This window comes from Eublepharis macularius, chromosome 10 (genome assembly GCF_028583425.1).
Source record: "Eublepharis macularius isolate TG4126 chromosome 10, MPM_Emac_v1.0, whole genome shotgun sequence".
Taxonomy (NCBI): Eukaryota; Metazoa; Chordata; class Lepidosauria; order Squamata; family Eublepharidae; genus Eublepharis; species Eublepharis macularius.
In genome coordinates this window covers 94,421,027-94,916,645 of record NC_072799.1, presented here as the reverse complement: position 1 = coordinate 94,916,645, position 495,619 = coordinate 94,421,027, and the positions used below count along the sequence as shown (strand labels likewise).

The window sequence follows — 495,619 nt, the reverse complement described above, 5'->3', positions numbered from 1 at the left end:
GGCAGTGGCTGCGGGCCAGGCGACGTCGGGCGCGCTTGAGAGCCCCTGCCCCGCGGGCAGCCCCGGCTCGGGCCCCGGACAGCGGCTGACTCCGATGGACCGGCCGACGGAGGAAAAGGCGCCCCTGCGGGAGGGGCGGGCGAGCGGGTGCGCCGTCTCTGCCCGTGCCGCCCCGCCGGCCGCCGCGCGCTCAGCCTGCAGCCGGGGCAGCGCCAGGTGGCTGCGCGGAAGAGCGGCTGCCCGGCGGGCGGGAGGCCTCGAGGCGCGCGGCGGAGGGGGGAGAGGCGGGAGAGCGCCGCCGAGGCCTTGCGGGCCCCGTCGCCTGGCCCGCCTTGTGGCCGCCTGAGGGGCCCTCCTGCTATGGGGGGCGGGGGGGGAGGCTCCGGAATGAAATCATTTTCGCGCCCTTCCCGACAGAAGCACAATGTCAAGCTCTCCTGCGCGCCCTCAAGTTGCAACGGAGTTAGGGCGCCCCAGCACGGGGCTTCCGAGACAAGCGAGGAGGGGCGCTGGCTTGCCGGGGCCTTCCTCTGCCGAGCCCTCCCGGTGGCCGCCCGTCCAAGCACTGGCCCTGCTTAGCTTGCAGAATCTGACCCGGCCGGGCTGTGCCAGGCCACCCCTCCTCCTCCTCCGCAGAAGGACACTAATGCACACACACACACAATAGGCTCGTAGGGTGCTTGGTGTACCCTGCAACTCACGGCACAGGCCAACAGGGACTAGGAACATGTTTCACTTCCCTTCTCCAGCCTTGTGGTAGTCCTTTATTTTTTCCCGTTCAGGTACATGACTGCCATTCAGACATCAATGGACTAAGAAAGGTGTAATTCTGTACAGGCCCTCCATTCGTTATCTAACACCAGGTCTGCGGTTACTGGAGAAAAAGCACTCTGCATGTGCCAAACATACTTGCTTTCTAGGCCTTCAGATTAGAGATTATTCATGTCTCACATTGATTTAGAGGCTCATAAAGTCATTATTTTTTATGTAGTGGAAGGAATGTGTGCCTTGACATTATGACTGCTTGCTTAGACTTTTAACTCCGGTCTCAGATTTTGGGGAGGTGAGGACAGGTTGACTGTGTTATTGCGCTCCCTCCTTCCACAGGCTGCTTACCTTACCACTCATCTTAGGGTCTCAATTCTCCATGCCAGAAGTTAAGAGTTTGATGTGATAAAAGTCCTTTCCTTTTTGAAGCCAGGCAGACTTACTCACTGTTGTCACTAGGAGAGCCTTAAATTATGGATTTATCACTATTAGCCCAGTCTCAGTTTGCGACTAACTGTAACTGGACCAGTCACAATACTGATTCAGGCCGTTCCTAGTCAGCCTGAACACCCCCCTTATTAGAATGCAAAATGAAGGGGGTGAAGCATGAAACAACATTGCCTCCTCTATCCCCTTTCAAAACTTTTAAAGGTGGATTCACAACCAGGGTAGCTGGCTAGGGGGTGAGTTCTTCACCAAGAGTTCTGTTCTGGGTCAGCTATCATATTTCATTGACTAAGCTTCGTTTACTAAACTTGACTATTAAAAGCATGGATATTTAGGGGGAAATCTAGAGACAATAATACAGAATATGGGAAAATACAGTTGCTAACTAAATCTACTTACTGTTGGCAGAATGCATATGCTGCAGTCAGGACATTGAACTGGTTAAGATTAACAAAAGCTTTATTAATAGAACAACAGGAAAAAGAAGAAGAAAAATTAGCTGCCTTGCTAATATCCAGACTCCCACAGCAGGAGCCCATGGAATGTGACATCCATGGCCACAGGCATAATCCCCCTTTCAATCTATCCCCCCCCCCAGCAGACCCAAAGACACACACCCCCAAGTTCCCCACCACCCCCAGAGCAGGCTGGCCAGCTACTCCCCCATTGTTCCCTATGATGGGAACTTTTAAACTGTCCCAGGGCACTTATGCACAGGCCAGGGGTGCCATAGTGGAGGGCACATACCTGAGTGCAAGCTCATCCCTGGGAAAGCACACCAGAACCACAAACATGCAACCCCAAGTTCCCCCAGACCACCCCCACAGCGGGCTGGCCAGCCACTCCCCCATTATTCCCTATGATGGGAACCAACCTAACACCAGGGAATAACACAAGCACACATTGAATCAAGTTCAAAACAAATTATTTTTTAGCGTTCAGTTACAGCATTAAGGGCACATGACACTAGTGTCACATCACAACAATCTAGACAGTAGTACCACAACTATCCTCACATCAGAGAATCACAAACACACAATTACTTGCAAAAACACTTTCTTGGAGTTCCAAGGCTGAGGGTGGGAGACAGCTTACAACAACAGCAGCACAACATTTACAACCCCCCCACACACACACTCACACAACATAACCATAGTGACTCCAAGGAAGCCAAACCACAGTGTCACACATCCATTCCACCCAAACCAAATTAAACTGGGGGAAACTCTTGCAACTTAGTCTAGCTGAACCACTGTCGTTTCCTGCAGCTGGGCTCTCAGTTCAGCCAGTGGGGAAACACCACAGAGCAGAACAGTACCCAGCCACAAGCACAACACAATGGCACGGTTGCAGAGGTTCCCCCACACACCCCGCCAGCCTCAAGCTGAACTGGAAAACACGTGTCAGTTAGTATTGGGATGTAGCCTTCATCATCAGCTGGCCCCCACCCGCACCATCCCTACCTGCCCCACTCCTCCCCCACCCCTTCAACATGAACATTTTAACTTTAACAAAAACAACATTAAACAACATTCTCCTCAGCACTGCAGCATAGCTAAGTTTGACAGCTCTGAGTTTCTTGCTGGGAGTCCCTAACCTAACCAGTCCCTATCTAACCTGTCTCTCCCTCCAGTGGCAATCAACATTTCTGGGGCCTGTTATCAATTATCAGAATAAATTTGTGCCCGCAGAGCCCAATTTTAGATTTTTTTTCCTGTTGTGGCAGGGGAGGCCAGATTTCAGGGTGCATTCCCTTTGCCACTGAGTTCCACCCTCCTCCCACTGGATTTCTTTCTACTTCTAAAAGTTTAATGCAGGGGAGAGCGCGATTCCAAAGGACTGGACTTGCAGAAGATGCAGGCCACAAAGAGGGCTCACCTCAATCACCCTGGAAGTCCAGTCCTGAGAAATCGAAGAGCCAAGAGTTGACCTTCAGGAAGGTCAACTGCTCGACTCTCCATGGGAGAAGGCGAGAGTGATGTGGGCTGACAATGTTGCCCTCATAAGAAAACATGCGCTCGCTCTCCATGCTCGTTGGAGGGCATGAGAGGAGCCGCTGCGCCTCGAGGGAGAGGTCCGGCCAGACCACCTCCTTCTTGGCCCAGTAGCTCAGCGGGTTGGTGGACAGCAACTCGCAGGGCTCCGCAAGGTAGTCCCTGACCATTGCCTCTGGCAAATCCTCTCTCACACAACTCGCGATCCCAGAGGGGCCAAGGGCCCACTGGAGCATCTCCATCCATCCCGGTGGTGGCCGCAGGGGGAGCCTGCTCAGAAGGGGCACAAGAGGGACCTGCAGGGCTAGGCCCCTCGCCCATCCCCTCTGATGACAGGCAGCCCCTCTTGGCCTGCCTGCGCCTCACCCGCGCACAGAGGGTATCTCTGGCTTGGCTGAGGTTCCTGTCCTGCTCAGCAAAAGTGCCCTTAATGTGCAGGTCGCACATGGTCACCAACATGTATGACTCCTTCTGTGTGAGAGACTTTAGCCTGGCAGCTATGCCCTACTGTAGTCTTCTCACGAGTGCGCACACCACTGGAACTATGTCTGCACGTGGTCCATCTGGGTCCACAAAGGAGGCCAATGAACTCTGGAGCATGTGCACCAGAGGAATGACCAGACCCAGAGTCATGGTGTCAGACGAGACCGCCACAGTGAAGTCCTTGAAGGGCTTCAGGACCTCCACTGTCTAGGAGATGGTGAGCCAATCCTCCTGGCTGAACTCACTCTCCTACCTCCAAGCATCGCTCTCTGAGAGCCACGCCTCGAGTGCGGCCTGCTGCTCCACCAAGCGCTCCAGCATGGCACAGGTAGAGTTCCAGTGAGTGACTATGTCAGAGATCAAGTGAAGCTCCGGCATGCCTGCCCTGACCTGCTTCTGGCGCAGTTTGTGATAGGACTTCACACTGCGCGAGAAGTGACCCGTGAGCATCAGGTATCCAATTTTCCTAATCGGATACCCAAAGCGCACATCCCTAGTTTGGACTATATCTTCCGCAGGTACAGCAATTTACTTGTCCTCAAATGTGTGGAGTAAACCTATACTCACTTAGAAGAGGCATAGAGTAACCGCTGAGGTTCAGAGCTGAGAACAGTTTTTCCAGCTAGTTAAGTGCAAAGTCACAGTTGTAAAGCAATCCCTGATTCATGACTATTTCTGCACAATTGCTCTTTGTGTCTCAATGAGGCTAGGGATAATTTATATATAAGAAGATTAATCCAACCGGTCATCCACTAGGCTGTATTATTTATTTATTTATTTTTATCATTTTTATTATCATCATCATTTTATTTATTTATCATCTGTTCTAGTTTTAACTGAGAGGAAGAACCATAAGGGATAACCACAGTTCAGAAGCTGAGAAATTAAAATATTAGTTTCAGGCTGATATCCCTGTGGGGACGAAATATTGCACTTAATACACAAAAAGAGCTAAGGCAAGTCTCTATGTAGCTGGGCAGGATGATGGCAACTACCATAGTGTAAAAAGGAATTCCTATCTGGATTTTTTATATAATTATCCTGTAGACGTACAAATTAAAAATTCCCTATGAGGAGACCTATTCTAAAACAGAGATGAGAGGCTTGGTACACCCACCCCCAAAAAGAACACAGAAAAGTCTGTGTTGTTATAAAATCGTATGAATGTTATAGTTCTCAACAGTTCAGTGTTGAGAAAATAATACCTGCATGTGGTGAAAAGTATAGCAAGGTGGCTTCTGTTCATGATTAAATAAAACAGACTGGGGCCCTTTTTGCACTTACGGTTTCAGCCGCCATTTATGAGCATTCGCCCCCATCGCAATGGCTTCAGCACGGCACCCCCACGTTCCACACTGGCCCAGGCAGTTTCGATTTGGGCTCTTGTTCTTCATTTTAGGTGGGCTTTGAAGCCTCAGTACAGTTACGGGCTTTGGGGGCTTTGCAATTCATGTCATTTTTTTTAATTTTGAGCATGCGTAGTAACATTGCAATGCTGGAACCCATCCCCCACCTGTATTTTTTTTGTATTATTATTTTTTATTTTAAAAAAACAGTATACACCTCCACCTGTATTTGTTGATTGGGCGGTCCCATGCCCATTGGAGAGGCAATTAGTGGCAGAGTTCTGAGGGAAAACATGTACTTTCCCTGTTTGTTCCATTCTCTTTTTTTTCCCCAACATTTTTATTAGGTGAGAATATTAATACATACAACTTCCAAATAACATCTCAATATCATTTTCCCCCACCCTTTCCCTCCCCCCCTTTTTCAGGACTTCCAACACCTTTCCAACCCTATATCTTAATCTATTCCTAATCTATCCCCTATTTCTATAACTCATTATATCATGTTTACATTCTGCTTTGTTAAACTAAGCCCTATCTGTTAAGTTCAGAACTATTGTTATTAACTTAAAATCTATTATCTATTACTATCTATTAACTTCAAATATATTTAAATTTAAGCTAACAATTAAATAAAATATCTACTTTATTAATTTTACCAATATCTATTAACTTCAAATCCTCTTAAATTTAGGCTAACAATTAGCTAATACTTCATATGGTAAAGATTCTGTCTCTTCTAGTAAAAATAAACAAAAACAAAGACCATTCTAATAATTTTCAAATTGCCATAATTCCCCTTTCACGTCCCACTTCTTTTCTAAATATATTTTCAATCTTCCCCAATCAGTAAAAAATTCTACTGGATTCTGATCTCAACATTCTTGTCATTTTGTCCATTTCCGCCATGTACAGCAATTTATGCATCCAATCTTCAATAGTTGGTATTTCTTGCACCTTCGATTTCTGCGCATATAAAAGTCTTGCTGCCGTTGTCATATAAAATAATAACATTCTGTATTACATAGGAACATCTTCCATAACTAAATTCAGTAGCAGTAGCTCTGGATTCTTCTTTATTTGGGTTTGCAAAATCTCATTTATTACTCCTATAATATCTCCCCAGTACTGTCTGGCTACTTCACACGTCCACCACATATGATACAATGATCCTTCATGCTTTTTACATTTCCAACATTTATCTGACATGTTTGCATTTCCAAGCGCAATTTTCTTAGACATTAAATACCATCTATAAATCATCTTATAAACATTCTCTTTAATACTGTTACAAGTTGAAATCTTCAATGTAGTTTCCATAAGTATTCCCATGACTCCATTGTTATTTCTTTGTGACAATTAATTGCCCACTTCACCATCTGTACTTTAACCGTCTCATCCTCTGTATACCACTTCAAAAGTATTTTATAGATTTTAGATATCTTCTTTTTACTTTCTTGTAGTATAGTCTCTTCCAACTCTTGAGTTTTTCCATTTAATTCCTTCTTTTGAACAATCCGAGTTATAAAGGTCTCTAATCTGTCTATATTGGAACCATCCATAACAAGAAGATAACTCTTCCTCTGTTTTGATTCTTATCATTTTTTGTTCCATAATCAATATCTCTTTATATGGTAGACATTGTTCTTCATTATAAATAGCTCTCGGGTCAATCACTTCAAACGGTACCACCCAAGAGGGGATACCTTCACCCAGATATTTTTTATATTTTTTCCAGATCGTGAAGAGGCTCCTTCTGATATAATGGTGCAAAAACATAGAGTCAGCTTTTGTTTTGTCCTGCCACAAGTAGGCATGCCATCCAAACAACTTCTTATAACCTTCCAAAGTTAAGAGCTTGCAATCTTTCAATGACATCCACTCTTTTAGCCAAACTAAACATATTGCTTCATGATATAGTCTAATATTCGGCAACTGCAGTCCACCTCTTTCTTTGGCATCACACAAAACTTTCATTTTTACTCGAGGTTTCTTGCCTGCCCGCACAAAGTCAGAGATTTTCCTCTGCCATTTTTCAAATTGTTTAGTGTCTCTAATAATTGGAATTGTTTGTAATAAAAACATGATCCATGGTAACACATTCATCTTAAATGCTGCTATTCTTCCCAGCCATGACAGATTTAATTTATTCCATTTAATCAAGTCTCTGTCAATCTGTTGCCATAATTATTCTTGAATAAATCGATATTTTTTGCAGTTAACTCAATTCCAAGATATTTAACTTTATGTGTTACTTCACAATCAGTAATTTCCATTAATTCTTGTTGTTTTTGTTTAGTCATATTCTTACATAGTATCTTTGATTTCTTCTTATTAACATAAAATCCAGCCAGATCTCCAAACTCCTTTATCTTATCAAGCAATTTTGGCATGTTTTGTATTGGATCTTCCACTATTACCATCACATCATCCGCAAAAGCTCTAACCTTGTAGGTAAAATCTTTAATCTTTATGCCTCTTATAGTATCATCTTCTCGTATTTGAATCAATAACAATTCCAAAATCAAAATGAACAACAATGGAGATAATGGGCACCCCTGTCTTGTACCCTTTCTTATTTCCAATTTTTTTGTTAGATCATCATTTACTACAATTGCAGCACATTCGTCTCTATATATTGCTTTTACTGCTTGAATAAAATCTTTTCCCATTTGCAGTCTTTCCATTGTGGCAAACATAAAATTCCAATTCAAATTATCAAAAGCTTTTTCTGCATCCACAAAGAAGAAACCGACTTCCCTTTCGCAATGTTTATCATAATATTCTATGGCATTTACTACCGTTCTCAAATTGTCTCTAATTTGCCTGTTTGGAAGGAACCCTGCCTGCTCGTCTGCAATAAATTCGACTAACCTCTCGACTTTAAATTCGACTTTAATCTCTCCACCAAAATTTTTGCAAAAATTTTGTAATCATTATTTAACAATGAAATAGGTCGATAGTTCTTGACATTACTTAAATCTTGATTTTCTTTTGGTATCAATGATATGTTGGCCTCATTCCAAGACTCTGGTATCTTTTGTCCTTTTAAAATTTCATTCATTACCACTTTCAAAAAAGATGCCAGTTCATTTTCCAATAATTTGTAGAATCTAGCCGTGATTCCATCTGGGCCTGGTGCCTTCCCTAACTTGGTCGTCCGGATAGCCTCTTTTATTTCCATCTCCGTTATTTCTGCATTCAACTTTTCCTTCCATCTTCCTGATAATATCGGTAAATTGATCTTATTTAAATATTGCTCAATAGTGTCCAAATTCACTTCTTTTCTTTGATATAGTTTTGCATAATACTTTAAAAAAAGCTCTACTAATAACCAATTGATCTGTTAACATCTTACCATCTTCTTGAATCTTAGTTATTACTTTTTTCTCCCTTTTCTTTTTCAGTTGCCACGCTAAATATTTCCCAGGCTTATTCGCACCTTCAAATGACTTTTGATTCAATTTTTTCAGTTCCCACTCTAATTCTTTATTATTCATTACTCTCAGCTGTTCTTGCAAAATTTTTATTTCTTGGTACAGCTTCTTCTTCCCTGGTCTTTTCTTTAATTGTAGCTCTTTGGCCTTTATCTTTTCCATAATTTCTTGCCTTTTTCTTCTTTTCTCCTCTTGTCTCTTGCATTTAGATCCATTAAAGTTCCTCTAATCACTGCTTTATAGGTGTCCCAAACTTTGTCAGTTGAAACATCTTTATTTAAATTGTATTGTATAAAAAATTTGGTCTCTCTCTGTAGTAGCACTATATTATCTTCTGATTGCAGCAAATCTTCATTTATCCTCCATCCTCTTCTTTGGTGCCTTTCCCAAATTTCCACATTACTGGATTATGATCTGAGCCTACCTTAGGCATTACTTCCACATCTTTGGTCCATACCGCCAAATCTTTAGAGGCCCAGATCATATCAATTCTTGATAATGTCGAATGCCTCGCCGAATAAAACGTGTATTGTTTTGTTTTAGGATTACTTCTTCTCCATACATCTTCTAAATTTTCCTGATCTTTAATTCCAAAAAAGGATTTTGGCAAAAGTCCTCTTTTTTTATGAGCACCTTTCGTTTTTTATCATCGTCCAAATTTGTTACCCCATTAAAGTCACCTGCCAGAATTATTTGAGCATATGTTAATCCATCCAATTGATTCTGTAGATCTTTTAAAAAGTTCTCTTTAGCACCATTAGGTGCATAAATCCCAATCAAGAGTATTTTCTTTGTATTCCAAATTATTTCCACTGCTATGTATCTAGCTTCCGCATCATTTAAAATCATTTTCGGTTGCAGCTCATCTTTAATATATAAAACAACTCCTCTTTTTTTCTGCTTTGATGCCGCTGCAAATTCTTTCCCCAATTTAGCATATTTTAAATATTTCACATCCTGTTTCCTAATATGTGTCTCCTGCAGACAAATTATATTACAATGTTGTTTGGATAGCCAGTGGAAAGTGGTTTTACATTTAGAAGGTGAGTTTAGACCATTTACATTCCAGGATATGATTTTACACTCCATAATCAAATTTTAGATCTTTTGGGTAAGTCTTTTTCATGATCCTTTATAAACATTTCCATCTCATGTTCAGATCTGGATATGCAAAAAGGCTCTTTTTTTTAACCTTACCAGGAGGGAGAGAAAAGCAGCAATTAAACCCTTTCCTGGCTTTTAAAACCAGGAGGAAAGGGCAGTAACATTACAGCACAGCAGCGTTACAACACTGATATGTGTGAAACCCCTGCAAACATGGAATGCGGAGCAGGCACTGAAACGCTTTAAAGTCTCAGTGTGAAAGGCACCTAAGTGAAACTAGCCTCCATTGACTAAGGTGTTTTCTGCGTGTACAATTGCACTGGATTTTCTGGGTATTCAAGCCACAAGGATCAGATCCGCTTTGGACCTTTATAACTTCACACTTGAGGAAGTTGAACTGAAGTAGTGCCGAGTGGCGCGGAGGGCAATCTCAACTCCCCTCTGTCTGGAGATCAGGGGGTGGGGCCACCAGCCTTGTGACCATTTTCTCTGAGGGCAACCCACGGAGTTCCACCACCTCTTTTCCCAGAGAAAAAGCCCTGGCTAGAACCATAGGAGAACAGTTGCATGATATAACCAAGAAAGTAATAGAAGATGCCATTGCACACCGAAACAGGGCTAGCCCAGCCCCATAACTAGACAAACCACAAAGGGACAGGCATGAAGCCATGGAGTAACACAGTTGTATGGTCATGTGTAGATTAGAAGAACCTCATATCACTATATACAATGTACTAAGGCCCAAATGCAGAGGCTTCTGAGAATGACAGAAATGTCTCTTCACAGAAATTAGAAATAAAATTCAAGGCCAGAAAGATATTCATACATATGAGAAACTTGTAATCAGTCATTTTACATTTTTAGCCTTTGTTAAGATAAAAAACAGCAAGAATGAACAAACTATTTTTACATACTTTAAGACAATGTTTCAAATATGGAAAGCTTAGGCTGGTGTTTGAAGTTATAAGATAGTAAGGTAGTCAAGAAGAATATGCACCCCTTTGAAGCGGGACAGACAGTTATTTTTAGAAGAAGGTTCTATAAATATGACAAGCTGAATAGATTGGGAGCTTCTTCCAAGAAGGGCCTCCTTGCCTGTGACCTTTGGGTGAGATACTTTTTTGGGCTCATGGAATCGCTCTCTTTAATGGTCTTTGTAGTTGTTATAACTTACAATGGATGGTAGGGCTTTCTGTTGATCGAGTTAATATTAAGAATGCCAAATAATCATGTTGTAATAATACAGGCTTAGAATGGAAGCAGAGACTCCATCATTGTATTTCTTGTGTACAGTACCCAGTACAGAACTTAAGATATTATCTGTGCTATACCTCCTGCCAGGAGTTAAATGATTCGACGTAGGGAAGCTCAGGGCTTCTTGAGTGCCTGCCTGTATGTGCTGTACAAAAATATTGCATTCTATATACAGCTGTGCTTCAGTGTGTATATGTATATGGATATTTTGTTCCTTAGAAGTTTTATAGTATTTCCAATTGAATAATAGTGAGCAAAAACAGTCACATTCAATAGCATCCTTCATTAATTAGCTGCTGTTAACCATTTTTATGCCTCACTGATCTCAGCGGGAAAGGTTTATGCACGTGCTTAACTTCTACATCAAAGGGATCTAAAAATGTTCAACTTTGGCTGGATAGTGCCTGTTGTGATTTGTCAGAGCTTAAAACGGAATTATCATTAACAGGACTTAATACCTTGGTTTTAAGTACACTGATGGGAAAGTAAAGTTCCACTCAAATCAATAGAGATTTTCAACTAAAGTGGTTACTAAAATGCAGCCTCAACCTGATAAAATGAGGGGTTGGAATTGCATTGATGGTTGGAAAACAGACCACCACCACCACCACCACCCCCACACACACACAACAACTATGGAGAATAGGCAGACGGCAATGGCAGCTTGTGTATTGCACTTGACTGCGGAGACCGAGGTTCAAATTTCTGCTTTGATGTGAAGCTTTTTGACTGACCTTGAGCTAGACATACTCTAAATTTACTTGGCCCAGTTATTATGAGAATGTACCTGTGTATGCTGCCCCAAACTCCTTATACCAATGGTGCTTGTGGCATCTAGCAATGAGTTTCCTAGCACCCATTTGTTGCTTTAAGAATCATTTCTCCACAGCAAACAACCAGTCCTACCTTTCCTCCACCTCACTGCAGCAGGAGACACTCCGTAAAAGCCCAGGAATTATAACTTTTGTGTCTGCACAGTGTCCCGATTCAGAATCAATTTGGCCCCTGTACTCCATGGCCGCCATTTTGTGATTGCCCCTGCTGCAACCGGTTTGTGGTTCTTCCCACTCCCCTTTCTCAAAATTCCAAGAATACCCATAGGATCAACAAGATTGGGGACCCAATTGGGAAAGGTGGAATATAGGATTGGAAATTCCTGGAGGTTTTGGGGTAGACCCTGGGAAGGACAGAGTATAATCCCTTTCCTTTATTAACATAAGTTCCTTCGACCTGAGGTCAAACAGCACAATATTTACAAATCACAGATCATATATCAATAGCAACCAGAATAACAAATAAAGAAAATTCTACTGCCAATACATAATCGTCCCATTAATGTATAACAAAGAAATATCTCAAAGATACTACTGTGGATAAAAACCTGGCAACAGCTCAGGTAACAGCAGCATTAACGTCAGTAAAAAGGATACTACTTGGAGCTCAATAACAAGTTGGTATTTACTCAAAATAGGTAGGATCCAAAGGTCCCAAAATGAAGACCAGTGTTCACAGAGTAACAAAACGTGATCAATGGTCCCCCTCACGCCAGAAGCACAGGAGCAAAGATGGCCGGAAAACGGAATACGAGCAAAACATCCCTTCAACTGTGGGCAGAACATTTGGTCTGCCAAGCATGAAAGCATGGCGGTGGTAGCGAGGAACAGGGGAAGAAATTCCAAGTGCTAAGGTGGAGCACACCTCACACACTCAAGACTGAGTACTAGTTCTATCAGGTGGTATCACCCTCTTTTTGACCTCTCTTTGTGCATTATAGCTCATATTTTGGATCATAGTGAAGAAGAGACCAAGGCACTCGAGTTTGCTATCTGCCAGTTTTACCCATAGACCTTTATAGCTACCTTCCCTCAAAAGATACAGAAGACCTCAATAGGCGTTTGAAACCAAGAAAAGGGACTTTAATCTCAAATTAAAGGCACAAAGCCAAACCCTAGATTCTAGTGAACGTTGTGCAAATTCCATTCTTAATGTGGCTCCTGCAACATAAGATCGTACTCCAGCAATTCGGTGAAGATAATCAATAGCTTCAGAAACACCACTTATCCAAATACCTGACCATACAGAATTTGTGGGAGTACTTTTGCATTAAAGGCCTCAATGCTGGTACATATTTGCCCTCTTTTAGAATAGAAAAAAGTACAAGAGCATTGATATCTACTTTGGCAATTTTCTGAGAAAAATATAGGTCTTCCATGCCAAACTGTAACTAAACACGACTCCTAAGTATTAAAAGTGGGCCACTTGTTCAGTTACCCTTCCATTTATGCGCAACATCGTGCAAATCTTGTGCGAGAAAATGCGATCTTCCATGTTTTTTGCTCGATGTTCCGGGTCATTCTGAGGGAAGGTAAGCCGTGTGGAAATGGCCCTGGTCTTGTACTTCACTATTTTTTTGAGAACACCATGACTTTAGATTTACAGTCCACCCTTCAAAGCAACTATTTTCTCCAGGGGAATGGATCTCTGTAATCTGGAGATCAGTTGCAATTCCAGGAGCTCTTCTACACCCACCTGGAGGTCGGCAAATAAGAGAATATAAATGCAATTGTTATTGTTAATTTTGAGAGCCAAGTTTGACAAGGAAACTGTTATACTAAAGGGATATCAAACACTATCAAACACTGAAGAAGTCCATGGACAGGCTGTGCAAGCGTGCCACTCTGACCCCCAAGAACAAGGCTGCCATCATTAATTAAACACAGCTCCCTCGAAGGGGCAGAAATAAAGTACAGATCTGCAGGGCTGGATCTAGCGCTCCTGGCACAGCGCGCGCGCGCTCCTAACACGGCATGATGATGTCATTTTGATGACATCATCATGCCGCGCGCCAGAGGCAGCGTGGGGGGCTGGGAAGCCACCTGCACCATTCGCTTCAGAAGCTAATGGCACGGTCGACTTTGCAGCCCCCCACGCTGTCTTTCGGCTGCTCCATGGGACAGGGGATGACCGGCTTGCCGCGTGCCCTCTGTCCTGCGGAGCAAGCAAAAGGCAGTGTGGGGGGGCTGCGAGGCTGCCTGCGCCATGCACCTGCCCCACGGGACAGGGGGCAGCTGGCTGCCCCCTCTCCTGCAGGGCAAGCGAATGGCGTGGGCAGTCATGCTGCCCTTTTCCTGCCCTGCAGGACAGGGGGTGCGTGGCAAGCCGGCCGTCCCATCCCGCAGGGCAAGCAAAAGGCAGCGCGGCTGCCCATGCTGCCACCTGCACGCTCTGGGAGCTGCTTCTAGCACCCCCTCCTTGGCGGCGCTGGGGGCAGACTACCCCCCTGCCCCCCCCCAGATCCGGCCCTGCAGATCTGTGGACTGAGTGGTACAAATGGATGATGTGGTCCACTACCCTGTGGAGTTCCTCAACATGCTCAACCCTCCTGGCTTCCAAGCCCACAAGCTTCTCAAAGTGGGGGCTCCAAACTGGGGGGAAACCACCAATGACGTCTACGAAGAGGTCCTTCAGTAGAAAAAAAATGGTTGGTCATATTTTTCACTTTATTTCTTGCACTACAATCTTTTCCTTTTAAAAATCTCTTAAGTAACTGTTATATTTTGAATTTCACTTCATCAGTTTTAGGCATCAACGCACTTTGCTTTATTCAAATACTTTTGTGAAGCTCAGGTACTATGCTATTATACTACAAAACCAACTCAACCCTCCCCCCCCAAACCAAAAAATGTTACATGCACATAAGTATTATAGCGGGATTTAAAGCAGTTAAATACTGTAGGCCACACGGTCCTCCAGAAAAGCCCACCGTGGCACTGCACCCCTCCCAAAGCCCTGCAGGGCTGGGCCAGTGCACTGGGCCTTCCCACCACCTCCGCAGCTGCTGCAGGGCCTTGGGCATACTGCGCCACTGCACCGGCCATCCCAAAGCCCCACAGAGCCCCGGCATGGCAGCAGGGAGGCCCAGCACAGCAATGGAAAGCACCTCCCAAGGCGCAGCAGTGGGAAAACAGTCAGTCTATGGATGATAGGCTATGGCAGATAGACCCCTGTACCCTCACAGCAAGAAATCCACAATCTTGGTTGAATTTATTCAGGAATCCAATCAAATCCACAGGTATGTCCATAGGATTGCTCAGAAGAAAAGCAGCAGACAAGCAAGTTGACAGGAATACCTCCATGTGTGAAAACCGCTCTTCTTACAGAGCCCAATTACTCATCCCCCCTCCCAACAGTAAAACATACGTTTTGGCACGAAGCAGTCTTGAGAACTCTTTTCATAGTTTACATATCAAGTCTTAGACACTAAGAAGGCATAAGATTAAAGCTGAAACACAGTGATTCATGAGAACAAACAGTTTACAAGGTCAGAAGCCCTGGGAGCTTCAAAGCAGTTGGATAAGGCACCTGCGGCTCCAGTAGGCCCATGAAAGCAAGGCAATTTATGGCATTGGCAATATGACATCAAGGAGCAGCATCAACAACGGTTCACAGTAACAGCAATGGCTCATTGTAACAGCTCAGCTTAAAATAACAGCACGGATGAGGTGCAGACATGGCCCCATATAGACCCAGCTCCCAAGGCCCCGTAGAGACCCAGCTCAGTGGTGCGAAGGCCTAGTGCAGCAGTGGGAAGACCCTCCCAAGGCCCCACAGAGGCCCAGCAGAGCAGCAGGGAGGGCCAACATGGCTCCACAGCCTTCCGGAGATCTGGCACGATGGCAGGGAGGCCCAGGACGGCCCCATGTCCCTCTGGGGGGCCCCTCCATGGCTAGGAGGATGCCACAACAATGAAGTATCCCAGCCCTCCAGAGGCTGTGTTGCCGACAACTCACTTTTTATCCTGGTGCATCTGTGCAGGCGCACTCACAGGCACAGTTGAACCAGGATAAAAAGTGAGTCGTTGCCTTATATATAGTCGGTTTACCTTTTATATAGTAGGATATAATAAATATCCAATACAAATCTTTCCTTGGTTAAGAACAAGCTGTGTCAAAAGTGTTCTCGCCCATTGGCCTACAGCATTTGCTGGTACTTTGCACATGATCAGAGGTTTAGTAGTTTCCAAACAGCTAGGTGAGGTGTCAGTTCTGGGGATGGCAGTCCATGGGAGATAGACCCCCCAAACCCCTCACAGCAAGCACTCCAGTGCATTGGATGAAAAGGCTTTATTTTAGAGATCCAGTAAGTTCATGGATACATCCATAGATGGGTAAGTTGGCAGGAATGGGGATACAAGCATAGGCACTTTGATATAAGGAGCAGGATTCCCCCCTCCCCATGAGCAGTTAGCAACTAGGCGCGAAAATCCCAAAGTCTCATGAGAACACAATAGCTTTGTCCGGGCAGAGAAAGGAAGATGACAAGGAACCAAACTCCCTCTGTCTCCTGTGAAAAGTTACAGTACAGCTGCAAGGTCAAGCATACTTTTAGAGATAACAAGCTGACTACCACCGGTGCTACACCTCTGAAGATGCCAGTCACAGCTGCTGGCGAAACGTCAGGAACCACAATGCCAAGACCACGGCAATACAGCTCGGAAAATCCACAACAACCAAAATACATTTCTGTTTGGGGGACAGATACTTTAATCTGCAATCCAGTTCCTGCGTATGAAGTCCAATTGAACTTGGTGGAACATATTTCTGAGTGAACATGCAAAGGATTATCTTGTTTGTTTCCTTTATTAGTTCCATACTTTTTTCTCTAGATGGCAGAATTGGAACACTGTTGAGCAAATTCTCAAGCAGGAACTGTACCCCAACAACTTTTTCTTTTCCAGAATCCTACACAGAAAAAGTCGAGAATCATATACACACTGTATTTTCACAGAATGCAGCCATTGGCCATAGTTCTCAATGGACATGGATGTCATCATTGTTTTATAGGAGAGTGCATTTTGCATTGGTACAAAAGCAAAAAGTTAAACTCAGTGCTTGCAAGTGTCAGGTGCTTAGCAGCACCTGTCATGACAACGACACTCTGCTGTTGGGGTTGTATTCTAGTGCTTTGTGTTATGGTTGTGCTTAAATGCTGAGGCTGTTCTTTGACTGGACTGCAGATGTTACTCACCATGTCTTCTGGACCTGCAATGTGAAGCTATGCAAGGGAGGCATTTGTTCCTGCTGTTATCTGTATACCCCTCTGAATTGCACCAGGGCCCTGAGGCGCCTGTACAGACATCAATCCCATACATAATTTCTGCTGTTTTCATGCTTAGATGCTTCCCTGTGGAGCTTAGCTGACCGTTAGACTGGGTGGGATGCCCATCTGTTCAAGAAGTTTTTTTAAAAAAACCTATATAATGCATAATGTTCTCCACCCCACCCCCGTCAGGCAGGCTGTCAATTCCCAATGGTAGGGTTTTCATGACCAACCCACAAGAAGTTTTTAGAGAAAACATTTAAAGAGCTCCACCTGGTGTCCAATGGAGTAAACAATTCTCCCTCTCAGAAAAGTTAGAAAGGAAGATTTGAGCCTGCACAAAGAGAAGGTGCATCTTGGGATACTATTCCTCATCTGGGAGGAACGGGGAAGAAACCCGTGCCAGCCTGAACAAGGAATGAACTGCAGTGCGCTTGTAACATGCGAGTTAACAGGGAGGGGACGGGGAAACATGTGTAAGTGTGATCACGTGCTGTACGTGTGTAATTTCTGTCATGTAGTTTAGCTCTGAGTCAACTTTTTGATTGAGCATTTTCCAGATATTTAGGGTCACACAAGGTACAAGAAGGAATTCGTTCTGGAAGTCATTAAAAAAAATTATCTGAAGAAGAATTTAGTAGCCAAGGATATTTCAAAAAAATGACTCAGGAAGACCCCGTATATAAGGGGGTGATCAGATGCTGGTTCGGACATCAGTCTCCTCCCCCACCCATCCCTTTCATGAAAGCTGCCTATCTTTTAATAAACCACAATTACAATAAGTTACAAAACTGTTCTGGAGAGTGAGATGGAGAGACAGATTTCCACTCCTCAGGTATTAGCCAATAGGCACTCATTACACATGGATCTTTCCAATTTAAGCTCCACCACACTGAAAAACTGCAGATTTGGGGGTTTTTCCCCATTTTTTAAAATTCTTCTAGAAGCAGATGTGTATATGATTACAGAGCAATGAAACTGCCTCCTCAGAATGGTACATTTGCACCTTAAGTAAAATAAACTGTTCTTTACAGATTCCATTTATAAAAGCATTCAGGATATTAAAGCCTGAAGGGCTGTTTCTGGTTTTTCCTTTTTCAGGCCGTTCGTGATCCTTTGGTTCTCTTCTAACAGATCAGCAGATTCGCACAGCTCCCTCTGGACTCTCCTTACTTGCAGATCATGGGAGTGGCAGAGATGTACTGTAAACAGCGTACTTGTAATGCGGTACAGGGACAAATTCAGTCCCCGAGCGAGACATATATCCCTACAGCACACACAATTAACTGTCCTGTAGAAACAAATCAAAGACGACAAAGCACACAATTATATGTAAATACTCAATGGATGAGAATGGTAGAATTTGCCATATGTACCAAGAAAGCAGTAAGGAAAAAAAACATCTGTGCAATATATTTACATAATGAAGTTCAACAGCTTTGATAATTACAAAATGTAGTAACAAACATTGAAAACTATTTTTATTTGCAGCTGTGCTGAACCTCCTCTGAATGCTGCTGGTGTCACTAAATGCAAAGGGGGCACGTGAGGGAAGGGAGGAATTCACAGCCCTTCGAAGGTTATGCTTCTGGGTATATTCTGCGCTGTATTGTCAGCGCTCTGTTGTTTTCTGTGAGTGCCTCCGTTTCAAAATGGCCATGGCTGCACAAAAAGGAAACACCGGCATGTGAAGGCAACAACGTCTGTTCACTGGCCTGTTTGTTAGTATCTGTCACTTCTTTGAATCTTGCAGACAAAGCACAGAGAGAGTCTGGCTGCCTTTGCCAAGATTTGCGGGTTAAATTTACCCAGTTATCTCCAAAACCTCTGCCATGCCAAAACTGATACCTGGGGGTCTCATTTCACGTATGTGCATTTGTGTGTGTGTGAGAGACACAGAGAACACGACAAGCTCCTTTTCTCCATCTCCTTCCCTTTCCCTCCCCAGCAGTTTACTGCTGCCCTCACTTGTTTTTTGATTGTTTTAAAAGCAGAAGACAAATGCAATTTATAGTGCATTTCTACAGAACCTTTAACTTGGTAGGATTAGGGCATTTTTTTAAAAGGGGAGAATGAAATAACCCTGTCAAATGAAGCATGGTTAGCAACTTGGGGGAAGAAAGAAGCAAAGTGCCGCACAGAGACTGGTGACTAGGTAGATGAACACATCATCTGGGAAAGGCATGTATTTTTTTCTAGGAGTCCAACAAATGTGAAGGATGAAAGACAAGAGTGTAACCTTTGTTCAAAAGACTAGTAAAAAAATTATCTTCACCTTTAGCTAAATTAAGCCTTAAGCAAAAATCCCTATGGGCAAAATAAGATTAGATAATTCTCAAACAATGCACTCTCCAAGGACTTAATTTTCAAATTCACGTTAATCAAATAGTATTTATCATATTGAATTACAATTAATCTGGACTAAAGCTTTGTCTTTAGTGAAATGATGTTTATACAAACATAAGAATTCTGAAAATGTTAATGATCTAATGGATGCTTCGAACAAAAGCACACAAGACATAAATAAAATATACCAAGTAAAAATCCTTAGTGTATTTGTTCAAATATTATTGCAGACAGTTTAATAAGGATGGCGAAAATACAAAATGGGTGGGACTTCTGTCATCTGAACCATACATTGTCCTCGAGAGGTCACCAATAGAGCGTTCCCTTTTTTGGAGATAGGATGGGATTCATTTGAATATGAAACTTTGTGGAGCCTTTTCTTTAGAATATATTTAAAGACATAAAAATAATCACTGGGCAGACTTTTGTTACGGGGTGGTTTGGTTTGCTGTTGCCTTCCCCAGTCATCTACACTTTACCCCCAGGAAACTGGGTCTTCATTTTACCAACCTTGGAAGGATGGAAGGCTGAGTCAACCTTGAGCCGGCTGTCTGAGCCCAGCTTCCACCGGGATCGAACTCAGGTCATGAGCAGAGCTTGGGCTGCAGTACTGCAGCTTACCACTCTGCACCACAGGGCTCTTGGGCATAGTTTACAGTATCCATATTATACACTGCTTGTTTATCTGCTCAGGGCAACATATACTTTCTATTGCACTCCATGATAATAACTCAAGTGGAGTAGCTGTGTTACTCTGTAGCAGAAAAAATAAACTGGAGACGTGTCACATTTCCCAGAATCAGGATTTAGGATTGAATTCTATCTCATACAGATGTTTAGCAAAACCTGGGGCTCTACACCCATTGATTTATGAATGGTATGTATACTTTTCTTCATTAGATTTTAATATTACATAATTGCATTTCAACCTGTATTTTCTGCATTTCATGGCCCCCTGACCCTACTTGTTTGTTTATGTTTTCCTTTCCGTACCTCCTGCATAAAATGTCTGCATAGTTAGAATCCATTCATTGCATCTGAAGAGAGGAATCCAGTCCACAAAAGCTTGTGCTGGAATAAAATGTAGTTTTCAAGGTGCCACTGGACTCTTTATGTTTGTCCTCTTACACTAGATTAATTCTCACATTTTTATCCTGCCCTTTATCCAAAGAGTTCATATATACACTAAGAGCCAGCATGGGTTTCTCAAGAACAAGTCATGTCAGACTAACCTTATCTCTTTTTTTCAGAAAGTTACTCCCTTGCTGGATCAGGGGAATGCTGTAGACATAGTTTATCTTGATTTCAGTAAGGCTTTTGATAAGGTTCCACATAATATCCCTGTCGACAAGTTGGTAAAATGTGGTTTGGATCCTATTACTATTAGGTGGATCTGTAACTGGTTGACGGATCACACCCAAAGAGCGCTAGTTAATGGTTCCTTAGTTAATGGTTCCTTAATTACCCCACCTACCAATTCCTCCCTGTTGGTTAATATTAAGTCTAGTATGGCTGAGCCCCTTGTAGCTTCCTTCACCATTTGAAAAAGGAAGTTATCGGCCAAGCAGGTCTGGAAGTTGAAGTCACCCATAATTATAAGATTCTGATGTCTGGATACTCTACCAATCTATTCAAGGAAGGCAGCATCCATTTACTCTCTCTGGTCAGGCAGTCTGTAGCAGACTCCAACAACAATACCCTTTGTCCTTCCTCCCCTTATTTCCATCCATATACTTTCCACTGGGCTGTCAACCACATTCTCCAGAACTTGCTGACAATCAAGCCCTCTCCTCACATACAATGCCACTCCGCCTCCTCTTCTACCCTTCCGGTTTTTCTTGAACAACTCGTACCCATCCACCACCACATTCCAGTCATGGGAATCATCCCACCAAGTCTCAGTAATTCCTACTATATCGTTGCCCTCTGTTTGCAAGAGAAGCTCAAGCTTGTCCTTCTTATTACTCATACTTTGGGCATTGGTATATAAGCACTTGTAGCCTTGTACCTTTGTTTGATCTGTCCTACTCAGGTGGGCCCCCACTGTTACCACCTCATTGAAATCCTTTTGTTGATCGTCCCCTTCCCCTTGCGGCATCAGTTTAAAGCTCTCCAGATGAAGTTCTCCAGGTTCTTTCCAAACATTTTCTTCCTTGACCTGGAGAGATGGAGTCCATCATGTGCCAGAAGGCCTTCTCTAAGGAAACTTATCCCGTGGTCCCAGAACCCAAAGCGCTCCTGCCGGCACCGAGGAAAATGGAAGTGTTTTGAGTCACTGCTCAGTTTTCCTGGATTAAAATTGGGCTTTATTTTTTGAACTGACACAACAGAAATTATTCCTACTAATTCTTTAAAATTATTTCCAGGGACACTACAAATGTTTTATTAGTGCCTTCAAATGCAGTGCTTTGGCCAATGATGTAGAAGAGCCAGCATCTCATTTCACAGCTCATTTAAAAGAGCTGCTCATCTTAAATTTTGTCCCTTGAGAATATTTCATCTTTTTTCAGGAAATCTGTCATACACTGGCCTAGATTCTTGAATGCAATTTGTAATGGATTTTCCTATTTTATGACCCAGAATTCTGACATAGTCTAATAGTCCCTGGAAATTAGAATGACAAGATATCATAGATCCATGTGCAGCGGTGAAATCGAATTTCTTACTAGTACTTTCTCTCTTGGTGAGAGGGGAGAGGAACTTAAAGCAGAAAATGGTAGGCACTACTTTGGCCTTTTTTTTAGCAGTGCTGAGTACCAGCTTACTTCCATCATTTCCATATGCATTTACATAATTCACTATTAATTGCTTAATAAGCTTGAGACAGTGTGAATCAATCTTTTATATCTAATGATGTACAGCATTATTCTAAGATGTGGTGTCTCTCAAGACATTTTTACAGAAAGAGGAATTTGTGGGCACCCACAGCCCTGATGGGTCAATGCTTCTGCCACTCACCCAGTCCCAAGCTCAACACTTAACACTTAACGCTGCTGGGTTGTTGCTGTCCACTTTTTGCTAAAACAAGAAAAATTGCAGCAGCGTGACTCACATAAAAGTGTTTGAGCAACTGGGTGCTTTCTAGAACAGTTGTGTTGTTTTAGGTGCTCTAATGTTTTTGCACTGGAGTCCGAAGTGGCTCCATGGGTTGGTTTGAGGATGTGAAAAACAGCAGGGGGCGGGGGGGGGGGTGTTAGGGAGGACGAAGCTGCTACTCCTGTGGACCATGGATACAACCAGAAAAGGGGTGCTGCGTGCACACCTGGGACATACAGAACTCCCATTGCATGGCTGAGATGAAGTTCTTATGTTGTCTACCAGCACAAGGACATCTATACACAAAAAGACAAGTGTCCTGACTGACTCATCAATGCCCAGCCCAAACCCTGGACCTAGAAACATGAAATTTGGGGAGAACATCATGATATAAACACTCACTAAGTGTATTTATATCTGCTAACTGCTGCATTTGTTTCTTATTGCTTCTCTCTGTTCGCCTTGGCAGCCAAGAAAATTCAGGCTAGAGCTGTTTCCAGAGGTAGCAATGGTTTTAACTGACTGGTATTTTCTGCCTAGATAATTTTAATCTTTTAATATCTGTACATATGTTTATATGTTAGAGTCTTTTATGTGTTCTATGTGTATGGATTGTAATGGCCTTTGGCCACAAACAATAAACCTACCTACCACTAAGAAGGGATTTTAAGAAATTCACCCCCTAAGGTGATAAAAAGGGGTCAAATGTGTTTTCCCAAAGGAATACAGTTTTCCTGTGTGGCTGGCAGGCTGCTGCCTGCTTGTGCCCCTGCCCACTGCCAGCTCAGCCACTCTTACCTGATTGGGCCAGCCTTTCAAGGCCATTTGCATATACAGGCTGATTGGGGCTCACAACATTCCACACTTTATCCCCCCCACCCCCGGGAGAGAGTTGGTACTATGGTATTATACTAGAAAACCAACTAAAAAAAACACACACACACACACAAACCAAAAAATGTTACATGCCCACAAGTATTATAACTGAATTTAAAGTAGTTAAATACTGTAGCAAAGCACGGGTATCAAGCTAGTTGTAATATATAGTGGGACTGGCCTGTGGCCATCAGCATGCTTCATTGCTGGGTAGTGCTTCGAGCAAAGGAGGACCCCCTCTCAGTCCTAGTCCTGTAGTCTGTCTACTACTTTACACTGTCTCTGAATATATCCATGAGCAAACCTTTGAATTTTGATGTGAACGCGGCAGATGGGAACACAAAGTCTGTGTTGAATGTAGTGAGCCCTAAGAGGCATGTTCTTAACTGCCATGTAGCCTTATCTTTGCCATTTGTGGCAGGAACAACAGGGTCCACTACCCCACAATCCTTTTAACCAACTTCCCCCAGTACGGCTACTGGGGCTAAGATCCGAAGGGGACAGTCTGCCATAACCCCCTCTCCCAAGGCCAGTGGCTCAGACCTGGAGGACTCTGAGGAAAAGCTTGAGAACCGACAGGGCCAGGATGGGTGCTGGTGCTGCAGAGGCACCAGCTGACCATGCGGCAGCCATGCCAGAGGCCTCTCTGCTGGAGTCTGAAAGCAGGGCACTGGCCAACTGTGCCCAGGAGCCACCCCACCAAAGCTTACCAGTAATCCCTTGCCACCGGCCTCAGAGATCACCACAGGGCCCCTGCGAGGCAGGACATGAACCAGGGCCCACCTCCCACACTGCAGGAACGGTGGCAGGGAAGGGCCCAGGGAGAGGTGCTGCAAAGGAGGCGAAGCGTGTTGCTGGCAGTGTGTTCACTGCAGCCTCAGAACACTGAGTGTGATACTTCTTGGCAGGATCCTGGCCAGAGCACAATCTATTCTCCTGAGCTCCAGCAGCTTCCAGCAAACACCAGTCAGCCAGATCACCCCTCAGCCTATTTAAGCTGAGGCTTGAGATAGCTGTATTGCTGGATTAATTGCTGGATTAATTGGTTTCCTAGGTGCAAGCCCTGGGCTCCAGCTCCTCTTGCCTCAGAGGCCAGCTGGCCAAGTGACTGAGTGATTTCTGAGGAGTCCAGCTGACCAGATACAAGATATACTCAGAGTGTGGGGAGAGGTGGCATTTTTAACCCTGCCACCTCCCTTGGAAAAAGTCAGTCCCAGCCTATTTTTGCCCCTGCTGCAAAACACAGGATGAATAATTGCTCAGCAGCGATTTAGTAGAATTATGAAATACAACCTAATTTTAATTGCAATTTAGCTGAAATATCCTCACAATTAAATTCATAAAACCTCTTGGTTTCAATGTTTATTATCTTCCTGATAACTGACCAAAATTGTGTTTTCTTGGCCAAATGCTCTTGTTGAGGCTCCAAGGAAAAGCTGTTGGAACCTCTAAAGTTAGGAACCACTCCAAACTCTTCTTGCTGACTAAACACAAAAACAACAATTAAACTTATAAAAACATAAAGGAGCCATAAAATAGCATAGCAGGGATTTTCTTCCTCTTATTTTTCCCCCCTTTCATTTAAGATCTTTCTCACTGAGTTTTCCTGGTGGTGTATTATTGCATAGCAAAGATTTCTTGGCACTAACAAGTGTTTTCCAGTTGGCTTTGGGTAGGCAGTTCACATATTTTAAATTATTTATGGGAATTTTATTCAACGATTCAGCAAAAGTGCGCGATATTTTCCTCAGATGCAATTAGCAAGCTCGGCATCTAGAAAGGCAAGATTAAAAATGATGGCGGTTTCCAAACAGGATGTAACAATAGAGCTTTACTCACAAACAGTAAAGTTTAGGGGCCAAAGGATACTATCTCCTTGATCATTGTGCTATTTTTCTTTTCAGTGTATTGGCAACAATGGGTGCCCTACCCCATCCTACCAAGCTCTCTGAGTGTGGAAATATAAGGAGTGTTGGTTGTGATCAGGGTCCTCCTGAGGTAAAAGTTTAAGGTAATGTAGGAGGAGTTGAGTTAAAGGCCAAAGACAAAGATATATATGAAAAGAAAATCATTACAATTAATATACTTAATATTAAAACTGTCAAAACCATTATATGACCAGGAAGATGGCCTTAGTTCTCTCCATGCCACTGCTGGAGACCCCTCATTTATTTATTTGTTTTTTATTTGTTTATTTTTAACCCGCCCTCTCCACAAGCAGGCTCAGGGCAAGGTACAACATAGATTAAAATACAACTTAAAATCAATTAAAAAACAGATAAAATACTGTGCCCCTTTTGGCCTCAGAATCTAAGGTTTCAGAAAGTTCACTGTGGGACAGAATGAAGAGACAGTGGCCCCATTTCCCCGGTGGAGGTAGAGGAATCCCCTACTCCCAGCCTCTGCCCCCCTCCTTTCACCAGGTCAGTGGAGCAAAAGGTGTGGGAATGGGCCTGGAACCCCCACAGCATGCTTCCACAATCTCGTTCCCGATACAATGCAGAAGCACAGAAACAAAAACTTCAGGACCTATAACTCCTGGCTTACGTTGTCTCCACACTAATGCACAGAGTATGGGAAAGCAGGAGGAATTTGAAGTCCTACAGGAAGGAGACTATGTCATAATAGGCATTACTGAAACTTGGTGGAATGACACTCACAATTGGAATAATAAGACTGAGGGATACAACTTGTTCAAAAGTGATAGACAAGTAAGGAAGGGGGAAGAAGTAGCATTATATGTAAAGGATGTTTATATTTGTGAGGAAATACATGTATCTGAGCATGGAAGTTCAGTTGAGAGTCTCTCGGTAAAAATAAAAGGAATAAGAAATAATAGTGATACAATGGTGGGGGTCTGCTATAGACCACCAAGCCAAGCAAAGGACTTGGATGAGAAACTCCTAGAACAAATTACAAAGTTCACAAAGAGACACGCCACAGTGGTCATGGGAGATTTCAGTTACCTGGATATCTGTTGGAAGTCTAACTCTGCTGAAAATGAAAGATCAAATAAATTCAATAGCCTTGTTGCATCTTCTAAGGAGAGATATTATAGGTGGATCTGGAATGTTCAGAATCCTTATTTCAATTAGGTACATTGGTTTTACTATGGCGTGATTGTTAACTACATGCTCAGCGAGGCACATTTAAAGCATATTTGACTTACAAATTTGTAGGTTTACATATTTATTTCATTGTAGCCAGGACGTTTTTTCAGCGGGAAAGCGATGGAATGGAGTTCCGGAACCTCTTGAAAATGGTCACATGGCTGGTGGCCCCACCCCCTGATCTCCAGACAGAGGGGAGTTGAGATTGCCCTCCGCGCCGCCAAGCGGTGCGGAGGGCAATCTCAACTCCCCTCTGTCTGGAGATCAGGGGGCGGGGCCACCAGCCATGTGACCATTTTCTCCGAAGGCAACCCACTGAGTTCCACCACCTCTTTTCCAAGAAAAAAAAGCCCTGATTGTAGCTGTTTGTGCTGTAGGATCACTTGACATCATCCAGAGCACCTTTGGGCTTAACTTGGAGCCACTTGTTTATGAAACGTATCTCGAAGATCCAGGCAAAAACTAAAATGGGTGCAATTAAACATCCAATACACTTATTTTATTTTTGGTGTATCTTCCAAGTAAAAATGTGCCTTTGACTGGGGATTTATACCAGTATGACATCTTCCACCTTATATCACTATAGCTCAAGACCGAGTTCTTGAGAAGATTATGTTGCAGCTGCTAATGTCTCTTGGCAGTGTGTATGTTGCTGAATCACTGCTGGAACCAACAGCACAGGTCTTCGGCTTTCCACTGCTGAAAAATGCAGTAAGAGGTGCCACAACAATTGGTTCAGGAAGGTGCTTTGATCAAGAGAGTAGGTCTATACCACTGTGTATGTTATACATTATCTATTTTTGGTAAAATTATGCTGCTCTTACTGCACAGCATCTCTGATACATTTTTGTAGTTTTTAAATTTTGTCATCCTCATCCTATTGTAATGCCTATTTGATCTCTCATGCTATTTGAATGCATTGTTTTACACCATGTAATCCCAGCTATGCTGTAAGAATTGGCTCAGAGAGATCCTTTGGTAAAGTACAGGGAGTGTAGACTATGCTACTGCATACTGCCTGTTGATGTAGGCATGTTCCTTTGTGGTAGTTTCCGTGTCATTAAATGTGTCATGTTTATTTACTTATGCTTTGTTTTGGTCATGTTTCATATCTGTATTTGGATTTATGCTTGTTTTCCGATTTTTGTAACCTATACCCTATTGTGTTGTGCACTGAATGTCCTTGCTGTTGATCATATTTACTTGCACTGTGCAGTCTGCTCTGAGTCTCGATAAGAAAGGCAGACTATAAACAAAGTAAATAAAATTAAATAAAACAATAACTTCCCCTTACAGATAATCCTGGGAATTGGGGTTTTATGAACTGAGCCCCACCTCCCAGATTTCTCTGGTGGAAGAGTGAGTTAGGGTTGCCAGCTTCCAGGCTGGAGGTCTCTTGGAGATCTCCTGGAACTACAACTGATCTCCAGGTGACAGAGTTCCCCTGGAGAAAATGGCTGCCTTAGAAGGTGGACTCTATAGCATTATAGCCAGCTGAGGTCCATTCCCTCTTCAAACCTCACCCTTCCAAGGCTCCTCCCCCCCCCCCAATCTCCAGGAAACTCCCTACCCAGAGTTGGCAACCCTATGCTGTATAGCGATTAGAGTATTTAATTAGGATCCGGGAGTCCCAGATCTGAATTCCCACCCTGCCCCAGAAGTACCCTGTTGCTGGCTGACCTTGGGCCAGCCACTCTCAGCCTAATGTAACTTATTACAGTGTTGTTGGGAGGAAAAAGTGGAGTGGGAGAAACCATATTGGAAGCCACTTTGGTCTCCATCGGGAAGAAATATAGGGTATAACTAACTAAATAGGGAGGGAAAGCGGGATGGTATAACCCAGTCGCTTCAGACCTCTGAAGCTAAGCAGGGTTGGGACTCGAATGGGAGACCAGCAAGGGAGGCTTTGCGGGGGGAGGCACTGGCAAACCTCCTCTGCTTCTCACTTGCCTCGAAAGCCAGTGATTTGGTAGTGATCTGATGGCAAACACCTATACAACTTTCTAAATAAAAGAGAAAATGAGCAAATTGAAATTGAACCCAGACAAGACGGAAGTGATGCTGGTTGGGAAGGCAGCGAATCTTGAAGGACACGGTACTCCCCACTTTCGATGGAGTTTGTCTGATCCTCGCAGACTCAGTTAAGAGCCTATTGGATCCAACACTACTACTAGAAAAAACAAGTTAAGCTTTCTACAACCTCACTCTAGCCTGGAAGATGGCTTCTTACTTCAACATAGCCGAGGATCTATGCTATAGTAACACCCCCTGGACCCATGCTATGATAACATCAAGACTTGACTATTGTACTTGACTATACATAGGTCTCCTGTCTAAGTTAACTAGGAGATTCCAATTGGTGCAAAGCACTGTGGCTCTACTGTTGTCAGGAGCGAGCAGGAGCATGAACATCGCTTCCATCTTGCAGTCACTCTATTGGCTACCTGTCAGTTAACGTGCTCTATTCGAAGTATTGGTTAGCACATACATGCTTCGCTAATGAGTTAGGGACCGTAGACTTCATCACTATGTTGCCTTACATATTATCTGTTGCTTTAAATATGTACTCCTGTGTACCACCAGTGCTCCTTGTTGTCTAATGTTAGTCTCAGAATTATGTTCCCCTTCAGTATTTTTTCTACTCTGTATTTCATGCTAATGCTATGTCTTTTAAACTTGTATCTATTTACCCTATGGCATTGTTTATGGAAACGTCCTTGATTCTGTATTGAAATGTACTTGATTCTGAGTGTACTAATCTCATACTGTGTAATCCGCCTTGAGTGTCAGTGAGAAAGGTGGACTATAAATGACGTAAATAAATAAATAAAATAAATGAATACAAAGATCTTCACAGCCTTGGTCCAGCATACCTACGGGACCGCCTCCCTCCCTATGTTCCTCGATGGCAGCTTTGCTCATCTGAACAGGGTCTCCTATAGGTGCCACTCTGCACGTGGGCAAAATCAACAGTAGCACACATATGGGCATTCTCTGTGGTGGCCCCATCCCTGTGGAATGGCCGGCCTGAGGAGGTCAGGCGAGCCCCCACCCTCCTAGTCCACAAACAACGCATAACTGAATTGTTCAAAAAGGTTTTTTTACTCAGATAGGAAGGCTGTATTGTAGGGAGGGGTCCCAAAGAGATGCTTCACTAATGACTTAGGGACCATAGACTTCACCACTATGTTGCCTTATGCACTATCCGTTGCTTTAAGTATGTGCTCCTATGTGCTACCTCCGCTTCAAGTATTATCCTACTGGGTAGTTATATGTTGTGTAATGTCAGTCCTAGTATTGCTTCTGTTCTGTTTCAGCGTTTCTTCATCTCTGTACTGGATTCTTGCTAATGCTACAACTTTGTAAAATTGTGTTTATTTACCCTATGGCATTGCTTTATGGAAATGTCCTTGATATTGACTGTATTTCACTCTGTGTAATCCACCTTGAGTCTTAGTGATTAAAGGTGGACTATAAATGACATAAATAATTTTTTAAAAAACAGGTTAAGCCTATTGTATAGAAATTGTAGCAGGGAAACGCAATATATTAAAGGGCGGACAACTGCTCTGCATTTTTAATACCAGCCTGATTTGCTGACTTAGATAGTACAGCTTTTTAAATGAGATAAACATTATTGTCTGGTATTAACAGCGCAATCTGCTGTTAATAGTATAGTACTAAATACTAGTAATATAACATACTCTAAAAAACATCTAGCCCACAGTTGAAAATGAGACGCAGGAGGGGCATGGTCTTGCTCCAAAGCTGGCAGGAGTTGAAAGAGAAGCAGCCACACTCGCGGAGAAGCTGCGGCCGTCGTCTCAAGGCCAACCTGAGACAGGAGTTGCTGGTGACCGGAACAGACTGCTGGGCTCTTCAGAGGAAAGAAATCTTGGGAAAACATTGAAGGAAGTTTCAAGGAACTAGGAACTGCTAGACCTTCCGGACCCATTCCAGTTTAAAAGGGGTAAAGCTGGTTGTTGTCCCTACACCGAGCAATCAGAGTAAGCCGAGATGCTATGTTAGCACGTAGACTGAGCCTCATATAGTGTTAGTAGGGACAAAAATATTTTCAGCCAGGCTAGTGAGACTAAAGAGTTAATATTGGAGAACGTGGTTCAGCTGCTGTTGTTCCTTCTGTCTCATCCTTTTGATTCAGCAGGGTTTTAGAACAGTGGTATTATCAGTGAAGTTTCTAAATTAATACATTTTTAAAAAACATATTATCCTTTTACTATGTGGAGAGTGCCCTCAAGTCATAGCTGACTGATGGCGACCCCTGGTGGGGTTTTCATGGCAAGAGGGATGAATCCCAGACCTTTATTGAGAACCTGAATTTCAACCTACGTCTCTCTGTTTTGTATGTTTCTTCCGTTAAGGACCCTGTTTGTCAGCGCACTGAATTAGCATGTAGGGAGGCTTATTGGATTCACAGATTGAAATCTTTAAAACCTGATGGACTTAACTCTGAATTAACTATGTCTTGTTTTCTGTAATTTTTGTACCATCGTTCTTCTGGATGTATGCTGTTCCTTTAAGAATTGTGTTTCTATTCTGAGTGAGTTGGGCATCTTTTCACAGGCGCTCTGTTTGTGTAGGCGCTGTGTTGCCACAATAGAGAATCAAGGTGCTTTTCGGCTAGTAAGTGCTCTCGTTTGTAATTGTTAATTGTGATTAATTGTATCATCGCTATGTGAATGTTGCATATTAAGAATTCAGAATTTTGAATACCTATGTTTATTATATGCATTGTATTTTTATTTCTAGTTAAGGCTGTCCTTTCTTGCGACTCCTGAGGAAGAGAAATTGAAACAAGTTCTTTGCCGGCTCCGTGTAGAGTTGTGGGGGTCCTGGTGCCCCCTTTTTTGGCTTTGGACACCAGCAGAAACAGAACAAGTATAAGAACAAGAAAATTCAAAAGGCTTCGTCTACAAACAAGATTTTCATAGACTCTTCCTGCACTTATGCTGCACTTGAATGCGTTGTTTTGTTGCACCGACTATTGCCGCCTGGGACTCCTGTGTGGAGACTCTCTTTAATGTCTTGTTTACTTCCTTGATATATTCTACTTCCCTGAGACATAAAACTTTGTTTCATTGACTGTTTCCTTGTGTTGCCCTTGTATTGTATTGTTCAGGTTCGGGTTCTTTTGAGGGCTGCTCCGTGTTTGGTTGTGATCAGTCGGATTCAGCATGGCAATTCTTACGGGCTTTTGTATTGCTGAAGGAAACAAACCTGTCTTCAACAGAAACAGTACTCCAATTAAATACTGGGCGATAAGTGATGACGCACAATAATCCCACGCCTCTTTTTTTGTTGTGGTTTTATCTTCTACTCCTCCCCAACAGCCATCTGCGAGGTGTCTGACTGCAGAGATGCTCTCTGGAAGCTGCCTAATGGAAGTGACTTATGTTGCATTGTGGATCAAACAACAACCCGCGCCCCCCCCCCCAGTTTCCTTTAATGTGATGGTTTCTTTATTAACTAACTAGTGGGTAGATAACTGGGCTTGAAACAAAGAGTACTTCACTAAAGCTGTTTTCTTGTCCCACCAGGGCCAGGGCTGTCCTGGCCTGGTTCTGAAGTTCTTGGTCGGCCCTGCTCTCCTGCAGTCTTCTAGCAGGGAAACTGAAACTGTGTCCCTCCATATCCACTGGGTGTTGCATCTCCAACATTAAGGGTTGCCAGATGGGGTCCAGCATAATACCGGACCCTAGGGAGAAGAGGGGAGTGGCGCTAACTTTTCTTTTATATTTGCACATGTGCTTCTATCCAGCACAATAACATCACTACCAGAAGTGACATCATTGTGCCAACCTGCTTCTGGGTGCTGGCGGGCCACTCCTGAGTGGTGCCACACAACTGCAGGAGGCTGGCTGGGTGGCCAGACTGGCTGGCTACTCCTGCCAGTGCTGCGCTGCCACAGGAAGCCGAGCTGGGTGGGCAGGGAGGCTGGCCGCTGCTGCTGGTGCCACGAAGGAGGCTGGTGGCTTGGGCTAACTGGCCACTTCCTCAGACTGGAGGTGGTGTGGTGCCACCGGTAGAACTGCCAGGTCCGCTTGGGCCCAAATCGGGTGACAGGAGACGGAGAGGGGGTCGTGGGGAGGGGACACTGGGAGAGCACTTCTGTATCATGCTGGGAATGAAGTCATTCACGGTGCAATGTGGAAGTACCCCAGAGCACTTGGAAGCGTTCTGCAGGGTTCCCAGGCGAATTCCCCACACCATTCCCCTCCTGGCCAGGTTAGAGGGGGCGGCTGAGGCTGGGCAGATAGGTTGAGCAATGGAGCAGGGGGAGGAGGAAAGCACTCCTGCGCTCCACAGGGGCCCAAATTGGGCTGATCCGACCCACACTGAGCCACTGTGGAGTGTGGGAGCGCTGCTGCACTCCACAGTGGCTCAATTTGAGCTGATTAGGCCCGGATTTGGACAGATTCAGCATGGATTGGGATGCTGCTGTGCTCCATAGTGGCCCGATCCGGGCTGATTTGGCTCCAATCTGAACCCAGATTGGGCTGCTGTGGTGCGGGGGGGGGGGGGGTGCACTGCGTGGCCTGGGAATGCTACAGCAGCCCGGGAGGCACATCACCCCCCCTGCTGGCCAGGTAAGTTGGAGTGGGGGGGAGCAGGGGTCCCCCACCTCCAGTGGGGGACTGACAACCCTACTCCCAACACTACTTTAACAACCCATTTCCTACCAACAAAAGACATTATTGAGACTGTGCAGGGGAGGGTTCCCAGGTGTGCGCAAGGGGCAGGCAAACTCCTGGGGATTTGTCCCTTTGCCCACTGATCGCTCAGCACACTCCTAGAGGTTGCCCGCCACTGGCAGGCGCCTCAGGAGTGCCCGCTGTGTGTGTGCTCCCAACTGGCATGGCAACGTCTCTTCCGGAAATGACATCGTCGCGCTGCCTGTGTCACTTCTCTTTTCATGGGTTCTATGGGGCTTAGCAAGCAACTTTCACACAATTTTAAGAAAGATTTTTTTTCTTTTAAACTTTTTAACAATTAATAAAACACAACTTAAAAAAAAACTAACTCGTAAGTGCAACCATACAGAAAACTTTAAATCAACAATGTTTTTGAAAAGGTAAAACAGTTCAATATTTCCCGAAGTGATGAGTCCTCTTTCATTAATTCGAAGCAACTGTATCCCAGGCTTCTGTCCTCTTGTTGGGGAATTACAGCCCTGCAAAAATAATACAATCCCAGTAACACCAACCAAACACAATACACAAACACTTTAAATCATATTGTTTACATACAACATTTGACTACCTTATTCAAGGTGATAAGAGCTTATAATTTATTCAGCTCCCCAGCAAACAGCCTCCTCCTCCTCCCCAGCAGCCTGCCTCTCGCTTCCGACTCCACCCCACTGGGCTAAACCAATTAACCTCACAGGGGGGTTATACCTGCAGGAGTGTTTCCACGCTTCACTCCATGCTTCTTCCTCACGCTTTGTCTGTGCTTCGTCATCACATCGGCTCCGGGGCGCGCGTGTGCTTCGCATGTGAAAGATGACCTCGTGCTCAACACAAGGTAAGCGCCAGGTACTGCATCCTCCCGGGAGGGATATCTGGCAACCCACTGCAGGGGCAGAACTCCATGACCCCAATAATGTTTCTTTTTGTGCAGGGCACAGATCTTTGTGGTGTTCTTACTGTTTAAACTGTTTATATCTAATATGTTCATTGGCATCTTATCCCTCTGGTCCAGGCTGCCTCACTGTCCACGCTGCGGCAAAAGGTTTTGTGAAGTAGAAAATGGAAAGCCAGAAAAGGAGCAAGCTCTCCCATCAGTGTATTGTGCTGTCTAGAAGGGAAACAAATCTTTGTTTTAGAGCTTATAGAAAGCTGTGTAAATCCACAGGCAGATGGCAGTAAAAAAGTAGCTTGTGTTACTGCTAGGCCTGTTTCCATAGCAACAGAGGAGCCGAGATATTGTCTGGCCCATTTGGTTGAAAGGGAAACAGGTTCAGCATCAGCAAAGCTACAGAAGGCCTAATCCTGCACGCTCTTAATTCAACTGGTGTTTTGTTTGTGCTTGAATATCAGAGAATTCTCACTGGACATGTTAAGACGAGGTCTCTCTGCACTATTGCCTGGGCAAGGCCTAAAAGAGTTTTGAACAGGGCTTTTTTTCAGGGGGAATGCAGGGGAACAGAGTTCCAGAACCTCTTGAAAATGGTCACATGGGCTGGTGGCCCCGCCCCCTTATCCCCAGACAGAGGGGAGTTTAGATTGCCCTCCGTGCCGCTTGGCGGTGCGGAGGGCAATCTCAACTCCCCTCTGTCAGGGGATCAGGGGGCGGGGCCACCAGCCCATGTGACCATTTTCTCTGAAGGCAACCCACTGAGTTCCACCGCCTTTTTTCCCAGAAAAAAAGCCCTGGTTTTGAACATTCATAAGGCCAACTCAATGTTCAAACTAAATTGACCTTGTTTACATCAAGGAGATACAGGTTATTGGCTTGAGGCCAACATACTGCCTTCTGCCGATCCACTCTGGTCATCCTAACATGCTTTCACCATCTGAGGCTAGACGGGTGGCTACCCAAGAAAGGGCCCTCTTGGTTTTGTTGCCAAAACTTTGGAACTCCCTCTCCAGGGAGATTAATCTGTCTCCCTCTATTGTTGTTTTCCACCAGTGGACAAAGATTTTTTTTTTGTTTTATTCAGGATTTTTTTTTCTGGGACTCTCAAGAGGGAAATGAGGAAGAAACATACAGGATTTTTTGAAATCATATTATTTTCAAGCACTATTGCCGAGTATTTTCGAGAGGTGCCGGAACTCTGTTCCCCCACGTTCCCCCTGAAAAAAAGCCCTGGTTTTATTTATTTGCTTTATATTCCACCCTCTCTGCACCAGCAGGCTCAGGGCGGATTACGACCATATACAATTAAAACACATTAATTAATTAATACCAATTAAAATCATAAAACAATTCAGATGTACACAGTTAAAAATACATATATATACAGATTCATAACGGCACAGCAGCCAGCCAACCGACCTTCACCCATCACCAGAGCATCATTGTGGGGATGGTTTATTTGATGGAGGTATTGCCAGTAGGGAGCGCATATTCTGTAATCTACTGGCCAGGGGGCTTCGCCTAGCACCGCCCAAACGCCTGGCAGAACAGCTCCGTCTTACAGGCTCGGCGGAAGGATAACAAATCCTGCCAGGCCCTGGTCTCATTAGACAGAGCATTCTAACAGGCTGGTGCCAGGACCAAGAAGGCCCTGGCCCTGGTCAATGCCAGGCGGGCCTCCCTGGGGCCAGGGACCCCCAGCAGATGTTTATCACTAGAACGAAGTATCCTCTGGGGCTCACATGGGGAAAGGCGGTCCTGCAGACACGCCAGTCCCAGTCCGCATAGGGCTTCACAGGCCAGTACCAAAACCGACCCGGCACTCCACCGGCAACCACTGCAGCTGACGGAATACCAGCACTACATGCTCATGCATTGGTATTCCTGTGATGACCCGCGCTGCCTCATTCTGCACGCTCCAGGACATCCAGGGCCGATCCAGGCTGGCTGTCCATCAACAGATATAGCTGGGTGTCATCCACATATTGGTGACACCCAAGCCCAAATCTTCGCACCAACTGGGCGAGGGGGCGCATATAGATGTTCAACAATAATGGAGAGAGTATCGACCCTTGTGGCACACCACATATTAGTGGCTGGTGGGACGATATCTTCTCCCCCAGCGCCACCCTGTGTCCCCGACCGTGAAGAAAGGAGACTAGCCACTAATTTGGCATACCCTAGATAATAGTTTTTGGCCCTTCTCCTGGTTTTTGTGTTGTATATTTATGCATTTATATGCTTTTATTTAATTATTTTATATATTATTTTATGTATTATTTTAAATGCTGTTTCAAATGCTGTTCAAATGCTTTAATGTTTTCATGTTTGCTGCCTTGGGGAACCTATTTGGGTAGAAAGGTGGCATGAAAATTCTTTAAATACATACATACATAAAGTGGTTGCTGTGGAGAAGACATTGCAACCACGTTACTTGGGTGATTATCATATCAGTTACAGGTGCTTGTATATAGACCTGTAATTTAAGGCTGTAATTCTATGCACAATTAATTGGAACTCAGTTCCAAGGAATTTCGTTTCTGCAAACAGCAGCTGAGATGGTAGAGTCGTATCTGAACTGGACTGTCGGACTGTCTCATGGGTCCATCTGCTTTTTCTCTGAAGAGCTCAGGGTGGCACACATGGGGCCGTCTGATAGATCCTCACATGAACCCTCTGAGGTAGGTGAAGCTCAGAGTGTGACTTGCCCAAGGCCACACAGTGCACTTCACAGCTGTGTAGGAAACTGAACTCACGACTCCCAAATCAGATTCCAGCGTTTCACTAGTTTCCTGGTTTGACTTGTGAGTAAAAATGTATAGGAGCCTGATTTTAACACCTAGAAACAGACGTATGCTCCGTTCCTCTGGGGAGGGCGGAGAGATCAGTGACAGAGCACACACTTCGCAAATCATCTCCCAAATTCAGTCCCTGGAATCTCCACTTAAAAGGTATGAAAGGCTGCAGTACTGGGACAGGCCGTTCTTTATATGAGGTGTTGGAGAGAGACACTGTCAGTTGGAGCAGAATATAGGACTAATGATCTGTCTTGATATAAAGCAGTTTCCTGTAAATAGCAGCTACCTGATACCTGTATTCTCTTGCAGGAAGAAAAACAGGTGGAGCATGACCGAGTGGAAATTCCTCAGACATCCAGCCCGCCAGCTAAGAGCCTGTTCCTAAGCCCTGCACTTATGCCCCCTCTCCACAGATATATCGCTGGTGGCAACCAGAGGAAGGGCTTCTTCAGAGGTGACACCATTGCTTAGGAACATCCCCCCCCCTTGAGACTCACCTGGCACTTACCTGTCCTTTAGGTGCCAGGCTAAAACATTTCTTTTTACCGAGGCTTTTTACTGAGGGGGGGGGGGCTTGCTTTTATAGCTGATGGTTATGATCTGCTTCTAGCCTGAGGACTGTTTTATAGTGATCATTTTAGGCCACGGTATGTTGTTTTCCCGGCCTGTTCTAACACTAATAATTCTTACATTTAAAATCGTTTTTTATCATATTGTTTTTAACTTGGTGATTTTCCTAGAGCAGATCTCTGGAGACGAGGCATAAAAATTTTCTAAATAGATACAAATGATAGATTTCTAAAAAACGGTAACAATACTCTTAGGAATGTAGTGTATTATTTTAACCTGTGTATTATTTTATTATTTGAACCTTAAGATCTCCGTTTGAGAGGCAGATTATACATGTTTTTTAGTCAATCCATCGCAAAGCTGGGTCTCTTGGCGGCCGGTTGCTGCGGCCCTTTCCAGGGGCTCCACTGCTCTCCGGGCCTTTGGGGGTCTGTTTTGATCCTGCTCATTTTAACAGAACTCTGGAACAGGATTTTCCCCCTCCCGAAAGGGCCGTTCAGCGCCGGGCAGTCAGAGCCGCCCCCCCCCCCCCAAGCCGGCCTGGGCTCCGGCGGGTCTTCGGCGGCCTGGGCCGGGGTCCGCGCCGGGCCCCGGCCCCGCTTGTCCTCTGCGGGGCGGTGGCGAGCAGCCCCGCGCCTCTCGGTCGGCATCTTTATTTTTAGCCCGTTCCGCCGAGCGCCCGTCGCGGGCGAGGCGAGGCGAGGCGGCGGGTGGGCGGGGACGAGGCCGGGTCCAGCCCGCGGAGAGGGCGCCGCCGGCACGAAGCGGCTGCAAGCGCCCCCCCCCCTGGCAGCTGGGAGGCGGCCGCGGCCTGGGGCTTCCCGCGGGCGGGCGGGCGGCAGGAGCGCGCCCGGGGCGCAGTGCAGGGCAGGCAGCCTCCCCGCCGGGGCCGCTGCGGCAGGCGCGCCGCTCGCCTTCGCCCATGGCCAGCGCCGGCCGCGAGCGCCCGCAGGAGCCGAGCCAGCCGCCGAGGGGCGCCGCGCAGCCCGACGCCGCCGTGGCCGAGGCGCAGCAGTGGATCGAGGTAAGCCAGCCCAGCCCCGGGTCGCCCGGGCACCGGCCGGCCGGGGCTGCCGCTCAGCTCGCCGCCTCCCCTCGGCCGGCGCGGAGCTGCTGCGGCTGAAGGCAGCCCGGATCGAGCCCGCGCGCGGTCGGAGAGAACTGCGGCAGCCGGCGAGGCCGGCGGGGCGCCTGGCCGAAGGCGGCGGGGGGGACGAGGCGCCTCTCGCCGCCTCTCTGGGTCGCCGCCCGTTAATCTTGGAATCGCATTGCCGCCCCCTCCCTCCCCCCGGTAGGATGAAACGAAAGGCCGCCGGAGCCGCGACCGAGAGCGGGGGGGGGAGGGGAGGGGGGCGGCTGCGGGGGGCCGGCGAGGAGGCGCGGCGGCGGGACTCGGCTCTGCGGGCTTTCCCACGCTGGCCGCGGGGCGCGCGCGGGCCTGAGGAGAGGCGCAGAGCCGAGAGCGGAAAGGACGCGGCGGGGGCCGTTTGGGCCGGGGGCGCTGTGCTGCCAAGGGCTGTTCCGCGACGAGCAGGGGCGCGGGCGTCCTCGCAACTGTGTCGCGCTGGTCCCGCGGGCGCAAGTTCGAGGGGTCCGCAGAGCGCTGCGCCGGGCGAGCCGCCCGCCCGCCGGGGCTCCGCGCTGGTGACTTGCCCGTGGAAGCGCCGGGAGCCCGAGCGGGCCGAGGGGCGGCGGGGCTCGGGTGCCGCGCTTGGGGCTCGGGCAGACGCGGCGGCGGCGGGGTCGGGGCTGCGTCCCGGTTCGGTCGGCAGGAGCGTTGGGGGCCCCTTGGCTGCGTGCGCCGACTGCCCCGCTCCCCGCGCGCTGCTCGCCTGGCTGTGACTCCCGGCAGCGGGAGCGGGCGAGGGACGTTCGGAGAGGAGGGTCTTCGGGGGTCGGTTCAGGGCTGGGGAGAGCGACTGGTGGGGGGGGGGCGCCGTCCTGGATGGAGGAGGAGGGCAGCCATGTTGGTCGTCCGTGCCCCCACTCGGGGCAGGCACCGACCCGCGAACGGTCGCGCGGTCGTGTCGGGAGGGGTTGCGGGGCTGGAGCCCCTTCCGCTGGCTTGGCTTACCTTCCTGCGCTTTTCCTTCCGCTGGCCTCACTTTGGGTACTTGAGTGAGAAGGTGAGAAGCGGGGCAGGCCTCAGCCTTGTGCCCTTCGCTTCCTGCTGTCTCAGTGAATGGGGCAGGGGCAGACCTTCAACAAACTGGCCCCGCTGCAGCCAGGTTGGCGACCCTTTGCTTTCCATGGGGACCGCCGGGGATCCGGGGTTTCTCTGCTCCCAGGGAAAGAGGGCTGTGCTTGGCTGAGAGGTAGGGGGGGGGCTCATTTATGGTGTGGCTGATCTCCGGGGCTGGGTGGCCAAGGCTTGAAGGCTGCAGGTGTTTCCCGGGCTTTGTTGTGGTTGCATGACAGACTCTTTTATCAACAACTGGCAAGTGGGGATGGAAAGGAATGCGCAGCCTGAACCTCTGCCTGTTTACCCAGAATTGAAGCTCCACTAAGCTCAGTGGGACGGACTCCTATGCAAATGGGAAATGGTAGCTCCAGCTTCACTGATATGGAAATATGGGATCTGGCCAGATGAGTTGTCTAGTGATGTATTGATACTCGTTTTGGACTAAAAATGGACAGTTTGTTTACTAATGAGAGCCAAATGGGAAATAGATCATGAATACAAATCCCTCCTTTTAAAGTGACTTCTCCAGTTACGTATTAAGATACCTACTTTGGAACTAAAAATGGTAAAGGTAGTCAGTCCCCTGTGCAAGCACCATTACTGATCCATGGGGGGACGTCGCAAAAACAGACATTTTATTTTCTCATATAGGCCACAGCCAAATCTCCTTCTTCTCAAAAGGGACCCCTTGGGGAGCTAAATTTTTTGAAGTTTGGCTTAGGAATCATGAAAATACAACCAATTTGGACGTCTTGTTTTTTGGTTCTTTGTTTCATGACCTGATGCCTCTGGATGGGCTAGGGACTCCTCAGTTTTTAAGAAGATAAAACCGAAGTTTGTTTAAGATCCTAAAAAGGCAGATGTGCCTTCAGGGATGCAGGCTACCACCCACCCTCTTTTGGACTGCGCATGATGAAACATAATCGTTTGTTGTCCCGAGTAAGCCTTAAAATAGATACTAACTCACATGCAATGCTCATTACATTATCTTTGTATTTTAACTTATATAGAATCATTCACTTCCTTTCCAGATAGAGCAGTTCAGTAAACACTGTGCGGTCCTCAGCTCAAATTTGTATCTCATGGATAATCTTCTAAAAAAACCAAATGTGTTTTTGCTGTATAAACCTTCCTCAGTGGTTTAGATTCCTGTAAGTGGCTCTATACACCATTTGGCTATTTTTTTCATTTGACTTATGAAGAAATATGGACCATTAATAACTACTATTTGAAAATCGATCTCTAATGGTCCTAATTAAGAAGACCAACAAAATGTGATTTACCCATTACAAAAAAAAATCTTTCTATTGGAGTTGTTCAGTGTTTTGGTCAGGCATGTTGTAATTTCAACAAATATTTATTTATTTATTTATTTATTTTATCATATTTATATTCCGCCCTCCCCGCAAGCAGGCTCAGGGTGGATGTATGGTGTTTAGTATACAGAAAAATGTAACCACTGGAGAAGGTCTTACAGTCAAAACGCATGTAGTTTTGGTATACATGTATTTTATTCATAAATTATTATACGTCGTCATAGGAAAGATTCCTGTTAACATGTGACATCCCAATGTGTTTAGATGTAATTATTTTAAAAAATATAATAGGGAAAAGTACTCATATATGTATCCAAAATTTATGGAATTTTAATACATGGTTTTTAATGTTTAAAACCAATTAAGGATTTTGGGATTTAATATTTTTCTTAAGTTTTTGGAGAATTTCTACCTTGATATTTGCACTCCAAAGGTTTTTTCTTTTTCCAGCCTTCTTGGTTACCTGTTCAGAAAGAATCCATTTCTGGTCAACCAAATGCACTTTTGTTCCATGTTTATTTTGTGCAGGTTGTCTTCTTAAGATTACAGGGATGTTAACTTCCACAGTGCTCAGTCAGGAGTCCAACTGCAGCGCACATGTGGCTCTTCCAGAAGGCTGGCGGTGTCAGTCTGCAGCAATCAATAGGAATCTTGTGATCCCTTAAAGACTAACAAGATTTTGTTCTAGCAGAAGCTTTTGTGGAGTGTTTTCTTCCCACTTCTGTGGCTGCTTCTCCCTGGAAGCTTAATGCTAGCTTGAAAACTCACCCGTCCTTAAGGTGCCCCAAGACCTGCTGTTCATCACTGCTGTTGCGATTGCCAAGTGGAGTGGCTTCATGAGTGTTGCAGGAGGCCTGTATGTGTGGCAAAGCTACTGAGCACTGACACAGCTCCTTCAGCACCCTACTATGAATTTGCCACTTTGTGTGAACTGTTTATTTGTTCTTTGGCAGGAGTCTCTTGTTCTTTTGTACACCTCTAAGCAGCATTTTAATAAGAGGAGAAGATGAACAGGATCATGGTAGAAAAGCTAAACCAACTATTGCATTATGAGGAAGGGTCAGACTTTTGTTGAAGGGAAACTTGGTGGGGGGGGGGGGAAGTCAGCATGGCAACTCCAGTGTGTTTGGAGCATACTTTGATCATGTGGAAACGCTCTTGTGCTCTGGTTTCCTTTCTCTGTAAGAGTTCTGTAGAGGAAAAAATGACTTCCCATTATTTATAAATATTCAGATTCAAGGATGTTGTTAAATTTCCTCGGTCATTATATTTGCTCCACTGTCCTTGTTTCCTTCTTCCTCCAACCCTCAGTAGAACAGAAGCAAGCGAATGGCTCCTTCATAATTTCAAGGAAGTAGAGTAATGTTCAGTGGATGTAACTGAATTGCAGACATAGATATAAAACCAGCAGTTCGAGAATCAAGTTGTTTGAAAGCCTGAATATTGTTCTAAAAAGCTCATTGCTGTTAAACGCTAGTGAAGTTCCAGCCAAACATGGGACTGAGGCCTTCAAGTATCTTCAGGGTCGTGGCTCAGTGGCAGGCTGCCTGCTTTGCATGCAGACGGTCTCAAGTTCCACCCCTGGCATCTGCAGTTAAAAGGGATCAGCTAAGAGGTGATGTGAAAGGCCTCTGCCTGGAACCCTGGAGAGCCACTGCTAGTCAGAGTAGACAGTGCTGACCTTGATAGATTAAGGGTCTCACTCAGAGTAAGAAGCTTCATGTGTTTATAGAGGATTTTCTCTGAGGGTAGATAGGACAGACTGCACTTTTTAAAAGCTTAGAAGTGCCGTACAAACCACTGAAGGACTGTGAAAGGAACTTCAAGACACAAAGAGCCTTGAGTGACAGGCTACTCCAAGGAACCTGATTAGGTGGCATGAGCTGGACAGAGAAAGTCTTCTGAACAGGATGCTGGGGAGAAGAGAGTCTGATTTGAGCCCTAGTTGAGAGGGGTTGAGTACTGACAGTTTGGAGTTTCAGCCCTGACTGAGAGCAGTTTAACACTACCGGGAGAATTGGGGGAAAGTTGGCAAAGACGTCTGGGAAGTAGGCGCAGACTCCCATTCCGGCCAAAGAAAAGGGGATACATTTTCTAAGGAGAGGAGTATTTCCCTACCCAGTCAAACAGGGAGATAGCTCTGGAGAGTGAAGAGATCCCTGGTCTGGCGTGGTTAGAAACTACCTTTGGAGACAGTTAAGGGTCAGTTAAAAAGATGACTCCTGGTGTTTCAAGAGAAGGGGGTTGGGTACTGAAAAGAGGATACCAGGCTTTTGGAAACCAAAAGAGTCATAGAAGACTCAAGGAAAGTGTACTAGAGTGTTTGGGAAAACACTGGAACAAAAATCTCTCAACAAAACCGAATTATTCAAAGAGGCTTTTGTGTTGTAGAGAGGGGTCTCAGATGCTCCGCTAATGAGTTAATAGGGACCATAGACTTCACCCATAGACTTCACCACTGTGTTGCCTTACGTACTATCTGTTGCTTTAAATATGTACTCCTATGTCAGCCCTAGAATTGCTTATATTCTGTTACACCATTTCTTCAACTCTCTATTGCTAGAATTACTTATGTTCTGTCTCAGCATTTCTTAACTCTGTATTGGATTCTTGCTAATATTATGTCTTTATAAACTTCTGTTTATTTACCTTATGGCATTGTTTATGAAATTGTTCTTGATACTGACTGTACTAATCTCACACTGCGTAATCCGCCTTGAGTCTCAGTGAGAAAGGTGGATCATAAAATAAAATAAAACAATAAATAAGATTTAAATAACTTAATAGCTCAAGAAACACTCATTAGCCTGAAACATAGTAACTAAAGTCTTTACATGTAATGATTTTACCTCAGAATTACCTATATTGAGTTACCTCAGAAATTTTCTACCTCTGATTTTACCTGACCTTTCCTCTCTATGTTAAACAAAATATTTTGTTATTTTTGAATTTAAAAACACCTCTCATGGCATTTAAGTTGTTTAAGTAAAAAAAGCGGGGTGTCATAGTAGACCAGACTTCCTTGGGGGCTGAGCTACTCTAAAAGGTCTCATTTGTGAATTGGAATAATCCCTGAAGTGAGTGGTGTTTGAACAGGCAAAGGGCGAGGACTTTGGCTGCATGTCTGTATGTGGCCTCAGAGGGAACACTTGTGTGTGCGACGTGTGGCCTGATTGGAGACCCCTGAAGAGCCGCTCCATACTCGGAATGTTTAGCCTGGAGGGGAGACGAGCGAGAGGTGATACGGGAACCATCTTCAAGTACTTGGAGGGCTGCGATATAGAGGACGGCACAGAGTTGTTTTCTGCTGCCCCAGAAGCTCGGACCAGAACCAACAGCTTGAAATTAAATCAAAAGAGCTTTCGGCTAAACATTAGGAAGAACTTCCAAACAGAGTGGTCCCTCAATGGAACAGGCTTCCTTGGGAGGTGGTGGGCTCTCCTTCTTTGGAGGTTTTTAAGCAGAGGCCAGATGGCCATCTGACAGCAATGCTGAATCTGTGAACCTGGACAGATCGTGAGGGGGAGGGCAGGGAGGGTTACACCAGTGCTTAGTTCTCATGGCCTTCTTACATGCCCAGGGTAAGGCTGATTGCCACTTTGGGGTGAGGAAATTTGGCTATGGATCCTGATGGTCTTTTCACATCTTCTGGGCATGCAGTAAGGATCACTGGGAATGTGTGTGGGGGGAGGAATAACTGTGAATCTCCTGCATTGTGCAGAGAGTTGGACTAGATGACTCTAGAGGTCCCTTCCAACCCTATGATTCTGTGATTCATTAGTACTGCATTTCTGCTGCATCTGATTGCTATGCAGATTGTCTTTTTCCTTTCTGAGCTTTATGGTATGCGTGTGATTTCTCCGGAATCTTCCTTTCTTTATTTAGGTATTCATTTCCTAGCACTTGCATCTGATGAAGAGAACGGCGGTTCTCGAAAGCTTATGCTACAATAAAGTTGGTTAGTCTTAAAGGTACTACTGTACTTTTTACTATTTTGCTACTACAGACTAACACAGCTAAGTCCTCTGGATCTAGCACTTGTTAACTCCATACATTGTTAGTTGGCAGCCAGTCTTTAATATTGGCAGAATCTGTCACTTGAATGCAAATTCTGTCTTTCCAACTATGATTTTTCCAGTATATCTTTCCAGTGCGTACTCCTCTCACTCACTCAACTGGAATTTAGCTAATCCATCTGGTGTCATGTTAGTCAGTTACCTGTTTGTTCCATGAGCCGGTTTGCAGACAGGCCCTTAGGGAGATTTTGGACAGATGCTGTGTTCACCCACTACTAAACAGGGCCATTTTAACTGGTTATTGTGAGGGGTTTGGCATTTCATTGGTTGTGTTTTGGTTTGGGTTAAGCACAACCTGGTAGAGCTTTGTGCTGTGAATAAGGAGATTGCTACAAGAGCCAGTGGGTTAACTACACTGGCAGGGCATTATCTTCAAATGAGGTCTCAAACCAAGTGTATTAAGAAAACTCTTAATTATTCAGTGTTGAATAACCCATTTAATCTTTGTTTAAGTGTTGGGTTGTGACAGCAGAAACTTGATTTTGGTTGAAAAATAACTTTGAGCCGAACTAAACGCGATGAGTTACTAGAGTTCTACACGTGTTTGCTTAGCTCAAGGTTTGATGAGAAGTGTAGGAAATGTAGGTCCTTGCAGCTTTAAGTTTAAGGTTTACAGAGCGGCAGGGAGGGAAGTGCAGGCGTGGGGCTCTTGACGGGTGTCCCCCTTCCCCTCCGCTGGGTGTGTATGGGGGTTTCAGGGCCCCTCTCTTCCCCCCCCTTCCCCGGACAGCAGACAGGGTGCCTGGGCGCTGCTAGCTGCTAGTGGGGCTTTGGGCGGGACTGGGCGAAGAGATCAGCAGACAGGGCACCCGGAGCATTGCTGCATCTCCCCCCCCCTCGCCTGGCCCCCGCCCGAAGCCTTACAGCCTGGAGCTGCATAACCTGGCATTGCTCTGCCAGGGCCATGTGGGTGGGCGGGGGGGGGGAGATGCAGCGATACTCTGGGAGAGCATGGGAAAGGCTCCTGGAGCGTCGCAGCATCTCCCCCCCCCCGCTCGCCCAGCCCCCACACAGCAATGGTGGGCTATGCTGCTCTGGGCCGTGAGGCTTCGGGCGGGGGCCATGCGAGGTGGGGGGAGATGCAGCAATGCTCTGAGCGCCCTGTCTGCTGATCTCTTCACCCACTTTACATTCAAGATGTTTTTGAAAGGACTTAATAATATGTTCCCAACTGTTTGCAGGGTTGTACCACATCGGTACCTGAATATGGTGCTCACAAAGCTGATCAATAAGCCCTTTGAACCTCTGGCTACTTGCCAGCTCCGGTACTTACTTTTGAAGGTGGCCCTCTTGGTGACCCTCACATCAGCTAGACGGGTTAGCGAACTAGCTGTGCTCAGTAGTGAACCACTGTTCCTTAAGATTCACCCAGAGAAGGTGGTGTTGAGGACTAAATTAGAGTTTTTACCCAAAGTTGCTTCCAAATTTCACGTTGCAGGAGATTGTTCTGCCCGTTTTCTTTCGGGAACAACGTAGTGCTGCAGAACCTTTTCTACATACACTGGGATGTTAGAAGGGCACTCCTCTTTTATTTGAACCGAACCACCTCTTTTAGGGTAGATTCCCAACTCTTTGTTTGTTTTGCAGGCCCTAACAAAGGGGGAAAGGCTCGTTCACAGACTATAGCCAGGTGGGTGGTCCAAGCCATTAAGCCCTGCTATGAAAGTGCTATCCTGCCTTGTCCTTTGGAAGTGCAGGCGTATTCTACTAGGTCGCAGGCATCCTCCACAGCCGTACTGAGAGGCGTTCCCGTTCAGGACGTCCGCTGGGCAGCCACGTGGTCGTCAGCTGACATGTTTGTCAAGCACTAAGCTTTGGACATCTTTGACAGAAGGGAGGCCGCCGTGGGTGCAGCTGTGCTCCAGTCAATCCTCCTATGAACGAAGGCAAGCTCCGCCACCCAGGTAAGCAGCTTGCTAGACTCCCATGAGGGACTGCACAGAGGACCGAAGATGTGAAACAGGGTTACGCTTCCCTGTAACTGTTGTTCGTTGAGGTCTTCTGTGTAGGCACACGTGCCCCCCCTCCTTCCCCGCTAAGGCTCTTCTAAGTAGTGGAGAGTACGGTGGCAGAAGAGGACTGAGGGTAGCAGGGGACGCCCGCCTCTACGGGGGCCGTTTTGGTGGGAAAGCGGTCACGCAGGCGCTTTGGGAGGCAAGGGTGCCCCCTGCTGGAAGTTTAGCTATAAAACCTCTGGAATTGGCAGGCCTGTGCACGCGCAGTCCTATGTTTGCCTGCCCAGAAGACCTCAGTGAGCAACAGTTACAGGTAAGTACAACTCTGTTTTTCCTTCGGCATGCATCCAACTCCTGGCTGGACCATTCATGGTGCCAGGGGAGCAGTGAGCCACTGGGTTCCCATAGATGGAGTGCAGGAGGGCCTTGGTGTGTATGGATGTTTGCACATCGCCGTGTCCAAAGCCAAGGACTCCGTGTGAGGAATATCGGTGGGGTAGGGTTGCATTGCCTACTTTCAGCAGCCTCCCTGCTGATTGTGGAGGAGGCTGGGTGGTGCCCGTGTTCATTTTTCCCGAGAACTCTCCACTCCTTCCCTTCCATGGTTATAAATTTGAGTGAGGTAGCTAAGCTGTGTTACACGGCCATCCTGAGCAGAGTTTGACCCCACCTTCGGAGTCTGTCGCCTTCAGTGGACATAGAAGGATATAACACTGCCAGGCCTTGTGGCACCTTAAAGCGACTGAATGCATCAGTAAGTCTCTTAGGTTCCTTTTTTAAGCAGCAGAGGGCTTGTTTGCCCTTGACCTCTTGAATACTGCCCAAATTTGGGCAAATCCTGGCTCACCTTGGCAGTTCCGTGAAAAGGAAGGCACCGTAGAAAGGCAGCTTCCCTGGCTGCCCCGAGGAGGCTTCTGCCGAGAGCTGGCTGCAGAGGCCTCAGGAGCGCGAAGGGAGACCCGGTTCGGGCTGTGTAGTGTAGTGAACTGTAACCTTGAAACATCACTGTTGGCAGAATGAAGGGCTTTGTTTTCGTTTCAGATTAGAATAACAGATGGCTAAAAAGAGCATCTGCAAAAAAAAATAGTTCTTTCAACCACAGGTTTATAGGAAGATAATACTGCAATAAAATTACTTGTGGGGCCCGATTAATTCCTGGGGGTATTATTATCTTGCTCCTGTCCATGCCTAATTGCCATGCTGTATCCTTGTTGCTGGACCTTTTTGTTAGAGTTCTTCAGTGCAGGGCCGGCTTTCCCTTGGGCTCGTGTTCCTTGGAAAGGCGGCCAGTTGATAAGAACGCTTCCTTAACAGCTGCATGGGAGCCACAAACAAGTCCTGTTTTCATCTTGTTTTTACATGCTGTGTGTTATAAGGCTGCTTTCCCTCGGGATTTATGTTGGCCAAAAAAAGGCAGTATCTTTAATAAGGAAGAATCAGTGTGTGGGTTTTGTAGACAGAGTTTGTGCTAAATCAGATGTGTCTCAACACTGAGGGTTGATACGGGGATCAACTTCCTTCATCGAAAGTGATCATTCTTGCATACAGAAAGCATTCCCACGTGGAAAATAGTACACGACGAGTCATATCCCACGAGAAGGTGTCATGTAATAGATTGTACTAGACATGGGATGTGTCATTTGTGTGAATTTTTTTGATACTCTGTGTGCAAAATGCATAGTATGAGCAGGCCAAAGCCTGTTTCACCCATGGAAAACCACGATGGAAGTCTCTCCTTTATGTATAACGGAGGAAGTGGTGGGAGCAGGTTGCATACTGGAGAGTGGAGCAGACCCGACTCCAGCCAGCTACCCCTGCGGGGCCGGGAGATGCCCCTTCCAAAAGCTGTGTGAACTCCAGCCCATCAGCAATGGCTGTGCGGGGAGGCAGGGCCAGACCTTGCAGCCAACCTGGTCGACTCCTTGTCGGTTTCGTGAGAAGGATTTGGCTGTTCATGAGAGATGGGATGTGGCCTTAGTAGAAATGGGGGGGGGGCTAGTGAAGGTTCCCAGGCTTCGTGCTCCAGTCTTCAAAGGAGGTGACGAGGGGAGAGGGAAGGACATTTGGGCAAGCCTCTATCCACCTGAGGCTGCCTTAGCACCAAGACTGGTAGGGCTGCAATGCATCCAGTTACAGGCACAGATGGAAAATGCGCCTTGACACTTACGTGGAAGTTAAGATGATCATCCTCTTGTACTGTGCTAAGCCAGGCCTGTGCCATGACATGCAGTCTATTTCTGACCTTCTGTTGTTCTTGGTAAGTGTGGATCCCGCCCTAAAATAACTCTTACATGTTTGAATAAACATTGCTCTTTAATAGTCGCCTTTTAAACCTGGAGGCCTGTTGTGTCAGTGGCTAAACAGGTGTTGCTAAACGTACGTGCTTAGGCTTGGGTCCACACCAAAGTTTACTGGTGTCTGTGGAAAAAATTCTGGTGGCATTGAGCTCGAAGTCGCAGGCCACACACCAGCCTAGAGTTAAGCACCCTTAAGCCCAGCTGACATCAGTAGCTTTTAAGTGCACACGACTTCATTGGATTGTGGCTGCGTTCCCTGCATTTGGGAGAAAAACTGCCCTAGATGGTGGTGGAGTCACTCACAACTGTCATATAAATTCAGGGGCACAATTCTTGACCCAGTTCTGTGGGGTTCCAAAGGCTTTAGTGTTGATTATTTAGGCTGATCTTCCTGTCAGCCCAGTGGGACGGTGTACAAGGCCTTCTGCGCACTGTGCCCTCCTCCCCTTTTTATAACATGTCTGCTTGTAATTCTGCCTATAATAACCTTCCACTGGAGACCAGCCATACCTCTGGAGAACATTAATCCTTTCCTTCTTTATATGGTCACTTTCTAGGGTGCTTTTGTATTCTGTTTTTTTTTTCCTCCCTGACCTAGGCGGATTGTAGAGCAATTACTAATCTAGCCTGTTGCTGCCCCTGTAAGGGCGCCTGGTGTGGAGAGAAGAGCTCTCATATTCAGTCTGCCAAGTGTTGCTTCTGGAAAGTGGTGGCCATTCTTGCCCCGAGAAGTTCAGTGTGGGCAGGCGGCTTTGGTGCACGACTTATGCTCGTGTCTCATGCACCTGTTGAACGGTGCTTATAATGTCACAGCTCCCCACAGCATTAGGAATGTGCCGCCAGCTTTTCAGCTGCCTCTTTCTTGGGAAGTGTTGGCAAGTTGCTAAGATTGAGCAGAGATATCTGTGCAGTCAAAAAGGCAGCCTGTGTGTATTGACTCATTAGTAATCCTCATAGACCACTTCTGGACAGAGTTGGGTGTACCCTACATACATGGGTTTTCCGTGAGTTTAAGGGCACCTCTGTCTTTATGGGAAAGGACTTCAAGTATGTGGGTTATAAGATGACTCTGGAAATATCCCTTGTTGCTTAGTAACTATCCTCTTAAAATAAAGCTGACCTGATTCTTTCAGGAGGACACACTAGTAAGATATCCTTGCAGAAATACTCATATTGGGTATCTTGGCTATGACCTTCTCCAGCCTTGAAAAAGTCTGGTGACTCTTGGGGTCAGTTGGCACTGCGAGAGCAGGCATATTGCGGATTGCTCTTCTTCCTGGCTGCTTTGCAATATTCAGGAAAAGTTTCAGTCTCTCACAGTGTGCATTATGTGCTGCTTTCTCTTTCCCATTCCTGCGCAAAGCTGTTTGACCCCAAGCAGTTTCTTTTCTAAGGACAGATGCTGAGCTGCACATGCGCAGACTCTTCCTCTGTCTGTGGCTCTCTGCTTGGGATGGGCCTAACGAAAGGAATGATCTGAAAATACCCCTAGAAATTGCTAGTACAGCTTACTAAGGCAGTTTCCAAAACGGTGGAACAAATTCAGGAAACGAGGCTGTAACGACTCCCTCCTGCCAAAAAGTTTGTGTGTTTCATTTTGGTTCTTACCCTCACAGCGGCTGTGCAGGCAGGCCTGGCTATGTGGGCCCTCCAGCAGCATCTTCTTTTCTTCAATGGCAAGTCTGTCTGCACTCATCATATAACCAAGTGGATCTGAAGGTGAGAGAGCCTGAGTCCTTAGCATTAATTCTGTTGGTGAGAAGAGGATGTGCACAGTTCACGTGAGCGCATTTTTTTCTTCCACCCCTCCTGGGCAATGGCATTGGCATTCAGTGGCTCGTAGGGATTGAATCACAAAACATTTGCTTAGTGCTACAGAGGGCAGCAGCAGACTGCTGCCAGCATTGCCAACGCCATCCTTTCCTGTGCATTTTTATGCAGTTGCAAGGAGAAGCCAGCAACACCCACCCAGGTGTGCACACACAGGATTCAAGAGGGAGGGGAGCCCTTCCTCCTCTGAGTCCCAGCTGCTGCAAAGGCTCGTGTCAGGCAGATTCAGGTGAACATTGGAAAGAAAAAGTGATTATTTAAGGAGAACTGCACTGAAGAGATCCCAGGCAGGTGGAGTTGATTGATGCCCATTCAGTGGCCTTTGGCTGCTGTTGCTGCTGCCCTTCATTTAGGTGCCGTGGTGCCAGCTGTCAGGGCTTGTCACTGCCACCGCTGGGCAGGGCGCTGGCTGGGCCGGCCCTGACATCAGAGGGGCGCCAGGGATGCTGTAGGACCCTACTCTGTGGAAGGAGGGGCAGTATACATCACCCAGACTCCCTCTCAGTCCACTTGCTGGCCTGCTCAACCTGGCCTGCTCACCCCCTGCGTCCTCCATTATCTCCTCCTCCCAGAACTCTCCTCCAAGCCTCCACTCTCACACTGCTCTGCTCTCACTCCACACCATCACTCCTCACTCACACCCACCACCTCAGAGCTCTTCCTAGCCACCCTTTATAGGGTTTCCTTTCTTGGCCCCGTCCTCCTCCTAGGCTTGTTCCCTCTCCTGACTTGGCCCAGCTGTGCCTTCCCTCAGGTGTTTCCCTCCTATCACTAATCCCTTCTAGGCTCCCTTGCCTTGCTGGCAGGGTGGGATTGAATGCGAGCCATCCCCAGCTGAGGTCTCCTTGGCCTTGCTCACAAGGAGCTGCCCCAGCCAGCTTCTGTGCTGCTAAGCATGCCTGGCCTTGCTCGCGAGGAGCTGCCCCAGCCGGCTTCTGTGCTGCTGAGCTTGCCTGGCCTTGCTCGCAAGGAATTGCCCTGGCCAGCCTCTGGGCTGCCTGCTCATTGACGCTGGGCGGGGCTGCCCACCTCCTCCCCCAGAATGCCTGTGGCAGCTCCACCTGGAGGGGCTTGGCTCCTAGCAACTCCTGAGCCAGGCTGCTGTCCTCAGGCCGGGGTGTGGCTCTGGGCTGTAGTGGCTGCTTCTCCTCCTTGGCCGGTAAGGGCTCTGTTTGGGCTGCTGCTGGGCCCCTATTCCCCCTGCCTTGGCCCTTTTTCCTCTGGCCTGCTTAGCCCCCTCTCTTCCCCCTGGAGGGTGGGACTGGCTGGTCCCTCCCTGCTCCCTCCAGCCCTCTGAGGCTTTGGCCTTTTGCCCCTTCCCCCTAAAATGGGCAGGTTCTGGACCTGGTTGCTGGCTGGGGTGGTAGGGCCACTGCCTCCCGGTTGCCTCCCACTGCTCCCTCCTGGCAAGTCTGGGGGCTGGGACTCAGACCCCGGACACCAGCACTGTGACTAAAGAAGTCCTCCAAAGATGGTGAGCCAAGGAGCGCTAGGAGAAATTTCAGCTTGCCCAGAAAGCCTTCTGTATTTTGGGGCTTTTCTGATTAAAACTGTTAACCCAGTGTTAATGATGCGGAGGTAGCAGGCGTGTGCATTGCACACTTGCATAAGCATGCACCCCCAAGGCTTTCCAGATCAGTGTTCCACATGGAAGGACCAATCTGGTCTGGTCTTTTATTTTCAGGCCACCGATGGGATTCTCTCGTTCAGCTCTGCCCTTCATTTTCTCTTCTTTGTTTTCATTCAACTCTGAGTTAAGAGTTTTAGATGGAAAGGGAGCCTGGCAGCCGGCAACCTGTCCATTCTCTCACTTTTACTAAGAAAAAGTGGGAAAAAAGAGGGCCTTCTTCCCTCTACTTCCCTTCCTGTGCATTAAAAACCGGCATCTAGTCCTGACTTTCTGAGCGCTTTTATCAACAATGCTAAGCTGGCAGTCTCTTCACAGGTATCTTTGCTGGCAGTTCCTTTGCAGGTTCAAACAGGAAGTCCTGGGCTGCTGCAAAGCCTCATCGTTACGTAGATTAGGGTGAGGATTTGCCCCTCGTTGTGGGAACAAAACTATAAGGTACAGGGAAATACGGTATAACAGCAGGGCTCAAAGGTAATAATTTATTGGCTTTTTCACTATCAAAAAGCAGGAATTTTTAAAATGTATTTTGCTGTGCTCGTTGCGGTGGAGTGTTCCCCTGCTTGCACACCATGCTGGGGCTGCACCACTGCCTCTTTGCCAGTAAGTTTCCTGTGCACCTGCCGACACATTGTGTGCACCTGCCGACACGTGCCTTCCTTGGAGTCTATTGTTGTGTGTGTTCTCATGTGCTTGAGGAGAAACTCATTAGATTGATGGGTTTTTGAACTTTGTGTTTTTTTGTTAAGTGCAAATAGAACCTCATTTCCCTCACCCCCCTCAGAAAAGAACAGTGTTGATATGCATGCACAGCCGCCCAACACTTACCTTGATGTGTGCCTTTCCCAAGCGTTCTTCGCGGTCCATAAACATGGAACCCTGTTGTTGCACGCTCTCAGATTGGTGGGACGATGTTTTAGAGGGAGGACCTGTGTTTTGTGTTATTTTGTGCTGTTGTGAGCTGCCGCAGAGCCTCGTTTCCCCACCCCCTTGAAAAGAACAGTATGCAGCCAACCTTACATGTGAGCAACGGGCTGAAACGCATGAAAATGAAAGAAAATGAACAGATCAGATCCGGGCCAGCACCGACCTACCTAGAACAAACTAGTATGGAAGAGAATTATTCTCTCCGCCCCCCAACAGAACATTTCTTAGCGTACACCCTGCTCTCTACCTCCTCTTCCATTCCCTAGACCCAGGGGTCTGCAATTGCTGCCCGTGGCTCTAAAGCCAAATATGGGCCGTTTCCAGACGGCTTACCTCGCTCCGGAACGTTGCGCCATCTTGTGGGGAAAACGCGAAATATCGCGTTTTCTTGCGCGAGTTTTGCGCGACGTCATGCGACGTCGCGCAAAACTCACACGAGAAAACGTGATATTTCGCGTTTTCCCCACAAGATGGCGCAACGTTCCGGAGCCAGGTAAGCCGTCTGGAAACTGCCATGGTTTAGTAGAACTGCGTATGGCTCTTGTTTAAAAAGTGAAATGTTCAGGTTTGGGTACATTGGAGAGGTGGGTAAGATGGTAGAATAAGCAGCGCGTGAAGAGAATGGCAGGCAAAGATTTTCATGGGACAAAAAGGCCTAGAGACGTTTCCTGGAGCGTTGCCAGCAGTCCAAGTGTGAACCATGCCCTCAGGGTGCTCCTCCTGTGTACTGGTGGTGAGGCCTTGTGTGCGCCACTTCCAAATAAAAGATTTACAACAACCAGAGTTGGGGCTGGAGAACCTATATGAATTGTTAATCAGTATGTCAATCGTTAGTAATGTTGAGTTGTAAATGGTCAGCTATGCAAACAGGCTCTTATACTGGCTCTTTGTTGATCACGGCAAAGTTACTCTTCTCAGTGTGGATCCCTTTTTTGATCACTGCCATTTTTGGATGTAGTTTGTCTCTTTAATTATGAAAGGATGCTGACCCCCCCCCCCGCCCGCCCCGTGCCTAGGCCTGCCTCTCCCCCCAAGGCTTCTCCCCCTTGATTTCTCACTCAGCCCCGGGAAGGCGCCGTGTGTAGGAGCCTTCTGTTTTCGCCTGCAGGCTGCTGGGCGCGTGGGGTGGCCTCTCTGCTGCTGCTTCCCGGCGTGTCGTCTCGCCGCGTGCTCCAAAGTGTGTGTCTGAGCCCCAGGGGCGTCTCCTTCCACCCCCCCCCCCCGTTGCTTTGTCGCCACTCAGTCCTCTCCACCTCTGCGTCTCTCTCTTTTTCTCCTGTTTACTTTTTTGTTTTGGTATTGTTAGTCTGACTAGCTTTTTTCCATTGGCTGGAGAATAAAGCACTGGTTCTCCAGCTGTGAGTCAGGGCACAAAAATGGATTGTGACTCTCGTGTAGGTGGGTCACGAGGCCAGAGAGAGCTGAGCTGGGAGCGGAGGCCTGCCTCTGCGGAACGTGCGAAATGACCATGGAATACAACCTGTTGCTCAGTGACTCCGTGTTTTTATACATAATAAGCACGAGGAATAAAATATAAATTCACTCAGCTGATGTGAGATGCTTGCATTTTATAGCAAGGGTGTTACATACTGGCTGAGCTTCAGTCTGAGCCGAGGCTCCTAAAGCTCTCGTTGCTATTGGCTGCTTTTTTGCTGGCTGCATCCAATCCGTTACGTGCAATAAAGTCCAATCACAGCGCTGTAAATAGGTTACTTTGTATACAGTTAATGCAAAATAAGGATTCTAACTTTAAGTGCCTATTGGTTGTTGGGGATTATCTGGGCAGGGTTTGTGTGTATATATTTGGCTCACGTTGCGCTTGTGTCGTCTGTCTGTTCTGGCTTCCAATAAACATGTTGTTCTGAGCTGAACTCATTACTGGCTGGAATCACTATGGGCAAAAAGCTCAATACATAATCAAGGGAGGAGAAAGTAGCAGATAATTATTTAATAAGGTGTGCATCCTGAAAAGTAGAGTAAATGTAGAAGTGGGTTTTCCTTCAAAAGGATTGAAGACCGCTGGAATAACAGAGACTTTGCTTCAGACTATCAAGTCTCCTTTAAAATCCTAATCCAGAAATGATTATTGGCACTGCTAGTAATATCTGTGTTGTTTTCTGAAGATAGTAAACCTCTTTGATGTTGCTTCTAAGGCTGCTTGGGAGTAATTCCCAGTGAAGCCAGTGACAGTCCTAATTTTTAGTGGGGTGGATCCACCCATCCTCCAGGGAGCCTTCCTCCAACGTACATGGCTCTTCCTGTAACAGAAGAGCTGCCTAAATTGGAGGAAGGCTTCTTAGACTGGGGGAAAGCTTGAAACTTGGGCCCAAAGGAAGACGAGTTATAAATGTTTAAATGAGCTGGCAGGCTCTGGAGTGTGGAATTGGGATGTGGGAGGGGGGCTCACCCTCCAGGTCTGCAGCTAACCCCGGGGGGGAGGGTGCTGGGCCAGGCCTCAGAAATGGGGGAGGAGGGGGTTTACAGCACTCTCGCGCCCCCTCTCCCTCGCCATGCTGCAGTTTGCTGTCTCTCTCGTTCTCCAGCTACACACAGACTACTCCTATGAGTTCCCACTTCCATAGGGACAGCCCCCCAGGGCCTGAGGGGCTGCGTGTCCAGTGGTGCTCCCTTGCTAACTCTGCCTCCTTGTCCCCTTGTCCTCCACTGCCCAATCCGTGGGGCTGCGCAGGGTGGAGCTGGCTGGGTTCCGTCGGACCTGGGATGGGCCACCCGCTATGCAGGTGTCCTGCCCCTCACCTCCACTGGAGCGGCTGGCGTCAGCGTCTCACCTGGGAGTGCTCTGCCAGCGGCGCTGTGCCTGCTGTCACTCGGACGACCCACTGCTGATGCGGAGGCCGTCCGGTGGTGACTCAGGTTTTGCCCACCGAGTGGCCGGTCCCTCTCACTGGCCTGGAAGCCTGCCGCTGCCCGGGTGCCTCTCTCGCACTCGTCGGGCAGTGCTTCCTCCCCACTCCGCTCTCCTGGCTTCCTCGAACCTTGGCATGTCCAGGAGGAGGAAAGTCCAGGGGGCTGGGCTCGTTCCTGAACACAGACTTTGCTCACTGGAGTGGTAAGATGGGGATGGGATCTGCCCCTTTATGCACCGAATGAGATTGTTGCTCCGGTTTGCTTACTGAATTGTCCGTCTATGAATGTACTCCTACAATGGCTGCCACCCTATTCGCTCATTTATTTGCCTTGGGCAAGTTACATGTTTCTATTTTTACGTGTCTCCAGCAGTAAAATGGAGGTCTATGATTAAAAATGTGTTAATCTGCAGTAGCAAAATAGCAAAGAGTCCAGTAGCACCTTTAAGACTAACCAACTTTATTGTAGCATAAGCTTTTGATAACCACAGCTCTCTTTGTCAGATGCATTGTCAGCTTCGTGAACCACAGCTCTCTTCGTCAGATGCATCGCTGAAGAGAGCCGTGGCTCTCGAAAGCTGATGATGCATCGCTGAAGAGAGCCGTGGCTCTCGAAAGCTGATGATGCAGCTGATGAAGAGAGCTGTGGCTCTCGAAAGCTGATGATGCATCTGATAAAGATAAATTCTCACCTAAATTCTCTCAAGAGATTTCTTCCATCAGAGCTCTGTTATTCTATCTGAATTTGCATTTTTATAAGTCATCATACACAAATATCTAAGATCTATTCACGTGATAGCACAAACAAACAATAATTGGTCTGATGCTTCATTGAATATTCATAGTTTCTATTGTATAACCTTCCAATTAGTAAAAAATGACGTTATACTCAAACTTGCAAAACAAAACTATAAAGCTCTGAGAAATATCAGAAAAAGTTAAGAGATCGCTATTGGTTGAATCTCTGATAGAGGAACATTAATCTCGATAGAGTCCACTATTTTAATTAACTTTCAAAAGATTAAAGCACACCTGTTAGAATTACCTAACACTCAGAAAAAAAAAACACAGATGGTTCATGCAGAGTTTGAGAGTTCATCTAGAATACGAGTACATGGCATAGTATTGTTTAGTACTGATTATTACCATGTGCTTTTATCTGTATTGGTGCAAGACAGGTAGGGTTGTGGTGGAATTGAATTTCAAAGTTGACTAGTAGAAAATAATGACAGGCTATTAAGCCCCCCCCCCCCACACATCTTTTTGTTAGTTTTTCAGTTGAGGTACAGGAAGCTAGTGATTGGCTATATGGGTTCTCTCACATTCTTATTTTTCCAGTTTTGATGTAATGTGATAAAAATGTATTAATGTTACCATCTTGGCAGGTAATCTTGAGCTGTAGGAGGGCCAGGCAATTCATCAGTCACAAGTGATCAGTATTTAGGCTGCCACTAACAGAATTAACGTTCAGCTCAGCTCTACGTTACTGCCAGAGATGGGTCATTTGAATCTTACTTAACTCAGTAAAGAAGCCAGTGGTGTCTCTGATAACATTTCTTCTGTCATAGATTTATATTTTTCTTATAACTTCATTTAGCCTGGAGGATGGTAGAGACTTTGACACAGGCCGTTTCCACACAGCTTACCTTGTTCCGCAAAACAGCGAAATCTCACGAGAAGATTGTGTGCGAAATCGTGCAAGAAGACGCGATAACAGCATCTTCTCATGAGATTTCGCACAAGATTTCGTTCTTTTCCGGAACAAGGTAAGCCGTGTGGAAACGGCCCTGGCCGATCTCTCCAAAGGGATTCATGTTACTGTAACTTCGAAGCTAAACTATTGTAATGTGCTCTGCATGGGTTTTCCATTGATGGCAGCTGCGGAGTGGTAGCTGGTACAGAATGCCACAGCTCATTTACTAATGGAGAATGCATATTACTCCTTCCGTTGGTTACTGATTAGTTCTCAGATTCAGTTCAAGGTACTGATCAACAACTACAAAGCCCTTCATGGCCTAGATCTGAAATACCTACACGGCTGCCTCTCTCCATATGTTCTGCTAGGGCAGCTTCCCTTGTCTGAGACCCTTGTCTTTTAGCAGTGCCACCCAGGGGACCCAAAGTGGCTCAAAAACTGAAGCAGACTGGTTAAGTTGACAAGACGTGGGCCCAATGGAGTGGTTGTTGAATGAGCAAGTCTTCCAGGACATTGTCAAGCGCTTCGGGTGGCCAATGAGGGACCTCTTCACGTCCACTAAGAACAAAAAGGTCCAGAGGTTCATGTCCAGGTTCAGCGAACCGGAAGCGGAAGGGATAGATGCCCTACAACACAACTGGCCCAAAGGTCTTCTGTATACCTTTCCCCTGCTGCTGATTCTCAACAGAGTGCTGGCCAGGATACATCAGGAGGAGGCGAACGTTATCCTGCTTGCCCCATACTGGCTTTCTGAACTGATCCAGATGTCAATTGAAACACCTTGAGTACTCCCTCTTGGACACAGTCTTCTGAGCCAAGGCTCCGTTCTCCACTCAGACCCATCCTGGATGAAGCGGACGGTATGGAAGGCGAAAGGAATGACTTAGAATTCACGGGAATGTCCAAAGAGATCACAGACGTTATGATTCAAGCTAGAAGGCCGGCTACCGGAAGGGTATATAGTTACACTCGAGCAGCCTTTGGAAAAGGAAAACTAGCCAGGATATAGACTCTAAAGATCCTTCTAGACAGGATGCCTGTGGGCACTGCAAGCTCTGCCCGCTTGTTGCTGAGGGTGGCCTGTTTGGACCAAAAAGAACCCAGAGCAGGATTCACTGAAAACCACTCTCTGCACACAGCACCCTGGAAGTAGTGCACATTATCAGGTGTTCTTGCCCCTTGCTGTACATAGGGAGGACGATTTGTTCCGTCAGGTCTGGGATACCGGAACACTTACCAAGGATTAGGAACAAGGTTGTAGAGGCGCCTGTGGGGCCCCATTTTTTTTGACCATCATGGAGATTTAGATGTACCTGTAGCCAAATTGGGCCTGCCCAATGATGTTCAGAAGGAACTTCTGCGGAAGGAGGCTTCTTGGAGCTTTTGCCTCAGGACTCCAGCTCCTTGGGGTCTGAATCGACATACTGATTTTTCTCGTTACCTGTAACTGGTTGTTACTTTTGTTTGTTTGTTAGAGAATTTATTTCTATGGGGGCAGCAGTGCAGGGCTTACAAATGGTGTAGTATTTCTTCAAGGCATATTTGGTCTTTAACTGGTTGTGTGTGACTATATAATGTTTGGGGACTGTATCCTAATTACCCAGGTGGTTGTGTGAAGCATGCACTTTCTGTATGACCTGTACCGGTGAATGCATGCGAGTCCTTGCAATAGTTATTAGTTTTATTGGAACTGCGTTAGTTTCTGGCATTGATTTTTGCAGCTGTGGGAGAACTTCAGTTCAGATGTCATGTGCTGGAGAAAGTGGTCTTGAAATGAGGCTGAGTGCTGGCGCCTCGTAGAGCGGAGCTAGGAGGACTGTTTCTCCTTACCCTGTGGAAACATTAAAGGAAGGATTTTACCACCTAAATACTTGTTAAAGCATCTGTGGTCTTTCCTCTACTACGAGAAGGGTGAGAGCTGAGCCAGGTGGACTCTCTCTCTCTCTCTCTCTCTCTCTTCATCCTGTTAAAGGAAAAGAGAACATAAGATCATTCTTCTGACAATTCTGGTTGTCATATGACTCATACATATTTATCTTTGTATGGTATTATTTGAGATATGTTGGATATAGAAGCCAATTGGTATTTTGTGTGTGTGTGTGTGTGTGTGTGTGTATTTCACTTAGTCACTTTAACCGTAAAGAATTTTTCTGTACTCTGACACATACTGATCTTGCATTCTGTTTGTAACGTTTGAAATGGGTATTGATTTGATGGCTTACTTGTAGGTCACAGTGGGCTCCTGTCCCCCCCTCTTCTTTTTTTTTTTTTGCTGTTGTCAGTTTCCGTGCTGCTCCTCTCCCTGTTTTGGCTCCAAATTCTGGGCAGCGCAGTCTGTTTGAGATGCTTTCTCCCGTAGGTATCCAAGTTGTGCACGCAGTCTGATGCAAATGCAATGCTTAATACTGATTTTGGAGCTGAATAAAGTTCTCTTGAGGTAAGATGAGTTTTCAGTTGACCATTGCAGCCCTGCAGCAAGCATTCATTCTAGCTATGGGAGAATGCACACCATATCAATTGTTTATTTTTAAATCTGTGTACTGCAGCAGAGAGAGAATGGAGTGTGCACACAATTTTCAAACTATCTACATGCTGTGATTCGGGCAAACACATGTGCACCCTCCCTTCAGCTGGTACACTCTTGGAAACAGTTGGCCAGATATATTGAGTGGGCACCAGTGCAGCCCAGTTGGCAGAAAATACACCTGTGCCAGTGTGGCCCCGAAGACTAGTTAGCCATATCAAGAAATTCTGGCAACAGAACACCAGACATTCGCTGTTTGCATTCTCAAGCTGTACAAGCGACCATGAATAACCCCCGTTGTTTAGAGAGAATTTCACACAGCAGCACATGTGCCACAAAGGGCACCTGTTCTAGAAGGCTGAAAGGGGCTGGTGGGGCTCAGCCCAACCAGCAAGTGGTTGTTTTTTGAGAGACGGACCATTCTGGTTCAGCTGCGCTTATATCCAGGGCTTTTTTTTCCAGCTGGAACATGGTGGAACGGAGTTCCAGAACCTCTTGAAAATGGTCACATAGCTGGTGGCCCCGCCCCCTGATCTCCGGACAGAGGGGAGTTTAGATCGCCCTCCACGCTGCTGCTCCCCTCTGTCTGGAGATCAGGGGGCGGGGCCACCGGCCATGTGACCATTTTCTCCGAGGGCAACCCACTGAGTTCCACCACCTCTTTTCCCAGAAAAAAGCCCTGTTTATATCTCTGTCTCCTTCCTCACAAGCTTTATGTGTACCTACATTTTTCCAATAATCAGTTGCTGTGCAAAAGTCTATAGGAACATAATCTTTGGGAGCTTTTGCTGTGTTGGATTTTTCCTTTCTGTTTTTTTTAAAACTACAAAGATCACTCTTGAAGAATATTTTTCCCTGCCAAATGAAAACAAAAATGTAATTTAAAGACTTATATTAATGGATAGGATTTCCCTTTGTGCAATCCGACATGGTTTCATATAGATTTTCATGCATCATACTTTTAGTGTAATGCTTAAACTCCAAGGTCCGGGGGATGTTTGGAAGCTAATGGTTTTAACTGTCCCGGCATGCAGAGCGCTGCTAAAAGAGGACGTAGCGGCTGTTCGTTCGTGATCCGTGGCGTTCAGAATGCTCTAGATTGGCATGTCACAGCTGGGCTGCTTGTAGATCTGTGCGGAGCAGAGGAGTGGATGTAGGACGAGGCAGGGGAGGGAGGCTGTGTGGGTTTAAAAATAAAGAAAGCCAGACTGCTGGTCTTAAGTCACACACTCTTGCCAAGTCGGATCCATTTTTAACCAATGTAATCAAGCCATGTAAAATCACTTACCAGTTTATGTGAGTTCCTTCGTGGAAACATAATTGTTCCCTCCAAGGGGATCAGCTTGTACCTCTTTAAAAAAATCTGGAGAATGATGATACGTTATATACTGATGGGAAATGTTAAGTGAAAACAGGTGCCCGTTTGTAGTGGGGGCGGGGCATGGTTATGTGTCTGGAGCCAAATCATTTTTCCTTGGTACTTGATTCATTATCAGTAACTTTTCTGAGTTTCTTCTGTGGGGAAACGGAAGCTCTTGTTTCTGATCGCAACGTTGTGATAACCTCACATCCTCTGACAGGATAACAAGGGGCAGTTTTGTCTGATTAGCCTCATTATGAAATAAAAGATTTAGTGGCAGACCTGTCGGCATCTGTCTGTGTGAAACAATATTCATCACGTATTGTCGAAGGCTTTCACGGCCGGAGAACGATGGTTGTTGGGGGTTTTCCGGGCTGTATTGCCGTGGTCTTGGCATTGTAGTTCCTGACGTTTCGCCAGCAGCTGTGGCTGGCATCTTCAGAGGTGTAGCACCAAAAGACAGAGATCTCTCAGAGATCTCTCAGAGATCTTTCCACACTGTGACACTGAGAGATCTCTGTCTTTTGGTGCTACACCTCTGAAGATGCCAGCCACAGCTGCTGGCGAAACGTCAGGAACTACAATGCCAAGACCACGGCAATACAGCCCGGAAAACCCCCAACAACCAATATTCATCACCTCTCTCTCAGTTTCTGTATTTGGTTTTCTTTATATGGGTTTTTTAAAACTCTTTGTTGTACTGCTGTTTTATAGTAATTTAATTTAACTTTTATTTGAATGATCTGTATTTAGTTCTGGGAGGTCAAAACAGATTCTGTATATTTTTTTCCTGATGCCTGGAAACATTAACTCCCAGCTTCGTACTTTCTCTGATACCGTAGATCCAGAGGAGTTAACTGTGTTAGTCTGTAGTAGCAAAATAGAAGAGTCCAGTAGCACCTTTAAGACTAACCAACTTTACTGTGGCATAAGCTTTCGAGAATCACAGTTCTCTTCATCAGATGCATGGAGGGTAAGAAGAAACTGGTCAGATATATATAGGTGGAGAGGGGAGTAGATGCAATCAGTGGCTTCTGATAATGGGGTCAGTTTGCTTCTGATAATGAAATCAGTTACTTCTGGTAATGAGATAACCATTCATAGTCTCTATTCAATCCAAGCCTACTGAATCAAATTTACATATGGATTGAATAGAGACTATGAATGGTAGGCGTCCTGGTCTTGCAGCTTGGCTCTCCGACTGCTGTCCAATGGACTTTTCAACTGTCACTTGTCCAACATTCTGCCAGGCTGCCTACATTCCCCATCAAAACTTGAGGGAAGCAGACAAGTGTCCGACTAGTGTCAGGCGTCACTTGTAGCTTGGCCCCTAGTCTGATGCTCAACCACTACACCCCACTGTTTCTTCTAAGGAGGACTGGCTTTGTTCCTCCAGTGCCTCTGATCTTTGTAACACTTTTGTTCTCTGCGTCTCTGTTTGTGCTGCTTTGAAGCAGCTATCTGTTCTCAGTCATATTTAGTTAGTTTGCAACATGTGTAGGCACAGGAGGCTGCCTTGATGGACTGACTGATCCAGCTGTTCTCACATTAGAGGGTGCAGGTGGTTGCTGCTGTCTTGGGCCCTCTGCAGCCAGGTAGGCTGGAAAACTCCACCGTTGGCAATTATCTGTGACTAAAGGTTTTTTGGAATGAAATTTAAATCCATTTGAGAAAGAGAGCTGGAAAGCCCATAATCCTCACAACAGTCCTGTAAGGTAGGATACAAGCTCTGTATTGCAGATGTAGGATGAGAGAGAGAGAGAGAGAGAGAGAATGGTTCGCTTAAGGCAACCTGCAATCATTTCATAGCAAACATGGGATTTGATTGGGATTAATTTGTTTTTTTTAAAATTATTCTATTCATAGAATTAAAAGCCAAATAAAAAGTGCAGAAAGCAAAATAAAGAAAAGAATAGTGAAAAGCTTACAAGAAAAAGAAGAAAAAACAAAACTTAGAAATAAAAGAAAACAATAATACGTATTTCATTTCCATTCTTCTCTACAACACTTATCTTCTTTAACAAACATCGTACTTAAAATTTAATCTCTCCACCATTTTCTTTCCCACTACTGTCTCCCTTCTATTTGTTTTTTTCCCCAGATTTCTTAGAAATCCTAAAAATCAAATCCACAAATCATCAAATCTTTCTTCCTTATTTCACACTGAAAGCCAATAAAGGAATTCCAGTTAGCCAAAAAAGTAGACAATGTTTTATCTCTGATCAAAGCTATAAGTTTAGCCATCTCCACTAGCTCCATTATTTTCATACACGAATCTTCAATTGAAGGCAATTCTGTCCTTTTCCATTTTTGCGCATATAAAAGCCTTGCTGCTGTAGTCATATACAAAAATAAAACCCCATGCTGAATTTCCAACTGTTTGTCCATTAATCGCAACAGAAAGGCTTCTGGTTTACACTATACATTCTTTAAAATTTGTATCCTACCAGTTTATTTTTTCATACCTTTCACATCCTAATTTTTTTTTGTACAAATGTCATTTTCAGTCTGTGCTGTTTCTATCTGGAGATTGAATAACTATCCCCACAAATGCTTGCCCTCACCCGTTTCTCCTCCCCAAAAACCCTGGATGGGATTCTCTTTCTTGACATAAATGGTTGCCTGTGTTTATTTCACCAGATAGAACTCATTACAAAATATTCTTCTTCACATAATTTCCTCTGTTTTTAAAAATGTGTAGCTTGGCTTAAAAACAAGAAGGGTCCTTAGTACCTCTGAGGATTTCTGAGAATCCTGTTCCCAAAATTCATCCCCCAGAACAAACAATGAGTTTCACTTCTTTTGATGGGAAAGGCTGAGGGCAGGTAAAGAGAAGTAGAAAGGTGTTGTTTATTTTTTTCAGTTTGCCAAGATGTGCCCTTTCCGAGAGGGAGAGAAAATGCAACAGGCTATCAGTTGAATTATCTGAGTTCTCTGGCTGGAATTTGGAATGTGAAACTTAATACATCAGTTTATAAAGGGCTCGTCCTGAAGATTTGTGCAGTGGCCTAAGGTCTGTTCCTTGTCTCGATGGCATTTCAGATTTACTTCCTGTCACATTTAAAATCTGCTTTATGTCTGTTTTGGTGATTTGCTAAGTGATGAACTTCTTAACAATCGGAAGGGCTGGAAAGGCCCGTGTTGTACATTTAAACACCACAATATAAGCATGGGGGTTTCTTCGCAAAGCAGCATTCATTTGGAGCTTGTTGCAATCTACAATTTCATATGGCAGATACTGGAATAACAATTTATTGTTGGTTTTATAAACAGTCCCGAATCTCACCCCCCCACACACACACCTTCACTGAAGAAGGTTTACTAAAGCTCTTTGCTTCTGTTCTGGTATATCCACAAGAGGCATCATGATGAGGGAAAATGAGTAACAAAAAATAACTAGTAGCCATTGCCTCAATCTAGCCTGGTAACCTTTGATGCATCCTAGTTATTGGTCTGTGTAGTATTGTGCAAATAAGGGGAAACTTTGATTAATCTTTCATTAAAAATGTAGCAACATAAAGCAAGAAAAAGTTATATCGTAATCAAAGGTGAACTGTTTGAGTGATTAATGGTGTCCTCCTACCCCGAGTTGCATTCTTCTAAGTTCATTAAAGTGGATGGGCTTAGAAGGGCATAATTCTGCCTAAGGTAGCGCTGTTAGTGTCCAGATGAGGGCTTTATCGTGAAAGGGAGGAGAGGCTGGCAAGAATCAAATGCAAGAATCAAATGCAAGAATCAAATGCAATACCTCCCTAGGTCAGGCGATGTACCTTGAGAGCAGTTTCACACATTATGCCAGGGAAATGTTTTGCCAGTGAACTCACACTCAAGTGGGACCTGCCACTGATCTGCACTCCTTGACAATTGTATGATTTACATCACAAGTCAAAATGTTTCAGAAGCCTCGGTCTGAAGGATCTGCCAGCCTTGGGGGGGGGGGCGGGGGGGATTCCCATCCCATGGAGATGCAGTCGGGAAACTTGTTAGTGGAAGCAGCATGTATCTTGAATTTGGTATGAGGATACTCGAGCTTCTGAGGTTGGTTGCTTTAACAATAGATAGGATGGTAAAAAAACTGTTCTTGCGCTGTGACCATCAAAGGCCAAGCTGGGGGTCAAGGGACCTGCATGGGCAAAATCCGTGTTGGACGGTGGCTGTACTAAGAAAAGGGATTGAGTGAGTGAAAAAGCTGACCGGAGCCAACCCCTCGCCTCTGAAGTGGAACCGCCCAGGAATTTTTTTTACACCATCATCTCTTTGTGATTGGCTACTGGGTTTGAGTCAATCTGTCCATTCTTTGTACCTGATAGAAAAAGAAGCAATAAGGAAGAACTAGGATGCCTTTGTCAACAGTCGACTAGAAGGCTTCTGTGCTACATCATCCCATATCTTGGCTGCCTGGATTTCTTACTTCCCCTCCCCGCCAAAATGCTACTGATTTAAGATTTCTCTTGGCAAATGACACTGATGGAAAACCAAACAGAAGTGGTGGGAGAAGCAAATGCGTTCTCTAGATCCGTTCTCTTCTGTAATTCTCCTTTTCTCAAGAGCTATACAGTGAGATTGAATTTTACTTTTGATTTCAGTCTTCAGTCTTCTGGCCAGAAAGAGTGGTTTTCCTGAGGAATTAAAACTTGAAGGAGCAGAGGTTTGTGTTTTTTGCACAAAGCTTAAGGTCACTTTTGCCTAAATTCGACTTTGTACTACAAATGTAAAACCTAAATTTACATGACGGGACCTTTGAATTACCCCAGCCTCCCTTCCCCAGCCAGCTGGGTGACCTTGGATCAGTCACAGCTTTCCGGAGCTCTCTCAGCCCCACTGACTTCACAGAGTGATTGTTGTTGTGGGGATAATAATGACATATTATCCCCGGCCGTGAAAGCCTTCGACAATACATCAATAATGACATACTTTGTAAACCGCTCTGAGTGGGGTGTTAAGTTGTCCTGAAGAGTGGTATATAAATTGAATGTTATTATTATTAACAATGATCAGACATGCATGTGCATAGCAAGAGAGGATTAAAGAAGACAAGCCGTATGTGTGATTTCTTTTACATATCAACATAACCATTGTTTTGAGAATTATTTTTGAAACCATAAAGGGGATATCCTTATTGTGATCAGTGTACTTCTTTAAACGTGAATGTCACAACACCACCATTGATTTGGGTAGAGCCACAGGCTTGTCATGTTGTGCAGAAACGGTCTGGGGTGACTTCACACATTACTGGAATACAGTTTGGGTCTGGAGCCCACAACTCGCATGCAGTCAGTTGCGAGTTGTGGGTTCTTCCCAGTCCCCGCATGTGTAGTGTCCACTTAAGATCACGGCCATGGCTTATATAGAGAAACTGCTTCATCTCTGTACTGTGTTTTTATTTTATTTATTTATATCATATTTGCATTCCGCCCTCCCCACGAGCAGGCTCAGGGCGGATAACAACGTTTTCCCAATCAGAATCAGCCCCAGGAGATGCTGTTTGACCCATTGGAGGATTCCAGATTTTCTTTGGGATACATGTGGATTTCCCCAATGACCCGAAGAGCATCTCCCTGCAACCACTGGGGATTGGGAAGGCAGTGCAGGGAGAAGGCTGATGCTCCTTCTTCACATGCACCACGGTCCGGGTCTGAACGGGGCACCAGCGCATGGGAGGAGAACCCTCAACTCATGCCTGTGACACATGGTGGAGACCCTACCCATATTCTGTGGTGTGTGGATCAGGATGAAGATAGCTGTGAAATGTTATGAGTGGGGGGGGGGCAGTTTGGTGGTATCTTCTCTGAAAACAAATATGCCCGTTTCTCTCTTGGGCATCATTTGTGGAAAAAGCAGTTCTTTATTTTCAGAATGATCCAGCTAATGTGGGGAAAACAGGTGTGGGAGAGGTCTGTTGGCGTGTGTCAATGACGTCAGCAGCATTCCTTCTAATCCAGACCTCAGGGCTGGTTTTGGAACTGTCTTTTAAGTATTTTAGGGTTTAAAATTTGGGGAGGGAAATATTATGTTAACACGTATGGATATGAATATGCCTGCTGTTTTAAATAATAATGGTGGGCAGCCTCCTTGATGAATGAGGTTAGACACAAGGCTTCGCCAGAGTGTTGGTATGACTGGTATGTATGTGTGCAGATTGTGCAGCGGGGCTTATGCTGTGGGTGAAGAACTTGCAACATCTGCTCTTAAAATCTTGGGTCTGCCTTCCCCTCAGTAAATCATCGTTAGGCTAGCCAGCTTTCAGACTGATACTGGTTTCAGTGTTTGAATGAAAGACAGATCTAATATTGTATCCCCTTGTCTTTGGAGGTTGTTAAATAAATCATATTGGTGACTCCCCCCCAACCTTCAAATAATGTCTGGAAACAATAGAACTACTATTGTAGAAAGTAGCAGGAGAGCATAGGTTCCCCAAAGGGAAAACAAGGAGGGGAAGGAACAGGTAAAATTAACATTTGGCTGGAGCCTTGGGAAAATGTTAGCAGCAAAAGTCCCTTGTGCACACAAACTGAAATCTGAGATGCTTAAGAAGCCCTGGCACAAGGTAGCTTTGTGCTAGCCACTGCAGATTGCAAAGAGAATGGAGGTAGCTGTGTGACAGATAAACGAGAGATTGGTTACTATTCCGTCCATCACTTTCTTACCACCCCTCCTTAAAAATTTATGGCGGGGTGGGGAGAATGTGAAAGAATGCTAACAGCTTTTCCATATATCTGCCATCAAAGTAACCTGGGAAGATGGCAAAGACAAAGCTGCTTTTTTGAAAAACAAGGGTCCCACTGCCTTACGTTTTGAAAGCTGCAATGGTCATATTGGTTATGTCATTGATACTCCCTAGAATGGGTGTCCAGAAGCTGCTAGATCAGATTAGCAGAAGTACCATTCTTTAAAACATTTTAAAAGGAGAAATACGGTATACTTTCAGAACTATACAGACTACCAAATGACTCTGAGAAATACGATCAAAAGCGATTCCCTGTGAAACTCGTGATTCCGATCCTCAGTCTGCCAACATCAGCATTGTCTCTTCTGACGGACAGAAGCTCTTCTGAGTCTCTCCGGTGTGGATGCCTTTCACATCACTCACTGCCTGGTCCTTTTTCTGGGGGACTGAGTCTGGGACCTTCCACGTGCAAAGCAGATTCTCTACCCTTGAGCCAAGCCTTAATAGCAGATGCTCTGACTTTCGGCCACTACAGTCCCATCCCCAACTTTTAATTTACAGTATATTTCAAGTTATTTTTAACTGTATTTTACAAGAAAGTATGAAAAGAGAGAAATCCTGATTCAAACCTCTCTGTTGCGAAGGCACAATAGTCTAAAGAATACAGATAAGTAGAAGAATAGAGGGAAGACCATAAAAAGGAGGGGGGGGGGGATAGTGGGAATGAAGTTGAATGCTCCAGTCAAACATGGAAGACGGAGTGTAGGGTGCATTGATCTCAAATAATTTGAGGAGTGCAGACTAGATAAGAGTTGAATTTCTCTCCTGCATTTGTCTGTTTTTTCTTTTTTGAGGTTCAAAACACAATTGAAGGTTTATTTTACAGCAGGTAATGTCAGAAGGCAGGTAGGCAGGCGTTTGAACTTAAGTAACAGAAAGGTTTTTAGACAGCAACTTCACTAGTGAGATAAACACTTTGTTTAACACTAGGTTGGTGGCTTCTTTCGGAGGTTGACGCTGCTTCACAAATGTTTCCCTTTTAAAGCACAGACACAGCACAACTTTCCCTCCTCTCCAGATTTAAGGGTGCATCTTGTCTGTTAAAGGTCTCTTCAAAACTGGGATGGAACGTCTGTTTTCCGTTTTTTGGAGAACAAGCTGCTTAGTAATCATGGCTGCTGTTAGGGTTGAAAAGCTAAAGGCCAAAAGACCAGGTCAAAGGAGGGAGCTGGAAAAAATAGAACAGAATCCAAAGTGAAGTTGATGATACTTAGAGATGTGACAGAAAAAGACTTCCAGTATGGTAATACCAAACTAGAGAAAAATGTCGGTAATCCATGATTCCCAGTTTCGACTTTCTAGTTGGGTTCATAGATCCAGAGGAGTTACTCATGTTAGTCTGTAGTTGCAAAATAGTAAAGAGTCCAGAAGCGCCTTTAAAACTAACCAACTTATTTGGTTCTTGAAAGCTTATGCTACAAATAAGTTGGTTAGTCTTAAAGGTGCTACTGGACTCTTTAATAGTGTAACAGGCTCTCTTGCCTGTGTCTGAACGAAGCATCCACTACTCCAAAGGAAAGATTTATCTTTTCTTTTGGATAGTGTTCAGCAATAAGTTCAAGACCTGTCAAGCAAAATCGTTCTTTGAACCGTTTGCTTATCGGTACATTTATTTGTAAAAAGGTTTTTTATTGCTTTGCCGCTTCTAATCAAAGTACTCAGACACCTGTTAGAGTTTATTTCTTTTATTGAAAATACTCTATTTTTAATGAAATAGTTAAAAATAGTAAAAAATATGATTATTGTAAGTCTTACAAAAATAGAACACAGAAAGCCAGTCAGAATTAAATTTGTATTGTCGAAGACAATTTGTATTGTCGAATTAAATTTGCTAACATTTCCTAACTATTAAGTTTAAAAATAATCAGAGTTCTTATGCAATGCATTAATATTTTCATAGCCTACATTGCAAAGATAAGAATCTCATCTAATCTTCATGAGATCTCTTCCAGTCAGAACTCTAACTCATTATCTAGATTAGCATGTTTTATGTGTTATCATATGCAAATATCTAAGATCTTTTCACGTAACAGCATAAGCAAACTAGGATTGGTTTAATGCTTTGTTGAATATTCATAATTTCTATTGTATAACTGTCTAATTAGCCAAAAAACGATGCTATAGCTAACTTGCAAAACAAAGCCATAAATCCGAAAGAAATGACAGGAAGAGTTAAGATACTAGATCACTATTGGTCCAGTCTCTGATAAAGAAACATTAATCTAGATGGAGCCCACTATTTTTAATTAGCTGTCAAAAGATTAAAGCGCTAGACCCAACAAGAAAGCGGAGGGGTCCAAAGCAATCAAATACAAGTTGGGAAACCTCCCAGAACCCGACAAAGCACACTACCCGGTGTGTCAATTAATTATATCATTATATATGTACCAATACATGCACTAAATAACTTATATACCAATACATGCAATAAATAACATCATACAATAGTCCTCCTCCTACAAAAGGCAGTCCATAGCTCGGTGGTAGTTGCACTCAATTTGAAAGCCAGTTCTGTGCTTCCTTTTTGTTCCTTAATATATGTAAATTCCTTCGGCTGAACCTCGCCCGCCAAACGGCCAATAATGGCCGGGAAGTTGGCAACGAGCCTGCCAGCTTCAAATGTGCTCGTTTCGACAATTCTTCCTCATGGCCAATTATTTATTCAGCCATAGTAATACCTGCAATAAACAAACATACAAAGAGCCACTACACATTGCAACAAAATATTTCCCAAATTCTGCCATACAGAATGTCTACTCACAATCAGAAATCCATATCCAAAATAGCTCTTGACCATTGCAATTGCTACTGCTGTATCAGCATGGGTAACACCTGTTGGGGTCATATGACTAAATACCATTTTGGCAATATCAATTTGCCCAAGATACTTGGGTTGAGGTAATTGAACCTTAAAGGTACATTACAGAAACACCGCCCAATTGATATCACTGTTGAGACCCTTTGGAGCTAGACTGTCCATCCTGTATATCCACCTGGCCTCAGCCCTCAACAAATCTGCTCGATCACAATGAGATTTCAAGACCTCCAAAACAGAATAACTTAATTCTCGTTCACTAGTATGGGATTCGTGAAAATGTTCAGCCAAGGAAGCTGTCATCGTCTTAGTCCGAATTTTAGAAAGATGTTCCTGTATGCGTTTCCGAATAGGTCGAGAAGTGCACCCTACATAGTATAAGGCACATGTGCATCTAACAATATATACCACGTTGGCAGATGCACATGTGGAATAATTGCGTGGATAGAGTGGTCGTTTTGTTGTTGGGTGTGATTAAAGCGCACCTGTTTTAGTTACCTAACACTCTAAAAAAAAGCATAGACAGTTCATGAAAAGTTTAAAAGTTCACCCAGAATACAAGCCATTACTATGTATTAGCTTAGTATTGATTAGTATAATGTGCTTTAATCAATATTATTGCCACACTAGCTGGGTTCAGTTAATACAGAACAAATTCAGTAAAGTTTGGTCATTGCTTCCGATGGGAAACTCAATCTAGGGGCTATCCAGAGGCCGAGGGGGATCATTTGTCAACCAAACTTCACTAAATTTGTAGGGAACCTACTGCTGTCCTTTAAGGACACCCCAAGTTTCATAAAGATTGGACCTTGGAGGCCAATTTTATGGACCTCAGCCAAATTCCATTATTCCCTATGGGGAAAACTATCTGAGGGCATTCAGGGGGTTGGGGGGGGAGCATTTTCCAAGTATAATCCACCAAATTTGCAGGTATATAACCCCTGTCTGCCCTCTGAAGCCCTTACAAGTTTCAGGAAGATTGGAACCCGGGGTCCAATTCTGTGTGCCCCTGAACAAGGTGCCCTCAGCCACTCCTTTGTTTCCTGTATGGGAAACTTTTCTAAGCAGGCTGTCAGGGAGAAATGCACAGGGGCCAGGGGCCAAAAGGCACACCCCCAAATGCAACCTCAGCCCAGAGAAAATCCAACAGAATCAAACTGAATCCTCCCCCCCTCCCCCAAGAGCACCTGAACAAGCTGCCCACAGCCACTCTCCAGTCTCCTCAGTGATGGGACATATTCCAAGCTTGCTCTCGTGACACGTACACACGGGCCGAGCATACCAGTGGCCATAAGCACACTCCTAGATGCAAGCTCAGCCCCGGGGAAGCCCATCGGAGCCAAACTGGTGCCCCTCCCCTAAAACCCTCACGCCTCCTGAGCAGGCTGCCCAGCCCCATACTCTTGTTTCCAACGATGGGAAGTTTTCCAAGTTCTTTCCCAGGGGCACAAACACATCAGGGCAAGGCTGTCCCAGCCAAGGCACACTCCCAAATACAAGCTTATCCCTGGGGAAGCCCAGTGTAACCGAGCTCATGCCACCCTCACAACAATAACCCTGTGGGGTAGGTTAGGCTGAGCTAGTGTGATGAGACCAAAGTAATCTAGAAGGCTTTCATGGGAAGAGTGGGAATTCAAATCCTGTTATCTCCAGCACTCTTCCCTCTGTGCCACGCAGTCTCTCACTGTTTGGATGTTATTTAAAACATTTGGCAATCAATAAAGCTCCCACAGTTCCTTCCTATGAGCCATTTTACCTGCTCGAAATGTAGTGCATATCAGTCATGTGGCTATACATGACTGATGCTCAGGGCACATGGCCACCCCCATCCTAGCCTTGCAAGTAATGAGAACACTGATTATTTTCAGGCTCTCGGCAAACCACAAGTTGGCATTCTAACTGAATTGGTCTGTTCTTGCTCTGCAGACTTGGATTCCAAATACTGATCTGTTCTCTATGAGAGAACATAGGGGGCGATTGGCATCCTGAGAATCACCCAGGGTTGTTCACTGGCGAACCAAGGCTATATGAGTACATGATGGCAGAAACTTCTTCTACCCTGCCATTTGCCCATTCCCAATTTGGCGTCTGATGACCTCTTTGACCATCTTTCTATAAGTAGTTGGTGTGCCACCATTCTTTTTTTTTTCTTTCCAAAATCAGTAACTCTTTATTGGTGAATATAAAACTGTTTCCCTCATGATACAGAAGTTATTGCAGCTAACATACAGTTTGTTTAGAGAGGTAGATTGTGGTAGGCATGACAAGAGTAACAGTATTTACTAGAACTAAGTTGGCACATTAAGGCAAAGTTCCTGTACAAGTTCCAATCCACTGCTTTGTTTCCATGTTCCCCATACACACAGATATGAAAAGTTGTTAGATCCTGAAAGACACCAAGTTAGAGAAAAGAACAAACTTTTGGAGGCCTAAATGGATTTGTACTTGAAGAAACTCCTGTTAATAGGGGATCGTGATGTGCATTCTGCAGACAAAACTGCTTTAAGTCACTTGCAGCTTGTGAAACCTTCACGCGCTCACGCTGGCCTCCAGGCGCAGCTGCTGCACCACTTTTCTCATAGCCACCACGCTGGAAGAGCCGGACATGGTCTTTTAGCCGAGAAGGAGCCGCTGCTCGGAGCGCTGCCGCGTCTGACGGCGAAGGGAGGTTGCCACTCGTGTGCCACCATTCTGAAGTTTGTAGTGATAATCTGATTAACTAGTTGAAGTAATAGGAACTTGTATAATATTTCTGGCAACAACAAAGCGCTTGTTTCTTTTAACAAATGAGAGCCAGCTTGAAATGTTAAAAACAAGTAGGAGAAAAAGCCGAATGTTTTGACCTTTCTTCCTCTAATGGAATGTGCCTGCTTGAGTGGATCCTTCAGGGTACTGAGCGGGCGGTTTTGTTTGAATTGGCTTGGGCGAAAGAGCTGCTTTCAGATAATGGACCTTTGATCCTAAGACTTTAAGTTCTTCTCAATCATTTCGTTCTTCAGGAGGGATGCTGAGGTGGGTCCATCTGTTGCCAAGTCCAATTTGGCTTTCGTGGGGAGGTAGTTCTAGTAGACTGTTTTCTTGTGAACTGGAAAAGAGTCCAGTAGCACCTTTAAGACTAACCAACTTTACTGTAGCATAAGCTTTCGAGAATCACGGTTCTCTTCGTCAGATGCGTGGAGGGTAGGAAGAAACTGGACAGTTTCTTCTTACCTTCCAGTTTCTTCTTACCCTCCACTCATCTGACGAAGAGAACTGTGATTCTCGAAAGCTTATACTACAGTAAAGTTGGTTAGTCTTGAAGGTGCTACTGGACTCTTTTCGATTTTGCCACTACAGACTAACACGGCTCACTCCTCTGGTTCTTGTGAACTGTTCAAGAAGGGCCAAACTACACCTTATGACCAAAAATAGACCAAAGTTTTTAAAAATTAACCCCACTGGATCTTCTTGAGATTTGTATGTGATTTTGATAGAGGACGACTCTGGCTCAGAAGCGGAGCCTCTGCTCGGCAGGCAGGTGGTCTCCGGTTGAATCCCCCACATTGCCAGTTGAAAGGACTCATAAAGAGGCGATGGGAAAGTGTTCTGTCTATGACCCCGGAGAGCTGCTGCCCGTCTGAGAAGACAATACTGGCCGCGATAGATCAGGTATCTGACTCCATATAAGGCAGCGTCATGTGTTCATGCGATGCGCCAATGTGTTCATGGGGATAAGGATATGGAAGGAAGTAGATGGGTGCCACGCAGATATGCCTTCACCACAACTAGTAGCAGCTTTGGTTTTGTTAATGGAAAGGGCTTAAATCCTTTCTGCTTTCCAATGCCCCAGTCTTATCTGGTGTGGTGTAGTGGTTAGAATGTTGCCCTAGGATCTGGAAAAGCCAGGGAGACCCAGTCTGAAGCCCCCCCCCCCTCGGCCATGGAAACACACACTCTCTCAGCCTAACCTACCTCACAGGGTTGTTGTGAGGATAAATGAAGGAAAATAGAACAATGTAAACTTCTAATGGCCAAGGCAACCCAATCCAGTTCTAATGATACGTCTGGCTCATTTTGTTATGCTGTAAAGGAAGATGTGCACGTGGAGAATTCTCCTGTTGGTGGCTTCCCCATTCACTCTTCTGTTCTAAAATCTCGACTCTGAGTCAGAAATCTGGGGACGTCGGAGTTTTCCAGCAGTACTAAAAATAAAAAATACTAGAGGCACAGCTGCATGTCTTGGCATGTGGAAGACGGCTGGAGACAGAGGTGAGAACCGCTCATTGATGGACTTGGTCTTCAGCCTACCGCCTCACTAATGTGTGTCCTCCAAGTCAGACTCTTTCCTGTCAAACCATTGTCCTGACTGCATAGAATACTTGCTGTTGTTCTCTTAATAGGCATATCAGACTTTTGTTTGAGCTTGTGAATTTTGGCACACATTTTCTTCCTTCCTTAACCGACTTCCCCAGTTACAAATTATCTCTCAATATCAGATTTGTCCTAAGGAACAGGAAGACTACTGTTGTGTCTGCAATTCACATCATTCTTTAGTCTTTGCCTTGGGAATCCAACTTCATTTATATTGTATTTAGCACCTTCTGGCTGCTAAGGTTTTGCTTTTGCAAGCAGAATTGTTACCTTCCCTCCACACCTCAGTCTGCTAACACCACACACACAGCCTCACTGCTGCCAGGACAAAAAACCTATGTTAAAAACTTGTGTTGCTGAATGCAATGTCCTGTTGGAATTTTGATGAAATACCAGCTGCTGTAGTATAGGGGTTAAATGGCTGGGTTGCAGATCAGCACTCTGCTAGTTCGACTCCCGCTCCTGCCATGAACTCTGCAGGTGGCCTGTGCTGCTGTGACCACTCCCTTGAACCTTGTCTTGCTCCTGTAGCTTTTGAACCATGCCCTGTCTCTGCCCACATCTAGACATGACCTTACTGGTAACTGACCTATGGACCCCTGACTTGGCTTTTGGACGTTGGACTCACCCGTGGCTTTGAACTTGTGCTCTGACTTTGACTACTCTGCTTGGGGTGGCCCAGCCCACGAAAAGCAGGCGGCCCCCAGCAGACGTGGCAGCTGTGGCAAATTAAACTGTTCTGCTTGGCACTCGGGGTCTGATCTCTGCTCAGGCGTCTGAGGCAGTGGCAGCACTGCTGGGGCCGGCGGTGCACGAGAAGGCCACAGGCACGGCTTGTGCCCATTTCTACCTCCTGGACCTGCACAGCCACCAGTGGAGTCCGGGGCTTGTCATGCCTCAGTGCATGTGGCAAAAGGGAACTGCTGTCTCTCTTCCCCCACCCCCTACTAGCACACCAACATTTTTGAAGGCAGACATAGCATTTAGGGGGGCACTTGAGCCTGAAAGGCTACCTCCCCCTACAGTAGAATAAGAAAACAAAGATGATGAGTTTTGTATGGGTAGCTACTGTATAAATTCTCCCTGCCTCAAATAATTTATCCAGATGATTATTTTTTTTTAAAATGTAGAGGTGCTGTGTGCTGATGATCAGAATAACATGATGTCTATGCACCAGATTATTTTTTCTTTTGTGCACATTTCCCCCTTGGCAGTTGTTCTCTTGGACCTCTTTTTACATCCATCCTCCAAGTTGGCAGGGAACATGGCCATCATCGAGACTAGACTACTGCATTGCACTCTATGTAGGTCTCCCCTCAAAGCTGACATGAAGACTCTCGATGGTGCAGAACACTGCAGCACATTTACTCCCAGGAGCTAGATGGAGCATGCATCTCTTTCCCATTCTGCAGTCACTCCATTGGCTGCCTGTCAGTTACCCGCCTCCACTCAAGGTCTTGGCGACCACATTTAAAGCCTTTCATGCCCTTGGCTCCTCATGTCTGTGCAACTGCCTCTTTCCCCGTGTTTTGCCGTGGCAGCTCTGTTCGTCTGAGCAGGGCCTTCTGTAGATATCACCCTGCAGTTGGGCAAAATCCACAGCTGCCTGTACATGTGCTTTCTCAGTGGTAGCCTCCACTTTATGGCATGCCCTGTCTGAGGAGGTCAGGAAATCTCCACCCTACTGGCTTTCTACAAACAATGCGGAACTATTTATTCTGTTACCATTCTCCATCGTATCGACTCACCAAATGTCCTGACTGTTGCTCATTGTTGTATTTTGCTCGGTGAATCTCCTAGCTGTTGAATATATTGTATTTCACCTGCTCTGTGTAATCCACCTTGGGTCTCAGTGAGAAAGGCAGACTATAAATAAATAATAATAATAAATACAACCTGATTAATCCTGACAAGGGTGCATACAGTACCATTCTAATTGGAGGGGGGTATATTGTCATAATGGCTCAAAGATTCAAGATACTTTTTTTTAACAAAGGTGAAAATAGCCAGCAGGAGTGCAAATTTGTGTGAACTGGAAATGCAGCCAAAAAACACAAAAAGAGGGATTTATATTTTGCATCTTACAGCAGATAAAAGGAAAGCTTTCATCTATGAAGCAACTCAAAGATTCGGTTTTGCCGCTACCAGCTTTCACATGATTTCTCATGTGTGCCGAACCAGCAGTGCTAGCCACAGATGCAACGTGAAAATACAGCTTCAGTGGGCCTTTGCACAGGGAAATGGTGTCATTGGAGACAGCCTAAAGCATTTGTTTTGTCTAGCCCATGGGTCAGAACACACACTGTCAGGAAGAATCCAAATTAGCTGATGGAAAGAATAAAAACCAGAAGGAAGTGTACAGCAATTATGGGCTGGGCTGCTGCTGTTGTTTTCAGTTTTAAAAGCGCAGTGTTGAACATGGATTTTTTAAAATAAAAAAAAATCTAACAAATTACGTTAGCTCAGCAAAACTGAAGGAGTTCCTTTGTTGAATCTCTTGTACATTGGCATGCTTTGGGACTGCAGGGTGAACTTCCTTGAAATGTGAAAGCTCTAGAGGTTTAGGGGCAGAACTTCTTACTTCTGCATCTCAGGCAGACTCTGATTTGAAATGACTTCTCTTTTAAAAAAGAGAGACCTAGTTTTCTTCCAGTATTACTGTCAGATACGCTTCCAGCATATTTGTCATGTGTTACTATTTTATTTTATTTATTTATTTTTTATTTTATTCAACTTATACCCTGCCCTTCCCATGAGCAGGCTCAGGGCGGCTTCCAACAATATATATTAAAATACAATAAAACATTGTTGAAATAGCATAAAATCCAATATTAATATACATTAATACAAACAGCATAAAAATCCAGGTGCTACCAAACAAATCAGGCTACTATAAAGTCACTACAAGACACGGGCACCGCCATGGATTTCTTGCTGCAGTGTGTAGTGTACATCTGAGAACATGCAGAGGGAACCTGTTTTGCTGACTGGTTGCTAACTGCTTATCTTGCAGGTGTTTTGGTTACAGTTTCCTGGCTGGCCTGAGAACGTGGCCTTGAAGTTTCAGCAGAGACTGCACCAAACTCCTAAGAGACGGAGCAGAGCTCATCCTTTCCCTCTTCCCAGGCTCCCTGGCTCAGCGTGCCCAAACCCTAATGGACTTTCTTTCCCATTGGGGGCAGGGGGGCGTGGACTTTGTCCTATAATTAACCCTGCTTTGCTACCATGAGTCATTTCAGCCAATGCTTCTGTCATAGCATCCTAATACTGGTATTCTTCTTTAATAAAACCAACTTTATCTCATTCACTGCTGTGATACAGTGAAGTGTTTTGGGAAGTACCTGGCAAGACCTGGCAATTGCTCACAATGCATGCTAGATGCTGCAAGAACATATGAACCCCTTCAAGTTTACAGTTAGCTGTCCCAGCTTGGTTTTGCCATCCATGGTTAAATTCACTTGCAAATAAGTATCCCAGTCTACTGCTTTGGTTTTTTAAAAAATATTTTGTGTGTTTTTTCCTCTTTTTGTTGCTCTGAGCTTCATGTGAAATGCAGAAAGCAACAGAGGAGCAGTTGTGGTGCAGAAATGAGGAACAAATCAAAGTGTAGCAGAACAAAATGACTACCACAGAAGAACCCTATGGCAGACAGGCCGAAATCTGTTTAGGATTGTATTGTAAATCCACCTTGTTGTCTTGGAACTCCAAGGAAAAGGAAGAGACATAATTCAGAGAAAGCAATATTGGTAATCAGAATTACCATTCTGGATTTTCAGATGTGGGCAAGTTGATTTCAGTAACTGGGATGGCAAGAGTTATAGCAACGCTCGAAGCACAGACATGCACAAAAGAAAGCTCCGTCAGTGGGCAGTTCTGCACCAAAATAGATTGAATTCTGTGACCATAGTTAATCCTGCTTTATGTAATTTACTCCGGTTTGCCTAGACATGTGGAAGAGCAGGGCGCTTTGCCAGATCCCCACAGCCTTGCCCTTTGGAAATCTTGTTCCACAGCCTTTTTAGTCTTGGAGACCTCAGCAAGTATTGCTGGCAGGATTTGAAGCACAGTCCCTCAGCTGTGAGGGATAGAAACTTTTTTTAAAATTTAAAGCTGAAAATTTTCAGGAAGCTGAATTCTGTGCTCAGTAATACATTATTTCTCCCGTGGCTTGCTTTTGGAAATACTTGAGTTTGAATTGCAAAAATAAAATGTGTGTTTCGTTGTGATTCTTGTTTTATCCCTCATAATATTTCTAACAGTGTTAGCAACACATGCCCCTCAATTATACTTTTCCTCTGGTGGGGTAGGATTAGGGCTTCCGCATGCATACCTCACACACAGTACCATTTAATTATTTTAAAATACCGCCCCCCCTTCCCTCTTTAGCCTCTGAAATTAGACTGATCATTTTGATCAGAACCTTTCCTTGGGCCCCAGTTTTAAAGCAACAGTTTTCATTCTTTATATATTTATTCCCCATCACACAGCTTTAAGTAAAGCTGAAGCATAGAACAGGTGTCACAAAAATAACTTCTGCAAATCTAAAATGTGTCTTTGTAAATTGATACCACAAAGATTATAATGACACAAACAAATTCCCTCTAACTGTTGACTGCATAAGATTGAATATGCTTTTAAATGGATTTAGGGAGTTGTCCCCCCCCCCTTCTTCCATAAGTGCACTATTGACTATTTCCTCCTTGGACACATGAAGCTGCCTAATATCATGGGCACATCCAGGCCAGCCTTGTTTATTCAGACTGGCAGTGGCTGCCATGGGACTTGGGTACCGGCCTTCCTCAGGCCAAGGGCTTCCACGTTGCCTATTACCTGACCATTTTAACTGGCATTGAGCCCGGGAACGCCTGCATTCCGAACAGGCCCTCTACCAGTCTGGTGTGGTCAGAAGGCCTTTTCAGCTCTTATAATTTGATGATCCAACTGTGCATGAGGGGAAATACGTGCCTTTTTGGATAAATAAGGCAAGGGTAGCCCCAAGCAGAGCGTATTAGTCCCCCCATCTAGATGTAACGAAGGCATGGCTCACTGTGGCTGGATCTGTAAGGATCTGCTGGGGCCTGAGCCGGCCAGCGGGCACACCAGCCGAAGCGGGGAAGTCACACTCCAAGCCACTGCGGCCACCTGGTTTCCTGTGGCGGCCACTGTGTCATGCAGCACTCCCGAGCTGCGAACCTGGCTTTTCAAGGGAAGTATAACCCCATCCAAGAAAGTAGAGCTCTCAGGTTCTCTGGCCTGCCTTTCCATTAACTCCGAGAACCTTTGTCTTGTCAGGGTCCAGTTGCATCTTGTGCACCTTCATCCAGCCATTCCTGATTTCAAGCACCGGTTCAGAACATCAACAGCATTCTTGGAGTTAGGTGGAAAAGAACGGTAGAGCTGCGTATCGTCCACATAATGGTGACACCAAAGCCCAAACCTCCTGATGGCCTCTTAAATAGATATCAAATAGAACTTCTAATACAGATATTAAATGGAACTTCATATAGAAAATAAGTAGAACCTTGAGGACGCCCCCAGGCCACTAGCCAAGGGGCAGAGCAGGAGTCCCCTGGCACCACGTCTGAGGCCGACCTCCCAGATAGGACTCAGACCACTGTAACATGGGGTCCCTTAGTCCCCGTGGTGAGAGGCTGTTTGGCAGGATGCGGTGGCTGGTAGTATTGAAGGCTGCTGAGATGCCCAGCCGAACTAGCAAGGCCGCCGCGTTCCCTCTGTTTTGTTCTTGGTGGGGGTCATTAACCAAGGTGACCAGAGCGGTCTCTGTTCCAAACCCTGGCTCGAAGCTGGATTGAAATGGCTCCAGAAAACGGATCTCTTCCAAGAGCCCCTGGAACTGGGAGGTAAACACCTGCTCTAGCACCTTGCCCAAGCATGCTTGTGCTTAGGAGAAAAGGGAGAAAAAATCTGTGATTTTGATGTGTTTCTGGAGGTGAAGGGAAGGAAGCAAGGGCTGGATGAGGGGAAGAGAGAACGTGTACCACTCATTTGCATTCTAGACTACTGCTAAGTGGGTCAGAAGGGTTTTAATCTGTATGGAAGCATCATTCTAAATCCTGTGTGACTTTTATTCAGTGGTGAAGGGGAAAACCTTCTGCATATACTCAAAAGTGCTTTCTTTATTATTCCTTGTTGCTTTTTCTTACAAATTCTGTACTGCAGATTCTCCAGTTGATTTTGGGCTAGTTCTACTCTATTCTTCAGTTGCCTGACGTCCACCATATTTCACAAATGCAGTATATAGCCTATGTATTCGATGTGTCTCCTTGCCTTGTTTATCTGGAGCCACCTGCTTGCCTGCCATTTTAGATAACACTTTCAGATTGGGGCACCATTTTGAATCTGGATGGAGTTAGCCGTACCATTATTCACCTCACTGAGCCACCAGATTCCAGCCACCCCCCCCCCCATGCCTGAGCAGCCGTGGAGCTGTTTTCATCTGTGATCATGTTGATTTCTTCACCCCTGTGTCATTTCCTGGTTTTCTGTTACTGGGATGGCAACCATACTATTCCTGTAACGCAAGGATCTGGTTTTATCGTTCTATGGATTTCCATAAAATGTATGGAAGATTAACTATATGTAAAATTTCTGGCATGCACAGGAATTTCAAGTGGATTTCCTGTGGCTACCATGTGGCCATTTGTCATGTGAATTGGCTCTATCTTTTGCCATTTTTTTTAAAACAAAACTTGCTTTTCATAAAATACATTTCCACAATGGTTATTAAAAACAGATGTTCCTGCACAAAGGCCAAACACATTTTGACTGTGACACATTGGATGTAATAAATCCATGCGACACACTCTGGGGTGTTTCCAGCTGTGGTTATTAAGTTTGTGTTTGGTTTTTTCCCCTTATTTCTTTGACATGGCATCTACTGTAAAAAGAGTAGTTAAATGAGCCTTCAGTTCTACTTCAAACAGCACATTATCTGCAGGAGTAATTCTAACTGTTATCAGTTTGTCCAGGCGGTGTACCAGATTGTAGGCTTTCAGCCATAACTCCAGGGACAGCCTCACCCCATCAGTTTATTAGCCAAGCATGTACACCAAAAGTTTAAACCTCCAGTTCTTCCCATACTGAGCAGGAATATTACTGAATCAGTGTTTCATCACTGGGGTAAAATTGACCATTGTTAAATTTAGATAAGATTCTTAAGTTCATCAGAAGTAGGAAAAATATGTTTACTACAGTAATTTTTCAGTGGAACTCCTGATACTTGTGGTAAAGCCTCAAGGAAACTGGTTAATTATCATCCTTTCTTTTTTGTGCTTTATTTTTATTTTTTAATTTTTTCTAAACAAAGGGGTACAGAAAGGAAAAGGGAGGGAACAAGAAATACAAAAATTACAACTAAAAGAAAATTAAAATATGCATTACAAGGACTACCGAAAATACAACCATCTGGCCTATAAAATATAGTTTTCAAATATCTAACATAACCATATTCAAAAATGTTTCTTCTTTTCATCCTTAAATCTCATTATTTGATAATCTATAAAATATTTTTTGTTATCTATCAAAATACTTTTACAGTAACATATCTATCAAAAATTTATTACCGATTATGTTATATTAATCAACTTAATTAGCATATATATCCATATACCATGTCAAAAACTTAAAACAAATATTCACCTGCAGTCTTCCTGTGCAGTCTCACATGGGACTGCGCATGTGCAGGCCTGCCAGTTTCGGAGATTCTTTACAGCTTGAAAACACTAGGGGCGTCGCCTCTCCGCACGCATGCGCGACTGCTTTTCCTGCTGAAAACGGCTCCAAGAGGCGGGGCACCCCAACTCACCCTCAGTTCCTCTTTTACCACCGACACTGGAGGTTCTGCTTGATTGTTGGCTCGTCTAGTAAGTGATCATCATTGGAAGAATGTCTGAGAAGGCCTTGTTCAAGAGGTGCGTCTCCTGCGATAGGAAGATGACTAAGTTGGATGGTCACTCGATTTGCCTGTATTGCTTGTGGGAAATCCACAACACGCAGGCTTGTAAGCACTGTTGTTCCTTCACCCTGAAGGCCAGAGCACAGCGGGCTGGGAGGTTGCAGGCCTCATTGTGGCAGCAGGCCATGGTTGCTACTGACCCATCGACCGTGGTAAGGGCAGCCTAATCGGGTTCCTTTATCCAACCAGGGCCTGGGTCCTCTGGTGCAAAGACACTGCGCTCGCGGTCATCCCCAGCCCATACGGAGTTTCAGCCTCCATCGGAACCGACTGAGTTACCAGCCCGAGGCTCTTAGGCACTGGCGCTGCCCTCATCAGATCCAACGCCATCGGAACTGAGGGCCCCTCGAAGTGAAACGCCATCAGCGCCAACAGTGACCTCCGAACACTAACCTTGAGCTTGATGCAAGAGCTCCGCCTCAAAGGCCCCAAGTCTCCTCGGAGTAGAGCATTGTCTGTCTCCCTCGTCTCTTGGACCCAACAGAATGAGTCTTCTTCAGTTCGAAGCCCGTCGGATCTGGCCATTACTTCAGAACCGTCTGCTGGCCTGAAGAAGAAAAAGAAGAGAAAACATCACTCTTCAAAATGGGAGAAGGCGATCTTAGAGTGTGTAATCTCCTCCCAATCACTTGCTTGGTGTCAGGAGGATGTTGAATCCAAGTCCCTTACCAAGAAGCATTGAGGGTCGGGTGATCATCATCACGTAGCACCCCTCGTCCTAGGAGCTGGTTGGAGGAGGATGTGATCCTGGTTGAGAAGCCCCCTACTCCATCGGACCGATCCAAGTCACTGCATCATGGCTCTTGGTCTTTTCATTCTTCCCGAGAGGGAAGGGGATGCTCCAGATGTTGGATGAGTCTGTACTCCCATGGTGAGGACAGTCCTTACTCGAGGAGTTACCATGCCAATGAGGAGGCTGCTCTGTATCGTCATTGCCGAGAAGGCTGCTATTACTCTGAACACCTAGTTAGAGACGGATCCAGGTCTCCATGGGTAAGGGTGTATTCCTATGCCTGTTTGAGGCGGATGCCGCGTAGTTCAGAGTTGGGCTTGGAAGGAAGTATCCTGGAACCTAGGCCCTATGATTCACCATCTTCTGACTCTCTGCAGGGTGTGATCAGTCCTGCTGAGGATGCCTAGCCGACTGATGATTTCTGGGCTTACATGGAATTACTTCAATGTTTGGCTAAAGCCTTGGTAGTGAATGTGGCGTCCACTGATCCTAAGTCGAAAGATAAGATCTTAAAGCATATCTACTTGGGTTCCACTCCTGTGGTGGCTTTCCCGATAATTGAGGGCTTTGTAGATCTCCTCAGTGGTCTGATTTTGAAGCTGGACTCCACTCCCGCCACTAATAGGAAGGTCGAGGACCTCTACCGGACCAAGGATGATCCTTGTTCTTTCCTGTCCTTGCATCCGCCTCCTTCATCACTCGTCACCGAGGAGATGCAGTCTAAACCCAAGCAAGGCTCTCTTTCTGTGCCCTCGGACAAGGAGAGCAGGAGGATAGACACCATGGGGCGAAACGTATACTTTGGCTGCCTTTAACAGCAAAGTAGCCAATTATGCGGCCATAATGACGGCCTACCAGTTGCTGCTGTGGAATTAGGTCGCCACCTTCATTCCGAAGCTCCCTGAGGACCAGAAAATCTTCCTCAAGGTCATCCAGGAGGAGGTGCTCCATTTGTCCCGCCCAGCGGTCATTTCGTAGAAAAAGAGCTGCAGGAACTCATTAGCATAACTCATTTGCATATGCCATGCCCCTTTCCATAACCGGAAGTGTGTCGTTAACATAGTTGATTTGATTGGGCCCAAAATAGCCAGGATTCGGCTGCTGCCAGATGGGGGAGTGTCCCCCCACCTGGCAGTGGCCAATCAGGGCCGTTTGGGCCCCAATCCAGGCTGAAAAGGGCTCAAAATGGGTGTTTTGGGCACATTTTGGCTTGAATTGGGCCTAAAATGGCCCAGATCGGGTTGGTGCCGGGCAGGGGAGGGGTCCCTCACCAGGCACTGACCCAATCCTGGCAGTTTTGGCCCTGATCCCGGGCCAAACGGGGCCCCAAATGGAGGAATAACAGTTATATGGAAAGAACATTATGGAAAGAACATGGCTAGGGAGAGAATACAGGTTAGCATTAGACATTCAACACACAACAGTCATGGCAGGCCTGTACACAGTCATGACACCTGGGAGCACATGAGACCCTTCCTCTCATCAGGAAAAGCAGTGGAGCTAAGGAGTGCTGAAAGTCTGGTTTTTGCTTCTAGGTTAGTGAACCTAATATTCCTTTCCCAACTTCTGGGATCCAGCACTGCAGCTATTGCCACAGCCCCATGGCTTAGGTGCTCTCCAGGGACCTTCAGGGGTTCTTGCTCCTCAACAGCAGCCAGTTGCCCTCAAATGCCACTTGAGATCCATCCAGAGATAAACTTACTGATTATTACTGATGCCAGCCTCTTAGGCTGTGGAGCCCACTGCTCCTTGGGCCAGACCCAAGGAACATGGTCATTTTTAGTACAGGCCATGAACATCAGTTTCCTGGAGCTCAGGGTGATCTTCCTGGTATTAAAATTCTTTCTGAAAATACTTCAGCGTTTGTGTTGGAACAGACAATGCCTGGCCAGGGAGGCTTGCAGTGCCCGGCATTTCAACAGGAAGTGGCCTCGATCATGAGATGGTCAGAGAGGCACTTTGCATCCCTCCAAGCATAGTTCATCAAAGGTGCCTCCAATGCGCAGGCTGATGGGCTCAGTTGGTCTTGCCTGGGTCAAGGGGCGTGTGTCCCTGTCCCAGAATCTTTTCAGACAAATTCATTTGTTTGGTCAGCCCTGTGTAGACCTCTTTGCCTTTTCCCTCAACATAAAGACAAAGCATTTCTTCTCCCGTTAACAACTGTCTGCAAGGGGAGAAGACAGACGCACTCCTAGCCTGGCCTACTTTATGCTTTTCCTTTGATCTCACTGATTATTCCTCAAAATAAAGGTGTAACAGTTAGGGCAACTGATATCTTTTCCCTCACTTCAGAGGGGTACATCATTGTCAGACTCTCTCACACACTCTAATCTCAACTGCTAACTAAGGGCCAAACTACAAGTGACTCCTGACACAGGTTGGACACTAGTCAGCTTCCCTCAAGTTTTGATGGGAAATGTAGGCGTCCTGGTCTTGCAGCTTGGCTCTCTGACTGCTGTCCAATGGACTTTTCAACGGTCGCTTATCCAACATTCTGCCAAGCTGCCTACATTTCCCATCAAAACTTGAGGGAAGCTGGCAAGTGTCCAACTAGTGTCAGGCATCACTTGTAGTTTGGTCCTCACTCAAAATCCTGTCAGCACCAACTGTAATCTGATTCTGTCAGCTAATTCTGAGTAGCCAATCAAAGGCGGGGGGAGCGGCTTGTCAATCAAGCTCTCATTCCAGACAGTTATTAACTCCTCCCTTTCCATCTCTGAGTGCTGCACTGTGGCTTTTAATTGCATTCGGACACAAATACCGTATACTTTTAGTGTTCAAAGTGTTTTGTATACATTGTCATATTAGTTTTACAGAACTGGTAATTATGTCATAATGCTACTATATAAAAGGCTAACCGTGTTCCTGACAACTCACTTCCTACACTGGTGTGCCTCCAGAAGGCACACCGTGGAGGGAAAACCAGACAAGGCAGCACGTCTCTCCAGGGAAGCCCAGGCTGGAATCAGGCGCAGAGCAGGTAGCAATACCTGCCCCCCACGTTCACCCAGCTGGGATCAGGAGTGAAGCTGGTGGCAATACCTGCCCCCCACATTCACCCAGCTGGGATCAGGAGTGGAGCTGGTGGCAATGTCTGCCCCCCGCCTTCACCCAGCTGGGATCAGGAGTGGAGCTGGTGGCAATGCCTGCCCCCCGCCTTCACCCAGCTGGGATCAGGAGTGGAGCTGGTGGCAATGCCGGTCCCCCGCCTTCACCCAGCTGGGATCAGGCGCAGAGCAGGTAGCAATACCTGCCCCCCACATTCACCCAGCTGTGATCAGGAGTGGAGCTGGTGGCAATACCTGCCCCCCACATTCACCCAGCTGGGATCAGGAGTGGAGCTGGTGGCAATGTCTGCCCCCCACCTTCACCCAGCTGGGATCAGGAGTGGAGCTGGTGGCAATGCCTGCCCCCCGCCTTCACCCAGCTGGGATCAGGAGTGGAGCTGGTGGCAATGTCTGCCCCCCGCCTTCACCCAGCTGGGATCAGGAGTGGAGCTGGTGGCAATGCCTGCCCCCCGCCTTCACCCAGCTGGGATCAGGAGTGGAGCTGGTGGCAATGCCGGTCCCCCGCCTTCACCCAGCTGGGATCAGGCGCAGAGCAGGTAGCAATACCTGCCCCCCACATTCACCCAGCTGGGATCAGGAGTGGAGCTGGTGGCAATACCTGCCCCCCACATTCACCCAGCTGGGATCAGGAGTGGAGCTGGTGGCAATGTCTGCCCCCCACATTCACCCAGCTGGGATCAGGAGTGGAGCTGGTGGCAATGCCTGCCCCCCGCCTTCACCCAGCTGGGATCAGGAGTGGAGCTGGTGGCAATGCCTGCCCCCCGCCTTCACCCAGCTGGGATCAGGAGTGGAGCTGGTGGCAATGCCTGCCCCCCGCCTTCACCCAGCTGGGATCAGGAGTGGAGCTGGTGGCAATGCCGGTCCCCCGCCTTCACCCAGCTGGGATCAGGAGTGGAGCTGGTGGCAATGCCGGTCCCCCGCCTTCACCCAGCTGGGATCAGGAGTGGAGCTGGTGGCAGTGCCGGTCCCCCGCCTTCACCCAGCTGGGATCAGGAGTGGAGCTGGTGGCAGTGCCGGTCCCCCGCCTTCACCCAGCTGGGATCAGGAGTGGAGCTGGTGGCAGTGCCGGTCCCCCGCCTTCACCCAGCTGGGATCAGGAGTGGAGCTGGTGGCAGTGCCGGTCCCCCGCCTTCACCCAGCTGGGATCAGGAGTGGAGCTGGTGGCAGTGCCGGTCCCCCGCCTTCACCCAGCTGGGATCAGGAGTGGAGCTGGTGGCAGTGCCGGTCCCCCGCCTTCACCCAGCTGGGATCAGGAGTGGAGCTGGTGGCAATGCCGGTCCCCCGCCTTCACCCAGCTGGGATCAGGAGCAGAGTAGGTGGCCATGCCCACCCCCCGCCTTCACCCAGTCAGGATCAGGCATGGAACAGGAGGCAATGCCTTCTCCCCCCTTCACCTAGCCAGGATCGGACGTGCAGCAGGCAGTAATGCCCACCCCCCCCTTCACCCAGTCAGGATCAGTCATGGAGGAGGAGGCAATGCCCGCTTGTCCACCCCCCCCCCTTTCTAGAGCCTGTTGTTTTTTTTCCCATGGCAGACTTTGTTTGTAGTTGAATATATATAGCAGAACTCAGAAAAATTCTGATAAACAGGAGCACGTGGAAACCAGTGAGAAGCATAAGAACCATGTAAAGATCTACCCTGATGTGCTAAATTTTCTACCCTGAAAAATCTTTCTCTAACAAATGTTTTGCTTTTAAAGAAGCCAAATAAAAATGCTGTGAACATCTGCTGTGTCATCAAAGTATGGGAAAACCAGCAGTAACAGCACCAGGAGGTCTTGTCCAATTCCACCTGAAATTAGTAATTGGGGATGGCTCTAGTGGACATCATCTACCCAAAGCGGTGGTGACCTGTGCTCATCAATGGCTAATAGCCCATAAAATGGGATAATGATGATAAAATAGTTTCTGCTTAGTTTCATGGGCTTGAAAAAACGATCGCATAGTCTTGCGCAGCACAATTAGCTGCGTGTTTGAGTTGGTCGACTTCAGCTTTCTTATATGCACGGGAAGAATAGAACATCAAGTCAATAAACAAACTAAGCATATACAAAAAACGGGCCAATAGATTTAAGTATTGCAGTGGCAAGTATTAGGCACAGTGGGTTGGATCCTGTCAGGTATGTCTTAAGCCAGTTCCCCTCCATTCTATTGTCCCCTTCCCTAATGGCTTCTGTCCATCCGGCAAGATTCTTTTGTGGTCGGGGGGACCCCCTTTCTCTTTTTTCGCTAGCAGAAATGCTGGTTTTATCCAACCTACTGGGGTGGATCCTATTGACTACTTTCCAACAAGTTTTTCTCCAAAAGAGGGAGAACTTCCTTCAGCAGAGAGTTTACTTCATCCGAGGAAGGTTTTCTCCATCCGAAAAAGTCATCCTTACTTGGAGAAAGTCTTTCTCGGTTGGTGGAAAGAGGCTCTTAGCTCCAGTTCAGTGGAGGGAAGTCCACAGGATCCAACCCAGTAAGCATAAACCTTCATTTTGTTTATAGAGTAGTTCTAGTGACAGGAGCAAGACTAGTTGGTTTTCAGGGTGGTGGAAAGAGTGAAAAACTGGAGGCCATGTGTTGAGAGTCATAATCACTTATGCCCTAAAAAAGGGGGAACCCCTCTCTTCTTCTATGGAATCACCTTGCCTGATAACAATAACAACAACAACAACAACATTCGATTTATATACCACCCTTCAGGATGACTTAACACCCACTCAGAGCGGTTTACAAAGTATGTCATTATTATCCCCACAACAAAACACCCTGTGAGGTGGGTGGGGCTGAGAGAGCTCTGAGAGAGCCATGACTGACCCAAGGTCACCCAGCTGGCTTCAAGCAGAGGAGGGAGGAATCAAACCCAGTTCTCCAGATTAGAGTCCTGCGCTCTTAACCACTACACCAAACTGCCTGATGCTAAGTTTTGCTAACCATAAGAGACTCTATCAGAGGTGGTTTTCCAGCCTGGCAGTCTTATTGTTGGTTGGAAGCCAGTGTGTTGTAGTACTGGACAGTGTGCTGGTCTTGGGGACTGTAGTTCAGCTCTGGTTTTGGCCCACTTCCTCTCACCCCAGGTCTAATGGCATGTTATGTTATCCTTGCGTGTGCTGTGAGTTCATTGCTTAGAACTCAGTGCAGGGGCTGATTTTGATTGGGACAGTTATGCACATAGAGAGGTGGCTTAAGCCTCTGTCCCATGCCATTTTCTCAACTAAAAAGAGTTCATTGGAGGGAGCAATGGAAACATGTATAACTTTCTGCACTGGGGTAAATAGCACCTCCCTGTGGCTGTTCCAGGTGTGGAAAACAGGGTTTGGAGAAAGCCTGAGCACCTTCTCCCACGCACCAGGGTCCCAATCTTAATTTCCCCCTATGCCTGAGAACTGAATTCTGTTCATGGAACTCTCAGTGCATGTCTGATTGCCAAGACCCAGGGAAGATGTGAGGTCATGTCACGTGTATTTAGATCTTCATGCTAAATTGCTTTGCAGGATTCTTGGGAATAAAAAGTGGGAAATGAAAACTTATATACTTGCACCTTTCCCCTTATAATTTGGCAGTGAGAAGGGCTAGAGACTTAAAAGAAAGCTCGGAACGAGTACGTTGTTGTGATAGATGGTTATAACTTTACCATGCTACAATGATATAGCTATTACTACTTTTTAAAAGCCTTTATAAAGCTCTCTGGTAGTGGTGGGGAATGGTAGCCACTCAGACTGAGATAAGGAATATATAGTTTATATACCGCCCTTCAGGATGACTTTACACCCACTCAGAGCGGTTTACAAAGTATGTTGTTGTTATCGCCACAACAACAATCACCCTGTGAGGTGGGTGGGGCTGAGAGAGCTCCTAGAAGCTGTGACTGACCTAAGGTCACCCAGCTGGCTTCAAGTGGAGGAGTGGGGAACCTGGTTCTCCAGATTAGAGTCCCACACTCTTAACCACCATGCCAAACTGGCTCTGATGTGGGCAGGATTGGCAAAAATGTGTACTGTCCCATCCAAGCAGAATCCAAAGGTATTTTGACTTAAGCCTGTCAAAAAATATCTTACTGAATCAGGTTTGGAGAAGATGGTAGCAATGCAAAGGAAAACATGGACACAGGACAAAGAGAGGAGGAAGTCTTGCAGTGCAAAGAAGCCAAGATGGCGCCCACGTCTTTGTGGAAACATCCATAGAACAGGCAAAATCTGGGGACCCTTTGCAAAGCACTTTATTCTGGGTTATACTGAGCCTGGGTGTTTGAAAGCTCTTGACCAATTCCAAGATGTCCTTGAAATATTTGAAATAGTTTCATTATCTTTAATATAGTACTCAGGGGAACTAAACAAGTTGGAAAGTCACACAGAACTATGCAACCATTGTTGGACCATCCCATGCCTGAATCTAAATAGAAGCCTGTTGAGTGGTGAACCTGCCTGGACTGCTATCAGGCTGGAGCTCAGTTCTCCTCCTTAAAAAAATAAATAAAAAGAGTGTGCGAAAGATAAGGCCAGAGTGATGCTGAGAGTGAAGAATGTGTAGGGAATTCCCCAGAGCAGTCTCTGGAACTGGGAATGAGAATGATGTTCTGTATGCGCTCAGGAATGAAGGGGGTCACTTTTTATGTTTTCCTTGCCATTTCAGAATGCATTCGATTCGCAGGGCTTTTCATAGATGCGTTCCAAGATGCATCTGTCTGTCTTCGTTTTTAAGAGGTTTTGATCTCTCTCTTTTAGGGGTTAATGGAAACATCTGGTATCAGCCTTTAAACAGTAGTTATGTATGGCCTTCAGCAGTGGTTTATTTCCAACTGTCTAAGCAGAGTTCTAATAGAAGGGTCCCCTTCCTGCAAATGTTCCAATATACATTATCTCCAACTCTAGAATATTAACATGTGCTCAGCTTGTTGTTTGCATGGGGGGGGGGTCCTTATGTAATGTATGATGTGAGCAGAAATATTCACAAGTTATTGAATGGTGTTTAATTAAACATTTCCTGGCTTGATTGAAAGCAAAATGAACAGTGTTTTTTTTTCCTAGTGTACCAGTGATAGATCTTTAACAAGAAGTTTTTTCCTTGCTTAATTCTCACACTTATCTTTATAGCAGTTTAACATACAAATTATGAAATGAAACAATAAAACAAATATTTTAATCACATGATATTTTTTCTCTTATTTTGTGTGTGTGATACATATATACATCAATTTCCGTATAAATATGTAGATTCTTCTCTATGCATTTTTGTGGTAATATTTTATTTTTTCTCTCTGCCAGGTGTTTATGAGGGTTTTTTGTTTCATGTTAGTAAATGTTATTTTAAATTTAAGAAAATAAGTTTTTGCTTGTTTTACTTTTCTGTGTGACCTAGGGCTAAGAGTAGTACAAACTATGTAACCCCTATGCTAATATTTGTCCTGTCTAGCCACTCCATGTTTATAGCTGTAAGCAAAATCTAGGAGTCTTCGTTGGCGTGTGTTGGAGTCCATGAGTTTAATGCCGGAAGCTCTCCATACGTCATGCGGCCCAGCATTTTCACATGCACAGTGCAATTAATTGCATGTATGTTGGTTCCCAGTTTTCATGATTTGGTTGAGCATTAGGTGCTTTATTTATAATATCTTCTCTTAGATGTTCTAATAAAAATGTTTAAACGTTTGGCTATAGGATGTTACTGTGAAACACATTGTCTAGGGTCAGAATATAGCCAACCATATGCCGCAGTGTACTCTGCTGCTGACACCTTTAATGGTAACCCTTTTGTTGTTCTAAATACGTTAAATGTGAGTGTGTGTGTGTGTGTGTGTGTGTGTGTGTGTGAGTGAAAGAAAGAGAGACGGATAGACAGACAGACACAGACAGACAAACAAGAGTAAGTTTTTCACACGAGAACGGTGGCCAGAATACAAAATAGCTATCTTTGTATCCAGGTTGGCGCTCTCTAAAACAAAATAATTCTGCAAAAGGGGGGAAAGTAGTGGGCAAATTGAACAGGGCTGATGCAGCTTAATTAACATTTCTGTGCACTTGTATTAATATAAATCACTTTGCTCCATCGTTCTCTTGCTTGAGTTGCCAAGATCATTTGGAACTTGAGCTCGTCTTGCGGGAAGCAAGCCCCTCCCTCCCCTCCCCTCCCCTCCCCGTCTTGTGGAGCCTGAGCGTGTGGGGCCTGCTTGCAGAAAAGCAAAAAATAGAACCAGACCAGCACAGTCCAAGAGACAGCAGAAAGTTCTCAAGTGCATTTCTTTTCCTATTTATGTCCTTGGTGTTTCCCGCTCTGTAAAAGACACTTTTCATGCATCTGACATGTGGAGCCAGCGGCTTTGCTTTCTATATATCCTACGGGCAGCTTGTGGAAGGCAGCCAGGCCCCCCCCACCTCCCTATGGGCTCGTGCCTCCCAAAATTACAAGGTCTAATAATAAAACACAAGCCTGCTTGCTTAAATTGCTGTATGTGAGATGATCATGGCTTAAGAGTGAGACAGAGCACCAGTTTGTTAAAAGTTTTCCTACTGGTAAGCTGGAAAACCCCTCTTAGTTGGCACAAATGAAGAGGCAACCAATAGTGACAAAATCTATGGAATGCAAACTTTGTGTAATTTTCAACCTTCATCTGCATAAAAATTCTGGAGGATATCTAAAAGAGAGGATTTTTCGTGGCAAGGCTAACAGTAATGTGATGGCACCCCACTCCTCAGAGGGGGAGACGGAGGGGCAGGGGCTTAATTTCCCCCTCATTCATTGTTTTTCCCAGGGGACAGCAAAACCCCGTGCCCGTAACATCTTCCAGTAAACAAATATGCTTTTCAGAGCTCTTATCAGTCATGAGACTGATCTTGTTTGTAAGAGATGCAGGCGCATTGCCTCCTGGTGGCTTTTTGCTTTTTCTGAGGGAGGACCAGGGGCTAAAATCTATTTAGTTGATGGAGGCTGTAACTGGGCCAATTCAGGGCCAAAAAAGTACTGGCTTAACGTGTGGGAATAGGATCTTTCACATGGCACACTTCAACCTTTTGCCTACATAACCTGGGCCAGGTATATAAAACTGGGGCTGAGGAGCTTAATGCAAAGTAAATGTTGCGCCACTGCCACGACGTGAAGAAACTGCCGCAGAGCACATGTGCACTGTCTTTAGGGAGGAGACAGCAGTCACTTCATCTGGGGAAGGGAGAAGCAGGATTTTTCAGGGCATGGCAGAACAATTCCTACATGCCTGTGGCCTGTGTTACACAACTCTGAGTGCATACAGAGTGCTGTTGGACTCTGCAACCAATCATTTTAACTCCCATTATATTGACTACAAAATTGGAGCAATGCCTCACAGCATGTATAGAGGCCTTAATGCAGATGACTTAATCAGCCTGAATATTAACTACAAAAGTGGAGTATGGGAGCATCCTATTTGCTGATGGCAGGGGACACATTACTCAGCTGCTACATTAGGAAACTGCCTTAGAGCATGCGTAGAATTGTCTTTTGACGGAGACAGCAAGCCTTTCATCAGGCTGGGTTTTAACTCCCAAAACGGAGTGGAGAGCGACCAGGATCGGTCACAGAATGGCACGCTAAATCTGTCAGCACAGCACCTGGGGAATACAATGCTGACATACAAATGTCTATTTTTGCTCTACCCAGCTGGCATTTCTGTCTGCTTTAACAAATTTAGAGCAGACCTCATTTTCTGATGTCAAGTGGAACAACAGCTGGAAAAAATGGATATTGGAAAATGGCACGAGCTGCCAGACCTGACAGGGCACTGCTTCTGATGGTCAGTGCCGCAAAAACAGCGGCTCATCGGAAATGCAACCACTGTGGAAAACTGGTGGGAGACGGTTTCTGGTGGGCAGCTCAGCGGGAACCACCTTGCCGTCAGAATCACACGGTGTTATAGATCTGTCACTCTGGAGCAGAGCCTCTACCTGTCATCTACATGTATATTTTCCCAATAAATCAAATACCACAAAGATGTCACAAGCCCCCAGTACTCTCTCCTTCAGGGAAACCAGTCAGGTGCATGCTGGCCCCTGGAATTTCTGTGTATTTGGAGAACTGGGATGGGTGTAACAATGTGCATTGTCATCTGCCATCGGGATCTAATGTTGCCAGTAGAGTTTTAAATAGTAGAACAAGTGTGAGTTCACCATGACTAACTCATTATGACATCCTGAGAATCACTGCTGAGGTAGCAAGATTCTGCACCCTGATTAGTTTAATTAGATAGACTACCACAACTCCCTTAAGAAATTTTAACCAATATTTAACAATTTTATGTATTTAAATATATTGCTCCGTTTCCTAGATCTGCTTAGACATGTAATCAATGTATTTGTTATATATTATTGTATATGCTGACTCAGATTCTGATCCTAGAGCCTAATAACAATAATAAACTAGATGACATCCTGAGGCTCCGGGGTAGTAAACTTGTGAAGTCAGCAAAATCCCTGTGTGTGATATTTGTATGCGGCCTAAGAAAAGTGGAGTAGGTTGCTTTTACCCGTTCAGATTGGAGTGAAAGTCCATCAGTGAAAGTCCTTGCAACAGTTGGACTTCCCCAGCAAGAAAGATAAAATGCAACTAGGTTGAAAATTGGTTTTGTAGTGGGCAGGGCTTTTTTTCAGGGGGAACGCGGGGGAACGGAGTTCCGGAACCTCTTGAAAATGGTCACATGGCTGGTGGCCCCGCCCCCTGATCTCCAGACAGAGGGGAGTTGAGATTGCCCAGCGCGGAGGGCAATCTGAACTCCCCTCTGTCTGGAGATCAGGGGGCGGGGCCACCAGCCATGTGACCATTTTCTCCGAGGGCATCCCACTGAGTTCCACCACCTCTTTCCCCAGAAAAAAAGCCCTGGTAGTGGGAAATTCATTTAGAAGTAATATTCAGCCACTTTAGGGATGATCATTAATTTATTGACCTCCAGGTGACTCCACTGAGTGAGATGCGAGTCCCGCAGGGCCTCAAAGACCAACAAGGTTTCCAGGATCTAAGCTCTTGAGAGCCAGAGCTCCGTTTGGCAGAATTCATCAGGTTTCTCCACAGGGTTGTCTGATCCCTGACACGTGTCCAGCTGTGTGGGTTTCCACTTCTTTTACTTCACCATCTCCAAAATGATCATTTGATACATATTTATTGATGTGGTTTCAACTCTCCAGATTCAGTGCCAGAATTTCATGCTCCATTGTTTCATGCTCCACATTTCTTACCACAACCTATTGCAAGCTCTGCCTATACATTTTTATTGCGCTTTTCCTCCACAGAGCTCAGGGTGGATTAATAGTCCTCACAACTGTGTGCGATGAAGGGCGCTTGGGCTGATTTGGTGTTTACATGTTTGTGTCTTCCTCCTTTTTATTTCACTCCTTTTTGTTTTCCTCCTTTTTGTTTCACTGAAATCAAACTATCGTCTTCGTCCTTCTGTGCAGCCCCACATTGGGACTGCGCAGGCGCAGGCCAGCCGCGGAAAAGATTTTTCTAGCTCTAAGAGATGTGAGGGGGACGTTCGGATCCACCGCGCATGCGCGCCGGTGTTCCCGCCAATTTTGAATGCATATATATCCGAACGTCCCCGGCATTCCCTCAGTTCCTTTTTCGCCGCCGTCGAAAAGGTTCTTATTGTCTAGCGTTCGTTTCAAGCGTCTCTTCGGAGTTTTGGATCGTTTCTTCTGCTGGTCGGTATTTTCCCCTTGTCATCTGTCGGGAGATACCGTTCACTATGTCGCAGACATCTTTGTTTAAAAAGTGTCATAAATGCGGCACTAAGATGACCCATTCGGACGGCCATGAGCTCTGCCTCATCTGCCTGGGCGAGGGGCATGTTGTCGAGCGCTGCTCCATTTGTATGTCCTTCACTCCGAAGGCAAGGAGTGATCGGAAGGCCAGGCTCCGTGCCTTCTTGTGGGATGCCAACCTTCTCCCCCCCAAGCCGTCAGGCTCTTCGGGAGATAGGCCGCGCTCCGCCGCTCCGTCACCGGCGCCGTCTCGTAAGTCGCCAGAGCCGCTCCCCTCGGAACCGACGGGGCAACCCGTTCCGGAGGCCCGTCCTGATTCCGGTTCCGGGGATCGTCCTTCGAGCCGGAAGGCCAAGAAGCGTTCCGCGCCCAAGCCGAAGTCCTCCTCCAAGCCTTCGGTTCCGGAGGCTGTTTCGGAGCCCCCGTCCAAGAAGGCCAAGGCGAAGTCGAGGGCCAAGGACCGTGCATTGTCCCCAGCTCCGACTGTGCTGCCTGGTTCTCCGGCCGAACCAGTCCTGATACCCGACGATGTGGTGAGTCTCCACACCCCGTCGCCTCCTTGCACGCCTCCTCCGTCGGTTCCCGAGGAATTTGTGCCGTTTCCGCCTTTCCCGGATCCGTTCCAATCTTTTGAGCGCTCCCTGCCGTCCGCCCCGGCGCCTTCAGAGGCCTCCGTTCCACTGCCGTCTACCTCGTCGGTTCCGATGCCTCTTCGCTGGCCTGCCCCGGTGCCTGCTCCTCTGCCCCCTTGCCAGCCGGTCGCGGGGGTTGGGAACATGACCTCCTGGCAGGATTTTGTGGCGTGGTTCCAGCAGTCGCTGCCCTTCCTGCAACATCCGTCGGTTCCGATGGTCTCCGTTCCGGCTCAGCCAGTCGGGCTCCCAGCACCCGCTCCTCCACCTCCGGGCTTACCTCTGCGACCACCGGTTCCTGCAACTTATCCGTCGGCCCCGACCGCTCACCGGTCTTCGGTTCCGACGCAAACCTCGCCGGAGTTTTCAGATTCCGAGGATGAGGAAGGTCTGGCGTCACCGTCGGAGTGCTCTTCAGACGCGGCCTCGGATCCTTCCCCGGATGACACCGTGGGTGGGCCCCGCTCATCGTCCCCAAATGACGATTACAGGCTATTCTCCGAACAGATGGTGCGGATGGCCGCCGCGCTGGAGATAGACGTCTCCTCCACGACCTCCAAGCCCAAGAGTAAGCTGCTGGAGGCGCTGTATTCCGGGTCCCCCGCGTCGGTGGCGTTTCCCCCTGTGGAGGATTTTGTTGATAACGCTCTCGCGCTCTGGCAGGCGCCGGCGTCCCTGTCCGCGACGGCAAAGAAGGTGGAACGGTACTACCGTTTAAAGCAAGATGATTGCCCGTACCTCTTCAATCACCCGAAACCCTCGTCGATCGTGGCTGAGGAGGGTCAGGCTCGGTTCCGTTCCGGTTCCTCGTCGGCCCCGGCGGACCGGGAAGGCAGGAAGCTGGATGGCGTGGGCAGGAAACTCTACTCATCCGCGTCTCTGGGATTCCGTATTGCCAACTTCCAGGCCATAATGGGATCCTATAATCTATTCCTGTGGAAGAGGCTGTCTTCTTACCTCTCCGACCTCCCGGAGGATCGCCGCCACCTGGTTAAGGCCCTCCAAGCCGAGGCCGTGAAGCTGTCAAAACAGCAAATGACAGCAGGCAAGGACGCCGCCGACTCTGCAGCGCGAGCGATGGCAACTTCGGTGGTCCTGCGTCGGCACGCCTGGCTCCGGTCCACGGCCCTGCCTCCAGAGAAGAAGGCGAAGGTGGAGGACTTCCCGTTCGAGGGGCCCCAGCTCTTCTCGGAGAAGACGGATGAGTCCCTCTCCCTGATGAAGAAGAATCAGCAGACGGCCAAGTCCCTCGGGGTCGCCCCCTCAGCCCAGTCGTCGGGTCCGAGGTATCGCTATGGTCGGTTCCGATCCTACCAGACCCCTTACCAGCCTTACCAGCAGCGTCAAGGGCGCTTCTTCTCGGGCCAGTCCTACGGTCACCGATCCTACTCTGCCCAGCAGCGTCACCCTTCCAGGCGCTCCGGCCGGTCCAAGGGCAGGCAACAGCCCTCTTCGCCCAAGCCTTCGACCTCGGCGCAGAAGCCCTCGGTCTTCTGACTGCGCCTGAACGCTCCCCCGTTGGCCTCCGAGGGTGCTTCCTCTGCTGCCCAGTTTCTGGACAGGCTTCGACCTTTTTTGCCCTGTTGGCAACGTGTTACTTCTGACGCTTGGGTCCTGTCCATTGTGGCCCATGGTTACAAGTTAATGTTTACGGATGCACCCCCTCTCTCTCTCCCTCCCCGTTGTTCTCCATGTTGTGATGTTGTGTTACACAATAATGTTATGGAGTTGGTTACCAAAGGTGCTGTCCGGGTGGTCAATGTCTCTACTTCCCCATGGGGATTTTACTCCAGATACTTCCTTGTGGATAAAAAAGGTGGAGGTTCCCGGCCCATCTTAGACCTTCGAGGCCTCAATGGTTATTTGAAGGCTGAGAAGTTTCGCATGCTGACCCTGGCGCGAGTCATGGAACTCCTGGAAGTGGGCGTCTGGCTGGCCATTCTAGACCTGAAGGATGCCTACTTCCACATTTCTATATTTGAGGGCCACAGGAAATACCTGCGGTTTGTGTATGGGGATTCTGTGTATGAATATACAGTGTTGCCCTTCGGGCTAGCCTCTGCACCCAGAGTCTTCACAAAGTGCATGGCCACCGTAGTGGCATACCTGCGGTCCCAGGGTTGCTTTATCTACCCGTACTTGGATGACTGGCTCCTGGTGGGACCCTCGCCTGACTCTCTCCAGGCCCATATTGCCCTCACTTTGTCCGTGCTGGCTAGGCTGGGCTTGGTGGTTAATGGGGATAAGTCTATCCTGACCCCAGGCATGGCCATTAGGTTTATTGGGGTCCATTTCAATTCCCTGCTGGGTAGAGCCTACCTGCCCCCTGACCGGTTGGCCAGGCTTTCCGCTTTGGCCCGGCATTTTATGCATTGCCGGTATCAGACTGCCCTTTTGGTTCAGACTCTGTTGGGCCTTATGGCCTCCACCACAGGGGTGGTTTTCTTTGCGCGCCTGCGTATGAGGCCTCTGCAAAACTGGTTTGTCCGGAGGTACAACCCCCTCACCATGGGTCAGCACCAGAGGTTTTCCATCCCCAGGGTGGTGCTGCGCTCTCTGGCCTGGTGGACTGTCCCTGGGAACCTGTCTGAAGGTTGTCCTTTCGGCCCCTTCCTAGCCGAGGTCACGGTTTATACCGATGCCTCCAACTTGGGATGGGGGGGGCGCTGTGGACAGCTTTCGGCTCAGGGCATCTGGTCCCCATCTGAGGCATCCATGCATATCAACCTTCTTGAGCTTAGGGCGATCCGTTACTCCCTCGCTTCTTTTGCAGATGCCATTCGGAACAGGAGGGTTCAGGTCCTGTCGGACAATACCACGGCCTGCTACTACCTCAACAAGCAGGGAGGGACGGTCTCGCTCAAGCTCTGCAAGGAGGCAACGACTCTATGGAATTGGGCCATGGTCAACAACGTCCTTCCCAGAGCCGTGCACATTGCCGGGGATCTCAACACCTCGGCGGATGCGCTGAGCAGGGTGTTTCTGCCTCAGCACGAGTGGTCCCTAAACAGGGTTTACCTCGACCAGGTTTTCCGCACATGGGGCGCGCCGTTGGTCGACCTCTTCGCCACTGCCCGCAACAAACAGGCCCCGCTGTTCTGCTCCCGGGCCGGCATTGGCCGCCACTCCCTAGGGGATGCCTTCCAAATACCTTGGTCCCCAGGGCTCTTTTATGCCTTCCCGCCCTTCCCGCTCCTGTACAAGGTTCTTTCCAGGGTCAGGGCCTACCGAACCCGCTGTATCCTCGTTGCCCCTCGGTGGCCTCGCCAGGATTGGTTCCCCCTTTTGCTCTCCCTGTCCCAGGGGCGATGCCTCCCCCTGCCTCACGCCCCGGACCTCTTAACCAGGGACGGGGTGTGGCATCACGATGTGGCTGTACTGAATCTGGCTGCCTGGCTTCTGGGCAACCGGGAATGAACCTCTCTTCTGGGGTGCTTGGGGTGATCTTGAATGCCCGGAAACCGTCCACCAGGTTGTCCTACCAGAGGAAGTGGTCACGTTTTTCCCGGTGGTTGGCCCCAAAGGGGGTTTCTCCCTTTAGTTGCCCGCTCCCTGTCATCCTGGACTACCTCCTGGATCTCTGCTCCCAGGGCCTTGCGTTTTCCAGTATTAAGGTCCACATGGCTGCAATCTCTGCCTTCCATGAGCAGATTGATGGGAAGACAGTTTTTACTCACTGGCTTTCCAAGCAGTTCCTGAAGGGCCTGTTCAAGACCTTCCCTCCTAGGGCCCATCCCATTCCACAATGGAGTCTCTCCCTGGTTCTCTCCCAGCTAATGCTCCAGCCCTTTGAGCCTCTATCTTCTTGTCCCCTGCCTTTGCTCACTCAGAAGGTGGCTTTCCTGGTGGCAATCACGTCCTCTAGGCGTGTTGGGGAGCTGTCTGCCCTGCGGTGTGACCCTCCCTTCCTGCAGTTTTTCCCTGGTACTGTCATGCTCCACACTAGCATGGAGTTTCTGCCCAAGGTAGTCTCAAGGTTTCACCTACAGCAAAAGGTGTTCCTCCCTTCCTTTTTTCCAACACCTTCATCCCCAGGGGAACGAGCACTACACACGTTGGATGTAAAGCGTGCTTTATTGTTTTATTTGCACCGCACCAAATGTTTCAGGAAGTCTCCTGCCCTGTTTGTGTGTTACTCTGGCCCTCGCAAGGGCTCACCTGCTTCTGCCCAGTCCATCTCTCGCTGGATTGTGTCTACGATTAAACTTTGCTATCAGCATGCTGGAGTCCAGTGTCCCTTGTTGGTTACCGCTCATTCCACTCGAGCGCAAGCTGCTTCTGCTGCCTTCCTACGAGGAGTGCCGCTCCGGGACGTCTGCCAAGCTGCGACATGGTCCACTGCTGACACTTTCATCAAGCACTATTCTGTGGATGTGCATGCACGACGTGACTCGGCTGTGGGCACAGCTGTCCTGCAGTCCTTGTTCAAGTAGACACTCACACCCGCCCCCATTGGTGAGATGCTAGTTACTCTCCCAATGTGGGGCTGCACAGAAGGACGAAGACGATAAACAGGGTTTCTCACCTGTAACTGTTGATCGTCGAGTCTCTTCTGTGCAGACACACATTCCCTCCCGCCTGCCCCGCTGTGAGTGCTTGGTTTCTTCCATTGTTTCTCCGGCGGCTCAGGTGAACTGAGGGAATGCCGGGGACGTTCGGATATATATGCATTCAAAATTGGCGGGAACACCGGCGCGCATGCGCGGTGGATCCGAACGTCCCCCTCACATCTCTTAGAGCTAGAAAAATCTTTTCCGCGGCTGGCCTGCGCCTGCGCAGTCCCAATGTGTGTCTGCACAGAAGAGACTCGACGATCAACAGTTACAGGTGAGAAACCCTGTTTTTCCCAGCTCTTTCTCTGCTGTAGAGATCTGAAGGTCATAAAATCCAGCACCCTTCATAGGACTGGTGTTCAGAGCATGTTATCGTGCCCAACTATGCCACCTACTGAATTTCCTGCATGTGGTGCAAAGACTTAACAGCTGTTTTAGGAAGCCTCTGCATGAGAGAAGGCCGTGCAAGGGCTGGATCCTCTTCCTTCCCTCTCCATGCAGGCATCTTTTCATCCGTTGTGGAGATGGTCCGGTGCTTCTGAGGGCTCTTTTTTCTGGCAGTCGGCAAAAGTGCAAGACCAGTGTCCTTTGAGGAGCCCCGAAGTGCCTAGTGTGAGAGTGTGATGTGCTGCTCAGGGGAGGGCTGCCTCTGCAATTCCCGAAGAGAGGCACCCACGGAACTAAGGTTTCATATTTGAAGCATGAGATCATTGGAAGCCACAGTCGTCGGAGGGGAAAAATCTTGTTTGCATGACCAAACATTCCTCCATGCCCTGATCCAGCACGATAACTTCTCTTCCTTTCAAATAATTACTTTGAAATGATCGGTTGAGTTATGAGGCACCACAGACATATCTGCTAGATGGAGGGAGGATGTTTTCCTTCTAGGAAACAGGCTAAATGAACTGTGGCAGATGGATGTTGTTGTTAGGCGTTCCTGTTTTATTGCTAGGCAGACTCTCCAGAGATGCATGTTCGGGGGGGGGGGGGAATATATATATATGCATGCACATTAAAAGCTATGGTTCCTGCACTTCTTTTGAGTGGAACTTTGAACTAATTTCTAAATGTAACAATAACCTGAAAGGTGAAATGGTGATCACCAGGGCTTTTTTTCTGGGAAAAGAGGTGGTGGAACTTAGTGGGTTGCCCTCGGTGAAAATGGTCACATGGCTGGTGGCCCCGCCCCCTGATCTCCAGACAGAGGGGAGGTTAGATCGCCCTCCACACTGTGGCGTGGAGGGCAATCTCAATTCCCCTCTGTCTGGAGATCGGGGCGGGGCCAACGGCCATGTGACCATTTTCAAGAGGTTCTGGAACTCCGTTCCCCCGCGTTCCTGCTGAAAAAAAGCCCTGGTGATTACTGAAACAGAGCCCCACTATTCTGGAAGCAGCTGGGAAAGATGCTGGCTTCCGGGTAGCTCTAACGCGCTGCCTCTTTCAACCCAGATTTAAAGGAATCCTTACTTACAGTTACAACCAGTGAACGACACATGGTTCAATCAGCAAGATACATCTTTATTGGTCCAGATTTATTTGTAGACTAGCGGTGAATTCATGATAGCTGTTGCATCCTTGCTTGAGGGGGTAAGATCTGAACAAAGGGAGGAAGAGGACCATCAGCTTTTAACACCTTCACACGAAGCCTACAATAAACTTCTATATTGGAGGGGGGGACTACAATTCCCATGAGTACCAATTGTTAAAGGGACAGCACATAGTTCTGACTACCCAGATACTGAGGCTTTCTAAGCTGCGGTTACAGTACACCCACTGTAGTGCTCTCTTTCTCTCTTTCTTCCCTCTAAAGCTTCAGTGAGATGCAGAATTTTTTTCACTCAAGGAACGCTCGCATTGATTGTATTTCCTGTGAGCCATAGCACAATCAGTTCTTCTGTTTGAATTGTATTGTTTTGCATGTCCTGTTTCGTGCATCCCATTGTTTCTTTGTCACTTCTTTGACTGCTTTTTAAAGGAAATCAGGTAAGAACGCGTGTGCCTGAGAGTGGTTTGGATTCTCCAGATAAATTTGATTTGGAAAATTGTCCTGTGCCCTAAATAAAGTATAACCTGGTTTAGTATGTTTAGTCTGACTTTTAATTAGTAAATTTTTAAAAGTACCTCTTGTTAATTTTATACTTGAACTTGAGGTAGGAAAAATGCAAATCAAGTGTGGTTTAAATGTTAAATTCAAAGCTTTATGACAAAACTTTTATTGGAATAATAGCTGTAAATGTAAAATGTATTATTATTATTATCAGGGCTTTATTTCCAGCTAGAATGTGGTGGAACCGAGTTCCGGCACCTCTTGAAAATGGTCACATGGCCGGTGGCCCCGCCCCCTGATTTCCAGACATCATCTAAATTAAACAAATTCATAACTCAAATTTTACATTTTGATTCTTTTATGTATTTGTAACTTTATCCTCCTTCCCCACCATTTTGAAATCACTGAAACACTCACGTGCTCTCTCACATAATTCTTAGGGACAGTGACCTGAACAACACTAACTACAACTTTGAAACATGCCAAATATATTGCAATGGCAGTAGCATCCATTGCTTTTAATTTTGTGAGACAAGATATCTGTAGAAATGGTAAAAGAAGGCACTAGAAAAAATTTCTGGCCTACAGCTCTGATTCTGGATAATGTGAATCCTTTCGACCTATTCCTTTTTGGAAAAGACTTTTTCTATTCCCAGCCCCTCCATTATCTGAGCCAGTGAGTGACCACTGCAGTGAAGGACAGTGTTTCTGCACTGACTCCCCCATTTATTCTTTTTAATAATTATTTTTGCCATGTTCTTTGCACAAACTGCCACTACGTTAAAGTCCTGGATCACATTATTTTTTAACCTGGGTCCTTACATGCCTTTCTATAAGTACTGAGGAATCAAGGACAGGTTGGCGCAAAGTGATTGTGTAAGTCCTGCAAAGCAGAGTTACTCCAGTCCAAACTCACCAGTTGATTGGGTTTCAACTGGATTAACTGCATAGTATTGCAGTAAAGGTCCTAGAGTTGTAAGAGGTCTTACAGACCATCTAGTCCAACCCTTTGTCACTGCAGCCATGGCTGTCTCTAACTTTTACAGTGTCAATATGTACTGCGCCTAAGCTTTGCTTACCTCCTCCTTTTGCCCATGCAATGCTGGGAACTATAACTTTCTGAGGGGAATTAGAGATTGCTAATGGAGAACTGTCAGCATAGGGCTAAACTACGAGCAGAACCACAAGTGACAAAAGGCACAGATTGGACACTTGTCAGCTTCCCTCAAGTTTTGATGGGAAATGTAGGCGTCCTGGTCTTGCAGCTTGGCTCTCCGACTGCTGTCCAGTGGACTTTTCAACTGTCGCTTGTCCAACATTCCGCCAAGCTGCCCACATTTCCCATCAAAACTTGAGGGAAGCTGGCAAGTGTCCAACCTGTGCCTTTTGCCACTTGTGGTTCTGCTCTACATTTCCAAGGATTCTTTGGGTAAAGCGCTGACAAACTGATGTAAAACCAAGGTACATGATATGACGTAAAACACATTCTACTTTGATAGTGTAGATTCCAAAATGTGTACAAACTTGAGTCTTGAGCTTTCAAGCATATCTATCATTTTTAAAAAACATTTTTTTTCAGGCCTTGATTATAATGGACAATGTTTAGGATCTGACCAATATGCTTTCATGGAAAATGGAAGAAATGAATCTAGAATTTGAAAAAGAGAAAAGAAGGGAGCAAGTAGAAAAAGAGGCATGTGATTGTTTCACTCATAATCATTTTGTAGGACTGTGAGTGCGTTTGTATACTGTGCACATCCTTCAGGGATTTTTCTAGCTGAATTTGAAAGGTTTTTGTTCAGTGTGATTGCCTGGACTTAAACAGGAAGTGCCCACAACATCTCAGCAGATTTTTCTTCATGAATTCAATATAATTTTCAACTACAGAGTCCTTTCTCATTCCCAGAAAGTGTGCCATTTCTTTCTTTCTTGAGTCTCTGCTCTTCTCAACTATCAGTAAAGTATATTTCTAACCCATTTTCCTCACATCATTACCCCACTGCTCAAGCCAACACCTGTAATGATTTTGTTTTGTTTTGTTTTTATAACCTGTCTTTGCCTTTGTATCTTTTATTGGGCTCTTCCTTATGTTACTTTAAATTTTTACCTCAGGAGGGCTGTGGTCACAACCAGCACTACTTTTCCCCCCACCCAAACAGAACTTCAGGTGTTCTTTGCTTTATCCAGGTGTTTACCTTGAGATCACCTTCCCTTGCGTGTGTCTGTGACCTAGATATTGCTGCCTCCCCAAAGGTTTTCACAGCCAGCAAAGGCTTTCACCTTAGAACTCCCCTGTTTAACAGGTATTATAGGAAGGCTTGTCATAGGTGGCAATATGACAGAAAGTCAGTGCTTGGGGTGGTTGTGAGGTTAAAAAAAAGAGATTATTTTTTGCTTAAACAAGTAGAATTTGTATTGTTGGAGGCTTTCACGGCCGGAGAACGATGGTTGTGGATTTTCCAGGCTGTATTGCCATGGTCTTGGCATTGTAGTTCCTGACGTTTCGCCAGCAACTGTGACTGGCATCTTCAGAGGTGTAGCACCAAAAGACAGAGATCTCTCAGTGTCACAGTGAGAAGTAGAAGTAGAATTTATTTATAAGAACATAGGTATGATGGTTGCAGAGTATAGTTGAGCATATTTGTTTCAGAATAGTTCTTAAGCTTGGTGGTTTCAAAAACAACTATATATTCACATTCTCTGTCACAAAAGGTTCCAGGAAAAAAGCCCACTGGAAAAAACCCACGGTCATAAATGCTCACAAGAAAAAAACCCACATGGAAAATGGCCACATGGAAATAAGCCCACACGGAAAAAAGCCCATACAGAAAAATACCCACACAGAAAAAAGCCCACACGGAAGGACGCCCACATGGAACGATACAATTTTTCTTTCATTACAAATACCATTTTTTTATTAATTACAGCTATGTTTATTGATTTCTCCCTTCCAAATACTTCCAGAGTCAGCCCTGCTTAGCTTCGTAGATCGACGAGGCCTTAACTACGTCTTCTACTATTCAAGAAAGACATATATTGAGGGTGCCGCAGGTAGAGAAGACCCTCAGTTTCCTATTAGAATGTGGAATCATCCTGATGCAGCCCTGGAACTGTCGCCAAAATTTACAAACTCTTGTGAGGGATTTCACAATGCTCGTAATTCCCTGTTCCACTGCAGTCACCCCAGTGTGTGGTCTCTATTTGATGGACTTGCCACAAACTAACACTGGCTAATGCCTAGGCAGGTCACTTAGAGGTGAAAAAGCGGAAATAGGAGGCACTACGTGACACGGTTGCCACTTCTGTGCAGCAATATGAGCAAATGGAAGATAAACTTAATTACTTAAAGAGAGTGACTAATTTGCAATGATAAACTATATTTGAGTTATTATTATTGCTGTTATTGTTGTTGTTAAATAGTTGTTGCTTTTATTATTAGGGTTAGGTAGTCTTTTGTCGTGGTCTCTGGGTGCACCAAAATGTATTTGTTAAAATGCAGAGTAAAGGGAAATCGAGATAGGAAATTGACTTATTTTAATGTTACCTTATGGTTTTGTTATGGTTTTAATTTTTACTAACAAAGTAAGTAAATAATATTAATTATTTGAAGATTTTAAAGCCATATAGTTCTTAAAAAGCTGTGTATACTAGTCAGTCTATACATAATTTAATTTAACATCTTTCTGTCTTTACTTTAGAAATTACGTCATACCAACATTAAAAAGGCTGGCAAATTGTAAATTAATAAATTTAAAGCATTTATTTTTATTTAAAAATATTTCTACGTAGAGTTTAATTTCTGTTATTATTGTTTTTCCTTCTTAAGAAAGTTCATTGATAACAAAAATGGTCACTTATATTTTGTTTCATGTGAATATGACATATTTTAATCCTAAAATAACAATTTAAAATATAGGTAATACCTGTTCATTCTCATAAATGGAAATGAATGGTTATCCACAAATATAAATATCTATGGTGCTTTGCGTGAAAATTACAATATGTGAGCATTTTTCCATGTGTGCAAATTAAACTGTTTGTTGAGGCACCCAACAGCATATATCCCAAAAGCTCCGGAATTCAATTGAAAAAGGTGTCATTAAAGAAAAATGGTATCGTTCCATGTGGGCTTTTTTCTTGTGAGCATTTACGACCATGGGGGTGTTTTTGTGGGCTTTTTTCCTGTGGGCTTTTTTCTGGTCACCGTCACAAAGACTTGTTTTCTACGCAGATCTTCGCCAACAGAACAATCACGCCTCCACACAGACATAAATTCACTTAGGCTTTTCCACACAGCTTGGCCTAGATAGAATAAATGCTTTCTCTAGATACACACAGACAGCTCAGGCTCCACACGGATTGCCTGACTTAACCAGAGTCTCTTGGCTGGTTAACTCCCTCCGAAACACACAGACACAGACTCTCTCTCAGGCTCCACACAGTTTGATTTGACTAGAACGAACATTTTCTCACAGCGCGCTGATTAAAAACTGCAGTTCACTCCACCCCCTAGGATACACTGCCATCCAGTCAGATCACACTCCGCTCGTCCGTCCAGCTCCCTGGCTTCTCAGAGGCCCACATTTAAACTCACAGCAGCAACCCCCCCCCCCACAGTAACCAGCAAAAGATAAAAAAACCCACGTAATTACATGCAAAACGTTACGATGTGCGTGACTCTGCTTGTTTCATCCATAAAATATAAACTGCAGGCTCAGGCAGCCTCCATGGCTGCTTTGGTGCCGTGCGTGGAAGTGAGAGGGAGGGAGAGGAGGTTAATCCTTCAACTTCCATACAAGCTTGCTATGTTAAAAGTGAAAAATGAAAAAATACTCGGTTTAATAATAATGCTTTCGTACACATGGCATTTCAAAGAAAGATTTGAGCCTGGCTGGTGCAAGCTTAGCGTCTGGACTCTAGTTAAGTATTTTCTGTTATGATCTGTTTTAGCAAATGGTTCCTTTGGGCTGCTTTCCATAGTGTTTCAGTACTTAATATAAAACAATTTGAAGTGTTAGTTTCTGATCCACCACCACAGTTTATATGATCATTAAAAGTGAAAATTTAAATGGGCTCTTCTCAATAGGCTGAAGTTTTGGTTTTCAGAATAACAGGGGCTTAGAGTGCAATGAAAGCAGGCATGACTTAAATCTTCCCATTGCTTTGTTTCTTGTGAAATTGGGTTTCTTGTTTGAGTTTACTGAAAACAGTAATAAATTCTGAGTTTTGTTTAATAACTTCACTTATACTTGTATAATTTCTGTGTTTAAGTGTTCAAAGTTCAGCTTTCAAAGTCAACTCTTTAAAGTGTAGAGTTAAATATGGTAAATGATGAAGTATGTTTAGCCTGTCAAATCCAAGTAGTTGAGTTTTTCCAGTGTGGACCTCAAAATGAAATAGTTAATGTTCCTACCTGGGTTAAACTCCCAAATATCCCTTGTAATTTGGTCCAGGGAGGGATTGAAGTACAGTCATTACCCCAGTGCGACTACTTCTGGATAATCATAGCTTTCCTGGCCCTTTGCCAGGAATTCCACTCAAATGCTTCTTTCCAGCATTCATGAGATGTTGCGAGTTTTCTGGCCCAGGATGGATGACCACAAAGCAGTGGCACAAAGATCAACGACTGGATGAAGGTCGATAGTTTTGGCTTCAACCTCAGCCCACAGCTGGCCCATCCTGTTCGAAATGCAAAGCCAGTGGCTATGGATGCCCTCACGGATGCCAGCTCCCCTTTCAAATCAATTAATGGTAGCTTTTAACTCTTGTCTTGAGCTGTCACAGTCTGGCTTGTTTGAGCAGATCCATCCCATGTCACTCATCCAAATCATAGAATCATAGGGTTGGAAGATACCTCTGGGGTCATCTAGTCCAACCCTCTGCACAATGCAGGAACTTCACAACTACCCCCCCCCCCTGACTGCCCCAGTGATCCCTGCTCCATGCCCAGAAGATGGCAAAACACCTCCAGGATCCCTAGCCAAACTGGCCTGTGGAAAATTGCTACCTGGTCTCAAGGGAGTAAGAGAATTAGTGGGGGAATGAGCAAGCAAGGAAGACAGCTATGCGAGAGACTGGTAACTACTGGATCTTGTGTGCCAATGTCTACGAGGATCCCTTCCTCTAGGGAACTCTTTCAATAAGCAGGCAGATATTCACTCAAAAAGGGGTTGTTATTTGAAATATTATGGATCAGTTGCACACATAACACACACACACAGCTAACTAGAAAAACAGAGAGGAAAGTTGGAGAGAGTTGCAGAGTTGGTTTTATAGTTACCAGGTCCAGAAGATTGGGGGTGTCCAACGGAGAGGAGCTTCAGTGGCTCGTACTTCATGGCAAGAGGGAGGAGGGCTCAGACATGCCGTCGGAGGGCGTGCGGAAGGTCCAGAACACACACGCACACTGAACACATGGCAGGACAGTCGTATATACTGTGAAACATGCCCTGAGGCAGGACTGAGAGTCTGTGGTTTTTGTTTCTGTACTTACCTGCAACTTAATATTTCCTAGCATATGTTACACTCCCTGCGGGTCTTTAGTGTACGCTTCTCCAGTTACAGGCTTTGAATTTTTGTCTCCTCCACAAGATTTAGTTTAAAGCCTTCATCAGGTTTGCAAGGCTCTTACCAAACATATTTTTTCCTACGCTTGAGAGGTGCAAACCACCTCTAGAAGAGCTTCATATTGAAAGAATAAGCCATGGTCCAAGAAACCAAACCACTCCTGATGCCACCATCTACGTAGCCAGTCATTTATTTGCAGCATTCTTCTTTCCCTTCTTAAACCGCAGCCTATGACAGGAAGAAGTGACGAAAACACAACCTGTGTTCCCAAGTCCTTATCCTTTTTACACAGAGCCACATAGACTCTTTTAATGTGTTCTGGACTGTGCCGGGCAATGTCATTTGTTCCTACATGCATCAGGAGGAAAGGATAATAATCGGTGGGTTTGATAAGTCTTCCTACCCTTTCTGTCACACCTGGTAGAGAGCATACCTCTCGAGACAATAAGTCTGGTTGGCACACTTTACCTTCTACCCTTCTCAGTAAGGAGTCTCCAATTACTAGCACATGGCTTCTCCTATACTGAGGAATGAAAGCTCGAGTCTTCTCATCTTCAGGGACCTGAGAAATTCCTTTCAAGGTTCGAGGAGTCTCAGGGAGTAGCTCTTGATCCAGTGGTCCAGAATCAGCATCTTTGGGGAGATCCTGGAACCGACTGCTTAGCATCAGAGGCTCAGAATGTCTCCTGACTATCCTGCTCCTGTGGGTCACTTCCTTCTTCCAGGTGCCCACCTCTTGCACTGGGTGCTCCTCCAAATCCTGAGGTACCTTTCCCTCCTCCTCCTCATGTTGCCCTCTGAAAAGTGCTTCACGCATTCTGTCCATGTACTCTTCACCTTCCCTTATTAAATTGAGTGGGGACAAGCGTGTCTTAAGTCCCTGTATCTTCTCCTCCAGTAGGGCTACCAGCTTACACTTACTGCAAGTGTAGTTGCTGTTACACTCAGGTAAGAATACAAACGTGCCACAGACTGTACATGTCGCTGTCTCAGCTCTCTCACCAGCCATGCTGCTGCGATCCATTTCGGAAGTAGTTCAGGTTTCATGGTACTTCCGTGATAATTCCCCTGCCCACTGCTGGCAGCACTTTGCAGCAGGCTCTATGCACTCCCCAAACGCTGTCCTACACAGTAACCTCAGTTAATTCCCCCCAGTAGTGAAGGAAGGCAACAGAAAAAGACTCAGCACTCCAGCAGCTCCCTTCCCTGCCCCCTTTCAGAGCCCAGACGGAGACCATCCCAGGGCTTCCTCGGGAGGTGGTGGGCTCTGCTTCTTTGGAGGTTTTTAAGCAGAGGCCAGATGGCCATCTGACAGCAGTGCCGATTCTGTGAACCTGGGCAGATCACGAGAGGGAGGGCAGGAAGGGTTACATCAGTGCTTAGTTCTTGTGGCCCCTTCTTACATGCTTTGGGTAATGCCCATCACCACCTTGGAGTCAAGTAGCAATTTTCCACGAGCTAGTTGGCTAGGGATCCTGGAGGTGTTTTGCCATCTTCTGGGCATGGAGTGGGGGTCAGTGGGGCAGTCGGGGTGGGGGGAGGTAGTTTGAATTTCCTGCATTGTGCAGGGGGTTGGACTAGATGACCCAAGAGTTCCCTTCCAACCCTGTGATTCTATGATTCTAGCCGACTGTTTCACAGAATTGTCAACATTTATATATATAATATGTTTATTGCTTTTCCGGCCGAAGCTATAAGCCATACAAACACCAACAAAATATGAACTGTACACTTGAACATACCCAATTCACACAGACATAACTCGTCATTATCACTTTAAACTATCTAAACTCATGAAGATTTTGTTTCTTTATCACCGTGGCTAAAAAGGAAGCCACTATAGCAGAGGTTTGATTGTCAGGAAAGTTATCAGACAATAACACTGAGATTGCCCAAGGAAGGAAGGGACGCTTTTCTTTTAACATAATAGGAATAATAAATCTCTCTCTTTCCTTACTCCACTTAGGGCAAAAAACTATTATATGATCCAAGGTCTCTAACTTTCCTTGTCCACAGTCACAAACTCGTTCAGAATAAGGGAGTCCAGAGAAACGACCAGAAAGCACTTTAGAGGGAAAGGAGTTAAGTCTAGCCAATGTGAAGGCTCTGCGTTGAGCTGGAATCTTTAAAGAATAGCAATAAGATGGAATAGCCTCTGGGGGTGAAAGTCCCAGGGATAAGCCCGAACATGTACGTCTGGCTCTCTGGAGAGTACTGCTGTAATCGAGATCCTTTATTTTTAATTTTATAACTCTTAGGGCCTCATTTGTCTGTAAAGATGTTATATCAATATCCAGAATTTTTAGTTTCTGGTTAATTAAATTAGTTCGGCTACTCTTATAGGTATCCTGCAAGATCAAATGTGCAAAACCTACTTTCCCTGAATTGTCCTCAACATTTATTAATTGATGTTGTAATGGCAAGGGTGACATTATTTGCATTGATGTTTTAAGTAATGTGCATGCTGGTCCTGAATGTTAGTCAGGTCTAGATTTACTACATCTGGGGTTTGTGTAGGGTTTTTTCCTGATTCTATAACCACCTTTCTTGTCTTTTCCCAGTGCATATTAAATGTAGTAAATTCTCCCTGTTCAATATAACACACACAAATTCCTGCCGTATTAAGTCAGCGCTAAAAGATTTTTTTGACTTTGGAACAGTCTTTGAAGGGATGATTTCCCTCTCCCTCTCAATTTATGGTTTCTGTTAAGGTTTTTCCCCCCGAAAGCAGAGAAAATACAGTGATATAGCCAAAAATGTGTTTCCTGAGAGCTAACCACAGAATTCTGTAGAGATATTCTGTGCTAACTAACATTCTGCCATGTTTAACTGTGATTTGGAATGTTTGTTTTTTCCGTGGGAAGATCATGAGAGGCAGGGCAGGAAGGGTCACATCAGCGGTTAGTTCTCGTGGCCCCTTATTACTTGTACAGGGTAATGCCGATTGCCACTTGGGTCCGGAAGCAATTTTCCCCAGGCCAGTTTGGCTGGGGATCCTGACGGTGTTTTGCCATCTTGTAGGCATGAAGCAGGGGTCACTGGTGGTGTGTGTGTGTAGAGGGGGGGGGAGGTAGTTGTGAATTTCCTGCATTGTGCAGGGGGTTGGACTAGATGACCTTGGAGGTCCCTTCCACCCCTATGATTCTATGATTTTAAGTCAACAGGAGAGCCTGTTGTTGCTTTGGCTGCAGGTGTTAATGCTGAATTTGGATTTCAAGGGGATGAAAAAGTATGCAGGCTTTTGAGGAACTGAGATCAGGCATTTCCCCGTTTAAATAACAATCCTTGTGATACAGATGGTTTAATTTTTTTCATTTTGTTCCAAGTTTTTCTTCTTTATGGAAATCCAATATTGTGAGCCTCCAAAATTATGAGATGTTTGTGTGTTTTGTATGAAGATGTGCTATGTGCGTAAATATGCTTCATTCACATTTTAATTGGTAAAATCAATCTTTTTTGCGGGGGTGGTGTGGTGTACATATTTGCAATAGGGACATTGCCAAAAGAAATCCACTTGAGTAAATAATTTCTGTAGACAATATGTGTGGATAATTTAAATAACAATGTTACATGTACCCTGCTTCTGCAAATGGGGTAATATTTTCTTTGGTTGGTTCCCTTTGGAGCACAGAGCACTGAAGATGTGAGGCATTTTTTGTAACATTTGTTGCATTTGCAAAGACAAGATGTTTTCACACTGCTTACCGGCCCCGGAACATCGCACTGAGCTCCCAGAACGACTCCCTGATCTCCAGACAGAGGGGAGCTTAGATGGCCCTCCATGCCATGGCGCGGAAGGCAATCTCAACTCCCCTCTTCTGGCGATCAGGGGGTGGGGCCACCGGCCATGTGACCATTTTCAAGAGGTTCTGGAACTCCATTCCACCGCTTTCCCGCTGAAAAAAAGCCCTGCCTTTAAAAAAACGTAAAATAAAAATTTCACTTGTGTACCAGCATCTCACATGCTGTTGGACTTAGTCAAACATGCCTGTTTCGCTCCTCTTTTGGAAAGGAACAAGAAGAAAGAGAGGGGAGATACTAGGGAGTTTTTATCCTGCCATAGAGGCTGATGCTCCTGGTACAAGTTTCCCTAGGGAAGTTTATGGAGCTCTAACTCCTTCCCTCTTTGCAAAGTGCTAATGGGCTGCTGGGTCGAGTTCACAAACTTGATCTAGCAATTGTAAATAATTATAAAATGGCCCAAAGTATAAACTTTGCCATCTGGTGCCTGTAATAACTTTAAAAATGGCTCTGAGTGCTTTGAGGGGAACATCTGGAAGGCAGTGTATAGCAAGGGGCGGCATGTCTCACATCTGTGGATTCACTATGATTGTGTAACATCCGTTTCAACTTTGTCAGATGTGCCAGTTAATTTTCCCTGACATGAGACCGAAGCAAGCAGCATGAACTGAATGAACACTGGGGAGCTGGAACAAAAATATTTAAAATTGCCATTCACTTCATACTGGAGTTTTACTTTTGGCCACAGTTTCTAAAGCCCTCTTGGTCCATTGATGAGTGTCGTTTCAAAGTATGAACTGTCAGCTCCAGGTGGGGGGCTGGAACGTGGACCTCATAGCCTCTCCTAACTGTGATTCCTCATTTGATTGCTCAGCAGCAGCTGACGGGTGGCTGAGAGGCACGGAATCCGGCTGTTCTTCGTCAGAAGAGCCAGAGCTGTTTCCAACTCTGTTTCAGACAGCTACTGCCTGAGCAGAGGGTGTTGGATCTGAGGGCACCGCGGTCAGGTGGGCTGAGGAAGTCGACTCCAAAGGATAGGCCAGATCTAGAGAGGGGTCACCTATCGGTTCTGAGATAAATATATTCGGATCTGATACAGCCGGATTCCATGCCTATATTCGGATCTGTCACAGCTGGATTCCATGCCTATCAGCCACCAGTCAGCTGCTGCTGAGCGATCAAACGAAGAATCACAGTTAGGAGGCTGTGAGGTCCACGTTCCATCCCCTCACCTGGAGCTGACAGTTCCAGGCAGCCAGCTGCCCCATCTCCTCCAGGATCCCCAAGAGCAAGAGCTGTTGGGAAAAAGGGTTAAAAAATACCTTAAAATCAGAGGTGCAATGGATCTTGAATCAATAGAGAGTCAGCACACGAGTTTAGCTTTTAAAATCATTTACTTCTAAAGGGAAAAGGGTCACAGGATTGCTACAAAATAACAAATGCCTGGAGCTACATTCTCACTGCTGTTTACAACAAAGAGCTGGGATAACAGAATGGAGAATCTTCTTCCTCCTCTTCCTCCTTGACCCTAGAAAGAAAGTCACCTGACCTGTTGACCAATAACAGTTTACAAACACTCTCAAGTTTCCCGGGCTTGCAGATTATTGGCTTTGAGCCAGGTTCCCTTTCCAGGTCAATCTAAACAATAGCCTGGTCGGTAAACACATTAACCCCATAATGACTGAATGTCAGACCTTGCAACACACACACATATTCCAACAAGAGCAACGTCGGTGCAGGTGTAGAGTGGCGTTACAGTCCTGGAGCATAGATGTGGAGCATTGTCAGATATGAGACCAAAGATTTTAAGACTGCCTTACTCGGATGCACAGTCCATAGTTGCATCCCCAATTTTGGAGGGGTTGTCAGAAACAATTAAGGCTGCATGGGGAAAGCCTGCCTCTGTACCCCCTAGACCAAAGAAGATTGACTCCATGTACAGAGTGAAGCAGGAGGATTATTCTTCCCTGATGAACATCCATTGCTGCCATCACTCATAACCAAAAAAGTTCAAGTGAGATACAGAGCTGGGTCTCAGACGGCACCTGCCGATAGAGAGGGAAGGAAAATAGATGCATTAGGGGAGAAAGCAGGACTCTGCGTCTGCCTGAGCATTAAGGATTGTGAACTGCCAGACCATAAAGGGAGTATGTCAGCTCTTTTTATGAGAAATGTTGACATCTTATACGGAAACCTTATTGGAAGAGCCTGGTGCAGTTGCTTCAGACTAAAGCAGTTAAGCTATCAAAACAACAAATGAATACCAGGAGGCACGCAATGGATTTGGTAGCAAGAACAATGGCTACTGGGATAGTCACCAGAAGACATTCCTGGTTGAGATCTACTGGTTTACCACCAGAAATTAGAAACAAGGTTGAAGACCTTCCATTTGATGGGATATCGTTATTCCCTTCAAAGGCTGACAAGCTCATTGCACAAAAGAAACACAACAGAATAACGGTGAGATCCTTGGACCTCTCAACTAGTGACCAACTGATGTAGAAACCTAAGTTTTTTCTGAGGCATCAACAATATCAACGTCAGCAGCCTCAGAGATATTATCAGCCCTGTTCTTATAGTGGTGGACAGAAAGCATTTGCATCAGTTTCTCAGCCTCAACAACCGAATAAACGGAGCACTAACCATAGACAGAGATCTGGACATCATCAAATCTCATTAAAGGACTTGCAAGGACTGCAGAAGCAATTTTTTTCTGTGATTTTTTTATTTTATTGATAGAATTAAAAGCCCAATAAAAGGGTAAAGCAATAAAAGAAAGAAATTGTGAAAAGAGCATACAAAAAAGAAATTATAAGTAAGAGAAAACCATAATACATATTTCATTTTCCATTTTTCTCTACAACACTTATCTTAACAAACATCATACTTTAAATTTTAATCTCTCCAAAAATTCCTTTTCCATTACAGCCCCCCTTCTATTTATTTTTCCCCAGATTTATCCTCTTAAAAATCAGAACCACAAATCATTAAATAATTTTTCCTTGTTTCATGCAGAAAGTCAATAAGGGATTTCCAGTTAGCCATACAAATAGACAGTGTTTTATCTCTGATCAGAGATGTAAGTTTATCCATCTCCACTAACTCCGTAGTTTTCATAATCCAGTCCTCGATTGAAGGCAATTCTGTCATTTTCCATTTTTGCGCATACAAAAGCCTCGCTGCTGTAGTCATACACAAAAATAAAATACCATGCTGATTTTCCCACTGTTTGCCCATTAATCCCAACAGAAAGGCTTCTGGTTTACACTGTATAGTAGTCTTCAACATTTGTTGTATTATCATGTGAATTTGAGACCAATTTTTTTATTAAGTCCACCAAAGATGATAAAATATTCCTTCTTGCTAATTTATCCGGAGACATATACCACCAATACATCATTTTATAAAAATTTTCTTTAAGTCTGGAACTCAAAGTAAATTTGAGCCCCTTTATCCACATATTTTCCCACTGATCCATCAGCATGTTATACCCAAAATTTTTAGCCCATTTTACCATACAATCTTTCACAGATTCTTCCATTTCAAATTTCAGTAACAGCTTATACATTTTGGAAATAATATGTTCATCATTTCAACAAAGCTCTTTTTCAAACTCAGTCTTTTCATAAGCAATAGTTTTTTATCCAAGTTTTTTATCTAATTTGAACCTTTCTAGAAGTTGAGCATTGAAAAACCATTGACTTTTATAACCTTTAGCTATTAAATCCTCCCTTGTCTTCAGTTTGCAGTCTCCTTGTGAGAATTCTAATAACTCCGTAAGTCAACCATCCCTGTTTGAAAATCATCTCCCTTCTGTAAAACGCTTCAATTTCTTTGAAGAGATATCCTGTCTTCTCTACAAATTTGAATAATACTTGAAAAGAGTCTTTTGGATGTCCCTGTTATCTGTTAGCACAGTATTCTCATCTTGCAATTTTAAAATCATTTTCTTCTCTCCCTCTTTTCTCAGTTTATAAGCCAACCAACTTCCCAGTTTGTTGGTGAATTCAGTTTCTCTGCTTAGCATAGTTCAGTTTTTTCTCTAAATCTCTTACTCTTAACATTGATAACTGTTGTTGCAAACACTTTATCTCTTGTTGCACCTTAACATTCCCTGGCACAGCTTTTAATTCTTCCTCCTTTTAAAATTTTTTTTGCAAAATACCTTGCATTTTTCCTGCTTTTTTCTCTTTAATTCCAAATTATGGTGTATAAAGTGGCCTCTTATAAATGCTTTGCTTGCATCGCAAACCATTCTCAAATCTGTACCCTTGTTCAGATTCTTTCAGCCTTTTTTTTACAATCATCAACAATTGTCTCTTTGTGTAGTAAAGATTCATTTAGTTGCCACCTGGATGTATTAGATTGGTCTGAAAAAGACTTCTGTAATATCTCCACTTCAGCTATTTTGGTCACCAAATGTTGACAGTGGATCTGAAGTCTCAGAAGAGAGAGCAGTAGTGAAATTCTTGGATAGGCTAGAGGCCTTTATACAGATGTGGAAGCAAATCCATATAAAGTTTTGTCTATAGTCCAGCAGGGCTATAAGTTAGAGCTTATATTACGCCAGTTGGCAGAACAGGCAATAGATAATACCATGCCTGGGTTAGAGAACGAGGACAGGGATGAGTTACAAACCCTAGTTAATGAGGGGGCTGTTCAGGAAGTTTCTAGTTTTGAATCTAGTTAGAATCTAGTTTTGAATCTAGTTACAGACTTTATTCAAGATTCTTTTTAACGGTTAAAATAAATGGTGAAGGGGTGCAAAAGTACCAGAAGTCTGTAATAAATATATATTAAAAAGATTACAAAGGTTCATAAAATACAAAATCACAAATAGGAAAAATATTTATTTGAAATTAAACAGTTGCAAAAGACATCATAAAAATGTCATAGTGCAATTAAACATATGCTGTGGAGAAATGACAAGCTACCACAACAACAAGGACAGGATGCCAGCTACATTCCCGTTTTGCTGTGTAAATCTTCATCAGTTGTGAGCGGCCCTGAGCACATAATTGAGAAGACAAGGATTCAGAAGCTAATGGGTGGTATGCAATACAAGGTAAATTCAAAGAATAAATGTCATGGCTTCAATCCTCATTGGTCACGAACAGCCTTGCACTTGTAAATTTAGAAGCCAGAGACTGAAAAGCAATTCATAATGTGTAGTCTGAGAAAAACAGTGTAGTACATGTCCCAAAGGCAACTTTAGTAAATATTGCATACAAATATATACTTTTCCTATTTGTGATTTTATATTTTTCTTTACACACACACACACACACACAGAGAGAGAGAGAGAGAGAGAGAGAGAGAGAGAGAGAGAGAGAGAGAGAGAGAGAGCGCTCTGGTACTTTTGTACCTGTTAAAAAAAGATGGTGGTCTGAGTTTTAGATCTTAGAGGGTTAAGTAGTTTCTTCAAAAGTTCAAAATAGTTTTGTTGCAGTCAGTTTTGATGTTAACAATAAATGAATGGTTCGCAGTCTTGGCCCTTAATGATGCTTATTTTCATGTGTCCATATATAAAAGCGATAAACAATAAGTTAAAGGGTAAAGTGTATCAGTACAGCATTCTACCTTTCGGGTTGTCCACAGCACCAAGAATATTGACAAAGTGTTTGGACCAGCGATAGCCTTCTTGAGGGAAAAAGGTTGCTGTGCCTTTCCGTATTTGGATGATTGGCAGGTGACAGCTTCTTCCTCTGAAGATCTTTGGGATCAAGTGGGTCTGGTTCTCAGCCTCTGTGGGAAATTAAGCTTGGTTGTTAACTTTAAGAAATCCAAGTTAGAACCAACCAGAATCACACAGTATATTGGGGTAGTGTTGGATGCACCAGAGGGTAGAGTTATACTGCCCCATGGCTGCTTCGTGGCAATTAAGAATTTAGTAGCCAAATTTTATAAATGCCATTTTCAGTCAGTGGGAAACAGTCAGTTTTGTTGGGACTGATGCCTTCTACAACATCAGTGGTTCAGGTGGCAAGGCTACACGTGGGGGCCGTACAAAATTGGTTTGTAAGGAGGGTTAAGGACCCTCCTTCTCAGGACCACAAATTATCTGTGCCTAGAAAGGTCGTTACATGGGAGGAGCACATTTTACAGAGTGTTAAATTTGGAGTACTACACCATGACATTGTGGTTACTGCTGTTGCCACTGTGGAAGGATTGGGGGGGGAGGGGTGCAGTGCATATAGTGGAAAATGTTCTGCATGGAGTTGCTGGAAAGAGGTGGAAAATGATTTCATATTAATATTTTAGAACTCAGAACTGTAAGATATGTGCTTATATCTTTTTTCAGTTCTGCTCCATGAGAAAGTTATTCTGCTTCAGATGGACAATTCTGCTGCTATGTGCTGTATCAACAGATGGGGGGGGGGCTGGCATCACCGGCACCACGTGCGGAGCCAACAGAGATATGGAACGGGGTACTTCAACACGGGCCTGCAATGGCAGCTATCCGTATTACAGGACTGGACAGTGCAAAGGCCGATATACCGAGCAGGGTTTACTAGACCAATCATGAATGGTCAATGAAAGGGACATACATTCAGGAAGCGTTTCAGCATCGGGGCTTCCAGAAGTGGGCGTGTTTGAGACAGCACAGAATGCCACAGCCCCTGTATTCTGTTCCATGGCAGGCAGTGATCCTGTTCCAGTAGGCCGTGCCTTTCAAATGAAGTGGCAAGGAGCACCATTTCACACTTTCCCACCTGTTTCCTTAGTGGGGAGAGAGTTGTGTAAAATGGTAGAGGACTGGTCAGATTGCATTCTCCTTGCAGCCTTTTGGAGGAGACAGATACGGTTTCCTAAGTAGCTGCACCTTTTGAAAGGGGAATATCTCCGTCTGCTGGATACCCCAGACTTGGTGCACTATGGGGAGGTTCTTCACTACAGCATAGAATCTCTGCATCTGACAGCATGAAAAGTCAGGCCAGGGAGAAACGGCTGTTCAAGGAGGTTCAGCGTGTGTTACTGAATTCGCAGAAACCTCCCACTTGGAGTTGATATGAATCCAAGTAGAAGAAGTTTTCCATTTGGGCAAAAGCGAGTGGGGCAGAGCTCGAGGATGGTTTGGTGTAGCGGTTAAGAGCACGGGACTCTAACCTGGAGAGCCGGGTTGGATTCCCCGCTCCTCCACTTGAAGCCAGCTGGGTGACCTTGGGTTGGTCACGGCTCTTTGGAGCTCTCTCAGTCCCACCCACCTCACAGAGTGATTGTTGTTGTGGGGATAATAATAACAAACTTTGTAAACTGCTCTGAGCGGGTGTTAAGTCATCCTGAAGGGCGGTATATAAATCGAATGTTATTATTATGATTGTTATCTGTTAAGAGTTAAAAATGTTAGGGTTGGCCACTTCATCTTTAAAGGTCTATTTGGCAACGATTTCTGCCTCACATACCTACAACACTTTATCTTGAGTGTTGTCCAGATTAATGTTGCCACCTTTTGAACTATTGGCAACTTGTGATTTGGCTTTATTAGCTGTTAAAGGTTAGATTTTGGTTGCTGTTACTTCAGCTAGGAGGGTAAGTGAATTAGCAGGGCTTAGAGCAGATGCACCTTTCATTAAGTTCCATCAGGAAAATGTGGTTCTGCGGCCTAGCCTTGGGTTTCTGTCAAAAGTCGTATCTCGGTTTCATGTAATTGAAGATGTAGCACTTCTGGGTGTCTTCCTTTGAACCAGAAAAAAGAGCAGAAAAGGCATTAGACACGGTGGATGTAAGAAGAGCATTAGCATTTTATTTGGATAGGACCAGGAGTTCTGCATGGGGCTCCATGTTTTTATCAGTTACTGTGGGTCAAACAAAGGAAAGAAAGTGTCATCGTCATCACAGTTGCTTGTTAGATGGATTGTTATGGCAATCAAACTGGAGGATGAGAACAGTGCTGGATCTAGGGGGCGCAGGCGCCCAGTGCAAACCTTGCCTGGGCGCTCCTGGCGCTGTGTGATTTGGCTTTATTAGCTGTTAAAGGTTAGTTAACACCTAATAAATCATGCAGGGCAGGAGGCCTGCCCGCCTGTGCGGCAAGCCGGCTGCCCCAGCGCCCGGTGAGCTGTAGAGCTGGCGGCGGCGCGGGCGTGCGCTGGGTGGCCGGCTGGCTTGCCGCATGCACAGGACCTCCCAGCCCTGCACTCAGCCACCTGCACAGCAAGCCAGCTGCCCCATCAACGCCCTCGTCGCCGCCAGCTCCACGGCTCACTGTGCGCTGGAGCAGCTGGCTGAGTGCAGGGCTAGGAGGCCCTCCGCGCGGTTCGCATGTCCCGCTGCCCTGTGCTGCCCATGCGGCAAGCTGGCTGCCCCAGCGCACAGTGAGCCACGGAGCTGGCGGCGGCAGCAGTGAGGGCGTGCGCTGGGGCAGCTGGCTTGCCGCACTGGTGGCTGAGCGCAGGGCTGGGAGGTCCTGTGGGCATGGCTAGCCAGCCGCCACATTGGCGGGGCTGGCGAGGGTCTCCCAACCCTGCTCTCAGCCTCGTGGTAAGCCGCGGCGTGCTCCCAGGCAGCTGGCAGCCACGCCGGGCACCCCCTCTTTGCCGGTGCCAGGGGCAGGCTACCCCCCCCCCCCGCCCCCTCAATCCAGCCCTGTATGAGAAAGAGAATGTAGCATGTCCTGCTCAGGTAAGGGCTCCTTCTCCTAGGAGTCAGGCTTCTTCTGTAGCTGTAGATACTGGAGTGAATGGATAAGAACACATAGATAAATTATGGTTAAACTGGAATATTACAACGGATCAGAGCAGGTGTCAACAGCCAACTATATTTCTGCTGCCTCCTTTAGCAGCTTCCAAAATCTTGTCTCTCTGTAACTGCTTTCCAATGGACTTCCAATTGTCAGTCCCCAGCATTTGGTCAGCTCTCATTGGCTGTTACCCAGGAGAGGTGGAGCTGAAATTATGTATGTCTGCCACAAATATAAACAAGCTGTAATTGTTTCAGGTGGGTAGCCAGCTTGGTCTGAAATAGAAGAGAAAAATTCGGGTGCAATAGCACCTTTAGGACCTGAAGCTGTAATTGGAAACTGAGGATACTGAGGTAGGGACAGGAAATGTCTCTGTTCCCATTCCAGTAGTGACTCTGAGGGCACCAGTTTCCTTTATGTTTGGCTGCCAAGTTTGAGAGCCAGTTTGATGTAGCGGTTAAGAGCAATGGGACTCTAACCTGGAGAACCGAGTTTGATTCCCCACTCCTTCAGTTGTAGCCATCTGAGTGACCTTGCGTCAGTCACAGCTTCTAGGAGCTCGCTCAGCCCCACCCACCTCACAGGGTGATTGCTGTGGGGAAAATAATAACATACTTTGTAAACCGCTCTGAGTGGGTGTTACATTGTTCTGAAAGGTGGTATATAAATCAATTATTATTATTATTAAGTATCTTATAATAAGGATACACATTTCAGTCCCAGAGGAGTTAGCCGTGGTCCTCTGTAGTTGCAAAATAGTAAAGAGTCCAGTAGCACCTTTAAGACTAACCAAGTTTATTGTAGCATAAGCTTTTGAGAACCACAGCTCTCTTTGTCAGACGCATCTTACAAAGAGAACTGTGGTTCTCGAAAGCTTATGCTACAATAAAGTTAGTTAGTCTTAAAGTTGCTACTGGACTCTTTACTACATTTCAGTACCTGAGCATTTAATACCATGATTGCACATATATGTTTTAAAAGATACCAAGTGGCAAGTAATATATATTTTTTATTGACAAGAAAAACATTGAGGGTGTTTGCTAATTAATTCTATGTGTGAAACATGTATTATCTATGTGTTATCCTAGATCTAAGATGTGTTTTGAAGCTGCCAGTCACTGCACAGTGGTTTTTCGCTCCCTCTAGACAGGACTTTCTATTTTTTTTTAAAGAATTTTTATTGGATGGGTTTACAAACATAAACATAGAAATCATTATCATTATTCAGCCCATTGCATTTTCCCCATCCTCCCCCCCCCCTTTTCTGGTGACTCCCCGCAGTTTTCCATACCCAACTTAATCTAAAAAGTATATCATATAAATTCTTAAAATCTATAATATTAATGTAGTATATATCTATATTATACCTACTATCTACTCTAACTATATTACTTGTCTTAGTTAAAAATATAAAAATTACATAAGTAATAATAAGTACATATGCTAACTGAGGGCAAAGCTACAAGTGACGAATGACACTTGAACAGCAAGTGTATTTCTCCTTGTTCACTTGCGCTCCACTCAATCCACTTGCTGTTCAAGTGCCATTCGTCACTTGTAGCTTGGCCCTAAGTAAAACAAAATTACATGCATACCCCTGTAAATATACTATACTAATGCCATAACATATAGTAAAATATACCCCTTTTTAAGCTTCAGTAAGTTTCTATCTCCCCTACTTCTCCAAAGACCACAATTTCCCCTTCATGTCCCACTTTTTTTCCACATATTTCTTAAATTTTTCCCAACTTGATGTATAGTCCAATTCTTCTTGTTCTTTCAATTTCCTTGTTAATTTGTCCATTTTAGACAGGACTTTTAAATAAAAAAGACAATGAAAGAAAACAATTGTTAAATGGAATCTCTTCTTGTTGCCATCTCAATTTTTTAAAGTTAATTTTGGCGTGAAAGATTGCCAAGGTAAAAATGAAGGCGTCAGTGAAGGAATGAAGCAATTCCAGCATAAGTTTTGATGAGTCTGAACTCACTTCATCACATCAGGTGTCCATCCATTAGGTCGATTTAAATATACATGTCTATCTATATATGCAGCAACTAAAAGGTCGGATGGCTGGGCTGGTAAGATGCAAGTACGAGAGCGAAGGCAGTCCCGGAACGGAATACAAGCAAATTGTCTCTTGTGGGCAAAGTCTTCAATCTGCCAAGCATAAATGCAGGGCGGTTGCTAGGAATAGTAAGGTGAGCTAGGAATAGTAAGGTTGCTAGGAATAGTAACATGAGCATACTCAGGGCACTTGAAACTCAGTACTTATTGTTAAGTTTAATTACTCTCTCTTTGATCTCCGTCAGTGCTTCATATTTTGAATCATAGTGAGCGAAAAACCAAGGCACTTGAGTTTGCTATCCACAAGTTTCACCCCAAAACTTTTATAAATGTCTTCCCTCAAAAGATACTGAAGACCTCAATGCGAGTTTGATACTGGAAAAAGGGACTTTAATCTCAAGTTAAAGGCACAAAGCCAAGCCGTAAATTCCAGTGAATGTTGTGCAAACTCCATTCCATTCCTAATACACTTCCTTTAACAGAAGATAGTACTCCCGCAATTTGGTGAAGATACAGTACGAGTGGATAATCAATAGTTTTAGAAACACCATTTGTCCAAAAACCCGCACTATATAAAATTTGTGGAAGTATCTTTGCATTAAAGGCCTCAATGGCTGCAGGTACATATTGTCCACCTATATGTCATTTGTAAGAGGTATGCAAGTTAATAGCACCTATAGGAATCCAAGGTCTTTATAGGGTAAGATATTGCTTTGCCAATGATGCAACTTCACATTCTAAAAAGTGGTAAAAGTGTATGGAAACTTCAGTCAAAAGGCTTGTTTCATTTTTGCATGAAAAGGAGAGAAAATAAGAGAAGAGGAATAAAGACTGTCACGCTCCACCATCCATAACTGCTCTCTGGTCCATCCTTCCTCTCTCCAACTCTTCTCCCCCCACATCAATTTTTTGGGCATCCTTCCAAGTGGTGGGTGAGATCTCATACTGCTATATCACGAGACCTCATATTTTCCTGTAAATTGCAACATTTGTGCAAGTGCGGACATCGTTTAGCAGTTTGGAGGATTTTCAAATGCCAATCTCTCTTTTGTTCTCTGATTTCTCTGCAAATCTGGGGGTTCCACCAGGTTTGTAGAAAAAAATCCCGTATTCCTGAGTAGTCCTCAATTGCAGATTTTTTACTTCATACAGAGGAGCTGTTGTATTTATTTTATTTTATTTATTTCAAATTTGTATTCCGCCCTCCCTGCGAGCGGGCTCAGGGCAGATAACGACATATTAAAAATACAATTAAAAATTTATCTTCATCAAAAACAACACATTTAAAACAGGATGGTGGACAGCCTTCACAGGGAGAGTTAAGATTTATACAACCTTTTTTCCAGGCCAGCGGAGGCCCAGCCCCAGCCATATGCCTGGCGGAACAACTATGTCTTGCAGGCCCGGTGGAAGAATAGTAGGTCCTGCCGGGCCCTGATCTCAGCAGACAGAGCATTCCACCAGATGGGAGCCAGGACCGAAAAGGCCCTAGCGCTAGTCGAGGCTAGGCGGGCCTCCTTGGGGCCAGGGACCACCAACAGCTGTTTGTCCCCCGATCGGAGTGTCCTCTAGGGAATATATGGGGAGAGACGGTCCTGTAGATACGCTGGTCCCAGTCCGCACAGGGCCTTATAGGTGTTCGAATGAGATATATAAAATCATTATTGAGCAGTAAAAACTGTTGGTAAGATGGTCTCCTCCTTGGGGACTCAGTTGAAGCTGAGCAATATTTGGGGAAAGGGCTAGACAGTTTCTTCTTTGGGGTGCCATTCTGCAGCCATCTTTGTTACAGATTGTTTTGGGATGCGTTTTTAAAATGGTTCAAGCTGTAATCAGCGGCATTTATTTTATCTGTACAAAGCACACATACTTGCATGTTACAGAAATCTTGAGAATTTGACATGCTAGGCTATTGCATAGAATGATTTCCATTGATACAGGGTTGGGTGACCAAAAAGGTTGGGACCAAAGACAAAATTATTGCTCAAAACATAGTACAAATAAATAAAGGACCAGTGCAAAAATTTAATCAAATAGTAGATAATACAAAAATGCAGTTAAAAGCAATCACAATGTCGTTACACAATATTAATACAATACTATTGTATATTGAAATAGATGGTTTCCAAATATGCAGGAATTACAATACATTTTTCACCATATGTGAAGGATCAGATTCATTTCAGCCTCAGTGGTGTAGTCTCATACAATCCACACCATAAATATAACAATTTAATGTAGACTACCTGACCATGCACAAAGTGGACCTAAAAAGTGAGGGGAAATACTGTATGGTGAGTGTGTATATAGTATATCATGGGGAGCAAGAATAATTTTGAGTATAATTTTTTTTCAGTTTAGTTACTCACATAATTCAAATTTAAAAATCAACCAATTTGGAAAATACAACTAATTGAAAAGAATTCTGAAATATTTACCTCCTTAAGTTAGACCAGGAACATAGAAATCAAACATGCAATGCATAGCTACAGCAAAAAATGCACAAGCATCTTGCTTGCCCTCCTCTATATATACTGTGAAGGGAAGGGGGGAGAACGCAATGGAGAGAACTAAGAGAGGTGATCAGCAACACTTCAATTGTTTCAGCCTGTGGAAATGTCCCATCTCTCCGTGATAGCAATACATACCAAAGAATGAAGTACTATTTCAAAATAGGCGAGAGAGTCAACCAACAGTAGAACTCAGAAATCCTTACTATCGCACACACACAACCAATCAGCCGAAGGCCCCTGGGCCAAATCTGGTCCTTGAGGAGCTCTGTCTGGTCATTACCACCCCAGAAGCAAGAGTGGTGCATGACGAGGGCATCATCTGTGGCAACATGAGTTGCCCGCAAACTACCAGAGGTGATAGGAATTGGTTCTTGGTTCTCCTACCCTGATTTCGTTTACAAATCAACTTTGGATTGCTAACTACTGGAGCTACTCTCTACATGGCTAGCATAATATTTATGATCTGCATCATAGATAATTCTTTAATGTATTTTCCATTTCTCCCTTCTCTTTGGTATTGTTGGAGTCAGATCAGATTAAATCAGTAACATTTCCTAAATCCAGCATTTCCTAAATCCACAGAAATTAGTCCACTGAATTTATTTCTAGCCTATCTCTCTACATATATTAATGCCAAACTTTTGCGTAGTTCACTGACCCAAAAGTGAAAGAACCAGTTTTCTTACAATTTATGAGAACTTGGTTACCTTGAAGAAATTTTTGCACCACAACTGACCATACAAGCAGTTATTTGCTCACTTTAATAATACATTATATCCTACAGATAACAAACTAAAAGCAGTTCTGGGTTTCTTTCACCTCTTGCTTCCTGCAGAGATTTCCTCTGGAAAGCTGATCCTCAAAGTCAGCATCAAGGAAGATCCACAGGGCATGAGGAGGGGGGATTGGGCAATCTCACCTTCACCTCTTCTTGTATCAACAGAAGAATAAAGGGAAGATGTTTTTCCATTTTCTTCATTCGCAGCCCCCCCCCACCCCCGCAAGTGCCTCATTTGCATTTTTTCTCAAGGCTCCCACGATTTTGACTTCCCAGAACCAGCTTTTTGGAAGTTGCTGATGGAACGGAAAAATACAGAAGATGCCCTTGCACTCACAATTTATGGGGCCCAACCCAATAGGTTTAGTGTGCTTTTAAAATGAGTATATCCCAAACTTCTAAAAATGAAAGGTTTGATTGTAGGTAGCTGTCAGGTCGTGCCAGATAAGTCCCCAAGCACTTCACTCCAGACACTCGTGTGCAAAAGTTAAAGTTGCTTTATTAGAGAGGTATCAGTATCAAGGTACTCAGACAGGGTCATTGGTAGAAGTGACGCCAGGTGGGTGAGCAGTGTTAATTACAGGGGGACGTTCCCACCCCTGGGAATGGGAGACCGTTAGAGTTTTGCCGCGAAGGGTCCAGGCCTGGGGGAGAAGGGAACGGGAGGAATGAGTTCACCAGAGTTCTCAGGACTGGCTCCGGCTGGTGCTCCAAGGCCACGTTCTCAAGCTGGCTGGGAAATCGAAAGTAAAACACCTGCAAGATAAGCAGCTAACAGCCAAGTAGCAATTAAGTATCCTTCGCACATTCTCAGAGGATCAAAGTATTACACATAGAACCAACCACACGGCAGATATACTGGGGTGTATCCGAGAGTAGCTCTTTCTGCTTTGGCATAGCATTTATTTCCTTAATATTTTGGGATTCTCTCTGGGCTCCGCACTGAACACAGCCAAATTTTTAGTAAACTGATTTTGGCAGACCCTTCCTGGTATCTCTCCCTTTTTAGAAAATGCAATGCTGCTGTGCTTAGTTATTGTCCTCCTTTCTCTCCCAATCTTTGTCATCCTGGTACTGAGTACAAGTTGTTGTAGAAAAACAAACAGGAGTGACATAAACAGGAATTATGGAAGAACAGATCACGTTTCTAAAAGCAACGTGAGAAATTGCCCTTTTTTGTTTCTTTGCTTTGACGTGGTTTCAGAATTGTGGCTTGTGGTGTCATCACCACTGACTTGTTGCATAATGGATGCGTCTGTGCTGACAGAGGCGGCAGGTGTTGGAACAATAAGAAAGAGCTGGTGATTGTGTCCGCCGGCATCTCCCCACCTCCCCCCACCCGCCGCGCCAATAAAACCTTGCTCTGTCTGGAGCAGCCGGGAGAAACAAGCCGTCACAGTCACTGCCACCGCACAGCATCGCAAGCAGTCTTCGCTGGCTGTGCTGGGAAATAAATTGGTTTGTTTTTCCATCTCTGGCTATGCAGGGAATCAGTGAGTGATGCTGTGTAATCTAGGGCTGTGTTGCTAGTCTAGAGATAACTGCCGTAGGCGTCCCTAATGAAAAATTGCGCCCTATTATTACCTTCATTGTGAAATGGTACATACTAGGGGAATGCCTACTAAAAGGGTAATTGCATTAATGTTTATTTTTCTGAATATGATGAAAATCTGGTCTATTTTTCAGTGTGCAGAGAAAGCAAAAAGCATGGAAAGTGTTGCCATCAGGCATGGAACAAGAAACAAGAAACAGTTAATAATAATAGCATTCGATTTATATACTGCCCTTCAGGACAACTTAACGCCCACTCAGAGTGGTTTACAAAGTATGTCATTATTATCCCCACAACAACAAACATCCTGTAAGGTAGGTGGAGCTGAGAGAGCTCTGAGAGAGCTGTGACTGCCCCAAGGTCACCCAGCTGGCTTCAAGTGGAGGGGTGGGGAATCCAACCCGGTTCTCCAGATTAGAGTCCCTCTGCTCTTAACCACTACGCCAAACTGGCTGCAGTGGGTGCTGTGGGAGGATCTCTTGCCTGTGGCTCTTGCTCTATATGCAAATACTTCCATTCTCTCTCTCAAGTACATTTTGATCCTGCCCTTCTTCCAAGAAGCCCAGGGTTAATCCTCACAACAGCTCTGTGAGGTAGGGAGAGTGTGACTGGTACCATGTACGAAACGTAGCATATGGCTCAGTTGGTGGAGCATCTCCTTCGTACGCAAAGACGCCTGGTTCAACCCCTGGCGCCTTCCGTTAAAGGATCTTTAAGACCTCCGCATGAGACCTCGGAAAGCCACTGCCCGTCTGAGCAGAAAACACAGACTGTCTGACTCATATCAGACCACGTTCCTGTGTGGGTTTGAATCTGGCTCTCCTGGATCCTAATTCACTGTTGTATTTATCTGGACACTTACGCATTTATTTCCCGCATTTTGCCCCAGCAGAGCCCCAAAATAGGCTTATGACACCCCCTCTGCTTTAGAGCATTTTACCCGTGCCACAGAACCTTGTTCGATAGGTCAGTCCGAGGGGGGCCCTGCTGGGATCTCCTCGGGGGTCTCCCAGATGGCAGGCATCACGATGGCTGTGAACACACATCTGCAGAGGGACCCATTTAAAATAAATGCCCACAGCCAGATTTTAAATTTATGTAAAAGATTTATATCCCAGTTTTTTATTATGCTGATGTATAACCAGTTTATGCAACATTTAAAAGCTCGTAGAAAACCGAAAATCAGACTAAGATATCAGCAATCCCGTATCAGGCTGTCAGGGCCCGTGTAGGTCATGCCGCTGCTCCCTTGCTTTCCATCCACCCCCTCCTCTATCTGCCGCGGTTTCCTGGGGCCCTCTGAGGCCTCAGTCGAAGGGAGAGGGGCCCCCCACCCTTCTCGCCCTCCTCCTTTACCCGACTCCCATCTGTGCTGCCGAATGTTGCTTCATTGGCCTCTGCCAGGAGCCATTTGTAGGGTGAGGAGGTCACTCATGCCCAGTGGCAGCTCCCAGCTTCCTGTATAGCTGGAGTTTTCCCGGGAGGTCAAGTTCTTTCCTGCAGGATTTCCCTGCTACCCGGCAGAAATGTCTCACGCCAAGGTAGATACGTCCCCATCCCTGATAGCAGATAAAGATAAAACAATCTATAAACTAAAACTTTGCTCATGAAAGAGGTATCACTTGAAACCTTAAAGATGTTAAAGAATGAGCATTTGAGGTGGCATTCTGCAAGTGGCTAGTCTCTGTGGTAGCTGCTCCTAACTTCTTAAAGATGGTGGCTCTTGGAGCATCGCCTCTGTTTGTAATCTTAACATGTGACTAGGTTGATCGAGGACTAGACGGTCCAAGGCAGCGTAGGGCTTTGTAGGCAAAAACTTGAAACTCACATTGTGCCCAGAAGCAAACTGAACGCCAGTGAAACTGTTTCAGTGCCTGCAAGATATGATCAATGCCAGTTCAATGCGTTCTGAAGTCTCTCAGTGCCTTTTGTAGTCTGTCTTATATTATACCATCCATTGTCTTCAATCTTTTTTAACCCCAGGCAGCAGCATGGGAACAACTCAGCTACAAGCACATGGCAGGAAATTGTATGACATCACATTCATGTGACAGGAAGAGGGAGAGCCTGGCCTGTGCTAAAAAGGAATCTGCCCTGATAGCAAGTGACCTTGACACACCCTCTTGCTGTTCCTTTCAGCATATGCATGAACAGGGGCAGGAGCCATGGAGCAGCGCCTTCTTCCCAAAAACAGTGCAAGAATTGGAGCTGCCAGTTGGAGAGCCAGTTTGGTGTAGTGGTTAAGAGCGCCGGACTCTAATCTGGAGAACCGGGTTTGATTCCCCACTCCTCCGCTTGGAGCCAGCTTGGGTGACTTTGGGCTAGTCACAGCTGTCTCAGAACTCTCTCAGACCCACCCACCTCACAGGGTGATTGTCATGAGGATAATAGTAACAACATACTTTGTAAACCGCTCTGAGTGGGTGTTAAGTCATCCTGAAGGGCGGTATATAAATCAAATGTTATTGTTGTTGTTACTATTAATTCTATACATGCTTGCAACTCAGCATGTGCATTCCTCCACCTTCCTGAGGGCTCCAATGCATGGGCTGAAGACCACAGGCATAATTTAATCTAGATGGTCCCAGGCATAGGTAGAACTCTGGCATCCGTAACTGCATGGCAGGAGAGAGATGTGCCGATTTCACTTTGAAAAGTATGGACAGTGGGGGTTGGGGGGGGAGAGATTTAATGCCCTGGGGATTTACAGGACAGATGTTCCCCGCCAACATATTGGTTCATATTGTTTAAAATTAGTGAAAAAACCAAGTTTCACTCATCTGACTGATCAGCTTTGACCTTCAGGGCAGTGATTGGGAAGCTTATTTGCCTATCTAGTGAATCACCATTAATGGGTATTAATGAATTTGTCATTATTGCACACTGTATAATACACATGTTATGCTGATATTCCATGTATTTAAAACAGCTGTCAGGGCTTGGAGGGGGGTGCTGTCGGAAGAAGGTCTTGTTTTGGTTTATTGTATCAGGAAGAAGAAACTTCACAGAGCTTCAGTTCTCTACAGCCCAGACTTGTTCACAAGTTACAGTGAACTCACATACGTCCATGTACAGATTGCAATTGATTGTTCTTTGTATGGGCATTGAGTAATTCTTGTTTCAGTGCATGTACAACTGAATATCTAATTTAAACCCCACATTTATCCAGGTGCCAGCGAGCCAGTTTGGTGTAGTGGTTAAGAGCGTGGGACTCTAATCTGGAGAGCCGGGTTTGATTCCCCACTCCTCCACTTGAAGCCAGCTGGGTGACCTTGGGCTAGTCACGGCTCTCTGGAGCTCTCTCAGCCCCACCCACCTCACAGGGTGTTTTGTTGTTGTGGGGATAATAATGACATACTTTGTAAACTGCTCTGAGTGGGCGTGAAGTTGTCCTGAAGGGCGGTATATAAATTGAATGTTGTTGTTATCCATTTCGTTCGTAAAGCGAACACCCATGTTGGCTCTTTCTCACAAACAGATGTATGCACCTACAGGCAGGATGCTTATATGTTCACTGTTAGGGCTTGAACAGGCCTCCTGCTTATGCATGATTGGAAATAACTAAGGGTGCAAAAAGCCATCCTAACAAAAGAAGCATCTTGCCCGAAGACTGTGTTTTGCCCTGGGGTCATTGTGTGTAGCTCTGATGGGCAACAAGAAGTAGTTTACGTGCCCACTCTGTTGTCTTATCTGGCTACCGGTTCTGTGGTGTTGAGCTGCTGCAAGTTTAAATAAAAGAAATAAAAATAGTGCAAGGAAAGAAGCATCTGCTCTGTTTGAGAAACTGATCCCATGTGGTTTCTAAGATATTTTGCGACAACGATTTATAATCATAATGATAACGTTGAACCCTAATCTTTTTATTTAGATTACCCCGTTCTAGCCAGTAAATGTGTGATACAGTCAGGGCTTTTTTTTTCTGGGGAAAGAGGTGGTGCAACTCAGTGGGTTGCCCTCGGAGAAAATGGTCACATGGCCGGTGGCCCCGCCCCCTGATCTCCAGACAGAGGAGGGTTTAGGTCGCCCTCCGTGCCGCTGTCTGGAGATCAGGGGGCGGGGCCACTGGCCATGTGACCATTTTCAAGAGGTTCCGGAACTCCGTTCCACCGCGTTCCCCCTGAAAAAAAGCCCTGGATACAGTGATAATGGGTCCTGGAAGGATTCCATGGTAATATGAAATAGCAGTGTACCTACACTATTTGCAGGATACTGAATTGTCAAATGGGCTCCTAGAAAAGATGGAGGAGGAGTAGAAACAGAGCATCTGAATTTGTGACAGCTTACTGTTTTGCAAATGCTTATAGTCAGTTTTAGTTTCTTACGTATGGGCTGAGGGAGGGAAGGTGGCGTGGGATAGCCTGATCTTGTCAGTACTTGGACTCAGGACCACCAAGGAAGACGCCACAGAGGAAGGCAGAGGCAGACCACCTCTGCTTCTCAGTTGCCTTGAAAACCCCTTGCTGGGTCACCATAAGTTGGTTGCGACTTGCGGGCACATTATGCACACACATGTATGGGCTGACTTGTGTGGCAGACAGCCTGATGCTCACAGTCAACAGGTTACATTGCTGTTCATTAGCCATGTCTCTAGGGTAGTTACACTGAAGTAAGCAGGACAGTCGTGGGACAGGTAATGTTCCTGGAGAAAGCCCTTGCCTGTTTTCAGTGTCCGAGACTTTAGGTCAATCTCTGTAGCTCTTTTGGGTCACTGTACCATTCTCTACCTGAAGAGAATCTTTGCTCGAGGACAAAATGAACGTTGGACTCTTCCTCTAAACTCAGAGAATTTAGCACAAACGGCCACTTTATCGAGTGTAATTCCCTGTATCCTTTCTGAGACAAACGATCTCTTCACGGCTGTGTTTCGTGCAGCCAAGGGAAATACATTGCTGGAAGTAAATACCTTTCCTTGCTTGTTATCCGTCTTACTTAGAAACCGTATAATTGTGCCAAGTAACAAACCAAGGGTCTCATTAAGGTTTGGCATTGCTGAGTCAGTTGACTTCCAATATCTTGTGGTTTAGGAAATATTTCACCTGGGGACAGCATCTGTTTCGTTATTTGTAACCTTTTGCTTCTCTTCCTCCCCCCTTTACCTTAAGCTGCTGTGACACCTGGGGCTTGTTAGCTTAATGCAGTGGATCACTCAAGCCTCCGTAATATGAACTGATCCGTACTGAAAGCAATTGTGTAATACGGCTCTGTTTTAGCAGTCAGGCAACAGCTGTGTTTGGTGCTCCTCATTTAGCAATCTCTCTCTCCTTCCAGTATAAAATGTTATATTTTATATTGGTTTTATGTGTTCCGTTTGTTGTTTGTTGCAAGCTGCTTCGAGAGCCTCAGCAAGGCTAGTTCTAACTATAAGAACTGTGCCTAGTTGGCAGTTTGGTCTGGGGGGGGGGCGGTCACTTTGTGGAGAAGACGGAGAGGGCAAGGCTCTCTTGCCACCTGCTAGCATGGCTTGAGGCTAGGTTTGCTCTGCTATCGTGGGAAGCCTTCCTGTTGGTAAGCTTTGTTGCCAGGGGGAGAGGGGGAGAGGAGTGGCATCCTCAACATTGTTCTGCTACTTCTGGGTAAAACCCAGAAGAGACAACGGGTAGCGGTTGAGAACTCACCTGAACCAGACTCAAGAGCAGGTTCCTCAGATCATGACTAGGAGGAGCCAGAACTCACTCTGAGGTATGACCAGGAGGCCCGGGCCACACCCCACGCCCCTGGATGCTCTCCAGACCCAAGTCCCCTGGATCCCGAGGCCTCCGTCAAAGGACTTACCCCTGAAGGCTCAGCTCCAAGCAATCCTGCCAACATGCCAGAATCCAGGCGGCCAGATCTGGACTATTAGCGCCCCAGGTTGTCCCCATAATAATGTTCTATTAGGACTATTTCATGAGCCCCGTGGTGCAGAGTGGTAAGCTGCAGTACTGCAGCCCAAGCTCTGCTTATGACCTGAGCTCGATCCTGGCGGAAGCCTGGTTCAGGTAGCCGGCTCAAGGTTGACTCAGCCCTTCCATCCTTCCGAGGTCGGTAAAATAAGTACCCAGTTTTCTGGGGGTAAAGTGTAGATGACTGGGGAAGGCAATGGCAAACCACCTCGTAAAAAGTTTGCCAAGAAAACGTCGTGGTACGACGTCCCCCCATGGGTCAGTAACGATTCGGTGCTTGCACAGGGGACTACCTTTACCTTTACCTAGGACTATTTCAGTTTGTGAAAACAGGATGATTAGAAGGTTAAAGCCCTTTTCACCTGTGCATCACTTCCAATACGAATTAGATCCTTGTGCACTTTCGTTTTGCGTGGCATTCCCTCAACAATTCTTCCTTTGTGTCCAATTTTTAAATTATTGTTTTTATGTATTTATTGTTTTTATGTATTTGTATGTATTTTAGCTCTGGTTTTAACTATTTTAATGATGTGTGGCTTTTATTTGGTATTAATGATTTTAAAATATAATTTTATGTATGTGCAGGGCTTTTTTTCTGGGAAAAGAGGTGGTAGAACTCAATGGGGGAACTCTGGACTGCACAATGATGTCACTTTGGGTCAGCTGGAACATGGGGGGAGTTTTTTAAAGTTTAAATTGCCCTCGGTGGAAATGGTCACATGGCCAGTGAACCCGCCTCCTGATCTCCAGACAGAGGGGAGTTGAGATTGCCTCTGTCTGGAGATTAGGGGGCAGGGCCGTGTGACCATTTTCAAGAGGTGCCGGAACTCCGTTCCACTGCATTCCAGCTGAAAAAAAACCCTGTGTATGTGTGTTTTTATTTGTTAGCCACCTTGTTGGCTGTTGTGAAAATAGAAAGATAGGATATTAATTCTGTAAAACAAAAATCAATAAATAAAAATTTAGGAAAAAAAGCAGGGCATAAATGTCCAAATAAAATAACATGGATTTTAGACCGTAGACTCATTATACCATACTGTCATTAATTACTGTATCAAACATTCTTTTTATAAAATCTGTACCTTGTTATACCAGATACAGGTAGCCTTCCTAAAGTCCCTTGCAGACTCAGCACCAGAGGGTCTGATGAAACTTGCATACTAGTAATTTTTTGGGAGAGATAAGTTCTTACAACCTCAGGGGCAGCTGAATCCTAACCCCCAAGACAGCGTCATCGCTCATGCACCAGCGTAAACGGGGTGCCGCTCCACGCCTCCCTGTGGACTTTTGCAGGAGATTCCCGCCAGCCCCCGAGCGCGAGAAGGCGAGGTGTGGCCGCTGCCAGGAGCGCCCGCCCGCCGTTCCCTTGACAACCCTGCTCACACCAGCCAATGGCCACACTCCTCCCCAGACATGCAGGCGAGGGGCAAGCAGCGGTGCAGCCAGTGGGGAGGCCGCGATCCCCGCTGCTGCCAATAGCCCCCCCCCGTCAGAGAGCAGGCATCCCTGCCAGGGAGGGGGGCAGAGGTGACAGTGAAGGTCCAGATCGAACACCCACCCTCTTGCCCATCCAGCCCCCATTGCCGATGAGGGCCAGGCTGGTGGCTGCAGCTTGGTGCGCCTGCAAATCCCTGCTGCCGCTGCCACCACCACAAGAAACAGGTTCCCCCTCCCTGAAAAGTAGGGCCAGACAGTAGGGAGCTGATCTCTGTTGCCTGGAGATCAGTTGTAGTTCTGGGAGATGTCCAGCTACCACCTGGAGATTGGCAACCCTAATTAGTCCCCAGATTCCGGAGAAGCAGGTGGGGGGAGGCGGGGCCTTCAATGAGTGACAGGAACGCCCATTGGGAACCACATCGGAGGCCGGGAGGCCGTTTGGAAGCGAGGGGAATGAAAAGCACGCACAAATTTGCTGCGGCACCACTTGAACACATCACTGCACCTCTACGATGCGAGAACGCTGGTTGGACCTCAGCAGCCATGCCCCAGTCCCAAGGTGGACTGACAGGCCCTCCCCACGCTGGATTGCCCAAGTCCATCCCTGCTTCCGCAAACACATCCCCCAGCCCCTGGCAGCAACTTCCCACATGCAGCGACCCTCTTCCTGGCTTACCAGATGCCAGCAGCTCAGACTATCAGAGAATGAAAGTCCTCAGTGCCCCCCCCCACAGACATTCATGGGCCACAGTTCAATTCCCACCCCACTGCCTGAAGTTACATTGAGGGGAGGAAGGGGGCAGGGAGGCTGGTCGGGGCGCCACTTGAGACATTTGCGGGGATGAGTGAGAGGACGTTCCGACAGGGCGTTGAGGGGGCGACTACTGGCAGTGTCAGGCAGGCATGCAAACACAGCAGTTTGTTGTTTTTCAACACGTTTGCTTAAACTGGAAAAAGTGCCAATGTCCCTCGGCTGGAAAGGGAGCCAAGGCAGTTTGCGCAGCCCTCGTTCTGCGCTCCCAGGGGCGAGGCTGAGGTGCGGACTGCCTTGGGATGTTGCTCCCTGGCCCGGATCTGAATGGTGCTCATGGAGGATTCCGGGGGGGGGGGGCGCGGTGCTGAAGCAGACATGCTCTGTCGTCTCCCGGACGAGTCACGACATGCCTGCAAGGGAAAGAGACACACGTGCTGCAAGCGACCCAGCACGGTCCATGGCCGAGGCCGAGCCCACACTCCAACTTCTGGGAAGATGCACACAGTAGAGAGCAGCAGCGGCAGCCCCACAGGTGCAGCCAGCGACCAGCTGATGCAAGACCCTCTGGCGAGGAAGCCCTCTGCCTTGGGGTGATTTTACCTTTAAGGGAGAAAGTCAACAGGTAGTTAGTTACCTGGGCAGCTGCCTCTGGGGCAGGCAGGGGCTCCTGCCACCATCCCCTCTCCTGCTGAGCCTCACCTGAAGAGGCGAGTTCAGGAGATGGAGCAGCCAGCACAAATCAGTGAGCCCGGTTTGCCACCGCCCCATCTCCTTCTTACCTGTAAGTGCTCCCTCGCTTCTTACTGAGCTGGAACTTCAGAGTCAGATAACCTGCAAGGTGACTTGAGTAGTTATTGTTAGTTAGCCAAACATTCTGGACTTTGCCCTTCTTCCCTTGAGCGAGTGCAAAGTTCTCCCAGTTTTCCCACTACGTCCCCTCCAGTGCACCCTCCCGCCTTGTGCACAAAGTCCGCACGGCAGACAGCTGATGGGCCGAGCCTTCGGCTGTGTGCTCACCTACCTGAAGTAATGAGCAGCGCAGCCAGACGTTTTGTAGGGTGCGAGAGCAGGTGATTGGGTACGGGGGGGCTCACTCATCCCAGAAGCTCACACAGATTGGCCCCTGTGGTAGTTCCCATCCTATGCTCCTTCAGGCAGCAGGGGCGGGGCTAGGCACTGGGAGAGGGGCTCGAGTTTTCCCATTCAATGGACGCCTATGGGCTACGCTTCCTTTTTTGCTGGTGTAATTTTCCACCACTGCAGGGGTGTTTCCAGGGCTGGAGAGGTTTTGGAAGTGGACTAACTCATGCCCTGCCCCCTGCCCCGCCCCCCTCCCACGCCAGCATGGGGACTTGTGCCAGACTTGTGCCTCCGCCTAGCCACCAAGCGTGCCCACTAGCGGCAATGTGCCTCGGGTGGGCGCTGGTGGAGAGGGGTGTATGTCGACGTAAGTGCACTTTACCCCCGTGCAAGGCTTAGTTCTCTCCCTATGCAGTTTCCACCCTGCTGCTTAGAATTGCACTGTTGGTGTGTCTCATAGAATTGGTTATGGTTCATAGAATTACCATAAATTATATGCCAGAAGTGAATTTAGCAGATGATGAAGCTACAAAAGATGATGACATTTTCAGTCTTCAGCCCTCTGACATCAGTAACCTATTGATTCAAACAGGGTTCATATTCATATTTATAAAATATTAAGTCAGTAGAAGAACTCTTGATGTTTCCTGTTGATCTGGGGCAGAGCTGGAGGGGGGGGCAAGGATATTGTTCCAGAATTATCCACTAAATTGGTATAATTTTTAAAGAAAAGTTGTGTTTTCATACAATCTTGGATCTCCACAATTCCCCCTTTTTTTTCTTTTGCAGCAAGCTACAGGAAGAAACTTTGGAGACAAAGATTTTCGATCTGGACTAGAAAATGGTGTTCTGTTGTGTGAGTAAGTACTATTAGACACTGAACTATTAAACTTGTTATGAAGTCAGCATAATATCACTATTTTAAAAAAACAAGAAGCCTTCTTGTGATTCAGTTAGCTTCTTGACCTCGCCTTGTAAGTGTGTCCCCTGCTGTCAAAGATTGCGCTTCAACATGTTCTGGAAAAACACTGTTAAAAGCAGGTTGCGCTACGACTGTCAAAGCAAGCAAGCTGTTTTCCCAGGCACTCTTGTACAAACCTGAGGGTTCATCCAGCCTCCAGCCAAAGAAGCCTCTTGTGTGAAGGTCTCCAGCTTAATACAAGTTTAGCCAAAGCAAACAACCAAAGCTCATCATCAGATGTGTTGCCTATTTAGGAATTAGATGCTTATGGTGTGCTGGCAAAGCAGCCCGAAAGTACCTATGCACATCTGGAGGGAACTGAGCTATTTTTGAGATGATGTCTGTTTTGGCAGGAGTCAACTGAGAAGACTTGCAAATCTCCTTTAACGTTATTAAATACACAAGCTTCTCCCGTTGCCTGTTTCTCCATGGACGCATTTTTCACCACTTATGGAACCGGCTTAGGACGAGCAGCCTTCCCCCAGAATGGTTTTCCTTCCTGTGTTGACTTGTGATGGTAGAAACAGTTCCTGGGGCTTTTGTCACACCAAGGAACAGAACTTCTGCAGCCAGGAGCTGACTCAGATCCTCAGCGCTCCCTCCTGCTGAGTCTGTGGAGGTGGCCTGGGACACGTTTGAGGGAGCCAAAAGCTGCCCAGCATAAGAACGGCTGGCTGTCTCTCACGGGCACGGGATGGAATGAAGCATTTTGTTCCGGGGGTCCGAGTTGTAATGGAGGGAGAGAGTGGTGAGGCCGCCACCAAGAGCATGCATGTTTGTGCCCAGAGCACCATCTGTTCTAAAATTGTATTTATTTAACTCCATTTATATCTTGCCTTTCTTCCCTCATAAGTACCCCCAAGGTGGCTAACAGATTAAAACATACATACTAAATTCACATGATAAATCAATGCTCATGTATTAAAACAGAAGAAGAATGATGTGCCGTTCAGAAGATTGCGTGCTTTGTTACAAACACGTATTAATTCACTCAACAAAATATATATCTCCACCCATGACTAGGATGGAAATGAGTCTTGTACTTGTGGATAAAGCCAGTAATTGTACATTTACTTGCTACAAAACCAGGGCCGTTTCCAGACAGCTTACCTGCCTCCGGAACGTTGCGCCATCTTGCAGGGAAAACGCGAAATATCGCGTTTTCTCGCGCGTGTTTTGCGCGACGTCATGTGACGTCGCGCAAAACTCGCACGAGAAAACGCGATATTTTGCATTTTCCCCGCAAGATGGCGCAACGTTCCGGAGGCAGGTAAGCCGTCTGGAAACGGCCCAGGGCTTTTTTTCAGCTGGAATGCAGGGGAACGGAGTTCCAGAACCTCTTGAAAATGGTCACATGGCTTGTGGCCCTGCCCCCTGATCCCCAGACAGAGGGGAGTTTAGATTGCCCTCTGCACTGCTTGGCATGCCATGGCACATGCCATGGAAAATGAAAATACAGATTCTCCAGTCAGTTACAAGAGTGATTTGGGAATGCAAGAGGGCCAAGCTACACGTTATGGTTTTCCATGTGCCTTGGTTTTCCAACTTGACTTTTGGTCAGGACATCACACATCAGCTACAGGCTTCCTGCTGGGAACTCTGTTTCCAAGCACATGGGACCCAATTCGAATTAGGACTGCCGTGCACTGGCAGGTTTCTGCCACCACCACCCCCATCATTTTCCAGATTCAGTATGACCTGGGGGTGCTTTTTGCCCTGTACATGCGTCGAGATGTTATCCTGAATCGTACTGTAGCCCATCAGAATAATTTCCATAGGAAGAGCTGCATTTCCAATCAGGACTGGTTAGGCAAATGCTTTTTTAGGCAGGGAGAGATTTTTTTTCTTTGTTCCAAGGTCCACAAAGTAGTCAGAGTGAAATTAATTGAACAGTAGGAGCTGAGCAGTAATTTAATTCCCTGTTAACGAAGCACTTTTTTTTCAAATACACAATTAGCCAAGGGCCAAATGTTCAGCCATTCAAAGATGTGGGTTTCAAACATCAATTTATCACATACCAGAGTTAGGAATCTGAAAGAATAATAAGACAAGGAAAGAATAAGGGAGCATAGAGAAGTGTGCCATTTAAGTGGCACACTCAGAAGTGTTCAAGTTCAGGGGAAACCAGTTGTGCCAGTTTTCAGCACAAGTGTGCAATATTTAAAAATGTCTGTAGCGGTCCTCTGACGTGTTACTTTTTTTTTTTTAGAAAAGAAAAGAAAAACAGCTGCAGTAGAGGGATTGGGTGGAGCATTCAATCCTTTCTCTGCTGTCTCTTCCCTAACTCTAAGAGCCAAACTAAACAAGACGAATTACATGCGTATGACACGTGAATGCACTTATACGTGTTTCCCAGTTGCTTTCCTGATCACTTGCACAATGCGGCTACACTGCACTCGATCCCGTGCTTGGATTTCAATGTGTTTCTTCCCCATTCCTCCCAGACGAGAGACGATATCCCATGATGCACCTTCTCTTCGTGCATGCTCAGACATTCCTCTGCAGCTTTTCTGAGAGGGAGATTTGTTTACTCAATTGGATGTATCAGGAAAAAAACCCTGCAGGGTTTCCTGGCCGGGGGCGGGGGGGGGGGTCTTGAAAACAGGGGTTCCACACCTCTGCTGAGATCTTGCAGCTCAGCCTGACAGGAAGCGGGGGCATCTATGCAAAGGGGGGGTGGGGTGGGCAGTCCCCACGATGGAAGCCACTGCAGCGTTTCTTGCTGTCTTCCAGAATCAGCTCTTTCCTGCCTGTTTGTCCCCAGCTACTGCTGATCTCCATTATTATCTCTGGGGAGAACTATGGGGGCTATCCAGGGGGATGGGGGTGGCATTTTGCAAAATAAATCTATGAAATTTTCAGGGGACCAACTGCTAACTGTCCTCTAAGGACCCCCAATTTCAAGGGAGATTGGACCTTGGGGAGCCATTTTATGCCCCCCCCTCAAGAAAGTGTCATCAGCCACCCCACTTTTTACTATTGTGAAGAGAAAATGACAGGAACTGGGGAAACCCATTGGTCATGCCTTTCCCCAGGTCAATACTCCCTGAAACTTGGGGGGGGGGGCGCACGTGTCTTTAGAGGACAGTGAAGGGTAGGTCTCCTGCAAATTTGGTGGATTGCAGTCCTTGGGGATGTCATTTTGGAGCCCTCAAAATAGGTGCCATCAGCCACCCTGTTTTTTACTATTGTAAAGAGAAAATGACAGGAACAGAGGAAACCCATTGGTCATGCCTTTCTTGGGGTCAATACTTCCTGAAACTTAGGGGGTCTTTAGAGGGCAGATAGGACTAGCTCCCCTGCAAATTTGGTGGATTTTGGACCTTGGGAAGGTCATTTTAGAGCCCCCCCCAAAAGATGCCATTAGCCACCAAATTATTTCCTACTGTGAAGAATCACTGAAAGGAACTGGGGAAACCCGTGGATCATGCCTTTCCCAGGGTTGATTCTCCCTGAAACTTGGGAGGTCTTTAGGGGACAGATAGGACTAGCCCCCCTGCAAATTTGGTGGATTTTGCTTGCAAAATGCCACCCCTGTCCCCCTAGATAGCTTACCTAGTTTTCCCCACAGGGAATAATTGAGATTGAAGGTGGCTGGGGGCACCTTCTTCCAGGGCTCATAAAATGACCCCCTGAAGTCCAATCTTCATGAAACTTGGGGAGTCTTTAGAGAACAGCTAGAAGTAGGTTCCAAGGAAATTTGGTAAAATTCAGGCCTAAAATGCCCGCCAGACCCCCCGGAAAACCCAAAATCTCATTTCCCATTGGAAACAGTGGCCAAATTTTACCAAATTTGCTCTGTATTGCTGAGCCGACCTGGAGAATGAGTACCCCCCACCTCTTCCTTTTTCAGGTTCATGTATCAGGCATTTTTCTGAAGTTTTGCTCAGATGCTTAATTGTGTTTCCGCGATCTTTCTTCCCACCTCCTCCTTATCCTGACCAAAGACGTTACATGAAGAGGAGGAGGAGGGAGTTAAGAGGGAAGGAGGGTGCAGGAAGGAGGAGTAGGGAGGCGGCGGCATCAACTAGAAAATGGGAGAATTTAAAAATTTGCCAGATTAAAAGCAAAACAGTTTGAGTGTAAGCCGGATCTAAGGGCAAAAAGAGGGGAGAAGTAAGCAGAGCCGCTCAAAATTGACGCTTTGTAATGGCGACTCACTGATTATGACTATGGACACTCGCAACTGCGACTACACCAGTTACCCGACATGTGCATGGACTGGGGCTACAGGACACGTGTTCATCAGGAGTAAAATGGACACTGGCAGGAAGGAACAGACATGAATCTGGACACTTGCATGGCCTCGTGTAATTCGTCTCGTCTAGTTTGGCTCTAAATGTATGTATATATTTATTTATGTTATTTATAGTCTGCCTTCCTTACTGAGTCTCAAGGTGGTTTACACAGTGTAATTTGATACAGTCAACAGCTGGGGCATACAATAGCGTATAGACTGCAGACATTTAAAAAGAAGCAGAACTCTGATATAGAGCTGAAACAATGTTGAAAAAACTTAAGCAATTTGACATGACATAATAAATGGCAGTCACAGGCAATCGCCCACTACCAAAAGTTAAAGTTTTTTGGATGCTACTGACTGAGAAGATGGTACTTTATATATGCCAAGCTGAGTGATTAAACTTCACCTGATGTAAGGATCTGCCAAGCAACTCTCAAAAAGATTTCACTGCAGGCAGTGAAAAGCTGCTAGTAGCATAAGCCTACTCCATCCTTGCCAGGAATAATGTTCACATGCAAGCATCAAACATATATAGGCTTCCAAAGTACAGGCAAATTCTAACACACACACACACACACCCCAGTCTGTCAGCTGAACTCAGCAGGAAAGCATCTAAGTGGGAAAACAGCAGGACTGATGGATGGGATTTTCAGGGTTGTGGTGTCTGTGCAGGCCCCTCTTCCCAGACTACAAAGAGAGGGCCCTGGTGCAGTTCAGAGGAGCATTCAGGTAACAGCAAGAACAAACTCCTCCCTTGCATAGTTTCACATCGTGGGTCCAGAAGACAAGACGAGTAACATTTGCAGTCCAGTCAAAGAATAGGTGTGTGTAAAAAGCATGGAAAGATTTTCTTGTAGTTCAACTAGGCAGATTAGTGGGTGGGTGGCACATTCTGATAACGTGTGTGCAGCTGGAAGCACAAAAATGAGTCACAAGGGGGAAGTGGGCTGTAAATATTTAAATAAATCAATAAATATCCTAGTTTGTGGGTGATTGTGGGAACAATTAAATTCTGTTGCTGAAGAAGTTAATCTTAATATTCTTGCAGTATATTCAAACTTCAACTTTCACATATAAAGGAAGATAAATGGATTGTCACATTTTGATGCAGATATTATAGAGCAGGAGTTCCCGAGGTGGTGCTCGTGGGCGCAATTGTGCCCACTGATACCTTTCCTAGTGCCCACTAAATGTCTTTAGAAAGTGGGTGGAGCTTTTGCCCAGCAGGTCTTCTTATTGGCCACTGGAGATTTGATTGGCTGTGCAGATTTTTAAAACTATTACTTTGCCAGAAGCCACTTCCAGAGCACAAGGATTTTCACTGTGTGGCTGAAGGTGAGCTGTAGCAGCTGTTTCGTGACTGGCTCCATCTTCTGCAGCCATTTTGTGCCAGCCATTTTGTTACTGTGCACGCAGGGCTTTTTTTCAGCAGGAACACAGTGGAACGGAGTTCCGGGACCTCTTGAAAATGGTCACATGGCTGGTGGCCCCACCCCCTGATCTCCAGACAGAGGGGAGTTGAGATTGCCCTCCATGCTGCTCAGCATGGAGGGCAATCTCAACTCCCCTCTGTCTGGAGATCAGGGGGTGGGGCCACCAGCCATGTGACCGTTTTCTCCGAGGGCAACCCACTGGGTTCCACCACCTCTTTTCCCAGAAAAAAAGCCCTGTGTGCACACCACACTGGGGCAGAGTTTCAAATGTGCTCGCAGGCAAAAAAAAAAGGTTGGAATCTCCTGTTCCAGAGCACCATGATTCCTCATCAAGTGCAAAGGAAATATTTATTTATTTAGGGTATTTTTATACCAGCTCTCCCAGACAACCAGTCCTATTTAAACATTCCCTTAAAGTATTTGAAAACAGTAGGTTTTGTGGGGTTGCTCTGGGGACTCACATGGGAAAGAGGATCTGTGGGCCTTGCCATGTTGTGCGGATTCTGCTCCGTTTTGCTGTTGTTTGGTTCCAAGCCAGGGAATGGGAAAGGATTGTGCATTCTAGCAATACAATCTATCTGTGAGTGCAGAAATCTTTGGGAGGCTCTTCTTCCTCTTTTTGAGTTTAACGAGAATGTACTTCAGTTTTTCGTAACACGACCAGTTCCAATGGTTAACACAGCTGTGCTTAGCAGCAGTCCTTTTAGCTTTTTACGGAATGATTTCATGGCTTCTGGCACGGTGATTGGGATTGACTATTACTGCTTTTGCGAGAGCGAGAGCGAGAGGCAATTCCCCTAGTTTTGCTTTGAGTTCATGTTACTGTAAACGAGAGCGGAGTCACTCCGACTCTTTCTGGTTTCCTTTCCGAGTTACAATTTCGCCAGCTTTTTTGCCAGTGGTGGGATGTAACTGCTCCAGGATGTGCATCTAACGCAGTAGCAGCAGGTAGTAAATCTGGTTGCCACCTTTTCAGTATTTTCCCTCTTCTGAGGGCCACTGACTTGTACCTTGGCAGTCAGCTCAGCAAAGTCGGAAACCTTCCTCCGCCTCAGCGTTCGACCGCTTCTGTCAGAGGAAGGCTCCTTAGGCTGGGGAAAGGCTTCAAACTTGGTTGAGCCAAGTGGCAGGAGACAAATCACGGTGTGTGAAGCTACAGAGTGTTGGTTGTTGTGGGTTTTCCGGGCTGTATTGCCGTGGTCTTGGGCAATACAGAGTGTTGCTTACCTGCATCGGGGCTTTCCTTGCACTTGGTCGATATCATGATTGAAGCGTGAAAAGCTGCACAGTGTCACATCACAACATGGGGTAAGTGGAGCTGTGCAGCCCAGAGACGAGGTCTTTACTGGTGAGTGCCGGTTTGGCTGGTGGCCTCAGGGTTCCTGTATCATGTAGCTCTGCCCTTTACTGCACTGGATACAGTGCTGCATTTTTCAAAACATGGAAGGGCCACATTCAAATCCTCATTAAGAGAGGAGGCTGACTTCATAAAAGCCTTTAGCAAGAAGCTGTTTCTGTTCCTGGGGAGCATGTTGGGAGCTTAGAAAACAGAGTCCGCAGTCTCTGTCCCTTGCCAAAGCATCTTTCTGAACCATTTCCTTACAGTACCTTGTGGAAAAGCCCCCCCGAGTATTTCAGTTTTGCATAGATTGCAGAAAGCCAGGAAAATAGGAGCCCTCCTAACTAGGGGGTGTGATTCGGCTCCGGGAACTGATGATTTATGCCAATTTGGCACAATCCGGCTTTATTGGTCCCCCAGGTCAGATCCCTAGATCCACTTTGGCGGCTGAACCCTGCCGGGCGAGATTATCCAGCCACAGCAGGGAACTGCAGGCAGGTGCGGCACGCGGGGGGCAGTGACACGGAGCTGAGCTAAGGCAAGGAGAAAGCAGTGGGCAGACTGGATTTCCATCCCATTTTGCCCCTCCCCCACCTGTGCTCCAAGAGAGTCTCTTCAAGCCCGGCTGCTGCTGCCACCTTTTAAACTCCATGGTTTGGCAAGTCTCACCCCACCCCCCTTGCTTCAGAGATTTTCAGTGGGATCATCTGGGTCTATACTGGGATGCTCTGGTTTGACAGTGGGATTCTCTAAGCTTCCAAGGTGGTACTGTTGAACCAGAGAATCCCAAGCAAGGAAGTGGAGGCTAGCCACAGACTTTAAAAGCCACTCTCCATGGGAAATAATGGAGATTGGCTGGGGGCAGCTTGTTCAGGGGTCCAATACTCCTGAAATTTGGAGGGTCTTTAGGGGGCAGTCAGGAGTAGGTTCCCTCCAAATTTGATGGAGTTAGCTTGAAATATGCCCCTCAAGCTCCTGGACATTATTCCTCATAGGGAATACTGGTGAGTTAAATCCAAGAATCTGACCTGGATTTCAGGAATTCTGGATTTTTAAAAAAGAAACCCAGATCCAGATCACCCTCCCTTTTTTTCTGGTGCACATTTAACTTAATCAGACAGGCCGTTCCATAAATTGAGGGCCACCACAGAGAAGCCTTGTATACAAACAGTTGTGGATTTTGCCCCTCTTCAAGGCGGCACTTGCAAAAGGGCCTGCTCAGGTGAGCAAAGCTATCATGATGGAGCATAGCGAGAAGGGCAGTCCTGCAGATATGATAGACCAAGGCCGTAGAGAACTTTGTATGTGACAGTCAATAATAATGGCAAGATAATGGTTGCATGCTCTTTTCCATGGGGCTGCGTCTGGACTAGAAGGGACAAAACTGACCAGTCCCCACCCTATTGGTCAGATGGCTCTGCTGCTATTGAGACTGCTCTCTCTAGAGGTCACTGTCATCCTGGGGGATATTTCTACCTTGGGTGAAGGTGCTGAGCAACTTGGAAAACAAATGTCAGCAGACACAAGGGCAGAGCTTCTCAGCTGGATCATGGTTTAGCCTCGAAATCTCCGCACCACAAAATATACGTAAGCTCTCAGGAACGTCAGCAGACTCGCTCTCTCCTTCTCACCTCTCCCTTTAACTGGCTTTTGGCATTCGATTTCTTTTTTTTTTAATAATAAATTTTTTATTAATAAAAACATAATTTACAAATTACACGATAGCTTAGCTTAACAAATAGGTAATACACAATCAAGAACCAAATAACAGTACTGTATACAAATTTAAGGTAACAGAGATGAGAATTAAACTTCTAAAAATTATGTTATAACCAGTCGAGAACAGATTTATGATATTTTGACATAGCCCAGATATTATTGTTTTCCAGATATTCAAAGAATGGAAACCATTTTTCTTGAAAATTAGTGCTTTTAGGGAAGTGCTCGGCTTGGTATATTTTATCACTTAATTTTTCCGTAATAAAATGATCCCAAATCTTATTATGCCAATCCAGTATCGTTGGAACACTCTCACTTTGCCAAAAAGTTGCAATAACACTCTTTGCAGCTGTTAGCAGACTTGTTATGAAATCCTTTCTTATTTTAGGAATGAGTAGGTTGTCCCCTAGATCGATTTCTTTCAACACTTGATGCCTTCTACTGCATATTCAGTCCTTATCATTTTTTCCCCACCTTTCCCTTTGAGTTCCTGTGGAAAGTCTCGTTTTTCTGGTTTCCTGCTGAGTACCCCAAAGTAGATAAAAACATCCTGACTGCAGCTGGCCCTGTTTATTCTCTCATTTATCTCATCAATGCCCAGCCCAAACCCCTGGACGTAGAAACATGAAATTTGGGGAGAACATTCCTTTAATGATGTAAACACCCATTTAGAAGGTATTTTAAGACATTCTCCCCCTAAGGGGGTAAAAAGAAGTAAAATGTGTTTTCCCAAAGGGATACAGCTTCCCTGTGTGGCTGGCAGGCTGCTGCCTGATTGCATCCCCACCCACTGCCAACTCAGCCACTCTTACCTGATTGGGCCAGCCTTTCAAGATCATTTACATATGCTGGCTGATTGGGGCTTACAACATTCCACACCTCATTCTCCCCCTCCCGATACAGTTGGAACACAGAGGTTATTTGCGTATGCGGCCTGATTGGTCCTCACCCTCCACATTCTAAACAGTATGCAGTTGCTATTGGGAGTCATTGAATGTGTCCTGAGGTAAAATGCACCTCCTAGTCTTCCCCTAAAAGTAATTAAATACCGTAGCAAAGCACGGGCATCAGGCTAGTTTAGAATATTTATATCTCACTTTCCTCCATGAAGGGACCAAAGTTGCTTATGACAATGGAAAAAATTATGCCAAATAGAAAAGTAAGCCAGATAGAGTAAAACAACAATATATCTCTCAGGTGCGTACACAGTTTGCCTATCTTAGACAGAGTAAGTTCTGAATTCCACACAGACACTAACTCTCTCAGAAACACAGTTTCATTCATCTTAATAATATAATAACATTCAATTTATATACCGCCCTTCAGGACAACGTCCACTCAGAGCAGTTTACAAAGTATGTAATTATTATCCCCACAACAAAACACCCTGTGAGGTGGGTGGGGCTGAGAGAGCTCTGAGAGAGCTGTGACTGCCCCAAGGTCACCCAGCTGGCTTCAAGTGGAGGAGTGGGGAATCAAACCCAGTTCTCCAGATTAGAGTCCCATGCTCTTAACCACTACACCAAACTGGCTTTCAGATACATTTGTCAGATACATTTCTCTCAGGAACACACAGATACTCACAGCTTGCCTGTTTTGATCAGAATCATACAAACAGTTCAGACTTCCCACAGATCGCCTGACTGAACAAGAACAAACTTCATTTTAGGCTTCTACAGGTTGCTTGCTTTGCCCAGAATGAATATTTTCTCTCTCACACCCAGACACTCTCAGGCAGCGCACAGCTCGCCTGCCTAGACCAGTCTCAACACTTTCTCTCAGCACACGCTCTCAAAAGTCCTGCTCATTCCACCCCCTCAGGTACGGTTACCGTGCGGTCGGGTTTCACTCCATTCACCCATCCAGCCCTGCTCTTTCCTCAGAGGCCTAGTTTTAAACTAACCGCAGCATCTTTAAAAACGCCACATTAGCAAGTAAAAATCAAATCTAAACTATTCAAATGCAAATCATTACATGTATATTTAAAACGTATAGCTCAGTTAAACACTTCTTTTATAAGGTGAATGTGATGGGAAATATGTGCTGCTAGTATCAGGTTGTGATGAGGGAGGCTTAGATCTCACGTCAGACACAAGCTCTTTCAGCCTCAATAGACTGTTGTCAGCTTGAGATAATAATTGGCTATTTTGCATGGCTTTTGTACGGAGTGCTGTGAGCTCTTTGAACATTGAAAGCTGTTTATGTGAAATTCGAGTTGCCAGGTCCCCTGGAGCCCAACCTGGGGACCGTGTGTGTGTGTGTAGTGGGAGAACGGGGGAAACTTACCTTGCTCCAGAGCTCTTCCTTGTCGCACTGGGAATGACATCTCTCCTGAGCCCATTCCCCATGCTTCCCCCCCTGCTGGCCAGGTGAGTGGTGGGAGGGGGCAGAGGCTGGGAGTGGGGTATCCCTTGCTCCCACCAGGGAACTGGTGATGTGAAATACTTATATTTTGTGCACCTCTGTCACAAGTGCTGGCTGAGGTGGTTCCTAGCAGTGTAATTCTTTTAAAACAGCTCATACAATGGTACAGTCTAAAACAGAGATACAAAAAACAACCTCACCAGCTAGAAAAGGTAAACACAGTTAAATAGCAGCAGCTAAAACAGGTTCTCTTCCACTAATGGTGCAACCTTTTCCCAATGAAAGAGGCCCATTCCACCAGTGAAAGGCTCCTTTGTAAGCAGTCATCCCCGGCCTTCGCCATATTTAGTAGCTATTTAAAAACTGCCTGTGATATCAAAATCACACACCCCCTGGATTAATCAGCCTGAACTGCAGCAGGGGGAATTCCAGCCAGAGTTGCTGACTTCTGCCTGGGAGATTAAGGCATGAAAGGAATGTTCATGTGAAATGCAGAGGACTGAGGTGATTTGATTTATGGTCCTACCAGCTGCGGGCGTGAGCTGTGATAAGAAAGGGTCTCGCTGCGTCACCCCTCTTAGCACATTCCGATACCCTCCTTCTGTGATGAAATTCCCACCCTAAGATCGAGGAACAATCAATCAGCACTGATAAGTTTGTAATTTGTCTCTGGGAACATGCATTTTCATACCTAAATTCATCAACCCAGCTCCAGAGAGATTCATGAGCAAACTGCCTCTTTGTGAGATAGCAGGAGAGATTTTGCATTTCTTTTTACACACCCCAGCAGCAAATAATCAAAGTAATTAAACTTTTATCATTCCCTGGATATGACCTTTACAGTCTTTGTCCCAATGGCTGAGGGGGCTCCCTAGCCTCAGGACACATTTTGCCCTGTAAGAACCAGGGCTCTTGCCCCATTCAAACTGTGCATGCTTCCTGAATCCAAGCACTGCTCCCTTGGGGTCACTTTCCCTAGGACTCTCTCTCTTGGCCGCGAACGCAGAACGGTTGAAGCTCTTCCTCCGTGGACTACTCTACTCTTCGGATAGGTAATTATCGCCCTGAAATCTCTCAAATCTATTCCACTTTCTCCACTGCTTTTCCTAGGCATCTTGTGTGTTTGCAAACAATCTCGTGTGTGTGTGTGTGTGTGTGTGAGAGAGAGAGAGAGAGAGAGAGAGAGTTTTTCCCCTTCAGTAAAGATATTATTCAAGACTAGAGTGTCAGTTTCTGTTCCATGGATCTTCCCAAAAATATCCGCACTGATCAGATTAGGCAGAGACAGATTCAGTAAATGGATTTTTTTAATTCAGAAATTCCAGTACAACCAACTAACATAAGGCAGTTGCCAAGAATGACTGTTTAACTGTCACAATGCTGACTATATACTCCTTGCCCCTCCCTTTCCCTGTGGAACAGAACTCTTGGCTTTGACAGCCTTTCAGTGCTAGAAAACTAAACTGCAGCTATGTAACTTCCCTACTATAACTGACAGGCGAACTCCTGTCAGACATTAAACTGCAACTTCTGCCTTCTATGCCAGACAGGTTAACCCCTGTCTGACATTCTGCTCCCCTTATTTTCAACTTCCCCTCAGTTTATCTGGATATCATTTGTGAAACTCCTTAACTAATTTTGAAGTGTTAACACCTTCCGCTGTGACCCACTCTTGGTGACTTTGATTAAAATGTTTCCACCGAATAAGGTATAATAGTTTCCCTTGTTTGTGTTTTGAATCCAGAATAGATTCTTCTTCATGATGCGGTTGGCCATTCACCATCATGGGGTGTGTGTGTGTGTGAGTCCCCGGTTCTGGGTGCGACTGGTCTAGACCTGGTGCCCTTTTTAGGAAACTACAATGGAAAACAGGGTGGACACTCTTTAAATTCTTTGGCAGTTTTAATTTTACTGTTACTCGATTAATTACTTCTATTATTTCAAATAGGCCTACAAACTTCCAACCTAATTTTATACTAGTCTGTTCTCCCCGTAAGTTCTTTGCAGATAAATACCCGTCCTCCTACTTTTAAATCCCATTGAGGCGAGCGCTTCTTGTCTGCTTGGGCCTTGTAATCCTCTTTTGCTTTTCTCAGGGTCTGTGAAATTAGATCCCACTGTTCTACAGTTCCCCTCCACCAATTGTGGAGTTCAGTTTTCTCCTCTCCTCCTATCTCTGGATGAGTGTCTCTAATAAACGGCATCACCTTGCCCTCAAACCTTGGATGATCTTGAAAGGTGACGCTCCGGTAGAGCTGTGAATGCTGTTGTTATAACAGTATTCAGCAAAAGCTAAATATTCTGTCCAATCATCCTGCTGATAGTTTACATGACACCTTAGAAATTGTTCTAACACCTGATTGACCCTTTCCGTCTGCCCATCCATTTCTGGATGGTATCCCGATGACATCCCTTGGGTGATGCCGGTCACTTCCATTAACTGTTTCCAAAATTTATAAATAAACTGTGGGCCTCTATCCGAAATTACTTTATCAGGGAAAGAGTGAAGCCTCACTACGTGCAACATGAACAGACTGGCTAGCTTCTTGGCTGTGGGTAGCTTGGCATAAGGAACAAAATGAGCCTGTTTAGAGAACAGGTCCACCACCACCCAAATCACTGTCTTTCCTTTACTTGGAGGAAGATCCGTGACAACATCCATTGATACTACAGACCAAGGTTGAGGGGGGTTCTCCATTGGTTGTAACCATCCTGGTGGTATTCCCCCTCATGATTTTGCAATTAAGCATACTTGACAGGTGGCCACATATTGGGACACCTCCTCATTTTGGGCCACCAGAACTGCCTTTGGGTTAGATTCAATGTTTTGAGGTAGCCAAAATGGCCTGCTAGCTTACTATCATGGCAATTTTTTAATACTTCTCCCCTCAGTCCCGGTGGAATATACATCCTCCCATTTTTTTTTTTTTTTTATATATTTTTTTATTTTTCATAACTACAAAACACTACACCAGACTATCACAAGGAAAGGGAAGAGGGAAGGGACAAAGGGGAGTGGAAAAAGAAAAAGGGGGGGGAATGAACTACAAACACTAAACACTACACTTCAATGTTTCCCTTCATACTGTCATAATACAAAAATAGCTCCATAGAATAATGATGGAGTGGTTAATCATACAGAGAATAAACATTTCAAATTCTGATTAAACTTTCCTCCCCCTTCTGGGTCCCGGACGCAATTCTCTCTGTGCAACTGCTGTTGCAATGCTCTCCTCCTCCCCCCCCCCCTCCGGCTCCTCCTTTTCTTCGTTCTTGGTGCAGCAGAGTTCTGGGTTTTTATTCTCAAAATCCTTTAGTTGATCTTCTGATAATATCTTATAGGCCTGATCTTTATATCTGAACCATATTCCTTCCGGGAATAACCATTTGTACTTTATTCCATGGTCCCTCAGAAGAGCTGCAAACTTTTTATATTTAAAACGCCGTTTCCGGACTAGAAATGGAACGTCCTTCAAAATCTTGACTTTCAAACCCATAAAGTCCAAATCCGCATTGTATGAGTTATATAGGATGGTGTCCCGAATCTTTTTAGTTGAAAAGTCAATAATGATCTCACGAGGCAACTGTCGCTTTGTTGCATATTTTGAAGAAGCCCGACGGACCTCCAAAATGGCGCTTTTAACCTCTTCTTTAGTCGTCCTCGCGGGTGTCGCCAGTAGTTCCGAGACCAAATCCCACAGATCCTCATTTTCCTCCTCTTTCACGTTTTGGAGACGCAAAATTGTCTGCGTTCGTTCCACTTGTAGCCCGATCAGTTGGTTCTCCACCAACTTCAGCTCCTTTTTTGTAGCCTTCACAAGTGACGCACTTTCCAGAGCAGACTTTTCTGCCCCCCCCGCTGCTGCCTTAATGGTTTTCACCTCGCTTTCAATTAAGCCCACCCTTTGATCAGTTTCGTTCAGCTTGTCAACAAAGGGTTTTATGGCTTCCACCACCGCCCTGCGCACCAATTCTTCGAGCGACTCCCCTTTCTGCAAGGTGGCCGAGATTGACTTACCGAGAGCGGGACTTTGCTTCTTTGCTGCCATTTGGGGGGGGGGGGGGCGCCAACAAAATTCTGGAACTCCACGAAGGGGAAGAGCGAGTCTTCTTCAGATCAACCTCTCCTTCACAAACGCTTGTAGAACAGAAGGGATTCGCTTGTTTACAGGCTTCCGCCTGTTTCTTTTACTTGCCGTTTCTCGTTGCCCGGCGGCACTCGAGGCGCCGCGCACATCTGCCGGCCTCCATAGGGACAAACGGGCAATTCCCTCCCCGCATTGATTTCGGGGAGTTCTTCCCGCCGCGTCCCGGACCCTGGCTCCCTCCCTGGGAGTCCTGGGGGCTAATCCTTGCAGATCAGCCGCCCGGTCAGGGTGCCCGGTCGTTTCCTCCCGGACCAGCCGAGAGGAGCGTCCGGCATGGCTGAGAAAACGAAACCGAATCTACATCCTCCCATTTTGATACCAACATCCATTTATCCTCTTTTCCAATTGCTCTGGTAATGCCTCCCCTGGTTCTTTTTCTAGTTCTCTCTTCACCCTCTCTTCCCAATCCATGGAAAGGAAGGCAGCAGGGAAGTCCCCTTTCTAGTTTGGTTCCTAGTAATTACTGCTCCCCCCAATTGGGTGGGGGAAAACATTGTGTCTACCACCTCCTCTCTCTGGCTGACATGCTGTGGGAGGTGAGACAGGGCATCTGCCAAAAAATTCGACTTCCCCGGGAAGTGTTTAAGGGTGAAATTAAATCAGGAGAAAAACTCTGCCCATCTTAGCTGCTTTGCTACCAGTCTGTGCGGTTTTCTCAAAGCTTCCAAGTTCCTGTGGTCTGTTCACACCTCGAAAGGTACCCTGACCCCTTCCAACTAATGCCGCCATGTGCTTAAAGCCAGTTTAACAGCGGCTGCTTCCTTATCCCAGCATCTGAAATGTCTTTTGATATGTAAGCACAGGAATGCATCTTCCCATCTTCCCCTTCTTATAATAGAACTCCTCCCATAGCCACATCACTTACATCTACCCGTATTACGAACTTATGAGCTTCATTTGGGTGGTGCAAAACCAGCTCAGAGGTAAACCTAGATTTTAATTCCGTAAATGCTCTCTGGCATTCCCCAGACCATACTAACTTTGCGTTTGGTTTAGTTCCATTCAGACTTCTTCCTTTGGTTTTTAGTAAATCAGTGAGCGGTAATGCAACTTGGGCAAAATTCCAAACAAAGGGTCTATAAAAATTCGCGAATCCCAAAAAAGATTGCAATTGTCTCCTAGTTTGGGAGGCTTCCCACCCTAACACTGCTTCAATTTTTGTTGGGTCCATTCCCAAACCTTTGTGGGACACCCAGTAGCCTAGGAAGTCCAATTTTTTCCTGTGGAACTCGCATTTAGAAAGCTTGGCAAATAATCGATGCTGAAGCAGGGTTCTTAACACTTCTCTTACCAACTTCACATGGGAAGCGAGGTCCTGTGTGTACACCAGTACATAATCTAAATAGACCACCACCCCTTTGTACAAATACTTATGCAGAGCATTGTTAATTGGGTTCATGAACACTCCTGGGACCCCTTGTAGACCAAATGGCATTACTCAGTACTCGAATTGGCTCAGTGGGGTGTTAAATGCCATTTTCCATTCATCACCCTTTTTTATTCATACCCTGAAATACGCATCACGTAAGTCTAGTTTTGTGAATATCTTTTCTTGAGCTACTACCCCCAAGATATCCCTAATAAGCAGGAGGGGGTAAGCATTGGACAAGGAGACCACATTAATTCCCCGATAATCGATACATAACCTCAACCCCCCATCTTTCTTTTTCCTGAATAGCACTGGTGCGGCATGGGGAGATTTTGCTGGGCGGATAAAACTCCTAGCTAGGTTTTTATCTCTGAACCTGCGTAATTCCTCCCTCTCCCCTAAGCTCATTGAATACAGTTTCCCTTTTGGTAGCTTTCCCCCAGGTATTAGTCTGATCACACAATCAGTTGACCGATGAGGGGGCAGTTCGTCCGCCTCTCCTTCTTTGAACACTTTGCTCAGGTCCTGATATTCCGGAGGAATCTTATCCCTCTCTTCCACGGTTAAACATACAGCATTGGTGATAGGAGGGATTTGGTACCCTCACTGGTCGCTCCATGTGTTTATGACAATGTTTCAAGGGAAAATCCAACTTGCCTGCTTTCCACTTAACATATGGATCATGATCATACAGCCAACTCACCCCTAGCACCAGTGGGAACTTGGTGGCTGGGCTGACCATGAAAGTCCTGACCTCCCATTGGTGCCCTATCCCCATCGGAATCGGTTTGGTTTCAGATCCGGGGGGTGGTGGTGGTGGTGGTGGTGGTTCCCTTCATGACCGTACCATCCATTTGTTCAAACACTAATGGTTCCTGCGGTTGGTGTACATTTAGTCCCAGTTCAGTCACTAGAGAGGGAGCAATCAAATCTCTAGTACACCCCAAGTCAATCAATGCCCTAACTTGGAGATTGGTCCCCCGCCTCGGATTCAGCAAGGTGACACAGAAGAATAGAGCTCCCTTCATTGGCACCTGCTCCTCAGTGACCTGCCAACCAATGCCCTTTACAGCAGGTCTCCGTCGTTTCCTGCAAGTGGTTTGGTGTCTCCTTCATCAGTTGAGGATGACCCCCCACTATATACCTCAGTGTTCCTGTGTACTCAGTCCGCTGCCCCTGCCATCTCCTTCTTGTTGTGATGAGGTCTGGGTCTAGGCGGCCTCTCCTGAGTCCTTTTCAGCTTCCGTCTTTGTTCTGGGTACACTCTTTTTCAGGGTTTTTTTTCTGGTAAATAGGTGGTGGAACTCTCAAGAGGGAAATGAGGAAAAAACACACAGGATTCTTTGAAATCATATTATTTTCAAGCACTGTTGCCGAGTATTTTCAAGAGGTGCAGGATTTTCAAGAGGTTTTCGGATCATCCTGTACGAGGGCCTTAGACACCAAATCTGAACTTAAGCCAGCTCAGAAAAATTCAATTTTCACTCCCTCTGTCAAATCCCTCAGTTTAGCCATGTGCTCTCTAAATTCGGCTGCATACTCACATACATGGTGATTGCCCTGCCTCAGGTGCTTCAGGTGGGTTCTCGCTCTCTCTTCCTCCAAAGGGTCTTCATATTGCTCTTTAAGAGCTTGCACAAACGCGTTTACGTTTTGTAGCTCGGGGGCTTGTGCTGCAAAGTTACGTACCATTTGGCTGCTGACCCTCCCTAAACGGGACCCAATATAGCTCACCTGGCTGAGGTTACTGGGGAAGGTATGGGCCCAATCGTGTAAAAGCGCCCCCACTTGTACCAGGTCTTCAGGGGCCCCCTTAAAATGTGCTTCTAACTTCTGCCAACTCAGGGGGGCTTGACCCTGGATCAAGGACCTCACTGGTTGACGTGCTAAGATGGTGTGTGGATTCCCCTTTGAAAGGGTGGTAAGGGAGAAGGGTCCCTGGCTAAATTGGAACATCTCTGTGGCAAATCAGCTGGGGCTCTCAATACTTGGGTGCTTTGCAGGAGTTCCCTCATTCCTCCCAGTATCTCCGTCATTGCCACTTTAAGCTCTTCTACTTCCCCATGAAGAGCTCGTACTTCCCGGGTTCCACGAGTCCTCCCGCTCTGTTTCCTCTTCGCTCTCTTTCCTCTCATCACTCAGGACAGCTTCCTTCTCCCCGCACTTGGCATGAAGAGCTTAGATCTCCACCTGTCTGTAAGCTGTCTCTCCGCAGTGGCGTGGGAGCAAAGAGCTCAGCTTCGAGGAGTCGCTGCTGGCCAGGGCAGGAAGTCCAGGTCTGTCAGCGGTATTATCCCGGGCCCCCTCACCGCCTCCGCCTTTAGCTTGGATTCCTCCCACTGAGTTCCTTGGTCTCCTTCGGATTTCACCAGAATGCTCTTTCTTGGCTCAACTGCCATTTCACAGGGGCCAATGGTGTGTCCTCTGGAGTCCATAGGAGGAAAAGATGATTTTCGGCAAAATGTCAGTTTCTGTTCCATGGATCTTCCCAAAAATATCCGCATCAATCAGATCAGGCCGAGACAGATTCAGCAAACGGATTTTTTAAATTCAGGAATCACAGTACAACCAACTAACATAAGACAATTGCTGAGAATGAGTGTTTAACTGTAACAATGATGACTATATATTCCTTGCCCCTCCCTTTCCCTGTGGAACGGAACTCGTGGCTTTGACAGCCTTTCAATGCTAGAAAACTAAACTGCAACTATGTAACTTCCCTACCTTGTATAACTGACAGGCTAACTCCTTTCAGACATTAAACTGCAACTATGTAACTTCTGCCTCCTGTGCCAGACAGGCTAACCCCTGTCTGACCCAGAGCCTCGTTTGCTGCCTTGGAGAGGGACCATGTAAATATTGGTGGAGTTATCCCGCAGTTACATCTCTCGCATAGCCGTCTTCCTTGCTGCTTATTCCACCTAATTGCAAGGAGACCAATCCAGGTAACACCTTACACCAGAGGAAGACTCTGTACCCATGAGTGGAACAGAACCATTTGGATCCAATCCCATATTTCAAATGAAAAGCACCAGGCTAAAGGTTTGATTTGTTAACTGTAATGAATTGCTTGGATGTATATGCTAAAGGGGGCAACCAAACTATTATTGCAAAAGAAAAAAAAAATAGCTGCTACAAAGGTAGCTCTTATTTGGCAGTGAAAATCTGTACCTATCTATAATTATGGAATGGCTAAAAAGGGTAATGGATGTCTCCAGAGCAGATAAGCCAATAGATGAACTGTGCAAAAGTAACAGACTTTCATTTTAGGTTATTTAAAAGGGAAGCACACACCATTTGTTCCCTACTGGAACTCTGTCAGTGTCGACATACAGAGAAGGCTGAAAAGATTTGTTGATAAACACAAAATGCTTTCGGCAAGCAGGAAGGAAGGAGTCTGGCTGAAATCTGATTACAACATGAAGTTGGTGTTGCCATTTGACAGGAAGGCAGAGGGGTCAACGGGAAAGGCAGAGCGTCCGTCTCCAGCTCAGGCTTGCTTAGCCCGGAAAGTTTGATCCAGTGGATGTTTGACAGGTCAAGATTGGGTACATGGAGGGGGTGGCTGTGTGTCCCAGAAAGATGCATTCTCTATCACATGGGTTTATTTCTGTCTCTCTCCTGGTCATCTAAAAGCAGCCTGTGGTCAGCAGAGTAAAAATGTAGACGATGGTGCAGAGAATTGCACAGACCAGTTCATGAAGAAGATCTCTTCATAGGAATGCAGTCTAATTGCTTTTATAAATTTTGCCGGGCAGCCATTTACATCTAGCTTAACCCTGGCCTACTGGCAAATGTTTGGACAGCTGTTTTTCATTTTACCAGTTTGTTTAAAAGTGGTAATTCATTGTTAATACCAAGTAGTCACTTTAAAAAGCATTTAATAAGTGATCAAAACAGTGCTTTTAATCGGCATTTAAAATTGAACATTGACAGAGATTACAGTTAACAGAAACAAAATCTCTAGTGTGGTCTCTAAAATCAGTAGGGAAAGCTCGCCTCTCCACCGCGGTAACTTGTGAACTGTGTTCTCTTTTCCGTATTTCTAAGGAGAAGCTGTTTAAAGATACCTTGGGCTTGATCATGAAACAAGTCTGAGGTATATTTTCTTTGCAGTATATAAAGATTTCACTTGAATTTTTAAAACCATTCACTGTCCATTTTTTTGAGGAATAATGTGACACTGAAAATAACAAGGGATTTTTCCCCCTGATTGATTAATCAATATTTTTTTATGAATTTGTGAATTATAGAGTAATAATCTGTAGACTATATTATTTATACATTAACTTACATGTGCATTGTGAGTTGTTTTGTCTTTTAATAAGCACAACGTACGTATACAAAGCCAGTTTCGTTTTACTTGTGGGAAACACAGGAAAGAGAAGAAAAATGGGTGTCTGGATCAGAGGCAGAATTCAGTGTGGAACGTCGGCTGCCGAGTTATGCTGATGGTATATATGGGATGCTGTCGAGTTACGCTATATGGGATGCTAATCGCTTGGATGTAAAAAATGTTGTCTCCACAATTTAATACCAACTTTGGAAGATTTTTCGGCCCCGTTCATGAGGCTTTAATTGTCAACCATTATCCTCTTTACAGTCTGTAATTAAGTGTATCTGGTCCTTAATTGGTTAATTTGCCACTGTAAATTAACGGTAGTTCTGCAAAATTGCCACACGGCTCCCGAAAAGGGAGATTCTTGGTTTTGCCGGTACTTAAGCTTTACTGTGCTGCTGCCACATAATGACATTGTGCGAGTGTGCCAAAAGCGGGAGTCTTTGTAGAATAAGTATGAGCGACCTGTGCCGTAAAGAGCAAGTGGCCAGCAATTTCCTGAGATTCCGTAGGCTGTGCATTCAGATAACCAAATCATTATTGGTTTCATAGCTTTGGCTCGTCTGTGACCTGGAGGGAACTGTTGAGTCTCATTAGGGATGGAGACCGAAGTTCAGGTGGGGACACTGGAAGTGATTCTGTGCGCATGTGTGTTGGGCTGCCTTGTAACCGGCTGTGTTTTGTTATCTGAGAAACAGTAAGAAGCTAATATAGTGTTGGATATGGTCTGCAAAAGGAAGGCTGTGCATCAAGGGAAAACTATGTCAAGTCCCAACCAGAATGACCATTCGGTGTAACAAGTTGGGAGACGTATAGCTGAAGGGCAGAAACAGAGGTATAAATCCCCTTTTCCTATGAAAGCCAGTATACAAAGAGCTCATTCGAGCCCAGCCAAAAGCTTGGGGCTTACCTAGAAATTGGAATTGTTGACTTTGTTGCGTTCAGCTCCATGGAACTTCTCCCTCCCCCTTTTATAAGGTTTTTAAAATGACAAGCCAATAAAACCCCAAGAGGTAAGCATGTCTCTCCCAAACCACATGTTACTTATCCATCCTTCTGGAACCTGAATCGGTCACTGTCCAGATCTAATGAATGGAAGAGGAGCAGAAGGAAGAGGGAAGGAAGGGGTGTGTGCGTCGGGCAGCGTTAAGGTGGCATTCTTTCTGTCGTCATGGGATGCCAGCCTTTCCTCCATACAGTTCATTTGGCTCAGACTGCGCAGGGTGTCCATCTGAGCAACCGTGAAAAGCAAGTCCAAAAAAATCATTGGCATTATTAATCTACTTGGCCACATAAATCCATGCCAGTCATTTTGGGCACATTGATCTGAAAAGGGGAACAAATGCCCTAGTCCTCTTCTTGTTAAAAATATTTGCCTGATTGGAAATGATTGTTTCAAGCTATCAGTCAAGTGGCTGTATACAGGCCTGGTGTTGGAAAGAGGGAGGTGGTATAGAAAGCAGAAACCCATATGCAGGGCTTTTTTTCAGGGGGAATGCGGTGGAACGGAGTTCCGGCACCTCTTGAAAATGGTCACATGGCCGGTGGCCCCGCCCCCTGATCTCCAGATAGAGGGGAGTTTAGATTGTCCTCCGCTCCGCTGAGCAGCACGGAGGGCAATCTAAGCTCCCCTCTGTCTGGAGATCAGGAGGCGGGGCCACCAGCCCATGTGACCATTTTCTCCGAGGGCAACCCACTGAGTTCCACCCCCTCTTTTCCCAGAAAAAAAGCCCTGCCCATATGTACGTTCTTTTTTAAAAGCTGGTCTGATTGAATGCTGTTTTTACTTTGCTTTAATCTTCCTCCTTCCTTACAGCCGTTTCCTTAAGAACAGACGGATGCCCTGCAGTGCAGACGTTTACTTCCAAGGAAACTTCTCTTGCTCCTAATGGTTTAAGCCACAAGGCAACTTTTGGGAGAGGTTCCTTGGAGAAGTAGGAAATGGGTGACCCAGCATCAAAAGCAGTCCTTGAGATGTGTAGACTACACAACTTGGGCTTGGCCTCATTTGGGTTCCTCCCATCTAGCAGAAAGGCCAAGGAGGGAGGGGGGCTCAGAATATACACATTGTGGGAACTGAACTAAGCTGAGCATCAGTCTGTGTATGTTTCCTATGGAATGATATGCCCCGCTAGGTTTTCACTAAAGTATTCAAATTGAACTCTCAATATGTATGTCTTTGTGTTTGTAAGAGTTCAAAACAAACACGTATATTTTTCTTGGGGGTAATGCTGCATAGGATTGCATTGTTAATTTCCCAGGTGTGGGGATATCATGACGTCAAATTCTGTCAGAAAGCTCTAGTGTAGCCATTCCCTTCTCCCCATTGTGAGGGAGCTTGGGAACCCTGAGCCTTTGGGAACTTGATTTCTCTTTGCGGAAGCAGCAAATCTTGGGGGGGATCCGAATGATATTTCAAGGCGTTCCAACAAGGATTAATTAATCCTTCCCTTTGTCCAGGATGGTATGTGTGGCTGGACCTTCCTCTGCTCCTTGTAATGTTCTCCTCTGGGCAGTTGTGTGACGTGGCTTAGAATGAGAGGTCGTACCTGGTACCTGCCAGCTGTTGAGCTTCATGGATGAGTGAGGATGTGAACTTGGGTTTCTCCAATCCAGAGCTCTCGTTACTTTGCCGCACTGGCTTTCACACTCTCCTTTGAGCTGGGGGAGCTCCTCTCCTGTACAGCTCCTCTTCCAGAAGAGAGATCCAGGAGTGATCCTGATTTTCGGCACACCGTTCATTCAGATCCTGCCATTGTGCTTCATGCAGTGGTTGCGTTATTATATTTTCTGTTGGACTTAAAAGCAAAGGACAGATTTGTATCTGAATATGAGTCCTGCTCACTTTCATTCCACTTCATTTATGTGTCAGAAGAGACTTTTAAAAACATTTAGTTTATTATTTTCAGTGACTATCAACTCTCTTAAAACAGTCAGTTTCCATTGAAAGTAAAATCCCAAAGAGGAGGAGAAATGCCAAGGCTACTTTTTTGTTTAGAACAACGTTGTTGTCTCTCGGTAGTCGTCTTCCTCCTCCTGCCTCCCCCTAAGCCTGCCTCCGCAGTTGTCCAACTCCATTATTTCATTTCCTCCCGTTGCAAGCCTGCCCCCCCCTTTCTTTTCCTCTTCACCTCTTACTTAACCTGCAGTGAGGCCAACCCAAGCATTTTTAAAAGATTTATTTTGAGCAACTTCTGACATTCAGCATTTTCGTTAAGGCCTCCGTGATCGCACTGTGCTGCTGCTGCTGCTGTTTGTGCATGATAACGGGGGGAAATCCTGCGCTTAAGTTTCATAGTTTATGCATCCTTAAAGATATCTGCAAATTCTGATCTTTATATCCATTTCAGCAATTTTTTTTGCTGTGGCAAATTAAGGCAGTAGGTTAAAGGGCTGGAAATTCTTTGTCAAGTTTTGGTTGATGGTGTAGCCATTTTCCTGGTTAGGAAAAATAAAAAGGGCTGACTTGCATATATGTTCATTGAACAGGCTGTACAGCTGGCAGAACGAAGCTGGAATGAATTATGCAAATACCAGTCAGTACCAGTCAGTACCAGTCAGTCCCACAATTCATAAACAACCAACCCCCCCCCCCAATTGCTTCTGAATGCTGCACACTGGATTTACTCTCATGTTGTTTTTTAAAATCAAGATTTTAGCCCTTTGGGTTGCAAATACATATTTGAAAGTATGCAGCCCGTATTGCAGACATCTCAGAAGCTGAAGAAATGACAGGTTTCCAGGGATTAGGGGCAGGGGTTTAGTCCAGAGCAATTTAATAGCCCATGGCTATTAAACCCGGAATGAATTATGCAAATACGCTCATGCAGGCTGCAGAATTTGACATTAATGGGCTGAGGATTTTAATAGTTATTGCGCAGAAAACACCCAGGAGAGGCTGAGGAACATTAGGGAGCTGATCGCAGGTATCACTTCTGAACCTGGGAAGTTGCTGTCCTGGTCACCACAAGCCTTCGTCCTTGGCTTACCCTCCGCCTGCTTTTCAACAATGGGAGCAAATGTGGAAACCTGGAAAAAATGTTTAAAGCTCTGAAACTAGAATGTCTGTCCAATTTGGCTAAATGTCTGTATGTAGAGTAGGCCCAGCTCCAGGCTGGGAAATTCCTGGAGATTTGGGGGGTGGAGCCTGGGAAAGGCGGGGTTAGGGGAGAGGAGGGGCCTCGGCAGGGTTTAATGCCGTGGTCCACCTCGCAAGGCAATCATTTTCTCCAGGTGAACTGATCTCTGTCAGCTGGAGATCGCTTCTAATACTGGGAGAGCTCCAGCCACCACCTGGAGGTTGGCAACCCCAGCGTAGAAACTGTACATCGTAGAGGAGCGGGATTGTGTTTGGCACTCCACTCCATGCACTGCCCGGGTTGGTCCTGTCTATGGGCCCACTTGATCCATCATGTTTGGGACAGAACGTTTTCACAGAACCTGTGCAGGCAAACCAACACGATCTTTAGTCTATGCAAGTTTGAAAAATGACCATACTTTTCAGGCTTACGAATGAATGCTGGACTTCACTTGCATAGGTTTTATGGAACTGTTCAACAGACGAACATCTGGCAAAGCCATAACAACAACGACAGCAACGTTCGATTTATATACTGCCTTTCAGGACAACTTGACACCCACTCAGTGCGGTTTACAAAGTGTCTTATTATTATCCTCACAACAATGATCACCCTGTGAGGTGGGTGGGGCTGAGAGAGCTCTGAGAGAGCTGTGCCCGACCCAAGGTCATCCAGTTGGCTTCAAGCAGAGGATGGAGAATCAAACCCGCTTCTCCAGATTGGAGTCCTGCCGCACGTAACAACTGGACCAAACTGGTGTAGACCAATGCGCCTCTTATGTGGAGCAGGTGATGGCTTAATTTTGCTTGCTTTCCATATACAAGTGCATACAAGTCATTCTGTTCCTCATGGTAGATTACAGTACCAGGAGCCATTTATGGGAGCAGATAAAGTGGCAGAAAGCTTTCCTTCTGCCTGGAACCACATGTTGAGTTTTTCATATGCCCTTCCTACGTTTGGCCCTAACGTCTTTTGGTCAAACATCAACTGTTAAGTTCCCTGCTGGGAATTCTGTTCCCAAGCCTTCGTGGTCCCCAGAGGACGTCTGATTGCAAGTCAAGAGAGGGGAATCCATGCACAAGCTCTGTAAAAACATAACAAGAAGTCAGGCCCTCAGGCTTTCCCTGGAACTATACAGGGGAGGGCAGTGGTTGAAATGCTGGTGTCTTGCCACAAAAGCCATCCATGTTGCACGGATAGCTAGCAGGCACACATGACTTCCTTTTGAAACCATTCCAGATGCTGTGGTATACCTTTTAGGGTGGTGCAGCAATCGGGAAACCAGCCGCATCATGTTGCCTCGGCTAAATCGTCACTGAACGATTGCTTCCCCTAGTATTTAAATTGTTTCCAAATTGCTTCTGTTTGTTGTCGTTGTAAGCACAGCTGATAGGGGTCACTTGCCAGGGAGGGTGGCAGTAGCCTACTCAGCACCTCTTGGGTGGTGCCTGTGATGTCACATGGATGCACTTCTCAGGTCCTTTCCGTTGCCATTTCAACACACCATCGATTTAAAACTCTGTTATTTTGGAGGCTGTGTAATCATCGCTTGCCAACATTCTGCTATTCTAAATGGAATTTCTACATCTCTCCTCTTGCTGTAGCACTTTAGAGCATACAGACGTTCATAGCATACAGAAAATCCCCTGGTTTGGACGGATTCACTGCAGAATATTATGAAGAAATGGCAGAGTTACTGTTACCAGAAATGCAAAGATTATTTAACTATATATTAAAAGAAGGTAAAATGCCAGATTCATGGAAGAAAGCTGAGATCCTTCCAATTCTAAAACCCCAGAGAGACCCTTTAGATACAAATTCTTATAGGCCAATTAGTTTATTGAATCAAGATTACAAAATATTCGTGAAAGTTCTAGCTAATAGATTGGAAAAACACTTACCAAAATTAGTTAAGGAAGATCAGTATGGTTTTGTCAAGAATAGATTTATAGCCCATCCATTGAGAAATATACTAAATGTTTTGTCTGATAAAGAAAAGAAAACCCTAGCTCTACTAAAATTAGACGTTTATAAGGCGTTTGACACCTTAAATCATAATTATTTAATGCAGGTATTGGAGAAATTTGGTTTTACTGGATCTCTCCTCTTGCTGTAGCACTTTAGAGCATACAGACGTTCACTATGATATAACTTGTATCGCTGTCTGTCTGGGTTGGAATTATGACAAGAGGTTGGGAAGATAAAAAATAAACTGGGTAATCCCACAGTTTCAAAAGTAAGTATAATCATTTTCAAAATCTTCAAAGATAATATAGCTCTGATTTACTTTCCTGGCCACTGCCCCATTCCACCATCTGCGACTATCCTACTATATAAAAGGCTAAGCATGTTCGAGATGACTCACTTCCTACCCTGGTGCGCCTCCAGAGGGCGCTGCTGTGAAGGGAAGCCCAGAATAAGCAGCCCATCCCTTCGCGAGTGCGCCATGGCGGGAAGCCCAGGCTGGGATCAGGCACAGAGCAGGCGGCAATGCCTGGGGGGGTACCTTCACCCAGCTGGGATCAGGAGCAGAGCAGGTGGCAATGTCCACCCCAAGCCCTTGCCCCCTGGGATCAGGAGTGGAGCACGTGGTAATGCCTGCCCCCCTTCACGTGGCCGGAATCAGGTGCAGAGTAGGAGGCAATGTCTGCCCCCCCACCTTCACCCATCCAGGATCAGTTGTGGAGGAGGAGGCAATGCCCGCCTGCCCGCCCTCCCCTTTCTAGAGCCCGTTGTATTTTTCCCACAACGGGCTTTGTTACTAGTTCTTTATATTGTACCTAAAAGTTTTGTTAAGGGAGTTGGACTCCTTGTGTTAAAGATAAAGGAAACAATGCTGGGAGTGGTCGAGCATCTGTCCCCACCCCGTGCTCAATGAGCAGAATGACCTTCTTATTTTTTGTCTACACCTTCCATGGCAATTTATTGTTCTCACAATTTTTAACAACATTTCCATTCCCTAATATTTTTCACATGTTCCTTATAATAGCAGTTGCCTGGTCCACACATGCTCTTGAACGCATGGAGCAATCTGGAAGGATTCTCCGTTCAGTAATTTCTTCATGCCGGATGTGTATCCTATAGGATCAGTGGTCATGCGATTCTTCTTGTGGCATTGAGTGCTTACGCCCCAAGGCCACCATTTATGCTACGCGCTGTGATGTGTGAGTTTGATAAGGGTTTAATTATAACTATGGTTAGTTTGTGAAACTAGGATTCTGTTTACCCTGTTGTACCTCAAAGTGTTGTTTTTAATACAGGTGTCACTGAAGTCAGGGAATGGATGAGGGCAGTCACAAAGAACAAGCTTGTCCCTATTTGTATGTCACGTAAAAGTGTGAGTAAGACTAACTGAATTTTAATAAGCCAACCTCATACCATGGTTGCAGATCCTGATTGGTCAGGCTCTAACAACCATGGTTGTAGAGTGGCTGCATTTGAATTATCACACTGACCATAAACCATAGTTGTGTGCTATGTCTGAACAGAGCTGTAGACTGTTCCTTCGTTCCTGAAGTTTCCTCTTATCACTCTATTTCTATTGAACCAGCAAACTTCCAGTTCCGTTTAAAGTAAATTGCTAACTTCTGCAAGAGAAACATAGAAATTATCAAAACTAAAGGATGGCATTAGGAAAAGAGGAATACTTAAAATGAGATAGCTTGACACAATAAAAGAAGCCACGTCTTCAAATTTGTAGGATCTAAGCAAATCCAATTATGATAGGACATTTTGGAAGTCTTTTGTTGCCATAGTTTGGAGGCGACTTGATGGCACATAACACACACAAAGGATGTTTGTGGCCAAGAAAAATCAAAAAGAGTATCTGTGGCCAAGAAAGAGCAGCAAGAGCAAAAATAGAAGAGAGTAGCACCTTTAAGACTAACCAACTTTACTGTAGCGTAAGCTTTCGAGAATCATGGTTCTCTTCTTCAGCAAGAGCAAAATCTCCTTGTAGCTCCGATCAGCGCGTCTTTATGAGGGGGCAATAGGCTTCTTAGAATCAATATGCTTTCTTGCCATTACGGCTGGTCTGTCTGTCGTTCCTTTCTTTGGCCAGAACTTGGAGGGTGATGCATAGGTTCTGTACAACCTTTAACTCCACCCAGGCTGCTGTTTCAAGGTTCACTGTAAACTTGCGTCTTTGCAAAGTTGAAGAAACTGATCTGATCGTAGACTGTAACTGACATGTGTAATTTTTGTCCCTAGTTAATTGTCTTCAGGTTTCAAGGTAGTAGTGGCCTGTTGTATTATGCCTTTGCACACTGAAGAAAAAAAAAACAATGTAAAATTCAAGTCTTGTGACAAATCAAACTCTTTTCTTGCGACAGGTTACTGAACACTATAAAACCAGGAGTGGTCAAAAAGATCAATAGATTGTCAACTCCCATTGCAGGTCTGGTGAGTATCTGTACCTGAGATGCGTCTGTTGTCTTGCTTACATCCAAATGTTGTACTAGTCGTTTCCCTGGTATTTGTTCCAAGGTAATAGGAGTACATCTATCTTCAACCTGGGCAGCATCATTGAAGATTAGTGTTGGTGCCGCTTCTCTTGGGAGAAATTCCAATCAGGGCTGTTACCTGGCCAGTTTTAGACTGGCTTGACCTTTTTTGCATCATCCAGGCTGGATTTTCTGAGGGTTTTTGTGGGGGGGGGGGGGTTAACATCTGCATGTTAAACTAATAAAGATGTTGATGTATGTGCTTAAAATTTAGGTAAATGTGCAGTATATGTTTTTCCTCCACTCGAGAGGTACACCAGCTCTAATTCCACTCTTACTTTCTCTGTTCTCATGAAAGCACATCAGAATATTGAATATTTCTCTGCTTAATGTGGAATAGGTTCTGAAATAGATTTTGTGGTCTGTAATTCTGCCCCCCACTCCTGCCATCATATGCTCCTTTAATACGCGGAACACATTTCAAAATTCTAGTTCTTATGCATTATTTCTCTTAACGTTTCAGAAGGAATAATTTCAGATCCCTTGTTTTTAATGTTCTGTAACTTTCCAAAGTAAAGCTATTCATTCATGATTTATGAATTTAATATTTGGTTACCACAAAATGATAAAAATGACATCATGCAGAAGAATTAATAGCCCAGAAAAAGTATGGCCGCATAGACAAAATATGTAATGCCTGTCTGTTCTTTTATTAGCTGCTCTGTACCTGTAACTCCTCACTCTTCAATGTAAGAGCCAGCGTAAAAGACTGGATATCGGCCTCAAGCCAAGGCCACGACTCAGTCTGGGCATGCTCCGTATGTCCACATAGTGAACGAGTGGTTAGGTGGCTGCGTCTTGCAGCCAGATTAAGATTCAGCACGTGAAGACAGGAGGAGTTCAAATTTTCAAGTGCATATAACTGTGTTTCCTGATACTCCCCTTTTATAGCCCTCTTCCTGCCATTCCTCTCCATTGTCTTTTAAATTTTGGGGTAAAGGACCGGTCCCCCCCGCCCCCGCCCTTTATGCAGCCAAGTGCCATTTTTATTGATGTCACTATCAGTAATGGATAAATTGTAACAATCGTATAGAAAATGGGCATCTTTGTCATGTAGCTGATGGAAGTGCTCTGAACTCCCCATGTGGAGCACCTAACGGCACAATACATCTTTACTGCATATGCCTCTGGGTCAGGTGAGCAGATATGTTCAAGAATTTCAGCACTTCCCAAGCACATCCAAGCCCAATTCAGGTCAGGTCAAGAGTGGGGATTTAAGCCATCTCCCCCCCCCCCATCCCATCCTGTGTGCCATTTTCCTGGCCTGAAGGCCCCAGTGACTAACTATTGCCACTGTTGGGGAGATTTAACCTATACAGATTGGCTTCACAGTAAATTTCCCCATTGGGCCAAAGGGTAGGGTTGCCGGCCTCCAGGTAGTGGCTGGAGATCTCCCGGAATTACAATTTATCTCCAGCCAACAGAGAGCTGTTCCCCTGAAGAAAACGGCTGCTTTGGAAGGTGGACTATGGCATTATACCCTGCTGAGGCCCACCCCCTTCCCAAACCCCGCCCTCTTCAGGTTCCACCCTAAAATCTTCAGGAATTTCCCAACCTGGTGCTTGTAGCCCTACCAAAGGGTGGCACCTGGGGTGAGGCTTGGGAGATCGACTTAGGATTGTTTCTGGTGGATGGCTGGGTGGGTCTGCAGTAGAAGGGCAAGATTTGAGTCCAGATACCTGACTAAAGGAGCTTGGCTCTTGAAAGCTGATACCCGGGAAAATCTTGTTGGTCTTTTCAGCTGCTACTGGACTAAAATCTTGCTCCTCTTATGGTTACGCCCGAAGTGACCATGGCATTACCCAAGTCTGCAAATGCTGGTGGATCTCTCTAAAGTGGAGGGGCAGTAGGCAGGCAAAGAGGTGCTGACTCCTGCCCCGACTTGCTGTGCTTGCCCTTGAAAATCACACACACACACACACACCCCGTTAAGTTCTCCTTACTTTTGGTCTTTGAGGCTGGCTGGAAAAATGTGACTGGATTACAGAAGGGCAAAGGTAATGAGCAGGGGGGAAGTGCTTCCTTCCCCGTACCTTTGCTTTGCTGATGTGGGGATACAAAGGACTGCCTTGCAGTGGCTTGTCTCTTTTCTCCACAGTCGGGGAACGGGGGTGGCGCTTTGGGCGGGGGGGGGGGGGAGCTTATCAGCACCTGGAAATTGCAGCGGGTTCAGAATGCTGCTGCGCGTGTCCTGACAGGCACTCCATACAGGGCACACGTAACTCCAACCTTGCAGCAGTTATTCTGGCTCCTCGTGGAGTTCCGGATCAGGCTCACGGTTTGGGTTTTAACCTACAAAGCACTAAATGGTCTGGGACTAGCATACCTGAGGGACCACCTCTTCCTGTATGCACCCCGGAGGGTGCTGAGATCAGCAGGTAAACATCTACGGGTGGTCCCTGGCCTGAGGGAGGCTCAACTGGCCTCGACCAGGGCTAGGGGATATTTGGTCCTGGCCCCAACCTGGTGGAACTCTTTGTTGGAGGACTCTTGGGCCCGCCAGGATCTTGCATCCTTTCGGCGGGTCTGCAAGACAGAGATGTTCCACCAGTTGTTTTCCGCTGCCCCAGAATGTCAGACCATAACCAGTGGCTTGAAATTAAATCAAAAGAGTTTTCGGCTAAACATTAGGAAGAACTTCCTGACAGAGCAGTCCCTCAGTGGAACAACCTTGTTCGGGAGGTGGTGGGCTCTCCTTCTTTGGAGGTTTTTAACCAGAGGTTAGATGGCCCTCTGACAGCAATGCTGCTTCTGTGAACCTTGGCAGATCATGAGGGGAGGGCAGGAAGGGTTACATCAGTGCTTAGTTCTTGTGGCCCCTTCTTACAGCCCCAGGATAAGGCCGATCGCTACCTTGGAGTATGGTAGCAATTTTCCCCAGGGCAATTTGGCTAGAGATCCTGGAGGTGTTTTGCCATCTTCTGGGCATGGTTTAAGGGCCTCTGTGTGTGTGTGTGTGTGTGAGCCCATTTCTGTCGAAGAATGGACATTAATTAATTAATTAATTCATTCATTCATTCATTCATTCAGGATTTTTATTCCACCCTCCCCACAAGTGGGCTCAGGGTGGATTCCATCATTTAAAACACAAAAATTTCATATTCCATAAAAACCAATTAAAAAATTTAAAATTCAGTCAGCATTTTCTTTACTGCAATTTTTTTTTCATTGTCTCACCTTGACAGTGAAAACAACGTAGTTTTGTGTAGTCACGGGCTCTTGCATATAATTTGGCCTCTTTTTTTATTAGAATTAGTTACATTTCATTTGGGAGCAAAGTGGTAGTAGACTTACTTAGAAGCATTTCCCCAACGTGCAGCGAATGAAATAGCAATGCTATAAAGAAGTAATTCCCCCAATGCAACAAAGTTGAAATGTTTGTTTATTGTAATTCTTGGGTTTTTAACAATTTGCCAAGAGTGGATTTGATGTCTTTTATGGCTTAGTTTTAATCCCTTTCTTGTTTGTACAGTACGGTTTTATCATTTATTGTATTAAAAAAAAAAGCAATGCTATAACTATTTCCTGACTTTTACAAAAATAAATGAGAGTGGAACAAGCACAAAAAGTACGTTTCCCCCCCAGGATTCGGCCACCAAGGCCCTTTTCACACTACATACCTGCTTCCAGAACATCGCGAAACACAGTGCAAACAACGCGGAAGATAGCGTCTTCTCACGAGAGTTTTGTGCGATGTCTCACAAAACTCATGCGACGTCACGGAAAACTCTCGCGAGAAGACACTATCTTCCGTGCTTTTTGCACTGCGTTTCGCAATGTTCTGGAAGCAGGTATGTAGTGTGAAAAGGGCCCAATTGCCTCTCCAGTGGGCACAAGACAGCCCAATCAGCAAATATAAGAATAGAGGGGGGGGGAATGGGTTCCAACATTGCAACATTACAACACATGTACAATTTTTTTTTAAAGTGACTTTGGCTCTAGGGGTGTGCACCCCAAAAATATTCGGGTTTCGAGCAGGAAAAACATTTAGAAATACCCAAAACCCGAAGTGGGAAGCCACTTCGGATTCGGGTATTTGAATCGCTTCGGAATGCTCTATGAAGATTCAGAGCACTCCAAAGTGATTCAGGGAGCTGGGATTTCTCTCAGCACCCACACCCACATCGACCCCCTCATGCCCCCATTTAGCCCCCCCTTCCTCTCCAACCCACTTACCTGGCCAGGCGGGGAAGGCCAAAGCCGCCTCCTCCTCTGCTGCCACCACTGCTGCTGCCACCATGCTGCCTCCTCTGTGCTCGCAGTAGCCCACAGAGTTGCCGGAAAGGCCAGGTCTGGCTGCACATAGCACTGCAGGGCAGTGGGGAAGGCCTTTTTGGCCTCCGCTGCATGAGCCCACAGGGTGGCAGAGAAGGCTGGAGTTGCCTCCTCTGGTCTTTCCTGCCCCTCAAATGGCTGCCACGGCAGCCATTTGAGGGGTAGGAAGGGCCTTTTCGGTCTCCTCTGCTGCTACGTGGGCCCACAGGGCAGTGGAGAAGGCTGGAGCCGTCTCCTCCGGCCCTTCCTGCCCCTCAAACGGCCCCCGCTATCAGCTGATAGTTTAAAGGGACCTGCCACTTGCAAGCAACAGGAAAAGGACCCTTTAAACTATCAGCTGTCAGGCAGCAGGGGGGATCCGAATCAGGGCCACCATGCTGGCCCTGATTCGGGAATCCCAAATCTTTACAAATAGGGTCTGATTCAGGTATTTTATCTGAATTGGAAATCCGAAGCACAAACCCCTATTCGGCTCCAGCCCCCGTGAATGGCGTTTTCAAACAGACACATCTCAACTTGTTAGCAGACAGCAAATCACCTTGAGGTCATGCAGTGCAGAATGCCATCGGCCAAGCCGATTCAGTGCTGATTGGTGTGAATACGCAGAGGCACCGACTTAAAGTGTGCTATGCAGAAGGGGCCACAGAGACAGTGGAGTTAGGAGGTGTTCCCACCTTAGACAGAGAGAAACAGCTTACTATCAAGAGAGTTCCACATACACACAGAGAGACATGCCGCGCCCCCCAGTGTCCTAAGGCATGTTGAGTCAACTAATCCATCACCCTTAAAGGTAACATGCTTTTTGTATGATTACTTTCTGCGCAATCCTATGGCCGGCCCCAACGCCGGTGTGCCTGCACAGACGGAGCAGTGGCGCCGCCAGGCCGTATCCTGTGCCAGCAAAGTGCAGCGGCGCCAGCCCTGGCAGCAGCGCAGAGATGCAAATTGGGAGAACCAGAAAGCGTTGTGGGCGGGCCTGATGCGCGGCCACCGCCGGGCGCAGCCAAAGGGCGCTGTTTCCCACAAGCAGCAGGGGGAGGGGCCAGGATAGGCGCAGCCAATGGGCAGCACGCGATCCCGGCCAGGCCCCAGAGCAGCAGGCAAATCGCGCCCATGCCGGCAGACCACCCCGGCTCGTGCATTGGGCGGGGCTCGCAGTCGGGAAGGAGAGGGGTGGGCGTGGTCTGAGGAGCCTCTCCCTCGTTTGCCCAATGCAGCGCCAAGTCCGTGGCGGCCGCGTCCAGAGAGGTTGGCATGGGACTGCCAGGTGCCCTGCCATGAGGAATCCAGGGCAGCAGCCAGTCCCGGCAGTAGGGAACAGCCACCAAGTCGCGCCGAAGGGGAGGGTTGGCCTGAGGCCGCCACCAAGAGGCAGACACAGTGGGCCCGCCCCCGTCCCCATCCCAAGGCAAAGACCACAGACACCTGTTGCACAGAAATCAGCCTTTATTATTATACCATCCCACCTCCCCCAGCAGACGTGAGGAAGGGGAGGTGTGTAGGAGAGGGTGGGTGTCGAGGGACCATGGGGAGGCAGGGCTGGGCAGAGCCCATTTGGAAGGACAGGCAGCCAGGGGCCCGTCAACGGCCCGGGCGCTGCCTCGCCAGCCCCCCCCCCGCTCGCCCCCTGCGCCGTCCGGCGCCTGTGCAAGTGCATCGTCAGAAGCAGCTGCCCCTCCACCCAGCCTTCCTGGCTGCGGCGACCAGGTCACGCGGCCAAGCCCCGCTTCGCTGCCCCCGCCCCCCCAGGACCCTTCCCCCTTGTCTCCAGCAGCTGTATTACACCCTGGGCTGCAGCCCTGCCTGTCCAGCAGAACACCCCACCCCCCAGAAGGTGGCAGCGGGGCTCACCGGCGAGGCCGGCGGCCGGACCCCCTTGGCCGTCCACGCAACTGGTCCCGAGGGATGGGTGCCTCTGGGGCGGGTGGAGCTGCTGCAGCGGGTGGGGCCGACGGGTCGAGGATGGCGACGAGCCGCCCGAGCAGGGCTTCGGCATGGGCTTGAGAGGCATAGATCCCCTCTCCCACCTCCAGTACCGTGGCCATGAACTCCCGGCCACGGTTGTTCGCCTCCTCCCATGCGGCGTGCACCTCTAGCGATTGCCGCCCACATTGTGGCCAGTGTCGGGGGAAGCCGCTGGGCAGGGCGGAGCCACGCGCAGCCTCGGACACACCCCACCCCTCCCAACAACCACGCCATGTTGGCGCGGGAGCCTCGCAACTGCCCCACAGGATGGATGCGAGGTGGGACGCCGCGGGGTGGAGGGTGTTGGAATGACCAATGGGGCTGCTGCAGACACCTGAGGGGCTGGACCTACACTGGGAGGCGGCCGCTCATGGGACTTTGTTGCTGTGGCTGCGGCTGCAATGGGAGCGACCCTCCCCAGGCGTGCGAGACCTCCTGCCCGGGATACGGCATCCGCCTGCCGCTACCCTAGTTTCTTCACTGATGGGGCTAGGGTTCCAGTGAGCGGACTGTTTCCCCTGCCATCTCCCACCCCCTTGCAGCAGCACCCCGGCCACCCTCTCCCTGGCTTATCGGGTGCCAGCTGCTCGCCCTACCAGGGATCGAGCGCCCTCGGTGGCTCCCCCCTCCCCGCTGACATGCCCTGCCCCAACCCTCTATCTGACGTTACTGTGAGGGGAGGGGGGTGGGGAGGCAGAACGGGGTCTGTCAGATACATTTGTGGCGATGTGCAGGTGGAGATATGTGACGGGAGTGTTGGGGGAGGGGCAGAGGACGAAGTCAGGCTCGCAGACACAGAAGGTAGTTGTTTTACAACTCGTTTTATTGCACTGGAACAAATGGGCTTGTTTTTAGGCTAGCAAGGGAGCCGGGGAATTCTTCACAGCCCTCCTTCCCGCTCAGTGGGGCGGGGCTGAGATGCAGGCCATGGCGCAAAAGTGCTTCCTGGGCTGCAGCCAACCCTCCGTCAGAGATGTTTGGGGAGGGCGGGACGCGGGGGAGCAGCCGTGCCCTGGACGTGCCTGTGGGGGTAAAAGACACATGTGGGCTTTGCCTCGTTCCACTGGCGAGGCAAGCCCCACACTCCGCCATCCGGGAGGATGCACATAGTCGAGGGCAGCAGCGACCAGCTGATGCATGACGGTCTTGCGAGGATGCACTCGGCCTTGGCAAGCCTTTACCTTTACGGGAGGGAATGAGCTGGTCATAACAAACACCTGGTCGCATGTGGTTTTCGGGGCGCCTGCCTCTGAGGCAGCCAGGAGCGGCCATGGTCACCCCCCACCCCTGCTGGGCCTCACCCGAAGCGGCAAGTGAGCGGGTGGGGTCAGGTGAATGGGCGGTTTGCACTAATCTGCGGAACGGGTCCCCCCTCCCCTACCTCCTCCTCACCTGTCAGTGCTCCGTCAGTCATCACCAGGCGGGAATACCGGAGTCAGGGTACCTGCAAGGAAACGGGAGAGGCTGCTGTAAGTTCGCCAAGTATCACTCCCTTCTCTCACGGAAGGGTTAATTTGTTTGTGCTTAGTTAGAAGCAACTAGCTTGCATGAGTCCAGTTAGATGTTGAGTTGTTCTTCCTGTCAGGGTAAAAAGGGGGTTAGCCAGACATTTGCACTTCTTCCCTTTTACGGGAAGTGCCCCCACTTTTTCACAAAGTCCCCCGAGTGCATTCTGTGCCTGCCACCGTGAATGCCCTCACCCCCGTTCGGTGTTCAAAGGGGCAACGCCACGCAGCACACGGACAGAGCCTCCAGCAACGTGCTCTCTTACCTGAGGGTTTTGGCCGGCGCTGGCCAGATGTTTTGTAGGGCGCGGTCGCAGGTGATTGGGTGCAGAGAGGGGGGCTCGTCCACGCCGGGCGCGCACGCTGATTGATCCCCAGGATAGTTCTCATCCTATGCTCCTTCGGGCCATGGAGGCGGGGCTGGGCGCTCGGAGAGGGGGCCGGTTTTTCGCCGTTCCATGGGCGCCTATGGGCTACGCCTTCTTTTTCCATGGCGTAGCTTTTTTGCGCCGCTGTGGGCGTTCCCGCTTCTGGAGGGGCTTAGGGAGCAGACTAACTCTGGCCCCACCCTCCCCCCACACACCCCCACGCCGGCGCGGGGCTCTACGCTGCTCCTCCGCCGCCGCCCGGGCACCTGAGGCTTGCGCCGGTGCCGGCCTGCCGGCAGGCCAGCACCACGTCCCAGCGCGGGCGGAGGGCGACTTACGTGGGCGTAAAGCCCAGATACGCCGTCGCAAGCCTTAGTTCGGTTCCTATTCACTTTCCCCGCCCCTCTTAGGATTGGGCTGCAAGTCTTACCCCTGTTGATCTCTAACGGATAGTAAAGTTTTCCCACCCTTCGATTTCTTCCAAGCAGAAACACTGAGGGGGAAAAAAATCTTAATTTTTAGAAAAAATATGATGAGGCGAGTTCCTAAAATGAGCATGTTTGCTTTGGTTTAAGTATAGTGTTTTTTAAAGTGTATTCTCAGGCTCTGTATGAATGATTATTACAAGTTGATTTTTTGTTGCTGAGTTGATACAATTCTTGTTGTATAAAGAAACAAAATATTGAGGGGCTGACAACTATCCACTGTATATTGCACTTTTAGGAGAAACTCGGCATCTAAAGAAAAAAAATCTGGGAAATACATTTCAGATAGTGAAAGGGAAAACATCCACCTTTTAAAATTTGATACTAGGCTGTCGTTACAGGGTGTATTGGTAAGTTCATTGGGTTGCAGAGCCGACCTTTCTTGAAGACAGACGATCGAGTTGAATGACAGTACTCTCCCCTGTGGCCTACCCACCGGGTGGGATGTTGGGGAATTCCACAGAAGCATTTCCACGGCATGCAGAAGTTTTCCAAGACAGTGTTTTGCACTTAGTCTACATAGTGTTTTGAATCAGTGCCAGTATATCAAGAGGGAATATTCCCGTAGAAAAGGAATGTAAAGCAGCCTTAGAATAAATCAAGCGATTAGTCCATGAATGCCGTTTGCTCTGAGTGGTGGGTCTTCAAGGTCTCAAGCAGAGACCTTTACCAACCATGGTTTATCTGGAGATACCATGAACTGAACTACAAACCTCACCACCAACTACTACTGCTACTCACAGATAGGGTTGCCAGCCTCCAGGTAGTGGCTGGAGATCTCCCAGAATTACGCAGACTGGGACCGACGTATCTGAGGGACCGTCTCTCACCATATGAGCCCCGGAGGACTCTCCGCTCTGGCGGAAAACATCTTTTAAGTGTCCCCGGCCCTAGGGAGGCCCGCCTGGCGTCGACCAGGGCCAGGGCCTTTTCAGTCCTGGCCCCGACCTGGTGGAATGCTCTGTCTTGCGAGACAAGGGCCCGGCGAGATTTGCTTGCATTTCGCCGGGCCTGTAAGACAGAGCTATTCCGCCAGGCATATGGCTAATGCCAGGCAGTGCCCCCCCCGTGAAGGGGGGGTTAAACCATCACCCCTATGCAAACACAGAAGCATGTATGAACCACTATGCAGCATGAATTGTTATATTTAATGTTTTTAAATATTTTTAAATGTATTATTTAATGTTTTTAAATGTTTTTAAACATGTTTGTATTTGTTATCCGCCCTGAGCCTGCGAAAGCGGGGAGGGCGGAATATAAATATAATATAATAAATTAAATTAAATTAAATTAAATTAAATTACAACTGATCCCCTGGAGAAAATAGCTGCTTTGGAGGGTAGACTGTATGGCATTATACCCCACTGAGTCCCCTCCCCAAAACTTGCCCCCTCCAGATTCTGCTCCCCTAATCTCCAGGAATTTCCCAACCTGGACCTGGCAACCCTACTCACAGATGAGAATTGTGACAGGAAAAGCTACGTTTCCTCTCAGCCTTTTCTTATCCATCTGAGGCGAACAAGCAGCTTTGTGTTAAGCGCTGCCTAAACTGCTCAACTCTCCCAGGCATGAGAATATTGTATTGAAAGAGAAGGCCGCCTTCCTGAGTTGCTCCCGGGCAATGGCTCCTGCTAGCAGTGTTCCAGCCCTTGGCCGAACCACAGACATGGAGAATGCACTTGCTCAGGGCTCTGGCTGATTCCGCACACGTTGGATAATGCACTTTCAATGCAATTGTCGAAGGCTTTCACGGCCGGAGAACGATGGTTGCTGTGGGTTTTCCGGGCTGTATTGCCGTGGTCTTGGCATTGTAGTTCCTGACGTTTCGCCAGCAGCTGTGGCTGGCATCTTCAGAGGTGTAGCACCAAAAGACAGAGATCTCTCAGTGTCACAGTGTGGAAAAGATGTCATTTGTACAAATGACCTACATCTTTTCCACACTGTGACACTGAGAGATCTCTGTCTTTTGGTGCTACACCTCTGAAGATGCCAGCCACAGCTGCTGGCGAAACGTCAGGAACTACAATGCCAAGACCACGGCAATACAGCCCGGAAAACCCACAGCAACCATCACTTTCAATGCACTTTATCAGTCATTTGAAGTGGATTACTGTAACTCACTCTACGCTGGGCTACCCCTGGGCCTGATCCGGAAACTACAACTGGTCCAGAATGCGGCGGCATGGGTCCTGACTGGTATACCTTACCAGTCACACATCACACCTGTCCTGCGCCAGCTGCACTGGCTTCCGGTTGAATTCCGAATCAGGTTCAAAGTGTTGGTTCTTACCTTTAAAGCCCTGAGTGGGTTGGGACCGGCATATCTTCGGGACCGCCTCTCCCTGTATGCTCCCCGGAGATCGCTTCGATCAGCGAATAAATATTTACTTGTGGTCCCCGGCCCTAAGGAAGCCCGCCTCGCTTCAACCAGGGCCAGGGCCTTTTCAGTCCTGGCCCCAGCCTGGTGGAACGCTCTGTCAATGGAAACCCGGGCCCAGCGGGACATATTATCATTCCGCCGGGCCTGTAAGACAGAGCTGTTCCGCCAGGTGTTTGGTGATTGAAGGGGGCGGTGCCATGTCGGCCTCCCACCTTTGGGGTGGGGGAGGGTTCTCCCTACCACTGCACTTCATTAATTTGTTTCATTGTTTGTATATTGATTTTAGTTCTTGTTTTTATCGATTTTACCTGTTCACCACCCAGAGCCCCTGGGGATGGGCGGTATATAAATTGAATAAATAAAATAAATAAAAAAATTATTTGTTCCGCACACACAAAAATCCATTCCAAATGATCTATAAAGAGGATTGCAAGTGCATTATCCAACATGTGCGGAATCACTCTCTGTTCTTCCTTCAGTAGACTGAAGGGCTCAGCGGAAACTCCCTTTTCTGCCGGCCTCCAGAAGGGACGCACAGACACTGGAGGCAAAGCAGGCAACTTTTTAATGCGGGGACTCTGGTGTTCCCTTTTCTTCTGTGCTGTGTCCATGAATAATACCCTACCATCAGGGCTTTTTTTCAGCGGGAACGCAGTGGAACGGAGTTCTGGAACCTCTTGAAAATGGTCACATGGCTGGTGGCCCCGCCCCCTGATCTCCAGACTGAGGGGAGTTGAGATTGCCCTACGCGTCGCCAAGTAGCACGGAGGGCAATCTCAACTCCCCTCTGTCTGGAGCTCAGGGGGCGGGGCCACCAGCCCATGTGACCATTTTCTCCGAGGGCAACCCACTGAGTTCCACCACCTCTTTCCCCAGAAAAAAAGCCCTGCCTACCATTATCACCATCACACAGAGCCTGGGGGTAGGAGCCCTTCCCAACAGCATTTAACCTGCTGCACATAACCCATGTGGGTAATGGCCAGAGTTAGCTTGTATGGCATCCGTGGTGTGGGGTTTCAGTTGATGCTTCGTTTTTGAATCCATCCTGTAGAGAGACACCACACACCTTTGCATGTCATTCTGAGTAAATGTGAACTCTGTGAAATTACAAGAGAGCATTTCTATATGAAGGTTTTCTCTTTTGTCCTCAAGTTTTCTTCCTGGCTTTGAATAGTGACATTCTGTGAGAAAATGAATTTCTTGTTTCGGCCTTATCTTTCGTGTGACGGGGTTGAGTGGCATTTGTGGCATGACTTCAGTTCCTTACTCTACTCCTGTGGGAATTCAGACATTTACTTCAGAGGGTGTGTGAAAATGGACTCCAAAATAATAGTAGGAAATGGCAGAGGCAAAGTTGAGCGGCTGAACTATTGCTGCTCTCCAGCTCATGGCTCTCGGTTTTCATCTGTAATGAGGAAAGCTTTGTAGACCACATTATTGGCTCGTAAAAACGCCTTTGCAATATTTGTTGTGCATAGAAACAGGGAACAAAAGTTTTTTGGGAAAATACCTGAGTGTTTTGTAAATGATGGTACCTTCAACGGAAGAGAACTGTGGTGGAATGGATAATAAAGAACAGCCCCAGAGAACGGGATACTTGCGAGATTATTTTCTTAGGAAGCTGATTTTGGCACAAGAATCTGTGGGAACTTGGTTAGGAGGAGTGAAGGCTTGTTATGAGAGAGATTTGCCTATCTGTTGGGGGGTTTGTTCTAAAATCCAAAGTACAGCAAATAATTTTTCATTTCTTTTGCTTTACATGCTGAGCCAAAGATATTTGAAGACTGTGTGTGTTTCTGTGTCAGGTGTTACATAAATGCAGTAAATTGGTTAAATCTCATTCCAAAATAAGTGGAATTTGTGAAAAAAAGCAGGTGATAAATGTATTTTATAATGAACTATATTTAAATGCAGACCAAAGCCCTGAAATGTAAAGAATTTGAATGAGTGTGTAGATGCTGGCAAATGATCGGACCTTTTAATTTGTTTTGAAAAGAAAGTGGTGCTGGCTCACTTATTTTAGCCACAATGGGAACGCCCCTTGTTTTTGCTAATAAATAATGATTTATTGGGATTTTCTTCAACAATTAAAGATCTGCCAAGTGGATTCCTTTTCAGTTTTTGTGTTAAAGGTTTGTACTTTTTATTTTACAGTTTCTTCCATTATTATTAGGAATAATGATTGTGACTTTCCATGAATGTGGTTTTAGATACTTGCAGAGAATGAGTTGGATCCAGACTAAATTTTATGTTAACAGAAAGAGAGTTGTGATTTCTACCAGTTCTTCCTTCCTATTGCAGACTCCCAGTTTACCCATTATGCCATTCACGAGGCCCCCCTGTCCCCCACAAACAGCGTTTTGTTGAGATCAGTGGGCTATATTTGGGGCTGGGGGAGCGGCAGGAAAGGTCTGTTCTGCGGGCAGAAGTGCCCTTCCATTAGCGGAAAAAATTAATGTGCATTTAACCCAACCATTGCAGCTGGTGCTGAACTCACCATTTTACAGGGCGATGATTTTTCTCTTCAGCGCTAAACTCCAGCCATTTTCAGAAATGACAGTTTTACATTTCCAAGTGCCTGCCAAAGACTGGCTGTCTTCTCATGTTTCACCTTCTCTTTCCGCCAATTGCCGGCCGATCAGCAGGAAGAGGCAGGCTAGGAGAGAAGCTGGCAAAGGGGTATGCACAGGCCCATGGCCCCTGTCAATGACATCACTTCTGGTGCACCCTGGAAGCAACGGCATCATTCAAAGGCCAGTTCTTTAAACATTTGTCTCCACATCCCCACCTCTCATGGGTTGACATGTACACTTGATTTTTGTGTGTGTCTGTAAGTGTGTTGAGTAATTCTTCTTTTATAGTCATTTATACAAGTCCTGGTTCCTGGTCGCATTCATAAAGTGAACAGGCGTTAGCAGATGTGCACACAGGCAAGATGTGCTTGTGTTCACTGTAAACATATGAACAGGGCTTCTGTGTTAGGGGGAGGATTTTTTTTTTAGATTCAAAGCAGTCTGCACAGACGATAAGTTTGTTTCCTCTCTAGCTGTTTTCCCACCCCCAAATCTCCTGACCCAGTGGAAGGAAAAGCAGCGGGGACTTGCAATCTGCCCAGGCTGCTTCAGGTTTTCACTTACAAAGGAAGGAATTGTGTAATTCTGCACATTGTGTGTTTTAGTCTAGCGGCATAATCTTACACAAATGTACTAAGAATAATTCCTGTTTTATTTCCATGAAATTTACTACTTGTTAACTATGCTTAGGAGTGTAGTGTTATTCTCTGTAACTCTTGGCACTTAGCATCCCAACTCTGTGGGTGAGAGAACAGAAGATGGAATGGTAAACCCATTCCAAAGTTGGCCCTGGATTTAGTGATGTGGACTTGGTTATTGCTAACCAGACATTTCCTGCGGTTGACCCCAGTGCTTGCCTCTGAAAGGTCAGTTTAAAACCAAACCTGTAGTCTGGAGCTGTAAAAGAGGTTTTGGCTGTTCAAGCTGCTACCGATCCAGACTACGGATTTTAAGGAAATAACCGTGGAGTTAAAGCAGCGTAGCCTCCCAGCGAGTTCTGTGCCATATGCATGCCGGCTCGTTTTACATCCTCTTCCTCCAGACTCGTCTTGCAGGCTTATTTTCCATTCCTTCTCTTCTCCCCATTTCTATTTGATTTATGACTCTTGAAGGGATAAAGTATATACTTAATCTTTTCCTTTTCTTTCGTCCAGTCATATGTGGAATTCATACTCATACCTATTGCATGAAAAGGGCAAAAATGGTTAGAAAAATCCTTATGAATTGGAAAGAGAAACATACTCAGAGAGAGGTGGAATGCCGTGGCTGTTAAGTCTCATTAGCCGGAGACCAAAAAATAGCAGTTGATTTCATAAGTTAGTAGATACTTTCACATCTATGAACAGGGAGGAACGCAGGGAAATGAGGTTGTTTCTGATTTCTATACTTGCTTCGGATTTCTGTCATCTAGTCCTACTACATTGCTTATTAGATGTTTTGTCCTATTAATCACATCAATTTACACGATGTTAATCCACCTTGAATCTTAGTGAGAAAGGCAAGCATAGGCCCATTCTGCACAGCACATTTTAAGCCGGCGATGCTGAGCATTCGTGCCGATCGGTGCTGAAACGGCTTGGGGCCCCGTCGTTCTGCACTGCATGACCTCGAGGTGATTTGGTCTCTGCTGACGAGTTGAGATGTGCCTGTTTGGAGCCACATTTTGTGGGGGCTGGAGCTGACACCATTTTTAAAAAATATTTTTTTGCATGCATAGTAATGTTGCAATGTTGAAACCCATCCCTCCCCTATATTTGCTGATTGGGCTGTCCTGTACCTACTGGAGAGGCAATTGGGGCGAAGTTCTGGGGGGAAACATGTACTTTTGGTGCTTGTTCCACTCTCATTTATTTTTTTAAAGCTAAGCCAGGAAAGGGTTAAAACACTGCTGCTTCATTTCCTCCTGGCAGCTTCCCTGCCACCAGGAGGGAGGGGAAAGCAGCCATTTAACCCTTTCCTGGCTTTTAAAGCCAGGAAGAATGAGCAGTAACAACTCATTCCTAGCTTTGGGGAGGTGGGGGGAAGAGTGTACTCATATCACCAAGGGAAGAAGGAAAAAGCAGCCATTTAACCCTTTCCTGGCTTTTAAAGCCAGCAGGGAATAAGCAGCAATGTTAGGACTCATTCCTGGCTTTGAAAAAAAGAAAAGAAAGAGCGCATGCATACCTTGGAGGAAGGAAGCGAATGGAGAAGCAGCCTTATGACCTTTACCTTGCTTTACTATGTTTAGTTTGGAGAAGAGGAGGTTGGGGTGGGGGGACATGATTGCTCTCTTTAAATATTTGAAAGGCTGTCATTTGGAGGAGGGCAGGTAGCTGTTCCTGTTGGCAGCAGAGGGTAGGACGCGAAGCAATGGGCTTAAATTAAATGCACAAAGGTACTGGCTGGATATTAGGAAAAACTTTTTCATGGTCAGAGTAGTTCAAAGGTGGAATCAGCTGCCTAGGGAGGTGCTGAGCTCCCCTTCACTGGCAGTTTTCAAGAAGAGGCTGGAGGAATCTTTGTCAGAGATGCTTTAGGCTGATCCTGCACTGGGCAGGGGGTTGGTCTAGATGGTCTGTATGGCCCCTTCCAACTCTGTGATTCTGTGACCACTAGTATTAACTATTATTTAGACTGATCAAGGTTTCCCTAAACCAGGATCTGAAACCATTGTGTCATCCCAGTATGGGGTGGGGTGGAGCGCAGGTACTCAAGACTGGCTCCTGATTTGCTAACTCCACCGAGCTGCTGTCCTTGCTGGCTGAGTCTGACGCAGCGTCCTCTTTCTTCTTCGCTCTTTACAAATCAACTACAGCAGGAAGGATTTGTGTAAACCTTTCTGCCTGTTTTTGTTGCTCCAAGCCCTTTTTTTCCCTTTCCATTCTCTCCCTGCCTCCACCCATGCCTCAATCTTTGCCAAGCAATTATATTATTGTGAATAAGGCGAATAAATAGAAAAGAAATAATCTTGGAAAGTGAATAAATACAATATAAGTTCATATTTGCTAATATGTGTACATTGCATAATTCTGTCGGTAGAAATTAGGTTTTCTTGATGCAGAGATCCTTTGAAGCCTGGAGTACTTGCTCTCAATCCTCACGGAGATAATAAAATGACTGTCCTCTAGCATATGACTTGCATGCTGAAATCCCACTGATGTAGCTAACCAAGGGCTGGATTACGGCCAGTGTCTTTTGCTTAGAACTGAGTCTATAGAAACAAGTGAGAAAAGAGGGACGGCTGAGTCATCTAACAGCCACTGTTCTGAAAAATAAAGGCATTTCCATTAGAATAACTCCTGAAAGCAAAGATTTGGGGGGCTTGAAGATGCTTTTAATGGATAATAGTCCAGAAAAACCCCTTACAAATTTATACTGCCCAGAAATGCCAGAGCTTCCTGTAGGGTTTCTAAAAAATTGAGCAGACACCAGGGAAATACTTGATTTAACACAGGCTGTCAATGTGTGGCTCTGTTCCTAAGTTTTGGTTAATGTTGACGTCGGGCTTCATTGAAGTTTTTTGATGCGACTAAATGGATGGTTTGTGAAAAACACTGCCTGGGTATGCACAAAAGATGAATAAGAAAAGTAAAATAAGGAAAGGTGACTATACAACAATACAAGGTTTAAATGTTCAACATTTCTAGTTTTTCTGGCTCTCTACCTTCTCCCCCTGAACTGTGTTGTTAGTTCAGGTGAAAGAGGTACCACGAAGAAAGGAATCTTCTCAGTCTGGTCTGCCTCTTGCCTGCCGTGTTTGAGAATTCTCCCATCAGGGATTACAGAAGGAAACACAGGCCACACAGTAGTGCCGCTTGTATATAGCAGCTTTCATGCTTCTGGTATATGGTTGCTGATGTCCTAATGTATTTTTCTCTTCTCATACTTATTTGCATTATCAACATTCCCAGCACTAATGGTCAAGTAGCTCATGAAGTAAACAACTTGCTACAGACAAAGCTTTTCACATAGTGCACTCCTTTGCCTGCTCTCAGGATACAGCAGTAGCATAAACAAATGGTAACAGGAATTAATGCTAATCTGTATGCTGAATGGTTAGAATCATAGAATCATAGGGTTGGAAGGTACCTCTGGGGTCATCTAGTCCAACCCCCTGCACAATGCAGGACATTTACAACACACCCCTCCCCCAACTGCCCCAGTGCCCCCTGCTCCATGCCCAGAAGACGGCAAATCACCTTCAGGATCCCTAGCCAAACTGGCCTGCAGAAAATTGCTACCTGACCCCAAGGTGGTGATGGACATTACCCTAGACACAGGGAGTTTTGTCGTGGGGATAATAATGACGTACTTTGTAAACTGCTCTGAGAGGGCATTAACGGTGGAGAGGGGAGGTCGTTGTGAATGTCCTGCATTGTGCAGGGAATTGGACTGGATGACCCTAGAAATCCCTTCCAACCCTATGATTCTCTTATTCTGATTTGTCCTGAAGGGTGGTAATACAAATTGAATGTTGTTGTTGTTGCTGTATGGATTGTTGACTGTACATGCTGAGATATAACAAATGCAGACGTGATGACTCCCAGGAACATCATGTGGAGATATAGAGGTCTCTTGATTTAATGCCAGTCCCCTTGTGTTAGCAGCAACTAGGGAAGGTGCCCGTGTCTTGGGCCAGAGTCCAGAAGAGAAAGGCATGCTCTTGTCTTAAGCCTGTTATTGGAGATTCTCTTGTGCTCCACTAGTGCAGCTGGCTAGAAAGAGACGCGGAAGCTCAACCTTCCTAAATCATTCGTCTCTTGGGTGACACACACAACCAGTTGTCTTTTGCCCTGCCATATCGAACCATTAGAAACCGTCCCACTGTGTCAGCTAGTCTCCACAATAAGGCTCCACGGTGGCTCCACTGGCTAACTCCGTTCCTACCGGTTTGCCAGCCTTGCTTCACTCAGTGGATTGTCTATTCAGGTGTCATGGCTTGATCGTGCTGAAAGGTTCTTTGTAAGGAACATACTACGTGCCTTGGCTGTAAGTACTGATCAGTGCCTTCAAAATGGCCACATGGCACGGTGCTGTGCTTATTGCACAAAGAGAACCAGAACATTTCGGAAAGGAAAGGCTAAGCTAGAAATAGGACTTCCGGTTTGGGAGGACTTCCGGTTTGGGATTTATGGAGGTCTGACGCAGCTCCACTTGCGGAGCTGACCGGACTGCCGATTTAAGCGGCCGGCGGGGGCAATTCAGCCCGCGGCCGACTGCTCTCAGGCGGAGAGCAGGCAAAGAACGCTCAAGACCTCAGGGCGCGTCGATCTCGGGCGAGGGGGGGTTCTGCGCAACGGACCCTCTCCCGACCCTTGAGGTCCCACCCTGTGACAGGTCGGCTACGATCTCTGCGGCAGTTTCGGGGCCAATGCGGTTGGCATAAGACCTACGTACCCAAGCTTCAATAGGGGAAAGAAGAGTAGAGGAGAAACTAAGATTGAAACAGTGATTACAACCCAAGGAAAGCGAATGAGAAGGTAAAGATCACTATCTTCTGATACGGGACAGATTGTTAAAAGTAAAGAAGAATAAAAGTAGATTTTCAAACTGCAACAGGCTAATTACAAGGAGGGGAAGACTCGGCAAGAGTTGTATTAGAAAAAAGACTAAGTTTAAAGAAGTTATTAAAGAAATTGGACTATTGTTTTGAATACTTGCGGTTATGGAGCTGTGAGAAAATTTTACCATCGCGAGAGCTACTGTGGGAAATCGGGAAACAGGAAGTACGTAATAACAATAGAGTTGCTGGAGAGAAGCGGCCCCTGCCGGAGGGCAGGAAGAAGGGAATCGCCATCTTTGAAAGGGGAAGAGTCGCGGCTTCAGCGGAAGAGGAAGTAAGCCATTTTGGATTACAAAAATCATAGAAGAACCATAGAGAAAAGACGCCCGACATTTTGGACTTTTTAAAAGTTTTTTTTGCAAGAAGACCGGGACATTTAAATTAAAAAGACATTAAATTTTATGCCACGGAGTTAAGGAAGAGAGCGGACTCGTGGGAGCGAGTCAAAGCAAGCCCCACGATGTCGAAAAAAGAGTGGCAATCGGCAATAGAAAATCTAGACAAAAAACTTTTAGAAGTGATTAAAGAACTTAAGGACATGAAACCGGAGCTGATCAAAGAGGTTAAACAGACAGTGAAAAGTGAGCTGTTAGAAGTGAAGAAAGGTATGGAAACAATGCAAAATGAATTGCAAGGAACACAGCAGAGCGTCAAAGTAGTGGAAGGCGCGGTGGAGAATCTAGCTGATACGCAACAAACAGAGATGAGACTGATGAGGGGAAGAATGGCGGTTGCGGAAAGTAAACATATGGAGAAGCAGCTGAGATTTCGCGGCTTGCCGGAAGTGGAAGGAAAGACAGCGCAAGAACAGATTACTGAGGTGTTAGCTGAATACCTGGGAAAGGAGGAGGAGGAAGTTGTGGCTATCCTGGACGTGGTATATCGTGTAAATTCAAGAATTGCGACCCAGAGGAAGTTACCAAGAGACGTGATTGTGCAGTTCACGACTCGAAATATGAAAGAGAAGATTGTGACTAAACAGTTTCAAGATCCATTGGAGATTGATGGCAAGACGATTATCATTATGAAGGAATTACCCAGATCAGTGTTACTAGATTGGAAAAAATACAAAGCGCTAATTCAGATTCTGAAGGACATGAAAATCAGGTATAGATCGGAATTACCAGAAGGAGTGTCCTTTGAATTTGGAGGGGCCAAAAAGCGTATCAGATCTGAATGAGAGATGGAGAGATTTTTAAGGGACAATGAAAAGGACTTACCAGCAACAAGATTATGATTATGGAGTGTAAAGTCTTATCTTGGAATGTAAATGGACTTAATTCACCGAATAAGAGAAAAAGCATTTTCCACTGGCTAATAAAACAAAAATGTGATATTGTATGTTTGCAAGAGACCCATATTCGAAAACAGGACGTAAAATATTTAAAATCGAAAAAATTGGGCAATGATTTTGCAGCGGCCTCTAATAAGAAAAAAAGAGGAGTGGTGCTGTATATAAATGAGAAGCTGCAGCCAAAGTTTGTAATGAAAGATGTGGAAGGCAGATTCATAGCAGTGGAATGTATATGGAATTTAAAGAGAGTGCTGGTAGTCGGAATTTATGCACCTAATGGAGCAAAAGAAAGCTTCTTTGAGGATTTGAGGAAGCAACTAGATGAACTTTCATATGACCAGATAATTCTTGCTGGAGATTTCAATGGAGTGACAAATTTGGAACTAGATAAAAAATCACCAACTGCACAAAAGAAAAGAGGACTGTTGCCAAAGCTCTTTTTTGAATTGATACAACAGGAAACCTTAGAAGATGTATGGAGAAGACAAAACCCTAAAAGTAGACAATTCACGTTCTTCTCCGCAAGACATTCTACACTATCGAGAATTGACATGATCTGGGCCTCAAAAGACTTAGCGTTATGGACTAAGGAGGTGGAAATAATGCCGATGGTAGGCTCGGATCACAATCCAATTATGTGGAAATTGGGGAGAAGGAGTAAAAGGAAAGGATGGAGAATAAATGAGGACTTGTTACAAGAGGGAGAGAACATGGAGATGCTGAGAAGAGAGACAAAGTTCTTCATACAATACAACATGAATAAAGAAGTACCAACCAACAAGGTTTGGGACACCTACAAGGCGGTAATTAGGGGCATACTAATGGACTTAAATGGTAGAGCCAGAAAAAAGAAAGAGGAGAAGAGACAGGAGATTATGGAGAAAATAAAAGCCAAAGAAATACAGTTAAAGAAGAGACCAGGGAAAAAGAAAATTTATCAGGACATTAAAATACTTCAAGAACAGCTGACAGCAATGAATAACAAAGAATTGGAGTGGAATCTTAAAAGATTGAACCAAAAAGCGTTTGAAGGAGCAAACAAACCTGGGAAATATTTGGCATGGCAACTGAAAAAGAGAAAGGAAAAGAAAACAATAAATAAAATTTGTGAAGATAACAAAACGTATTTGGAACATTAGTAGAGCCTTCTATAAATTCTATGCTAAATTGTATAATAAGAAAGAGGTGAACAAAGAATCAATAGCGACATACTTGGAGAAAATGAAGCTCCCAGTAATTTCGGAAGCTTGGAGAGATAGATTGAATAACGAAGTAACGGATGAGGAAATAAGAAAGGCAATACAGTCAACAAATCTGGGAAAGGCGCCAGGGCCAGATGGACTTACAGCTAAATTTTATAAGGTAATGGCCAACGAACTGGCACCATTCCTAAAAGAGGTGATCAATGGAGTCTTAAAGGATCAACGGATTCCAGACACCTGGAATGAAGCTAACATATCATTGATCCCCAAAGAGGGCCAAGATCTGACCAATGTGAAAAATTACAGACCTATATCGTTACTTAATAATGACTATAAAATCTTTGCGAAGATACTGGCGGAGAGAGTGAAGGGATGGCTTTCGGAAGTTATTGAGGAGGAACAAGCAGGCTTCTTGCCAGATAGACAAATCAGAGATAACCTAAGGACAGTGATCAATGCTATTGAATATTATGATAAGCGTTGTGATAAAGAGGTTGGTTTCTTCTTTGTTGATGCTGAAAAAGCGTTTGACAATTTGAACTGGGACTTTATGTTTGCCACTATGGAAAAGCTACAAATGGGAGAAAGATTCATAAGAGCAATTAAAGAAATCTATAGAGACCAGAATGCAGCAATTGTGGTGAATGACGAGGCTACTAAGAAACTGACCATAAGTAAAGGAACAAGACAAGGTTGCCCATTGTCTCCGCTGTTATTTATTTTGGTATTGGAGATTCTGATGATACAAATACGACAAGATGAAGAAATTCGTGGAATAAAAATAAAGGACTTTTCTTATAAAGTCAGAGCATTTGCGGACGATATAATGTTAATTGTGGAAGACCCAACGGAGAACATGCCAAAAGTGATAGAGAAGATCAAGGAGTTTGGAGATTTGGCAGGGTTTTATATTAACAAAAAGAAGTCAAAGATATTATGTAAAAATATGACTAAGCAAAAACAACAATTGTTAATGGAAATAACAGACTGTGAAGTAACAAGTAAGGTGAAATACTTGGGAATTGAACTGACTGCAAAGAACATAGATCTATTCAAAAATAATTATGAAAAATTATGGACTCAGATAGAGCAAGATCTGATTAAATGGAATAGACTGAATTTGTCATGGTTGGGAAGGATTGCAGCAGTTAAGATGAATGTGTTACCAAGAGTAATGTTTTTGCTACAGACAATACCAATCATCAGAGACTCTAAGCAGTTTGAAAAATGGCAGAGGAAAATATCAGATTTTGTTTGGGCAGGCAAGAAGCCTCGAGTGAAAATGAAAGTTTTACAAGATGCAAAGGAAAGAGGCGGAATGCAACTGCCCAATCTAAGACTTTACTACGATGCAATCTGCCTAGTGTGGTTGAAAGACTGGATGATGTTGAAGAATAAGAAATTATTGGCCCTAGAGGGATATAAAAAAATATTTGGATGGCATGCATACCTATGGTATGATAAAGTAAAAGCGAACTCTATGTTCTTACATCATTACATACGGAGAAGCCTATATGCAACTTGGAAGAAGTACAGAGACTATTTACAAGAAGGAACCCCCCTATGGGTGGTTCCATATGAGGTAATAGATCTGAGAGCTGTCGATACTGAGCAACAGTGTTTAACGTATAAGGAGATAACCCGAATAGAATCTTCTAAACTTAAAATAAAGACACAGGACGAGTTATCACCAAACTATGATTGGTTTCAGTTACAGACAGATCAGAGATCTCTACAATTCGGACTGTGCAAAGGGAGGTATAAGAACAGAGAATTCGGAACTAGAGCAGACACTTTTAAAAGAGGACAAGAAGGAAATTTCCAAGGTATACCAAGTACTGCTGAAATGGTATACTGAAGATGAAATAGTTAAAGTACAAATGGTGAAGTGGGCCATAAATTTCAGCAAAGAAATAACAATAGAGGCATGGGAATACTTGTGGAAGAATACAATGAAGACTACGACGTGTACTAATATTAAAGAGAACATTTATAAAATGATTTATCGTTGGTACATGACACCAAAGAAGATTGCGCTAGGGAATTTGAATACTTCTAACAAATGCTGGAAATGTAAAAAACATGAGGGTTCCCTGTATCATATGTGGTGGACGTGTGAGGTAGCTAGGCAGTACTGGGGGGAAATAATAAGAGTAATAAGTGAGATTTTACAATTTCAAATTAATAAGAACCCAGAACTCCTGCTACTGAACTTGGGAATGGAGGACATTCCAGCTCAACACAGGACATTGTTATTTTACATGACAGCAGCGGCTAGACTTTTGTATGCGCAAAAATGGAAAGTACAAGAAGTGCCAACTATTGAGGATTGGATTTACAAATTGCTGTATATGGCGGAAATGGACAAAATGACAAGAAAATTGAGAAACCTTGACCCAGGACAGTTCAACACAGACTGGGAGAAGCTGAAACAATATCTGGTAAAGAAATGGGAGGTGGGAGGAGAACTGTGGCAGTTCGAGAACTATTGAAACATAATAAAATGCAGAGGGGGGTGACTTTACCGGGGGGTGGAGAGGCAAACGAGAATTTCTAAGCAGTGACTTTGTTAGATTATTATATATAGAATAATATACAGAATATTGATAGAAAATAACTAATTATAAGGACTGACTAACTAATACTACTTTTGGTAAAAATTGTATAATGTACTAAATTGAATAAGTCTACCTGAAGATATATATGGGTTAAATTGAGTGATAACTTTTGATGATAGTTATATAGATGTATAATCAAAGTAGAATAAAAATAATAATATAATTAAATATAACTAAAGCAGAATGAAGATAAGATATGCAGAAAAAGTAACATATAGAGTATAAGTTAAATTGGTTGACTTATATGAATGTATGGTTTATATGGTTTATGGTTTATAGAAATATTTGAAATTATGAAAAATGGGACAAATTGTTTGTCTAATATGGAAGAAGGGACTTAAAGATAGGGTACAGAGTATTAAAAATAGTTAAAGAATTATTGCTTAGAATAAAGGGAAAGTATATGTTTGTTAGATAGATGAATTTAAAATGAGTAAGGGAAAAGGGACAAAGGGTTGGAAAACTGTTGGAAGTCTACAAAAAGGGGGGGAAAGGGAGGGGGTTAGAAATTGAGAAATGGGGGAATTGATTGTAATGTGAAATTAAATGATTCTAATCCAATAAAAATTTTATTAAAAAGGGACTTCCTGTTTGGGATCCATGGAGGTCTAACACAGCTCTGGGAGCAGAGCTGACCGGGCTGCCGTTTTCAGTGACCGGCGGGGGCAAACAAGCCCGCGGTCCCCTGTTCTCAGGCGGAGAACAGGCTTTGAACGCTCAAGTACCTCAGGGCGCGTCGATCTCGGGCGAGGGGGGGTTCTGCGCAATGGACTCTCCCCCGTCCCTTGAGGTCCCACCCTAAGACAGGTCGGCTTATATCTCTGCGGCAGTTCTGGGGCCAGTGATGGCTGGCATAAGATCTACATGCCCAAGCATCAACAGGAGGAAAGAAGGTGAAAGAGAAACCTGAGTTTGAAGCAGTGATTACAACCCAGAAAGACGTTTGAAAAGGTAAAGATCACTATCTCTTGAAACGGGACGAATTACTTAAAGCAAAGAAGCATTAAAGGGGACTTTTAAACTGCAACAGTTTGATTAAAAGTAGAGGAAGACTCGGCAAGAAACAGATTAGTAAAAGGACTAAGCTAAAAGAAGTAATTAGAGAAATCGGAGGATTGTTGTTCATACCTGTGGTTGTGAGGAGATAACAGACTGGGAGAAAGCTTCTACCATCGCGAGAGCTACTGTGAGGAGACGGGAAACAGGAAGTACGTAATTGTGATAGAGCTGCTGGAGATAGACGGCCCTAAGGCAGACAGGAAGAGGGCAATCGCCATCTTTGAAGAGGGAAGGGCACGGGCTTCAGCAGAAGAGGAAGTATGCCATATTGGATTACAAAAATATAGAAAAACCATAGAGAAAAGACGCCCGGCATTTTGGATCTTGTAAGTGCTTCTTTTTTTTCCTTTTGAAACCGGGACATTTGAATTAAATTAAATTAAAGGGACACTTAGCCAAGCGCCACGGAGTTAAGGAAACGAGCAGATTCGTGGGAGCGAGGCAAGTCAAGCCCCATGATGTCGAAAAAAGAGTGGCAGACGGCTATGGAAAATTTAGACAAAAGATTTTCGGAAATTTTAAAGGTCCAGCAGGAGCTGGTGAAAGAGATCAAAGAAGTTAAAGAGACAGTTAAAAGTGAATTGGCAGAAATGAAAAAGGGAATGGAAGTAACACAGCAAAAAGTTAACGTGGTGGAGAAGGCGATGGAGAATCTCTCAGACACGCAACGGACAGATATGAAGACGATGAGGGGCAGAATGGCTATTGCGGAGAGCAAGTATATGGAAAAGCAGCTAAGGTTTTGCGGTTTGCCGGAGATGGAGGGAAAGACAGCTCAAGAGCAAGTTGCTGAAGTGTTAGCTGGATACCTGGGGAAGGAAGAAGAAGAAATCGTGGCTATCCTAGACGTGGTGTATCGTATAAACTCAAGATTTGTGACCCAGAGGAAGTTACCAAGAGACGTGATTGTGCAATTTACAACCAGAAATATGAAAGAAATGATTGTGATCAAGCAATTCCAAGACCCATTGGAGGTTGATGGCAAGACGGTGATTATTATGAAGGAGTTACCCAGATCGGTGTTGCTTGATCGGAAAAAATATAAAGCCTTAGTCCAAATTTTGAAGGACATGAAAATAAGGTATAGATGGGAATTACCGGAAGGACTGGCATTTGAGTTTGGAGGAGTGAAAAAGCGCATCAGATCTGAATTTGAAATGGAAAAGTTTATGAGGGACAATGAAAAGGACTTACCAGCAACAAGGCTATGAATATGGAATGTAAGGTTATATCTTGGAATGTAAATGGACTTAATTCACCCAATAAGAGAAAAAGTACTTTTCACTGGCTATTAAAACAGAAATGTGATATTGTTTGTTTACAAGAGACTCATATTAGAAAACAGGATGTAAAATATCTAAAACTGAGCAAATTGGGCACTCATTTTGCAGCAGCCACAAAAAAGAAAAAAAGGGGAGTGGTCCTGTATATTAGAGAGGAGCTGCAGCCAAAGTTAGTGTTTAAGGACCCAGAAGCCAGATTTTTAGCGGTGGAATGTACATGGAATTCAAAGAAAGTGCTGGTGATTGGAATCTATACACCTAATGGAGCAAAAGAAAGCTTCTTTGAGGATTTGAGGAAGCAATTAGATGAACTTTCTTACGACCAGATAATTCTTGCAGGAGACTTCAATGGAGTTACAAATTTGGAGCAGTATAAGAAATCAGCAACTGCACAAAAGAAAAGAGGACTACTACCAAAAACTTTTTTTGCATTAATGCAGCAGGAAACTTTGGAAGATGTATGGAGAATACAGAATCCCAAGAGCAGACAATTCACATTTTTCTCCGCAAGACACTCTACTTTATCACGAATTGACATGATCTGGGCCTCAAAGGACTTAGTGTTATGGACTAAAGAGGTGGAAATAATGCCTATGGTAGGCTCAGATCACAATCCAATTATGTGGAAGTTTGGGAAAAGAACTAAGAGGAAAGGATGGAGAATAAATGAGGACTTGTTGCAAGAGGGAGAAAACTTGGAGACGTTGAGAAGGGAAACTAAGTTCTTCATACAATACAACATGAATCGAGAAGTACCAACCAACAAGGTATGGGATACCTATAAGGCAGTAATTAGAGGCATACTAATGGACTTAAACGGAAGAGCCAGGAAAAAACAAGAGGAGAAGAGACAGGAGATTACAGAGAAAATAAAAGCCAAAGAAATACTATTAAAGAAAAGACCAGGGAAGAAGAAAATTTACCAAGACATTAAAATTTTACAAGAACAGTTGACAGCAATGAATAATAAAGAACTGGAATGGAATCTGAAGAGAATGAATCAAAAGTCGTTTGAAGGAGCAAATAAACCTGGGAAATATTTGGCATGGCAATTGAAGAAGAGAAAGGAGAAGAAGACAATAAATAAAATATGTGAGGATAATAAAGTATATCTGGAACAGACTGCTATTAGTAGAGCCTTTTACAAATTTTACGCTAAATTGTATAATAAAAAAGAGGTGAATAAAGATTCAATAGCGACATATCTGGGGAAAATGAGGCTCCCAGTGATCTCGGAAGATTGGAGAAATAAATTGAATAGTGAAGTGACAGAGGAAGAGATAAGGAAGGCAATACAGTCAACAAATCTGGGTAAGGTGCCAGGGCCTGATGGACTCACAGCTAAATTTTACAAGGTAATGGTTAATGAACTGGTGTCATTCCTAAAAGAAGTGATCAATGGTGTTATGAGAGACCAAAGAATTCCAGATACTTGGAGTGAAGCTAACATATCATTGATCCCTAAAGAAGGACAGGACTTGACTAACGTCAAAAATTACAGACCTATTTCCTTACTTAACAATGACTATAAGATCTTTGCGAAGATCTTAGCGGAAAGAGTAAAGGGATGGCTATCCGAAGTTATTGGGGAAGAACAAGCTGGTTTTTTACCAAATAGACAAATTAGAGACAATTTAAGGACAGTTATAAATGCTATTGAATATTATGATAGGCGTTGTGATAAGGAGGTTGGGTTCTTCTTTGTGGACGCTGAAAAAGCTTTTGACAATTTGAACTGGGATTTTATGTTCGCCACTATGGAACAGCTACAGTTGGGAGAAAGATTTATCAGAGCAGTAAAAGAAATCTACAGAGACCAGAGTGCAGTAATTGTGGTGAATGACGAGGTGACTAAGAAATTGACTATAGGTAAAGGTACAAGACAAGGTTGCCCGTTGTCTCCACTGTTGTTTATAATGGTTTTGGAAATTTTGATGATACAGATCCGAGAAGATAATGCAATCCGTGGAATAAAGATAAAAGACTTTTCCTATAAGGTCAGAGCATTTGCAGATGATATAATGTTAATTGTGGAAGATCCAATTGAAAACATGCCAAGGGTAATAGAAAAAATCACAGAATTTGGAGATTTGGCAGGTTTTTTTGTAAATAAAAAGAAGTCAAAGATACTGTGTAAAAATATGATTAAACAAAAACAACAGCAACTTATGGAAATAACAGACTGTGAAGTAATAAATAAGGTGAAATACTTGGGAATTGAACTGACTGCAAAGAATATAGATCTATTCAAGAATAACTATGAGAAATTGTGGACTCAAATAGAGCGAGACTTGATTAAATGGAATAGATTGAATTTGTCATGGTTGGGAAGAATTGCAGCAGTCAAGATGAAGGTGCTGCCAAGAGTGATGTTTTTGTTACAGACAATACCAGTTATTCGGGACTCCAAGCAGTTTGAGAAATGGCAGAGAAAGATATCGGACTTTGTTTGGGCAGGCAAAAAGCCTCGAGTGAAAATGAAAGTGTTACAGGATGCGAAAGAGAGAGGCGGAATGCAACTGCCCAACCTAAGACTTTACTATGAGGCAATCTGCTTGGTTTGGCTGAAGGACTGGATGATGCTTAAAAAGGGAGGGATAAGAATGGAGAACTCGGACTTGGAGGAAGTAATTTTACAAGAAGACAAAAAGGAAATTTCAAAGGTCTATAAAGTGTTGTTAAAATGGTATACTGAAGAAGAGGTAGTTAAGGTGCAAATGGTGAAGTGGGCTATAAATTTTAATAAAGAAATAACAATGGAGGCGTGGGAATACTTGTGGAAAAATACTTTGAAGATTACGACATGCACTAACATTAAAGAGAATGTCTATAAAATGATCTATCATTGGTACCTGACACCAAAGAAAATTGCGCTAGGGAAGGTGAACACGTCTAATAAATGCTGGAAATGTAAAAAGCATGAAGGATCTTTGTACCATATGTGGTGGACTTGTGAGGTAGCCAGGCAGTACTGGGGGGAAATAATAAGAGTAATAAGTGAGATTTTACAGTTTCAAGTTAATAAGAACCCAGAACTCCTGCTACTGAACTTGGGAATGGAAGATATTCCAGCACAACATAGGACATTGCTTTTTTACATGACAGCAGCGGCTAGACTTTTGTATGCGCAAAAGTGGAAAGTACAAGAAGTGCCAACTATCGAGGACTGGATTCACAAATTGCTGTACATGGCGGAGATGGATAAACTGACAAGAAAACTAAGAGACCTTGATCCAGGACAGTTTAACACAGATTGGGAGAAGCTGAAACAATATTTGGTGAAAAAATGGGAGGTGGGAGGAGAACTGTGGCAGTTTGAAAATTATTGAAGAAAAACAAAAGAAGAGAGAAGTGACTATACCGGGGGGAGGAGAGTTAAAGAAGAATTACTAAGCAATTATTCTATTTGATTATTCTATACAGTACTGAGTAATAGTTATTATGTGATATATAAGAATAGAAATTAATTAATTAATTATGTTGCTGGCAGATAGGGGTGTAATTGAGAATTAACAGAATTAAAATTCATGAATACAAGAAGGGAGGGAATGAGAAGTAGCATATAGAATATAGGTTAAATTGATTGACTTATGCTGAAGGTATTTTTGGTTATAGCGATATTTAGAAATGTGCAGAACATGGGTCAAATTGATTGACTTATGTTGAATGTATATTGTGTTTATAGTTATATTTAGAAATGTGTAGAATACGAGTCAAATTGATTGACTTTATGTTATAAAGATAAGAGATATAAGAGGAAGTAAAGAGTAACATATAGAGTATAAGTTAAATTGGTTGACTTATAAATGTATTCATCACTTATGAGTACTCAAGTTATGTATAGGGAGGGATAAATTTGCGAAGATTTAAAGACAGCAGATATCCAAGGCAGAGTTGTCCCATATTGATGACATTAGAATGAATAAGTTAGAGTACAGGATATTGAGAATATTACCAGTATTATTACTATTGAATAATATGCCAGGAATATATTAGTTAGTTGATAAGTGAAGGGAAACTGACTTAGCACTGTGTTATAATAGATTAGCTTAGAAGAGTGTGAAAGTATATGTTTAATTGACAAAATAAGTTGAAATGAGTAGGGGAAGAATAGACAAAGGGTTGGAAAACTGTTGGAAGTCAACAAACGGGGGGGGGGAAGGGAGGGGGTTAGAACTGGAATATTAGAGTATTTTGATTGTTATAAATGACCAAATATTTCTAATTCCAATAAAAAATTTTATAAAAAAAAAATTATTAAAAAAAAAAGGAAAGGAAAGGCTAAGCTAGAAATGAAGTGCAGGTTTTTGTTTTTGTTTAATATGCGAGGCATTGAAACATGACCCCCGCCCCCCCCCCCCCCCACAGTATTCTGAAACTATACATTCTCCACATCGTTCATTGCACAGTGATTTAGCAGTGAATGTGGTTGGGTTGTTTTTCTGGGACTGTATAGTGTCTTGTTGGTTTTCCTACCCTGACCCTTCCTGCACACTTGTACCATGAGAAGGAGATTTTGCTTTTGGTTTTCGCACTGATTATCTGTGCTTGATGGAGTCCAGCCTGTGATGCTCAAAAGCACACGTTTATACTTTTGACAAAACCTCTATCAAGCTTCAGCTGTTAAATGATCTCTGATTATTATTTTTTTTTTTGCAATGTTTTGTTAGTGTTGTGGTTACATCTAAACCCCGTTCATACTGTAGCTGGCATTTCCTTGTTACCTTCTTGTTTTCAGTTGAGTGTACTTTCTGCTCTCTGCTGCTAGCAAGACTGCATTGGACTGAGTTGGTAATTTTGTTCTGGTTGGCCTCAAATGCTCTTTTGTCCACAGTTTTTTTTAAAAATCTTACACAAATTCAGCACTTAATTTTTCACAAATGCCGTTACACAATCTCTTTAACCTTAGCATATGAACTGATTTGAAGAACTAAAATCCTGTCAGATCTTAGTTTTGACGTGGCTTTTAAAAGTGGGAATCTACAAGAACTTGCGGGGGGCGTCTCATTTCCCCCGCTCCCCACCATGTCCTCTTTCCCTTACCTGCCCCCCCAGCCTCTCCCCCTTTTCCTCCTTCATTCTGTCCTTCCCACCCACCTTTTTCTTTCCTCCTGTCTTTACTTCCCCGCCCCCTGGCGGCCTCTCCCTTGTGGCCCAGATGCATGGTGGGGAACCTGCAAGGATTTGTGGTGGGGGTCACACTTTCCACTGTGTCCTCTTGTATCCCCGCACTATTCCCTCTTCCCCTCCTCCTGGCAGTCCCCTTATGTTTCCCCACGTCTTTTTCTCCTTCAAACCCACTCAACAACTTACCTTTATTTTGCCCTCCTTCTTCTCTTCTGTTTCTTAATTTACTTGGTTTATGTATTGCCTTTCTCCACAGTGCGGACCCAAAGTAGCTCACGCCGTTCTCCTGGCCCCCATATTCTCTTCACAACAGTCTTGCTGCCTATTAATAGGCATGACCAGGAAGCAGCAGCCGGCCAGGCTAGACTGGGGGGAGGGTGCTGGCCGGGCCTTTGAGACCTTGTGGACCCCCTTGGTGTGGGATCCTGTTCTCTGGATTCCCGACCTGGATGTTCCCTTCGTACTCCAGATGGAAGACTCTGGGATGGGCCTGGGAGCTGTGTTGTCGGGAAAGCATCCCATTTTGTCTCTCAGCCTAGGCATGGTGGCATGCCATAACTGAGCGGGAAGCCCTAGCTATGTGTTGGGCAAGAGAGTAGGGTTACCAGCCTCCAGGTAGTGGCTGGAGATCTCCCAGAATTACAACAGGTCTCCAGGCGATAGAGTTCACCTGGAGAAAATGGCTACTTTTGGGGGAGGACTCTGTGGAATCATGCCAAGATCCTTTCCCTCCCCAAACCCCACTTTCTCCAGGTTTCTCCAGGTTTTATGCCCTAGATCTCCAGGAATTTCCCAACTTGGAGCTGGCAACCCTACAAGAGAGAAGCGCCAGCACTATCTGTGGGGCAGCCCTTTCCCACTAGTTACGAACATGCCCTGCTTCAGTAGCAGCAGCGGCCCTAGATGAGGAAGGCAAGTCCTCACTTGACCGGCGGTTCCTGGCCCTGCAGCCCTACTCTTTGGAAGTGGTCCACTGGGCTGGAGGGGCCCACTAGAAGGCTGACCTTTTTTCCTTTTGACAGGAGGGGGAGACCGGGACGCTCACCCAGTGGCAGTTGGCCAGCTGCCTCAGGGGCCTCACTGACCGGGAAGGTCATTCCCTTCAGCTGGAGGCACCCAGCTAGCCAGGAGGCAGGGAGGGGGCGAGGCCCATGGCTGGGGTGGGCTTTCAAGGGGGTACTGCACCAGAGTTGAGGGTGTGGCTGAGTGGGAGGAGGGGGGTTAGGCCATTTGGGTAGGTCAGTGAAGTTAACTGATTCCTGTTTGGTGTTGCAGAATAAACGTTGAAGTGGCTTGCACTCTTGGCCTCCAAGGAGTTCTGACCAGCATGGTCTTGTAGCAGTCGGCCCCCTCCCCAGCTTAGCACTGGCTCCAACTCTACCAGCCCCTGACCTGCTCCGGCCCCAGCCGGTGGCACAACAGCAGCTGTGCTTTGCATGAGCAAAGTCCCAGGCTCAGTCCCAGGCATTTCCCATTAAAGGATCTTAATTAGCAGGGGCTCGGAAACACCTTTCACTTCCAGCAACCCAAGCGAGCAGTTGCCAGCTGAGCTGGGTGGGTCAATTGCCTGACTTGGTGTTCGGCGACTTTATGTGTTCCTCTTATGTCTTCAGTCCAAGCAGAAGAAAGTGAGTGAGAAAGAAGAGGCTCCCTCAATGACAAAAGAAACTATCAAGGCATTTTGACCACTTTGATTGGTGCCTGCTGTGAAAGACTCGCAGGAGAACAGATTTGCATTCCGCCCCCCAGTCCTCCTTTACTATCCTTTTTACTCCACTTTCCTTCCTTCCTGGCTGAATTCCCCCACATACTCTTTGCCCCGATCCTCTTCCCTGCCTGCTGCTTCTCTACCCCCACTGACCATCTTTGACCACTAAAATCCTGCAAGATCACCACCTCTCAAGATCTCAAGAGCAATTTTAGATTTGTCGAAAAATTGATCGGTCCATGGCTCAGACTGAATCTCCAATTCCGAGAGAGAGGCCTAGGGCTGCCGAGGAACATAGTTTGTATAGATTTCGTAGGCAAGCACAGACATCAGAGAGGTGATTGCCTAACTAGTCCAAAATGGCTGCTGAGAACTCACGAGATGATCTTGCAGGTTTCTCTGTTGTTTTATGTTTATTCTCTCCCTCCCTTTAGGTAGGTGTTTCCTGCAAACTTGAGGATTCCCCCAGATTCCTCCAGTTTTGCAGAAATATCTTCCCTTTCTGTACTTGACCACATTGTGCAATGTAGTCATCACGTTTATTCATACTGACCATAATCTACTTTCTTTGCTATGAAATTGAAATTGGATAGAAGTAGTAGTAGCGCATCTTCCTTCCAAACACATTTTTAAAATGTTGTTGGAAAAGAACTGATGTTGTTCATTGAAATGCATTCATTAGATTTTCTTTTATATAACACCAGGGCTCATTTTGACAGGGAATGCACAGGAACGCAGTTCCGGCAGTTCTCCAAAGAAGTCACATGTCAGGTGGCCCTGCCCACCTGATTTTTGGCCATTTTGGGCCCGTTTTGGCCTGGATCGGGGCTAAAACAGCCCAATTCAGGCCCAAAATGGCCAGGATCAGGCCCAAAACAGCCAGGATTGGTCCCGAAATGGCCAGGATCAGGCCTCTGACGGGTGGTGGATCACTCTCCTGCTCAGCAGTGGCCCAATCCTGACCATTTTGGACCCCCTTTCAGCCATTTTCAGCCCCTTTTTGCCATTTTGGGGCCAATTTCAGCCCTGAATAGCCAGGATTGGGTCCAAAACAGCCTGGATAGGTGATGTCAGGGGGTGTGGTATATGCAAATCAGTTATGTCAATGACACACTTCCAGTGATGGCAAGGGCGTGGCATATGCAAATGAGTTATGCTAATGAGTTCCTGCCGCTCTTTTTCTATGAAATGACCCCTGTATAACACTGGCATGAGGATAGCAAAGCTGTAAATGAAAAAAGTATTTGACGCATGGCTGTCCCACTGCAGCATAATTTTGGTTTTGTTTAGTCAGAAATCAGACCGCTAGAGATTACTGAAACGTGTTCTTTGGCACACAAGGAGGAGATATTTAATTTTAAAAGAGGAAAGGAATCTGTTGCTGTTCCCTTTAGGAGGTCATGAACTTGAGCAGGAATTAACTTTTTTTTGTGTGTGGTAACTGTAGTTAGTTTGTAGCTTGTCTTTTGGGAATAGAGATTTCGTCTGGGCGTCCTAGCTACCGCCAGGCCTTTTGCCCTCACAGACCAGGCCTTGTTGCTTTCGAGGTCCAGCGATACCAGGCGTAACAGATACTGTTGGAGGTCAGCTGCTCCTGCCATCCGCCTTTATAGCTTGACAGCCCTCCTCACGTTGCTGTTTGTTCTCATTGCTGGAGAGAATATTGATATTGGCCAGTGGTTCCTGTTTATTAGCTTTAAATGAAAGATAATGTTACTTAATTTGACACATACAAAAAGTACAAATCAAGGAAGAAAAATGGGTGGATATAGTCGCATTAATCGCAGCCCCATGTTTACAAAGGCTTCGTAGGACTTGCCAGCTGGTGACACCCTGCAGTTTCAAGCATTTCACGTGGTATTCATTTTCATCTTGAAATACCTCTTTCTTTTTTGCGACTTAACGTCTACAAAATTAAAGATGTTGAAGGGAATTCAAGATAGCTTTTTTGTTTTGCCTTTGTCCATGAGGGCCTAAGGTTTGGGGCTGTTTCCTAGAGTACTCCCACAACCAGGGCTTTTTTTCAGCTGGAACGCGGTAGAACGGGGTTCCGGAACCTCTTGAAAATGGTCACATGGCTGGTGGCCCCGCCCCCTGATCTCCAGACAGAGGGGAGTTGAGATTGTCCTCCACGCTGCTCAGCGGCGCGTTGGGCAATCTCAACTCCCCTCTGCCTGGAGATCAGGGGCCGGGGCCACCAGCCATGTGACCATTTTCTCTGAGGGCAACCCACTGAGTTCCACCACCTCTTTTCCCAGAAAAAAAGCCCTGCCCACAACACTGTGAGTATCACTTCTGTCTGCCATATTCTCATGCCACTGTGGTAATTTTGGCAGCTAGGGTTGCCAGCTCACCTGACCATTGAACTGGAGGTTGTGAGGTGGGTGGCGGGCCCCAGTCTGGGCCTCTTGCTTGAACATGGTCCAGAGGCCTCCAATGACGTCACTTTCAGTTGAAAGTTTTGACTGTATTTGGGGCTGATTTGACCACACTGAAACCCCACAGCTTCCAATTTTCAACTGGAAGTGACGTTATTGGAGGCCTCGGAGCACACATGTGCACCATTTTGCCCTGTGCTTTGAACTTCTGGCCTGCTTCTGGCAGCCCTCATGAGAGTTTCTCATCTAGCTGTTATCTGCTATAAAGGATAACAGTTGACTAGTTGCTTGATAGCACCCACCCAAGTTATTCTGGGTTCCAAATATTATTACACATTTTGCAACCCCACATAAAAGCAAAAAAGCACTCTGTACATGGAACCGAGGCCTCGCTTTCTCCTTGTTGATGAATGTGATGTTTACAGTAAATAAACCCACATCTAATTTTTTTTAAAGTGATTCATACAGACACGTATCTCAACCAGACCTATGTAACAGGGGCTCTAGCAGAGACAGCATTGCATGCGCACAGACTGGAACTTCATCTTGGAGAAGGTCCTTAGCCGTCTCTTGCAAAGGGAAATCTGTGCTTGGAACTGAGTTGAATCTAGTCCTGCTGTTGCAGTGGAGAGACGGGTGGGGATGCATCACTTTGCTGCTTCAAAAGGGGGAAACGCCAGCATTACTGCAGGGAGGCAGGCGGGCGGGCGGACGGACGGACGGACATGTTGTGATATATTAGAAAAAGGATGAGCAGCGAATCTGATCAATGAAATTGTAACCCCTCCCCCCCCCCTTCAGTTCAGGTTAGTACAGCAGTGATATCCATCCACAAAGCCTCATAGAAAGAAAATCTGCACCATCCCTGCAGTGTCCTGAACGAGCTTCGTGAGCTTCCTCTGCAGAAGAAGGAATCTTTGCTCTTCGCTTTTGTCTTCATCTCTGGCTTTTGGACTGTGGGTTGATTTCAGTTAAACATGAAACTCTGTAGAGCTTCCTGCTGAGGTTTTTGCAATGTAGCTGGTAGTAGCTACACACTTTCTGTGTGTGTACACATTGATGCTTGGCATGCCAAATGCCATAGCAATCAGTGAACTGTTCACTGCACACTGAAATAATAAAGAGCGCAACTCTTGCAAAACTGTGAAATTGCAAAACAAACAGTGAGGTTGGAAAGGAATGGCTGAGGTTGAACAGAGGGACCGATGTAACTTGGTGTTTCATAGAAAAGTAGATGGAACCAAGGAAGAGTTGACATTTGTCTGTCTTCAGATCCCTTTCTGTTCAGTATGTTGGGTGGGATTAAAAAGAAGATACAAAATCATTTGGTATCATCCCATAGTCAAACCAGATTTTATTTGTACTAGCTAAAAGTTATGATAAAATAATAGTCTCAAAATAAAACTTTGCATCAAATGTAAATATGATTAATTGTTTAGGCTTAAATTCTCATTAATACTCTAGCTGTAACTTTGCAAGCACATAAACAAAACATATAGCAAATTACCTAATAACACAGTTTTAGTTGTAATTGACTATACATATCACATATGTAATGTAATTCTACTTCAGCCATGTAAATATCAATTTTCCTGGTTGCTTGTGGTAAGTATTAATTGCCCCCAGGCAACCAGGCAGAGAAGATTTGCACAAGTTGTTTCTTTCCTACTTTGAGGTCCTAGATGACTGGTATGACAGCTTAGCCCATATCTCATTTATTTTTATGCAGAGTCACCATTTTTGAGAATCTAGGTGAAAAAAGGTTATCTGTTTAGGATAACAGGATGTGAAACACATTTTAACCCGATACCATAAAGCTGTCTCAACCCTTCCTGCCCAATTTTTAAATTGTTTTAAATGTCCCCGTTTTTTTTATCTTTGTATTTTTTAAAGCTCTGGTTTGAATTTCTTTAATGATCTGTTGTTTGTTTGATTGTCTTTAATGGTTTTAAAATGTGATTTTATTTGGTATGTTTTAATTTGTTCACTGCCTTGGTGGCCCTTATGAGGGCAGAAAGGCAGGATATAAATTTTGTAAAATAAAAACAAATAAGATTAAAAGCAAACAATATTGCTCGCTGGACTCCGTGGATCCCTGGGTTGACCATCACCCCCACAATTTTGCCTCCATATTACTCCCCTCTCTCAGTGACCCTGTTTGTGGATTATGGTTGTCTCCTCAGTTTGGGGAGAAACTTAGAACAATAGAATCTGTGCACGTCCTTGATAGAAAACTGGGAGGTGAAAAGAGAGGCTTGAGTATACTGAGAAAAATTGGGAAGGGTGTTTGGTGTTTTGGGTGCATAGAGGGGAGGTTGAATTCTGTTTTTTAAAGAAGGAAGAATCCATTGTGGAGGAATTGTTAAAGTATTGAATGCCTATGCAATAGAATGGGTAAAAACGCAGATAAAGTCACTCATTTGGAATTCTGATAGAATATTCATGATGTAACTCTATCACGATACCTACAAAGATGAAACAAAAAGGATTCTATTGAAATTAAAGTGTGATTATAGTTGGCTTCAGGCACAAGATCCCCCCCCCCCCCCATCATTAGATGACTTCTATAACAAGGTGACAGCAGAAATCTGTTAAGAGGCACGGCAAGCCACGCATTCTTTTAAGTTGCGTTCTTTTGACAAACTTCTAAAGCCTCAGTCTGCTGAAGTGTGGTGGGCAGCCAAAGAACCCTCCAGTGCTCCGTAGATCTTTTCAGATGATCCAATTCTGCATCACTAGTTGATGACAGAAGTTGCTGGATGATGGGGAGAAATGAATGGCCGTGGCCATGCTAAATATGTCAGGTATTGCTTTTTACAGCAGCTTCTTTAGCACAAAGATTGTGTGTGTGTGTGTGCCTGTGCATGCATATGCACATGTGCGTATATGCTATTTTTTGGGGGGTGGGTGGGTGGGTGTTTTTGGTATCCAGGGATCTCCACAATTACAGCTGCTAGTTCAGTGCTTGGGAAAGTGAAGATGGGGGGATACATTTACAAGCAGCACTGCCCTGATCTATGTTACAAAGACTATGCAAGATGGACCAAAGAATCCGTGGCCTCACTTGACTGCAGAAATAATGAAATTAAGTTGCACAGCGAGGCCATCCTATGGCTGATCTTGCAACCACTTGGAAATTACTTGTGGTACAACAACCTAAGCTACAACCTTTAATGCTTATGGGTCCACCCGATGTCTTCCTACTGTTTGTTTCTTTTCCACTGTCCTCCCAAGACTTGAAAAGGGCACCTTCAGTCTTCTTTCTGCAAAAAAAAAGGAGAGGAAAGATTGGCCTGGGGCCTGGGTCTCTGCATCGGTCCCCGTGGTACTTTCCCCTGTTTGTATTTTTACATTGTAGATGGGGAAGCAACTAAAGACGTGCATCTTTGCAGTGAGTGCAGACAGTCAGATGCTAATTAGACATGTTCTTTTGAATCAGATTTGGAGAGATTTGCCAGGGCGGGGGGAGGAATAGCAAGTGTATGATTACCCCTTTCCATTGAAATTGATAAGGAAGCTGTTCTGCTTCCATTTTGGGCCACACATTCTATCCTTTGGTTCATGATCAGACCATGTGTCCTGCTGTCTTAGAATAATCTTGCTCACCCCTTGTCCAAAGCATTGTCTGCTCAAATAATTAGGTGAGCCTCAGTCCAAGGGTAAAATAGAAAAGAGTCCAGTGGCACCTTTAAGACTAACCAACTTTACTGTAGCATAAGCTTTCGAGAATCACAGCTCTCTTCATCAGATGCATGCCAGTCCAAGGGTGTGTGCACACGAGAGACAGACAAAGGAGGTTAGAATGGCGAGGAGCAGGCAGAAACAGACTACATTTGCATGACTGAATTTCAGTCAAGGAAAAGTGCAGCCCGAGCCCAGAATGACAAGCCAGAGAGGTGACGCCATCAGTAATGTTCAGCTCATAATTAATGTTGTAGGATGTTTTCCCATCAAAATACCGTGCTTTGGTTGCCAGCTATCAATCTAGCCTAACAGAAAGGACTGCCAGAGATTGCCATAATGAAAGGAGGGTATGGCAGTACTGCCCTAACACTCCCAGGTTCTAGACTTCTGCTTCAAGCCCTGCTTTGGAACACACCTCCTCAGTACCTGAGGGCTTTCCCCTTTCTGCCTTAACATCCAATCCAGAGTCTTGTTTTTCATTCAGGAGTGTCCCCCCCCCCGCCTCTCTCCAGCTGCGTGGAAGTCAGAACTGACTCCTGTAACAACGGCTGCCTTCATCACTCCTACCCATGCTTGGCTTTGGTCTTGTGCCTGTATACTCCGGGTCTTGAGTCTTGGCTCATCTGCGATTCCCATTCGAATTCCTTGTGCTCAATCCTGTGGACCATTCTTGCATGTATTGCTTGAAACGGGCTCAGGTTCCTGCTTGGCACCATTACCAAGTGATCCTCCTGGAACTCAGGTTAGGGTAGGTCCAAGATCCTCATGGTTCTTCGGATCCCTAGGATGCTGTAAGCCACCCCATATGATATCCCAGTGAAGAAAAGAATAGACAGTGTCTTCTTCTACTCCCATTGCTATCCCTTCTCCCTTCTGCCCTTCTTTAATCCTCAGTTACATAGATAAACGTTGCGCCGTGGTGATAAACATCGTTGTGACACTGGGGACAAGTGTCTGGGCTCTTTAGTGTTGCAGCGTATTGCCTGATTCTTGCATATTACTTGCATATTTCATGGTTATATCTTGGTTTGTCTCAATGAATGTTCACTGATTCTCCTGCTCGACCCCCTCACCATCTTCATTCCAGCCTTGCCCTGGAGCCCTGTGGCTTGATCAAAAGAGCCCTTCAGATACAAAGTGGTGGTTGAAGTCCAGATTTGGGGGTTTGTCCCTTCCTAGCCACGTGTTAAATCCAAGGCCAGCAGCTCCTGCCAGGACAGGAAGTGAGAGAAGGCCGGGGGGGGGGGGGGAGATTTCTCTCTCACATTTGTCAATGTTGTGTTATTCCGTTTGAGAGCTGGGCCCTCTCTCACAAGTTGCATGTATGAACCACCAACATTGACAGGTTTTTGGACAGACGTTCCCTCCTTCTCTTCCCCTCTTCTTTGTCCGTAAACAGCAGGAATGGCACCAGAGGCATATTTAAAATTCAAAAGTAATTAACTATTTTATTTATATTAGAGGGGGAAAGTCAAGGGAAATTAGGAGTTGAAAATTTCGGAGGTAATTCAATAGAAATCTCTTGATTACATGCACAGACTTTAGTTCTTATGCTCTTCTCAGATACTTAAGTTCTTCTGTTTTGAGGCTTTGGTTCCCTTGTTTCCCCCCAAGCACTCTATATACTTTCTTTTAGTATTTTTTTTCTCTTCTGGAGATAGGAGTGTTGGTACCCACTTTCTAATACTCCACCCCGCTTCTCTTCAAACACCAGTGCTTTGCTTCAGTGTTTGACTGAATCTTCAGGTCTGCAGTTTCCAACCACACCTGAACAGGGATCTCTTCACTCTCCGGAATGACCTCCTTGTTTGACTAGGTAGGGAAAATCTCCTCTCTTTAGAAGATCCATCCCCTTTTCTTTGGCCCAGACGGGAGTCTGTGCCTACTTCCCAAAGTTCCTTGTCAACTTTTCCCCAGTTCTCCTATCGGTGTTAAACTGCTCTCCATTAGGACTCCGTCTTCCAACTGTTCACACTCTATTCCTCTCAGCTACAGCTGAAAAAAAACCCCTTCTGTTTCCAGCTGATGCTTCCCAATCAGATCCCTTGGAGTGGCCTGTCACTCAAAGCTCTCTGTGTCTGTGAGGGATTAACCCTTTACAATCCTTCAGCTGTTTGTACAGCACTTCCGGGCTTTTAAAAAGTGCAGTCCATCACACCATGCTACCTACAAAGCCTTGTGTGCACGTTAGGATTTGTAGTTGTGTTCCTAAACAGTGCACACCACATAGGTCCTCATGTGGAACTAAACCCCATCAAAATCAGTTTAGACAACTTTTAAACAGGACTGAGGTATTTAAAGAAATACTTCACAGAAGTGTGACTTGAAAATCCTGTGTGGTTACAATTGGCAAGTTGGGAGTGTTCAGTTCCTTGAAGCATCTTTCCTTTCCTTTCCTTTCCTTTCCTTTCCTTTCCTTTCCTTTCCTTTCCTTTCCTTTCCTTTCCTTTATTTGTTGGCTCGTTTGACCAAAGGTCTCAAGCTCAGAACTTATAATACACTTATTGCATCTTTTCTTAAAAAGTGGTATAAGAAGGGATGTATTGTGACTGTTTCCTTGTCATTGACTTGCATTTAATCTGGTTAAGCTCATTTGTAAAAGGTAATTATTATGTAAAGGCTGAATGGAGTTCATTGCTTGGTTGTTGATGACTAGAATCTTGACCTTTGTTTCTTCTCCTTTGCCACAATCTAGTTCTGGGAGGGTATGTCACAGTTCATGGGTGTTCAAATAATCTTGTCAAGGAGATGTCTGCGATTTGTTTGTTTATCTTACTTAAAGGAACTGCCAAACCTCATGCAACTACAAATCAAAATGATGCGTAAAGATTTGTATCTTCAGTCTTTCAAATTTTGATTTATGACATAACCAAGTTACATGTTGGTTCCAGATTTGGGAGATTAGAAAACTGGAAATGCTCCCAGTCATTTAGGTTGGCTCAGAACAGAGATGGGTGAATGGAGATAATAATTTTTCATAATCAGCAGGTATTGTATTTGTGCCCCTCTTTTCAGGACAACATTGCTTTGTTCTTACGAGGCTGCAAGGAACTGGGCCTTAAAGGATCTCAGCTTTTTGACCCGGGAGATCTGCAGGACACATCAAGCAAAGCAACAACTAAGTAAGTCAAAAACCTCTTGCATTCCTGGCATTAGACCTGTATAGTGCTTAGTTTGCAATCCTTGTTTTGCTATGTGATAAGGATTCTAGTATTACAAGGATGGTGGCATTCTTTGCTGTAGTTTATTGGCTCTGAAACAGTTCCAGTGGTGGATCGTCGCACAGCCTTAAGGTGGATTGAACGGCAGCACTACAACCCCCCCCCCCTTTTGTTTAATGCCTTTACGAGTGAAGGAGAAAGGATAAAGATAAATCGGAGAAGGTGCAGAGAATGGAGTGTATATGGTGACTTCAGTGTTTTCTTCAGAATGTAGGTCAGGACCCAAAAACGAGTTAGGATCCTCTCTGCAGGTGGCTTGCGAGACCAGGAGGGAGGAGGAAGAACAGAGTGAACTAGAAGAGGAGGATCTGGGAAGCTGGATGGCAAAATTGGTTTGCCTCTTTATAATGTGCAAAATGGCCATTAAAATACTGCCTGTTGGTCACTAGTAGTACATAGTTATAAATGCTAAACATGAAAAATAAAATACAGACTTCTTCAGTGTTTGTTGATGTGAGATAACTGTGTTTTCCCTTGGGGAGGGAGAACGTATTGTGGAGTTACTTTGCAAATAAGTCCTAAAACTACAGTAAATATAGAAGATAGTCTCCCTTGTAAACATTTGAGTACTGCTGGGAGAGATTGAGGTTAAAGACGACCCTTTCCCACCCACCTGCAGTCCCTGGTGCAAGAACTGTGCACTTTCAGTGGTCACCATTTGCAGCAATAAACACTGAGTTGAATTGGAAAAAAAACCAGTACTCTTGCTATACAAGCACAAAAAGCCATTCTGAACTTTTGCTATGCAGCTGTCCTTGGAAGACGTGCAGTTTTTCCTTAGGTACTTAAAAGGAATGAGCAAAGAAAAACGATGCTATTGCAAGGCGGGTGGGACAAATGAGGGACTACAGGAAGGGACAGTTGAGAAGCCGGGTGGATTCTGGAGCCAGCATTGGGTTGGATCTTTGGGTGGAAGAAATATCACTAGAAAGTTCTGTGGTAGGGGGATATACGTACGGAGGAGGCCCTTTCTACACAGTGCATCAGAAGTCAGTGCTGCCAGCTCTAGGAGCTTCGGGAGTTTGTGCAAAATATTTACTATTGTTGTAACATTTTGCCTGGGAAACTGAAAGGTTTCAGTCCCAGCCCCAATTAAAATATAACCAGATGCTTTATAAACAAATGCTATGATAAAATTGAGATGAAAGCATTTTGTTCAAAAAGAAGTTTAAATTTATGGCACGTAATTTGTATTTACGCTACTAGTGTTTCTAAAAAGGCAGAGAAATTAAGTACCTTGTTATTACAGATTAAAGGGACTTGAGATGCTTTATTGTACTCATTAAAGGATCCTCAAAAGCTGATGGCCCTATGATTAAACAAACCATCAGTCTGTTTAACTTCTGATCAAAACAGCGGGCCGTGTGTCTGTGTATCCATGAGAGACAGAATGAATTCGGACAAAATAATCTTCCCTCCCTACCCACACGCAGCAACAAACATTGCAAACCCAAAACCCTGGCAGTAAATAAATGTTATTATTTGTTACATTTATAACTCCTGTTTCTCACAGGAGGTCGGGGATAATATAGACAGCAATCATAAATAATGGATTCCGATGTGTCTGCACTAATGCTCGGAGAATGGGGACGAACAGGAGGAACTTGAAGGCTCAATACAGGAAGGGAACTAGGACCGAATAGGCATTATTGAAACTTGGTGGGATGAGACTCACAACTGAAATATTAAGACTGAGGGGTGCAACCTATTTAAGGGGAATAGAGCAATAAGGAAGGAAGAGGCAGCAGCATTATATGTCAAGGATGCTGTGGCGATCCTGGTGCCTTGGCCAGCTCCGCGAGCTGCTGATGGCTTCTTCCAGCTCCTGACAGCCCATCCAGAGGCCTGTACGGGTGAGCTGGGAGGAGCGTGAGGGTGCTGATAGTAGGCCTGGCCAAGGCCAGGCAGCGGGAGATTTAAAAGGCTAGTGGAGGCTGGAGAGGAGGAGGAGGAGGGGCACAGAGGGAAGCAGCTGGAGGAAGGCTGTATGTGGGCAGGGACAGAGGGAATGAGGGCTTGCAGTGAGAACAGCAGCAGCGGCAGCCGCACCTGTGGATGAAGGGAAACCTGAGCCAAGGATGCCCCAAGCCACACTGCCAGCCCAAGGGCTCCCAAGGGAGAGGAGCTCAGGCCACCAACTGCAGTGGGGAACAGGGAGGAAGGAGCCTGTAGGAGGCAGTAGCTGGGCACTGATGGAGAGAGGCCAGAAGCAGAGGAGGACTGAGGGGCTTATGTTGGGGGTGAGCACAGTGCCACTGGTGGTGGTGGACAGGAGGCCAGCGAGGAGGCAAGGGCCCCCACTGCCGAGTGAAGGGCAGGGGGCCTAGTCTGAGGCCTTGGCGATCCCTTGACAGATGTATATACTTGCAAGGAAATACAAGACTCTGAGCATGGAAGGTCAGTTGAGACCCTCTGGGTAAAAATAAAGGGAGTAGGAAATAAGAGTGATCTTATGGTGGGGGTCTGCTATAGACCTCCAAGCCGGGCAGAAGACTTGGATGATATATGCCTAGATCAGATTACAAAATTTTCAGAGATGGGAGATTTCAGTAAACCTGATATCTGTCGGAAGTCAAACTCTGCCAAAAATGTGAGGTCTAATACATTTCTTACTTGCCCTAGTTGGCAACTTCATCTTGCAGAAGGTGGAGAAGGAAACAAGAGGGTCTTGTATCTTGACCAAACAGGAAGGACTGGCTGGTGAGGTGAAAGCCGTGGGCACCCTGAGTGACCATGTATTTCTGGAGTTTAAGGTCTTGGGTAAGGAAGAATCTGAATGTAGTCAGACATATAGGCAGCATTTTAGAAAACTGATTTTAACAAACTCAGAGCTATGCTGGGTGGAATCCCATAGTCAGAAATACTCAAGGACAAGGGAGCTCAAGAGGGGTGGGAGTTTCTTAAAAGCGAGATGTTGAAGGCACAATCTCAAACAATTCCAATAGGAAGGAAAAATGGACGGAACACAAGGAAGCCAGGGGTGGCTCCTTAAACAGCTCCTTAAAGGTCTGGGAATTTAAAAAGACCCATTTAAGGAATTAAAAGAGGGCCATATAACCAAAGATGTATAAAAACAAATTGCCAGTACTTGTAGAGAGTGTGTTAGAAATACTAAAATTGTGTGTGAGCTTAGGCTAGCGTAAACACAACAGAAAAGGGTTCTTTGGTTATGTTCAGAGCAAGAAAAAGAACCTGGAAGTGGGAAAAGGAAAGTAGAATTCCTTTCCACTGTGGGGAAAGTAGAATTTTAACAGGTGATAAAGAGAGGACAGAACTGCTCGATTCCTACTTGGCCTTAGTCTGCTCCTGCGAGGGAAACTTTGCTCAGCCTAGCTAAAAGAGGAGGAAGGAATTGCAGCCTAAGGTAGACACAGGAGTGGTACGTAAACTCCTGGCTTCTTTAAATGAAATCAAGTCTTCAGGCTCTGATGCATTGCATCCTAGGGTGCTATAGGAATTTGCTGAGGCAATTGCAGAGCGTCTGTGTATCATTTTTGAGAATTCTTGGAGAATAGGCGAGGTGCCAGAAGGACGGAGGTGGGCAGATGTCCCCATTTTCCAGAAGGGGGGAAAGGAAGATCTAAGTAACTACCAACCTGTCAGTTTGATGTCCGTACTTGAAAAAGTTTTAGAAGAAACCATCAATCAGTCAGTCTTTGAGCATTTAGAAAATACAGCTGTGATTACTAAGCATCTGCTTATGTTCCCCCAGAACAAGTCATGTCAGACTAATCGTATCTCCTTTTCTGAGAGAGTTACTGCTTTGTGGACGTCTTGATTTCTTAATTGCAGTAAGGCTTTTTATAAGGTTCCACGTGGTATTCTTGTTGACAGTTTGTAAAACGTGGTTTGGATCCTACTACTGCTAGGTGCGTTTGTAACTGGTTCACCTATTGCACCCAGAGATTGTGTGTAAATGGTTCCTCATCCTCTTGGAGAGGAGTGACGAATGGAGTGTTTCAGCTATTAGTCCTGGGTCCTGTGTTATTCAACATCTTTATAAATGACTTGGAGAAAGGAATAGAGAGGGTGCCAATTAAATTTGCAGATGATACTAAATTGGGAGGGGTTGCCAGCACAGTAGAAGACGGGATACAGGATGATCTTGACAGGCTGGAAAACTAGGCTAAATCTAACAAAAATAATGTCAGTAGAGATCAGTGTAAAGTTCTACATTTAGGTAGGAATAATTAAAGGCATAATTATAGGATGGGTGAGATATGTCTTGTCAGAAAAAGATCCCGGGGTCTTAGTAGATCATACACTGAACATGAGTCAGCAGTGTGATGTAGTAGCTAAAAAGGCAGATGCAGTTTTGGACTGTGTAGTGTCCGGATCCCACAAAGGGATGGTATCACTTTGCTCTGCTCAGATTAGACCTCACCTAAGTATTGTGTTCGGTTTTGGGCGCCACAATTTAAGAAGAACGTTGACAAGCTGGGACGTGTCAAAGGAGGGCAACAAAGTCAGTGAGGGGTCTGGAGACCACGTCTTATGAGGAAAGGCTGAAGGAGCTTGGAATGTTTAGCCTGGAGAGGAGACGACTGAGAGGTGACGTGGTAGCCCTGTTCAGGTATTTGAGGGGCCGTCACATAGAAGACGGAGTGGATTTGTTTTCTGTTGCCTCAGAGGGTTGGGCGAGAAACGATGCGTTAAAATTAAAGCAAGGGATTTTTAAGCTAAACATTAGGAAGAACTTCCTAACAGAGCAGTTCCTCAGTGGAACAGGCTTCCTTGGGAGGTGGTCAGCACTCCTTCTTTGGAGGTTTGTAGGAAGATCTCTGACAGCAATCCTGATTCTGTAGCTCAGTAGGAATTTAGGCAGATTGGGAGAAAGAGGGCAGGGAGAGATGAGCTGGTGCTTGGTTCTCGTGGCCCTTTCTTATATGCCCAGGGTAATGCCGATCGCCACCTTGAGGCCAGGGGGGAATTTTCCTCCAGGCCAGATTGGCCAGGGATCCTGGAGGTTTTTTGCCTTCCTGTGGGCATAGAGTGGCAGTCCCTGGGAGATGGGGTGGGGGGTGGGGAGGTAGCTGTGAATATTCTGCATTGTGCTGAGCATTGGACTAGATGATCCTTGGGGTTCCTTCTTGGTCTGTGCTTCTGTGTTTAAGCAGTTTTGCTCAGAATCCCACTGATCCGTTCGATGGGGCTTACCCCTAGGAAAGTGTTCTTGGGATTTATAGGTCCTTTAGTTTAATCCTCTGCTCAGTGCAGGGTGTCCAAAGTTGGAGTATTCCTGACATGATGGCCAATCAGCCTCTGTGTGACGACCTCCAGTGATGGAGAGCCCACCTCTTGATACCTGGCTCTGTTGTCAAACTGTTCCAACCATTAGGAAATTACTCCTAATGTTCAGCTGAAAACCCGATTTGGTCCCCTGTGGAGCACAGGAGCGCTCCCAGGGCAGCATGTGACCTGCACGATGACATCACTTCCCAGAAGTGACATCATTGCACAGACTGGGAGTGTGCGAGCACGAGGGAAGACCAAAAGTAGGCCTCCAGCCTCTACCCTCCCGCCCAGGGGGTAGGGGGACCTGGTGGTAACCCTACTTGGGATGCATTTTGGCAGTTGCCCACAGCCATCTCCAAATCCTTGCAGAAGAACCTGTGTGAGCTGCCTGGGTTTTCTTTTCCACGGTCCCCTCCGCATCTTGTAGACAGCAGCGCATGTGGCAGCAGAGCCTGTGGCCGTTCCCCGTCCCCTCCCTTTCTCTTCCTTATGGGTCTCTCTACGTTCCAAGGCTCAGAGCTTTAAGATGGTGTTTGTTGCTGTGCTGCCCTAGCAACTGCACTTCATTTGCTCATTGCAACATTGAGAAACCTGTCCCTGCCCATCATTTCAGCCTCTGCATATCAACAATGTAAAGGTTGTTATCTTTAGGGGTCATGTGCTGTATTGTTTATCTAGACTGAGCTCACAGCCTTCCGAAGGGTCACGTGTAAGCCGACAGAAAGAAAATTGGCTGCTAGAGAAAAGTGCATTGACATCCTCCGTAATACGAGGTTCCTCGTGACTTGCTGCGATTTCCCCCCAAACCTCATCCCTGCTTTTGGCCCCCTGATGAGCTGTCAAAGAACAGTAAAGTTCTGTGTCTCCTGCACTCGTTCCTGACATAGGGCCTGCGCACAGGAACTTTGGTGCTCCTTTGGCTGAGTTGGATGCTGCTGGTCAAGAAGGACGAGGCTTTTAAGAGATCAGATTTGTTTTTTGATGGAACACAGTTGGCCGTTGCAGACCAAATTAAGAACTGGGGGCGGGGGGGGGCGGTACTGATGGATCCAGCCCTCCTGTCTGAAGTGCCTCTTCCAACTAACTCTCTCCAACTCTGTCAATCTGGCCACTCTCACTTGAGCTTCTGCAGCCTCATGGATGGATTACTGTGACAAGCTCTGTGTTGAGGTGCAATGAATCCAACCTGGGAGCCGTAGCCACTTCAGAGTGGGGCAGCCTGACTATTGCCAGGGGGCTAGCCAATGGGAACGTCTCTCGCCTATCTCGAAACAGCTACGTTGGCTGCCACATCCAGTTTGTTTCCACCTCCAGTTGAAGGGGTTGGTTATGACCTTTAAAACCCTTCATGGCCACATATTTTCCAAACCATCTCTCCTTATATGACTCCACGTGCCAGCTATGATCCTCAGGTTGCTGCCTTGTGGCTGTCCCCCCACCTCAGGGTTGAACACCTGGCACGCACAAGTGCCCATTTCTTTTCAGTGGTTGCTTTCACTTGGTGGAATGGGCTCACTAAGTTGGTGAGGGTGAGCAATCGCCATCCTTGGAAGCTTTTAGGAATCACTGAAAGGGACGGGTTTAAACCGGGTTTCAGCGGCAGGCATTGTCCTGGAATGGGTAATGGGAATGTGTTGCATTACAGATGGTTTTAACTTAGAATTGTAAACCGTCTTGAGCCACAAGGGAAAGATGGGGTATAAATATCATATAAATAAAATTAACGTCTGCATGTGCAATTGAGCATTGCACTAGGTTTAGGGCACAGTTATGACTGCAATATTAAAACAGGCATGGAGGAAGTGCCCTAAAATATAGATTAAAAAAGAGAGAAGGATCTTAGAATGTAAAAATAGAATGAATATGTTTATAGAATAACAATAATACTAGAATGTATATATTGCTTTTAAAGCCTTCCATGCCCTTTAGAGGCAGTCTGCATATAAAAAGAGCCAGTGTGGTATAGGCTAGGATCTGGGAGACCCCAGCTCAAATCCCCACTCTTCCACGCAAGCTTGATGGGTGACCTTGGGCCAGTAGCCAGCCTAACCTACCTCACAGGATTGTTGTGTGTGGGGGGGGGAATGGAGATGTGCATGATTAGATGATTAGTTGTGTGGTGTATTTTAAGTCTGTTGTGATCTGCCCTGAGCCCACTTGTGTGGGGAGGGCGGACTATAAATTGAATAAATAAATAAATAAATAAATGATGTGAGCTGCTTTAGGTCCCCATTGGCAAAAAGGATGGGGTATAAATAAAATAAATCTCACTTATCTGTGCAATAGTTCCAGAGGGTAGGTTAGCCTTATTCCCATATTGCAGTTTGGGACTGAGGCTGTTTGATGGGGCTCCAAACCTCCCAAATGGCACATGGAACCTCCGAAAGGTACATGGAAAAATCAATAACAGAAATTGATCCCATGCATTTTGAGGCAGTGTGCTCTTTGTCAAGAGTAGTTTTCCACTATTTGCACAACCAAACTTGTCTCTTAATTCAAGTAGTGGAAAAATACCTTTGTCAAAGAGCACAGCCTCAAAATGCATGGGGTTGGATTTCTATTATTGATTTTTCTGTGTATATTTGGGGAGGTTCTCCTTCTCCTCCGTCCTTCCTCAGTGGATTATTGCACATCTTTTTAGTTTTGCATTGTTCAGGCAGCCACTGAACTCTCTCTCAATGTGTAGGATGTTCATGTGAGATGCTTACTTTTTTTGGAGGTGAGAGAATTCCTCTGAATCACAATTAAGGCCTGGTAAAATCTGTGTCGAACCTGCAAGTGAGCTTCAGTTCATCACCTTTGTACTCTGTGTTTAATGGCATAGCATTATAAATTTTGTCCTTCATGCAAAAATAAATTATGGATATTGGTAAAAGTTAATAACATCAGCAAGCTACACAGTGGCTGGAGGGTTAGGGTCTTTGTCACTGTTCTTTCTCAAGGTCATATTTCCACTGAAGAACAGCTGTTTGCCTCCTTTAATTGTTTTTTCCAGTCCAGTTTTGGTTGTGTTGACTACAGCGACACTGGGAGCTTCATTTTGTTTGTTTGTTTGTTTGTTTACTTATTTAGATTTTTATTCTGCCCTCCCCGCTTTTCAGCTGGCTCAGGGTGGATTACATTCAATAAAAACATTACAATAAAACTTACATTTTAACAGTTTAAAACAGCAGTGACAAGACCAGTGTGTAATACAAATTCGTTCTACCTGATGGATGGATGGGTGCTTTCCACCTTCCCAGTATATTTTTCATGTGTTTCTAACCAGCAGACAGGCTCCTGCAGGCTTTTGTTCGAGGAAACATGTGACCGACTGCTTAACACAAGCTGTTGGAAAGAGTTTCTGCTTTCTGATATTCCTCTCTCCTTTCTTTTTTGTGTGCACACATCCAGGAATCTTGATGGTAGCAGGAAGCTGAAAAATGTAAGTATGGAGACGTGCAGCATCTCCCGGGGAGTTGTGTTGTTAACAAAGATTGTGACTCTTGTAGGCAAATGCTGTCGTGTGTGTCTGAAAAAGTGCTTTTTTGTATCTTGGCATGTACCTGATCTCTCCTCAGTTCTGTGGTGCTGTTGTGGAAACCTCTCTTTGCTCCCTCTTCAATTAGGAAATAACATAACTCCCTGAGGCACCAGATAAATTTTAAAGCTTGTTTCCAGGAAAAGAACATTTTGTAAAACTATATTTATGTCTTTCCCAATGTTTTGTGTGTTGCAAAAAAGGAGCATGGTTTTATTTGGTTTGTTTGGTTGACACGGAAATACCATCGATGTATAATCCTAAATTATCTTGCAGGACTGTCATTTTTCATTGTGACTGCAAGATTTTCTTTGCTTCTGCACATTGCATGGGTGTGTGTGTGTGTGTGTGTTTTCAAAGCAGCCCTTTCTGTTCAGCCTTCTTGTTGATTCCAGCCGGTGGCAGCCCAGAAAAAAATGATTTGGATTGTATGACGAGAAGTGCATTTTTAAAACTGTGTTGATCACAGTTAGATGAACAATCAGAAGTCAGACTAAACTTCTGGTTTTATTGTTACTTGTGAACTACCAAATACAGTTTTCGGTTTGTCTTTTGCTGACCCCTGAATATTTGGGGAAAAATATTCAGGACCGCTCTGTAATAACTTTTCAAGCTCACATAACTACAGGTAAAAAGGGCGATATTTCTATATCCTTTCCCTGGCATCTGTATTACAAATATAGAAGGGAAGCTTTTGGAAAAGCTACTTTGAAGCTTGCTTGTTTCCAAACATCATAAAAGACTGCTTGTCTGCATTGGCTTTGTTTTTCAAAGTAGTAGAGAAGTTAATTTTCTGAAAACTGCTGATCCTCTGTCCCATCAAAAAGAGTGGTTCAAAGAACGATAGTTTCAGCTAAATGCCAAGGGCAAACCAAATCCAGAAGCAGTGGCAGAGAGAGTCACCCACTCGGGAGTTTAGGGTAGAAGAAAAGCGCCTGTTTTCTAAAACTTTGGAATGATGTTGCCCAGCTTGGGAAGCATTTTCCAAATTATGGCTCTTGGATTGCAATTCTGTGGCTTCAAGTGATTTCCTAATTTTTTAATTTACCTTTATATTAACAAAATCGTACATGGGTTATTTCTTGATTATGTACTTGGAAGAACATCTCACTGAATTCAATAGGACTTATTCCAAATGTGTGTGCGCATGGTAGTATAGACTTCCAGCAGAGTCCTTTTTACTCAGAAATAAGTTTTGTTGATTAAGTAGTATGATTGCAATGCAAACCTATGTATGCTTGCTTGGGATTTGTCTTGAATTCAGTGGGACTTCTAAATAAGTGGCAAGAAGTCAATCTCCTCTGGGAATGGATTTTAGAGTATAGCTTTGGAAGCATAGCTCAGCAAACAGGAAAAGTTCGAATGGGGGGAACCCGAATTGTCCGTCTTTACAGAACAGCAGCAGCACCAGAATCAGACCCACAGGCCAACTGTGTGCACTCTGACGGCATCTTCTGCATGCCGTCACCTGCCAAAAGACAAACGGATTTTATGCAGCTTTAGAGATTTCAGGTTTTGTGTCACACAGCTAAGCATTAAAGGAAGGGGGATTCAGAATATGGTGCACTCGTTGCCTGGATGCTGACTGAAGCGAATTCCCACCAAATTGCGCTATTATAGAAGCAGACTGTTTTATGAAAACTTGGTCTTCCTTAACAGTTGAGTAATGGAAACATTTTTTTTCATTTCCCATGGCTGTGTATATGTGTATACTCCCCTCCTCTGCTACTCCAAAATGAATTTGTTTCTATGTGTGGAAATTTCCTTTCAGTGATCTGATTGTTATCTAGAATGATCCCAAACACAGCATCTGGGTTTCCATAAACAGGAAAAACACTGCCATTAATAAATGCCGGAGAGACAAAGGGGCTGTAAAAATTAATGGATACCTATTCTTTTTTTTTTTTTTTTTAAGTAAGTGCTCATTAAAGGTGCTGGATTAAAACCCTTATCCAATTGAAAGTCATCCAAACTAGAATTTTTACATCCCATTTTATTTGACTTTTTTTGAACAATTAAAAAACAATTCATACAAGCTGCTTTCTTCGAAAACTGCAGGCTTGAGTGTTTACTCCCCCCCCCAAAGCAATACTGAATAGGCACCATTTGTCCCCTCTGCCTCACATGTCCCAGAAGACCTAGAGTAGGAAAGGGAGGGGAGGCACCTTGAAATGGACTGTAGATCTAACCCCTCTCAATGTACGCCAGGGCAGATGGCCTAATTTTTCTAAACTGCGGTTGAGAGATTTGGAACAAACAATAGGCTCATTCACTTTCTTTTCATTTGAATGTGCATTCCCCCCCCCACCCAGTTAAAACTGCTGGCTTAACAGTGCTTGCATCAGCTGTGATGTAACATTTAACCAGAGTTCCCAGACACTTGATTTTTTCCACCCCAAGAGTTTCCTTCCGAAATCGTCACTCATTCTGGAATTAGGTGCAAGGACACTTTAAACAGAAATTGGTGTCATCCGTGTGCATGTATTTCTCCCCAGCTTCCCTTGGAAGTTCCTCTTCCATCTGCTGCCCAAACTAATTTCCAGTGTGGTGCAGTGGTTAAAGTATCCTCAGACTAGAATCTGGAAGATCCAGGACCGAATTTCTGCTGGTTGTCTTTGGGCCGGTCACTTGCTCTCAGCCTAGCCTGCTTCACAGGTGGTTGGAGTGAAGATAAAATGGAGGGGGGGGGGGGAACAATGTTGCAGGCTGTTTTGGTTCTCCCTTGGAGATGAACACGGGATCATCTAAATAAGCAGATTAGCCAAGGTTTGAAACTGGGCCTTTCCCACTCTAGAACACCCATGTATTCTAGAGGCAGTGCTGGAAATGGAACTGTAATTCAGTTCTGCTTAAAGTAGCTCTGTATACTCTGTTATAGTTGCACCAAACGTAGTAACTTTATCAAATACCTTTCCACATTTTCTGTTATAAATTCTTTTTTTGCTATGTCTTAGCGCCCTTGCTCTGCCCCTCTCTGCAGTCCAGCAAGAGATCAGGGGCAGCCTCTTTGTCTCTTGGGCGTCTTTCCCAGGCATTGGGTTTCCATCCCTCCTGTAGACGAGCTGCCCGCTGTGGTCCTCCTCCCTCCTGGCGCCAGCTGTGTGGTGCTGCTGCTGCACCCTAAACCATCTCCTTGGCATCTTCCTGCCTTCCCTGTCCCCGAGCAGGACTTGAAATTCCCAGCAGAGATTTTTCCTCTAGGAGGCAAACGCTAAAGGGGGAGAAGGTGGCAGCAGCAGCAGCATTGCTAGACGGGGAAGAGCTCAGACGTTGGCTACAAAGCTACAGCTTGCAGAGGCAGCAGGAAAGGGGAAGAGGGAGTATCTGCCTTTGCTGTTTGTTGCTAGAGGGAAGGGGAAGGTTTATCGCCTCTCTGTGCCACCAATGATTTTGTGTCCAATAAAACAGTTTTGACAAGATGGGGGGGGGGAGAGATTAAGGAAACGGGGGCTTCACCAGCCATGTGACTAAGAGCTTCTGGGATCCTCTCCTCTACCATCTGAGTCAGCAGCACTTTCCAGTCCACCGTGGACAGGCAGGTGCTGAAAAGGTCCGAACAGCTGCCCCAAAGCCAGTCTTAGAAAAGGCAGGAAACGGCTGGGATGCCGCTCTTTGGCAGCGGCAGCATCTGGAGTCTCTGTTATCGTTGAGTGAACAGCTTGTATCATTTGCAGAGGGAAAGGACTAGCTTGGAAGCAGCCCAGGGCCGTTTCCAGGCGGCTTACCTGCCTCCGGAACGTCGTGTCATGTTGCGGGGAAAACGCGAAATATCGCGTTTTCTCGCGCGAGTTTTGTGCGACGTCGCGCAAAACTCACGCAAGAAAACGCGATATTTCGCGTTTTCCCCGCAACATGACACGACGTTCCGGAGCCGCCTGGAAACGGCCAAGGTCAACAAAACAGGGCATGGTTAAAAGGGAATCTCCCTGGTTAAAACTAATCATGGATAAAGAGCATGTGAGTGAAGGAGCTAAAATCTGAGTTAAAATCTCTCCTCTGGCCCCAACAGCACCGTGCGCTAGACATTTATTTGTTTATTTAAAACATTTCTCTACCACTACCAAATAGGGTCCTCAAGGCAGCAAACATCAAAACATTTCAACATTAAAACAGCATTCAAAATATAGTATATATAAAAGAAACAATCGGATAAAGATATATAAACACACAAACAACATATAATAACACAACCAGGGAGGAGAACCAATAACAATTATTGGGGGTATTTGCACTAATAAAAAAATTATTAGGAGTATGCCAAGCAAAACAAAAAATGGAAGACAGTAATAGAGGTTGTCTGGAGTGCTCAGCATTTTTTAAAAACTCCCCAAGTTAATAGGGGCCTGATCCAAACCGGGACTGTGCCACAAAGGTAGGAGGGGGCTTTGCAGTCTTGTCCCCTGTGACGGCCTGCCTCCTCAATCCGAAGCTTTCTGGGAACAAAGTGTCCTCCCGATTCCAATGCCGGGAACCTTGAGGAGCCTCTCTCTAAACCTGGCAAAGCCACCAGAAAAGCTTTCCTGGGTTCCAAGGCGGTCTCGCTCACACATGAGCATTACTGTTGTAAAAATATAGATATCTTTATGAACTAACAAATAGAATAAAATTGTTTAAAAGCCAGTACAGTCTCAGCAGATCATATAATATTAAAATAACAAAGCTAGCTGACTAGATAATACATTCAGTACCTGGAGCTTAGATGGTAGTTCACCCCTGAGCATACAGCAGGCACTTGAGTTGTAGCATAGGCACACAGGCCAGTGCTGTGAGAGGTAGCAACTGGAAAGCTTGGTAGAGAGGCAGGTGGTTAAAGGGTCTCATAGGTAGAGGTGTAGAGGGTAGACTGACGCATGCCCAAGTATAGGATTTGGCCAGCCCTACCAGATGACCAATAATGACCAATAGAATCTCCTTCTTTTGGGAACTTTCCTGAAATATCACATCATTACTCCTCTCCCCCCCCCCATCCCAGCTTTTAAATCAATTAAGACTCTTCTCCTGGATGTATGAGCTTGAGGGAGATAACAAGGGAGCTAGAGTGCCCAGGCCAGGTCCATTTCATAGAGGAAGCTAAGCAACTAATATTCACATCAACCCTTTTGGCGGAATAGAGGCTGTCTTGCATCACCCCCACACTGTATTCACAATAAAAAATGGCCCAGGTGAAACATTGATGTGAAAATGCACATGCCCCTAATGTCAGTATACATATATTTTCACAACGGGAGAAATAGCAGTTCCCTGGGAAAATGGCACGGTGGTGGGGGGAGGCTTACAAAGGCTCCCAATCAGCTGCAGGCCTACTTAGGCCCACATTTTTAAAAAAAATTCTGGGTGCTCTAGGGTTACCAGGTCCAGGATGGGAAATTCCGGGAGGTTTTGTGGGCGGAGCCTGGAGAGGGTAGGGTTTGGGGAGGGCAGGGGCTCCAGTGAGGCATAATTCCATAGAGTTCACCCTCCAGAGCAGCCATTTTCTCCAGGGAAACTGGTCTCTCTTCCCTGGAGATCAGTTGTAATTCCAGGAGATCTCCAGCCACCACCTGGAGGCTGGCAACCCTATGTACAGTAGGTGGTCAGTCACAAATTTAGAACAAAACCTGAGGCAAACCATGTAACCATCTAATCTTTCATAACAATTCACTATACATGCGTTATGTCAAGAACCTCAGTGGCTGACAAAATGTACATATGCTACATTCTTATGGAACAGTATTTGATAATGTGATTTCTTGTCAGCATGCAGAGACACCCTGTCTGGAAATTTGTTTCCGCCACATTGAATAAATAATGATGATCCTGAGCAAGTTGGGATCCCAAGCTGAGAGCCCCACCCCTGTGGGTCACTGACCCATTTACGTGGGTCCGTGAAGGCTCCTGGGCAGGTGGCAGGGACCCCACCGCCAGCCGGAGCAAGTCCCCAGGGGAAGCCCCAACTGGAAATGGGTGAGGAAGAAGTGGGTGGGTGCAGCACAGAGAGGAGGAGGGGCTCCTTCACTGAGTTGTGCCTGCAGGCAGTCCCACACAGGCGTCCAACACCCTCGCCACCCCTCTCAGGCTAGCGTAGGCCAGAGAGGAGACCCTCTAAGGTAACAGAGGAGGGAGGACTACAGGAAGGGAAGGCCAGGAATCGAACCGCCTCTGTTACTCACACCCAGCAGGGCCACACACCCTCTCATGTTCTTTCTTTCTTTCTTTCTTTCTTTCTTTCTTTCTTTCTTTCTTTCTTTCTTTCTTTCTTTCTTTCTTTCTTTCTTTCTTTCTTTCTTTCTTTCTTTCCAAAATTTTCACCCCACCTTTCGGCCCCCATAGGACCACCAAGGCAGCTAACAAATTAAAACATACAAATTAAAATCAGTACACAAATACATCATTAAAACAGTTTAAAACCAGAAGTTAAGTACAAAAGGAATAAAAACAACAGTTAAAACATTGGAGAGGGCGGAGGGACCGCTGAGGGAACGGCAAGCAAAACAAATCGCTTTCACCCACTGGTGGGATATGGCAACAGAAAGGGACAGGCAAATCTCTCTGGGGAGAAAGTTCCGGAGTTTTGATGCCACCGCTGAGAAGGCCCTCTCCCAGGTTGCTACTCACCTCGGGTTGCCAGCCTCCAGGTAGTGACTGGAGATCTCCTGAAATTACAGCTAATCTCCAGCTGATGGGTACCAGTTCCTCTGGAGAAAACGGCTACTTTGGAGGGTGGACTCTATGGCATTATAACCTGCTGAGGCCCCTCCCTCCCCAAACCCCACCCTCTCCAGGATCTACCCCCCCAAATCTCCAGGAATTTAGCAACCCAGAGCTGGCAATCCTGTACTCACCTAACCTCAGAAGGCGGGGGCACTCAAAGAAGGGCCTCCAAAGATGACTGCAGTGCTCAGTTAGGTAAGCAAGCCCAGAGCTGCCTTCCCCACAGGAAGCCAAGTGGTCAAGGAGGACGAGCCAGACCTCTGCCTTGCAGTCAGGAAGAAAGGGGTGCGGGTGAGGCAGAAGCCTTCCCTTAATGCCTGAGGTTTTGTCTCTGGCCTGCTGCTAAAGGGCATGGGGGGGGGGCACGGCTGCCCCCTTTTCATCCCTTGGCAGGCAGGCAGAGCCTGACAAGAAAGGAAACAAGACCTGAAGCCAACGGTGTCCTGTGTGAGCGACAGAAAAACACGTCAGTGGCCGAGGCTTAGCATCTGTCCAGCTGTGCTTCATGATGGGGAAATTAAATGCGCTCAACCACCTCAATACTCATCAGAAGGGCAGATTCGTCAAACCAGTCCCTGCCTCCGAACCAGTTTCGATAAACACTTGGCATATAAGTCATCTGAAAAGGCCAGTTCTGATCTCTCAGTGTTGGGGTTGTTCATCTCCTATACATGGCTTTATTGATGCTGATCTCTATAAGAACCTCAAGTGCCCGTTTCAGCGTAATTAGATTTTAAAGCTCTGATTTGTAAGGAGTGCGCTTGGGTATTCACTTTTCTTCCCAGGTTTTGTCAGACGTGGTTTGACGGCAAGATCGGCATTTTGCTTCTTTGCATCCACTGAAAATATTAACATGCCATTGAGAATTTATGTACTAACAGCCTTCACTGGGCTGCATTAAATACCCTTCCGGTTGTTCAGAACATGAAAACCGGCTTCTAATCTGCTCCTCACATGAAATCTCTCACTTTGTTTTAAAATGTCCAGTGATGTCATGGGTTGGGTCTGGGAGGGCGTCAACGTGCCTGAGGGGAAATGCCCAGTACAGGCTTAACATGTGAAAAGAGGCAGCTAAAGTTTTTCAGGGCATGGAGGTAAATAACACCACCTGCTAAATGCCGTCCAAAAAGCCTTTATTAGAGTGCAGGACATCCCCCCCCCCCCAGGGCTTGTTGGCATCCCTGCTTGTGTAGATTCATTCCATTCGTGGCAGTGCCCTCCCCTGGTGCACAGGGCTTCCCCCCCCTGGTGCAAAATGGTCTTCCTCTGGCCGCTTCCTTGCACCAGGGAGGATTCCGCCAGCTGTAGAGCACAACTGCGGGCTCAAGTCCAGCATAGTTTACAGTGACCAAATGGCCATTAAGACTGTACTGAACATGGTTAGTTTTGATTGGTGTTCTTTGGATTTTTTCAGGTTTTAGTCACCCTGTACTGGCTGGGGAAGACCGCAAACAGCAGCACTTCTTACAGCGGAGCGACGCTGAACCTGAAGGAATTTGAGGGATTGCTAGACCAGATGAGAAAGGTATTTTTGTTGATTCGGGGGACAGAAATCAGTTTTGCATTCAGGACTTGAATTTCTCCCTTGTTTTGTGACTTATTTTGCAACTGGTTTTATTGGGGGGGGGGTAGCTCTTACTGTTTGAGAAGCGTATGGACAGTGGGCAGTGGAATAGATTATAAATGAGTAAATCAAAACCGTTGCCTTAATCACCTGCTCTTCCATAAGCCAAATGGATGTAACGGTGCCTCTATGTTTGTTCTTTCGAAGGGATTCTGAGGGTGTGACTATTGCTGGCATACGCACACTGCTGCCCACGTAGCAGTAGTCTGCTAAACTGAATCCTGATACGTATTTTTTCCACTGGTTGCTTCCCCTCGGGAGATATTCCCTCGTGTAAATAGCAGTTTACCCCATGATTTTGGAGCACGTTCACACGGTGTTGTGCCCACTCCAAAGGGAACTTCCGTGTTTTGCCATGGTGAGCCAGGCTAAAGAGAAATTTCCTTAAATCTTGCTCACCTGGAAACCTGTGAGGTAGCCGCGTCCTCTTCCTCCAGCCAAACTGCAGAGGGAGCTGAAGTTAAGCACCGCCTTCAAAATATCAGACCTGAGCTCTTGATTGCCTCCACCCACCCGTAGCCCTTTAATGAGCTTTTTGTCCTTCATAGCTGAGCCATGGAATGGTAGTGAGCAGTGTGGAGACGGAACTTGCCGACTCCATTCCTGCCTGTTCGGGCATCCGATCACTCAGCGGTCCAACGTAGATAACACTGACGCACTGCAAGCCGTTGTTTGCATGTTAGGATCCAGTGCCAGAAGTGCACACTTCCACCTCTCTTCAGAGCCATCTTTCAGTTCTCTTTCTTTGTCAGTGTTGCCCATGGCTTTGTGCGAAGTGTAAACCAAAAATAAGAAGTATCCAAGTACCTGGGAAGGAGTGTGAAAACACACAAAGGGAAATAAAAACCTGCACCCACACCAATAAAAATAGAGTAAAAAATCTAATAGTGGTTAATATGCAAACTTGTGCAACAGACAATATATCAAAAATGTATGCAAACATACATGTCTGAACATTACAGCTGCTAACAAAGTATGTTTTGAATAATATTCTTCAGACTGTAAAATATTATTCTGGTCTGTGACCTTGCAGTGTTTGTACCAGACTGATTAGCTTGAGCTTTTTAAATTTGTGGGTGTCCTCATGTAGGAGGAAAAGAAGTTCGTTTCACATATCTTGAGAGAAGAGTAATATTTTACAGTTTGAAGTTTATTCAAAACGAGCTTTGCAGCAGCCGTAATGTTCAGAGTCACTGGATATATTTTGCTATGTTGTCTATTGTACAAGTTTGTATATTAACTACTGTTAGATTTTTCACTCTGTTTTTATTGTTGTGGGTGCAGGTTTTTGTTTCCCTTGGTGGGGTTTCATACGCCTTCCCTTTGCGCTAAGTGTGCTGTCAGTGCCAAGCCATGATAAATAAAAACCAGCTTCCCCTCTAACCATGGTTTGCAGTTTAGATTCTCTCTGTCTGGTTTACAGGAAAGCCCTGGCTTGTGCTGATGTCTGTCTAATGTGAAACCATTATTAGTGCTGGGAAGGGAAAGGAGGAAGGAAGTTACTCCCCTGCAGAGACTGGCTTACAGTTTGCAAACCGTAGTTTATGGGAATCCCAGCATTACATATACACAGATCTCAGCTGAATATGTGAACTGCCTCCATTGAAAAGCATTGTATTCACCCCCTGTAAAATGAAATTAAAGCTTTGTCTGTAATCGTTGATCCGTAAGGATTGTACTACACCTATGTGTCACGTTTAATATTGCAGTCAGTGGGCAATGATGAGTTTCAGCCAAATGGTATGTCATCTTGCAATATTTGGATGTGCTCAGTTGATCCTTTGCAGTACGAATTACGAGGATGGGAAACATTACCAGAGGAAAAAGTAATCTGTGACTCTGTTGTGTGCATGTGTGTGTGTTTGAACTATTAAATATACACAATATGAAGTCTCCATCTGTTGCTATGTGGATAGGCAACAAACTGTTATGAATGTCAGGTAAATTAGAGCTAGCTATATCCTGACCTCAGAAAATATTCCTTCCTGTTGAAACATCCTTATAAGGTTAAATAGGCCAGATTTGATCCTGCTAGGGCATCAAGGCTTCCCTCTGGTTTTCAGATGCAGTATAAATTGCGCGCAGAAAGAGGTGTGTGTGTGTGTGTGTGTGTGAGAGAGAGAGAGAGACAGACAGACAGACAGAGATGGAGAGACAGACAGAGAGAGACAGAGAGTGTGTACACTGGGGTTTATCAGGTCAAATAATAAAAGGAATTATGGGCCACATGAAAGGGTTTGTAGGGATTCTCCATACTGTATAATAAGGCTCTGCTCCTTGGAAATGTCATCTGAGAAAATTTCAGGGTCCTCAACCAGGCTGCTGAGTTACTCGTGTTTACTGTAGACCGTGCCCTAGAGCAGGACAATGTTACTTGTAGGTGACTGTAGCTGATGCTGATAGTGGTAGAGTCTCATCTTGGTATTATTTGGTCAGAGAGCAGACTGGTACAAGACAGAATTCCTTCGTCCAGCCTGACACCAAAGGATCTTTATTATCTATGTTGGTTCTGTTACTTTATTTGGTGAGTGCTGTATGTCAAAAGAATAAGGAAGCCTTGTATGCATAGAATCATAGAGTTGGAAGGGGTCTTACAGACCGTCTAGTCCAACCACTGCCCAATGCAAGAACATCCTAAAGCATCCCTGATAAAGTATCCGTCCTTGAAGATTGCCAATGAGGGGTAACCCACCTCATTCCTAGACAGCCAGTTCTGCTGTTGACTTACTCTTAATGTGAAGAAGTTTTTCCTAATGTCCGGCTGGTACCTTCCCTCCTGTAGTTGAAACCCATTGTTTCGAGTCCTGTCCACTGTTGCCAACAGGAACAGCTCCTGTCCCTCCTATAAATGACAGCCTTTTAAATACTTAAAGAGAGCCATCCTGTTTCTTCTCAACTTCCTCATCTCCAAACTGAACAATCCCAAATCCCTCAGTCTTTCCTCCCAGGGCTTGGTCTCCAGGTCCCTGATCACCCAGGTTGCTCTCCTCTGCACTCTTCCAATTTGTCCACATCCTTTTTGAAGGGAGGCCTCCAGAATTGCACACAATACTCCAGGCGGGGGGCTTGGCCAACATGATAGACAGTGAAACATCAACATCCTGTGATTTGGATGTTATGCCTTTGTGGATATCCCCCAAGACTGCATTCGCCTTTTTTTGCTGCTGCATCACACTGACTGCCACCAGTGTCCCAAGATCTTGCTCACACACACTGCTACCCATCCAGTATTCATGTTTTGCATTTTTGTTACCCAGATGCAGAACGTGACACTTATACCTGTTAAGTCACGTCTTTTTCAAATCCGCCCACTTTTCCAGTGTGTTCAGATCTCCTTGAATTCTATGCCTGGCTTCAAGGGTATTTGCTCCTCCTCCCAGTTTGGTGTTATCTGTAAATTTAATGAGTAATCCCTTCACACCCTCATCCAGATCATTTATAAACATCTTGAAAAGCTCTGGGCCCAGGACCGAGCCCTCTGGCGCCCCACTGGGCACCTCCCTCCAATCAGATGCGACGCCACTGACAGCTACTCTTTGGGTGTGACTATCCAACCAGTACCCTCTCCATCTATCCATCCTAGAGTCCAGTCCACAGTCCTTCAGTTTACCCATCAGAACCTCATGAGGAACCTTGTCAAAATCTTTACTGAAATCCAGACAAACTACATCGACAGCATTCCCATGACCCAATAAGCCTGTGCTTCTGTCATAGAGGAAGATGAGGTTGGTCTGGCAGGACAATTCTGTGCTGTCTTCTCCGTATCACCACGTTGTCCGTCAGATTCTTGCAGATTGACGCTTTTATAGTTGATCTGCAACAACTTCCTCAGAGTATGATTATGGCACGATGTCCCACATAGTCATGTTCAGCAGCATATTTCATCTGAAAAATAGTTTACTATGATAAAACTACTCCTATTTTACCGGCAACTTGCTACGAGCTATTTCTTTGTTTTTGCTTCGGTTCTTTTAAGCAAATTATGCTTTTAGGACCTTTTACTCATGTACTACCTTACATTTGTATCTTACAATAACTCCACAGAAATAAGGGCACTGTCCATTGCTCTTGTCTCCTCTCTTTCTCCTGATGATAATTCACTCAGGAGGGTTAAACTGATAACTAAAGATTGATTGATCTACTTGATTTATTACCCATCTTTCTCTCCAGCGGAGACTCAAGGGGGCTGACATAACCCTCATTACAATCCTGTGAAGTAGGTTAGGCTGAGAGTCTGACTGGTCCAAGGTGAACCAGCAAGCTTTTGTGCACAGCAGGGATTCGAAGCTGAGTTTCCCAGATACTCATCCGACACCCTCGCCACTGCCCCATGCCGGCTCTCTACGCCATGCAGGGAAGCGAGCTTCGTAGCTGAGGATTCGAATGAGGGAAGACCGCAGCTTTCAGGCAGTCCATAAAATATAACTTGTGTAGTCTTTATTTGCCTTGGGGTTAACTTTTCAACATCCTCTTTATTTCACTACCTGAAACTAGTTGCGCCTTTCTGCTGTTAGCGTTTTTAAAAAGAAGACATGATTGCTTGCATGACCCTGAAGCAAACCAAAATTGCATGGCCAATCTGTGGAAAAACCAAAATGTGTGACCTTCACTTCATATCTTTTAGCCATCAGTGGGGATTTGTAACCTGAGTTTTTCAAATTCTAGCCAAACACTCTAACCACTAAACCACACTGGCACTTAGAGTAGTAAAGAGCCCAGTAGCACCTTTAACCAACTTTATTGTAATAAAAACTTGTCAGGGCTTGCCGCGGCCGCTGCTGGGCAGGGCACTGGGCGGTCTGCTCCTGACATCAGAGGGGGGCCAGGGATTCTGCAGGACCCTGCTCTGTGGATGGAGGGGCGGTATACATCACCCAGACTCCCTCTCACTCCACTCGCTGGCTCGCTCAACCTGTGCCACTCACTCCCCTTGGTCTCTGCCATCTCCTCCTCCTTCCTCCACCCTCCTCCTTGCCTTTGCTCTCGCTTTGCTCCGCTCCATCACTCCTACTCAAACCCACCACCCCAGAGCTCTTCCTAGCCAGCCTTTATAGAGTTTTCTTTCTCCGCCCCGCCCTCCTTTCAGGCTTGTTCCCTCTCCTGACTTGGCCCAGCTGCGCCTCCTCTCAGGTGTTTCCCTCCCATTACTCATCCCTTCTAGGCTTCCTTGCCTTTCTGGCAGGGTGGGGTTGAATGCGAGCCATCCCCAGCTGAGGTCTCCTTGGCCTTGCTCGCGAGGAGCTGCCCCAGTAGGCCTCTGAGCTGCTGAGCTTCCCTGGCCTTGCTCGCAAGGAATTGCCCTGGCCAGCTTCTGGGCTGCCTTTGCCCCCTCCCTCTGCCCTGCTTAGCTCCCCAGCTTCTCCCTGGAGGGTGGGGCTGGCTGGCCTCGCCCTGCCCCTTCCAGCCCTCTGGGGCCTTGGGCCTTTGCCCCTTTCCCCTGGCACAGGCAGGTTCTGGCCCTGATGGCTGGCTGGGGCAGCAGGGCAGCTGCCTCCCATTGTTTCCTCCTGGTGAGGCGGGGGGCTGTGCCTCAGACCCCGGACAAGACTAACCAATAAAGTTGGTTCATCAACAGTCTTCAGTGCAGCCCCACATTGAGGACTACGCTGGCGCAGGCCAGCCACTCAGAACAGGACTTTTTTTTAGCTCTTAGGCTATTCGGGGGAGCGACCTCCCCCTCAGACTGCTCCGAGCCGGGTTCCCCGCTGAAAATGGTCACATGATAGAGGAGGTCGCCCCGTCCTTCCCTCAGTTCGGCCAAGGCCAAGTTACGGGCGTGTTTAGGCTTAGTGAAGTTCATCTTCATTAACAGTTGTTAATAGTAGTTTGTAGTGGTAGTTTGTAGTTAGTAGTGGTAGTTTTATTAGAACTGTTAAGGGTTATTTATTTATTAGTACTCTTAAGAGTTAAAGTTACTTTGGAGACCCGTTCTTGTGGAAATGCAACAGCAAAGTGAGTTCGTTCAACGCTGAACCGGGATCCTCCCACCCCTCTCCCTTGTCGGGATGGCAGATAATTCCCTGTTTAAGAAATGCAAGGAATGTGCAACTAAGATGGCCAAGACAGACGGATACTCCCGATGTCTTGCATGCCTGAGGGAAGGGCATATTGGGGACCGCTGTAAACTTTGCCAAGTCTTCACCCCAAGGTGAGAACTGATCGAGCAGCAAGACTAAAGGCTGTGCTCTGGGAAAAGGCCATGTCTAGTTCCACAAACCCAGCAGCAAAGAAATACGCCCTGGTGGAGTGTTCACCGTGTCTGATCCCCAAGACCAGATCTGAGTTGATGGGAGATTTGGTTCCAGGACCCTCAGAATCGATGTGAGATCCATCGGCACTGAAGGCTGAGAGCCAACCATGCTCTCGATCCCGTGAGACCTTGACTTTGGCGTGGTCGATGCCTAGTGTCATTCTGACAGAAAATGATCAGCCTCCTTCTTGGAGCGGGGTGTCGAGGTCCCCAGCTCCAGCCAGAATTAAAGCGGATCCGAGTAAGGTGCATAAACACAAGCTTAAAGACAAGAGCAAAAAAAGAGCTTGGCAGCATGATTTGCCATCGGAACCGATAAGGAGGTCGGACTCGGAGGAACAGCCACCTCCCACTCCTCACTCAACCAGGAGGTCGAGTTCGATTTCTCCTACGTCCGACAATGGTGGCAAGCACGCGACAGGGGCTGGCCAAGAAATATGCTCGAGTTCGGAAGAAAGGCCCAGACATCACCACTTTTGGCCGTCCTGGTACTCTCCGTACCCCTCACCAGGATATGCACAGGAGTGGAGTGTTATCTGATTTACCCATATTCTGCACTGGGTTCCTCTCGTTCCAGACAGAGCAGATCGGATAGATCGGATCCAACATGGTACCTGTCAGCGTTCCCATCGACATTGAAAGGTGGATCCAACTCGGAATCGGACGTGGAACCCTTTGGCTCCGAAAGAAGCCCCAGCGGCACATCAGACCTGCCACTGGAAGAGGCAATAGGCGAGTCAGATCGGAGGTCCCCTACAACTGATTATAAGTTATTTGCAGAGCAAATGCTACGCATGGCAGAATCACTGGAGATAGATGTCTCAGCGCCTCAGCCTAAGGTGAGGGATAATATACTGAAGCACATCTATGCGACACCCTGGAAGTGGTAGCATTTCCTATGATAAAGGAGTTTGTAGAAATTATGGATGAACTTCGGCAAAGACTGGCTTCTCTTCCAATCACCATGAAGAAGGTGCAAGTCTCATAGAAGATAAAGAAAGCTAAGTGTTCATCTGTTCACCCATCCACCTGCCTCTTCTATGGTTGCAGAGGAACTACAGGCAAGACAGAGACAAGGTAGCTTTGCTATTCCAGCTGACAAGGAGGGCTGGAAACTGGATGCGGTTGGCAGAAAGTTATGTTCAGGATCATCGCTTACCATCAAGATGGCCAACTTCTTGGCCGTTACGAGTGGCTACCATATTTTCTTGTGGAATAAGATGACAATGTTTGTGGACAGTTTACCACATAACAAGAAAACCCTTACTAAGGTAATCCGGGATAAGGCTATCATTTTGTCAAAACAGCAAATAAGTGCAAGCAGACATATCCTGGATGTCTCAGCCAGAAGTCTAAATACAGCAGTGGCTTTGTGAAGACATGCACGGTTGCGGGCTACAACGCTGCCAATTGAGACTAAAAACAAAATTGAGGACATGCCATTCGAAGGAACTACGTTGTTTTCTGGAACAACGGATGAATATTTGGCCAAGAAAAAGGATTGTCAGACTGCCAAGTCTTATGGAACCCTACCGCAGTCTGCCACGTCACCGCAGTACTGGAATGTTGGAAGGAGAAGATACCAACCCAGGAAGGAGTATTGATCCTATCGGTTCCAGCCATACAAGCCACAGTATCCGTACCATACTCAGTTCTCCAGCTCCAACCAGTCTTGAAGGCGTTCGTCGGGGAGGTTGAATCCTGCACAACAGAATCAGGCTCAGAAAGAAAACTCCCAAAGCTGTAGAGAGCAGCTGTGACTAGATGATCGAGCAACTAGCTCTCCCACGCTCTTTTTAAACAGATTAACACAGTTTTTTGATTCTTGAGTTGAGTAGTGTTCTATGCCCTTAACTCACTTGCAAATATGTTATCCAGGAAGGCAGTCCAGATCCTTTCAGACATGATGACGGTTTGTTATATAAACAAGCAGGGTGGCACGGCATTGAAAAAGCTCTGTTTGGAGGCTATCCGCCTATGGGATTGGGCTATTTCCCGGGGTATTACACTCTCTGCCCTACATATTGCAGAGTCACAAAACAGCAAGGCCAAATATCTCAGCAGACTAGGGAAATCCCATCACGAATGGGTCCTGAACGACAGATATGCACAGGAGATTTTCAAGAAATGGGGACATCCAGACATAGATCTGATTGCCACAGAAGAGAACACAAAAACCCCCCAGTTTTGTTCCAGAGGGGATATTGGCAGGGATTCGCTTGGGGAAGCATTCCAAATACAATGGGAAGGGATTGTTTTTCTATGCCTCTCCCCCACTTCCGCTGTTACAGAGGACAGTTTGCAAAGTTCAAGCAGATCAGCCTGTGTGCATAATGATAGCTCCATTTGGGCCGCGTCAGCCTTGGTTCCACACACTAAAGAGGATAGCCAAAGGGAAGTACATCCATCTCCCAGGAGTACCAGATTTGATTCATTTGGGGTGTATATTGTACCACGATCTGAGCAAATTACATCTAACTGCATGGTTCCTAGAACATTAACAGGGCAGTTTTCTGACGCAGTAGCAAACATCATTTTGAATGCACGTAGGCCCTCAACTAGGAGGGCATATTGACTCAAGGGGAACAGATTTGTTGGCTGGGCAGCTGCCAGAGGCATCTCCCCTGGGTCCTGTCCTTGACTGAATGTCTTTGATTACAGGGATTAGGTCTAGCATCTTCTTCAATCAAGGTTTATTTGGCAGCCATTTCGGCATTTCATTCCAATGTCCATGAAAAGACAATTTTTCCCATTTTTTTGTCAATGCTATTCCTGAACGGGCTATATAATCTTTATCCACCGTAAGTCACTAGCCCTTTCTTTTGTGGCGATATAAAGAAAAAGGCATATGTCTACCATGGAAGGGGCTAGATACTAACTTTAAAAAAAATGAAAGCTGGAGATTCATCTGCATCTGTTATTACAACTTTAGATGATTATATTGTTATGAAATTGACATTTTTTAAAGTTGCAAAGTCCTGGGTGGAGGGCTTAAACATGCACTAAAATTTTTAAAAGGGGAGGGGGTGCTGGGATGCCACCAATGACATCACTGAGACGACAGCACCTTTGCTTGGAAATCCTGATTATTTCAGGCACGTGAGACAGAAAATAGCCTGGCTGTTGAAATGCAGAGGGAGGGCAGACATGTAGAAGATCTGTCCCTGATTCCAGTACTTTTGAGTCATCTGCTAAGAAACTCAGGAATAAGTTGAGTGTACAGAAAAGCCCCCATTGAATGCAAGGATATTCCCAATTCCTGTTGTTTGCCCCTTCTTAATTCCTTCCCCAAGGCCTGATTTCCCCCATAATTGTGCCTGGGGAGTGTCACGTACCTGATTTTCATGGGCAGGAGCCCACTTTGGACAAGATGCTGTGTGAGTGCCCTCCTCCATGGTAGGATTCCTTGCCTCAGCTGGTGTCTGTCGCGTTTAGGTCAGGCCTTTCTTCCACCAGCTGTCACTTGCAGTTCGGAGTTTGCCTGAGAAAAGAAGCTTCGGTGAGGGGAAATGCTGTGGCTGGGTGGGAGGATTCTGCAGTCTTTGCCCGCTTACTCTTTTTGCCGTAAGCTCAGACTTATTCTTTTTTAAGAATGGATCTTCATTCCCACAGGGCTCGCATCTAGTCTGGGCTTTCCTTAGTTCATCAGATGTTTGGCATTGCGCTGATATAAAGGTAGCTTTTCAAGGGAACTGCCGCCCTCATGGCTGTCTCCTCTGACCTGGGCTTTGGAGGTGCTCGCTTGCCCCTAAGAAGAGAAGGAGGTAACTGGATACTTCATGTCTCTTGAAGGAATAGCTCTTGTGTAACCCCTATTCATTTCATGGGCGTTGGTGCTGAGGAATAGAGTGTTGCATATCAGTGTGGAAAAGGGATTTTCTCTTTCAGGAACCAAAGTGTCCTGGGCCCAACATGTAGCTCAAGTGCCCCAGAATCTAGGCTGATATCAGGGTTTGGATTTGCAAGGGGGCTTCTGAAGACAGAAGGAATTCCCATCCATAGAGGGTAACTTCCCTGCCTCCCCCCTCAAACTGAAGTCCAAAATGTGCCCCCAGTTCTGCTCTTGGGGGGAAGAGTAGACCCCCAGGATCAGCGAGAAGTTTGAGAGAGGAGTTGGAGGCACACCATAAAGGGATCTCTGAAAATTGACCCCCCCCCCCCCCCGGCTGCATGTGCAGAAATTTTCGTGGATCCAAGCCATGGAGCTCTCGTTGCTCAGGCCAACAGCAACCAGGTGGACTTGAGATTAAAAGTCATTTGTGATGCAAAGGTTGCTAAACTTTCTGCAGCCTGCAATATGTTCATAATATGTGGAATTGCTAGAGAAAGGCATCTTCTCTGTGGTTCTTACAACTACTTTTATTGCATGCCTGTGGGTTTAATTTTATCCAGATGGCTATGATAATCTTTGTATAACAGAACACCATGTGGCAGATTATCTGTTAAACTGTCATTGTGCAGATATAAGCAAAGTAATTGATGCATTTGTTTGATGTGCCGCCAAAACAATAAGATGCAACCACAGTGACTGTATGCTTATATGTGAATTTATATGTTAACAACAACAACAACAACAGTAACAATAATAGGAATGCTAGTGCAATTCCAAAAGAACAAACTAAACACCTAGGGAATATAAGCATAGACTGAATAAAACTGGCCAGTTTGAAACAGCTGCACTTCCTGGAACATGCAACATACTAAGGCAATACTCACTGACTCATAGATTCTTGGATAAAATCTGAGTTGGTGAGGGACCAAAAATTCCAGCCCAAACATCTGGTAGACTATGGAAAATAGAGATGTTGATGATGAAGGTGGTGTTGACGATGCATTTTAAAGCGCTTGGCATCCGTTGTCTCAGCAGCAGTTTCCTTGCAAGGCAGGTCAACGTTACTATTTCAAGCTTTTGTGGGGACACGATTTGAGACTAGGGGTGTGCAGCAAAAAGAAATTGGTAGTATTTAGATCTGGGTATCAGAAATACCATAAATATTCAGTATTCCTGCTAATCAGGTCCAAAAAGACCAGTATAGTATTCAGAATTCCAGAGAGCCGGTTTGGTGTAGTGGTTAAGAGTGGCAGGACTCTAATCTGGAGAGCCAGGTTTGATTCCCCACTCTTCTGCTTGAAGCCAGCTGGGTGACCTTGGGCTAGTCACAGCGCTCTCAGAGCTCTTTCAGCCCTACTCACCTCACAGGATGATTGTTGTGGGGATAATAATGACACACTTTGTAAACCGCTCTGAGTGGGTGTTAAGTTGTCCTGAAGGGCGGTGTATAAATCAAATGTTGTTGTTGTTGTTGTCATTAGGCTCCATTATTCCATATGGGGAAATCTTCCCTGTTATTCCCTGTGGGGAAATGTTTCCAGGGGATGGAGGGGCCGTTTTTCATGCAAACTACATGAAAACAGCAGGAGCCCCAGTCCTGCCTGTCCACTAAAGTCCCTCCAAGTTTTAAGTGAATTGTACCACAGGGTCTGATTCTGCAGGCATCTGAACAAGCTACTCCCAGCCACTCTCCTTTGTTTCCTATGGCAGAAAAAGACTCAAGGCTTTCTCCAGAACACAAGAAAGTCTTAGCCAACAAACAACAACAACCAATGGCCAAAAGCCCCCCAATGCAAACAAAACCGACAACACCCAACAGAACCTCCATCCATACTGGTTGAGAGACTGGTTTATCTGAATATATCTGAATGTGCCAGATATATTTGAATATATCAGAATAATTCCAGATAGTTTTTTTTTCAGGTATGTATTTGATATTCCTAAGCTGAATTGCACACCCCTGTGAGAGTATGACCACTAGTGTCATGCTAAAGATCCGCTAGTGCATTTCTGATGCAGAGGATATTTACATATTTATTTAAAACCCATCCTGCCCCACGCCCCCCAGTGGAAACCCAAAGAGGCATCCAACATCATTCTCCCTCCCGCCACTTTATGCTGACCTCAACAGTCCTGGGGCGTAGGTTAGGCTGAGTGTGTGTGATTGGCCAAGGTCACGCAGTGAGCTTCCATGCCAGAGCAGGGATTCAAACCTGAGTCTCCAGATGACCTCCTAACCACTACACCACGCGGGATTTGGAGCAGATACGCCCCACGGCACAGTTTTCACTGGTGTCCAGTGTGCTGCACTCCCTCTCAACTGCCGCCCTCCTGCCTTCTAAATTGCTGGCTTGACAAACAAAACAAAGTTGAACTGAGTTTCTGGAGGAAAAACACAGGCTCTCTAAGGGCCAAGCTACAAGTGACGAATGACACTTGAACGGCAAGTGTATTTCTCCCTGTTCACTTGCGCTCCACTCAATCCACTTGCCATTCAAGTGTCATTCGTCACTTGTAGCTTGGCCCACAGTCAGCAATACAGCCACTCTTATCTCAATTATATATAATTGTTTATATAATAAACAACAGTACACAAATACGATGTGTGAAAAATAAATTGATTGCATCATGACCATTATTGATTACATCACATCCATTATACATTGTCATTCATCTGGATTGAAAATATACAGACCGCAACACGTAAACACTTAAATAAACTGTTTGGCTCAGAGTGATTAAAGACAGGTCATATCAGCTTCAATTCTCAACTGCTTTCAATTAGCAACTGTGTGAAAGTCTCTCATTGAGGGTTGTAATTGCAGTTGCCTTCCAGCTCTCTCCAAGCTGTTCAAGGGACAGGCTAGTGAAAGTGAAGTTTTCAGAATCAAGGCTTTTGTTCTACAGTCCCTTCGTCCTTTAATTCATTCAGATGTGTAAGGGGTTTTTAAATAAAAAGAAAAGGCTCTGTTTTGTATTTTTGAAATGTTTTATGAATGAAAAATAGTCTTTCACTGAATCATTCATCTGATTTTCATTCCTCTCGCTGCTGACTATTTTTCCATGGTAGTCAAACATACTATATTTTTTCCTCCCCAAAGCTGGCTGCCTGCCAAAGGATTAAATGTATTTGATTGGTATGCAAGATGTAGAGCTTCAGGGAATTTGCGAGAGATGTCAGATTGGCGGGGGAAGCAAAAAAGGGCTTTAGTTGGATTGGATTTTAAGGTCTGGAGTTCTGAGTCTATTCTGGTAATGTATCGTGAGCTTTTTAAAAATGTTATATAGTATGTGACCATATTGCATGAATGCAACACAGCAATTACAATGCAAAGCATTCCCCTGTTTGTTGATTCCCTTTGTATAGGGTTGCCAGCCTCCAGGTAGTGGCTGGAGATCTCCCAGAATTAGAACTGGTCTCCAGGCCACAGAGATCAGTTCACCTGGAGAAAACAGCTACTTTGTGGGGTGGACTCTATGGAATTTTGCCATTCCAAAGTCCTTTCCCTCCCCAAACCCCACTTTCTCCAGGTTTCTCCAGGTTTCACCCTTGAGATCTCCAGGAATTTCCCAACTTGGAGCTGGCAACCCTACCTTTGTACCATAATTTCCCTCTCTCAAGCGGGCAGGCCTGCCGCCACACTTGAGCAGGGTGAAGTGGCCCACCTCATAAGGCATTTTGAGGGCACCATTGAAAGGGCACGTCATAATCAATTATCTGGTTTAGTCTGTTCTTACTATCATGGAGGGGGCCTCTTCTGTAGTTTCTGCCCCAGGTGCCAGAATGTCATCTTGGGCTGTGTGTTGCTGATCCAAATAATCAGCCTGCCTGAAAGGGAAGGAGGTGCCTAGAAATCTGAGAAGAAGGCACGAGAGATTAGGCAATAAAGACGGTGGAAATTAGGACTGCATGCTGAGCTAAAATCGATGTATAGATGGCACAGGAAAGAAAGTCTCGGCATACATATGAAATCCGTTATGCATTTTTCCTTGGACTTCTGCTTGGAGCTTGTAATGTTTTCCATGTAATGTATTTAATTTGGATTTTATTTCTGCTTACTAATGCGTGGTTCTTAATATTTGTTACTGTGGGTTTAAAGGCAGGCCTCTGAGGAAAGAAAGAGGGTGGCTTGATAGGGTCATGGCGTGTGATCTGATTGAATGGGAGCTGTGCCCGAGGGGCAGAGTGAACTGCAGTCTTTAGTTGGTGCGCAGAGAGAAAGTGTTCATTCTGGTCAAATCAGGCAAACTGTGTGAAACCTGAGAGAGTCTGTGTCATACAGCAAGAAGTAATTTTCAGGACTACCTGGATCCCAGACAGGTTCTTCCATTTTGGGAGGAACACAAACAATAAATGATGGAAATGCAACTCCTTCCAAGGTGATCAACCACTTCTCCTGCGATATTGCTTGGAAGGATGACACACAGTCGGGATCAGTAGAGTTCTTCTCTGACAGTTATGCTTAGTATGCCTGATTGTTTATACTATGTCTGTGCACCAACAACTTTGGTTTTGAAAAACTACATTGGCCATAATATTAGTTATTCTCCAGAACTGAAAAATCCAAGCAGCTCTTTGGGTTCCAGAATAATAATAAAAACATATAACATTTGATATGCTGCCCTTTAGGATGACTTAACACCCATTCAGAGCGGTTTACAAAGTGTGTGATTATTATCCCCACGGCAATCACCCTTTGAGGTGGGTGGGGCTGAGAGAGCTCTGAGAGAGCTGTGACTTAGCCAAGGTCACCCAGCTGGCTTCAAGCGGAGGAGTGAGGAATTAAACCTGGTTCTCCAGATTAGAGTCCCTCTGCTCTTAACCACCACACCAAACTGGCTCTAAGCACTAAACTAAGCCTTTTCTAATATGTGGAGAATAATATGATGTTGACATCTTTGTTCAAAACAAATAGTGATTCTTTAAAAACATAGGAATGAGATTCATGGGACCTGAATGGGTGAATAGAGGGCATTTTGGAGAGAAGGGTCAGGTTTCTGTATCGTATCTTCCAGGAGAGGAAAAGACACTTTAGGGGTTTGGGGCAATTAAAGAAGCAGCTGCTTAGAAATTATTTCTAAACGTAAAATGTACTTAGGAGCCATCAAATCCCAACTGACTTATGGCGACCCCAGCAAGGGGCTTTCAGGGGAAATGCAAAGCGGGGGGGGGGGGTTTTGCCATCGCCTTCCACTGCAGAGTCTGCCTTGGTGGCCCCCCCCCATTCAAGTACTGCTTAACTTCTGTGATCTGGCAAGATTGGGCTATACCACGCTACCTTCCCTCACTCTGAACATAGTACGTGTAATAGTTTTCCTTGCTTCAGTTTGGTTCTGGTGGGATTTTCTGATTTGATGTTGGTTCTGTTGAGCTTTGATGGTTCTGTTTGCATTAGGAGTTTTTTGGTCATTGGTTGCTGTTGTTTGTTGTCTAAGACTTTGTCTGGGATCTTTTCCCCACATATGAAACAAGCAGAGTTGCTGGGGGAAGCTTGTTTCAGGGGCCTGTAGAATTAGATTATTTGGTCCAACTCACTTAAAACTCGGAGCGTCTTTAGTGGACAGAAAGGGCCACTAGGTTCCCTGCAATTTTGGTGTAGTTTGTTTGAAAAATGGTCCCTCCAGCCTGGAAAGATTTCCCCATAGGAAATAATGGAGCTGAATATATTTGGAATTCCCAGGACTGTACTGGTACTGGTATTTTTGGACCTGAGTATCAGGAATACCAAATATTTATGGTATTCCTGATACCTGGACTTGAATAATATCAAATTTTTTTTTTGCTGCATACCCCTACACCTCACCTTTTCTCATGGTTCAAGGAAAGGAGTTCATGCAAGTGGCTTTTTATAAGCCTAATATAGATTTAGAATGTATTTTATAGATCATATACTGCTGGCATGAAGGCCTGTTTAACAACTGTCGATTCTGTATTTCATCTTCAGTCTTCTGTGCAGTCCCACATGGAACTGCGCACGCACAGGCCTGCCCATTTCGGAGGGATTTATTAGCTCAGCTGCCACCAGGAGGCGCCGCTGCTTTCCCCTCCACCTGTGCTGCCGCTTTCCCACTGAAACGGCCCCTTGGAAGGCGGGGCGCCTCCTGCTACCCTCAGTTCCTCTTTTGCCTCCATGGAGAGAGGTTCTAGCTTATTGTTGGGAGATAAGTAGTACTACCGTTTTACTTTTTTTTCTTAGTGTGGACTTTGAAAATGTCAGAGAAAGCTCTCTTCAAGCGTTGTGTCAAATGCAACGCTCAAATGACAAAAACTAATGGGCTTGATGTGCCTTGGAGAAGGACACCATGTGCAGACTTGCAGATACTGCAGAGCTTCACAATGAAAGCTCGCACAGAAAGAACCAGTCAGCTTAAAGTGCCGTTGTAGGGGAAGGCCATGGCGGTGGCAGGACCCACGCCGAAGGCAAAGAAATCAGCTCCGGCGGATGCTGCCGTTCAGTCAGATCCGAAATCACTCTCGACGCCAAGGCCGCCTTTGGTTCTGAGACCTAGCCCATCGGGGTCGAAAACACGACGGAGTCAAGCAACACTGCAGCACTGAGAATCTAAAAGTCTCTACGGTCCCTGTGCGTGTCCAAGCTGTACTAAAGGGGCAAAGTGCCAGTGTTTACATATAGGAATTGTATATATGTTTACATGGCACTTCGCACTTTAACTATGGCTGCGTTAAAGTGACATTGATTTTTGCAAAATCAAAAAGAGTCCAGTAGCACCTTTAAGACTAACCAATTTTATTGTAGCATAAAATTTTGAGAATCATGCTCTCTTCGTCAGATGCATGGAGGGCAAAAGGAAACTGGTCAAATATAGAGGAAGAGAGGGGAGGGAAGGGGGGAAGGAGGAGAGGGGGGATGTAAACAACTCCTTTGATATGGAGATGCAGACAGCTCCCTTCTGTATGTAACCAGACGCATGTTCATGTACCACTTTACTTTCTCCATAATTAAGGTTCTTGAAAAGTACAAATATAAATGGTTCTTGATTGATATAATCATAAAGGTTTCTTTAACTTAATATAGTTAGTTTGTCACAGCTTGTTTCTTTTGGATTTGTTTCTTTACTGCGCTACCCTCCTTAATCCTGAGAACAGAACCAGAGGCAGAGGGAGGGACCTCAGCCCCATCACGCTAAGGATCATTTGCAAGCCCCAAAGCAGTTCTGACTGGCACAGGGGCCAGATCCAGTTTTTGGGGAACGGCTCCGTGAATATTTCAGTTTGGCATACTATTACGTCTGATGTTTGAGTGTTGAAGATTGTTTATAGCTGATATAAAGTTGAATGTAAAAGTTCCCTGTGTTTAACTTTGCCTAATTCTTTAGACTCCCAAAGGTGCCCTGAATTGGGAACAGAGCTTAAGGCCTTATTGGAAAAGGGTACAATACAACAGTTACCAGAAGGGGAGTCAGAGCTTGGGTTTCACTCCAGATTCTTTCTAGTTGATAAGAAAGATGGAGCATGTAGACCTATTCTAGATTTAAGAAACCTAAATAAATCCATTGCTGATCTTAAGTTCCGTATAACTACCCTACATACTTTCATGTCATTGATAACAGCCAATTGTTGGTTCGCGGTACTGGATTTAAAAGACGTGCACTTCCATGTTTCCATTCATGTTATGCATACAAAGTTTCTAAGGTTCAGCTGTGATGGGAAAATATACCAGTACTGTGTGTTACTTTTGGGGTTATTGACAGCTCCTCGTGTCTTCACGAAGTGTGTAGCAGTAGTCATCGCCCACCTGAGAACTTTAAATTGTTGCATCTACCTGTACTTAGATGAGTGGTTAATTATGGGCCTGTCGGAGGAGGATGTGAATAGACAGGTCCATTTGACCTTATGGACCTGTCTAGAACTAGGCTTATTTGTGAAGCACAAGAAATCAAAACTGTCCCTGTCTAAAAGGGTACAGTTCATAGGAGCAACCCTTGATGGTAGTGTGAACAAAGCTTTCTTACCTGTAGAGCAGATGGAGAAAATAAAGAGTATGATTAGGATGTTCCAAGACTGCCGCTTTCAGACGGCACGGAGAATACAGACCTTTCTGGGGTTCGTGGTGTAGACCACAGCAGTGGTTCCTTACGCTAGACTTAGAATGAGAACGCTCCAGATGTGGTTTATATCGGTTTTTCATATTGAGAGGGATTCCCAAGTACGGAAATTCAATATACCTAGAAGGGTTGTTAGAGAAAGCACATTTATTTGGCCACATACTGTTGCAGTTGTCTATCACTACTGATGCCTGCAATCTAGGTTGGGGGGCACACTGCGGGGAACTCCACACCCATGGGTTATGGGACAGTCGGGAGAAGGTATCACATATTAACCTCCTTGAATTGAAAGCCATACACAGTGCCTTAACATCCTTTTCAAGTGTGATAAGAAACAAATCTGTCCTGATACTCTCAGACAATTCTACAGCAATGTTTTACATCAACAAGCAAGAGGGAACAACATCAAGGAGTCTATGCAGGGAGGACATACGAGATCTGGACATGGGCAGTTCAAAATGAAGTACACCTGCATGCAGTTCACATACCAGGGGTGGACAGTGTCATAGCAGACTGCCTCAGCAGGCTGACAGCCAATCCCCACGAGTGGTCAATAAAGGACGCTTATATAAATGTTGTTTTTCAACAGTGAGGTTTCCTGGACATCGACGTGTTTGCTATAAGGGAAAATCGAAAAGAGGACCTCTTCCGTTCAAGGGGAGATCAGGGATACGAATCCCTAGGAGGCACTTTTCAGCTGTCCTGGTCAGGCCGGCTCTACTATGTATTCCTGCCTATCCCCTTGCTAGCCAGGGTAATAAGCAAACTCCAGGCAAAGTGCCCAAGAGCAATCCTGATAGCTCCATATTGGCCCAGGCAACCCTGGTTCCATGGACTAATGAGGCTTGCGAAACAACTCTTATCATTTACCCAAGGAACCGGACCTCCTGTCGTGGAAAGGGATGCTTCACCACGACATAGAGAAACTCAAACTGACTGCATGGTTGATACTACCCTAGGGACATTTTCAGAGGGTGTAGCGCAAGTCCTAGTGAATGCCAGATGACTGTCCACCAGACAGTCTTATGGGTTGAAATGGGGCAAGTTTAGTTCATGGACGGAGGAAAGGAATTTGAGTGCAACTGATTGTGGACTGACTAATGTCCTGGAGTTCTTACTGGAACTTCAAAGCAAGAGTCTGTCCAATTCATCAGTTAAGGTGTACCTGGCAGCTATCTCAGGTTTTCATGCACTAAAAGACAATAAAACAGTTTCCCCCCATTTTACGTCTAAGATGTTTCTGAAAGGCCTGTGTAATATGTTTCCAGCCATGAAGGGTGTCATACCGCAGTGGTCATTGCAATTGGTACTGACAAAACTGATCACAAAGCCCTTTGAACCTTTACCTACCTGTCACCTGAGACTTTTGTTGATGAAAGTTGCTCTGCTGGTGGCTATCACTTCAGCAAGGAGAGTGAACGAGTTAGCGGCTTTGAGTATTAAACCCCCATTCCTGAAGGTTCATCCAGAAAAGTGGTGTTGAGGACTAAATTAGATTTCTTGCCTAAAATTGCTTCGAAATTCCATATGTTGCAAGAGATAGTCTTATAGGTGCTGCTGGACTCATGTGCTCTGTTTTTTCTGTAAACAGTCCAATGAAGCTAACAACAACAACAACAACAACAACAACATTCGATTTATACACTGCCCTTTAGGACAACTTAATGCCCACTCAGAGCAGTTTACAAAGCATGCCATTATTATCCCCACAACAAAACACCCTGTGAGGTGGGTGGGGCTGAGAGAGCTCTGAGAGAGCTGTGACTAGCCCAAGGTCACCCAGGTGGCTACAAGTGGAGGAGTGGGGAATCAAACCCGGTTCTCCAGATTAGAGTCCTGCGCTCTTAACCACTACACCAAACTGGCACCAAAGGGCCTTACACACGCTAGACGTCAGAAGGGCAATACTGTTTTATTTGGATTGTACCAAATAGCTTAGAATGGATTCTCAACTTTTTGTTTGTTTTGCTGGACCTAATAAGGGAAAGAAGGCAAGCACGCAGACCAGAGCGAGGTGGGTGGTGCAGGCTATAAGACTCTGTTACAAAAATGCTAACCTACCTTGCCCCCTAGAGGTGCATGCGCATTCCTCCAGGTCACAGGCATCGTCAGTGGCCCTGCTCAGAGGAGTGCCCATCCAGGACATCTGCAGAGCAGCAACGTGGTTGTCTGCTGACATGTTTGTTAAACACTGTGCCTTGGACATCCTTGTTAGGAAGGAGGCAGCAGTAGGCACAGCCATGCTCCAGTTGATCTTCCTGTGAAGAACAGCAAGCGCCGCCACTCAGGTAAGCAGCTCGTTAATTTCTCATGTGAGACTGCACAGAAGACCGAAGATGCAAAACAGGGTTGCACTTGCCTGTAACTGTTGTTCGTTGAGGTCTTCTGTGCAGGCACACGTGCCCTCCCTCCTTCCCCGCTAAGGCTCTTTTACTTACCTGAGAGTACGGTGGCAGAAGAGGACTGAGGGTAGTAGGAGGCGCCCCGCCTTCCAAGGGTCCGTTTCGGTGGGAAAGCGGCCATGCAGGTGCAGAGGAAGGCAGGGGTGCCCCCTGGTGGTAGTTGAGCTAAAAACCCTCCAAAATCGGCAGGTAGCACGTATAAGACTAACAAAATTGGTGGTAGGGTATGATCTTTCATGTTAGTCTTATAGGTGCTACTGGACTCCTGCTCTTTTCTACTGCTACAGACAGACTAACACGGCTACCCATCTTGAAGAGAGCGAGAACACGAAGAATCAGATTTCTTGCTGCTGGAAGTATTAAATCCTGCTTTCTTTAATCTGTGATTGAGTTCTATTCCTGTCCTCTCGCTTGGCCTTATGCATCTGAGGGTCCTTTTAGCAGCAAACTCTTTGGTAACCCTAATTCCATCCCCCTCACTAGGAAATCCATGGGACGCTGAGTATTTTAACCATCCTGCTTCATAGGTAAAACTCTTGACTCTTTCCATGCTTCTCTGTTTCTGCCTACTACCAGCTGTTCATTCTACGGGCTTTTTTTGTTCTCAAGAATCTTGCCATATAATGTTCTGGCTGAGTTATGAATCAGAAAATCCCCACTTTGAGTCCTGCCTCTGCTGTGAGCTGCCTTGGGGGGATACACTCTCTTCAGGCAGCCCCCCCCCCCCCAGCAACCTGGCTTATAAAGTTGACCTATTTCACAGTGTTTTTGTACGGATTACAAGAAGGTAAAGCGCGAAAGGCACTTTGAGTGTTCTAGAGCATTACACACATGCTAAGTATTCTTGATTTTTTGGGGTGGGGTGGGGGAGAAGGGAATCTGGTGGTAACTCTGCTGCCATTCCATAATAAAAAGAATAGCCATACAGAGTCTGTCCTGCTCTTTTTACGATTTTAACTATTTTAACGTCAGTGTTTTAAATATTAGAATTACTGCAGTTCCCAGAGAACTATATACATTTTAAGATAAGATTTTAAATGCTAAATGTATTTTTCTATGTCCTTTACACTGGATTTAACTATTCTGTTGATTGCTAAGGATGTATTGGCATTGTTATGGCCTCTGACTGCAAGTAAACAAATTCAATATTCAGTATTCAAACTCTGCTACCATTAATTCTGCGAATGTGTGCTTTTCCACGTCCTGGATTTATTCTTGATTTTCATAGCAGTCAGTCCCCAAGCATTGCAGTCAGTTTGGTTCCGATTCTTCCACACATCTGCCCCCCCCCTTGTATTTGTACAGTTATGAAGTCAGTCTATTTTGTTCTGCGCGCATCTTCAATAATCTGGATTTTCAAGTGAGGGTGTTGCCATCATTGGTGGTATCATGGCCTTTTTATTTTTGCACATACTTATAATGTTACATCAATATAAGAGCTGCATTTTTTGTAAAAGGTTGGAAATGAGCACATGGCAAGAACTTTGCCTGGGGAAACCCCAAAGGGGAGCCGTTCCACTACCCACACCTAATAGTTCTGACTGGAGCGCCCTGCCCGGGCTGACCCAGAGCTTGGAGGCTAACGCCGGCCAGACAGACTCACCTCTGTTGGGGTGGAGCCCTGAGCAGCAGCGGCTGTGTGCTTTTCAAACTGTGCTGCTTTTTTCTGGTGCCAGAAGTGGCCACCCCTGCAATTTTTTTTTTAAATCATCATCTTCATAGTGTAACGTCAGCCTATCATAGTAACAATACATGCAGCAGGTTCTCTGAATGTCCGTCTTTCATTTTAAAAAAGCAAGTCTCTAGCCTTTTCCCTTGCGGAGATATAAGGAAAAAGGCATGTCTCCTCAACAAAACGGACTAGAGACTTACTTTGGTTTTTAAATAAAAGCTGGAAATTCAGAAAATTTTCTGTGTATATTGTTACAATGGAAGGTTGATATAACAGGATGAAAATGATGATTAAAAAAGGAAAAAAAACAGGAGGAGGGAAGGAAGGTGGGGGAAGAGTGGTTCGATGATGACAAGCATCTAATAATTGAAAAGTGGGTGGGAGGTGGGTGGGAGTGGGCAGGACAATCAAAACTGAAAGAAACATTCAACACAAATTAAAAATCAACTCAAAATTGGCTTCCAGAAAAAAGATTGGGTTAAAAATGCACCCAAAATACCGGGGGGGGGGGGGGGGACAGAGAAAAACAAAAACAAAAAAAGCAAAAACTAAAGGCAAAAAAATGTGTGTGGAAATCAGGATAAATCAAAACAGTATGGGGCCAGAACCACTGGAAACCCCATGTGGAAAACCCATTTCTCCATTCACAGGGAACAAGGCAACAAAGGGGTATATGTATGTGTAAAAAAAACCCCACATGTTGAAATAGGAAAGGGCTCTGTGGATAGGGGCTGCTTTGATTCTTAGTGGCTGGAGTCACCAAGGAAGGGAGAAGGGGTGTTTCTCCACTCCTGGGTGGTGCCTGCATAGCATCCCTTTACTTAGTCCTGTATACTGATGGTTGCTCTTCACACCTCTTGGAAAACCTCTTCGATAGGAGCCTATATCCTCTCACTCCATTCAGCCAAGTTGGAAGACTTCTGTCAGCCTAAGGAGCCTTCCTCTGTCTTAAGTGACCTTGTCCAGGGGAAGAGTAATTTGGGGAGGAGGACTCCTCTGCGTGGAGGAAGATTTCCTGCTTCCCAAGAGGAATGGCGGGGTAAGGCCATTATTCTAGCGGGGGCAAAACCTACCCTTTACCCCAAGACTTGCCCCCTCATGTATCCCATGCCTTGTATGTCATCAGCCGCCAGTCCCTGCAATGTACAGGCATACCCTCCCCAGTCTGTATAACATTGTTGAGTATGCTGGTATTGATTGTAGTAAATTCTTCTTCAGTGCTGGCATGCCAAACTGGAAGTTTGAGAAACCTACAGTGAAGGAAGTCCTCCACCCCTCCAAATATACAACCACAGTGTTTTTGAGTTATGTGGCTGATGCAGAACAAATTGGCTTCAACTACTGTCTTCATCTATTGCTTAGATGGTCGGGAGAATCCCATACAGACCCTTGTGTGTGTGGCCTGCAAAGCTGCAACCCTGTGCACACTTACTTGGGAATAAACCCCACGGAACACCCCCTGTGTCGACCTATATAGGATTAGGTTACAGGACAAGAGCTCTCAATTGTATTTAAAAAATCTGTATGGACTGAGATGCAGAGGAGTTAGCCGTGTTAGTCTGTAGTAGCAAAATCAAAAAGAGTCCAGTAGCACCTCTAAGACTAACCAACTTTATTGTAGCATAAGCTTTCGAGAATCACAGTTCTCTTCGTCAGAGAGAGAGAACTGTGATTCTCGAAAGCTTATGCTACAAAAAAGTTGGTTAGTCTTAAAGGTGCTACTGGGCTCTTTTTGTATGGACTGAGAGGTCCGTACATTGGTCAAAAGCCCTGGGCACGTTGTGTCTCTTAGATGTGCACTTGGAAGTGTGAAAGTAACAAAAACATGCACAAGGATGTGTATTGTATGGTGGTTTCATCAAGACTGCTTTTCACTCCTTTTAGAGCATACGCTTGGTGGCAAGCATAGACCTGAACATCCATGAAGCTGCCTTATCCTGAATAAGTTTGGTCCATCTAGGTCCGCATTGTCTACTCAAACGGGAGGCATCTCTCCAGGGTCTCAGGCGGAGGTCTGTGTCTTCGCCTACTGCCTGATACTTTTTGCTGGAGATGTCGGGGCTTGAACCTGCGCCTTCACCATGCCAAGCCAGTGCTGTGAGCCACTGACTTCCATACTGGAATGATCTAAGATTGCCACAAGACTCCTGAGCCTGAGTTTCCCTTCTGGGTTTCCTCGTGACTTAAAAGCCAGATTCACACATATGATGGGAAACTCAGGGCACACTTGCAAGCAGGGCTTTTTTTCTGGGGAAAGAGGTGGTGGAACTCAGTGGGTTGCCCTCGGAGAAAATGGTCACATGGCTGGTGGCCCCGCCCCCTGATCTCCAGACAGAGCGGAGTTGAGATTGCCCTCCGCGCCGCTCGCAATCTCAACTCCCCTCTGTCTGGAGATCAGGGGGTGGGGCCACCAGCCATGTGACCATTTTCAAGAGGTTCCGGAACTCCGTTCACCCGCGTTCCTGCTGAAAAAAAGCCCTGCTTGCAAGAGCGCTTGCATCATGGATGTGCTTACGAACGCCTGTTTATTGAATTTATACTTTCTCTTTTAGATAGACACGTAAAAAAACTTTTTTTAAACTGCCCCCAGTAGGGAGGAAGAGCCACTTATGTTGGAGGAAGGGTTGCTAGGCTGGAGGAAGGCTGTTTGAAGGATGGTTGGATGCACCCCGTTGTCGCTAGCATTTGGTGTAGACCAGTGTGTCTCACACAGAGGCCTGGGATCCAGTAGTCGGCTGAAGCTGAACCCGACAAAGACCGAGGTCCTGTACTTGAGCCGGAGGGACTAGGTTCGGGACTCCAGCTCCCAGCCCTCGATGGGGCACAGCTTGTGCCAGTTCCGAGGGTCAAGAGCCTTGGGGCGAACCTGGATGCCTCCTTAAAAATGGAGGCACAGGTCGCAGCAGTTGTTAGGTCCTCTTTTTTCCATCTACGGCAGACTAAGCAACTTGTCCCTTACCTATCAACCTGTGACTTAACTACAGTGATCCAGGCAACGGTCTTCTCGAGGTTGGAGTACTACAACTTGCTCTACGTGGGACTGCCCTTGAACCTGACCTGGAGATTACAGCTGGTGCAAAATGCAGTGGAGTGTGTTATTACAAGAATGCCAAGTAGAGCACGTATAACACCGACACTACGCGAGCTGCATTCGTTGCCAGTGAATTACTGGATCAGATTTAAGGTTCTTGTATTAACCTATAAGACCCTATGCAGACTGGGGCCAACGTATCTGCGGGACCATCTCTCCCCATATATTCCCCGGAGGACTCTCCGATTGGGAGAAAAACAGCTATTAGTAGTCCCTGGACCCAAGGAGGCCCGCCTGGCCACAACGAGATCCAGGGCTTTCTCGGTCCTGGCTCCTACCTGGTGGAATGCTCTGTCTACTGAGACCAGGACACGGCGGGATTTATTGTCTTCCCACTGGGCCTGCAAGACACAGTTGTTCCACCAGGCTCATGGCTAAGGTTGGGCCTCTGCCGGCCTGAGGGGGGAAGGAAATTTAACACCCCCCCGGTGAAAAACTGTCCATCACAGCATGCATGCAAAATATTATAAGTCTTCCTGATGCTGCCACCGCACAATACAAAATCTTTTAAATTGTTTTAAGTGTTTTAAAATGTTTTAAAATGTTGTTAGCTGCCCTGAGCCTGCGTGCGGGGAGGGCGGGATATAAATAAAAAAATACAAATTTGTTCATTGGGAAATGACGTGAGATTCTTGCATTTTACGTTGGGGGAGACGAAGTTGCAGGGAGTCCTTTGCCGCGTGTCCAGAAAAGCACAGTCAGTTTTCCAGTCGGCTCCACTTCAGGACGTCTGAGAGCCACTGGTGCTGAGAGGAGGGGGGTGTATGCAAAAAAGTGTGCCTTTGAGCAAAGGTACTTATTTCTGTTTGTCTTGGCCCAGCACCGTTGTAAACTGATGATAAGACACCGTCTAAAACAAGGGATAACGTTCTAATATCGCAAGGCTGGGGTAGCTTCTGCTGACCTTTGCCTCTGCTGGAGCTCTCGGTGTTTTAGTATGTGCAGCTTGCTCTGGAAAGAATTTATAATCACTGGGGCTGTCAAAGGCAGCCATTGTTCTCCGTGCTCTGAACATGTGGGTCAGCTACAAGTGCTTTCCTATCCCCCAGAGCCAAGAGCTGGCAACAAGCAAAAGAGCAAGGCTGAATTCTTTGGAGGCATCAGGAAAAGCATTTTGCATATTTTTTTTCTTCACTGTGAATCGCTTTGGGAAGAAAGACATTCCCCTCTTTCATAACATGAATTTCTCCTCAAGATAGAAAGAGGGCTGCTAGAAAGTGGAAGCCAAAGCAGCCAGAGGGAACAATCTCCGCTGGGATTCCAGCCAGATACAATAGCAAAGCCGAAGAGATACATTCAGAAGATGGTGAAGTTAGTCCTGCCGTATCCGTTAGCATAGCTCCAAGATGCTTTCGCCTGAATGAGATAGATAGTGAAGGACCAGCCACATTTCAGGTTCACATGTAAACCTGCATCTGATGGAAGTGGATTCTAGCCTGCAGACGCTCCTGCCTTAATTTAAATGGACTAGTCTTCTAAGGTGCCACAGAACTCTCTTACGTTCGCTGTGATAGATTACTGCAGCTCCTCTCCTGTAGAATACGTAGAACTGGCTTGCGCTCTGATGCAGCTATTTGTGTAAATCTGGTGTGTGTACATGCAGGGTTGTTTAATTTTTGTCTTTTTAACTTCTGTGGATCCAGGGTTTAAAAAATTTTTATAGCAGTCTCTTCTTATTTGGTGGAGTGCATTCTTTAGATTGGGAGAAGTGGGAAGACGGAGTAGGACACAGGCAATCGTTTTCTGGGAGGGCTGAAAGGAAAGTGATACGGGAGAGCATGTTTGCCTGTCATGTAGCTTGTTCACCTCACTACTTCTCTGCTAAACTAGTCAGTGTCTTTTTTTAAAGAGTTGAAAGTGGTTTGAGAGAGGAATCCTTTCCTTTAGTGTGTAAGTACGCTTCTTTTATCCAACTTTTGACTCTTATTAGACAGGTTTTTGAAACAATACTAAAAATGGCTTAGGGCTGGGTGTGCGTGCTGCTAACCGCAATTTCTGTTTCAGGCAGCTTTAGGCTCTGCAAAAGTAATTGTCTGCTTCCAGCCCTGGTTTTACAGGGTTTTGTAGTGTTTTCAAAAACCTGCAAAACCTATTTGGCTGGAGACCGTAATAAGGCCACTGAAGAGATACGTTTTCAAGGGGAATGAACCGTCTTCTAAAAGTTGTTGCCTGTCCCTGAAAAGAGTCCACTAAGTAACATAAATCACATGCAAAATGTTGTATGTTCATGTGTATTTTTCTGGGGAGGGGGCACATAGCATTCATCCGATTCTCGAGGGGTCTATGACACATTATTATACTGTTATGTTCCATGTATTATGCAGTTTTAAGTGCTCTGTTCCCTTATTTTGTAATCCAGTTTTATTTATTCTTGGTTGTATGTTTTATACTGCTCTTAATACATTGTTTTAATTGTGTAATCTGCCAAATAAAAAGTATAAATTTTTTTTTAAAAAAAATTAAAGTTGTTGTCTGTCTCGGGCGTTAGGAGTATGTGCATGCATTAAAAGCAGAAAGAGGCCTTAGTGGATTTCCTTTTTAGGTGACTTTATTTTTCTTTTGCACCTTAGGAGACCGAGGATGTCGAGAGCCCCAAGCGCAGCATCCGTGACAGTGGCTACATAGATTGTTGGGACACGGAACGGAGCGATTCTCTTTCTCCCCCTTGCCACGGTAGAGATGATTCTTTTGACAGCCTGGATTCCTTTGGCTCTCGCTCCCAGCAGACGCCATCTCCAGATGTGGTGCTGAGGGGAAGCAGTGATGGTGAGCAGTGAGGGGCTCCTGTTGAATGTGTGATGCGTGGTCCTTTTGTGGGGAATGGAAAAACGGCAACTCACGTGCTACTTGAGAAGCTGTCTTCAGTCGTGGAAATATGGTGTGCCTCGCTAACCCCATCAAGTGGAAAATAATCTTGACTTGAATTTTGATTTATGAGTTGTGAGTACTTGATATTGACTCGGCAGCTCTGCATGTGAAGTCTTCCCTCACTTACTGTTGTTGGCGGTGTGTGTGTGTGTGTGTGTGAGAGAGAGAGAGAGAGAGAGAAAGAAGGCTTACATCATAGCTATCTAATTCATGAGTGCTTTTTTGCTGTGAAATGTAAGATGATTTGGAGCAGACATCAGTTGTATTAATGAAGGAGGTGGGACCCAGCATGATGAGAAAATGAGGGCAATAAAAATAGTACTTGGGATGCAGAACAGTAAAAAAAGAAGTAGCGGGGTGGATTTGATGTAAATCAAATTGATTTCAATCATGATTTCAATCACTAATCGGTAAGATTCAATTTAAATCATGGTTTTCTACATAAAGGCTCATTCCTGCTATAACCTTAATATTTGCAACCCAGATGAAGGTTTCAGTTTGAGAACAAAATCAAAAAGAGTCCAGTAGCACCTTTAAGACTAACCAATTTTATTGTAGCATAAGCTTTTGAGAATCAAGTTCTCTTCGTCAGATGCCTGATTCATAGTCCCTATTCAGTCGCTGTAGTTCAACAGAAACCTTTCAAAAACAAAATCCAACGGGAGGCTGCTGAACTGGAATTCATACGCAAATTTGACTCTGTCAAGCTGGGACTGAATAGGGACTATGAATGGTTATCACATTACCACATTACCACAGGTAACAGATTTCCTTTACAGAGGTGGGGTCTGGGGGAGCTCAGTGGCACCTGGCGTGGGCTTTCAGGAACCACAGATCTCTTTGTCAGATGCATCTGGCAGGGAGAGCTGTGGTTATCGAAGGCCCATACTGCATTGGAATTGGATGGTCTAGCTGTTTGGCTTCTACAAACTAACAGGGCAAACTCCTTTGAAGCCAACTGATACACACACCAAAAGGAGATGTTTACATATACTAGCAAAGGAATGTTTTGATTGCTCCCTCCCCCTTCCCCCCCCTAATTGCCTCTTCTCTCTCCTGCTCTTCTGTATTTGACCAGTCTCTGTATCAGGCATCTGACGGAGAGAACTTGATTCTCGAAAGCTTATGCTACAATAAAATTGGTTAGTCTTAAAGGTGCTACTGGACTCTTTTTGATTTTGCTACCACAGACTAACACGGCTAACTCCTCTGCAGTTTGAGAACAGTAACTCTTCAAGTTAGTTTTACAGTTATATCATAAAACTAATGATTGTTTGCTTATTTACCATGTGGAATAGATAATTATGAAATCATTGCAAGGTTTAATAGTTTAGTCCTTTATATTTGGACAAATTTTCTGCTATACTTTATTGGAAGGAGAAAAATAATCATTAACAATAACAATAACAAGTCTTTTGGTGCTACACCTCTGAAGATGCCAGCCACAGCTGCTGGCGAAACGTCAGGAACTACAATGCCAAGACCACGGCAATACAGCCCGGAAAACCCCCAACAACCATCGTTCTCCGGCCGTGAAAGCCTTCGACAATACAAATAACAATAACCATTTAAATCATTTTATTTAACTAAAACATTATTCTATTCTGTTCTGTTCTGTTCTGTTCTGTTCTGTTATTATATGTATTTACTTAAACATCCACATGGTTAAACAAAAATATTCCCAAACTGGGGTCTGTTTTATGACCTGCTGCCATTACAGGTTTTCTCTTCAAGAGAGAGAATATTATGATAAATCTCAGGCTACACTCACAAAACCCTCAAGGTTTCTGGAGTATTTGGCTCAAAATGTTTCAGTTCCATTTGTATTGCTTGCCCATCTCTCCTCACACTTAGATCTTAACATTTCCTCCTTATCCACCCCAAACAATCTTCTGTTCTCTGAAATTCTTGAAACTTAGCACTTGAGAGTTAAAGGGTTAACTCTGTATACATAGATTTGCAGAGGAACAATAGGGCTGAGGTCTCTTTCTCAATTCTATGTGTTTATTTTAAAACATTTTTGCTGTTAAGAAGAGGCATGTTATCTCTGTGGACACAAATTCAGTCTTGAGAACTGCAAAACCAAGCATCTGTGATTGTATCTTCTAGATAGAAAAATTGCCCAAAATAATTTTATAGAAATCTCTGGGAGAACATGACATTGGGGCCCTGATGAGCCAATTAATGGATTTTATTTACAATTTTTTAAACATTACATGAATATACAGTCTCATACTACGTAATTAAAAATTAATACTTAAAATCTTTGTGCGATAATGTATCTTAAATAGAAAACTATCTTTAGATAGCTTTTAACTCAAAAAGCATTTTATCAAACAAAATCTAGTTTAAATTTTTAAAATCCAATTTTAATTTTTTAAAAAAATTGATTTTTATCCACCCTGAGAAGTGGATCATGGTAAACAAGAAGGTGCTCAGTTTTTAACAAGAATACTTATAAAATATAGCATTTAAGAAATGGATGCAGCAAGTTAAGAAGTTTTGTTATTTGGGAATTGTTTTCTCAAACTTGTCTTGGCTCTCCCAGCGTAAGTTTGCACTGAATAGAATACGCCTATAGTTGGAGCAATATCTTGCTTCTTTTTTACAGGAGGGGGAAAGAGATATTCCAGGTGCAATCCAGGTATTTAATTCAAAAATATCTCCACAGCCACCACTTTCCATACTTTTTTGCATTCTGCACGGAAATAGGCTGCATCTGCTGCTGAATAGAGATGGGCATGAAACAGGAAAAAAACAAACCCTGAATTTTGTGGTTCATCACGTTCCACGAACCATGAAGTTTCATGCAATTGTCCCATTTCGTGAAACAATTCATTCGGTTCATGATTCGTCAGATCCTGGGACCATACAATGGCCCCCTTCATACCCAGAGATGCCAAAGTCGCAGGGAGACTTCAGCAGGCTCTCTTCCAGCCACCCTCCAAGTAGCTCTCTTCAGGCTCTCTTTGCTGACTTTTCCCTCCCGTCCTCCTGGCCTCCTTTCTGCCACTGCTGGAAGAAAAGTCAAGCAGAGCAGATCTGCTTCGGTTTTCCTCTCTTCAGGTTCTCTGCTTCGGTTTTCCTCTCTTCAGGTTCTCTTTGCTGACTTTTCCTTCCCATCCTTCTGCTGCTCTAACGTGTCCTCCCCCCTCCCCATCGCCTCTGAGTTCTTGAAGGAAAAGCCGAGCAGAGAAAAAACCAGAAGTGCAGCAGCGAGCTTCAGCTACGACTGAGGAGAGCTTCCCAACACACAACTGACCTGCCCTGTCTGGAGGAGTCCAGATGTTACTGGACTCAAAGGCGGCTTTTGGAGGAAGCACCTGAAGCTTGGGAATGCCTTTTGGAGCAGCTCCCCTTGGTAACAGCTGAGGGAAAACCCTCCAAAGAAAAAACTTCACACGGACAGAGAGACAGGAACCATAATGATCTTAGCTGAAAGCCTCTGGGATTTCAGCATTTCTAATTAGAAGGACTTTCTGCTTACAACTCTTTCTGCTTTGAAATATGAGTGTAAATCAGCCATAGACTGTTTGAAAGAGAGACTTTATGGCTTAATTAGTAGATAATTTAACTTTACTGTTCAGAGAAAGATAAAAGGGAGGGGAGAAGACGTGATGATCAATCCACCCCCCAAACTGTTAATTGAAGGCTAAGAGCTGAAACTGTTTTGCTGAAACGGATTTTATTGATTGGATTAACTGGCTTTTTGGAGGAACAGAATAGAACAGTGGATTGAAGACCGTTTCTTCCTACTTTGCTGTTTTCCTGTTTTTCTTTTTTATATGGAATATGATTTTTTTTCTTTGTTGCTGGAGGTGTATTGGTACCAGTGGATTAAGCTTACTTGAGACATTTGTTTAATGACAGTAAGTTTTTAAAGATTACTTTTGGAAGGGAATACTGCAAAAAGAAAAGAAATTTCTCTGAAGGAGTACTGGGGCTTCCACCATATTCTGGTGTTGGATTACAATTTATACTGGCGATTTTTGTTGTGACTATGATGAATGGAGTATAGATAAAGAAGTTTTTCTTTCAACTGCTGGAAGTTTGTCCAGTAATAACCTTCATATTCTTTTCATACATGATCACCTACTGCCATCTACTGGAGGTTGATATATAGACATTTGATATTGGCTTTCCCACATTGTAAAAAGAAGACGGGAGGGGGGAACTAACTTATAAGTCTATGATTTGAATGTGGTGATGTATCATTTTTATTTTGTATAGTTTCTCTCATTTGGTGATTTATTGGAAAAGTTTGTAAAGTTTAAGTGAATAGAATAATATCTGGTGGTTGGTTTTGAATAACAGTTGGTTTATGTAAATTGGTTTATTGAAATTGATAAAAATTGATAAAAATAAGGGAAGATGAGTAAATCAGGCAAAAAGCCATCCCCTCCTTTGTCTACAAGCACTTTCCCAGTACAGGATATGATGGTAGAAATCCAGAATAACTTGCAATATATGTTACAAGCTACCATGGGTTCAATATAAAATACTCTGGGTCAAGTGGTGGAACAAATTAAGAACATGAACACAGAAGTCATGGAGCTGAAGGGTAAAATGAATGACTTTTAATCCCAGCTTGTTGAAAATAAACAGGCAACACAGGATATGATTGAACAAATTAAAGCAGCAGATTTGAAGGCAGAGGCTGCCACACAAAGATTAGTTGCAATAGACTCACAGCAAAGAGTTACCTGGAACTCTATAAGTATGCTTGAGATGGAAAGATCAGTCATATGTATTAAGATTCCAGAATATACCAGAAAAACAAGGAGAGGATTTGAAGAGGGTTATGGCAGAGCTTCTGGTGGAAGTGATGGAAGAGGAAGCTGAAGGAATTATGAAAGAAATTATCCTGATATATAGAGTCAGTTCAGAATATGCGAAGAAGAATAATTTGCCGAGGAAAGTTCATATTAAATTTACAAGATGCTCAATTAGGGACCACATTCTAAAAATAACACATGAAAATCCACTTAAGATGCAGGGAAGAAAGATTAGAATTTTGAAAGACATCCCATGGAAAATAAGACAAAGAAGGAGAGAATATGCGTTCTTATCTCAAAGTCTCAACCAGAATTCAATTCCTTTTAGATGGTTAACTCCAGAAGGTGTCCTCTTTACCTTTGAAGGCCAGAGATACAAGATTGATTCAGTATTTAAAGCAGAAGACTTTATAGAAAGACATGGATCAAAACTCAGCGTGCCTACAAGAAAAATAAATCCAAAACAGATCCCAAACTAGAAAAAGAACCAGAAACCTCTACTCAGGACTACTCCACAACATTGGAAGAAGAGCCGGAAAGTGAACTGATGAAAGCATCAACAAGTGGACCAAAATCACAGAGAATGCCAAGAAAGAATAAAGAAGGTAGTAAGAGGGGACATCCTTAATGGAGGGAAAGACTATAAAAAATTTTTCAACCAATATTAATGGTCTAAACTCGGTGGAGAAGAGGAGAACTTTTAAACAATTAAAAACTTTAAATGCAGATATCACTTGTCTACAAGAAACGCATATAAGAAGGAAGGATCAGCATTACTTGTTATGTAAAAAATTAGGTCAGATGTTTGCATCAATGGACGTGGTTAAGAAAAGAGGTATAGTAGCTTATATAAAAACAGAATTGGAACCTAACTTTGTTTGGTGGATGATGGTAGATAGTTATTGGTAGAGATTTCTACAAGAGGAAAGAAATTTTTATTAGTAATGATTTATGCACCAAATGATCAACAAGAAAATTTTTATAATTCATTAAAGGGAGTTTTGGCATCCTTTGATTACGCAGATATTTGTTTGATTGGAGATTTTAATGCTAGTTTTGATCAAGACTTAGAAAGTCCAGTAAAAAAGAGAAAAATTCAAGAGTCCTCCTACCAAGATCCTTTCTTAAACTAGCAGAAGAATTTAAATTGATCGATATTTGGAGATTGAGGAATCCTATGGGAAGGGACTAAACATTTTATTCTGATAGCCATAATTCCTGGTCTAGAATTGATATGTGCTGGCTCTCTGCAACTTTAATACAGGAATTTAAAGATGTTGATATACTGCCAAGAACATTTGCTGACCATAATCCAATATTGCTTAAATAAATGATGATCCTAAGAAATTTAGATGGAGATTAAATGTACAACTGTTGAAAAACAAGCAATTTGTACAAGAGGCAAAGGAAGAAATGAAATATTATTTTCAACAAAACATAAATCCAGAAACACATATGAGAATTTTTTGGGATACAAGTAAAACCTTCTTTAGAGGACTAGTGATAAGATATGCGACCAAGTGGAAAAGGGAAAGAAAACAAAAATATCAAGAGATTATAGAGAACCTGGAGAAAAATGAGAAAGGCTTGAAAAGAGATCCCTTAAACTTGGATTTAAAATCTAATATTAAGATATTACAAAATCAAATTAATTTATTATTAGCTGAAGAAATTGCTAAAAATGTCAAATTTGCTAAACAGAATTACTTTGAATATGCATATAAACCAGGACAATGGCTTGCTTATAAACTCAGCCAGGAAAGAGAAAAAAGAATGATACATGGACTATATGATGCTACGAAGATAGAGAGGACAAAAAGGAAGATCTGAAGAAAATAGTGGAATCTTTTTATAAACAATTATATGGGAAGATGGAGATACCAATAGAGGATCAAAAGCACTTTTTACATAAGCAAGACCTCCCTAAACTTTCAGAATATACAAATTCTTAACGACCCTATAAAAGTGATGGAAGTAACGGAGGCTATACACAAGCAAAATATTGGGAAAACTCTGGGACCAGATGGATTACCAGCAGAGTATTATAAAGCGATGGAAGATATTATTCTACTACCCTATAAGAATACAATTGCTACAGTGATTGAAGAAGGGACCATACCGGAATCTTGGATGAATGCCACTATTTCGTTGATTCATAAAGAAGGCATGGACTTAAAAGAAATTAAGAATTATCGACCGATATCTTTATTAAATTGTGATTATAAAATATTTTCTTCAATACTAGCTTCGAGGCTTAAAAAAAATACTGCAGGAAATAATACATCAAGACCAACCTGGATTTCTCCCTAAAAGACAAATGAGAACTAATATTAGAACTATGCTAAATTTACTGGAATACTATGAAGTACACCCTGAAAAAGCGGTGGGCTATGATATTTTTGGACGCTGAAAAAGGTTTTGATAATGTCAGTTGGCAATTCTTTATAGAGCAAATGAAAGAAATGGATTTTGGAGTAAATTTCATAAGAGCAATAGAAGCTACTGACAAAAAACAAAAGGCTAAAATAATTATCAATAATAATTTGTCTGATACAATTGGGATAGAAAAAGGGACAAGACAAGGTTGTCCACTCTCACCTTTGATTTTCATATTGACCTTGGAAGTATTGACAGTAGCTCTTAGAAAGGACCCTGAAATTAAGGGAGCAACAGGTAAAGGACATAAATATAAACTACAGGCATTTACTGATAATTTAATGTTTATATTAGAAGTAGACATGGGCACGATCCCCAAAAAAATACTGATCAAGCCGATCATGGATCCACGCTGGTGATGATCCCAGATCACCGATTCACTCCGATCAAGTCCCATTTCCAATCTGGGATCGGATCGGAGGGGCCCTCCCCCCACACACACTTAGAGCAGAGGAGGAGAAGTTTTTAACCTGGTGTTTTCTCTCTCTCTCTCTCTCTCTCACACACACACACACACACACACACACACACACACACACAGGGGGGAAGTTTTTAACCTGGCGTTTTCTCTCACACACACGCATATAGAGCAGAGGGGGGGAAGTTTTTAACCCAGGGTTTTCTCTCTCACACACACGCACGCACGCGTGTGTGCAGAGGGGGGGAGTTTTTAACTCGTCCCTGCCTCTCCAAATATAGAGAGAGAGACCCCATCAACAAGTTTCAGCCAGCTTTTTAAAAAAGCAGGGATAGAATCCATTCCTCCCCACCCGATTTTAAAAGCAAACAGCCAGTCTTCCAAAAGCATATTTTAAACAGGAAGAAAGTAAAACCAGGATCCACATGGATCCTCACGGATCCTATGGTTTTTTAAATATGAAAAACACAAATGAAACATCAAATCACATACCAACTTCTTGCAAAAACCAGGCACTGGACAGCCATGAGGAGAGAGAGATCTCTTTTTAGTTAACTCTTTCAGCACTGAACGAACGCAGGAGAGGAGTGCAAAACAGCTTGATAGCTGCTCTCAAAGCAAGGGGTTTTTGAAAGAGTTAATGGTGAGATCTCTTCTTAACTCTTTCAACGGCACAAAACAGCTTCTGCTGATAGCCACACTCAAAGCTAGGGGAGGGGTTTTTGTTTTCTCTCTCTCTTAACCCCTTCCTCTCACTTTGCTTATATTTTTCTTAGGAAGCCACTGTTTGCTTTTCCTCGCTAGGGGAAATATTATCAAGTTTCAAACAGAGCTCAGGCATTCTGTTGCCAGGGGAACAGATTATTGGCACCTGAAAGTCTAGCTTTCCGATCCTATTACGATCGCCCCAGTCCAGCCTCCTCCCGACTGCTGGATCGTTTGCCATGGAAGACAACGATCCACCAGGTCACGATTGAAAGATTGACATTATCGTGGGGGGTTTTGTATCGTAATTCAGATCGTGCCCATCTCTAATTAGAAGATCCAATGGACTCCATAAAGCAATTAATGCACCATATTAAAGAGTATGGTGCGATGACAGGAATGAAAGTGAACTATCAAAAGACAAAAGTTATTACAAAAACCATGACTTCAATATAAGAAGCGGAATTAATTAAATCGACAGGATTCCAGTCAGAAAAGAAAGTAAAATATTTGGGAGTATATATATCTGCAAGATGTGGTTCTTTGATGAAAGATAACTGCGTGAAACTACAAGAAATCAAGAAAGATCTAGAGAGATGGAGACATCTTCAAATATCTTTTATGGGAAGGATTGCAGCCATCAAAATGAATATTCTACCACGCCTCATGTTTTTATTTCAAACTATTCCCATCTACATCAATCAATCCTTTTTTCAGGAGCTGAATAAGCTAATCTCAAAATTCATCTGGCAAGGGAAAAAACCGAGAATTAAATTGAAAGCACTTCAAGATTTTAAAGAAAATGTAGGCTTTTCACTGCCAGATTGGCAAACGTATTATAGAGCATGTTGTTTGGTGTGGATGAAAGAGTGGATTACGTTAGTGAATTTAAGACTGTTGGCAATTGAAGGACATGATTTAAAGCTAGGTTGGCACGCATTTGTTTAGTATGGTAAAGCTACTTTCCATAAATATTTTAAAAATCAAATAATACGGAAATATATTCTTTCAGTTTGGGAAAAAACTGTACCATTAATTTATACTAAAATGCCACAATGAGTCTCCTCCTTGGAAGCTTTTACTCAGTTGAACGAAAGTTCAACAGAGAAAATTTTAGATATAAAGAATTATTGAATGATAAAGGGTCTTTAAAAAGAAGAATTGATAAAGCAAGATATCAATATAGATTGGTGGTCAAGAGTTCAGATTGAGTCCAGATATCAAAAAGATAAAAATGGGGGGAGGGGTTATACGGAGCAAACTGAGTTTGAAAACCTGTTATGTGCTTCTGATGAAAAGCTGATTTAAAAAATGTACGTATTTTTAATGCGAATGAAGAAGGAAAATGAGGTGACAAAAGGTGGTAAGATTAAATGGGCACAAAACTTGGGATACGAGATTGATTCAGAACAATGGAATAAAGTATGGAAGGTTAATATGAAAATAAATCGGTAAATTTTAAAGAGAATATATATAAAATGTTTTATAGATGGTATCTAACTCTGGATAGATTGGCTAAAATGTACAAAAATACTCCAAGTAAATGCTGGAAATGTGGAAAATGTACAGGAATTTTTTTATCATATGTGGTGGACTTGTAAAAAGTTATACATAGATTTTGGATAATTACACATACAGTACTCCATACAATTTTACAGATACTAATACCTTTTAAGCCAGAATTGCTCCTATTGAATTGCATCCTGGACGAATTTAACAAAGACCAAAAATATTTTATAATACATGCAGTGACAGCAGCTAGAATTCTATTAGCATCTATTTGGAAACAACAAATAATACCAACTCAAGAAGAACTAGTGGGAAAGATTATGGAAACAGCAGAGATGGATAAATTAACAATGACATTAAAAGGGAAAATGGAAGAAGAGTTTGCCGAACCCTGGATACCGTTCCACAACTGGATTACAAATAAACATGAAGACTTGAATTTGCCAAGAGTGTAAAAGGATTCAAATGTCTTATTATTAATAGTATATCTTATTACTAAGAATGTTTAATGATATATTGAGCATTGCTGTAAGCAGGATATTATGGATATATTTACTTTTCCTTTTTCCTTTTCCTAACTCCTTTCTCCTTTTCTTTTTTTCTCTGCTCTTCTCTTCTCTTTATTTGCTACTTATTTGAAAACAAATATATATATAAAGCCTAGCAGAGTGGATCTGCTCAAGATCCACTCCAGGGAGCTTGGGGGTGGGTGGTGGGTGGGAAGGCATGTCAGAGCAGCAGGAGGACAGGAGGTAGAGAGTCAGAGAAGGGTTCCTGAAGCTGGCAAGCAGCGAGGAGCTTCACATTTTTATAGATTTTTTTTAAAAAAGGAGCTGCTGAAGCTGCTGCCACCGCTGCTACTCCACCATCCCATTTTTAAAAGCGGAGAAGGGAAACAGAATTCCCAGGTAAACTTGCGTAGACCCACATTGCTCAGCTTTCAGGTTTACAGCCTATCAAGGTTATGTGGGCTAAGATTAGGGTTTCCATGGCAACAAAAGGTCTGCAGATATTCCAGGCCTATGTTGCCTAGGGAATCAATGGATCAGTGCCAGCCTGTCTAGCATCACAAAGCATTCACAAATCAAATGAATCAGCCCCCAAAGTTGTGGATTTCGTGAAAAATGCAGCCCCATGAAATGCGTTTTCACGATACACTAATTGGCCCGATTTGTCATGAAATTTGATTTGTATTTTGATTCATGCCCATGTCTACTGCAGAATTTATCTTTCCTCGGCTTTTCTGTGGCTTTTCTCCCTGCACACATACCCCAATTTTTTCCCCAACGAAGTCGAACCATGGCTTTTTTGAAGTGCAGAACACTTCCTTTGGTGTGAGGTCTGGACGTGCCCCAGCCTTTCACCGTGCTCTTTATCCCCTTGCACCCCGATTGATTGAAGAGAAACCAATCCAGTTTTCTTCCTGAATTTTTTTTTTAAATTTAAACAGCAACATTGCAATATTGATGCCTTTAAAAAAAAACTTGCACCTGATGGAATATGGCTTATGTAAAAAGTCTACAGGAGCCCTGAATCCCACTTGATATTTTAAAGTTTTCCTGTGTGTTTCCTGTACTTTTTAGTCTATTCTTTTTGGCTTCTTTTTTTTTTTAAAAAAAACAAAGTTTAAGCAGCAATGTTGCACCATTGGAGCCTTAAAAAAAACTTGTACGTTTTCTCAGCCAATCAGTTGACAAAAATGACATGTCTTCAGCCCATCAACTGACGAAACTGACGTTTCCCCCAGAAAGCCTCTGCAGCAGAAACTGGTCATTTTTCTAGTGCGGATAACACCACTTTGGCCCGACTCCTTCAAGTGCAGAATTACAGCGGCCCAAAGCAGATCTGAATTTTTTGGTTCAAATATCCAGAAAACCCGGTGTAAGCGTGCATGCAGAAAACAACCCACTCAGGGTGCGCCACTGACTGCAATGATACATTAAGAACACTACAGCAGAACTGTGTTGAATTGTGATGTTCTTAATAAATGATCCTGTGTGGATGGCCACCCCTTTCACGCCCTGCGTGTGAGTTTCCAGAAGTTGTGGAGCTAATATGTAACAATTTCTTAAATTGTCGGAGGCTTTCACGGCCGGAGAACGATGGTTGTTGTGGGTTTTCCGGGCTGTATTGCCGTGGTCTTGGCATTGTAGTTCCTGACGACACTGAAAGAGATCTCTGTCTTTTGGTGCTACACCTCTGAAGATGCCAGCCACAGCTGCTGGCGAAAGGTCAGGAACTACAATGCCAAGACCACGGCCATACAGCCCGGAAAACCCACAACAACCAATTTCTTAAATGTTTTCTTTCTAAAATACGTAAATACCGCAAAAGTTTAGAGGAGTTCTACTACATTCACCCAACATCAAAGTTCTGGATCCAACCTGGATCTTGTAGGAACTTCTATAAGATGTAAATGTGCGTTCACTGCAATTGCTATATAAATCTTAAAACAAAAGTCAGTGGAATGTTTAATGCAACTCAGCTATGTTTTACTGTAAATGTATCTGTTGCCTTTTGTAAAATTCTTCATGTGAAGCTTTACGTTGCATTTCCAATCTCCAGAGGCTCAGTGGGACAGCTTTAAAGAACTCCATTCCACATCTGTATAGGAGCAGCTTTTGCTTCAAGAGCACCTCCTAACATCACTTTTTACAGATTTCTGGCATTCTGGATCCACAAGCCCAAACTCATTGTTGAGGTTCTTATTCCAACACACTTTGATTAAATATTTAAACTTGCCTCTTGTTTTGTTTTAAAAAAAACAGGCAGAGGAAGCGACTCTGAATCCGACTTGCCACATCGAAAGATTCCAGACATGAAAAAAGACGATATGTCTGCCAGGCGGATCTCCTGTGGGGAACCCAAATCAGTTGTGCCTTTTAATCAATACCTCCCCAATAAGAGTAACCAGACTGCCTACATACCGGCTCCTCTTAAGAAGAAGAAAGCGGAACGAGAGGAGTATAGGAAGAGCTGGAGCACGGCTACGTCGCCTCTAGGAGGAGAGGCACCTTTCAGGTAAGGCCTTGGCCAGGGCTAACCAGGTTAGGGCCCCCTAATCTGAATCTCTTAATCTCGAGTAAGACAGTCGACAGCATTTTTCCTTTTCTTAGTTAATTGGAAAATACTAAGGAAAGTATTATTGCCTCAGGAAGAATGCTGTGTGGATGGCCGGGGTATTCTTGGCGTGTGGAGATGTTACAATTGCATTATGTGCAGTGCAATTTTATGCCCCTTGTACCATGGACAGGGCTGAAGGGCGTGACCGGGCAGCAAGGGCAAATTTCAGCTCTGACCCTGGAGCCCTCGCTTGCCTGAGGACTCCCTCGCTCGCTTTGGCATCCTCGCCCACACAGTTTCCCTAGGCCGTGTCAAAGAGGAGTGTGGGGAGAACGTGGTCTTCTGCAAGACCCGGCTTGGGTTGGTCATTGCCATTCTGCACATGGCTGTGTGCGCAAGAGAGCTGCGCTGCTCGTGTGCCGTCTCGCTCCACATGGATCCTCACTCCTCCTTGAAAACCGGGCATGCCAGTGTCACAGCGTTCTTAGCAAGGCGTTATTTCATGTTAAGACGATGCGTGCTGCTTGCGTCCAGAGTCTTGGTTCAGGTGCTTTATAACAGGAGTACTCATTCAGTGGCTCTTTGACACACCGCACGTCTGTTCCCCAGCGTGGCACCTGCCCCATGTCTTTGGAAAGTGGGCAAGGCCTTTGCCTGGTGGGGCTTGTGGTTTTCACATGGTTCCCACCTTGAAACAGCTACCACCGAACAGAGAAGCCACAAGCCTCCTTGAGATGCAGACCTCGTGCCAGGGACAGAAGTAAATGTTACCCTTTGGATTGATGGTAATTGTGAATGTGGGTCTCTGTGGAGTGAGTACCGCTGCTTTATAACTTCAGCAGGTGGTACTTGTGGCTCCCACTGCCTCCTCCCTGGAAACCCACCTTTTGATGAAGGCGGGTGCAGCGTTGCTTGGCCGGGGCTTTCCTGGGTCAGAACTCACATGTCAGGTGCCTCTGATGCAGGGAGCTCTAACCCAGGAGAATGTTGTGGATCTTTGGGGTGCCCCTGGACCCCTGTTTTATTGTAAGTGAACTGGTAACTGTTTTTATTGGATCCTGTTTTAAACTGGCCTTTCTTTGTAATGTCCTCTCCCCCACCCCCACCCTGTATCTGCCTTTTGCAAATATAATTGGCTTATGTGAATGCACATTTTAATGGCTCTGATGAAGTGAGCTGTGACTCATGAAAACGTACCCTGAATAAATGTCGTTAGACTTGACGGTGCCCCCAGAGTCCTGTTTTTATTTTGCTGCTGCAGGCTAACTTGGTTACCTCCTCTGGAATTACCGCCTTCTCCTCTCTCTTCCCCTCAGCTCCCTTCCCTTCCTTGCTTGGTATCTTCCACTGTTTAAGCTCAAAGGGACGGAGGCACCTGTCTCTGTCACGTGCTGCAGAGTATGAAGATGCTGTACAAATAATAATAGTAAGAACAGCAGCAGCCGTGAGGGAAGCAGCGGCAGGCCTCGGGCTGTGCCCTCTGCCTGACTGTGGTTTCCGCAAGCGCAGCAGCCCCACTTCTGGCCTGCTGTGCTGATGGGAGACTGCTGGGAATCAGCCTCAGCTGGTGGGGCCATCCTGGGACCGGCATTGCTCCCTCCCTGCGCCCAGCACCTCCCGGCCGTTGACTGTTTCAGAATGTCTGGACGAGGGCTGAACCATGTGCCTGGGAAGGTTCCCGATTCTTTTTTTTTAAGCAATCTTTTTTCAAAAAATTATGTTTATGTCAGACAATCGTGACTGTATCTCTTCAGTGCGTATCTGTATATTGGAACAGTGGCATCTTTCTTCTGATTTTTGCCCAGTTGGGGGGGGGGGGTGTGGGGGGGGGGGAGGGTTGTCCCTCTTCTTGGTTTGTTGCTGGAGAAACTTGTCCGGGTTGGGTTTGCTGCAAGAAGCAACTGGCAGGAAAGGAGCGGGGGGGGGGGGGCCGTGCAGTAATCCTGCCCCCCTGTGTGAACTTGATAGCAAGAGCCGTCCTGAAGCAATTGGAGAAGAGGGAAGTGACGCACTGGCGCAATTGGAAGAGGAATTCTCGGGCAATGGGAACCCCCCTGGTCGGACAGACCCGCGCCTAAGTGCAAGAGGCCCTTTACCGCGGTCTCCTACACGTTCTGCAAACAAAGCTGCAGGGTCCAGAAATGCCGAAAAAGATCCCCAAAAATTCAGAAAGTTAAGACAGCTTGAACAGGCCGGTATTAAGGTCATGTCAGCAGCGCAGCGCTATGGCAGCAGGTCAGCCCCAGGCGGTGGGACTTTCTGTGCGCATGTTTTTAGCATTTGCTCTGCTGTGTGGTTATTCTTGGTTTGCCTTCTGTCATTTCCTGTAATGCAAAAATATCAGCCTAATAAAGACATGCACTCTTTACTGTCTCATAATTCATCACACTAGAAGAAACTAACAGGAATTTTGCAGCTGTGCCTTGCAGTGTTTTGTAATGTTTGACTCACTTGATGCAACTGTAATAATTCTTAGCTGAGGTAAAAAAATTGCACTAATTTTGGGGCACATATAGCAGCTTCTAAATATTACATTTTTTTTCTTGGACTGGCTGAATTATGCTTAAGTTTGTATTAAATGGATGAGGGTGGGGTAAGCAGTCACATTAAAGAACATCTGATTTAAACTGTGGAGTGTAAGAAATATGCAACTCATTGGTACACACACACACAATATGCTGTAAGGATGGCATCACTGCTAGCAAATCGGAGCACACTTGTATGCCTCTGTTGTCTGTCTATCTGTGGAGCAGATGAGCAGGGTCGATCTGTTGGAGGAGTCCTGTGTGTTGGTTCAGGCTTAAGTTTCTGGCACTTCTCTTGCATACCAAGAGAGTGTCCTGTGTGCTCTCTTCTTGGTATATGTAATCGCTGCTTTGTATGAAACTGACAACACAAGTATTTTTCAGATTAAATGTGTGCAAACATGAAAATCTGTGTTTTGGGTAATGCATAGAATATCTGGAAGATAGATGCATTGCCTGTTTCACACAAAACGGTGATCACGCACACCAAGAGACGCGCTCCCCGTATAGTATAGAGGATAGCCTGTAAAGAGCTTCTGGCTTGGCGTGAGATTGGACAAGGTGATTCTCTCCTGCCCTGAGATTTCTACTATTCTTTACGGCTTAAAAGCTCCAGCCTGATCGTACACCCCTCTTTTCCCAGGCCGTGCACGATGACAGATCATTTACAAGGTACACAATAGTCTCGAAGACAACAAAATAGCTTTCTTCAAGGATGAAAAGTGTATGGTGCAATCCCTGCCGAAGTCTTTGCATTAAACCTTTGATGAAGTAGTGTGATCTTTGCACAGTAGCGGATGATAGCTGGAGTCCTTCATTTTATTGGGATGCAGATGAACGAACAGCAGTGCAGATGGAACCACAGCACTGAAGGGGTTTAATTGCACATAGTGCTGCAGTGCGCTGCCAGCCACCAAATGTGGCCCGTGTCATGTTGGAACGGCCAACTTGCTCAGCTTTCCATTTTTATTTCCATGCAAGTGGATCTCTAGTCTGACCCAACTCCGTGGTGCTGCCTAAAAGAGATGGCTTGTGCAAAGCAGTTGTTTTTGCTCATGTCATCCGCTGGTGCGTTGTTAGAACTGTCTCTTAGATTGCTTTGGCTGGTTTGATCAGTGTTAGGAGAAATGTGAATGGAAGAGTGCAGGGCACACCTGGGCCGATTCCAGACGGCCCCCCACCTCACGAAACGCCTCGCGAAACGTCGCGCATCGTCGCGCAGAAAACGTGAAATATCATGTTTTCTCGCGCGAATTTTGCGCGATATCGCGCAAAACTCGCGCGAGAAAACGCGATATTTCGCGTTTTCTGCGCGACGACGCGCAACGTTTCGCGAGGCGGGGGGCCGTCTGGAATCGGCCCTGATGCGTTCTCCCGACTTCTGCTCATTTGTTCAATAACGAAGCTTTGGAAAGCAATGGCTTTGCTTGTTGTAAATGCTTGTGGATGTGGAATTTGCATGCATGGGCCAGGCGTTTGGGATTCACACATCTCGCCACAGAGGAGATGTGCAAGTCTGTCCCAGATAGACATAGAAGAGACGTGTGTGCGGCTCATCCTCCTTCTAACGGCCCCTTGCTTAGAACATGTGAAGCCTCTTCCCATGTTGCTTTTTTAAAGCTTGCAGAACAAAACCTTGTGTATAAACAGCAACGACATCATCTTCTATACCTGCACTATGCAAAGCAACAAAGTACAAAACTTGGACGTGCACCAGAATACTAATAAAACGGACCCGCCTTATGTAATGGCTACCCTGTTAATGGTTTCAGAATCTGGAATTTTCATTTAAGGTCTCCAGTAAATGCCATGACCAAGAGGGGTCCCTTGGGCATAATTTTTTAAGAATGTGTACGTTGGAGGAGGGCAGCGGCTTCAGGCCAGCAGGCCCAGCTCCAGTCTTGCAGCTTCAGGTTTTCCCTTCCTAGTTGCAAATGCAGGCGGGCGAGTCAATTGTTCAGCCAAGGCGGGGCAGTTCTGAAGCCAACTTATCTGCAGAGCTCCTCGTGTTTGCTTTACAAGGAGACTCCTTGTACTGCCTTTGGGTCGAATAACATTGTTCAGCATCTGCGGCTGTAAGCAGTTCTTTCCGTATCCGTTGTCTTCGGAAGTATTTTCCTTTCTGTATGCCAAGTGCAGATTTTGCAGATGGTGGCGATAGGCAGGGAGTGCCAACGGAAGAGCAGAATCCCTACTAGCAGAGCACTGCTGGCAGATTCTTCCAGATCCTAGAGGATCTCTCCTGTGCCCCCACCAGTTTGAAAGACGCTTTAAAAAATTGGTTAGAAATGGCAGCTGAAAGGAGGGGATGAGAAAACAAAGACTTTAATTCAAACTGCATTCCAAAGAATTAATATGGGCTACATTTCCCTGTTTTCTTGTCTACAGTTGGCTAAACTGTCCTAGCTTCCCTCCCATTGCTCACAGCTTCAGTTGTTGAAGTTCAGCTCTGATACCCCCACCCCAGCCATTTACAGGGCTTTAAAAAAACACTCTGCTGAGACCCAGCTGTTTGGCGAGGGGGTTGCCTCGCTGCAGAGTGGTTGTCAGTTGACACTGCTGACCAGGAGGAAGGGGTTGGCAAGGGGTGGTGCTGATGGTGGGTGCTGTAGGGATGGGGCACGTGAATACCATCCCGGAGTGCCTGAACTCTGCTTGCTGCCACTTGAACTGCGGAGGCTTTTCCCACCCCGGTGTGAAAGCAGCCCGGAGCAACTTCAAGCTCCAGCTGGCCTTCGGAAGTACCAAGGAACATAGTCTGTTGTGAGCAGGCACAACTCTTCATGGGTAACTTGCATATGACACGGTGGCAAGCCATCTTTTTCAATGTCCAGTATTTGAAAATATATTTCCAAGCTAGTCAGAATCTCCTGTTCGAATGTGAGGCTGCTTCTTTGTTCAGATGCGATCAGGCTTCTGGTCCTTCCCCCCCCCACACACACCATTTCCTAATTAGAGGGATTTAAAATGGGGTGATCCCCAAATTCACACTTCAGTCATAAATGTTGGCAGGGCTTTTTTTCTGGGGAAAGAGGTGGTGGAACTCAGTGGGTTGCCCTCAGAGAAAATGGTCACATGGCTGGTGGCCCCGCCCCCTGATCTCCAGACAGAGGGGAGTTTAGATTGCCCTCCGCACTGCTTGGCGGCACAGAGGGCAATCTAAACCCCTCTTTGTTTGGAGATCAGGGGGCGAGGCCACCAGTCATGTGACCTTTTTCAAGAGGTTCTAGAACTCCGTTCCCCCGCGTTCCCTCTGAAAAAAAGCCCTGAATGTTGGTATGAAATTCAGCTTTGATGTGAAACTCCTTTGTCACTTCTTGAACCTCAGAACTGTGACGCCTGGGCCCCCTATGTCAGTCTACAATGAGTGAAAAAACAGTGCCGGCTTTTGTTTTTTAAAACAATTCTGTGCATCTGCTTTCAAAACTACAGCCCAAATCAAACAACTGAAAATGAAATTGCACTGGTTTTGTCGTGGTGGTGGTGGTGGTGATGGTCATAGGAGATGTTGCTAGACTTCCTAAATCAATAATAATTGTACAGTATTGCAGCAGATCGAGTTCTGTATCTGGTTTCCTAGAGTTTCCCAATAATTGTGTTGCTTATGCAATGAGAGGAAGTGCCACCGGTGCCATGTTCTTCTTGAGAAGAGATTCTGAATGGATGGGGACCTTTTTGTGGCTTGAAAAAATCTTAATGTTGAAATTCTGTACCACTCGTGAACAGCAGCCTTTGTTTCATGCTTGTTCCGGGTTCTGGGTTTTCATATTCCAGAAGGGACATGACTTCTGTCCCTTTTTAAAGAGAAGCCCCTCAAGTGCTGCTTTCTCCCCTCTTAAGCCCGGAGCTTCAGTGTTCGTTCTGTTCCATGATAGTTATCATTGGGTCCATCGCCTAACAACTTTGACAAAGATGGACACGCTCTTGACTTTTCCAAAGACGAGATCATGTTCCAAACTTCATGACAAACATGGGAAGAGAAATTTGTGATAATTTATTTTAGATCCTAGAAGGGCACGGAGTACTTGGCCAGAAATTGTTTTGATACTTTCTGATTTAAAAAAGACAAAGTATTTGAAAGCAGTCAGTACTTCCTGGCACCCTACACTTGTCACAATAAAAATTTTTAAAGACCTCGTGCTGCTAGCTGTCCATGCATGGAATTCTGGGTTTTGCAGCATGGAGTGTTAATTGATGAAGACTTCCTCTAAACTAACCGCACACATAAGCATGTTTTGTTTGCTTTTTTCGGAGTGTGGAGAGGTGTGTTGTCTTTCTCTGTACCACATCTGGCTTTTCTATTTAACTTTGCTATGTATCAGTCAAAAGCACATATATGAAACGAGTGACCCTACTCCAGACATTATCCTCCGCAAAGAGAACCCTTTTATCTTGTGCTATCAACGAAAGGATACTGGCTCTGAAGACGAACGAGATGAGAGAATGCCTGATCTAGAGAAGGATGATTTTGCCATACGGAGAGCCAAACTAAATCAACCCAAATGTACATTGCCCTTTAGCCAGTATCTGCTTGGACCCTATACAAAGAAAGAGCAAGGTGAACGGGGAAAAGGAAAGAAGCAGAAGATGAAACAGGAGTGTGCAAGGTGTGCAAATCTGCTTTTTCTGTATTTAATCCATTCTGAAAATTTTAGCTGGTTGAGTAAAATTGAGCATGTTTTCTTACCTGCATATCTGCAGTTGAAGGTCTACTTGATTGTCAGACTGTGTCCACATTGAATTTTTGTTGGTTTTGGACATACTGAATTCCAAACAATTCTTTTCTCCTTAAGACTTCAAATTTAAGAGAACTGAACTATTCTCAGATAAGCCAAGAAAGCATTTTGGGCATAAAAAAAACCCTTTCAGACACATTTCACTGAAAAGTACCCATTTTGTATTGGAAAGGAAAGCTGCTGATTCAGAGCTGTCTGACCTAAAGGATGATAGATGCAGAGAATTGTAAGAGTTGTAGGAAGCGGGCCGATCACATGTCTGTCTGTCTGTCTGTCAAAAACATTTATTAGCCACCTTTGTACCTTGGAGGAACTCAAGGCAGCTTAGAATGTAGATGAGGGCTCTAGCACAATAACAATGCAATACCTAATGCTATGTGGATGCAAGTTAAGTTGAATTGTTGGGTTGGAATGGGTGACGCAAGATACAGGTAGAGGAATGCTGGGCAAAACCCCGTGAAAACCGAGTTCGTGGGTTTGCATATACTGCTTCCCACATTTCTGCTTGAATGTTGTAGTAGCAGTATGAAAACCATCTGTGTGTACCTGTTCTGACGTGAATACAAGCTCTTAAATGTTGCAGAGGAACACATCTTTTAATCAGAACAATAACAAGATCACATAGAGCCAGAGTTTGGTTGGTGTTACTTTAGGAGATCAAAGATCAGTTTTAGTAATTTCGCCTACCTCTGTTGTCTCTTGAGATACGATGCCCATCTGTTTCATTTTTCTCTTGGCAGGTCTAGGACAACATTGTGTCCCCTCCGCAAACACTCCTCATAATGCTTAGCAATAAAGTAATTTCTTGTGGAGGATAAAAATAATAGATTTTGCTTGTTAATTCTGAGAGACGTAATTTGCAGAACATTTTTTCCTCTGTTCTGGTAATATTAATTACGACTGCAATGATGAATCTCTGTCCCAGAGACTTCAGAAATCTTTTGAAATATCTACTGGTTTCATCTGCTTTGGATCATATGGAATGGACTGTCTTAGTGAAGACAATAATGGGCTTTGGCATTTGAAATCTGCAGTCTGACTTATGTGGGCCATGTCTTAGAATGGTATATGGAGATCATAACAGAAATGGGAAATGTGGACTTTTGCAATGGTTGCCTATTTGGTCACTGTCAAAAAAACAAGTGTTATTTCATTATAGTATGGGAAGTGGGCATCGTCCTTGTCAAAAGGAGAGATCGTTGATAAGTTAAACATTGTTGCCAAAATGCATCAAGGGGCTAATAATGTGTAGATTATCTGTAGTGAACAGGGCTGGCTGTAGCGGAGGGTGAGGCCAGGCGTTTGCCAGTGCCCCCAGACCAGGAAAAGGGTCCACCGTGCCAGTCATGCTGCTCTTCTCCCATTTGCATGAAACACCCAGAGAAAGTTATAGACCATAGGAGAGCATTCTCCGTTTTCATTCCCTTCCACTTCCAGATAAAGGGGGTCAATTGAGGTTGCTTAGCTCAAGGGTCTCAGAAATGGTGGCGCCAGCACTAGTTGGCAGCAGTCTCTGTACAGGGTCTACTTAGGAGGTGCTGAAGTGGCAGCATTAGGTTCCTGCTTCCATTCCCTGCTCTTCCCCTCCAACGTTGTCTCTTTCTCTCCATCACACCATTTAATTTATATCTTCTCTTCTGGACTTTATTATTGGCATACCACTGCTCACTTTCTGCTTCCCCCAAACGGTTCTTCTCTCCCTGATTCTGGAATGCATTAAATTAGCGGGGACCGGGCTTCGCCGAAGAAAGTGGCCCTGCAGGAAGAGAAACCTTTCCTGCAATCTCGGGGAGAGGAGGACCTGTCTAGACGGAAAACGCAGGCTAGCCCCTCTCAACTGGACCTGTCAGTGCTTACCAAAGGTTGTCTAACACAAGCAGACAAAGAGACGTGGGACCGGCTGAAAGTTTCAGGGGAAACCAGGTAATGCTTTCATAACGGGCGCACAAAATATGTCCAGGTTTTTCCTGAACTCTTTGTAATCACAGTAGTAGCATTAAGCACTGTCTTTTCACTTTCCAAATGAGCAGGGGCAGTGTTCAGCCCAGGCGCACACATCAAGCTGGGGGTTATGCAGTCACATCCACTATTAATTCTGCTGTCTAATTATTAGGCACCTGCAGGTGCTTGTTCGGGTTCCTTGATGACTGAGAGATTTGGATTCTTCTACAAGTAACCAAGGGAAGCGTTGCAGTTTTTATTTTCCACAAAGCTAAGAATAGCATCACGGGCAATCTCAGAGGTATTTCAAAATGAATTATGCCCAAATAAATCAAGGCGAGATGATAGCTCTCTATCTCGTTCAATGCAGAAATTGAGGACACAATCTAGTAAAAAGATACCAGCACAAAAACCAAAATTGCTGCCAGCCATTTCTAAATGTTACTGTCGAGATTTGCAAGAGACATTGTGCTATTGCTCGGCACCAAACAATGGTTTTTGGGTCTGTTCACATCATTTTCTTAATATGGGGTTGAATCAGTATTTACAGATTTGCATAATTGTTTGATTTGGGTTGCGCACTTTGGCATATGAACAATTTCTTGGTGCAATAAGTAAGGGTTATTGTTTTGAATCTTCCTTTTGTTTGTTGGGTTGTTTATTAGTTGTTTTTGATTTGCCTTTTTCCCCCACCTTGCTTATTAGTGATGAGGAACTGATAGACACTCAAGATACTTTTCTGTCCTCTGAAACGGCAGTGGAAGCTGCCAATCGAAATGATTTTGCAAGCCACAGAGCAAGAATATACAAGAAGGCTTCCAGCCCCAGGCAGAGGTTTGTGCACTTTGGGCCAGTGACAGAAATTGAGCATCAGAAATGGGAAAACCTTCCCACTGCCAATGTGGAGGCTAAAGATGACCTGGAAAAGGCAGCCAATAGGGAAAGAACTGGGGCTGTTGAGACTTCAAATGAACCCTCATGCTCTGAAACCCATGTTGAGTCCATTGGTCATGAAGAAACACACAGACCGCACGCCGATACCAGGTATCTAGTCTGTATGTCGGGGTGGCTGTAGCTCAGTGGAAAGCACTGCTTACAATACCCAAGAGAGAAAGAAAGGTGTCACATATTCTGAGCATGCACCTGATTTCTCTGCCCCCACCTAAGTTTCCTTTGAAAATGATCCTTTTTCTATTTACAAAGATGGTTTGGGAATTAGGCACCACAACAACTTACATGGAAATCGCTGACATCCATGTGCATGTATTCTTAATCCAGCTTCCTTTGAAGATTGGCTGTTATCCAAACTACTTTCCAGACTGGAGAGTTAGTAAAGAAGACGTAGGGCTCTGCAAGGTAGTGGTAGAACATTCCGAAAAGACGGCTTACTTGGTGGGCGGAGTAGAAACAGATCCCACAGGATCTTGGCTAATACATTGATTTGAATCAAAGGGATAGTGGTAGATCCAGTCCAGTGCTTTGCTGCCTCCTCGGTGCTTGGGATAGGCCTCTTGAACAGTGTTGTATGTGAGTGGCGTGCCACGTGCACGGTCAACATACTCAACCCTTGTAAGCCACTCAGCTCCTGTGTCCATTCTATGCTGATCTCCTGCTCATAATCCAAACCAAGGAAGTGAACACTATATGAGAGCATGGTAGGGGCCACAAAAATAATGTTGGCATGCGAAACCTCATTAGCTGAACTGCTCTTTCCATGCTTCCCATTTATCAAGTGTAGTTTGGGATTTTCCAGTTGATGTTTTCTAAATTGCTCAGTATACAGATAAACGGAAGAGCAGGCAAAAGACTGGATTTATCTTCTGTGATAGACGACGCAGTAAACTATTGTTAATGGATCTTAAATCAGCAGGGGTGAGGGGAGTAAATCCCCTGAAAAGATCCGTTTTCTGATCAGTATTTACTAAGGCTTTGTAAAAGCCTTCTTAATTAAGACTGCTGCCTCCAGACATTCGATGCAATTTTTTTTAATGTTCTGCCACTCCCCTTGAAATGATTTATTTTATTTTTATTTTATTAGATTTGTATTTCGCTTTCCTTGCATGCGAACTCAGAGATATTATATCACAAAATATAATATATACGATAAAAATATGGTAGCAAATTAAAACGTCAGTCAGTAAAATCTATTTAAGGCAGTTGCATCCATATTGCACATCCATCAGACATTAAAACAAGTCCATGGGGCAGGGTGGGCAGTTTTCGGGGGGGGGGGAGGACAATACCTCCCCGCCCCTCCGGAAGGGTGGCCAGTTTGCTGGTACTACGTTATGTAGTTTGTCTTCGCTTAAAGGCAAAAAGGTTGCTGTTCCTCTCAGGAATATTTTTGAAGTATAGACATTAAAAATGGGCTGCTCTTTGTTTTTGTCATGTAAAGGTGCTTCTGTTTTCTGTGAGGTCCAGAATATGTCATATCAGCCCATTATTATAGCAATAGTTGCATGTTTGTTCTACTATTAAGAAATAGAGATGGGCATGAACAGCAATACGAACAAAAAAAAGCCACAAATAGCCCAATCTGCTGTTTGCGAACAAGCTGTTTGTGAGGCCCCATTCTAAACGAACAGGTGGTCGTTGCAAGCCTCGTTCATTGCTGTTCGTCAAGCCACCTGCAATCAATTCCCTTGGCAACTTAGGCAGGATTGTCTGAACTCTGAACTCCTGCTGTTGCCCTGGAAACCCCAATCTAAGCCCAATTTAGCTTGATAGGCAGGACTTCCTTTCAAATGTGGCGCTCCAAATTTGTTACAAGGGAGTGAAGAGCAGGGTGGAGGGGGGCTCCCAGCTCTGGCTTAGTTTGCAGACAGTGGAGAGGGAGAGAGTTGCTGTTGGCATTTTGATAGAGAGAGTGCATTGGAGCTTGAATTTTCTTTGTGTGTGGTGAGATAGGGATCTACCTCTTCAAGTTTCAAGGCTGCTGCCAGGCTCTGGGCCAAGCTATTATTTATTATTGGTACCTTTCCTGCTGCCTGCTCAGGTCAGGTTTCTGGGAGTGGTGCAGTAGGGATCTACCCTTTCAAGTCCCTGTTTGTGGATAACAATAAACATCATGTTCGGTTTTTTCCCCCTGTTTGTGCCCATCTCTAGTAAGAAGCTCCAGAGCTAACTTGGAAAGAACAGATGAGTAAATGACAGTCCATTCATGGCACTTCTATGGGATTCTCACTACCTTTCCTTCTTTTTCTCCTACTTCCCATCTCTTACTATTAGTGAAATGATATGGTCCAGTAAGGATTCATATAATTCAGACGTTTGTGCTGATTCTGGGAAACAAACACTCAGCAGTTTGAATGAATGGCATGAAAGCAGTGATGAAGAGTTGGATGGTAGCTTCCCAGATATTGAGAGAGATGACATGTTGGCCAGGAGATTTGGAACGTTTCAGAAATGCTCTAGTCCAGTTCGTCCATCTTGTCCTCCCATTTCAGTAGTCGGTCACCATCCATTGAAACAGCAAGGAAACATTACTCTTCGGAAGAGTTCACCCAAAGCAGAAAGGTCAGAAATAGGAAAACGGGAGTTATGAGCATTCTGTTATTGATAAAGGTTGTGTGCTTGCATTGCATGCTATCTGTGCAGCAATATTTCGCTTTTTAAACAAAAAGAAGAGAGAAGTTTCTAAGTAATTAAAAGTCCGCCCCCCCCCCAAATGCTATTTGCTGTCTTTTAGGGGGGAATGAGTAAAGATTTAGAATGCAAGAAATCTTAGGAAACATTACTGTGTTTTTCCTAGAATCGGAGCTGTCCCTTGGGTATAGAGAGGGTGATTGCCCGTATTTTCTGGAAGACGCTTAGAGAACTTCCAGAGTTTCCTCGAACTTTGTGATTATATGATAACTAATTGCTTCTTGCTGGGTATTGTGTGAGGTTTTTTTTAATTTGCATGGTTAAATTTTGCTTCTTTATAACTGTATTTTTAAATTATGAATCATTTCCATAACCTAGTTCCTCACAGGCTGAACTGAATAATATTCACGGCGCAAGGATTGCAGACCCAGGACCTATGTGTGGTTGGAGGCTGAAGTGGGGAGGGGGAAGGAGACCAAATCACCCTTTCTGCTTATTCTGTGGGCAGGGCTGAGCAGACAGAAAAGGAAGAAGAGGCTGATTTTCCCTCCTCTCCATTGCAGCAGCTTTCCTATGTGGCGATTCCACTTTTCTGGGGTCAGTAAGGTCTACTCTGGGGGTACAGGGGAAAGATCTGAAACCCTTGTGTGATCCATGTCCACACTGTCACCCCCCCCCCCATAAACCTCTATTTATCACAGGTTTGGCTATCATAGGCTATTAAGGCGCAACACACCACCTGTCCAACCTCTAATTTTTAGGCAAATTCACGCCAGGCCCCTCTTCCCAAAGGCTCTGCTAGACAGGCAGCACATTCCCTGTATTTACTTCTGCTCACCTTGTCAGGTGCTTGCAATCACCTGTCATACCCGGTCTGCCTACTGTGTGCTTAGGCTGTATGTTATGAATACATGTTGGAGCAAATGTTACTTGCATTCTCAATTGGACATGGGGTGTGAAACTATGCCAGGGGGGAACACATTCCCACCGTTACCTGTGAACTTCTCCGAGTCCTCCCTCCTTCCCTGGGGAGAGGCACCTAGACAACCTTGGAGACTACGACATCATCCCTGGTTTTTTCCTGCTTGGTTAACAGTTAGAGAAAGGGGAGGGAGTTAGGAATTTTCCCGCTTTGCTGATCATTGGGGAGGGGGGAGGAGGTTTGAAACTCCCCATGCTGGGAAAGCTTATATATGCAGATGCTTGCTTGTAACCGTTACTCCTGGCAAAGATGGCCTAAGTGTATGATACTGGCAACTTATTAATAAAGAACTCCTACTACTACCCATAGTGAAGGCTTTTGAGAGTTGCTTGGCATCCTTGCAGAGTGCCTATTGGAGCGTGTGCCCAGCAGCCTGGTGATTACATATCTTGGCTGGGAGCCACTCCGGTAAGTCTGATCCGGGGGAGACAAATCCCTGAGAGGGGAGAAGATGAAGGGGATCCCGAGGAGCTGCCAGACCCAATCCCCATGGAGGAGGCACAGGAGCTTCGAGGCAAGATGGAGGAGCTGAGGTACACCATGTACGAATTCATGGAGCATATCAAAGACCTGCTACAAGATGCCTTCTGACCTGGGCAGCCAAGGGACCATAGCAGCCGCCCCAGTCGAGTTGCCTTGCTTCCGCAGGGTCACTAGCCCGTCTTTCCCCTACACGGGCAGGGAGGCCAAGCTCCTGCCTGTTCAACCGGTTCTGTCTCCAGGGCCACAAGATGGAGGACCGGCAGGACCTGTCCCGATGCAACTAGCCCAGCCACCTCTGGGGCTATGCAAGCTAGAAGCCCGTTTTGAGGGAGACCCTGAAGAGTTCGTCTTCTTCCTAGTGCAAGTGGCTGAGTTTCTGAGAGAATGGGGCCCCATCTTCCTGGATGAAGCCAGCCAGGTGAGCTACCTGAACTCCAGGCTGAGGGTGGGCAGCGGCGAAATGATATGTGACCCTCTACGTGGCTCGAGCCCCAGAACTCCAGAGAATGGGAGCCTTCATCCACACGCTCAGAGAGCAATATGAAGATCTCCTCGAGGAGGAGAGGGCTCAAACGAAGTCGAAGCACATGAGACAGGTAAACCGCCTGGTGAGAGAGTTTGCGGCTGAATTCAGGGCATATGCTGCCAAAGTGCAATATCGAACTGAGTCAGTGAAGACTGAATTCCTCTGTGCCAGCTTGAACTCAGATCTGGTAGCCAAGGTCATGATCCAAGACAACCCGTGTACCTTGTTGGGGTGGATCCAAGTCGTATGCAAGATTGAAAACCGGGAGCAAGTCTCCTCCGTCTCCAGAATCGAGCTGGCCAACAGCAAGGAAACGCATACTACAGCGGGAGACCGGAGACTCGGCTGAGAGCTTTGATCGTTAGTCGGAGAAAGAGAGGAGGGTGAAGCAAGGGTTGTGCTTAAAGTGCAGGGCTGCTGGCCACTTCTCAGCAGAATGCCCGGGTGAGAGGAAAGCCCTCCCTGGGAAGAAGACAGGTCTAAAGTGTAGCTCACGCAGCTGCCCCAAGTGAGGAGGAGCAACGTCTCAAGCCAGCGAAACTATGCCAGGGAGGAACACTTTATCTGTGAACTTCTCCGAGTCCTCCCTCCTTCCCTGGGGAGAGGCACCTAGACAACCTTGGAGACTATGACATCATCCCTGTTTTTTCCCTGCTTGGTTGACAGTTAGAGAAAGGGGGGGGAAGGTTAGGAATTTTCCCGCTTTGCTGATCGTTGGGGAGGGGAGGTTTGAAACTGCCTGTGCTGGGAAAACTTATATAGGTAGATGCTTGCCTGCAACCGTTACTCCTGTCAAAGTTGGTGTAAGTGTATGATACTGACGGCTTATCAATAAAGAACTTTTATTACTTATAGTGAAGGCTTTTGAGAGTTGCTTGGCATCTTTACCCAGCTACTGCCTAGGGCTACTGGGGAAAGGAAACTGAGTTTACTTCCCATATATATGCTGCTACCATTTATTAAATTTGGCCCATGGGTCGTGACCAGAATGCTTGAGATTGATGTGTGTGTGTATCTTATTTCCCCTCAGCCAACCACTTCAAGCCAGCCAGGGCTGAAACAGAAACAAGAATAAATTTTATTTCCAACAACATAGAACACTGGACTGAATGGTTTTAATATTCATAAGTATACAGGGAATGTTTCGATGTATCAGAACAGGTGTCAACAACTAGCTATATTTCTGCTGTCTCCCTTCCAATCCCTTCTTTCTCAGTAACAGGCTTTCAGTTGTCACTATCCCAGCATCCCATCAGCTTTCCTTGGCTGCTTCCTAGGAGAGGTGGGCTGGAACCAGTCATGTTTGTCACAACTTGCAACTACAGGTCACTGGATTGAATTCATGTGTGTTGTCCGATCATGTTGGGGGGTGGAAGGACTCGATGATTGTTCTTCTGCAGCTAAGTTATATTTTCATCAGTGACTTTCAGTGACCTTTTTTCCATGAATGGTACCTGCAATGGCCTCAGCAGAAGCTCCCCATTGGCTAACACAATGCCACCTTTCTGTGGCACACCTTCACCTGCCTCTGTAAGCTCCACTGCCACATGCCACAGTGGCCACAGGAAACCCAAAGTTCGTGATGAGCACAACAATGAAACCAGAGATAACAAAACGGGGATTACAAATCCCAGGAAAGATGACATGGTTGTGAGAAGAACCATAGTTTTTTCCAAGCAGACTGAACCAGATGTTAAATGGTTCCTTCCAGTTCCTTTCTCAAAGTAGCAGAATGGTGAGGAGACAACCAAGGAGCTTGTAAAGACTGAACAGAAAGAAAAGAGGTCAGAAAGATATTCTGAAAGAGAGTCTTTTTCTCTGTAATTTCCCAAGGGGGCAGAATTTGTGTGTTCCTTGCTCTGTTTTGATTCTGCTTCGGCTTCTCGACAAGGGAACTACCAGTAGCTAATCCTTGTTTTTCTTTTAGACCATAAATGACTCATGTATGCATATGTAGAGAGGAGTGCCAGTAACATTAAAATAAGTTCATAATGTTTACGGAATTACAAAATTAGACATTATAAAAGATAATTTATAGTGATATCTTCTGAAGCTAGTCATTTTCAGTCTCGGACAAGCTTTATACTCTTAAGGAGTTTCCACCTTCTTTATGATTTACAATTCTAGATCTTTCAGAAGAGCCTATTTAGAATAGGCGGATTGTTGAACTGATCCTAGGGAAAAATGTCAAAAGAAAGGCATCGTAGTGGACTTCTGTGGTCAGCTTCAGGTGGGTGGTCACATTGCTCTCCAGTACAAGAGCAAGATTTGGGTCCAGTAGCACCGTAAAAACCGAGATTTCCAGGGTAGGAGCTTTCAAGAGTCCAAGTTCCCTTAGTCAGATGTCAAGCAGTACAGAATAGCACTTGAGTAAATATTTGGGCATAAGCTTTCGAGAATCAAGTTCTCTTCTTTGATTCTCAAAAGCTTATGCTACAATAAAATTGGTTAGTCTTAAAGGTGCTACTGGACTCTTTTTGATTTTGCTACTACAGACTAACACGGCTAACTCCTCTGCATCTATGACCAAATATTTGGATAATCAGTAATGATTTCCTCAAAGAACTGTGTTATCCTATTTGATATGGTGACCCATTAATTTATTATCATAGGACTTTTGGACTGTCGGTCTTTGGCAGCCGTAAATGTCATGCATTTTAACTGCAATTTTGTCCTTCCCCGTCATCGTCTGAATCTGAACGAAGGCTGGCAGAGGCAGAACAAGGCAAGTCTTCAGGAGGAGTTTTGTGTGTCAAATAGTTATCCATTATCTGCTGCCTATTATGGTAAAGATGTTACATAGATAGAGACGTAAACAGAACATGGCAAACGGCTTTTGTTGAACCTTGATGGCTACCTAATCTGTTCATTCTTTGGCTTTTTAAAAATTGCCCAAGAATTAAAAGAAACAAAAATCAAGTCCCAGGGCAAAACATACAATACACTGCTTTCTCAGTCCAGCCGTTAGAATCATAGAATCGTAGGATTGGAAGGTACCTAAGGGGTCATCTAGTCCAACCCCTTGCACAATGCAGGAAATTCACAAATACATCCCTCCCCCCCACACACACACCCATTGACCCCTGCTCCATGCCCAAAAGGTAGCAAAACACCATCAGGATCCCTAGCCAAACTGGCCTGGGGAAAATTGCTTCCTGACACCTATGTGGCAATTGGCATTACCCTGGGCATGTAAGAAGGGGCCACGAGAACCAAGCACTGATGCGACCCTTCCTGTCCTCCTTCCCTCTCAGGATCTGCCCAGATTCACAGATGTTGGCAGGTAATTTATATCTACTCAACCCCACCTTCCTGAGTAGATATAAATTACCTGCCAACATCTTTTCCACACTGTGACACTGAGAGATCTCTGTCTTTTGGTGCTACACCTCTGAAGATGCCAGCCACAGCTGCTGGCGAAACGTCAGGAACTACAATGCCAAGACCACGGCGATACAGCCCGGAAAATCCACAACAACTAATTTCTCTCAGTTTCAGAAAACTTCCAGGAGACATATGCACAGGGCTGTAAGTTTCCCTCATCATTCTCCTGCAAGAGGACCCCGCCCGTAGCCACGTCACTGGCATCCACCTGGATCACAAATTTGTGGGTTTCATCTAGGTGTCGTAGGACAGGTTCAGACGTGAACAGGGTCTTTAACCTTTCAAAAGCCTCTTGGCATTCGTCTGTCCAACCCACCTTGGCTGGCACTAGGCTTTATTTTATTGGGGCCCTTCCCCTTGGTTTTTAGTAAATCAGTTAAAGGCAAGGCGGTCTGTGCAAAGTTCCCAATAAATGGTCTATAAAAATTCAGAAATCCCAGAAATGACTGCAGCTGCCGCCTGGTTTTGGGAGCTTCCCACCCCAACACCGCTTGGATCTTGCTGGGATCCATTCCCAGGTCCTTACTGGAGACCTGATACCCCAGGAAATCCAGTTCTTCCTTGTGAAACACACACGTTGAGAACTTCACAAACAGTTTGTGTTCATAGAGGGTTTTCAGGACTTCCCTCACCAGCTTCACATAGGAATAATAATTTATTGAATACAGCAACAGGTCACCTAGGTACACACACACACCCATATAGGTGCTTGTGCAGAACTTGGTTAATTAAATTCATGAAGACCCCTGGAGCCCCTTGTAATCCAAACGGTATGATTCGATATTCAAACAGTACCAGCAGCATGTTGAACGCGGTTTTCCATTCATCCCCTTCTTGTATTCTTACTCAAAAGTAAGCGTCTCTCAGATCCAATTTTGTACAAATTCTCCCTTGAGCCAACACCCCAACAAGTCTCAAATGAGGGGTAGAGGATAAGCATTGGACATGGAGACAGCATATCGAGTTTCTGAAAGACAAGCGCACTGAGCAGCTCATAAGATCCGATTGTCCCAGGATGGAAGGACGGTGAAGCGCTTTGGGCTTATGCTCATCTCTAACTGCTGGTGGTTTGTGGGAACATGGTGATTTCAAAGACATTTCCCCCTAAATTGTTTCTTGGCAAAAATGAGGGGGAAATAATTACTGTGGCTTCATTTTGCAAGATTTTGGAACCATCTTTCGCAATCTGTTTCCATGATGGTTTACTCTTTTAGCAGGTGTGCGGCAGTATGAGGCAGAAATGCCGTAGTACATATTACACACACACACTGTGTCTTGGGGTTGCTTTGCTTCTGGTCTGCTGAGCTGAGGGGGAGGCAGCAGTTCAGGATGAGAACAGCCCGGGGGGGGGGCAGGAGTCCAGGGCTTACTGCTCTAGTGAGGCCTTTGTCCCCTTCTGCCGCAAAGCCTCACTTCTGGAGGCATCTGTGATGCTGGCTGGCCACGTATTTGTAATTATTTATTCAATACATTTATAACTGGTCTTTCTTTTTGGGAACTGGAGGAAGGGTGCCTTGGAACAACCCTGACACAGACGTGCTTAGCGTCAGCAGGGTTGCTGAATTAGATGCCTTCAGATTATCTCCTGGGCCATAAGGTCTGTTGGTGTCTTCAAAAAATCCCCAGCTGTCTTTGGCGAAAAGAAGGGTGGCTGGTTCTCCGGTCGCGAGAGGCATGGAAGCACAAACACTGTGGAAGTCCAAACATTCAAAGTCATAACTGGTCTTTATCCTTACTTTGCATGTGTTGTGTGACACAATCATGCTTGTTATCTTTTGCATGAGATAGAAATTCATAATTTGATAAATATAGGACGTTAGACAGCATGCAGTGTTTCATTACAAGCTAAAATGGAATTACTTTTTCTAGCATTATTATAACTGACACAGTAAGCACTGAAAAGTATCCAGAGATTTGTGCAGAACGTCCCGAAAGAGTTGCATTGTCACTGGAACACGCTCTGGAGCAAGACAGACAGAGTCCCCCTAGTATAATACAAGCGGATGCACCCTCTCCTGCTCCTAAGGACGTGTTTGATCCTGAACTAGTCCAGCCAGCTCATTTGTCTGCTGAGATGCAGGGAGCTCTTGAAAGAACTGGCAAAGAATTTACTTCACTCAAAGATGACCACACACAAATGTGAGTGGCAGTGCGACCTGCAACTTGCATTGGCTGAAGTTATTTGCGGTTGTGTTTGTGCATGCCAGGGGAGAAAAATCTGTTTGCTCTTGCTCAGTTTATTAGATGATGAATAATTTTTATACCAATAGTGCATCTTCTGAAACTAATGCAATCCTTTAGGTAGAACTTTAAGAGCTATTTGCGTATGGGGTTCATTGACAAGAAATCAAGAAGAATTTCATGAGTTGACATGAAATTATCATAGCTATGAGTCTTCTTTACAGATTTATAATTTAAATTCTGATGAATGGAATAGAGTTATGGATAATGAGTTGCACAGTCACTCAAGAATAAAGATAGAAATGTCAGATGTGTGCAGTTCTCTATGGAGATGTTTCCTTACTAGTTAGAGCACATAATTCACCAGGTTAACAGATAACATTTTCTCTACTGCAGGTGGCATGCCGTAGCCCACTTTCTGTGCCTGGCTTATGTGTTTTATGTCTCTTTCATGAATGTTAATTACTCACAATGTAACACTGTTGTAAGTTCTTATATACAGATTAGCTGCACATGTATTTCACTTCATAAAACAAGGTATGCTTTCTTAATATCAGCTTTTTATGAAGAACTACTTTCCATGTGCAGTTTCACGGTGTGTTTCCACTAATGGTGTTCTGGATTTTGAAACTATTTTTAATTGTTTGTAAAAGTTATACTTGTAAAATGTTATACTTGTGTGAAGGATTAAGTTATTAGACTTGTATTCTTTTGAAATGTTGATTCTCTCTCTTTACTGATGAAGACATTTGAGTTCAAGTGAAAATGATCTATTTTTGTGGTTCACCCATTTCTGCTCCCCCAATGTGACTGATAGCTTTTCCCCCCCTCTCAAAGTCTCTAATTTTATATTTGGTTTTATAGATTCGGCTCCAGAACTCCTGTGTCTGATGACGCAGAGTAAGTTATTGTGTGCTCATTGGGTTGCTTTAAGCAATTTTAAGCTGCATGCTTTCCATACTTACCACTAATTAAAAATGCAGCTAATGTGCCATTGTTGCCTGCCATTGTTCTACTGCAGAGCTCTTTGAAGTACATGTGCTTGAACTTAACGCTGTGGTGATATACACTCTGTTGCATTGACACAGTCTTATTTTAAGAAAGTAGCAAAGCATGCAATTATTGCTGTGAAAGCTGGCCTTTTTAAATTTATGGTGTGCTCCTCTTCTCTCTCCCGCTTTAAAAAAACTTCTCTGGGTCTGTAAGGCCACATTTGTGATTATAGAAATCAGAATTAGAACTATGGTAGGTACAGTCTGGCTCTTGGAGTTGATTTTTGAGTTGTAAAATGAGGGGGAAGTTTTGGGTGTCATGCTGGGTCCAAGTTCCAAAAATAAAGGACAGTTAAGTTGCCCTTTGAGAGTCTCTGAGTGCCAGACCAGATGCTGGACAGGAAGCTGTTGGAGCTGTGGCTCAAAAGTGCTGCTTCCCTGCTCACAGGAGAAAGGATGCAGCTTCCTCCACAGGAAGATACGCAGCTTGGGCGAGGCGATTTTGAACTGGGAAGTGCCCGGAGGGAAAGAGTTAAGCCCCTTTGCCTGATTTTCCTATTCTCACAGTAGCAAGGCATCTTTAGTTTTAAAAATGGAGGAGCAAGACACACACCCTCTGTATAACCCTCTTGTCCAGGGGTCCGGCTTTCTAGACTTGGGACCCACTGAGCTGCAAGCTGAGCCATGGAGAAATTCTTTCTGTTGTTGAGGGACACCAGCTTGCTATCCTGCTGTTCTTTTTGTATGTGTGTGTGCAAAGAGCAAAAAGGGAATGTACATTAGCAGCGAGAACTTTCCAAAAGTCAGGCAAAAATGGTGGCTTTAAAGGGTCTGACGATCTACCTGAGGCTTCCAACCCATAAGTTGAAAACCATTTTTCTAGATTTGTTACAAATCTGCAATTCCTCTTCTTTTGAAACCACAATTTCCCAGGATTCTTTGGGATAGGAAGTTACTCCTCAACCAGTTGTCTGCCACATAGGTAGTAGAGCTTAATGGAGATTGGAAGTCTGTGTGCCTTCTCTGACCTGATTCTCTGGCACTGTTCTTTTGGCACTATTCTAAAATCCATTTTCTCAACTGGAGCTCATTTTTTTCTTAAAACAGAGATTGGAAGCAGGAAAATTACTATCTCACAGGAACCTGTTACCCAAGTGACAGATTTCCACTCAAAATATTATTTTTGATGGTACGGTTGCTCTGTCTTGATGGTTTGTCAAAAGCTTGACAAAGATGAGAGAGAGCGATGTACTGGCTTAATGCTATTTGATTCTGTATCCAACTACAAAACATAACAGGCCTCAAAAGCTGTCAGAGAGTCACAATCATTGTTTTGACAAATGCCAACTTCTTTCTTTCTCAGAAAACAGTTGTTTAATTTTTATGTTCTCTAATGCCATGTTATGAATCCCCCCTTTTAATTTAAACAACTTAAATGGCACAATAGGCATTTTAAAATTCAAAAATAACAAAACATTTTAGTTAACATAGAGGGGAAAGGTCAAGTGAAATCAGAGTTTAAAAATTTCTGAGGTAACTCAATATAGGTAACTCTGAGGTAAAATCAGTACATGCACAGACTATAGTTCTTATGTTTCAGACTAATGAGATCCAGAGGAGTTACTCATGTTAGTCTATAGTTGCAAAAAAGTAAAGAGTCCAGTAGCACCTTTAAGACTAACCAACTTTATTGTAGCAGAAGCTTTCGAGATGCATCTGACAAAGAGAGCTGTGGTTCTCGAAAGCTTATGCTACAATAAAGTTGATTAGACTAATTAGAGTTTCTTAAGCTTTTCACAGTTACTGAAATGTTTGTGTTGAGAGGTTTTTGTTCCAGTGATTTCCCAAATACTTTAGTACACTTTCTTTGAGTATTCTCTTACTCTCTTGGTTTCCAGAAGGCGGTGCCCTCTTTCCAGTACCCAAACCCCTTCTCTTGAAACACCAGGAGTCATCTTGAGTTTTTAACTGACCCTTAACGGTCTCCAAAGGTAGTTTCTAACCATGCCAGACCAGGGATCTGTGGACTCTTCAGAGCTACCTCCCTGTTTGACTGGGTAGGGAAATACTCCTCTCACTAGAGATCTATCCCCTTTTCTTTGGCCCGAATGGGAGTCTGCACCTGCTTCCCAGACTTCCTTGCCAAATTTCCCCCAGTTCTCCCATCTGTATTAAACTGTTCGCAGTCAGGGCTGAAACTCCAAACAGTCGGTCCATAGCCTCTCTCAGCTAGGGCTCAAATCAGACTCTCTTCTCCCCAGCATCCCGTCCAGAAGTCTTTCTCTGTCCAGCTCATGCCACCTAATCAGGTTCCTCAGAGTAGCCTGTCACTCAAGGCTCTCTGTTTCTTGAAGAAATAACCCTTCCCAGTCCTTCAGTTATTTGTACAGCATTTCTAAGCTTTTAAAAAGTGCAGTCTGTCATGCATGTATTGCTTTTTAATAGGCAGCTATGAAATTGGAATAAGATACCTGATTTATTTTAAGTGCCATGGTTAGGAATCAAGTGTAAGTACTTAAATTTTGAGGAAATAATAAGATTTCCGCATGTATTATCTTTAGTCCAGAGTCAACACAGAGTACCAATAATATTAATAATTAGCATTTTAATGCTTTAATTCTATTGTAAATAATACAAAATCTTTGAAAGATAGGGCAGTATTTTTTTAATTTTAAATTTTTATTTGAAAGTAAAGAAAAACAATAAAAACAAAGACAATAAACAATGGATAAAATAATATAAGCAAGATATATAACAATACACAAAACCAATAAAAACAGAATATATAACAGCCTATTATACTACAAAAGTATTTCTCCAGTCTGTCCCCTTACTACGTACATTCAACATTTATATTCAAAGTTTTAAAATGTTAATTTTACAGTTGGTCTACTTTAATAATAGCTATGCTTAGTTTTTCTTAATTTTTAGCTGCGTAGACAAAAAAAGTCTTTCCATTTTTTCTGAAATTCTAAAAATTGGTCTGTTATGTATATAAGAAGTTAATTTGACCATAGATGCATATTCATACAATTTGTTCATCCACTCAGTCTCATCTGGGCAAGATTCTGTCTTCCATTTTGCTGCATATACTACTCTCACTGCTGTCAGCATATATTTAAAAAGTTCAGTGTGTCTTTTTATAATATTACTAGGTAAAATTATTTAATAACATATTTTTGGAATTTGGCTCAAAGCGAAACTTTAATATCTTTTGCATCTCTTCATGTATTTTTGTCCAATATTTTCTTGCCTTCTTACATGTCCACCACATATGATAGAATGTTGTGTCCATATATTGACATTTCCAACACCTTCCACTATAATCCTTATTAGCTTTTGCAATATCAGACAGGTCAGTATCGATATCCTTATTCAGCTGACAGTGTATGTGCGCACACATGCTAAAATTGAGAGACCGTAGCTTGGCTAAGGACACCTTGTGTTCACAAGTTACAGTAAATACCGTGTACAGTGTATACTTGATTTTTAAAAAAATATATGATTTGGTTAATTCTCATGTTACAAACAGTGCCATGTCCAGATGAATATGTGATACGAACCCCACATTTATCCAGGTGCTTTTCCCTGGTTTCAGTTGCAACATGAACACACATTGGCTCCTTCTTACAAACATACATATATTCATTCATTGTAAAATGTGAACAGGGCTCTAGTGAGTTTGTGGCAGAGGTGGGATTCCAGCAGAGGACTCGGCGCACTGTTTGCATGTTATAGTCAGGGCTTTTTTTCTGGGAAAAGAGGTGGTGGAACTCAGTGAGTTGCCCTAGCAGAAAATGGTCACGTTGCTGGTGGCCCCGCCCCCTGATCTCCAGACAGAGGGGAGTTGAGATGGCCCTCCGTGCCACTCCGGCGGCACAGAGGGCAATCTAAGCCCCCCTCTGTCTGGAGATCAGGGGGCGGGGCCACCAGCCATGTGACCATTTTCAAGAGGTTCCAGAACTCCATTCCAGCACGTTCCAGCTGAAAAAAACCCTGGTTATAGTGAACATGTGTATGTCTGTTTGTAAAAAAGTCAGCGCTAAAAGAGCAACCCTGTTTCATCATCTCCTCCTTTCTCCTCCTATAATGTTTAAAATATGATGATATTGGGTCAAATATTCTGTCTTACTAAAAGTTAGGAAGGAGAGAGGAGGGGAGATACCAGGGTGCTGTTTTCAGCAGCGTGTTTGATTTGGTTAAGTTTAATTAAAATCTTGAGCCAAGTTTGTTTTTAACACCCTGTTTTGTATGCCTGTTTGGGGCAATCTGGCATGGCTAAAATTGTTGCTAGTTATGGATGGGTATGGGGTTTGTCTTCTTGATTTTGCATGATTTCTGCAGTTCAGGAGTCACACGACAAGCAAGTTCAAGAAGAATTTTTTTGAATAGTTGGCATTCTGCATTTAATTTTAATGGATCTTTTATTGAGGTTACTTTTATGGCTGTGCAGCTTAATTATAGTTGACATGACTGCTTTTTTGATTTCATGTTTTACTTGTTTGACCCTTCAGCTGTCTTTATAGAGAAGAGGATAGATAGATGGATGGATGGATGGATGGATGGATGGATGGATGGATGGATGGATGGATGGATGGATGGATGGATGGATGGATGGATGGATGGATGGTACCACCTCCAAGAGAAGTTGAGGAGTTTGAAGCTGCAGTCGCTGTGCCCACCTGCCTTGATCCTGCTGGTCTCTTTGAACTAGCAGCAGCCAGTCTGACTTAACCTAGTTAGGATTCATTGTGGAATTCTGTTACAGAGGCCAAAATCAGCAGCCCGTGCCAGGTCCCTTCCCCTCTTCTCCATAATATCTAACTCAGCTCTGTCTGTTTCCAGATATCGTTCTGATGTGTGTTGCCCCACTTTCATCCCTGACAGCCAGTTATTTGGGACAGAGAGGTACTTGGAGTGATGTGAGAACATGGGAGACGTTGACGTAGACATTATGGAGAGGAGTTGAGTTCAATGCAGAGCTGCCATTTTCAACAAAATCCCTCATTCTTTGCAAAGGGCAGTTCTGCCCTGAAAGGAAGAGTTAGCAAGAAACAACCATTTGAGTTCCAACCTGCTTAAAGTGCCTTTAGAAGAGTAGTGTCCAAGATAACACTATAGCAGTAAGAAATTTGAAGGGGGGTCTTCATCGCCCTCCCTGATTAAAGGTCGGTAAAGGTAGTCATCCCCTGTGCAAGCACCAAGTCATTACTGACCCATAGGGGGACGTCACATCACGACGTTTTCTTGGCAAACTTTTCACGGGGTGGTTTGCCATTGCCTTCCCCAGTCATCTACACTTTACCCCCAGGAAACTGGGTACTCATTTTACCGACCTCAGAAGGATGGAAGGCTGAGTCAACTTTGAGCCGGCTACTTGAACCCGGCTTCCGCCAGGATTGAACTCAGGTCGTGAGCAGGGCATGGGCTGCACTACTGCAGCTTATCACTGCGCCACGGGACTCCTCCTGATTTTTGCCTGATTTTTTGCCTCCTTGATTACTTACAACAAAATGACACAGGGCAGGGCTGGCAGTGGTCATTGGTAGTAACAGTGCAAATCCCAGTGATATAGTTAAAACTTTCTTCAAAAATGAGGTGGCTGGCCCACCCCACAGTGAAATTCTCCGAGAGTTGCTCTGCATTTATCGTGGGTCACCTAGCCGGAGCTGATTCTGTTCGGGTAGGATCACAAATGAATCTCCTATAATTTATTTGCTTTATTTTAAAAAAAAGTTTTCTTCTGTTCACTTTTCTATCAAAAGGCAACCAGAAATAATGGTACTCATTCTGTAAACACATACCGGAAAATAATCATTGGGGTATTCTGCCTTTGAGTTGTAGTACGTGTGTTTGGAACATTTCGTCTCACCTAACCTTAATAATGAACCTCTAATCTCATCATGCAAAGGAAAAAAGACAATAATGGATGAGAATGGTGCTGTTGCTGTTCATCTAACCATGCATTAATCCGTGCTGCTGGAACCTCACATTTCCTCGAAGAAAATAACAGCAAATTCATATGTATGTTAACTCCGCATGGGCACGTGAAAGGGTTGGTTTTCAGAGTTTACAGTTGGCATTATAACTCACAGCATGGGCTAAATTATCTCTCTCTCCGTGGCTGACAGCATTCTGGAAACCAGAGCTGTCACTTCCAGGGCTTTTTTTTCAGCTGGAACGCGGGGGAACGGAGTTCCGGAACCTCTAGAAAATGGTCACATGGCCGGTGGCCCCGCCCCCTGATCTCCGGACAGAGGGGAGTTGCCTCCGAGGGCAACCCACTGAGTTCCACCACCGCTTTTCTCAGAAAAAAAGCCCTGGTCACTTAATTTTTTTTCACAAACAGTGTTTCAGAAAAAGTTGCCCTCTCACATCTGAAGTACGGGCTAGTGCTTTTCAAACTTTCTGCCTTCAAGAAACATGTTTTCACATAGGCTTGCCTGCCAGGGAATTTTTGTTCCTTTGCTGTAGAGCCCCTGTGCTCTATGGTGGGTTCTGGGAGGATGTTCTAAGGCACAGGCTTAGTTAACATGTAGCACAAACCAGGTTTGGTCAGTCTCGGTGCCACTGCATGAGAACTGAGGGCCAAGCTACAAGTGACGAATGACACTTGAACGGCAAGTGTATTTCTTCCTGTTCACTTGCCCTTCACTCAATCCACTTGCCATTCAAGTGCCATTCGTCACTTGTAGCTTGGCCCTGAGAATGTGACTTCACACACACACACACCCAGTGCTCTCCTGTAGCTTTATATTAGTGGAGAGGATCAGCAGAGGTGAGTGTGGTGTTGTTCAGGGACCCTTGCCTGCCATATGGTATTCTCATGGAGAAACCCCTGATAAGTTCCCAAGGGTTCTCCTGAACATAGGTTGAAAACCACTGGTTTACATAAGGCCATCAGTTCAGGACAGATCATGATAGATGTTGATGCTTAACCGAGAGACAGTTAAGAAATAGGGCCGTGTTCTAGGTATTTAGGAATGTCCTGGGTTCACATTAATGCCAATCTAAAAGTTGCCTCTAGCTTTTCTTTTAGTCATGCAGTACTCGAATGTGCTCACACACAAGCTATTTGCATGCTCATTTGTGTGGCTGGTGTCAAGCCCTGCACAGACACATAAAAATGGTACGCATACATTCAAAGCCACCACCATAAGCTATGACAGATGTTGACGTTTTTAAGTGGAGGGGATGCGTTTAATTTCGCTGCCGCCCTCTCCTGTGGCTGAAATGTTCCAAGCTCTATCTGAAACGGTAACGCGTAGCCCTCTTTTGCCTTCATTCAGGAGCGTGAGCATGTTTGACATGAGATGCTCAGATGACTCTGCAGTGATGCAGCCACACAGCAAAGCTCGACACGAGAAGCTGCAGGCCGTTCACCACCAACTAAAAGAAGATGACGATCAGTGGCAGGACGTGAGTAGGATGCTGTTGCCATTACCAAGCCCCCGGTCTTTCCACGTGCTATTTGGACTAAGCAGTCGAATAATCTTTTTAAGCTGCATGTTTACAACTGTCAACTACTAGGGAGGTTTGTGTTCCTCCCAATCTTTTTAGAAAATATTTGAGACTATTACAAAAGCTTTTCGGTGTGCCTAATTTTTTTTTTTAAAAAAAAACATTTTTCATGCGGTGTTTTTTACCTTTTTAAACATTTCGTGTGTGTGTGTGTTTTCACCATTTAAACTTAAAAAAAAACATTTCCATTATTTATTTTGGGTCTTTTTTTCTGTGCAGCTCCCTGTCTCCCTCATTTATCTTTCGAAAGATATTCTCTTAAGGGGTTATTGCAGAGGCAAACAGTTTTTTGTCTGCAGAAGGGAAATAATGCTTTGAAATGACCTTTTTAAGCGTATGAATGCTGCTGCCGCTACTGAGCATCAAAGGCAGCACGGGAGCATCAGAGGCAGCACGGGAGCTGCAGGAGCACGTGTGCCCCCCGTGTGTTTCCATTTCATTAAGCTGCATTGTCAGCAGGGCTTGGGAATGGCTCATACATGCAGATTCTTGGCACCGTCCCCTCTCCACAGGAACAGCTCGCCCGTCACGAAGCCACTGTATGATCGCCCTTCAGTCTGCAAGTATCTCTGGCTGCATGGAGTTCATGCTGTTGAGCCAGAGGTGCATTGAGGCGTGCTTGCCATCACAGACGTGGTAATAGCCTGTAGTCGTGTTTATGTCAACTTCCCAGTTCATGAAAAACTAGCCGCACGTGGTAGTGACCACAAGTATGCCAGAGGATGATAGTGTGGAAGGAATACTGTGCCGGAACATCCGTGAAGCACAATCAGGCTTGTCTTGTCAAATCTGGAGCCATTACCAATGGCAAGAAACGTCTTTTGCATCAGAAGAGAAATCCGTGACGTCCTTCTGCTCCGTTCAGTTGAAGGATGTGTCTGCAGGGCGCTTGAGGTGTCAGATATTGCGGTGCTACCACATGGCAGCCGATGCTTCATCGTTTAGTATTACGATCAGGAAGTTTTCTGTTAGGCACCAAAATATCTTCTCTGTCTGTATCTGTCAGGCTCACGTTTCATAGAAATCAACTCTCATCAGTCCAGTAATGAAGTGAATAAAGTTTTTAAAATAGCAGTTGATTGCACACAAAAAGCACAATACAGATCAAAAAGAAGGGCCCTTTTCACACTGCTTGCCTGCTCCCGGAGCGTTGTGAAACATCACGCAAAAAAATGCGGAAGATAGCGTCTTCTCACGAGAGTTTTGTGTGATGTTGTGCAAAACTCTCGCAAGAAGACGCTATCTTCCGCGTTTTTTGCTCGATGTTTCGCAATGTTCCGGGAGCAGGCAAGCAGTGTGAAAAGGGCCGTTGATTTTCAACTTGGCATTATATTTTTTCAAGTCAGCTCTATTTTTCCATTTGAAATAAGGTTACTGTTCTGGCTGGTTTGTGAAATCAAATCACACTTGGTTAGCCGTTTATCTTGCATAATATTAAAATGAGATGATAACAGAATCTAATAAATAATAGTATGAAGCTGATTCCTTCTACAGCAAACCCTGCTAAGTATGCTTAGGGCTAATTCGTGATGAAGCACATATATTAGAATACAATTCTGATGTATTGTCGGAGGCTTTCACGGCCGGAGAACGAGGGTTGTTGGGGGTTTTCCGGGCTGTATTGCCGTGGTCTTGGCATTGTAGTTCCTGACGTTTCGCCAGCAGCTGTGGCTGGCATCTTCAGAGGTGTAGCACCAAAAGACAGAGATCGTGACACTGAGAGATCTCTGTCTTTTGGTGCTACACCTCTGAAGATGCCAGCCACAGCTGCTGGCGAAACGTCAGGAACTGCAATGCCAAGACCACGGCAATACAGCCCGGAAAACCCACAACAACCATAGAATACAATTCTGTTGCATTTTAGACCGAGACAAGGCAGCGAAATCCGTGATCTGCACAGGGTGCTTTGTAATCTCTAGCAAGTAAATCAACTTTTTGTGTGTGTGGTATGTGAAATTAAAAACGATCTCTTTCAACAACATAGGTAAAAATAGTCTCTGGAAATGTGTGGTAATATGGTAGTAAAACAGATAGCGTAACAAATCTTCATCTTCTCTAGAACCTCATAATCATATGTTATAATCCAACATTACGTTAAATCTAGGAAGGGAAGTTCATATCTAAAGGCATTGCTAGTACATCAGATCTGTAAGCCAAGGACAGAGTGTTGGTTTTCTCCAGGGGGCATAGGTTTAAATCTCTCTCTCTCTCTCTCTGTATGTTATGTGTAGACCACCTTTCTCACTGAGATTCAAGGTGGATTACATAGTATAAGTCAGTATGAGCATTGGTTGGGAATCGGGATATTCAATAAACAGTACAATAGGATATCCCACTCAACTGTAGCCCATGGTTAAGCCCCTGGATTGGAACCTGACACCTTTCCCAGTCAGTTTCCTTCCTTGACAGCCCCTGGTCCACATAGCTTTCGTCCGTACAGGTCTTGTGTTCCCATCACAGCCTTCTTGGTGGTCTCCTTTTCACCACAGGAAACCCTAAATGAATCCAACTCATTGAATGCAAGTCTATCCTACTTCACAAGGTCAGTTTTCAAAATTTTTGAAGTGGATTTCCCCCTCCCTGCCCACTCCAGGACTTAGCCAGGTGGAAGAGTCGTCGGAGAAGCGCATCACAGGATTTGTTGAAGAAAGAAGCGGAGAGAAAGAAGATGGAACGGTTGCTGAGCGCAGGTGATGGGACCAGCGAGCGGAGAAAAAGCATCAAGACTTACAAAGAGATTGTAGAAGAGAAGTATGTCCTGTGCGTTCGGTTGATGAGGCCAGATCCTCTATCAAACTAGTAAGCCAGTTAGGTACAAAATTCGGTATGTTAGAGTAGAGGCCCCATTTTGCCATGAAACGTGGGCCAGTCATTGGCTTGGATGCCCTGGATCTGTTCTGCTAGCGGAACGGTTCTGTGGAATCCACCCCATTGCCTAACCTACTCTGTACAGTTGTTGTGAGGAAGGGAGAACCATGTGTGTGGCTCTGAGTTGCGAAGGAGAGTGTCAGGTCAAAATGTACTTGTTAGATACGTTCGCTGCTCAGTGGAGATTCTGTGAGAATGCGCAGAGATGAGCAAAGTTACCCCTTTTGCATCGTACTGAGGAATATCAAAGAGTTGACCGCATGTCATATGCAGGTGTGGGTAAAATGAGGGACAGAATGTTTGATAAAATGAAGTATGAGTTTGTTATCTGGGGCCAATGGAACCTAATAACAAATTTTAGTGGCTTATTGTCAATGATATTTTTAGTTTGATTAGCTTATATTGTTTTTATGGCATTATATTTCCTTGCCAGCTGGCTTGAGCAGGTCTCTGGAGAGGCAGCATATAAATCCCCTGAATGAATGGATGGATGTTAAATATTAAATAATAGGATAGTTTGCATAAACTGCACAATGAAAGTTCCTGAACTATGTGTGCTTAGCTGCTGAAGTGGGGTTAGGGAAATATTTTGAATACTTTTTTTGAAAAAACAGCCCTGCATGCAATATAGAAAGCTAACATTGTGTGTGTGTGTAGTGGGGTGGGGGTGGGGAGCTGAGCCTAGTCTTCTTCCTGACACTTGCTAGTTCTCCCTTTATTTTTAATTTTTTAAAAAATATTATTTTTTTCCTTTATTAATTAACCAAAACAAATTATACTAGTTCTCACTTTATTACCAGTGTTTGATATGGGTGAGTTTTAAACGCTGGGGTCTCTCCTCTGCAGCCTGTGGGTAGTGCACATGCAAAGCTCTACGACGTGATACTGCTGATTGTGGAACCTCCCCGTTTACACATTTATTTATGCTCGGCTTTTCTCCCAGTGGGAACCCAAAGCAGATGAACAGAACTGTGCCCCCCCTCCTCCATTTTACCCTCACGCCAACCACTCTGGGCTGAGGGTGTGGCTGGCCCGAGGTCACCCCGCAGGCTTCCTTGGCAAAGTGAGGATTCAAACCTGGGTCTCCCAGTTTCTAGTTTGACACAGTAACCACTGCACTGGGCTCCCCCCCCCCACACACACACACACATTGTCGTGGCTTTGTTTCTGGGAAAAGAGGTGGAACTCAGGACCGCACAATGATGTCACTTTGGGTCAGCTGGAAACAAGGGGGGAGTTTTTTAAAGTTTAAATAGCCCTTGGTGAAAATGGTCACATGGCTGGTGGCCCCGCCCCCTGATCTCCAGACAGAGAGGAGTTTAGATCTCCAGACAGAGGGGAGTTTAGAGTTTAGAGGGCAATCTAAACTCCCCTCTGTCTGGAGATCAGGGGGCGGGGCCACCGGCCATGTGACCATTTTTAAGAGGTGCTGGAACTCCGTTCCACCACGTTCCAGCTGAAAAAAAGCCCTGCACATTGTTAAATGTCTTCAGTGAACCAAGCAGTATATATCGGATATGCCTTTTCCAAGCATGAACTCTGTCGTTGTACAGCAATCTTCCTTCTATTGTTCTCACTCTAGAGAGAGGCGAGAGAGAGAGCTGCATGAGGCATACAAGAATGCCAGATCACATGAAGAGGCCGAGAACATACTCCAACAATATATCGAGAGGTTCACCATTAGCGAAGCTGTGCTTGAACGTCTGGAGATGCCAAAAATTCTGGAGAGAAGTTATTCAGCCGAGCCAAATTCAACTTCCTTGCCTAAGGACCCAAACCCTCTGAGATACTTAAGGCAACAGTCACTCCCTGCCCCCAAATACACTGCCAAGGTAGAGGCAACCATTGTTCCCACCAGTGAACCAGAGGCCAGCATTTCGTCAGGCTGCGCCTCTCCCAGCAAGCCTTTCGTCTCCAAGGCTGTTCCTGTGCTGACGCCCAAGCCTTACTCACAGCCCAAAAGCACGCAGCAGGTTTTGAAAAGCTTTAAGGTAGGCTGAATTCTATGGGTGTCCCAGGAAAAGAGCAATCAACAAGAGTAGACAGAGAAGGAACAATTAAATGCTACCAATACCAATAAGAAGCGATAGTAATTGTTACTATTGCTAGGGCTGCAGTGTTTAGCCAAACATCTTTTAATTTATTGACCTTAATTGGGCATCAGGTTTTTTAAATTGAATTATTTTTAATATGTCACCTATCAATGCCAGCCCCCCAAGAGCCTGTCTACGGGCTGTTTCCACACGTCTTACCTGCCTGTGGAACATCGTGTGAAAGACCCGGAAGACAGCGTCTTCTCACGTGAAATCGTGCCAGGAAGACGCTGTTATCTGGGAGTTTTGCACGATTTCGTGCAAAACTCCCAGATAACAGCATCTTCCTGGCACGATTTCACGTGAGAAGACGCTGTCTTCCGGGTCTTTCACACGATGTTCCACAGGCAGGTAAGATGTGTGGAAATGGCCTACATGTTACAGGATCTTTGTATTTGTTGATGGACAACTGGAGGACTTTGCATCAGATGTTGGCTGGGAATTTTATGCCTCCTAGATTTGGGCATACACTTTTCTCCTCACAGTCACAACTTGCATATACAAGTAGTTTCGCCACCCACCCAGAGCCATTATTGCTTCCTTAAACCTTCCTAGGGAGCTGATGTTGCCTCTGTGAAATCACGTTACTCATGTGGTCGTACATAAGATTTGCATCCTTGGGTAAGTACGGTTGCCAAGCTGAACCTGCCAAGCAGCGCGAGGGCTGAGGGCAGGGAATTGGGGGGGGGGGCTATGTTGCAACATTGTTGACGTTGTTGTGTCTTTTCCAGTTACAACCCAGAAGTGACAAAGAGTAGCTTTAGGAATTGCTGGGAACTCTATGGTAAAGCCATAGTTTCTAGTGATCTCTAGAGCTATCCTTTGTCTCTTCCGGGTTGTACCCAGAAATGTTGTAGGGACATCAGTGATGTTACTGGGGGGGGTTTTCTCCCACCACCACTCCAAGTGAAGGCAGGCAGCAAGGCTTACCAGCCATAAGCCGATGTGTAAGTGACCAAAGTCGAATGCGCGAATACTGTTTTTGCTTCTTGCCCTGTGGAGCTGCTACTGGCTCTGTTTGCACTAGTGCAGCCACATAAGTCATGTGATTTCACAAGCAGAGGCAATAGTGGATCCACAGGGTGGCAAAAATGGTTCAGGGGGAAGGTTGAAGTTGCTTCTCCCCATGTGCTGCAGTTGTGAGGGAAAAACAGGCACACGTGAGTCTGGGTGTTCCAGACTCCCCTTGAACACCTGGTGCAAAGTCCCCAGGCCATCCATCAACAAGCATGAAGACTTTGTGATGTGTTGCTTGGCCCTAGGCACTGGCTTTGCAGTGTGCAATTTAGCCCCAGATAAGCACCCCCCCCCTTGCTGCTTTCATGACATTTGCAGGGCATCAAAAGGGTTCAAGAAACAAGCATTCTGGATGCTGCTGTGTACCGAAGATGTTCGCACTACCCAAAGGAGTCTCCATGGCTTTCTCTGTAAAAATAACAAAAGCTTTTTCAGAGCTTTTTGCTTACTCTGTGCTCCACAGGTCGATAGAAAAGTCAGCATGAATGGAGACACCTTCAATGGAGTGGAAGAGGAAAAAGAGAGAGAATACGCGGCATTAATATTTGCCCCTTCCCCAAGTCAATCGCCGAACTCTGACAATGTGATGGAAGAGGACGGCGCTTCGGAGGTGAAGTTGGACTCCTCGAGCACTGAGCTAGTTCTGAAGAGGCTTATTGAGCACAGCAAGATCAGAGAGAAAACCGTAAGGGCCGAACAAGTCAGATCAGCCTTGCTTTGGGGAGGGAGCTTCCAAACACTCTTCGCTGATGCATTTAAGATGCCCTTTAATAGTTCGCCCAGCCGCATGAAAACTGCTTATCCATAAGAAGATCCTGCGGGGAGCCAGTGTAGCTTTTAGAGTGATGGACTTGGTTCTCAGATACCCCGGTTCAAATCCCCACTAAGTCATGAAGTTCAGTGGGTGATGTTAAGCTAGAGACTCTTTCCCAGCCTAATCTACCTTGCAGGTTGTTGTGGGAATAAAATGGGGAAGGGACAGCCACTCGTACCACCATGAACTCCTTGGAAGAAGGGCAAGATAAATGACCCAGATAACCACACAATTGGGAGCAGACTTTATTGAGCAAAAGCATAGGTATCTATCTGGGGCTGTCATTTTGACAGCTGATTTTATGAGGAAGAGCCATGTGATCAGTTCCACCCACCGGTTTTGGAAACGGAATTGCCTGTTCTTAGATGAGAGGGCTTACTGATTTCCAAGTGGCCACAGCAAAAGTCTGCCACTCAAATCTCAGCTAGCTTTTTTCCAACCTTGAACAGATTAGAAAGGAAATTGTGTAGCTTTATTACAGGCCCAAAGAAGTCGTTTGCCAGACTATAAAACTAATCACATAATTCTTTTAATGAGCCCCCAAGACTTAGTTTAACAAGGTTAAAGGAGTTTCTCAGCTCATGCTGAGTCTGGCAGATTTGACGGTCACATGATTTGCTCAAAATATAAAGCATTCCTGCTCCATGCACAGTTTTCTTTCAGTGACAGAGTTAAATTCTGTCGCATTTGCAGTGTTTAACCAGCCATTAGCATGAAACCCAGCCAACTCTGAGGGTTTAGAAAAACCATATCCTCCCAGGTTAGAGTGTAAAGGTTAATCGTGCTAAAATAACTGCTGTTGGCACGCAGCACTTTACCAAGATACAAAATCTGCCATAGTTGCACATTAAGCAATGCTCCTGTGGCCATCTTACAACTAAATTCTAGAGCCAGATTCGAGTCCAATGGCACCTCAGAGACCAACTAGATTTCCAGGGTATGAAGTTTCAAAAGTCAAAGCTGGAAATCTAGTTGGTTTCTAAGATGCCACAGGACTCAAATCTTGCTTTTATACTGCAGACCAAAATGGCTACCCACCTGAAACTAACTACTTTCTAGTTAAATTTAAAATCGAAGAAGTATTTTTAATCTATCCCCAGTCTTTCTTGCCACTTGATAGCTGTGCTATCAATAAGTGAGTTTATCAGACCACAACCAGAGTGGTTTCACGTGGCCTTTCTGAAGGCAAGCAGGTCTGGTTCTGGAATGTGCCTGGTTATGAGAGGTCTCCATGGGAATCCTACATAAACCAGCTTGAGTTCTGTGATGGAAGAAGGCGGAATATACATTAATTAAATAATAATGGTTCAGGTCAGCACATTATGTGCTCTTAGGTGAAATAAATTCACGAATTTAATGTGTTTATAGTTGGGGTTTAAGACTTGTCAACCAATTCTGCATGGGAAGATGGCTTATTTCCTATTGCTTCTAAGTTGTCTAGTTTATTCAATTCATTTGTTTTTATGTGCTCTACAGGCTCAAGAGTCACACATAGAAATACGTATGGTTTGTTGTTATCAATGAAACCCTCTTACATTTTGCTTGACTAGGTTCAGTGTTACTTTTATGTTCAGCATAGATTGCTGGCAATTCGAGGAGAAGGAAGTCTAGGAGAGCTTCAACAGATGGGGAAGGGGGGACAGGAAAAGTTGTTGGCAGGTGGTGGGGCACAGTTTATCAAAATAGCACCAGAGCAGCTAAACACAGGCAAATTAGGGTGTTAAAATAGCCCTGGAACATGCTGAGCCAAGTGCATTGTGATTGTGTTGATAGGGAAATAGCAGTGTTTTGTTTTGTGATGGCTCATTCACACATGCAGGTCATTTCTGATTGTGCAGTCACCAGAAAATGAAATTATTTCTTTCTTAATTTTATTTGGAAAGTTTGCATGCCATTTCTCCAGACTTCCTGGAGGCAGCTCACCACTAAAACAATAAAACAAAACTAAGACAATAAAAACAAATAAAAACGAATCACACCGATAAAACAAGCAAAGTCAATAAAATAAAATAAACAAGTCAATATAAACATGCCAGGGCATAAAAGTTCATAAAACAGAGTAGTCCAAAACGATATTAATAAAAACGTCCTTAGGCTTTGAAGCAGACCATAAAAAGTTTTAAACATTTGAACTTTTTTGTTAAAAGTCCGGATTAAATAGAAACATTTTGGGCTGGTGCCTAAAAAATAAAGGTAGGTACCTGACAATCCTCAAGGGAGAGGTCATTCCAGAGGGGATGCACCACCACCAAAAAAGCCCTGTCACTAGTCACCACCCACCTTCCCTCCACAGAAAGGGGCACAGAGACCAGGACTTGAGAAGAGGGGAGATGGACGGTATGGGAGGAGGTGGTCCTTCAGCTACTGTGGCCCCAAGTCGTTCAGGTCACTGTTTCCCAACTTGGGGGTTAGAACCTAAAAGTAGGTTCTGAAGCCTCTGGAAGTGGGTTGCAGGCCAGCCATTCCTGAATGCAGCTCCCTTCTCCCTTTGCTCCCTTCTCTTTCTCTCCTCTCCTTCCTTTCCAGTTTCTCACATTCTTGCCTCCCTCTTCTGCTTTGCAACAATAATAAAGCGGAAAAAGCTGCCTAGCAACTAGTAACTTTATGATAGTAGACGGAAGTGGGGATGGAGAGGATGGAGAGTAGGTGGGAGCTGCTCAGTGCATGGGAAAGGGAGAGGAGGAGAGGAGGAGGGGGTATGAGTGCAGGATCTGTCTTGGGGCTGTTCCTTCGGGAGCCCAAACTCTTGCCCAGCCCCCTGCATTACCTCTCTACTCTCTGCCTGCGGGGGGGGGGGGGGAGATGTACTGCACTGAGCCACTGGCTTTTCTTTGCTGACATCTGCAATCTTCCGCATCTCCTCGACTCAGCGCCCCTTCTCTGCACTTCCTCTGTCTCTTGGGTGAGCCCTGGATGGGTCACCATGCAAAGTAAATTTGGGCTTGTGGGTCATCATATGAAAAAGTTTGGGAACCACTGCTCTAGGTGAAAAGCAGCACTTTGAATTGTACCTGGAAACAGATGGGCATTTAAAGTTGATCTCTCAGTACAGGGGTGACATAATCCCTGTATCCACCCCTAATAAAGTAAACCAATTCAATGTGATGATGGGGCTTTAGATCTTGACTGCTCTGGATTTAGCCAGGGAAATGAAGAGTACAATAGACTCACACGACTTCCCTTCTGGTATCACTGTGTATCTTCTTTACAATATTTTACCTGCATTTGCATCTGCCTGGCTCATTAGCAAAGCTTCCAGCCCACTGGATATGGAGGAGTTTAATTCAAGTTCCCTTAAAGTCAACAGATACTTTTAAGATGCACTGATTTGACAGTTAATATTCACGGAGCAAATTCTGCCATTGCGTAATGAAAAGCCTACATTTGGTATCAGGTCCTCTTGTGACAATAGTAATGCGAATGTTCTTTGCAGGGCTCCTTGTCCGAAGAATCTAAACAAATAAATCAAAAAGACAAATCAAGTTCAGAAGGAGCATCTCCAGGTTTGTTGTTTTCAAGACACATTTTAAGACTAGCCAAATTTGCATGCATTTCCCTTTTTATGTTCAAGTTGGTTCAGACCAACGATGGTGAGTCTGTGGAAGTGCACCTAGAGCTTACATATCTTCTGCTCCGCATGGGGATTGCTTACTGTGAACAATGGTTTATGCACATACCTTCGTGCATAAATACAGACTCACAAATACACATGATGCTCTCCTATTCTGAGTCAGACCTTTGGTCTCTCGAGCAAAGTATTGTCTGATTCAGCTGTCAGCAGCAGCTTTCCTGGGTCTCGGGCAGAAGTCTCGCTTTGCATGCTTAACTTCCTGTTCTGTCATTGGGAGGGGCAGTCACGGAAATCACCAGCCATGGACAGAAATTCTTCCCCATTGGCTGAACTGCACGATTGGCTACGGGCCATTGAGTCCGTCTGTCCGCCAGCCCACAATTGTATACTTGCAGAGAAAGGCAGGATAAAAATAATTATTTTAATAAATAAGTTTTGGAGCAAAGAAATGCCAAGTGCAACTGTGCAATAATTGGAGAGTGGGAGCTTTAATATTCCCATCCTTTTCCTTACCTCACCAGCCTGTTTTTACCTCCCATAAAACCAGGGAAAAGGGAGCAACAGAGAGATATAAAATCCTCTTATTTTCCAGGCTGGCCACAGTAGAGGCTGGCCAGAAACAACCATAACAGTGCAATGAATAGCTTGAGCAGTTTGAAGAGATGAAAAAAAATCAAAGGTGCAGCATGTTAGTCACCTGGGGTAAGTAGTAAATGCCCCTAGGTGAGCAGTTGAGTGAAAAATTGTACACACGGTATGTGCATATTCAACTTTTTTTAAAAAGTATGGTTTTGAAGCAGAAGAGAAGTTGCATAGCCTTTCACACATTACATTGCACACATTTTTCCTAACACTAAGACAGGGATCCACAACGTAGTGCCTTCCAACGTGATTACTGGTGCTTACTTGCTTCTTCCCCCAAACCCCAGGAGGTATCACCTTTGGACTCTCAAGGACCACCCATTTAGAAATAGCTGCTCCTGTCATAGGATGCATACATGCATCTTAGTCTGATGTCTCAGCATAACCATTCCACTCTGAGTGACTTTGCTAGGAGTTCAGACTCTTGAGTGAGTCTGTGCTTCACTGACACACTCAAACCCCTTTACCACGTTAAGGTGTGTATCCATGGGGGGGGGGGGTCAGAGCTGAGACACCAGACTGAGATGCCTCCACCCCCTCCAGGAATCAGCTGTCACATCAGCCGAAGGGAACTGAGAGTCCCAATGGTAATGAGAGCAGAGAGATCCTTGAAGGCTAGCTACTGGGCAGCAGCAATAGCAGAAGGCAACACTGGCAGAGACAATAGCAGTGTCACTTCAGTTAACCCTGGTTAGTACTGTGCAGAAGAAGACAATGGTAAACCATTTCTGATAATCTCTTATCTTGAAAACCCTATGATGAGAAAATCCAAAATGAAAGAGGATATAGTGCTAACAGGCAGGACCCCCCAGGTCAGATGGCACTCGGTTGGCTACTGGAGAAGAGCAGAGGACAGGTACGAATAGCACTGTTCTTAATGATGGGACTGGATTAAAGCTGAAAGGACATCCAATTGCTGGTGTGAACAGATGCAAAAGGAATATCCAAAGCTGTGCAACACATATAATAGGAACATGGAACATGAGAAGTATGAAACAAAGCTAGCTCGAAATTGTAAAACGAGAAATGGAACTTTTAAACACTGCAATCCTGGGTGTGAGTGAACTAAAGTAAAGTGAATTAGGACGTTTTAATTCAGAAAATTACAAATTGTTTTGCTCAAGAAATGACAAACTCAGAATAAAGAGTGTTGATCTAATAGTGAGGCGAGTTGTAGCATAAATAAGCAAAAGCTGTAACACAAAGTCTGACCAATTAATATCAATTAGACTTCATGGTAGGCCTATTAACATAACCGTCGTTCAAATTTATGCCCCAACTGCAGCTGCTGAAGAGGAAGAAATTGAAAGCTTTTATACAAGAAGAAATTAATCACATAGCTGAACAAGATGCACTTCTAATCATAGCTGACTGCAATGCAAAAGTAGGAGACAAAACAAAATCAAACATTGTAGGAAAATTTGCACTAGGATTACATAAAAAAGCAGGGAGAGCAACTCATACAATTTTGAGAAGTCGACAACTTGTTCATCGGAAGCACATGCTTCAGGCAACCAAGTAGACAATTGTATACAGGGAAATCACCAAATGGCCAATACAGGAACCAAATAGATTACATAATCGGAAGCAGAAGATGGAAAAGCTGTATTCCGCCTGCTAATACAAGACCAGGAGCTGATTGTGGTACAGACCATTAATTGTTAATATCAAAAAGTCAAGTAAAGCTGAAGAGAAACACTAAAATATAATCTAATGGCATCCCTGAAAAATTTAAAGATGATGTAAAAAGCAGATTTCCATTATTGAGTTAAATTTATCATTAACCAGAAAAACTAAGGGCTGAAACCAGAGACATTATCAAGGAAGACTGTGCAAACAAAGACTATTCCTGTAGCCAAAAGACAAGAGAAGCCGAGATGGACGACGAAACTTAAAATGGCTAAAGGTAGACAAGAAGCAAAAGTAAAAGGTGACAGAAAGAGAGAGAGAATTCTAAATGCAGCTTTTCAGCAACTTGCATGCAGATAAAGAAATCTGTTATAATAACTAGTGGAAAGAAATAGAAGAGAAGGACAAAAAAGGAAGATCTGTTTCACAAAACCCAGGAAATCATTACCATCATAACAACATTTGATTTATATATAATTATATATATATTCAGGATGACTTAATGTCCACTCAGAGCAGTTTACAAAGTATATTATTATTATCCCCACAACAATAATCACCCTGTGAGGTGGGTGGCTGAGAGAGCTCCTAGAAGCTGTGACTGACCCAAGATCACCCAGCTGGCTTCAAGTGTAGGAGTGGGGAATCAAACCCAGTTCTCCCGATTAGAGTCCCGTGCTCTTAACCACTACACCAAACTGGCTCTCAAATCAAAGGGAAACTCAAACCACGAATACTATACCTAACTCTGGTTTGAATTTAAGAGTGTTGCACTTACCTGTAACTGTTGCTCATCGTTGGTCTTATGTGCGGTCCCACATTGGGACTGCGCATGCGCAGCCCAGCTATGGAGAACGATTTTTCAAGCTCTCAGCCAGTAGGGGGCATTCCACCCTTGCAACATGCATGTGTGCAGGTTTCCCATCGAAATCAAGTGTTGCTGAGCAGAGCACCCCTGCTTCACTCAGTTCTTTTTTTTGCTGCCAATGGAGAAGGTTCTTTCATTGCTCTCCTACACATACTAACCGATTTGATTCTGTTTTTTGTGTACCAACACCGACTGTTTTTCTCAACCGTTCTCTTGTCTTACTTGTATCAATGCACTATTTTTGTTACTGATTTCGGACTGTCCATCGACTATTCTCTCTGCTGTGAGTTTTTTCCATGATGTCCCAAAAGGCCTTGTTTAAAAAATGCAAGAAATATGACACTAAGATGCCGCATACAGAGGAACATGACCTCTGCCTCCTTCGCCTGGGAGAATCAAGCAATGTCTCTGCCTGCAGGCATTGCCAGCAATTCACCTCCAAAGCCCATAGTGACCATGTGTCGCGCCTCAAAGCGGCACTTGGGGAGATGGTTTTATTGGGTTCTAACAGGCCAGCAGCAAAGTCATCTGCCGAGCAGACCCCTGATCTCCATTCCAACCAACCTGTTCAGAAAAGTGCCATGTCGGATCAGACACCTTCTCAATCTTTGGTTCCAAGTGCTCCCATACAGCAAAATGACTTCAGGCAAATGCAAAACCCCGCACAGAGAGGATCAAGCGTCCTCAGAACCACTGCAAAGAAATGCAAGTCCAAATCGAAACATCCTAAACGACCTACATCAACACCATCTCAGCCACATTGCCAGTCACCTGCTTACACCTCTTCGGTGGTGATAGAGGAAGAGGTCCTTGCAGTGCCATCCACTCCATCACCACCACCTACTCCAACCATCCGCAAGGCGGAAGAAGAGTATCCCAGCCCAATGGAGGTATTAGAGCTTCCTTCATGCTGGATCCGACAAATCAGAACCTAATGTCTCTGGCGCCGACGTCGGTTCTGAGCAGATCTCAAACGGACCCAAGCTCCTGCACAGAATGCACAGTCTGCAACATGGAACTTCCCGTTCTTCTCTACTAGAGTGCCTCCTTCATCCCCTGCACCTTAGCAACAGACCCCACCTACCACACAGCTTCCAAATTGGCAGGAATTTTTCTCGTGGTTCCAAAATGCTTCTTTGCTCGCCACTCAAAATCCTCTACCTTCAATGTACTTGGTTCCTACAGGGTCCTCAGTTCGCAGATATTGGAACTGATCGCCATCTCCTTCTGGTTCCAAAGAGGTGGAGGACTACGGATCACAATCAGATCAAACATCAGACATTGCATCCGACCCATCTCCAGATGCCAAAGAGTACAGCAACTACAGGACCATCACATACATTTCTCATGCAAGAAAATGATGCTCAAAATTCTACAACAAAGACTTTTACCATATATGGAACAAGAAATGCCAGACATTCAGGCTAGATTTAGAAAGAAAGAAGAGCTAGAGATCACATTGCAAATTTACAATGGCAAACGGAGCATACCACGGAATTCCATAAGAAAATCCAGCAGCAAAGTTTTTGAATGTGTGGATCATGAAAAGCTATGGATGGTGTTAAAAGAAATGTGTGCGCCACAAAATCTGTTTTTCTGCTCAACCTGTAATGGAAAGCTGGATTAGATTTAGAAGAAGTTTGAGAGACAATTGGTGGAATGGACATTAACAATTTGAGAGATGCAGACGATACCACGTTACTGGCAGAAAATAGTGAAGACTTGAAATGATTTCTGATGAAAGTTAACGGAGAAAGCGCCAAAGCAGGATTACAGCTGAACGTCAAGAAGACACAAGTAATGACTACTGAGGAATTACACAATTTTAAGGTTGACAATGAAGAAATTGAAATAGTTAAAAGATTTTCTGTTCCTTGGCTCAGACATCAACCAAAAGAGAGAATGCACTAAAGAAATCAGAAGGAGATTGAGAATTGGAAGGGCAGCCATGAAGGAACTAGAAAAGTCCTTAAGGATAAGAAGTTGTCACTGGAGACCAAGGTACATTTCGCACTCGGTTTTTAGAGCGCGTTTGTACCTGTTCCACATCCCATGTTTGCAAGGTTTTCACACTTAAAAGCAGTCATGGGATACAGTCCCGCTTTTTGTCCGCTGTATCCCCGATTTTTCCCCCTGCGGACATACCCCGATGTTTTTTTAAGTTCGCTGCCGACTGGCAGCTGGCCCACATTTTGCTAATGTGAACACTTTTGCCTCCTTTTTGCTTCTCTCCCCCCCTCTCCTTTTCCCTGGGAGCTGATTGGTTTGTGCAGAATTAACCACTCCCACCCTCCTCAGCTCTCTGAACTCCTTGTCCACCATTTTTTTTAGTAAAGCGAGCTGAGGGTCATAAGGCTGCTTCTTTGTTGGTTTCCTTCCTCCCGGTATGCATGCTGTTTTATTTTTTTTCAAAAGCCAGGAATGATTCCTAAGCTTGCTGCTAATTCCCTGCTAGCTTTAAAATCAAGGAAAGTGTTAAATAGCTGCTTTCTCCTTCCTCTCTTAGGGTATGCACACACATTCTTTTTTTTTTTTAAAGACAAGAATGTGTTGCAACGTTGTAATGTTCCTGCACTTTCTTCCTGGCTTTAAAAGCCAGGAAAGGATTAAATGGCTGCTTTTCCCTCCCTCCCAGGCATGTTTCAGACTTTGCCAAAGAGGGGGAAAAAACCCAAGCATTTTGCACAGCCCTTTGGAAACAAGCCTCTGCTTCCTAGGAGGAGATTAATCGGCAGCATTTTAACCCTTTCCTGGCTTGATTTAAAAAAATGAGAGTGGTACATGTTTTCCCCCAGAACTCTGCCACCAATTGCCTCTCCGGTGGGCAGGGGACAGCCCAATCAGCAAAAAGGGGGGAAGGGTTCCAACATTGCAACGTTACTACGCATGCTGAATTTTTTTAAAAAAATGTGACGTGAATTGCAAGGCCCCAAAAGCCCAAAATTGCACCGAGGTTTTGAAATGAAGCACAGACACCAAATCGAAATTGCAGTGGACAGTGTGAAATGAACAGGTGCAATGCCAAAGCCACTGCGATCGGGGCGAATGCTCATAAATGGTGGTTTAAACCGTAAGTGCGAAAAGGGTCCAAGATCCAGATAATCCACACTCTGCGATTCCCCACTGCTGTGTACGGATGTGAGAGCTGGATACTGACAGGAAGAAAGTTGGTTCATTTGGAACGTGGTGCTGGAGGAGAGTTTTACGGATATCAGGGATGTCCAAGAAGACAAGGAATTGGGTTCTAGAGCAAATCAAGCCTGAATTCTGCCTAGAAGCTAAAATGACGAGATTGATGCTATCGTACTTTGATCACATCATGAGAAAACGAGACTCACTGGGAAAGACAATAATGCTGGGAAAAGTGGGAGGCAGTAGGAAAAGAGGGAGTCCCAATAGGAGATGGCTGGACTCAATAAAGGCTGCCACGTCCTCCAGTTGGCAAGATCTGAGCAAGGCTGTTAATGAGAGGACATTTTGGAGTCCTTTCATTCATAGGGACACCATAAGTCAGAAGCAGCTGGATGGCACATAATGCACACATATCATAGGATGCTTGGCTTGGGACCTCTCTTCTGTTTCATAATTAACAGATATTTTGTGATTGTTCCTGCCTGCCATGGCAGACAATTTTGTGATGGCACATTCCAGTGGCATCCACATGCTTAAGTCAGTTGAGGAACCTTGGTTTGGACATGCAGCAGAATTAGGTGGCAATGAGTTAGCAGACTGCTGAGGTGGTGGGTGGAACTGCACCACTTCAAGAGTGTTGGAACAGGAGTCCATTTTTCAAGTTCTGCATCCTTAATGGTTCTCTACAAATAGAGTTGCCAGTGGCCTGGAGGGGGAAAAAAATGTCGTGTCCCTTTAGCAGAGACTTGGTAAGATGTTGTTTACCAGGTGATGTTATTTACCTCCATTCCATGAATAGTTTCAGTTGCCTGTTTCCACACATGAGGTCTCTAATAAGTGAAGAAGACATTTTTCTCCAGAACTGTTGGCGACCTTACCTGCAGATGGAAAACAAGCGCAGCCTGCATAAGGATAGGCTTAAAACCTTTCTCCTTGATTTGCTAATTCTGTCATGCAGAAAGTTGGGGAGAAATAACAAGACACATATTCTTGCCACCTCAGAATAGATACACCTCACAGTCCTGCGTATGTAGACCACAGTGCCCCTCACGGTGCTGTGTGTGTTGGAAATGGTAACATAAAACTGTCCATAACTTCATCTTCCTCCTCTTCTAAACTGCCACTAGAGGTGCGCAGTTTGGTTTGGTTTGGTATTCAGATTATCTTCCAGGCTAGTCTAAGTTGTGAAAAGGCCTTTTTTGCAACTGCGTTTACTTGTTTCTCTAGTAGCAGCAGTGCTGGGTCTGGTATAACGCCATGGCTCTTATCTGAGTCAGCCAGGGGCAACTGAACCCCCTCAAAAGTCAAGAGGCCAATGTCCTTCAAGATCTCTGTTTTACTAACCAACATCACTTCCATCTTGTCTGGGTTCAATTTCAATTTGTTTGCTTTCAGCCAACTGATGGCCGTTGTCAAGCAGCAACTTAGTATCTCTACTGCATCACCTGGGGAGTTGGATAACGATATATAGAGCTGAGTGTCATCTGCATATGGATGGCCTCCAATTCCATAGCTTTGGATTAGTTCTCCTGAAGGCTTTATGTAGACGTTGAATAACATGGGGGATAAAATTACACCATGTGGAACTCCACAAAATAATTCCAACATTGAGGATAGCTGGTCTCCAATAGCAAACTTTGAGTTTGTCCCATGAGGAAAGATTTAAACCAGTCCAAAGCACGTCTCCTGATACCTACTTCTGCCTCGAAATGCCTCAACAGAATGTCGTGGTCTCCTGTGTTGAAGGTTGCTGATAGATCCAGGAGGAGCAACAATGAAGTGTGGCCTTTGCCTACATTCAAGTGGAGGTCATCAACTAGAGCCACCAGAGCCGGCCCCGTCCCATAGCCTGGCCTAAAACTATGGCCAATCTGGCTACCTCAATTCATGGCACAGTAACATGGAGACTAGACTACTGTAATGCTCTCTACATTGGTCTCCCCTCAAAGCTGGTGCAGGATGCTGCAGCTTGTTTACTCTCGGGAGCTAGACGGAGCATGCGTATCGTTCCTGTTCCGCAGTCACTCCATTGGCTTCCCATCAGTTACCGGGCCCGTTCAAGGTCATGACTATCACATTCAAAGCCCTTCATGGCCTAGGGCCCTCATATCTGTACTGCTGCCTCTCCCCGTATGTCCCACCACAGCAGCTTTGCTCATCTGGACGGGTTCTTCTGCCAGTGCCATCAACTGCTGTCAGCACGTGCGCTTTCTCTGAGGTAGCCCCCACCTTATGCACTGGCCTGCCTAAGGGGGCCAGGAAAGCTCCCACTCTCCTGTCTTTCCGCAAACTATGCAGAACTGAATTATTCAGGAGGGCTTTCTACCAGATTATAGGGCAGTGTCATAAAAAATAGCTTTGGCAGGGACAGGATCTATATGCTACTCTCTTGGGTACTGTTTGCTGATGCAAACCTATGCCAGTTAGGGAGCATTCCATATTGCTAAACATGCCATGAAGATTCAATATTCCCAATCTGGATTTACTGATTTTTACTTGCTTCTGAAAGAGATTGCTGTTTTCTGTAATTAATGCTTAATTAATTGCTTGTTCTGTAATTAATGAATGACACGCTGGTTATGTACAGTGTCTTAGTTTCTAACCCGTTGTTCCTTTAGAGCTCACAATAAGCTAGGGTTTTTTGTAAACAAAAGTATGGAAAATATCTCAAATTGACCTATCTCTAAAGATTGCAGCCCTATTTTATTCTGTTACTTCCTGCTGAGTGAATACTTTCTAGAACTCGTGGCCATAATTTACTGTGTCTTCAGTTTGTTATTCTGGAGAAAATACTTCTCCATCCTAGAAAAATAAAGTAGCATTGTTTATTTAAATATCTCATGTTATGTTTGTCCCCCCCCCCCACCTTAGTGGGATTAACTTCAGACCATAAAGATTTCAACACAGCAGTTTCTTGTGCCAGCCCTACAGTGGCCACTGTGGAATTCTCCTCCCTCAGTAATCATTCCAAGGAAATGGGTTCAAATGATGACCTGAAGAAACAGGAGGCAGAGAAACAAAAGGATGCAGAGGCACCCGTTACTCAGAAGGTAGCTGGATGCTCTAAAATATGATCATGTTGTGAAATGGGGATGTTCAGCTAATTTGCATCTTTTTTGTCATTTGAAGACGGGACTTGTTCACTTTTCATTCTGGATACTTCCCGGTGAGAGCTGCCTGGCTCAGACAAACACACGAAGCACCCATATACTGAATCAGGCACTTGGTCTGTAACGTTCAACCCTATCTCCTATGACTGGCAGCCGCTCTCCAGGATCTCTGGTTAAGGTCTTTGCTGTCACTTGCCAGCTAAACCTTTTAACGGGACATGCCAGGGATTGAAACTAGCCTAGGACCTTCTGCATGCCAAGTAGATCTTGTACTGCTGAGTGACAGCCCCTCCCCTAAATGTCACATGGCCTTGCCTTGCCCTGTCCAACTGCTAGTCTCTCAAGGTCATGCTCTTATATTCATACAATTCATATAAGGATAAGTACACGGTCAATAAAGTGCAATATGCTCATATATTCATACAAAACTCATACCACTCATAAATTCCACACAGTTCTTCCACTGTGCCCCTGAGGAAGTCCGCAAGACAAAAATCTGCGTGAGTGATAGCAGGCCCCAGTTTAGGCGAAGCAGTTGGACCTCCACCTCCTTGCTGAATCAGCTGTGGAGTAAAAGGAAAGAAGACACTTATTTCCCAGAGTCTCTCTGAGTTGGGCTCATGCTTAAGGATTGACTTTTCAACACAGTGACTATATGTTCATGGTTATACTTACACATGGTCATAACGTTTAGGAATTAATGAGTGGTATGAGTTTTGTATGAATATATGAGCATATTGCACTTTATTGACCGTGTACTTATCCTTATATGAATTGTATGAATATATGAGCCTATTGCACTTTATGTATTGATTGCATACTTGTTGTTATTGTTGTATCTCCCAGGTGGGTTTTCCCACTTTAGTTAGCTCTGTTTGTACCGGGGATAGCCTTTTTGGATATCAGTCTCTCAAGGTCAGCACTTCCAATCCGACTGACAGCAGCTTCCTGATAGAGTTCTTTGACATCGTCTACTGCCTGATTCTTTTAGCTGAAGATGCCGGGGATCGAACCTGGCACCTTCTGCTTGCAGAACGGATGCTGAGCCACAGCTCCTCCTCCTTCACTCAAATTATGTTATTTTTGAATGGGATTTGACTGGGATTACCTGCAGGCGGGATTTCAAGGGGATCTTCTTGGGTTTTGCCCTGTTACTGGCAAACTTGTGTGTTTTCATATTGGGTTTCAACTGTAATGTTAACAGTAAGCAAGAGCTTTGTTATCCGGTGCTCACAGGAAAGGGGAAAGAGTCCAGTAGCACCTTTAAGACTAACCAACTTACTTTTAAGACTAGCCAGCTTACAGGAGAGGGGGAGTTCCAGTTAATCAGATGTGCCGGATGCTCAAGCTTATTGCTCTGCCCTGGCCCCACCCAGGGGAATCTGCAGTGGCCCCCCACCCCTTTGGGAACGCTGTGGCAACAGCCCCGTGCCGGACAGGAACATTCCCCTCCCGCCCTAAACCAAGACCACCCTACAACGCAGGCCAGACAAGTGAGCTAGGAACCTTTCGGGAGAGATGGCTGCTGTCCCTCAGAGGCAGGCTGAGGGGAAAGGAGGCACCTGAGGATGAAGTCAGCTGTCAGAAGCCCCAGAAACAGCCGAAACGTCAAGTAAGCTGGCTGGGGGACCGGGAGTGGGACGCACATGCCCCTGGAGACTTAGGGGTACAGGGAGGAGGGATTTCCCTCTGGGCAGCGCCAGTTAATTGAGTGTTCTGGATAATCAAGCGGCAGACAGCAAAGTTTGGCTGACTACGTTTTGCTTTTGTCAGTGCCTTTAAGGGCACCTCATGGCAGAAAGCAGCATATAAATGAAAGGGACCCCTTGTAAATAAATCTGGCCAAGTGACAGCAAACAACTTTCATTCCTGCGTGCTGAAGATGACGCCACTGAGCCCAACGTAGCCCCGTCCGGAGAGAGCAGGCAGGGAAAGGAGGCAGGCCTTAGAGGGCAAAGCACAGGAACAATAACTGGAAGCCAGTCGCCCGGTCATTACTGGCAGCCACTGCAAGATTTTTTTCGTGTCCCTTGTAAATCTCTATAAACAAATTAAAAGAATTGTGTTCAGACAGGTTTGTTTTTTCATACAAATATATGGCTACATTTCAGCGACTTTGATGGGACCGTTCAGACAGAAGAAGAGTATAAATGGTATAACGCTAACGTATTTTGCCAGGAAATCCCGCAAAATGGGTCTAACCCAAACGAGTAGGGTTTTCCAACTAGAAGCCCGTCAGTGGATAAAGATTAGTCATCTGAAAAAGGATACGCTCATGTAATTTGCATACGCGGACCATTTTCTGTTGTCTTGGTGCTGACGTTGCTCTTCAAACCACTGGCTTAGGCGGAAGATCCGGAGCAAGATGGGAACCGGGCGTATCCGTCTGTGCAGAAGGTACCCGAGTCGAGCCGGACTCTTTTGCAGAATTCTACCTTACAAGGTAAGCAAATAGGATGGAGGGTTGCGCTCTCTCTCGACCTGACTTCCCTCACAGGATCATTCAGGGGACAAGATGGGGAGGGAGAAGAGCCGTGTCTGCTGCCCTCAGCTCTTTGGAGGAAGGTAAAAAGAGTTAAAAATACACAGAGAGAAGAAGGGACATACTTAGCTTCTATGCAACATTTTAGAATGCTCATACATGCGTTATCTTAGTAACCCCTTGCAGCAACCAAACTGCACATTGCAGGGGGGGACACTGAGACAGAGAAGAGGTTACTGAGGGCCACTAAATAAGACATGACATGACCTGGGGTCCCCTTGCTAAGAGCTGACCCACACAGCTTCTATGCTGCACTAGCTTAAGCCCACCTCTTTCCTGTTGTTGACAATGGTGAGGAAATCTGCCAGTCAGTCAGCAGAGGTCTTGATTTACAAATATTGTTCCTGATTCAGCACCTTAGCATGCAGCCAAAGAAATGAGAATTGTCTTGGAGAAAAGCAACTTTCCACAGGCCGGTGCTGCACTGAAGCCAGGCATGCAACGAGAGGGGGACAATTGAAAGCGAAAGTTCTAGCTGTGGAGATGAGCTGTGTGCCAGGTGGGGTCAGGCCCTTCTCAAAAGGAACAGCTTTGAAAATTGCCTTGCTCAGTTTCTGTTCCCTGCTTTCTCCAAACAGAATGCAAAAATGCAAAAACTATAAACAAAACCATAACATTACAATGAGGGACAACTAACAACTCGTAAGAGAACCCAAAATCCGTGTGTTAAAATTTACATACGGCCTTGCTCCATCTCCTTCCCGGTGTAAAAATATTTTTGCCGTTGTCCAGGAACTTCCACCTGTGCTGTCAGTTGATCTGGATGGAAAATGCCAACCCCCCGGCCGACTTTTACGTGATTCACTACGAATCTTTGCCTTGTCTTGCCTGCCCTGTGGTCACCGGCTTCCTTTCACAGTGTTCTGCTTTTCTGTTTTGCCATCCACTCTAGAGTCGCCCACCGCTGCCAGTGTTCCGCTTAAGGTTCGGAACTCCTGGCAGCGCTGCCAATTTTTCTTGCAATCAGGTAAATCGATGGCCTTGGGTGTCGTTGTCCCTTTCGCTATGCTGAGTAGATGTCTTTTTCAGTGTGTCCTGGAGCAAAACCCTGGCCCCTCTCCGTTCTTGCTTTGGTAGAAAGTGCCTATTCCTGTTGCAGAGCTGCCAAAGCGCTTAATACCCAATGCATAGTGATGATCAACTCATGCTTGATGGTTTCGCTCCAGTGTGTGAAGATCAAAAACATGTCACTGAAATAGCAAGAGCTTTCTTGAGAACTGTGGCACCAGAATAGATTAGTCCCTTTCCCACACAGCGCAACATAGGAAAAATGAAAAATAAAACTTAGACAACATGTTATATTCAGCTGTGACCAAAAGCAGTAGCTGTTGCTGCCTAGTAGTAGATTTAGAATCTGATGTTCCTCGGGTGTTAACTCTTCTTTCTCCATCTTCATAGAAAGCTCTTCTGTTGGTGGAGGACAGAGTCTGTCTCTTTGAATCCTCAGGAGCTGTGTTTGTTTTTTATTTCAATGCCATAAGTTATTGTGAAAGTATTGTCGTATATAGATGACTCCTTCTCTGTTCTGAATTTGGTTTTATTGGTAAGGCAGTCTAAGGCAGTTGTACGTAGCCAGCTTTATATTTTGGAAAGTTTAATTGTAGCTTGTTTTACTTCCCAAACAGCTGACACCGAGAGCAATGAGAAGACAAGTGTAAGTTGCTTCTCTTTGTTTTTTTGCATTGTTGTTAAAAGTGTCAGAATTTGGGATATGCAGAACCTTCCTCAGGAATTCTTCCAAGGGATTTCCATCTAGGTACAGCTCTTGGGCATGGCTCACACTCAAGATCCAGCAGCCCTGAGCAGGAAGCCTCACCAGAGCTTATCGGGTATCATCTTTGCAAGAATACAACTCAAACAAAAGGCTATCTTGGTCATAGCCAAAACAGACTCAAAGAGAAAATAACCGAGAGTAATGATACGTAGATATATAAATATTAATACACATTTTTAGTTTTCAGTTTCAAATCACCCAATATTCTTAAAGTGCAAATGCCTAAAGGTGCTCAAGAGGTAAACCAATACAAAAGTGCAAGCAGTTAATCAAAATACAACGGTCACATTCATAACCCTCAATAAAATATAGTACACAGTCAATACAATTATTTCCAGCAAATGTCCCAGGTAAGTCCAAGATAACTCCTCTGTTTGCATTTGGTCCATCAGCCTTTCACTGAACACAGTGAGGCACCAGTTAAGTCCTTCACTGATATATTGCCTTGTTGATTAAAAAGAGGAAGTGCAACAAAATGGGTGTATTACATGCTGGCAAACACGTAGGGCAAACAAAGGAGTGATTTTGGTGAAGGCAATCTTTATATTGTGCTGGAATTGCAAAGCCTGGGACAGTCCAGAGTCCGCTGAGCATCTTTGAAAAAGGAAAAAGAAATAAACAGATATTGATTATATACTTATTGGGAGGGAGGCAAGATGGTGTCCTGAGTAGACACACCAGCGCGTTGCTCCTGCTTTTATTCGGCTTTAAGATAAGTGTCTACTTATCTTGGACTTACTTGGGACATTTGCTGGAAATAATTGTCTCAACTACATCAACTGTGTACTATACTTTATTGAGAGTTATGCATGCGTTGATTGTAATTTGCTTAACGGCTGAAACTTTTGTATACTGGGGTATCATCTTTGGTCTGGAGCATTATTCTGTGTGGAAGTGCATCTGAGATGGCACCGCCCCATAACTGTGTTTAGAAATCCTTCAAGTGCAGCAGCAACAACAGTGGCCAAGAGAACAGCCAGGTCAATTCTCTGCTTTGCCCCCAACCTGTGGTCGTCCGTCCGTCCCCGCCCCGCCGATGATCTCCCTTCTCTTCCCAAGGGCCTTACTTCTGCCCTCAGACTCCTCCATTGGGGCGGACTGACCTTTGATCTTAACCAAGTTCCTGGTGGGCCAGTGCCCTGGAGAGGCCACAGGTGGCCAGGGGCAAGCTGAGCCAGGTGACCCTGTGGTGCTGGCAGTGCTGCAGAGTTCTCTTGGCTCAGACCTAGGTGGTGGCAGCAACAACCATGGGCCTTGCTGCCATTTCCTCAGTCAAGCAGACCCCACGGCACAGCCATTGGCTCAGTTTGCACCAGGGCTGCCTTAGCATCTCCGTCTGCACCACTTCCCCACAAAGTCCCCAGGCTCTTCTGCTGAGGTCAAAGGGCCCTGGGTTCCTTCCAGCATAGGACTCCTTAGATTAATTTTATTTGTTCATTTATGGTTTTTAAAGAGCCAACCGTAGAAAACAGTTGATTATAAGGCACCTAATTTCTGGGATGTATTGTCAGCCCTTAATAGCCTCTCTTGTCTTATGTCAGCATTTTGGTGGCTGGTGTTGGGATCCCGAAGAAGAGCGGAAGCGGCAACAGCGATGGCAACATGAACAGGAGCGCCTCCTTCAAGTAACTCCCCATTTCCTTGCTTGCTCCCTCCATTTTATATCCTGCCCTTCCTCTGAGGAGGTGGATGTTGTGTTCATGGGTTACCCTGCTTTGTCCTCCGAACAATTTTAAACAATGGTTCTTGAAACCATTGTTCATCAGGCAGGTGGCTGTTCGAAGTCTCCTCTTCATCAAAGTTTAGGTTATTGGACAGAAAGTTAAAGGTCAGGCCCTCAAAGGTAGCCTTCTCAGAATGGCTACTGGTTCCACACTATGGGCCAGCTAGACAGGCACAGGTTAGGGGTCTTAACGTGTGGGTGAGAAAATGGTGCTGAGAGGAAGGGTTGAGATTTGTTAGGCAGTGGGGGACTTTCTGGGACATGCCAAAGCTGAACAAGAGAGACAGGCTTCACTTGAACAAGGCAGCCGGCACTTCATACCATACCGTACAGGTGGCAGAGCAGCTTTTAAACTACCCCCAGGGTGGGATACGTCAAGCCAAAGGAACTATAGTGGGAGTGAAAATAAGATGGTAAAAGGGGGCCGTGTGCAGAGGCCAAAGTGCCAGGGGTTGTTGGAGAGGGAAACGTGCCACAGGGTCTGCCTGCCACCGGGAGAAGCATCCAAGGCAAGGGGGGGGGGGGGCGGAGCTGGAGTGGTTGGACATTTAGAATGACAACTTGGACAGAGCCGGTATCTCAGAAACGTGGAGGAATGGGGGAAATCAGTGGGATGTGGCCGTCCCTGGGCATAAGCTCTATAGGCAGGACAGGGAGGGAAGTGTTGGGGGGTGGGGGTGGCATCGTATATCCAGGAGGGCATAGAATCAAATAAGTTTAAAAACACGAGGGGGATGAACTTCCCAGCATCAGCTATATGGGTGAAATGCTGGGCCCTAAGAGTTACTGAAAAGTTGGGGTGAGCTGTCTGATCAGGCCCTTGAGGCTGATCTCAAGGTTAAGGTTGCCGGTCCCTGTAACCTACCAGTAGGAGGGGGGGAGGAGCTGGCACTTACCTCCTGTCTGTCGGGCGCTCCATGTTTGTGCGCACACTCTGGCGCTTGCGTGATGACGTCACTTCCAGAAGAGACATCGTCATGTCGGTCATGGGAGCGCTCCCACGCTCTGAGCAGGGCTGATTTGGCCCATGTGGGGCCAGTGCCGCAAACAAAGCGCAGGAGCACTCCTGCGGTCAACGTGGTAATGTCACTTCTGGAAGTGACATTGTCGCACCCCTTAGGAATGCACACACTGCGTGTGTTCCCAGGGGGGCTTCTGGGGGGCTTGCCGCCTCCCACCAATCACTGGTGGATCACTGGGCAACGGGGCAAACCCCTGGGAGTTTGCCTACCACCGGTGGGCACCTGGGAACCCTGCTCAAAGTTGAGAAGGAAATAAAAGAGGTTGGTAAAGCAAATAATGCTGTGATAATGGGTGACTTCAACATTGACTGGATAAACATGGGCTTGAGTCATGTTGTAGGTGCAGTGATCTTGAAGTTGATTCTAAGCGGGGCTTAAGACCTGGTGAGAGAGGTAGACATCGCCGCCCCAATGGAGAACAGCAGTTGCAGCGCTGTTCAAGTTCAGCATCCTTTTCAATGGGAAGTCCCCCATAAAGTCCAAAACAGTAACATTTCGTTACAAAAGAGGGAACTTTACAAAACTGGCAGCTGAAAAGGAAACACAGGAGAGTCGAGTCTTTGGGGCATGCTTGGAAGCTATTTAAAGCCACACCAATTGAAGCCAAGGTAGAAGGCATTCCCCAAGCTAGGAAAAGTAGTGCCAGGTCTAAGAGAATGTCTGCCTGGTTAACAACCCAAGTTAAGGAATCCCTAAAAGCAAAAAGACTTGTTTGAAAAAGTGGGAGGTCTGCCCCAGTGAAGTGAACAGAAGAGACCACAGGATCTGGCAAAAGAAGTGTAGTTAATAATAATAATAATAATTAGGCATTGTGGGGGTCCTGGCTCACTCCAGTTGCGACTGGTCTCTGCCGTGGCGCCATCAACCCGTTAGTCCCGTGGATGTGGCCCTGCTCCCCCAGACCGCCTGGTCGGTCCACTAGATGCCCTTTGTATGCCCTGGCGGGCATCCCTGTAAGGCCTCAGACGTGGTGGGAGAAGTGCCGGGGCATGAACCCCTAAAGCTCCTCTCTCACCTGGGAGGATGTCCCTTCAGAGCAGGGACAGAACCTCCCCTCTCCTCCCCAGCCAGGGCTTCTGCCCACCTTCTATCCCTCCCACCTAAGTGATTGACTGCCCCCATCCCACGGTCCCGCCCCCAGGGCCAGGCCCAGAACCTGGGCAACAGGTGGCCAACATGCTTTGACCCTTAGCGTTCCCCAGGTCTCACCTCATTTGCCCGCCTTCTGGCCCCACCTCCCCGGCTGGCCGTGGTGCCCTGGGCTTTGGTTCCTGCAGACAGGGCTGGTGGCCCCTTCACCGCTCTTGGTCCTTGCCGTGGTGACCCTCGTGGTGATGGTGCCCTGGGCAGGATAGGCTAGACATACAATGAGCAGTGTAAACCAGCCAGCTCTACTTGACAGCACCAGTTGACAAGCAATACCCAGTTAAAATGACAGCTCCATACTAAACAATATCACAGATTAATATCAAGAATTAACGTCAGCGCAGTCACGATAAGAGGACCTTGAATTTATTTTCTATTTTCAATTCAATTCAAATTATCCTTGAATAACAGTTTGAAAACATAAATTGTCAGTTACAAAATATACTTACAATAAGCCACCTGCAAGGAAATAATAGACAGATGAAACACACAGAAACCACCCGATATCCAGAGCCACAGGCACAGACTCACAATGCAGAGCCCGCACGGCAGGCCAGGGGCCAACATGCTGACCTTCTTTGAAGCTTCATGGGCCAAAGCAGACTGCTCCGGGTGACGCCTGAGCCGAGGCAGCTGTGCCACTTTCTCCGCCTCCCAGGCTAGCTAGGAGAGAAGCTAGCTGAGTTTGCTCTCCCCAGGAGAGCAAATTAGACATCCAATCAATCAAATCAATCTCTCTCCCCCTCCCTCCCTCCCTCTCCCTCTCCCCCCACCTCCCTCCCCGCTCTGGCAGCACAGGCTTCTGGAGACAGGTGTTCTTATAGGGGGTTCCCTGTATGATACAGATATTTATATCCCATTTTTCTCCCCCATGAGGACTCTAAAGCGGCTTACGGCATTGTTCTCCCCTCTACAGTTTTTATCCTCACCCTAGCAAGCCCATGAAGTAGGTTAGGCTGAGAGGGAGTGACTGGCTGAAGGGCACAAAGGGTGCTTCCATAGCAGAGTGAGGGTCACAAATTACAAGTGGGATTGTACAGGATTTCCTAGAAAAGATGTTGCAGCATAAGAAAATAGAAATGGTACCAGTTCGGGAGTAGATGAGCTTTCTGGAGACGTACTTCTACTTGAGAAAAACAAACCACTTGACTAATGGTCATCCTCTTCACTTAGAGAAACTTTATACATTCTCTACTTATCTTCTAAGCTGACGTGGTTTTTCATCTTTCATTTGAATTTTAATGGCAGCCGTTTAAACTGATTAGATTACTGCCAAAGCCAATGTGTCTGCAAAGCGGAATTAAAGTTTAGTCAAATGAAAATGCAAAGCCCAAGTTTTTCAACATACTGAAATGTTTGGTTAGCTCTTTTTAAAAAGACAAAAGTCAAAAACTCTTTCCTCATCCAGACTTTATAGATGAAAAATGTGTTCTTTTTGAAAAAGTAAGTAATATTTGATAGTCCAGTTTTCAGCTACTCGGACATTGTATAACATCATGTCATACTTTATGGTCTGAAGCGAATGTCAGACGGATCACAGAGGGGGTTGAACCAGGAGAGAAATCACCTTGCTTAGCACAGGAGGGCCTGGGGGTGGGCTGTTTGTCTCCCTGCTGGTTCCTTGTGTCTCTTGGGCAGACCCTTGCCCCAGCAGTGAAACAAACCCCACAGCCCTTTTTAAAAACAAAAACATACATAGTGGAAAGGAGAGGCTAATGAAGCCCCTCCTGCCACCACCACACCACGCTCAGGAGATTATTTGCCACCCTGCACATTATTTTTAAGGTGCTTCCCAGGTCCCCAGCCCAACTAGCATGTAATGGGGGTCATCATGTAATCAGATCCTCAGCCTTCTGCATGGCAGTTACTGGAAAGGATTGTCTGGACAGGGGGCAGCTCAGAACGTGTTCTCTGGATTTTGGACTTTGAAGTTCTGCGTGGACTTTGGTACCATAGCTTGGCAAGGTAACATCTGCTTTAGAGACTGGAAGCCTGTATAGTATTGTTAGGTTAGCCCAGGTGAGCCTGATCTCATCAGATCTCAGAAGCTAAGCAGGGTCAGTCTTGGTTAGGAATTGGATGGGAGACCTCCAGGGTTGCAGAGACAGGCAATGACAAACCACCTCTGTTAGTCTCTTGCCATGAAAACCCCACCAGGGGTCGCCATAAGTCAGCTGTGACTTGAGGGCACTCTCCACCACCACCATAGTATTGTTAGGTTAGCTTTTTAGCTTTTTATTATTTTCTTTTCCTGTTTGTGTACTTCTATAGTTGTATTCTTTTGGACTTCTTTTAATGAACTTTATTAATCATATTCTTGAGGTGTTATTTGGGTTTCAACACTTCAATCTGAATCTAATACTTTGGCCTATTTGCCACAGCTATTGAAGTAGTTGTTTTTTGGAACTCAGTCTGCAGAGCCGGGGGGGGGGGGGCTGACTTTTTCCTTAATAACCGGTAGGGCTTGAGATCTGTCTCTAAGAGCCAAACTACATGAGACAAATTACATGTGTATGACACGTGAATGCACTTACACGTGTTTCCCCTTGCTTTCCTGTTCACTCTACACTGCACTCATTCCCGTGCTTGGATTTCAACATGTTTCTTCCCCATTCCTCCCAGATGAGAGATGATATCCCATGATACACCTTCTCTTTGCACATGCTCAAACCTTCCTCTGCAGCTTTCCTGAGAGGGAGATTTGTTTACTCAATTGGATGTATGGGGGGAGGAAACCCATGGGGTTTCCTGGGGGGGAGGGGGTTGAAAACGGGGCTTCCACATCTCTGCAGAGAGCTTGCATCTTGGCCTGCCAGGAAGGGGGGCATCTATGCAAAGGGAGTGGACAATCCCCACGTCAGAAGCCCCAACACTGTTTCTTGCTGTCAGCCTGAAACAACTCTTTTCTGCCTGTTTGTCCTCATCCACCTCCAATCTCCATTATTATCTCTGGGGAGAACTATGGGGGCTATCCAGGGGGATGTGGGTAGCATTTTGCAAAATCTACAAATTTTTCAGGGGACCAACTGCTAACTGTCCTCTAAAGACCAAGTTTCAGGGAGATTGGACTTTGGAAAGGTCAGTTTGAAGCCCCTCAAAGTAGCTGCTAGCAGCCACTCCAGTTTTTACTATTAAAGGGACAGGAAGGAGGACCAATGGATCATGCCTTTCTCAGGGTTCAAACCCCGGGAAACTTGAGGGGTCCTTAAAGGACAGTGAGGACTAGCTCCCCTATAAATTTGGTGGATTTAGGACCTTGTGGAGGTCAGTTTGAAGCCCCTCAAATTAGCTGCCTGCAGCCACTCCAGTTTTTACTATTGTGAAGAGAAAATGATAGGAAGGGAGAGACCCATGAATCATGCCTTTCCCAAGGTTCAATCTCCCTGAAACTTGAGGGGTCTTTAGAAGACAGTGAGGACTAGCTCCCCTGCAAATTTGGTGGATTTTGCTTTTAAAATTGCATCCCTATCCAGATTAAAAGCAAAACAGTTTTGAGTGTAAACTGGATGTAATGGCAGAAAGAGGGGAGAAGGAAGCAGAAGCCACTCAAAATTGACGCTTTGTAATGGCGACTCCCTGGTTATGACTATGGACACTCGCAACCGTGACTACACCAGTTACCCGACATGTGCACGGACTGGGGCTACAGGACACGTGTTCATCAGGAGTAAAATGGACACTGGCAGGAAGGAACAGACGTGAATCTGGACACTTGCATGACCTCGTGTAATTCGTCTCGTCTAGTTTGGCTATTGGTCTCAAAACTGAGGGTTAGTCAGAGAGACTGGTGGTGACATCATTACCCAGCTAGGTGAGGATTCGCTACCCAGCTTTGAGTATTTTGTTTTTGACTCCCATACCAAAACCCTTTGTGGGACAACGAGGTATCAACAATAATATATAGGGAGGAAAGCATTAGATGTGGCACAAGATCTTGTGCAAGCAGAACGACACCAAATCCATTTATGTTTCTGCTCGTGCATCTCTAGATCCAATCTGTAATGTCAACAGAATGAGGTAGGTTGAACTATGGGGGGAAAAGGTTCAAGTCATGTCTGCCGTTTGCAGTGGCAGTACTGTGCAAATGCATAATTTCATACTTAATTCCTATAAATAAGCCAGATATCATGATCTAGAAATCTGCTTTGCTTTTAAAAAAAACCTTCCTGATAGACAATAAGTGTGTCTCAGAATAAATTTGGGCTTGCAGCTCTCACTTGGCTTCAGGTAAATTAAAAAAAAATCTATCTGCCATATTTCCTGTTTAATAGCTTATGTTGGCATTTTCTACAGGAAAGGTATCAGAAAGAGCAGGACAAGTTGAAAGAAGAATGGGAAAGAGCCCAAAAAGAAGTTGAAGAGGAGGAGCGCAGATACTATGAAGAGGTATGTGAAAGAGGAAGAGACGTTGTTGTGATGTTGTTGTCTTGACTCAGAGGTAGCTCCCTTTTCTGCCTCTCCTTTTTCGTGCTGGAAAATTGCTTCAATCAGTTTGAACTCCATCTGTTTCGAGGGCTGGAAGCTTATTATCACTTCTTTCACGGAGGATAAGAGGTCTGTTGCAACTATTGCCAGGTTTGAAAATTTTAACTTATTTTCACAATTGAATTGGCAAGTAAATGGAATGCCTTTCAAATGCCTACGGGTATAAGCATAGTTTTAAGGCTAGGGCCATTGGTAGATATACTACAAAATTAGCATATCTTGGGAAAAATGCATGCTAACAATTTTCACAGGAAATGGTTATTTTCTATGGTACAATATACTTTCATTTTATGAATTGTTTGCAATAGTATTTTAGCATCAAAACGACAATCTGCCCTGCAAACTAAACGGAGCCTCCTTGTCCAGAGGCAGATGGCCACTAAGCATCAGGAGAATGTGGCTGTGTTCGTGCGACACATCTAGGTGGGCAGGGCAGGTTGTGGGGAGCTGAGCTAGAGGGCCCTTTGCTCTCAGTCAGCAGAGCAGGGGTGTTGGCTGTTTTTCTGGTTGTGTTTTGACTTTTGTGCATTTAACATTTCAAGTGAAAGAAAATGGAAACATTGACAAATGTTACTGTCTTCAATATGAGCTATTTTGTCTTTTTATTTGGCAGGTACATTAAAACATCTCGATAGCTGCTAAGATGCTAGTAAAACCTCAGACTTACACACCTATCTGGCTGTCCAACACACTCATCAAATACTTTTTGATAACTAGTTGCAATTTAATCCGCATAATAGCTCCCTGGGCTGCCACTTTGTGCTACTACGCTTAGCTGAGCACTTAGTTGTGCAAAGAGGGAGGGAGGGGACACTCTGAAGGGAAGAAGGTTCTCCATGCCAAACTGCGTGGGGAACCTCCTTCCCTTCAAAGTCTCCCTCCTTCCAGCCGGCTGGAGGGAGGGGGGGAGACTTTGTCAGGAAACCCCTGACAAGTGGCTGAGTCGGGGGTGAAGTGCCCTCTCCCTGCTGCTGTGCAGCAACAGGGAGAAGAGCATTTCACCCCAGCAGCCTGCAGTCAGCCACTTGTCAGAAGTTTCCCTGACAAGCAGCTGAGTGGGGGATTGAAATGTCCCTCTTCCTGTGCTGCGCAGCAGCAGGGAGAGGGAAATTTAAACCCCGGCAGGTTGTAATCAGCCGTTGTCAGGGTTTTCCCTGACAAGCAGCTGAGTCGGGGGTGAAGTGCCCCTGGGCTTAGACTGGGGTTTCCAGGGCAACAGGAGTTCAGACAGAGTACAGAAAGTCTGTGCCTACTGTTGCCAAGGGGATTGATTGAAAGGCGCCAGACTGTCTAGCTTGACAAATGGCTGATGAACACCACGAACAGGGCTTGGAACGAACACGTTTGTCGGGAACAGGGACTCACGAACAGCTTGCCCACAAACAGCTGATCGGGCTGTTCCTGAGGTTTCTTTGTTCGTATTGCTGTTCGCAACCACCTCTAGTGATGAATATTCTTGTATGCTTGCTTTTGATACCCCTTTAATAAAAATAATTTTTGTTATACACCCACTTGGTCAGTTTGAGATGGTATATATCAGTAGAAATCCCCTAGTTACTCCCTCTCGCTAGCTCGTTTCCTTGCACAATAATTCCCCCAGCTTGCCAGGATACAAACCCCCCCCCCTTGAGGGTAACAAATACAATATGGTTGCTTTTGATGTCTGTCTCCAAGATTTGGGTCTTCAGATAATTTATAGAATCACAGAATCACAGAGTTGGAAGGGGCCTTCTGGACCAACTAGTCCAACCCCCTGCCCAGTGCAGGATCAGCCTAAAGCAACTCCCTGAAGACTGCCAATGAGGGGGGACCCACCACAGCCCTAAGCGGTTGATTCCACTGCTGGATTACTCTTAATATGAAGAAGTTTTTCCTAATGCCCAGCTGGCACCTTCCCTCTTCTAGTGCTGTGCTGCCAACAGGAACGGCTCCCTCCCCTCCCCTAAGTGACAGCCTTTAAAATACTTAAAGAGAGCCATCCTGTTTCTCCTCAACCTCCTCATCTCCAAACTGAACAATTCCAAATCCCTCAGTCTTTCCTCCCAGGGCTCGGTCTCCAGGCCCCTGATCACCCAGGTTGCTCTCCTCTGCACCCTTCCAGTTTGTCCACATCCTTTTTGAAGGGAGGCCTCCAGAATTGCACACAGTACTGCAGGCGGGGCTTGGCCAGTGCAGTATATAGTGGGGCAGTGACATCCTGTGATTTGTGTTGATACACCCTAAGATTGAATTTGCTTTTTTCTACTGCTGCATCACACGGACTGCTCATCTTTAGCTTCCCATCCACCCGTACTCAAACATCTTCTTCACACACACAAAACACAAAACATTGTCCCCCACCCAGTATGCATGTTTTGCATTTTGTTACCTGGGTGCAGAACCCAGCACTTACCTTCTTAAATTGCATCTTCAAATCTGCTCACATTTCCAGTTTGTTCAGATCTCATTGAATTATATTTCTGTCTTCAGCGGTGTTTGCTGCCCCTGCCAGTTTGGTGTCATCTACAGATTTAATGAGTATTTCCTTCACACCACTGTCCGGATCATTTATAAAAATATTGAAAAGCAATGCAAACAGAACTGAGCACCTGGCACTCCACTGGACACCTTCCTACAATCAGACATGAGGTTATCCAACCAGTTGCCTGTCCATCTAACCATCCAAGAGTCCAGTCCATAGTCCTTCAATTCACCCATCCAAACATCTGCACAGGCTCCCAGCGGAGTTCCAGATTAGGTTCAAAGTGTTGGTTTTAACCTATCAAGCCCTTAGCAGACTGGGACTAGCATATCTACAAGACTGCCTCTCACCATATGTTCTCTGGAGGGTACTCAGGTCAGCTGATAAACAACTATTGGTGGTCCCTGGCTCCAAGGATGCTCACTTGGCCTCGACCAGGACCTGGGCCTTTTTGGTCCTGGCACCCACCTGGCAAAACTCTGTTCGCAGAAACCAGGACCTGGCAGTACTTACTATTATGGGTGTGCGTGTCAGGTTTCCGATTCGGGTAAAATACCTGAATCGGACCCGATCTGTAAAGATTCGGGATTCCCTAATTGGAGCAAGCATGATCGCCCTGATTCGGAAATCCCAAATCAAAGCTTCCTGAAGCATTCAAGTTGCTTCAGGAAGCTTCGGGGACCAGGTTTAAAGGGCCCTTTCCCTGCCTCTTGCAAGCGGAAGGTCCCTTTAAACTTCAGCTGGCTGGCGGGGGGATTCCCCCCGCGTGACAGCTGAAGTTTAAAGTGCCCCTTTCCTGCCACTTACAAGTGACAGGGCCCTTTAAATGTCCCAAATTCTGTTGGGTATTCCCCTCCTTACTCTCTTTCCCCCAGGCCTGCAAGACAGAGCTGTTCCACCAGGCACATCATTGAGGTTGGAGCTTGGTGAGCTCCTTTTGCTGGTCTCCTGCTGAGCAGGGAATTTCGCCCTCTTGATCGTCTGCCAGCCCACCTGTTATGTACGCATCACCCATCCCATGGGGTGTACTAGGCTGGGTTTGGCTTGTGGGCTGTTGTGAAGAATTGCTGCCTCTTGCACTGATTTTTATGCATTGTTTTTCATGTTTTAACGTATTTAAATGTGATTATGTATTAACATATTTTATTGTAATTTTATTTATTGATGTTACCTGCTCTGAGCCTGTTTCTGGGGAGAGCAGGTTATAAATATAATAAAATAAAATAAATAACCTTGTCAAAATCTTTACTGAAACCCAAATAAACTACATTGACAGCATTTACACAATCTTGTAAGTTTGTCATTTGGTCGTAGAAGGAGACGAAGTTGGTCTGGCCAGACTTGTTGGGGACAAGTCCATGCTGACTTCCCTGTATCATCATATGGTCCATCAGACGCTTGCAGATTAATGCCTTTAGTACCTGCTCCAGTATCTTCCCTGGGACAGAGGTCAGGCTGACCGGCCTGTAGTTCCCAGGATCGTCTTTTTCCCCTTTCTTGAAGACTGGGCTAACATTTGCCTTCCTCCAGTCTTCTGATACATCAAAAGTCCTGGAAGTTGATTGGCAAAGGATCTGGAAGTTCTTTTGAGAGTTCTTTAAGCACTCTCAGGTGCACACCCCGTCTGGGGGATTTGTAGGCATCCAGTGCAGCTAGTGCTTGTCAACAACGTCTCTGCCCATGTCAACCAGAAGCCCTGAATCCACGCCTTGCCTGCTACCATCTCTAGGTGGGCCTGTTCTCTCCTACAGGAAGAAAAGTGAGGGAAAGTAGGCATCGAGCCTTTCTGCTTTCTCTCTGTCCTCTGTCAGAGTTTCTCCATTTTCACCCAGCAATGGGGGTATTACTCCTTTTACCTTCCGTTTGCTCCTCACATATCTGAAGAACATCTTGTGGTGGTGGTGAGCCCCTCTGGCCAGTCTCAGTCATTCTGAGCTTTAGCCTCCCTGATGGCTGCCCTACTGTGCCTAGCTACCCCTAGACACTCTTCTTTAGATGCATTTCCCTCCCTTCATCTTGAACATCTCATTTTTCTTCCTTAGTTTGTCATAGAGCATCCACATTGGCTTCTTTGATTCTTTACCTCATTTCTGTCTTACTGGTGTGGTAGTGACTTGAGCCTGCAAGGGTTCTTTTAGGAGAGCCCACCCTTCACTCACTCCTTTCCCTTCCAGTAGTCCTCTCCATGGAAGAACTCTTATCATATCTCTAAGTTTATTAAAGTTTGCCCTACTAAAATCTAATATGCGTGTTTGGCTATAAACTCTATTGGCACACCACAGCAGAAGTAATTCTAGGAGGACTTGATCACTTCTTCCTAAAGTTCCTACCACCTTTACTCCGTCAACCAACTCTGTCTTGTTGGTTAATACCAAGTCCAATATGTCCGAGCTCCTTGTCGCTTCCTCCATCATTTGAGAAAGGAAGTTGTCGGCCAGGCAGGTCAGGAACTTGCACAACCTTGGACACATAGCAGAGTTGGTCTCCCAGCACCCATCAGGGAAGTTGAATTCTCCGATAACTACAAGGTCATATTCAGCTGCTCACGGAGGGCAGAATCCCCCTCATCCCCTTGGTCAGGTGGTCTGTAGCAGACCCCAACCGCAATACTGCTTGTCCTTCCCTCCTTTATCCTCACCCAGACTCTTCCCACTGGGCTGTCACTCTCCTCTTCCAGTATTTCCTGACATTTTATAATTATAATTTTGTAATCAAAATCGGGGTGGCAGAAGTAAATGAAGAGAGGTGCTGGAAGTAAAACAGCCAGCAGTGGGAGGCAGCAGAGAGGATTAACAACAGGAGGATAACTATCCACTCTTCCCCACACCAAAGGCTTCTGGAGTACCGTTCTGGCAAGACTGTACCACATTAGACAAGCCTGCCCTGATTGCTAATTGTGGACTTGTGGGGCTGGCTTTATGCCTCTTCCTCCATAGATTTTATCGGGGGCTCCCTTGATAATCCTGTTTTTCCCCTTTAGGAGCGCAAGATCATCGAGGACACCGTGGTTCCATTCACGGTCACTTCAAACTCCACTGAACCCTTTTCCACTTCTTCCTCTGTGACTGATGGAAATGGGGCAATGGTGAGTATTACTGATACTACTGGAACATAAAACAGAAATAAGGCTGTTTAAAGCTCATCTGTCTAGAATATAAAGTGAAATCTTAATATTAAGAGATTCCAAGAGCAACAGGCAAGGCAGTTTGTTTCTTGACCTGAGTTCTCTGAAAGCAGCATTCACTTAAAACAGTTCATTTGGGAACTCATAGAATTTCTGCAGCCTGCAGTGGTTTGAGTTGTATATAGCTTTTTGAAAAGCACAAGTCTCAAATGTGTAAGAATTGTGGCTCGATTCAAAATTCATAAACCATCATGTCAAACAATGATTGAGTATGATTGAGCACTCTCCAGTGCGAACCCAAAGCAGGTTACATTGTTCTCCTCTTAGCCTGGAGTGCGAACCGAAGTTCTAAGCAGCTTTCCTTCCTGTGTAATAGATATACTGTTCTCGGGTGTTCTGTACATGTGTTTCATGTGGTTTCTTTGAAAGCTAAAGTCTGGTCAAGATATGTGTCTAAAAATAATTTTCTGTTGTTCTCTCTCTCCCTCCAATAGAACATACTAGATCTGAGCAACTCTGAAGAGACAGATAAGCAAAAGGAAGAGAAAACACCAAAGAAATTATTTTGTGAACAGGAGGACACACCTTTTACACAAAACAAAGAGCATGAATTGTGGAAGGAAAACATGAGGTCTGTGTAAAGCATCACATTTTGTAGGACATGTCTGCACAGACGCTTGCTCCGTAAGAACGTATAGGCATTGCAAGTTTAGTGTATCACCCACTAGAATGCAAAAATCCTATTTCCGATTAAATGAAGAAATGTAGACACCAGGTGTGCTGTGCTGGTGCTTCCTGTTCCTCCTGCATCATTGTCATAGCCTTACCTTCTTGTGGGGGGGGGGGGTCACACATCCATACTCCCTGTTCAGTGGCTTGGATCCAAACTTGGTTTCCTACCATTGTGGAAGTGCATGTCCAGCAGTAGAAGTGGGGGAGCAATTTTTACCAATTCCCCCCCCCTGGCAAACTCCTACGTTGCCACCTCTGCTGTTTGGTGGGGGAGAAAGCCCCCTTATCCCTGAGTGCAGCCTTTCAGGGGGCACAATGGGCTGCAGTGGAAGAATGGAAGTGGGGAAGTGGTCCTCCTATCTGAGCTCCACTGCTGCTACTTTGGGCCCAAGCTGTATCCTGTTGGACTCTGATGGCAGGGGCTGAAGCTGTTCTCTGACTGGAATGTGAAAGTCTGCAAGGGAGGGGGCTGCTCTGTGGCTATCTCTGTGTTTTCTCTTTCGCCTGGAAAGCCCAAGAAACGGTGCCTCATGGCCTTGGAAGTTTCCAACACATCATCTCTGCTTTGTCCTGCTGCTCCTCTCTCGAGCTTAGCTGTTTCCTGAAGGGGGTGGGGGCTCTGGGGATTAGGCTGTGCTTAGAGTCGTGCTTGTAGAGAAACGCCATTCCTGGCAAGGAATACGGTAGGGATATGATTCGAGTAGCTTATCAGTAAAGTGCTTTAACTCATGCAGTTCCTGGACTCATGCAGTGAAGTCTTTGAGAGTTACTTGGCAGCTCCTCACATGGAGGCAGTTTGCTCATTCCTTTGTGAGTTACCCCATGCTTGAATGGTGGACTTGTGAATTGGTTTTCATTCAGGTTCATTGTGAAGTGTCCTTTCTTCATTGTTTCTGTCATTTAAGGTCATATAAAAGCACCTGCCATTTAAGACCTGTAGTGTGCATTAGGGTGCATGATTCGAGTCCAGTAGTACCTTAAAGACCAACTAGATTTTGAGCTTTTGAGAGTCAAAGATCCCTTTGTCGGATGCAAGGAGTGGAAAAAGGAAGGAGCCTTTATAATCCAACCAATGGGTGGGAGAGGTATTGTAAATTACAGTGTTAGGAAGCTAGCTATAATGCACGTTATAGTTAGCTTGATAGAGCAGGGGTGCAAAGTGCAGAAAATTAGCATCTGTAATATGAGAAAAATCCTATGTCCCGATTGAACCACTGTTCCAAATTTGCAAATAAACTCAGTTTCAGCAATCTCACATTGTAATTTTCCTTTGAAGTTTCTCTGCTTGAGAACTGCTACTCTTAGCTTAGTGATGGAATCCCCTGGCAGATTAACGTGTTCTCTCACTGGTTTTTGAATGCTGTGATGTTTGATATCAGATTTATAAGACAGATGCCCATTCCCAGGAACAATAAGGTGCTTGCTCTCTAAGAACCACCCCTTTACTTACCACAGAGAGCCTGCTATGTTGACCTCACAGCTACTGCACTCTGAATGAACACACACAGACACACTAATTTCTGTCCACTTAGAAGAGAGTCCACCAATCTACTCATCATTGCTAGCATGCTTGCTACTGAATGGGTTAGGAGTTGGTCACAAACCAAAATACGAACCAAAATTCATGACAAACCAGGCCGGTTTGTGGTTTGTGAACCAGCGGTTCGTCGGATCCCATTTCTGATGAACCACCACAAACTTTAGGCTGGTTCATTTGGTACATTGTTCAGTCCATCACTGCAGACAGCCTGGCGCCGATCAATGAGTTTCCTAGGCAACAGGGGATGGACTTCCTGCAGACCTTCTGCTGACCTAGAAGTGGTGATTTGCTGGCCCGGAAGCAACATTTTCATGAACCAAAATGAACCGATTCGTGAACCGGGGCAAGTTTGTGAAAGTTCGTGGTTCGTGAAACGTGACGAACTGCATGGTTCATTTTTTTTCTGATTTGTGCCCATCTCTAGTTAAGAGTGTAGGCTGAAGCTGGACCAGGAAGCAAAGAAACAGAGTACCTGATTCAGAAAATAAAGAAACTTTGGGACAGGTCCAGACCAATTTTTCAATGGCAAAATGGAACTTTGTGCTCCCCCTGCAACCCCCTGCACTCCATGAAATGCTGCTTCTGAGGGAGGGGGGAATCCAGAGGAATGACGGGGGTGGGGGGTTGACAGCAGCAAGAGGGAAATGGTGGGAATTGCCACTTTAGTCTAGATCCAGCCCTGTTTCTCTCTGCCCACGTTCTACTATTGGGAGCTAATATATGTGCCCCATAATTATTAAACATTTTCAAGTCTGATTGTTTCTGTCTTTCTTTGTAAGCAGCATAAATAAAGTGAGATATCTAGAAGCCAACAATCGGAGAGGAAATGAGCAAGATCATCTGACATCCATGCCAGAATGCAAACCTCCTCCTCCTTTGCCATTATGTCAGGGTATGTGAAGATATTTTTTAAAACTTGACTGAAAACTAAAACTGACACGGTCTTTTTAACAACAACTCTTGCTTTGAAAAGAGAAGCTACCATTCTGCTTCCTCGTATTATTTTGGTCTCGGATAGGATTAGGATTTTTAGATAAATGCTACATATGTTGATATTCTTACAAAGACTGATCTTCTGGATAGGATAAACAGATGAAAGCTGCTTATTAGATTCTTGTATGATAATTTCCTGTTTATTTCACAACACATTGTTTCATGGCTTCCCATTTCCCCGAAGAGTTTGCAGTTGTAAGAGGCAGCCTCTACAGGGTAAGGAGAGAGCTCTGTAATACCTGCTGATAGGTTGTCTGTGGGGAAGTAGGGAAGCACCTAGAGTGAGGCGGTGTTTGTAAGCCTCCATCAATTCCCCTGAAAGCAAAAAGCATGCATTACCCACCTGTGCCAAAAAAGTCTACTTTTTGCAAGCCATGCACAAACCAGATATTGTGCACCAACCACATTTCAATTGCCAAAATGTTTCCTTCAAACCCACCCAAACAGAGGGGTTGTGTACAGTACCTAGTAGCCCCCAGACACCAGAGGGAATTTAAGTAAGGATTGTATAGCCAGCAATATTCATTGAGGGTATCTTCTGGCAATTTGCTAAACAAGAGACTAGAGAAAATGCTGTCTTATAAATTGAGAGCCATAACAATATTATTTTAAGAGGTCCACGACTTTTTAAACACAATTTTAAAATGTGTTTCTGCCCAGTGGTGGTTTAACCCACAGCTATTTGCCTAATTTGAATCTTCCTTTTTAGAAGTGCCATCAAATCAGCAGTTATTAACTAAACAGAGTCCATGTGTCTCAGACACAAGACAGAAGACGTCTTCTTTGAGGAGTAATTTAGGTCTGCCAATCAATTCCACAAAAGAAGTTAAGAGGTAGGTGATGTAGGTTTGCTTGCTCGCTTGTTTTCTCAGTCTGCATTGTAAGAGACGTATGATACCACAGACTCCACTGGCATGGATGCTGGGAAAGAAGAACATCTCTTGGAAGGCCTGTGTTCCTTGACCCTGTCTAAAACCTTTATGACTAAGAGGCTTTCGTGAAAGAGCACCCAATATCCAAATATATATCTTCCAGCCTCTCCACCGTCCAAGAAATAGAGTCGGAAGTCCGTTGCATGACATGATTAAACAGGAAATATTAATGGCCCTTGAAAAAGCAAGCGCATGTTTGAGCATCTGCGAAACAAACCTTTGAGCTGGCTGGTTGTCGGGCACCACTTGAAGTCTTTGATCAGTGGACAGTACTTGGAGCCTTTGAATAATATCCAAGAGTGAGAGGCTCGAAGATTATAACAGAAGTCATTTGACTTTGGACTGATAATTATAGCCTCTGCCCTAACAAGCGGCAAATTCATGGACGTTTGAAAGAAGGACTATTCAGAGTACACTCGGACGGCATTATATACTTACCGGAGTTAATTGAAAGAAATATTGATTATCTATGTAAATGGGTTATTTCTCCTAGAGTGATATTTGGAAATTGGGGTAACTATAGAGAAGATTTTTATCTAATTTGCACATACAGATATATGACACTTGTATTGGTTAGTTACATGCTGTATCATTGAATATTATGTTGATATTGTAACAGAGAGAGCTTGTATATATATATTTTTTTATACCTGTCTAAAACCTTGTCAAGGGAGAACAACTTGTGATCTATCAAGGGGAAAGGATATGACATCTGACAGGCAGTCTATCGAAAAGGTAGATCGGATGGTAAAATGTTCCAGGCCTGTATTACTTTAGATAGCAGTAATGGATTTCTTGGAAGCTCCTCCAAATAAAAAAATTGGGGGACAGTGGGGGTTCCAGCTAAGCCTTTGCCCTGAAATATGTCGGTGTGTGTACTATCAGATTATCATTAAAGCTTTAACTCAGGCATCCTTGGACTCATGCAGTGAAGTTACTTGAGATCTAAGTTGGCAGTCCCTGACAGTAGGGAGATTATTTTTACATGAGGGACCACTCAGACATGTGACTCGCTGATCGCAATTCATAGTACTAGGGTTCAAGAGCAGTTTTAACCGTTGAACTGTCGTTTGCATGGACTAGGCTGTGACTCAGCCACTGGTCAGCAGATTGGGCCCCTGAACCTTCTGTCCCTGTTGCAACATCCCACCGCCAGAAGTCATGCCCCTGTACAAACAGGAAGAGTTCTTAAAAGCTGTTGTTAAACAGGAGACTGTTCTATAAATACTGTTTCCTGCTTGCCAGTGAAGGGCAGAGCTTTCCCTCTTAACGCTCTGACACTTTTCTGTCTTGTGTTTAGGGCCAGCTGCCAAGAGACCTCCCAGACTGGGCCGCCATCACCATGTTCTCCTGTGGTACAAAGCCAGTCACCCAACAGGTAAGGAAAGGTCTATGAGCTCATTCGCTGCTTTCATGATTTCCAACCAAGACTTCCTGTCTAGTAAATGCACTTGATTTTGCTTGCTTACTTAATAGTGCAATCCTAAACATAGCTGGACCATTCTAAATCCACTACTGTCCATGGGATTACAAGGGTGTAACTCTGTTTAGGATTGCACTGCAGCCTCCTTCGGTTTGTCGTCATTCTTCTGTGCAAACCCACACTGGGACTATGCAGGTGCAGGCCAGCCACAGAGAGAGATCCTTTAGCTCTACAACTATTGGGGGCGCTCTGACCAGGCCCCACACGTGCACAGTGTTTTCCCGCTGAAATGCTACATTGTAGGTTCGAGCACCCCACCCTTTCCCTCAGTTCTTCTCTCGCTGCTTTAGAGAGAGGTTTGTACTTCGTTCTTTCCTTTGCTTTCATTCGTTCTCACCTCTTTCTCCTTACTCTTAGACTATCTGGACATTATGTCCCAAAAAGCCTTATTCAAGAAATGCTCCAGGTGTGACACCAAGATGCTGCATTCAGATGTGCGTAGCCTGTGCCTCCTTTGCTTAGGCAAGTGGCACAATGTGTCAACTAGTTGAATATGCCAAAAGTTTACTTCCAGGGCTCACAGCAATTGTGCCGCTTGTCTTAAAGCTGCCATGTGGGAGACGGTGCTCTCCAGGTTGGGTAAGCCAACAGTAAGACCATCTGTTGAGCATGATCCTGCCTCTCAGTCAGATCCCGCCACGATCCGAATCGGATCAAATACCTTTATTGGCATAACAGGACAGACATGTGCACTGTCAGCAAGGAGACAATCCCTAAGACTGGGTGCATGGATCCAACAAAGCAGCAATGTTCGGTTCCAACCCCATCTTTGGAAGCATGCTTGACTAAGACCGTGGTCACTAGCAACTGCCTGTTCCATAAGTATGTCTCTTCTAAGAGACACTGCCTGGATCTGGGCCACTCCAAATGGGCTTCCTTGGAATCACCAATTAAAAACAAAAACAAAATCCATCCTCCATGTCCTCCCACTATAAACAACGGTCAGCTTTATCTACTCTGTCCCTCATTGTCAAGGAAGAGGCCATTATGCCTCTATCTACCCCTTCACCTCCACCCACCCCAGCTTTGCGTGAGTAGGGTGGGAGCCCTACGAAGAACTTTGATCAGATTTATGTTACAGCTGAAATGGAACCCATGAAATCAACTTTGGTTCTCATGGCACCGGTTCCATCCATTTCAAGAACCTTATTTCCACTGACATCTTTGGCCGCCTCTTTTTTAACCAGTCTTATTCGTGGATCCGTCCAGCTCCAACAACCACCCCTACTGTGTCTGTTCCAGTGCCATGGTCCTTCAGTACATCTGGCCCAAGTCCAGCCCCAGAAATTTATTTCATGGTTACAGAATGTTTCCAGCACTAACCTAGTCAGCTCCTGCGGTTCCAGCACAACCATCACTCCTGAAACTGACCGCCACAGCTGCCACAGCTACCACCACCGTTCTATCCACATCACCTGTCTATGTCTGATTCAGAAGAAGAAGCAGCATGAATGTTGGAAATGTGAGAGTATGCTGGGTTCATATTTCCATATGTGGTGGACATGTAAAAAAGCAGTGGAGTTCTGGAAGATGGTCCACAGAATGATTCAACAGACACTTAAGATTTGTTTACCCTTGAAACCAGAACTCTTCTTACTAAACCACATACTGGTTCCAGTTAATAAAAACCAAAAACACCTGATTTTGAATATAATTATAACAGCTAGGATTTTATACGCGGGCTTCTGGAAAATGACAGTTACCCCAACACAAGAAAACCTGATCGAAAAAATACTTGAGACAGCTGAAATGGATAAACTTTCAAGTTTATTGAAAGATGTTGATATTATAACACATAATGACATTTGGGAGCCATGGTACACCTGGATACAGAAGAGGATTGAAGAAACCTAGTTTTTAGTCAAGATGAAGACTTTTATGGACAATAACTAAAAATAAATGGAAAAATAGAAAATAATAGCTGAGCCGCAGAACACAAGGAGGTGTCTGTAATAAGAATTATGAGTCTGAAACATGTTAGATTGAATGGTGCAATGTGTTAAATTTACAAATATATGACTTTTTCTCCCCTCTCCCTTCTATTCTGTATCCCTTATCTGTTATTAAAAAAATGGCATTTCTCCACATGAGTGAAGGATTCATCTGTTTTTTCAGAGAATAAGAAGGTCTCCTCAAAAGGAAAATCCTCTATCTTGCTCCATTTATCATACAGTAAGGCTGCTAACTGCAGCCAACCATGATGACGCAGCACAACTGCAGAGGCCGTGGAGCATGCAGAGCATTCGGCTGCGTGCTTGCCTGCTGACATTTGTTGCTTGGCAAGTTTAAGAAACTCGCCAGGGGACACGAATCAAGGATTTTCTCTCTTCCAGAAGGTCTTGGGGACAGTTCGAGAGTCTCTCCCACAGGAAGAAGTTATAAGATTCCCATGATAGCCTGAAAATTAGTACTTTGGAAGTTCAGGACTGCGAAAGAATAAATCTTCCTTCCGATGCTGTTCAGTTTCCTACCCTTCCTGTCTACAGGGGAAGAGTGGGAGCAATATTTGCACCTGGACTGAACTTCTTCAGCTACTAAAGATGACGGCCGAGGGTGAGTGAACAAAAAGGCACCATCTTGCTGTTTCATTTTATAATAATGTTCAGTCTTTGGTAGCAAGCATGGAGGCAGGCTTCTCCCAGATGCCAAGCGCGGTATCGAGAAGATCTTCTCCCACAGGGAAGGCTACAGTTGCTGGGGACTCAGAGTAAAGTGCTTGTAGAACTTTATTACTGGGGTTTGCTGAGGAGGAGGAGATGTCCAAGTCTAGCACTTTGGCCACTCTCAGCATTTGTTCTTAAAAAAGCCTAAAGTCCTCATTAGGGGATGAAGAGATTTCCCCCATGGTATCCTCCGGAAGGATCAGAAGCTAAGACCGAAGTGACGTTGGAATGAGATGCCGCTTCTTCTTCTTCTTCTTTTTTTATAGAAACTTTTTACTCTGTTTGTGGAGTTAACTTTCTATGGGCTGCAGGGGGAGGGGCCAGTTCTGGAGTAGAAGGTGATTGGAGGGAGAGCGAGTCAGTTGGTGGAGGGGAGTTGGAAGTGGACCATTGGTGGCTGGAGAGGGGAGGGAGGGATGGCTCTGAGGGGAGAGGGAGATCTAGTGTAACCCCAGGCATCAAAGGACTGGGCCTGCCCTACGCAACATCTAATCAGGGCATGAGGGAGAGAGAGGAGGGGTTTCTGTTTAGGTTTTATTAGTCCTTCCGTTCACTGTTTATTTACCTGTATATAGTTAACAGTGCAATAAATGAGTTTTGGAATTTATGAAGGAAGAAAGCTCTTCTGTTCCACACAGTCCCCCAACCGCTTGGGCCCACTAGCAGAGGAGGGGAGATTAGGAGGCTGTCCCGCCTAACCAGGACCCCATACAGGGACTGTGGTGGCAGTGAATACCCGGAGACAGGGAAGAGAGACAGCCCCTTCAGGTGCCTGGCCAGAGGCGAAAAGGGAGGGGTAGGCAGAGCAGGGTCTACCCGTGGGAGGAAAGGCCCCGATTTGCCACAACTCAAATGAAGAGGAATCACCAATTAGATTTTGTAATTAGATTCATGGTTTGCAGTTATGGACCTCAAGGATGCTCACTTTCATATAACCACAACAAACCTCAGGGCAGATTCACTAAGCCAACTGTTCTGGCCACACCACACATGGTCGATCAAAATCGAATATATATGTCCCTTTTTCCATCAACGGAGGTTCGCAGATGTTGATCTTTTTGCCAACTCCACCAACACAAAGGCTGGAATCTTTTGCTCCCTGGTGGGATGGGATCCCTGGGGGGATGCATTTCCAATTCCATGGGACCAGGGACTTTACTATGCTTTTCCTCCTACCCCCTTACTTCCAAGGGTCCTGGGCAGAATCAGATTTTTCCAAACACAATGTATCCTTATCGACCTGTTCTGACGCCATCGGGATTGGTTACCTACCCTACGGGACATGGCCAAGGGACAATTCCTTCAGCTGCCACTACCACCGGACCTCTTAGGGGTCAGGTCTTCCACCATGACGTAGCCATGTGGCGTGGCGTCTGTTTCCCAAAACTCTTCCTTCTCTAGGGAAGTGACTGAGATCCCCTTGAATGCTGGCAAATCCTCCACTAGGTCTTCCTCTAAACTCAAGTGAGATAGATTTGTTAAATGAGTCACCAGAGGGGGTCGCTCCCCCTTCTCCTGCCCCCTTTTTATTGTGTTTGATTACCTTCTCTCTCTACTATGAAGTAGCCTGTCAGCCTCCTTGGTCAAGGTGCATCTAGTGGCCATTTCAGCCTTCCATGAGCGCATAGATGTTTTTTTACCACCATGCCTCCAGGCAATTTCTAAAAAGGGCAATTAATACTCCCCCCCCCAGAATGACCCCAGCCCCACAATGGAAGCTCTCTCAGCCCCACCCACCTCACAGGGGGTTCATTGACACCCTGTGAGGTGGCATAATGACATACTTTGTAAACTGCTCTGAGTGGGTGTTAAGTCGTCCTGAAGGGCAGTATATAAATCAAATGTTGTTGTTGTTATTTCGTTTTAGCCCAACTTGTTGCTACCACTGTTTGAACCCACAGGACACTGTTTCATCGCACTTTTGTCAGAGAAGGTAGCCTTTTGGTGGCCATTACTTCCCTCAGAAGGGCGGGAGAATTGGGAGCCCTCAGAATGGACCCTCCATTTCTACAATTCTTTCCGCAAAAAGTTATTCTATATCCAGCCTTCAGTTTCTTCTCAAGGTGGTTTCCAAATTTTACCTCCAACAGAAAGTAACTTTACCAGTGTTCCTTCCACACCCCACATCAGATCCTGAATGCACACTCCACACCTCGAATGCCAGAAGAGCTCTGTTGTACCACTTCCAAAGAACAAAACTCTTCTGAAAATCAAGAAGAGTCCAGTAGCACCTTTAAGACTAACCAATTTTATTGTAGCATAAGCTTTCGAGAATCAAGTTCTCTTCGTCAGATGCATGGTACAGAAACTGGTCAAATATAGAAGAGGAGGGAGAGAAGGAGAGGAGAGAGAAGAGGCAATTGGGGGGGGGAAGGGGAGGGTGCAACCAAAGGGGAGGATGCACCCTCCCCTCTCCCCCCCTAATTACATCTTCTCTCTCCTCCCCCGTCCTCTTCTATATTTGACCAGTTTCTGTACCATGCATCTGACGAAGAGAACTTGATTCTCGAAAGCTTATGCTACAAAAAAATTGGTTAGTCTTAAAGGTGCTACTGGACTCTTTTTGATTTTGCTACCACAGACTAACACGGCTAACTCCTCTGCATCTGAAAATCAAGGGCTCTCTTTATTTGTTAAGACAGCCCGCGCAGGGGCCTACCTTTTTCTAACCAGTTTCCCTCCAGGTGGATAGTCACAGCCATTAAACAATGCTACCATTCAGGCAGGGTCCCCTGTCCAGTGACTATTAGAGCTCATTCCACCAGAGCCCCATTGTTATTCGCTGCCTTTCTACGAGGAACGCCACTTCAGGACCTCTGTCAGGCTGCCCCCTGGTTGTCAGCAGACACATTCATCCAGCACTACTCGGTTGCCACAAATTCCGGATCAGATGCAGCTATTGGGAGTGCTGTACTTCAGTCTCTGTTTATCTGAGTTCTTCTCACACCCAACCCCATTGGTGAGTAGCTCATTAGACTCCCAGTTTGGGACTGCACAGAAGAACTACAACAAAAACAGTGTAACTGTTGTTCATCAGGTGTCTTCTGTGCAGGCACACATTCCCTCTCTCCTACCCTGCTGTAAGAATGTTTTTCTCTTTCCTTTCTATGCTCCACAGCAGCTCAGGAGAACTGAGGAAAGGGTGGGGGGAGTGCTCTGACCTACAACATAGCATTTGGGCAAGAAAACACCATGCATGCGTGTCGGCTGGTTGGAGCACCCCTATAGTTGTAGAGCTAAAGAATCTCTCTCCGTGGCTGGCCTGTGCCTGCGCAGTCCCAATGCATGCCTGTGCAAAAGAAACTTGACGAGCAACAGGTAACTGCAACAGTGTTTTCTTGAACATATTTCCCATACTGGTTTTGGAAACCATCAAAGCTTTCCTCGGGGCTGCTTTGAAACATGAAGTTCCAGCGTTGCAAAGGATGGTGGATCTGAAGGTTGGGTATCCAGTTGATTTAGCTGCAGCATCCTAACAACCCACCATGAATGTGGGACACCTAAAAAGAGTCCTTGTTAGACGATGGGTGAGTTTATACAGCAAATGTAGTTGTCGCATTCTCTGTGCGTGGGTGCGTCAGTGAGCTCTGGATCTCCTGCCTGTACGTCGACAGAGAGGCCTGACATGGAATCCACATGGATTGTGCAATCTGTGCTTTGTCCACATGGGGGCTCCCTATCTCCCTTTCCTGGACATGTTTCCTATAGGCTGGGCTGTTTCCCCGGCCTCAGCATCTGTACCCCAATACAAAGGCTGTTGCAAAGAAACAGCTTTGAGAGCCCGTCGTTGACTAATGGCATTATTGAGTTAAAGCACATTCTGCAAACACTTCTCATATTGTTGTTCTTAGTGGGAGCTCGTTCTTGTTTGTCAAAGATATGAAGGTGTCTCACCACCGAACACATCCCATGCACGCACGCGGCACTTGCAGATCAGCCACAGTATTTAAACAAATATATATTTTGTTATTTTAGGTCTATCAGTGGAAGGAAGCTCTGCTCTAGCTGTGGACAAGCTCTGGGGAAAGGAGCAGCCATGATCATTGAAACCCTTGGTCTTTATTTCCATATTCAGTGCTTCAGGGTAGGATTTCATAATACGTTCTCTCTCATGTTAAGGTGTTCCTGGACTCCAACCTGGCTCATCTCCCCAATTAAAGGTTTCCTTCCAGGTTGCCAAAAAGCTTCTGTGTTTTATTTGTAATTGTGAGGATCTGTGTGACAGGCCACCCGAGGCTTTGGGTTTGCTGAAGCATTTCCACGGTTGGAATGCTTTCTACCTGTGGAGCACAACTTCCTTACCTCCCCCTTCCCTCTGCAGCCCAAAATTTCCCCTGAAATGCTGTTCCTGAGGGTCAGGGGACTCCCAAGCTGCAGTAAATGGGGGGGGGGGAATGAGATAGAGAGAAAGTTGTGTTATGCAAGGAGAAATCTTTCCGTCCATGGAAACACTCTGTTATTCAACCCATTACAGAAAGACTTGAGAGAATCACCCCAACAACTCTTTCTGCCATAAAACCGGTCATTCTTTTTATCTGAGAAAATAAGCCCAAATCAGGTATCTACACTTCTGACAGTCATTCAGTCTGCTTAAGAATTCTGGCAACTGTAGTTATTAGTGGGGTAGGGTGGGGAGGTGGATAATCTAAGAATTTTTGGCACCCTGGCCAAAACACTATCACAATTAAGATGATATAAAGCCAGTATCAGTTTGTACTATAGATGTACTCGGACAAGTCCTTAACTGTATCTATTCTTTTAACAAATAGTGTGGAATTTGTAAGGGTCAGCTTGGAGATGCAGCCAGTGGAACAGATGTCCGGATTAGAAATGGTCTTCTCAACTGCAACAATTGTTATATCAGATCCAGAAGTAAGTACCAAAGTCTGTTCTCAATTTGATATGCATTGTTTCTTTTTCTTTTCTACGCTGAATCCTGCAGCTATCATATCATCCTGTCTAATATAGATTCAGTCATAATGCAAAACCATAATATTATTTTAACTGTGGTTAGTTTGTGAAACCAGGGTGCTTCGACATATGCTGGTTTCATTGCCTGTACTCTAGCTGTATGTCTCTGTAGCCAGGAAGTATTATGAGGGCATTGCCAAGATTAAGCCAGGACATCTGCATTAATACATCACAAGAAGCCAGAGTTACGATTAACTGTGGTTAATAAACCAACTTCAAACCACAGTTTCAGACCCTAACTAACATAGTAGGTCTCAGACAATCAGAATAACTCACTAAAAAAAAAAAGAAGAATAACTCACTAACTAATTTTGTGTGAGGTCTGAGTTGAGGCATGCTCTTGTCCTGATTTAATTTCTTGTTAGAAAACACTTGAAACATAAGCCAAATTTTACCCCCAAAATTGCATTCCAGGGTAGTTTCCTGCTTTCTGTTTGGAAATCTTGCAAGAGTAATGAATATTTTTTTAAGACTTAGTGGCTTTGCATCAGATATGCCTTTCCCTTTTCATTTTTACTCATACTTGCAGTTGCTGTCAGTGTCAAAGGGGATGGGATGTTGTTTTGGTAGATTAACAGTATGATTCCCTCTCATCACCACCCCCAAAACTAGTGGCACATGGACAGGGGGTGCTAGCCTGAGCGTAATCTCTCCACACTGATTCAGTAAAGCGTTCTTATATCTGCCCAAGCTTTACACTTCCTGCACCTTTGTTAACTGTCACAAGGAGTTCACGCTGAGGGGAGCAGATAAAGGAATGGACTTGTGCTTCCTATGTGGGTCTTGGTTTTGATGTATGTTTGATTTTTTTTTCCTTTCACAAATTACTGCAAATAGCTCAGAGGAGATGGAGACTTGTTAATGGCCTGCTTCCGTGATAAGTTTTACCCTCCCCGCAGGCCCCGTGCACTGAGCAAAAAAGAATCCAGAGTACCTGATTATATTTTGAGCTCGCCTACAACTTTTCCAACATGCCACCTGGCCTGCCAATAGCAGCGAGACTCCAATCTGGAGAGCCGGGTTTGATTCCCCCCTCCTCCCTTGAAGCCAGCTGGGTGACCTTGGATCAGTCACAGCTCTTTCAGAGCTCTCTCAGCCCCACCCACCTCACAGGGTGATTGTTGTGAGGATAATAATAACACACTGTAACCCGCTCTGAGTGTGGCATTAAGTTGTCCTGAAGGGCAGTATATAAATCAAATGTTATCATTGTATTATTCTTAATTCTTTCTGCAAGGAGAAAGGCTTCTACCTGCTAGACCACAGAGCAAGGCTATCCATAACCTCTGCCCTCTGCATGTCATGGCTGATGAAAGGAATCCTAGCAAGGGTATTGTTTCTGGAAAATACTTTCTGCTTTTCTACAGAGGAGAGGAAGAAGAAAAAATAAGTGCTACAGTGCTACTTTAGATGGATTTTTTCTTTATTTAAACTATAAACAATAACATAAAAGCTATAGACAACTAACAGAGAAGATAAAAAAACAACATTCTAACAAGAAAACACACTAACAATACATAAAAAAGTGAAAAAAGGAAAAAAAAACCCTTCGCTGCAGTGCTGCTTTTGAGGCTCAGAACCCATTCCACGATCTGAAACTAGGGGGCGCTGTTGCATAGCATTTCAGCCTGTACAAATGAGATCATTCTGGCTAGGAGATGCATTTTTTTCTCGATACAGCCACAGTATCAAACGCGGAAAAATGCAAAAATAGCTAGTTAGACACAGAGGTCCTTTTAACTCTTCAGCTGCCTGTGTGACTCGGAATCTTACTCTCTATCGCTCACTAGAACAGGAAAGGCAGCAGGTAACACTGGTCCGCTGGAGGACCCCCGGCCACCTTCTGGCTGACGGCCTCTTAGCTGCCGGATGCTGAGCTGGGTGAACTTTGGCTGAATCCAGCCGGACTTTTCTTAGGCCGGAGAAGATACTCAGGATCACTTAACTCACATTAATGGTGGCTTCATCCATCCTGACGTGGCACTCTTGCTTGGTAAATTTAAACTAGATCAGTGGATTGTGGAGAGTTTAGATTTTTTTTTTAAAAGGAGCTCATTCGGAGTTGGGTCAGTTGGTTGTAGTCGGTGAAATAAACGTGGACCCCAGGGTGCATTTACCGTTTGTATATTTGCGTAAATGTTTTCCAGGCCTTGGAAAACTGCCCAGGCATTCTTAGTGCCTGCAAAATGTGTGTTTTCCAGTGCTGGCCTTACTATCAGTTGTCTGCATGCAAGACTGACACTGGAGTTGCAAACATATTAATTTCCTTAACAAAAATCAGTAGCAGTACTGATAACTTATAAGCAGGGCTTTTTTTCAGCTGGAAAACAGTGGAAGAGTTTTGGCACCTCTCCCTGCAGCCCAAGACTTCCCTACAGGCCAGCTGAAGCCCGGGAAGCCCCAAACAGGCTTTAAACTTCAGCTGAGAGGAGAGGGATTCCCCCCTCTCAGGTGAAGCCTTCTTTCCTTCCTCCCTCCCTCCCTTTTGCTTTCCTTCTTTCCATGTCTTTTCTTCTTTCTTTCTCTTCCTCCCTCCCTCCCTCCCTTTCTCTTTCCTTCTTTCCATGCCTTCCTTCCTTCCTTCCTTCCTTTCTCTCTCTCTCTCTTTCTTCTTTCCCTCCCTCCCTTTCTCTTCTTTCCATGTCTTTCCTTCTTTCTTTTTCCTTCTTTCCCTTCCTTCCTCTTTCCTTCTTTCTCTTCCTTCCTCCCTCCCTCCCTTCCTCTTTCCTTCTTTCCATGTCTTTCTTTCTCTTTCCTTCTTTCACTCCCTTCCTCCCTCTTTCCTTCTTTCCATGTCTTTCCTTCTTTCTTTCTTTCCCTTCCTTTCTCTTCCTTTCTTTCCTTCTTTTTTCTTTCCTTATTTCCATGTCTTTCCTACTTTCCCTTCCTCCCTTCCTTTCTCTTACAAGAATATGTATTGGGCTAGATATGTTGTGAGCTTGGTAATGTTTAAACAGTCACATTTTAATAGTTTAAATGGCTGCTTTATTAAACAAAATTTAAATCTCCAGAACTACTGGAGATTTCTTTTTCATGACACTATGATTACAAAATAATTGCTCAGGCTGTTTGCACAGATCTCTTGCACATTTATTCAGCTCACCCAAGACCCCCAATCACTTGTGCCTCCCCCACCTTCACACATTACAGAGGATGCAGGTTGAGTTTGGGTCCCCCCTCAGTGTCACAGTCAGGCACAAGTCGCAGCTCCTCCTCAGTCCCTGTGTGTGTGATATCTGATTGAGATCAGGACCACAGATTATAGGGAGAAGGGCCTCAGCTTCCCCCATGACATTTTCCTAACCTGAAATGGTCTGCTGGGAAAACCCACGTGTAACCTTTATGCTTTCTAAAGTATGTTCTGGGGTGCAGAGAAAAGAAGAATTCATGCACAAGAATGGAGCCGCAGGGAATAAAGTCAGGCAACAGCTTAATCTCTAATTAAATATACTGTCTTAGTTTTGCCTGTATGCTATATTTATCTACTCAAAACAGTGATAAATAAGGGGGATATCAGAAGGTTTTCTCCCTCAGGGCATACTCTTGAGCAAGTTTGTTGCTTCTGAGATACTTGATTAACTTCATTTTCTTTTTTCACTCATATTAATTTTGTGTTAGAATATTCATTGATTTTTGATGTTGCCTATATACTTTTAAACTATTTGCCTGTTTTTTTGGAAACTAACCAATGGTCCATGAAGTGGACCCTCTGGGCCCCTGCTGCAGCCCAAAGAGAGAGAGGCCTGCCTTCCGTAATGTAGTGGATTGAGGACTGAACCACCTGATCAGTATTTGAACATATGGTATATAGACAACGTCTGTGAATTGACTTATTTTTAAATATATGGATTTTATAGATGCTTAATGTGTAGACCTGCCATTATTTGTTGTCATAGTTTTTATTTCTATTTTATGAGGTTTGTTTTAATTTTTATAATTTTTTTAAAAAAATTAAAAATTAAAGAAAAAATGGATTTCCTTTTTTTAAAAAAAATATAGCCACAGGTCAGCCAACAACTTTGTGATGTGGATCTCTGCGCCTTGCTTACAAAAGTGCTCGGTGAGAAGGAGGGTCACGGCAGCGTCCCTGCCGCTGCTTCTGGACAATCACTCCTAAGTGCTTCTCCCCACAGGCTTCACGGCCCTCGTCTTGAAAGAAAACGTGACGTCAGCTCCTTTCCGATGCAATACCTCTTTTCCTTCCTTAATTCACTTGCCTCGTGCGTATGAGGCGCATGTCTGGACACTCGGCTCCCTTTCTTCCCGTGAGAGAGTGCTCTGTATTGTCAGTGACGCATGGTTTCAGAGTCTGCTCCTTTTTTGTGTGTGCAAGTAACAAGGAAATAAAGATGCAATAAATCTGTTCTAGAACTGAGGATTTTAAGTTTATACAACCTTTGTAGATGTTCTGTAACATGCCAACATATTAATCTAATTTAGGTGCATTAAGTGGGGGGAGATTAAGCATCACAGAAAGTGACTTTTCTGTTTATTATTGAAGCAAGAACTTGTGGAGGTTTTTTAAAATTCAAAGACACTACTTTGATAAGATATACTGTAATACTGCAATGTTTTACTATATTACCTTCAGTGGAGGGTAGGAATTCTATGAATAAACTATTGCACCTTTAGTCATGCAATTTCTGTGTGCCTAAGATAATGTTTCTAATGATAACAAGAAAAATTCTAATGAAGGTATATCCACAGAAAATAATATCTGCCCTTAGCAGTTGCAAAAATACCTGATTTAGTAAGACTAGTGCTAACCAGTTGTCAGCCTGCGAGGCAGCTCCTTTCCTGGGAGTAACCGCATGTCCTCTCGTGGCCCTGTCCCATTTTCATCAAGAGTGGTGAAATATTTGTCCAGAGGTTCACTGACAGAATAACATCTGTCCTTTGGAGTGTATATAGGATAGGCCTAGTATACGTTGCAATTATGAAACCCTTACTACCAGGCAGCATTGATAGTTCAATACTGTGAGGTTTGAATTGCAACCGTTGTGAGGGGAATCAGCATAAACTTCTGGACTAGAAAATGGAATGGCCAGAGAATTGTAGAGTTGGCTGTCCTTGAGACAATGAATAGAAAATCCATCTTAACATCAGGACTTCATAATGTACAAGCTCCTCACAGGGCAAATTGGCAAGCCAAGACTGCCCACTCGCAATGATGAGAGGAAAGACCCACGTGTACCCAAAAGGCCAAGCACCCAAAGCTTTCCTCACCATTAAAGGCAACGGGACAAATACCCATGCACACACAAGGATCCTGTGGAGCTACTGGGGGAGGCGGGAGAGGGGGCACTTTCCCTCTGTAGAGAGTAGGCACTGGTGAAGTAAAATACTTGAGATTTTAATGAACTGGTACAGGTAAGGGACTACTCGTTTATTTCTTTTCTTCGGAAATATTGCCGTACGTGGGAACACTTGCATTTTTTAAAATCTTCTGTACCCCAGTGATGTAGTATATACTGAACTAAATTGAAAAAGCAGTACCTTGAAATTTGAATACTGGACATGAATCGTGAGATTTGGGCTCTTACTGAAGCTTACATACTTGGAAGTCAATTTGGTTTGCCTCAACAGAATATACTTCCAAGTAACTGTGCTTACAAAAACAGTATTTTTTCACACAGAACTTAACCCCACCTGTATTTCCATCATGACTGCACTTAGCATTTGTTACTCAAGGTGTAGAATGGGTCGCTGTGTGACGGTTCTCCACAGGCCACTGCCTCATGCCTGTGGCCAAGTCCCACAAATGGAAGTCCAGCTGGCCGGCCTTCGTATTCAGCAGTCCCTGATTTGAACAGATGAACTCAGTCTTTAGCCACATCACTCTGGAGTAGTTCTTACGTTACCATAGCAACCCTCTGTCCCACAACTGTTTGCTACGCAGCTCCGATAATAGATGTAACGGGGAGGGCACTGGGGGGTGGATGTAGAATGTGGTTACTTCCCTTGCCAACATGTCTCTCTCACCTAGACCCTACAACATTGTTATAGGAAGTAACTTCCAAACCTTGTCCTCGAGAGTTCTCCTCATGCGGATGTCGCTGGAATAGTGTGGGAATCGGCCCTGCTGAGTCAGCAATGGTACCACTATGCACAAACCAATTTTCAAAGAAATACTGAACGTATTTTTAAATGCATTTGAAATTGGAAGATCAGGCCCAAATGGGACACTTGAATTTGAATTTAAACGTATTCAAATGATACCATGTGAGTTTCTAATTATTCCTCTTTTCTTACTTTGCAGCCACATGGTATAGGAAATGGAGCGGGGTATGAGTATCTGGTATTTCAAGGTGTAGCTGACAGTCCTACAGTTACAAAATATTAGTACAGTGTTGGTTTGTGAGCTTGTGATAACATCATCTGGCTGGTAGATGGAAACAGTGATTTGAAAAGCACATGTGGTTTTTTTTATTGTGTTCTTTTAAAAAGAAAAATATATTTATTCTGCCTAAAGAATATTTTAAAATGCTAAATTAATTGAGATACCTGGTTGTATATGACTATGTGTACACAGCAATTGTCTTTGAAAGTGTTTGTGAAATGAAATAGTGGTCATTTCTTCAGTAAGCAATAAATATTTTCCAGGGGCAAGGTGTGGGAGGGTGTCACTCAGCTGTTAACTATTTATTTTTCAGTTGGGGCAGGCCTTGCATGCAGTGGTGTTTCTTCCAAAGAGTTTGTACATGCTCTTGCTGTCCGGTTTTTAAATCTGTCACAGCCTGATGGGGCATTTCACATTTTATTAAAATGGTGCCTTAGAAAATACTAAGCTATTGCAAAGTCACCAGTGGCATAAAGATGTCATTCCCAAGGACAGAGATTGGTAGTTGTTGTTCTCAATGGAGCTGGTCGTACAAACAGTACAGCTGTTTGTGGAATGTGCAGCTGAGTCCCATTAGCAGGACTTGTTCAGATACATTTGGATAACCTTGTTGATCACACAGTCCAGTACAAATATCTCTCTGCAGAACCAGAAACGCACACGATGAAAATGAAAGCCACCCTTTAAAAAAATAAATGCTTCTCCCCCTCCCTTTTGATGGGTGCATGTTGCATTAAAATGTAGTAATTCCCCAACTGTGTGCCAGACACACTGTTGTGTCATAAAAGACGAGCTGTGAGAAACTGATTAAATAATTAAAGGTGCCTATGCGTGCACATACAGGAGATGTTGCCTGCTGAGCCTTGGCACGATTCTCCGCTCTGGCTTTACTTCATTCCACTCAGCCATGTGGGAGGTGGATTATCCGGTCCTATCTCTGCATTAGCTGTTAACAGATGTGGAGAAACTGCAGAATTGTCCACCTCTGAGGAGGCTGCCCGTTGCTGTCCTGCACCTCCTCATCTCGGAACGAGGTCAGTATGCAGAGACAGAAGGCATGAGGGTCTCCGGAAAGTAGCTCATTCTTACACTCTCCACACACACAAATTTGTGGGGTGTAAGAATGAAATGTACCCTCTTCCCCTTTTAAATTCTGAAAGCACACCTCAGCCTCCAAAGTTTGGAGAAATCTACATTCACGGTGTGAATGCCGGGGCTAATATTCAGAACATATTTGTGCACTGGGATGCTGAAAATCTGTTTTCCAATCTCGCTCTTTCTGAGACTCCCTCACGTTCAGCCCCACAGGTCGGCCGTGCAAATGGCACAACCCATGCTAATCTCTTGTTTAGCCAGGTGGAGCATGCGCTCCAGAACGAACACACTGGAGGCTGGAGGAAAGAACAGTAAAGCCAGGATCTCAAAATCTGCCCTTGTAACTACTTGGAAGTATCTGCATACTTGCTATACAGGGAAAGGGGGAGGCACATTTTACTGCTTAGGCCAAGGAAGACAATCGAGAGGAGGACCCACCAATAACAATGGGGTCGCGCCTACCCCTAAAGTGAGCAAAGTCTGAAGCCTTCCTGTAGCCCAAGAAGACACCTGCCAGTTTAACCAACTCTTCCTCCAGTGGACAAGCCACTTAAGTTGGAGGAAGTCCTTTTGGAGGAAGGTTGGATCCACTCCATCTTTGTGAATTCTCATGTAGAGGCCAACATGACATTCTCACACTTCATTCCCTAGATGTGCATTCTGGGCATTGTTGCCTAGAGGACCCAGCACTCATCTGTACACCTTGCTGGTTGGTTATGCAAGGAAGCCGACTTGCAGAGATCTTCTGAAAGAGACGCATTCTCACCGATACGTTTAGGGTGTGCACTCCGGCACACAGATTCGCTGCGGTCCAATTTATCAGTGCATGTGCACGGCCTGGGCTAGCATCCCAGTTGGGTATGCTTGAACCACTGGAAGTCAATGGTGCTGAAGGGCACCTCGCTCTGTGTTGTGTTGTGTTTCTTGTGTGTAATCCTGTGGGAAGTTCTCTCTTAGAAGTCTAATTGCAATGAACAGAGCTTGTAAAAGAGCCAAGTGGGTTTTTGTAAGACTCGATTTCCAAGGAGCTTCCGCAGGAGATATTCCTGGTAGATTGTGAGTATTTTGCTTGTACACAAGCATGATGATGATGATGATGATGGAGTCTAAATGCAAAGTTGTGCAGATCTCTTTTGATTAACGAGAAGGAATTTTATGTCCTGGTTTTCAGCAAAAGCGTAATTGTAGCAAGAACTTGCATGCTAACAGAATTTTTTCACGTGCAACGTTCTGTGGCCAGGCTGCTCAGGAATGTAGCTGGCCATCTGTTTTTGACCCCCTTCTTCTTTGTCACTTTGGCAGTGGCTAATTTTACATGTATCAAAACTTGAACAGAAAAGGCAATCCCGGCTCCAACTCCTCCATGATAACTTATCAGTCACCAGCAAAGAGAGGAGGATATTATTATTTTCTTATTATTGCCAATTCTTCCTCTTTATACTTAATTTCAGATTTCACTGACATTTCAGCCCTCTCTTTTTTTCCAGCTTTTGTTTAATTGTGACATGATTGTTCTTTAAGCAGGTTGGGGTGGTGGGGCAGGGAAATTTTTAAAAAAACCTTTAAAAAAAATTGAAATGTTCAGTGTGTTTCAGAAAATGATTTACTGTTAATGAACCAATATAATAAATGTAACAGGTTTTTTTTTTAGGTATTCCAAAAACTGTATTTAGCTTTTTGTTTCTTTAGAGAGCAGGCATAACCATGTCATTATTTTTATATACTTCACTCTCAAAACTTCATAGTGGCCCTTATTCTTCTTATGTAGAATTTATTCCATATCTACTGTAGTTATTGATATGGTAATAGAAAAGTGGGTGATCCAAAAGAGGGCTATTTTATATGCAAGATCACCAAAGGACAGTTGTGTCCTACATGGAGAAATGTTGAATATCAATTACAGTAATCTACATTGATAATATTTATTCTAAAATGCCTCCAGAAAGTCAGAAAATTGTCTTAAAATGCTACAGCTTTTATAGTAAATGTTATGTTTATAAATAAAACATTGATTAAAAATGATGTCTTGATTGTTATTCGTTAAAATGGGTGGGGGCGTTACATCGTAAAATGTTGTGGGAAATTAATACTTTCCCCATCTTGGTGGTGGCCGTTTCCCCGAAGCCCTAGCAGTGCTTTTCTAAGTCAAGCTGCAATGGAAGTCAACGCTGGATTGCCCTGTAAGAGTCGTTCCCCCCACCCCCTCCCCGGGACCCTCACAGTCTTCGTGACCTTCGTGCTGCGCGATCTTTCCGAGCAGCTGTGCCACTCCGGTCGAGCTTCCCGGGGGTCTGCAGCTGTATCGGCAGTCCCCATGTGACTCGTTGGTGTCTTGATGGAGTCGATCTCTGAAAGTTCAAAAAAAGTCTAGTGCCTTGACACCCCTGAAGCATGATCCACGCTGGGTGAGAGAGCTTGCGGGCAGGTCTGCACAGCATAAATGCCATAGTCTGTCCCGTTTTGTCTTACAGGATATGAGACACTGTTCACTGGACAAACTTGCAGTGGTGATCAAGCTTCATGAGTTCATTTTATAAGTTATTTAAAAATTAGCCAAAACAATGCCCTACATTGTCATTTTATGTATACATGTATTTTATGTATTTTGGTATACATAAAAGGCCCCTAGAGAGGCAGCAAAAAGAAAGTCTCCTAAATAAATAAGTACATACATCAAATGTGTATAGTATGAGATGGGCTATGATGTTCAGGCTTATTTAGAGGAAGGAAATCTTTAAACTAAAGAGATTTGCTTTGGATTCCCCCCCCCCTATATTATGAGATCAAATAGTTTTGTTCCAGGAAGCAAGTCCTTGTTGTTTCAAATATTTATTGACTGCTATGGGACCATTCAAATCTTGACTATTATAGCTAATCAAGGTCTCTGCTCAATCTATCATTGTGATAGCTATTAGATTTGTTCGTTTCCCAAATACATCTTTTTAAAACGTTGTGCAAACTTCCTCTCAAGACCTGGGTGTAAGTTGGAGATCAGTGGTCCAATTAGGCAGAATATCAAAAGTAAATGTTGTGTCGGGGTTGGATAGAAAAGTCAACAAAATTCACACAGTACCACCATGTAACTATTCGTTGGGCCTATCTACAAATGAAGTTGTTGGTTCCAAGGCTATGTTGTCATTACTGACTGAAGCAGTTTTTTCAACAATGGGTTCTCTATAAGAGAAGCATGTTTAAAAGCCTCAAATGTAATTGGTGAGCACACACTTTAATTAACAGCTGTGATTTAAGAGTACGTGGGTGCATTCCTGGGACACTTCAGTTAGCAGAATGACTGCTATATTATAGATGCATTATAGATATACAGGGCTTTTTTTCAGCAGGAATGCAGTGGAATGGAGTTCCAGAACCTCTTGAAAATGGTCACATGGCTGGTGGCCCCGCCCCCTGATCTCCAGACAGAGGGGAGTTTCGATTGCCCTCTATTACGCCGGGCGGCACGGAGGGCAATCTCAACTCCCCTCTGTCTGGAGATCAGGGGGCGGGGCCACCAGCCGTGTGACCATTTTCTCCGAGGGCAACCCACTGAGTTCCACCACCTCTTTTCCCAGAAAAAAAAGCCCTGTAGATATATATTATAGACTGCTACATTATAGATGGCCTTGCCATCATCTTTAAATCATTTTTGTTAAAAGTTAAATGGCTTTATAGTAGCTCAATAAAACACCTATGTTGATATTTTGACAATTTACTAATGTTTTTAAATATAAATTGTTTAGTTATAGCACAGGTGATTAAAATGCTTTAATAATTAGACAAGACTTAGCGGTAAATGAATGTTGTACCGAAAAGGTACACACAGGTATCAGCCAGGCTGTGATGAATAATTGCCCCAGTCCAGACTCTCAAAAACACAGTTTGGTGAGTATCTATACCAGCTAACCAGCAGTTGCAAACAGGATTATTTTCAGGCCTAACTGAAAAGGCAAGCTGTATCTCTTTGGTGTGTGACAAAGTGTGGCGACAGCATGCATTAAAGTAATGACAAAGGCTTCAACTTTAAGACAACATGTGTTCTGGGTTTTTAAAATGGTTTTATAATGTAAAAGGTAATTTGAAGACCCAAACTGGTTATTCTTTTGAATTGAATCCCAGAATGAAAACACCATTAAGTTTTTTTTAAAAAAATGCTGTCCCGACAGCTCTGCTCGCAGCAGAAAACTGGCTCGTTTTCCTAGGTTGCTGGCCTGAGTTTTAATTGAATTTTGATGAGATGATGGATGTTGTGCTTTATTCCAAGTCTATATGCTAAATTAACAAGATTGTCTGCTCAGTTCACCCTTTTCAAATCAGACTGGGATGAGTTGCCGCTCATTCTCCCATGCAAAATAGGATTAGCTACGTGAAGCTAAATCTTACTCAAAAAGTTGAAAATCATGTCGCTGTTTTTAAAGCAATTTAACTAAGGTTAAGAAAATGATAATATGTTGCTCTTGGGAAGTACGCAATGATAAGGGAGTAAGTCTGTTGAACTCAAAGGGGCTTACTCTTAGCGAAGTCTGGTTAGGAGGAGAGGGGCTGCGTTTAATACATCAAAAGTAAATCAGAGAGCAAAGATGTTTCCAGCACTGAAACAAGCTACAGATTCATATACATTAAAACTGCAAGTAAAATCCAAAAAAAAAGCCCACATATTAAGAGCAACCAAAACAGCAAAACACAGCGTGGAAGCTTTTGAGTTCTCTGATCAGGGTGGAGTAGGGGAGGTCTCGCACTTTTAAGCCCCTGGCGTTGAGGCCTTAATGTACGTGGATTTTGTTTTGAGCTTTGAAATGGACCAACATAGCCACTTACTTTTTCAATTTGCAAGTAAAGGCTCTAGATAATAGCCATTGGATAGAAGGATTTGAGTCCTTAGAGACGACAAGATTTTCAGGGTGTAAGCTTTTGAGAGTCAGGGTTCCCTTCTTTAGATATGAAATAGGTTGGGTGTTCCAGTTACCAAGTTATCATGTGACATTTATGATTAGCACATGAAATAAACTATGAGAATACCAATAATTTGAAAGAGATCCTAACATTAACGTTTCCTTTATCAGCAATACAAATTTAAATAATACCCAACCCACTGTACCAGTTACAGCGATATAGCTCCCTGTATTGGTTAATATGTATGTTTGTAAATCATAAGTGAGAAATGGAACATTTAAACATTACAGTCCTGGGTGTGAGTGAACTAATTTGGATTCACTCAGGACATTTTCAGACAGAAAACCACAAAGTGTTTTACTGTGGAAATGACAAACGCAAAAGAAAAAGCGTTGCTCTAATAGTGAGGTGAGACATAGCACAAGCAGTAAAGAGCTACAACGCAAAGTCTGACCAACTAATATCAAGCAGACTTCATGGAAAGCCTATTAACATAACCATCATTCAAGTTTAAGCCCCAACTACAAATGCTGAGGTGGAAGAAATCAAAAACTCTTACATAGGTGTCCAAGAAGAAACTCCTAATCAAGATAGGCTGATAATCATAGGTAATAGGATGGTATAAGTAGGAGACAAAGCAGAATCAAACATTGGAAAATTTGGACTAGGATCACAAAACGAAGCAGGAGAGCATCTCATAGAATTTTATGACGATGATTGTATATGTGGAAATCACTGGGTGACCAATACAGGAACCAAACAGATTACACAACTGGAAGCAGAAGCTGGAGAAACTCTATTCTCTCTGCTAAAGCAAGACCAGGAGCTGATTGTGAAACAGATCATGAGTTGCTAATGTCAAAAATTAGAATAAAGCTGAAGAGAAACACTAAAAGAATCATAGTGGCAAAATAAAATCTAAAGAATATTCTTGAAGAATTTAAAAAGCATGTAAATAACAGATTTGCAATGCTAAGTTTAATTGATTGTGAACCAGAAAAACTAAGGGCTTAAACCAGAGATATTATCAAGGAAGAATGCCAAAGCGTGCAGCAACTATCAGACTATAGAGTTAATTTCCCATGCAAGCAAAGTGATGCTCAAAATTCTACAACAAAGATTCTTAGCATATATGGAACGAGAAATGCCAGATGTTCAATCAGGATTCAGAAAAGGAAGTGGTACCATAGCAATCACCTTGCAAACTGATGATGGCTAATGGGACGTACCAGGGAATTTCAGAAGAAAATCATCCTCTGTTCTATAGATTATAGCAAAGCTTTGGATTGTGGATCATGAAAAAATATGGATAATGTTAAAAGAAATGGGGGTGTCATAACATCTGATTGTTTTGATGCACAACTTGTATTCTGGACAAGAGGCTACTGTCAGGACAGAATATGGGGGAAACAGAATGGTTTCCAATTGGCAAGGGTGTCAGACAAGGATGCATATTATCTCCCGACCTGTTCAACCTCTATGCAGAGCATATCACAAGGAAAGCTGGATTAGATCTAGAAGAAGGCGGAGAGAAAATTGGTGGGAGGAGCATTAATAATTTTAGATATGCAGATGACACCACATTACTGGCAAAAAATAGTGAAAACTTGAAACGACTGCTGATGATGGTTAAAGGAGAAAGTGCCAAAGCAGCTGAACATCAAGAAGACAAAAATAATGACTACGGAGGAATTACACAATTTTAAATCTGAGAATGAGGAAATTGAAATTGTTCAAGATTTTCTATTCCTTGGCTCAATCACCAACCAAAAGGGAGAATGCACCCAAGAAATCAGCAGCCATGAAGGAACTAGAACATATTCTTTTTAAAAAACAATTTTTATTTTATTGATAAATAAATCCCATTAAAAAAGGAAAAGAAAAGAAAAAGAAAAAACAGAATACAGGAGAGAGAAAATGATAAAAAAGAAAAAAAAGAACAGAAACTAAAGAAAAATGATACCTCATTTCAAATTTTATCTACATCTATAATAGCCTTAGAAGCATTATACTTGTAGTCTTAATGCCTCAAAAATTTACCTTTTCTATATTACCGTCCTTTTTATTTAATTTTCCTCAGTTTTGTCTTCTTTGAAACCAAATCCACAAATCATCAGTTCAACTTTTCCCGTTTCACACAGAAAGTCAATAAGAGGTTTCTAAATTGTTATGAATGTAGACAATGTTTTATCTCAGATCAAAGCTGTAAGTTTAACCATCTCAGCTAACTCCATCCTTATCCTTAAGAATCTTTTCTAGTTTCCAGATGGCAGTTAACTAGAAAACATTTTTCTAAAATAGGGTTTCTTGCATGCGTCTGTTACCCAAAACCACACATCTATGTGTAATCTTATTTCACAGAGAACTTGTCTACTGCTGGAGGTACACGTGTTATAATCATGAAGGCCTAGCAATTACAAATAGGAGTACGACATAATTCAACTATAGGACTGGATTAAGACATGCCGAGGCCCACAACTAAGTCTAGCTGTGATGTCTTTACTAAGTTTTTCGCTGATAAAATACCATGAATATGTTCTGATCTAGACTAGATGCTAGCTGCAATACAAACGAGATAGAAGAAATGCTTAATATACCATCTGGCCTATATTTAGACTGCTTTGAACCAATTACAATGACAGATCTTAACAGGATCCTGGCATCTATGAAAGCCACTGCTTGTGCACTTGATCCTTGCCCATCTTGGCTGTTAAAACCAAGCAAAGATCAGATAAGTGAACCACTGAGATCTATTGTAAATCAATCGGTAACTCAGGGCACCTTCCCCTGGCCGCTCAAACAAGCAGTTATTCATCCGCTAATTAAAAAAACATCCCTAGATGACTTCCGGTTTGGGATTCATGGAGGTCTAACGCAGCTCCATTTGCGGAGCTGACCGGATTGCCGTTTTAACCGGCCGGAGGGGTGAAAATAACCCGCGGCCGACTGCTCTCAGGCGGGGAGCAGGCAAAGAACGCTCAAGACCCTAGGGTGAGCTAGATCTCGGACGAGGGGGGGCTCTACACAAGGAGTCTCCCCCCCGATCCTTGAGGTCCCACCTTGCGACGGGTCGGCTATAATCTCTGCGGCAATTTTGGGGCCAATTCGGCTGGCATAAGACCTACATACCCAAGCTTCGATCGGGGAGGGAAGTCGAGAGGAGAATTTAAGATCGAAACAGCGATTACAACCCGAGAAAGTTGAAGAGAAGGTAAAGATCGCTATCTCTTGAAACGGGACAGATTGACAAAAACAGAGAGGAAAGAAAGTAGTTTTTTAAACTGCAACAGACTAGTGAAAAGGAGGTGAAGACTCGGCAGGAGTTGTATTTTAAAAGAGACTAAGTTTAAAGAAGTTATTACAAAAATCGGACTATTGCTTTGAATACCTGTGGTTTTGGAGCTGTGGGAAAAAGACACCATCGCGAGACCTGCTGTGGGAAGACGGGAGACAGGAAGTGCGTAACAACAATAGAGTGGCTGGAGGGAAGCGGCCCTTGCCAAGGGACAGGAAGTGGGGAATCGCCATTTTTGAAAGTGGAAGGGTCGTGGCTTCAGCGGAAGAGGAAGTAGGCCATCTTGGATTATAATAACATAGAGAAACCATAGAGAAAAGACGCCCGACATTTTGGATATAAAAAATTAATTTTGGCAAAGATTGGGACATTTGAAAAAAAGGAAAACGTTTAATTATACGCCACGGAGCTGAGGAAGAGAGCAGATTCGTGGGAGCGAGCTAAAGCAAGCCCCACGATGTCGAAAAAAGAGTGGCAATCGGCAATAGAAAATTTGGACAAAAAACTTATAGACATGATGAAAGAACTTAAGGACACGAAATTGGAGCTTATTAAAGAGGTCAAAGAAGTTACACAGACAGTAAAGTCGGAGCTGTCAGAAGTGAAAAAAGGCGTGGAAACGATTAGCAGTGAATTACAAGGAACGAAACAGAGAGTCAAAACAGTAGAAGACGCGATGGAGAATTTAATAGAAACGCAACAAACAGAGATGAGATTGGTAAAGGGGAGGATGTCAGTTGCAGAAACTAAACACATGGAGAAGCAGCTTCGTTTTCGTGGTCTGCCAGAAGTTGAAGGGAAGTCAGCGCAAGAACAGATGACTGAGGTGTTGGCTGAATACCTGGGGAAGGAGGAGGAGGAAATTGTGGCTATCCTAGATGTGGCGTATCGTGTGAACTCGAGAATTGCAACCCAGAGGAAACTACCAAGGGATGTGATCGTGCAGTTTACAACTAGAAATATGAAAGAGAGGATTGTGACAAAACAATTTCAAGATCCATTGGAGATTGATGGCAAGACGATTATCATAATGAAGGAATTGCCCAGATCAGTGTTACTGGACAGGAAAAAATATAGAGTGTTAATTCAGACTTTGAAGGACATGAACATTAGGTACAGATGGGAGTTACCGGAAGGAGTGTCCTTTGAGTTTGGAGGGGCAAAAAAGCGTATCAGATCTGAGCGGGAGATGGAGAGATTTATTAAGGACAATGAAAAAGACTTACCAACAAAACCATGAATATGGAGTGTAAAGTATTATCTTGGAATGTAAATGGACTAAACTCACCGAATAAGAGAAAAAATATTTTTCATTGGCTACTAAAACAAAAATGTGATATTGTTTGTTTGCAGGAGACCCATATTAGAAAACAGGATGTAAAATATTTAAAATCTGGAAAATTGGGCAAAGAATTTGTAGCGGCTTCCAACAAGAAAAAAAGAGGAGTGGTGTTGTATATAAAAGAGGAGCTGCAGCCAAAATTTGTTATGAGAGATGTGGAAGCTAGATTTGTAGCAGTGGAATTTAATTGGAACTTAAAGAGAGTGTTGGTAGTCGGACTTTATGCACCTAACGGTGCAAAGGAAAGCTTCTTTGAGGACTTAAGGAAGCACTTAGACGATCTTGTATATGACCAGATAATTCTTGCTGGAGATTTCAATGGAGTGACAGATTTGGAACTAGACAAAAAGACTACAAAAGCACAAAAGAAAAGAGGACTATTGCCAAAGCTTTTTTTTGAGTTGATTCAACAAGAGACTCTCGAAGACGTATGGAGGAGAGAATATCCTAAAACCAGACAGTTTACTTTTTATTCTGCAAGGCATCTTACATTATCAAGAATTGATATGATCTGGGCCTCAAAGGACTTAGCGTTATGGACTAAGGAGGTAGAAATAATGCCGATGGTAGGCTCAGATCACAACCCAATTATGTGGAAATTTGGAAAAAGGAGAAAAAGGAAAGCCTGGAGAATAAATGAGGACTTGTTACAGGAAAGTGAGAATATGGAAACATTGAGAAGAGAGACTAAGTTTTTTATACAATACAACGTGAATAAAGAAGTACCAACCAGTAAAGTTTGGGACGCGTATAAGGCGGTTGTAAGGGGCATACTAATGGACTTAAATGGTAGAGCAAGGAAAAAGAAAGAGGAGAAAAGACAAGAGATTGAGGAGAAAATAAAGGCCAAAGAACTACAGTTAAAAAAGAGACCAGGGAAAAAGAAAATACATCAGGAAATCAAAATTCTTCAAGAACAGTTAACAGCAATGAGTAATAAAGAATTGGAGTGGAACCTTAAAAGACTGAATCAAAAAGCTTTTGAGGGTGCTAATAAACCTGGGAAATATTTGGCATGGCAATTAAAGAAGAAAAGGGAAAAGAAAATAATAAATAAAATTTGTGAAGAAAATAAAACGTATTTGGAGCAGACTACCATTAGCAGAGCCTTTTATAAATTTTACGCTAAGCTGTATAATAAAAAAGAAGTAAACAAAGAATCAATAGCATCATATTTGGAGAAAACCAAACTTCCAGAGATCTCGGAAGCTTGGAGAAATAAGTTGAACAGTGAAGTAACTGACGAGGAAATAAGTATGGCAATACAATCCGCAAATCTAGGAAAGGCGCCAGGGCCAGATGGACTTACGGCTAAATTTTATAAGACAATGGCCAACGAACTGGCACCATTCCTAAAAGAGGTGATGAACGGAGTTTTTAGGGATCAAAGAATTCCAGACACTTGGAGCGAAGCGAATATATCATTGATCCCAAAAGAGGGCCAAGATCTGACTAGCGTGAAAAATTACAGGCCTATATCATTACTTAACAATGATTATAAAATTTTTGCAAAGATATTGGCGGAGAGACTGAAGGGGTGGCTCTCGGAAGTTATAGAGGAAGAACAAGCAGGTTTTTTGCCGGACAGACAAATAAGAGACAATTTAAGGACAGTGATCAATGCTATTGAATACTATGACAAGCGTTGCGATAAAGAGGTTGGTTTCTTCTTTGTAGACGCTGAAAAAGCGTTTGACAATTTAAACTGGGATTTTTTGTTTGCCGCTATGGAAAAGCTACAATTGGGAGAAAGATTCATCAGAGCAATTAAAGAAATATATAGGGACCAGACGGCAGCAATTGTAGTGAATGATGAACTGACCAAGAAATTGACGATTAGTAAAGGAACAAGACAAGGTTGCCCGTTATCTCCATTGTTGTTCATATTAGTATTGGAGATTCTGATGATACAAATACGACAAGACGAGGAAATACGAGGAATAAAAATAAAGGACTATTCATACAAGGTTAGAGCATTTGCAGATGACATAATGTTAATTGTAGAAGATCCATTGGAGAACATGCCAAAAGTGATAGATAAGATTAAGGAGTTTGGTGACTTGGCAGGTTTCTTCATTAATAAAAAGAAGTCAAAGATACTATGTAAAAACATGACTAAGCAGAAACAACAATTGTTAATGGAAACAACGGACTGTGAAGTAACTAGTAAGGTGAAATATTTGGGAGTTGAGCTGACTGCAAAAAATATAGATTTGTTCAAGAATAATTATGAAAAATTATGGACTCAGAGAGAGACTTGATCAAATGGAATAGACTGAATTTGTCATGGTTGGGCAGGATTGCAGCAGTTAAGATGAATGTGTTACCAAGAGTAATGTTTTTGTTACAGACAATACCAATCATCAGAGACTCTAAACAATTTGAAAAATGGCAGAGGAAAATATCAGATTTTGTTTGGGCAGGCAAAAAGCCTCGAGTGAAAGTAAAAGTTCTACAAGATGCAAAGGAGAGAGGCGGAATGCAACTGCCCAATCTGAGACTTTACCATGATGCAATCTGCCTAGTTTGGCTAAAAGAGTGGATGACATTAAAGAATAAGAAACTATTAGCCCTAGAGGGATATAAAAATTTTTTTGGATGGCACGCATACCTATGGCATGACAAAGTAAAGGTCAACTCGATGTTCCTGCATCATTTTGTAAGGAGAAGTCTATATACAATCTGGAAGAAGTACAGAACTTACCTACAAGAAGGAACCCCCTTGTGGGTGGTTCCATATGAGGTGATAGATCCGAGAGCTGTGGATAATGAACAACAATGTTTAACGTACAAAGAAATAACTAAGATTGAAGTATCTAAACTTAGAATAAAGACGCAAGAGGAACTATCACCTAACTACGATTGGTTCCAGTATAGACAGATCAGAGACTTATATAATTCGGACTCTGTAAAGGGAGGTATACGAATAGAGAATTCGGAACTAGAGCAGACCCTTCTTAAAGAAGATAAGAAAAGAATATCCAAGGTATACCAAGTACTGTTGAAGTGGTATACCGAGGATGAGATAGTTAAAACACAAATGGTGAAATGGGCTATAAACTTTAATAAAGAAATAACAATGGAGGCATGGGAATACTTGTGGAAAACTACAATGAAGACAACGACATGTATTAATATCAAAGAGAACATTTATAAAATGATCTATCGTTGGTACATGACACCAAAGAAGATTGCGCTAGGGAATTTGAATACTTCTAATAAATGCTGGAAATGTAAGAAACATGAGGGCTCCCTCTATCATATGTGGTGGTCGTGTGAGGTAGCTAGGCAGTTCTGGGGGGAAATAATAAGAGAAATGAGTGAAATTTTACAGTTTCAAATAAATAAGAACCCAGAACTCCTGCTGCTAAACTTGGGAATGGAGGGAATTCCAGCCCATCATAGGACGTTGATTTTTTATATGACTGCAGCAGCTAGACTTTTGTATGCGCAGAAATGGAAAGTACAAGAAGTGCCAACTATTGAAGATTGGATCTACAAATTGCTGTATATGGCTGAAATGGACAAGATGACAAGAAAACTGAGAGATCTGGACTCAGGGCAGTTTAACACAGACTGGGAGAAGCTGAAACAATATCTGGAGAAGAAATGGGAGGTGGGAGGAAAACTGTGGCAGTTTGAGAACTACTGAAGTATAATAAAAGTATAAAAGAGAGGGGTGACTTTACCGGGGGAGGAAGAGAAATGTGAATTTATAAGCAGTTAGATTAATTGATTGAGATATATATAGATATGTATAGGTTAACTGATAGAACATTGATAGAGAATAATTAATGATAAGGTTTAAACATGAGGATTGAGTAAATAACAATATTTTCTTTCTTTGATAAGATTTATATGCACCAAACTGAATGTACAGAAGAGTTAAATTGATTGATTATGTGAGGAGTTATATAGAATTACCATAAAAAGTTGAAATGAGTAATATATAGAGAACAAATCAAATTGTTTGATTTAAATGTGGGAAATTTTTATGGTTTATGATATATAGGTTTATATAGAAATATTCAAAACTGGAAAATGGGATAAATTGTTTATCTAAAGACGTATAGTTTGGGTGTATAATAAGTAAAGGAGTTAAAGATGTACTGCTTAATATAATGGAGAATGTATATCTGTTTTAGACAGAGGAATTTAATAGAAGTAGGGGAAAAGGGACAGAGGGTGGGAAAGCTGTTGGAAGTCAACAAAAGGGGGGGAAAGGGAGGGGGTTAGAAACGAAAAATTAGGGGAAAATTGACTGTAATGTAAAAATAAAAATGTTCTAACCCAATAAAAAATTTTTCAAAAAAAAAAAAAAACATCCCTAGATGAAACTGATGTGGCCAATTATCGCCCAGTCTCTAATCTGCCCTTTCTGGGCAAAGTGATTGAGAGAGCAGTAGCTGACCAACTCCAGGTCTTCTTAGATAACTCTGGTGCTTTGGACCCTTTCCGGTCAGGTTTCAGACCAGGGCATGGGACAGAAACAGCTCTAGTAGCATTAGTGGATGATCTCCGTCTGAATATAGACAAAGGCCATGCCTCCTTATTGCTCCTCCTGGATCTGTCTGCAGCCTTTGACACAGTAGACCATGCCATCCTGTTGAGGCGTCTAGAAACAGAAGTGGGCATCAAAGAATGTGCCCCGGACTGGTTGAAATCGTTTATCTTGGAACTGTTGCCGTCGGAGATCAGCTGTCTCCAGAATGGGAATTATCTTGTGGGATTCCGCAGGGCGTAATCTTATCTCCCGTGTTATTCAACCTCTACGTAAAACCTTTAGGAGAACTCATTCGCAGCTATAGAGTGGGACGTCATCAATATGCAGATGACACCCAACTCTATATCTTGCTATCCAGGTCCCCACAGGATGCAGTAGAAATCTTAGAGTGCTGCCTGACAGCCGTGGTGAAATGGCTGAAAAATACAAATTAAAATTGAACCCAGACAAGACTAAAAAGTGATGCTTGTTGGGAAGTCAGAGATCTTGAAAAACATTGTACTCCCCACTTTCGATGGGGTTCGTCTGACCCTTGCAGACTCAGTTAAGAGTCTAGGAGTTATACTGGATCCAGCGCTACTACTAGAAAAACAAGTTAAGGCAGCTGCAAAAAATGCTTACTACAGTCTCACTCTAGCCTGGAAGATGGCTTCTTATCTCAACACGGCTGACCTGGCCCCCTGCATCCATGCTATGGAAACATCAAAACTTGACTATTGTAATGCACTATATACGTTGGTCTCCCAGCTAAGTTAACTAGGAGGCTCCAATTGGTGCAAAATGCTGCAGCTCGACTGTTAGCAGGAGCGAAGAGGAGCATGAACATCACTCCCATCCTACAGTCACTCCACTGGCTACCCATCAGTTACCGTGCTCAGTTCAAGGTATTAGTTATTACATACAAAGCTCTTCGCACCCTTGGTCCAGCATAGCTACGGGACCACCTCCCACCCTATGTCCCTCCACGGCAGCTGAACAGGGTCTCTTGCAGGTGCCAGCCTGTACATGGGTGAAATCAACAGCAGCCCATACATGGGCTTACTCTGTGGTGGCCCCTACCCTATGGAACGGCCTGCCTGAGGAGGTCAGGAGAGCTCCCACGCTCTTGGCTTTCTGCAAACAATCCAAAACCAAATTATTCAAAAAGCCCTTTTTCTCAGCTAAGAGGGCGGTATTGTAGGAAAGAGGTCCCAGATGTTTCGCTAATGAGTTAGGAACCATAGATTTCACCATTAGGTTGCCTTACATATTATCTGTTGCTTTAAATATGTACTCCTATATACTACCTGTGCTTCATGTTGTTTAATGTTAGTCCTAGAACTGATTATGTTCTGTTTCAGCAATTCTTCAACCCCATATTGGATGCTTGCTAATACTAATACTCTTTGTAAACTTAGATTCATTTACCCCATGACATTGTTTATGGAAATGGTCTTGACAGTGTATGGAAATGCCTGCCCTTGTCCTTGCCACTGATTGTACTAATCTCACACTATGTAATCCGCTTGAGTCTCAGTGAGAAAGGCAGAATATAAATGACATAAATTAAATAAATAAATAGTTTAAGAAGCGTCATAGCATTATTGGGGGGAGGTAATTTATAACAATAACATTCGATTTCTATACTGCCCTTCAGGACAACTTAACATCCACTCAGAGCGGTTTACAAAGTATGCCATTATTATCCCCGCAACAAAACACCCTGTGACGTGGGTGAGGCTGAGAGAGCTAGAAGCTGTGACTGACCCAAGGTCACCCAGCTGGCTTCAAGTGGAGGAGTGGGGAATCAAACTCGGTTCTCCAGATTAGAGTCCCGCGCTCTTAACCACTGGTTAGAAATTAACTCCTCATAATCTGAGGGCCTAAACTATAGTTTCTTTGCCTGGGAATAAATTTAGCTCCGCTCAGCAGAGCCTTAGCATCTCCGGCCATCTCCCAATTTTGATTTTTTTAACCCCCTTAGAAATGCAACAAAGTAAAAAAAAGACAGCACGGGCCTCACTGAATGAAGTATGGAGAACTAGCAGCACACAGCATGAAGTTTGTCTTTTTCCGGTCATCCGAATGCAGCAGAAGTAGGAGGGTGCTGTGGCTGGACCAGAACCTGTGTCCCCAGCCTGATCCACCTGACATTTGGGAACTACATATGCAAACTGGATTGGATGTAAATCTGTGTTGTTTCTTATTGTTTCATTATAGTGAATTTTATTGTTTCATTATAGTGAATCCTATTCTTTAGTTGCTCACGTCAACCATGGGTAAAAACAAAGTACCTTAGAACAGTGAAGGAGAAAGATTTCTCATTTAACTTAATTCAAAGAAATTATTTTAGTTATTAGCAGCACATCCTTTGAATGGTTTTTCTATGATTTTTAAAAATTATTATTCTGTATCTGGATATGCTGGAAGCTGTAGTCGAAGCAGCTGGTGTCTGGCAAGAAGTACTGTTGTATAATTAACCAGAGTTTACTGTCCTGGGCTGAAATTATTTGAGTCGTTTCCATTTTTATCTGTATAAAGAGGAAAAGAGGACAACCGTCTTGGAAAGAGAAATGACAAGAAGGACTTTTGAGGACTGGCACGCACTGGCAAACCCAGGCTGAGTCTGTGAGGGGAACAGTCATGTCTCAAAGAAAGAACCAGACACCCAAAAACCCAAAGCAAAGCATTTTCTAACATTTAAAAAAGACCAAGTACTTTCAGCAAGATACCAGTCCAGATGTTTTGAATCACTTTATACTGAAAACTTTCATATCCATTTTATTTTTACTTCATTTATATTCTGCCTTTCCCTCCGCTGGGGACCCAAAGCAGGCTGTGTTGCTCTCCTTTCCTCCAGTTTATCCTCACAGCTATCCTGTGAGGTAGGTTAGGCTGAGAGGGTGCGACTGGCCCAAGGTCACCCAGCGAGCTTCCACGGCAGCATGAGGATTCGAACCGGGGTCTTCCAGATCCTAGCCTAACACTCTCACCACTATACCTGACTGGGTCTATTAAGCGAGTAAAGTTGGTAAACACTGGTAAACATACTCTGAACTGCCCAAAGGGATTCTGGGAATTATGACAGTGGCTGTCAATTAACTGTTATATTTAAGGCTACTACACAGATTAAATCTTCAGAGTGCCTGACCCATGTGAGCCGTCTCATGAATTCAAAGGAAGTTGCCTAACTCAGGCTCACAGATCTTAACTCAATCAGACAGCCCGTGTGATCTAAGAACATCAGACTGGGGAGACCCAGGTTTGAATCCCCCCTCTGACATGAATTGTATTGGGTACCCTTGGCTGGTCACTCCCAGCCTCACAAAACTGTTGCAAGGATAAAATTGGGAATGGTAGAATTCAGACTGCTATGCTGATCTAGTGGGGAGCCCTAAAGTATACTATCTTAATGTCTCTCAATTTATCTAGTTCATCTATGTGCATGCATGATACAAATGGCATAAATAAAAAAATGAAAAATAATAACAATAAAAATTATGCAAATGATATAATAAAATGAAGGCATCCATTATCCATGGACTAACACAAACTATGCTAATTCATACACATTAGACACATATCCTTTTCAGTGTCACACTAGAAAATTACTGAGATCCCCTCTGGGGCAGTGCCTCAAGTGTCTGACCAGGTTGGGGAGAACTGAGTTCAAATCCCCTCTCAAATATGAAGCCGGTCACACACTCTCAAACTCCCTCTCAGGGATAAAATGGGGGAAAGGACAACTACGTGTCCTGCTCTGATCTTCTTGGAGGAAGAACAGGATAAGAATATAACAACTTAATTACTCACTGCGGAATGTGCCACTTGCCTCCACGGACAGCTCTGAATTGGGGAGGGTCTCAAAGGTAACATGAACATTCGCTCTGAGCAGTTTGATCTGTGACAGTGGATTGATTCATCACGAGCCGTTTCTCATTAAGATTGCAGAATAAAACTGAAAATAATCGAAAGTTGCCTGAAAGATTCAGATCCTAGAAGACATATTAAATGAACTCCACATACTTTTTTGAAAGCTATTCTGGAGATAATTTGGTGCTTTCTAAACATCCCATGCTGGGGGAAAATAACCAGTCTGGAATACTGAGGGAGGACAGAGGGATATTCCAGCTAGCTCAGAAACGCTCAAAAATACTCAGATGCAACATCTCAAAGGTACTGTGTGGCCGCATGGGCTGCATCCTCCGATACAAGGGGACAAAGATGGGCACTGGGCCAGGCAGTGGTGTCAATGGGGGCTCCCTTAGCCCCAGGCCGGGAGGTTCACTTTCAATTCTGCCACAGGAATGACCGGCAGCCATCTTGGGAAGGAGGAAGCGCTGCCACTCGGAACGGCCTCGCAATGGCTGCAAAGCTCCGCCCTCTCCTAGAAAATAGCCTGGGCTGCCACGGGGGGGGGGCATTCAGGGCCCTATTATTCATAAGGTTCTTTGTTATTATTCATAAGGTTTTAAAGTTATTTGTATACTGTTTTATCTGTTTTTAACTGTATTTGTGTAAACTGAAATGTTGTACTCCACCCTGAGCCTGCCTGGCGGGGAGGGCGGACTAATAATATAATATAATATAATATAATATAATATAATATAATATAATATAATATAATATAATATAATATAATATAATATAATATAATATAATATAATATAATATAATATAATATAATTAATATAATATAATATAATATAATATAATATAATATAATATAATATAATATAATATAATATAATATAATATGTGTGGTATATTATGTGAGGTATAATTTATAACATAATATTTGTGAGGTACACCCTCACATAAATTACAGTTAATTAATTCTCTTATTAATAAGACAATTAACTGCTTCCTTATTGAAGTGAAACAAATTGTTTTTTATATTAAAACAATTATCCATACATTATATGTTTTTAATAAATAATAAAAAACATTCATTTCAAAGTATTACAATATTGAAAAATTACACCCCCAAAATGTGCTTTCCTGAAGAGTTCTACTCACGCAATAAAAATATTTTAAAAATTGTGAATAGAATTCTTCAGGAGACCCTCAAAATGGATCCAGGGCTATGTACTGCGGTCTAGTGCCTACCGTACCAGGGTCAGGCTGTCAGCTGTAGTGGGGTGAAAGACTGAAGTGCTTGGAGGGGGCCCAAAATACCTGAAAGCCTAGGAGGCCCGGCCACGGGTTAATACGGCCGGGGGGGGGCATTGGAGAAATGTAGAGAGACGCAGGGCCTCCCTCCTTCCATGCATGTGCGCACACACACAGGCAGGCTATCACTCTTGCTCCCTCCCAAAGGGATTTCCCAACACTGACTGCTCCTTATTCCCCACTCACATTCCGTCCCCTCTCCAAGTCCAATCAACAGTCACTCTTAATACTCATGTCGTATTAGCTTTTTATTTCAAAGATATCTTTTGAAAAATGATTAGTGAGATGTTAAAATTAGGCTAAGAAAAAGGCACGGGCTGAATTTTGCTTTTTATTATCAACAATCAGTTTAATGGTACACTGTTGGAAAACTATATGCACATGTAGAAATATTTTCCCCTTTTAAATAGATGCATTCATTTTAACCACATATAAATAAATCTGAAAATCCGGAAACATAATTTATGACTGTTGATGCTCACAAACCTATTCACGAAGGGAAAAGAAAAACCCAAAAACAAGGACGACATGCACCTGGCAACAACCAAAGCAGGTTTCATGGCGTGGCACTGGCCTCTCCATAAACGTCAAAGGGGGTTAACCAGCGGGATCCTTATTTCTCCGCAGACACACCATAAAGACTACGAGGAGGGAAAAACATTCTTTATACGTCTAACTAGAGTAGACAATTCTGTATCAATATTAACACTATACAATTGAGTCACAGAACACAGTTGTAGAAAGACACAGAAAAAAAACTTCAAAGCATACCTGTGGACATAACTAATGCCTAGATTCTTGTGCCTTTTAAAATAAATTTTTTTAAAAAACCCTAACAAGGAAGGTCTAAAAACTGCACGGGCAAAGCACTCCACATCTTCAGAATGAATATTATCCATTCACCAGAAAAGATGCGCAGCCCCCTGCCGACGTTTTTTGACAGAGTGTCGGTTCCCCTCCTGTAAACGGACTCCCTGTAGGTAAAATATGCAATTATGGTCGGTTTGCGAGGAAAGTGAAAGGAGGGAAAGAGGGGCATAAAAAAACCGGATCAGTGCTAACAGCCAGAAGGCGGGCGACGCTTAACGGTCAGGACCGATTCCCCTCCCCACACCGCAGGGCCAGCTTGCCAGCCCCTTCACCCCACGTTTGGTTGACTTATCGCTCCGCGACAACGTAGTCTGGCCGGCAGATGAATGATGCACACGGGCTCCGCTGGGAAAGCCAGGCACGGGGCGTCGGGGCTGCGCTGGGAGAGCTCCGGTCGCCCGTTCGCATCTGCAAGCCGCGAAGAGGTGTCGCCGTCCCCGGGCGACGGGCAGGCGCGCGGGCCCCAGGCTCAAAGGGCTCGGCGGGGCAGCAGCCGGGCAAGAGCAGGCGGGACCCCCCCGGCCCCCCCGGGACAGGTTAAGCCACATCCTCCAGCTGCCGGCAGGCAAAACGGACCGGGCAGAGTGTCCTCCTCGGTGGATGAGGAGCAAGCAGGATACATGTCCGGCCTCCCAAGAAACCTCTGGAGAAATCGGGAGCCCCTTCGGAGCGCGCCGTGGCATCGAAAACCGCTCCTTTGGAGCCCCTAAGGGTTTTTTGTCGGGGTGGAGTAAACCCAGCTCCCAAACGCCGTCACTTTTCGAGAAGCGCCACGTTCTGTATATTCTAGTAAAGCTGTTAAATCTGACGCCAAAGCAAAACAGGGGTGCGTGCGTGCGTGTGCGCGTGTGGAGATCGGAAGGGGCGCGCCAGCAACAAGTTACAGAGCGAGCCCGGGGGGGGGGGTGGAACCCGCAGGCCCCCGCCGCCCCCTCCTCCGCAGGCCCCAGCGGCAGGACTCCGCCTTCGGCGCCGGCCCGGGACGGAGCGCGGTGGGCCTCGCGAGCCACGCGCCGTCTTCCGGGCGCAGCCGAACCAGGCGGCCCGGCTCCCGCCAAGGCTGGAAGGGGCGGGCGGGGGGCGGCCCGGTCCCAAGCGAGTCCGCCGGGCGGGGGGCTGCGTGGCGGCGGGGGCGCCCCCGGCGGAGCTGCGCGGGGCCGGAGAGGCCAGGGCGGGGCGCGCCCCCGGGCCGGCGGGACGTTCCTCTGGGTCGGGCGAGGCCGGAGAAGGCGCCCCCGCCCCCGCCCGCCCGCCCGCCGAGGGTCCCCGCGGGGCGCCGGGCCGGCCTCAAAACATGCCGCTCTTGACCAGGGGGCCGCCTTTGGTGCCGTTGGGTCTCTGCAGCGAGGAGAGCACGCTGGCGAAGGGCCCGCCTAAGGAATCCGGGATGGAGGCGATGGGCCCCGGCCCGGGCGCCCAGCCTGGCCCGGGCCCCGCCGCCGCCGCCGCCAAGCCGCCGCCCGCCGGCCCCTTGCCCGCCTCCGGCCCGGGCCCGCCGCCGCCGCCCGCCCCGCCCGGGCTGGGCCCGCCGCCGCCTCCGCAGCCGGGCGCCGGGTTGGGGTTGGAGTTGGGCCCGGGCCCGGGCCCGCCGGTGCTGTCCGGGTCGGTGCTCTTGGCCTCCTTGCTCTCGTCGTCCCGCGACGCGTCCGCCTTCTTGCCCGACGAGCCGTTCTTGGCCGCCGCCGCCGCCGCCGCCACCGCCCGCTCCTGCTTGCGGAACTTCGCGCGGCGGTTCTGGAACCAGACCTGGGGGCGGGGAGGGGGGAGAGAGAGGCGCAGGGGCGCGTCAGGGCCGCGCCGGGAAGGGGCGGCCCGCCAGGCGGGAGCGCGCCCGCGGCCTGCTGCGTCCCGCCCTTCTGGGGCGCCGAGGGACGCGGCCTCGGGGGCCGTTTAAAAGAGAGGCTCGTCTGCGAGAATCCCCAGCTTGCCTCCCGGCCCGGCGCAGCGGAAGCCTCCCTCCGCCACGATCCGCTCCCACTTCCAAACTCGCAAGGTGCGGCTGCCCCAAACACCGCCCGCACAAGCCTGCGCTCCTACACCGCAAGGCGGCCACGCTGACTTCCCCCTGGCGCCCGCACCTCTGCCCGCTCTGCCCACAGCTCGGCTTGGCTGCCGTGGCTAAGAGAATTTCGGCCCAGATTTTCGTGGTCAGAAGTCTGAGGCTGCAGGTGAGGAAGATGCTTCGTCCGCATGCACTATATTCACGATACGATGCAACTCCTCAAATGGCCCCCTCTGCTACAGAAGGGCCCCGGGCTCAAGGAAGAGGCCCTGCAAGACGGGGGACGGGGGAGGAGAGGCTTCTGGGCAGGTCTTTTCCCACCGGAGAGGTTCAACTGGCGCCCTCGCAGCCTCCAACAGCCGCCCGTTACTGCAGCAGCCAGTCCTGTCATGGCCCGGGTGGAGGCCGTGAGCAGAACAGAAAACAGGGCAAGTGTCAACTGGCAAAATAAACAACAGTCTTGTGGCACTTTTAAAGACCACTGAGGGCTCACTTCTTCAGCTGCAAGTCCACAAAAGTTTCTGTTAGAATAAAATTGTGTTGGCCTTTAAAAGTGCCGCAAAACTCCTGTTTATTTTTGCCGCTGCGGGCTGAGACATCTGTCCCTCTGGACTTACTGATGTGAAGTTATTCCGGAGAAGGCATACCGGTCAGCCACGCAAAGCCTGAGGACACGAGCCACTTGGCCTGTGAGGCACTCGACCGCTGGCTTTGGACGGCCAGCGAGAGGAGGCCAAACTCAGTCCATTCTGCAGTAAGCCTTGGGGGGGGGGGCAATCAGGCGCCTCTCCTTTATTTCCGTATCTGAGATCCTTTATACCCTTCCTGACGCAGGCGCAGAGCAATTTACATCGTTCCGCCTCCTCCTTTTTACCCTCGTAACAATAACCCTGCAGGGTAGATTAGGCTGAGCGTGCGTGGCTGGCCCAAGGCGTCCATGGGGCAGTGGGGAGGCAACCGGGGTCTCACAGCCCCTAGCCCCACACTTGGAGCAGGACGCCACGCCGAGGCTCTCTGCGTCTGGAGAGTGAGCGTGCGGAACCAGAAGCCGCCCTCCAAACACTCCCTGGAGTACTGTCAGGCTGGAAGAGCCACAATAATTCCCTCGGAGGAGTTCCGGTTGCAGGTGGCTGATGCTGGTCAGTCACCGGGGGAAGCCCCGGGTCTCTCTCTCTCTGCCCCTCCCTTCCTCCCTCGCGTCGTCAGAATCTGTGGGGGCTTCTCCGTTTTGCTGGACAAAGCAGCAGCTCCCCGACCAGCTCCCGGGCCGTGCATCAGCACATAATTTAGGGTGCAGCGCTGTGCAGTTGTTCCCGTTCAACCGCACTGAAATCAATGCATTCAAACGGGAGCCGTTCTGCATGAGATGGTATTGCCAATGACTATTTCTTTCTGGGTGCCGCTGCTCCTGCTCGCGACCGGGATGCTGGCTGGGAATCTGCAGCCGAGCAGATTCCGGGCAGCGACTCCCAATGGGCGGCTCCTGTTTGAAGGGGGCCGGGGGCGAGTGTCCCGGGACTGCAGAGCAACCGCTAGTACCGGGGCGTTATTTAGAGGGTCTGTCTGAAGAATTAAGCTTTAGAGTCCTACGCAGTTCGTAGAAACGGAAGCAGGACAAGGACGGCCAAACATCTGCTCCAGCAGCGGCAGCAAAGAGCGGCCGGCGCCGGCCCCTTCCCCAAGGCCGGGCGCGCCCTTCGCCGCGCGCCCCGCGCTGTCCCCGACCAGCCCCGAAGCCTCACCCGGCCGGGACGAAACACGCAGGCGGCTCCGGCAAGCGAGCCGAGCCGAGCCGCAGAGCAGCGCGCCGCCCGCCGCCAAGCCGGGGCCTCGCCTGCGGGCGCGGGCGGGCGAGCGGCGTCCCTCCGCCGGGAGAGGCCCCCCGCCCCGCGCCCCCCGGGCCTACCTGCACGCGGGCCTCGGTGAGGTCGATCTTGAGGGCGAGCTCCTCGCGCGTGTAGATGTCCGGGTAGTGGGTCTCGGCGAAGACGCGCTCCAGCTCCTTCAGCTGCGCGCTGGTGAAGGTGGTGCGGATGCGCCGCTGCTTGCGCTTCTCGTTCAGGCCGCCGTGGTCGGTGAAGAGCTTGTAGGGCACTGCGCGGGCACAGGCGAGAGGTCAGAGCCGAGGGCGGGCCGCGCCTGCCGGAGGGGCTCCCCGCCGCGCCCTCCCCTGCCCCTGCCCCGCCGCAGCCGCCCGCCAGGCAAGGAGAGGCCCGCGGGGCCGAAGCCCGGGCGCCCTCCGGGCCGTCCCCCGAGGCTGCCTGCGGCCGCGGAGAGCTCCGCCGCGGCAGGCACAGGGCCCGGGCGGCGGCGGTCTCGGGGCGGCTGCCGGGCTGGGCCGCTCGGCGGAGGCGGGCTCGGGCGGGGGGGGGGGCGAGGCAGGAGGGCGGCGGGGAAGGCGCCGCTGTCAGTAATGAGCTTTCGCTGGCGGCTTATTTAATTATTTCCGCGGCTTTTCCGTCTCCCTCGCGAAGTAAATAAATTATGCCGCTCATTTTGGCAGCTCCCGATAATTCGGTTGGCGGGGCCGGGTGTGACTCCGGCTGGCGCGCGGCGGGTAAGTGAATTACGGGCCCTTCCCCCTCCCCTCCCCGCCCTGCCCCGCGATCGCTCCTAACGCGATCAAGCCTTTCATTTGGGTAGGCAAATGGCGCGGCGCAAACCCGAACCGCGCCGCCGCCGCCCTCGCCGCCCGCGGGCCGGGCCGGGCCGGGCCGGGCTTACCTGCCGCGTAGGGGCTGCTCTGGTGGTCCCTCAGCGTGCCCAGGCTGCAGGACCCCGGCGTGAGGGACGGGCAGCCCGAGGTGGCGCCGAAGGTGGTCCGGATGGGGTTGTACTGGAAGCCGCCGGCCTGGCTGCAGGAGCTGAAGTCCGCGTACGCCGAGGCCAGGCTGGACGTGTCCATGCCGGCCATGCACGACTCGTAGGCGGACGAGTTGAGGTAGGAATATTCCATTTTATACATTGAAAAGGCTCGGCCCGGGTCGCGGGCGGGCACGGCGGGCCGGGGAGGGCGGCGGCGGCGGCGGCGGGCCGGGAGATGCTCACCGCTCGGCGCCCGTTGCCAGAGTGGCCTCCGCGCCAGCCGCCGCGCCGCGTTTTATGAAAAAAGGCTCCTATGAGCGGCTGCCTTGCCTGAGGTCTCTAGAGCATACCGTCCTCCTCATCATAAACTTGGCTCTTTCCACTTGGACAATAGCGAAGCGGTGGGTCTGCTCGCGGCCGCTTTTACATGACAATAACTCATCCGTCGATTGGGCTGGCAACCGGGCGGGCGGGGGGGGGCGAGAAGGAGCGGAGCGGGGCGGGGGGGTCCGCGCGCGCGCACGAGAGGGAGGGAGGGGCGGGGGCGGGGGCCGTCCGGGCCGCCTCTGGCTGATTCCTGCATCCCTAATTCGAATTTAATGCACACCGCTGACGTCCCGCGTCTCCTCGCCGCCCCCCCCCCGCAGCCTCCCTGCCCCTTTAATTCAATCAGCCTCCTTGGGAAAAGAATGGAAGTTGGGTGACGATTTCCCCTGATCCGATTTGCTCGAGCTCTTCGGGCTCCCTTTTAACTGATCAGATCTACCGGGGAAGGGGAGCCTGCACAAGCCCCCCCCCCGCCCCCGGTAAAAATGCCTCTCCCGCCTCCGCGCTGTGGACGGAGAGAAACCGGGATGTCGTCGCGAAACCGATTTGGCCTGAGCGTCACACGCCCAATTGCACGCCGAAGAGACCCCCGAAGAGCGGGGAAGGTCCCGCAGGGCCCCGGCGGCCTCCCGCGAAACTGGCCGGGGCGGGGGCGGCAGAGGACGGCCTGGGATGGGCGGCGAGGCGGCAAGAGGGCGCTTCGTCTTCACTTTCACCTCCCTCCCCGCCCTTCTTCTCTTTCACGGCGACATCGACGGCCGGCGAGAACATCCCTCCCACAAGCAGCGCCTGGCCTCTGCATCCAGGCAGCCGCCGGACTCGGGCCCGGTGGGGGGGGGGGGTTGGCCCCTTCCTCCCGGTGAAGTTTATTCCCCTCGGCCAAACGGCAGGCGCCCAGAGAAGAGGCGCCCGCTTCCATAGGTGGTCCCCTAATAATAACAACAACAACAACAATGCCGAGGCGGCTGGCTGCCGGCGAGCCCCGAACTGCCCTTCTCGCCCCTTTCCCCGACCAGCGGGCTCTTCGCTCCCCGATTTCTCCTCCGCGGCCTCCAGGCGCAACTTGGCGGCTTCCGTTTGGGCCGCTCGGTTCTCTCTGCTGACGGGACGGCCCGTGCCCGTTTTCTGCCGCGCTTTGGGACAGTCGCCCTCATTACTGTTACCATTAAATGGTCATTCTGTCCCCCCCCCAAATCCCGAGCGAATCAAGTGCGAAAATTCGCCCGTCCCGATTTCTCCGCGACGGACGTCGCCGCGCCCCGCTTGCTCCAGGCTCGGGCGGGCCCCTTTGCTCCCGCGAGGCGGCGTGGGGGGGTGGGGGTGCTCTTCTTTCGCGGCCGCCCCCTCGCCCCACACCGCAGGGGTCATTCGCGGGGTCTTTCCCCTTCATCCCCGCCCCCCCGCCCCCCCCCCGTTTGCATTAGACGAAAACGGCGAGGCGCCTGGCGAGAAGCGCCGCCGCCCGAGCTGCCCCTTCGCGCTGGGCGCGGGAGGCCCGCGCGGGCAACGAGCCCGTTGCCTCCGTCCGCCGCCTTTCCGGCCTCAGGAACGAGCCGGTCATTGGAGCCACGAACTGGCGCGGCGGCGCCGCGCCCCAGCCCCAGCCGCAGCCTTGGTCGGGCCCGCGAGCGGAGCGCACCGGCTCGCCGCCCCCGGCCTTGGCCTTTCCGGAGACGCGGCGGGCGGCGTGGATGGGGGCGCCGTGCGGGGCGCCGCGGAGGAGCCGGGATGGTTTCGCAGGCCCGGCCGCCGAGGCGGAGCGCGCGGAGGGCCAACGGCCCGCGGCCGCGCTTGCGTTTCTTCCCTCGGCCGTGCATTTTGTGAGGCGGGCGGGCCCTTCGGTTTGCGGCGAAGAGGCTCCCGGGCAGATTCATCCGGCGACACCCGCGCCCCTCCCGTTGCTCCTGGGTTGGGGAAGAGAGACGAATCCAGCCGTTCTGTCGATGTCCTTTATGATTTTATACATTCACTGCCGTGCTCCCTTTTAGTCATCTCTTTTTCTAAACTACACGATTTTCCCCCTAAATTAACCTTAGCCTTTCCCACCCCAAGGAAGATGATCCAATAGATGGATTATTGGGGGGGGGGGTGAACCTCTTCTACATTTTTTTGTTTTATGACGGTAAAACCAGAAATGTACTTAATATTTTAAATGTAAGTTTTAAGTGGGAGAGCCAGTTTGGTGTAGTGGTTAAAAGCAGCAGGACTCTAACCTGGAGAACCGGGATTATAATTGTTATTATTATTATTATTTTCTATCCTATAGCTGTGGCAGACCCAAAGAAACAAAACCTGTAATAAGGCAACCTCAGATCCGGTGTGGAATTGGATAGAACCAATGTGCTGGTGTGTTGGGAGCGCTGGACCAGATTCTGGGAGAGCTCGGTTCAAATCCCGGCTCTACCAGCGAAACTCTCTGGGTGCCCTTGAGCCAGTCACACTCTTCTCACCTAACCTACATCACAAGGTTGTTGTGGGGATAAAATGGAGGAGAGGGGGGTTATGTAAACTGCGTGGGGTCCCAATTACAGAGAAAGGCAGAGTATAAATGATGTACCTAAGATATACATAAAAAGCGTGGGAAAAAAGATGGCGTGTTCTACTTTTTTATGAGCCCTGTATTTTGTTGCCTCCCTGACTTCCTTGGTGATCCCTTAGATTTTTCACTGCCACCAAAGCTCTCTCCTCGGTTCTCTCGATTTAACCCGTAGTCCAGGAAAGCTTAGTTATTTTTGGTAGAAAGGCACAAAGGTGTGTATGTGGGGGTGGCTGTGAAGTAAAAAGGGATCCTTTATTCTAGGTAAAACAGATGCCTTACTTCAAGAGAAACAGAGTTTATTTAGAAGTACATGTGTGTAGAATGGTTTCAAGGTAGTTCCAAAAGCCTGATAGTTTCATGAAGACAACTAGCTTCCTAGTTGCAAGTTTTCTTTTTCAAACAGCTTTCCCACACAGCTATTCTTATTACAGCTATTCAGGTTCCGTTCTTCTTGTCTTCACCACCAGAATTCCACTCATGGAAAAGTGGCATACGAGGCAGAACCAAATTTTTCTTGGCTTTCCCCAAGTTTTCGTCCTGCACATATACCCCAATTTTTAAAAAGCTAGTGTTAAGCCAGTGTCAAAGCGTTTTATATGTGTATAGAAATCTTTCTCCAGTAGGACTTCTCCCCACCCCACCCCTTTCCTTGCCCTGGGTGCTGATGGGTTGACCACTAACTGGAAACCACTCCTACCATCCCCTCCTCTCCACTACCCCCCCTTTTATTTTTTAAAAAGAAAAAGGGGTAGTAACATTGGGATGTCACTGCATAATAAAGATAGCTATCTTCAAACGGAGAATCAAGTATCTGCCCACACTCAACTAGTGCCTTGCAAAAATATTTTCATGTACAATTCATTTGCGTTCCAAACCACCCTCCCCCCCCCCGTTTTTTAAAAAGGAAGTTTGCAGTTGTGACGTTATTACAGTCGGCCCGTTAAATAAAATTTGCTTTAAAGTTGTGATGGAGCTTCACATTCATTCCCTGCTTAGATTCAATTTCTTAGGATCACACTTCTATTTTTTTCTTTATTTCAAGTTTCAGGCATAATGAAGCTCAAAATGATGGGCTGGGGCAAGGAGGAGAATTACGTCATCGCACAAACCATCTTCCCCAACTCCCAGCACGACCACCTGACCGGAGCTGCCCAATAATGACAACTGCACTTACTTCTCTGCTGCTCTTTCTAGAGAGACGAGTGCCCCACTCGGAGTGGTGAACAAAGCCAGTCTTGCCATTATCCCCCCAATACAGCTGGAGAGCAGGGCTGAGAGGAGGGGAAGGAGACGGCTGCTTCTCTGGGGGGCAAATGTTGGACTGGCAGTGAAGCACCATTTTCAACAATACCTTCAAACGTGCAACATCCTTGCTGCCGGTAGCCAAGGTGTTTAACGGCAGGAGAGGGAGAAACTGGATCTCCTGGAACGATGGAGGGGGGGGGTGGCGGTGCAGGAGGCTCTGGTTGTCCCTCATAGGAACATAATTATCTTGACGATAATAGCAGAGCAGATGGTGGCGAGGGGGTATACCAGGACAGCCTTGGAGGGCACAGCAAAAACGAAAGCCCTGCGGCAGGAGTGCAAAAGTGGTTGCGCACAACAGCCGCTCTGGGAGCTCTCCCTTTTACCACTGGCTGCACCATATTCTGAGAGGAGATGCAAACGTCAAGCTACATTGGGGGGCCAGGAGCCGTTCCCCCCCAATCTGTGGATGTGGTGCACGGACAGCGGGACAATGTTATGGAGAGGTACGAGGAGCCTTTCCGCCACTGTATCGTCACCCTCAACCTGCAGGACATCAGCGGCTCCTCTGCCCCATCAGGTCTATGCTTTGCTTAAACAACCTTCAAGCCATAAAGCACCTGTGGTTGCAGACCCTTTATCTGAGTGCCTGGCCGACACTGTCAGGTCTTGCTGGCCCACTTGAAAAATATAGAAATGTAGAGCTGGAAAGGATCTCAGGGTTCATCTAATCCAATGGAACAAAATAGAGGGGTCAAGTCACAACCTAAACTAAAATATATTTAGAAAGTATTTATTATCCTTGCTAAAACTTGCTAGAACATTCCCGTTTTAGCATATGTATGTAGCCTGCCATTCAGGCCTTATGTTTTAGATTTGTTTTTAACCTATATATGTGCACATTTATAATAAATACTTTCTAAATATATTTTATTTTAGGTTGTAACTTGACCCCACTATTTTGTTCCCTTGCTAGTTTGGGTTGAGAGTTCGTGGGGACCTTTCCCCACACCCCCTTTTTTCTTCCTTGTCGTCTAATCCAACCCCTGGGGCAATGCCGCCCGCCCCCCTCCCAGCAAGCACTGCTCTATGCCCAATGAATAACAAGGGAAGTGGAAACACGTAAGTAGGCACAAAGCAAGTCAGTATAAATAAATGTATCAAAAATATTCTAATGGAGTAACAAAGACTGATATTGAATATTGCGTGTTGATTGTTATTTCATTGTGCGTGTGAGAGTCTTTGTTACTCCATTAGAATATTTTTGATACATTTATTTATATTGACTTGTTTTGTGCCTACTTATGTGTTTCCACTTCCCTTGTTATCTGTATGAGGAGGTTCCTCTCTCTTACCTATGCCCAATGAAGGCAAAACACTTCCAGGATCCCTGGCCAATCTGGCCTGGAGGAAATTCCTTCCTGACCCCAAAGTGGTGGTTGGCATTGCTCTGGGCATATAAGAAAGGGCCACGGGAGCCCAGCACCGGCTCAACCCTTCCTGCCCTCCCTCTCATGATCTGCCTAAGTTCATACTAAGTCATGGAATCAGTGCTGCTGACAGATAGCCTCTGTTTAAAAACATCCAAAGGAGAGACCACCACCTCCCGAGGAAGCGTGTTCCACTGAGGGACCGTGCTGTCAGGAAGTTCTTCCTAACGTTTAGCCAAAAAATCATGTGCTTTAATTTTAACCCATTGCTTCTGGTCCAACCTGCTGGGGCAACAGAAAACAACTCCGCTCCATCCTCTATGTGACAGCCCTCCAAAAACTTGAAGAGGGCAGTCATGTCACCTCTCAGTCGCCTCCTCTCCTGGCTAGACGTGCTCACCTTCTTCAACCTTTCCTCATAAGATCTGGCATCCAGACCCCGCACTGTCTTTGTTGCCCTCCTCTGGACACGTTCCAGCTTCTCAACATCCTTCTTAAACTGTGGTGGCCAAAACTGAACGCAGCACTCCAGGCGAGGTCTAACCAGAGCACAGTGATACCATCACCTCACGTGACCTGGATCCCACACTTCCGCTGATGCCACCTGAAGTCGCATTTACCATTTCAACTAAAGCATCTAACTGCTGACTCAGGTTCAGTGTATGATCTACTAAGACCCCGGGATCTTTTTTTGCCAAGACATATCTCCCCCATCCTGTAATAATGCATTTGATTTTTTCTACCTAAATGAAGAACTTTACATTTATCTCTGTTGAAATTTATTTTGTTAGTTTTAGCCCAGTTTTCCAGCCTGTCAAGATCATTCTGAATCTCGCTTCTGTCTTCTACTGTATTGGCAACCCCTCTCAATTTAATATCATCTGCAAATTTAATGAGCATCCCTTCATCCACATCATTTATAAAGGGCCCAGGACAGATCCCCAAGGCACGCCGCTTATCACTCTTCTCCAAGAGGATGAGGAACCATTAACTCCAGAGGCGTTAGCCGTGTTAGTCTGTAGTAGCAAAATAAAAAAGAGTAACCAATTTTATTGTAGCATAAGCTTTCGAGAATCACGTTCTCTTCGTCAGATGCATGGAGGGCAGAAGGAAACTGGTCAAATATAGAGGAGGGGAGGGGAGGGGGGAGGAGGAGAGGGGGTATGTAAACAACTCCTTTGATATGGAGATGCAAACAGCTCCTTTTGATGTGGGGATCAGTTTGCTTGTGTAAAGGTTCAAAGGAGTTTGCCGTGTTAGTCTGTAGTAGCAAAATCAAAAAGAGTTCAGCAGCACCACCAAGACCAACCAATTCCACTGCAGCACAAGCCTTCGATAACCACAGTCCTCCCCGCCAGATGCATCTGACAAAGAGAACTGTGGTCCTCGAAGGCCCACGCCAGGTGCCACTGGACTCCCTCTGACCCCGCCTCTGTAAAGGAAATCAGTTACCTGTGATAATGAGATAACCATTCACAGTCCCTATTCAGTCCCAGCTTGACAGAGTCAAATTTGCATATGAATTCCAATTCAGCAGCTTCCCGTTGGATTTTGTTTTTGAAAGCTTTCTGTTGAACTACAGTGACCTTTAAGTCTTTGATGGAATGTCCTGGTAGATTGAAGTGTTCTCCCACTGGTTTCTGGATGTTTCCATTTCTAATGTCAGATTTGTGTTCATTTATTCTTTTGCGTAGAGGTTGGCTGGTTTGTCCAACGTACAGAGCAGAAGGACATCGTTGGCACATGAGGGCATATATCACATTGGAGAATGAGCAGCTGTAAGAGCCAGAGACAGTGTAGTTGATGCCATTGGGTCCTGTAATTGTATTCTCTGGGTAGATATAGGGGCAGAGCTGGCATCTGGGTCTGTTGCAGGGCCTGGTACCTGTGCTGGTGACTCTGCTAGCCGATTCATGGTTGTGAGTGAGAAGTCGTTTAAGGTTGGGGGGCTGTCTGTAGGCAAGGAAAGGTCTTCCACCCAGGGCTTCTGAGAGAGAGGTATCATTTTCCAGGATGGGCTGTAGCTCACTGATGATACGTTGGATGGGTTTGAGCTGGGAGCTATAGGTGACAACCAGTGGTGTTCTGTTGTTAGTTCCTTTAGGTTTGTCCTGGAGCAGGCTGTTTCTGGGTACTAGTCTGGCCCTGTTGATTTGTTCCCTCACTTCATTTGGTGGGTACTGTAGCTCCAAAAATGCTTGTTGTAAATCTCTTAAGTGGGAGTCTCAATCGAGAGCATTGGAGCAGATACGGTTGTAACGTAAGGCTTGGCTGTAGATAATAGACTGAGTGGTATGTTTAGGGTGGTAGCTGGAGGCATGTAGATATGAGTATCGGTCTGTTGGTTTCCGGTATAAGGTGGTATTTATTCGTCCATTATGTAGTTGTACAGTGGTGTCCAGGAAGTGTACCTGTTGTGTAGAGTGGTCCAGGCTTAGGTTGATAGTAGGGTGAAAGTTGTTGAAGTCCTGATGAAATCTCTCAAGGGCTTCCTTCCCATGGGTCCAAATGATGAACCATTAACTAGCTCTCTTTGGGTGTGATCTGTCAACCAGTTACAAATCTACCTAACAGTAACAGGATCCAAGCCATATTTTACGAACTTGTTAACAAGGATATGATGTGGAACCTGATCAAAAGCCTTATTGAAATCAAGATAAACTATGTCCACAGCATTCCCCTGATCCAACAAAGTAGTAACTGTTTCAGAAAAGATTATATTAGTCTGACATGACTTGTCCTTGAGGAACCTGTGCTGCCTCTTAGTAATCACAGCGGTCTTTTCTAAATGTTCAAGGACTGACTGATTTGTTCTACAATCTTTCCAGGTATGAACATCAAATTGACAGGTTGGTAGGTACCTGGACGCCCCCTTTCCCCCTTTCTGAAGATGGGGACATTTGCCCACCTCCATTCTTCTGGCGCCTCAAAAGTGCTTCAAGAATTCTCAAAGATGATACACACAGGCTCTGCAATTACATCAGCAAGTTCCTTTAGTAGCTTCCGATGCAATTCATCTGGCCCTGAGGACTTGATTTCATTTAAAGAAGCTAGGAGATTATGTACCACACCACTATGTCTATCCTAGGCTGCAATTCCCTTCCTTCATCATGTGTTCTGTTTTTCCCAGGTTGAGCATAGTTTCCCTTGCAAGAGAAGACTGAGGTGAAGTAGGAATTGAGCAGTTCTGCCCTCTCTTTATCACCTGTTACAATTATACTTTCCTTTCCCCACAGTGGGCCTACCACTTCCTGGTTCTTTTTCTTGCTCTGAATATAACCAATGAACCCTTTTTTAAATTGTGTTTAGCATCTCACACTAAGCTTTGTGAGATGAGCTTTGGCCTTTTTAAACACTCTCTATACAAGCACTGACAATTTGTTTATATTCATCCTTGTTTATATGGCCCTCCCATTTCTTAAATGTGTCATTTTAAATTTGCAGATCTTTAGAAAACTGTTAGAGGAGCTACCCTGGCTTCTTTAGGTGCCTCCCATTTTTCCTTCTCATTGGAATAATTTGTGATGGTGCCTTCAATATCTCACTTAAACTCCCACCCATCTTGAACTCCCTTGTCCTTATTTCTGATTATGGGATTCTACCCAGCATAACTCTGAGCTTATTAAAATTAGCTTTTCTAAAATCCAACCTTTATGTCTGACTACATTCAGCTATTCTCTTACCCAGGGTCTTAAACGCCAAAATTACATGGTCACTACTACCCATGGTACCGACTAATTTTGCCTCATCAACCAGTTCTTCCGTGGTGGTGGGAATCAAGTCCAAGATAGCAGACCCCCTTGTTTCCTTCTCTACTTTCTGGAAGGTGAAATTGTCAGCAAGACAAGTCAGGAATTTATGACACCCAGGGCTTTTTTTCTGGGAAAAGAGGTAGTGGAACTCAGTGGGTTGCCCTCGGAGAAAACAGTCACATGGCCCCTCCACTCCCCTCTGTCTGGAGATCAGGGGGCGGGGCCACCAGCCATGTGGCCATTTTCAAGAGGTTCCGGAACTCCGTTCCCGCCAAAAAATGCCCTGTTTACACCTTATGTTTTTAGTAGAGCTTGACTTCTAACAGATATCCAGGTAATTGAAATCTCCCATGACCACTATGTCCTGTCCCTTTTAGAAGGGGTGTATAATCCAAGTCTTCTGCATGGTCTGGTAGTCTATAGCAGACCCCTACCATAATATCACTATTATTTCTTTTTCTTTTTACCCAGAGGCTTTCAACTAATCTTCCATGCTCAAATCCATGTATTTCCTCATAAGCATATACATTCTTGACATATAATGCTACTCCTCCCCCCTTCCTTATCGGTCTATTTCTTTTAAAGAAGTTGTACCCCTCAGTCCTAATATTCCACTTGTGTGTCTCATCCTATCAAGTTTCAGTAATGCCCATCAGGTCATAGTTCCTGTATTAATACTTCAGGTTCCTCTCGTTTGTTTCCCATGCTCTGTAAATTATTGTAGAGACATCAGAATCCATGGTTTATGTGCCCTGAGTACTTCCTTTTTGTCTGTACCTGCAAATGAATGGTCCATGCATACGTGTCTCTCCCTGCTCGTATCTCCAGTCACTAGCATCGCACTTACTTTGGGGCTTTTGTCTTCCTCCCCCACAGGATTTAGTTTCACGCCTTCCTTATCAGGTTTGCGAGGCTCGTGCCAAACACATGTTTTTTCCTACCCTCGTGAGGTGCAAACCATCTCCAGACAGAAGTGCTTCGTCCTGAAATGGTTATCAGAATAAATCAGCACATCATCAAGATAAACCACCACCTCCTTGTACAGGTGTTGCACCTGGTCCCAGATGTGGGTCTGGGTTATTGGCAGGGTCTCCTGGCTCCATAATCTCCGGGTTTGACTCTAATGACTTGAAGCCGGTAGCTATTCTCCAAAGGTTACAGGTACAGAGGAATTAAGGAAGGATTCCTGTCAAAATGTCAGGCTACGGATGACAGGCTATGGCAGATAGATCGCTGTACCATTGCAGCAGAAATCCAGGCCCTTGGTTAAATGGTTTTATTCAGAAATCAAATCATCTTCACAGGTATGTCCATGTGGTTACTCAGAAGCAAGGTAAGCTACTAAGCAGTAAGGATCAATTTGACAGCAATGGCAATATGTGGGAAAACCCTTCCTCTTAACTCACACATTTAGTCCTTCCCCCTCCCATCAGCCAAACAGGACTTTTGCCGTGAACGCGTCCTGAGAACGTCTCACACGTTTGTACTATCAAGTTTAGACACTGAGAAAGCAGGAGATCAAAGCTCTAACATAGCAGTGCATGGGAGTGAGCAGGGTACAAGGTCAGAAGCACTGAGAGTTTCTACAGTCTGTTAGATAAGACACCTGCAGCTTCTATAAACCTGTGAATGCAAAACAGTTATGGCATTGGTAATATGATATCAAGTTACAAAATGAAACATTGGTTCAGAACAGCATCACTGGTTCAGCATGAAAATAATGGCATGGATGGGGCACAGACATAACAGCTTGGCTACAGTTTCAGAATGGCCCAGCTGATATTTATATTAGACACAGAGGTATCCAAATGCATTGCATCTAGGGGAAACCACAGCTTCCAGCAGCATCACACTTGAGTAACAACTGGCCACACTGTGGTAAAACCATAACTTTTCCCAATGATTCCTTGAGAGGACTTGGCATCTCCTACTGCCTATCCATGGCCGTTTCCACACATCTTACCTGCCTGTGAAACATCGCGCAAAACTCCCGGACAACAGCGTCTTCCTGGCACAATTTCATGCGAGAAGACGCTGTCTTCCGGGTCTTTTGCGCAATGTTCTGCAGGCAGGTAAGAAGTGTGGAAATGGCCCCTCTCCCTAAGCTGCCTCACAGGGCAATTTAGGGATAACAATGCCCTAAAGAAATAAACAATCCCCCCTAAATAAATAATCCCTCCCCTTAGTCCCTGACAAAACCAGTTTCCCTCTAAAGAGCTTTAGATCTTTTTATAAAAAACAAAAATTACTTTTCTAGTCCTAACGGGCAACAGCTGAGGCATCCAAAGAAGCCCACAAAGTAGCCTTAATATTCATTTTATCCCAGCACCTATCCAGCCATTTTCTTTGTTCCTTGCGCAGGGAGCCTGCTGCGCCCATTTTCCCTCCACCCGCTTGCCACTTCCTAGCTCGCATTCATGGTGCAAGCGACCCCACCAGTCCTCTCGTCCACCCGTCCCTTTCATGCCACGCAGCCAGCTTTCAGGCCCAGGGAGAAAATGCCCCTGACTTGATTATGTCCCCTCTGTTTCCTCACTTATTTATTCATTTGTTTTAGTATAAAATCTTTTGTCAATGTCTTTCTCTCTCTCTCTTTTTTTGAATTTGTCTCTAAAGATGAAAGACCTGCTGTTTTCCTCCTTCCCCTGCCTCTCCACGTCTGATCAGCTCTCAGGGCCTCCTGGGTTTTTTGTTTGAGGTTGTTCCTTTTACACGCGAGCTGTTCTCCCTAAAAGTTGTAACAAATGGGTAATTTGATTATTGCAACTATAGGCCAACTGCTTCAGCGGCCTTCTACCACGCGTCTGGAAGAGGGGAAGAGAGAGCCCATCTATTTGAAATAATCAAATCAAAATGAAGTGTGGAGGGAGGGAACCCTCCTGACTTCCAAGTGACACAAATAGAATTAAGCCCCCTTCTTTTCCTCTTCTAAAAAGGGGGCTTTTGTCTACATATCACAAATTCAGATCCAGCCAACCGGAAGTACAGTTTGTTGCCCTGCTGTTTATTAATACAGGATGCAGAAAGAGAGATGTGTGTTGTGGTGTTTCTTCTTTCTGTTGACTGCTAGATGAATAGCAAGGAAAGTAATGCCTTTCCCCCTCCAAGAAACAGTAGAAAAGGGTGTGCTAGAAGCTCAAGAGAAGAACCAAGCTTGCCTATTACGGACCATGATGCAACAAGACGGAAAGTTTAAAGAAAGCTTTTCTATGCTTTGAGGAAAATCTCCCCTCCCTCCAACCCCACCCATCCGAAAGAATGTTAGAAGTCGGGGAAACAAAACAGCAAACAAAATGCCATTGTACTGAAAGAGCAGATCACGGGGAAATGGTTGTCAGGCCCGTCATGTCTCACTTTTACGAAGCTGTTTTTTCCCTGAGGCTAAACACACAGGAACATGGGAATGAATCAAATATTAAACACCAGTGAGGATTTCAGAGGAGCTTTCTTTATGATTGCTTTATTTGATGGAGACTGCTTAATTATTCCCGCTAGAGATGACTGCAAATTGACAGATCGACTCAGAAATTGACATTTGGGCTCAAGAAGAGCTCCACATTTTCTTCTGTTTATGATTTTTAAAACTATGTTCAGGCAAGTAACATAGGCCTGAATCCATATCATGGGGCCAGGTCAAGTATGGCAGTGATCAAACTCAACCTTTCAAATCAAAAAAGACCCACACAACAAATAGACAACTGCTCTGTTTCCTCAGCGGACATAAGTTTTGTATAAATGGGTTTTGCCCTCATGTGACATAGGAGAGCGAGCAGGCCGTTCCTATCAGTATCAGCATGGAGTCAAAATAGCGTCTAAGTATATGCAGTTGCACAAGTCTTTTTTCATTCCACTGTTTCCTACATACAAGCCAGTTTGCTAAACTGCTAGTGAACCAGTTTGCAACAGGACCATCAAGAGGGAACATGAATGTTCTTACAAGGGGAAGTTATCTGTCCTGTAAGAAACGTCATTAAGAAGAAAGCTAGCGGCTGAACAGTTCTAAATGTATAGGTGTTCTAACTAAACTTTGCACTAATGATACTTAATGATTAATCTATTTAACAGTGGTCAGTGAAGCCATGTGTGGTTTCAAAGGAATGCCTTTTGTATCTAATTTTGAAAACGATGAATTCTTGGACCAACATTGTAAGGCCACGGTGACCATTCATGAAAATGTTTCCTGGTCAGAGAAACACATGGCGACTTACACACATGTGTGAGCAATAAGTGGTAATATCATGTATTATGTATTCATGTCCTGTTCTGTTATTCTTATGGAATTGCACCCCTTATACAGGGTGTGACACTGCTGATGTGGAGCATTTTTTAGTCTTAGTTTCTTAAAACAATGGAACTTTAAAATGTTTAAATATGGCTGGGTTGTTCTAAACATGTTGACTGTGGTTTGGTTTGGACTGTAGCTTGTGTCTGTTAGGGCTGCACACTTTAATGGGTTGAATCAGTAGATTAATCAAGAGAACCTTTTGCTGATTAGTCAGTGGGATTCCAATTTGAGCAGCAGGTTTGTTTACTTTTCAAGGCTATTTTTGTTCATGTATTTTAAAGTAGTAGGGAACAAACTGAAAATATTAAAGATGAACTCTCTACTGATGAGCATTTTTTTAAAAAAAACTGAAAGTTTACGTCACACTTGTTTAATATTTAAAAGTAGATCTCTGTGATATGCAAATTTAGTTACATTTGGTTAAAAGACTGGTGATTGATTGAGGGGCCATTCCTTAAGAGATTTAGAACTCCTGGTGTTTATAGATTTCATGTTTGTGTCATTCTGTCTGTAGTGGAGCTCCATAGCCAATAAAAACCTCTTGGTTTGGAGAAACTGTATATTGTGAAAAGTTTGAAAATCACAGCCCTGTGCTTTCTTTCTCTCCCCAAATGGTTTCCTGAGGTCACCATCACAGCCCAAATCAGCCAATGAGCGGGAAAATTCACAGTGAGGAAATCACAACACAGGGCAAGTTTCGCTGTAGGTTAGAAAGTGAGAGCTTTTTTGGGCCTGACTACGTGTCGCTTTTACATTTTACTGTGTTTATGACATCCGCTTTTCTGCTTACGAGAGATTCCTTGTGAGACGGTGGAGTTCACAGGGGAGAGACTTGGGCACGAGTCTGACAGTTGCTTCTGCCTGGAGGAAAAGGAAAAGGACGAAGAGATTGTCACTGGCATGTGGCAGGTTCCTTCCAGCAGAGGGGTCTCCATCTTACCTTTTCTTTTTTTCCTGGCATTTTCTAAATTGCAGGAACAGCTGCTGGGTTGGAAGGAAAAATGGAGCATTTGAAAAGAGGCACAGATGTAAATGTGACATCTGCCTGTGACAAAAGAAGAGAAGATTAAATTAGGCAAGGGGGGCCGTTCTGTTTGCAGGGAGATGGGAGAGATGTATTTGCCGCGGCTGTGATGGCAGTGTGAAGAAGGAGCGAAAAGGAAGGGCGTGCCATCGGCTGCTTGCCAGTTCTGTCAAAGCTGAGGGAGGGACACAAGTGTCTGGGGTGAGTGGGTGGAGTTTCAGTAACACAAAAGATGGCTGAACTCTAGAAGCTGGTCTTAAAAACCAGTCCCTTATCCAAGATGAATTAACCTGGAATAAATACTCTTCACATTCTTATTTCAAACATGCATCGTTTCAAAGTTTTACATGTTATCCTCATAGCTCTGTGGGGCAGGTGAGGTTGAGAGGAAATGAAGGGCACAGGATCACCCACTGAACTTGGGCACAGAGTGAGAATTTGAACCCGGTTCTCCCCACCCCATGTCATTTACACTACGCTGGCTCTCGGTCACTTCTGGTTTACTTGGGGGTTACCCCATTTTACTGTTAAAATGCTTCTGTGTGGTATATTAGACAGGTCCCAAACCAGACAGCAAGCTTCATGCCTAACCAAGGTTTTGAATAGTCTTCCTAGTCTAAGAGTGCAGAACGGTCATGTTTATGCAGAAGGAAGACTTCTGTGCCCTGACCTGGATGGCCCAGACTGGCCCGATCTTTTCAGATCTCTGAAGCTAAGCAGGACGCACCACACAGGGATGGATCCCTCAAGTGGCCTTGGCCAGAAAGAGAGCAGAGCAGAGCCGACTGTTGGAAGGGACTCGAGATCTGGGGGAAGGCGTCTTCAAGGGAGAGGAGGACTTGGACAATGAAACAGAGCCAGAGGATATGCTGGGAGCAACCTCTGATGAAGCAGTGCAGGATCTTCAGGTGGAGGTGGGGGAGCTGAGATGCCGCTTGTATGAGTTCATGTAGGACATTCAGGGCTTCCTGTGGATTGATCAGCCAAGAGACCAGCCACCCCCACCCCCACCTCCAGATGGGCAAGGAGCTCCAAGGGTACTTCCTAGTACAAGTGGCAGAGTTCCTGAGAGAATGGGGCCACACCTCCCCAATGAGGTCAGCCGGGTAAGCTACCCGAGTTCCCGGTTGGGGGGAATGACAACGACATGGTATGTTACTCTCCATGAGGCCCGAGCACCAGAACTCCGGAGCATGAGAGCCTTCCTGTGCACACTCAAGGTGCAGTATGAGGACCCTTTCAAGGAGGAGAGGGCGAGGACTAAGCTAAAGTGCATGAGACAAGAGAACTGGCTGGTGCAAGAGTTTGCTGTGGAATTCTGGGCGCATGCAGCCAAGATGCAAGACTGGAATGAGTCGGTGAAGGTGGAGTTCTTCCGTGCTGGCTTGAACCCAGATTTGGTGGCTACGGCCATGATCCAAGATGATCCATGTACTCTACTTGGGTGGATCCAGTTGGTGTGTGAGATTGAAAACCTAGAGCAAGTGGTGAAATTGCTTCATCTCTAGCATCAGGTGGCCCAAGGGCGAGGGACCATGGAGTACTGATGGAGAGAAGAGCCTCAGAGGACAACGGAGTACCAGCAGAGAGACGAACTGCAGAGGATGGTGGAATACCGATGGAGAGAGGAGCCACGTCCGTGAGAGCCAACAGCTCCGACCGAAAAGGAGCGGAGGGTGAGACAAGGGCTGTGCTTGAGATGTGGGGCAGCTGGCCACTTTGCAGCGGAGTGCCCTGGTAAGAAGAGGGCTCCCCCCAAGAAGGAAAGGAATTTCAAGTGAGGATCGTCAGGCCGCTTGGTCCAGAGGAGCAGCTGTGCCACCCAGTGAGGATGCGGCTGCGGCCGGTTTGGACAGAGGAACCAAGGATTCCTGGACCACCACTCCACCCAGACGTGACAGAGAAGGGGCAACGAAGGTGGGAAATGGCAGAGACCTGCTGTGAAGGCTGCCAAGCGGCAAGTCCCAGAGAAGCTGGTGCCACAAATGGTGAGACCACAGGGAGTGTTTTTTTCATCCCTATTACCTTAGTAACCCAAAGAAGGGGACTCATATCAGGGTCTGATCCTTAACAGACTTAATAGCCCCTGCCTTAGTAACGGGGTTGGGACTTGACCTGGTGAAGTTATCAGAGCCTATCATGTTTGAGCAGGTGGATGGAACCCTCATGAAGGGGACCCCTCCCAGTTATGAGACTGAGTTAACCCCAGTGGGGATGGAGAGTTACTGGGAGGAAAGAGCCTTTATAAGAAGCCCTATGGCGAAGTTCCCTGCGCTGTTGAGGGTCCGGTGGATCTATGATCATGACCCCTACATCTGGTGGAAGATGGGCCAAATATGCTTTCCAGCAGAGGAGTGTCAGAAACATGTGTGGGGCACAAAGTGAGGGCCCACTCCCTCTATGATGCCTGAGACTGTGTGCCTCACCAGGGAGGAAGTTATAGAGATCCCCCCCCCGAGTACCGAGATCTAAGCCGAGTGTTTGAAGGAGGCTGATGAGCTCCCCCCTCATTGAGCCACTGACTGCGCCATTGAGCGGATCCCCAGGCAAGCCCTCCCTAAGGAGAGGTGGTTCTCCATGAGCCCAGCAGAATGAGGAGAGCTCCGCAAATTCATTGACAAGAACTTGGAGAGACGCTTCATTTGGCCTGCAAGCTCCCCTCATGAAGCCCCAGGGTTGTTTCACAAGAAGAAGGATGGGGGCTTGCGGTTGTGCACGGATTATAGAGGAATTAAAGCAGTTTCCATGTTGAATGCCTACCCCCTACCCCTTATTAGAGACTTGCTGGGGGGGGGGATGGCCAAAGGGAAAATTTTCACTAAATTAGATTTCAGAGATGCTTACTTCAGAGTGCACATAAAGAAGGAGATGGGTAGAAGACGGCGTTCAACACCTCCTTAGGTCCTTTTGAGTATCTCATCATGCCATTCAGGCTCCAAGGAGCATTGATCATGAATTTGATCATGAATTTGATCAATGAGGTGTTACACAAGTATCTGTACAAGGGTGTGGTTGTTTATCTTGATGATGTGTTGATTTATTCTGATAACTATGTGAAGCTAGTCAGAGAAGTTCTGAGCAAACAGAACTTGCGAACAAATGGTATGCAAAATTGTCCAAGTGTGAGTTTCATAAGGAGGAGCTGGATATTCTGGGCCACTGGGTCTCCCAAAAGGGACTGGGGATGGACCCCTGCAAAAATCCAAGATGTGTTGGGGTGGAAGGCCCCCCAAATGAGGCGGCAGTTACAATCGTTCCTGGGGTTTGTGAACTTTTACAGGCCGTATATTAAGAACCTTGCTCAGACCGCCTTGCTGCTGACTGACTTACTGAAAACCAAAGGGAAGGGGCAGGAGGGATTAAAGCCGAGTGTTAAACTGGCCTGGTCTGATGAGAGCCAACAAGCATTTGAGGAAGTGAAAGAACTTTTCACTTCTGTACCTATTTTGTGTCACCCTGATGAGAAAAAAGAGTGTATTGTGCAGGTAGATGCCAGTGACGTAGCCATGGGAGGGGTGATCCTACAAGAGGGGGAGAAAGGACAGTTACACTCCTGTGTGTATGTTTCACATAAATTTTCTGAGACCAAGGGACATTGGTCAGTATGGGACAAAGAAGCAGCAGCTGTTAAATTGGCTCTGTAAACATGGCGACACTGGCTTGAGGGGGCAAAAATACCGTCTGAAGTGTGGACAGACCACAAGGACCTGGAAGCCCTCTGGTCTCCGTGGAGACTGGGCACGAAACAACTCCAATGGGTGGAGTTCTTTTCAAAATTTCAATTCACCCTCAAGCACCTCCCTGGAACCTCAAATTTCCTGGCAGATGGATTGTCCCACTTCCCAAAACATGAAAGCCAAAGGGAGGAGATTATAGACACTATGTAACACGGCAGCAAGCATGCGGCCTCCTCCCCTCCTCGCCCAACACCTGGTTGGAAAAAATTAAGGCAGAACGGGAGAAGGAGGGGGAGCGGGGACTACAAGATCTGCTGGAAATGGGTAAGGATGGATGGATGCTGGTGTAGAAACTGTACATGCCAGAAGCCCTTAGGGGAAAGTGCTAAGAAAATGTCACGATGAAAAGCTCGCTGGACATTTTGGATTTGTGAAAATGTTAAATCCAGCACAACGTCAGTTTTGGTGGCCTGAGATGAGAAAAGATATCTCTCAATATGTGACTAGCTGCCAGACTTGTTTAATGGAAAAGAAACGGGAAGAAAATCCCCCAGGACTACTAGAACCAGGGCTTTTTTTCAGTGGGAAAGCGGTGGAAAGGAGTTCCGGCACCTCTTGAAAATGGTCACATGGCTGGTGGCCCCGCCCCGTGATCTCCAGCCAGAGGGGAGTTTAGATTGCCCTCTGCGCCGCGGAGGGCAATCTCAACTCCCCTCTGGCTGGAGATCGGGGGCGGGGCCACTGGCCATGTGACCATTTTCGCCGAGGGCGATTTAAACTTTAAAAAACTCCCCCCTTGTTCCAGCTGACCCAAAGTGACGTCACTGTGCGGTCCTGAGTTCTACCACTGAGTTCCACCACCTCTTTCCCCAGAAAAAAAGACCAGACCCTGGTCTATGATATCTATGCTGTCTATGGACTTTATCACAGACTTACCCACTAGCAAGGGGGAAATGGTGATTTTAGTGGTGGTTGACTTATTCTCAAAGCAAGCCCACTTTGTGCCATGTTCTAAAATCCCCACAGCAAAAAAGCTGGCTACCCTCTTCATGCAGAATGTAGTGTGTTTGCATTTGTTCCCCGAGAAGGTAATCTCAGATCGTGGGAGCCAGTTTGTTGCCAAATTTTGGTGGGGTGGGGTGGGGGGGGGGAAAGGCTACAACAATACACCAGCTTTCTCATTTGTATACAAAGTTCAACTTTCCCTAGTAATTTTATGTATATGGTAAAACAGCAGTGGGGGCAAGCCAAAGGCAACAAAGTGAATCAGTAGTTCCTTAACACTAGACCTGACCCAATCCAACCCAGCCAGGTGATCTAGGAAGATACCGTAGTTGATGGTGTCAAGCTCTGCTGAGAAATGCGGGAGAACCAACAGCAATACCTGCCCCTGTTCATCTCTTGGTACAAGTCATCCGGTAGAATTTATTCATTTATTCATTTATTTATTTAATCGCATTTCTAGACTGCCCTCCCCATCAGACGGGCTCAGGGCGGTTTAACAACAGAATGACCAAGGCACTCTCTGTACCATAACAGATGGGACTGGATCCAGTATGACCACCCTGGAATTGTTCTCAAGGACTGGAATGAGACTGGATGACAGTTGTTAAGATAGGTCAAGGGAATGCTTCTTGAGCAGCGCTGTGCTGCTTCCTTCCTTACCTTATACACAGATTGCACGGCGTGCCACAGTGTGTTTATACTTGATCACAGTGATATGCTCCCCCCCCCATAGGGAACCACATTGAACTCTATGACCCAGATTGCCTGTCAAAAAGACAACATAAGGCACACTATTGCAGGAGGTATCAAATAGGAGGACAAAAAAGCTCTTAAGTGACCAAGATCTGGCTTACTAATGGACACCAGTGGTTGTTAATATTTGCTAAGTTTTGATCTCCATTTCATAGAATTAGAGTTGGCCTTTTGGAGATAGGAATGCTTACCCCAGGCTGGTTAAAGCAAATAAATATTTGCATCATACCTTTTGATTCTCATATTCATTAAGGAGATGTTTAATTACTGTTAACCTGCCAAAGGTGCAGTGACAATTTATAATTGTTTTATAGATTTAGCATTTCATTGAACTGGAACAGATGCTTTTATGTGGAATTCATATGAAGCTGGTTCCCCCCCCCCTCCAAATCCCATTGACTATGAGGGAACTGAACCTGTAATGTGCCCATTTGTACGGCACATGATCACATCACATCCTCTTTTGGGTTCAAGTTAAAATGTTTGTCATATGGCATAAGTGGAATGACTATATTTGACCTGGAACTTAGATACGTTGGCAGGTTTTAAAATAAGTACAATGACTATGTAAATGTCCAGATGAGAAATGTAACTAGACAAAAGATTAAAGATGTGTGGGGAAATAGTTCTGTGGAGACCTTTTAACGCTTTGGCTTAAAAATGACCCAGTTATTGCAACCGCTTATTCAAATCTCAGTTACATCCAAGGCTTTTTTTCAGGGGGAACGCAGGGGAACGGAATTCCAGAACCTCTTGAAAATGGTCACGTGGCTGGTGGCCCCGCCCCCTGGTCTCCAGACAGAGGGGAGTTGAGATTGCCCTCCGCGCTGCTCAGCTAAACGCCATGTGACCATTTTCTCCAAGGACAACCCACTATGTTCCATCACATCTTTTACTAGAAAAAAAGCTCTGGTTACATCAGTTTAAATCTGACCTGTGGTTGTTAAAATGAAACTAGGAGTCATCAGAAATGTGTTGACTTGTGTGAGTGTGCCTAGAGAGGGACTGAAAAGGCCTTTGTTTTAAAATGTTTTTTCCAATCTTTCTTTACATGCATTTCTCCGTCTAACAGAAATGTAAATGGCACATTAATTGAATTTCTCCATGACATGATAGTGATTTGAGAAGCACTTCTGAAACAGCCAGACAAGAGAGAGAATTAATTTTTTAAAAGTTCATCGTTGTGTCCTAATAATAACAACAACATTTGATTTATATACCGCCCTTCAGGATGACTTAACACCCACTCAGAGTGGTTTACAAAGTATGTCATTATTATCCCCACAGCAACAAACACCCTGTGAGGTGGGTGGGGCTGAGAGAGCTCCAGAGAGCCGTGACCAGCCCAAGGTCACCCAGCTGGCTTCAAGTGGAGGAGTGGGGAATCAAACCCGGGTCTCCAGATTAGAGTCTCACACTCTTAACCACTACACCAAACTGGCTGTCTTCTGGGCAGACCTACATGGGGAACTGCACAGAAGAACACTCGATGAACAACAGTTACAGGCAGGTGCAACCCTGTTATCTGTGGCAAAAATAGTATGGCAGTCTGTGGGGTGTAGAGATATTGGTTCATAAGAAGGGCCTCTATCTCATGATAAGCCTCACCTAGCAGTGAAACTTAGCAGATAAATAAATATACAACAATCCATAAAATTCATAAAAATTATAGAGAACTTAGTTAATTATAACATAGTAAAATAGATATCAAGATGGCAGCCACCACTCGTGTGAGGTAGCCAGGCAGTACTGGGGGGAAATAATAAGAGAAATGAGTGAAATTTTACAATTTCAAATTAATAAGAACCCAGAACTCCTGCTACTGAACTTGGGAATGGAGGGAATTCCAGCCCAACACAGGACGTTGATATTTTATATGACAGCAGCAGCTAGACTTTTGTATGCGCAAAAATGGAAAGTACAAGAAGTGCCAACTATTGAAGATTGGACTTACAAATTGCTGTATATGGCTGAAATGGACAAGATGACAAGAAAACTGAGAGATCTGGACTCAGGGCAGTTCAACACAGACTGGGAGAAGCTGAAACAATACCTGGAGAAGAAATGGGAGGTGGGAGGAAAACTGTGGCAGTTTGAGAACTACTGAAGTATTGAAGTAGAGGGGGGAGACTTTACCGGGGGGAGAAGAGATAAATGTGAATTAATAAGCAGTCAGATTAATAGATTGACATATATATAGATATATATAGGTTAACAAACAGAACATAGAGAAAATAATTAATTATAAGGACTAAATATAAGGAGCGATTAACTAACAATATTTCCTTTTTTTCTGACAAGTTTTGTACCAAAATGAATGTCTGAAGATATAGATGGGTCAAATTGATTGACTACGTGAGGAGAGATATATAGAACTATTATAAAAAGATAGAATGAGTAATATATATAGAGAATAAGTCAAATTGTTTGATATAAACGAATGTATGATCTATATGGTTTATGATATATAGAAATACCTGAAATTGAAAAATTGGGATAAATTGTTTATCTAAGATGGAAACAAAGGCTTACAGTTTGGGCATATAATGTTAAAAATAGTTAAGGATGTACTGCTTAGAATAATGGAGAATATATATTTGTTTTAGATAGAGGAAGCTAATAAAAGTAAGGGAAAGGGTCAAAGGGTTGGAAAGCTGTTGGAAGTCAACAAAAAGGGGGGGGGAAGGGAGGGGGTTAGAGATGAAAAAATTGGGGAAAATTGAATGTAAATGTGGAAATAATGGATTCTAACCCAATAAAAATTTTTCAAAAAAAAAAAAAAGATGGCAGCCACCACAATGTAGCTATTTGTTCAACTTCATTTGGATAAAACCCAGAGGCAATACTGATGTGATTTCTGGGTGCAAATAAACTATTTAAAACAGGGTGGTGGTAAAACATCTAATGGCCTGTCAGAAGAGGTCAGGAATGCTCCCAGTCTCTTGGCTTTTCACATATTATACAAAATTGAATTATTAAGAAAAGTTTTTGTAACCATTAGAATCATAGAGTTTGAAGAGGCTTTACAGATCATCTAGTTCAACCCCTTGCCCAATGCAGGAACAGCCTAAAGCATCCCTGACAAGAATTTGTCCAGCCACTTCTTGAAGACTGCCAGTGAGGGGGCACCCACCACATCTCTAGGCAGCTGATTCCACTGCTGGATTACCATTAACATGAAGAAATCTTTCCTAATGTCCAGCTGGTACCTTCCCTCCTGAGTCTCAGTGAGAAAGGTGGACTATAAATAACGTAACAAACCAAACAAACAAACTGGGACATACGGTCAAGAGTATGGCAAGCCATGTCAGATATTCTAGTGAGGTGAGAAGAATCACAGGGGAGATGGGCCTTCATTTGTTACATTGGCTGACAAGACAAGGATGACTAGGTTGGGAAATTCCTGGAGATCTGGGGTGGGTGGGTGGGTGAAACCTGGAGAAACCTGGAGAAAGTGGGGTTTGGGAAGGGAAAGGACCTTGGCATGGTATAATTCCATAGCGACTACCCCTCAAAGTAGCCATTTTCTCCAGGTGAACTGGTATCTGTGGCCTGGGGACCAGTTGTAATTCCAGGAGATCTCCAGCCACTACCTGGAGGCTGGCAACCCTAAGGATGACTAAAGACGCGATGTAATGGCAAAGATCCATTCCAGCTTTGCCTGAACGTTTCAGAGCATACGACGAACCCTAATTCATAATCTGGGATGAAAAGAGAAATGGATACAAGCAAGATATACTTTAAACGAAGTTGGTCATAAAAGTGAGATTTTCATCAAATTAAATGTTGTTTGAATGCCAAAAGTTATACTTGGTCCCCCAAGTGTTATTATGTATGACTGTTCAATTGATTTTCTTTTTTTAATCTTCCCTGTGCATTTGGGATGGGAAGAAAATCGAAACATAATAATAACAACAGTGAACTGCTGCATTAGACATGCCAGGTAGACGGTTTTGTTTCTGATTCTCTGAACAGCAGGGCCCATCTATATTCCATATTGTGCTCTGAAATGGTACTCATCCAGCCTGGCCTGATGAAGTAATGCAGTCTAGAATAATCCTCTAGCAGAGCTGGACAGCAACGGGTTGAATTTAAACCAAAAGAGTTTTCGACTAACCATTAGGAAGAACTTCCTCAGGGCCGGCACGCCCTTAGAGGCCAGGTAGGCGGTGGCCTCAGGCATGAGGGCACTGGAGAGGCGCCGGAGGGGGTGTCGGGGGCGGAGGCGCATGCCGCGGAGCTGGTGTGGCTGGCCCACAGCTGCTGCAGCCAGCCAGCCAGCCCTGTGCCTCTGCTGCTGCCGCCACAACACGACCCAGCCAGGTGCAGCAGCCACGAACCACTGCCAGGGCAGTGTGCGGAGCGCGGAGCAGCCTCTGCCTGCCACCCCAGCCATCCGCCGGCGAATGCCCCTGGCTTGCGCTGCGCGATGACGTCATTGCGCAGTTCGTGGGGTGCCGCAGGCACTAGAAACCCTGGCGCCGGCAATGAACTTCCTGACAGTTAGAGCAGTCCCTCAGTGGAACGGGCTTCCTCCTTTGGAGGTTCATAAGCAGAGGCTAGATGGCCATCTGACAGCAATGCTGATTCTGTGAACCCGGGCAGACCATGAGAGGGAGGGCAGGAAGGGTCAAATCAGTGGTTAGTTCTTGTGGCCCCTTATTACTCGCACAGGATAATGCCGATTGCCACTTTGGGGTCAGGAAGCAATTTCCCCCAGGCCAGTTTGACTAGGGATCCTGACGGTGTTTTCCCATCTTCTGGGCAAGGAGCAGGGATCAGTGTGGGGGTGGAGGGGGAGGTAGTTGTGAATTTCCTGCATTATGCAGGGGGTTGGACTAGATGGCCCTGGAGGTCCCTTCCACCCCTATGATTCTATGATTCTAAATCTCCATTTTACCATGAAGCTCATCCAGCTCATTTGCATTCTTAAGCAAATAGTTTGGCGGTCTGTGGTGTATGTTTCTATTCCTGCTGCGATTGCACAGCCATGGAGCCGTAGCTGATTTAATTGTAATCACAATTTCTGATTGTGTTTGTGGGCCTTCTTTTCAAGGCTTCTTCCAAAGTGGCTTGTACAGCCTGAAATGTAGACTCGGCCAAGCACCGGATCTCACCACCCTGTCTCGGCAGGCCAAACGTCTCCATCTAAAGTTAAATCAATGGATGTAGACCAGAATAACTCTGCGTAGGATCGCACTGTTGGGGGTTTATTTTAGTGCGGCTGCTTTGGGGCCGGCTGCAGCTTGGCCCTCTCTCTTTTTAAAAACGTCTGCCTTCTTCTCTGCGGGCTCACATGGACCCAGCCTAAATCCCGATCCGAAGCTAAAGGGCAGCTGTGCCTGACTTGCCTTTTCTCCTGCAGCAGAAGCCGAGGGAAGGTCTCCTTGTTCAGATGGGAGTCTGTAGGTGCAGAATTAAACAGGAAGCCTTAAAATTTTTGCAGGATTCGAATCCATTCGCACCTTAGAGACCAACAAAATTTTCAGGATATGAGCTTTCCACAGAGTCAAAGCTCTCTTCTTCAGATATGAAGAAAAAGGGAACTTAGATTCTCAAAAGTTTATACCCCGGAAATCTTGTTGGTCTCTAAGGTACTACTGGACTCCGATCCTGCTGTTCAACTGCAGACCAAGATGGCTACCAAAGTGAAACTCTTTTGGTGCCACAAAGTCTCCTTTTTCGCTTTGTCTAAAACCAGTGGTTGCCGGCCAATTCCAGAGGTATAAGTTTTGATCCTGTTCATGTTAACTGGCCTGCAACCTGCTGACAGGCCCAGTTTTATGGTACCCTAACAATGATAGATCGAAGCATTCTGGAAATGTTTCCTCCTGTCATCCTGACTTCTTAAAAATATGTGTTTTTTTGTTTGTAAGTCACCTCAAGCAGCTCTCTGTACAGGTGGCACATAAATATTCTATAGAGAAATCAAAGCGTACAATTCTGTATTTGCATGTACTATCCCTCTAAGCTGCAACACGGTGCAGATCTTGTCTATTTGCCCCAGAAAACTGACAAATGGACTTCAGGCTATTGAAGTTGTGTGCACAAAGTTCCTAAGGTGTGCACAATGTTGCTAAGACCCAGTTTGGTGTAGTGGTTAAGAGCGCGGGACTCTAATCTGGAGAGCCGGGCTTGATTCCCCACTCCTCCGCTTGAAGCCAGCTGGGTGACCTTGGGCTAGTCACAGTTCTCGGGAGCTCTCTCAGCCCCACCCACCTCACAGGGTGTTTTGTTGTTGTGGGGATAACAATGGCATACTTTGTAAACCACTCTGAGTGGGCATTAAGTTGTCCTGAAGGGTGGTATATAAATCGAATGTTGTTGTTGTTGTTGTTGTTAAGGTGCCAGGTTTACCATTCCTAAGCTTTTGTCTAAAATGAAAGGGGTAGATGAGCCACATTTTCTTTGTGACATGGAGAAGAATAGAAGTCTATGAGAGAGATACTGCATTTGGACAGTTTTTATGTGTTTTGTAATTGTCTAAAGCACAATTGTTCCAAATGTTGTATGGTGTTAGATTTCCAGCTGTCTGAGCTGAGAAATCCAGTCAGAATCGCTCCTGAACCACAAGAAAGCCAGTCAGCATTAATGTGAAACAGAAGTGCAGTGGTGCCTTAAAGACTAACTTTTATTTCAGTATGAGCTTTTGTGAGTCACTGCTCGCTTCTTTGGATGCGGAAATCAAACTTAGATTCCTTCTTATGGTGCAGGGATTAAAATCAAGGATGAATTCTGTCATGATGAGTCTTTCAAGTATAGATTCATTATATTGGAAAAAGAAAATGTAAGAATGATTCTCAGATTGATTTCCATGCATATCTAAAGAAATCAGCACTGACTCACAAAACCTGATCTTGAAATAAAGTGCTAGTCGTTAAGGTGCCACTGGGTGTCTGCTTTATTTTGCAGCAACGGACTAATACAACTGCCCCTTTGCAATCAGCATGAACATATCCACTTTTATACAGAAGTATACTCTGATTTTTGTGGCCCTTTCACCTAATGGGACTAGATGGGCTTAGACTGGAGTTACTTTGTACAGGATTATATTGTAAATCTCTCTGCCTACCTGTTGAAATCTTGTTGGAATAGAGACGGCTAACATGTGCCCAGGATGGGATGCAGACCCTAGTACATGTTCTCAGATATATTTACATTTCTATATCAAACAGTTGGGAAGGAGAAGTATTAATAACTTTACCTGCAGAGTAATTTTGTTTGATATTTAGAAACCATGTATGAACGACTGCTTGCATTGTTATTTCTAAGCAAATTACAAATGCAAATTAAAGTAGTTTGTAGTTTATGTTTCTATGTTTTGTATGTTTGTAGACTGATTTTTTTTAATTTAAAAAAGGAGGTAAGCTCCAAACTTTAATGCAAGTTGTTGTTTTGGCTCACAAAGTAGATTACCCGACTCTTCCTCTGAGAGGACTCTCTTCCCGCTTCCCCTTTCAATAACTTACCTTGCTTTCCTGTGCCTTTTCCTTCTCCCAACTGACCTCCACAGACCTTCAGTGACCAGCCTGCTTTAAACCCTTCTCCAAACCCTTCTTCTCTTTTATGCAAACCAGGAAAACTCCCCTTTTCAACATCAGCCTTCTCCCCACTTTGAACCCTGGTGATTCTCCAGAATTGGGTTTTCTGGTAGCCTCAGTGCAGGGCAGGATCTAGCAGGTGGTCCAGCCTTCTCACAGGCCCACCCCCCTCCCAAGGGCAGCCTGCTGCCCCTCCTAGTCACTTAGCAGCCCCCTCCAGCACATTCCAGATCATGAACATCTGTACTGTAAGTATAGCCCCCAAATCCACAATACTTTGCAGCAGTTTGGTTTGCTTCTTTGCAATCTCTCTGTATCTCATTTCTTGTGACAGTTGTTTAATTTGGCTTGTTATCTCAATAAAACCGCCTTTTTATTGTTGGATCTGGAGCTTGGTATACACTGGTTAAAGATCCCAAAATAGTACCCCACTCAGGGCACAGTTTGAGCCGGAACGCACTGGAACACCGTTCCGGCAGTTCTCCAAAGAGGTCACATGTATATTGGCCCCGCCCACCTGCTTTGTATTTCCCGCGCAGCCCAGTGCATCTTTTTGGCAGTACCTCACCTCGTGTGAGAAACAAACTCTGGACTTCCTAGGCTGTACTCCAAATCTCCAGGTTCTTCAAGCGAACCAGCAGGACAGGAGATTTCCATCCCAGCCAGAGGGTGAGTCTGAGGGTGGGCGGTGGGGGAAGGCGGCCGAGGGGCCTCTGCTTCGTGCCGGGCGAGCAGGCTGGCCCTGTGCTGGCAGCAGAAGCAGGCCAGCAGCTCCTCCATTGGGAGGGGGCGGGGAGGGAAGGCGGCCCAGTGGTCTCTACTCTGCGACGGGCTTGCCTGGCACTGGGAGCAAAAGCAGGGTTGGTATCTTCTCCATTGGGAGGGGGGGCGGGGATACACAGAATACATAGCTTGATTTGTTTTAAAGGTTAAAAAATTTGGCTGAGGCAAATCTAAAAATACCATCCCTTTAGTGAAGTATTGCCTTGGATACTGAACTGGCACACTGAATCCTTCTACTGCCTTCCCCTTTGTCAGGAAAAGCTTCAAGTGGTGAGTAATGCCTCACGTGCTGTATTTCTGTGTGTCAAGCTGCAGCTGAAAGCATATAAGGGCAGGCCAAGGCAAGAACCCCACTCCCTGCCACACTGGACCTCCTGGTCTTCTCAGCCCTGTAGGTTTGAGCCTGGGATTTTTCTCCAGGTAGGTTTGCCAGCTCTGAGTTGGGAAATACCCGGAGAGTTCTGGAGTGGAGCTCCTTCTAAGAGCATGGCATTCAATGGACAATCATGTGGGAACGGATCTGCTAGCTTCTTTTCTAGATTTCAACAGATTCTCTTCTACACCATGACTATTGTTACCCAAATTATTATACACATGAAGGCTCCCAATAAGCAAAGGCATCCCCTTGCTGACGAACAAACACACGTACAGTGCGGTCAGGGGTCATTTCATAGAAAAAGAGCTGTAGGAACTCATTAGCATAGGACACGCCCCTTGACATCGCCGGAAGTGTGTCATTAGCATCACTGATTTGCATATGCCACACACCCCTGACATCACCGGAAGTGTCTCAGAAGGCAACACCCACCCCTCAGGCACCTATAAGACTAACAAAATTTGTGGTAGGGTACGATATCTTGCGAGTCTGAAGAAGTGAGCTGTAACTCACGAACGCTCCTACTCTACCACAAATTTTGTTAGTCTTATAGATGCTACTGGACTCTTGCTCTTTTCTAATGGGACTAACAGTTATGTAACATTGTTGCAGGGAAATTGTGATGCTCTAAAACCTAGGGAAGTTAATAAAAGAAACTTTGTTATGTGAACTATTATTAATTTACACCTCTGTGATTTTAAAAATCAAGCTAAAACATCTGTTGTTGTAATTAGAAGGCATTTATTGCTTTTTGAATTAATTTTTTAATATTCTTGTCAGAAATTCAGCTGTTGTTATTTTATATATGAAGCAAACAATACTCTGTTCTTCAGTATCATTGAAGTTAGTGAGATTCCAGATAAATGGTTCTGTATAACAATCATACTTATTGCATTCATTCTGTTTTTACATGGTAGATTTTTTTTTGGACTGTACCAATTCAGACTGCATCCAAGGATATCATTGTTGCTTCTCTATGTAAAAACAAACAAAATGTAGGAAAAAATTCATGCCCAGCCTCTTCCTGGTATGTATGTACAGAGAACTTCTGTTTTATACCTAATGTAGGGAATTTCTTATATGGATAAACATATAGAAATAATAGATCTCTTTGCCATTGACTGGCCTGTTTAAAACCAAAGGGAAAGGACCGCAAGGGGTGAAGCTTAGTGCTAGACTAGAACAGAAGCTGCCAAACCACATTTGAGCAGCTAAAACAATTGTTTACATCAGAACCCGTTCTAAGACACCCCAATGAAAATTGCAAATTTATTGTGCAGGTGGATGCGAGTGATGTAGCAATGGGGGAGTCATATTGCAATTGTATATTGCATATTCCATTCCTGGGTAAGGTAAATGAGAGGGTGGCAGCGGGACAGTTACAGGTATACTTGGATGATGCCTCTATCTCGGAACCATTCCAGTCTGGCTTCAGGCCCGGCCATGGTACGGAGACAGCTCTGGTCGCCCTCACATATGATCTGTGGCGGCACCTGGATCAGGGCGGGTTGGCACTGCTTATACTTTTAGATTTTACAGCAGTGTTCGACATGGTCAGTCATGATCTCTTGACCCACCGCCTTGCCGACGTGGGGATTTGTGGGACAGTCCTTCAATGGCTGAGCTCCTTCCTCTGCGGTCGGGGACAGAGGGTGGCACTTGGGGAACAGATGTCCACGTGCCATTCCTTGGTGTGTGGCGTCCCTCAGGAGGCAATTCTTTCCCCGATGCTATTTAACATCTATATGTGCCCCCTCGCCCAGGTAGTCTACAATTTTGGGCTGGGATGTCACCAGTATGCGGATGACACCCAGCTCTATCTGTTGATGGATGACCAGTCTGACTGTGATCTGGATTCCTTGGCTAAGGGTCTTGAGGCTGTGACAGTATGGTTACGTCAGAGTCATCTGAAATTGAATCCCCTGAAGACGGAGGTTCTGTGTCTGGGTCGTGGAGCAATGGGGTTGGGGACCTGGCTTCCAGCCCTCAGCGGGGTACAACTGAAGCCTTTGTTGACGGTAAGAAGCCTGGGTGTGACTTTGGACGCCACACTTTCAATGGAGGCCCAGGTCACAACTGTTGCCAGGTCTGCCTTTTTTCACGTTCGACAGGCCAGGCAACTGGCGCCCTATCTTTCGCCACGGGACCTGGCCACAGTAATCCATGCAACGGTCACCTCCAGGCTAGGTTACTGCAACTCACTCTACTCTGGGCTGCCCTTGGGCCTGACCCGGAAGCTGCAGATGTTCCAGAATGCAACAACACGTGTTCTTACAGGAACACCTATTCGAGCGCATATCCATCCTGCGCTGTGCCAGCTGCACTGGCTTCCAGTGGAGTTCCGGAGTTCTGGGAACTGCCTGGGGCTGGAGCTTCCAAGGTGCCACTGGAACCTGCTCCTCTGAGCAGCAGAGCCACACAAAGACACGGAGCCACCTGGAGCCTCTTCGGAGTCACCCCCCCCCATCCCAGCCCTGGTTCAGAGCTTTGTAGTGTGAAATGGCAGCCTGTTGGGGAAGTGGAGGCGTAGGTCTTGGGTGCTGCTGGGACCTGGTCGGCCAGGGACTGGTGGGGCCTCACTTGCAGGGTCTGGGGGGTGGGGTGGTCTTGGGTGCTGCTGGGGCCTTGCTTGCAAGTACTGGCATCGTGGTCTCTGGCACGTGGTCACCCACCTTGGCTCTACTGGTCCTCAGGCTCTTCCTCGGACTCCTCCAGTTCTGAGTCACTGGCCTGGTCAGAGGGCTGGTCATGACAATTAAGTGTCAAAATGAATGCCCAGAACTGTGTTTTCAAAAGTTGCATAAAATAAGCCACTAATATTCTGTGACAATGGAAGTATCCATTTATGACGAATTTAAATTCAGCTTCATAAAATGACATGGTGTAAACAAGTAGAAATGTGAGTTTTCAAACAATCAGACACTGTCTATTTACAGGTTATACCAGAAAAAAATTACAAAAAGGAGCATTATCTTTTTTTTAATTATTAAAAATGAATCAGAGGAAACTCTATAAAAGATAGGCGATGATGCAGAGAAATTTAACCACTTTTAAGATCTATTTATTTCAGTGAGAAAAGTCATTCATAACTCTCCCGTTAAAATTAGTGGCCTGAATTTAGACTATAATGTGCCCATGATCATTTTAAAAGCAAGTTTATCCACTTTCCATTTAAATATTGGTTAATTACAACTGCAACCCATTAATATTCAGAGAAAAGTATGTGTTGATTCTAAATTAAAAACTTTTATGTATGAGTTAGCAAAGTTTTTAACTAAAAAAAATGCTTTATATCCCCCCCCCATTTATTAGAGAGGATGTCTTTTAAAATTGAAGGACATCTGTCAAGCTTGTCTTCTCTTTAGCCTAACTTCTAATTGCCACGTAAAGACTTTCTCCTTCTGGTTCTAATTTATGAACACACTGTCTGCTTTTCAATGTTAAAACCCCTTAATTGCTCCTGTTACTATCATTGGCTGCCATCTTGACCCCACAAAAGTCAGGGCAGTGTTCAGCCATTGACTTGTCCGGAGTAAAGATCACTTTCCTTTCTGATTGTGAGTTCCTCCATCAGACAACAAAACATGTCATTTTCCCAGATACGTTTATAAATGGCTTTTTCAATTTCTTCTTCAAGTAAAAATGTTCCCTCCTTTGTCTAAACTGAGCTTCCCTTACAATTTACATTAGACAACACTCCATCAATAAAACCATCAAAATGATCTACTGCATTGTAGACAAAAGTTATTGTGTCAAGTTGACACTAATCGGTTAATTCCAATAAACCTTCAGTGAAACAAAAGCGCCTTGTCTATCACAGATGTGTGTTCCATTGGACCCCTCCTGGTCCGATAGCCGTACATATCTATACAGATGTATCTGGCAGACACTTTGCCCAGGGGCTCTCTATGTAAACCAGGACAGGATCTATAGTTAATGAGGTTGACCTCGCTTCCCCCAACAGGGTTGAATTCAAGACCTCCTTATATCAGACAGCTGATAACAAACACGGTACAGATATTGTATGCATTACTCAACCTTCTAAATTTGAATGATTTGGCACTGACGAAAGAGAATGGTTAAAGTTCTTTTCTCATTTGTCCTTGGATGTCAGAGCCAGAGCAGGGAAGCACTGGTCATTTAACTTCCATGGAAATTTCCCAGTGGGCTCCTTGTGGCCAGGAGCAAGCAGAGTCAAGCCAGAGCAACTGTGCCTGCTTCTCGGGGGCCACTTGTCTGGGGCCATTCAGCGGCAGCAGTAATTGGTGTCAGCTCACCAATTGCCTCCTCCTGAATTGCTGTCATTTTTCAGGAGGAAGATACGGGTGAAGTGCTGGTGCTGATGAGCTGAGCGGCGCCTGCAGCACTGGCCTGTGAATGCCACAGAGACCGCTCAACGTGGCTTTCCTCAGGGCCACTTCAACTTCTGAGTCCACTCCCTGACAGTTGAGGGTGGGGTGAGGCAAAGTGTGAGCAAAGGGAAGGTTGCTAGGAAGAGGAGCGCCTCGAGTTGCTCCGAAGAGAGAGCAAAATTGACACAGAAGCTTTTATATGGGCAAGGGAATCTCACCTCTCTGTTTTGGCCAATGGGTGTACAGAGGCTTTCTTAGAGCTAAGCCACACGTGACAAATGACACTTGCCTGGCAAGTGAACAGATTCACGTGTATTCCTCCCTGTTCACTTGCCCTCCACTTGATCACGTAGTGATCAAGTGATCAAGTAGTGATCACGTAGTGATCAAGTGATCACGTAGTGATCAAGTGGAGCGCAAGTGGAGGGCAAGTGAACAGGGAGGAATGCACGTTAGTTTGTTCACTTGCCAGGCAAGTGTCATTTGTCACGTGTGGCTTGGCTCTCAGTGGAGCTGATTTCCCTGCAATCCCTTCCTTCGGCCCCCTTAACATTCCTAATGTCACTGGCATAAATCCACCCAGCTGGATTCCAAGGGTAGTGGAGATGCGACTGCAGGTCTTGTCTGACACAGTCTGGCATGCTAACTACTACAGTTCCCTGTCATGCAGTGCTGAAAAATTAACGTTTTACAAGAGGTAACTGACTAATCTATCACCCAGGTTTGTTGTGAGGATAAAAATAGATAAGGGTACACTAATACTCCCTGAAGATCTGGACTAGGGTGGAAGAGAAATATTCAGAAATGTAAATAGGAGTGAAACTGGTGTATTAGAAGCCTCAACAATGTTAGGAACAGGCACCACGCTTTAACTACTCAGTACGGAGCCTGAGAAATTTATAGCTGTTCGAACTCCTCATATTCTCTTTTATTCCTCCAAGGGAAAAAAAAAGAATCCAATACATACGTCCAAGACAGAGAAAGGTCTGGCTGAAATGATGACAGGGGCTACAGTTAAAAATTAAATTGTGCCTTATTTTGGGTGCAGTTTTCATGCACCGCAGTTGCAAATAGTAGCGAGAGATTTAATGATCACATATTTTTGATCTTATTTCCCTTTGGTCGATGTCAATTTTTTTTCTGTTAATGTTGACTTAGAGCTCAAAGTAATTTAGTAATTGATTCGAAGCACGGCAGCTCGCCAATGGCAGTTCTCCATTCAGGGAAAATATCTTTGCTAATTTTATCCTTTGGAATGAGATTACCATGGTAATCTCCTCCCAGCCCTCAGTCACTTGGTCATTTGGGACTCACAGATGCAAATTATGTTATTAAACAACCCTGGCCCGACAGAGGGGAAGAATGAGCACTAGAGAGAAATGAACACCTGAAAAAGATCACCTACAACAATCCTCTATGATAATCAGCTGACATCATATTGAAGGTTCCACATCATCATTTTGTTCTTATCAGTGAAAACTTTGGCAATTGCCATTTTAAAATGAGAGGGTTTTTTTTCTTTTCAAAATTCAGAAAATGGCATTGCTTTAAATCTGAGTCTAGAAACTATTGAAGCTAGTATAGTTGTATTTTTCCCTTAAAAACTGTCAAAAGTGTGGTAGATATTCTTTGAGATAACCACCTTCCATATAGATCTAACCAGGGCTTTTTTTCAGCGGGAACGTGGTGGAACAGAGTTCTGGAACCTCTTGAAAATGGTCACATGGCTGGTGGCCCCTCCCCCTGATCTCCAGACAGAGGGGAGTTGAGATTGCCAGAGCAGCGCGGAGGGCAATCTCAACTCCCCTCTGTCTGGAGATCAGGGGGCGGGGCCACCAGCCATGTGACCATTTTCTCCAAGGGCAACCTACTGAGTTCTACCACCTCTTTTCCCAGAAAAAAAGCCCTGGATCTAACCACATCATTGGCCCAATCCAGCAAAAGATCATTGTGTCTAGATTTCATTGAAAACTGCTAGGAACCAATGTATTCATTGTATTGTTGAAGGCTTTCACGGCCGGAGAACGATGGTTGTTGTGGGTTTTCCGGGCTGTATTGCCGTAGACCATGGCAATACAGCCCGGAAAACCCACAACAACCAATGTATTCATTTTTTCAGACCCGGGACCTATTTTTGACCTCCAGGCGAGAGCATGGGAAGGACTCACCTACAAACAAGTGCAAGAAGGGCGTACAGCTTCACAATCATAAGAATGAAGAGGGGCCAAAGGTACGGTCTCACTGGTACTGAGGTGAGGGGAAATAGGACAAAAGAGGTATAGATAGGAAATACCAGCCAGGAGGTGCCAGGAAGTGTGCAATAAGGAGGAAAGCCAAGGGTTACAGTTATGGAGGAATTCTCTCCACCATTGAGTGGCTTTATCTTGCCATCTTGCTCCTCTTAGCCTGCATGCAAAGGGTGGAGGCATGTGTGGCAATCAGCCCCCGACTCCGGCCAGTCACCTGGGCCAGGGTCTCCCTGGCAACGAGCAGGAGGGGGGCAGTGGTGATATTCAGCTGGCGTGTGATGACGTCGTGGTGTTTGCTGTGGGAGCGCCCCCGTGCGTTGTGCAGAGCCGATTCTTAACTGGCCCAAATTGGTCCTGGGCAAAGTACAGCAGCACTCCCGCAGCCAGTGGAATGACATCACTTCTGGAAGTGACGTCATCATGTGCCAGCCAGGGCACACACCGTCCATTTGCCCAGGTTCCCTGCCATGACAGGCCACGCCAAGCAGCTTGCCCCCTCCCAGCGATGGGTAGGCACCTGGCAAACCTAATCCAGGGCTCTGAACCGATCCTGGGAATCTGCCCTCAAGCAAGCCCTAGAGACTGATCAGCCAATCAGAGCCCTTGAAGGGGCAGAGGAAGCCTCCTCAGCTTAAAAACAGGAATGGTTCACTCTTTCTCAGGCGGGGCATTTTGTGGCCTCGGATAAAGGCATAAGCTTAGGTTTTTATTTTGAGCGTTGAGGTCTAGGTAGGGCAGGAACCTTGTGTACGGAAGTAAACAAGCACCCTGTGAAGGGCCCGTCCGAAATCCAGCTGGTCTGGAACTGTTTCTGAAGCCGGGTTCTCTGAAAGTATCAAAGAGCAGCCTAGTACGGGGTAGAAGCCTGCCAGCTGTGGGAAAGGGGTTGCAAAAGAACCTTAAATGTTTAGGTCTCCCATCTGGAGGAAAAGGAGCGGTTTTCTCCAGTCAACTTTTGCGTGTTAACTAGAGTTGCCAGGATCCCAGGGTACAATGCAGGGGTGCAGGGGCTGAGAACTGGGGGGAGTATCAGGCTGGAAAATGATGTCGTTTTCTAGTGCGATGGGGGACTGGGGGAGCATGCCTCCCCCCACTGGCCAGGTGAGCAGGGCTGGGGGTGGCAGGTGAGCATGGGTGTTTCCCTGCTCCTGGTGGGGGTGCTGGGAAATCCAGTGTTAACTTAGGGTGAGGTTCAATCGGTTAACTCCCAGTGGGAGGGAAGACATAACCTCTGGGGAGTGGGGTTGAGAACCAGTTGTACATTTGTCTTACTATTTGTTCCTAGAGTTGCCAGAGAGGTGCAGGAGTTGAGTGGGGAAGAGACAGTGGGGCACTTACCTCGGTGTGCATGTTATGTGGGAGCACGCTCCCACGCTCCCCCCTCTGGAAAGGAATCCCAATTTGTGCTGATTGAATACACCCCTCTGGAGGCAGTTTTGAGTTCGAGCGTGCATGCATGCGCCTTGGCTCCTTCCTTCATCCCGTTGGAAAATAAGCTGGACAGAGGAGGAAGACTGTCCTGCTCATTTTCCAAGGGGACAAGTGAAAGAGTCATGGCACATGCATGCTCAAACTGAAAACTGCCTCCAGAGGGGCAATTTTCAGGCAGCGTGCACTGGGCACTGGGATCCCTCTGTGGAGGGGACACACATTTACCCCTGTGCTCCGCCCCCCCCCGCCCCCCGTGGAGCAGGTAAGCAGCGCCAAGGAATGGCAGGTGGGGGGCAGGGTAACCCTCACCCTAGAGTGGGAAAACGGCAAGCCTATAAGTTCCACATATACCTTAAACTTTCTTCAACGTATTGCCTATAGATTGGTTGTTCTGTTCCATCTGCATACTGTCAGTCGTGCCAAAATAGCTGTGGAAAAGGGGTTTCTAATCATCTCACTATCAAGTACCACATTATTAGGGTCCCAAATAAAGCCCTTTAGGGAACACAAAGCTACAGATTACCATCCAATAAATCAAAGCATGTGTCCTCCTTTTTATGGGTATTCTGGCAGTTGGGATTTAAATAGAAGAAAAGGAGACTCTTGAGTGCAGGGATAATTGGGCAGCATCCTGTCCGAAAGTCTTTTTATCACAGGGGTCTTCCCCCCTTAGCTCTCCCTCCCCTAATACGTCAGGGCTATGCCATAAATAAACTCAGAGGCAGCCCAAGCTGTGCAGTCACAAAAAACAACAAAATTGGTGGCCACCAGGCACTAACTGTCACACAGCATGGTGTTGTTGTTGTCTAGGCGATAGCAGCAGATCCTTCAAAAATCTTCAGGAAATGGTGACTAGAAGGGATCGCATTTCAGCAGGTGAGCCTCCATGACTTTTCCGAGGGTTGCAACCCATGCCTCGAAGACCACTGGCATATGCCATCAAAATGGTTGCCATTTCCCTTTGGCTTTTCCTGAAGAGATCCTGTGAATTGTAATCCCACCTCTGTAATGCAAACCATGGAGTTGGTAAGATTGCTCTGTGGCTCAAAACACACGCACAAAAATACAAGAATTGGTGAACTTGGTATAACTTATATCATAACTCGGAAGCAAAGTCACCAAAGTACAAACAGCGTCTATCTGTCTAGCTATCATATTACTGTCCTAAACTCCTATTTTTACTCCAAGGCTGTTGGGGTGGTGTTCAGGGTTCACCATCCTTATGACAACTCTGAGGTAGGGTAGGCTGAGGGAACATCTGGGCCAAGATGACTCAGTGAGCTGCAAAGCAGAGTGAGGTCTGCTCAGTCCTAATCTGATACTCTAGCTACTGCACCACACTGGTCTACAGTAACTTGTATTGGTCTGTTCAGTTAATCAAGCCGAATGTAGTCCAGCAGCTACGTTGTGGTCAGTCAGGTCCTTGACCTTCCCCTCTCCTCATTTTTGCAGTACCGGGTTGAATGGGGAAACCAGACCCTATTTGCAGTGTGGTGGGTCATAAATTGTCCAGATCTAACCATGGTAACTCCTACCATAATTTAGGAGACAGAAATAGAATGATTTTTGACTATCCTTCCATTTCTAACATAAAGTGATTGCATTTTTCTTTTAAAGGAAGAAACAGGCATATTTTTTGTGAGTCATGGCTGAAAACAAATGGGGACGGGTATTTCTGAAACTCATATTGTTATGTAGTTAAATAATTAAAACGTTAAATTTATGCACTTCTTTGTGCCCTAAAATACCTTACACAAACTTGTGTGATGGGCTAGTATTAATTTATTTCTTGGTCATGTTCCTATTATCACACTAGAACATTTAATAATTTGATAGATTTTCTACCATTTCCTTTCTTTGTATGTTTTTCCCCTCATTTATATATAACGTATCGTATAATGTGGTCCTATCTTTTTATACAAAGATCCCAGGAAAATTTAAATAGTGTAACAACAGCATTTCAAAGCTGGCTCAGTTTGAAGTTCATTTTAACTTTTATCCTTCATGAGATAAAATGAGAACAAATACAGATAATACATTTCTGAAAGCAAAACTATTATATTCACAGTTTTTAGATGAATGGAGGAAAATGATTGAGTGTCATTTTATTTTACCAGCACTGAGGAATCAGATGACAATGTAGCTCTCAAGGACATTGCAGTAAAACTATTAGGGGACATTGTGGTTTTTGGTTCACTTTCCTCAAGATTGCATTTTTGGTATGTATATACATCATTTTGGCAGTTCAGAGGTCAAGACACATCCTGGGTCTTCCAAGGAGCCCAAGTTGGAAAATGCACTCAAACCCCAAGATTTCAGTGAAGCAGTACAAAACTGATAATTTTTCATCAAGGCAGGTGTCACAACCTAGCAGAAGGACTTAGCTGATGTAGCAACATTCTAGTTACAAAGGATCTTTCACGTCAGATGTAGAGTTCTTGACAATTCTTGCCATTATTTTTAAGTACATATAGTGGCACACTTACAGGATTGTGGCATTCCTGGGGTGGCTGGTTGAATGATCTGTTTTGTAAATAATGCTCTGGATGCTGGCAGGCATGTCTGTCTTATCTTCCATTTTCCAGATGCTGACAGAAGAGGTATCAGCAGAAAGCTGAGTGAAAGAGGAAGGCAACTCAACTATGTTTGGGGGAATCTGTGACCTTTCATGTGAAAGAGTTCCATCAAATACCACAAACCTGTAGGAACAAGAAACACATTTCTTAAGGCATCATTAGCAGCTCAGTCCTGAAGGGGGTGGTGGTGGAAAGTGCTCAGGGTGTCGACTAAGGGTTACAGTGGTGTATCCTGGACTTACATCGGCACAACTCCCCCGTGCGAGGGTCCCCAGCAGTGGCGACACTCCACTGTGGCCTCCCAAGGGCACCTGGCTGCTGTGGTGGGGTGTGGGCACAAGTGTGGTGTAAGTCCCTGCGCCAGTGGCCAGGGGGGGCAGTCTGAGGGGTGGGGCATGAGGTAGTCAGCTCCCTAAGCCACTCCAGGCCCGAGAATGCCCACTGCAGTGGCAGAAAACTTAGGCCATGAAAAATGGTGGCGTAGCCTATAGGCACCCATTGTACGGGAAAATCCCACCCCCCACCCGTGGCCAGGGCTGGCCCTGATGGAGCCCAGGATGCCAACTACTGCAAGTACCGATCCACTTGCCCCCCTCAGTGGCTGAGCCCCCCTCTGCGCGCCCATCAGCTCCTCAAGCACACTACATAACTTCTGGCTGGGGCGCCCATGAACCCAGGTAAGTGAGGAGATGGTCGGAGGCTCTTCGGTGCGTGTGTGTGTGGGGGTGTGTGTGTGTGTGCAGCTCTTGTCTATGAGCTGGAGCGGCCCATGCCTGCCACGGAGGCAGATGCCAGTCTCATCACAGCCATTCCAGGGGGTGCACAGTTCTTTGACTGTCTCCTTCACAGGGTCGAAGCTCCCAGCAGCCGTACAGCAGTGGGAAAGCCCAATGCAGACAAGGAGTATTTCCCTGCCTCGAAGACCAGTAATGATGGAGACGCTGCTGCCCACGGAGAGGGGCAGAGTCCCAGGACGTGGCAAACTCATGGCTTGCGCGAGGCCCTGCCCCTCACTCCACGTGTGTCTGTTTCCCCTCCAGGCAGGTGGCAAGCCATCACGGAGGCTGCACCACCAGGCATAAATCCTTACCTGGACGAGGGCAGTTGGGCATGCTTCCAGACATCCAGGGAGCATGTTTCCAGATGTGCTCTTCCCTTTTGGCTGTACAATAAAAATGTGTGTCAAGCAATTCCTTCCCTGTCCATGAGCTTGCCTGTGCATGACAGTAGCTCAAGCCCCATCCAGCTCCCCCCCCCATCATCACTGCAGGCAGAGGGGTGGGGCTTGGAGTGCTGTCTGCGTGTGTCTGGCGGAGGGGGCACCGTGGAGGACTCTCTTTCTCTACACGTGCTGCTGGCATTTGATAAGCTAGCCAGAGGGCCGCTGCATGCAGGGGGCGAGGTTGTTGCTGGGAGGGGGTGTGTGCGTGGAGCAACGTCTTGGGACCTCTGGGACTCTCACCCCACGAGGCCAGGCCACTCTCGCTTTTGCTATTTGCAGAGGTGGGGGTGGACTTTGGGAACCTGGCTCCAGAGGTGGGATGCCAGCCCCCAAGCAGTTTCCCTGGACCTGCAGGCTGTCATTCCACTCTAGGGGCCGTCATCCCGGCTTGGTCCTGCCGCCTTTCTGGTCTTACTGTCCAAGGTGGGGGCGCATGTTTCATGGGGTGGTGGCAGTGGAGGGGAAGGGGTTTGCAAGCAAGCGGAGCTTCAGCTGCCAGCCTGGCTCTTGTTGGAAACAGACTTCGGGCAAAGAGGTAGGAGAGGGCTCTGTCCGCACTGTTGCTGTCCCCCCCAAAGGGGCAAGGCTCCTCTAACGGAAGGCGCCTCGGTTGGGGTGTGGCAAGCCCAATTGCAGGGATCTCCTTCCTGGTTCATCGGCTCTCTATGGGGCAGGGGGTGTAGCCCTGGCAATTGGCGAGGGGTGACATGACCCAGCCTGTGGACTGGCCACGCCTTCCCTTGCCACTCACGGTGCAGCCACTCTCCAATTGGCAGATTCTGTCAGTGTTGCCAGGGCAACCGGGGAGCATTCTCTCCTGGCTGCCACTTGCTGGCCCATGGTGCAGGTGCTACAGCTGCGGGGCCATATGGCCCCCAGCAGCCTGCTCCCTGCTGGAGAGGGGCAGTGTCACCAGGCAGCAGAGATCGTGGCCCGTCCATTGGCTGTGCCATTCCTTGCTCCTCCTGCACATGCCAGGGAAGCGGCACAGCCATTGTTGTTATGGAGTCAATGAATGACACACTGCTGCTACGTTGGTGCACGACCACAGGCGCAGGGCCAGCCCTTTGGACTGGGCTGTAAGAGCAAACAGTGATTTGAGCAGCCAGGAGACCTGGCCTCTTCCTCTGCCTTCTCTTTTTGTACGCGACAGAGTTACTGTGACTTCAATTGTCTTCAAACTTTGTCAGCGGGCCTAATACCCAGTTCCACCACACCTACATCATAGGCATTAACAGAAGGTTGTTCCGAATAAACTGGCCTCATACATCCTGCAAAAGGCTAAGAGGAAAGAAATATCCTGTACTTCCAGTGGCAGACTGTTCCAGAGCTCCGGGGCCAGAACAGAAAGTGGGTGGGGCTGCAGCCCTGGCCAGCAGACTGCGATGGGATCTTGGCCCACCATTCCCACCCCCTTCTCAAAACAGCCTTGCAATACAACTAGTTGCTGACCAGGGGCCAGTTCCAGTCCACGCATTTTGATTTTACCAAGGGTGACATTGGCAAATGCAGAGGGATTACTCTATGACTTGAACTGATTAGTTTGATTCTTCCTTGCGTGCAAATGCTCGAAATCAATTACGGTTGAGCCTTACCTTGAAACTCTGCACGCATCCATGGGTAACCCCATTATGAGATTCGAGAGACCTAATGTAATTTGGCCCAAGAAGATTTACTTGTTAAAAGGAAAACAACTTTCCCATAAATAATTTACTACAGCAAAAAAATAATCCTCGTTCCCATCATTCTTGCATTGAAACTAATCGGAGAGATCGTGCTCCGAGTTATTTTTAAATTGCTTGGAAGTGTACAGCACTCATATCATTGTCAATAAATTGGGGGGAATAGCCGCAGGGCAGAGATCACGAGATGTCTTTTAGTTTTATAGGGCAGGTTGATCAGATCAGAAGAGAATATTTAAAGCATGAAGATCCCGATTCAGGGTATTGAAAGGTACTGGAAAATGTACTACATTAAACCCAATATCTTTTGGTTCGGAAAACAATGTCATTTGTTTCCTTTTTTTTTTTTTTACAAAGTAAGACATGTTATATGATAGTAAACTACTCTTACGACTTAATTCTCAATAACATGGCTCATTCTATTTCAGTATTTTAAACTGTGAACCCAGTAGAAGTTTTCTTTAAAACCCCCTTTTCTTCTGTTCATGTTCAATGTCACATTTTATACATTCCACCAAGCGTACCGCCTTGTCTGGGGGTGGCCTGGTTTTTTATGATTTTGTTAGGCTGGATCTCATGAAAGATTTCTGCTGATGGAAAGGCAGAGGGTGATTTTTGTTGGTTCCCCCTTCTGCTGCAGACCTTTTGCTCTCTCATATGCTGCCTTTGGGGGTCTCATTTCTCCTTGGAGCAGCATTTTCAGTGGTATTGTTGCCCCAAAAGGCCCTCCTGAGACCCATATCTTTTTATACCACCAGAAGTGGATACCTCACTTTAAAAAAGATGCAAACATATTGGAAGGGGTGCAGAGGAGAGCAACCAGGGTGATCACAGAATCACAGAGTTGGAAGGGGGCCATACAGACCTTCTAGTCCAACCCCCTGCCCAATGCAGGAGGAGCCTAAAGCATCCCTGACAAAGATTCATCCAGCCTCTTCTTGAAAACTGCCAGTGAGGGGGAGCTCACCACCTCCCTAGGCAGGGCCAGATCTAGGGTTGCTGGTGCCCAGGGCAACCCAAGCCCAGCCTCCGCCCTCCACGCATGCGTGCAGTGCACGTGCACTCCCGGCACTGCATGATGACATCACTTCAGTGATGTCATCTTGCAGGGCCGGAGCGTGGCACCGCACGCAGCAAGCAGGCCACCCTGGCATACAGAGCGCTGTGGAGCTGGCGGCAGCAGCACGGGCGGCTGAGCAGAGGGCTGTGAGGCTGCCCATGCCATTTGCCTGCCCCGCTGATGGGGCAGCTGGCTTGCCACGTGCTCCCTGTCCTGGGGCAGGCAAATGGTGCAGGCGGACTCCCAGCCCTCTGCTCAGCTGCCTGCATGCTGCCGCCGCCAGCTCCAGCACGGTCACAGCCCCTGGCAGCTGCACCCGGTGCCCCCTCTTTGGGACAGACTACCCCCCCCGGTCAATCCAGCCCTGTCCCTAGGCAGCTGATTCCACCTTTGAACTACTCTGACTGTGAAAAAGTTTTTCCTGAAGACCAAGCCCTGGGAGGAAAGACTGAGGGATTTGGGATTGTTCAGTTTGGAGAAGACAGGATTGCTCTCTTTAAGTATTTAAAAGGCTATTGCTTAGGGGAAGGAAGGGAGCTGTTCCTGTTGGCAACAAAGAATAGGATTCAAAACAATGGGTTTAAAGTACAGGAGGGAAGGTACCGGCTGGACTTTATGAAAAACTTCTTCACGTTTAGAGTAACCCAGTAGTGGAATCGGCTGCCTAGGAATGTGGTGGGTTCTGCCGCATTGGCAGTCTTCAAGGAGCGGCTGGATAAATACTTGTGGAGGGTGCTTTTGGCTCTTTCTGTACTGAGCAAGAGGTCGGACTAGATGGTCTGTAAGACCTCAACTCTATGATGCTCTCCTCTGGTCTTCCAGGTAAAAGTCTCTTGATTAGGGCATGCATTTCTCCAAGTAGGTTCAAGAGGAAGTGGCTTGGACGCCTGAGAAATTCAGGGCACAGTAGTCAATGGACTCCCTGGCCATGAGTGGTGTGCCAAGTTCGCAGGATGAAAACAGAGGCTCTCAGAATCTCCTTTACCATGTAGACTTCTCTGGTAAGTCAACCAAGAGCCCAGGAAGGGCCATCAGCCCATTTCTTGGCCATTGTCAACCGGTCTAAGTGACACCTGCCAGCCAGTTCAATCACCTGCAAATGGACACATCTCCCTACCCCAGGGGCCCCCAACATGGCGCTTGTGGGCATCACAGCACCTGCCGACCCCTTTCCTGGTGCCTGCTAAATGTTTTTAGAAAGTAGGCAGGGCCAGGTGGGGCTTTTGTCCAGCAAGGCTTGTAATTGGCCATTGTAGATTTGATTGGCTGTACAGATTTTTTAAAATGTTGCTTTCGAAGCCACGGTCACTGCAGCCCAAGGATCCCCTAAGAGTGTGGGTCTGACTAATGTCTATGGTTGCTGCTGTCCCAGGCCACCAATTTGAAGAGAAGATCTCAGGACCAGTTTCATCCCAGGGTGTGTGTTCAGCCTGCAGAGACCAGGAGGGCCCAGAAGCAGTCAGCTCCAAATCCCCAAAAAGGCAGTCTGGGGGGCCCCCCTCCTGTCCAGGAGGCAACTTCAGTATAGAGATGCCTGCAGTATAGATAAGGCCTGCAGCAGAAGAAATGAGCTCAGCAGCGAAGTCCTGAATGAGAGTCCAGTAGAACTTGTTCTCATTGTAGCTCCTACCTGCAGCTGTGCAACTGAGGCCTTTCCAGTGATATAAGCCTTGCTTAGAACTGACACAATGGCTTCCAGAAACTTGCCCCTGCTCTCCTTTCTCACTTCAAAACAATCAGCTCTCCTGCTCCACAACCCACCAAGGTTACAGTGAACAAAGTACCTATCTACATACATACATACATACATACATACATACACACTCTCCTCCCAGCATGCAAATTAAGTAGCTGCTTTGCTCCACCCAACAGCCTACATTCTCAAAGCTCTGCATATTTCCTGTGCACCCTAACACTTTGATCAACTTTGCCTTCATAGAAGAAAATGGACAAAAAATGAAACTTTACTGGCATGTATCCAACCATCAATGGACTTGGCAGAATAGGACTTTCCCCTTTCTCTTTCTGTGGCAGTCCACTGAGCCCCCTGAAATGTTGTTTGCAGGAGAAACAGTGTATGGGGCAGTTTGGAGGGGTTTGCATTAATAAGACAGAATAGACATAAATAATCACACACACCCTTTTCTTTAAACAGAAATGTCATTCTGCTGGAGAAACTGTATAGTTGGATTCAAGCCATTATGCAAGGAAACATGCCCCTAAACAGAATGCTTTTCTGCCACTGTTGTGATGGAGTTATTTGAGAATACCAGCACAGAAGCAACCAGCAGCCATTGGTCCTCTGATCAATGGCTATAGCCCGGGCTTTTTTTCAGCAGGAATGTGGGGGAACGGAGTTCCGGAACCTCTTGAAAATGGTCACATGGCTGGTGGCCCCGCCCCCTGATCTCCAGACAGAGGGGAGTACAGAGGACAGAGCTGGAGCGGCGCGGAGGGCAATCCCTCTGTCTGGAGATCAGGGGGCGGGGCCACCAGCCATGTGACCATTTTCTCTGAGGGCAACCCACTGAGTTCCACCACCTCTTTCCCCAGAAAAAAAGCCCTGGCTATAGCCTTTGGGTAGCTTGCAATCTGGACAGCGTTCTTGCTGGGAAGAAAGATCCTAGCAGCTATCACAGCTTTACCTAGAATCCATTGTCCTCCTTGATAGGATGGAGTGGCATTAGTCTTCAGAATTTATGAATGTGATCATACCCTGCTTTCACATTATTTAAGAAAACATTTGGATTGTTCTGGATGTCTTCTGAAAGTTAATCCAATAACCTAAACTAAAAGCTAGTTAAGTGTCATAAAACATGATACAAATTTGTTAATGTCTGGGATGAGATAGAAGAACTATCCTGATGGATAAATTCAATATGTCAATTGTTTTTTTCCCCAGATGTTAACGGAGTAAATAGTTGTATTTGTTTCCAAAGAAAGGCAAAGAAAGTACTTCTCTTGCAGTGATCCCGGTTTTCTCTCTTTTTTGCAACTGGGGGTTAAAACTAAAGGAGGATTGTCCTGTCATTTCAAGTGCAAATATTCCAGTGACTTCCTTAAAATGGTATTCTCTTGCAATTCTAAGAGCCCGATTGTATTTTCCACCCCCTTTGCTATTGTTAGGGTGGCTCCATTACAAGTTGCTGTATACCCGCCTGTTCTCTCTCTCTCTCTCTCTCTCTCTCTCTCTCTCTCTCTCTCTCTCTCTCTCTGCACATTGACCTTTGTTGTAAGATCTGCTATAGACATCACAGACTCTCACATCAATTTACTACAATTGGATGTGGCATCTTGCGGCTAATTTGATTTAAGCAGAAGTGCACCTGGCTCTGTTTTTCCCTATAGAAAGTAGAGGGAGCTCCAGGCACTCCCAGATGCCATCCAGCTCGCTAGCCCACGTGTTTCTCAAGGTCTAAGCTGTTTGTCTTCATCTCTCCAAATACAAAGCCAAATACAAAAGAAAAGTAACAAAATTACAGAAAGTAAAAATAAATTGGATTATGAGTGGAAGCCCTCCCAACACAAAACTTCTAAGTTGTGGACAAGTTTCATTTTAATGCTTTTTATGTTAAGACTTTAGTAAATTTACAAATGGTATCTTTCGTAATGTGCTATTAGAGAGAATACATGTTCTTCCATTAAAGGCGTGAACACAAAATATTTAGAGAGGGAAAGTATTTAATGTCTGTTAACTACCAGCTAGAACTGATTATAGAAGAACAAGATTTTTAAAATTATAAGGTTCTAGTCTAGGAATGGTTATGCTAGAATAAAATTTTGCCATAAAACTCCTCTTTATTTAAGAGTAAAGAAGATTTAAAAGAATTCCTCAAACAAAAACACACCTTGAATTCATCAGTTTAATTAAATACTATATAGTTATGTTAAAAGTGAATACGTTGTTACAGTATTTTTTAATTTGACCATGCTTCGGACATAATTTAAGGACCATGAATTTAAATAGTGTAATTATTCGTATGAAATTTCATCATCAAGTGAATCTGAATTTTTCTGTTAATTTCAGCCCAGAGGTTCACCCAACAAATTACTCACAGATGTGTTTCTTTCACAATGCATCATTTTTTTAAAAAAAAAACAATATTGAAATGCAGCCAGGTTAATCATAGGTATAACTTGGAATGGTTCCACATATATCTAAGAAACAATAGTTCATGCAGACCAACAACAACAAAACAAACTTCACATTTCAGAAGCTGAGATCAACTTCCACCTTGCTTGGTTTGGATACATATCTACTTCTGTGTCACCTGTAGGTAGACAGAGGAAATACTGTGCTTTTGTGGGATTGAACTCGAGAACAACAGGTTGGATAATTTGGCTGCAATGAAAAAGAAAATCAGTCCTTGACTGCAATATTCAGAGTCATCCACTAATGGGAATCATAGAGTTGGAAGAGCCCCCCAGGGTCATCTAGTCCAACCTACTGCACAATGCAGGAAATTCACAACTATCTCCCCCCACCCCCACCTCCCCTGCATAGTCCCAGAGACCTCTGCTTCATGCCCAGAAGATGGCAAAACACCTGCAGGATCCCTAGCCAAACTGGCTTGGGGAAAATGGCTTCCTGATGCCAAGGTGGCGATCAGCCTTACTCTGGGCATGTAAGAAGGGGCCACAAGAACTAACTAACTGATGTGACCCTTCCTGCCCTCCCTCTCATGATCTGCAAAGGTTCACAGAAGCAGCATTGCTGTCAGATGACCATCTAGCCTCTGCTTTAAAACCTCCAAAGAAGGAGAGCCCACCACGTCCCGAGGAAGCCTGTTCCACTGAGGGGCCGCTCTAACTGTCAGGAAGTTCTTCCTAATGTTTAGCCGAAAACTCTTTTGGTTCAATTTCAACTTGTTGGTTCTGGTCCAACCTTCAGGGGCAACTGAAAACAACTCCACACCATCCTCTATATGACAGCCCTTCAAGTACTTGAAGATGGTTATCATATTACCTCTCAGTTGTCTCCTCTCCATGCTAAACATACTGAGCTCCTTCAACCCCAGTCCATCTTCGTTGCCCTCCTCTGGACACATTCCAGCTTGTCTATATCCTTTTTTAATTGTGGTGCCCCAAACTGAACACAATACTCTAGGTGAGGTCTAACCAAAACAGAGTAGCGCGATACCATTACTTCACGTGATCTGGATGCTGTACTTCTGTTGATACAGCCCCAAACCCCATTTGCCTTTTTAGCTACCACATCACACTGCTGATTCATGTTCAGTGTATGGTCTACTAGGACCCCTAGATCCTTTTTGCACATATTACTGTCAAGACACATCTCTCCCATCATATAATTATGCATTTGCTTTTTCCTACCTAAATTCAGAACTTTATATTTATTTTGGTTGAAATTCATTTTATTTGTTTTAGCCCAGTTTTCCAGCCTGTCAAGATCATCCTGTATCCTGACTCTGTCTTTCGCTATTGCTACCCCTCCCAATTTAGTATCAACTGCAAATTTAATAAGCATTCCCTCTATTCCTTCATCCAAATCATTTCTAAAAATGTTGAACAGAACAGGTCCCAGGGCTGATATCCCTGAGGCACTCCATTTGTGACTCTTCTCCAAGAGGATGAGGAGCCATTAACAAGCACTCTTTGGGTGTGATCTACCAACCCATTACAAATCCACCTAACAGTAATAGGATCCAAACCACATTTTACCAACTTGTCAACAAGGATATTATGTGGAACCTTATCAAAAGCCTTACTGAAATCAAGATAAACTATGTCTACAGCATTCCCCTGATCCAGCAAGGGAGTAAGTAACTTTCTCAAAAAATGAAGTAAAGTTGGTCTGACATGACTTGTTCTTGAGAAACACCATGCTGGCTCTGAGTAATCACAGCCACCCTTTCTAAATGCTCAAGGACTGACTGATGATTTGTTCTAAGACTTTTCCAGGTATAGATGTCAAGCTGATGGGCCAGTAGTTACCAAGATCCTCCTTTTTCCCCTTCTTGAAGATGGGGGCAACATTTGCCTGCCCTCAATTTTCTGGCACCTCGCCTGATCTCCAAGAATTCTCAAAAATGATAGACAGAGGCTCAAAAATTACATCTGCGTGTTTTTTTAGTACCCTTGGGTGCAATTCATCTGGCCCAGAGGACTTAGTTTCATTTAAAGAAACTAGGTGTTTATTTACTGACCTTATGTCCATCCTAGGCTGTAACTCCCTTCCCCCATCATGCATTCTGTTATTGCCATGTTGCCTCACAGAAGAAGAAGAAAAGTAGGAATTGAGCAGTTCTGCCCTCTCTTCATTGCCTGTTACAGTTTCACTTCCCTGTCCCTGCAATGGGCCTATCACATCCTTGCACTTTTTCTTACTTTGAACATAAGCAAAGAGCCCTTTTTTGTTGTTTTTAGCATCTCTTGCTAGTTATTTCTTTATATTCATCCTGGGTTATAAGGCCCTTGTTCCATTTCCTAAATGAGTCTTTTTTGTCTCTCAAATCTTTAGAAAGCTTCTTTAGCCTCCTCCCATTTTCCCTTCTCATAGGAATCATTTGCAATTGTGCCTTCAATATTTCGCTTTTAAGAAACTCCCACCCCTCTTGAATTCCCTTCTCCTTAAGTATTTCTGACCACGTGATTCTACCCAGCAGAGCTTTCAGTTTGTTAAAATTGCTTTCCTGAAGTCCAACCTATATGTCTGACTACATACAGCTTTTCCCTTCCCAACTCCATACACAGTTCGACAGGAGCTTCTCCTTTTAAAATAGTGCAAGGCTATTGAGGGAACAGCCTTACCTTTAAAATAGTACAAGGCTATGAGGGAACAGCCTTGCCTTTTGCAACAGCTCCTAACTCCCAACAACCAGGAGATTTGGGAGAATGGTGGACTCAATTAACTTCCCAATGGGAAATTATACAAAAGACTTTAAACAAAGCAAAAGAGGACTATAAAAAGTTTGCTGACAGAAAACGTTCTGAACAATGGACAGTGCAACCAGATTTTGTGTACATCTCCACAAAAAATATAAAAAGGGAGCAACCAAGCAAAAAGTTAGGATGGAGATACTTAGGATGATTTCCTATTAAGAAATAAATCAATGACGTGACTGTTGAAATAGAACTCCCCAAGAACTTAAAACAAATCCATCCTGTCTTCCATTTAAGCCTTCTGAAAAAGGTTCCCCCACCTGACCAGTGGCATCCAGAACGGGGAGCCCCTCATCCAATGCTAAGAGATGGACAAGTTCACTATGAAGTAGACGAAATCCTAGACTCTAAAATAAAGTACAACAAGCTTTATTATTTAATGAGGTAGAAGGACTTTGATGACTCCTTTAGAGAATGGGTGGAACACTCACACATGAATGCTCCCAGACTCATCTCAAGCTTTCATAAACATTATCCCAATACATCTGGACCTGGGTGAAAAGGGAGAGGTCTAATTTTGGAGAGGCAAAAGTGTCATGTCTGTCACCCATCCATGCCATTATTATTCTCGGCTGATATGTTGCTATGAACCATGTTCTATGCTGTGCCTTGATATCATATTGCTGATGCCATAACTTGCCTTGTATTCACAGGCCTGCTGTATCCAGAGTGTCTTATCTCTTGTGCTTTGAAGCTCAGTGTCTCTGACTTTGCAAACCTGCTAGTTCTCAGGAGAAAGAAGAATAACGTGTTTCATTTTTAATCTATTGCCTCTCTCTTGTCTAGACAAAGCATGTAAACTATTTAGGGAATTCTCAGGACTGATTCACACCAAAAGTTATGTTTTCCTTATGGGAGGGGGGATGAGTACTTGGGACCTATATGAGCCATAGTTTTACAGATGTTGTTATTCCTGTCAACCTTCTGATCAACCTGTGGACATATCTATGAACATGCAGGGCCGGCGCCACCGTTGAGGCCGTGAGGCAGGGGCTGCAGGCGCTGCGGGGCCGGAGGGGGTGCCGGAGGGGGCCCTGGGGGCAGAGGCGCATGCCCTGCACCGCCGCCGGCCAGCCCCGCACCGCCGCTGGCCAGCCCCGCGCCGCCACTGCAGCCGCCACCTGCCCCCAGGCAGGCGCAGCAGACACGCAGCAGAACGACAGGCAGCCAGGGAGGCACTGTCCCCCCTCCGCCCCAGCCACCTGCCGGCGGCACTGCATGATGACATCATCATGTGATGGTGTCATCACCCAGTCCGGGGCCGTGCTGGCGCTCCAGCGCCTCCAGCACCAGAAACCCTGCTGCCGAGGCTGTGAACATGATTTGATTCCTGAATAAAGTCTTTTCAACCAAGACCATGGAGTGCTTGCTGTGAGGGTACCGGGATCTATCTGCTATAGCCTGTCATCCATAGACCTGACACACTGCGGGGGGAAGGAAGGTAGTTTTGAATTTCTTGCATTGTGCAGGAGGTTGAACTAGATGACTCTAGAGGTCCCTTCCAACCCTATGATTCTATGATTCTAGTCTGTACACAGCTGTTTCAAACTCAGGTATGTTACAGCCAGCGTGATGTAGTAATTAGACTAGGACTGGAGATGTGTTGAAATCTCTTCTGTGCCAGTGACTTTCTCAGCCTAACTTATCACACAGGTTTGTTGGATAAAATGGAGGCGGGGAGAGCCATGTATGCTGGCCTTCGCTCTTTGGAAGAAGGGTGAGATAAAAATAGATATGTTACGTGATATGTGACTCGTTTGGAGCTAGAGCATGCTTTGATATGACATTGTATTTTGCAGACAATAGGAGCACACTTCTTGAGATGCTTCCTTTGCTGCTCAGGCAAAAAGTAGAGCAGGAAGAACGGAAGAAGTATCCTGCTGGATCAGACTAGTGGTCCATCTGGCCGAGCACCCTGTTGTTTCAAACAATGACCAACAAGGTGTCCTGGAGAACTCAGGCCTCCTAAATCCTAGTCTTTGACACAACTTGCCAAGCTTCCCAGTAGCTGGAATAAGACATTAATATTGTTTATATTGATTCTGCACTTGTACACTTTACGCTAATATTAATAGAAGGCATTAATTAATTTGTTAATTTTCAGTGAGTATTCTGTTCCCTGGATTGTGGTTTTCCACTTGTTGTTTAAGCTTCCCACTATGGAAGGAGCCCTCCTACCAATTTAACCAATTTAACCTACCAATTAAGTATTAAATAATGCAGATATCACCAGCAGGAGCATGCATACATACGTACATACGTACATACATACATACATACATACATACATACAGGACTTTTTTTCAGGGGGAACGCGGGGGAACAGAGTTCCGGAACCTCTTGAAAATGGTCACATGGCTGGTGGCCCCGCCCCCTGATCTCCAGACAGAGAGGGTTTAGATTGCCCTCCGCGCCGCTAAGTGGCGCGGAGGGCAATCTAAACTCCCCTCTGTCTGGAGATCAGAGGGCAGGGCCATCGGCCATGTGACCATTTTCGCCGAGGGTGATTTAAACTTTAAAAAACTCCCCCCTTGTTCCAGCTGACCCAAAGTGACATCATTGTGCGGTCCTGAGTTCCACCACTGAGTTCCACCACCTTTTTTCCCAGAAAAAAAGCTCTGCCTACATCAAAGCACTAAACCATTTTCCAACCAAAAAGGGGATAATGTTAGAAGTACATTAAAAGAAAATAAACGGAAGAGGGGAAAATAGCTGCATTCTGATAGTTTGTTCTTCTGTGTTAAGCTTATATGCATGCCTTCATCTTCACCCAGCTGGGTGGCCTTGGGTAAGTCACAGCTCTCTGGAGCTCTCTCAGCCCCACCCACCTCACAGGGTGTTTGTTGTGCGGATAATAATAACATACTTTGTAAACTGCTCTGAGTGGACATTAAGTTGTCCTGAAGGGCGGTATATAAATCAATTATTATTATTATTATTATTATTATTATATTAAGTACCTCTCATTCAGTGCCAGTGTACTTTAAACTACAAAGCCGTCCTCGGGGAACCCCTCCTGCAGTGCTACGGAATGCCTGATGCTGCAGCGGGTTCTTCAGCACGTTTGAGGCACTGTCTTCTTTCCTATGAGTCCAGGCCTAGGAGACAGGCTGGAGAACTTCATTGTGGCCAACTCAGGGTTAAATCTCTACGCCCCACCATTTGCCTTTGTTACAGTACTATAATATAGGAAGCAAAACAACACCATGCGGTAACTAACGTTTTGTTAAATTAAACTATCTAGGTGCGATTCTGGATATTCACCAGTCAATGGAAACAGGGAGCGCGTGGTTTTATGCTCCCTTGTAACACGAACAAGAAAACCGAAAAGAGAGGGCAACATGTGTGCCCTCTGCAGTAATGACTAAGGTTATAGAGGAATTGGCCCTGGGGGTTTATGTATCGAAACATACATAAAAGATCACATTATATTTTGAAACTGTGAAAAAAAAAATCAGTATCAGGTAACAGTCAGGTATCTGTTTGCTTAATGGCCTACTGAGAGCAGAACTGTGTGCAATGAGCCACCTTGCCTGGCTCATTGGCCTTCGGTCTGGGATTTAACACCTTAAAGTGCATTCTAAATACTACAGGGTACTGAGAGATACATGGGACTCCAAGCCACTGCTGCTAATTGGATGGCAACAGCAAGCAGGCTTTGTGGGTCGGCTGCACAACATCATCTGGGCAGTAACAATGTGGAATTTGGGCAGTGATACTTTTAAAGGTACATGACTAATCCTTATATTGGCCAAGGTTTTACTAAACACTCATCACAGTGTTTAGCATGGGGAGTAATACTTCTGATTTCTTTACCTACTGTGTATCAAATCCTCTTAATTTGTGTGTGTTGTTCGAACACAGTGACTGGGTTCTGTGCTTCTCTTTCTTTCTTTCTTTCTCTCTCTCTCTGGTCAAGATCCAGACAACCCTTTGCAAAAAAGTGGCACTTCGGTGTTGCCAGGGCATTGATGTTTCAGGGTTTCGCAGATGGAAAGATACTATGGAGTTCCGAGTGAACACATACGTTGTTATTTGTTTATTAAAATATTTTACACCTCCTTTCCTCTTGGCTCAAGGTGTCTTCGTTGTGAGTACATTGTGAGCTCTTGTTACACAAATGTCATGAATGGGATTTACTTCCAAGTAAGCTTTCAGAAGGCTTAGCTGTAATTTTCTCCTCTAACTGAAGAAAAAAAAAACTTTTTGGAAAGTTTCTAAAAATGCAAGAATTCTTTGCTTTGTTTTTTCTATAAATATCAACGCACTCTGCAGAGCCAGATCTGTGAAGGGTACTTAGGAGAAACCTTGTACTGGATGTAGAATAAAACCTCCTCTTGGAAGGCAAATGTTATCGTTGCTGATTACTCATTAGTGATGCAACTTTGTTTTCAGTACAGAGAAAAGAGGAGGTTTTTGTCTAGAGTTATTTCTATTCTTAACTTTGCCACCCTGCGAAAACGTGCAAAGGATTCCCTAGAAGAATTTGAAATCCTTTTGGTTTCTCAAACCATTCTCAAGCAGTTGTGCTTTGTTGAGGCAAAGCAAACACCTTTGTGTTCCTAAAACCAAACATTTGGCAATGCATTGTGGGCTGTGGACCTTTGCAGATGTGCTCTCCCCCTCCGAGAAGAATCCTGCTCTTTAGTGATGGTTTCTCTTTTTAAAACCATTTGTCTATAATTTCTATTTACGGCACTGACATCTAATGGTGAGAGGAGAAGAATTGATCTCCGGCAGCCGTATTTGTTGCTGGAACAAAGAGGGTTTCTGCATTTTTAAATGGTGTGGAATGTACTGATTTTATTTCTTCTTACAGCAAACGGTGTTTGTTGCTGAGATCTGGGTATTACCATTCATCGGCAACAACAAAACATCTAAAGCTGCAGGCCTAAGAACATTTACCTGGAAGCAAGCCCCATTGAATAAAATGGGACTTCTCAGTAAACCTGTCTAAAATGGAGCTATAAAGTTCTTTCAAAAGAAAGTAAAGCATTCTCTCCACACACACACACACACACACACACACACAGACAAGCACCATTTTTAAAGCTTGGCTGTGCCCGCAGTCTGCTCGAGGGGTGACGGCGTCACCTACCAAGGAACAGGCATCCTCAAAGGGCCTGCCCAGTGATGTGGAGGCCCCACTTCGTGGCCTGTGTCCCCCCCCCCATTAGAGACAGCTGTTCTCAGTTGGCCTCTTCTCGAGCAGATCGTTTGCACGTGGCTACCTGATCTCTTTAAATAAATATCTATTTGTACTTAATAAGAGCCCCAGTGATAACTACTGCAATAATCTGGGAAAGCCCTTTGGAAAGGGTGGCGAAATCTGGGAGTGGGAAAAGCAGGACCTGTCAGCTTTAAGGCCAGCTTCATAAAGAGGATCACCACCACCACTCCTAGGGCTGGCTCCTACGCCAAAGGATTGGCACCGCTGTTATTCCCTGTGCTCCCTCCCAGTTGGTAGATGATCCCCCACCATTCGTGCTCCACAGCAGTGTGCTATTTTGCTCAGTGCACAAGACTGATTATCTACCCAAACCACTGAGGGGAGTCCTTGGGGTGCCAGCGGGCCCAGCAGCACGTGAGACGCTTACCGGGCACTGCTGCATCATCTCTTTGTGAAGCTCTCCAGCAGCTCTGACGCAAGCCCCGGAGGTGCTGCTGAGTCACCGGGGGTCAGCTTGCTCCCAGCGTGTCTGGCCAAGCATAACTCGGGTTGCCAACAGACTTGGAGAAAAATGCCCTGTCCCTTTAATGAGATGTTCTTTGCGAGACAATATTTATCTCCATGCCACAAAAAGCTTCAGTTGCCCATTTCCACACATTAAGCCTCTGTTAAAGGGACAGGTCATTTTTCTCCAGTCCTGTTGGCAACCCTTCACAATGCATACAAGCATGAGATCTCAGAAGGTTTCATTTTCCCCTGGATTCTCTTTCTCTCTAATTCTGAAATTGATTAGGTTCCTGTCAGGAGAGCATCAGAATAAGGCCACCCACAGACAGCGAGCGCTTCTGCAGCCTTGGGGAAGTCCCCAGACAAACAGCAACACGTGACTTGGTCATTTGTTGGGGTGGGGGAGCAAATTACTTTTGTCCAGCGAGTAGTGAGTATGCTCACTGCTCCCCATGAGTCTTGAGACACGTAGGCAAATCGAGTATCTACTGAAGGAAATGATACACGGCAGAGGGGAAGAAAGCGACTGTCCTACTTGAGCCTGTAACGGTTTATAATATCCCAGAAGAGAAGGCCTGGGAAGTGGAGGCCACCAGCCGCTCAGCCTCCATCCCCACCTGCCTGCCTGGGCTGCGCTACACATTGAAGCTTTCTGGTCGCTTTGGAAGCTGGGAAGATTGGACTGAACTGGAGGAAAAGCTTCCTCTAATCTAAATTAATCAAAATGCGAAAGGGGCAGAGTATGGTTGCCAAGTCCCCTCACCCTCCAGGTGGGGGGCGGGAGGCCTGACACCTTTGTTGTTGTCTTCACACATGTACATGTGCACAAAGCGCACACTCCTGGGCTGTGTAATGATGTCACTTCCGGGAAGGGATGAAATTGCATAGGGCCTTGTGCTGCCCCTAGGAGCGCTCCCATGCTTTGTAGCAGGCCAATTTTGGCCTGTTTGGGGTCGAATTGGGCCCATTTGGGGCCTAAGTTGGCCTGCTGTGAAGTACAGGAGCTCTCCAGAGCCCTCCTGGCAGTGCTCCTGTGCTCTGCAGCAGGAGCGCTGCTGGGGCGCCGTGATGGACCCTGGAGTGCTCCTGCGCTTCGCAGTGGGCCAGTTTTGGCCCCAAAGAATCCCAATTCAGCTCTCTGTGGTGTGCAGGAGTGTGGCTGGGAGGCCCCTGGAGAGCACCTGCACTTCACACTGGCCAATTGAGGCCCCAAATGGGCCAGATGCAGCCCATTTGGGGCCCAAAGCCCACTGTGGAGCGTGGGAGTGCACTGCGTCACCCAGCACACCCCGGGAGGCGCATTCCCTCGTCTTCCCTCACTAGCCAGGTAAGCAGGGGCGGGTGGTGGAGGGCGGGAGTGGGGGACTGGCAACCCTAGGGCAAAGCCACAAAGAGTTTATAATATCCTAGTGTATGAAAACAGAGTTAGGCACAACATATCAGAGAGGCAGAAATGTTCCCTACTCTCAGGGCTTTTTTTCAGTGGGAACGCGGTGGAACGGAGTTTCGGCACCTCTTGAAAATGGTCACATGGCTGGTGGCCCCGCCCCCTGATCTCCAGACAGAGGGGAGTTGAGGTTGCCCTCCGCGCCTCTACTGAGTAATCACAAACTGCTCACTCCTCAGAGACGATGAGACCTTCCTCTTCGGGCAGCCACGAACCCCAGACTCCTGTCATTTTTAACAATTATCCATGGACGAAATCAGTTTAGGTCAAAATGGATACAAAAGCTGTCACTGTTTATTCTGTAGAAGTTCTACTGACCTTAGTGGGATTCCTCCAGAGTTGGAACTGGAGGACTGGGATGGGTGGCAGCGTGTGCACTTTCCAAAATGGCCGGGATTAACTTTCTCTGTAACAGGGTTTTAAGGGGGCTTTTAATGCGGCCAAGACCAGCTGTGTGAAAGTTAATCAAACAAAATGCAATTTTCAGAGGTGCGAGTCTTATTCATGTATGAGGATTTCTCAGGGTCCCGCTGGGCCGGGCCAGATGTGCTGCTGCATAATGAGCATAGGATGACCTTGATCAGGAAGCAGCTCGGTCTGGCTTTCTGAGTATTTGGTTATTCTTTGTACAGAATTTGCTGTACCTGGGTTGATAAGGAATAATAAGTTAACTGGATTCACATTTGGATTCTTACTTAATGCACAACTGATCGTATTTTTCTCTCTCTCTGTTATTGCAGCCTTTAAAATGACATATTAAGTGTCAAACATATTGCCACTTGGATAGTCACATAAAGAGACACACTGAGACCCTCTTTCATTATCTGACATAGTCGGCATAATGCTTGCAAAGCGCGCCTATGTTCTGGGTTAACTATTGCTCCCAATACTCAATTCTTTGGAGGGGAGGAGCAACCAAAAGCTCTAACTATTTGCATGTGACCTAGGGCAAGCAGTTCAAGGAATAAATACATTAATTCTTGAACTCTATCACTGGATAGATTGAGGTCCTTGGGAGCCTTAGCAGAATCTGTAGCAACACGTCCACTGTGTTTGGCAAAGCCACTTCTGTGTTTACAGAGATCAAGACTTCAATATGCAGTTCTTTTCATTAATATACCTGCAGTATACAGTATTTTGTTGATGCTTTCACAATGCTTTTACTATTAAGAATTCCACTTATAAGAAAACTGAAAGTTATCTACCTGGCAACTTGTTTTCCGCTAGTCAGCCATCTTTATTTCTCTCTCGCTAAAGAGATATGTATGCTACCAGTGGAACTCCACCTGAAAACAAGGGGCATGGCTTCCCCAAATAGATCAAGAAATTGTAGTTATGTGAAGATACTGGGAATTCTCTTACAGAGCCTTAGTCCATTCAGTGAACTGCAGTTCCCAGGTTCTTTGGGAGAAGGCTATGATTACTAACCTTTGCAGGCTAGAAGTGCTCTTATGTGAATTGGTCCTCCTTTCAGCATGGTTAAGGTTAGGGTTGTGCCCCAAGATAATTGCTGTTTCATTCCAGGGGTTCTGGATTATTTCTGTTCCATTACTAGTTTCTTCTGAATTGGCCACTGCTGGTTCAGAACGGATCCATTTGGTTTTCTCCATTTTCATGAATTTCAGCCCATTGCTTGTGCTTTGGTCACACATGCACAAATGCACGACCTTTTCAAAGGAGTTGGGGAAACGATGCTCCGGGGCAGCTTAACCGAAAATAGCATCAACCGTTAGTCCCCCTTAACCATTGAACCACTGAGTTTTTCCTCAAACACAGTAATGCACACAACCATGGACCCCCATAGAAGGTGAGTGCCGGTGTGTGGGGCAGCGGCAGCAGGATGCTCCCAAGTGGAAGAAAGAGCACTCCAGCCAGTGCGATGCAGCAGCATTAAAAGCAAGACTGCTACATTTTCACTTTTTTCTTTTTCTATAGGGACAATAACTTTCTACCTTTGCATTCTGCTGTTGCCTGTTTCCTTGTGCTTTGTAGCTTTGTTCACACAGCAAGGGGTCACCCCAAATCCTTCCTTAAGATGCTCAGCATTCTAACTGCCAATCTTCTCCATCACCCAAGTGGAGGCAAGCAGGCTGAATCCTTTCCCCACCTCCAGCCCCATAAGTTTTCCTTTTGCTGTTGGGGCAGGCAGGATTGTTTTAGAAAAGGTGGAGCAGGTACAGGTTTGCCATTTGGCTCAGATAAAGAGAGAGTCCTGAAAGACTATGGAAGCAATCTTAAATAGGATTACTCAGAAGTAAGTTCCATCTTATTCAATAGTGCTTACTCCCAGGGAAGTGTCTTTCAAATTGCATTTTAAGATTGAAATCTCCCTTCCAAGCGTTTCCAAAGCCGAGAGGAGGGGAGGGGTCTTCCCTTGGGAGAACCTGATTGACAGGGAGGGAGAAAATGCCACTCCCTGGGCAGCTACGGGCCAGAGAGGAGCACTCGCGCTCATTGCCTCATTCCTCCTTGGGAGACCTCTTTCCCCTTGGGTTCTGATTGGTGAATGTTTTTCAGGAAAACAAGCTTCTGCCCTGCGAGGCGAGCCCAGTCCCTATCTGCTGCTGGAAGGTGCAAAACAAAATAAAACACACCAACATTTTGGTGAGAGGGACTTGTTACAATTTCATTTCCCAGATTTGGTCCAGCGTTCCAGAAGCTGCTGCTTTAATGAGCCAAACCAGCTTTTTCTATGTGTGTATTTTCACCTCTTTTCTTCCGTTATGCGCTCCCCTAGTTAAGGTCATCTTGAAAGGTCATCTTATTTGACTTGTATGTTTGCACATCTAAGAATTCGTAAATGCTAAAATAGATACTTAGGTTTTACAACACAAGTGGCTTCTACATAGGCTTTTTGCTCTGACTTGGGCTTCCAACTGCAGTGGATTATTTCCGAGCTTCCACGTAGCACCACTGCCCATCCTTGTCTTTCTGTAGTTTCCCCATGCTTTCTCTGCAGTTTCTCAAGCCTTCCTGGCAGCATGCAGTGGCAGCATGCTTTGCTTCTGTGCCGCACGTCAAGCCCACTCACTTTGGCGCCATTTCCCCTGCCGTATCCCCCCACAACTATCATTTCCTTCCTGAGCTGCTGGGGGATTTTTTTCTTTTTTAAATCAGCACTAGCTAGATAGGGAAGAGAGAATCCTTTTGATCAGTGCAGTGGCTGTGCTGGGGATTGTGGTACTGTTGTAGACAAAAGCCACATGGGACACTGGCTACATTAAAGAGGGGGGTCAGATGAGATGGATCAGAAAAGATGCTGTGATACAGCCCAATATATTTTCCTTTACCGGTGGAGTTCCATCTAGGCTTCCCAGTTGCCTGCTGGTGGCAGGCAATCTTGCAGGCATTGACCTTGTTGCCCACCAATTGCTGGTGATCAGTGAGAGGTGGCAGACCCCAGCAACCGCCTGCCAGTGGCAGGCAACCCAGGAAAGTGTGCAATGAGTGCTTTGCTGGTGGGGCGCAACAATGACACTTCCTGATGCGATGTTGCTGCACCAGCTGTGGGTGTGCTCCCACGCTTTGCTGGGGCCAACTTTGTTCTCAAACATGATGGATTTGCCGTGTGAAGTGCAGTAGCACATCTGCAGACAGCGCAATGACATCACTTCCTGATAGTGCACATGCAAAAAGAAGACTCTGGGAAGTGCCAGGTAAATGCCCGGTGCCCTCCTCCCACTAGGAGGGTAAAGCGACCTGGGAACCCTAGTTACACCTGGTACACTCTCTCTCTCTCTCTCTCTCTGCTCTAGGGAAATAAAGCAGTCTCTTGAACCTAACTTTCTCATATTTATAAAGGTTTAGTTACAGGAGCAGTGAAGATGAGTACATTGTTTGTTTATTTCATTTATGCCCATTTTTCTCAACAACGGGGACCCAAAGGAGCTCACAAATGGATAAAGCGGGCTTTCTCTCTCTCTCCCATTATACTAGAATTTGGGAGCGCCCAAAGAAGTTGATGAGCAGTCGATTCAGGACAGATGAGGAAATACTTTACTCAGTGAGTAATTAAACCATGCAATTCACTGCCACTGACATGTTGATGGTCACAAGCATAGATGGCTTAGGAGGAGCTTAGGCAGATTCACGGAGAAGAGGCCCATCAATGGCTGCCACTCGGGATAATTACAGGAAACCTCCGCATTCGGAGGCAATGAATCTCTGATGCCAGAGCTGGGAGGCAACATCTTGGGAAGGCTTTGTCCTCTGGGCCCCATTCCTTGGCTCTCCGGGGCAACGGGTTGGCTGCTGCATGAAACGGGACGCTGGGCTAAACTGACCACGGGTCTAATCTGGCAGGGCTTTCCTGCTTTTGTGTGTGGGCGATGGTGTCTCTGGAGCTCAGGCCAGGAGATAAAAGGGTCTTCGCTCTCATGTTCCGGAATGCTCCACCTGTCTTATCACTGCTGATATGTCAACCCTGCCCTTTTCCTGAGGAATTCATGTAGGTTATCTCAGGTCATCCTTACAAGGTGGGTTAAACTAAAAGAGTATGGCCAGCCCAAAATCACAGTGAGTTCCATGGCGAGTGAGGACTGAAATCCAAGCCTCCCTGGTCCAGGCACAGTACTCTTCAACACTACGCTATACTAACTCTCACACACGATTGTTGGATCTAAATCAAAAGTTTCAGCAATTTCATCTCATACTGAATTCATCTCATACCGAAGAGCTGGGAAAGGCCAGGGGAGAGTGTGCATTCCTTTAAAAAAAAAAGTTTTATCAGGTTAGTTTGGGCCTAACTCCACGTCACACAGAAAAGCAGCTTTGGACGCAGTGATATGGAACTAGGGTTGAGAAAAAAATTCCTTCCCTTTAACAGAGCCTTTATGGTTATGTTATTTACCAGGTGATGTTAATAACTTCTATGGCATGAAAAGTGTCACCTGTCCATTTTCACAAATTATGCCTCTAATAAAGGAACAGGACATTTTTCTTCAGGCCTATTTGAAACAGAACAGTCCAAAGTAGGTCTACGTATCAGTGTGTCCCAGGTTATTCAATGGGGCTTATGATAAATAAATCGTATGTTGGCCCCAGAAACCTAATTAAAGGATTCCATGTTTGGGCCATTAGCAGAGTCTATCGTTTAGCAGAGGAAGCATGATTATAAGTGGTTGTGAGCTGGTTCTGCTGGCAGGTGTGTGTGCAGGAGAGAAAATAACAAAGCATACACTTGCCTATACTTAGAAAAGAAATAAGTGTTCTTTACTGTAGGAACTCCATACTCTAATAGGAAAGGAGGAGAGACAGTTCCTAAATACCTATCTAGTCTAAGGATGGACATGGATGCTAGGACAGGGCCTGTATTCGTGCTGCCAAGATGGAGGAAGGAGAAGGAGAGAGGTGTTGCCTGGAACAAAGCCAGGAAGAGGTGAGAGGGGCCAAGTCAGGAGGAGGAAATCCTGAGAATAGCAATCTAGGTATCAAAAGAGAGTCAGAGCAGTAAACACAGTAAAGAGAGTGCCCCCTGACCTCTCTATCTTTCTAACTCTTCGGTTTGTCCCCTTCTGAAAGGGATAGGGATAGCGCTGAATCCTCCTCTTCCAACACTTACTTCCAGGAAAATTCCCTTCGGATTGCAGCCAAGGGTACAATCCTCACCCTGATACTTCTGTGCTCCAAAGCACTCTCCTCAGGTGGCTTCCAGCCCCCCCCCCCCACACTCTTCCTCACTAAAATGCCTGTGGAGGGGGAACAAAGTTTGGAAATTTAGAGTGGAAAAAAAAGGTGGGAAGAGGTTAAACTTTTCTCCTCACAGGAGGGGAGTAACTTGCAAGAGAGAGAGATTTGAAGCAGCAAGATAAGAAAAAGATGTGATACCTCATTTTTCCACAACACCAAATCATCCCTTTCCAATGTTGTGTTTTCATAAAAATAGCCACCTTCAGTTATTTTTGTGTCTTGTGTAGTTAGGCCCTTTGACACGGGATGAAAACTAAGCCAATGTGGATAACTCTTGAAAGTGTGGATAAAGCAGAATGCTTTATTTCCATTGAATCATGTAGGTCATTAAAACAGTCTTTTCCTGGATTTAATTAAATAGGAAGGGGCGTGGCTTGGGCATTTTAGAAATAACTTACGAATGGAGCTAATGTACATTCTAGTCCAGCGATCCCCAATGTGGTGCTTAATAATAATAACATTAATAATAACAGGATACTAGGAGTAAAAAAATCAGATGGAATCGCGCACACAGAAAAATATATCAACAATTTATTTCTTTTTTTCCAAATTATATAAGAAAGAAACCCTTAAAGAACAAGGATGGAAGATTATATTAAAGCTATGCTAATTCCAAAGTTTAAATCAGAAGATAAGGAGGTGATGAATCATAATATTACAATACAAGAGATCTCACAAGCAATAAGAAAAATGAAAAGAGATACTCTGGGCCTGGATGGGCTAATAGCTATGTATTATAAATACTTGGAAGAAGAACTGATATAGTAGTAGAACGCTACTACTAGAAAAACAAGTTAAGGCAGCTGCAAAAAAATGCTTACTACCAACTCACTCTAGCCTGGCACCTTATCTAGACACAGCCGACCTGGCCGCCTGGATCCATGCTATGGTAACATCAAAACTCAGTTATTGTAATCCTTTATACATTGGTCTCCCATCTAAATTAACTAGGAGGCTCCGACTGGTGCAAAATGCTGCGACTCGACTATTATCAGGAGCGAGCAGGAGCTTGAACATCACTCCCATCCTACAGTCGCTCCATTGGCTACCTATCAGTTACCGTGCTCAGTTCAAGGTATTGGTTATTACATACAAAGCTCTTCGCACCCTTGGTCCAGCATGCCTACAGGACCGCCTCCCTCCCTAAGTCCCTCCACAGCAGCTTTGCTCATCTGAACAGGGTCTCTTGCAGGTGCCAGCCTGTACATGGGTGAAATCAACAACAGCCCGTCCACGGGCTTTCTCTGTGGTGGCCCCTACCCTATGGAACGGCCTGCCTGAGGAGGTCAGGAGAGCCCCCATGCTCCTGGCTTTCCGCAAACAATGCAAAACCGAATTATTCAAAAAGGCTTTTTTCTCAGCTAAGAGGGCGGTATTGTAGGAAAGAGATCCCAGATGTTTTGCTAATGAGTTAGGAACCATAGATTTCACCATTATGTTGCCTTACATATTATCTGTTGCTTTAAATATGTATTCCTATATACTACCTGTGCTTCATGTTGTTTAATGGAAGTCCTAGAATTGATTATGTTCTGTTTCAGCAATTCTTCAAGCCTATATTGGATGCTTGCTAATACTATGTCTTTGTAAACTTGTATTCATTTACCCTATGATATTGTTTATGGAAATATTCTTGATATTGTATTCATTTACCCTATGACATTGTTTATGGAAATGGTCTTGACACTGAATGGAAATGCCAGCCTTTGCCCTGCTACTGTTTGTACTAATCTCATGCTATGTAATCTGCCTTGAGTCTCAGTGAGAAAGGCAGAGTATCTTATCTTACTATATAATTGAGTAAGCGTATTTCAGACAACTCACTTTATACCCTACTGCACCACCAGAGGGTGCTGCTATGTAGGGAAGCCTAGGCAAGGCACCATGTCCCTCCAGAAAATGTGCCATGGTAGGAAGCCCAGGCCGGCAGCAGGATGGGAGCAGGTGGCAACGCCCGCCTCCTGCCTTCACCCAGCTGGTATTAGGAGAGGAGCAGGTAGCAATGCCCACCTCCCGTCTTAACCCAGCTGGTATTAGGAGCGGAGCAGGTGGCAATGCCCTCTACCCGCCTTATCCAGCTGGTATTAGGAGTGGAGCAAGTGGCAACACCCACCGTCACATTAACACAGCTGGTATTAGAAGAGGATCAGGTGGCAATGCCCACCACCTGCCTTCACACAGCTGGCATTAGGAGACAAGCAGGTGGCAATGCCCGCCCCACACTTAACCCAGCTGGTATTAGGAGCGGAGCAGATGGCAATGGCCGCCACCCCCCCTGTCTTAACCCAGCTAGTATTAGGAGAGGAGCAGATGGCAATGCCCATCCACCACCTTAACACAGCTGGTATTAGGAGTGGAGCAGGTAGCAATGCCCTCCCCTGCCTTAACCCGGCTGGTATTAGGACTGGAGCAGGTGGCAATGCCCACCCCCACCTTAACCCAGCTGGTATAAGGAGCGGAGAAGGTGGCAATACCCACCCCCTGCTTTAACCTAGCTGGTATTAGGAGCAGAACAGGTGGAATTTCCCCTCCCACCTTTACACAGCTGTTATTAGGAGTAGAGCAGGTGGCATGCCACCCCAGACCATAACCCAGCTGATATTAGGAACAGAGCACTTGGCAATGCCCACTCCCCCTTCATCCAGCTGGGATCAGAAGCAGAGCAGATAGCTTTGCACACCCACTGCCTTAACCCTGCAGGTATTAGGAGCAGAGCAGGTGGCAATACCCACCACCGCCTTTACCCAGCTGGGATCAGGAGCAGAGCAGTTGACAATACCCACCCCCTTCACCGAGCTGAGATCAGGAGTAGATCAGATGGCAATGCCCACCCTCCTTCACCCGACTGGGATCAGGAGTGGAGCAGGTGACAATGTCCCCCTGCCTTAATCCAGCTGGTATTAGGAATGGAGCAGGTGGCAATGCCCAACCTCTGCCTTAACCCAGTTGGTATTAGGAGTGGAGCAGATGGCAATGCCCATCCCCCACCTTAACCCAGCTGGTATTAGGAGTGGAGCAGGTGGCAATGCCCTCCCCTGCCTTAACCCAGCTGGTATTAGTGGCGGAACAGCTGGCAATGTCCACCCCCCGCCATCACCCATTTGGGATCAGAAGTTGAGCAGGTGGCAATGCCCACCTCGCACTTTCACCTGGTTAGGATCAGGCGCAGAGCACTTGGCAATGCCCACCCCCTGCTTTCACCCACCTGATATTAAGAATGAAGCATGTGGCAGTGCCCACCCCCCTTCAGCCAGCTGGGATCAGTAGTGGAGCAGGTGACAATGCCCGCACCCCACCTTAAGCCAGCTGGTATTAGGAGCAGAGCAGGTGGCAATATGCATATAACAACTCAATACACAGCTCTACAGGAGCTACTCCTTTTAAAATAGTACATGGATATGATGGAAACGCCTTGCCTTTTGCCACAACCCCTAGATCCCAACAGCCGGGAGATCTAGAGGAATGGTGGACTAATTTAACTTCCCAATGGGGAATCATACAAAAAACTATAGAAAAAGCAAAGGAGGACTATAAGAAATTTGCTGACAAAAAACACTCTGAACAGTGGAAATTGCAACCAGGAGACTTAGTGTATATTTCCACCAAAAATATTAAAGGGGAGCAACCTAGCAACAAATTAGGGTGGAGATATTTGGGACCTTTTCCTGTAAATAAATTAATCAACGAAGTAACTGTAGAAATTGAGCTCCCCAAGAACCTGAACCGAATCTACCCAGTATTCCACTTCAGCCTACTGAAAAAAGCTCCCCCACCTGACCAATGGCATCCAGAACGGGGGCCTCCACACCCAATGCTAATAGATGGACAAATTCATTATGAAGCGGAAGAAATCCTGGATTCTAAAGTAAAGTACAACAAACTTTTCTACCTAGTCAGGTGGAAAGACTTTGATGAATCTTATAAAGAATGAGTAGAACAATCCTATATGAATGCACCTAAACTTGTTTCAAACTTCCACAAACGTTATCCTGACGAACCTGGCCCTTGAGGAGAGGGGCCTTCTTTGGGGAGGCAGAATGTCATGTCTGAGCCCCATCCATGCCAATGCTAATGCTGACCTGTTGTTCTGAACCAATGTTTCATGCTGTAACTTGATGTCATATTGACAATGCCATAACTGTTTCTTTCACAGGCTTGATACAGGTGCCTTATCTAACGGACGGTAGAAACTTTCAGTGCTTCTGACCTTGTGCACTGCTCACTCCCAGGCACTGCTATGTCTCAACTTTGATCTCTTGCTTTCTCAGAGTCTCAACTTGATAGTACAGCTATGCAAGACCTTCTCAGGGCAAATTCGCGGCACAAATCCTGTTTACTGTTGGGAGGGGTGTGTATGTTAAGAGGAAGGGTTTTCCCAAGAATTACTATTCCGGTCAATCTTGCTCTTACTGCTTAGATGCTTACCTTACTTCTGAGTAATTCTGTGGACATATCTGTGGAAATGATCTGATTTCTGAATAAAACCATTTAACCAAGAGCCTGGATTTCTTGTTGCAATGGTACAGGGATCTGTCTGCCATAGCCTGTCATCCATAGCCTGACAGTAGCTGGAGATCTCCCAGAATTACAACTGATCTCCAGGCAACAGAGATCAGCTCCCTACTATCTGGCCCTACTTTTCAGGGGGGGGGGAGCCTGTTTCTTGTGGCGGCGGCAGCAGCGATGAGGGGGTTTGCTTGCATGCCAAGCTGCAGCCACCGGCCTGGCCCTCATTGGAAATGGGGGCTGGATGGGCGAGAGGGCGGGTGTCCGATCCGCACCTTCAGTGTTACCTTTGCCTCCTCTCCTCGGCAGGGATGTCTGCTCCCTGACTGGGGGGGGGGGTGTTGGTGAGCAGCGGGGATCACACCCCATTGGCTGCACCTCTGCTTGCCCCTCACTCGCCTGTCAGGGGAGTGGTGCAGCCATTGGCTGGTGTGGGTGGGGTTGTCAGGGGAACAGCGGGTGCGCCTCGCCTCACTGAGCTCAGCCATTGGCAGGACTCTCTGGCAAAAGTCCATAAGGAGGAGTGGAGCGGTGCCACATTTACGTCCAAGCACAAGCGACAGTGCTGTCTCACGGTTTAGGATTGAGCTCTCTGTCCTGTAAATTTGCAAATGCATATTGATATATTTTATAATTTGACTGTAAGATAATTATATAAAGATAACTGGTAGAATGAACTGTATGGTAGATAATATTGAAATACTGGCAAAAAGTCAACACTGTTATTGTTAAGTAAAACATAAGTAAAAGGTAATGATAAATATAGGGGAAATAAGGATATTTTATTTTTTAAGACACGGAGTAGAAATTGGTTGGAATCTTCAACAGTACTTTATCTTAATACTCTTAAAGGTTATGATGATTAGTTACATTAAGTAATAAGAATTGTTATTGTTAATAATTGTTATTGTTAAGAAAAGGAAAGGATAAGATGGAACAATAACAAAAGAACGAGTTTTTTATTCTATTCTATTTTTTTATAACTAAAATAAGTAGAAATAGTTTGAATTTTTCATATGTTGTTTATTTGAAAAAATATACACTAAATAGGCTTAATTATTATTCCATTTACTATTCTAATATCTATAAAGGTTATGACTTTTGTACTCTGCATTTTAACAATCCTTGTAGTGCACAGCTTTATATTTGTCTTGCTTGCCCCCCCTTTTCCCCTTTCTTTTTCTGAACTCTCTTTTTGTTTTAATAAAATAAAATATATTAACAATAATACATTTGATTTATACACTGCCCTTCAGGCCAATGCCACATTCAGACTAGTTTACAAAGTGTGTTGTTATTATCCCCACAAACAGACACCCTGTGGGGTGGGTGGGGCTGAGGGAGCCCTGAGAGAGCCCTGAGAGAGCTGTGACTGACCAAGGTCACTCAGCTGGCTTCAAGTGGAAGAATGGGGAATCAAACTTGATTCTCCAGATTAGAGTCCTGCCGCTCTTAACCACTACACCAAACTGCTTGTAGGTGTAGATTTGGAATTATGACCATAACACATACTATGTTGACCGCTCTGAGCAGGTCACTAATCTGTCTAGAACAGTAGTATATATGCACTGTTGTTGTTATAGGTAAAAAACATTATTACATGCAAAAAGCAAAGGAAAATATTTGTACATCAAACTGATTTTTAACATGGTTTAACTAATTTGGCCTCTTTACCCATATCTCTTCAAGAATCCTGGGCAGTAAAGTTTGTTATCAGGCATGTGATAGCCAACTTCTAGAGCACTAATTTCCAGGATTCCTTTTGGAATGAGAGGCGAACCGTGACATTTAAGCCAACTGAAATGCAGAGGACTCAGTGCTGACATGAAAAATGGGACAGTAAAGAATTAAAATCTATATGACAATAAAGGCTTTATGTTAGACAGGTCTTATCAGAATCTATTTTCAAAGCTCTGTAGCTTTAGTCTGAAGCAAAAGCCCAAGCTGTATTCCCAATAATGTTAACATTTACAGGAGTTCTCCCACTGATTACAATAAAAGTCGATTTCACTTGCATATTAGTCTTAAATGTGGTTTGTCTGAAAAAGAGCATCATTGCAGGGCTGGCTTAAGATATTTTCTGCTTGGGGCATGAAACCCAGCTGGCACCTCCATTCTCCATTGCCCACATAGTAAACACTGTAATAATCTTTAATATCTGCTTTTGTTCAAAATCTGCTGCCTTGGATCCGATTTAAATGTCTTAGTGGATGTGTTTTTTAAAAAGGGTGCACGGATTCATGAACTTGCTGTGCTTCCATGTGCAACATTAGCACACTGGAGGCCTGTAGCATAGGAGTTCACAGTGCTGGTGTGCCTGCCAACATTGCATATGTGGATGCTGTCAACCTTCTGGAAAACTTGCATAGGTAAATCATTGTTACACATATGGTATAGCATTTAGACCAGGCCTTTGACTGCGGTGCCAGTCTGCCGGTTTGGTTAGGGCCTGATAGACGGGTTCCTTGGTGCTCAAGAATGGGATTGTAGGAGATTAATTAGGACTTCTTCCAATGTCTACTGGACCGAGGCTCTTTCCACACAGTCATTTTGCAGTGGTTCAGTTTCCATTCTGCTTCTCATGATCTCCAGAGTTCTGCATGTGCAAGGGAGCCATGGAATGCAGAACTGAATATTGTCCATGTTTCCCCAAGTTTCCCCCCTGAAGCTGCCTCTGAGTTGCCTCTGATGTGTCCTATGTGTGCATGAAAGTCTTAGTCCAAACTGCGTCTCTCTCCCCCCCCCGCTTTCTTTTCCTGGGCGCTGACTGGGTGGCTGCCTGCCTGTAACCACTCCCACCCTCCTCAGCTCTCTGGACTCCTTTTCCATGATTTTTATCATTAAAGCAAGGGAAGGTTCATAAGGCTGATGTTCCATTCACTTCCTCCCTCCCTGCTGTGCATTCTCATTTTTTTTAAAAGCCAGGAAAGAGTCCTAATGTTGCTGCTTCACTTTCTTCTTCCTAGCTTTAAAAGCCAGGAAAAGGTTAAGAGGCTGATACTCCGTTCACTTCCTCCCTTCTGGTTATGCACATAATAGCCTGTTTCAGGCTTCTCCTAATGTCAGAGAGGAAAAAAACAAAGATGTGTGTGAATAGTTTCAGAAACAAAGCAGCAGCAAAGCACTCCTTCCTGGTTTTTTAAAAAAATGGGAAAGTGTGTTTATAACTGAGAGGGAGGAAGTCTTTTAATCCTTTCCTGGCTTTTAAAGCTAGGAGGGAGGGAGCGAATGAAGCAGCAATGTTATAACTCTTTCCTGGCTTAAAAAACAATAAATGAGAGTGAAACAAGCATGAAAAGTACGTTTCCCCCCAGAACTCCACCACCAATTGCCTCTCCAGTAGGCTCGGGACATCCCAATCAGCAAATACAGGGAAAGGGGGTGGGGAATGGGCTCCAACATTGCAATGTTATGACACATGTGAAAAAAATTTTTTAAGTGACATCAGCTCCAGCCCCCACAAACAGCGGTTTCTAACCATCACATCTCAACTTGTCAGCAGACACCAAATCACCTCAAAGTCATGCAGTGCAGAACGCCAGGAGCCTAAGCCAATTCAGTGCTGATTGGTGTGAATACACAGAGGTGCTGGCTTAAAGTTTGTTGTGCGGAAAGGACACTAGTGAAGATTTGAACCAGAATTTTAGTGTTTGCTGTTGAATAATATTATGCACAATAAAAAGATATGGAAGTCTATTCAATTTAGGAAGTACAATTTCTATTGCATTTCATAGAACAGGATTATGAATACTTGTTTTCATTAGCTATCCTTAACTACATTATGCTCTCATGTTGTGTAAACTGTTTAGCATTGTGTGCCTGTAAATAATAATGTACTCTGGACTCCCCCACTAATAATAAGAATTAAGCCTGTATTATGCTTAAATTAAGCATGTATTAGGCCTGCAAATACATTATTTGTCATGCTTTTAGGTCTCTGTAGTTAATTTCTGTGTAATTAAGTATATCTATGCTGGGTCTTCATAATACCTGGAATCTTCCTGTATAACTACTAGAATATTTACATTTTTCTTTCTTATGGTTAAATAATTCCCTTTTAGCTGATCTGAAATTTAAATAATACCTACGACAAAATGGTATGGTTAAAATTTGTCCATGAGAACCATTGACTCCTTCAGTTTTTGGACCTGTCTCTGGATTATTAGAAGCTATCCCTTTATCTTTACAATGACCAATTACATGGAAAGTCTAAATCCTTTTATGATTGCTCTTTTAGAGGAACATTCTTTAAACTCGGATGGGAAGGCGAATTGTTTAGCATGTTTGATGAGGATAAACTGCATCATGCATATATATACATACCGTTAAAAGAATATGCAGGTGGAAAACAGTGCACCTGCAAGGGGCAGTTTAAAGTGTTAAAATTTGTAAGAAAATGTAGGAGAAATGCTGTATTTCTCATGTCTGACATATATATTGCATAAAACCTCAGCCTGTAGATGTTATTCCGTATCAATTACTCAGCAAATTCAACAGGGTGTCGGTGTGACCTAGGCTGATGACTGTTGTCAGGATCAGATCCACAAATTAGGTCATCATGAAACAAATACCATTTAAAAATTATATACACATAAATCTGTTCAGTTTTATACACAAAAATGTATTTCAGATTTAATTACATACATATAAATGTATTCAGATTTTGACAGAATATTTTATTTTTGATTGTTTTGTTTATTACAAATTGCAGTGGCCCCCATGGCAATGAAATGCATTTCATTCCACTGTGCTTTGTTTCAGTATGTTCTGTTAATGAGAAGGACATCTCCAAGCTCATCAATAAATGACCCCTTAAAGAAACATTTGCCCACTGACAAAGCAAATTATTGACTTGAACCTGCTGCTGCTGCTTTCATGTACAATATTACAAATAACTGGTATAACTCGGGTATTTCTTTCTATATTTCCTTCTGTTGCAAGGGAGGAGGAAACCCATTCTCTAATACATTTTATGGGTTTGCTGTCTTTGTAATATTTCCTTTGCAAAGGTCTTGCTCATATTTGTATCTTATTACTTTTCTTAGACTAGATTTATTGATAGTTTCTAACAAAAATATGATTTCAGGATATTTACTGAATAAAACTCAATATAACAGCCCCCCAATTCAATTGTTTTTCATCAAAATGGAGAACAATAAAGAACTTAAACTCCTCAGCTCAGATACATTGAATAGCCCTACTTTTTTACAAAAAGAAAGACGGAAACCAATGGAAAGGAAGTGATAGATATTACTTAAAGTGCAACAATAGTTTTTTTAATTTATGAAAGTTTCTAAGAATCTAGCTTATAACAGCAAATGATGTTCTGCTTTGGAAGCACACAGAAATTCTATTGGATTTCTAAAGGATGACGTATGATGAATATATCTATACATGTGTACGATTTTATTCTTCTTTACTGTTAATTGCCTTGATGTACATTAAAATGTAATCTAAATGAAATTAGAGAGAAGGCATTTTCAGTAATATAATCATTACTGTAACAGTTTTTTGCATAACTTCGTCTTGTTGATTCTTTTCACAATTTGGTTGAGAATTTATGATCTGAATTTCTAGTGCTTTCCTTTTGATGAGCCACTCACAAAGTTGTTATTATTATTATTGACCATTTGATTAAAAAGTTGATTAATAACTTTGGAGATCAGTGTTTACCTTTAATAGATGGATGTATTCATTATTTACCTCCTTTCATTCTCCTGTGTATTGCTTGGTTATGATTATAGATATATATAAAATGACTTCTATTTAGGGTATATAGCATGATCAGGAGATTTCAGTAATTATTTTAGATCCTTCCTCTTCTCCCAAATTACAGGGCACTTTCCACTGAAAATGGTAAACAATATTAGAATTTTTTTTTAAAGGAAAGGGGGGAGAAATAATCTGATTTCTGGGAAGAAGGAACACAGTGAAAGATGTGTGCCTTTATAGGGATGGACAATGGAAAGCGCAATAATAACTCCTAAGTCTGATTGTTCAAATATATTCTACAATACAGAGAGCTGCATGCAAGCTGGAACAGGCGCAGGGCAGGAAGGTTAAGTAGAAGAGAAGGCACAATACTTCAGATTGGCAGTCGACTGCAGAAGAATAATCTAATCAAAACTAAATTCAATTATCCAGTCCCAAGGCAGGCTCCTGGGACTGCTGCCTTGAATGGTAGCAGAGCCTCCGCCTAGGCATTTTCCTCCAGTCAAACGCACATGATGAATGCAGATGAAATTTGAAATATGAAAATCTGAAATAATTTATGGAAGTTGTCAGAAATTTGGCTGGCTCATGGCGTAATTTCCTTGGAGATGAGGCAGGCTGGCTCATTGCTTCTCATCTCTGAGCTGTTCACTGTTCTTCCAGTGGACGGATCAACCCTTTCGAAATGCTCTTCCAGGCAAATTACGGCTCATTATGGACAACCTTGCACCAGGCCATTATGTCAGAGGAAATCTTTTTTCATTTGCAGAAATTTGCTTGGAATTCTCATATTTATTTGAGCATCCATTATCAAATCTGAACATTGAATTATCTGCAATTATGTTCTGGGTAAAGGCGGATGTTTGTGTGTGTATATGGAATAGATGGCCACCGTGTTGTTAGAGCAATGTTAGTAGGCTGCCAATGATCTTTACATGCTTCACACAGCTGCTTTTAGGAGGAGGGGTGTCCTTTATCAATGGGGAGCTGATTTCCTGTAGTTATTCATTTACAAAACAGATTTACTTTCTGGGGGGGAAAGACATATTTGGAAATGAATGGACTGATCTGGTTTTGTGCTTGGTATTTATCTCATTAGAATTTTCTTTCTCTCCCGTTATTGGGCTACTTCTTGGTCTGGTCCTTACTGAGACCTCTTTAGCTGTTCCTTTACTTTGAATTACATTATCACATGTACATGATCTGTATCCACTGGGGGGCCACAAGTGCCCTCCTCTATTTTAGGTTCTCATAAAAAAGGGCTTGTTGGATCATACCAAGGGCTCATCAAGTCCTAGGTAATGTTTCCAATAGGTGTTCCAGGAAACCTACAAGCAGGGCGTGAAGCCATAACCTCCCCCTATTGATCACCCCAAGACGCTGCTATTGAGAGATATATTGCCTATGAACATTGAGTGATCATGGTGGATAAAGTTCCTGTTACCAAAGCCAACTTTAACAGAGAACTGTGACCCACTTGAGGAAAGAGCCAGTGGTCGCTCGATGTCTTTTTTACTGACAAAAACAGGATCGCAATAAGCAGAGCTCAAGTGGCCACCTAAAAACTGGGACTACACTATAGAGCTCTCCCCTGCCATGTTACTAAGGATTCTGGGTTATGCTCTCTGTTCATACATTCTGCCATACATGGTGGAGCCAGCCCAGCAAGTGGAGAAGGGAGAGATTTAAATGGGACTTATCTCCAGGTGAGCATGTTTATGGACAAGACATTAAATCTTAGGCAAACAACAAAGACCTAGTCTGGTGCCCACTATCATAATGCATCTCGGTACTTCCTATGCCCTGCACGTAGTACTGTGGGCACGTGAGTTAAAGCGGTAATCATGCGCCCGAAAATCCCTTTCACAAATATGCCGATGCAACCATTAAAATGTTAGGACTGGATTGTCTCTGCTAAGCATATATATTGTCAAATCAGTTAAGCGAGGCAAGCACTTTCCCCCCCTAGCTTTTTGTTTAGCTATTAGTGAACAACAAGTGGGGATGGCGGTTGTGGGTTTTCCGGGCTGTGTGGCCGTGGTCTTGGCATTGTAGTTCCTGACGTTTCGCCAGCAGCTGTGCCTGGCGTCTTCAGAGGTGTAGCACCGAAAGACACTGAGAGATCTCTCAGTGTCACAGTCTCCGGCCGTGAAAGCCTTCGACATTACAACACGTGGGGACCTGCAAAGTCTTGCAGGGGACATCTCATTTCCCCCTCCTCCGCCATGTTTTCTTTCCCTTCCCTGCCCCCTTTTTCTGCTTCCTTCTCTCCTTCCCACCCACCTTTGTCTTCCTCCGGTTGTTACCTTTCCCCCTCCCCACCAGCAGCCCTTCCCCTATGGCCCAGCTGGTGTAGTGGTTAAGAGCGGCGAGACTCTGATCTGGAGAGTCGGGTTTGATTAAGCCAGCTGGGTGACCTTGGGTCAGTCACAGCTCTCTCAGAGCGCTCTCAGCCCCACCCACCTCACAGGATGTTTTGTTGTGGGGATAATAATGACATAGTTTGTAAACCATTCTGAGTGCGGCATTAAGTTGTACTGAAGGGCAGTATTTAAATCGAATGTTGTTGTTGTTATTGTTATTGTATGGTGCCAGCTGAGTAAGAGCCTGTTGCTTGGTGGGGAATCTGTAAGGACTTGCAGGCAGTACTTCATTCCCCCCTGGCATATGCTCACCTTTCCCTATGCCCTTCTTTCTTTCATACCCTTACCTTTTATCTGCCCCCCCCCCGCATCTTCACCTATATTTCTTAACTTACAATGGGGACCCAAAGCAGCTTACATCATTCTCCTTGCCTCCGTATTATCTGCACAACAACTCTAAGAGGTATGTTAGACTGAGTGTGCATGACTGCATCAAAGTTGCCCAATGAGCTTCCACAGCAGAGTGGGGATTCGAACCAGGGTCTCCCAGATCCTATTCTGAAATTCGAACAACTACATTACTCTGGCCTTTGTGGAAGGCCTGCTGTTGAACAGCAGCAAGCAGTTGGGCCTGGTGAGTCATGCAAGTTATTTGGTATCAAATCACCCAGTGGTTGCTTCTGGGCCTGGCCCAATGAGTCCTCCCTCAAAGGCCCTAAAAGTCTTTGAAAGGGCCATGCCCCCTCTCCCTGCCTTTAACAGACAGTAAAGAAGCCTGGTATACTGGCTAAGCTGTTATGGTTGCCTAGCAATAGCCACTGATGACATCTGGTTAAAGCTACAGGCACACCTTTTATCATTTTGGTTTTTTTAATCTACCAATGTATTTTTTAGATTTCAGATTTTTCTGCAAACCTGGGGCATTTTTCAGGAGTGTAGGTGTCAGGAGTGCTCCTGTCTGGAGTTTGGCATCCTCATTCCCTCCCCCGGTCAGGGCCGGATCTAAGGTTGCCAGCGCCCGGTGCAACCCTTGCCTGGCCCTCTGCGCTGCGTGATGATGTCACTTCCATGACATCATCACGCAGGGGCAGGAGGTGTGGCGCCCACGCGGCAAGCCGGCTGCCCAAGTGTCCGGTGCACCACGGAGCTGGTGGTGGCAGCGAGGGCATGTGCTGGGGCGGCTGGCTTGCTACACGGGCAGCTGAGCACAGGGCTAGGAGACCCTCCGTGTGGTTCACCTGCTGTGCTGCCCCAGCGCATGGTGCGCCGCAGAGCTGGCAGCGGCATGGGTGTGCGCTGGGGAGGCTGGCTTGCTGCAGGGGTGGCTGAACGTAGGGCTGGGAGGTCCTTCACGTGTGGCAAGCCAGCCACCCCATCGGCAGGGCAGGTGAGGGCCTCCCAACCCTGCACTCAGCCTCCTGTGCGGCAAGCCAGGGCTCACTCCCGGCGGCTGGCAGCCATGCCCGGCGCCCCCTCTTTTGTGGTGCCAGGGGCAGGCTACCCCTGCCCCCCCCTTGATCCAGCCCTGACCCCGGTGGTGGCTCAGTGAATAGCAACATGTTTCTTTTAGTGCAATGGTTTGTACAGAGAGCTGCTGAAGTATGACCTTGGAGATTGCAGTTCTCAGACAGTCCCAGACAGTCCCACCACCAAGGGAGGGGGCTTGTGCTTTATGTATTGGTATCTAGAACTATTATGTCACTCCTAACAAAGTCTTTGTTACACCATGAACTGGAATATTTGCAGTAAAACTTCATATAACCCCCCAGTGGAGTCTTTTGTGAATTTTCCTGGCAAGGTCCTGACAGTAGGAAGATGTGTCTTATCATGGCTTCAGTCTCTGGATTTAAGTATCCTAAGATCAGGGCCATTGGCTATTAGTATATAAGATGTTTCTTCAATAGGATCTGATGGCTAGAAAAGATCCATCAGAAGATAAATTTCTCTTCCATAGTTTTAGACAGCTACTAACTACTGGAGTAAACCATCACATTGGCTTATTTCATTGCTTTGGCTGTATGTATGGGTGCGGTGTAGGCTTCCCAGTTGCCTGCCAATCGATGGTGATTGGCAGGAGGTGGCAAACCTCCCAGAGATCACCCGCTACCAGCATGCAAAATGTGTATTGGTCACGTTCCTGGTGGGGCACGACACATCACTTCCTGAAGTGCCCTGTGATGCCCCGTGGCTGGCATGATGATGTCACTTCCCAGACAACAATAAAAAACAACAGTCAAGGCACAAGGTAAGTGTTGCCCCCCCACACACACACACACCAGGAGGGTATATGAACCTGGCAACCCTAGTGTTAAGAGACTCCAACAATTTGGAATTGGAGCACAGTATAATCAACAAAGGAGCTATTAGTCTAAGTTTTGCTTCTGGCTGCTAATGTCTACCATTTGCTTTTGAGGGAATTGCTACATTATTTTATTTATGCCATCTCTTCAGAGGTCTGTGCGTGATAACTAACAACATAAAACTAGATAAAATTCTAAAAACATAAGATCACTAAAATTAACAAGCCAGTAAAAATACAGAGCATAAAATATTTAGCTGCCATTAGGGACCGGCAGTGTGTGTCTGGTGATTGCCCCACCTTCAGCTTGTGTATTTGTAAATAAATAATAACAAAAATAAGCATCTAGAACAATTTCCTGAATCTTCCTACACTTTAGAAAGTGAGGAAGAGCAAAACAATATTAGACATCGTGCCAATTACTGTTGCTATCTTCAGTGTGATTTGTAGTGCAATCCTATCAAAGTAAGTCTCACTTCGTTCATTTATTTATTTATTTATTTAGAGTCTGCCGTTCTCACTGAGACTCAAGGTGGATTACGTAGTACGACTCAATATGATAAACAGCTAGGACATTTACAGCACAATCTGAAGACGACGGCCAAAAGTGCTCAGGGAGCTGACTAGCTCCAGCATTGATGTATCTGGCATTTACGTCATCATAAACCTGAGGTATGCTGGCATCACTCCCCAGTGCCACTCCACCAGGCTGCCACGCTGGTGGCGGGTCACCACTAGACATGGGCACAAACAGCATTATGAACAGAAAACCCCCACAAACAGCCTAATCTGCTGTTCTCGAACAAGCTGTTCATGAGGCCTCATCTTAACCGAACAGGTGGTCGTTGCAAGCCTCGTTCATTGCCTTTGTTGGTCAACCCAGACAATCTGGCACCTGCAATCAACCCCCTTGGCAACCAGAGGCAGGGAGGGACTGAACTCTGTCTGAACTCCTTCTGGCTTTCCTTCTGGCTTTAACCCTTCAAAATACTTCCAGCAGAGAGTCCCGTTTTTGCCACTGTGAAGAGAAAATGACAGCCAACGGGGAGACCCATGGATCATCCCTTTCCCGGGGTGCAATCTCTCTGAAACTTGGGGGGTCTTCAGAGGACAGTGAGGACTATGTCCCCTGCAAATTTGGTGGGTATTGGACATTGGAAAGGTCACTTTTGTAACCCCTCAAACTAGCTGCCAGCAGACACTGCTGTTTTTGCCAGAACAAGGCCCTTTAAACTATCAGCTGGCAGGGGGGGAATCCCCCCCTGCCGCCTGCCAGCTGATAGTTTAAAGGGATCTTTAAAGGGCCAGGTAAGTGGGTTGGAGGGGAGGGGGGACTAAGTGGGGTGGGGTTTGGGGTGGGGGTGGTTCTGGCCCCCATGAACAACGAACAACGAACATGTCCGGGAACAGTTCATGTTCGTCCATGTTCATTGTTCGTTGTTCGTGGATGGCAACGAATGACGAACAGGGTATTCAGGGTTTTTTTTCCGTTCGTGCCCATGTCTAGTCACCACTGCCCACAGCCAGTGGACCTGGAGCATAAACCCTTGGGCCAGCCTGGGAGTGAGTGGGCCAGGGGGTGGGGCAAGGATGAATAGGGTCTCGAAACTGCTCCAGGCTGGGGAATGCCCCAAACATTCTGGTGGTGAGGCAAGCAGAGTGGACACTTTGCAAAACTGGATGAGCACTTTGCACTCACCTACTGGGGGTGGGAAGACTAAGGACAGAATGTCTAACTAACATTTCCCATTCCAGATTCCTAACAGCCACCTCCTCTCCGGAGTCTTGGCTTGAAGGGGCGAGGACGCCCTGACAGGTAAAAAGGAGCTGGGGAGCTAGCTTACTCACCCACAGCTGCCTCCCCGTTTCCCTTGGCTGGGTGCCACTCACAAAATGCCAGCCTTCTCAACCAAGGCCACAGCTTGGGGTGGGGGGAATGACCTGACCAGTGGCTCTGCAGGCACCATGGTCCATGCCTAACAAAGGGGGAAACTCCCAGGGAAGCGTTATGCCATTATGCCAGGGGAGTGGCAAGGGATGCTTGCATCCCATAAAGGGACTGTGCACAGACTCCCTTCGCTGCCCTCCCTGGCAGAGGGCACAACCATGGGCCAGGGTGCCTGGATGCTGATCTCTGTACTCCCCTGGCAGAATGGGTAAGGGCTGTCTGGATGCCCATTGCCTCCTCCTCAATGGGTTCTCCTACCCCACCCCCCGTGAGGCCATGGACCCTCTGAGGTGCAGCAGACCTGGCCTTGCCGTTGCTGCTCATGTCTCTGTTTTCCTTCAGACAGGTAGCAGTCCAGCAGGGTGATATGGGAGCACGGCCATCACAGGCCATGGCAGTCCCCCCCAGACTGCATTTCCAGCCCACCCCCAGGAGCATTCCCTCTCAGGCAGCCATTCAACCTGCAAGTCTCCCTTGCCGTAGAGCAAGCAGCAGAAGGGATGGCTCATCTTGCCTCTGAAAGGCTCCTGGGAGCAGTGCGCACAAGCAGAGTTGCCAGACCAGACAAAGGGAGTTGGCAATCTGTGTCCAAACATCCCCTTCATGTTTGGCAGTTCAATAAAGTATTCGTTGTTCCACAACTCTCTCCCTGTCTCCTTGCTTGCTTGCAATGTGAGGACCGCAGCTCCGCAGCCCTCCCTGCCCCAACTCCCCGTAGGGCTGCCATTCACACGTCCCAGAGGACAGCCTCTGGCTCAGGGCTGGTAACAATGGGGTGGCTCCAGAAGGGGTTCCAGGTGCCTCTGGACCTCTGTTGTGTTCTGCTACACAACAGAACAGCGGTCCAGTGGCACCTTGGAGGCTGAGGCCACACTTAGCTTCCCACCCACCCCCCTTCTTCCAGCTCAGACATTTGCAGGGAGCATGGAGGGTGTTGTTAGTGTGTGGCTGCCCTGGGGAGGGGGCTGTAAGGGGACCCCACACCCTCCCACAGCACTGCTGGTGTCTGATAAGCTCAGTCTTGTCACTTTAGCTTCTAGGGAGAATTCAGGCTTGATGTGATCTTGCACCCCCTTATTTGTCTTTTTGGCCATCCATGGTATCCATAAAACTCTCCTCCAGCAGCACATTTGAAATCAAGCAATTGTCTTCTTGTCAGTTTTCTTCATGTCCAACTTTCACATCCATACATAGTAATGGGGAATACCATAGTTTGGATTATTTTGATCTTGGTTCCCAGACAGACATCCTTATCCTTAAGACTCTTTTCCAGTTCCTTCATGGCTGCTGATTTCTTGGGTGCAGTCTCCCTTTTGGTTGATGACTGAGCCAAGGAATAGAAAATCTTCAACAATTTCAATTCATTCAATGTCAGCCTTAAATTTTTGTAATTTCTCTATCATTACTTTTGTCTTCTTTATATTCAGCTGTAATCTTGCTTTGGCATTTTCTCCTTTAGCCTTCATCAGTAATCATTTAGAGTCTTCATTATTTTTTTGCAAGCAATGTAGTCTCATCTGCAGGGCTTTTTTCTATGAAAAGAGGTGGTGGAACTCAATGGGTTGCCCTCAGAGAAAATGGTCACATGGCTGGTGGCCCCGCCCCCTGATCTCCAGACAGAGGGGAGTTTAGATTGCCTTCCGCGCCGGGCAATCTCAACTCCCCTCTGTCTGGAGATCGGGGGGCGGGGCCACCAGCCATGTGACCATTTTCAAGAGGTTCCGGAACTCCGTTCCCCCACGTTCCCCCTGAAAAAAAGCCCTGCTCATCTGTATATCTCAAATTGTTAATGTTCCTTCCACCATTTTTCCATCCAACTTCTTCAAAATCTAATCCTGATTTCCTTATAATATGTTCTGCATGGAGGTTGAACAGACGGAGAGATAGAATGCATCATCGTCTGACAACATTCTGGTCGCTTCCACACGCTCCGTTTTTTTCATGTTTTCCCTGTCCCAAAGCCACATCTTCCTGATCCGCTTTGAGAACTCACCTTCCACATGCATCGTACTCAGGTGTGTTTTGTGGGTGTTTGTCCCAGGGGAAAAAGGTCCCAAAACAGAAAACACAGGCGGGGCTCCCTGCTGCCTCTGCAGGGCCTTGGGAGGGCCATATACAAGCCAAACGGCAGCCGAGGCGTGGGAGGAGGGGGGAGCCCCCCACTCTCTTCTCCAATTCCCCCCTTGACTGACACCATGGGGAGGGGTGGGGGGAGCGCTGCTAGGGCCCACTGTATTTTCCCAAACAATGGACCTTATTGATAGTTTGAAATAAAATCAGAAATGGCATTCCGTTCTCAATGTTGATCATAGACCGATACTCGATTGCTGAGCTATCCAATGTAGCAAGCACTGCAGAATGATTCCCTTTGTATACACTGATATCATAATAGCGCAAGGACTCTTTTAAAAACTTTTTTAAAAGGGAGGGAATTATACGATCGTGCATGCGAGCCAGATGCATGTGTGGGAGGGGTAATGTCGAGAGGAGGGCTTGGAGATTTGTAGGAGGGCACTTCAAAAGCGCAAAAAAGCCTCCACATACATTGATATGGTAATAATCATGCAGAAAAGGGTCATCAAAATGCAAATGGAATAAAACAGGTCTCATAAAAGATGCTTAAAAACCAGGATCATCATGACCTGTTCGCGCATGTGAAACGATGACGTGTGACATGAGATAACGGCTGATTCCGCACACGTTGGACAATGCACTTTCAATGCACTTTATCAATCATTTGAGGTGGATTTTTTGTTCCGCACACACAAAAATCCGTTCCAAATGATCTATAAAGAGGATTGGAAGTGCATTATCCAATGTGTGCGGAATCACTCATTAAGTACGTGTGGAAGCGACCTTTGTTTCTCCATATTCTGCTCTAGCAGTAGCCTTTTGTCCAGAGTACAGGTTGAGCATCAAAACAATCAGATGTTGAGGCACACCCATTTCTTTTAACACGAATCATGGCTTTTCATGATCCAGACAGTCAAAAGCTTTGCTGTAATCTATAAAACTCAGAGCAGGACCACAAGTGACAAAAGGCACAGATTGGACACTTGTCTGCTTCCCTCAAGTTTTGATGGGAAATGTAGGCAGCTTGGCGGAATGCTGGACAAGCGACAGTTGAAAAGTCCATTGGACAGCAGTCAGAGAGCGAAGTGGCGAGACCAGGATGCCTACATTCCCCATCAAAACTTGAGGGAAGCTGACTAGTGTCCAATCTGTGCCTTTTGTCACTTGTAGTTCCGCTCTCAGGCTGATTTTCTTCTGAAATTCCTTAGTATGCTTCATTTGCCATTGTAAATTTGCAATGTGATCTCTAGTGCCTCTTCCTTTTCTAAATCCAGCTTGAATGTCCAGCATTTAACAACAAACAACACCAACAATAACAACAATAACAACAAATTCGATTTATATACTGCCCTTCAGGATGACTTAACAACCAGTCAGAGCAGTTTACAAAGTATATTACTATTATCCCCACAACAAAACACCCTGTGAGGTGGGTGGGGCTGAGAGAGCTCCTAGAAGCTGTCACTGACCCAAGGTCACCCAGCTGGCCTCAAGTGAAGGAGTGGGGAATCAAACCGGGTTCGCCAGATTAGAGTCCCACCACTCTTAACCACTACACCAAACTGGCTCTCATTCCATATATGGTAAGAATGGTTGTTGTAGAATTTTAAACATAACTTTGCTTGTGTGGGGAATTAACACAATGGTCCAGGAGTTGCTGCACTCTACCTGAGTAAAACTGGGCTTTACTCCCAGGTAAGTGCACATAGGATTGCAGCCTTGGAGAGATACGGAGACCCATGTCCCATTTTGTAATTCATCTTGAGTCTCAATGAGAAAGGGGGACTATAAATAAACAAATTCCTATTCACTGAGTGACTTGTCACCATCTCTCAGCCTAACCTACCTCAAATGTTTATTGTGAGGATACAATGATGGGGGCGGAGGGGGGGGGAGAGGACTTCTTGGAGGAAGGGCAAGATAAAAGTTATGATTCAAATAAGTAAGGTATTTCCTGTTTTATGTATTGTCGAAGGCTTTCACGGCCGGAGAACGATGGTTGTTGTGGGTTTTCCGGGCTGTATTGCCGTGGTCTTGGCATAAGACCACGGCAATACAGCCCGGAAAACCCACAACAACCATCATATTTCCTGTTTTGCTCCAGTTATTCTTATTAATTAGCTCCTATTATTGCAGTTAATTAGATTCTGTATTTTAATGCTGTATTTCTGAAGTTATCATAGCTTTTGATAAAATACTTTCTTTTGGATATTTTGCATAAATATTTCCTTCACAGTATCTTCACCTATTGTAATGTCCCGTTTCATGATTTGCACTCCAGAGATTTCAGCCAGCATTTCTCCAAAACTCTTGTCTAATATGCTCCTAATAAACGGCTGCTCGTACGTCGAATCCTGCCAACCTTTGTGCGTACAAATGACTTCAGAAATATATTCCTCATCGACTTCAGAGAGATGACTCCCGTGGGTATTTCTATTACATGCATGCACATGTCAATTCAAAGGAAAAGAAAATTGGGGCGTAAGAATTGTCACGTTCAATGAAACCGTAAATATATACATGGTTGGTTTTTCAGCCCTTGGACTATATCAGACAGGGTAAATTATAAGACACCTCCAAGTAGGTGATTCTGAAATAATGTATTCTCAGACAAGAGGAGTGGCTCCAAACCATGAGGGTGGATCTGAGCAGGACCTTCTGTTGCGAGTCCTTCAATGGGTGGAAGACTGGGACGTCTCTTGGGACGTCTTTTGGACCCAACCTTAAATGTCCTATTGTCTCCTTTAATTGACTTAAATGGTACTAATGCCTGAGAGCTATGTGTATGTTACCATTTCTGTTGATCTTGGTGAACTTAAATGTGTTTTGGTTTTTCTTATTCCAAAAATGTCATTGTAACCCTGTCAATAGCCACCTTTTAGTTAACCAAGTTTTCTAGATGCCAGCCAAACCAGAGGCGCAGCTCAAGAACTGTTAAATGGGAGCCTGCCTTTTGCAGAGAATGTATTTCCTGCTTTCCTTATCTGGTCTCCTTTTAAGGGAATATATATGTTACAAAGGTTATTTGATAGTTGCTGCTAATTTCATACTATTTTGGTAATATATCAAAGGTCTGATCACACAGGTTAGGGATCATATATCAGGGGCCCTCAACATGGGCACCAGGGTGCCCACCGATACTTTTCCTGGCACTTGTCAAGTGGTTTTAGAAATGAGGGGGGGGGGATTTTGCCCAGTAGGGCATCTAATGAGCTATTAGAGATCTGATTGGCTGAGCAATTTTTGTAAAAAACATGGCTTTCAGCACCAGCTGTCACCACAGCTGACGGTAAGTTGTGTGTATGCAAGAAAATATTTTTAAACAATATGTTTATTTTTAAAGGCATCCTGTTAAGCAGAACTTCTGCCAGACATGTTGAAGTGTTACTATTAGAATGATGCATAACCTCACCTTCGGACATATTGTGGCTGCCCCACCTGCTGCAGCCACCATTTTGCAGTTGTGCCTCCCTGTGTCTGAGTTCCAAAGGTGCCCGCAGGCTTCAAAAGGTGCCTGAACCAAAGATATTGAGAAACAATATGGTAGCCATTTCAAATGCCCCAGAGGAAAAGTAGGGTATAAATTAAAAAAGAAGATACTCCCTGAGGTTGCTAGGGCCATCTTAAAAGACCCATCTTAAAGGGACTGTTTTCTCATCTCAGCTCAGCTCAGGGAGTTCAACAGTGGAGAGATCTATGAAGCCCGTGTCCTCTTCTAAGAGTGCAAGTGAATGGCAAGTGAACAGGGAGGAATACACGTGAGTCTGTTCACTTGCCATGCAAGTGTCATTCGTCACTTGTAGCTTGGCTCTAGGTGACAATCAAAACATGAGTGCACTGAACAATTTTGGTCTGGGTTGGAAGAGAGCACTTTGTTTGCTCAGACACCAGAGAAAAGAGCATAATGCAGGGAACAGACCTGGGCTTTCAAATATGATTCAGGTGCGATATCCTGGCCAGGTCTTTCAATTTATCTCCGATGAGTTGGGCTATAGTAAACTTCTTTTTGGTGTTTTTTTCCTTGGTATTTCTTTTCTTGGCGTTAAGCCCTTTTGCTTTAACACCCTCATGGTAGAAGCAAAGCAGCTGAGATCACATCTGGAGCATCTTCTACTGGAGGGTTCCGCTTATTGCCTTCATATCTTACAGTAATCTGATTACTTTCTACCAGGCCTGTGCATTGTGTGACTCACCCAAGTCAAACACAACCCACCAGCCACAGATGACAAAACACCGTCAGTTTGTTTCATGTTCTAATTTTGCTTCCTGCCACATATCGCAAAAACGGAATGGTTTAGCAAGCTTTTGGCCAGCTACAGTACATTATCCATGGACTGCATTCACCCTGCAGGTAGTTGCCGGCTCTGTCAGCCTCCTGTAGACAATGTCAGTATCTCAAAAGAAAAGAGATTTAAGGTATTTTGGCAATCAAGCCAAAGCCAAGAACCATCGTTAGGCTTGCCTGTGTTGCTATACCACATGTTTTCAAGCCCAGAAGAAATAGCTTGGTGCTGTAAAAAAAATCCATGTTAAAGGTATAAGGTTTCTCCCACATGGAGCTCTTGCTCAGCATTCCCACCAGACTGCAGTGGATTTAATTTTGGCTTCCACACAGTATCCTCATACTTCTGCCAACCTTGTGGGTTTCCCTCACCTCTGCTGCATTACATATTATCTGTTGCTTTAAATGTGTATTCCTTGTCAGGGCTTGTCGCTGCCGCTGCTGGGCAGGGCACCTGCTGGGCCGGCCCTGACATCAGAGGGGCGCCAGGGATGCTGCAGGACCCTGCTCCATGGAAGGAGGGGTGGTATACCTCACCCAGACTCCCTCTCAGTCCACTCGCTGGCCTGCTCAACCTGGCCTGCTCACCCCCTGCATCCTCCATCCACTCCTCCTCCCAGAACTCTCCTCCAAGCCTCCACTCTCACACTGCTCTGCTCTCACTCCACACCATCACTCCTTACTCACACCCACCACCTCAGAGCTCTTCCCAGCCACCCTTTATAGGGTTTCCTTTCTCCACCCCGCCCTCCTTCCAGGTTTGTTCCCTCTCCTGACTTGGCCCAGCTGTGCCTCCCCTCAGGTGTTTCCCTCCCATCACTAATCCCTTCTAGGCTTCCTTGCCTTGCTGGCAGGGTGGGGTTGAATGCGAGCCATCCCCAGCTGAGGTCTCCTTGGCCTTGCTCACGAGGAGCTGCCCCAGTAGGCCTTTGAGCTGCTGAGCTTGCCTGGCCTTGCTCGTGAGGAGCTGCACCAGCCGGCTTCTGTGCTGCTGAGCTTCTTTGGCCTTGCTCGCAAGGAATTGCCCATGCCAGCTTCTGGGCTGCCTGCTCATTGACGCTGGGCAGGGCTGCCCACCTCCTCCCCCAGAATGCCTGTGGCAGCCCCACCTGGAGGGGCTTGGCTCCTAGCAACTCCTGAGCCAGGCTGCTGTCCTCTGGCCGGGGTGTGGCTCTGGGCTGTAGTGGCTGCTTCTCCTCCTTGGCTGGTAAGGGCTCTGTTTGGGCTGCTGCTGGGCCCCTATTCCCCCTGCCTTGGCCCTTTTCCTCTGGCCTGCTCAGCCCCCTCTCTTCCCCCTGGAGGGTGGAACTGGCTGGTCTCTCCCTGCTCCCTCCGGCCCTCTGAGGCTTTGGCCTTTCGCCCCTTCCCCCTGGAGTAGGCAGGTTCTGGACCTGGGTGCTGGCTGGGGTGGCAGGGCCGCTGCCTCCCGGTTGCCTCCCACTGTTCCCTCCTGGCAAGTCTGGGGGCTGGGACTCAGACCCTGGACATTCCTATATACTACCTGTGCTTCATGTTGTTTAATGTAAGTCCTAGAATTGATTATGTTCTGTTTCAGCAATTCTTCAAGCCTATATTGGATCCTTGCTAATACTATGTCTTTGTAAACTTAGATTCCTTAACCCCATGACATTGTTTATGGAAATGTTCTTGACACTGTATGGAAATGCCTGCCCTTGTCCTTGCCACTGATTGTACTAATCTCACACTATGTAATCCGCTTGAGTCTCAGTGAGAGAGGCGGAATATAAATGGCATAAATAAATAAATAAAATAAATAGTTGGCTTGTTTCTATTTTCTTAAAATTATTGTTAGTAGGTATATCGCTCTAGTGATATACTGTAGTGTCTAGGATTAATTTGAACATTTGGGGGAAAGCCTGCTGGCAGCAAGGAGAGGGGAAAAGCAAGTGCCAGAGAACAGCATGGAGCAAGTCTCCGTCTGGAAGCATCTGTCCTGCTGCGGATGTGCACATGCAGCCACAATCGGAGAAGAATGGGGAGCCATTCCTATCTGGAAACAACTAGATCAGATTATGATTTCTCAACTGAAAATTGCAAAATCATCCCAGTAGAGGTGTTCTTTGTTCTGTTGCATAAGATACGTTTGCATTTTGCTTAGGAAATAACTAGAGAAATGGCTCCCTTTTAAAAACAAGCATACATAGAAAAGAATGCTATGGGGAAAACGCATTTATGTATGTTTGATGCTCTGTAAAGTTTTACCCCATACCTTTGGTCAGATTATTTTGTTCTGTTTCTTTATTTTATCACTGTTGTTTTGATTCTTTCATGCAGATAACTGCAGGTTGAGCTCAGGTCGGCTGCCGCCTCCCCGGGTCTCCTTACTACAGGAAACGTGTAATAGCACTTAAACAAATAAAGGAACGGAGCAGGAGATTATGGCTCGCATTGTGCTTTTGTAGATGTGCATTATGGAGTCACCCCATAGATTGACACGATTAGCTGAATGTGGAACTAAATAAAACGTTGTATATGACAGTGGGGTAGTATTGAAAGATGACCCCATATCTAGAGGGCGAAGAGTTATGGATCCATTGATGGCTGCCCAGCAGTGCCGGAGAAGTGTGGCTGTTGAATTTTTCCTGCTGGCTTCTGGCTGCAGGCCGGCTTGCTTGTCTGGCAATAGAGCAGTTGAATAGAACCCCAGGCAGCTTGGGAACTTTGTCCTTTTATTAGAACTGACTGTTGACAGGGGAAGAGGGCAGGGTGGGAGGCAGGCTACCCTGAGCATGCATTTCCCAGCTTATCTTGGCTGATTGGTTTTTTTACTGCCGTTCTTTTCTTTATTCAAACCATCTAAATACTTAAGGAGACTTCCCCAAGCTTGCATGTTTTACCTAGTTAAGGAAGAAAAAAACTATTCATGTGCAAATAACTTGGTAGAGAATGTTTACCCTCAAAGCTACTACATTGGAGCCGATCCAGTCAAAGCTAAGCTTGTGTTTCTTTATATGTTTAGTGTATTTTTATCCTACCCTTTTCTCCAAGAAGCTCAGGTCTGTACCACACGGTTTTCCTTGCCTCTTATTTTATATTTGCAACAGCCCTGTGTGGCTGAGAGGAAGTGAAGAGCTCAGGGTCACCCAGGGAGCTTCTATCGCAGAGCGGCGATTTGCGCTTGGGCGTTCTGGGTTCTAGTCTAACACTGATCATGTTGCCATGCTGTAAGGTCACATATACGTCCCACTGAAGATGATGAGAGTTAGTCCTGGTTAAATGCAGGGCTTTTTTTCTGTGAAAAGAGGTGGTGGAACTCAGTGGGTTGCCCTCGGAGAAAATGGTCACATGGCTGGTGGCCCTGCCCCCTGATCTCCAGACAGAGGGGAGTTGAGATCTAAACTCCCCTCTGTCTGGAGATCAGGGGGCGGGGCCACCGGCCATGTGGCCATTTTCAAGAAGTTCCGGAACTCTGTTCCATGGCGTTCCTGCTGAAAAAAAAGCCCTGGTTAAATGCACTTAGGATCGCACAGCAGGCCTCATCCAGAGCGATGGGCAGATCAAGCACCTGCTTCAGCTCCCCCATGGAGATCAGCGGGACAGTTTAACTTTGGTTGGCTCTTGCTCACTGAATACACTGGTTGTGTGAATGGTTTTCTTAAAAGTCACAGGGATGGCCCAGGCAAAGTGGGCCCTCTTTGAAGCCCTCTTTGAAGCCCTGCTTAATCAATGTGGCTGAAAAGTTCTTAGCTTTGCTTAGATCACATCTCATAATGTCATTTTTAGAATCAGTATCTTAACAAGAGGGCTCATACGGTGTAATTGCCAAGATCTGTTTTTAAATCTCCAAGTAAGATTATAGTTTGAAAGACCACGTTCTACTTTCCAAATCATCCGTAGGACTCATCTCCAAATTAATGGCCGCAACATAACAAAGTTAAACATGCTTATGCCCATCAATTGCAATGGGGTCAAGTGTGCATAATTTGTGTTGAAGTAAGGGCAGTGTATTTAGGATTATGGTGTTGCTCTGCATAACACTGAGATCAGTGTTCAGTTTTTAAAAAGAAAATACATCTCTGCACTCAGAAAAGCTAGGGTCCAGTTATTCAGAGAAATAGATACTGGTTTTGAATGTGCTTCCACATGAAAAACTCCCTACAAGCAAAGAACTAGCACATAAGAGAGAAAGAGACTGCTTTGCGGTGCTAATTTTCTACTTGCAAGGGTATTTATAAACACTCAGAAAACTGGTCCCTCAGCTGCACACTGTATTAGAACTGTCCAGCCTACCACTTGATTTCCATCTCATTCTGCTTACCAGGCCCTTCACTGAAATTCTAAATGTGTAGCCAAAGCTGGAGTATCCTATTTTTCAGCCACCAAACTGAGCACAGCTTACCAACCTTGTAATTCACGGGTTTGATAAACTAGTTCTGCTGCATGCTTGGACCTTAAGAAAAGGAGAATGGCAATTGGTCAGTGTTCATTTTGGTGGGTCATGAGTTGTAAGGAGGACTTCTTCCTGAATTATCTTTTCTTTTTTTTTGGAACCAAGTACAACACAACAAATCAATAAAATTGATTTATTTTCCAGTCATGGACAGTGTTGGGGATAAACCAAAGAAACATGCATGGTCAAACAAAAAGCTCAAGTCCCAGTGAGGCATTAATGGCAGGCTTCTAGTTCTCATTGTCACTTTCTCCCAAGGTGTGCTTGTTAAATAGATATTCTGCCACTCCAGATGTTGGTGCCCCCATCTTGCGCAGATTGGTCACATGATCACCCAACTCCTTGATAGATTCGACCTGCTCGTCCAGATAGTGGGTTTCAATGAAGTCACTTAAATGGGGATCAATTTTGTCAGTTGCCAGTTCGAGCAGTTCCAACAGAGACCGGTTCACATTCTTCTCCAAGTGCTAAGCACACTCCATTGCCGTCAGCCCGCTCTCCCAGTCATCGCGATCTGGTTTCTTGATGTCCTGGAGGAAAATCCGACCACCCCTCTGGTTCTGCAGCTTCATAAGCTTCTCTGCACGCTCTCGTTCCTCCCGGGACTGGTGCAAGAAGTACTTGGCAAAGTTCTTCAGAGCCACATCATCATGGTCAAAGCAGTAGGACATGCTGAGGTACACGTAGGACGTGTAAAGCTCCAGGCTGATCTGCCGGTTGATGGCCGCTTTGCAGTCCTGATGGTAGTTCTGGCGCATCTGGGAAGGAGACGAAGCCATGGCAGCACAGCTATGCGAGTGGCGGTGCGACTACTGGGCGGAGGCGGCGGGTCCGAGCGGGGAGTTCCGTCCAATCACTGTTGAAGCAGGAACCTCTGCAGCTCGGTCTCGCAAGTCGTTCTAAACCCTGAATTATCTTTTGAATAAGCTTACATTTACATTCAGGGTGAGGAAGGAATTCTGTAAGATGCTGCTAGTCAGCAGCGGCTGAGTTTGTTCTTTCTGCACACAGGTGTATATAAGGCCTGGGTATGCACAGAGGCATGAGCCCTTGGGCGTGATGTGAAGGTCAAGAACCAAAGGGCTCTTGTCTGGTTCTTAGCCTGAGGGTCGGTCTTAGAGCTGGGCAGCCCATCCATCAGAGGAGAGGAAAGTCCTGCTTGGCTGCCAGAAGCCTCCCGTCCTTTTCTTGTTAGGTTTGTTTCCTGCATAGTGCAGGGGGTTCGACTAGATGACCCTAGAGGTCCCTTCCAACCCTATGTCTCTATGTTTTTTCTTTATGTATTATTAACTGCTTTGGGTCCCTTGGTGAAGAAAGGCAGAATATAAATATGTGAAATAAATGTTAAAATAATGTATTCAAGGCAGGTTCCAACAAAGAAAACCATTCATACTCAAGCACCTGCAATTCAGTTATTAAATTAAATCCCACACATATAGTCGTAACAAATAATCATAAATAACATTAATGCTGAAATGAGTCCAGTCTGGTGGAGCTTGGCAACCACTTGAAAGGAATCCAACCCAGAAGGTTTCACCAAGGAAAAGGCCCTGATACGCATCCTCACTAATCTTCTACCAATAAAGATTATTTTCAGGAATGGGGAGATTTATAGTGGAGTGTGGAGTACAAATTATCTATGGTAAGCAGAGCCCAAAAGTGTTCAGAGTTCTAAAAGTTAAAACGTATTACCTTTAAAAAAAATACAAAAATCTAGAAAATACCCATAGTTTCCCTAAAAGCGTTCTCCTTTCCAAACTCAAGTTTAAGAGTATTGTGTGTTCTGGAGTATGAAGAGACCCAAGACAAAATAAATATGGAACTCCCGTTATCCAGGTACCATACAGCTGTTGGAGACATCCGTGGCGTGGGAGGCTGTGTAAGTGCAGGAAGCCTCGAGTTGCTTGCTCTTGGCGAGCCCATCGCAGAGCAGGAACTTAAGGAGAAGGTATCAGAGGAAGGAACAGAGGCCTGGCCTAGGCGGATGGACTTCATGCCAGAGATGATTCAATTTTTCCAAGTGAGACGTTCCCTGATTTGACTGATCTGCCCATTAAGTTGTGATCCATTTACCCTGGAAGTCTTTTAGGCAAACTGTTGGACAGCTAAAAAAAAATGGAAAGGCAGCTGGTATTGACTCTGGGCTAATGATGGAAGTGCTGTGGTATGGTGGTCCGAAATTAGCAAACGTCTTACGGGTTGTGTGTGTGATACAGCCGTGATTAATGGAATGGCTCCTGAACACTGGCTTAATTGTCCCGCGTCCAAAGGGACGGGGGTCAGGCGAAACTGAACAACCAGTGCCACATCGATCTTCCGCTACTGCCCCTGACACTTTATAATGGGAAGCTGCCTTTCATTGCCACTTGGCTTACATCCATCCACGCCAGTCTTTTTCAAGCACGTGATCAGGCTCACTCGCTCTGGGAGGTTCAGGGCCTCTGAACAAAGAGCAGTCTGGGTCGACTTTTGACCCAGCTCAGTTTGGCTCTTCCTTGTGACTCTAGCCACTTTCTGGTTTTGGTTACTATTGCTACTCCCTTCCCTCTCCTCCCAACAATGTTGAAATGAGGCTTACGAGTTGTAAGCCTCATGGGGCAGAGGCCTGTCTGTTTTGCTTGGGCTACTCTGTAAAGCACTACAGATAAAGCACTACAGATATTGGTGGTATTCTATAAATCAATCACACAATAACTATTAGAGATTATTTTAAAATGCAAAGCTTATTGAATAACACAGTCCTTTAAGTTATGCAGCCCTTTAAATCACACAGTTTATTTAATTGTACTACTTATTACATTTGCATAGTCTATTATGTAGTGCTGCCCTTTCCATAGCAAAATTTGTTGTTGCCCTATTAAATTGTATCTTGTATTAATTTACAAAACCCACAGATTTCTCAGCATAGCCCATTAGCTATCTTCAGCTAATTAAAAAAAAAACCACATAATTCAGAAAGGGACTCCCAGAAATCTAAGAAAATCCAATCTGTATAGAATAAAAGGAAGTTTGGCTACCCCTGATGGGCACCATTAGAGGGCCAGTACCATTTAGTGTGGCCCTTGTACACTGCCCGCAACACGTACCAGCCACACAATGGTAAGAGAAAGTGGCATGCTTCTTTGTGACTGGTATCTTTGTTCAGTTAATTAAATTTAATGTATACATATTATCCAGGGTTTTTTAAAGATATTGAAGAAATAATCAGCCAGGACAAAAAATTAGTTGGGCTGCCTGGCGGCGACGACAAAAAAAGGAAAAGGGGGGGCAGCTTTCCTCAATGGCGGAACATTCCCAAACATTAGGAATCGCCGTCAGATGTTCGCATGGACTGCTTAAAAATCGGAATGACGCAGAAAACACGGAGGCGGAACAAGACAGGTAATGTTGGGTATTGGCGGGTTTTGAAGCGAAAGTATGCGAGAGTTTCTCGCTAAAACTGGACTGTGTGGAAACGGCCTAAGACATGCTAAGGTCTTACGGACGTTTTGGTTCTCCCCCCAAGATACACAGCTCAGGGTCTTTTGCCTGCTGTCCCTGGCCTTGGCACTTGGGCCAAATGGCACCTGAGGAGGCTGGATTCATAAGGGGAAACGGTATCTGATTTGGACTCCTAGATCAGAACCAGGGTAGAGCCACCCAAGGAATCGTGGTAAGAAGGGTAATTTCCCAGTAAATTATTGGAAGAAGAAATGGTCTTGGGTTCACCTCTGTTCGATGTGCAAGTGTGGGAGAGGAGGTGAGCTTTACTCTCCCCGGATTTGCCTTCCGGGTTTGTCTCCCTCTCAGCTAGAGATGGAGCCGTCCTGCGCAAGGCTGTCAACACCAGCATGGTGTGGTGCAGCATTTCCTAACCTTTTTTTCAAGGGAAGAACCCCTTAATTAATTTTTTTCAAATCCTGAGGCATCCCTACGTATGAAAACATTTACAGGCCAGAAAAAGTTAATGGTGAGGAGAGCAGTTCAATCACAGCTTACGGCATTCTTCTTATCTTTTTTGTATTTTCTAATCTTTTCCTCCCAAATATCAAAATATTGAATCAAAATAAAGTTTACTTAAACATCAAAATAAAATTCACATCCAAAGTCAATATAAGGTTTACAATATAAGGTTTACTTTTAGTATGATATTTGGGCTTGCTTATTTTTGCACATATGTTGAATTCTTGACCAATTTCTCCTTGAACCCCTGGCAATGTCCCGAGGAATCCAGGGTTCTGAAGAAAACACTGGCGCAGCGGTTAGAATGTAAGCGTAGACACCGAGAGACGCAGCTTCAAAGCTACCCTCTGCCATGGAGTCTTGCTGGTTGACCTTTGGCCAGTTATACACTCTCAACCTAACCTACCTCACAGGGTTGCTATGAGGATAAAATACCGCATAGAAGATCCGTGGATGCTGATATTGGTCCCCACTGGGGAGAAAGGCAGAATATAAACGAAGCTAAATAAATAAATATGCTATGTCAAGTTTAAGCCACCCCCATTGCATTACTACAAAACGGTAATTTCGTTTTTTAAAGTTGTCTTTAGAGGGCCCTCAGAATCCAAGGCACCAAACTGGAGCTCACTTAGGTTGTGCATAAATCCAGATCTGTGGCCAATAATTTATGAAACAAAAGTTGCCACATCGGTAGAAGGAAAAGCCATCTTTAACAGTTTCTTGTGTATTCCCTATGACAGTAATACCCCAAACCGACACTGCCTTTTTACGAGTGTCCTTAACTCTCAAGCCCCACCAATTCCAATTGCGCCCCCATAATCTTGTGTACATTTATTTAGAATTAAGTCCTATTCAGTTCAATGGGACTTTGATCGGCATAAAGATGCATCGGACTAGGCTAAAGCTTGTATCATTTAAATAAACTGATGAATGAATTGACATCATTTTCTGGTCACTTCCTCACGCACATTTTCAAAATGGAGCAAGGCAAAGGTGACGCCGTGTCACACCCTGCAGCACTCAGGGTTGCCAGCCATAGAGTCTACCCTCTGAAGCTGTCATTGTGTCTGGGGGGGGGGGCGAACTGCGTAGCCTGGAAATCCATTGTAATTCCAGGAGAACTCCAAGCCCCACCTAACAGCCCCCCACACTGACTAGAGCAGAGAGAAGTAAAGGATCCGCCTGAAGGAAAACAGTAGCTCAGCTGCAGAGGAGGAGGAGTAAAAGCAGGCCCCGAGAGAGAACCAAGAGGCCTGAGCAGAAAGTGACCAGCCCTGGCTCACGCAAGAGTAAAGGCACGCTCCAGAATTCAGGCCTGTTTGGGAGCAAAGTAAGAGGGGGGGGGTGAGTGGTTAAAAGGCAGGCCCAGGAGAAAGTAGAAAGCACCAGTATCTGGGACAAGGACTGGCGGTTTGACAGCATGAGGCAAAGATAAAGTTATTCCTGGCCAGTAAGGAGAAAAGTATTCCTGGCCAGGAGGAAAAGAGAACCACAGGCTGCTCCCGCTGGGGCCCAGCTACTGTGGGGCCTAGTCCTGGAGTAAGCGTGCCATGTCCTGAAGCTGCAGCAGAAGGGAACCCCTCTCCTAGGGAGGGAGGGAGACTGGGCCTGAGGCTAGCAGCCAAGAGGGCAGAAAGGCCTCCTCACCCCGATGTGGCTGCTAAGCCCAGAAACCTTGGCTAGAGCTCCTTGCTGGCACTGTTAGAGAGGCTTGCCTGCTCCCCTGCGGTTCAGGAGTTGTTGGGGAGAATGCAGGTGGATGGGATCCCCCTCTGAGACGACGGGGGGGGGGATTTTTTTAATAGTAATCTGCTGCCAATTATAAATCCCCCTGCTGCCACTTACCCAAATATATTCAAGACTCCAAATCACAGTGAAACAAAATCGCTCCTTGGCCACTCACTTTGTCCAACTGGACAGTAAGCCTATTTTTGGTTCCCAACCATTTCTACTTAGGTTCTCAACCACTGATGACTATTTCTGCTTGAGATATTACTTGGGCTTTCACTGGTGAACTTATGTTTGGATGAAAATTTGAGATTCTTTCTTCAGGTATTATCATGGCCTGTTTGGTTTGGCATTCAAAGTAGCATTCAAGTCTTATTTATAGCAATATTTGATACTCTTTAATCCAATTGTTGTTTGGAATTGAACATAGTTCTGTGAATTGCTGATTGGTTTGCATGTGACAGAGATGCATATAACACAACAGTGCTCTTTATTTTGCAAAGTCAAGTCCTGCTAAATTCACAGCAGTAGTTGTGTGTGGGTGTGTGGGTGGGGGAGGGGGTGCATGCAAGGAATCACAACTAACTGGATAATCCTTTCCCCCTTCAAGATACTATAAGGTCTTGGGGCCAAGCAATCTAATTTCTTCTTCCTCTCTTATTTCTCTCTCTCTCTCTCTCTGATTCACAACATTCCAAGAGATGCTCTGTCTTCATCAGGTCATTGGGAAGAGAAGGGCATCTCTCTTTTAAATTTACAAGCTAGTATATTTCTGAAAACTGGGAAGAATCTTCGCTGCGTCCACACACACAGATTCTCCATTTTGCATTCATTCATTGGCAATTGTCTGCACAGGAGTTTTCTCTACGTTTTCTTCTCACAGCCACCATTTCTCCTGCATTTTTCCTCACATGTCACCAGAAGATTAGGTTTGTTTTTAAAAGGCCTTTTTTTAAAAAAATGGGTAGACAAGAGTAGTGCTCTAGCAATTGGTGTTTTTAAAAGGCTTCCGTTGGCTTGGCAAGGGAAATGGGGCGGGGGTGGGCAGAACTTTTGAAAAAGTGCCCTTTCCCCTCCAGATGGCCTGCGAAGGTGCTCGGATTGTGCTCTTCTTACAAAAGATCGTAGCAAAGTAAGTTTGGGAAGTAGCAGACTGAAGATGGAGGAAACCAAGTTGAAAGTAGGTTGAGAGCATGATGTGCGGACACTTAAAAATGTTCATGCGGCTGCCAAAGCAAAGAAAAACTTCTGTGCAGAAGCTGACCTTGGCTGCACAAGTAGACCTCTTTCTGTGCCTTCAAGACAGGCAACGAAGGGCGGGCAATATTCATGTAAGACCTTGTATTTGCTTCTGCAAGTTACAATGAAGCTGAAAAGCTCTCTTGAGATATGGTCCTTCAAGATGTTGTACCACAGCCAGACCTGCCTTCAGGGAGAATGCAGCTTCTGTTTTAAGCAAAAAAATTTGGGAGTATCATTAAAGGACAGGTTGGTGTCAGTTCCTTCTATTTTTGGGTTTTCTGCCTCAGGCAAAAAAAAAAAAGAATCTTCGGGAAACCCCTCCGATGGGTGAAGGGCCCAGGGCTCAGTGAGGGGATGTTCTGGCCTGCCCTGGTGCCAGTCGGAAGGAGGCTTGTCCGGACCTTCCCCAGGGGAATCAGAGATCGGATTCAGAATGCTGATCTTTTGAAAAGCTGCCTGGAAGCTCCCCTGTGGCTGTCATGTGGCGACCTATCAGCCACTGACTGTTGAGAAATTCTGCTGAGTTGAAATTTTGGCAGGGCCTGAAAAACTCTTGGAAATGTTTGTTGAGCTGGGATGTGAAATTAATCCTGACCCACAGAAGATGTCTTGAAGCATCCATGCGTCCCCCCTGCCCCCAAACCACATTCATGACTGCTCCATCAAGCCCCCACTATGTGAAGAGTGAGTCTAATTTTTACTGATAACCTACCAAACCAAAGGAGAAGCAATGACTTCGCAATCCAGGCAAGCAGTATCATATCCTCACACCCTGATGTTCAGGCACTGGCTGCGATGCGTGCTGTAAGCCCATTGGCCCGGGGGGGGGGGATTCACTTTGAGCAAACCTAAGCAGAACCCGGTCTTTCCTCTTAGAGCCAAGCTACAAGTGCGGAATTACACTTGCCTGGCCAGTGAACAGACTCATGTGTATTTCTCCCTCTTCACTTGCCCTCCACTTGCGCTCCACTTGATCACTATGTGATCACTATGTGATCAAGTGGAGGGCAAGTGAACAGGGAGGAATACACATGAGTCTGTTCACTGGCCAGGCAAGTGTAATTCCTCACTTGTAGCTTGACACTTAGAGCCACCTTCTGCAGAGTGAAAGGTTAGTCTGAAGGTTAGAGAATTCCTGGCTCAGAGAGAAAGACAACAAACACAAAAAGGAAGTATCTTTACACGGAATAACCTAGCACAGCAGAGAGAAGATTTTCGGGCAGTCTTCTCCTTCAAGCACCAGCTTTCCACATACAGGGAGATATGATGCTGAAAGCGTTAATCCTCCATTCCGTGCCTCATCCCTGTGTTTTAATGTCATCCTCTCTTGTTTCAGGCAAATAAGCTGACGCTTCAGCATAAATTCAGTTGCTTCCGAGGCATCACTGCAGCGCTTCCGGTGACCTGAGCTCTGAGGGCCAAGCTACACATGACGAATGACACTTGAACAGCAAGTGTATTTCTCCCTGCTCACTTGCCCTCCAATCAATCCACTTGCCGTTCAAGCGTCATTCGTCATGTGTAGCTTGGCCCTATGTCTCTCTACACGAGACGACGGACACGAGGTGGTTCAGCTGAGGGAGGCAACGTCAGGCTCTCGACAGCTTAGGCGGGAAGCGGCGTCGCGAGTCTCCGAGGTGCCGCCGGCCTCCTGCTTAGGGCGCTCGCAGGGCCGCCCCTGGCGATGCGGGCAGCGGGTGGGCGAGATTCGCAGGCCAGATCCTGCGGGCCTCCGCCGCGCTCCCTGTCTAGGGCCGGGCTGGGCAAGGGGCCCGTGTGCAGAACCGAAGGACAGGCAGTCCCCGCCGAAAGCACAGCCGGGCTCCTCCGCCCGCCCGTTCCCAGCGCCCGGGCCCCGTGGCCCGAGCGCCGAGGCGCGGCGGAGCAGAGGGGCCCCTTGGCGCTTTCCTCCCCGGGGCGAGCGCGCCCGTCCCCCGCTGGGTTCTCAGGCAGGCGGCTGGCAGCTGCGCCGGCGAGGCGAGGCGAGGCGCGGCCCGCGTGTGCGTTGCGGGCCTGATCTCTCGCCTTTCACCCGCTCCGCTTCCTCCGGGCGGCTGGTGGCTCCGCGCCTCGACTGATTAGCAGACAAGAGAGCACCTTCCCCGGCGGCGCCCTCTCCATGCGCGCGGGCCGCGGCTTTTGAGGCGCCCGGCCCTGCCACTCTCCCGCTATTATGCCGCGCTGTATGGGCCTTTATGCGCCCGGCTCCGCTTTGCCCCCGGCCTCATCAATCATCGCGGCCCCTTCAAGCCCCTTCACAGCCTTCCGCCTCATTGCACCCGGCGAGGGGAGGGCGGAGGGGCGAAGCGAAGCGCCGCGCCGGGATGCCTGCACAGCCCCCGCCGCTCGCTTTGCAGCCCTTTCAAAGGGCCGCGAAGAAAGCATCGGGCGGCGGCGCTGTGAAAGGCAGGCCCTGCCCCGCGACATGGCAGGGGCGGAGAGGGACCTTCCCAAGCGTTTATCGCGCCTGGGAGCAGCAGCCTGGCCGGCGAGCTGGGCAGGGCCGGCTTAAGGGGACCGGCCGTGCAGAATGGGGCGCTGCGGCGCGCGTCGGACTCGTTCCGGGGCTGCATGGCCAGGCTGGGGAGGCTACCGAGCAAGAAGAACGGCAGCAGTGGCCTGGGCTACGGGGCCCGCTGCAGCTTGGGGGGGGGGGGGACGGGCCTCTGCCGCAAAGCCCCGGGCCTTCAACGGCCCCCGCAGCGCCTAAGGGGCAGCCCCGCCCCTTCACCTGCGCGCAAGGAGTTGTGCTTTTGGCGCACGCGCCTAGCAGCACGTGGGCTGATTGAACAGGGAGGGCGGAAAGCACACCTCGGGCCCCTCGGGGCGCCTTCTGTTCTGCGCGTGTCTTCCGCGGGGAGCTCTGTTTTCCGGCCTGCCCCCAAATCACGGAGCATCCCTGCAGCTGCAGGTGGCGCCTCAAAATCAAAGACCCCCCCCCCCCCGCGCACCGGCGACATCTCTCTGGCACAACAATGTAGTGAGCTGTTTTACAGTGGTGGCCTTACATAAATCCGTAACAACCCATTTAAAATCATCTAGACCCAACTTTTACCCATTCAGCCCTTCACTGTGTAGACCCAATGAGCGGGTCATCAATTTGTTTGATGCAGATAGTTACACCCTGCTTTTCTCCCCAGTGGCAATCCAAAGCAGCTTACAAAATCATTTGCCCCTCCACCACTTGATCCTCACAACAACCCTGAGAGGTAGGTTAGGTTGAGCGAGTGAGCAGGGCCTAAGGTCACCCAGTGAGCTTCCTTGGCAGAGTGGGGCTTTGAACTCGGGTTCTCCCAGATCCTGGTCCCAACACTCTAACCGCTACACCATGTTGGCTGTCCAGCATGGGTGCCCTTGAGGAGTATATGTGGTATGAAAGACAGATATAGTCTGCCCCTGCATATTGAGGAACTGGAAATATATCCAGTTAACACAGGAATATTGCTATGCAAATCAAAATAAGAGCCTGGGGGTGCTTTAAAGACTAACCCATTTATTGTAGCCCACACTTTTGTGTGCCACAATACAATAAATGGGTTATTCTATAAGGTGCCACAGGGCTCTTAATTTGTTTCAACCGTAATAAATGTGGAATAATAAAATGTTTTTGAGCATATGCAGAGTACTTTCCCTCAGCAACAGCTAAGCACAAAGACCTCACTAGTTAGAGAAATGGGATCAGAAATCAAAGCCTGTAGCTTCTGGACAGACTTTAGCTGGGGCACTTCTCTTTTTCAGAACTGGCTGAGCAGCAGCTTCTCTTTCAACAGTAACGTGCTATACCCATGACATGCTGTTGAGGCTTTTGGGATTTACATCCAAGTACAGGCATGAAGGAAGCGGACAACGTGAAAATGCCACTGGTTCCTATAATGAGAATGTAATTTGTGGGTTCAGGATCTAGGCTAGTGGGAGAAGGAAGCATTTATTTATTTAAAATATTGATATCCCATATTTCTGCAATGTCCAAAGGGGCTTACAAAATATGAACATACTAGTTAAAACGTAAATTAATGTGCTTCAAGTTAAAGACTACAATTCCTGCATCACCACCAATAACCATTAGTTATTTCTGCCAAAGGCATGTCAAAATAATTCCACTTGCAGCTTTTAAGGAAGGGAGGGAGCTTCCAAACCTGCTCCAGGCTTTTTCCAAAGTGTGGGCATGGCCACTGAAAACAAGGGTGCATGCGCTGTGGACGAGGCAAAACAACGAGGCAACCTGGTTCAGGTGCTACGATTCTTGCAGGCATTTAGAAGAGTATGAGCTTGGTTAGCGCTAACCCATAGGAAAGACCAGGGCTTTTTTTCAGCAGGAACGTGGTGGAACAGAGTTCCGGAACCTCTTGAAAATGGTCACATGGCTGGTGGCCCCGCCCCCTGATCTCCAGAAAGGGGGAGGTCTGGAGATCAGGGGGCGGGGCCACCAGCCATGTGACCATCTTCTCTGGGGGCAAGCCACTGAGTTCCACCACCTCTTTTCCCAGAAAAAAAGCCCTGGGAAAGACTCTTTAGAGTGTTGCCCTACGACTGCTTAAATGCGTAGGAGAAACCTTAGGGTGAGGGTGTGCTGAAGTTTATCATTCTGAGCTGTGCTGATAGCGTGAATGTGTAGTACGGGGGTGGGGGGCAGGGGAGTAACAGATTCCTGCTTACAAACCATTTCAAGCCATGTGATCCATTCAGAAATAAACATTGAGAATTTCATTTGGAAGGGAAGAGTTGTAGGTTGTACATTCTTACCCCCCTCCCACCTTGCAATATCAATAATCATAAAGAGCAAATGAACGCAAAATGGGAAAGTGTGAAATGTCAGAAAGGCCGTCTCTGATCCCTTCTCTCTGTCCTCCCCCCTCCCCAGCATGCAAAGGTTCTGGGATGCAAGCTTTGCGCTTTAACTTTTTTAATAACGATTTTTTTCCTTGGGCTGTGAGCTTGCACCAAATCCTGGAGGAATTGCTAAATCTGATTAAGGTTTATATTTTGCAACAGACTGGATGGAGCAATAAAGGAGAGAGTGCGGAAATGGGACTTCACCCATCAATTAGATCTCTATTAGCAGCCAATGCAGGCTTCACCACAGGAAATGTCATATCCCGGCAGAGGCAGAGGCTGCTTGCTTCCCTTCCCTCTTTCCAGTCTCCCCCCCTCTCCCCCCCCCCCACTGCTGAAATGAACCAATTCTTCATGCTCAGAGAGCCAAATTTAAACAAGCCCTTTGTTTATTTGGTGCTCTGTGTGGAAGTGTGTGTGTTTCAAAGAGCACCTGCTTAGCCACCCCATAATACCCCTTGAGCAGAAGTAACATCAGGAGCTCTCAGTGTGAACAGGTTGCTTGGAAGGACACCTGCACACCCCGCACGGGAAATGGAGATTTTGCTTTATTAATATTAAAGGATTTATTATAGTCATAAAGCGGGCCTGAGTTAAGGGCTATTAACAACACAATGGCTCATATTTTGAATACCAGCCCAGCTCGTCTGCTCCCATATATCATATCTGCCAGTCTCTTTTGATTCCCCCCTTTCTTTCTGGTGGGGGTGGGGAATGATGAAGCAAACTCACAAGCATTTTGCTTTATGCTTCCTTTTACCTGGTTGAAATGATTGGATTTAGGCCCAATGAAGACCACATTCCTAACTAAGTCTTGGGAAACAAATTCCACTGGAAACAATGAGAGTTAACACCAAGTCATTGTATTTAGAATGTACAGGCACCGCTCCCCTTGAGTCAAGGCTTAGGTTGTTGAGCTCTCAAAGGCCGTTTTGGTCTGATGGAGTCACTCAGAGCTGGTGCAGCCACTCATGTACACCACCCAACTCTGCAACATTTTATCAGGGGCAGCACATGAATGTCTGAACTGATGTCATTGAAAGGCATGGCATGGAGCAGCCTTCAGAAGACAGGGTAATTCTGCCTGTGGGCTGCTCACCCACTTGGTTCCTTATTACTAGATGGTTCGACACTTGATCAACGCATCCTTTCAAAAACATTGTGCTTGAGATGATCAAAAAGTACTGTGGTGTTAAGATCCATGATGGGTTATTTGCACATGCAACAATGTTTTTAAGTGGGTCTTGTTCCAGGTATTCTGTGTTCTGATTAGCACAGGGGAGATCCTTTATATTGTTGAAAGAAGTGTGGCCATTTCCCCCCTACTTTTCTGTCCCAGTAGCTTTCAGTACTGTCAAGGAAGGCTGTTCTGTAAGGAAACGATTGAGAAAGATGCTTTAGTAAAGGGATAGGGACTGTAGACTATACTACTGTGTAATGTCTCTTGCCGTAAGTATGCTCCTACTAGGTAATTTCTGCATTGTTTAATGTGTTGTGTTTAATTGCTAAATGCTTTGTTTCAGCATTATTTTTAGATTACTGTTTTCACATTTTCTGCTATTCAAACCAAACCCTATTGCAGTGTTTATTGTATGTTCCAGCCGCAGATCATGTTAACTTACACTATATAAGCTGCTTCAAGTCTCAGTGAGGAAGGCAGACTATAAATAATGTAAATAAATAAATAATCTTGAAACCTGTTTGTACCCAGTACCGTACAATCCAGTTAAATCAGCAACACAATCCGTATTCCATGTGGACAGATCAAGATGGATAGCTGTGTTAGTCTGTCTAGCAGTAGAAAAGAGCAAGAGTCCAGCAGCACCTATAAGACTAACAAAATTTGTAGTAGGGTAGGAGCTACCACAAATTTGCTACCACAGATTTTGTTAGTCTTATAGCTGCTCCTGGACTCTTGCTCTTTTCTACTGTATTCTACTGTTTTCCATGTTAACACCCTAGAAGCTGCAGGCTGGGTCTTTCCCATCAAATTCTGGATATTGACGTACTTCATTAGCACACCTTTCTCGCTGAGACTCATGGCAAATTACAGATCAAATCCCACGGGTTCGGCTTTCAAATACTTCTGCCAGTCACAGTAAGCAACTGAGAAATCAATTATATACATATGCATGTGAACAGACACTTTGTGTGAGAGAGAGACGTTCAGCAAATATCCAGTCTCTTCTTTCTTGTTATGTTCATTGGTTGATCTCTGGCATTGGGAAGGAGGCTCAGGGCCCAAGCCCTAGTTCAGATTAAATGAGAGAGAAGTCTATTAACTTGGATACTGTGAAATGTGAGCAGTTCTGGTTTCACACTGCCCCAAACAGTGTACACAAACAACAGACGGGGCAGTAAAGTGTCCCCAGACTATCCCAGCCTGCAAAGGAGAGGGGGGGGGGACCACTGGCACGAGCGAATGAACTCATTTTTTAAAACATCTCCTGCTCACAGGTGTCGGGGAAAGGCGTTTCAACTCACCCTTCCCCCAAAGCCCTTGCTTGCTGCCAGCCTGGGCCAGATGAGTGGGGAGGTGGAGCAGGGGCAGGGGGGCCCTCAGGGAATGTGGGGAGCTACAGCACTGGAAATGCAGCAGGGTCTGAGGTTTGGAATTGTACTCGGGAAAGATCAAACCCTTGCCTGGTTTGGGGCCGATCAACCCTTGAACTTCACGGGCAAGTTCCGGGTGTGCCAGTGCGTGTGCGCGTCGGTTTTATTGCCTCAGGGGCCCTTGGCTCGCGGTCAGCAGTGACAAGTATAGCCCCCCCCCCGCCCCCGCGTCGCCCCGTCCCACGCCTCTGCAAGTTGGGTCCGACCCACGCCGTCTCTGCCCCGCTGCCCCTACCACGGAGCCTGCTGGACTCGCACCTGCCCTGTTTTAACACCCCAGTCTTTAGTTGCTCCTCGCTGGGTTCGAGTAACTCAAGTTGCCCCGCCCAGATCTGAATCAAGCTGAGGGCGTTTGGGCCACCCCGAGGGAAACGGTGCCGCCGGCAAGGCCTTCCCTTCCCTCCCCTCCCCTCCCCTCGAAGGGCGGCTGGGCCACAACCGCACCTCGAGCAATTCCGGGCAACGCGGCCGCCTTTAACGCTCCTCCGTGCAAGCGCAGCCGGGGGGGGGGGGGGGAGAGCGCGGCAAGAGGCGTCCTCCCGCCACAGCGGCTCATTTGGCAGCGGAAGGGAAGCGCTGGAGGGACCCCCGCAGGCGGCTCCCCCGGCGCGGCCTGCCAGGAAAAGAGGCCCGTCGTGGCCCCGGAAGGCGCAGGCCGGGGCGGGAAGCCAACCGGGCGAGTCAGGCCGGAAAGGCGGCCCCGGGAGAGCCGCGCCCAGGAGCGCGGGCCGCCTCAGGCCTCTCGCCGGGCCGGGCCGCCCTCAAGGAGCGCCGAGGGTCGCGCAGGTGGCCCGGAGCGGAGCGCGGGCGAAGGCCCTGCGGCTGCCTCCGAGGCCGCAGGCCCGGCCCTCGCCCGCCCGCCCCTCGAGCGCCGCTGAAAGAGGCCGGGCCGCAGAGCCGCGGGCCCCGAGGCTCCCTGTGGCTGGAGCCCCGCTCGCTTCTGCCGGCTGGAGCCGGACGGGCCTGTCGAGGGCCTGGGGACGCCGCGGGCCCCTGGGAGCGGGCGCTGGGGCGTCCCGAGGGCTTCGAAGGAAGGGCGGCCCTTCCAGGGAGGAGGCCCCGCAGGCTCGACGGGGCGGGAGTCTGAGGAGGCCCCTGGAGACTCCAGCCTGGCGAGCGGAGAAGGGCGCGGCCTCCCCTGCCCGTGTGAGGCGGCCGCCCTGGGCTCCCGGCGCCGCTGCAGAGGCGGCCTTGTGCCCGCCTCCGCCCTGCTTCGTAAAAACACCCCAGGCCGGGTCTGGAGATCTTCCGGAACGGCAGCTGATCTCCATGCGACAGGGACCGGCCCCCCTTTACAACATGGCTGCTTCGGAGTGGAGGGGACTCTCTGGCGTTGCTGAGGCCCCCTCCCCTTCTCAAGCCCTGCCCTGCCCTCCCCTGCTAGGGTCGCCGGCTTCAAGTGGGGAAATTCCTGGAGATTTTTTTTGGGGGGGGGTGAAGCCTGGAGAAGGCAGGGTGTGGGGAGGAGAAGGCCCTCAGTGAGGTATAATCCCCTAGAGTCCACCACCCTCCAACGCAGCCATTTTCTCTCTGTGGCCTGGAGATCAGTTGTAGTTCCAGGAGAGCTCCAGCCACCGCGGTGACTGTGCCAAGGTCACCCAGCAAGCTTCCATGGCAGAGTGGGGATTCGAACCTGGGTCTCGCAGATCCTAGTCTGACACGCTGAACGTTACATCACATTGGCTCTCACTTCTGGTGTTTCTAAGGAGGTCTACTCTGAAATAAGGCCTATTCACAGAAGCTTAATCCCAGGAGATTTTTCTTAGGATGACAGTCTTTAAATTGTCATTGGTTCTATGTGTTCTGCATCACACTTTTGAAATCTATTCTTGTGACATTACTTATCTAGGTAAGGGAAGAAAGATGGAACAAATGATATTTCTGTACTTCCTCAGAGCTGGGAACTTATCTCAGGTTACAAAATGAAATTAATGGTAAGAGCCGCTTTCACCAGATGCTTGGAAAGGAAACTGTATGCTGAAGGTCACGGGTTACTGTGTTATCCATTAACTGATAGTGTTTAGCACTTAACATGCTTGGGTTCCTAATGGCAGGCTGAAGGAGAGGGAAATTTCTCCTTTTACTGTACAGCAAGGGGAATTTCATTGGAGCTGGTGGGACTAAGTACTGACTAAATGTGTTGTTACACTCAGGGTGCAGCAAGTCTTTTGCAACTGCTGGATCTCGCTGTGACTCACAACCCGCCTTCTATTGCCGTAACAGCCATTTCCCCCCTTTTCGGCTTTGTTTCTGTATGGAAGTACAGGCAATCTCCCTTTCTCTGTTACTGAAGGAGTGAGCAAGAGTCCCACATCATACCACCCCTGGCCCAGCTGCGACAGAATTCTTAGGCTGATATTTATTTATTTATTTATTTATTTATTTATTTATTTATTTATTCAATTTATATACCGCCCATCCCCAGGGGCTCTTTAAAATTAAAACTAATTCAGCTCCCAACCAAGAGGAAGGCAATGGAGAACCTTCCATGATCTCATTAAATAGGGGAAGAAGATGGGAAGCCAAAATATCTTTATAGTGCTTATAAAATTCTGATGTAAACCCTCTGAATCTAGCTGCAGAGCCTGTTTTTAAAGAATTAATTGCCGTGTTGATCTAATGTTATACTTCTGTTTTACAAGTCTCTGTTCCTTGATTCCAGCCATGTTATATTCACCAAAAGATAATAATCATTAATTGCTGAAGGCTGGGCCTGATTCCCTCTGTGTGAGCACTTCCTATCACACATAAACACACGTTTACTGAGACTCAAAGTTATTCACGCACAGAGTTAGTATGTTAGCAGTGGAATGCTAACTCTATATACAAATGGCAGGCTCTTAAGTAAAGGTCAGTGTGATAGAATGGTTAGTGTCGGTCTAAGACCCAGGAGACTTGCATTTGAATTCTTGTGCAGCATAAACTACCCTGGGAAGTAGGGCATAACCCTGCTTGGCAATGTGGGCTGCTATGTCGAGTTTCTATCTTTTGTACTGAATTTTATGTTCTAATCTGTTTTAATGTGGTTTTATTATATGGTGTTACCCACTCTGAGCCTGCTTGTAGGGAGAGCGGACTATAAATTTAATTAAATAAACTGTGAGGAGGGAAGGGAGAACTATGCTTTGTTTGTTTGTGTATTGGATTTATATCCTGCTCTCCCCGCAAGCAGGCTCAGGACGGGTCACAGCATCTAAACATCAGTAAAAACAATAATAATACATCAATACATAACCTTAAATAAGCTATAAAATACAATATAAAATATTAAAAATATAAACAGCATGGTATCTTGAAATTCCAGGAGGAAGCGTAGGCTAGTCACTCTCAGCCTAACCTACCTCACAGGATTGTTGTATGGATAAAATAGAGGAGAGGGGATGATGTAGGAAACCGCTTTGGGTACGAAAAGCAGGGTACAGATATCTAAGTAAAATGTTTCATTCTTTTGCATGAATAGACTATGTAACTGTGCTCTTTCCTGTGCTTATCTGGAAATAAGATCTCTTGAAATCCAAGTAAGTGTCTTTTGAAGGAAATGCATTTCAGATGAAGCGGCTGCCAGTCTATTGATATTCCTGCCATTTAACAGGAGTTTATTGATGGAGAACTAGAAAAATAGTGTGTGTGAGATTACTGTAATTTACCGAGAAGCCATAATTTCAGGTGGGGAGCCATTTTGGTCTGTAGTAGAAGAGCAAGATTTGGGTCCAGAAGCACCTTAAAGGCTAAGTAGATTTTCTGTAGCGATTCTTAGTAAATTACAGGTTAAAATACAAAGACTGCCTCTTGTCTCAGATCCTGTTGACATTCTGCTTTTGAGTGGCACAAAAATAGCATAAAAGTGGCCATGAGCAGGGCTTTTTTTCAGCAGGAACGCGGTGGAACAGAGTTCCGGAACCTCTTGAAAATGGTCACATGGCTGATGGCTCCGCCCCCTGATCTCCAGACAGAGGAGTTTAGATTGCCCTCCGCGCCACCAAGCGCCAATCAGTGTCCTTTTACAGAAGGTATGCGTTGGGGGGGGGGCACAGTCTACCAGGTCCAACCTATAGGTAATGGTCTTGCAAACAGAATTAAGTTCTATCTAAGCTCTGTTTTCTAATGGCTGTTCAGACATAACGTGTTCAGCATTTGGTGACAATATCAAACGATTGCTTGCGTGTATGAACGGGCCATTCCCCCTCACCTGGTGCTTTTCAATAGAATCCTTTCACAGAGTCAGTTGCCAATCATTGCCCTATTCACAGATTCACTTGATCTCAGTCGCTACACTTGACTTTTGTACCACAATCTACCATAGTTAATAGGATCTGGTAGGGCTCACGCTGGAGGGAGGAAGACTGAGCACTGGTCAGGGCCAGTCTAGGAAGAGTCCCTGAGCGCCACTCCTCTGTCTTTGGACAACATGCCCCAGAGTGTTAGAGACGGCATGCAAGGATTTTCTGTTTGTACATCCTGTGGTCTTCTTGATAAAGGGGAAAGACAGTATCCTGCTTGGAAGCCCCCCAAATCCCGGGAAATGGGACTTGAAAAATTAAAGAGGCCTCGGAGTGCCAAGGCAGAACAAAGATTTGGCATGTTGGGGATCCAGCTAAAATGGGTAGCATTTCAAGGGCTTAGTGATGTGATGGCATTCAGGATATACAGTGCGGAAGCAGATAGGCCTGGCCCTATAATAAGACAGCTTCATGCGGTCATAAGATTATTATACACTTGATGACTTGCTGCAGAATGAATACGTTATCTTCAAAAAAATATCACAGTTGAGAGACAAAAAGGAAGTTACATGAAAGATCCAAGTGGTGTGTTAGATCTGTGCTGGCCTGTTCACACAAGCAAGACATTGCATGGGAGCTGGTGGTGATTGTGCAGCTCTCATAGGACCAATTAAACTCAGTGAGGCCTTCTGGATAAAAATATACTTAAAAAGTTTGCATTGGGTGGTGGAATGGCATGGGGTAGCCCAATCTCATTAGATCTTGGAAGCTAAGCAAGGTCAGTACTTGGATGGGAGACCACCACTCTGTTGAAGAAAGCAGCGGCAAGCCACCTCTGCTTCTCACTTGCCTTGAAAACCCCTTACAGGGGTATACCATAAGTCAGTTGCAACTTGACTGCGCACATGCGCACACAGTTTGCAGATTTCATCGTCTGTAAAATGGGCACAAGGTTAGTAAGCCTTTAGCCATACAGAAGCCAAGAAAGAGCTCTGAATGAAAATGCCATACAAATGTTATGACAATCCTGTCTTTAATTAACCATATTCATACAGACAGTCAGTGTACATGGTATAGAACCTCTGTTCTCATTGAGAGACACATTCTCAAGAGATTTCAAAAGTACGTGCTAAAATCCACAGTTCCTTAAATGGAAACATGCAGGATGTAGATAACTTAATGAGCTTAAATTGCATCTTAAGTGAATTGTGGATAAAATTGGTGTGTGTATTCATCCAGAGAAAGGTGATGGCTCTCATTCAGGATTTAATCTTGTGAAAGTCCAGGGTGCCACTTGAGATTTGAGTAGTGTGAGGCAATCATACTTCACTGTGACAAAATATTACTTAGGTTTAAAGCCCTCTCTTGCATATATTGCAGATTTAAAGCAGTATATGTTAAAGAGTATTTGCAGTATTAATTTTAAATAGGCTTAGACTGGAGTAACTTAGGATTGCACTGTAAAGAGATTTGTGCCTTTGGCATGCGTAACAAATATCCAGGCACATTGAATTGTTGTAGCCACTTAGTGCTCAAGGAGTTGGTCAATATAAGTATCTTGAGGAAATGTAACGTATGAAACCAGGAGAGAGCATCTGCCTTCCCAAAACTGACCTAGTGGAATGTAAATTTTCTTCCAGACCATATGGGGAATTACTGAGGTGAGAAGATCGCATAAGTTACTCCTAGCCTAAACAGCGTAGCACAGGTGAGGTATCTTCAGCACTCCCCCACTTTTGTTCAGTATTTGAACAGGGACTATACACTACACTGTTGGGTACTGTCTGCTGATGTAGATATGCATCTACTAGGGACTTTCTGTGTTGCTAAACATGCCATGTAAATTAGTAATGCTTGGCTTCAGAAAGATTTCATCTCTGTGCTTTGCTTTATGCTTGTTTTTCAAATTTTTCTGCTCCCTTACCCTATTGTATCTCTTTAACTGAATGTCCTAACTGCTGTTCATTATTGTCCTTTGCTCAGTGAATGTCCTAGGTGTTCATTATGTTGTATTTCACTTGCACTGTGGATTCTGCCTTGGATCTTAGTGAGAAAGGCGGACAATAAGCAAACAAACATATCTTATGAAAAACTCTCTCCCCCTCAAGGCTAGTGCCCCCAGGCTGGTTGCCTAAATGTGTCCTACAGATAGAAATGAACCAAGAGCCAGCACCTCCAAACTTTGCTTTCCTGCAAGAATTTGAGCTTGGGTTCCCCCCCCCCAAATCCCAGTCACACAAAGCATCCAGTTATTGGGGGAGAGGGGAGAAGAGAGAGAGCAGACGCTCAGGGTTACCAACTGACCAGGATTCTTCCTGCCCACTCAGCCTGCTCTTGTACCATTAACAGCAGCTTGGTGTACAGAAATATTTCCACAGCGTGGAGATAACAGCCCTTTTCAGGTGTTACAGTTGTGCCTGCCAACCACACGTAGATCCTTTAGATGTGTGCAGTTGCCATGTAGGGTGAACAGGGGAAAACGTGTATTTCCAGTGCATGTATGGCTTTGGTATGTGCAAACTGACCTTTGGATATTTTCAGGGTTCACATTCATGTATACTGAGGCTGTACCCACCTGGTAAATATGCGCGTCTCTGCCCACACAATATGGCAACCATATGTATTGGATCACGAGTTGTGTGCCCTTCTGCTAGGCTTGGTTCTAGGCTCCCAGTCCATGTGACTTTAAGTTCTGAAAAGGGCTACAGATGCCACCTGCTAAATTTCTATGAATCTAGCTGTTGTTTGGAGCACATCGGCAAGAAGAGACTAAAACCCTGAAAACCCTGTTCTGATTTCCCTTCAATGTTTTCTGAATCTTATTTCCAGCTTCATAGATCCAGAGGAGTTAGCCATGTTAGTCTGTAGTAGCAAAATCAAAGAGTCCAGTAGCACCTTTAAGACTAACCAACTTTATTGTAGCATAAGCTTTCGAGAATCACAGTTCTCTTCGTCTAATGCATCTGACGAAGAGAACTATGACCCTCGAAAGCTCATGCTACAATAAAGTTGGTTAGTCTTAAAGGTGCTACTGGACTCTT

At 45.4% G+C, this 495,619-nt stretch overlaps 3 protein-coding genes and 1 pseudogene across 9 annotated transcripts; 1 reads left to right on the top strand and 3 right to left on the bottom strand.

Annotated features, from left to right (window-relative positions):
- The first annotated feature begins 38,078 nt into the window (after nt 1-38,078).
- Nucleotides 38,079-355,735, top strand: LIMCH1 (LIM and calponin homology domains 1). 7 transcript variants are annotated; one of them, XM_054990316.1, is made up of 33 exons: nt 38,079-38,291; nt 140,367-140,437; nt 169,903-169,972; nt 212,538-212,644; nt 221,372-221,402; nt 229,603-229,713; nt 257,697-257,892; nt 270,606-270,858; nt 272,869-273,135; nt 277,748-278,032; nt 279,887-280,084; nt 280,808-281,146; nt 283,331-283,618; nt 290,932-291,201; nt 292,108-292,143; nt 299,525-299,654; nt 302,350-302,507; nt 304,207-304,615; nt 306,198-306,344; nt 309,982-310,051; nt 319,262-319,440; nt 321,847-321,943; nt 323,668-323,696; nt 325,358-325,441; nt 332,001-332,093; nt 337,634-337,738; nt 338,272-338,408; nt 340,832-340,941; nt 341,752-341,875; nt 343,275-343,352; nt 350,096-350,204; nt 350,890-350,992; nt 355,091-355,735. In XM_054990316.1, exons 1-33 carry the CDS (start codon nt 38,190-38,192, stop codon nt 355,114-355,116), a joined length of 4,812 nt encoding a protein of 1,603 aa, XP_054846291.1. In that variant the 5' UTR covers nt 38,079-38,189; the 3' UTR covers nt 355,117-355,735. The 7 variants fall into 7 exon arrangements, with proteins under 7 accessions (XP_054846291.1, XP_054846290.1, XP_054846295.1 ...); XM_054990315.1 differs by having other exon boundaries at nt 306,198-306,419; XM_054990319.1 differs by having other exon boundaries at nt 38,283-38,291; nt 140,367-140,433; nt 306,198-306,419.
- LOC129336908 (guanine nucleotide-binding protein G(I)/G(S)/G(O) subunit gamma-5-like) lies at nt 73,650-74,073 on the bottom strand. The gene is given in 2 exon segments (XM_054990323.1): nt 73,650-74,004; nt 74,007-74,073. Coding segments are annotated over 2 exon segments (204 nt in total). The 3' UTR covers nt 73,650-73,867.
- Nucleotides 355,736-379,862: 24,127 nt separating the features above from the next.
- PHOX2B (paired like homeobox 2B) lies at nt 379,863-383,542 on the bottom strand. The gene is made up of 3 exons (XM_054990487.1): nt 383,302-383,542; nt 382,484-382,671; nt 379,863-380,321 (listed from the first exon to the last, which is right to left on the bottom strand). The coding sequence occupies exons 1-3, from the start codon at nt 383,540-383,542 to the stop codon at nt 379,863-379,865; spliced, it is 888 nt and encodes a 295-aa protein (XP_054846462.1).
- A 90,604-nt stretch (nt 383,543-474,146) lies between these two features.
- Nucleotides 474,147-474,779, bottom strand: LOC129336837 (ferritin heavy chain-like; annotated as a pseudogene).
- Nucleotides 474,780-495,619: the final 20,840 nt, after the last annotated feature.

What these genes read in the sequence shown, in the direction of transcription:
- PHOX2B (XM_054990487.1), bottom strand. Translation starts at nt 383,542, where the DNA reads ATGTATAAAATGGAATATTCCTACCTCAACTCGTCCGCCTACGAGTCG. An exon ending in GAGCAGCCCCTACGCGGCAG is followed by an intron (nt 382,672 to 383,301) that starts GTAAGCCCGGCC and finishes GTGCCCGCGCAG; the next exon opens with TGCCCTACAAGCTCTTCACC. An exon ending in TCACCGAGGCCCGCGTGCAG is followed by an intron (nt 380,322 to 382,483) that starts GTAGGCCCGGGG and finishes CCCCGCCCCCAG; the next exon opens with GTCTGGTTCCAGAACCGCCG.
- LIMCH1 (XM_054990315.1), top strand. Translation starts at nt 38,190, where the DNA reads ATGGCCAGCGCCGGCCGCGAGCGCCCGCAGGAGCCGAGCCAGCCGCCG. An exon ending in GCTGAGGGGAAGCAGTGATG is followed by an intron (nt 257,893 to 270,605) that starts GTGAGCAGTGAG and finishes TAAAAAAAACAG; the next exon opens with GCAGAGGAAGCGACTCTGAA. An exon ending in TCCATATTCAGTGCTTCAGG is followed by an intron (nt 350,205 to 350,889) that starts GTAGGATTTCAT and finishes TTTAACAAATAG; the next exon opens with TGTGGAATTTGTAAGGGTCA.